Source organism: Eleutherodactylus coqui, chromosome 5, assembly GCF_035609145.1.
Source record: "Eleutherodactylus coqui strain aEleCoq1 chromosome 5, aEleCoq1.hap1, whole genome shotgun sequence".
Taxonomy (NCBI): Eukaryota; Metazoa; Chordata; class Amphibia; order Anura; family Eleutherodactylidae; genus Eleutherodactylus; species Eleutherodactylus coqui.
Genome location: NC_089841.1, coordinates 165,144,039 through 165,720,754, shown reverse-complemented (window position 1 = coordinate 165,720,754; position 576,716 = coordinate 165,144,039). Strand labels below are relative to the sequence as shown.

The window sequence follows — 576,716 nt, the reverse complement described above, 5'->3', positions numbered from 1 at the left end:
TTGCGATCGGCGCTATTCATTTTATAGCGCCGATCGCAATGCCGGGGGGGACTGCCCGCATCCTGGGATGACAGCTCCATGCTGTCGGCTACCTGCGGGCACCGACAGCATGGAGCTGTCACGTCCTCAGGTCAGTGGGCATCAATCCAAAGAGGATGCATAAAACTACGTCCTCTAGGATTTAGGCCCACTTTCTGAGGACGTAGTTTCCCGATGGGGCCGTCGTTAAGGGGTTAAGTACTCGGTGGTCACCTGATCGGCCCAGCCACTCACTGCTGTTGGTGGGCACAGGGCTGGCATGTCCCAACAGGAAGTGGTAATGCCTTCCCCGCATGTTTATTGGCTAGAAAATGGCGCTAAACATGTGGGGAAGGGAAATGCAATTGACTCGAGTACTGCGTGGTGTTCGTCTCGAATAACGAGCATCTAGAGTATCCAAATACTCGAAAGAGCATCAAGCTCGGACGAGTATGCTCGCTCATCTCTATTGCTATACACACAATGGACTGTAGGGGACCCATTGGTTTGGTATGGTAAACTGTTCTAGACATGCTCTGTGACCTGTGCAGAGGTCATTTTGTAGGAAGGGGAGTAGAAAGCCACAGCTAATACCTCTTGTGAATGGTGAATCCTACGTTATCTACATAGCGGTGTTACCTTTCAGTGTAATCCTACCTGTAATGTGAGTGAGATGACTGCTGCAAAGCTTTCTCTATCAATCAGAAAGTGACAAACTAGTATTTGGCTCTGTGGTCAGTATGAAAATGCATGGTTTTAGGATTTTATTCAAAAATACAGATTGTGACTGAAAGTTAAAAAGAAAATCACCAAAACTTCTTTAAAAAAATATATTTAACACCAAAATGGGATTTATATAACAGGTGATTTTCTGATGACACATTCCCGTAAAGAATTTTCTGCTAAGTGCCTGTTAAAACCCAATTAATCTTTACTATACCATCCATCCTTAGTTGTAAGCATTCAGTTTGATTAGACTAATATCATTTTCAGTATACATTGAAACTAGCAAAATGTTTACAAGATCCTCTAAATTCATCACCCAAGTAACAAATCGAAATCCTTTATGATATTATAGATACATTGTTGATTGGGTCTTCTTAGTTCCTCCTTATTTCTTTTTATAATACAGATTTAAGTGAGAAAACTTGGTTCACCCTTCTTGCTAAATAAAAAAAAAATCTTGCTATTTGTATAGCGCCAACTTATTCCGCAGCGCTTTCAAGTAATTTATTTATTACCCCCCACCAAGCTGGTTAATCATTTTACCGACCTTGGAAGGATGGTAGACTGAGTCGACCTTGAGCCGGCTACCTAAACCAGCGGGGATTGAACTCGCAACCTTCAGGTCATGAGCGAGAGCTTAGCACTCTGCATCACATGAGGCTCTACTTTCTGACTTTCTACAACTACAATATTTAAGGTGTTACTACAAACTACATAAAGTTACATAAAATATGATATATATAATGCATCATCTAACTACTTTGAGCATTAGAAGTAACCTCTTTATAATTATAGCATTAAATCATTCCAACCAATTTCTCTATTGTGACTACCCCGTAGAAGCATGTTAGCAAAACATATGTTCGTGTCCAGGTCCCGGCAGCCTAGAGAGAAAGAAAGATTAAGAGACTCTGTAGTATGTATTTAAACCCTTGTATTACACTGGTCAATTTTTATGTCATATCCATCTTATTTTAAGAACAAATATTCTTTAGCAGGCATAGGGAAAGGGTAATTTAGAGACATCCCATACACACATACCTTGACTTTTCTAGTTCATAATACTGCTCACTCTTGTGGACATTAGTAGCTTGCCTGTGTCTATGGATCTCTGCAAGGGGTTAACTCCTTGTTTTGAGCATACACTAAACTCAAGTGACAAAATATAAAATTCTTTAACTTTCCAGCACAAGTCATGCAACTCATTGTGCGAATTTTACGGAATATTTCCATGATTCATCATACATTTTCCTACAGTTTGTTCCTCAGTGGCATTAGTCATGGTAAAACACTATTTTTATGTTGTTTCCTTATGTCTGTTGCTACTAACAGAAAACAAGCATCGTCACCACTGGGCTTCAGAACAAAGATTAAAACACAGAAATTAAAAGTATAAATAAAAAAACTCTCGTCTTGTTCTTTTGTGGCGGTCTTCTTTCTTTTTAGACCCAAATATGCAATATCCAAATACGCATACGCTCATGTGAATCCGGCCTTAAGGTCAAAGTGAAGTAAGTTACACAATAACTAGCCTAGTATCCAATAGTATTTGACTTGTTACATAGCAAAGCGCAATTGGAATATCTGACAAGGCATTAAAGGAGAGGGCAGGAGCTGGAGAATGAGGTGTATTGTAGTTGATTACCTTAAGAATTAGGTCAAATGTAGCAACCCAAAAATCATATATCAGAGAACAAGACCAGTAGGCATGTAAGTAATTTTCAGGTGAGCAACAGGCTCTCCAACATAATCTACAATCTGGGAGGGCATCTTAAACCCCCACAGTAAAGTCTTTTGCACAATTTCCCAATGGCTCGCACCCTTGGAGATTTTGTTAACACACTGTATCAGTCCTCTAATGGAATAACTTGGTTGAGATCAGATTCCTATTTAAGGAGATAACTAGGTTTAACCTGGGATTGTGAGTATATGATACTAAAATAAAAAAAGAATATCCCATTATTTTTATTGTTGTTGTTTCTGAAAAAATAGGGAAGAACAAGAAGGAAATACAGCAGAGTCTTGGTTCGGAGAGGAGTTTTGATGTATGACATTCCCTCACTCACCTGAAGGTTGCTGTGCATGACCCTGCTGGACATTGGTATACTGCAGAAAGTCTTAGCCAGATGAGATCCACCCCTGGACAACAGAAAGGTGAACAGCAAGGATTTTATGACATGGCAGACGTGTGGTTACAGTCTTGTGATAGGATAGTAGAAGACTCACATCTGGTGACAGCTCTCTGGTTGGCTTGAAACACTTTTGGGTTCTTCCGGCTATGTTGGACAGATGCAGTTTATTGACAGATGCAGCCTGCAATTAGGGAAATAAACTTGAAAAGTTTCAAATATTCTGGCAGAATAGCTCAGCCCACAATCAACTTAGTCCAGAATAGTTCATCGAAGAATAAGACAGTCCAGAATAAAGAATAGCTCAGTTCATGGCAGTGTAAAATAATGCAGTTCTAGCAGTAAGCTGTGTGAGGTAAATTTTACAACTTCTCCATTTAAGATTTACTATTCACCCCTGATTCATGAAATATATAGAAGTGACAAATTTCACACTTTAATAGTGAAGTTTTGGGACCATGGCTGATGGCTCTCCTCACATCAGGAGTCTAAAAGTCAAAGCTCCCATTCCCCACCTGCATAGTCTGCCTCTTAACCCTTTGCAATCCAATTTTGAATTTAGGGTTTCCTAGGGGCTTTCTCTTTCTGCCATTATACAATGGCGCCATCTGTTGGCTAGAGCCAGTACTACGGTATGTGACATGCTGGAGAGGCCCCCGACAACAGAGCAGCCAGTAATCTACAGTAAGAATACCCCGCCGGACGTCTTCCGACATCAGAGCTGTACAGCCTTCAATCAGAATGTCTTTAGACGGCAGACAGTGGATTGGAAAGGGTTAAAAGACCAGCACTAGTACCCAGCTTTCCAGCCTCAGGCAATCCAATTAGGTCTAGCTTTATTTAGGGCCTCTGCTCCCACCTAAGGTGGCCTGAACAATTTTTTTTTTTGAGTGCAAAGGTATTGTTCTGTTTTTTTCTGATTTCCTGCTTTTGACCCATGCTTTCTCAATCTGTTATCTACTGATTCTAGCTTTGTTATTGGACTACACCTATTAGTTTACAGCCTGCCCTGAAACTTGGCCTTATGCATTGTTGTGCAAGAATTCCATCTGTCCTGGCTTCTGCTCTGTTTATCAACTATGTCTCTGTCTACAACATGCAGTAATGTGTTACAGAAATCCTTGTGGAAGATGTCAGGCAGATGGATGTGGCTGCACCATGCCACATACTGATTTGACTTATGGCTTTCTAAGGACACAACACCACAGTTTTCACCCTTGACCCCTCCAAACATGATTTGGTCTTCACTGCTCGGTCCCCAAGTCCTTATTCACAGAGATAGTTCTGCATAGGGCTGAAGTGTGGTACTTAATGGTATGAACAAGTCGGTATCTAGAGAACAGGGCTGCAGGCACAGGTGCAATAACAATATCCAAGCAGAAGATCAGAGCAGGCAGCAGGCAATAATGAAGTCCAGAATACAGGGCTGAGGTCAAAGAGAACAGAAATCAGAATCATGAGCAAAACGGACAAAGATCAAAACCGAAATGCACAAACCTACTGGGTGCTTTCCCTAAGGAGAAATCATACTGTTCCTGACCAATACTTTTCTCAGTAATGGACTATTTCCCATTTATGGAGATAGAGTCTCAGTAAGCATATCAAAGAGCCTCGGAAAGCCGTGATTCTGTTTCCAGTTGTCCTTCCTTGCATCCACTCCATCACCAGAAGATTATGTTTATACAGTGGGCTTTCAATATGAATTTTTGAAAACAGGACTACAGATAGTCCCCGACATACGAATATTCAAGTTATGAATTTCGGTACATACGAACAAGGTCGTCCTAAGGCTAATTCGCATGGCGGCAGAGTGGTGGCAGCAGCGAGCAGGAGCCGCGCCTACCGCAAACAGTAGATCTCTCTAACTGTACTCATGTTGTTTCAGTACAACGAGTGTTGTGAACTCCAAACATGTCGGGTGCCAAGCGCAAAGGAAGTGGTGATGCTGGAATTTCTAAAAAAAAACGCCAGGCCATCACGATGCAAACAAAGGCTGATATCATAAAAAAGTGGAGCGCGGTGAGAAGATGTCTGATGTTGCTCGCTCATACCAGATGAATCGTTCTACCATCGGTACCATTCTGAAGAGCAAGGATAGCATCATGGAACATGTGAGAAGTTCAGTGCCTATGCACTCTACTATTATTAGTAAGAAACGTGGAAAAGTGATAGAAGAACTTGAAAATCTTCTGAGCATTTGGATGGAGGATTGTCATCAGAAAAGAAAGCCACTAAGCTTAATGCTGATTCAAGAGAAGGCTTTAAGTCTTTTTGAAGATGTAAAGACAAAATATGGGGAAGGAGCAGCAGATGTGACCTTTACTGCAAGTCATGGATGGTTTAACAGCTTCAAGGCACGTAATAACCCCCATAACATAAAAGTGACATTAGAGGCGGCAAGTGCAGATACAGTAGCAGCCCAGGAGTTCCCCGCTACACTTAAGGAAATTATCAAAGAAGGTGCGTTTTCACCTCAGCAAATATTTAATGTTGACGAAACAGGCCTTTATTGGAAAAAGATGCCAGACAGAACCTACATCAGTAAGGAAGAGAAGTCTATGCCTGGCTTCAAACCCGCAAAGGACAGACTGATGCTACTGCTTGGCGGAAATACCGCAGGAGATATGAAGATCAAGCCATTGTTAGTGTATCATGCTGAAAACCCAAGAGCCCTGAAAAATATAGCTAAGGCCTCACTTCCTGTTGTGTGGAAGAGTAACCGAAAAGCCTGGGTCACTCTTGCTATGTTTCAAGACTGGTTTTATCACCATTTCATCCCCGAGGTGGAACGGTACTGCCGGGATAAGAACATTCCCTTCAATATTCTTCTCCTTTTAGATAATGCACCGGGCCACCCTCCTTTCCTAGATGACTTTCATACAAATGTGAAGGTAGTTTTCCTGCCACCCAACACTACCTCCCTACTCCAGCCAATGGACCAGGGGGCCATTGCAACCTTCAAGAAATACTATCTCCGTCACATGTTTCGTCAGGCACTGAAAGCAACTTAGGGTGAGTCTGGGATGACATTGCGTGAATTTTGGAAGAACTTCACTATCTATAATGCCATAAAGAACATTGATGCTTCATGGCGTGAAATTACCACGGCCACCATGAATGGGGTTTGGAAGAAACTGTGCCCCATGTTTGTCCACGATTCCCCTAGTTTAGCAAAGCTACAGGCAGAGGAACAAAATGTAGTCAACAACTTAGTGAGCATCAGCAAGAAGCTTGACCTTCATGTTGAGGAACAGGACTTCCATGAATATTTTGCTGTGCACAACCAGGAGCTGACAAATGAAGATCTCATGGAACTGGAAAATCAAAGGAAGGAGGAAGAAAAAGAGGACGAACTGGAAGTGGAACCAGCACCGAAGCATTTCCAAACCAAGATGATGGCAAAGGCATTTCAAATGATTGAAGACTTTCTGGCACTCTTTGAATCACAGGACCCAAATGTGGAACGGTACACCAAGGTTGCAGCATCTGTCCACGATGCACTTCATTGCTACCGGGCCATATACGATGAGAAAAAGGCAGCTACCACCCAGGCATCCTTAGACCGGTTCTTTAGGAGGATGGAAAGATGCGATGAGTCTCATCATGACACTGAACCAGTGCCATCGACGTCAGGTGTTACAGCATCCACGCCAACATCTTCTCACCCTCCCTCTAATGTTGATGTCCCATTACCACTGAGTGCTGATGACTCATCCTCTCCAATTCTTCATGCATCATTGTCTCCCATTTCTGCTGCTCCACCATCGCCCAACGTCTCCTCCACTTCCAGTCAGTAATTTCCCACAGAAAGCCAGTCCACATACTCCAGCTGTGTCACCTTATCAAGGTAAGATCCTATTTTTGTTACTATTTTTACACCCAACGATTCTATTACTTGAATGTGCATTCAAGTAATAGAATCCGACATACGAACAAAATGGACTTGCGAACAGGCTCCCGGAACGGAACCTGTTCGTAAGTCGGGGACTACCTGTATTCTCTTAGAGTATGATTTTCTTTGGTCTTTCATCATGGAACTTACTGTTAAGGCCCATTAGGCACAATGATTACCGCTCAAAATTCGCTCAAAAGCCATCTTTTGAGCAATAATCGTTGTGTCTAAATGCGCTGCCATCGTGCACCACTCATGCACTACTCTCGTCCAGTCGTTCAGTTTCTGCATGCATTTACACGGGACGACTGTCATTCAAAACACCATGGGTGCGCGGGGTTTTAAAGAACTGCAACGATAATCGTCCCAAGTAAAAGGGCCTTAAGCCCCTCTTTTCTCTTCTGTAATGAGGTAGAAATTCTATGCATGGAGGTCCTGTGGGATGCATCCTGCGAATATAGGATCTTTTATATAGGTGTTAGGTGGTGCTCTTGGGATCAAAGTTCTGTGGGTTTCCAGGAGCACACTGCCACAGGTGTGAGATGTTTGAGCTGGCTGCTAGTGTGGAGTCTCCAGTCAGCTAATCACCACCAGTCTCCAGCACATTAATGCCAGCCCCTCTGGCTTGAGGGTGCTGCTTTTCTCAGTTCACTAGTTGACTTTCTTTTGGTGTTTAGCGTGTGTGCAGTTGCATGAGTATCTCAGGATAAAGGATGCGCCGCGTCCTGCTTGTGACATGACATATTAAACAGCCTTACCTTTTGCACCAGACCTCTGTGTGTTATATAACTGTGTTTTATTCTCTCTCCTGCTTTTTTTGAAACGTATGTGTCTGAACTAGGCCCGTATGTATTAGTCCTGTGCGACATTGTGTCACTAGGGGACGTTGCCATCTTTATTCCCCTCTGGATTTGTGCACTTTCTTTTGCAGACTACTGTGACTTAGGCTATTTGTGTAAGGTGCAGTGGTTCTGTTTAGAGGTGCCCGATAGGTTACTCCCTCCTGTTTATGATGTTTATGTATTAGTGTCAAGCCTATAGGATAAGTCCTGTTTGACATGTGTCTGTTGGAGGCGTTGTTATTTTTTTAATGCCATAAGGGTTCAGGGGCCCCTTTTTAAAGTGGATGAACTGTTAGGTTGTGCTCCTGGGACCGGCAGTTCTATGGGTTTCCATGAGCACACTGCCACAGGTGTGGGATGTTTGAGCTGGCTGGGTGTGAAGTTCACCAGCCAGCCAATCACCCACTATTTTTTTAAGGGAACAACCTCATTGCTAGAGTGTTTTGTTCCATAGGTTGGTGATGTGAGAGAAGCCATATTATTATTTTACTCCATCTTGTGCTATTCTGTGTCTAGATATCACAATGTTAGGAATGGGAGATCTCCTACCAGGCCCCACCAGATGACAATTAAGAAACAATTTTACTTTACCCTTTACTTCTCTGCATGTGTGTAATATATATATATATATATATACACAGCCCATAGATGAATATTATTGTGTGTGTATATACATATATCTATCTATATATCTATCTATCTATCTATATATATATATATATATATATATAGCATATATGAATTCATAACCTTCGCGTAAGCTTTAATTGATTGCCAAACACTGCCACTTGCAAATAATCATAAATGTTAATCGAGGGTTTTAGAGATAGTTACCATGATGAGAGAAAAAGCTTACTTAAACCAAGTAATGGATAGTGGGCAGCCAGGATGTGACCTGGGAGGAAGGAATTCCTACCTAAAAAACTGACGTTACTACTACTGCTAAGGTTTAATGACAAATACTAATAATAGGATTGTAAGAAGCTATGTATATTTATGAATTAGGTGTCAGCTAAGTTTATTCTTTGTTTGAAAACTATAAATACTTATGTCTGTTAGAGGAATAAAGGAATTCAGTGGATTACACAAATACTGTGTGACCTGTAAATCTTCGAGCAGCTCGAACCCTTAAATTTAATTCAGATATCAAGAGCATACATATAGCGCTCCATTTCACTAACATTGAACAGCAATGAAAACTGGAGCAAAAACCTTTTACCATGGATTTGAAAAATCCCATTGTTAACATTGTTCTTGGGTATTTTATAGATGGCTTCAGATATTGTTTGAAGCAGGACATGACTTACAATGCTGACCAAGGTAGCTTGCCTACAGAACCACTCCCTTCCTCTACATTCGCACAGAAGGTGTAGCTGAAGGCACTTGTTGGGGCTTGTGGGCAAGCCAAGGGTAAGGTGGCTAATTTGTTTACTGATTGCAAGTATTATGGACCGGTTTGGAGGAGCAGAACTTTCTGGGTCCTCAGACAAGCCTGTCATGTTGTGTGAAAAAGCTGCTTGAGTCCCCTGACACTCTCTAAGAACAGGTAGGTATCATAAAAGCACAGGTTCACACTAAAACACTACAACTGGAGCAGAAGGAGACACATTAGTAGTTGAAACAGCCAAGACTGGCTGTTGCCCTTCTACCCTTGAAAATGTTGAGGAGGTGCAAGCGGTTACTTTAGATCCAGGTCCTACAGGCCTACTTAGGCAGTTCCTAGTTCAATAACCTAGATCCAAGAAGAAGAATCGTAAGGAGGATGCTGTATAAGAGGAGAATGGTAACTGTAGAAAGGTATCCTTGAGCCTTGAAACCAATAATAGCCTAATTGAGAAGTGGGCTTACACAAGTGTTGCTGTGTCTGCATGATGGCTTGGTCCAGGATTCAGCAACAATGCCACCTGACCTGTCTAAGGTAGTATTATTTGGGCTTGCTATGATTAAAGTAAGATTGCATGAATTGTAAAGAAGCTTTTTTTCAAGGCCAATTTAGACATACCAATTATCATTGAAAAATCATTATAATGACCAAAAGTGCGTGATGACCGTTACGTTTAAATGCAAGCCATCATGCACTTTTCATTCACTTTTTGTTTATTGTTTAGCTTCAGCCAGCATAAGTGAACAATTGCAAACAAGTTAGCAGTGACGTCACTCGCTTGTGCGCTCATTCAAACAAGAATCAGCTTGTGTTAAAGGGGCATTAGTTGCATTCCAAATGCTGCCTACCCACTCCAGCGAGTTGAGTTGAATAAAGTTTCCAGTGGTTGGCAAATATGAACATGTCTTGTCTTTATACATGAACGCAAATTATAATAAATAAACGATAGTGGTGTTTTTTGTGGGGGTTTCACATTTTACATAATTATGAGTATCTGCTTGCCTCATGGGGTACGTTAGTGCAATGTAACATCATTATAAACAAGTCTATGATTCCATTCCAGGTCCAGTCTCTAATGAGGGAGATCATTCTCTAAGGCCAGGAGACTGAGTGTGTGTGTGAAAGGACATCCAAGTAGAGTGTTATTCCATACCGGATGCTGCTAAAATCATCAATTTCTGTCAAGCTACATGCCAGTCACTGCAGGAGGATGTTGGATCTGGAAATCGTATGATGTCGGCTTTGATGATCCGCCTGATATTTATGTATTCAACTGTTCCAGAGACTATTGATGCTGAATATTCCAACAAACTGCTGGGGCGTTCAGAAAATACATTTTTGGAAATGCATGCATTTATCGCATCAAATACGGGACTAAGTGAGTGTCGTTATGTAAACATGCCCCTGTGTCTTCTGGTGCTATGCCCTATACTGCTACACCACTCACACCTGATGCAATTACACAAATAGATCTTGAAGATGAAAATGAAAAACGCAGGCAAACCTGGATAATAAAAACTTCATGCAGATTGTTGCCCTAGTTTGGATTCGAACCTAGTGCTAGCCATTGAGCCACCGTTGATAACACTGCATAGTTTATAAGAAAGGAACTACATATGTCTTAAATACAAGTTTATATACTTTTTTCCTTTTTCAATCATGGATTAAGCTTTGTACCTGAGTTTATCTGGTCCTTATTCTTCACTTAGTATCTAGTAAATAAAAAAATCATAAAATGACTGTATTCCTGACTCATACAGTTATAATAACAAATTGCTAATGAATACATCAGCCTTGTAACCAAGAAATGTAACACAATTTATAATAAGTCAGGAACAAATTGTAATTATTCTTTAGTATTCCATAAATGCACATGATAGAAGATAATATTTTGAAGTTTACTTGGCATATATTACATTTCAAGTGGTATTTTCTTGAAATTTCATGTCCATATGGTTTGGCAGATTGCATATGTGGGAGTATTTTTTCAGTTTTTCTATCTTTTCAATAACAGTTATTTTTCTATCTTTGTATCTTTCCACAACAATCATATGCGTGTATGGGTGATGAGCTTGTATTGAGATGTTTATTCCCAATTAAATTAAACCCATTTTTATTCAGGTCTTCATCAGTATAACACTAAGGGCCTATTCACACGAGCAAAGGCGTATTTATGTTCACACGTTTTCCGGTGATCATGGCCTGAGCTAGTTAGCGTATTCTCGCCTGTTCATACTTTTAGAGCTATTTTTTTTGGCCAATGAATATGCGTCGGCGCGTATATCGGTCGCGTATATTCTATTTTCGTGGGTCGACGTTTTTACGTGCCGTATAAGTGCCTGTGTGAACAAATACATTGGAAACAAATGCCTCAGATGGTCGCGTATATATGGTCGGGCGTAAAAACGCCCTGATAATAATAAGCCTTAAGACTCTATGCACTGTTATCCATCCAATGTAAACCTAGGGTGTGTTCTGCACCATATACAGTATCTTCAGTGGAAGCCTCCTAATTAGAGATGAGCGAACGTACTCGGTTCGGGTGTTTTTGGAGTCGAGCACCACTTTTTCCGAGTAACTGACTACTCGGACGAAAAGATTCGGGGGGCGCCGGCGGTGCACGGGGGGTTGCAGAGGGGAGTGGGGGGGAGAGAGAGAGCTCCCCCTGTTCCCCACTGTTACCCCCCGCTCCACCACGCCGCCCCCCCGAATCTTTTCGTCTGAGTAGTCAGTTACTCGGAAAAAGCGGTGCTCGGGTCTAAAAACACCTGAACTGAGTACGTTCGCTCATCTCTACTCCTGATATGTCACTATATAAATTTAAAAAAATAAATTAATGTTTGGGGGAAAGATTTAAACTTTTTCTGTAATAGTTAGACAGGTAGTCTAAAAATGTGCCAAATTTATCACTGTGGCTTCTACTGAATATTACATTTCGTACATCTTTAGACACTTTGTCAATCTTTATATCGCATATTGGTTAGCTTTATTTGTGCCAAATATCTCAAGTGGGGTACCACAGGGCGCTGTCCTGGACTCATTTATAAATGATCTAGATGGGGGAATTGATTGGAAACTAATCAAATTTGCCAATGACACTAAACAAGGAGAGATAGCTAACACTAAAGAAGAGAGAATGAGGCTTCAAAAAGATCTGGACAAGCTTGAACAGTGGGTGGCAACTAATAAAATGGTTTTTAACAAGGAGAAATGCAATGTCCTGCATCTGGGCAAGAAAATAAAAAAAACACATACAGAATGGGAGAAATTGGGCTAAGCAGTAAATGTGAAAAAGACTTTGATATACTAATAGATAACAGACTAAGGGCTCTTTCCCATGGGCGCATATCGGATGGCCGTTTTCACAGCAGGCCGATACGCACAGAGATCTGATGCATTGGATTCCAATTAGAGATGAGCGAACGTACTCGTCCGAGCTTGATACTCGTTCGAGTATTAGCGTGTTCGAGATGCTCGTTACTCGAGACGAGTACCACGTGATGTTCGAGTTACTTTCACTTTCATCTCTGAGACGTTAGCGTGCTTTTCTGGCCAATAGAAAGACAGGGAAGGCATTACAACTTCCCCCTGCGACGTTCAAGCCCTATACCACCCCCCTGGAGTGAGTGGCTGGCGAGATCAGGTGTCACCCGAGTATATAAATCGGCCCCTCCCGCGGCTCGCCACAGATGCATTCTGACAGAGATCAGGGACAGTGCTGCTGGTGCTGGAGCTGCTATAGGGAGAGCGTTAGGAGTTATTTTAGGCTTCAAGAACCCCAACGGTCCTTCTTAGGGCCACATCTAACCGCGTGCAGTAGTGTGGAGGCTGCTTTTTGCAGTGTTGCAGTTTTTTTTTTTTTGTATATCGGCCGTGCAGAGCATTGCGTCCTGCAGTAATTTTACATTGTCCAGGGCCAGTAGTGGTGAGGCAGGGACAGAAGACATATTTAGTGTATATGGGCAGTGGGCCTTTCCAAAAACATTTGTGGGAAAAAAAATCTATTTGGGCTGCCTGTGACCGTCCTCAGTGTACTGGGTCTCTGCTGGGGGTAGTTGTCCTAATTCATACGCAGCCAGCTAAGTGTTACAGCAGGCTTGTGCAAAATTCTTTTCTGCCTCTGTGTTGCCTCTTACATCACCGCTGTATTCCCGTCCACAAGTGTACTGGGTCTCTGCTGGGGGTAGTTGTCCTAATTCATACGCAGCCAGGAAAGTGTTACAGCAGGCTTGCGCAAAATTCTTTTCTGCCTCTGTGTTGCCTCTTACATCACCGCTGTATTCCTGTCCACAAGTGTACTGGGTCTCTGCTGGGGGTAGTTGTCCTAATTCATATGCAGCCAGCTAAGTGTTACAGCAGGCTTGCACAAAATTCTTTTCTGCCTCTGTGTTGCCTCTTACATCACCGCTGTATTCCTGTCCACAAGTGTACTGGGTCTCTGCTGGGGGTAGTTGTCCTAATTCATACGCAGCCAGCTAAGTGTTACAGCAGGCTTGCGCAAAATTCTTTCCTACCTCTGCTGTGCGTTCCGTAAGCGAAGTCAGCCTCCAACCAAAGGCCAATAAGCGGCACATTTAATTACAGCGTTCTGTTTCTGCACTACTGGTAATACAGCATGCTGAGGGGTAGGGGTAGGCCTAGAGGACGTGGACGCGGGCGAGGACGCGGAGGCCCAAGTCAGGGTGTGGGCACAGGCCGAGCAAGTGCGGTGGCCAGGGGTAGAGGCAGGGCCAGACCGAATAGTCCACCAACTGTTTCCCAAAGCGCCCCCTCGCGCCATGCCACCCTGCAGAGGCCAAGGTGCTCTAAGGTGTGGCAGTTTTTCACAGAGACGCCTGACGACCGACGAACAGTGGTGTGCAACCTTTGTCGCCCAGATCAGCTGGGGAGCCACCACCACCAGCATACGCAGGCATATGATGGCCAAGCACCCCACAAGGTGGGACGAAGGCCGTTCACCGCCTCCGGTTTGCACCACTGCCTCTCCCCCTGTGCCCCAACCTGCCACTGAGATCCAACCCTCCTCTGAGGACACAGGCACGAGTGCCTAACGGCCTGCACCCACACCCTCACCTCCGCTGTCCTCGGCCCCATCCAGCAATGTCTCTCAGCGCAGCGTCCAGACGTCGCTAGCGCAAGTGTTTGAGCGCAAGCGCAAGTACGCCGCCACGCACCCGCACGCTCAAGCGTTAAACGTGCACATAGCCAAATTGATCAGCCTGGAGATGCTGCCGTATAGGCTTGTGGAAACGGAGGCTTTCAAAAGCATGATGGCGGCGGCGGCCCCGCGCTACTCGGTTCCCAGTTGCCACTACTTTTCCCGATGTTTCGTACCAGCCCTGCACGACCACGTCTCCCGCAACATTGTACGCGCCCTCACCAACGCGGTTACTGCCAAGGTCCACTTAACAACGGACACGTGGACAAGCACAGGCGGACAGGGCCACTATATCTCCCTGACGGCACATTGGGTGAATTTAGTGGAGGCTGGGACAGAGTCAGAGCCTGGGACCGCTCACGTCCTACCCACCCCCAGAATTGCGGGCCCCAGCTCGGTGCTGGTATCTGCGGCAGTGTATGCTTCCTCCACTAAACCACCCTCCTCCTCCTCCTCCAACGCAACCTCTGTCTCGCAATCAAGATGTGTCAGCAGCAGCAGCACGTCGCCAGCAGTCGGTGTCGCGCGGCGTGGCAGCACAGCGGTGGGCAAGCGTCAGCAGGCCGTGCTGAAACTACTCAGCTTAGGAGAGAAGAGGCACATGGCCCACGAACTGCTGCAGGGTCTGACAGAGCAGACCGACCGCTGGCTTTCGCCGCTGAGCCTCCAACCGGGCATGGTCGTGTGTGACAACGGCCGTAACCTGGTGGCGGCTCTGCAGCTCGGCAGCCTCACGCACGTGCCATGCCTGGCCCATGTCTTTAATTTGGTGGTTCAGCGCTTTCTGAAAAGCTACCCACACTTGTCATACCTGCTCGGAAAGGTGCGCTGGTCAGCGCACATTTCCGCAAGTCCAAGACGGACGCTGCCATCCTGCGGACCCTGCAACATCGGTTTAATCTGCCAGTGCACCGACTGCTGTGCGACGTGCCCACACGGTGGAACTCTACGCTCCACATGTTGGCCAGACTCTATGAGCAGCGTAGAGCTATAGTGGAATACCAACTCCAACATGGGCAGCGTAGTGGGAGTCAGCCTCCTCAATTCTTTACAGAAGAGTGGGCCTGGTTGGCAGCCATCTGCCAGGTCCTTGGAACTTTGAGGAGTCTACCCAGATGGTGAGCAGGGATGCTGCAATCATTAGCGTCACCATTCCTCTGCTATGCCTCTTGAGAAGTTCCCTGCAAAGCATAAAGGTAGACGCTTTGCGCTTGGAAACGGGGGAAGACAGTATGTCGCTGGATAGTCAGAGCACCCTCATGTCTATATCTCAGCGCGTTGAGGAGGAGGGGAGGAGCATGAGGAGGAGGGGGGAAGAGACAGCTTGGCCCACTGCTGAGGGTACCCATGCTGCTTGCCTGTCATCCTTTCAGCGTGTATGGCCGGAGGAGGAGGAGGATCCTGAAAGTGATCTTCCTAGTGAGGACAGCCATGTGTTGCGTACAGATACTCTGGCACACATGGCTGACTTCATGTTAGGATGCCTTCTCAAGACCCTCGCGTTACACACATTCTGGCCACTACGGATTACTGGGTGTACACACTGCTCGACCCACAGTATAAGGAGAACCTTTCCACTCTCATACCCGAAGAGGAAAGGGGTTCGAGAGTGATGCTATACCACAGGACCCTGGCGGACAAACTGATGGTAAAATTCCCATCCGACAGCGCTAGTGGCAGAAGGTGCAGTTCCGAGGGCTAAGTAGCAGGGGAGGCAGCATGTACAGCGCAGGCAGGGGAACATTCTCCAAGGCCTTTGCCAGCTTTATGGCTCCCCAGCAAGACTGTGTCACCGCTCCCCAGTCAAGGCTGAATTGGCGGGAGCACTGTAAACTGGATGGTGTGGGGGTACGTAGCCGATCGCACGACCGTCCTCGGTGACGCCTCTGCCCCCTACAACTACTGGGTGTCGAAGCTGGACACGTGGCCTGAACTCGCGCTGTATGGCCTGGAGGTGCTTGCTTGTCCTGCAGCTAGCGTCTTGTCAGAGAGGGTGTTTAGTGCGGCTGGGGGAATCATCACGGATAAGCGTACCCGCCTGTCAACCGACAGTGCCGACAGGCTTACGCTCATCAAGATGAACAAAGCCTGGATTTTCCCAGACTTCTCTTCTCCACCAACGGACAGCAGCGATACCTAAGCAATACGTAGGCTGCACCTGCGGATGGAAGCATCGTTCTCTATCACCATCAAAAACGGGGACCTTTTTGCTTCATCAATCTGTGTATTCTATTCATCCTCCTCCTCCTGCTCCTCCTCCTGAAACCTGACGTAATCACGCCGAACGGGCAATTTTTCTTAGGCCCACAAGGCTCAGTCATATAATTTTTGTAAACAATTTTTATACGTTTCAATGCTCATTAAAGCGTTGAAACTTGCACCTGAACCAATTTTTATTTTAACTGGGCTGCCTCCAGGCCTAGTTACCAATTAAGCCACATTAACCAAAGCGATTAATGGGTTTCACCTGCCCTCTTGGTTGGGCATGGGCAATTTTTCTGAGGTACATTAGTACTGTTGGTACACCAATTTTTTGGGGCCCTCGCCTACAGTGTAATCCAATTAATTTTTTGCCCACCTGCATTAAAGCTGACGTTACATCAGCTGTGATGGGCAATGCAATGGGATATATTTATGTACCGCCGGTGGCTTCCTGGCACCCACCCATGCTGTCGGTCCACACGGAGATGTAACTGCATGTGTCCACTTCTAAAGAACCCCAGTCTGACTGGGGCATGCAGTGTGGGCCGAAACCCACCTGCATTTAATCGGACGTTACCTCAGCTGTGATGGGCACTGCAATGGGATACATTTATGTACAGCCGGTGGGTTCCAGGGAGCCACCCATGCTATGGGTGCACACGGAATTCCCATTGCGGAGTTGTACCTGCCTGTGACTATTTATAAAAAAACGCGGTCTGACTGGGGCATGCAGACACCTTGACAGAATGAATAGTGTGTGGCACATAGGTGCCCCATTGCTATGCCCACGTGTGCAGCTCCTGATGGCGGTGGCACAGGATTATATTTCTCATTGCTTCTGTACAGCATTGTGGGCTATCACCCCGCCCCTTTTAAAGAGGGTCGCTGCCTAGCCATGCCAACCCTCTGCAGTGTGTTCCTGCGGTTCCTCTGGCAGACGCACTTATAAATAGACATGAGGGTGGTGTGGCATGAGTGCAGCTGAAGGCTGCGCAGGGACACTTTGGTGTGCGCTGTGGACGCTGCGTCGTGCGGGGGGGTTGGGCAGCATGTAACCCAGGAGAAGTGGCAGTGGAGTATCATGCAGGCAGTGATTGTGCTTTGTTGGAGGTAGTGTGGTGCTTAGCTAAGGTATGCATTGCTAATGAGGGCTTTTCAGAAGTAAAAGTTGTTGGGGGGGGGGCCCACTCTTGCCGCTATTGTGGCTTAATAGTGGGACCTGGGAACTGGAGATGCAGCCCAACATGTAGCCCCTCGCCTGCCCTATCCGTTGCTGTGTCATTCCCATCACTTTCTTGAATTGCTCCGATTTTCACAAATGGAAACCTTAGCGAGCATCGGCGATATACAAAAATGCTCGAGTCGCCCATTGACTTCAATGGGGTTCGTTACTCGAAACGAACCCTCGAGCATCGCGAAAATTTCGTCCCGAGTAACGAGCACCCGAGCATTTTGGTGCTCGCTCATCTCTAATTCCAATGCATCAGATCACATGGACGTATTTACGAGACATAAAAACGCCCAGCCAGCCCAATATAGCGGCAAACGTTTTTACGTCGGGCCCAAAACCTAGTCCTGGAACTATGTTTTGAGCCAAAATACATCAGCCGCTGCATTGGCTCCTATGGGAGCCAATGGCAGCGGCTGTAGGTGGGAGGGGGTTTAGCAGCATGGCTGCTAAACTCCCTCCCACTATTTTCCTTCCCCCTATTCAGGCTCACCTCTGTTCCTCCCCACTCTTTCTATGCAATGGGAGGCAGAGGAGGTGGAGTTAAGTGCCCACCCTCTCTCCACCCCTTGTCCATAGCCATCAATGGGAGAAGGCAGGACGGACCGGCGCTTAGCTCTGCCCATCCCACCCCCTCCCATTGCACAGAACGAGCGGGGAGGAACAGAGGTGAGCCTGAGATGGTGAGGGAGGGGAAATGGGCGACAGCCTGGTGAGCTCGGCGCATTTGCTTTGGGCTCACCAGGCCATCTGAACGGGTGCACAAACGTTTGATTTGTGCGCCCGGTTACCAGAGAAGAAACTCAATAGCTGTCTACAAATATCTGAAAGGCTGTCACAGTGTAGAGGGATCAGCCCTATTCTCATTTGCATAAAAGATTAGCAATGGGATGAAACTGAAAGGCAGGTGACACAGATTAGATATTAGAAAACACTTTATGACAGTGAGGGTGATCAATGAGTGAAGCAGGTTTGCACAGGCAGTGGTGAGTTCTATTTCAATGGAAGTCTTTAAATATAGGCTGGACTGGCATCTGTCTGGGATAATTTAATGGTCCCTTCCAATTCTACCATTCTCTGATTCTATATGTAAGCCACTTTTTTTTCAAGCAAGACACAAAAAATCTTTAAAATACATACCCTCTTTGTAAAAAAAAATGAAGCACCTAGAAAGAGATGTGGTTTTGCTTAATGGCGCATTGATGGATGGTATTATAGATATCAATTTACATAGGTATCTAGATATACCCCATCCTGTGATACCTGCGCTATACACACTCCCAAAAATCCACAAAAGTCTCGAGCGGCCCCCTGGTAGACCGATTGTGGCAGGGTGTGACTCCTTATTTTCCAAGAGTGCATGCTTTCTTGACCGCATTCTTCGGGTATTTGCAGAAGAATCTAAATCCTATATTAGAGACACTAGTGACTTCTTAAGGAAGCTTAATGACTGTACATTTTCGGAATCTACACATCTAGTCACCTTCGATGTCGTCAGTTTGTATACATCTATCACCCATGAGCGTGGTTTATCAGCAGTGACAAGATGCCTTGAAAAATCTGAGTGGTCAGTAGGTTGCCAGCGGGTTGCCCTCTCGCTGCTGGAGTACATCCTTGTAAACAACTATTTTGTGTTTGTGGGGGTGTACTACCGGCAGCGACAGAGTACCGCTATGGGTTCAAACGTGGCACCCACCTACGCAAATATTTATATGCGTATGTGTGAGGAGGACCACATCTATACATCAGTTTTCTGGCAATATGTGTCCTGTTGGTATCGTTATATCGACGATGTGTTCGTTCTGTGGACAGGCTTGGAGGTTGAACTACTGAATTTTCACAGATTCCTTAATGACATTTATCCTGAACTCAAGTTCAGTATGACGTCATCCAAAGAGACAATTAACTTTCTGGACGTTAAGGCAATCCTTAGAGATTCTACTATCTCTATGGATTTATTTGTTAAGGAAACTGATAAAAAAAATTTTCTTCTGCACTTCAATAGCAGTCATCCTCGGAGAATGATGGAGTCACTCCCTTGGTCACAAATGCTTAGGGTTAGACGGGTCACCAATGATACATCAATTGATATACACCTGGAGGAGATGAGTCAGAAATTCCTCCAGAGAGGTTACCCTACCAATCTGTTACAAGAAGCCAGTGCTAAGGCTAGACAACTCACTAAAGAGGACACATTGACGGTCAAGGTACGAACTCCAAAGGTCAACAGGATACCATTTGTCTCAGTATTTGGGCCCATGAGTGGTAAGATTAAAAACATTATCTATAAATATTGGCCATTGATTGGCAAATGTTGTGTAAATATTCCAGAATTTTCCGAGCCTCCACTCGTAGCTTATAAAAGAGGCCGTAACATTCGAGACAAATTGGTACGTCCCTTGGTGTCATCAAATAGTGAACCGATGCAACAGGTATTTAGATCTAGTAAAAAAGGAAATTTTCCCTGCTTATCGTGCTCATCTTGCAACAATATGTTAAAAGGAGACCACTTCAGGCACCCTTTGACGGGTAAGAAGTATTATTTGAGGGATAGATTCACCTGTATGACCTCTTTTGCCATCTATTTGATCACCTGCCCGTGCGGATTGGGCTATGTAGGGGAAACCAGTATGGAGGTACGTACCTGTATGACAAACCATAAGAGCACAATCCGCACGGGCAAGGTAGATTTACTGATCCCGAAACACTTCAAGGAATACAGACATTCCATCAGCCAGTTTAAATTTCGTGTTATAGACTGGGTACCCCCATTATCGAGGGGGGTTGATCGCCCGGCTATATTAAAGCGCATAGCGCTCAAGTGGATACATGAGTTGGATACACTTGCGCCACTTGGTCTGAAACTTGATTATCCTTTTATGCCGCATCTGTAAACCTTCTGGTATTTGTGTTTGTATTTTTTTTAAATGATCTGTTTTCTGACCCTGATTTTAATTGCACCTTGTTTTTTGTTTTCTAGGCCATTTGGGTTACCTGTACGTGTCCTCTTCTCACTATGACTGCATTTAAGAATGTCTAAAAAATATATATATATACCTATATTATATGGTTGTTAATAAAATTCCTTTTTTTGGCACTTTGTGTTAAAAGAATTTATTTCTGGAAGAAGTGCGGTACTCTATGATGTTCAAAGGGCTTATTGCCCTTGATTAGTGATAACGAGAGTGAGAATGTAGGTTTTTATACTACCATGTATTTTAGCTGCTTACTGGTGTGTGCGGGTGTACACACTATTTTTCGTTTGTTTTACTCTCTTTGACTATTGAGTGAAGCTAACAGTCCCATGGTGTGTGCGAATATTTGCGCATGTGCGTTATACACAGCGATACTGATAGTGCTGCTTTCCTTGGTCGCCGCGATAGTCCCACGATATGTGCAAATTTTCGCGCATGCGCGCTGTGCGCAGCAATGTTGCACTTTCTTTTCTTAATTACCGCGATGGTTCTCGCTATGCTTGCGAATTTTCGCACATGCGCGATTGGGTGAATAACGTCGGCGGCTTTGTTGCCGCGTCATCTAAATCTCGCGATTCATTAGAGTATTTGCACATGTGCACTACACCCTGGAGACGCTGCAAGACATCATGGAGAGTGAGGACACGTTAGGGTTACACCAATGGTATGTTTGTAGGTTTGTAAGCACACACCTGTTGATTGTTTTATATTTTATCCTGCTGCTATATATGGAGGGTGTAATGTTGGTCTCATTATGCTTGACAAAGATCTCCTGCAGAGATCGAAACGTTGCAGCTTTTACTCTGGAGGTAAAATAAAGTTTTGATTTTTATTGCATCACTTTATGCTGCCACAAACTACTTTTTCCTGTGTCTGGCTGGGATCCTTGGATCCGGATTCCTCTTAGTGGCGTGCATTTTTCCAGTCCTGCTTCACTGTGAGACTATATAAGAGTGCTGCTCGTGCTTATTATTTGCATCTCTTTGCAGATGATTAGAGTTGTGGTGTGATTATATGAACGGTCTTGCGGCCCTAAAAGTGTTTCCACCCTTGGTCTATATAAAGGCTCTCAGAGGATACTTATATGTTGTGAACTTTTTTTTTGCTTGTGTAGAGCTTCTTCACAGGAATGCCTCCATAGCATTGCTACACGTCTATGGCCTGCCCGGTTGCCAGATTTATTGCCAATAGAACATGCATGAAACCATCTGGGATGCCAACTTCAACAGCCTATGAGTTTGCACAGTCTAGAGACTCAGTTACAGCAAATGTGGACCGATATGCCGCAAAATAATTTACAGAACCCGTATCCCTCTTGCATCCAAGCTAGAGGCGGCCCAACAAGGTACTAGAGCCTCTCTGCAAGTGTTCAGTTTTCCACAATAAATTATCCTTTTGCTCGTATATTGTAAATCACAAACTTATATCAATGTTAGGGCTCCCACCCACTGGCGATATTTTCTCCACTGCGATGCGATTCTAAAGATAAAGTCTCGCATCGCAGTGCGAGAAAAAAATCGGCATGACGCCGGGATATCGGGATCACGCCGACATATCACCAGTCTTTTCAATGGGGCCAGCGGCAGCAGCGCTAGCCCCATTGAAAAGAGATGGAGAATGCCGGGGACTTCTGCCACAGCTGTAACAGCTGTGACAGCTGAGGCAGGAGCTTCCTTCATCCCCTCCAGCTGTGGCAGAAGTCCCCGGCATTCTATTCCATTGCTTTGGCAAGCCCCGTGGAATGATTATTGAGGAAGGGCTTGAAATATAAGCCCTTCCCCAATAATCATCAATAAGTGTGTAAAAAAATTTTAAAAAATCATACTCACCTCTCCTGCGCTCAGCCGTGTCCTGCTGGCTCTCCGGCACTGCTATGAAGCTCTTCCAGCAGTCGGGGGATTTAAAAATCCCCGCCTCCTGAAAGGGCTGTGCAGATTGGCTGAGGGCTCATGAATGAATAGCTAAGAGCTATGTGTGATTGGCTGAGCGCTCAGCCAATAGCTAAGCAGTAGCTGCTATTGGCTAAGCCCTCAGCCAATCTGCACAGCCCTTTCAGGAGGCGGGGATTTTTAAATTCCCGACTGCTGAAAGAGCTTCATAGCAGTGCCGGGGAGCCAGAAGGAGGACGCGGCTGAGTGCAGGAGAGGTATGATTTTTTTTATTTTTTTTACACACTTATTGATGATTATCGGGGAAGGGCTTATATTTCAAGCCCTTCCCTGATAATCATTCTGTGGGGCTTGGCTGAAACCATTGCTTTCAAAGGGATCAGTAGCAGTGCCGATCCCATTGAAAGCAATAGAATAGAATGCCGCTGACTTCTGCCACAGCTGTGACAGCTGTGACAGCTGAGGCAGAGGATTCCTTCATCCCTGCGGTCCCCACGGGGATGAAGGAAACTCCTGTCACAGCTGTGGCAGAAGTCCACGGCATTCTCCCTATGCTTTCAATGGGGCTAGCGCTGCTGTCACTAGCCCCATTGAAACCACTTGCGATATGCCGGTTCTATACCGGCCTCTTTCTTGCGCTGCGATGCGAGATTTTTCTTGTGCTCTCGCAGCGCAAGAAAGAAAATATCGCCAGTGGGTGGGAGCCCTTACAATCACACCTATAAAGTTTCATTTGATTCTGACATTGATTTTTTTTTTTTACAATGAGTGAATGTGCTACAAAGAATGTATGCCAGATTTGTGAAGCAAATTGCTCCAAAATCCTGGTGTATATACTATATGCAACCAAAAAAAATACCCATAAAGCAATAACAGACTCCCAAATAGGAAAGTACAAAAGCTTTATTACAAAATGCACAAAATATAAGAAAAAAGGACCAACATAGTTAAAAATATTTTAAAAAGAAAGAAACAAGTAATCAGTCACTAGAAATTCAGATGCTGATACACTCATAAATTTGCCCTTATAAGGGCTCCTACCCACTTGCGTTTTTTTTCACGCTGCGTTAACGCTGCATTTTTAAAAAATCGCAAATGTCAATGGGACTTTCTAATGTTAAAAACGCATCGCAAGTTTGTTGTTTGTGATTTTTGTGTATTGAGTTTTTAACATTAGAAAGTCCCATTAAAATTCACGTTTAAAAAACGCAGTGTTAACGCAGCATTAAAATAACACCAGTGTGTGGCGGCCCTTAGGTCTTCCGCACTAGAGTTCTTTTAACACTGCGTTAATGCTGCTTTTATTAACGCAATTGTCAATGGGATTTTCTAATGTTAAAAACGCATTGCAAATTTGTGCTTTGCGATTTTTGTGCGATGCGTTTTTAACATTAGAAAGTCCCATTGACAATCGCATTAAAAAAACACAGTGTTAAAAAACGCAAGTGTGTAGAAGACCTTAGAGTGCTTTCACATGGGGTAGAATTATTCTGCATTCCGCATCCAAATCTGCAGCTTATTCCACAACTGCAAATTCTACCTCAAAACCTTGAGAAGTCTCATTGTGGATTTTGATGTGGATTTGCAGGCTGATTTAAGCCATTTGAACTTCATACCACCTTTCAGGCACTGTCAGCTTCTCATGCATCTCCCCTGAAGCTATCCAGCACTTGCTTGAAGTTCTCCGGCAGAGCTTCCTGGTCAGGACTTTGTACCAAGCCTGACCACTGCAGTGTGAATGGAGCTGTCTGTTTCCTGCAGTAATTTACTTAGTTCACGATCACAAAGACCCGGTGAACAGCTGATCAGCAAGGCTCTCAGGTAGTGGACCACCACTATTGATAACCTATCCTGAGCATAAGTCATATATAGTTCAGTCCTCTTTAAGCAACTCTTTTTCAAGCAAGGCAGAAAAAAATCCCTAAAATACATATGCATCACAGGTACATAGCAGATTTTACCCTTTCACAATTTAAGGGGTGAAGGGTGCTGTGTATCGACATCAAAATCTGCATCAATGGTGCAGATTTGAGTGCGAAATTCGATGCAGATTTTGTTGCAGATTCTCCATTGCAGAAAATCCGCACCAAGTCCAGCATCTGTGAACACACCCTTAAGCCCTGCTACTGGCAGTGTTTAAAAGGCTTCAATACATGACAAAACTGGAGGCCTACACTAAATCCCCAGGTTGTCATGGCAAGCCATGGCCACCCTACGATCTGACTTCCTAAGCCCACGTCAGTCAAGAAAAAATTCCAGCTGTCAAATGAATGTGATACTTGCATAAGTTAAGTTAACCAGTATGGCCTTCCTCTCTGGCTACTACATAATAGAGATGAGCGAACCTACTCGTTTCGAGTAATTACTCGATCGAGCACCGCGATTTTCGAGTACTTCCGTACTCGGGTGAAAAGATACGGGGGGCGCCGGGGGCGGGGGGAGGCGTGGCGGAGCAGGGGGTAGCAGCGGGGAACAGGGGGGAGCCCTCTCTCTCTTCCTCTCCCCCCCCCTCCCCGCTGCAACCCCCCACTCACCCACGGCGCCCCCCAAATCTTTTCGCCCGAGTACGGAAGTGCTCTAAAATCGCGGTGCTCGGGCAAAAAAGGGGCGTGGCTGAGTAGGTTCGCTCATCTCTACTACAGAAGTATTTCAGAGAGGCACATTAGAGCATATAGATAAGGAATGTCTTGCTACAATCAATTCTTTAAAATTATTACATGTCATGTAAACATTATGAAAGGAATTTATCATCATGGATTATATGATGTCAGTTTATCTGGCAGTTATTTTCTCTTCTCCAGTTAAAAGATGCAACAGATGTATCAAATATTGCATGATATTGATACATTTGATGCATATTTAAATGTGTCTAGATATGTAAAGTCACTTTGTATGCCTCCCAGCTACTGCAGGGAGATTGTCACAAATTTAGCAACTTTTTAAAAAGACACATCATAAATATCTTTAAAACCTCCTCTCCACCCAAAGCTAGCCCCAATTTCTAGACACTTTTGAAAAACAGACCGAGTGGCTTTTTTGGTGCAAATCCATAGTAAGGCCTATTTCAGACAGGTGTATATCGGCCGGGTTTTCACGCTCCGCAGATATACGCTGTCCCTCTCTGCAAGGGGAGAAGGCGGGCCTGGCCGGGAGCAGTGCACTGAGCTCCCGCCCCATCTCCTCCCTCTTCCTGCCCCCCACCAATGCTTGCAATGGGAGGGGTGTGAAAGAGGCAGAGCTAAGTTGCTGCAGATATTATTACAACTATTCTATACATCTGAGTGTGGTTTGTTACAATCCATACAGATGTTGCATAAGCAACTCCATTTACATTTACAGGATAGATCTCTAGTTCTAGAAATTTCTACAATAAATGAAGCTACTATACTCCTGTAGTGACAGAGCTGTACCTTGCAGATGTGCTCTATAAGGATCCTTAACTACTAAACTCCTGTTGTCTCTCCAACACTGGCCCAGTAGATCTGGTGTTTCCTATATTAATATTGTAGAAGTCTAAATATTCTTTAGTATATAAACATAAAATGAAGTTATTGATAAAAACACAGTGTTATACAGGTTAAAACATTTTATGCTGCTTTGTTTCATAATAAACATATTACAAAATATTTTTTAAAATGTAAATGGTTTCACAAGATAACAATTCATCATCAGAACTGCTCAATTTTTGTGAATATGCAAATGAAATCTAATTATTTCAAAATTATGTGAGCAATTAACATCTAATTAGATTTTTGCAACGAATTAACATATCATTTGATGCTTAAACATTTAATTGGAACTCAAGGGGATAGAGAACTGGTTATAATAGATACCAGTACCAATGCATGCAGTATTCTACGACTACTTAATAAAGAAGTTACAAAATGGATTTCTTTAATATAATATGTGTCAGAAAGATTTTACTGAGGTTTTCTAACTGTGCTACCATTTGAATGAACATGTTTGTATAATTTTCTGCCTGTTTACAAGTGTTTTATCTATCTCTCTATCTATCTATCTATCTATCTATCTATCTATCTATCTATCTATCTATATATATCTACATCTATGTATCTAGAGTTCTATAGGTCTGAGAACAAATGTCTGCCTTGCCCTGCCTTAGACCATATCCACACAACTTATGCTTCTCTTGTCCTCTCACTTACTGCTTCAAAAAGGTCTCGAGTAGAGATGAGCGAACGTACTCATCCGAGCTTGATACTCGTTCGAGTATTAGAGTGTTCGAGATGCTCGTTACTCGAGGTGAGCACCACGCGATGTTCGAGTTATTTTCACTTTCATCTCTGAGACGTTAGCGCGCTTTTCTGGCCAATAGAAAGACAGGGAAGGCATTACAACTTCCCCCTGCGACGTTCAAGCCCTATACCACCCCCCTGCAGTGAGTGGCTGGCGAGATCAGGTGTCACCCGAGTATATAAAACGGCCCCTCCCGCGGCTCGCCACAGATGCATTCTGACATAGCTCAGGGAAAGTACTGCTGATGCTGGAGCTGCTATAGGGAGAGTGTTAGGAGTGATTTTAGGCTTCAAGAACTCCAACGGTCCTTCTTGGCACCACATCTGACCGTGTGTAGTACTGTTGAGGCTGCTTTTTGCAGTGTTGCACTTTTTTTTTTGTATATCGGCCGTGCAGAGCATTGTGTCCTCAGTCTGCAGTAATTTTACATAGTATAGGGCCAGTAGTGCTGAGGCAGGGACAGTGAAAAACATGAAAGACATATACTGTCTATATAGGCAGTGGGCTTTTCCCAAAAAATTTGGGACAAAAAAATCTATTTGGGCTGCCTGTGACCGTCCTCAGTGTACTGCGTCTCTGCTGGGGGTAGTAGTCCTAATTAATACGCAGCCAGCTAAGTGTTACAGCGGGCTTGCGCAAAATTCTTTCCTGGCTCTGCTGTGCGTTCTGTAAGCGAAGTCAGCCTCCAACCACAGGCCAATAAGCGGCACATTTAATTACAGCGTTCTGTTTCTGCACTACTGGTAATACACCATGCTGAGGGGTAGGGGTAGGCCTAGAGGACGTGGACGCGGGCGAGGATGCAGAGGCCCAAGTCAGGGTGTGCGCACAGGCCGAGCTCCTGATCCAGGTGTATCGCAGCCGACTGCTGCGGGATTAGGAGAAAGGCACGTTTCTGGCGTCCAAACATTCATCTCACAATTAATGGGTCCACGCGGTAGACCTTTATTAGAAAATGAGCAGCGTGAGCAGGTCCTGTCGTGGATGGCAGAAAGTGCATCCAGCAATCTATCGACCACCCAGAGTTCTGCGCCGTCCACTGCAACTCTGAATCCTCTGGCTGCTGCTCCTCCTTCCTCCGAGCCTCCTCACTCCATTACAATGACACATTCTGAGGAGCAGGCAGACTCCCAGGAACTGTTCTCGGGCCCCTGCCCAGAATGGGCAGCAATGGTTCCTCTCCCACCGGAGGAGTTTGTCGTGACCGATGCCCAAGCTTTGGGGACTTCCGGCAAATGTCACAAGAGCTTTCAGTGGGTGAGGAGGACAATGACGATGAGACACAGTTGTCTATCACTCAGGTAGTAGTAATTGGAGTAAGTCCGAGGGAGGAGCGCACAGAGGATTCGGAGGAAGAGCAGCAGGACGATGAGGTGACTGACCCCACCTGGTTTGCTAAGCCTACTGAGGACAGGTCTTCAGAGGGGAGGCAAGTGCAGCAGCAGGGCAGGTTGGAAGAGCCAGTGCGGTGGCCAGGGGTAGAGGCAGGGCCAGACCGAATAATCCACCAACTGTTTCCCAAAGCGCCCCCTCGCAGCATGCCACCCTGCAGAGGCCGAGGTGCTCAAATGTCTGGCAGTTTTTCACTGAGAGTGCAGACGACCGACGAACAGTGGTGTGCTACCTTTTTCGCGCCAAAATCAGCCGGGAAGCCACCACCACCAGCCTCACCACCACCAGCATGCGCAGACATATGATGGCCAAGCACCCCACAAGGTGGGATGAAGGCCGTTCAGCGCCTCCGGTTTGCACCACTGCCTCTCCCCTGTGCCCCAACCTGCCACTGAGATCCAACCCCCCTCTCAGAACACAGGCACTACCGTCTCCTGGCCTGCACCCACACCCTCACCTCCGCTGTCCTCGGCCCCATCCACCAATGTCTCTCAGCGCACTGTCCAGCCGTCGCTAGCGCAAGTGTTTAAGCGCAAGCGCAAGTACGCCGCCACGCACCAGCACACTCAAGCGTTAAACGTGCACATAGCCAAATTGATCAGCCTGGAGATGCTGCCGTATAGGCTTGTGGAAACTGAGGCTTTCAAAAGCATGATGGCGGCGGCGGCCCCACGCTACTCGGTTCCCAGTCGCCACTACTTTTCCCGATGTGCCGTCCCAGCCCTGCACGACCACGTCTCCCGCAACATTGTACGCGCCCTCACCAACGTGGTTGCTGCCAAGGTCCACTTAACAACGGACACGTGGACAAGCACAGGCGGGCAGGGCCACTATATCTCCCTGACGGCACATTGGGTGAATTTAGTGGAGGCTGGGACAGAGTCAGAGCCTGGGACTGCTCACGTCCTACCCACCCCCAGAATTGTGGGACCCAGCTCGGTGGTGGTATCTGCGGCGGTATATGCTTCCTCCACTAAAGCACCCTCCTCCTACTACGCAACCTCTGTCTCGCAATCAAGATGTGTCAGCAGCAGCACGTCGCCAGCAGTCGGTGTCGCGCGGCGTGGCAGCACAGCGGTGGGCAAGCGTCAGCTGGCCGTGCTGAAACTACTCAGCTTAGGAGAGAAGAGGCACACGGCCCACGAACTGCTGCAGGGTCTGACAGAGCAGACCGACCACTGGCTTGCGCCGCTGAGCCTCCAACCGGGCATGGTCGTGTGTGACAACGGCCGTAACCTGGTGGCGGCTCTGCAGCTCGGCAGCCTCACGCACGTGCCATGCCTGGCCCACGTCTTTAATTTGGTGGTTCAGTGCTTTCTGAAAAGCTACCCACGCTTGTCAGAGCTGCTCGGAAAGGTGCGCCGGCTCAGCGCACATTTCCGCAAGTCCCACACGGACGCTGCCACCCTGCGCACCCTGCAACATCGGTTTCATCTGCCAGTGCACCGACTGCTGTGCGACGTGCCCACACGGTGGAACTCTACGCTCCACATGTTGGAAACGGAGGCGGGGGAAGAAAGTATGTCGCTGGATAGTCAGAGCACCCTCATGTCTATATCTCAGCGCGTTGAGGAGGAGGGCGAGGAGTATGAGGAGGAGGGGGAAGAGACAGCTTGGCCCACTGCTGAGGGTACCCATGCTGCTTGCCTGTCATCCTTTCAGCGTGTATGGCCTGAGAAGGAGGAGGAGGAGGAGGATCCTGAAAGTGATCTTCCTAGTGAGGACAGCCATGTGTTGCGTACAGGTACCCTGGCACACATGGCTGACTTCATGTTAGGATGCCTTTCTCATGACCCTCGCGTTACACGCATTCTGGCCACTACGGATTACTGGATGTACACACTGCTCGACCCACGGTATAAGGAAAACCTTTCCACTCTCATACCCGAAGAGGAAAGGGGTTCAAGAGTGTTGCTATACCACAGGACCCTGGCGGACAAGCTGATGGTAAAATTCCCATCCGACAGCGCTAGTGGCAGAAGGCGCAGTTCCGAGGGCCAGGTAGCAGGGGAGGCGCGGAGATCAGGCAGCATGTACAGCACAGGCAGGGGAACACTCTCTAAGGCCTTTGACAGCTTTATGGCTCCCCAGCAGGACTGTGTCACCGCTCCCCAGTCAAGGCTGAGTCGGCGGGAGCACTGTAAAAGGATGGTGACGGAGTACGTAGCCGATCGCACGACCGTCCTCGGTGACGCCTCTGCCCCCTACAACTACTGGGTGTCGAAGCTGGACACGTGGCCTGAACTCGCGCTGTATGCCCTGGAGGTGCTTGCTTGTCCTGCGGCTAGCGTCTTGTCAGAGAGGGTGTTTCGTGCGGCTGGGGGAATCATCATGGATAAGCGTACCCGCCTGTCAACCGACAGTGCCGACAGGCTTACACTCATAAAGATGAACAAAGCCTGGATTTCCCCAGACTTTTCTTCTCCACCAGCGGACAGCAGCGATACCTAAACAATACGTAGGCTGCACCCGCGGATGGAAGCATCGTTGTCTATCACCATCAAAAACGGGGACCTTTTAGCTTCATCAATCTGTGTATTATATTCATCCTCCTCCTCCTGCTCCTCATCCTGAAACCTCACGTAATCACGCCGAACGGGCAATTTTTCTTAGGCCCACAAGGCTCAGTCATATAATTTTTGTAAACAATTTTTATACGTTTCAATGCTCATTAAAGCGTTGAAACTTGCACCTGAACCAATTTTTATTTTAACTGGGCTGCCTCCAGGCCTAGTTACAAATTAAGCCACATTAACCAAAGCGATTAAAGGGGTTGTCTCGCGAAATCAAGTGGGGTTATACACTTCTGTATGGCCATATTAATGCACTTTGTAATATACATCGTGCATTAAATATGAGCCATACAGAAGTTATTCACTTACCTGCTCCATTGCTAGCGTCCCCGTCGCCATGGTTCCGTCTAAGTTCGGTGTCTTCTTGCTTCTTTAGACGCGCTTGCGCTGTGCGGTCTTCTCCCTTCGGCTCCGCTCGGCAGCATCGGCGTTTTGGCTCCGCCCCCTTGCACGCGTCATCGCGTAGCTCCGCCCCCGTCACGTGCCGATTCCAGCCAATCAGGAGGCTGGAACCGGCACACGTCATGGGGCGGAGCTACGCGATGACGCGTACTAGGGGGCGGAGCCAAAACGCCGATGCTGCCGAGCGGAGCCGAAGGGAGAAGACCGCACAGCGCAAGCGCGTCTAAAGAAGCAAGAAGACACCGAACTTAGACGGAACCATGGCGACGGGGACGCTAGCAACGGAGCAGGTAAGTGAATAACTTCTGTATGGCTCATATTTAATGCACGATGTATATTACAAAGTGCATTAATATGGCCATACAGAAGTGTATAACCCCACTTGATTTCGCGAGACAACCCCTTTAATGGGTTTCACCTGCCCTCTTGGTTGGGCATGGGCAATTTTTCTGAGGTACATTAGTACTGTTGGTACACCAATTTTTTGGGGCCCTTGCCTACAGTGTAATCCAATTAATTTTTTGCCCACCTGCATTTAAGCTGACGTTACATCAGCTGTGCTGGGCACTGCAATGGGATATATTTATGTACCGCTGGTGGGTTCCAGCGAGCCACCCATGCTGTGGGTCCACAGGGAGTTGTAACTGCATGTGTCTACTTCTAAAGAACCCCAGTCTGACTGGGGCATGCAGTGTGGGCCGAAGCCCACCTGCATTTAACATGACATTACCTCAGCTGTGATGGGCAATGCAATGGGATATATTTATGTACCGCCGGTGGCTTCCTGGCACGCACCCATGCTGTCGGTCCACACGGAGTTGTAACTGCATGTGTCCACTTCTAAAGAACCCCAGTCTGACTGGGCCATGCAGTGTGGGCCGAAGCCCACCTGCATTTAACATGATATTACATCAGCTGTGCTGGGCACTGCAATGGGATATATTTATGTACCGCCGGTGGGTTCCAGGGAGCCACCCATGCTGTGGGTCCACAGGGAGTTGTAACTGCATGTGTCTACTTCTAAAGAACCCCAGTCTGACTGGGGCATGCAGTGTGGGCCAAAGCCCACCTGCATTTAACATGACATTACCTCAGCTGTGATGGGCAATGCAATGGGATATATTTATGTAACGCCGGTGGGTTCCAGGGAGCCACCCATGCTGTGGGTGCACACGGAATTCCCATTGCGGAGTTGTACCTGCCTGTGACTATTTATAAAAAACAGCGGTCTGACTGGGGCATGCAGACATCTTGACAGAATGAATAGTGTGTGGCACATAGGTTCCCCATTGCTATGCCCACGTGTGCAGCTCCAGATGGAGGTGGCACAGGATTGGATTTCTCATTGCTTCTGTACAGCATTGTGGGCTATCGCCCCGCCCCTTTTAAAGAGGATCGCTGCCTAGCCGTGCCAACCCTCTGCAGTGTGTGCCTGCGGTTCCTCCTCATGGCAGACGCACTTATAAATAGACATGAGGGTGGTGTGGCATGAGGGGAGCTGAAGGCTGCGCAGGGACAATTTGGTGTGCGCTGTGGACACTGGGTCCTGCAAGGGGGGGTTGGGCAGCATGTAACCCAGGAGAAGTGGCAGCGGAGTGTCATGCAGGCAGTGATTGTGCTTTGTTGGAGGTAGTGTGGTGCTTAGCTAAGGTATGCATTGCTAATGAGGGCTTTTCAGAAGTAAAAATTGTTGGGAGGGGGGGCTCACTCTTGCCGCTATTGTGGCTTAATATTGGTACCTGGGAACTTGAGATGCAGCCCAACATGTAGCCCCTCGCCTGTCCTATCTGTTGCTGTGTCGTTCCCATCACTTTCTTGAATTGCCCAGATTTTCACAAATGGAAACCTTAGCGAGCATCGGCGATATACAAAAATGTTTGAGTCACCTATTGACTTCAATGGGGTTCGTTATTCGAAACGAACCCTCGAGCATCGCGAAAATTTCGTCCCGAGTAACGAGCACCAGAGCATTTTGGTGCTCGCTCATCTCTAGTCTCGAGTAAATGTTGTTAAAAGTGACAGCTACTTTAATGATCACGTTGTCAACCATTTTCAAAGCTGCATAAACAATGAAGATCACATGAAAAGAAGAACCAGGAATTGCATAGCAGACAAAAACACGCAATAAAAGAGTGAGAAATATCACATGAAAAAAAGCAAAAAATTGCACTGGAAAAGTCAGTTTTTCACTGATCAAAATCGTTCTCACCCATGTAAATACAGCCTAAGGCCTCGTTCACTCGAGCACTGCTTTAGCGCAGTATAGCTATTTTAATTAGCCCGTTCACACAATCGGGATCTGTGTGGTGCGTGTTTTCCAGTTCCCATAGGAGTCTATGGAAAGCACGCTCCAAAGATAGGTCTAGTTCTATCTTTTCACACAACACGGACCTTAGATGCAAGTTTGCAGTCCATGTCCTATCTTTCTAGGTGCAAGCTTTTTGCGCGTCTAAAATTCCTTCATGTGAACACTTCTTTAAGAAACCATTGATTCCATTAGAAGCAATCTTTTCACGTGCCTATAATGCGCAAAAACCATACTTGTGTGAACGAGGCCTATAGTTTTAAGGTGGATTCACCACAGCAATTCTGCAACAAAAATGCAAGTGAAAATACTGTTATGGGGGGGGGGCGTGGCCTGGACCATGAGAAGCTAAGTCGCAGGTAGCAGGAGCTCCGTCCTCCCCACGCCATAAAAACAACTAAAAAGGCATCCAGACCCCCCAAAAGTCAGCCCAAAAGCAGGAATGGGCAGGAAGAAGAGAGGGGAAAGTGCAGCAAAAGGCAAAGAAGAAGACACGGGACCGCTGGATCGCTTCATGACGGCCGCCGGTGAGCGCTGCAAGCAGCAGGAGGGTAGAGGCGGGAAGCGACCCCCGGGGGAACAGACGGAAGAGAGAAGGGGGAGAGGACGCCGGCCAGCAGACCAAGAAGACTCCGGTCGGTGCGACAATTCCCCGATCCAGACGCCAAGGGGAACACCGCAAGCAAGCCCGCCATCACCCACAGCCCAGCCGACCGGAATGGCGCCGGAAGAAAGCGGACACCCCGAACTGCCGGAGAACACCAGCGGCGAGCTGCCAGAAAGCCCCAGCTGCCCCCCGACACCAGACAGAGGGCACTCACCACCTCCGGCGGCTGCAGGACGACCAAGACCGGAGCTACATCACGGAGAGGCCCTACCGGAAGTGCGTGCCCGGCCGCCATCTTCCCCAACCCTGAGACCGGAAGTGGAGAGAGACGGGGACGCGGCCGCAGAAACACCAGCGGGGAGAAGTGCAGACACCCGGGGGACGGCAGGAGACCGCTCAGGTACAGGGGGGGAGAGCCATATTAGCCCCCTAACCCCCAGGGAGAAAGAACTGGCATGCTCAGGGGGCTGGGACGCCGCGGGACATAAGGGGTATGCAGAGGCCCTAAAAAGGACACACCAGCCCCTGGAACTCCCCCATGACAGTGAGGAGGAGTGGGCAGGCCCCCCAGGACCACCACCAAGACCCCAAGGAAACAAGGGGAAGGAACCCCCCAGAGACCCCGAATGGTGGGCCCCCCCACTGAAAGATCATGTAGGGGGAGCACACATGAGACAAGGGGCAAGGAAAAAAGAGCTGCTACACACACCTACGCCCCAGATGAGTGGCAATAACAAGTACACCGAACGACATACCCCCGCAATTGCAATCCCAGCCCAGCGAGACACGCCGAGGTCAGAAGAACGCAGCATGGGCACAAAATCGCACCAACCCCAGGGGGACGCCAACAGCCAGATACGCTCGTCCGAATCAGACTCGGACGATTGGAATTGGAAGGAACATCTCCGATCCATCCCCACCAAGAGGGACTTAGACAACCTCTGTGCTCAGTTTGCCTCATCCCAAAAATCCGCGCTACAGTCCCTACAAAAAGAAATCCACCAGATGGGACAACGATTAATGGAAACAGAAGAGACACAGGAACAAGTGTTCCACCGAATAGACGAGCATCATGACATCTTATGTGAACACGCGAGCCAAATCGCTGAGTTAGCAACCCATTTAGACGACATAGAAAATCGCCACAGGCGAAACAACTTGAGAATACGGGGACTAAGTGAGGAAGTCGAGAACAAACATCTAGAGGCCTGGGCGCAGAAATGCTTCGGCGATCTCCTGAACAGAACCCCGAACAACCCAATCGAAATAGACAGGATCCACAGGGCGTTGGGCCCCAGATCAACAGATCCTGAAAGACCGAGAGACGTGGTGTGTAGGATCCACTTCTACAAAGAAAAAGAGGAGATCCTACGTCTGATCAGATCCAAAGGCCCGATAAAATTCCGCGACAGGAATCTACTTATACTACCAGACCTATCCAAAAGAACGCTCCAGCAACGGCGAGCATTGAGACCCCTATTGACAATCCTCAAAGAAAAAGAAATTCCATACAGACGGGGATACCCATTCCAGCTGATAGCAGGTGCCGGAAAAGAGACAGTTATATTTAGATAACTAGGAGACTTACCTAAGTTCCTCACAACACTGAAACTTCCGATGATCAGAATGGCAGAGAACAAGCGCCCCGACTCCTCAACCCCCCCGGGACCAGTGGCAAGTAGCTATCTCCAGACGCAAACAGCCACAAAAGGACGATAGGGGCCGTCCACCAAGAGAACGCCCTAAATGAGTCTGGCCTAGTTTCGCATCTGCACGAGGCCCCACCGAATCTTGAACGATACCACCGGAAGAGAGGACCTGACGAACCCAACGCACGCAAGCATCGCCCTTAATGACAAGTCCAAAAAACAAAGCATAAGCCGCGGCCTAAAATACAAGGACCACGGAAAGAACTATCAAACTTACCATATAGAGACCGACTAGTCGCATCTCTGGAAAGGACATAATATCACATCGGACCTCCAATCAAGAACGCAGACATCCAACTGCTTTTCACACGCTGAACTTTTCCGCTATAATCTGTCTGCTCTTCTCTCATTTCAACAATGCGCCCCTCTTAGGCGCAACGGAAAAGGGGACCTCCCTGTTCTTTCCCAAATAACAACAAACTCCTCTCATCTGCTCTAGCACTAACACATGTATTCAACCATCTCTCCCTACTTACTATACCTATCTGTCCCTCACACTCTTATCTCGTAAAAGGTCTGGATGCCCACCATAATGTTTCACAACAGACGTGGGGTGGGGAGGCGCGGCTCGTGGACTTGACTCACCCAGCCTCCCTCCCACTAGGGACCGCAGCATCACGTTGCTGCATGAACGTCAGTCGTCTATTAGTTCTAGAAGGTTCACCACATTGGACAATAATAGTAATAATTGTTTTTTGTTTTTTTTTATCAATGTCCACATGTGGCTTTAAGTTTCCCTTCCTCCCCGCCTCGATCCACCCTTATGTTCGGCCCCCACCCCCCTCCAGCTCCAGGCGACACCCTTGGGTAAGACAAAGGGCCAAGATGCCCAAACATTATGGCCAACCCACAACATATCCCAATGACTGACCTAACAACATGCTCCTTCAACGCAAAGGGCCTTAATTGTCCCAACAAGCGCAACCAGGTGCTGTACAGGCTCCACAGGAAAAGGGTGATGATAGTAATGCTCCAAGAAACACATTTCCCCGCGAACCGGTACACCGGACTGCAATAGAAACAAATATTATAACAAATGGTTTCACTCCACTCACCCGGAAAACAAAACCTGTGGGGTCTCTATAGCCCTGCACAAGTCATTGGCCCCAGAGGTGCTGGCACAGAAGTCAGATGAAGAAGGACGGTACATATTTATAAAGATACTTATTGCTAACAAAATTCTCACAATTGCCAATGTGTATTTTCCCAACCAACGACAGGTGGGGTTCGCTTCCAGGGCTCTCCGGGGACTCTCAGACTTCGCAGAGGGGATTCCGATCGTGTTAGGAGGCGACTTCAACATGTGTATGGAGCCCCGGCTAGATTCCTCCACGGGACGCTCAGCACTAGCCAAGGCAGCCATCCGCAAAGTACAAAAGATACTCGCGAGTATGGATCTGATCGAGCTATGGCGCATCCTCCACCCGGGTAAGCGAGATTACAGCTTTCACTCCACAGCGCACAACTCATATAGTAGAATTGACTATATATTCATTTCACATGGTTTGCTCGATGGGGCTCCTAAGTGCTCTATGGACATATTCCTATGGTCCGACCACTCCCCGATATACGCATTCTTGGGCTCGGGGGACACCATGGGGGGGACACATACATGGCGTCTCAATGAAAACTTACTTAAAGACACCGCATGCTTGCACGACATCAAGACCATAGAAAACTTCAAAAAAGATCACAAGTCAGACCCCACGAGCGCCCCAATAAAATGGGAAACCCTTAAGTGTGTGTTGAGAGGGGTTTTCATCTCACATAGTGCAAGGATCAAAAGGGACCACACCGCGCGCCTCACCCAATTAATACAAGAACTTAATTCAAAAGAAACCTCCAACAAAGCAGCCTCCTCCACTATCCTCCAAGCGGAGATATCAGAACTCCGGCATAAAATACTAGATATCCTGGATCAAAAAGCTCTCTGCAGAAGAGACAAACTGAAAGCCGGCTACTACGAGTATGGCGATAAGAGTGGCAGATGGCTCGCCAGAGCGTTACACCCAAGGGCAGCCCACCCGCACATACACTCCATCAATTCCTCAGGGGGCGGGCGGGTTCACTCCCCACAGGAAATATTAGAGGAATTTAGATTATTTTACTCCAAATTATACAACATACGCGAGATTGGGACCGAGACAGAAACCCAACACGCACAAAAAATATCGGAATATCTGGACCTCTGCGCCCCCGGGTCCCTCCCACCGGAGGAATCCGAGGGACTAGAAAGAGATTTCGAACCAGAGGAATTCAGACAGGTACTCTCAGAAATTAAAGTAGGGAAGAGCCCGGGCCCGGACGGGTTCTCCCCGAGATTTTATAAAATATGCGGAGACCTGATTATAGACATGATGCTCCAAGCATTCAATGAGGTCTCCGGAGGCTGCCCCTTCCCACCCCAGGCCCTTCAGGCACATATAGTTCTGATACCCAAACCAGGAAAAGACCCCCTGTCGTGTGGCAGTTACCGACCAATCTCACTCATCAACTGTGATCTCAAAATTTTCTCCAAAATGATAGCGAATAGATTGAATCCCGCAGTCCCCCGGATCATTCACGGAGACCAGGTGGGCTTCGTCTTGGGGAGAGAAGCAAGAGATAACTCCATAAAGACCCTGGTCCTGATCGATCGGGCTAGAAAGGAAGGGACTCCACTATGTCTGTTATCTGTCGACGCCGAAAAAGCGTTCGACAGAGTCAGCTGGAAATTCTTAGAAGCAACCCTCCGGAAGGTGGGAATGGGCCCCAGAGCAATAGCATGGATACAGGCCCTTTACCATCGCCCCTCGGCACAGGTCAGGGTCAATGGCAAGCTGTCGGCCCCATTTGAGGTGAGGAATGGCACACGACAGGGGTGTCCCCTATCCCCCACGGTATATATCCTGGTTATGGAGGCACTCGCAAACGCCATCAGGAATAATCCATCAATACGCGGAATACGGAGCGGAAAAGAGGAACATAAACTATCACTTTATGCAGACGACCTCCTGCTATATGTCACCGAACCCCGCATAGGCTTCCCCAACATCATGCAAGAGTTTGCAACCTTTGGTAAGCTTAGCAACTATAGAGTAAATGTCCAAAAGTCAGTAGTGCTGAATATTACGATCCCACAACAAGAAGCTAGGAACATAGCCACAGCCCTCCCATTCCAATGGGGAAGCGACTCAATTAAATACTTAGGGATCCAGATCCCACCCGACCCAACCCAACTATATGAATTAAACTATAAACCCCTGTTGTCAACTTTGAAAAAAGATCTGGAGGGATGGGCGGGAGGGTCACTATCATGGTTCGGTAGAATGAATGCAGTCAAAATGGATGTCCTTCCACGGCTCCTATATATCTTTCAAACCGCACCATGCAATCCCCCGAAAATCTTTTTTGACAGATTGAGAAGTCACATACTCCGCTTCATATGGAGGGGAGGAGCTAAAAGGCTTAGTTACAAAAGCCTAACCAAACCAAAATCCAAAGGGGGGGTAGGCCTCCCCGACATATATCTTTACCATAAAGCCACAATCGGAACCCTGATATTAGATCTATACCACCACAGGTCAGATAAATTATGGGTGCAAATAGAAGAAGAGAGCAACACCTTCTCACCAAAAGGGGCATTCTGGATCCCGAAGGGGGTTAAAGGGGAGAAGGTGGAGATCTCGGCCCTGATGGTCACGCTCCTGGGGGCATGGAAGGGGGGATGCCGGACATCCATCCCGGGTCCCCTCACCCCATTAACAGGAAACCCACAGATCCCGGCAACGCTGGACACTCGTAGCCTGGGATTTCTGCCCTCTGGGACTGAAGCAAGGGTGGGGGAGGTGCTGGACGCGCAGGGCATCCGTGATATGGCGAGTTTACAGGGGAATGGGGGGATTCCCCCGGGCTCATGGATGCAATATCTGCAGGTTCGCAGCTACCTGGGAAAGATAAGACCCGAACGAGGGTGGAACCTAACTCTCACACCATTCGAGAAACTATGTGACATGGAAGAGGCACCTAGACATACTGTGTCATTATTATATGGTCAACTACTAGAAGAGCGATTAGGGGACCACACCCCCAGGTGGATTACCGCGTGGGAGGAGGCGCTGGGTCGACCCATCCCCGGAGAGCTCTGGAACAAGGCATTCCAACACACCCACAAGATGTCGGTGTCCAGTAGGTTACAAGAACTGAATTTTAAAATCTTGTCAAGGTGGTACATGACACCGGAAAGACTCCATTCTCTCTTTCCAGCGACGCCAGACACCTGCTGGTGGTGCCATGGGGAAGTGGGCTCGATGCTACACATATGGTGGGAGTGTCCCATGATTACACCCATATGGAAAGACACAGAGAAGCTATACGAGAAGGTGAGCGGGCAACCGCTATCTCTGACACCTGAGGTGGCACTCTTGTCTATCCCTCCACCCGGCACCCACTCATTTAAGAAAGGCCTACTGAAATTTTTCATTATGGCCACAAGACAAGTAATTCCCAGATTCTGGAAGCAGGACACTGAAATTTCCAGAGGTGCGTGGGTAGGGGCGATGGACGAGATTGAACGACTAGAGAAACTAAGGACACAGGACGATACAACCAGACACGAGAGCTTTTACCACACCTGGGCGGTCTGGATAGACGCACGCAACTCACACTCATTCACTAGGTGGCTGCAGAATGGCAACTATGACTGACCTAACGACGCCACAAGTGGTAAAACTAGACAAGGGGTCCAACCTGGAGCACCCCCCCCCCCGACACCCCCCCTCCCCTCCATCCCAACCTCTACTTTTCACCCTCCCCTTTGCGTCAAGTAATTGAATGTAACAATTATATCTTGTTGGTTTTCATAAGTTCTCTTTTAATGGTTGCAATGAGACGATGGAGAAACGAAATCACGACTCTATCGCTTTTGACATGATAAAGTTATATATATATATTGTAAAATCAATAAAATATATTGAACGAAAATACTGTTATGGATTTTGTGGCATATTTACTAAGTAATTGTATTGCTGCTTTTAGTAGGGGATGTCACTTAGCATTGAAGACTATAGTAAAATACCCCATCCAAAATCCTCAACATATGTACAAAACATTGACAAAAGTATTTCAGCAGCAGAAAAAAACACTGTCCAAATAATTTCCATGTATGTGGTGTAAATTTCGAAAGATTTTTCCACTGCAGAAATTTATGCCACATGTGAATCCATTCTAATAGTTTATCATTGATATTTAGCTTTTCACGCTGGCCAATTATTGTTGCAACCACTGAGAAGCAAGCAAATTGTAACAATAATGGATCAGTGTAATGACTTGTTAACATCTTATTTCTTTCTTTGTAATTTTCTCTGGCATAAATACCGGAAGCGAATTTAACCAGGGCTGGGATGAGGGACAGCAAGCATAGCAATGGCTCAGGTTACCACCTTGCCACAGGTGTGGAGCCGTGTGAATTAATTGGTAACAAAATTCTACAGGTATTGTTTAACTTTCTAAATAATGAGCACTTTAATCAGTGAAGGAGTTGCTTATTGTTATAAGAGGTCCAGGGAGTGGTGGGCATAGTTTACATCATAGGGACTTATTCACACGACTGTATATACTCAGTTATTTAGCTGCGTCCAAAAATCGGGCAAAAATCGTGACCATCTGAAGCATTGGATTCCAATGTTTTCATTCAGATGGGCGATTTTTAGCTTCGTAAAAAAATTGCTTCGAGAAGTATAGCACATCGGCGACCGTAAACATAAACTATTTTGTACGCTTGCGTCCAAAGATAGATCTGGTCACAGACTCTTATGGGCGCTGAAAAAAAAAGGGAAGGGGAGGGAGTTTAGCTATGTACAACACTGGGAAAAGAAGACAGTTGTCTCTATTTAAGCATTAGTAGTCATTCCAGGGATTTCTGCCGATCAAGGGATTTCTGCCCTGCAGCGTATTGTTTTGCTAATATACTTCAGCCGCCCCTGTGAACAGCAGAAAATACGCGAAAATTGGCAGATTCACTGGGACAATCATCAGGAAGACATGGGTGGTAGGGTAGCTCTTTATCCTGGTAAATCTTAATGTTGCCGGCGTGGTAGGTGCTGCTCAGTATCTTATCAGTCTTATTGTTTTACTGGTCCCTTGGTCAAGGATTCCACAACTAACTAGCATCCAATCCAGCATTGTTCCATCTTCGAACCCATGCGACGAATATGAAGGTGATTCTTAATATAAACGATAGAGCCAGCAGTGATATCTTTGTTGGTGTTATGTCAATGATCTAAGGCATGCTTCTGGTGTTCCTAGGTAGAGTGAATGTCGGTACTGCTGGTTAAGCGGAGCTTTTTATAAATGGTTGTCAGTGTATCCAGCACATCAGGGCTGGCATCATCTGAAAGGGGTATGGAGTCCACAGTGTTGTCTTCTGAGGATTTGAGGTCTATAGGAAGCTTAGTCTTCCATCCATACATGAGCTCAAATGGAGTGCACTTGGTTGAGTTATGTACAGATATGTGATAGGCAAGCAGAACACCAGGCATGAACTGGTACAAGTTTTTCTTTGATCATTGACAAGCTTATTAAGAGATTCTTTTTTGACAGGCTTTAACATTGTTAGGACTGGCAGGGGCAGATGGACATGAGATCCCTACGCCAGCCCTCTCCCGTGTCCCTACCTACTTGCCCCACTGGGCTAGGCCCCAGGGTGACAACTAGGCGATGGTCCCTGTGCTGTACTAGTGACAGGGACCCCAAAGAAGGAGGGACAAGGAGACCGGCAGGTGAGTACCTCGTGGCTGACTGGAGGCAAACAACTGAGCAGACCAGAGAGAAGACGTGAAACAAGCAGGGTCAAACCGAAAGACACGTGTCGAGTACAGGAGGGCAAAACAGAGGCAGAGTTAAATGAAAGGCCGAAGTCGAACACACAGAAGTCAGGTCAATAATGCGGGTGTAGGCAGACAAGTCAAAACCAAACACTGGCAAGCAGAGTCTGGGCCAGCAAGGTATATATGCAGAATTCCCTGCCCTGAGGGGCAGGGCGAAGTCACATGACGACCGGAGGGAATCATAAAGCTGCCTCCCCCTGGCGACGCGCACTGTTTGAGCGCCGTGTGGCTGACCAGCGGACAGGCGTGCCATCGCATGACACTGGGCGCGCCGCTGGCCACCGTAACCAACCACCAGAGTGGGGGAACCCCCGAACAGAGCCGCCAGCCCGGGTCCAGCACCAGGATGAGCATCCCGCATGAACCGGACCCTGGCGCCCCCACTGGAGGGACGTACCTCTTAAGGAGCAACTTGTGGAAAACTCTATGGATTCTCCATGTGTCCGGCAGTGCCAGCTCGTATGTCATAGGATTAATCACTCTGGTGACTGGAAAAGGGCCCACAAATCGGGGAGCCAGCTTCAAAGAAGGCACCTTCAACTTCAGATTCTTGGAAGACAATTATACCAACTGGCACACAGAAAAAAGTTCAGAGATAGTAGGGGTACCTCTACCCCTACTTAGCACTGCATCCCTGGACTGCTCCAAGTTGCCACGCACCTTCTCCCACACCTCCCGTGGGTCCTGAATTCGAGTGTCTGCAGAAGGATTGTTAAAGGAAGAGAGGAAAGACACCACGAAACTGGGATTAAAACCAAAATTACAGAAGAAGGGAGACACGCCAGACGCTGAATGTGTATGGTTATTGATAGCAAACTCAGGCATCTCCCACCCCTCTCCATTCACTTAACACAGCAGTTAAGTACTGAACAGTTGCTATTTAAGCTGAACAAACATCATTCAGGATTTTATGCAGCTTAAAATTCTGAATGATGATCGCTCAGTGTAAACAGCAGCCGTACAGTACTGTACGGCCATTGTTAAAGTGAATGGAGAGGGGTGGGGGAGAGCAAGGAGCGAAATCTCCAGCCGCCCCACTGCGAGCCAACGATACTCGCTCTTGTGCAGCAGCACGGAGTGAGTACATGCAGTAACCAGTGTCAGCATTGTTTGCCTGACAGTCGTCTCGTGTAAATGGAGCTAAGTCTTCCATGGCTGTAAAAATTGGAAAACTGCTGTGTGAGTATGTTAAGATAGGAAGATAAAAAGATAAGACACACTATATTAATATATTTTGGCACTGGGCCAATATCCTTGGTTTGTGACCATTTTAGCAAAAAATATTTGTCATGTCTTCATAACAAATTTACTGTTGAAATTAAATCATAGTTCACGACTCTGCTGATACACATTAATTAACAAGAGTTCATTAGAGATTGACTACCACGTTAGATGGGTATATTTAAATCGCCGGATATAGTTTGGCCTAGGATAGTTTTTTCCCTGGGGTATACTCTGGCCTGGTCCAAACTATACCCGGGTTTAATTTGGGTTGCGGTTAATTTGGCCTGTTATACTACCTACAATACTTTTGATCCTGTCATTCGTACCATCCTAGAGAAACACTGGCCCATTCTGCTCAAGAACACCTTTTTCAGCAACAACATCCCATCCAAACATGCAATACATCTACAAGGTTAAAGAGCTTGAAAAGTATCCTGGTTCAAGCAACCTCAAAAGAAATAGGGTTTCAAGAAAAATTAATCATCCACTGTTTCCAAGAATCATTGGCTGCTTTCGTTGTATAAAACGAGAATACATATATTGCGACAACATTCAGAATAAATGCACCACCTTCAGGAGCCATGTCACAAGGCAATTTTTCCAAATAAAAACCTTTCTGAATTGCTCTTCAAATTTCGTCATTTACCTATTACAGTGTCCCTGATACAATATATTGGTCACACCACCCAACCTCTGAGATATCGTATTAACAAACACTAGTCACAGTTTTCCAAAGCACAGCATCAACCATCCATAATAGCAACTTCAGTGCCTTCAAGATTACTATAAGAAAACAAATAACAGACACAGAAATGAATAGATTTGAACATTTTTTAAAATGGGCAGGAATGAAACTGTTGAAAACATCTACAAAGATTACAATTGATACACCCAGACCACTAGCCCTTCATCCCCTTTTTCTTGTCTATTTTCTTGTTTTTTTTCTCCCTGTCCTCTCCTTTTTTCTTGACCCTGATCCTCCAGCCATGGGTTTGCCACCTAAAACCTCGACACTGGGCCAGCGACCGACATGATAAGTCGCAAGTGAGAAGAGCTCCCCAGGGGGGATCCAGAATCCGTATAAAATCCTGGCTTTAACAAAACCTGAAGACTTCAAACTACACCAACGGGTTCCCAATCCCTAACGGACAAGCTGAACCTCGGCTGAGGACGATTGCAGTCTCCTTGCACCTATAACAGAGCCGGGAACTGGACCGGGAGAAGGACAGCGCCAACGCCCTGCCATTTTCCCACGCTTCACAGGCCGCCCGCTCTGCTACTTCACCCAGCTGGCCGGCTGCACCGGGACCCCTGCGAGCTGTCTCCCCCTATCTACCATCTGGCGGGAGACCCCTTGAGAGCCCGGGACCGGCTGCGAGTCCCCATTCACATCGGGGCCCTCCCCGCGCTGCCTCCGAGTTGCGGGGACCCACGCCTGGTCGGGACTCGGGTGGAGCCGACCCTCTACCGGAGCCCCCAACGCTACCCCTGAAAGGAGAAACACCCCGCTTCCCCCGCTCCGGGGACTGGACCGCGGGGAGCCGCGATACGTCTGCCGGCGCCGACTGCCCCGCCGCCACTTACCTGTGGCCTCCGAGGCCCGTGCCGGTCCGGACCTGGTCTCACCGGCCGGGAGTTGCTACCACTCTCCGGGGGTGCCCGCTCCCAGTTGAACCCGCGGCGGGTCCGAGCGCTCCCTCCAGCTCGCCTGAAACCGCTGTCGAGCGCCTGTCTCCCCGGGAGGGGGACACGGCCATCTCCGTGCCGACGCCGCTGCAGCGGCGATCTTCCATCCCCGCCATCCCGCGGCCCCTGCCACCGCTTGGCTCCGGCGCCGAACATCTCACAGCGCACCGGCTTGACCGGCTGCGCTGACAACTATCAGAAACACCCCGCTTCTCCCGCTCGGGGGACTGGACTGCGGGGGACTCCGGCGGGGCCGCGACACATCTGCCGGCGCCGACTGCCCTGCCACCGTTTACCTGCGGCCCCCTGAGGCCTGTGCCGGTCCGGATCTGGTTGCTGCTGCCTTCCGGGGGCGCCCGCTTCCAGTTAGACCCACGGTGGGTCTGAGCGCTCTCTCTGACTCGTCCTGAGGCGGACCATCACCGAGACGGCGCCGCTGCTGAGCGCTTGAGACACGGACCTTATTCGTGCCGACGCCGCGGGACCCGACGGGAGTCGCGATCTTCCGTCCCCGCTATTTCACGGCCCCTGCCGCCGCTTAGCTTCGGCGCCCAACACTTCACGGCGCACCGGCTGTGCGCTGATCTGACAACGGCCCTGCGGGCTGAAGACTCCCTCTCCTCACCTCCAGATCATCCTGCCACGACTGCACCGCGGCACCTGATACCCCCCGAGACTCTGCACCAGAAGGGGTCCCCCTTTCGAATCCGGCCCTGCGGAGCCGGCAACTAACCGTAAGTGATCCATCAGGGATTGGGGGAAAATATCCTGGACTGACCTCACAAACCCCCCACAGTCATTAACTCTGGTCAGGTGGCCGATGATAAAACCACCTTACCCCCTGTGACTACCGAGGGGCTTATCACCCCAACATACCTCTGCGGACAGACCGGGCAAAAACTGGGCCAACAAATTAGGAACCCTGGTGGGCACTGACTTACCCCCGACCTTAAATTATACCTACGGCCAGAGGACTGCCGCGTTTGGCTGGTGCGGGCCCTCGCCCTCTCTGCCGCGGTCGGACCAGAACCAAAGACAACCAGGCGCTACCACAGCCCGGACTGCCGAGCAATCGTTTCTCAAGAGCCCATAGCGACACAAACATACCGACTTCTGATCCTTACAAATACTGGCACGGTCTATATCACGTCAACAACTTTCATAACCCGCTACGTCAACCTTACGAATTCTATCATGAGTACACGCGCTAAAAGCGGCTCCGCTGCCGAGAAGCTAAAAGAATTCTCCCGTATTGAAACCTCTGATCACACCCCGCGCGCGCCGCGACCTGTTCAGGCGCGGGAGACTGGGGAAGAAACGGGGCAAACTCTAGAACCCACTATGCGTCAAATCCTAGATGCAATCAATACTTGTAAATCCTCTCTCACCAACAAAATAGAGGAGATAAAATCTGACGTCTCCTTGTTAAGACAAGACTTACACAACATGCGTGACAGAATGCGGGAAATGGAAGACCGCGTTTCTAACGCAGAAGATTCCCTATGCCCACTTACCACGGCGGTTAAAAAAGCAACAAGGGCAATAAACCTATGCCAGTCCAAAGCAGACGATTTGGAAAACCGCTCTCGCCGTAATAACCTACGCATAGTGGGCTTACCCGAAAAATCAGAGGGCCCCCACCCCGAAATATTCGCAGAGACCTGGCTGAAATCGCTACTAGGAGACGACACCTTCTCTACTCACTTTGCAGTAGAAAGAGCCCATCGAGTCCCTGCAAAACCACCACAACCGGGAGCCCCCCCACGCCCATTCCTAGTAAGGATCCTAAATTGCAGAGACCGAGACACTGCACTACGTCAAGCCAGACTAAAAGGCCCATTAAAGCACAACAACACAACGATCTCTATATTTCCCGATTTCTCTGCCGAACTCCAAAAACAAAGAGCCACTTATACAGAAGTGAAACGAAAATTTAAAGAAAGACAGATCCCCTACTCAATGGCATACCCAGCCCGCTTACGCATAGTGGCCCAAGGAAAAGTAGTCTTCCTCCAGTCTCCCACGGAAGCCCTGGAGTGGCTGGACATGCATCCCGAAGCGCCAAAAGGGTGACTGACTTCACCAGATTTGCAGCGGAACTTTAATCGTGGTTATGACTTAAGCTTCTAACACCCCCTTGATCCATAGATGATGTGAGGTAGGGCCGAGCCACCCTCAAGTCATTACCGGGACCCGGAGGTCTACCTTCAACCGCTAAAAGCCACCAAGAAACTCCCCCCAACAACGCAACATCTGCTACTTCTAGCTTGATTGTAGCTAAATTGTTCTTGTTTTTTCTTCCTTTTTCCTTTCCCTTTTTCTCTGTCTCTTTTCTCTTGTTCCAACTTTTTCTATTTTGCTGCTCTTTGGCACCGCGCCACCATTTAGGCGAGATGTCAGAGACTAACAGTTCAAATTGTTATACTCTGTTCTCCATCAATATTTTTTGCAAGTATGCGCTGACACAATTTCTTCCCTTACACCCGCCGATGCCCTCCCCTTTCCCCCACCCCGTGGATACGGACTTAACAGCTAAACCCCATACCCACATAGGTAACAATGTCTCTGCAGTGTCTTAGCTGGAATGTTCGGGGACTCGGCACAGCTCTTAAACGAAAGACAGTATTCACATACATTAAGCAAATAAACCCACACATTATTAGTTTGCAAGAGACCCACCTTATCAAGGACAAGGCAGACGCCCTTTTAAAACCATGGGTCCAATGGACTGCTCACTCCTTTCACACCTCCTTCTCCAGGGGCGTCTCCGTGCTTATCCACAAATCGCTGCGATGGAACCCCATCAACACCCGTAGAGACCCCGAAGGAAGATTCGTATTCGTATATGGAGAAATAGACTCCAAACCCTATGTTATCCTCTCCATCTATAACCCACCCCATAGCAATCTTCATCTTCTACAGACTGCCATAGCGTTTGCGCACCAATACCCACTAGCAGGAGTAATCTGCCTAGGCGACTTCAATATGGTAATGGACCCCTCTAAAGACAAATTCCGCGTACCCCCTAACACCACCCCCACCTTAAACTCCCCTTTGAGACAGCTGATCGAAAGCGTGGGATGGGTCGACCTTTGGCGACTCCGTCACCCCGAAACGCGGGAATACACATGCCACTCACCAGGTTATAATGCACTGACAAGAATCGACTACGTATTTAGTTCCATAGAACTGGCAGTGTATCTCTCGGACATAATACACTGCCCGAGAGGCATATCTGACCACAACCCCATACTACTAACCCTAAAATTTCCTCAACATAATATAAGACCCACTTGGAAACTACACCCATTCTGGCTCAAGCTCATGGGATCAGATGACCAGACGCCCTTCCACATTTCCCTATTCTTAGATGCCCACAATGACAACACCCATCCCGCCTTGAAGTGGGACACTCTTAAGGCCTATATCAGAGGGTTCCTCAAATCTGCCATTTCACACATTAAAAAATCGTCATCCCAGGCCGATAAAGAAATAGAGAACCAGACCCTAGAAGCTGAGAAACAATACATATCGGCCCCCACAGATTCCAACAAAAAAGCTTGGCTCAGTCTATCTCGTCTTTATAGACACCAAATACATGCTAAAGCCAAACGCAAACTATTCTTTGCCAAACAACACTATTTTGAGTTGGGAAACCAGTCTAGCCACTTACTCGCCAACCTCATTAAACGTGAAAACCAAACTAATACGATCCTGAAGATTAAGAATCAATGGGGAATAGAGTTCACCGATGCCCCGTCCATCACAAACTGCTTTAAAGAATTCTATGCCAACTTATATAGTTCTTCCTCGCAAAACACGGTGGCGGACATTCTAGACTACCTAAGAGATTTAAATTTCCCAACCCTCTCTGAAGAGCAGATTAATCTCCTAGAGGGTCCCATCACTCTGGAAGAGATCCAACTAGTAATCCAGGATATGGCTCTTAACAAAGCACCAGGTCCCGACGGTCTCCCAATCGAGACATACCGTAAATATTATGAACAACTAGGCCCACAACTCCTCGAGGCACTAAGCCAAGCCCAAATAGACAAAAAACTTCCACCCTCATTCTATAAAGCCTCCATAGTAGTGATTTTGAAACCTGGGAAGGACCCCACGGATTGCGGCTCTTATCGGCCTATATCACTGGTAAACACAGATTACAAGATCTTAACCAAAATCCTGGCCACTAGGCTAAATCAGGTGATCCTTTCTATTATACATCCCGACCAGACGGGCTTCATGCCGGGGAAGTCCACGACCATAAATATCCGTAGAGTCCAGACAGCTATCCAGCTAGGTAAACAGTACAACATGCCCTGGGCTCTGGTTTCACTTGACATGGCAAAAGCCTTTGACTCCCTGGAGTGGACTTTTTTGGAGGCCTGTCTGATCCGCTTCGGATTTGGACCTAATTTTCTACAGTGGGTTAAAACGATCTACAAATCCCCGAGTGCAAACGTAATCGTAAACGGCATCCCATCAGCGGAATTTCAACTGGCAAGGGGCACCCGACAGGGTTGCCCTCTATCGCCGGCCTTATTTGCCATAGCCATCGAGGCACTGGCGATTCGGCTGAGAAGCGCCCCCAACGTAACCGGTATTAAATGGGCAGACCTTGAAAGTAAATTAGGACTATATGCAGATGATACAATCCTATTCTTATCAAACCCATCAAACTCCTTTGCCCAAGCCATGACACACATAGATAGATTCTCTAACTTTTCCGGTCTACACGTTAACTGGTCCAAATCAACAATCCTTTACACAGAAAACAACCCCCAAAACGATCCATGCGTAACAAGATATGGACTAAAACCAGTTACAACATTTAAGTACCTAGGGATGTACATGACATATGACCACAATAATACTATAGCAGATAACATAAACCCACTACTAGAGAACGTAAAACATAAACTGAAGCGATGGGCCAAGCTGCCGCTTTCTGTGGCTGGACGTATAAACCTCATCAAAATGGTCATTCAACCCAAATGCTTGTATATATTGCAACATATGCCAGTGGGTGTCCCCAGGCATTTCTTTAAATCCTTAAATTCACTAATCATAACATTTGTTTGGAGCTCATCCCGTTCCAAATTGAGCTTATCAACCCTACAAAGACCCAAGAAACAAGCCGGAATGGCCCTCCCAGACCTCCGGCTCTATTACCTAGCGGGACAGCTGAGAAATATCAGAGCCTGGGTCTTAGATAAAGAACTCCCTATAGCAGATAAACAACTTGCAAAACAAGTGGCGGGGAATAACCTTTTAAGCTTTTTAGAATTCCCGGAATGTACCAGATCGACCGAACTAGTCCCGCTTCACAGATTGGCTCTTGGCGTTTGGAGGGAAGTAAAGACACTGCAGAAATACAAGGATGTGGTGCCCGAACTCCCCCTTTGGAACAACCCTGGTCTTACTGCACTACAGACAGTTCCAGATCCACAGTACTGGATTGCTAAAGGAATACACACATTAAAAGATTTATACATAGATGAAACACTTCCTACATTTACAGAACTGCGTGACAAGCTGCAGGCCCCGCACCTTCAACTATTTAGATTTTTCCAACTGCGACACGCACTAAATTCACAATTCCCACCTTCTTCGTCCCGTATATCCAAGTTTCCTACAATTGGCATTCTCAAATCCCAAGGGCCCAAAGGCCTGATATCGGCCCTGTACACACATCTCCTTTCAGCTAAAATAGACCTCCATCCCCTCCCAACATACGACAAATGGAAACTTGCCATCCCATCTCTTACACCTGAGGAGTGGCAGGACATCTCCGAATCCCACTTGGCAGTGTCACCGGCCGTAAATAACAAATTAATTCAACTATACATTATATATCAAGCCTATCTCACTCCTAACCGGTTACATAAAATGCGTAGTACCACCTCAGACTCCTGCCAGAGATGTCGCCAATCGAAGGCAGACTTCTGGCATTTAATTTGGGAATGCCCTTTTGTTAATGAGTTTTGGTCAAAAGTGACGGACCTCATAAACTCACTTCTATGTCCCCCACTACTCATCGACTTGGATCCTAAAGTGGCGCTGTTTGGTCTACTAGAAGAGGAGGTGTGGCCATACTACACTCGCGTCTTTCTTGAAAGAACGCTGTTTCTAGCCCGCAAAGAGATAGCCATGAAATGGATGGCGACAGAACCCCCTTCAATCCCGCACTGGATCCAATCGGTAAACACCACAGCCTCATATGAAAATATCATATTTCAAAATAGAGGCTGCCCGACCAAATTCCAAAAAGTGTGGGGAACTTGGATGGATTCCCACTCTACTCTGCCTACCGTCTAAACCCTAGGCCTTATCTACATCAACCCCCCTTTCCCCCTCTCCCTCCTCACCCCCTCGCGCTCCCCTCCCTCTCCTACTGACACGCGCATGAAAACTTGCAACTTTCTTTCATCAGGAATTAGAATAAAGAAGAACAGTATTCGATTGTTTTTGTTTTGTTAAAAAAGTCTAAAAGTTTATTGTTATCAATGTATAACCAAATAGTTCAAGAAATACAGCAATAACCCTTGTGTTAATCTGCTATAATTTGATCAATATCACTATGTAATGAACAATTCATCTAATCTGTATTTCACAAATTATCTACCAATAAATAAAACGAATTTAAAAAAAAAACCTCGACACTGTTTGAACCCAAATCATCCAGTTCCCCACCCAGTCTACATACTACTATCTGAGTGCCAGCATCAAACATTTACCATTTCCGGCTACCATCCATTAATATAATTTTAATTCATTCACCTTGCACATCACCCTTTCTAAATATTTTCCCCATTGGCCCATCCCCTGCAGCTACATATAGTCCATCAGTGTCCCTGACCCTCCTCCTGTCCTGTCCATTTTCCTCCTTTTCTGTCCATATTCCCCTTTACAATTCCTTCTCCAGCACCCCTGTCTATTTAGTCCTATGGCATATAATTTACCTGTCATTTTCCCAACAACCAGCCCCCCACTGTTCCCAGCTCCACTCTTATTCCTCCCCTTTTAGCCCCAGATACTGGGCATCCGCTTCCCTGCCTCTTCTTCTTATCAGACACATACCTTTCAACTCTGTAACCCATGTGCCCTGATTATATCCATGGCATTCCATCCATTTAATTCATCTCCCTTTACAAACAGCTGTCATACATATACTGTACATTCTCTTCCCCTTTCAATAAGTAGTAACACAATAGATATACTATTCATTAATACCTTATACATTGGATCCAGTGCACCCATGCAATGCCCCAAACTGTTCAATCCAGGTGCAGACCAATACCCACAGACTGGGCTTTTTTGCGCATCTGCCAGCGTCCTACACCAAGCTCCCTCCCACCAACCCCAGCATCCTTAACTACAAGCGATACACTCACCAGTATATCCTTTTCATGCTTTAAATCCAGCTCTCACTTAGCAGAGAAGCTTCTGTTTCCCAGCATCGTTGCTCCCCCATTGGCAGTAAGTTGACATAGAAGATTGTAGTCCACCTGCCATTTACTTTTATGCTTCACTACACTAGAATTCCCTCCTTTGGTAACAACAGTTAACTTTTCCTCCCTCACATTTATCTGCATTGAGCCCATATCCCAAGTTTGTCAGCCTTGCCTTTTGGTGTTCATTTTACACACGTGCTTTTTCCAATAGTATTACCTGCCTTAATATACATCCCATAAATGTGTGTGTATATTTTTTGGACCCTTTGTTATTGCTTTTTAGGTGTTCCACCATGTTGGCATATAGGCACAACTAAGAATCTATTCAGTATGATTGTTGGTGAGTCAATTTGTCTTTTACAGCGCACTCCTGGAGTCCATATACCCACCATGCATTATACTCAGATTTTGAATTAGGTTACGAGCATACCACTCCGTTATTTTAATTAAACAAGTACGCAGTGCCATTTTTGAAAGCTTTTAGACATGAGTTTTTAGTAGTATTGTTTATGTACCAATTTGTATCAACTTGGTTGATCACTATTTTAACTGATTTTTATGGACTATATTCTTTCTGTTTATTGAATGTATACATATTTTTTAGCATTGTTATTTATTTTATGGTTATTTGATTTTCATGAATTTTTTACATACTTATATACATCCGATTTCCATGTGATTACCTATGCATTGTTCTACAGCTCTTTTCTTACCATTATATATGTTTTTCGTCTCAATTACTGATACTATTAGGTTTTATCGTTTTTGGATTACCAGTAAAAATTTTATATGCATTATCAATTTCATCTGGATTATCTATTTATATCTATTACTTTGGAATACTAAATTAGCATATTTTATGTTCTGACTCCATACGTATATTATCCCTGTTGTTCATCTTCAACTCTCTCATATTTTATGTTTATAATATATGAATTTTGACTCTTAGTTTCCATTTGATTTGTTTCCCTATTTTTTGCTTTCTTTTCAACTCTTGTTCTGTTGCCCACTATATTTTCGATGTATTGTTTACCACAGTGTTCTATTCCAGCTAGACTAAAGAAGAGGCTGTGGCCTTAAAATGCTTTCTTTGCCTGTCCTAAGCATTTATCCAATGACAAGATACTATTTGCTTTGTAATTGTTACTTCATTTTTTGAGAGTTGCACCTTGTACTAGTGTTTTAACCACTTCTAATACTTCAAGTAACAAGCACCATCGAGTATGCTAATACTCGAAAGAGCATGTTTGCCTAACTCTAATTTTAGCGTATGTTTGAGAAGCCACATTGAAATCAATGGTGTTTGACAGCATTTAGTGCTGCGCTGAAAACACAACGTTAAACTTAAAAAAACACATTGGTGTGAAAGTGGCCTTATACATCCATTCTACTCCAACTACTAGAATCAGTGTATCATTAGCTGCCGTCAACTTGATTAAGACACTGGTACTGAGGCATATGAGTCCCCCAAATTGCTTCTTGAAATAACTCTGAGGCATAGTGATAATTTCAGATACACTATCAATGAAACATAGGACTTTGCTGTTTTCAAATTGGGCATTCAATGACTTAGTCTTCTGTGTGTTGACCTTCACTCTGACTGCATGGTGGCCCCCAGTACCATGGGAGGCTCTAGTTTAACTGTTCTTTTCTTGACTTTTTTTTCCCAGACTGACACCACTGTGCTGTATGTTTTAGTTCTCTACATCCCCAACACTGAAGTCTGCCACACTCAGCTTTGCTGCCAGTATCCTTGCAAGGGTTTCATGCATAACTTGTCAGTAGTCTTGTATAAAAGGGCGCTGGTCCTTCTTCCACTGGAGACCACAACCATGCCTTAACATGGTTCGAATATTCTTTCACAACCAGGAGGGACTCCTGTAGATCATTAACTGTTTTCTCACATACTTCTTCTTTTCTTGGCCATTTTTCTACTTCTGCAGTCTGTGAATGAGTAGGATAGGCAACAAAGTTTTCTACCTTACTGCAAACCACAGTTTGGCCTGTATTTTGTGAAATTCAAGAGATGAGTCAACTAGATGATCTTGCAAGACTTTATTCAGAGACAAATTTCTTAACCCGATCACAAACTGGTCTTGGAGGATCCAATCCATTTTCCTGAGCACTCCTATACTGGTGAAATATTTATTTTGTATATATATATATATATACACACAGATTCTCTTGGTTGTTTACATATTGTGGTATGTCTTTGCCTTCATGTTGGAATCTGGTAAAGCAATGAGTGTGTAGATTACTGGCATTTGATGTGTCTCTGTATACACTTTCTAGTATTTTAACAATAGCTATTAAAGTCTTGCGCTACGGTTCAAGGCTCAACAGCACAGTCATTCAGGCATCTCCTTCAAGCTCTACTCATATTTCAGTATTTACAATATACAGTCTCACAGTCCTTTCAGTTAGCTAGTCAAACAACATCATATTGTGTTCATCAAATTGGAGAAGATGACTTAGAATAGAAACCACTGTTAGGACCATCATAGGAGTTCACCACTAGTGGTACCAGTGATACAGCAATTGCACCATTATTATCCATCTCAGACATCATATCCTGCTGGCTATGCTAATGTATGTAAGTAGTGCTGAATATAAAACTGATAATGGAGAGACAACACACAAATAAGTGAACAGGTATAGCATTTACTCAACCATATAATAAACAAATATTTCTAATAATAGACATTAGTGCTGCCTCTTTAAATGTAGAGGGTTGTCCTTTATAAAGCACTTCAACTTTGCTTATGGAAGCTCGTACGATGATCTGCCTTGGCCAGGGGTTTGGTAATAGAAGAATGATCGCTGGACTCTCCTACACCTTCTTATTAGCTATTTTATGACTACAGCAAAGTTTATTTTTGTTATGGTCATAAATTAGCTGATAAAGATGTCCAGAAGAGAAAAGGGCGGAAAACCAAGCTGTCAGCCCAACCTTCTATTGAAGCTTAAACTGAAGAGTATATATATATATATATATATATATATATATATATATATATATATATATATATATATATATATATATATATACTGGAGAAAGCAAATGCTAGCAAATTGAAGCCTATTGCAAAAGATATTGTCAGCCCAAAATATATGCATAGAATTTGAAAAACAAGTTTGCTGCAAAAGTGTTGAAAGTCTTTAAGAAGCTGCATTAGTATAAAATCTGTAAAATTTAGATTTAGTCATGACATATTTGGTTATTATTGCCTAAGGTTTTTTTTCCACCACTTTTGATCATGCTTAAAAATATATAGTATAATAGAATTATTTCTTCAATGAATAGATATGTAAAGAACTTCGGTGTACCAGATTTGAGGTATAAAGTGCTGTTAGATTTAAGGCCTTTACCAAAGAATACAACATGTAACATCTGTTCTTTCTATGGCTCACAGAGAGAATAATTTCCTCATTCTTTTTCTTCCTGTAAGCTCTCCGTTATAAGATTCTTACAGGCATCACATTAAGCATCTTTCATCTTCATCATGTTAAGCATCTTTCAACTGCTCAGATAAGCAGTTTAAACAGTAATGCTTTTAATGCTTAGACTGTCTGTAATTCAGAGAAAGCAGTTGAAATGAAAGTTATGTTAGCAAAAGCAGATGGTTTTCAAACTATAGAAAGTAGAGGTCTGCTTATAATGCACAGATCTTGTGAAGCCAAATGAGAAATAAGGGATGAAACATCATTATTGTAACTTCTAAAAGTATTGTTGCATCATAACATTACAAAAATGATACTGTGTATTGTAAAACACAATGGCTTCCGTTATGCAGGGATTTGCTTTATACGAACATCTACTTTGCAGAATCATATACTTCATAATTACTAGCTAGTGATAGGCTCATTAACATTTCATAAACAGTGTTACATTACATGAAATTTTTTCCCACCTAGTTAATTGAGGAAAAAATGTTAAGAAAAATTTGGATATAAACATAGTTGCCCTTTTTTTTATAAACAAATGTTTTGGAGCAAGAACGGATTGTTACATTGCTACAATTTTAAATAATTATACAAAGTCTCATCAAAAGATAATTGCAACTAATAAACAATTTTACATATAAAAGATTCAATTTTATTTCATAATAAGAATCCTAGAGAGCTTCCAAAATTTCAGCAATCAAAGCCTTTGCTGCTACTAGTACATGGAAGACTATGGTCTTATCACAAGGGGTATACTTGCAACATCTATGTACAGCAGTGCTAAGGAGCAGCTCCATATTATTGGAATACTTCAAAGTATTTTTAAGTAAGAATTTAATTTGGTTCCAAAAACTTAAATACTTGGGCAATCCCAAAAAATGTTTTAAGGTTTCTTTGCACTAGAACATCTCCAGCATTTATCTGAACTCATAGGATAAATAGCAGCAAGTCGTATAGCATCGTATGAGATACCAACAATAGAGAAGCTTCCTTATCAACTTTAAATAAGATGTACATTTTGAAAGCAAGCTTACTAATATAAGCGTTTTATTCCAGTTTTCTATGCCTATAGAGATACCTAGATCTCTTTCCAATTGAAGTAAGCAAGGGGGCCTCTCCCCCAGAGATCTATCCTAAATAACCGTATAAAGTCTTGAGATGCCTTTGGCAAATTTATGTAAATTAGCAAACGCTAATTCAAATGTAGTTTTGGGAAGAGAACACAAATTAGGAGTCTGAGTAATAAAATGGCGTATTTTGAGGAACTTATAAAAATCTTTGTTAAGAATATGAAATTTAGGAAAAGTGATTTACCTTCTCATATATCTGAGATTGAAATTATCCCTGCAGTGTTCCAGTTACTAATTGAGATATCAAGGATAATAAAAAGTATCACCTGTAAAAGTACTTCAGGCAGTCTCAAGGATTAATAGATTTGCAAATTATTATACACTGCCATGCTGTGATCCCAACTTCAATAGTCATATGTGGAGATTTTGGATACAGAAACTCTCAGATTTATTAGCCATAATAAAACATCAGCAGGTATAGTGTTTGGGAACAATTTTTACATGTTCACCCAATGCTTTGTGATGGTATTGGCTTTCAAATGTCTGGCTCGATCAATTATAGTTGCATAGTAGTAATAGGAAACTTGTGGTGAGCCCAATCCGCCTCTATGGATGTGAAGATATAAAGTCTGAGCTACCACATGGGGTCGTTGCCCTTTCCAAACATGTTTATTAAGAATTTTTTGCAGTTTATGGTGGTAAAACACTAGAACATGGATAGGGAGATTCCTAAGTATAAATAGAATTTTCTAATTTATTAACATCTTGATGGTTGCTATTCTGCTGACCCATGATGCTTCATATTTAAGAAAATTAGTTAAATCATACTCAATATCTTGGAGGAATGGAATATAATTATTCACAAACACTGTTTGCGATGGAAAGGATAACTTAATCTCTAAATAGGCAGGTCTGTCGATTACCCAGGGAAATGAGAATTTACTTTTTAAACAGGAAATAACAGAGTCAGATATATACATACCTTATATTTGAGATTTGGTGACATTTAGCTTGTACCAAGAGATGCTACAAAATTTATTTAGTATTCCTAACACTGCAGGTAATGAAGATTCTGAGTTGGTAAGGCTATAATTATGTCATCTGCAAACAAATAAATTTTGTGTTTTCTTCTCCCTATAAAAATTCCAGGAACAGATTTTGTGCTCCTTATCCATTTCAAGGGTTCCATGACCAGAATAGATATTAAAGGTGGTAATAGACATCCTTGCCAAGTGTCATCTGATACTTCAGATATCCCAAATTTGAGTAATATTTCAATTATCGCCACTGGACTTGGTCAAACACCTTCTCTGAATCGATACAAGATGAAGCAGAGAAGGATTTTTTCGGATAAGGTTAATAATTAGAGATGAGCGAACACCAAAATGTTCGGGTGTTCGTTATTCGGAACGAACTTCCCGTGATGCTCGAGGGTTCGTTTCGAACAACGAACCCCATTGAAGTCAATGGGCGACCAGAACATTTTTGTATTTCGCCGATGCTCGCTAAGGTTTTCATGTGTGAAAATCTGGGCAATTCAGGAAAGTGATGGGAATGACACAGTGACGGATAGGGCAGGCGAGGGGCTACATGGTGGGCTGCATCTCAAGTTCACAGGTCCCACTATTAAGCCACAATAGCGGCAAGAGTGCCCCCCCCCCCACTGTCAGCATAAAGATCGTTCTCCTCTGCCACAGCTGTAACAGCTGTAGCAGAGAAGAACGATGTTTGCCCATTGAATTCAATGGAGCCAGCAAAACAACAGGTTCCACTGAATGCAATGGGCTGCCCGCGATCGCAGGATGAATGGTCGGAAAGGGGTTAAATATATAACCCCTTTCCTGCAATTCATCCAGAAATGTGTTACACTAAAAATATATACCGGCGTATAAGGCGACCGGGCGTATAAGACGCCCCCCCAACTGTCACCTTATACGCCAGTAATACAGTGGAGCAAAGAATAAAAAGCATTACTCACTTTTTCAGATGATCTGCGGCGCTCCTGCAGGCTGTCGCTCCCTCCTAATCCACGGCAGAGTATTCCTTTCTGCACGAAAGGCTTGAAATCCCCGCCTCCAGAAACACAGCCAATCACAGCCAATGATAATGATGTCATTGAATGGCTGTGATTGGCTTGAAATCCCCGCCTCCAGAAACACAGCCAATCACAGCCATTCAATGACATCATTGTCATTGGCTGTGATTGGCTGAAGGCACATGTGTTTCTGGAGGCAGGGATTTAAAGCCTTTCGTGGAGAAAGGAATAGTCTGCCGGGAACCAGGAAGGAGCGACAGCCTGCAGGAGCGCCGCAGATCATCTGAAAAAGTGAGTAATGATTTTTATTCTTTGCTCCACTGTATTACCGGCGTATAAGGTGACAGTTGGGGGGTCGTCTTATACGCCCGGTCGCCTTATACGCCGGTATATATTTTTAGTGTAACACATTTCTGGATGAATTGCAGGAAAGGGGTTATATATTTAACCCCTTTCCGACCATTCATCCTGCGATCGCCGGCAGCCCATTGCATTCAGTGGAACATGCTGTATTGCTGGCTCCATTGAATTCAATGGGCAAACATCGTTCTTCTCTGCTACAGCTGTTACAGCTGTGCCAGAGAAGAAGGATTTCTCTTCTATATGTTCTCAATGGGGTCAGCGCTGCTGCCGCCGGCCCCATTGAGCGCATATAGAGAAGATTTATGGCCCTAAGAAGGACCGTTGGGGTTCTTGACACCTAAAATACTCCTAACACTCTCCCTATAGCAGCTCCAACACGATAGCGCTTTCCCTAAACTCATGTCAGAATGCATCCATAGCGAGCCGCGGGAGGGGCAGATTTCAATACTCGGGTGACACCTTATCTCCCCAGCCACTCACAGCAGGGGGGTGGTATAGGGCTTAAACGTTGCAGGGGGAAGTTGTAATGCCTTCCCTGTCTTTATATTGGCCAAAAAAAAGCGCTAACGTCTCAGGGAAGAAAGTTAAATTAACCAGAACACCGCATGGTGTTCGTTACGAATAACGAACATCCCGAACACCCTAATATTCGCACGAATATCAAGCTCGGACGAACGCGTTCGCTCATCTCTATTAATAATGTTTACAAATCTACATGTACCATAAACAGAGTACCTGCCCTTAACAAATCCTACCTGATCTTGATAAACCAGAATAGGTAAAATATCCCCCAACTTAGTGGCTTTGAATATATTCTAAAGTCCATGTTAAGTGATGATATAGGGTGGAAATTTCCAGGTCTATCTGGGATTTTCCCTGGTTTAGGAGTAATAATTGTGGTATCTAATATCTCTTTGGATATTCTACCCATTGTTTGTATATTGTTAAAAAAAAGAATATGAGGGATTAAGGCAGACTGAGCCACTTTATAGTGATTGTTTGTTAAACTATCAAGGTAAGGAGTTTTATGTGGTTTAAGTGACTCGATAGCATCATTAATTTTTCCTACAGAAATAGGGGCAGATAATGTTTCCAACTTTTGTGCTGACATGTTAGTGAGTGAAAATGAATTTAAAAAGTTATATATCTCCACAGTAGTGGGTTCGGAAGTTGATGAGTCATTTTGAAGATTATAAACTTGAGCATATTAAATCAGCTATAGTATATGCTATAGTTTGAGGGTTGAATATTTTTTTTTTTTGTGTGTTAAAAATATAAGATATTTTAGAGTTAGTAGCTCTAGATTTGAGACACGATGCTAATAATGCACTAGCTTTAATATTTTGTCTATAATACCTGGATTTCATTTTCTACAGTGCTTGTTCATATTTACATAAATCTAGTTGATGTACCTGAACTTGCAGGTTACATATCATGTCTGATCTAACTGGGTATTATTTTGCTTTGTTTAATTAAGTGAAGTGAATAATATTATTTGAGAGATGTAATCTTAACTCATTATTCACTCTTATCTGCAGCTGCTAAGCTTATAAAGTGTCCCCTAATATAAGCTTTATGAGCACACTATATTGTGAATGGCTGTATTTCAGGCATGCAGTTGTTATGAAAAAAATTAAGGAGCAATGAGGGCATTTTAGTCTAGTATTTAGAGGAATGTAAAAAGTAATTGTTCAGTTTCCAAAGGAATTGTAGGGGAGTCAATATAGGTTTCAGAAAAAAATTAGAGAGATTGGCATATGATTGCATCAAATAATTATACCAATTTTAGAAGATACTACATATTGAAACAATAGATAAGAAAGTACATATCCATGCAAGTGTAGGTCTTGTGAGTGCGTGAAAAAGCTGTAACATTTTTCAGTAAGGTGTTGCAACCACCAAACATCAAGAAAATTTTCTTTTAGTGTCAATTGATATAAACAGTGAGTTTATCTGTCAAACTAGAAGCAGATGAGTCTAGAGATGTCCACATTACTGTTTATATCTCTTGCAATGAGAACAGACTCATTCTTATAATAGTTGATCATTTTAAAAAAAGCACGATAATATTTAGTTTGTTTTTTTGTTTGGGTTATAAATGATTCCTATAATATTATTTATTGTACAAACCAAGATTCTATATGTTCCTATTGAGTGGATAAAGATCTGAATTGGAGAAAGAGCTAAGGCATTTTTTACCACAATGACTATTCATTTTTTGTTAACTGCTGGAGCACGAAAATATGGGAAATGTTTGTGTCTTTACTGAAAAATGTCCACCTAATTAAGGTACGATTCTTGTATGCACTAGACCTTTTAAAAAGACTGTTAATTTCTACATTGAGCTAGATTATGTGGAAGACCATTGCTGGAGTTTATATAAATGCAGTGAAACACCTTGTAAACAGCTAACAATATGTGGGTGTAGAATCTTCTCTAGAAGCCTAGTAAATTGTGAACACAATTCGAAAACTGATAGTAAATTAACATCAAAAGACAAAACATATGTAAATATATGCAAAGACTCTTTAGAAAGTATGCAAAGAGGAGTTTAGAAGTTAAGAAAATCTAACAAAAATGTGCGTATATGCCACTGCTGGGCTACATACCAATGCACGTAGTATATAAAACATCCTAGTAAAAATGCTCAAAAGAAACATCAAAAATAGGTGAACAAGGAGGGCATGGCTTGGAGTGACACCAAGATGGCAGCAGCAGTGTAAGCTCTGCTCAGCACAGGCACTCTGATAGCTACTCACAGCGATCTAAGCGCTGCGGAATAAGTTGGCGCTATACAAATAAAGATTATTATTATATTATTATTATCTGCAGGTGACAGTGATGGCTCACAGGCTCCAGCAAGCATCCGGGATATCGGGAATGACAAAAAGAAGGACCTGCAAAGCTAATCCAAGAAGGTTGAAGGCATTCTTTGCAGCAAGCGGGTCCCCTCCAGTAATGGCCAGACAAGCCCACTTCTGGCTCCTTGATGGAGAAGCATCATGGAGGCACAGAAACAATGCCTAAAGCAGGGAGAGGGAAAAGAGATCCTGGCAATACTGAAAAAGCAACTAACAACGCTTGGCCAGCTACTGCAGCAGCAGTAGGAGAGTTAAGAGAAGTGGAGGAGGTTGCCTCAGCAAGGTATGAGACTTCCAAAATGGCGCTGGCCATGCTGCCCCAAGATAGCAGCTCCCCCACTAACAGCCCAGAGAAGCAGAGGCCAAGGCTTGCAAGTGTAAACAATGCACAAGACACTGTTATATTTGTGAGAGAGGGGAAAGGGCTGCATAGATAACGTCTCCTCATCAGAGAAGCCAGCATCTGAGTCTTTCATCAAAGAGGCTATTATGGCTCTCAGGCCTTAGTCACACGGGCATTTTTTGCCGTGATTTGTGGATTGCATGACGGATGTGCATCCGCAAATCGCGTGATCGGGGCCGAAAAATCGCCCGAAAAAACTGCTCCTAGCTGCGTTTCAATAGAAACGGGCTGGAGCTGTCCAGCGCATTGAATTCAATGGAGCCGGCAATACAGCCGGCTCCATTGAAAGCAATGGGCTGCTGGCGATCGCGGGATGAATTGTCGGGAAGGGCTTAAATATATAAGCCCTTCCCTGCAATTCATCCAGAAATGTGTAAAAATAAAAAAAATATATATACTCACCTTGTCCCGGCAGACGGAGTTCAGCGCGGCCAGCCTGCAGTGGGTGTGAGTGGGTGTGAGTGAGAGCTGCCCCTGATTGGCTCAGCGCTGAGCCAATCAGAGGCAGCTCTCACACCCATTCATGAATTCAAGGGCAACTTTATCTTTGAGGAAAGCAGTTATCCAGTACAGATGGGAGTTCCCCACAAAAATAATAGCAACTAAGGACAGCACAAATCCCCTTTTTTAACAAGCCAGAGGAAGCTAAGGAAGCACTGAAATTATGGGACATGCGTGTCCAAGGAACAACCCCGCACCAAACAAGCACCAAATCACGAGACCCATAGAATAAACTTTGTGGAGTAAGATGAAGATCATCAAGTCACTTATAGGACACTATAGAATACATAAAAGGAGTCTCCATATAGTCCAGTTGAACGTTTTACCCCCCACGAGATATGCAAGCGAAATAAGCTTGTCATGCTTTTCTTCTATTGTTATTTGCTGACTTTTTCTTCCATGAGTTGGCTCCTGTGTTCAATAATCTACATTATCAGCACTCATTGTTGGAGAAAGACTTTATTTGTGTTTATAATTGTTTTGATTTTACAGGCATCGTTGTACCCCTTCACCATTCCTGTCTCTTGATTTGTTCAGTGTCAAAATGGAAATGGCTTTGAAAATCCTATCATTGAACGCTATTGGGTTGAACTCTCCTTATAAAAGGCCCTCAGTCTGTAAAGAAGCTACCACATGTGGCGCCAACATCATATGTATCCAGGAAACACATTTAGTAGAGCGCGATTGTTTTAGAATGTCGCACAAATGTTACCCGCAGGTGACAACCGCTTTTGCATCTAAGAAACATGCAGGAGTATTGGTGGCATTTAGAGATAGTGCAACCTTTTCCATAGACACACAAATTTTTGACCCTAAAGGCTACTTTACAATCTTAGTGGGCTCCCTAAAAAATACACAAGTTACATTAGTTAATGTTATGTCCCTATTTTCAGACAATTAACCTTCCATAATAGAGCTATGAGTTAAAGTCAGACGTATAGCAAAGGGTTCAATGCTAATGTGTGGGAATTTTAATCTAATCCCAGACCATTCCATAGGCACTACAAGCCAAAAATTGAGAAGTGGGGCTACCTTGGGTGATTGGCTGCTCAAGGTAACATTGTGTGATTCATTTCGGTGCCTTAATACATCTGCAAGAGAATATTCTTACTATTCCCACGTCATAGGTTGTTCTCTTGAATCGACTTGTGTCTTGTGGACAAGGTGCTCCTTGCCTCAGTGATAATATCGCAAATAGGAACTGCTACATGGTCGGATCATGACCCTACAATGACAACCTTGTCCTTTGGGAGCATCAGACACATAAATAGAATATGGAGAAATAACACATATCTGATGTGAATACCGAAATATAAAGAAGTACTGCACTCTGCTTTGGAAAAATACTTCAAAATAAATGACACGTCAGAAATAGACTCATTTACCCTATGGAATGCACATAAGGCATATGCAAGGGGAGGACTAATAAACCTGGAAGCTAAATATAAAAAAGAAAAAATTCAAAAAACAGAGGAACTTTTGGCCCAAATCCAGTCCCTAGAGAAAACAATGCAACAGTCCCTCTCTATATCCATGACAACCTTTTTAAAAAGAGAAAGGAATTGCGTAAGGGTTTGAAGGGAGACTTCTGCCGATCCCATTGAAATCAATGCTTTCTGCCAAGCCCAGCAGAATGATTATCGGGGAAGGGCTTGAAATATAAGCCCTTCCCCGATAATCATCAATAAGGCCTTAGTCAGACGGGCGTTTTTAGCCGCGATTTGCGCATGCGCATGGCGATTTTATAAAACCATTGCTTTGCAATGGTATCGGACACATGAGCGCTTTTTATGCGCTCGTCCGATAAATTATAGAACAAAAAATCGCAGATCGCACCTATCTGCGATCTGCGATTCCTGTTCTCTTCTCTATATGCGCTCAATGGGGCCGGCGGCAGCAGCGCCGACCCCATTGAGAACATATAGAAGACAAATCATTCTTCTCTGCCACAGCTGTAACAGCTGTGGCAGAGAAGAACGATGTTTGCCCATTGAATTCAATGGCGCGGCAATACAGCCGCTCCATTGAAAGCAATGGACTGCCGGCGTGCGTGGGGTGAATTGTCGGGAAGGGGTTAAATATATAAGCCCTTCCCTGCAATTCATCCTAAAATGTGTTAAAATAAAAAAAAATTGTATACTCACCTTTCCGCTGCAGCCGGAGTCCAGCCGCGGCCGCTGTCAGTTCTCCTGAACTGCTTCTCGGCACTATTCAGCCGGCGGGGCTTTAAAATCCCCGCCTGCTGAATGATCTGCCCCTGATTGGTCACAGCCCTGACCAATCAGAGGCCGGTTTCACTCACACACCCATTCATGAATTCATGAATGGGTGAGTGACTGCTGCCTCTCAGCGCTGAGCCAATCAGGGGCAGGTCTGACTCACATCCATTCATGAATTCATGAATGGGTGTGAGTGAGGCATGCCTCTGATTGGCTCAGCGCTGAGCCAATCAGGGGGCAGGTCTGACTCACACCCCCTTCACACCCACTGCAGGACGGCCGCACGGAGCTCCGGCTGCCGGGAGAAGGTGAGTATACAATTTTTTTTTATTTTAACACATTTTAGGATGAATTGCAGGGAAGGGCTTATATATTTAAGCCCTTACCGACAATTCATCCCAGGCTTGCCAGCAGCGCATTGCTTTAAATGGAGGCGGCTCTATTGCCGTCTCCATTGAATGCAATGCGCTGGACAGCTCCGGCCCGTTTCTAATGAAACGCGGCTAGTAGCAGATTTTCGGGCGATTTGCGGGCGACTTGCGCGCACCGGTCACGCGATTTGCGGATGCGCATCCGTCATACGATTCACAAATCACGCGAAAAAACGCCCGTCTGACTAAGGCCTCAGTGTGTAAAAAAATAAAAAAATTTATTACTCACCTCTCCTACGCTCAGCCGCGTCCTTCTGCTGGCTCCCCGGCACTGCTATGAAGCTCTTTCAGCAGTCGGGTATGAATGAATGAATGAATAGCTAAGGGCTATGTGTGATTGACTGAGCCCTCAGCCAATAGCTAAGCAGTAGCTGCTATTGGCTGAGCCCTCAGCCAATCTGCACAGCCCTTTCAGGAGACGGGGATTTTTAAATCCCCGACTGCTGAAAGAGCTTCATAGCAGTGCCGGGGAGCCAGCAGGAGGACGCGGCTGAGCGCAGGAGAGGTGAGTAATACATTTTTTTATTTTTTTTTCACACTTTTGGCAGATTATCGGGGAAGGGCTTATATTTCAAGCCCTTCCCTGATAATCATTCCGCAGGGTTTGGCAGACAGCAGTGCTTTCAATGGGATAGGCAGCCGTGCCGATCCCATTGAAAGCAATGGAATAGAATGCCGGGGACTTCTGCCACAGCTGTGACAGCTGTGGCAGGAGTTTCCTTCTCTATCTGCACCGGGCTGCAGGGTGTCATAGGTGCTGTATGGAAAAACTGTTTTTAGCGTATATTTGCTTGACTGGAAAAAAATGTAAAGAGAAAAATCTATAAAACCATATAAATAACATGCTCAATGTTATCACATTTTAAACGCACCTTTGGGGCGGGGTGATGGATCAGGATGTGGCAGTGTCTAAAACGATAGTGGGATCTACAAAGCATTAGAGGAGTAGTGCATGTGGCTGCAGGATGTCCTGAACATATCGCAGAGCTGTCTTTGTCCTTTATATCTCTACTAGGAGTGAACAACTGTGATATGTGATGGCCCTCCAACCCCTACCGCCGACCATCACTGTAGTAGTGGGAGCAGTGTGCCGCTACACAGTTAACTATTAGCAAGAAAAAACTTTTCTGCGCTCAATGAATTGCTCGTTCTCACAAATAGTGATTGTCAAGAATACATAGGAGTTACACTTACTCGGGAGGAGGGGGGTATGGTGACCATAAGCCCCCTCCTTGAAGTGATGTCTCCTTTTTATATGTATTTTATATGTGAATATTTATATGTATTTTTATATATATACTAAGATTTGTAGATGCATAAATCATGTGACTGTTAAATTAGGTTATTAATTTTATCTTATAAAATCATGTTATTTACTATAGATTAATAGGAGAACAGTAGGAAAATAAGTAATGCCCCATCAATATTATAAAACATACATGTGATGTATAGGGAGAATGAAACTACACTCAGAGTGCTGCCCCTAACATTTCATATACAAGAACGTCACACGTCAATCACATGACGGACGTGATGACGCTGCATCTATAGACATGGCGTAGCCCGTAGCACACAGACTAAGGGCACATCACGTGTCAGTCACATGACGACAGTGATGACGGTGGTAACATTTGACACGCCTCTAATAACATCTCCTATGTACTATATCATAGGAGTACCATACGCTGATCACGTGACGGCCGTGATGACGTCTGATACGTCAGACACGCCTCTAGTGATACCCTCTATACAGTTTTAGCGTGGGGACGCCAAACACTGATCACGTGATGACCGTGATGACGTTTACAAACTCGAACACGCCCCCAATATCGCCGCTACCACCGTGAGACACCATAACTCTAAATGTAAGTGACCTTGTAATACTATATATGTATGACTTTTGTACTACTTAAACATGGCTTGAGAAAGGTGCCTGTGAGCACAGAAACGCGTTGCCTGCTTTTATCGTAGATTGGAATAAAAAGTGTTATTATTCTGCTTTAACACTTGGAACGTGACGTTCATTTGGAGAAAAAGGAAACATCACTTCAAGGAGGGGGCTTATGGTCATCATACCCCCCTCCTCCCGAGTAAGTGTAACTCCTATGTATTCTTGACAATCACTATTTGTGAGAACGAGCAATTCATTGAGCGCAGAAAAGTTTTTTCTTGCTAATAGCTACCTTCTATTGTATCTCTTTGGGATCACTCTCGTACGAGAGACCCCAACTATTTCCGCAGCTCTCCCCCTCCTGGAGGATCAGAATTGCTTCGTTCTGCACAGCTGAATGACGATACTGAGGCGCTATCTGGGTATACTGTTTTTGTGAGCTACACAGTTAAGGCAGGATTGAGGTGCTCATCCCTCGGTCCCTAGACATGAATAATTATAATTTTAGGAAGCACTATGTATCTACTCAAGAGACATAATGTAGTTACCTAGGTCCTTTTATGGACAGGGGGAGTTGGTTCCACTGCCAGGTATATTTCTGCAGCCAGGTTCTCCTATTTGTGGTCCTTGGCAAAGTGGTCCTTATAATTTTGGTCATTGATTTCCCATATAATTGGTTTTCCCTCCATGAAGGCAATGAATTTGCACATATCCACTAGACACATCTTTCTTTGTCAGCACAAAACTGTGTGAGAAGGAACTGCTGACAACTTCCTCTTTTTTCCCCTCCACTTGGTGGCATAGCATTCTGGGAGGGACTTACTGGACATATCAAGGACGAATTGGCAGGGCGTGAAGTCCCCGCCTCACTGGATCGTCTGATTACATTAGCTACTAGGATAGACTTGCAGTTTCAGGAGAGGTTCAGAGAGATATTACAGGAGAGAGGGCACTTCCGGGCAAATCTTGGGACTTGGAGACCGCTACCCCTATATACAAGTCAGCCCAGCGATCCTGAACCCATGCAGGTGGACCGGCTTGTCCTCTCCCGGAGACAGCAGGAGTGTAGATGAAGCAAAGGATTGTACCTTTATTGTCCTGTGCCTGGTCATCTGGCAAGTGAGTGTAACCACAGACCAGGGAAACTCCACCACCTAGTACCTGTCAGAGAGGTGGTCCTGGGTGAGGACGTTTTCTTTCCCCGCTTGAATCTGTCGGTAAACTTGATTCTGTCTGGTGTCCAAGTTGCCCTTCTTGACTCCAGTACCACCAGGAACTTTCTGCAGCAGAGCTTTGTGGACCAACATTGGATTCCCATTCGGCATCTCAAGGAGCCTCTGGTGGTCACTACGGTGGATGGTAGCTGTCTGTCTGAAGCCATCCAGTGGACCACAGAACCCTTAGAATTAAGAGTTGGCGCCTTTCATTCTGAGATTCTGGGGCTACCAGTCCCCTATTTCTGGAGTTATCCTGGCTCTGGGATCATAATTCTTCCCTGAATTAGAGAACAGATTATGATCACAACAGTACACCAAGCCATGGACCCTGCATACTCCCACTACGGAGGGTTGCCAGAGTTGTTTCAGGAGCTTACAGTACAGCAACAAAGACAAGAACAGATTCTGGCTTTTCTTCAAATCATTAGCGATCAGCTCTATAGTGTCTCGGCTGCCATGGAGGCATCACAGCCCTCTGCCACTGTGGCTGCTGCTACGCCGGTTTCATTTGCGGTTACCGCTTCAGGTCTGGGACTGCGGTTGGCGGCTCCACCTCACTACAAGAGAGACCCCGGACTCTGTCGAGGTTTATTCAACCAGTGCACTTTACATTTTGAACTCCTGCCACATCTCTTCATGTCTGACCGTGCCAAAATCACGTTCATAATGTCATATCTTTCAGGTCAGGCACTGGCCTGGATCAACCCCCTTTGGGAGCGGAATGACCAATTAGTTGACAATCTTGGTTTGTTCATTGAGACTTTTCGCCAAGTCTTTGATGAGCTTGGTTGTTCAGCCTCTGTGCTACTATGACTCCGTCAAAATGATCTTATGGTCGGCCAGTACGCTATGCAGTTTCACACCCTGGCCTCAGAGGGTTAAATTCTTCAAGATGATTCATGGGTGACTGGTAAGTATAAGACAAGTATGAGACATCACAGCACAGATAACACTGCTGACCTAATGATCTCTTAACACTAATTCAGGGACCATAAAACCTTCACATCTATGTTTGTATTTCTGTTGTAGTATTCTTTTAAGTGCAAATTAATCACATCCATGTCTGTGCCTTGTCATAAGCATGTGCGTATAAATATGCATGCCTCTTCAAATCCATTTCATTATGCCTTGATAAAGGACCCTACGTAGGTCCGAAAGCTTGCATTAACATCATATATTTTTGTTAGCCATTAAAAGGTATCATATCTACAAGATTACTTGGTTTCTCTTGCTGAGAACAATGACATTTTGCTCTACTGGTTAATACGGTACTAAACTTTTTTCATTATACCAACTGTTATCCACACTGTCCTTCTCCTCTGAGGTCATTTGGGGGGGTGACTGATTACAAGGGTGCTTGTCTGAGACAGACTTATAACCACAGACTGAAGAGCACAAACTAAAGACTGTAGTCTAGAAAGGTCACCATTAGAGATGAGCGAGCACCAAAATGCTCGGGTGCTCGTTACTCGAGACGAACTTTTCGCGATGCTCGAGGGTTCGTTTCGAATAACGAACCCCATTGAAGTCAATGGGCGACCCCAGCATTTTTGTATATCGCCGATGCTCGCTAAGGTTTTCATTTGTGAAAATCGGGGCAATTCAAGAAAGTGATGGGAACGACACAGCAACGGATAGGGCAGGCGAGGGGCTACATGTTGGGCTGCATCTCAAGTTCACAGGTCCCACCATTAAGCCACAATAGCGGCAAGAGTGGGCCCCCCCCCCTCCCAACAACTTTTACTTCTGAAAAGCCCTCATTAGCAATGCATACCTTAGCTAAGCACCACACTACCTCCAACAAAGCACAATCACTGCCTGCATGACACTCCGCTGCCACTTCTCCTGGGTTACATGCTGCCCAACCCCCCCTGCACGACGCAGTGTCCACAGCGCACACCAAACTGTCCCTGCGCAGCCTTCAGCTGCCCTCATGCCACGCCACACTCATGTCTATTTATAAGTGCGTCTGCCAGAGGAAGCGCAAGCACACACTGCAGAGGGTTGGCACGGCAAGGCAGCGACCCTCTTTAAAAGGGGCGGGCCGGTAGTCCACAATGCTGTACAGAAGAAATGAGAAATCCAATCCTGTGCCACCTCCATCTGGAGCTGCACACGTGGGCATAGCAATGGGGAACCTATGTGCCACACACTATTCATTCTGTCAAGGTGTCTGCATGCCCCAGTCAGACCGCGGTTTTTTATAAATAGTCACAGGCATGTACAACTCCGCAATGGGAATTCCGTGTGCACCCACAGCATGGGTGGCTCCCTGGAACCCACCCGCTGTACATAAATGTATCCCATTGCAGTGCCCTGGACAGCAGAGCTAACGTCAGATGAAATGCAGGTGGGCTTCGGCCCACACTGCATGCCCCAGTCAGACTGGGGTTCTTTAGAAGTGGACACATGTAGTTACAACTCCCTGTGGACCCACAGCATGGGTGGGTTCCAGGAAGCCACCGGCGGTACATAAATATATCCCATTGCATTGCCCATCACAGCTGAGGTAATAATGTCATGTTTAATGCAGGTGGGCTTCGGCCCACACTGCATGCCCCAGTCAGACTGGGGTTCTTTAGAAGTGGACACATGTAGTTACAACTCCCTGTGGACCCACAGCATGGGTGGCTCCCTGGAACCCACCGGCGGTACATAAAAATATCCCATTGCATTGCCCAACACAGCGGATGTAACGTCAGCTGTAATGCAGGTGGGCTAAAAATTAATTTGATTACACTGTAGGCGAGGGCCCACAAAAATTGCTGTATCAACAAAGTACTAATGTACATCAGAAAAATTGGCCATGGCCAACCAAGAGGGCAGGTGAAACCCATTAATCGCTTTGGTTAATGTGGCTTAATTGGTAACTAGGCCAGGAGGCAGCCCAGTTAAAATAAAAATTGGTGGAGGTGAAAGTTTCAACGCTTTAATGAGCATTGAAACGTATAAAAATTGTTTAGAAAATTTATATGACTGAGCCTTGTGGGCCTAAGAAAAATTGCCCGTTCGGCGTGATTATGTGAGGTTTCAGGAGGAGGAGGAGGAATATTATACACAGATTGATGAAGCGAAAAGGTCCCCGTTTTTGATGGGGATACAGAACGATGCTTCCATCCGCGGGTGCAGCCTACGTATTGCTTACATATCGCTGCTGTCCGCTGGTGGAGAAGAGAAGTCTGGGGAAATCCAGGCTTTGTTCATCTTGATGAGTGTTAGCCTGTCGGCACTGTCGGTTGACAGGCGGGTACGCTTATCTGTGATGATTCCCCCAGCCGCACTAAACACCCTCTCTGACAAGACGCTAGCCGCAGGACAAGCAAGCACCTCCAGGGCATACAGCGCGAGTTCAGGCCACGTGTCCAGCTTCGACACCCAGTAGTTGTAGGTGGCAGAGGCGTCACGGAGGACGGTCGTGCGATCGGCTACGTACTCCCTCACCATCCTTTTACAGTGCTCCCGCCGATTCAGCCGTGACTGGGGAGCGGTGACACAGTCTTGCTGGGGAGCCATAAAGCTGTCAAGGGCCTTAAAGAGTGTTGGCCTGCCTGTGCTGTACATGCTGCCTGATCTCCGCGCCTCCCCTGCTACCTGGCCCTCGGAACTGCGCCTTCGGCCACTAGCGCTGTCGTATGGGAATTTTACCATCAGTTTGTCCGCCAGGGTCCTGTGGTATAGCAACACTCTCGAACCCCTTTCCTCTTCGGGTATGAGAGTGGAAAGGTTCTCCTTATACCGTGGGTCGAGCAGTGTGTACACCCAGTAATCCGTAGTGGCCAGAATGCGTGTAACGCGAGGGTCACGAGAAAGGCATCCTAACATGAAGTCATCCATGTGTGCCAGGGTACCTGTACGCAACACATGGCTGTCCTCACTAGGAAGATCACTTTCAGGATCCTCCTCCTCCTCCTCCTCCTCCTCAGGCCATACACGCTGAAAGGATGACAGGCCAGCAGCATGTGTACCCTCACCAGTGGGCCAAGCTGTGTCTTCCCCCTCCTCCTCATCTTCCTCCTCCTCCTCCTCCTCCTCACCACGCTGAGATATAGACAGGCTCTGTTTCCGAGTGCAAAGCGTCTGCCTTTATGCTTTGCAGGGAATTTCTCAAGAGGCATAGCAGAGGAATGGTGACACTAATGATTGCAGCATCGCCGCTCACCACCTGGGTAGACTCCTCAAAGTTTCGAAGGACCTGGCAGATGTCTGCCAACCAGGCCCACTCTTCTGAAAATAATTGAGAAGGCTGACTCCCACTGCGCCACCCATGTTGGAGTTGGTATTCCACTATAGCTCTACGCTGCTCATAGAGCCTGGCCAACATGTGGAGCGTAGAGTTCCACCGTGTGGGCACGTCGCACAGCAGTCGGTGCACTGGCAGATTAAACCGATGTTGCAGGGTGCGCAGGGTGGCAGCGTCCGTGTGGGACTTGCAGAAATGTGTGCAGAGCCGGTGCACCTTTCCGAGCAGGTCTGACAAGCGAGGGTAGCTTTTCAGAAAGCGCTGAACCACCAAATTAAAGACGTGGGCCAGGCATGGCACGTGCGTGAGGCTGCCGAGCTGCAGAGCCGCCACCAGGTTACGGCCGTTGTCACACACGACCATGCCCGGTTGGAGGCTCAGCGGCGCAAGCCAGCGGTCGGTCTGCTCTGTCAGACCCTGCAGCAGTTCGTGGGCCGTGTGCCTCTTATCTCCTAAGCTGAGTAGTTTCAGCACGGCCTGCTGATGCTTGCCCACCGCTGTGCTGCCACGACGCGCGACACCGACTGCTGGCGACGTGCTGCTGCTGCTGACACATCTTGATTGCGAGACAGAGGTTGCGTTGGAGGAGGAGGAGGGTGGTTTAGTGGAGGAAGCATACACCGCCACAGATACCACCACCGAGCTGTGGCCCGCAATTCTGGGGGTGGGTAGGACGTGAGCGGTCCCAGGCTCTGACTCTGTCCCAGCCTCCACTAAATTCACCCAATGTGCCGTCAGGGAGATATAGTGGCCCTGCCCGCCTGTGCTTGTCCACGTGTCCGTTGTTAAGTGGACCTTGGCAGTAACCGCGTTGGTGAGGGCGCGTACAATGTTGCGGGAGACGTGGTCGTGCAGGGCTGGGACGGCACATCGGGAAAAGTAGTGGCGACTGGGAACTGAGTAGCGCGGGGCCGCCGCCGCCATCATACTTTTGAAGGACTCCGTTTCCACAACCCTATATGGCAGCATCTCCAGGCTGATAAATTTGGCTACGTGCACGTTTAACGCTTGAGCGTGCGGGTGCGTGGCGGCGTACTTGCGCTTGCGCTCCAACACTTGCGCTAGCGACGGCTGGACGCTGCGCTGACAGACATTGCTGGATGGGGCCAAGGACAGCGGAGGTGAGGGTGTGGGTGCAGGCCAGGAGACGGTAGTGCCTGTGTCCTCAGAGCGGGGTTGGATCTCAGTGGCAGGTTGGGGCACAGGGGGAGAGGCAGCGGTGCAAACCGGAGGCGGTGAACGGCCTTCGTCCCACCTTGTGGGGTGCTTGGCCATCATATGTCTGCGCATGCTGGTGGTGGTGAGGCTGGTGGTGGTGGCTCCCCGGCTGATCTTGGCGCGACAAAGGTTGCACACCACTGTTCGTCGGTCGTCTGCACTCTCAGTGAAAAACTGCCAGACCTTTGAGCACCCCGGCCTCTGCAGGGTGGCATGGCGCGAGGGGGCGCTTTGGGAAACAGTTGGTGGATTATTCGGTCTGGCCCTGCCTCTACCCCTGGCCACCGCACTGCCCCTTGCAACCTGCCCTGCTGCTGCCCTTGCCTGAGACCTGTCCTCAGTAGGCGTAGCAAACCAGGTGGGGTCAGTCACCTCATTGTCCTGCTGCTCTTCCTCAGAATCCTCGGTGCGCTCCTCCCTCGGACTTAATGCCCTTACTACTACCTCACTGATAGACAACTGTGTCTCATCATCATCGGCCTCCTCACCCACTGAAAGGTCTTGAGACAGTTGCCGGAAGTCCCCAGCCTCATCCCCCGGACCCCGGGAACTTTGCAATGGTTGGGCATCAGTCATGATAAACTCCTCTGGTGGGAGAGGAACCACTGCTGCCCAATCTGAGCAGGGGCCCGAGAACAGTTCCTGGGAGTCTGCCCGCTCCTCAGAATGTCTCATTTTCATGGAGTGAGGAGGCTGGGAGGAAGGAGGAGCAGCAGCCAGAGGATTCTGAGTTGCAGCAGTGGACGGCGCAGAACTCTGGGTGGACGATAGGTTGCTGGAAGCACTTTCTGCCATCCACGACAGGACCTGCTCACACTGCTCATTTTCTAATAAAGGTCTACCGCGTGGACCCATTAAATGTGCTATGAATGTGGGGACGCCAGAAACGTGCCTCTCTCCTAATCCCGCAGCAGTCGGCTGCAATACACCTGGATCAGGAGCTCGGCCTGTGCCCACACCCGGACTAGGGCCTCCGCGTCCTCGGCCGCGCCCACGTCCTCTAGGCCTACCCCTACCCCTCAGCATGCTGTATTACCAGGAATGCAGAAACACAACACTGTAATTAAATGTGCCGCTTATTGGCGTGTGGTTGGAGGCTGAGTTCGCTTACGGAACGCCAGGAAATAATTTGCCGCAAGCCTGCTGTAACACTTAGCTGGCTGCGTATTTATTTGGAGAACTACTACCCCCAGCAGACACGGACCCAGAACACTGAGCAGAGTGACAGGCAGGCCAAATAGATTTTTTTTCAAATATTTTTTTCAAAAGGACCACTGCGTATATTCAATCTATAATATGTCTTCTGGCCCTGCCTACACAATTCTGTCCCTGATGTGTGTGTCACGGAACTGCAGTGTTGCACTGTTATTAACTGCAACAGACCGGTGATTTCAGAGCCAGGAAATAATTTGGCGCAAGGCTGCTGTAACACTTAGCTGGCTGCGTATTTATTTGGAGAACTACTACCCCCAGCAGACACGGACCCAGAACACTGAGCAGAGTGACAGGCAGGCCAAATAGATTTTTTTTCAAGATTTTTTTCAAAAGGACCACTGCATATATTCAATCTATAATATATGTCTTCTGGCCCTGCCTACACAATTCTGTCCCTGATGTGTGTGTCACGGAACTGCAGTGTTGCACTGTTATTAACTGCAACAGACCGGTGATTTCAGAGCCAGGAAATAATTTGGCGCAAGGCTGCTGTAACACTTAGCTGGCTGCGTATTTATTTGGAGAAATACTACCCCCAGCAGACACGGACCCAGAACACTGAGCAGAGTGACAGGCAGGCCAAATAGATTTTTTTCAAATATTTTTTTCAAAAGGACCACTGCGTATATTCAATCTATAATATGTCTTCTGGCCCTGCCTACACAATTCTGTCCCTGATGTGTGTGTCACAGAACTGCAGTGTTGCACTGTTATTAACTGCAACAGACCGGTGATTTCAGAGCCAGGAAATAATTTGGCACAAGCCTGCTGTAACACTTAGCTGGCTGCGTATTTATTTGGAGAAATACTACCCCCAGCAGACACGGACCCAGAACACTGAGCAGAGTGACAGGCAGGCCAAATAAATTTTTTTCAAATATTTTTTTCAAAAGGACCACTGCGTATATTCAATCTATAATATATGTCTTCTGGCCCTGCCTACACAATTCTCTCCCTGGAGTATTACTGCAGGGCGCAATGCTCTGCACGGCCGATATACCAAAAAAAAAAAATGTGCAACACTGCTAAAAGCAGCCTCCACAGTACTGCACACGGTTAGATGTGGCCCTAAGAAGGACCGTTGGGGTTCTTGAAGCCTACACTAACTCCTAACACTCTCCCTACAGCAGCTCCAACACGATACCACTGTCCCTCAGCTATCTCACAACGCATCTGAGGCGAGCCGCGGGAGGGGCCGATTTATATACTCGGGTGACACCTGATCTCGCCAGCCACTCACTGCAGGGGGGTGGTATAGGGCTTGAACGTCGCAGAGGGAAGTTGTAATGCCTTCCCTGTCTTTCAATTGGCCAGAAAAGCGCGCTAACGTCTCAGAGAGGAAAGTGAAAGTAACCCGAACATCGCGTGGTACTCATTACGAGTAACGAGCATCTCGAACACGCTAATACTCGAACGAGTATCAAGCTCGGACGAGTACGTTCGCTCATCTCTAGTCACCATATAAACCAGGCAACCACATACATATTGGACAGCGTCCCAAATTGAAAACAGCACTATGGAAGACAGCAGATGAACAAGTATTGCACTGCACCAATTCAGACATCTTTATCATTAAAAATAAGTACATTATTCATCAAAGCAAACTATTGCAGTTATTAAACTACGCACTTCTGTCTAGCTGCCATAACTTTATTTTTTGTTCACATAATAGTAATAGAGCTAGTTTGTTATGAACTGTTATTTTTATTGCTACCATTTTGGGACACAAATATGATATAACTTTTAAGAATTTGTTTGTGGCGACAGGTTGAAAAAATACATAAATTCTGTCATTGTTTTTTGTGGGGGTTTTTGGGATGGTCACAGAGTGGTATAATGACATCACAACTTTTTTCTGCAGGTCAATACAATTATAACAATACCAAACATATACATACCAGATGTTTTAGTTTTCTTTAAACTTTTGCATAATAAAAACAATTTTTTTGGAAAACTTGTTTTTGGCATCGCTGAATTTAAAGACCGATCCCTTTTTTTATTTTTCCATCAACAGATTTATTTTATCACTTTTAGGGCTCATTTACATGAGCGTATATCGGTCGGGTTTTCATGGCGGCCGATATATGCTCCTATCTAAGCAGTTCCCCCCTTCCCTCCACTCACCAGCTCTCTGCCTCTCTCCTCCAGTCCGGCGTTTGCAATAAGAGGGGGCAGGGCTCTGCTTTGCCCTGCCCACTCCCATTGCTGGCTATGGACAAGGGGTGGGATTTTAGCTCCGCCCCTGTCCCACCCACTCCCATTGCAAACGGCTTGGAGGGGAGGAGAAAAGCAGAGAGCTAGGGAGTGGGAGGGAAGCGTATATCGGCCGGCCGTGAAAACGCCGGCCGATATAGGCTTGTGGAAATAAGACCTTATTGCATTCTTTTTTAGTAGGTGAAATGAATGAAGGAAGCATTTTGGCGTTTGCCTGCAGGATAAAAAGTGTGTTCAATTTATTGTACGGGTTGTTACAGATGCGGCAATAGCAAATGTATTTTTTTCTATTTTTTGGCAAAAGAAAGGAAAAGTGTATGAAAAGAAAATGTTTCCATTTTTTTTTACTTAGATTTTTTTTTTTACTAATTTTTCTTTTTTTACCTGTTTTATGACCCTATAGGTAACTTGAACCTGCAATCCTGTGATATCTCAGATATTATACTGTTGTACTTCTGTAGTACAGTATATTTTCTTCTATCTTTGCTGTTACAAGCCATGGCAGACCCAGAAGATAGCTGAGGGCCTTATGGCCTCATAAAGGAAGCTGTCTCCCTCTGCAAACCACTTGCGTCTTGTGACAAACATTGCTTTACAATCTTTTTAAAGCTTTTCTCCCTTTGCCAGCAGGTCCCATAGAAGCCTATGAAAGCTGCCAACTGATCGTGGCCAAAAGACAGACTTATCTTTTCCGGCCGCAGATGTCCTGTCTTCACCGGCCGGACATTTTTACGCGGCTAGTAATTGCTCATGTGAATCAATGCATTAGAATCCAATGCTTCACATGGTCACAATTTTTTATCGTGGCTAAATTAGCCACGTAAAAACACTCGTGTGGATAAGGCCTTATAAATCTATATTATAATTCATTTGGGCAGCAATATGGCTCAGTGATTAATTTTATTGCCTTGCAGTCCTTGAGTTCTGGGTTTAAAACAAAAGGCCACATCTGCATGTAGTTCATATGTTCTCCCTGCGTTTGGGTTTCCTCCAGCACTTAAAAAACATACTGATAGGCTAATTTCAATTGTGAGCTCCAATGGAAACAGGGACCAATGTGAGTCATGTACAGTGCTATAGAAGATGTATGCAGCATGTAAATGAGAAAAGTAAATAAAATAATTTATGGAAAGATCTTCGGGTCTAGCTATAGCAGCAACACAAATTGCACATTGTGGACATATAAATATTAGACCAAAATACAGTGACAAGTAAAAGTAAGCAAACCCTTTGAAATTCACCTGGACTTCTGCATTGATCGCTAATAAAATGTGGTATGATTGCTATATACTGTAAATCACAATTATAGGCAAACACAAATATAACTAGACTAATAACTCCCAAACAGTTGTACTATTCATATTTTTTAACTGATCACATTGAGTAAACATCCACAATGATGGGAAAAAATGTCTAGTGAATGTTTGAATTTAATAACCTGTAGATTCTCCTTTAGTAGCAATCACCTCCACCAAAACTTTCTTGTGGCTGCAAATAAGATTTGCACAACATAAATGATGACATTCAGACCTTTCCTTTCTGCAAATATGCTTCTGTTTATCAACATTTCTGGGATGCCTTGTGTGCACAGCCCTCCACAGTGTCTAGATATGTTTAAGGTCAGGACTCTGATTTCTCCAATCCAAAACACATCTTCCTTTTCAACCATTCTTTTGTTGATTTACTTACAGTTTCAATCAAAATTATTCAATCCCTATTGCAAATTAGGTTTATTTGACAAATTTACAAACTTTCAGATGTTCGCAAAAAAACAAAAAAAAAACAAACAAACAACAGCAGCTTAACACAACTAATATAACAAGTGGTTTCTTGCAATTCAACACAAAATACCACTTTAATGACTACCGCAGTCTCAGAATTATTCAACCCCTTGAACAGAATCTCTCATAAGAGCACACATTTGCAAAGCAGGTGTTATATTAAACCCTCCTGATGCAACTAATCAAGGGCTTCATTAGTTGCATTAGGTTTGCTTGAAATAAAACACATCAAAGACCTGGACTGTGATGCTTCATTACATGTTAGAAATATAGCTAACTCAAAAGATTAAAAAGTTAAGTTAAAAGATCATTGCCTTGCACAAACAAGAAAAAGAATCCAACAAGAGATATAGCTGGAAGCATAGTTTAGAAGTTCAAAGTTAAAGGAACACTGGTCACACTACCTAGATCAGCAGAAAGAAGCAGCTATCACCCTCTGTCACCAGATTTCTGAGGAGGCAGGTCGCCTAAAACCCTTGAGTGATTGCAAGCACTGAGATTTCAATTTGTACAGTAAGGCACATACTAAGTGTTGAAGATGTTCATGCTTGAACTCCAAGACGTACACCTCTACCAACCCCAAATCACAAGAAAAGTCAGTTCCAATAAGCTCAAAACCATATAAATAAGACACAGAAGTTCTAGGATTTTGTTCTGTGGAGCAATGAAACAAAACAAAACTGGTACTGGTACTGGTGTTGTTACCATGCAGGGCGGCGCTGGGTCCCGCGGCCGGCGCGCGCCGCCTCGAGCTCGGCTTCGGCGTCCCGGAGCTGTGCTGTCAGGGATCTCCCGGCGGCGGGGAGCAGCCAGCGCGCAGCAGCGTGGAGCAGCCAGCGTGCTGCGGCGTGGGCGTGTCCGCCCGTAGGGTGCCGCCCGCTCTCATCCACCTCCCTTATGCAACAGTGTGAGAGTCGGCTCCTCCCACTCTCCGCCCCGGGGCGGAGGCTTTTAGTTAAAAGACTGGCAGTGACCTGAACTCACTGCCAGTTATTGGTTCTGCTAGCCTCTAGTCAGGTCTATTCTAGTCTGTCCTAGTTGCTTGTGAGTATCCTTCGTTTGCCTGTGAGCTTCACCTCCAGCCTTGATTCACCTAGTAGTTTTGTTGGTCTGTTACACCTGCCTCTTCTGTCGGCACTCTGTCCCCTGTTAGTAGTTCCATCCAGGTAGTCGCAGGTCCCTAGCCAGCGCAGGGACTGCCGCCCAGTTGTCCGCCTGGGGTTAGCCAGGGCCGAGGCAAGTAGGCAGGGACAGTGGGGTGCAGGAGATCAGGGCACCCCAACTGGCGCTCGGGGGGCAGAGTGCCGTAACATAATAACTGGCCTTTTAAAACCGTTTTTGTCATGGAGGCGATCAGTTCCCTCGCGAACCAGCTGCAGGCCCTGGTGCCTGTTATCCAGGATTTATCCGCCCGCATGGTGGCCCAGGAGCAGCGGGGGGTGTCGCAGGGGTCGGACGCCTCAACCAGCCCCGAACCCAAGTGCCCTCTTCCCGAGGTGTTTGCTGGGGAGAGGAACAAGTTTTTTGTTTTCCGACAGGCGTGTCGCCTGTTTTTTCGCATGCGTCCCCGTTCTTCCGGGTCGGAGGCTCAGAGGGTCGGGCTGATAATGTCCCTGCTGCGGGGCTCGGCACAGACATGGGCTTTCTCCATCCCCGAGGGTTCCTCCTGCCTGCAGTCCGTGGACTCCTTTTTTCAGGAACTCGGGAGTATCTTCGACGAACCGGACCGAGCGGGGTTGGCGGTTTCGCGGTTGTTGGCGCTGCGGCAGGGGTTGTCGTGTGTGGAGGATTATTGCTCCAACTTCAGACGCTATGCGGGGGATACGACATGGAACGATAGCGCGCTGAAGGACGTTTTTCTGCAGAGCCTCTCGGACGCAGTTAAAGACCTGTTAATTTCCCATCCCGTTCCCGGGTCCTTAAGGGAGGCTATGGAGCTAGCGGTGAGAGCAGATAGGAGGCTCAGGTCTAGGAAGCAGGACAGGCAGACCCGTAGAGTCAGGGAGGTCAGTGGCCCTGGTCCCTCCTCCTCCTTACCAGTCTCTGCGCCCGAGCCGATGGAGGTGGACCCGCTGGACCCCAAAGAGCGACGCCGGATCCGTTTGTTGCATCGTCTCTGCCTCTACTGCGGGAAAGCTGGACATCGGGTGATAACCTGCCCACTGAGGTCTCAACGCCCGCAGCCGGAACCGGCGGAAAACTCCGAGTCCTAGGCGATTGCAGGGAGGATCGCCTAGGACTTCAGGTACTTCCTAAACTTTTGGTACCGTGTCATGTTAGATTCGGGGATTTTTCCCGATCAGGGCGGGCGTTTATTGATTCCGGAGCAGCCGCTAACTTGATAAGTCTGGGTTTTGTCCGTTCTCTGAGGGCGGAATTTGTGGCGTTGAAGACGCCAATTCATTTTACCAGCATTGATGCCACCCCTCTCTCTACAGGCTTGGTACGATGGAGGACCCCAAGATTACAGTTCACGGTGGGGGTCCTCCACTCGGAAGAACTGTCTTTCTTGGTGATGGAAAAAATGTCGGTTGATGTGGTGCTGGGTATGCCCTGGTTGGCACTGCACAACCCCCAATTTGATTGGTCCACCCGGGAATTGACTCATTGGGGGTCATCGTGTCACACTCACCTGTCTACCATAGCTGTGTGCTCCGCAGATACGGTGCTCATTCCGGAGTATTTGTCAGACTTTCAGGATGTGTTCTCCAAACGACTGTCTAAGGCTCTGCCCCCTCATAGGGAGTGGGACTGTGGTATCGACCTGATTCCCGACGGTCCCATCCCTAAGGGAGCCATTTTCAATCTGTCCGGTCGTGAGCACGAAGCCCTCAAGTCCTATGTCTCGGAAGCTCTGGCCAACCGACATATCCGGCCGTCCAGGTCCCCTGCCGGGGCAGGTCTCTTCTTTGTAGAGAAGAAGGACGGGACACTAAGGCCTTGTGTGGATTATCGGGCCTTGAATAAAATCACTGTGAAGAACCAGTGCTCCTTGCCCCTAATTCCTGACTTGTTGAATCAGGTGGTAGGGGCCCACTGGTTCTCCAAGCTGGACTTAAGGGGGGCTTACAATTTAATTCGCATCAGAGAGGGAGATGAATGGAAGACAGCGTTCAACACCCCGTTAGGACATTTTGAATGTCTGGTCATGCCTTTTGGACTCTGTAATGCCCCCGCTGTGTTTCAGGGTTTTATGAACGCAGTCTTCCACGACTTCCTGGGGGTATTTCTGGTCATTTATCTGGACGACATCCTGGTGTACTCACCTGACTGGGATTCACATGTGCGGCACCTGAGGTTAGTCCTGACCCGTTTGCGCGAGTATCAACTTTTTGTCAAATTAGAGAAATGTACATTTGGCTCTAAACAAGTATCCTTCCTGGGTTATGTAATTTCCCCCACAGAGATTCAGATGGAATCTGATAAAGTAGCAGCAATCTCCCATTGGGTCAGACCCGACAACCTCAAGGCTCTCCAGCGGTTCTTAGGTTTTGCAAATTTCTACCGCAAATTCATTAGAAATTACTCAGTTATTGCTCAACCTCTGACCGACTTGACTAAGAAGGGGGCTGACTTGGGTAAGTGGTCGCCTGCAGCCCTTGAGGCCTTTAGCCGGCTAAAAAAGGCATTCACGACTGCCCCGGTGCTAATACAGCCGGACGCACTACTACCCTTTTTTATTGAGGTAGACGCGTCGGAAGTGGGGACAGGAGCAGTATTGTCGCAGGAAGTCAGTGGGAGGTCTGGCTATAGCCCATGTGCGTTCTTTTCGCGAAAGTTCAATTCAGCAGAGCGCAACTACGACGTGGGTAACCGTGAATTGTTGGCTATCAAATGGGCTCTGGAAGAGTGGCGACACCATCTTGAGGGTGCTAGACACCCAATTACCGTATATACTGATCACAAGAATCTGGTATATCTCGCCAATGCGAAAAGACTCACTGCTCGTCAAGCCAGGTGGGCGTTGTTCTTCGCCAGGTTTAACTTCGTCGTGACATATATCCCCGGAGAGAAGAACGTGAAGGCGGACGCCCTGTCACGGAGTTTCGGGGTACCAGACAGTGGGACCATGACTCCCGAGAATATCTTAGCCCCCGGCGTGGTGGTGGCAGTGTTAGAGTCTAACTTCGTCCCGCAACTACAGGATGCTCAGCAGGACGCTCCGTCAGGGGTGCCGGAGGGCAGATGGTTTGTGCCAGAGACCCTACGTCCTAGAGTCATGGATGAGTCCCACTCGTCGGCTCTCGCCGGGCATCCAGGGTTCCAGGGGACCCTGGAGCTTTGCTCCCGATACTTCTGGTGGCCGGGCATGTCTCAGGAGATCCGCAACTTTGTGAGGGGTTGCTCGGTCTGTGCTCGCAATAAGAGTCGGCGGCGTCCTCCGGAGGGTCCCCTGAGACCACTACCGGTTCCCTCCAGTCCCTGGTCTCACCTATCAGTAGATTTCATCACTGACCTACCAGAATCCCAGAAGTGCACCACTATCTTAGTGGTGGTCGACCGGTTCTCAAAGATGGCACATTTTGTGGCGTTAAAAAAGCTACCCTCGGCAAAAGAATTTGCCACGATTTTTGTAAAGGAAATAATTCGCCTACATGGGGTTCCCCAAAATATTGTATCTGATCGCGGGGTTCAGTTTGTGTCGCAGTTTTGGCGTGCCTTCTGCAGAAACCTGGGAACGTCGCTGTCCTTCTCGTCAGCGTTCCACCCCCAGACTAATGGTCAGACTGAGCGGAAGAACCAAGACTTAGTGCAATATTTACGGTTGTTTGCCAGCGAAAAGGCTTACCAGTGGGCAGAGTTCCTGCCGTTGGCAGAGTTTGCACTAAACAACCGCCTTTGTTCTTCTACTGGGGTGTCTCCATTTTTTAGTGTATACGGTCAGCATCCTCGCTTCCTTACAGCAATCCCTACTCCGTCGCCCTGTCCGGCAGCGGATGACGCCACAGATACGCTTCGGGGAGTATGGAAAGAGGTGCAGAGAAACTTGGAGGCAGCGGGGGCCCGTATGCAGTTGCGCAGTGGGAAGAGTCTGTCTGTGTCTGAACCTTACAGGGTGGGACAGAAGGTATACCTGTCTTCTAAAAATCTCAAATTGCGGGTCCCGTCCTTGAAGCTGGCGCCACGTTACGTGGGGCCGTTTGCCATCACACGTGTGGTGAACCCACTCGCCTACGAGCTGGGGTTGCCAGCCACATGGAGGGTTCACAGGGTATTCCATAAGTCGCTGCTGAAACCTTTTGTCCCTTCGGTGATACCCACCTCCGGTCCCCCTCCGCCCACCCTGGTCCGGGATGAAGTCGAATACGAGGTCCAGGAGATACTGGACTCTCGTCGGTGTCGAGGAATCCTACAATACTTGGTGGCCTGGAAGGGTTTTCCACCAGAAGATCATTCCTGGGTGGCCGCATGTGATGTTCATGCTCCCGTGTTGGTACGGCGGTTCCACCGTCGTTTTCCAGATAAGCCTGGTCGAGTTTCCGGGGGCCCGGAGGTCCCCCGTCAGAGGGGGGGTAATGTTACCATGCAGGGCGGCGCTGGGTCCCGCGGCCGGCGCGCGCCGCCTCGAGCTCGGCTTCGGCGTCCCGGAGCTGTGCTGTCAGGGATCTCCCGGCGGCGGGGAGCAGCCAGCGCGCAGCAGCGTGGAGCAGCCAGCGTGCTGCGGCGTGGGCGTGTCCGCCCGTAGGGTGCCGCCCGCTCTCATCCACCTCCCTTATGCAACAGTGTGAGAGTCGGCTCCTCCCACTCTCCGCCCCGGGGCGGAGGCTTTTAGTTAAAAGACTGGCAGTGACCTGAACTCACTGCCAGTTATTGGTTCTGCTAGCCTCTAGTCAGGTCTATTCTAGTCTGTCCTAGTTGCTTGTGAGTATCCTTCGTTTGCCTGTGAGCTTCACCTCCAGCCTTGATTCACCTAGTAGTTTTGTTGGTCTGTTACACCTGCCTCTTCTGTCGGCACTCTGTCCCCTGTTAGTAGTTCCATCCAGGTAGTCGCAGGTCCCTAGCCAGCGCAGGGACTGCCGCCCAGTTGTCCGCCTGGGGTTAGCCAGGGCCGAGGCAAGTAGGCAGGGACAGTGGGGTGCAGGAGATCAGGGCACCCCAACTGGCGCTCGGGGGGCAGAGTGCCGTAACAGGTGTCTCTTGATGCCACCGGAAGTTAGGGTTTTGACAGGGCTCTGATGGAGGAACTCCCCTGTCACCTCCCTAGCTCCCGATAGGCGCACTTTATTAAGTCCTAGCAGTACAGAGTGTAGAGATTTTTGCCAGCTCTGGAGGGTTACGGTTAAGGAATCAAAATTTTTTTTTTGCTATAGCTATACATTGTACCGTTCAATAACTGCGGTAATATTTTTTTTCCCTTTCAAATACATATTTATGTTATATATGTACATTTATGCACATATTATATTATATTTATAGATAATTAATCTTATTTATATAATATGCAGTAACATAATGATAAATGATTCATAGCATTATTTTTTTTTGCTATATACTGTATCGTCTAATAACTGTGGTAATATTTTTATCCTTTCAAACACATATTTATACCTTATATGCATGTATATGGACATATTATATTGTATTTATAGATAAATCGATACATTTTATTTATGTAATATGTAGTAACATAATGACGAATGATCTAAGATTAATATCATTTGATTCTTATATGTTTGTATAACTTTCCAATGTATCCTAACCATTTTGTATTATAGAGATATCTATAAGAGTTCAGTCCATGAAGAGTTAAGTTTTAGCTGAAGTGTGTGATTCTGATTTCACTTCCTATTTAAGGAGGATATGGATGCATTTCATTTAGGTGACCAAGGCTTGGTGCTACGAGCTGAAACGCGTCCTCCAGATTTTTTTTATGTGGGATATGTAATGGCAGAGTTTATTTAATAAAGAGAAGCATATCCTTTTTAGAGATTTTCTGGCTCCATTTTCCTTTTGGAGATACTTTATGCTGCTACATGTGAACATAGCCTAAAACACAAAAATATTAAATCATAAAAAAAAAAACATGGATCAACATGCAAAAGGGGGTCTACATCACTGTAGAAGGATTATCATCTTGAAAACACTTCCACATTTTCTATTTTAATGTATTGTAAAAAAAATTTAAAATGATAATCAACATTTTTCGAGTTCTGGTGTATTTTTTTGAATAACTTTATTAAGAGTTCAATGTCAGCAACTCTGATAAGTCAATCACTTTAAGTCTCATACATACTACAAGATCTTTGTTATACAAATTCATAATTTGGTGCCTCTAGCCTTCTTTAGACCAACACTGTAGTTCTTTCACATTATGGCACGTTCCATTGCATAACTATTACAGATCTATTTTCCCTTAGAAGTATTAACTCACTGTGTCAACATGCAGAGTTTGTTAGCATGAGCATATCTTGTACAAAGATCTAATTAAATCATGAACCCACTGAGAGATCCACACAGATGTACTGTACATTCTGTGTACAACATTACATAATATGCTAGTGCTATATAAATATACTAAAATTAACTATTAAATATATGCTCAATGTTCTTTCTTGCTGAGACATTTATCATATAAAAACGTCATTGTAAAATGTTATGCGTTTGTTCTTCTCATTTCATTGGGTGGTTGTAGATCTTTAAGCACATAGAGACTCCATAATTCCAATAGCATTATCTGTATAGAACCAAAGGCCTCTTCTCTCCATAACTATACAAGTTAGGCCGCCTGCACACGAGCGTTCCGGATTCCGCTAGCGGATTTTCACGCGCGTATGGTACCTAAATGTGCTTGCGGATAGGTGCGGATGCGTGAAAAATCACGCGCGGATATACGCGGATGTGTTGCGGAAAAAAACGCGCCGAAAAACCAGCAGACACCCCTTATCGTAAACCCAACCCCTAGATAACTGCCCATTCCTTGGAAAACAGCTTTAAAACCAACACCTAGACTCCGTTTTGTCCCTCTTGCTTGTGCGAGCACCGTTAAATTATTCTGGCAACATGCTTTCACCTGGTGAGCAGATGTCTTTGTGGGCATGGTTGATCCATGTAACTTTTTTCGGGCGCTTCTCCAGCGTGACTTTATTTCAGTCACTGCAAAAAAATTCACAAGAGGAATTCATTACTACAGATTTTGCATTCTTACATCCTGCATTGGCAAGAAATACTACCTATCTCCCTCTACAAATTTGCCTGTGAAGCTCTGTGCTGTGTGTTGGGACGCCTCCTACCATGCCTACTTCCTGTAGTCATAGCAACCAGTGACTCCATCTGCAGCTGCACTGCGGATGTACTGCGTGAAAAAACGCACCCATTCACTTGTATTGGAGGCTTCACGCGCAGAATCCGACCCAAATTAGAACAGGTCGCAGATTTTTTCACGCGCGTGAAAAAACGCGATACAAATCCGTCCGTCTGGGGACAACTGCGGATCCTCATAGGAGTATATTGGCTGCGGTCTGGGGCAGATAATGTGCCTAAAATAACGCGCTGGAAATTCCGTTCGTGTGCAGGCACCCTTACTCTCAGGATTTCTGACTTGTCACACTGAACAGAATGTTTGAAACAATGCACAAACTGCACCTCATCATTTTAGGCTTTGGCTACATTCTAAATTGGCAACTTACAGCTTGCTATAAACTAATTCATCCTGAGACTATGGGGAATTGTGTTTTAGGAAATAGCACAAGGTGACATCCAGTGATAATCTCGTACTAAATGAACTTTTTGAGCCTGTTTTGAAATATACAAGATAGAAAAACAATTTAAACGCATAAATAACACTGAAATAAAGCAGATTTGGCTGCAATACATAGGTTCACACTATTGGCTGTTAAAGAGGTTGTCTAACAATTTTTTATTGTAAAAATAGGTTCTTTATGCTGGAAAATAACAAACGAGTCAATACTCACCTCTCCTGGTTCCCCGCATGTTCCTGCTGACAGCTCTGGGTCTCTGCTGTGATGCATTGTTTACAGGCTGGATTACAGCATATGGATCGGAAGCAGATAGCTCTGACACCTGTGTAGTGGCCAGCGGTGGTAATTGCAGGTGCAGCTCTCAGTAGGTTATGCCTTCAGAATAGGTAAAGGTCGAATTTACGGAAGCGATTTGCAAGTGAGTGCGATATTGCATTTACAAAGCCGCGATTTGTATGTGAGTGTGAAGCTGACACATGGCTGACCCCACACCATCTGAAGCCAAGCAAGGCTGCCTGTGACAATGAAGCCAACCTGCTGGCAGTACTTCTTCTCGACAATCTCACATATATACCTTGCCTGGCTCATGTGATGAACCTGGTAGTGCAGGCCTAGCTAAACAATTACCCTGGTTTACTCCCACTGCTAGAAAAGGCCAGGAAACTGTGCTCACACTTTCAGCATTTACACCCAGATGTCTCTTGTCTGGCGGAGGTGCAGAAACAGTTTGGGCTACCACCCAACCATCTCATCTCTGGCATGCCTAGACAGTGGAATTCCATGTTGCATATATTGCAGAGGTTAAACCAGCAGCAGAGAGCAATCACAGAGTACCAAATTATGTATGCCATAAGCAGACACTGCATAGAGGTCAGTTACTTGTCGTCTCTGAAGTGGCTGCAGATCAAAGATGCGCGTGCCGTTTTAACCTACTTTGAGGAAGTGACCAAAAAGGGTCACTTTTGTTGACGTACTGATAATAATGACTATCCCTGTTGTCTGTCTACTGAAACAGATGCTACAGGGTCTCAGGTACAATCATTTGCTGTTGTCACAGGAGGAGAAGGAAGGAGTACCAATCTCCCAACTGTCTGGCCAGTCTGCCATTTCTCAACACCACAGCGGGAAGGGTGGCTTTAGGCAAGAAAGATGGGCATCTTCTTCAACACATTTCTCCACCCATGGCAGATGTATGGAACAGGAAGAAGAGGAGGAGGAAGAGGAGGGGGATAATATCGGTCCAGAGGCATGGATGGTATAACTGGCCGAAGGATACTCTTAGGCCTTACCCAGTGGAATGTGGTCCTTCACCCTTAGGCACTTTGAGGCATACGAGTGATTTCATGCTGCAGTGGTTGCAGAAGGACCATCTCATAGCCCACATCAAAACATCAGATCATTTCTGGGTGGCCACCCTCCTTGATGCCCGCTACAAGTACAACATGACAAGTCTCATTCCAGCAGTGGAAAGGGAATGCAAAATGTGGCACCATCAGGACAGACTGTTAAGCATCTTGAGCAGAGCATTTCCTCATGTCCGCAGGAATGGTGAATGAGCAGGAAGCTACTACAGCAACACCACTATTGGTGGCAGGGAAAGTCTAATAGAGGTGTGGCATAGTTTTTTTCAGCCCGTCTCTGCCTGCAGCAAAAGAACAGGTTTAGACTAACACTCACAGTCACAGGCAAGCTTGGTGAGTTGCCAGAGCTTGCACAACATGCTTTAGAGGTACCCCGCTACCAGTGTGCTATTACAAATAGTATTCAGCACAGCTGGGAATGTGATAACTGATAAATACAGCGACCTGTCTACAGACAATATGGTTGCCTGACATTTATAAAAATGAACTAGGCAGGGATTTCACTTGACTTCTGCAGCCCCATGACAGATTCCACTGATTAGTTAGCGTGCTGGCAATTTTTACTCACTTATGACCGAGCATACATTAATATCAAAGCCCACACTGTGCTCATGTTTCTATGAGGGTCATGCTCTGTCCTCAAGGAGCTGTTGCTGCTGGTGGTAGTCATGAAACTGCTGCTGCTCTTTTTCTCCTGATTCCATCATGTTTCCTTCTCTTCTCCCAAAACAAAAATTTTCCAAGGGCTCCTGCACACTTGTGTTTTTCTTGCGCGTTTTTTTCATGTGATATCGCTTTGTTTTTTTCACGTGATTGTCAATGGGACTTTCTAATGTTAAAAACACATCACAAGTTGGTGCTTTGCAATTTTTGTGTGATCCGTTTTTAACATTAGAAAGTCCCATTGACAACCGCGTGAAAAAAACGCAGCAATATCGCGTGAAAAAAACACGCAAGAAAAACGGAAGTGTACAGGAGCCCTAAAGCACAAGAAACAACTGTAGCTTTACAGCTTTTCATTGGAGAAGGTTGGCACTTGGCTGTTTTGTTCACCTGATTGAATTTGTCCTTTGTAAACTTTATGACATTGCTTTTAAAACAAGCACCACACCTGCTGTCTGAAGTAGAGAAATTTTTGGTAGAGCTACTGCTTTTCCTTGGGGAAGGAGAAGGAATAAGAGGCCTGTGCTTTAGAGTTGTGTTCTTCTTGATCTAGACTCCTAATACATCCCAGTATTTTTGCCTTTTTGCTGCTGCATCACACTGTTGATTTATGTTCAGTCTGTGATCTATTAGTATACACAAGTCTTTTTCCCATGTGCTACTGCTTAGCCCAAGTCCTCCCATTCTGTATGTGCTTTTTTCATTTTTCTTGTCAAAATAGGAAACAAGATGGCTTCTAAAAGAGGTAATAGTAGCCATTTTGCTTAAAGAAAGTTCAGTGGAAAACTGCAGCCTCCAGTGGTAAGGAGTAAAAGTGTAGCACAATACTTAAAGGGGTTCTGACACTAAAAAATAAAAAAATTTTACTCACCTTGCCTGGCCAGGACCGATCGCCAGGCATGTCCCTTCCAGCCGGCATCTTCTTCTGTGGCTTGTAGAAGCAGAGCAGGAGCGGTCAAAATGACCGCTTCCTGCTCTGCTCCGTCCGTCAGCCACTTCCGAGGTGAATGCCCACGTCACAAGCAGTGCTTGCTGTGGGCGGCCCGTCCATCCTGGCTGAGCTCCGAGATTCTGCGCGTGCACAGTGGAGACGCGTCCCATCCTGACTCCTGTCAGAGGGCACCTCTCCACTGCACATACGTGCGATCCTGGAGCGGCGCGGCTCGTGGAGGAAGAAGCAGAAGAACAGCGCCTGCCAGGAGATGACACCCCCCCCCCCCCCCCCCCCGATGTCAACAACAACAGGAGACCAGATAAGTATCATGTTTTTATGCTTTAACAGCCATTAAATCGTGGGTTCCCTGTGTCCATTAGGCAGATCAGGGAACAATGGCTGGTAAAGCATAAAAACATTATTCATGTCAGAACCCCTTTAAACATGAAAAATGGCGGAGAAGGTTGACATGATCTTCAATTTAAAAGAACTATCTTGCTGGCATAGAAACTCTCATGATAAATTCCTTAAGATTTGGTTCCCCTGGTGGGACTTGAGACTCCTGGACATTTTCTCTCACTGATTTGAATGCTCTCCCCCACCCCTCCCGACCCCTGCCCCTCTCCTCTTGTATCTCCCTCCCCTGCCATCCCCTACCCCTCCCCTTTCCTATGTCACTACATTTTCTTTGCATTGTCTTTTATAATTCAAAGGGTATTATATGTTTGTGCTCTCTTCTGTCTCTCTACACGTCATGACAGTTGTATAAGCAACCACCTGAAAAGCGATATGTACCATGATCTTAAGACATGATTCCATTTATGTACAACCGTAGTTGCTTCCTTGACGCCTGTACCATGTATTGAGATGACAGAAGTCGCCTATACCTTGTAACACTGAAAATCTCTAATAAAAATTTGATTTGAAAAAAAAATGAAAAATGGCAGCCAACAGACAACAGAACCCTGACAGTTCCCTTCATTTTGCATGTACATATTTACAGAGAACGTTTCATCTCATTGTTGTCTGTTTTTTTTAATTAATATCCCTACATTCATTACATTTCTCTAAACTATTTCAACAGCAGTGAGTGATGCCTAATTTACAGTTATTCCATTCTAAAAACAGAATGGCAAAGGAAAGAAATGTGGGAGAATTTATTAAGACTGGAACATGCCTCTTAATAAATTTGGTTCATCTTTTGCCTGTTGGTGTGTCAAAAAAGCAAATCCACGCCATCTATAAACTGGTGGAGATTTGCAGTATAACCTATTCAAGTTTTTGGCATAAAGTATAGTAAATTTGTCGAGCCGCAGAGACCCTTCTCCTCCAGCTAAGCCATATTCATTTTTTTAAATATCTACCCCCTCCTCCAATATGTATATAGATTCATGCATATGACTATATTGCAAGCCTGATCCTGTTCTGACTAGTACAGAGTTATAACACAGTAGTTACATTAACCTATTTTGTATTTGTACGAGGTTGTGTTTGTATATACTTTGTCTTCTGCTGTATGGAAAAAAGTGTCATGCTCCATCGGAAAGCATGTGGATTCTTATTTTCACGTATAGAAGTCATCTGAAGTTGCTGAATCACAAGTAAAAGCTTCCGTTCGGTTCCATACATACTGTACCCGCACTGAACATTACATTGGTACAAAAGTACAGGTCATTGTACCAATATAAAACAACCAATGAAGCACTACACATCTGACAGAATGTCTTTTTTCCTTAACAGTGGGAATGGTTCCAAGTACAAGGAGGGACATATCCCCCAACATTTTATGGAACATTTCCATTCTTTTTTGTATTTCGATCTGTTCCTACTTTTTATATAGAAAGATGTAGATTTCCCAAGCATAGTTTAGGCAGTCTAATAAATGAAGGTTAAATGAGCCAATTTTTGAGTCATGAATACTTAGTTTGTAATCCTTGTAATCCTCGGATAACTATGTGTTAAATGGATGCTGTAATTTATCAAGGATTTTGTAGAAAAAGGAAAGAAATAAATGTTCGATAATTCTTTTATGCAAATTTCAGTTAAGAGGTCACGGAGTCAGCTAAGCCATATTCAGGAACATTTCAATTTAGATTTTTATTTTATGGCTGTCTCACAATGCTGCTGTTTATTCAGTTGAAGCCACTAATTAATGTAAACCTATCCTTGAACCATGGAATTCATTGTATGCCTGATGTTCTTGAAATTATCAAAGATCTTCTACTCATTCTCATTATGACAATAATCAGTTATGCGTAAAGGTTTAGTTACAAAATGGAAATTCATAAGACTGACTTTTTTCCATGTATTTTAATCTTTTTCTTGAGGGATTTCTGCCACCATTTAATCTAATTCCTTTTGACACTTCATCCATTTGAACACTGAGCAGTTTGAGAACAAAGAGAGGAAGCTGCCGGAATCTTTGAAAGCTGAGAACAAATTGCAATACGTATTCAAACAGCTTTCTGGGGGTGAGTCAAATATATATTATCTACTGAAAGCACAAAGAATGTCTTAAGCATAATTAGAAATAAAGTGTCTAGAGAAACCTTACAGAAGGATTGTTAAGATTGGTTCTTGTCTCTTTGCAGACACATTTTCCTTTATATAGCTTTATGTTTGACAGAGTAATTTAGAAGTATATATTTTACTAATCTTGCTTTAAGAAATGAAAGTTAAGCTCTGATAACATTTTGAAAATAAGAAAGGACTGTGTGTATTAAAAAAATGAAAATGCAAACATGTTCACACACATTATAAAAATACTTCAGTGGCATTCACAAGTGGATTCATTCCATCAGTTTCCCTCAAAGTCAGTCTCTAGGAGGTAGCACTAGAGAAACAGTTTTCTTCTTTCTGAAGTATTTCCCATCCTCAAAGTCAGTGAGATCATGGGCATAGCTATAGCTGTAACAGCCAGATTAGCTACTGAAGTAGCCAGTCGTAACCAGAAGTTTATGATGCTGCCCATGGAAAGTTGCCAAAGAGCAACTGAGTTAAATAATAAACTTATTTTTGAATTACATCTGCCACTAGGGAAGAGCTCATTGCACATGGATTTATAGTAATAATAATATAGGTATACTTTGTTCACACTGGCATCTTGTGATCTATTTCTACAGAAGCAATAATGAATCAAAACAGATGCAATTGAATTATGATTGGTTTTTCAAGTTTCTGTTTTTATTTACAGGGCAGAATAGTGCAGTAGACTCTGCTGATTTGTCCAACAGGAGTTGATATAGTGACAGTGTCCCCCTCACTATACCTATACCTTTAAATAACAGTAACATCCAGTTTATTCATCAAAGGTGACAACCCCAATAATTGGGGTTGTCCATTTTTCTTCTCTATCCGGGGCCAGACTGCAATAAAGACTTCTTCCAGTTACAACATATTTCTGCACACTCTCCCCATTCTGATGCTACTACCAATTAACCTCTCAATAATACCCCCATAATGCTAGTGCCCCCTTTGTGGCTTCACAAAATAGTAATGTTCCCTCTATTGCCCCACCTACTAATAGTACACCCTCGTTGCTCCACCTAGTTATAATGCATCTTCTGTAGCCCCACTTAATTATAGTGCACCCCAACTTAGTTATAGTGCCTCTTCTATAACCCGACTTAGTTATGTTGTGTGGAGGCAGAAAAAGAGCAGTATTTCTTTGTGGGGAGCACGAGGGGGCACTATTTCTTCATGTGGGTACTAAAAAGTCACTATTACTTTGAGAGAGATACAAATACATCACCTGGGCCCTATTACTTTCTGGGGGCACAAAACAGACACTATTATTTTGTAGGCACCATAACTGAAGGGCAATTAAGCGCTATTACTACTATGTGGGCGCATAACAGAGGCTGATTACTGCACAGGGAAAGAAGATAGGCACTATAAATGTGGGGCACTAAGAGGGCAGTATTATTATTTTGCAGTGGGCAAAGTAGAAAGATTATTACTATTTGGGGGCACTTTTATCTTTTGAGGCGCAAAAGAGGGTACCATTACTGTGTAGAGGGTACTGAGAAAGGCAGAGTTAGAAGCAGGATAACAAGTGGGTGTGCAGAGATGAGTTGTGACTGGAAGAAATCTACATGGTGGTCTCGGCTCGGAGAGAAGAAAAACAAAAGCGGATATCATAGGTCGAAGAAGACATCATCTGTGATCCCTAGAGGTAATTGCAATATAATCTCTATCACTGCATAGAGGTGGTATCTGGCTATCATACAGTGACTGCATTATGTAGAGGATATAGACTAGAGTTGAACTGCTGTATCTAAGCCCACTGTGTAAAGGCCCATTTACACGACCAGATAATCGCTCAAAGATCACTCAAACGACAGTTTGAGCAACAGCTTTGAGCGATTATATTGCATAAAAAATAATTGGTATTTAAAGGGGTTGTCCCGCGCCGAAACGTTTTTTTTTTTTTCAACCCCCCCCCCCCCGTTCGGCGCGAGACAACCCCGATGCAGGGGTTAAAAAAGCACACCGCACAGCGCTTACCTGAATCCCCGCGCTCCGGTGACATCTTACTTACCTGCTGAAGATGGCCGCCGGGATCTTCTCCCTCGGTGGACCGCAGGGCTTCTGTGCGGTCCATTGCCGATTCCAGCCTCCTGATTGGCTGGAATCGGCACGTGACGGGGCGGAGCTACACGGAGCCGGCATCCTGCACGAGCGGCCCCATTGAGAAAAGAAGAAGACCCGGACTGCGCAAGCGCATCTAATTTGGCCATTAGACGCCGAAAATTAGGCGGGCTCCATGGAAACGAGGACGCTAGCAACGGAGCAGGTAAGTGAAAAACTTCTTATAACTTCTGTATGGCTCATAATTAATGCACAATGTACATTACAAAGTGCATTAATATGGCCATACAGAAGTGTATAGACCCACTTGCTGCCGCGGGACAACCCCTTTAAGTAGCTACTCAAATACCAATTATGTATGCAAATGAAGCCTTCACTGAATGCAGCTAATAGCCCTAGGCTATCATCTGCGCTCAGATCCTTTGTTCTCCAGGGGGAAACAATGCCATCAGCACTCCCCCGTGGAGAACTACTGATAAAAGTGAGTGATGATTTTTAGGTGAGCCTGATTTTAATGATCAGCTAAAAGTGCCTGAAAAGCGGGTGCCCCACACCCATTTACACGAACCGAGTATAGCTAAACGATCGCCGATTAGCGAATTTTTAGCAATAATTGTCAAGTGTAAATTGGCCTTTATACAGCTGTCTTATGCTGTTTCTGTTGTATATTAACAGGCAAAGTGTAGAATACTGGTAGGATATAAAGATTGTATACATTAAAATCATTGTTTTAAATACTACTATTCTGTTTTAAATACTATTACTGTATTCTAAATAGCATTACTCCTGCTGTAGGTTTGCCACACCATTTGAAAGGCCATTCACATTTTTTCCATGACTTGCTACACAAGTATCACCCTTTGAAGGGTTCTTCTAGGTTAACATTTCTGTTTATTCTGGTGTCATAGTGTACATAGTTACCTGTCTTCTGTAAATTATACCTGTACTATGGTTGTATGGCATGCATTAACCATGAATTGTTACATCATTGTATAATTTCTGTTGCAATGTCATTTAATAGATTATTGCTTTAAACTGACACTGTAAGGCATGGAAAGTATCTCATTTAGAAATATAGCAATAGGGATACCAAATAGCTGCTGCTGATGATTATCTGTTCAGTCGCATCCGACCTTCGGTCACTCTATAGATTAATGTTCTCCATGCATTTCTGTCCTTCACGGCTTCTTTCATTTCTACGACTGACATGTTTGTGGTGGCCTTGATTGTATCTAGCCATCTTGTTTTTTTGGCATCCTAATCCTCTCTTTCCACTGACTTTGCCAAGCATCAATGCTGTTTCCAGTGTGTTAGCGCACATCACTCATCACACTGTTTGATGAGTTTGGCCTCTAGTAATATTTTTGGTTTGACGAAATCTAACACTATCTTGTTCATTGTCATGGCAGTCCAAGGTATCCATAGCATTCTCCTTCAGAACCAGAGTTCAAATGCATCAATTTTCCTTCTTTCCTTTTTCCTGACCGTCCAACTTTTGCAGCCATACGTAATTATGGGAAAGAAGATTGCACTGACCAGTCTGTTTTTTGTTGCAATACTAATGTCCTTGCTTTTCCAGATCTTTTCCATTCCTTGCATTGCAATCCTACCAAGTGTAATCCATCTCTTGATCTCGGGTCCAGATTGCCCGTTGCAATCGATTTTGGATCCAAGGAAGATGAAATCTTGGACCATCTCGACTTCTACGTTGTTAATTTTTAAGTTCCCTGTACCATGGTTTACCATGATCATGATAGCTGATACCTGTCCACAATGATCATGATTGTAGCTAGCTTAGAATGCAGGCGTTTAACTAATCAGTTTCAGTGGTCAATATGGTTTCTAAGCCATTAGCGAGGGGAAAGCCCCCAGGTTGCCCCATCGCCTCCCCTAATGTCATCACACACTGCGGATTGCCAGGGCAGCCTGGGCCAAATGAAGACTCCTAGTCCTGTCATGGACTGTAGCCTATTAGGCACTGCCTGTAGATAATATTAATAGGCTAACATTAATGTATAATTTACTGCAATATATTGTACAATTAATTAAGCAATCACAATTCTAGTCCCCTATAGGGACTAAAAATGGTAAAAGTAAATTAAACAAACCATTTTAAAATAAAGAAAATAAAGTTTAACCCCCATTTTCCAATTGTTGCACAAAAATCAAAAGAATAACAAAATAAATGTAATTGGTATTGCGCTGACTGCAAAAGTCCAAACTATTAAAATATTGCATTATTTATTCTAAACTGTGGATGCTGCTAGAAAAAAATGTTGCAAGTCCTCTAGGGTTGAGTTAGAAACCTCACAAGCCTAGGTGAGGCACTATGTTTGATGTCATGGCATTAACAGAGGCACTCTGGTTGGTCCTCTGCTCCCATATTCCATGGAAGATAAAAAGCACTGCAGTGTCCTACTGTATGTGTTTGGGGCCTCCTGCATTGAATGTGGATGTGAATTCTTCCAGAGTCGCTTGTCTGCTCGCATGTGCAACTGTAGCCGGACACTGCTGGTCATGATCATTAAGCACCTGTGGGCAGCCTCTGTACTGTCCATTGTGGATGGTAATGCCTTCTATAATGTATTCCCGATACTCATGTGACACTCTTGATCAAGGAATGTTACATGCCCCCACAGATTTGGAAATGGAATGTCCCACCTAAAAGCTGAAATGTTACTATTTTTGTATGTGATGGGACCACAATAAATCTGGAAAGAAAATTTTCCAACATTATTTCTTGTAATTGTTTGGACTTAACAGCTGAAGTAGACCGCTCTAGCTAGATACTCCATTGCATTTCTCAGATCCTTGCATATTTTTGCTCATCTGGGACCAAACTGGAGCTGTTCTCATCTCTCTACATATGCAGAAAGGAACACTCATCCAATCCTGCTCTCATTCCCTCCACTAGCCCAGGCTCTGCCACCATCCATAAGTATGGGCAGGCAGGCTACAGAGTGTGTCAACAATTGAGGAGTGTAGAAGAAAGCCCATCTGTTTTGCCAACTTGAAAACAACACATTCGGATATGGCTTTAAAGAAGGACAAGTGGGTTGATACAACACAATTTATTAATACAAGTGAATAAATGATAAAAATAAAACAAACTTACATAAAAATAGGTGATATTACATATACATTTTGTAAACAATTCTTAAACAATGGTTACATTAATATTCACATCACCAAGAGCCTTAGGTATACTTCATCTGCTTTGTGCATCAACAGTGAAAAAAACAGAGAACAGGGGGCCTCTTGGGAACCATGCTGTAAGAGGGCATTCCCCATGATAGGTCCAAAATGCTTCTAACTCCCCAAAACCCTCTCCTGTCTTTTATACTTAGTATGATTTACTGCTTAGATATTTGTATTGCAAATATCAATGCATAGAGTTGTGTGTTTAAAGTGACCATTCCTCAAATAGAACCAAATCATGCAAACAAAACTGATTCTTAAAACAATGACAGCACTAAGATTCAAATATACGTAAGGCCATAGTTCAGTCTTAAGACAATGATGATAGATTTGCATGATTAATTAGACAGTAAAATCACAAGACTCTATAGACAATGGGGGTAGAATTACAAGAGTTGGCAGTTGTTCTACAGAAGTCTGAGGATCACTCCAGTGAAAGTTTAGCAGTCGGGCACACTTTTCAGTTCTTCAGGCTCAGTTGAAAAGTCACAGCATGTGGACAGATGCAGCATGCACTTGGAGAAGATGAAATTTAAAATCAGACTTGACAAGCACCAATGTCCTGGCAGAAATAACTCAGTTCATGAATTTACTTAGTCTCAAATAAACTTGATCCAGAAAAATTCAGTCTATAACAGTTCAAACAAAACAAAAAAAAATTGCAGTCCTGGGCCTTGTGGGGCATTTTTACCCCTCCATGAAAATAGATGAATCAAGGTTCTGTATGTCAATTTCATTAAACAACAATCTCTGCCCATAGTGACATGATAATTTTCCTACAGCGAATGTTCATAAGAAAGACAATGTCTGTTTTTTTCAACACATGAGTTCTTCTGAACTTCATATGAACTGTAGCTCCAAAAAAAATGAAAATTCAAAAAACCTTGTCTAAATTTAGGTTGTTTTTACAACATTCAAGGCAAAAGCAAAGCTAACACTATTGAATGGTGATAACATATGTCAATGAATGACCATGGTTCTACTCTTGTATTCCTGCAAACAAACAAACATTATTAGCATCCCATCCCCCAAACAAACAGTCTTAAGGTCTGCTCAGTAAAATAAAATATATCATTAGAAAAGGTATTTCAGTATTTTTCAAAATCAACTATCTCAACCATCACATCATCATCATCCTAGTATTCCTTGCCGGATAATTTCTTCTGTCTTCTTAAAAGGGAAAAAAGGAAAAACCAAAACATAGTGAGACAAATAGCACATTATACAAGAGATTATAGCAATCATTATAATCTTTCCACATTGGAGGATTTAAAGTTCTATCCAGTACTTTTTCCCCTGATTCTCTCCCAGGGTCATCTAAGCCCCTTCTATTATACATTCTCCACATCTCATCTGTACTGATCCCATCTATTTTCTCCTGTGGGACCCCATCTTTCAATAAAACTAGAAACACATCTTTCCTCCTTACTCTATCTTGATTCACCTGAGTTCTTCTATTAGGATTGGGATTTTGATCTTGTTGTGACTCCTCCTTTTTCTGTTTTAATGCTTTCACCAATGATCTTACCTCTGAATAAAAATCCTCAAGCCCCCTGTACAGGGGGTTGTTTCGGCGACATAGAAAGAGGGACGTCTCTCTTGCCACCTGATTCACTAAACCCAGCTGTATAATTTCTGAATCTTTAATGGTTACCTTTTTATTTTGGGATCTTTGTTTCTTATTAAGCCCTTTTTCTGGTACATCCGCCACATATCTCCTGTGCTTATACCATCTACTGTGCCTCTCATTGCCCCATCTTTCAATAATGCAAGAAACATTTCTTTTCTAGAAACCCAATTCTTAACATTAATATTATGTTCCCCATCTCCTCTTTCCCTGTTAGAAAATTGCTGGGGACCCCATTCTCCCAAATCTCCTAATTGTCTAACAGCCTCCAAGACTGTTCCTGTTTCCTGTTTAGTCTGATTCACGAATAAAGCCATAATAACAGACTTGTATGCTGGAGGGGCACAAAAATAGCTGTTGCCATTATCTCTTCTTTAATACACCGAATACAATCTCTTAACATAAACCCCTGTATATCATTAGAAGGCCAATCAGCTTCACTGGGATATTTTGCATTACAAACCCTGGCTGCTACAGCTAACACATTTGTTAACCCTCCTTGATCAGGGTTAGTATAGTCACAGATTACTGTTTGGACATTTGGTTCTTGACTAAGGGTAATAAACTTTTTTACATTCTGTGCATCCAAATGAACCTCAGACGCTCCCTGATCATATAGGCATACCATCCAAGCTATTAAACTTTCTCCTGACTTCTGCTGAAATCTACTAATAAAATCAGTTATTTCTTGGTGAGAAAAATCTTCTACTATATCCCTATTTACCTGTCCTTGTGGAGTACTCACGGTTTTGCTCCTCATGGCCAGATTTGCTTTTACAGCAGGCAGACCAATTTCTCTATGCTCATTAAACTGTCTATCTTCCTCAGCGGGGTCTGAGAAATGATCAGATTCATCTGAGGAAGAATCCCAAATATCTCCATCCCACTTATCTGAATCCCAATTAACTCCCACTTTGGCCACTAAAGTAAGAACCTTTTTCTTATTTACTCTCCCTCTGTGTCTACGGTATTTATATTGTGCAACCCTAACAACTGCTTTTTGTGCAATTGTACTGTATTGATCTGCTTTTTATATAATCAACCTGTTTTACATAGTAACATAGTAACAAAGTATGTAAGGCCGAATGAAGACAATGTCCATCTAGTTCAGCCTGTTTATCCTCCTATGTTGTTGATCCAGAGGAAAGCAAAAAACCCCAAGAGGCAGGAGCCAATTAGCCCATTTGATGGCAATCAGACTAATCCCTGGATCAACCCCTAATAGTTTCTACCTGCGTGTATACCTGGATTAACAATTAACCTAAGAATTATATCCTGTAATATCCTTCTGCTCTAGAAAGACATCAAGTCCCCTCTTAAACTCCTCTATGGATTTTGCCATCACCACATCCTCAGGCAGAGAGTTCCACAGTCTCACTGCTCTTACAGTAAAGAGCTCTTTTCTGTGTTGGCGATGAAACCTGCTTTCTTCTAGACGTAGCAGATGCCCTGTTGTTACAGTCGTAGTCCTGGGTATAAACAGATCATGGAAGAGATCCTTGTATTGTCCCCTCATGTATTTATACATAGTTATTTGGTCGCCTCTTAGCCGTCTTTTTTCCAGGGTAAATAATCCCAATTTTAATAGCCTCTCTGGGTATTCCACTCCCTTCATTCCATGTATTAGTTTAGTTGCCCTTCTTTAAACCCCCTCAAGCATTGTAACATCTTTCCTGAGCACCAGTTACCAGAACTGTACACAGTATTCCATGTGGGGCCTGACAAGTGCCTTATATAGCGGTAGAATAATGTTCTCGTCCTTTGCCCCTATACCTCTTTTAATGCACACCAAGAATTTATTAGCTTTTGCAGCAGCTGACTGCCATTGGTTACTCCAGTTTAATCTACAATCCACTAGTACCCCCAGGTCTTTTTCCATATCACTTTTCCCTAGCAGTACTCCATTTAGTGTATATTGGTGACATCCGTTTCTCCTGCCCATGTGCATAACGTTACATTTATCAACATTGAACTTCATTTGCCATTTTTCTGCCTAAGCCCCCAGCTTATCTAGGTCTGTTTGTAGCCGTACGTTGTCCTCCTTTGCATTGATTATCTTGTATAATTTTGTGTCATCTGCAAATATTGATATTTTACTGTGCAGCCCCTCTATCAGGTCATTGATAAATCTATTGAACAGAATGGGGCCCAATGCTGAACCCTGTGCACCCCGTTAGCGATGGTGGCCCAATCAGAGTATGAACTGTTTATTACCACCCTCTGCTTTCTATCTCTGAGCCAATTCTTTACCCAGAAACACACGTTGTCACCCAATCCGAGCTGTCTCATTTTATATATCAGCCTATTATGTGGCATGGTGTCAAATGCTTTAGAGAAGTCCAGATATACAAGATCAATAGACTCTCCCAGGTCCAGCCTAGAGGTTACTTTATCGTAGAAGCTGATCAGATTGGTCTGACATGATCGACCCTCCATGAATCGATGCTCGTAAGGAGTTATTCCGTTGCTCTCCTTGAGGTACTCTTCGATGGCGTCTCTCAGAAACCCCTCAAATATTTCCCCAGTTACTGAAGAGAGACTTACCGGCCTGTAGTTACCAGGCTCACTTTTGGACTCCTTTTTGTAAATTGGAACCACGTTGGCAATGCGCCAATCCAGTGGTACAACCCCGGTCTTGATAGTATCCATAAATATTAGATATAGAGGCCTAGCTATCACATCACTGAGTTCCCTTAGTACCCCTTGGTGTATTCCATCTGGGCCTGGCGATTTATCGATTTTAATCTTCTTTAACCGGTTCCGCACTTCCTCCTGCGTTAGGTATGAGGTATTTTGTGAGGGTTTCATTTTGTTTCCCTGCATTTCATGTGGCATTTCCTTTTCGTTCGTGAATACGCTTGAAAATAAACTATTTAATAGGTTTGCCTTCCCTCCATCATCTTCAATGATTTCTCCTGCATTTTTCTTAAAGTGCCAGTGCTCTCGGTACAAATCCTTTTGCTGTTAATATAGTTATAGGTTTCATTTTCCCATGTTATATCTGGATAATTAAAGTCTCCCATGATAATAACTTCGTTGCGGATCGACACCTCTTCTATCTGCCTTAAAGGGGTTCTGACATGAAAAAAAAAAATTTGTACTCACCTTGCCTGGCCTGGCCCGATCGCCAGGCATGTCCCCTCCAGCCGGCATCTTCTTCTGTGCCTTTAAAGCAGAGCAGGAGCGGTCAAAAAGACCGCTTCCTGCTCTGGTCCGTCCGTCAGGCACTTCCGAGGTCAACGGACGGACCGCCACAGCAAGCACGTCACAAGCAGTGCTTGCTGTGGGCGGCCCGTCCGTCCTGGCTGAACTCCGGAGTGCTGAGCATGCGCTGTGGAGACGCAGCCCGTCCTGACTCCTGTCAGAGGGCACCTCTCCACTGCGCATGCGCGCGATCCCGGAGCGGCGCGGCTGCTGGAGGAAGAAGACTGCCTGCCGAGAGGCATACTAGCACTTTCTGCTTAGGTTAAGCAGCGCTGCTGATTAGAGCCACCTGATTGGCTCTTCGGCACCACGTGACTGCACAGCGTGCACCAATCAGGTGGCTCTAGTCAGGCTGCTTAACCTAAGCAGAAAGTGCTAATATGCTGCCGGGAGATGACCCCCCGATGTCAACAACAACAGGAGAACAGGTAAGTATAAGATTTTTATGCTTTAGCAGCCATTAACCCATGGGTTCCCTGGGTCCATTAGGCAGACCAGGGAACAATGGCTGCTAAAGCATAAAAAAATTATTTGTGTCAGAACCCCTTTAATAGTAAGGTTTCAGTTTCTTCTGTATCTTTTGGTGGTCTATAGAAAACCCCTATCAGGATTTATTATTTTTTTCTCCCTGTATTTCTACCCACAGAGATTCCACTTGTTCATCTCCTGCACCTATATCTTCCCATAGCCTCGGCATTAAGTACCATTTAACGTACAGACATACCCCTCCCCTTTTCTGGTTTCCACAGTCTCTTTTGAAGATGTTGTAACCCTGTAAATTCACCGCCCAATTGCACTTATCATCAAGCCATGTTTCCGTTATTCTGACTATATCTTAGTTTTCATCAGTCATTCTTGCTTCAAGCTCACCCACTTTACGATCAGACTTCTTGCATTCGTGGTCATACAATTTATACAGTTTTTTTTGTTCTTTAAATAATTCATTTTGTTACTAATGGTACTATTGGCTGATCTGACAGTTCTAACTGTACTAACCCCTCCTCCTGCTCAATCCCCATTCCCATCGCTTGGACCCAGGTCGCTAGCTATAGTGACTACCCCCTTATTTCTTTTTTTGCCCTCCACCAGTCCCTGGTTTAAACACTAGAGATGAGCGAGCACCAAAATGCTCGGGTGCTCGTTACTCGGGACGAACTTTTCGCGATGCTCGAGGGTTCGTTTCAAGTAACGAACCCCATTGAAGTCAATGGGCGACCCGAGCATTTTTGTATTTCGCCGATGCTCGCTAAGGTTTTCATGTGTGAAAATCTGGGCAATTCAAGAAAGTGATGGGAACGACACAGCAACGGATAGGGCAGGCGAGGGGCTACATGTTGGGCTGCATCTCAAGTTCACAGGTCCCACTATTAAGCCACAATAGCGGCAAGAGTGGGTGCCCCCCCCCCCTCCAAACAACTTTTACTTCTGAAAAGCCCTCATTAGCATGGCATACCTTAGCTAAGCACCACACTACCTCCAACAAAGCACAATCACTGCCTGCATGACACTCCGCTGCCACTTCTCCTGGGTTACATGCTGCCAAATCCCGCCCCCCCCCCACGACCCAGTGTCCACAGCGCACACCAAACTGTCCCTGCCCAGGCTTCAGCTGCCCTCATGCCACGCCACCCTCATGTCTATTTATAAGTGTGTCTGCCACAGGAAAAGCAGGCACACACTGCAGAGGGTTGGCATGGCTAGGCAGCGACCCCCCCATAAATGGGGCGGGCCGATAGTCCACAATGCTGTACAGAAGCAATGAGAAATCCAATCCTGTGCCACCTCCATCTGGAGCTGCACACGTGGGCATAGCAATGGGGAACCTATGTGCCACACACTATTCATTCTGTCAAGGTGTCTGCACGCCCCAGTCAGACCGCGGTTTTTTATAAATAGTCACAGGCAGGTACAACTCCGCAATGGGAATTCCGTGTACACCCACAGCATGGGTGGCTCCCTGGAACCCACCCGCTGTACATAAATGTATCCCATTGCATTGCCCATCACAGCTGAGGTAATGTCGTGGTTAATGCAGGTGGGCTTTGGCCCACACTGCATGCCCCAGTCTGACTGGGGTTCTTTAGAAGTGGACACATGCAGTTACAACTCTCTGTGGACCCACAGCATGGGTGGGTGCCAGGAAGCCACCGGCGGTACATAAATATATCCCATTGCAGTGCCCATCACAGCTGAGATAATGTCGTGGTTAATGCAGGTGGGCTTCGGCCCACACTGCATGCCCCAGTCTGACTGGGGTTCTTTAGAAGTGGACAGATGTAGGTTAAACTCCGTGTGCACCTACAGCATGGGTGGCTCCCTGGAACCCACCGGTGGTACATAAATATATCCCATTGCAGTGCCCTACTCAGCAGAGCTAACGTCAGATACAATACAGGTGGGCTTCGGCCCACACTGCATGCCCCAGTCAGACTGGGGTTCTTTACAAGTGGACAGATGTAGGTTAAACTCCGTGTGCACCTACAGCATGGGTGGGTGCCAGGAAGCCACCGGCGGTACATAAATATATCCCATTGCAGTGCCCATCACAGCTGAGGTAATGTCGTGGTTAATGCAGGTGGGCTTCGGCCCACACTGCATGCCCCAGTCTGACTGGGGTTCTATAGAAGTGGACACATGTAGGTTAAACTCCGTGTGCACCTACAGCATGGGTGGCTCCCTGGAACCCACCGGTGGTACATAAATATATCCCATTGCAGTGCCCTACTCAGCAGAGCTAACGTCAGATACAATACAGGTGGGCTTCGGCCCACACTGCATGCCCCAGACAGACTGGGGTTCTTTAGAAGTGGACAGGTGTAGGTTAAACTCCGTGTATACCTACAGCATGGGTGGGTGCCAGGAAGCCACCGGCGGTACATAAATATATCCCATTGCATTGCCCAACACAGCTGAGGTAATGTCGTGCTTAATGCAGGTGGGCTTCGGCCCACACTGCATGCCCCAGTCAGACTGGGGTTCTTTGCAAGTGGACAGATGTAGGTTAAACTCCGTGTGCACCTACAGCATGGGTGGCTCCCTGGAACCCACCGGTGGTACATAAATATATCCCATTGCAGTGCCCTACTCAGCAGAGCTAACGTCAGATACAATACAGGTGGGCTTCGGCCCACACTGCATGCCCCAGTCAGACTGGGGTTCTTTACAAGTGGACAGATGTAGGTTAAACTCCGTGTGCACCTACAGCATGGGTGGCTCCCTGGAACCCACCGGTGGTACATAAATATATCCCATTGCAGTGCCCTACTCAGCAGAGCTAACGTCAGATACAATACAGGTGGGCTTTGGCCCACACTGCATGCCCCAGTCAGACTGGTAATATGTACCTTAACAGTAACCTCGTTGGTGGTAATGTGGTGGTGACTGCGGACCTAGTAGCGCGGTTTTATGTAGTTGGTTTTCAGAATGTGGCCATGATTAAGTGGGCCGTGGCGGGGGGATGGTGGTGGTGCTCTCTTGTAGTGTCGTTAAAGGTGAAATTCTTGGACTGCCACCAGACGGACCAATGCAAAGGTATTTGCCAAGAATGTTTTCATTGTTGGAGGAGGAGGGGGATGTTTTGGATGCACTATGTGTCCTCTCCACGTGTCCGTGGTTATATGCACATTAACAGTAACAGCGTTGGTGGGAAATGGCCTCGCCGCCATCATGTCTTTGTGAAGCCTCTGTTTCTACACCCCAGTGACATACCATTAGCTGCGGTATAGGCAGAGCCCCGAATTATTAACATTTCAGCGGTAGTATTAGGGACAGGCCCCACTAACATATCACTAGCAGCAGTATAGGGGGAGCGCAGTCTTAGTTCCATTTCAGTAATAGTAGCACTCAATACAGGCCCCAGTAACAATTCCGAAGCAGCAGTATAGGAGGAGCGCAGTCTTAGTTCCATTTCAGTAATAGTAGCACTCAAGACAAGCCTCAGTAACAATTCCGAAGCAGCAGTATAGGAGGAGCGCAGTCTTAGTTCCATTTCAGTAATAGTAGCACTCAAGACAAGCCCCAGTAACAATTCCCATTGCAGCAGTTTAGGGAGATAACAGTCTCTTTCACATTTCAGTAGCTGCAGTATAGACAAGGCCCCAGTTACATTTATGTAGCAAAAGTGTAGGCCAATCCCACACACCTTTCTGTACCATGAGTGCAGGCGAAGAACATAGAAATTAGAATGATTACACTGTAGGTGAGGGCCCAAAAAAATTGGTGTAGCAACAGTACTAATGTACCTCAGAAAAAATTGGCGATGCCCAACCAAGATGGCAGGTGAAACCCATTAATCGCTTTGGTTAATGTGGCTTAAGTGGTAACTAGGCTTGGAGGCAGCCCAGTTTAACGAAAAATTTGTTCAAGTGAAAGTTTCATCGCTTGTAAGAGCATTGAAACGTATAAAAATTGTTTGGAAAAATTATATGAGTGAGCCTTGTGGCCCAAAGAAAAATTGCCCGTTCGGCGTGATTACGTGAGGTTTCAGGAGGAGGAGCAGGAGGAGGAGGAAGAATATTATACACAGATTGATGAAGCAGAAATGTCCCCGTTTTGGATGGTGATACAGAACGATACTTCCATCCGCGGGTGCAGCCTACGTATTGCTTAGGTATCGCTGCTGTCCGCTGGTGGAGAAGAGAAGTCTGGGGAAATCCAGGCTTTGTTCATCTTGATGAGTGTAAGCCTGTCGGCACTGTCGGTTGACAGGCGTGTACGCTTATCTGTGATGATTCCCCCCAGCCGCACTAAACACCCTCTCTGACAAGACGCTAGCCGCAGCACAAGCAAGCACCTCCAGGGCATACAGCGCGAGTTCAGGCCACGTGTCCAGCTTCGACACACAGTAGTTGTAGGGGGCAGAGGCGTCACGGAGGACGGTCGTGCGATCGGCTACGTACTCCCTCACCATCCTTTTACAGTGCTCCCGCCGACTCAGCCTTGACTGGGGAGCGGTGACACAGTCTTGGTGGGGAGCCATAAAGCTGTCCAGGGCCTTAAAGATTGTTGCACTGCCTGTGCTGAACATGCTGTTCGATCTCCGCACCTCCCCTGCTACCTGGCCCTCGGAACTGCGCCTTCTGCCACTAGTGCTGTCGGAGGGGAATTTTACCATCAGCTTGTCCACCAGGGTCCTGTGGTATAGCAACACTCTCGAACCCCTTTCCTCTTCGGGAATGAGAGTGGAAAGGTTCTCCTTATAGCGTGGGTTGAGCAGTGTGTACACCCAGTAATCCGTAGTGGCCAGAATGCGTGCAACACGAGGGTCACGAGAAAGGCATCCTAACATGAAGTCAGCCATGTGTGCCAGGGTACCTGTACGCAACACATGGCTGTCTTCCCTAGGAAGATCACTTTCAGGATCCTCCTCCTCCTCCTCCGCCTCCTCCTCCTCAGGCCATACACGCTGAATGGATGACAGGCAAGCAGCATGGGTACCATCAGCAGTGGGCCAAGCTGTCTCTTCCCCCTCCTCCTCATCCTCCTCATGCTCCTCCTCCTCAACGCGCTGAGATATAGACAGGAGGGTGCTCTGACTATCCAGCGACATACTGTCTTCCCCCGCCTCCGTTTCCGAGCGCAAAGCATCTGCCTTTATGCTTTGCAGGGAACTTCTCAAGAGGCATAGCAGAGGAATGGTGACGCTAATGATTGCAGCATCGCCGCTCACCACCTGGGTAGACTCCTCAAACTTTCCAAGGACCTGGCAGATGTCTGCCAACCAGGCCCACTCTTCTGAAAATAATTGAGGAGGCTGACTCCCACTGCGCCGCCCATGTTGGAGTTGGTATTCCACTATAGCTCTATGCTGCTCATAGAGCCTGGCCAACATGTGGAGCGTAGAGTTCCACCGTGTGGGCACGTCGCACAGCAGTCGGTGCACTGGCAGATTAAACCGATGTTGCAGTGTCCGCAGGGTGGCAGCGTCCGTGTGGGACTTGCGGAAATGTGCGTAGAGCCGGCGCACCTTTCCGAGCAGGTCTGACAAGCGTGGGTAGCTTTTCAGAAAGCGCTGAACCACCAAATTAAAGACGTGGGCCAGGCATGGCACGTGCGTGAGGCTGCCGAGCTGCAGAGCCGCCACCAGGTTACGGCCGTTGTCACACACGACCATGCCCGGTTGGAGGCTCAGCGGCGCAAGCCAACGGTCGGTCTGCTCTGTTAGACCCTGCAGCAGTTCGTGGGCCGTGTGCCTCTTCTCTCCTAAGCTGAGTAGTTTCAGCACGGCCTGCTGACGCTTGCCCACCGCTGTGCTACCACGCCGCGCGACACCGACTGCTGGCGACGTCCTGCTGCTGCTGACACATCTAGATTGCGAGACAGAGGTTGAGGAGGAGGAGGGTGCTTTAGTGGAGGAAGCATACACCGCCGAACATACCACCACCGAGCTGGGGCCCGCAATTCTGGGGGTGGGTAGGACGTGAGCGGTCCCAGGCTCTGACTCTGTCCCAGCCTCCACTAAATTCACCCAATGTGCCATTAGGGAGATATAGTGGCCCTGCCCGCCTGTGCTTGTCCATGTGTCCGTTGTTAAGTGGACCTTGCCACTAACCGCATTGATGAGGGCGCGTACAATGTTGCGGGAGACGTGGTCGTGCAGGGCTGGGATGGCACATCGGGAAAAGTAGTGGCGACTGGGAACTGAGTAGCGTGGGGCCGCCGCCGCCATCATACTTTTGAAGGACTCCGTTTCAACAACCCTATACGGCAGCATCTCAAGGCAGATAAATTTGGCTATGTGGACGGTTAACGCTTAAGCGTGCGGGTGCGTGGCGCCCTACTTGCGCTTGCGCTCAAACACTTGCGCTAGCGACGGCTGGACGGTGCGAGACATTGGTGGATGGGGCCGAGGACAGCGGAGGTGAGGGTGTGGGTGCAGGCCAGGAGACGGTAGTGCCAGTGTCCTGAGAGGGGGGTTGGATCTCAGTGGCAGGTTGGGGCACAGGGGGAGAGGCAGCGGTGCAAACCGGAGGCGGTGAACGGCCTTCGTCCCACCTTGTGGGGTGCTTGGCCATCATATGTCTGCGCATGCTGGTGGTGGTGAGGCTGTTGGTGGTGGCTCCCCGGCTGATCTTGGCGCGACAAAGGTTGCACACCACTGTTCGTCGGTCGTCAGGCGTCTCTGTGAAAAACTGCCAGACCTTAGAGCACCTCGGCCTCTGCAGGGTGGCATGGCGCGAGGGTGCGCTTTGGGAAACAGTTGGTGGATTATTCGGTCTGGCCCTGCCGCTACCCCTGGACACCGCACTGCCTCTTGCAACCTGCCCTGCTGCTGCCCTTGCCTCCCCCTCTGAAGACCTGTCCTGAGTACGCGTTGGACACCAGGTGGGGTCAGTCACCTCATCGTCCTGCTGCTCTTCCTCCGAATCCTCTGTGCGCTCCTCCCTCGGACTTACTGCCCTTACTACTACCTCACTGCAAGACAACTGTGTCTCATCGTCATCGTCCTCCTCACCCACTGAAAGGTCTTGAGACAGTTGCCGGAAGTCCCCAGCCTCATCCCCCGGACCCCGGGAACTTTCCAATGGTTGGGCATCAGTGACAATAAACTCCTCTGGTGGGAGAGGAACCACTGCTGCCCAATCTGAGCAGGGGCCCGAGAACAGTTCCTGGGAGTCTTCCCGCTCCTGAGCATGTGTCATTGTAGTGGAGTGAGGAGGCTGGGAGGAAGGAGGAGCAGCAGCCAGAGGATTCGGATTTGCAGCACTGGACGGCGCAGAACTGTGAGTGGATGATAGCTTGCTCAAAGCACTTTCTGCAATCCACGACAGGACCTGCTCACACTGCTCATTTTCTAATAAAGGTCTCCCGCGTGGACCCATTAATTGGGCGATGAATGTGGGGACGCCAGAAACGTGCCTCTCTCCTAATCGCGCAGCAGTCGGCTGCGATACACCTGGATCAGGAGCTCGGCCTGTGCCCACACCCTCACTTGGGCCTACGCGTCCTCAGCCGCGTCCACGTCCTCTAGGCCTACCCCTACCCCTCTGCATGCTGTATTACCAGTGATTTCCCAGCCAGGAAATAAATTGGCGCAAGCCTGCAGGCCAAATAGAATTTTTCCCTTTTTTTTTAAAAGGAAAGCCCCACTGACTATATTCAATCAATAACAAATGTGTTCTGTGGCCCTGCTGTGTGTCACAGAACTGCAGTGTTATATGAACTGCAGCAGAGCGGTGATTTCCCAGCCAGGAAATAAATTGGCGCAAGCCTGCTGTTAAACGTAGCTGGCTGCGTATGATTTCTTTACGTTCTCCACCCACCACACACGTACCCAGAACGCTGAGGACTGTCAAAGGCAGGCCAAATAGAATTTTTCCCTTTTTTTTTTTTAAAGGGAAGGCCCACTGACTATATTCAATCAGATAAGAAATGTGTTCCACAGAACTGCAGTGTTATATGAAGTGCAGCAGAGCGGTGATTTTTCCCAGCCAGGAAATAAATTGGCGCAAGCCTGCTGTTAAACGTAGCTGGCTGCGTATGATTTCTTTACGTTCTCCACCCACCACACACGTACCCAGAACGCTGAGGACTGTCAGAGGCAGGCCAAATAGAATTTTTCCCTTTTTTTTTTAAAGGGAAGGCCCACTGACTATATTCAATCAGATAAGAACTGTGTTCCACAGAACTGCAGTGTTATATGAAGTGCAGCAGAGCGGTGATTTTTCCCAGCCAGGAAATAAATTGGCGCAAGCCTGCTGTTAAACGTAGCTGGCTGCGTATGATTTCTTTACGTTCTCCACCCACCACACACGTACCCAGAATGCTGAGGACTGTCAGAGGCAGGCCAAATAGAATTTTTCCCTTTTTTTTTTAAACGGAAGGCCCACTGACTATATTCAATCAGATAAGAAATGTGTTCCACAGAACTGCAGTGTTATATGAAGTGCAGCAGAGCGGTGATTTTTCCCAGCCAGGAAATAAATTGGCGCAAGCCTGCTGTTAAACGTAGCTGGCTGCGTATGATTTCTTTACGTTCTCCACCCACCACACACGTACCCAGAACGCTGAGGACTGTCAAAGGCAGGCCAAATAGAATTTTTCCCTTTTTTTTTTTAAAGGGAAGGCCCACTGACTATATTCAATCAGATAAGAAATGTGTTCCACAGAACTGCAGTGTTATATGAAGTGCAGCAGAGCGGTGATTTTTCCCAGCCAGGAAATAAATTGGCGCAAGCCTGCTGTTAAACGTAGCTGGCTGCGTATGATTTATTTACGTTCTCCACCCACCACACACGTACCCAGAACGCTGAGGACTGTCAGAGGCAGGCCAAATAGAATTTTTCCCTTTTTTTTTTTAAAGGGAAGGCCCACTGACTATATTCAATCAGATAAGAAATGTGTTCCACAGAACTGCAGTGTTATATGAAGTGCAGCAGAGCGGTGATTTTTCCCAGCCAGGAAATAAATTGGCGCAAGCCTGCTGTTAAACGTAGCTGGCTGCATATGATTTTGTTTACGTTCTCCACCCACCACACACGTACCCAGAACGCTGAGGACTGTCAGAGGCAGGCCAAATAGAATTTTTCCCTTTTTTTTTAAAGAAAAGGCCCACTGACTATATTCAATCAATAATATATGTCTTCTGGCCCTGCCTACACAATTCTGTCCCTGTAGTATTACTGCAGGGCGCAATGCTCTGCACAGCCGATTTTGAAAAAAAAAATATGCAACACTGCTAACAGCAGCCTGCACAGTACTGCACACGGTTAAATGTGGCCCTAAGAAGGACCGTTGGGGTTCTTGAAGCCTACACTCACTCCTAATACTCTCCCTGCCTAACCACCACTTCTGTCCCTGTAGTATTACTGCAGGGCGCAATGCTCTGCACAGCCGATTTTGAAAAAAAAAAAATTGTGCAACACTGCTAACAGCAGCCTCCACAGTACTGCACATGGATAGATGTGGCCCTAAGAAGGACTATTGGGGTTCTTGAAGCCTACACTCACTCCTAACACTCTCCCTACAACAGCTCCAACACAACAGCACTTTCCCTCAGCTAACTCACAACGCATCTGAGGCGAGCCGCGGGAGGGGCCGATTTTTATACTCGGGTGACATCTGATCTCGCCAGCCACTCACAGCAGGGGGGTGGTATAGGGCTTGAACGTCACAGGGGGAAGTTGTAATGCCTTCCCTGTCTTTCAATTGGCCAGAAAAGCGCGCTAACGTCTCAGAGATGAAAGTGAAAGTAACCCAAACACCACGTGGTGCTCGTTAAGAGTAACGAGCATCCCGAACACCCTAATATTCGCCCGAGCATCAAGCTCGGACGAGTACGTTCGCTCATCTCTATTAAACACTCCTCCAGCCTTCTAGCCATCTTCTCACCCAGCACAGCTGCACCCTCCCCATTAAGATGCAGCCCATCCCTATGGTAGAGCCTGTAGCCGACAGCAAAGTCAGCCCAGTTCTCCAGGACCCTAAATCCCTCCTTCTTACACCAACTCCAGAGCCACTTGTTTACATCCTTAAGATCCTGCTGCCTTTCTAGTGTGACTTTAGGTGCAAGTAGTATTTCCGAGATAACTACCCTGGAGGTCCTCACCCTAAGCTTCGATCCTAAGTCCCTGAAATCATTTTTGAGGGCCCTCCATTGACCCCTAATTTGTTCATTGGTGTCAACATGCACCATGACCGCTTGATCCTCACCAGCCCCTCCCAGTAATCTGTTAATCCAATCCGCGATGTGTTGAACTCGAGCGCCAGGAAGACAACACACAGTTCAATGATCCCGGTCTTTATGGCAGATTGGCCTATCTGTCCACCTTATAATTGAGACCCCCACCACTAGGAGCTGTCTAGCCTGCCCTGCGCTCCCCGTCCCCATCTCACTGGAGCAGTCATCTCCCTGGCGTTCAGTGGGCATGTTGTGCCTCAGCGGTGCTAGCTCTGTAATGGCATTCCCCTCATCTGCCAACTTTGCAAACTTGTTGGGTTGTTCCAGTTCAGGACTAGCCTCCCTGGTTCTCTTCCCTGTACCCCTCCCTCTATCTGTCACCCAGCTTACTGCCTGCTTCCCCTGCTCTTCTGTACTACCATCCGCCCCTACCTCTACCCCAGCGACTGTCTGCTCAATGAGCACCAAACTCCTTTCCATGATGCCAATGGCTCTCAGTGTTGCCAGTTGCCCATTTTGCTAAATATCAACCACTGAACCTTCTGCGTATCCTGTTCAGTTTGGATACAGTTTTAAAGAAGGGCAAGTGGGTTGATAAAACACAATATATTAATACAAATGAATAAATTATAACAATAAAAGAAAGTTACATAAAAATAGGTGATATTGCATATACGTTTTGTAAACAATTCTTAAACAATGGTTACATTAGTACTCACATCACCAAGAGCCTTAGGCATACTTCATTTGCTTTGTGCGTCAACCAGTGAAAAGTCAGAGAACAGGGGGCCTCTTGGGAACCCCACTGTGAGAGGGCATTCCCCATCACAGGTCCAAATGCTTATAAGTCTCCAAAACCATCCCCTGTCTTTTATACTTAGTATGATTTATTGCTTGGATATTTGTATTGCAAATAAATGCATATAGTTGTGTGTTTGAAGTGACCATTCCTCAAATAGAACCACATCAGACAAACAAAACTGATTCTTAAAACAATGAAAGCACTAAGATTCAAACATACACAAGGCCCCAGTTCAGTTTTAAAGGGGTGGTCTCGCGAAACAAAGTGGGGTTATACACTTCCGTATGGCCATATTAATGCACTTTGTAATATACATCGTGCATTAAATATGAGCCATACAGAAGTTATTCCACTTACCTGCTCCGTTGCTGGCGTCCTCGTCTCCATGGTTCCGTCTAAATTCGCCGGCAGCTTGCTTTTTTAGACGCGCTTGCGCAGTCCGGTCTTCTCCATTCAGCACGAGCCGCTTCAGTGTGCTCCCCGCTACAGCTCTTCTGTGCATGTGCAGACGAGCTGTCACTGCTCGGGAGCGCGCTGGAGCGGCCATTGTGTACCTTCCTCTGTTAGAGGAAGGTGCAGAGCTGCCGAGCTGTCCGGAGAAGCCGCCCAGCTGTCCCGCCGTCCAGCTGTCCTGGTAAGTGATGGGCCGGGGGGGCTGCAGCTGCGCCGGGCTGCTGCTGCGATGGGGGGGGCTGTCGCTGCGATGGGGGGGGCTGTCGCTGCGTCGGGGGAAGTAGCGCTGGGCCGGGGGGGGGGGCTGTCGCTGCGCCAGGGGAACTAGCGCTGGGCCGGGGGGGGGCTGTCGCTGGGCCGGGGGGGGCTGTCGCTGCGATGGGGGGGGGCTGTCGCTGCGCCGGGGGAAGTAGCGCTGGGCCGGGGGGGGGGGGGCTGTCGCTGCGCCAGGGGAACTAGCGCTGGGCCGGGGGGGGCTGTCGCTGGGCCGGGGGGGCTGTCGCTGGGCCGGGGGGGCTGTCGCTGCGATGGGTGGGGGCTGTCGCTGCGCCGGGGGAAGTAGCGCTGGGCCGGGGGGGGGCTGTCGCTGCGCCGGGGGAACTAGCGCTGGGCCGGGGGGGGCTGTCGCTAGGCCGGGGGAACTAGCGCTGGGCCGGGGGGGGCTGTCGCTGCGCCGGGGGGGCTGCCGCTGTGATGGGGGGGGGGCTGCGCCGGTTACCTGCTGCCTGGCGGTGGGTGACTGGTCGGTGGCTGCGGTGGGTCCGGTCGGCGGCTGCGGGGCGTCTGGTTGCCATGGAGACACAGCTGGCAGCGTCTCGGGAGCGCGCACGTCGGGCTGCAGCGAGCGACGGGAAAAGAGCCGGCGGCCATCTTGGGGAAACTTTTATAAGTTGCTGAAACGCTGGAACGGTAAGTACGAACCAGCTAGGAATGTCATTTACAGGGGGGCTTAGTAATGTGTACTTAATGGGGGGGACTGGGCAAAAAAAAAAATTCACTGCTTCCTCGAGACATCTCCTTTAAGACAATGATGATAGATTTGCATGAATAATTAGATAGTAGAATCACAAGACTCTATAGACAATGGGGGTAGAATTACAAGATAGTGGTGATACTATGTGCAGATATTAATATGGTTCCAGCAAGTCTCCCTTGTTGAGCTTGGGTCAAAAGTTTCTAAAACTCATAAAAAAATTTAGTATAAGGCATATAAGCCACCGATTTGGCACAAACTGAACCAGAAATCTAGAGCATTTGGCAAAGTAAACTTACGCTAATGGGTCCTGATCTGTGTCAGGCTTTGAACCTGCATCGTCCTGTACTCCAGTTGGCAGATCTCTCCATAAGGCCACCCAGGACTTCAACAGCTCCTCTGCTGAAAACTAACCATGTTTCATTGTTTTGGCTCCACCCTGTTCTTGATTAAGCCTCCTATATAAACCTGGCCCTGTTCCCTCCTCCCTTGCATGATTATGGTGCCTCACTAGCCATTAATCAAGCTCCACTTCCACTTGCTCCTTTTCTATTCCACTGAGACCTACTGATACCAACCCCTGGCTTCTCTCCTGACAAAGCTACCTGCCTCCTCCATTTGTACCGCGACACTAGGACCTTTTGATACTGACTTCTGGCTTCTCTCCTTACAATGTGACCTGTGTCCTACATTTGTACTGTAAACAAGACCTCCCATTGCTGACTTCTGGTTTGTGCCTGACTACTCTCTCCAGACATGTGGCTACTACACTTGAGGCCCTAACCCAGTGCCTGAAACCGCTACAAAATAATTACGTTCAAACATGGCCAGTAGTGGCTATTCTGAGAAAACAGATTGTGGAGCTCCAGGAATTTTGTTCCTCCTACCAGGAAAAGGTTGCTAGCATGCAGCGAGAGATCAAGGGGTTATAGAGACAAGTCTTGGAGATGCGCAATTCAGTGCCAGACCTCTACATGTTACTGCCCCTGAAATTTGCAGGAGATTGTCGCCTATACTGAGGTTTCCTAAATCAATGCCAGATTTATTTTCAGATGCAGCCCATCTTGTTTACTAGTGACCAGAAAAAAGTATCCTTTATTATTAACCTCCTCCCTGAGGAGGCACTTTGACTGGGCCTTGGCATACATAGGGACCAATGGTAATCTTCTTGATAGCCTCGATGCCTTTATGACTGCTATGGGTCAAATCTCGGATGATTTGAAGCATTGCGCCATGGCAAAAGTGAGGTTACCTAACCTATGACATTCCGTTGCAGAGTATACAGCGGAATTGCGTTGCTGGGCAAATTATACCACATGGAACCTAACAGCACAACAGAGCCAATTCTGTTGGGGATTATCTGAGTAGGTAAAGGATGAACTTGCTAAAGTGGAGACCCCTGATAACCTAGAAGATTCCATGTAGCTGCGCATCCGAATTGACCAGAGACTTTTTGAGCAGCAAAAAGAGAGTTTGCGGGGTTTAGGCACCAGCACCCCTTACTCCTTCAGTTAATCCATGCTGAGTCCCCAGCTGAGGACTGAAGCCACCCCAGAACCAATGCAGGTTGATGTATTCTGCAAACCCCTCTCAACCACTGAAAAAGAAAGGTGCCATGCTGAAAATCTGTGCCTTTACCGTGGAAGCTCAGAACATTATGCCTTAAACTGTCCAAATAAGTTACAAAAACTCTTGCCCTAGCCAACGTTAGGACCACGACCAATCCAGTCACTACGAAACAAGGGAATGCCATTAAACACACATTTGCACTATTGGTTTAAGACAGTGGGAAAACCCTTCCTCCATTCCACCATTTTGTCCTTCCAATAGAGATCTTAACCGGAAATCAGAGGAGGCAGTGCTCGGCAATGTTAGATTTAGGAGCAGGTGAAAACTTCATGGACTTAAGATTCGCTTTTAACAAAAACATTGCAACTACACCAAAGCCCATACCTATATATAGAAACTGTGGATAGGTCACCCTTGTCCTTGGTACCAGTTGCACAGGAGACTGGAGACTGGAGCTTCTCATGAAAACTGAACACCAAGAAACAATCAGCTTCCAGCTCATCTCTTCCCATAAATTTCCAGTGATTCTCGGGATCCCCTGGTTTTCAACCCATAATGCCTCTATCAACTGGGAATCGAGGACCATTGCCTTCCCTTCTGAGTATTGTAAAGAGAACTGCAAGAGGGCAGCATCCGCCCCCAAACCATTTCAAGACTCTGAAGAGGGTCAACAGGACTTGGAGAAGCTCTTGGTTCAGGGATGTCTGCAGCAAGAAAAAAGATGACCAGCTGGAATCCCATCGGCCCTATAATTGCCAAGTGGAGTTGCTTCCTGGTGCTTCTATTTCGATCAAACGGATCTACAATCTTTCAGAACTGGAGTTGAAGGTACTCTGAGATTACCTGGATGAAAATTAGAAAAAGGTGTTCATTCTACTTTCTACTTTCCTAGGGAAGCCACCCATATTTTTTGTGGAAAAGAGTGACTCAACCCTGCAACCAAGCATCAAGTTGTTGTTGTTGTTAGCCATTTAGTTGTTCACGACCGAATACAGGGAGTTAAATAAGATTACGGTCACGAATTGCTACCCCTTTCCTGTGATTCCAAAATTAATAGAGAGATTCCACTCTGCCAAGAACGTCACTAAACTTGATCTAAGAGAGGCCTATAAGCTTAAATTGGTTCGCCCAGGGGATGAATGAAAGACTGCTTGTAGGACAAGATACAGTCATTTTTAATAACTAGTGATGCTGTTTGGCCTTTGCAATGCTCCCATCACCTTCCAGCACTTTATCAATGACTTATTACGAGACCTGTTGGACTAATTCGTAGTGGCATATCTCAATGACTTTCTGATCTTCTTTGATAACTTGGAGGAACATCACAGGCATGTTCTGGTGGTCTTGGAACAACTCCAAAAGAATAATCTCTACATCAAACTAAGAAGTGCGAGTTTGAACAGACCCCAATGCAATTCCTGGGGTACATTATCTCCCCAGACGGTCTAATTATGGACCCCAGAAAGAGTAAAGCCATCCTGGATTGCCTCATTCCAAAACATTTGAAGGTAGTACAGTGCCTGATCGGTTTTGTGAACTTCTGCAGAAGATTTATTAAGGACTTCTCAAAAGTCATCTCTCCCATCATTTCCTTCAGAAAGAAAGAGCGCACATTTTCCTGGTCCACGGAGGCACAAACTGCTTTTGAGAAACTAAAGACTCTCTTTACTTCAGCATCAGTACTTATCCACCCAAGACCAGAATTGCCTTTTGTTGTTGAGGAGGACGCCTCTGACTTCACAGTGGGAGGTATCCTGTCACAATGAGTCAGAGATAAGATGCAACTACATCCATGTGCATTTCTGTTCTACTTATCACCCTTATTATACAGAAAAACTATGACGCTAGGAACAAGGAGCTTCTGGCCAACAAGATGGCTTTCACCAAATGGAGGCACCTGTTGGAAGGAGCCTACTATCCAGTAACAGCTCTTACTGACCATAAGAATTTAGAATTTCTCTGTACTGCCAAGAGGTTATCTGCAAGACAAGCACAATGTGTCACTTTTTCTCCGAGTTCTATATTATCATGTCCTACTATACTGGTTCCAGGAAATAATAAGGCGGATACTTTGTCCTGTATATCTTCAGAGCCCGAAGAGGGGTCAAACACAGACTACACAATCTTGTCCCCAAATAATTTTTTGGGTATCCTGCACACTAAAAACCTTCTAACAAAGGTTAAGGGAGGACATGAAAATTACACTTTTCTAAGCCATCCTTCTAAGGATGTGAAGCTTTCTTTCAAAAATGGACTTTGTAAGCGAGAATACCAACTGTATGTTCCCCAGGCTGTCGACTCAAAGTCCTTAAACTAGTCCATGATTCCAAGATTGCCATCACCTGGCCAGGTCATTGTACCTATGGGCCTTTCACCATCCTGATCTTTGGGAGTATTTAACTCCTGGTGGGAGTATAGTGTTAGGTGTAACAATCATTCTCTATTGTTATTGGCGCACCAATCCTATACTTCCATCTACTATACAGCGTGGTTTATGCTATATGGGTCTATGATACCCTGTAGTCCTGACCCCTATAGAGTAGCATCTAGGACGGTGATACATAATAAACACACCGACATTTCACCGCGCATTTACCGCTAATGACTATAATGCTTGGTGGTCAATTATATCAAGCATTACATTCTTGATTCATTATCCTTTTCACATCCAACATATTATGTTCCTGATGAGTCGCTTGCGCGACGGAAATGCGTCGAACGCATTATAACAATCATATTCTCATCTTTTCTCATTTGAATCGAGTTTGTGCCTGGAATTTATCTTATTCCGTAGTACGCATTACAACAAACATATTCTTATCTTTTCTCATTGGAATCAAGTTTGCGCCCGGAATTTATTCTATTCCATACTTTACATCTTGGATGACTACCAAGAATCCATCCTATTGTGAATACGGTTGCTGCTATGGTCATGCAACATGTTTTATAGTATATATTTTTTCACTAATGCTCCACGTTAAACATGAACACGATATCATGGTGTCCACTCTGAGGCGATTATTCGCATCCTATTTATATTGAATTTTGTGGTATCACCATTCAGGGATCGTTACGTGTAGGTTTACACGAACAATCAACTTTATTTTCCTAAGGCAGCCATTTGTTTGACTGTTTTGGGTTTGTTGAAATACCCATACTGGGAGCCAACCTTGTGGATACATACTTTAGGTGCTTGATCATTCAGATTTCGCTAGGGCCCACTTTGTGCATTTGCATTTATCACCACCTAGTAATCTAACTGGACCCCAGGATTCAGTGGAGCTATATCATAAGTGATTGATTTCGTTTTCTGTGTTATGTGTGTTTTTTTGTTAGGGTAGCTTGGCACGTTTTTAATAAATATTTAATAAAAGTTATATTTTAAGGGGATCTTTTCAGTGATTACTACTTATGGTATCTCATGAAGTGGCAGAGGAGACCTCCTGGGAGCCAGAGAAAAATGTACATGCTCTGAGGCTCACAAAGGAGTTTCACAGGAGATACTCAGGGAAACTGGCACCCAGGATTTCTAGAGACTATCCTCTAGGAGGGGAACTACTGTCAGGGCTTGAACCAGTTGGCAACTCTCTCCATTAGGCTATCTAGGACTTGTTCAGCTCCTCTACTGAAAACTAGCCATACTTCTCTGTTTTCATGTCTTGGTTCCACCCCGTTCTTGATTAAGCCTTCTATATAAACTTGGCCCTGTTCACTCCTCCCTTGCATGATTATTGTGCTCCACTAGCTATTGATCAAGCTCCACTTCCACCTGCTCCTATGCTATTCGACTGAGACCTTCTAATACAGACCCCTGGCTTCCCTTTTGACATGGCGACCTGACTCCTTCATTTGTATTGTAAACAATGCCTCCTGTTGCGGACTCCTGGTTCATCCCTGACTACTCCCTCCACACCTGCAGCTACTACACCTAAGACTACAACCCAGTGCCTGAAACTGCTGCAATCTGTCTTGCTGTGATCTATAATCTGGCGATAATATGACTTCTACTCAGATCTATATTATGGACATAAAAAACCTTAATAATCTTTATTATCCAGACATGTACCTATAGAAGATGAAGAGCTAGCAGGTGCACCTGAGCCTGGTACCAAAGGTTGCCAACCATCCCTAAAGACAGAGGTCTGAATTTATTTGTGGATATTCAGGATACGCAAGACAGCAATCCCAGACCATTTTTTTTACTAAGCTGAGGGATTTCTTCTCGGGGTTACATTACAGTTGCCAAAAAAAACATTGTGATGGAACTCTTGAAAGGAATCATTCACTGTCATTAGGGAAATAGACACGCATTTGACAGGGTGTCCATTCATTTCTGTTATATTTGGAGTATAGAATAGTGTAATTAATTCTGGTATTCATAATGAAAACAAAGGTTGGTACCGTGTTAGCTAGTAGAGCAAAATGTGATTGTTCTCAGCAAGAGAAACGACATAATCTTGTAGATATGATACCTTTTAATGGCTAACAGAAGTACATGACGTAATAGCGAGCTTCCGAACGTTCGGAAGCTCGCTATTACATCATGTATTTTTGTTAGCCATTAAAAGGTATCATATCTACAAAATTACGTGGTTTCTCTTGCTGGGAACAATCACATTTTCCGTTATTCTATACTCCAATTATAAAATAAATAAATAGCATCCTTGTTCAGTGGTTGCATCACATTGAAATTTTCTGCACCTTAAGGAGCCCTCAGACAGAAACCCACAACATAGTGGAAAACTCTGTGGGAATGTTTCCTAACATGTGAGAACTGTACCTTTTAACATGCTTAAGATGAGCAGCCACCCAAACAACAATTATACAGTATAAAATGCAAATGCTCATAATTCATATACAAAATATAATTCCACCAACCATAATATGGTACCCAAATAGATAGCCATAATTAGTGTGGAGCAAACCAAACCAGTAGAACCCTGTTTAGATCAGACCTTACTAAAAGTTCTAGTCTGCACTAACCCAAACCCAGCTTTTAGCAAAAGTTCTACCCGAAACAGGATTCTACTGGTTCCGTTTGTTCAACATTTATGTTATACGGGGCTTTTATAGCTCTTAGACAGTGTTATATGCCAGTTTTAGGAGTCTGAACTAATTTGGACTAAACCAATTTTTTTGCAAAACGTTTGGTGAACCAATCGAGCCAAATGTGTCAAAAGTTTGCTCATTACTAATAATAATATTAAAGTGCCTGTGCTGAAGTGCAAAGAAAAAAGTATACAGCTACGGAAACAAATTATAGAACCAATTCATAAACAGCAAAGTGTATGTAAATGTAGGCAAGGCAAAGGAGGCTGTCACACACAAAACCCAACGTGCGTTGACCCCAGATGACGCATTTACAAAATGCACAGCAGGTTATTTATTTGTGTGCCATATCTATATTTGATGGGATTATATGTAATATATGAATTATATGACAACTCTGAGCACTTTATACTGTATAATTGGCGATTGGGTGGTTGCTGCACATCTTATTGTGTCTGTATATGATAACCATTGCTTTTATATGTATTTTTATTTATTGATTAATAAAGCTATGCATATTTTATTCTTTATACATATGCTGTCAAATATAGCTTGATCTGGTAGGTGTCCCTAAAGTGTGTACTATCGGACTTGGTAGTATTTGGAGAAGTCTCTTTTGGTGTGAGAGGATACAATTTTTCAACAGAACAGAGATAATAAAAAAAACTTATTAGTGGAAGATCTTGCTATGTAAGAACATTAAAAGCTGTCTAGCTGTGTAATAAGGTAGATTCTAGTGTACAGAAGGTAAAAAATTAAATAACAGCCAAAAATTTTACATATCAATAAAAAGTGTACCATGAGCAGATTGTAAAGGGCACATGAGTCATGACACATATTGCCAGGGGCTCAGATCAATCTCATTCTGCCCCTGAGAGGGACTGTCACAATGCCTTTTAGCACAATGTGACATCCACTATGTTAAATCCATTCAGAGAATACAGACTGCCTTAAATGCCATCCTCATTCTGCCTATGGCAACATGACGACAGCTGCTATGAATTTTAATTCTCTGTAGCTTCCCTCCTCTACTACCTGAATCATTCTTGCTTTTAAAAACTGTGTCTGATATCAAACCTTCATTAAGGAGAAAAAAAGTAGCTAAACATACTAATAGTAAATGGTAGAAATTAGGGCAGATTCACTGTATAACATTCTCCAGTTTCAGGTGCAAACTGCTTTGTAGCACATTTATCATGTGTTTTAGACACTTTTGGGCACTTTTTTCACCATATCTAACCAAGGGGAGTGGCTTTGTGGAAAAGGGATGTGACCTACATTTTGTACTATGCACCAAAAGTTTGGTGCAAAATTTGGCATCAACTAAGTCAACTAATAAGTGGTAAGTAAGACTAGACAGTGTAAGGGCTCTTTCACACGAGCCTATGCGTTTTTACATTCTCTCGTCAGCACCGTAAATTCACATGAATAGACGATTTTCAGCGATCATGGCCAGAGATAATTTGCATTTTCTTATCCATTCATATGACCGTGAACGACGTTTTTAATAAAAAAATACATCACACCCCAGAAAACCCTTGCTTGGCATGAATCCTCAGGATGCCTTCATATGCTTAAATAGAGGCACCTGTAAGCTTTTTGCAATGTTAGACTCTGATAAAATGCCTCCCCCTCTCTTTTTTTTTCCCAGCTACCATAGGAGTCTATGCCGCCGCCATATATCGGTCAAAAGATAAAACCAGAACTATATTTTTAGCCACCGAATAAGCGTATTTTGGTCACGTATGTTCCATTTCTTACAGTGCGATGTTTTCACATGCCAAATATTCACCCGTGTGAATGAATGCATTGGAAACCAATGCCTCATATGGTCGCGTATAACGGTTGGGTGTATAAAGCAGTAAAAAGCTGGTGTACATATGCTCCTGTGAAGAAAGCCTAAAGATGTGTCAGATTTAACATCCAGGATGATGCAATGTGATAGAATTAGCACGTTTAATTGTCTGTCTAGTTTGCACTTCTAATTATTAGACCATATTAGTAAATCTGCTCTATTGTGTTAAGTCTTCAAAGCGGAGTAAATATTGAAAACATGAATACATTTTTTTTCAGTTTCTGAATTAAGCAATAATTTTGTAATGGCAAACCATTATCTATCTATCTATCTATCTCCTATCTATCTATCTATCTCCTATCTATCTATCTATCTATCTATCTATCTATCTATCTATCTATCTATCTATCTATCTATCTATCTATCTATCTATCTATCTATCCTACGTTATTATACTGCTATCCTGACAGTGAAATAATGCACATACACGTTTTGCTGGAATACTTTAGTATTGTAGGATTAATATACTGTAGAGCTCCTTCTGGTGGTAAATAACTGCATACAGTAAAATAAAGAAGCCTGTATTAGGCATTGATAAAAATGTGAAAAGACAATTAATTTGCAGCAATAATTACAAACAATTTTTGGAAACCGATTAAAATGATGTTGGAGAAAATTTTGTGTTAATATCCCTGTCAATATCCTGAATATTGTAATATTAGACAGACATATTAAAGTTCTTTTTAATATGTTTGCTTGTAAAGCCCCTGAGCTAAAGTTTATTTTATTGTTGATCTTTTATGTCATTGTAGCATTTGTTTAAGCTTGGCCATTCTTTCAAATCTGTCATCAGAAAGGCAGCCAAGAAAAGTCTCAATTATATCTAGCTAAAAAGTGTTACAAACCTACTAAGTATCAAGAGAAAAATAAAATCCAAACTATTTTTCAAATAATTTTACCAAATGCAAATACATAAAGTTGCTAGTACTGTTATAGGGCAGAATTAGGTATATAACGGCCTAGCTTAGTACTTAAGGACATAATAATTGTTGAGATTTTCATCTTCACTTTCAAAAGCTATAACTTTTTTATTCTTCTGTCGACATAGCCGTATGACGACTTGTTCATTGTAAGGCGAACTGTACTTTTTATTGCTACCATTTTGGTGTACCATATAATGTATTATATCATTTTTATTAATTTTTTTGGGGGGGCAGTGTGAAAGAGCATATTAATTTTGAATTTTTTTTCTTTCTTTTTTTTATGGTGATCACCATGCAGTGCAAATGACTTGATAACTTTTTTATGCAGGTTATTAAAATTCTGATGACTTACACAGAATTAATAGCCAGCATAGAAGTGTTTTTCAGTCTTGGCTGCTGCAGCGGGACCTCAGCTGATATTCACAGCTCCAGAGCCAGACCTAGCTTTATGCCATATATGTGTGTCATTTCATGAGAACTGCTTCCCTCCTATGACGCACATATATGACATGAGGCTTGAAGGTGTTAACTAAGGAAAGCCCTTGGGAAATGCAATGAAAGGAGAGAAGGAAAGTTTGAATGCTCCTAATATGGATGGATTTATATTATGGCCACATACACCTGGCACGACAAGGTTCTACTGAACCAAATGTACAACAGATAACCAGAAAGTGATATGTTTGACTCAGCAGAACCACAGGAGTCTATAAAGTCAATTTAAGGAATAAATAAGGTACTGTGCATATGTTTTAGGCAAGTATGGAAAGAATGCTGCAAAGTAAATGCTTTCAAAAATAGAAGCACTAAAACCTTAACAAATGCCCATACACCTTTCTATGGTGGCCGTTAAGGGTCAATGTTCTGATGCATATGCCTGTTAATAGCGCTGCATCAGAATACCAGCACAGTTTACTTTTGCTAGTAAAAACAATGGCCGGCTATCTGATGACAGCCTAACACATGTTCTAGCAGTGGGGATTGTAGAAACAGCAGTTCCTTGCTGTTAACCCTTTACAGGCAGTGGTCAATGTGACCGTGGCAAGTAACAGTCTGACAAAGGGAGAGGATTCCCTCTGTCATCCATTGGACTCCTACCATGTGATCACAGGGTTCTGATGGGTTACTATGACACCTAGAGACTTCAAGACAGCTTTTGGGACTGCCATGTATGCCTTTGTGTTAGAATAGCAGATCCCAGCAGCACAATCGAGAGTTTCCAAGAGCACACCTTCACAGGTGTGGAATAATTGTGCTGGCTGGTGTGGATTTCTCCAGCCAGCCAATTTCCACTGGTTTGCTGTATATGTATACCAGTCCCTCTGCAAGAGGAAGCTGGTATCTCTTCACTCTAGGGTTTGGGGTTTCTTGCGTGCCTGTTGTGTGTTGTGTGTATAGGTGTGAACAGTGTCGTGTTCAGTGTTTGTGCTGGTGGCCGGACATCAGTTGTGAACAGGCATGTTCAGTGTATATGTGTGTGTGAACAGTGGTGTGTTCTGTAGGACTGTGCAGGTGGTCGGACATTAGGTATGAACAGTCCTGTTCGGTGTTGCATGCTATTCCTGGTGTGTTGGTGTGAACTGCGTTCTGTCCTGTTTTAGTTGTTTTCCACCCTGGGCAGTTAGGTCCACAGGTTCCAGTGTGGGGTTGTCCTTATCGGGACGATCGCCCTGCTTGCAGGCAGGTTCCTTCTGGATGTTGTTTCATTAGGGTAGGGACCCACAAGACAACGAGGACCTGTGACATGGGCACGCAGGCTTAAGTGTTTTGGCAAAAAAATAAATTAATACCTCGCATATTCTATGGTTATTTCATCTAGCTATGCATGCAGGTATGCTAGGTTTGTGTTTTGAGCATTTGTCAATCATGTTTTATGTCTGTCCGTGAGTCCCATTTGGAGTTCAGCAGTTCATGTAAAGAAGGAGATGTGACACTATGAGGTTCAGCCTCTGGCTGAGAGTTATAGACAATATAGTATACTACAGCACTGAAAGTAGCATTATGTATTATACAAATGATCAAATGTGATGAATTCAAGTACCCTAGTGGAACAAAAATAAAACTTTATTAAACTTTTTTTTTAAAGTGTAAAAAAATTGTAAAAGATGCAAAAAACTAAAAATGTGAAGTCAAAACTCTCACCTATCCCCCTAAGGTCTCATTCACAAAGGTGCACACAGAACACGCTTCCTATAGAAGTGTTCACATGGATGATTGTTAGACATGCGGAATCCGCGCATCTAACAAAGATAGGACATGCAAGTGCAAACTCGCTATTCAGCTCCCAAGTCAGCACAATGATAGGACCTGTCCTATCTATGTTGCGTGCTTTCTATACACTCCTATGGGAGCTGGAAAGCATGCTTGATGCACCTCGGATCGTGTAAATGGGCTATTTCAAAGTAGTTAGATCTTTAGAGCAGTATAGCAGCGAGCTGTGCATGTAGCTACACTGCGGTCAGACAGCGTTCGTGTGAAAGAGCTCTTAGGGTGCCTACCCACTGGCGTTTGCGATTTTCGCGCGTGAAAAACGCAGCGTTTTTTGCGGCTTTTTCGCGCCTTTTCCGTTAATTTCCATTGACATTCATGGGTGCATTAGGAGAAAAATAAGGACACATATGCAACTGACAGTTCCTATGTTAAAAATTGCAACGGACCGATAAAAAAAACGCAAGTGGACAAGAACAGATTCTATCCTAATTAGAGATGAGCGAACGTACTCGTCCGAGCTTGATGCTCGGGCGAATATTAGGGTGTTCGGGATGCTCGTTACTCTTAACGAGCACCACGCGGTGTTCGGGTTACTTTCACTTTCCTCTCTGAGACGTTAGCGCGCTTTTCTGGCCAATTGAAAGACAGGGAAGGCATTACAACTTCCCCCTGTGACGTTCAAGCCCTATACCACCCCCCTGCTGTGAGTGGCTGGGGAGATCAGATGTCACCCGAGTATAAAAGTCGGCCCCTCCCGCGGCTCGCCTCAGATGCCTTGTGAGTTAGCTGAGGGAAAGTGCTGTTGTGTTGGAGCTGCTGTAGGGAGAGTGTTAGGAGTGAGTGTAGGCTTCAAGAACCCCAACGGTCCTTCTTAGGGCCACATCTATCCGTGTGCAGTACTGTGGAGGCTGCTGTTAGCAGTGTTGCACAATTTTTTTTTTTTCAAAATCGGCTGTGCAGAGCATTGCGCCCTGCAGTAATACTACAGGGACAGAAGTGGTGGTTAGGCAGGGAGAGTGTTAGGAGTGAGTGTAGGCTTCAAGAACCCCAACGGTCCTTCCTAGGGCCACATTTAACCGTGTGCAGTACTGTGCAGGCTGCTGTTAGCAGTGTTGCTTTTTTTTTTTTTTTAAATCGGCTGTGCAGAGCATTGCGCCCTGCAGTAATACTACAGGGACAGAATTGTGTAGGCAGGGCCAGAAGGCATATATTATTGATTGAATATAGTCAGTGGGCCTTTTCTTTAAAAAAAAAAAAGGGAAACATTCTATTTGGCCTGCCTCTGACAGTCCTCAGCGTTCTGGGTACGTGTGTGGTGGGTGGAGAACGTAAAGAAATCATACGCAGCCAGCTACGTTTAACAGCAGGCTTGCGGCAATTTATTTCCTGCCTGGGAAAAATCACCGCTCTGCTGCACTTCATATAACACTGCAGTTCTGTGGAACACATCTAATCTTATCTGATTGAATATAGTCAGTGGGCCTTCCCTTTAAAAAAAAAAGGGAAACATTCTATTTGGCCTGCCTCTGACAGTCCTCAGCGTTCTGGGTACGTGTGTGGTGGGTGGAGAACGTAAAGAAATCATACGCAGCCAGCTACGTTTAACAGCAGGCTTGCGCCAATTTATTTCCTGCCTGGGAAAAATCACCGCTCTGCTGCACTTCATATAACACTGCAGTTCTGTGGAACACAGTTCTTATCTGATTGAATATAGTCAGTGGGCCTTCCCTTTAAAAAAAAAGGGAAACATTCTATTTGGCCTGCCTCTGACAGTCCTCAGCGTTCTGGGTACGTGTGTGGTGGGTGGAGAACGTAAAGAAATCATACGCAGCGAGCTACGTTTAACAGCAGGCTTGCGCCAATTTATTTCCTGCCTGGGAAAAATCACTGCTCTGCTGCACTTCATATAACACTGCAGTTCTGTGGAACACATCTAATCTTATCTGATTGAATATAGTCAGTGGGCCTTCCCTTTAAAAAAAAAAGGGAACATTCTATTTGGCCTGCCTCTGACAGTCCTCAGCGTTCTGGGTACGTGTGTGGTGGGTGGAGAACGTAAAGAAATCATACGCAGCCAGCTACGTTTAACAGCAGGCTTGCGCCAATTTATTTCCTGCCTGGGAAAAATCACCGCTCTGCTGCACTTCATATAACACTGCAGTTCTGTGGAACACATCTAATCTTATCTGATTGAATATAGTCAGTGGGCCTTCCCTTTAAAAAAAAAAGGGAAACATTCTATTTGGCCTGCAGGCTTGCGCCAATTTATTTCCTGCCTGGGAAAAATCACCGCTCTGCTGCACTTCATATAACACTGCAGTTCTGTGGAACACAGTTCTTATCTGATTGAATATAGTCAGTGGGCCTTCCCTTTAAAAAAAAAAGGGACATATTCTATTTGGCCTGCAGGCTTGCGCCAATATATTTCCTGCCTGGGAAAAATCACCGCTCTGCTGCACTTCATATAACACTGCAGTTCTGTGGAACACATCTAATCTTATCTGATTGAATATAGTCAGTGGGCCTTCCCTTTAAAAAAAAAAAGGGAAACATTCTATTTGGCCTGCCTCTGACAGTCCTCAGCGTTCTGGGTACGTGTGTGGTGGGTGGAGAACGTAAAGAAATCATACGCAGCCAGCTACGTTTAACAGCAGGCTTGCGCCAATTTATTTCCTGCCTGGGAAAAATCACCGCTCTGCTGCACTTCATATAACACTGCAGTTCTGTGGAACACAGTTCTTATCTGATTGAATATAGTCAGTGGGCCTTCCCTTTAAAAAAAAAACGGAAACATTCTATTTGGCCTGCCTCTGACAGTCCTCAGCGTTCTGGGTACGTGTGTGGTGGGTGGAGAACGTAAAGAAATCATACGCAGCCAGCTACGTTTAACAGCAGGCTTGCGCCAATTTATTTCCTGCCTGGGAAAAATCACCGCTCTGCTGCACTTCATATAACACTGCAGTTCTGTGGAACACAGTTCTTATGTGATTGAATATAGTCAGTGGGCCTTCCCTTTTAAAAAAAAAAGGGAAACATTTTATTTGGCCTGCAGGCTTGCGCCAATATATTTCCTGCCTGGGAAAAATCACCGCTTTGCTGCACTTCATATAACACTGCAGTTCTGTGGAACACATCTAATCTTATCTGATTGAATATAGTCAGTGGGCCTTCCCTTTAAAAAAAAGAGGGAAACATTCTATTTGGCCTGCAGGCTTGCGCCAATTTATTTCCTGCCTGGGAAAAATCACCGCTCTGCTGCACTTCATATAACACTGCAGTTCTGTGGAACACAGTTCTTATCTGATTGAATATAGTCAGTGGGCCTTCCCTTTAAAAAAAAAAAAGGGAAACATTCTATTTGGCCTGCAGGCTTGCGCCAATATATTTCCTGCCTGGGAAAAATCACCGCTCTGCTGCACTTCATATAACACTGCAGTTCTGTGGAACACATCTAATCTTATCTGATTGAATATAGTCAGTGGGCCTTCCCTTTAAAAAAAAAAAAGAGAAACATTCTATTTGGCCTGCCTCTGACAGTCCTCAGCGTTCTGGGTACGTGTGTGGTGGGTGGAGAACGTAAAGAAATCATACGCAGCCAGCTACGTTTAACAGCAGGCTTGCGCCAATTTATTTCCTGCCTGGGAAAAATCACCGCTCTGCTGCACTTCATATAACACTGCAGTTCTGTGGAACACAGTTCTTATCTGATTGAATATAGTCAGTGGGCCTTCCCTTTAAAAAAAAAAGGGAAACATTTTATTTGGCCTGCCTCTGACAGTCCTCAGCGTTCTGGGTACGTGTGTGGTGGGTGGAGAACGTAAAGAAATCATATGCAGCCAGCTACGTTTAACAGCAGGCTTGCGCCAATTTATTTCCTGCCTGGGAAAAATCATCGCTCTGCTGCACTTCATATAACACTGCAGTTCTGTGGAACACATCTAATCTTATCTGATTGAATATAGTCAGTGGGCCTTCCCTTTAAAAAAAAAAGGGAAACATTCTATTTGGCCTGCCTCTTACAGTCCTCAGCGTTCTGGGTACGTGTGTGGTGGGTGGAGAACGTAAAGAAATCATACGCAGCGAGCTACGTTTAACAGCAGGCTTGCGCCAATTTATTTCCTGCCTGGGAAAAATCACTGCTCTGCTGCACTTCATATAACACTGCAGTTCTGTGGAACACAGTTCTTATCTGATTGAATATAGTCAGTGGGCCTTCCCTTTAAAAAAAAGGGAAACATTCTATTTGGCCTGCAGGCTTGCGCCAATTTATTTCCTGCCTGGGAAAAATCACCGCTCTGCTGCACTTCATATAACACTGCAGTTCTGTGGAACACAGTTCTTATCTGATTGAATATAGTCAGTGGGCCTTCCCTTTAAAAAAAAAAGGGAAACATTCTATTTGGCCTGCAGGCTTGCGCCAATTTATTTCCTGCCTGGGAAAAATCACTGCTCTGCTGCACTTCATATAACACTGCAGTTCTGTGGAACACAGTTCTTATCTGATTGAATATAGTCAGTGGGCCTTCCCTTTAAAAAAAAAAGGGAAACATTCTATTTGGCCTGCAGGCTTGCGCCAATTTATTTCCTGCCTGGGAAAAATCACTGCTCTGCTGCACTTCATATAACACTGCAGTTCTGTGGAACACAGTTCTTATCTGATTGAATATAGTCAGTGGGCCTTTCCTTTTCTTTTTAAAAAAAAAAGGGAAACATTCTATTTGGCCTGCAGGCTTGCGCCAATTTATTTCCTGACTGGGAAATCACTGGTAATACAGCATGCTGAGGGGTAGGGGTAGGCCTAGAGGACGTGGACGTGGCCGAGCACGCGTAGGCCCAAGTGAGGGTGTGGGCACAGGCCGAGCTCCTGATCAAGGTGTATCGCAGCCGACTGCTGCGCGATTAGGAGAGAGGCACGTTTCTGGCGTCCCCACATTCATCGCCCAATTAATGGGTCCACGCGGGAGACCTTTATTAGAAAATGAGCAGTGTGAGCAGGTCCTGTCGTGGATGGCAGAAAGTGCTTCGAGCAAGCTATCATCCACCCACAGTTCTGCGCCGTCCAGTGCTGCAAATCCGAATCCTCTGGCTGCTGCTCCTCCTTCCTCCCAGCCTCCTCACTCCACTACAATGGCACATGCTCAGGAGCGGGAAGACTCCCAGGAACTGTTCTCGGGCCCCTGCTCAGATTGGGCAGCAGTGGTTCCTCTCCCACCAGAGGAGTTTATCGTCACTGATGCCCAACCATTGGAAAGTTCCCGGGGTCCGGGGGATGAGGCTGGGGACTTCCGGCAACTGTCTCAAGACCTTTCAGTGGGTGAGGAGGACGATGATGATGAGACACAGTTGTCTTGCAGTGAGGTAGTAGTAAGGGCAGTAAGTGCGAGGGAGGAGCGCACAGAGGATTCGGAGGAAGAGCAGCAGGACGATGAGGTGACTGACCCCACCTGGTGTGCAACGCCTACTCAGGACAGGTCTTCAGAGGGGGAGGCAAGGGCAGCAGCAGGGCAGGTTGCAAGAGGCAGTGCGGTGTCCAGGGGTAGAGGCAGGGCCAGACCGAATAATCCACCAACTGTTTCCCAAAGCGCACCCTCGCGCCATGCCACCCTGCAGAGGCCGAGGTGCTCTAAGGTCTGGCAGTTTTTCACAGAGACGCCTAACGACCAACGAACAGTGGTGTGCAACCTTTGTCGCGCCAAGATCAGCTGAGGAGCCACCACCAACAGCCTCACCACCACCAGCATGCGCAGACATATGATGGCCAAGCACCCCACAAGGTGGGACGAAGGCCGTTCACCGCCTCCGGTTTGCACCGCTGCCTCTCCCCCTGTGCCCCAACCTGCCACTGAGATCCAACCCCCCTCTGAGGACACAGGCACTACCGTCTCCTGGCCTGCACCCACACCCTCACCTCCGGTGTCCTCGGCCCCATCCAGCAATGTCTCGCACCGCACCGTCCAGCCGTCGCTAGCGCAAGTCTTTGAGCGGAAGCGCAAGTACGCCGCCACGCACCTGCACGCTCAAGCGTTAACCGTCCACATAGCGAAATTTATCAGCCTTGAGATGCTGCCGTATAGGGTTGTGGAAACGGAGTCCTTCAAAAGTATGATGGCGGCGGCGGCCCCACGCTACTCAGTTCCCAGTCGCCACTACTTTTCCCGATGTGCAATCCCAGCCCTGCACGACCACGTCTACCGCAACATTGTACGCGCCCTCACCAATGCGGTTAGTGGCAAGGTCCACTTAACAACGGGCACGTGGACAAGCACAGGCGGGCAGGGCCACTACATCTCCCTGACGGCACATTGGGTGAATTTAGTGGAGGCTGGGACAGAGTCAGAGCCTGGGACCGCTCACGTCCTACCCACCCCCAGAATTGCGGGCCCCAGCTCGGTGGTGGTATGTTCGGCGGTGTATGCTTCCTCCACTAAAGCACCCTCCTCCTCCTCCTCCTCCTCAACCTCTGTCTCGCAATCTAGATGTGTCAGCAGCAGCAGGACGTCACCAGCAGTCGGTGTCGCGCGGCGTGGCAGCACAGCGGTGGGCAAGCGTCAGCAGGCCGTGCTGAAACTACTCAGCTTAGGAGAGAAGAGGCACACGGCCCACGAACTGCTGCGGGGTCTAACAGAGCAGACCGACCGTTGGCTTGCGCCGCTGAGCCTCCAACCGGGCATGGTCGTGTGTGACAACGGGCGTAACCTGGTGGCGGCTCTGCAGCTCGGCAGCCTCACGCACGTGCCATGCCTGGCCCACGTCTTTAATTTGGTGGTTCAGCGCTTTCTGAAAAGCTACCCACGCTTCTCAGACCTGCTCAGAAAGGTGCGCCGGCTCTGCGCACATTTCCGCAAGTCCCACACGGACGCTGCCACCCTGCGGACACTGCAACATCGGTTTAATCTGCCAGTGCACCGACTGCTGTGCGACGTGCCCACACGGTGGAACTCTACGCTCCACATGTTGGCCAGGCTCTATGAGCAGCGTAGAGCTATAGTGGAATACCAACTCCAACATGGGCGGCGCAGTGGGAGTCAGCCTCCTCAATTATTTTCAGAAGAGTGGGCCTGGTTGGCAGACATCTGCCAGGTCCTTGGAAAGTTTGAGGAGTCTACCCAGGTGGTGAGCGGCGATGCTGCAATCATTAGCGTCACCATTCCTCTGCTATGCCTCTTGAGAAATTCCCTGCAAAGCATAAAGGCAAATGCTTTGCGCTCGGAAACGGAGGCGGGGGAAGACAGTATGTCGCTGGATAGTCAGAGCACCCTCCTGTCTATATCTCAGCGCGTTGAGGAGGAGGAGGAGCATGAGGAGGATGAGGAGGAGGGGGAAGAGACAGCTTGGCCCACTGCTGACGGTACCCATGCTGCTTGCCTGTCATCCTTTCAGCGTGTATGGCCTGAGGAGGAGGAGGCGGAGGAGGAGGAGGAGGAGGAGGAGAATCCTGAAAGTGATCTTCCTAGTGAAGACAGCCATGTGTTGCGTACAGGTACCCTGGCACACATGGCTGACTTCATGTTAGGATGCCTTTCTCGTGACCCTCGTGTTGCACGCATTCTGGCCACTACGGATTACTGGGTGTACACACTGCTCGACCCACGGTATAAGGAGAACCTTTCCACTCTCATTCCCGAAGAGGAAAGGGGTTCGAGAGTGTTGCTATACGACAGGACCCTGGCGGACAAGCTGATGGTAAAATTCCCTTCCGACAGCGCTAGTGGCAGAAGGCGCAGTTCCGAGGGCCAGGTAGCAGGGGAGGTGCAGAGATCGAGCAGCATGTTCAGCACAGACAGTGCAACACTCTTTAAGGCCCTGGACAGCTTTATGGCTCCCCACCAAGACTGTGTCACCGCTCCCCAGTCAAGGCTGAGTCGGCGGGAGCACTGTAAAAGGATGGTGAGGGAGTACATAGCCGATCGCACGACCGTCCTCCGTGACGCCTCTGCCCCCTACAACTACTGGGTGTCGAAGCTGGACACGTGGCCTGAACTCGCGCTGTATGCCCTGGAGGTGCTTGCTTGTCCTGCGGCTAGCGTCTTGTCAGAGAGGGTGTTTAGTGCGGCTGGGGGAATCATCACAGATAAGCGTACACGCCTGTCAACCGACAGTGCCGACAGGCTTACACTCATCAAGATGAACAAAGCCTGGATTTCCCCAGACTTCTCTTCTCTACCAGCGGACAGCAGCGATACCTAAGCAATACGTAGGCTGCATCCGCGGATGGAAGCATCGTTCTGTATCACCATCCAAAACGGTGACATTTCTGCTTCATCAATCTGTGTATAATATTCCTCCTCCTCCTCCTGCTCCTCCTCCTGAAACCTCACGTAATCACGCCGAACGGGCAATTTTTCTTAGGGCCACAAGGCTCACTCATATAATTTTTCCAAACAATTTTTATACGTTTCAATGCTCTTACAAGCGATGAAACTTTAACTTGAACCAATTTTTCGTTAAACTGGGCTGCCTCCAGGCCTAGTTACCACTTAAGCCACATTAACCAAAGCGATTAATGGGTTTCACCTGCCATCTTGGTTGGGCATGGCCAATTTTTTCTGAGGTACATTAGTACTGTTGTTACACCAATTTTTTTGGGCCCTCACCTATAGTGTAATCATTGTAATTTCTATGTTCTTCGCCTGCACTCATGGTACAGAAAGGTGTGTGGGGTTGGCCTACACTTTTGCTACATAAATGTAACTTGGGCCTTGTCTATACTGCAGCTACTGAAATGTGAAAGAGACTGTTATCTCCCTAAACTGCTGCAATGGGAATTGTTACTGGGGCTTGTCTTGAGTGCTACTATTACTGAAATGGAACTAAGACTGCGCTCCTCCTATACTGCTGCTTCGGAATTGTTACTGGGGCTTGTCTTGAGTGCTACTATTACTGAAATGGAACTAAGACTGCGCTCCTCCTATACTGCTGCAATGGGAATTGTTACTGGGGCTTGTCTTGAGTACTACTATTACTGAAATGGAACTAAGACTGCGCTCCTCCTATACTGCTGCTTCGGAATTGTTACTGGGGCCTGTCTTGAGTGCTACTATTACTGAAATGGAACTAAGACTGCGCTCCCCCTATACTGCTGCTAGTGATATGTTAGTGGGGCCTGTCCCTAATACTACCGCTGCAAAGGTTAATAATTCTGGGCTCTGCCTATACCGCAGCTAATGGTATGTCACTGGTATGTCACTGGGGTGTGGAAACAGAGGCTTCACAAAGACATGATGGCGGCGAGGCCATTTCCCACCAACGCTGTTACTGTTAAGGTGCATATAACCACGGACACGTGGAGAGGACACATAGTGCCTCCAAAACATCCCCCTCCTCCTCCAACAATGAAAACATTCTTGGCAAATACCTTTGCATTGGTCCGTCTGGTGGCAGTCCAAGAATTTCACCTCTAACGACACTACAAGAGAGCACCACCACCATCCCCCCGCCACGGCCCACTTAATCATGGCCACATTCCGAAAACCAACTACATAAAACCGCGCTACTAGGTCCGCAGTCACCACCACATTACCACCAACGAGGTTACTGTTAAGGTACATATTACCAGTCTGACTGGGGCATGCAGTGTGGGCCAAAGCCCACCTGTATTGTATCTGACGTTAGCTCTGCTGAGTAGGGCACTGCAATGGGATATATTTATGTACCGCCGGTGGCTTCCTGGCACCCACCCATGCTGTAGGTGCACACGGAGTTTAACGTACATCTGTCCACTTGTAAAGAACCCCAGTCTGACTGGGGCATGCAGTGTGGGCCGAAGCCCACCTGCATTAACCACGACATTACTACCTCAGCTGTGTTGGGCAATGCAATTGGATATATTTATGTACTGCCGGTGGCTTCCTGGCACCCACCCATGCTGTGGGTCCACAGGGAGTTGTAAATGCATCTGTGTCCACTTCTAAAGAACCCCAGTGTGACTGGGGCATGCAGTGTGGGCCGAAGCCCACCTGCATTAAGCACGACATTACTGCCTCAGCTGTGTTGGGCAATGCAATGGGATATTTTTATGTACCGCCGGTGGGTTCCAGGGAGCCACCCATGCTGTGGGTGCACACGGAATTCCCATTGCGGAGTTGTACCTGCCTGTGACTATTTATAAAAAACCGCGGTCTGACTGGGGCGTGCAGACACCTTGACAGAATGAATAGTGTGTGGCACATAGGTTCCCCATTGCTATGCCCACGTGTGCAGCTCCAGATAGAGGTGGCACAGGATTGGATTTCTCATTGCTTCTGTACAGCATTGTGGACTATCGGCCCGCCCCTTTTATGGGGAAGTCGCTGCCTAGCCATGCCAACCCTCTGCAGTGTGTGCCTGCTTTTCCTGTGGCAGACGCACTTATAAATAGACATGAGGGTGGCGTGGCATGAGGGCAGCTGAAGGCTGGGCAGGGACAGTTTGGTGTGCGCTGAGGACACTGCGTCGTGGGGGGGGGGGAATTGGCAGCATGTAACCCAGGAGAAGTGGCAGCGGAGTGTCATGCAGGCAGTGATTGTGCTTTGTTGGAGGTAGTGTGGTGCTTAGCTAAGGTATGCATTGCTAATGAGGGCTTTTCAGAAGTAAAAGTTGTTGGGAGGGGGGGGCACCCACTCTTGCCGCTATTGTGGCTTAATAGTGGGACCTGTGAACTTGAGATGCAGCCCAACATGTAGCCCCTCGCCTGCCCTATCCGTTGCTGTGTCGTTCCCATCACTTTCTTGAATTGCCCAGATTTTCACACATGAAAACCTTAGCGAGCATCGGCGAAATACAAAAATGCTCGGGTCGCCCATTGACTTCAATGGGGTTCGTTATTCGAAACGAACCCTTGAGCATCGCGAAAAGTTCGTCTCGAGTAACGAGCACCCGAGCATTTTGGTGCTCGCTCATCTCTAATCCTAATTGCTCTTCCGAAAAAACGCAAAACGCAAAGGAAAAAAAATCGCAAGTGGGTAGGCGCCCTTAGGATTTAAAAAAAATAAAAAATTCACCACAAATTTAGTTTTGCTGTGTTCTTAATGACTCGCGTACAAAATATAGTACATTACTTATCCCACATGCCTTGAAAAATAAATAACACATGGCGAAAATAGCTAATTTTGTGTTTCTTGCCTCACAAAAAAAATGGAATAGAAAGGGATCAAACAGTCATACAAATCATCAAATGGTACCATCAGAAAGTACTTTTTGAAAAAAGGGTCAAAAACTTGTAAAATAAAACTATATAAATTTGGTATCAACTAGAGATGAGCGAACGTACTCGTCCGAGCTTGATACTCGTTCGAGTATTGGCGTGTTCGAGATGCTCGTTATTCGAAACGAGCACCACGCGATGTTCGAGTTACTTTCACTTTCATCTCTGAGACGTTAGCGCGCTTTTCTGGCCAATAGAAAGACAGGGAAGGCATTACAACTTCCCCCTGCGACGTTCAAGCCCTATACCACCCCCTGCAGTGAGTGGCTGGCGAGATCAGGTGTCACCTGAGTATATAAATCGGCCCCTCCCGCGGCTCGCCACAGATGCGTTCTGACAGAGATCAGGGAAAGTGCTGTCTTGCTGGAGTTGCTATAGGGAGAGTGTTAGGAGTATTTTAGGCTTCAAGAACCCCAACGGTCCTTCTTAGAGCCACATCTAACCGTGTGCAGTAGTGTGGAGGCTGCTTTTTGCAGTGTTGCACTTTTTTTTTTTTTTGTATATCGGCCGTGCAGAGCATTGCGCCCAGCAGTAATTATATATGGTCAAGGGCCAGTAGTAGTGGTGAGGCAGGGACAGAAGACATATTTATTGAATATAGGCAGTGGGCCTTTCCAAAAACATTTGGGAAAAAAAATCTATTTGGGCTGCCTGTGACCGTCCTCAGTGTACTGGGTCTGTGCTGGGGGTAGTTGTCCTAATTCATACGCAGCCAGCTAAGTGTTACAGCAGGCTTGCGCAAAATTATTTCCTGGCTCTGTGTTGGCTGTTACATCACCGCTGTATTCCAGTCCACAGTGCAACAGTTTGCAGTTATTTTACATAGTCCAGGGCCAGTAGTGGTGACGCAGAGAGAGAAGACATATACAGTGTATATAGGCAGTGGGCCTTTCCAAAAACATTTGGGAAAAAAAATCTATTTGGGCTGCCTGTGACCGTCCTCAGTGTACTGGGTCTGTGCTGGGGGTAGTTGTCCTAATTCATACACAGCCAGCTAAGTGTTACAGCAGGCTTGCGCAAAATTATTTCCTGGCTCTGTGTTGGCTGTTACATTACCGCTGTATTCCAGTCCACAGTGCAACAGTTTGCAGTTATTTTACATACTCCAGGGCCAGTAGTGGTGACGCAGAGAGAGAATACATATACAGTGTATATAGGCAGTGGGCCTTTCCAAAAACATTTGGGAAAAAAAATCTATTTGGGCTGCCTGTGACCGTTCTCAGTGTACTGGGTCTGTGCTGGGGGTAGTTGTCCTAATTCATACGCAGCCAGCTAAGTGTTACAGCAGGCTTGCGCAAAATTATTTCCTGGCTCTGTGTTGGCTGTTACATCACCGCTGTATTCCAGTCCACAGTGCAACAGTTTGCAGTTATTTTACATACTCCAGGGCCAGTAGTGGTGACGCAGAGAGAGAAGACATGTACAGTGTATATAGGCAGTGGGCCTTTCTAAAAACATTTGGGAAAAAAAATCTATTTGGGCTGCCTGTGACCGTCCTCAGTGTACTGGGTCTGTGCTGGGGGTAGTTGTCCTAATTCATACGCAGCCAGCTAAGTGTTACAGCAGGCTTGTGCAAAATTATTTCCTGGCTCTGCTGTGCGTTCCGTAAGCGAAGTCAGCCTCCAACCACAGGCCAATAAGTGGCACATTTAATTACAGCGTTCTGTTTCTGCACTACTGGTAATACAGCATGCTGAGGGGTAGGGGTAGGCCTAGAGGACGTGGACGTGGGCGAGGACGCGGAGGCCCAAGTCAGGGTTTGGGCACAGGCCGAGCCAGTGCGGTGGCCAGGGGTAGAGGCAGGGCCAGACCGAATAATCCGCCAACTGTTTCCCAAAGCGCCCCCTCGCGCCATGCCACCCTGCAGAGGTCAAGGTGCTCTACGGTGTGGCAGTTTTTCACAGAGACGCCTGACGACCGACGAACAGTGGTGTGCAACCTTTGTCGCGCCAAGATCATCTGGGGAGCCACCACCACCAGCATGCGCAGGCATATGATGGCCAAGCACCCCACAAGGTGGGACGAAGGCCGTTCACCGCCTCCGGTTTGCACCACTGCCTCTCCCCCTGTGCCCCAACCTGCCACTGAGATCCAACCCCCCTCTGAGGACACAGGCACTACCGTCTCCTGGCCTGCACCCACACCCTCAACTCCGCTGTCCTCAGCCCCATCCAGCAATGTCTCTCGGCGCAGCGTCCAGACGTCGCTAGCACCACTGTTTGAGCGCAAGCGCAAGTATGCCGCCACGCACCCGCACGATCAAGCGTTAAATGTGCACATTGCCAAATTGATCAGCCTGAAGATGCTGCTGTATAGGCTTGTGGAAACGGAGGCTTTCAAAAGCATGATGGCGGCGGCGGCCCCGTGCTACTCGGTTCCCCGTTGCCACTACTTTTCCCGATGTGCCGTCCCAGCCCTGCACGACCACGTCTCCCGCAACATTGTACGCGCCCTCACCAACGCGGTTACTGCCAAGGTCCACTTAACAATGGACACGTGGACAAGCACAGGCGGGCAGGGCCACTATATCTCCCTGACGGCACATTGGGTGAATTTAGTGGAGGCTGGGACAGAGTCAGAGCCTGGGACCGCTCACGTCCTACCCACCCCCAGAATTGCGGGCCCCAGCTCGGTGCTGGTATCTGCGGTGGTGTATGCTTCCTCCACTAAACCACCCTCCTTCTCCTCCTCCAACGCAACCTCTGTCTCGCAATCAAGATGTATCAGCAGCAGCACGTCGCCAGCAGTCGGTGTCGCGCGGCGTGGCAGCACAGCGGTGGGCAAGCGTCAGCAGGCCGTGCTGAAACTACTCAGCTTAGGAGAGAAGAGGCACACGGCCCACGAACTGCTGCAGGGTCTGACAGAGCAGACCGACCGCTGGCTTTCGCCGCTGAGCCTCCAACCGGGCATGGTCGTGTGTGACAACGGCCGTAACCTGGTGGCGGCTCTGCAGCTCGGCAGCTTCACGCACGTGCCATGCCTGGCCCATGTCTTTAATTTGGTGGTTCAGCGCTTTCTGAAAAGCTACCCACACTTGTCATACCTGCTCGGAAAGGTGCGCCGGGTCAGCACACATTTCCGCAAGTCCAAGACGGACGCTGCCACCCTGCGGACCCTGCAACATCGGTTTAATCTGCCAGTGCACCGACTGCTGTGCGACGTGCCCACATGGTGGAACTCTACGCTCCACATGTTGGCCAGGCTCTATGAGCAGCGTAGAGCTATAGTGGAATACCAACTCCAACATGGGCGGCGTAGTGGGAGTCAGCCTCCTCAATACTTTACAGAAGAGTGGGCCTGGTTGGCAGACATCTGCCAGGTCCTTGGAAACTTTGAGGAGTCTACCCTGATGGTGAGCGGGGATGCTGCAATCATTAGCATCACCATTCCTCTGCTATGCCTCTTGAGAAGTTCCCTGCAAAGCATAAAGGCAGACGCTTTGCACTAAGAAATGGAGGCGGGGGAAGACAGTATGTCGCTGGATAGTCAGAGCACCCTCATGTCTATATCTCAGCGCGTTGAGGAGGAGGAGGAGGTGGAGGAGCATGAGGAGGAGGGGGAAGAGACAGCTTGGCCCACTGCTGAGGGTACCCATGCTGCTTGCCTGTCATCCTTTCAGCGTGTATGGCCGGAGGAAGAGGAGGAGGATCCTGAAAGTGATCTTCCTAGTGAGGACAGCCATGTGTTGCGTACAGGTACCCTGGCACACATGGCTGACTTCATGTTAGGATGCCTTTCTCGTGACCCTCGCGTTACACGCATTCTGGCCACTACGGATTACTGGGTGTACACACTGCTCGACCCACGGTATAAGGAGAACCTTTCCACTCTCATTCCCGAAGAGGAAAGGGGTTCGAGAATGATGCTATACCACAGGGCCCTGGTGGACAAACTGATGGTAAACTTCCCATCCGACAGTGCTAGTGGCAGAAGGCGCAGTTCAGAGGGCCAGGTAGCAGGGGAGGCGCAGAGATCAGGCAGCATGTACAGCGCAGGCAGGGGAACATTCTCCAAGGCCTTTGCCAGCTTTCTGGCTCCCCAGCAAGACTGTGTCACCGCTCCCCAGTCAAGGCTGAGTTGGCGGGAGCACTGTAAAAGGATGGTGAGGGAGTACGTAGCCGATCGCACGACCGTCCTCGGTGACGCCTCTGCCCCCTACAACTATTGGGTGTCGAAGCTGGACACGTGGCCTGAACTCGCGCTGTATGCCCTGGAGGTGCTTGCTTGTCCTGCGGCTAGCGTCTTGTCAGAGAGGGTGTTTAGTGCGGCTGGGGGAATCATCACGGATAAGCGTACCCGCCTGTCAACCGACAGTGCCGACAGGCTTACACTCATCAAGATGAACAAAGCCTGGATTTCCCCAGACTTCTCTTCTTCACCAGCGGACAGCAGCGATACCTAAGCAATACGTAGGCTGCACCCGCGGATGGAAGCATCGTTCTCTATCGCCATCAAAAACGGTGACATGTTTGCTTCATCAATCTGTGTATAATATTCCTCCCCCTCCTCCTGCTCCTCCTCCTGAAACCTCACGTAATCATGCCGAACGGGCAATTTTTCTTAGGCCCACAAGGCTCAGTCATATAATTTTTCTAAACAATTTTTATACGTTTCAATGCTCATTAAAGCATTGAAGCTTGCACCTGAACCAATTTTTATTTTAACTGGGCTGCCTCCAGGCCTAGTTAGTTACCAATTAAGCCACATTAACCAAAGCGATTAATGGGTTTCACCTGCCCTCTTGGTTGGGCATGGGCAATTTTTCTGAGGTACATTAGTACTGTTGGTACACCAATTTTTTGGGGCCCTCGCCTACAGTGTAATCCAATTAATTTTTAGCGCACCTGCATTACAGCTGACGTTACATCAGCTGTGCTGGGCACTGCAATGGGATATATTTATGTACCGCCGGTGAGTTCCAGGGAGCCACCCATGCTGTGGGTGCACACGGAATTCCCATTGCGGAGTTGGGGATTCCCAGTTGTACCTGCCTGTGACTATTTATAAAAAAACGTGGTCTGACTGGGGCATGCAGACACCTTGACAGAATGAATAGTGTGTGGCACATAGGTTCCCCATTGCTATGCCCACGTGTGCAGCTCCTGATGGCAGTGGCACAGGATTATATTTCTCATTGCTTCTGTACAGCATTGTGGGACATCGCCCCGCCCCTTTTAAAGAGGGTCGCTGCCTAGCCGTGCCAACCCTCTGCAGTGTGTGCCTGCTTTTCCTGTGGCAGACGCACTTATAAATAGACATGAGGGTGGCGTGGCATGAGGGCAGCTGAAGGCTGGGCAGGGACAGTTTGGTGTGCGCTGAGGACACTGCGTCGTGGGGGGGGGGGGAATTGGCAGCATGTAACCCAGGAGAAGTGGCAGCGGAGTGTCATGCAGGCAGTGATTGTGCTTTGTTGGAGGTAGTGTGGTGCTTAGCTAAGGTATGCATTGCTAATGAGGGCTTTTCAGAAGTAAAAATTGTTGGGAGGGGGGGGGGCCCACTCTTGCCGCTATTGTGGCTTAATAGTGGGACCTGGGAACTTGAGATGCAGCCCAACATGTAGCCCCTCGCCTGCCCTATCCGTTGCTGTGTCGTTCCCATCACTTTCTTGAAATGCCCAGATTTTCACAAATGAAAACCTTAGCGAGCATCGGCGATATACGAAAATGCTCGGGTCGCCCATTGACTTCAATGGGGTTCGTTACTCGAAACGAACCCTCGAGCATCACGATAATTTCGTCCCGAGTAACGAGCACCCGAGCATTTTGGTGCTCGCTCATCTCTAGTATCAACGTAATCGGAATGACCCGAAGAATTAATTGAACATATTATTTATACCTAGTTTAAAAAAGACGCAGGACATCATAAATCATATATCAGGGGTAGATAAAATCTATCACATATAACCCATACGTATAACAAAAAGCATCAGCTAGGGCTAAGAAAGTCAGTGACAGCACAACAGACATTCTTTCAGTTGATGTTAATGTAAAAATTATAGCAAGAGGAAGATCAATCAAACACTTTATATATATATTTTATTAATTTTTTTTTTCTTCTCCTGATCAGAGTGTTTATATACAAGTGCCAGTGTCAACAGTTGCACCAACTCTGGTCCACTATTGCAGAAACCCTTTTCTCATATTTGTGCTTGTTTTCTCAGTACAGTTGAGCTGCCTGGCTGTTTGACAGACTGCTTGGATTGGGTTCATCCAGCAGTGACTGTATTGAGGTTAAAATTGAAGATGCAACATATGTTGGACTCCAACGATTTTGAAGAATGTCCAGACATATGCTGCCATCAGCATATACATTTGGATAAAACATTTTTGATACAAATCAAACTGTAGGTGGTTTATTTGGATATTCTTCTGTGAATTCTATTGTGAGGTTAAATGTTCCATCTTCAAATGGCATTCCTTCTGGTCAGAATATTGCAGCATTCCACACCATGATGTTGTTCTCCAGGGGGGCGACACTCACTCCTGTGGGGAAGTCCTCCTGAAGCCTTTTAAAGTTTCCCATGAGGCACTGTCTCGCTGTAGTTGACATTTGTCTAAGCTTCTGGAAATAAACAAAACAACTTTCGGAAAATACCGGGAAGGGGAAGTAACCGGACGTCTCCGCCGGACAGTGGAACACCTACTCCTGAAATACCGCGTCCACCAACACCAAGAGACACAAAGAAAGCACAGCAGAGCCGGCAGCAGGAGCCTAACCTCTGAAAAAGGCTGGTCGGAAACGCGCATCAGGGGTCTATTCCCTACACCATGATGGAACTCTGAGGGGCTTTATACTCTTTATAGGTATTTAAAAATCTTTGCATTATTTGTGACATGCACTTTGCTTTTTCCTCTTGGGTAGGGTTATACTAGAACTACATTGATGGCTATTGCCCTAGATACATCCAATGATATACATTTATCCTACAAAAAAACAAGACCGTTTAGAGATCTGTTGATGGAAAAATAAAAATGGTATGGCTCTTGGAATGTAGCAACACAAAAACACATTTTTTTAAGTGTTTTTAGTGTACAAAAATAAAAAAAACGTTAAGAAAACTGTATAAACTTGGCATAGACAAAATTGTGCTCAACCAGAGAAAAGGGTTATCATATTATCTATTCTGCATGTCGTAAAAATAAAATCCAAAGAAACAAAGGTGGAATTTCTTTTTTTTAATATTGATCCCCATAAAAAAATGTATAAAAAAGTTATGCAATATATTATTTGTAACTCAAAATAATACCATTAAATATACAACTTTTTCGCTTGATAAGACGCACCTAGAAAATAGTACATAGATAAGACGTTCATAGAAAAAAATATTTTGAACTCCCCCAGACAGGCAGGGAGGTATTACAGGAAGAATAAAGAGCAGTAGTACTGCCTCAGAATGAAGTATATATCACTTGTCAACATGCAATTCAGGATCCAGGAGCCCTCTATGTGGCATACATGCTTGCATAACTCTGAAGTTGATGATTCCATTAGTTGTCACCAGGAGCCCTGCATGACACATCGCATTATGGTTATGCATGGTGTATACACCTGTGCATAACTATGTAGAAATCTATACTCTGCACAGGTGGCTCTTTTGCCGCCTCCTCCTGCTATGTAGCTGGCAGATGTGAGAGCCATCTATATACCTACAGGGGCAGAGGGGTGGAGCATTGGTTTCCTCTCACTAATCAGCTGTTTTACGAGTGCTGGGCGCTGCTATGAAGCAGAGCTGCTATCTTTAACACACTGTAGGCACCATAGCAGGAGCCGCCCATACAACAGCTCACTGCTGCTCCCCCACCTCCTGCAATCTGCTGTTTTATGGCAGCTCTGCTCTCCTGCTGTGTATGCGAATGGCCAGCAGCTCTGTGAGAAGGATTTTCAATCCTTTTCAGCTGCTGGTCAGGTCCAATTTCAAACTGACATTTTCCCCCCACTTTGTAGTGAAAAAAAGTGCATCTTATAGAGTGAAAATACAGTAGTTATACTGCTCCAGCAAGGACTCTCACAGGCAAACATTTCTAAACAGATGTGCTATTCAAGCTTTTTTAAGAGCAAATAAAAATGGGGAACATTGAGGACCGTAGATGAAGTGGTTGGCCAAGGAAACAGTGTAGCAAATGAAAGAAACATTGGAACATGTCCAATAGTCCCCAGAACAAGTGGGACCCAAGTATACCCCTATACTGTTCGGAGAAGTCTGGCCAAAAGTGTTATTCATGGAAAACTTGGAGCAAGTACCTTTGATGTACAAATAAGACCAAGCAATGCAACTATGCACAGAAACATAGGAATTGGGGTGCAGCAAAATGATAGCAGGTGCTCTAGACTGAGTCAAAATTTGACTCATGAAGGGATTGAGAGCAGTACAATAATGGGTGTTTGCAGATAACAGTAAAGCAACAGCAGTTCTGAGCACCCCGATTAAACCCCTTAAGAACGCGGCCCTCTTTTTTTCCCATTTTCGTTTTTTCCTCCCCCTTTTAAAATATCCTAATTCCTTTATGTATCCAGGGACGTAGCTGTCTGAGGGCTTGTTTTTTGTGCAACAAGTTGTACTTTTCAATGGTACTATTTAATGTACCATATAATGTACTGAAAAACTTAAAAAAAAATTCTAAGTGGAGTAGAATGAAAAAAAAAAAGACATTCCGCCATCTTTCATTGTATCCTGTTTCTACAGCGCACAAACTGCAACAAAAATGACATGATAACCTTATTCTATGGGTCAGTATGATTACTACAATACCAAACTTGTATATTTTTTTTTTTGCTGTACTACTTTTTATTTTTTTTCAAAGACATTTATTTTTTTTTTATTATTTTCTGCCGCCATCTTCTGTGGGCAATAAATCTGTAGATGTAGTTGTGCAGGCGCTAATTTTTTGCAAGACATTCTATAGGTTACGTTGGTACTATTTTGGAATACATACAACTTTTTGATCGCTTTGTATTGTTTTTTCTGGGAGACAACGTGACCAAAAAAAGTGCATTTCTGACGTTCTTTTTTTTTTCCGGGCAACGTTCACCGTGCGAGGTAAATAATGTACTACTTTGATAGATCGGAATAGCAAAAGGAGGGTGATTTAAACTTTTATTACATTTTTTTTTTTTACAAATAGTAAAACTTTATTGATCTTATTTTTACTTTTTTTTAACCCCCTAAGGGACCACAACTAGCGATGCTTTGATCGCTCCTGCAGTGTGACGTAATACTGCGATAGGGCAGGCAGTCTATGAAGCCATCCCATAGGGACGGCTTGATAGGCTGTTTGCTAAGGCAGCTCTGGAGCCTTTCAGAAGGCCCCTGGCTGCCATGACACCCGCACAGCTTCCTGCAATCTCATCTATCTCATAAAGAAGTACAAATAGTAGGTGTTTTGCTATCTTACGGCTACTGAAATCCCATCTACATTGCTCTGAACTTCTTGATAATGTCTTCCATGCCACTGCTTGAAATGGTGGGGTAGAATGTCCTGTAGTTTTTGTGTGCAGTTTATGGGAGACATCATAGCAGCCAATCTCCATGCACTAGCTCAGGGAAATCTGAAATTTGGAGATTAATATAGAAAAGGGAAAACTGGTGAAAATGAAAGATACAAGTCATATAAAAGTCAGAAATGGTGCTACTCCTCATATACACACGGCAAATTATTCTGAAAAATCATCTGAAAGTGTAGGTGTGATTTAAGCCCTTTCTTTCTCTCTGATTTAATTCATATAAATTGGTAGGTAGCATGAAGTCCTCACTTCTAGTTCTGCCACAGCATCCCTGCAAAGGTTAAGCAATGAGTTAAAAAAAACTACGGTTTTGCATTCCTCAGTCTTTTTTACACATATACCTTCCCTACCATGTTCAATTTATAATACTGGGGTTTTCTTATGTGGCAGAAGAACAGTTAAGTCACATAACTGGCCTAAATATGTATGAGTGTCAGGTTTATTTGTGACCTTTGACCCTGCCATGCTACCCTACTCGAAGATAACACAGTAACAGAGATGGGTACGGTTCGATGGAACAGAATTTCCCTTTTGGCTGGGGCACAATGCATAATTAGAAAGTTAGAAATACTGGCACATAGCTGGGGGGGGGTTACAGTTTCCGTTGTGCACTCAACTTGGTGGTCATAGCTTCAATTAGGCACACAGCTTGGCATTTAAAGTCTCAATTGGAAACAAAACTTGATCTTTACAGTCTGTATTCAGAATGTAATTAAAGGGGTTGTCTCGCGCCGAAACGGGTTTTTTTTTTTTCAATAGGCCCCCGTTCGGCGCGAGACAAACCCAAGGGATGGGTTAAAAAAAAATATATATATATATTACTTACCCGAATCCCCGCTCTGCGACGACTTCTTTCTTCCTTCTCCAAGATGGCGGCCGGGATCTTCACCCACGATGCACCGCGGGTCTTCTCCCATGGTGCACCGTGGGCTCTGTGTGGTCCATTGCCGATTCCAGCCTCCTGATTGGCTGGAATCGGCACACGTGACGGGGCGGAGCTACGATGACGACGCGGGACCAGCTCTCCGGCACGAGTGGCCCCATTCACCAAGCAGAAGACCGGACTGCGCAAGCGCGTCTAAAAACGCCAGAAGACAGCGAATTTAGATGGATCCATGGCGACGGGGACGCTAGCAACGGAGCAGGTAAGTGAATAACTTCTGCATGGCTCATATTTAATGCACGATGTACATTACATTGCCGCGAGATAACCCCTTTAAGCCTAAAGAAAAAGGGGGTTTGGTACCGTGTTAGCCAGTAGCGCAAAATGTGATTGTTCTCAATAAGAGAAATCAAGTAATCTTGTAGATATATCTCTTAATGGCTAACAAAGTAGAACAAAATGTGATTGTTCTCAGTAAGAGAAAGTAGAGCAAAATGCGATTGTTCTCAGTAAGAGAAAGTTGTTAGCCATTAAAAGGTATCATATCTACAGGATTACTTGGTTTCTCTTACTGAGAACAATCACATTTCAGTTTGTATTCAGAACACAGCTTAATGGTTACAGCCTCGAATGGGCACATAGCTTTAATTCTCTTTACATTCTCAGTTAAATAAACTAGTAATCTATGGGGTCTGTTTTATGGCACGAACATCTTCCTGAGCCTGATGCAGAAACATTGCATGCCATATTTCTCTGTTAGACTATGACTATCCGGCGAACTATTTGGAAATGTATGATAAATATCTTAAATATTATTGTGATACAAGTACATACAAGTGACTGTTGAACCCAGTGGACGTTTTAATATGTTTTACATTAATCCAGCAGAATATTTATAACTGGACGATCATTTAGTTTATAGAGAGAACTGTAGCAACATATTATGTTCTATTTATATTAAAAGTTACATTTAGTGATTATTGTGTATTCAAACAATGACTAGCTGCCGGGGGTTGTTGTATACTACGAGGGCCACGTGGTTGACACAAAACTGAAAATAACATTTATTTTTATACTTTTTATGCTTTTTATTGTTTCTGGTGGAAAATAATATATTTTGTATTACTAATATACTAAGCTGTGTTTTGGGATTGCCTCGATAGCAGTCATTGTTGCTATTAATTTAATTGTATGTGAGAATAGCACATTAAGGGTGCGGGCAGACGAGCGTAGGCGTATTTACGTTCGCACGAGCGCAACGTATAATCGCCCGAGAGAACGTTTTTCGCCGATCACGACCAGAGCTAGAAAGCGTATTTTCGTTTGTTCCTACTTTGCAAACTATCTTTTCGGCCATCGAATATGCGTTGGCGCGTATTTCGGTCGCTTATGTTCCGTTTTTTTTTCGGGTTGCCGTTTTTACGCGCCATAAAATCGCCCATGTGAACGAATACATTCGAAACCATTGCCTCAGATGGTCACGTATATACATTTGGTTGCAAAAACGCGCCGTTTATGCGCTCGTGTGAACGCACCCTAACTTGCACTCAGCAAATCCGAATAATTGGAGGTGAGCTACTCCTATTTTTTGTCCAGGGTGCAAATGTTGCAATGTCAGCTATGTCAAGTGCAGGTAAAAAAACAACTGTCTGGACAAAACTAATATGTATATATATATATATATATATATATATATATATATATATATATATATATATATATATATATCATAGAATGAGTTGTCCTTTTGCTGTGAAATGCCATATTCAGATACATCTCAGGCAGATATCTAAGTAAGGGTCTAAAAGCGGTTTCACCTTTGGCTTATAAAAAGTCTCTCAAAGGCTACTTGTGTGTAGTGACCCCTTTTTCTGCTTGTTTAGTACTTGTTGACCACTAGACTCCTCTACAATGAGAACGAAGAGATTTTGCCCAGTTATGAGTTTGAGAGTGGCACATTATTGGAATGCAATAAGCTGGATAATCGTATCTACAAATTACCACCTCCTGGGCCATTCAGACTGTTAGGAAGTGTTGGGACCAGTGGATGTGTGATAGTACACCAGGCATCTGAGCTCAGGATGCTCTTGACAGACCATCAGTACAGCGGATCGTCTGACAAGCATGAGCAGTTCCAACTATTTTGTTGTCTGCTATCCAGAGACAGGTAGCTCCATCATTGCAGGCCCCTATGTCTGTTGGAACCATTTTGAGGTGTGTAGCTGAAGGACATTTGGTCTCACAGTGTCCATTATGAGTACTGCCTTTAGCACCCACCCACTATCGCCCCTGTTTGCAGTGGTGTCGTGAACGATGAAACTGGACTGCTCTGCTATGGAGTGGAACTTGGCTGTCCTCAGCAACTAATCCAGATTTAGTTTTGGCACTGACGAAGATGGGATTTGCATCTGTAGACTTAGGCCTCATTTTCGCGGGCAGATCGAATTCCGCAGACGGGAGCCCACAGCGGAATCCCACCCTGCCCACAGCAAGAAGACATTACTTACCCGTCCAGGATCCTCTGCATGGCTGTGCGAGTCTTCCATCTTCTCCACTGCGGATGTGGGCGGGTGCGTCGCCTGCTTTCCCACGGGATCGGATGGCTTTCATTGACTTCAATGGAAGCTGTCCATGTGAGACCCGCAACAAAATAGAGCATGCTGTAATTTGTTTTCCAGACCAAAAGACACGTGAATCAAATCGGCATGCTTAAATTTAGCTGCGAGCGCCCATGATTGTTTATAGGCAGCTTGAACTGCAGATTGTCCGCACAGGTGCCTCGTGTGGATTCCGCAATTCAATTCTGCCTGTGGACATGGAGCCTTAGGGGTGAGAGCCTCAATCCTGCCTTTGCTGTGGAGCCACACACTGCCCACCACTGCCAATGTGATGGGCTTGGAGAACATCACATATGACAGTCATTCACTCCTTGTAGTGGTACGAAGGACAATGACAGCTCAGCACACAATGACATCAAGGGTGTAACAGGAACGCCTCCACAACATTGCTACTTTTCCATGGTCTGCCTGGTCCCTAGATTTATCGCCAATAGACCATTTATGAGACCATCTTGGAATCCAAGTTTAACAGCCTACAAGTTTGGACAATCTATAGGCTCAGTTAGAGCAAATGTGGACCAATATGCATCTTGTATCCAAGCTAGGGGCAGCCCAAAAGGGTACTAGAGCCTCCTTTCATGTGTTCAGTTTTCCACAATAAATTATCCTTTTGCTCTAATATTGTAATCACTTACTTATATCAGCGTCACAATCACAAATAGAAAGTTTCATTCCATAACGACAACTCCATCTAGCTGCTTTTTTTTTACAAGTTTATATAGATACAGTACTGTGCAAAAACTTTAGGCAGGCGTGGAAAAAATGCTGCAAAGTCAGACTGCTTTCAAAAATAGAAGTGTTAATAGTTTATTTTTATCAATTAACAAAAGGCTAAGTGAATGAACAAAAAAGAGAAATGAATTAAATCAATATTTGACCACTCTTTGCTCTCAAAACCGCAAACAGTTTTTGAAGGAACTTGACAGGGTGTTTTTTTTTTCAGACATCCTAGAGAACTAACTACAGATCTTCTGTGGATGCAGTCTTGCTCAAATCCTTCTATGTCTTCATGTAATCCCAGACAGACTCAATGATGTTGAGATCATAGTCCAGTGGGGGCCATATTATATCTTCCGAGACTCCTTGTTCTTTTGTACAATGTAGATAATTCTTAGTGACATATGCTTTATGTTTGGGCTAGTCCTGCTGCAAGCATTAGTCAGATGCCTTTTACGTTTGAAAAAAATTCTTACTTTGCAGCATTTCTTCTTCACCTGCCTAAAACTTTTGCACAGTACTATATATTTAATATTATTATAGACTGCAAATGAATGTTTAAAGTTCTTGATCATTAATTGTATCATATACACATATATCATGGAAATGTTACAAAGTCCTTAATGACAGGCATACAAATCAAGTGTTGGTATACCCATTGCAACCATAAGATACTGGGATATTAATAAATCTCCCCAATTGAGTTTGAAGTGTATTTCTTAAGTAAGAAAATATATATATACATCATTTGCCTTCATAGCTGTTATAAGGTTTAGCAATAACTTCATAGTATTGCTCACAATTGCATTGGATATTACATTAGAGCTAGAATCCCTCGTTATTCATGGAGATACAATGATCACACAGAAAATGAAAAGTCTGTAATTTCATTTAGAGAAAAGGTTAAAATCGATCACTAACAACTTGATAAAGTACTGAGAACTGAACACCACCACCACTCCCTGTGCCCTGAAGACATTTTTTCTAACCTAACCTTTCTTATACATGTTCTTTAAATTAACAGTGAAGCGGAGTTCTCACTCTTTATTTGATAGTTCCGACTTGAACTTTTTCTATAAAATGGGTTGTGCACATTTGTATGGTTTTTTGCTCCTCTGGTAAAGAAAATCATTTTACCGTCTTGTTTACTTCTAGTATCCTACACTATGATCATTTTCTTCCAAAAAAAAGTTGCAAGAAACATAAGGGTACCTACACATGTGAAGCTCGTCCCGATATCACGATCGTAAATGTGCGAGGTACCCACGGTTGAGTGGCATTTTTTTGTCAAAAACGCCTCCCATCATTTCTGAGGAGCTGGCATCCTCCAGCGTGGTTTTCAGTCACAGGAGATGATCAGCAAGTATTTCCCATTATTTTCAATGAGAAACCTCGCATCGCATGCCGTACTACATGTTTTACAGTCCCATTGAAAAGAATAGGCAAGGCGTTTTGGAGGAATGCGAAAAGTTAAAACATTCCATGTTTTTTTCCCACACTACTACGTGATGCAGGAAAAAAAATCGTTCCAGCATATAATTCAGAAGAATGGGGTTCATATTCTTGTGAGATTTGTGCACATAACTGCGCAATTTCGTGGTCTTAATTGCTAACACTGAGGACTAAATGGGCTGCTGAGCCAATTCAAAACCGTTGACGTGAATGGGCCTGGCAGTGCACAAATGTACAGTGCAATGCACAGGCATGCGTGAAAGCACACGATCAACTCTCCATTCAGAGCACAATCATTTCATCCTCTCGTGAGCTTATGCACATATGCTTGTGCGCAGAAGCCCTGCATATTCCATAGGAGAGCATATTTTGCAATGCTATTGCAGAATATTCCGTTTTGTGTGAAAGGTCTCTAGGAATACCATCTCTCAGGGCTTATTCACACAAGCGTATATTGACCGCCGTTTTCACGGTTGGCCGATATACGCTACCATCTGATGCATTGAATTCTAATGCATCACATCACACAAATTACACAGGCGTATTCCTTGGGCGTAAAAGCATCTGGCTGGCCAATATTGTGCCGGGCGCTTTTACGCTGGGCAGCAAAGATAGTCCCGGAGCTATCTTTGTGCCCGGAATACATCGGCCGCTGCATAGACTCCTATGGGAGCCAATGACAATGGCCGGAGAAGGGAGATGGTAGAGAGTTTTGCAGCGTGACTGCTAAACTCCCTCCCCTTTATCGCCTCCTCTTTCCTCCCATTGCTGGCTGCGGATAAGGGGTGGGGAAGTGGCAGGAGCTTAGCTCCGCCCCGTCCGGCCCCCTCCCATTGCAAACAACTTGAGAAGAGGAGAGAGGAGGTGATCCGGTGAGGGGGATGGAAGGGGGAGACAGCTTAGCAGAGCTAAGCCTTGGCAATTGCGGCCTTGGTGTATATGCACCGGGCCTGAGACGTCTGAACAGGCACACAAATGTTAGATTTGTGCGCCCGTTCATACGTTTTATGGCACTGGTGGGCACACATAAAAACACCTACAGCCGTGTGAAAGAGCCCTTAGGGTGTAATCGCTGTGGACATTCTGCCATGTTTTTAATTGTGGCACAGCGGCAGAATGTAATCCTTAGGGCTTCTGCACATGAGGTTCTGCGTAAATACGCTCATGAAAGTATGACGTGATTGCGCTGTGAATGGAATGCTATCACGTGTTATCGCTGCTTACTGCACTTTTTCACATCCCGCACCATTATTGAACCGGCTTTGCAGCCTAATTAGTCCTTGATGTTATCAATTAGCGAAGTGAAATTATGTGCAGACCGGGAACGCATTTGTGCAGCTCCATAGTCTTCTACAGTCCCTTGAGTACAGAAATACGCACAAAAATAAAGCATGTTGCGTATTTTTTTCCCCGATGGAAATGCACACTCAGGGTGAAGTCACACGAACGTATATCGGCTCGGTTTTTACGCCGAGCCGATATACGTTGTCCTCGTGCGCAGGGGGGGAGGATGGAAACTGAGCTCCCGGCCCCCTCTCCGCCTCCTCTCCGCCCCTCTGCACTATTTGTAATAGGAAGAGGCGGGGCGGGGGCGGGGCTAAGTTCCGAGAATTAGCCCCGGCCCCATCCCACCTTTCCCCATTGCAAATAGGGCAGAGGGGCGGAGAGGAGGCAGAGAGAGGGGTGGGAGCTCAGTTCCTGCACTTGGCTCTTCCATCCTCCCCCCCCCCCCTGCACACGAGGACAACGTATATCGGCTCGGCGTGAAAACCAAGCCGATATACGTTCGTGTGACTTCACCCTTAATGTGAGAGAACCCAGTGAAATTAATGGGTTCTCTTCTCAGTGGTTTGCATCAGGAATTTTGCATGCGCAAAAACGCGTGCAAAATCGGCCATGTGCAGTAGTCCTCAGGGCTTCTACAGACAGGTGATTTTTTTCTTTTGTGAGCGCAAAATCGCATGCGAGAACCGCAGAGAATAGAACCCATTGATATCAATAGGTTCCTTCACATTCTGTGTATTTGCGTCTAATTTGTGCGAAAATATATGCTACGTGCTCAATTTTTGTGCGCATTTGCACACCCAAAACACCATGGGAGTCTATGGGGTTGACAGTGAACTGCACGATTTTTCAGTGTTAATTGATAAGATTGGGGACAAATTAAGCTTCCCAACTGGTTCAAACATGGCACGGGATACACCCATGCCAATGTGAATGGGCCCGGAAATGTAAAAAAGTATAGTAAAATGCCCAGATTCGTGCGTGATAGCCCACAATAGTGCTCCCTTCACAGCGCTATGACGTCACATTATCGTGAGTGTTTCCAAGCATACACCCGTCTGCAAGAGCCCTTATGTTTCAAGGGTTGAATTACATAGCATTATTCCGCAGCAAAATTAGACATACAGTGGATATCCCGCAGCGTTTACTGCCTAAGTGAAGGTAGCCTTAGGGTATGTGAAAACTCTGCAGCAAAATCTTCAGCATTTCCACAAAAGAAACGGCATCTGTGTTGATTTTGACTCAAAATCAGCCTTGCATCAGTAGTTGATTTCAGCAGCCTAGCGCTCCCCCTCCACTGTGCAATTCTTCCCGCTGTCAGTGCACCTTCACCCAACACCCAGCAGCCTCAAGTGAGTGTATAGTGGCCTAAAGTTAGGGCCCCCATAGAACCTGTTTGGATACCTCACGTGGATCGTCTCTGTGTGTCTATGTGTGTACGTTCCTGTGATTGATTGTGATGGAGTTATGTGTATTGGCCTACCCAGGTGCCAAAAGGTCATGGTGTCAGTGTCAACAAACATGTATGTGTCTGTAACCCCTGTCACTAGGATTGGTTAAAGGGTGGAGTTAGATTAAGCGGAGGAAAACAAGAATTTAGTAGGAGAGAAAGGATGCAGGAGGGGAGTTTAGGCTCAGACCAACCAGTGTGAGCCAAGAGCAAGTCAAGGTCAGGCCTAGGCATCGGGTGTGGATATTACCCCAGCTAGGTAGTGAAGGGTAATCATTCTTTTACAGTCCAGTCTTTCAAAGCCCATTCTGAAGGTGGTGACTCATAGTGGCTATTGCCTTTCTATCTGCTCCCATACTGTTTCACTTGGTTTCTCACCAGGGCCCCAGAATAGTTTCAGCCAGCAGTAAGCCTCTTTGATCCTTCAATCCTCCTATCCAGGATTCTATCCCCACTAAACTAAATTCTATTGCAGTGGCCAATGAAGATTTTTTTTTTGAAAACTCAGGCATGCTATAAGGTTTTGAAACTTCACGTTTCCAAACTTGAATGTTGTATAAAAAAAATTTGGAGTTTTCGATTTTTGCCAAAGATTGTGTCATTGAGCATTAGATAGAACTTTATGTATTTTATGTATTTTTTTTGTTTGGTGAAACATTCAGTGAATAAGTAAATGTGATGAATTACAGCTTCCCAGTGCTCCTGAGTCATCATGTGTAGTAACTGGATGAAGTCCTTCTGTTCAAAGCTTTTATGAAAGGTCCATTATGGCTGTTCATGAGGCTTTACCAATTATCGAATTTGGAGAAAGGGTTCATTTGAAGATCATTATGTAGCTTGAACTTGACAGCTTCACTCGAATGAAACATAGGTCTGATGCAGAACTTTTAGCAAACAAACACAACATATATAGTAGCATATATACTCATATCTATATCAGGTAATCAATTTACAAATCTGGTCTATAAATTCAATGACACACCTTAATACTGGGCACAAACTATTTAATGATATTCTAGCTATTGGCAATGAGAAACCAATCAAAAAATGTATCAGCATGATTCCCTTAATAACACATAAAACAAGATCGCTGCTCCATTTGAGGAGACCGTTAATGAATATTCATTCTCAGAAACTGCTCCTGAGAGGACCTCTGTTGTGATAATTTCCTAAGATCTTGAAGACCTGCTTCAGACCTGATATATTATTAACTCCAAAATGTGTTTCAACATTTTCATGACATCAATAAATTCTCCATCATCTTCCATAGAACAAAATAAATCAAAGTTTATTATTTTGCAATTAATTTACACCAGCTATGTATTTTGCTATTTTCTGTAACATTGAAGATTATTTACAAGCATCCTAAGACTCATTGGAATTTCAACAAGACAACTTTTCTAATGAGATATGTTTTCTTTTGTATTATTTGTACTCTAACACTTAATGTACACATTAATATTCCTGCAGTAAACATGTTTATTTAGTTAAACAATTTAATTTGCAAAGATAAAATCAAAGAAAGTAATGTCTAATTTGCATTGTCCATATTTATCAATCTATTCACCATATTTCTCACTCTATAAGATGCACCTTTTTCCCCCCAAAGTGTGCATGCGTGTTTGTGTGTGTGGGGGGGGGGGGGGGGTCAGTGCATCTTATAAAGTGAACGTGCCTAAATTCGAGATAGTCAGCACGTTCACGCGTTCGCACGTCCAGTCGGATACACTGCATAGCAGGGGAGGAGAGCAGTTGTCTTTCTCCTCTGCACTGACACCTTTATGTACCACTGATTGGTGGTGAGCATCGGGGGGGGGGGGGGGGGAAACTGCTACTTCTGCTCCCTCCACCTCCACCAATCAACTTACTCCCTTCCTCCTGCCGTACTATAAGTACCGCTGTTACAGAACGCGCCGCTGTTACAGAGCTCCATTGCTCCTGCTTTGGAAGTAAAAGAAAAGTCCCTGAGCGAGTTCAAAATATGTTTTTCCAATTTTTCTTCTCTAAAACTCTGATGCGTGTTATAAAGCGAAAATACAGTATACATTACATTTTTAAAAAACTCACAGGATTGGTTTGGCAGTTAAGTTATTTAAAGAGGTATACCTATCTTTTCCAATCATGGCCTATTACGCTTCTGTATGGAAACAATGCCATATTGTTTCCATATTGCCAATTCACTTTTACAAGAGTTAAAAAAACAGTATAGAGTAGCCCGCTTGGCTATTTCTGTACTTCTGGCAACTGCGTACAGTTTGATGAGAGTCGGAAGAGCTCAGTTCTTGACGTAGGTATGGGTACCAGATGAGAGACCTTCATCTATCAGCATTTGGGCTCTTTCACACTGCCATTGGCGCTATTACGTTCGCTTATTGGCGCCGTAAAAACGCGTGAATGGGCGCACAAATCTAACGTTGGTGCGTCTATTCAGACAGCCCTGTCCTGGCGCATATACACCAAGCCCACAATGCCATTGGGCGAGGGGGGGGGGGGGAACTCTGATGCGTGTTATAAAGCGAAAAATACAGTATACATTACATTTTAAAAACTCACAGGATTGGTTATTATGTTTGCTCACTGGCGCCGTAAAAACACATGAATGGGCGCACAAATCTAATGTTTGTGCGTCCCTTCAGACATCCCTGACCCGGCACATATACGCCAAGCCCACAATGCCATTGGGCGAGGCGGGGAAACAGTTTCGCCCATCCAACCCCTTCCCATTGCAAACAGCCGGCAAGGAGCCGGAGAGGAATAGAGAAGGGGGAGGGAGTTTAGCAGTCACGCTAGTAAACTTCCTCCCACCTCTCCTCTCCGGCAGCTGTCATTGGCTCCCATAGGAGTCTATGGCAGCGGCCGTATTCCGGACGGGCAAGATAGTTCCAAGACGGTGCAGAAATATGGCTGTGTGATCTGATGCATTGGAATTCAATGCATCAGATGGTAGCGTATATCTGCCGGACGTGAAAATGCCTTTTATGGCATAACCTGTTGAAGCTGTGCCCCTGGAACTTGATGCTGCACACGTACAGTATGAGCCTGTAAACCTGAGGGAATAGATTGAAATACAGGTATATCGCACTTTAAGGTCGACTGCACATGACCAGGTTGGTTTCCAGATGTGGGATCCCACAGTGGAATCGGACCATGTGCCCAACAGTGGAATCTGACCCTGTACTGCGGATAGTCCAGCCAGCGAGCCATCAGACATGTGCGTACAAATTTCTCCACGCCAACGCTAGGTGAGGACATGGAATCCACGACCTGTCCACAATGTTAATTGCCGATGAGCAGTGGGTCAGACGGTTTTCATTGAAAGCCGTCTCTGCGGAAACAGCACTAAAATATTGCATGCTGCAATTTCCTGTTCTTGTGCAGGTAAAAGCGTTTTTCTATAGCATGCTATGGGCGTTATTTGCTGCAGAATCTGGGGGCGGACACCCGCTCCAGATTCGGCAATGCAAATATGCCCGTGTGCAGCTGACCTAAGTCACTGACAGAAAGAATGCTGCAGACACTGAGTATCTTGTTGCAAAGGAAACTTAATAGAGATGAGCGAGCCTACTCGGCCACGCCCCTTTTTCGCCCGAGTACCGCGATTTTCGAGTACTTCCGTACTCGGGCGAAAAGATTCGGGGGGCGCCGTGGGTGAGTGGGGGGTTGCAGCGGGAAGTGGGGGGGGGAGAGAGAGAGGGCTCCCCCCTGTTCCCCGCTGCTACCCTCAGCACCGCCACGCCTCCCCCCGCCCCCCGGCGCCCCCCGAATCTTTTCACCCGAGTACTGAAGTACTCGAAAATCGCGGTGCTCGATCGAGTAATTACTCGAAACGAGTAGGTTCGCTCATCTCTAAAACTTAACTTACAATTGAAACACATGGATCCGCAGAGGATATTCCACAGCAAAATCCACCCAATTTGCTACAGACCTTGATATGGAATTTGGTGTGGAATGCGCCCGTGTTCCATGGCCGGTCATGTGTTCTTTCTTCCAGCGGTGTGGAGAGTGTGCTTCATCATGCAGTTACACGGGCGCATCGGTGCCCGGATGCGCCTGTGTGACTGAGTCCGGAAAGAGACACTGAAAGGAATTTTATTTTCCCATAGATTCTGGCAATTTCTTTTTTGGTCTATTCAGTACTAATACTAAAAGTATGTAATACTTTATTTATTACTTATTTTGCTTGTCAGCTGGCAATGATGATTTTATAAAGGTTTCCTTTCAGATATTTATAGGACAATTACACTAAACATTTTTTTTTCAGTAAAACATTCTTCTGTTCCAATGATCATTCACCCAAAATAATGGTTGGATGACATAATTTCAAAGTCGGTAAGTTAAACCTATAGTTATTTACTTTCCACTTTTAGAAATCTATGGCACTGCATTGCCCTTTCCTATTGTTCATTGTTCTCAAACATTACATGCTTCAAAGAACACAGCTGTAGAAAACACAGTACAAGAGAGTCTGTTAAATAGCTGTGGGTGAATTGATCCTGTGGGATGCAGGGGGCTTATACAGGAATAAAAGGTCAAGTAAATAAGGTAATGCTTTCATGTACGATAGAACTACAGCTGTATTACCTGGCACTGGGCCTGGTTCCCAGCTTCTGTGCTTTCCCAGAGTCCAGATGGCCAAACACCTGCACCTTCGAAATATCTTCTCCCAGATGTTGAAACATTGTGACGCGTGGCAATAGACTTCTCTTCCTGTATAGCTTGAAAAAAGCAACACTTCTTACAGTTTGGTAGCAAGTTGCAAACAATTACAAATAAAATGCTATATAACCTGATTACTGAGACTATTAAATTTCTAAAGAGATGTGACCAAGGGGCATAACTATAGAGGATGCAAGGGATGCAGTTGCACCCGGGCCCAGGAGCCTTAGCGGGCCCATAAGGCCTCTCTTCTCCATATAGGGAGCCCAGTACTATGAATAAAGCATTATTGTTGGGGGCCCTGTAATAAATTTTGCATCGGGGCCCAGAAGCTTCAAGTTACGCCTCTGAATGTAACCATCACCACCAAAGAGTGCCCACTAAATCATTTGTATACTGGGGCAATCATCTAATAATTTAAAGCTTACAGTGTGTCTAATTATGGCTCAAACTTTGTAAAGACTAAATATATAGTGGACTCTAGACATTTTAAATGCCGGTCTTAATAGAATCTCCCCTGCCGCAGAATGCACCTAATAAATGAAGAGATGCACACCTCTTCATATATTAGGCACATTTCAGTGTACATTTCTGGTGTAATTTATGCAAGTTTCATAAATGTGTCGGTCCTGACAAGCTTCACCCACTGTTTATAAAAGAGACAAAGGTAGCGTGAAAATTCACACATTTTTGCACAAATCTCCACTTGCACAAAAACGTACAACTTTTTTTAGGCCAGAAGTTGGCGTAAAAGCTTTAGTAACTATATTGTTATTTAAGAATTTCTTCTGTTGCTACAGGTCTTAGCTGTTTTCTGTCTGAATGCTCCTTCAAGTAAAATGAATAGAAACCAAGAGATGAGAAAAAAATTTGCCTTCCTAGCTCCCTACGTATTCTTGAAAGTTGTCATACCTTTACACATTTGTTCCTATTCTTGTAGACCCAGAGGCACAGGAGTGTGAATATAGGGTGAGGGTAACAGACTAACAAAGGTGAAGGATTAGTGGCCCAAGACACCACATTGGTGGGAAATCTAAACGTGGGTGATGCAGACCATCTTAGAGCACAAGAGTGTGAAAAAGAAAGAAAGAATGAAAGAAAAAAAGAAGGTTAGCAAAAGACTATGCCAGTGTCACAGCCTGAGGGTTCTTCCACACAAGAGTAGCGATTTTCATCCTGCTATGTCACAGCCACAGTGCAGCCAAAAATCACGTGAACGGGCGTTAAGGCCCAGGTCCAGCAAGTATATGCCAAGCCCAGGAGACCATCAGGTGAGTGGAGACAGTTTAGCTCTTCTAAACTGCCTCCTCTTGTCTGCACTCTCAGTGGCTCTTGGCAAGGGGAGAGGGCAAGAGAGGGCAGGAGCTAGTGTTATATGCTCCTGTTCCCTCTCCGTTCCTTTATGGCTGGCAGCAATGGGAGGGGGTGGGAGCTTACAGCCGGCAAGTGGTGGAGAGAGGAGGGAAGGGGATGGGAATTTAGCAGACATGCTGATAAACTCCCTCCCACCTCCCTTCTCCAGCAGCTGTCATAGGTTCCCATAGGAGTCTATGGCAGTGGCCGTATTCCTGCTGGAAAAGATAGTTCCAGAGCTATCTTTTCTGGCCGACGTAAAAGTGCCCGAACGGAATGCCCACCATATGCACTATCATGGCGGGCTCTGCGCTGTTACATAGTGTAAAAACACTCATCTGAACTGAGGCTTTGGAAACTGATGCCTCAGACGGGTGGCGTATATCGTCCAGCCATGAAAATGGGGCTGATATACACCTGTTGAAAGAGCTCTGATACTGAAGAGGAAGAGAGACCGTGACTTGTGATATTTGTGCGTTGCGAGACAAATCACGCATGAACATGAACCCCATTCTTTTGAATGGGGTCATACACATAAACGATGTTTTCCAGCATTGCGATGTGATGCAGGAAACAAATTGTGGCACGTCCTATCTTGGAGCATGCTCTCAAATCGCATCTCCCATTGATTTCAATGGTGCCAGCGGCAGCAGCGTACCATGTGATGGTTGCACATGGTGCAGTGCGAGAAACTGTGATCCTCTGCAATCCACGACAGCGGAAGATCCCTGTTTCCCCAAAGTGATGCAAGGTGGTTTTGTTACAAAAACGCCTTACATTCACGGCAAAATCACATGTTGGCGAGCCTGATATCGGACTGTGATTCACAGCCCAATACTGTGCTTACCCATGTGAAGTTAGCCTTAAAAAGTCTGCAGTCAGCAAATAAAAACAGATTAGAAAATGGAAAATGTTTCTCTATCTGGGTTTAATTAATAGAAAGATGATATAATTCCTTTAAATCAGTTAAATAACATAAGAATCCATGAAGTTTCTAGACACAGTTGTATTTCCCATAGGGCACAGTAATTTGTTGCCTATGGGTTGCTCAGCTGGAAAGGGACCAGTAGAGGTCATTATAAACTGTTTCTACCAAGCAAAGAGAACCCAGAACAGCTGTCACTGATATTCAGTGGTGCTCCACCTGCACTGATTTCTTTTCTCTGAGAACATTACAGCTGAAAGTAGAACTATCCGGGAATAGATTGGTCATATGACAGATCTTGCTAGCACAGGGTCAATGTCAGGTGTGTGTGGAGATGAGTATATACGAGAGTGGCATACAGAGTGGAGTAAATCCTGCTGCACATGGGAAAGCCTAGTAGTTTTGAAGAGGAAATTTTAAATTATAGCTGCCTGTATACCATTTCTTACATTTTCAGATTTACACATTTCAAGGGTGGGAGGTGCTATTCACTCACATGAGGGGACATAAATTAATCTTAACAGGACAAAGAAACCCTGTTAAAGACATAGAGAATGGTATTAGTTAATGCTATAGTGAACATAGCTATAGGCACTGGCATCACTATAGGGGATGCGGTTGCACCTGGGCCCAGGAGCCTTAGGGGGGCCATAAGGCCTCTCTTCTCCATATAGGAAGCCCAGTACTATGAATAAAGCATTAGAGTTGTGGGCCCCATTACAGATTTTACATTGGGGCCCAGAAGCTTCAAATTACGCCTCTGGCTATAGAGGGTATATATAGCTGTGCAATCATGAATCTGTTCAATGGGATAAATCTAATAATGTTAAATATCCAGTCCGGATGAGGATTTGATGAACAATGAAGTAACAGAAACACATGCCTCAGCAGTCTTACATATTTAATATCTGAATAAAACTTAATAACTGTTTTCATACTAACCGCATAAAAATGGAAAGTTCTAAGCACACGTCTTGATTAAAAAAAAATGGGGGCCCAACCCATCAATCTTTTTTTTAATGAACAGTGAAGACTGTATACGTATAAAAGCAGAGAGAGCTGCACTTTCTGCAAACATTCTCTTGAAGCGTACTGAAAGTGTTAATGCTCCCGACCAGTCAAGAATAAAAGTTCAATCTTCCTAAAGCCTTACTGTAGTTTGTAAGCGGTATTCCATGACAGTTTCAGTAGAGGGGTAAGGGTATTTGCAGGTTTGCAGTATAAAACTTTAAGACTGTTCAAATGTGGCAACAAAGTGGAACCCTTCCAGTCGGACGACAATTAAATTAGTTAAAATCATAAGGGTGCAATGGAACATTGGAACATATATAGCTTTAAGCTCAATATATTGAATAGCAAAAAATATTAGCAAAACTTCCCATACATGCATAATGATATCAAACTTTTTTGACAAGTATAGAGGAGATTTAAACAATTCTAATACCATGGATTTACGCTATAAAAAAAGAACATTAGGTTACATTTTACTTTACATGAATTTGTCCTCATACAGAACCTTTTTGTGGAGATGATACTGCACACATCTGATTAAAAATACACCTAAAGGTCAAGTGTTGAGGATAAAAAGAATTTCAAGCGGAGAAGAAGATAATAACAGGAATATGTAAGACTTAGAACTTTATTTGAAGATACGTAAATAGACAAAAATAAGACTTTGTAAAGTGACATAACAACTGTTCTACAGAGATTTCTATATTGAGTTCAGATGACTCCACTACTAGCGAAATCCAGAAATTCTTTGCCAACTTGAGCTAGATGAAAGTTGAGTAGTAGCTATTAAAGAAACCTTTAATGCAATTTAATTTGATAAACTATTTTTTTTTTATTTTTGAGTCGATGTTCTTTATTATAAGAAATTAATTGCTTTTTAAATTATGTAAATTACTATGACTTGAAGACTGGATAGGTTATGTCGCTTCTACATATATTAATCAATTTGGGTGGGAATGAGTAGTGCAAAATAAACATAGCTGTGGGAATGCACCATGAGTCTAGTAATTATTTGCATATTTTTTCTACAGGTGAAAGAAAAAGAAAGTGAACCCTTTACAATTACCTGGATTTCTGCATTGATTTCTAAGGCAATATAGTCCAATTGTTCATAAGTCACAAGTATAAGCAAACATAGTTTAACTAAACTAATACAAAGAAATACGTCTCAGAGAGGAAAGCACATGAGGTATAGGGAAAAATCTCCGTGCTCCATATTTTCATAATTTTTTTTTTTCTACGCGTTTCGGCGCTGGCAAGTGCCTTTTTCAAGCATGGAATACAAAAAAGGTTTTCCGAGCATATATAAATACTTATACACTTACAGACACCGGGATAGTTGCAGTGACGTCATCCAGATGGAACACAGCATGGACCACAAACCTGTTTGTGCCTTAATGACTAAGCCAAATTTTGGAAATCTGATATGTGTCCCTTTAACATAGAATAACTCTGTAAAGGTTTTGCATATGCAAGTAATTCTGAGGCCTCGGTCAGATGAGCGATTTTTTAGCGCATGAATAGGCGCACCCAAAAAGTATAAGCAAACATAGTCTAACTAAACTAATAACACACACACAGTTACACCATTTAAAGGGGTTCTGACATGAATAATGTTTTTATGCTTTAGCAGCCATTGTTCCCTGGTCTGCCTAATGGACCCAGGGAACCCATGGTTTAATGGCTGCTAAAGCATAAAAAGATAATACTTACCTTGTCTTCTGTTGTTGTTGACATCGTGGGGTCATCTCCCAGCAGGCGCTGCTCCTCCTCTTCTGTCTGCACGAGCCGCGCCGCTCCGGGATCGCGCGCATGCGCAGTGGAGAGGTGCCCTCTGACAGGAGTCAGGACGGGCTGCGTCTCCACTGCGCATGCGCAGCACTCCGGAGTTCAACTGAACGGACGGGCCGCCCACAGCAAGCACTGCTTGTGACGTACTTGCTGTGGCGGTCCGTCCGTTGACCTCGGAAGTGCCTGACAGACGGACCAGAGCAGGAAGCGGTCTTTTTGACCTCTCCTTCTCTGCTTTAAAGGCACAGAAAAAGATGCCGGCTGGAGGGGACATGCCTGGCGATCGGGCCAGGCCAGGCAAGATGAGTACAATTTTTTTTTTTTTATGTCAGAACCCCTTTAAGTCTTCTGTTGAGCACAATAGTAAACATCCCTGATGCAGGGAGAGCAAGAAAATGAGCCCTTGAATTTACCCCCATGTGACTAGCGTATGTTGCACCCTACTGACCAGGCAATTTTTTTGCCTCTACATTGTTGCATTCCAAGAGTCATAACATTTTTATTTTTCCACTGACATAGCCATTTGAGGCTTTCTTTTTGAAGGACAAGCTGTATCTCTTAGGGCTCAGTCAAATGAGCTTTATTTTTTTTTCACACACGAATAGGTGCGTGAAAAAAATGCAGAACCCATGTATAAAAAATGCATGACCGAAGCTTCCGATGTGTTTTTAATTCGTACTTGTTGTGCAGTCACACGATTCGCACACAAATAGCGTCGGCCCCATTGAAAGCAATGAAGAAGATCGCGCTCCTCTGCCACTGCTGTGACAGCTGTAGCAGGGGATTCCTTCATCCCCATGGGATTCATTGATGAGGGGACTCCCTACAGGGAGGAAGGAAGCGCAGAGGAGCGCGATGCTATCCCATTGCTTTCAACGGGGACGGCGCTGCTGCCACCCTATTGAAAGCAATGAGATAAAGGCAACCCCCATGTGAAAAAAATGCTCATCTGACTGAGCCCTTAATGATACCACATGTATTATTTAACTTTTATTATTTTTTCTGGGGGTGGATGGAAAAAAACCTGAAATTCTGCAATTGTTTTTTTAGTTTTTCTTTTACAAGGTTCACACTGCAGTATAAATGAAATGTTACCTTTATTCTATGAGTCAATATACTTTTTTTATGTGTTACTATTTTTCTACAATGAAAAAAATTGTATTTGCATGGTCGTATTCCAAGATCCATAACTTTATTTTTCTGCCAATGGAGTTATGTAGGAAATTCACTTTGTACTTCAGTTGATACAATTTTGAGGTAAATGCAACTTTTTGATTGGTTTTAATTGCCTTTTCCGCGAGACAGATAACAGAAAACAGCAATTTTGTCTTTTTTTCAATGGCACTTACTGTGCAGTACAAGTAATATGCTAACTAGAACTTTTATCTGCTATTACTTTGGCACCATAAAAACCCCTTTTATAAAAAATAAAATTGCATCTGCATTGCCACTTTGCAGGACCCATGACATTTGTATTTTTTCATCAAATGATCTGTTGAAGACCTCGTTTTATGCGAGACAAGCAGTAGTTAACATTTATACCATTTTAGGATGCATGAGACTTTTTGATCATCTTTTATTGTGCTTTTTGGAAGGCAGATGAATGAAAAATAGCAATTTTAACATTGTTTTTGTCATTTCATTTTATGGCATTCACTGTGTGGGAGAACAGATATAATTTGATATGTGATTTTTCTTTCACATGATATGTAATATTTTTTTCATAATAAAGTGGGTTTGTAGGGAATTTTTTTCTCTTTTTTAAAAAATAAACTTTATTTACATTTTTTAAGTACATATTTTTGTTCTTCAAAGCTTAGCTCTGCCACCGCCCCTCCCCCTCCCATTGCAAACAGCCAGCAAGGGGTGCAGAGGAGCAGGGAAGGGGTTGGCAGTATAGCAGCCTTCTCCGGCAGCTGTCACAGGCTCCCAAAGGAGTCTATGCAGCCACCGCCGGCATAAAAGCGCCCGGCCGAAATGCCCTATCTTGGCGGCTGGGCACTTTTATGCCACGGAAGTACGCTCATGTGCACTGATGCATTGTAAACCAATGCATCAGAGGGGCAGCTTATATCGACCAGGCATGAAAACCTGGCCAATATACGTCCATTTGAATCCAGCCTTACTTATCCACGTTGGGTCTTCTTGCTTCACCCAACTTTTCATCAGCTTGAGGTGATAGACTTCTGCACTTCTGCTTTAAGTCATAGACTCCTACGTTAAAAAGTGTTTTAGTATACCTTAGAATTCATTGACCCCTCAAAGTTTGCAAGGCATCCAAGCCATAAGTCAGTAAAGCAGCTACAAACCCTGATGCTCCCTCAACCAAGCTTCAAAGGTGGGATGATTTTTTTTAGTGTTGGTGTATAGTGTTATTTTTCCTCTAAGCATACTGTTGTAGATTTGTTCTATAAAGTTCCACTTTTATCTCATCTTTCAATATAACATTCTTCCATTGTGGAATATCCAGGTGGTCTCAGGCAAACTTGAGAGATGCCACAATATTTCTTCTTTTTTTTCATGTCCTTCCATGAACATATCCTGGTGACGTCATGGCCGCAATTCTCAAGCACAGAGGAATAGATATAAACATCCTCATGATATGCAGGTGCATGGAGCATAACCTGGTTAGCATTGCTACAGTGGATTTAAAAAATCTAAACACCCCTGTTAAAGTGACATGTTTTTGTCATGTTAAAAAATCTGACAAAGATTTCATATTTCTTTTCACCTTCAGTTGAAAAACAAACTAAAATCATTTAGTATGTATGGAAAAATAAAAAAAACAACAGAACTGGTTGCATAAGGGCTCATGCCCACAAGCGATGCGGGATACACCCAAGGTTTTGTGCCTCAGGAGTACCGCGATTAAAAGCAAAAAAGTGTCCTACATTCTGATTGAAGCTTGTACAGCTCCAATGTCAGAAGACGTCCGACAGGGTATTCTTACCATCTATTGCCAGCCACTCTGCTGTCGGAGCCTCTCTGGCGAACACACACTAGCTTTAGCCAGTAGATGTCACCGTTGTATAACAGCAAAAAGAGAAAGCCTTTTAGGAAACCCTGAATTCAAAATTGGATTGGAAAGGTTTAATGTTATATTAATGGAGACCCCCAGCAGCGTAAATCCACGGAAAATAGAACATGCAGCGATTTTTTTCTTGCTGCGGAAATCCGCGGTAGAATTCCGCATGTTAGCATTGGCAGGCAGAAAGCTATTAGGTTCTATTCATACTCATTTTTCCACAGTGGGAAATGCGTAGCGATGCCGTCTGTGGTCATTCACCCTTAGGCCTTAGTCACACAGGCGTTTTTTCACGCGATTTGCGGATCGCATGACGGATGCGCATCCGCAAATCGCGTGACCGGTGCGCGCAAGTCGCCCGCAAATCGCCCGAAAATCTGCTCCTAGCCGCGTTTCATTAGAAACGGTCCAGAGCTGTCCAGCGCATTGCATTCAATGGAGACGGCAATAGAGCCGGCTCCATTTAAAGCAATGCGCTGCGGGCGAGCCCGGGATGAATTGTCGGGAAGGGCTTAAATATATAAGCCCTTCCCTGCAATTCATCCTAAAATGTGTAAAAATAAAAAATATATATATACTTACCTTCTCCCGGCAGCCGGAGCTCCGCGCGGCTGTCCTGCAGTGGGTGTGAAGGGGGTGTGAGTCAGACCTGCCCCCTGATTGGCTCAGCGCTGAGCCAATCAGAGGCATGTCTCACTCACACCCATTCATGAATTCATGAATGGATGTGAGTCAGACCTGCCCCTGATTGGCTCAACGCTGAGAGGCAGCAGTCACTCACCCATTCATGAATTCATGAATGGGTGTGTGAGTGAAACCTGCCTCTGATTGGTCAGGGCTGTGACCAATCAGAGGCAGATCATTCAGCAGGCGGGGATTTTAAAGCCCCGCCGGCTGAATAGTGCCGAGAAGCAGTTCAGGAGAACTGACAGCGGCCGCGGCTGGACTCCGGCTGCAGCGGAAAGGTGAGTATACAATTTTTTTTTATTTTAACACATTTTAGGATGAATTGCAGGGAAGGGCTAATATATTTAAGCCCTTCCCGACAATTCACCCCGCGCACGCCGGCAGCCCATTGCTTTCAATGGAGCGGCTGTATTGCCGGCTCCATTGAATTCAATGGGCAAACATCGTTCTTCTCTGTCACAGCTGTTACAGCTGTGGCAGAGAAGAATGATTTGTCTTCTATATGTTCTCAATGGGGTCGGCGCTGCTGCCGCCGGCCCCATTGAGCGCATATAGAGAAGAGAACAGGAATCGCAGATCGCACATAGGTGCGATCTGCGATTTCTGTTCTATAATTTATCGGACGAGCGCATAAAAAGCGCTCATGTGTCCGATACCATTGCAAAGCAATGGTTTTATAAAATCGCCGGACACATGCGCATGCGCAAATCGCGGCTAAAAACGCCCATCTGACTAAGGCCTTAGTGTGAACACCCTCTTATATTTTGGAGATGTGGCTGTGTTGAGAATTAGCCAATAAGACTCATGCTAAATAGTAGCCAGCACTCCGCTGACAGTATTTACAGCGATTCTGATTTCCCCCATATAAAGTTCAGCTCTTCTAGTAGGATTTTCCTGACATTTTCTTAGTTGCATTTTTCAGCAGTAGCCATAAAGAGCTTACAGCACATAAAAGGGATCCGATTGTTGGAAAGTATCAGTCAAAAGAAGTGTACCAAAAAGTTTCCAAGGATCATGTATACCATGAAACACAACATCAGGTAAACATATGAACAGCACCTTGTGAAAAAGATGATGATTGTATTATAGTATAGTGCAGGTATTACAGCATGGTGGAAAAAACCTGTGCAGGGTGAAACCCACCAGCACCTTGTGTCCCCGGATGTTCGTCACAACGATCCTCGTCCAGAATCCAGGGCCACTGGAAATACGTCTCAGAGAGAAAAGCACACGAGGTATAGGGAAAAATCTCTGTGCTCCAAGGACCAGGTTGATAGTGGAAAATATCCCAATAATCAAATGGTTATGTAAAGCATATTTTATTCATTATTTGTTTTTTTCTACGCGTTTTGGCGCTGGCAAGTGCCTTTTTCAAGCATGGAATACAAAAAAGGTTTTCCGAGCATATATAAATACTTATACGCTTACTTCAATTAGTCTGCATCAGACGCCGGGATAGTTTCCGTGACGTCATCCAGATGGAACACAGCATGGAGCACAAGCCTGTTTGCGCCTTAATGATCAAGCCAAATTTTTGAAATCTGACATGTGTCCCTTTAACATAGAATAACTCCGTAAAGGTTTTGCATATGCAAGTAATTCTGACGCCTCGGTCAGAGAGGAATTTTTTAGCGTATGAATAGACGCACCAAAAAAAAAATTGCTGGTCGCATGTGTAACAATCGCATGAACGAAGCTAAAGATGCGATCTCCATTCGCACGTAAGTAGTGCATTCAGGTGATAGAATTATGCGCACATCATAGAATAGCAGCACATAAAGCCATGAACGGCCAGATCTTCATCCTGGAACACAGAATCCTTGTCCAGTTCACTGCAAGGTGTTATAAAATGGGGTAATTATGGCTGCGCTTCATTCTGCTTCTGGTTCTACCTGAATTTGCAAGACAGTTACTGGACTTGAAGACATGTCGTCGCCAGATAATATTCTTTTTGGCTGGTTGCTATTGAGCGCATTTAGGGAGTTGACAGAGACCCCAGAAGATGTGCCTAGTGACCTTATAGTGCTGGGGCGGCCAGAAGAAGGAGGTGGACTAGGAGATTCTGGGTGCATCTGATGGTGTTGCAGCATTAACGTATTGGGCAGTTTTACTACTCCCTTTACATGGACTTAAGGCGCTACCCGGAAAAGCTCATTGCTTTCTGTCATTTCTCAGTCATTATGTTCAATGAGCTTCTGGAGGAGGTGCATTTCAGGATTACTCACAAAGATACCACCATGCGTGAGTGTGCCTGTGCTGAGCAAAGACTCCTGGTCACTCTGCGGTAAGTTCAGATGTGCCTCTATATTTAAACATGTTTTTTTATTATTTTTGTCCTTCCCTCTGTAGGATTTGGATCTTTTACTAGCCAAGTCTTTTTAGGCTGCGGCTTTAAGCGCTCCATGCACATTGGCCAATTTGTGACATATACATGTACACAGCATATGTTTTGCCATTAAATCCCCACCTAAAAGGTCTTTCCAAAAAATAATGTGTGCTTTGGTGCCATTTATTGCTTGCATTAATAGCCAAAAACCACACTGTGCAGCAAATGTCCTTTTTGGGCCCTTTTCTATTGCCCACAAACTGAGCCTGTGTGAATGGAGGCTAAAGGTTGAGTTCACATGTGTGGTTTGTTTTGCACTTCAAGCCGCACCCAAAGCAGCATTGTTGATATCTTGTGGCTTAAAGCTCATTTGCATGCCACAGTTTGCACTCAAAATTTGCTCCAAAGCCATCGTTTATTCGATAATCGTTGTGTGTAAATGCTCCCATATTTCACTCTTCAGCTGAACAATGATTTTTAGGGGAGCATAAAATCCATCATTGGGACAGAGAGTAGATAACGCAGACAGCATGCTGTGCATGCATGGCTGCTAAACTCCCTCCCTCTGCTCTCCTCCCCCCATGCAGGCTCACCTGTCCTCTCCTCCCTGCTGGCTCTTTGCAATGAGAGGGGGGGATGGTGGCGAAGCTAAGCGCCGGCCTTTCCAGCCTCCTCCTATTGCAGAGAACAAGCAGGCAGGAGAGGACAGGTGAGCCTGCAATGGGGAGGGAGAGAAAAGGGGCAACGTCATGGTAGTCTCGGCATATATGTGCCAGGACCCATGCCGTCTGAATGGGCACACAAATGCTTGATTTGTGCGCCCGTTCACGAGTTTTAGCTCTCCCAACGTAGCGTATATCGGCCGACTGTGAAACTGGTGGCCGATATACGCTCATGGGAAAGAAGCCTTAAGCTGCAATGGTTTGAAGTTCTTTGTAAGATCTCTGCTCTCTTCTTCCCCCAGGTTTCTGGCCACTGCGAATTCCTTTGCTTCACTGCATTTGAATTTCTGGATTGGCTGCTCTACCGTCTGTAGAATTATCAGGGAGACCTGTTATATCATTTGACAGAATCTGGTACCTTTGGTGATGCCCCTGCCCTCTCGTAAAGATTGATTGGATGTCGGTGGGGGATTTCTGGATGCTGCACAGTTTCCAAACTGCATCGGGGAGCTGGACGGGAAGCATATTTGTATAAGAAAGCCACCTAACTCAGAGTCTCGGTATTTTAACTATAGGCAGCTCTGTTTGGTGGTTCTCTTGTCAGTAGCTGATAGTAACTATTGTTTCCTGCTAGTTGATATTTAGGCCTTTGTGAGCGCTGCCTTTTCAGGTCTTCCAGAATGGGTAGGCTGCTGATGCCCGAGCACCTCTCTATGCCTGCGCCCCAGAACCTTCATGGCTTGTCAGGTCCAGATCTCCCATTTGTCTTTGTGGCAGATGAGGGATTTAGCCTAGCGACTCATGTTATGCATCCCTTTGCTTACAGGAACATAGACACCAGGAGACAGGTGTTTAATTACCACCTCACACGTACCCAGCATTATGTGAAGTGAGCGTTTGGGATTCTCACCATCAGATGGAGAGTTTTCCGAAGTGCCATTCAGCTGTCTCTGGACAACATGTGCGCGGTAATTCATGCCTGTGTGGTTCTCAATAATTTTTGCCGGCAGAATAATACAATTTTGAATGCAGTGAAAGCTCTGCAAACTGCTTTTGGACAGGAAGTTGTATAGTAGATTGTACAGTATGGTAGGCTAGCAGAAGATGCTCTCCAAGTCAGGGACATCTTCGCAAACTACTTCCTGTTCCCTCAGGTAGCAGTTCTGTGGCAATTGGACCGTGTGCGAGGAGGCAGATGAACTGGTCTCTCCAGATAGTATGTTTTTTTTAAGCTGGCTGTGTCCTTTTTTTCTTAGCTAGCTACTTATTGGCACCTTGTTCTAGTTAGGGATTCACTAAAACAACGAGGACCCTTGACGTGGATTGCGAGCTTGTACTAAATTGGTCACCTCCCACTCGATTAAATAAGTGTGTGACCCCTTTTTAACTATGTAAACCTTTTCCCAAAGGAGCAGAAGGTGGCCAATGTAGTAAACCAATACCTGATTATTTGCCCCTCCCAGGGCCCATGTCTAAAATGAGAGGAGTAATGTCAAGTGTCTAGCTATATTCTTCTCATTCAAGTGGCCCCCTGGGTGCATTTTTGCTTTGTTTTTGCTGCCTATGTTCTCCTGCCCCAAATTCCCACCATTGGTGTAGGTTCTGCTTTTTAAGCCTGTGAAAATACACTTCTTAACCCCAAACCTTCTTTTGGTGTCTATATATTTGTGGCTTTTTAGCCCATCCCACGACACCTATTAAAAATAAGTCTACCCTGTGATAAAATGTTTTTGAGTTGTTATTGCTGCATGGATGACAGTTACAAAGAAATGTATGGTGTCTCTATAGGTCTTCTCCCTGGAGCAGGGCCATTCTGGAAACGCACAAATTGTGGGGTTCAGCTTAAATGCCCAACTACAAATGCATAACTGGTTTGTCTAGCCAGTTTGGATCTTGGAGTGTGAAACCGCTGGGTGGCCCCACTTCCATGTAGACTTGCCAACAATCTGCATGATTCTCCGGATTCCTCTTCCAAATCTCTGATAAAGGTAATTTAAGTGGCCAACAGACAGGAAATGGATGCCGTTATGTGTTTGCTATAGCTTTCCTTACTAAATGTTGGTTATGTTTGTTTCACAGGTCTTGCCTACCTTCCTCATTCAGCAGTGTTCCCCATGCAAGGCTAAATCAGCTTGTTCTAAGAGCGTCACAATGGTCACCCACACCACCCATATTTTGGAGACACAAGGCTTCGAGGCGGCACAACAGATGAGAGCATGCATACCACCTCTTTTCACTAGCCTACATGCTGCCAGCTTCTTGAAGTGACTGAGCTCGGGCTCACCCAATCTATGTGTGTGGTTTGCCCCTATTTCCAGGTAATTATTTGTGTGCATTGTTGTCATTTGGAAAAAAAAGAAGTGCAGCTCTATTCTTGCACCCACCATAAGCCTGCCTTAGATGAGATATGGGCGTAGCCAAAATTCCAAGTGGTCAAACAATGTAGACAAGTTGTTACAAGGAAATAAAGGCAAAATGTTATGTTGATGAATGCCTGAGCTGCAGTAGCTAATATTCCAGACCCAATCAGCTCTTCTCTAGCAGACTTTCAACTCAGTCCACGTCAGCCAGGCCACAGATTTAGCAAGGCCATATATGTGTGAAGCGACTGATTGTGTGGTGACCGAGCTATCCTTTTTCTCAATGTAGTAATACACCCGTCAAAGGCAATTGCCCAACAAGCTAGTGGCGCAAAGCTGTTTGCTGTTGGAATAGTTGTTAGCTTGTGACAATATTCTTCCCTCCAACAGGGTGACTACACCCTGTGTGTATTGTACAAATCAGTTGCCTGTCAAATCTAACAGCCTTCCCTTGTTAAAATGTATTGTGTTGTGGCTAATGTTCAACAAATAAAACAATTTGATGCAACTTAGGATGGATGGATAGATAGATAGATAAAATTAACTTTTGTAATAACATTTTATGAAACTGACCAAAAAGGCACATGTGGAATAAATAATGTTTGAACCTCTGGGATGACTGTGTGGAGGTGGGGGCTGGGTGGAGCGACCTCTCTTCTGTCCTCGGGAGGTTATGCACTCCCCACTGATGGAGGTTGGCTAGGTGCTCCTGGAGTCCATCAAGGCCACTCAGCAGGGCAGAGAGATGCAGATGGCAATGACGGATCTCCTGGAAGTACCCGACCACCCTCTCCTCAGGGTGAACGTCTCGCAACGCTGTTGGGGGAAAAGAGCTTTTAATATCAATTGGTCTTTTCACCAATAAAAGACACACATGTCAAAATCTTTTTGAGTTAAAAATGGCCCTCTATTTGTCCATTAACTAAAGCTCACCCAGCTTGGTGCAGTAAGGACACAGAATAACCCTAGGCTTGGCCACACACCTATGATAAGAAATCCTTTGGCAAAGTTGAGTGCACTTTTGGGGCAAAATTGACTGGTAATGTAAAGCTTCCATGTTGCGTTAGTTTGAGGTTCAAAAGAGGGTTAGTTTTAATTAAGGACAGTTCCCCATACAATGATGTTACATACAGCAAACTATTGGTGTGCTGGTGGGGCTGCTTGGGGATACAAATAGCTTCTGGCCATACTTACAACCTCCTAATAGGTTGTACATTTGGCCATTGCTGACCCATTGCGAGTTGCTAGACAATTCCTTCTACAAATATCTGCTGGATTAGAACTATTCTCTCAGACACTCGTCAGATGTCAAGGGGCACACAAACTGCAAATTAGCTGGGGTCTATGTCATCTGTTCTTCCTCAGTTGGACAGACTAGAATAGTGTTGGTAGCTTCGCCTACTTTTTCTACATGGACAGTTTGGCCAGCCCTAGTGTCTCACATCTGCTTGTCAATTACCTGTCGCAGGGCAGGACAGGTCAAATAGGGGTGTTTCCGCCACCCCCATAGGAGAACCCTCCAGCTCTGATGAAAATTGGGGCGGGGCTCTTCTACTGCCAAGGAGAAGCCACCAGTGTTTAAAAAAACAAGCCAAACCAAGCATTAAGCAAGACCAGAATAAATTTTTTTGGAACTCTCAATCTTACTGGGAGGCTCCTCCATATCGCCTTGTGGTGGAGGTGTGGCATGGCAGGCCAGCAGCGTTGTTGAGGGGCCGGCCTGCCGTGGTTCCGCCCTGTGACAGCAAAACTCTTTTGTTGAGAGATTAAATATCAAAAGGAAATTGACAAAATTCACCAAAGAGCTTGATGCTTGTAATAACAGGTCAAGGGCACGGTTAAATACTAGCCACATCTAGAGACACACAGTACTAGACAGCCATCATTTTTTGGCCTGTCCCACATTCCCAAAGTGTGTTCCCAAAAACATTTACTTATCAGGCATTGTTAAAAATATAGACCATTCTAATATTTTAATACTGTGGTTTCCCCCAAGGACAGGGGCACGCTACATCACTAATGGGGGTGATCTGCACAGTGACCATGGTGGCATACATGTGACACGCATCAGACATACACCTATGATATTTCGTCAATACACACTCCATGTGTAGTGAGACTTAACACTCCCTGGGCCTGATAACATCACCAAGTCTGAGAGCGATTATGCTCCTGGAGCAAAGAGAGCATTTCGTATCATTACACTCGCTGTAACGCATAATTCACAGACTAAATATTCGCATTATCAGATGACCAAAATGGCCACCGATTGCCCCGCCCAACATCCACATGTGCGAATACTTTGCACTTCAACAGAAAAATCCAATCATGTTACCTCTTTCCCGACGACAAATCTCCCGCCAGATCTTTCCTATGTGCCTGGGGTCGTTTTATTTGGGGTCGCTCCACCTCTTTTGCAGTTGCTCCCCCCTCCACACAATTTAGTACTTGTGTGCCATCACCCGCATGATCGTTCTTAAGATCGCTTTCTTGTGGCTGTTGGGATGCAGGTATGGCCTGTGCTTGCCATCATAGTCAAGCCAGTAAATCATCTGGACCAGCAGCCGTGTTTCTTGCCATCTTAGAGGTGATGTTCGGCCAGACATTCTGATTTGTGATCTGGTTTTAATCCAAAACGGGGATTTAGTTTCACTTTTCAGTGCAACCTGCACACAGGGGATGCACATTAGTGCAAGGGGAACTAAAAGGGGCCGTACCAATAGAGCGCTTGACCCTGTTAAGATTGGAGATGGTGGAAGAGCATACAGCCAAATGGCTCAAATATACATGTAGAGCATTTTGCAAAGGGAAAAGAAGACTGCCACAAAAGTAACAACATTTGCCAGAGGCAAGTTGTAAGGGCAACAATAGGGCGTTATGGTGGCAAGTATAGTCAGGGGCTGCACACACTGGCGGCACAATTTTGTCTGGCCAAAAGGGGTTACAAATCAATGTGAGGTGTTTAAACTATAGACTACCTATTTCAAGGCTGGAGTGGATAAAAACACTGCTAGTGCCTGCACGATACATACTAGATAGCTTTACAACTAGTGTGTGCTAAATAGCCTATTTCCAGACCACCACCAACACTTTCCCCCAAATGTGCAATTCTTCAATGTACTTACAAGGGTAAGCTCCAATATGGGCTCCAGAAAAGAAAGCAGGTACGTAAGTTTGTACGCATGCCTGCCTGAAGTGCCCGGCTGGCTTTGTCTGATCAGCTCTCCTGTAGTTGTCTTGAATGGAACGTCAGGGTGTCCTGACCTTTTTGACTACGACGGGGAAAAAAAAGAGACACAAAAAAAACAATCACTCAATGCTATTAAGACAAGTAAAGCTACATACAAGAGTGTGTACAAATATCAGGACCCATATAAGAAAATCCTACAAAGGGGGGCAATGTATAATCAAATGGCATGCAGGTCTTTCAGGCCAGTAGGGCAAAAAAATAAAGTGTACAGGAAATAGAGCTACATACAGGACCACCTGAGTGCACGTACAAAGGGTGCAAAATACAGCCACAGAAAATATATTGAAAAGCCATTTGGGTGCAACAGAAGTGATTTGTAGATATAATGATTTCGCAACAGCGCAAACATAGTGTGAACAGGGCAAAACACCTTTTCCCAAAAATACTCACTATTTGTACTCTAAAAGCCCAAATAGAAATTACGGGGAAAAGCACTCAGAAATAGCAGTCACCCTTCTAGCGAAGAAAACTGCCGCTCAAATGCACACGACTATGAGCTTTCGGCATGAGTAGCGCTTGGAATACATTGCTCAATTATGGCTCCATTCACACGGCCCCTTTGGCCACAATTACACCAGCCACAAAAAGGACATCAGAAACACCTAGTGTGTATTTGCAAGAGCTCCAGTAAAATAGTGCATTAAACACATGCATTTCAACCAAAATATCTTTGTCTAGCGGATTAATTACAACCATCACGGGCCGACAGAATGGCGGCTATAAAGTGAACAAAAAGGTTTTCTGAGCATGTTTGCCTGCTGATCTCACTCCCCACTCCCATTTAAACTTGAGACCACATTGGGAGTCTATGCGCTCCTCAACACGTTCAGAGTTGTGTGCCGCGTGTTCTAACTCCACCTCCTAATGGCAGTCAATGGGAAATCCAGCACTTTGGAGAGAAAAAAAAACATAGTTCAGGTCCAATCTTCAATAAAACCATGGACTTAGAGTCACGCTTTTTTAAACGCTGCCTGTTCTTTTGCAGGTGCGATTATTTAGCGCCTCTAAAAAATGTACACGTGCATGCTTTCATTTGAAAGCATTGATTCTAATAGAGACGTTTTTTAAGCGCGCCTAATCATGCACTAAAAGAAAAAAATTACTCGTCTGACTGAGGCCTGACATTGTTTTTTCACCATTGTGTACTTCATTTAGGTGGTAAAAATAGACCGATAGAATTTGTGTAAATTTATTAAAAACCCCAAATGATGGAAAATTTTGAAAAAATTGTTATTTCACCTGCAATATCTCAAATATGTGCAAACATACTGTGCACATTTTTAATAAGATATATATTTCCATCTGTTTACTTTATTCTGGATGCACATTTGAATATCATAGGCAGTGCTCAGCCATTCATTGAATTCAATGAATGGCAGCACTCAGCCATTCATTGAATGACAGCTGAGCGCTGGCTGTGATTGGTCATAGCGCTCAACCAATCAGACTCAGCGCTGTCAGGAGGTGGAGATTTTTAATTCCCTGGCCAGGAGAAAATGCTTCAGAAGAGTGCCGGGGAGCCAGGGAGAAGATGAGCCGGAGTTGGACAGCGCCGGAGAGGTGATATATATATTTTTTTTTCAAGACGCTAGGGCTTATTTTCAGGGAAGGGCTTATATTTCAAGCCCTTCGCCTGAAGATCCATGCGGGGTTGCCTTCTTCCCATTGCTTTCAATGAGGTGGCAGCAGCGCCAGCCCCATTGAAAGCAATGGGATAGCATCGCGGTCATCTGCCACTGCACGGAGCTTTGGTCATGCGCATTTGACAGATCTGGGAGCACATTTTTTTTGCGCACATAGGCGCACAAAAAAAAAAACGCTCTTCTGACCGAGCCCTTAGAGTGTGCATATTTATGCAACTACATTATTTTAGATTTGTTCTAAATCATTATTAAATTTTCTATCCTGAAAGGTTTCAGTTTGTTTTTCAATGGAATTGTACAGATAATTGGTCTCATAAAAGGTGGAAACAAATCTGCAATGATTCATCTTTGTCATATATTTTTTTAAACATGACAAAAACGTCATTTTAACAGGGATATGAAGAATTTTTAAATCCACTGTATATGTTGGAGATAGGAAATGACAGATAGAAAAGAACACAGAACAGGGAGGAGGAGGCAGAGGAGGCAGTATATGGTGAATTCCACACATAGTGGAAGGATTCCTGCTGCAGTAGGAAGAGATAGAAGCTTTATCATTGATGGCTTTGTGTCACACAGATCCATTCTCAGTGGGGCCTCCTGTTTGGTCAAAGACCTGCAATATCTGGTTAGATCATGCTGGGTATATATGTATATCTTACAAATGGGATTCTGTATTGTTCAAAGCTCAGTAAAGAGTGCTGCTCTTCAATACAAGCCACTGTTTTGTTGGCTGTTCCTGAACTTTATTACATATATACAGTAGACAGAGAATATTACCCTCCTAATTAGTTAGCAATTTATAAAGACCCTCACCTTATTGAAGTGTAAAAGTGCAATTCTACTCAAAATATTCAATCTGCCAATTACTTTGTAAAGGTTTTCCATGTGCATTTTTGCAGTGATGAGACATTCATTCATCACATTTATTATGTTCACAGCAGATCACACTTTACTTTCCATGAAAATCAATAAAGATTATCACAGCCTGACCTCTATTTCGAGCCTTGCTGAAACAAATTAGTGAAATAGTCCACAAGTACTTCTTGATTTATCTTTGTCAAGCTACTAAATACTATGTATTTAACTGTTTAAATGCTGCAGTTTATCTGATTCTAGACAGATTAGTTTGCAAATTATATGGACACAATTGCAACTCTACTACAGTATACTACATCATGCTATACAGTAGCAAGGGCTGCTTGGACTGCTCTGCTGCTGCCAGCAATGAGTGGAGATTGTGTCCTCATCTTGCCCCCACAAACTCCCTATTAGTGTACAGTAAGTCCCCACCTTGTCCCTATAGCGTGCGCACTGTACACCCTGAGTTCTTAACTGAGTCACCTACACTGCTAGTGACTCATTAGGAAGTGTGGGTATACAGTATGCAGTCTGTAAGGACAAAGTGTGAACTTGCTGTACACTACCAGGGACATTATGGGGGCACTAGCTCTACTCATGAGTAGCTACAACAGAGCAGTGCAAGCAACCCCCCTACTGCATATACTGTAATACAAAGAGAAAAATAGTGCAACTGGTACAGTATCCCAGGGAGAGGTCTCTCAAGTACTGCTGGAACCAGAGGAATAGCAGTGAGGAGGGAAAAAGCTGATGACGGTGGCAGAGATGGATTCCCAGGAGCCGGTTACAGGGTGGCACTGGTAATCCCGCAGTGGTCCTCCTCCATTGCCACAGCCCAGTCTGCCATAGGGCACCTTGGTCACCAGAAATTGTCTGTTTCTCTGAGTGACAGAGGTGGACTCTGTCCGGTCAGGAGCGGCAATGGGGAAGCAAGAGCTGTTCCAGTCACCTGAGTGACGGATGTCAGGATCGATGTAGTAAAATAATTCCTGTGCTTTCGCATTACACCAGTCATGGTGCAGGGCCATAGGGCTGGGAATAGTATGGAAAGCCTGGTGAATTTAAAAACAGCGCCAACCAATCACAAAGCAGCAACCATATTTTTCATTGTGACCAGTATAGAAGCCAGGGATTGACAGTTAGTGCAGCTTGTGTGCCCCTCAGTGTGTCCCCACCTTGTCCCCACAATATAGAGTGCTGTGCTGTACACACTGACTACCCAGCTGAGTCTCACTAAAGTCCCTCCGCTAATGGCTTAGTAGGACTCAGTTAGGAAATGAGTGTAAACAGCATATTGTGGGGACACAAGCACTGCTCACTGGTGGCGGTAGCAGAGTCTTCAAATTACAGTAGCCTGTACAGTATACAGTAAGAGGGGGAGAGCATGGCTGCAGGAGCCCGTGTTGCTAATGGTGGTGGGGTTGTCTCTCAGTAGTGCCCCGCCATTGAGCCTTGCTTGTCACACTGTGCCTCCCTCTATATGTACAGTACACTACATGCACCATCTGCTGTTAAAAGTGGGAAATTATAGCTTACAAAGTGCTTTTCTCTATTGAGGAAAGCCTATAACGCATTGTGATTTCCCTCTTTAGCAGGCTCTACTGCAAAACCCTGTCGGGTTAATGTGTTATGCCACACAAGTTAACGCAAGTCCCATCTGTAGGGGGACTTTCACAATGATAGGAAACCCAGAGGGATCTCAGACTGATGACACCGAAAAGATCTTCTGCAGTGAAAGGTAAGAGGCAAACAGCGTCACTCAAAGCTGCGGCCACGTGGACCAGGCTGATATAAATACACCACCCCAGTTCTACTACCTGTTGCAGACAGCCAATGTGATAACTAGCAAGAGTGCTAATAGCTTTTGGTGTGCTATCTCCATAAACACAAGTTGCTTGAAAAGACAGTGACCATTTCAGTTTATCCTTTTTTATAGGAAATGAGTGATAATTGATAAAAATGGTCAGGAAATTCTAATTTCTTAGAATGCTCCAATGTTTGGTAATGATTTTTTGACAGCTGCATTGTCCATTGTATATGTGGTGAACATCAAAAAAGGGCCCCTGGGATGATGTTGGGGCTCTCACTAGGGGCAGGCAACAGGGGCTTTATCCATGTATTTTATCTGTTATTACTTGGTTAATTCTTGTAATGTGTTTCTAATAGAGATGAGCGAGCGTACTCACTATGGGCAAATACTCGAGCGAGTATTGCCTTTTGCGAGTACCTGCCCGCTCGTCTCAAAAGATTCGGGTGCCGGCTGGGGGCGGGGAGCGTCGGGGGAGAGCGGGGAGGAACGGGGGGGGGGGAAGATATCTCTCTCTCTCCCCACTGCTCCCACCTGCTTACTCCCGCAACTCACCCCCGCCGGCACCAAAATCTTTTGAGACGAGTGGGCAGGTACTCGCAAAAGGCAATACTCGCTCGAGTATTTGTCCTTAGCGAGTACGCTCGCTCATCTCTAGTTTCTAAGTATCATACTTACATTTTTCATAGCTATTTATGATTCATTTTGGGAAGAACCTCCTCAATAATTTTTGTTTGTCTTTCTTCACTTTTTCAGCATCCATTACTATTCTCCTGATTTGCATTCGCTATGAAAGGAGTATAACATTGATTAGTGAAGGAGGGAGGGGTGTTACTACTTTATCTAAATTAGCTATTTCTGTTCATGGGTTTGCTGCAAATAGCTCAATATATGGAGGAATCAAATACCTAAACCAGTAACTAGCGGAATAGGTTCTTTACTGTGTTCCAATGCTTTAGAGATAGAGAAAGACATCCATTCAAGTATTAGTGAAACTAAGGAAGAGGTTGTACCAAACACTGCCATGCACAAAAATGATCATCTTTAAAGTGAGCCATAGTTTAACAAGGGATGTATACATCTATTAGATCCGTGCAGCACACTAAAGCAACGCACCTCAGCACATACGCAAGATGGTGTCCTAGTAAAACTGCAAACTCTGCAAACTCACATAGTATTTGCAAGGACAAATTACACTTCTCCAGACAAAAACAGAAGAAAATCTGTACCTTACTAATCAGGGAAAGTGGGGCACCCCTGCCTAAAAGCGGGGTAGGTGCTCTAAAAAGGATGACCCCCACCGTCTTCATCTCGGACCTGACTATCCCTGATTATCTGGACAGATGCACCAAACAGCATACACATAACTGTTCACACCTATACACAGAACAGGACAGTTCAAACACCACACGTCTGGCCACCTGCACAGACCCAATGCACACATCGCTGTTCACACCAACTCACCAGGTAATGCATACCACACAGAACAGTAAACCCAGTCAGAACTCACATGCATACAGCTAGTAAACAATAACTAGTCTAACTGTCCTCACACCTAAGGGAAAGAGAATCAGCTACTGTGCTGACATTCAGGGAACCATGTCAGGAATCACCCAACTGACCATACATGACATCAGACGTCTGGAGGCAGCACCTGCAAAAGGGAAAGAGAGAGGGGATCCGCATTAGATGCAGATGGCGACAACAGGTGTCCAGACTGTCCTCAGGGAAGGAGAGAGACACACTTCAGACTAACATGCATAACACCAGCTCTGAGTGGAAATAACACAAAATTAGTAAAATGACCAGCATCCTCTAATGGTATTAATGTGCAGCAGACCAGTGGGGATTGGCTGGCTAGAGAAACTCCACACCCAGCCAGCTCAATTATCCCACATCTGTGAAGGTATAGAAAATATAGTTTAAAATGCGCCTCTCATGCAATGAAAAAAATGCTTTTTAGCGTAATAGAAAGTGGACTTACCTGGTGCTCGAAGGGTTAATCCGGTGAATAAGGAGTTAACCCCTCTGCACCTGTTGTCCACGATTGCCTTCAAGCAGTTTCTTGCTTCACCATGTCTCCTTCGTTTTGGAGCGGCGTCCGGGGACTTCTTGGGACCGTGCTTGCAGGCACGGTCAGATTGAGTAATATACGGGTAGAAATAAAAACTATCCTGCGCCGTAGAAGAAATTAATCTTTTTTTATTTGATAAAACAACGCGTTTCGACGCTTATTGTGTCTTTATCAAGTTTATAAACTTTTTTCAGCAGCTCATTACAAGAGCGATGGCACCATTTTCAGGTACAAATAATGTATTGCATAACCTTCTTACTTGGGTTTATAGGGGGATTATTTTTGTTAAACCATTTACTATATGTGTTAGAAATGACTCCTTAACTTTATTTGACTAGTAGGGCTATAGGAAATATATACAGTTTTTTTATGTTTTACTTCTCTGGTGCAGTTAAAATGTTTTTTATTGAAAATAATATGCTTTTTATTGCTCCACATTCCAAGAGCCTAAAAATTTTAAGCTTTCCACCCATGTAGTTTTAGATTTCTGTGAAACGAGTTGGAAAGATAAGGCTCACAGTATTCATGTGTATAAGGGTGCAACAAGAAAAAACAATTCTTTCATAGCTTTTAGTTTTGTTTTTTCAACATAGTTAACTATGTGACTTAGATATCATGTTAAATCTTTACATTTAAAAACACTTTTAGGTCAAAAGTGTTACTTGTCTTATTTTTTTACCTTTGGACAATTTGGCTTTTTTATATTTAACTATTCTGTTAATTCCAAAGAACAATATATTTTTTATCACTAAAATAAGAGCTCCTTCACACGGGTGCATGCGCAAATACGCTCTTCGCAACGACACGTATTTGAGCATGAACCATTGAAAAGTCTTTTTTTTTTAACTCTTCAAACTCTGTCCTATTTCGTACAAGAAAAAAAAGCCAAAAGACAGGACAGTACCTATCTTTTCTCAAACGTATAAAACCTAGAAATATCACGCAAGAATCACGTCTGTGAGAACAAAACCATTGAAATCTTTGCTTTGTCACTTTTTGCAGCCGTGATTTTTAAAAGCTCTGCAAACATGGTCGTGTGTTTAAGCCCATTACATTTCAATACTCCTGTCAGTGAAGCACTGCTAGAGAGCACTACAAGACAGCAAATTAGCAGATGCTTAAGCATTACACTGCAGGCTAATTGGCCTGCTTTACTTTAGCATAATGTGCTGGTTGACAGTTCACGGTCCAATCAGAGGAAAAGTTATCAGTGAAATGCATTTGTTGACTTGTGTGGCTCTTCCAACTAACAAGATACATAGTATGAATCATTTAAGAGTGTGTTGTTGTTTTTTTTTTGTTTTCTTTTCTTTTAAACCTCAGATTATATTGTACTCTTAAATTTGGAGTTGTGCATTAAATACAGTACTTTACTGTTTAGTGTCAGATGAACTGTTCTAGAAACATGATTTAGATAAGTATACCTATAAACCCTACATCATTTTAGATCATTCAATAATGCCTAGCATACACAAAGACAGCATGTCACAGTAAAACATCATACCGTGTAATATGATGGCATGGGAATCTTTGCATGCTATAAGATGATTACTTAATATATATTAAGAAATGTCTATAGACATAAAGAGTCTACTCACTGAGTTTTCGGGATAGTTATTGCCTAATGAGCTGCAAAAATAAGTACAAAATAAAAAGTTTGGACATGTTTTCTCCGAAAATAAGACCTACCCCAAAATAAGCCCTAGCTCGAATTTTAAATAGTGTCCAGGCAGTTATACATGTAAAAAAAATATTTTGGAGCAAAAATTAATATAAGACCCTGTCTTATTTTCAGGGAAACACGGTATGTTGTTTATTTTATGTACCCATTAGTGTGCATCATACCATACCTGCCACTTGTGGACCATTTCATTAGTTCACATATGGGAAGATTTACTGAGACGTGCATACCTTGCTGCACTCTAATTTATATAATTGAACCAATACAATGTATGTAACTTGTTGTTCTAAAAACTTTTAATGTTTGATCAAACATTTAACTACAATTGTTCAAAGGAATGGAAAAAATGCTTTTGGTTGGTAAAAGTGCTACAAAACAATTATGCTGGTTTCCAGAAGCAAGCATGTGAAAAGTATTTAGTGGGCCTGATTAGAAATAAAAATGGCTTTTTGAAGATGTTCCCAAAATAAATTTCACAGTCGGGTTTCATGCCAAAACAGAAAATTAAAACAGTATTTCCAAATGTAGATAGACTGCAACAATAGCTGTAGTCTATTTAGCTGGGTTTTAATTTAGTTTATTAGCATAATTGTTTTCTGAACCATTTTAACTGCACCTCTTGTTTTGTTTAATGAGGGGAGAAGCATTCTGAGTGTTGTAGAAAATTAAGCCATTCCTAACTGTTCTATTAAAAAGGATAAAACAGACCCAGTACTTCATCAGAGCCAGAAGGAAACCTTCACTGTCAACTAATTTTAGAATGGTAACAAAGAGTGGTTTGGAGTATTGGTTATTAGGCCATTGGTATAATGTAGTTTTTATATTATATCTGCAACCAGTAAGCCATAACAAAAGCAATTGCCGTTTTGGATACTATAATATATGGCATCTGTTGCATATATTAAAAGTGTGGAACATACCAGTTGGAATGTGTCGCTGGATGAGTTTGATCATTTTGAATACATTTAAAATAAATCATGTTAAAGGGCTTTTACTTTAAAGGAACAATAACTATTTCCCACTTTCCAAATAATATGAATACTTTTCTACTAGAGATGAGCGAGCATACTCGTCCGAGCTTGATGCTCGTTCGAGTATTAGGGTGCTCGAGATGCTTGTTACTCGAGACGAGCACCACGCAGTACTCGTCTCGATTAAATGAGCACTGACCATTGAATTCAATGGAGCCGGCAATACAGTTGGCTCCATTGAAAGCAATGGGCTGCTGGCGATCGCGGGATGAATTTTCGGGAAGGGCTGAAAAATATAAGCCCTTCCCTGAAATTCATCCAGAAATGTGTAAAAAGTAAAAAAAAATATATACTTACCTTGTCCCGGCAGACGGAGTTCAGCCACGGCCGGCCGGCTGTTCTCCTGAACTGCTGTGAGTAGTATTCAGCAGCCGGGGATTTAAAATCCCCGCCTGCTGAATGAACTGCCTCTGATTGGTCACAGCCTCACCAATCAGAGGCAGCTCTCAGTCACCCATTCATGAATTCATGAAACCGCAGGGACCAATCAGGGAAGAAATTCCACCAATTTCCTATGCAAAACTCCCTTTTCATGTATATTGTATTTAATGTTTATAAGTAGTTCATTGAGCCAGCTTTTGAAAAGTTCAGCTGGTTCAATGAACTTTTGCAAGAAGTTTGGTTTGCTCCGAATTAGTCCAAACTGAACCGGATGTTCATCTAAACCTCTAAAACTGATGTACAACACTGTCTAAGGGCTACTTCACACAAGCATATGCGTTTTAACGTTTGCACGACCGCGGCATAAATTCACATGAATGGACGATTTTCCTAGATCTAGTCCCAAGCTTAATTAACATTTTCTCATCCATTGACAGGTTGTGATGTTCCATCCCGGAAAACACTCACTCAGCATAAATCCTCGGAATGACTTCAAATGCCTAAATAGAGGCACTTGTAAGCTTTTCGCAGCATTGGATGCTGCTAAAATGCCTCCTCCTCCCTTTTTGCTTCCAGCTCCCATAGGAGTGTATGAGAGCCGCCAGCGTACATCGGTCATGTATGTTCTATTTCTTACAGTGCAACATTTTTACATGCTGTAAATTTGCCCATGTGAATAAATGCATTGGAAACCAATGCCTCGTATGATTACGTATATCGGCTAGGCGTGAAAATGTGGATACATAGTCGCAGATACATGGCCGCAAATATATGCTTGTGTGAATGAAAGCCATGTATAACACTCAAACAGTGTTGGACAGGGCTATTATGGCTCTTAGACAATATCATACACCCATGTTTAGGGCTAGTATTGAGTGAACCAAACCAGTAGAATCCTGTCTAAGGTAGAACTGTGTTAAAAGCTTAGTTCAGGTTTTTACAGAACCAAATATTTAGCTAAGTTCTCCCCAAAACAGGGTTCTACTGGTTTGGTTTGCTTAACACTATTCATAAGGTTTAATGCTAAGTGTTCTCTAAACAAGTTCACAATTTAAAACAACTTTGTTTTATTAAAGGTACTTTTTATCTTTTCATCTTGGAAAAAGCAATGTTATTTTCGCTATGTATAGCTCTTTGTTTAAAACACATCAAACAGTTGTTTTGATACACAGTCTGTGTCCTAGAGACAAGCAAAGACTAGGATCTGAAAGAATTCAGGCACTGTGTATAATTACTTACAGAATCATCTAGTTTTTATTGTTTAGAGGTTCCAGAGTTTCTGTTTGTTTGATTTCTAAAGACCATGTCCTGGGAAACCCCATTTAAGATGACCATTGGAAAATCATTTCAAACTCTTAAAGGACCCACCCAAAGAACTAAGCTTTTTTTTGCTTTTATATCACCACATTTCTTATCTTTTTTTATTTTTCACTCAATATAGCTGTATGACAAGTTGCTTACAGGACAAGATGTATTTTTTAATGACACCATTTTAAAATATCTATAAATTATGGATTAACCTTTATAGCAATTTTGGCTTTTTTGTTTTAAGCTGTTTATTGTGCAATAAGGTTAACAAGGTTACTTTATTCTACAGGATATGGCTATGACCAGCGAGTGTGGACCCACTGTGCCAACTAACCAGTTTGGCGTTGGGCTAACTCTAATAGCACTATCCTGATGGTTCCCCAGTGTTCACCGTTTAACCCCTGTACAGGGATCTGCCCTTCACTGCATTAAATCGAACAGGCTGCTACCTCCTGGGATAGTCCCGATGTAGTTGGCGGCTGACCCACAGTGGGCGGTGACACTGGTGCACTGCATTACAAGACAGGTCAAAGTACAGAGTCTGGTTACAGACCTTATGTCAGAGCAAGCAGTATATAAACAAAATCTGGATCACAAGTCCGAGGGTCGAATCAGGCAGAGTTCAGGCAAGTCAAGTAAACAGGTCCAAGGGTCGGTACACGGTAGATGAAGATCAGAATAGCTAGCTGGGAACAGGAAAAAACAACACCAAAGCTCAGGCAAGGAGGAGTGTCTCTGGCCCAGTTAAAAAAAAGGTTAACGACTCATTAGTTTGTAGATGGGCTGGAGATACAGGAAAGGATTAACTCTCACAGTGCTGAATTAACCCCCATAGTGCTGGAGGAAAAAAACCACATTATACAGGGAGATGCTTAACATAATATATAATTAGACTATATATTTCAATGAGGTATGGGGTAATTATTCATATATCTATTTTTTGACTATGCCTCTGTAATAGTATAGAAAGTAAATGCTCATCACAGACCTGAGGGCCCAGCTGTCATGATAACCTATTAGTGCCTCTGATCACTTTTCGGAGTGCTGATGGACTGACAGGAGGAGCCCCTCTCCCTCTTCCAAAAATCTTTAATGCCTAGGTTGCTATTAACCATAGCATCTAAGATCATACTGCTGATCCAGAAAGTTGTAGTAGGAGCATTTTTGTTTCTTACATGCTGCACAACTGCCCGCTGTGTGCCTGCCATACAGTGGCAGTACCCACAATATCATTGTGATCTGTATACTCCTCACGGGACCATGTATCCCTTTATTTTTGCAATTTCAGATTACACATTTCCTTATTTGTGATGACCTGGAGACCTGATCTCTAATAAAACATGCTTCTATTCATCTTCCCTTTGAGAACAATTCACTGCTATGGATCTGAAAGCAAATGTCACAAAATCATTACCAAAAAAAAGGAAAATAAAAGAATAGAAAACTTACATTAGAACATCCAAACTGGACAAATGACATGTGGAGTAAGGTTTCCTTGAACTGATTTATTTAATTATGTGATTTTTAGAAGCAACAGAAATCAATATGTATCCTCAAAGCAAGGAAAGACCAACTACAACCTACAGTATGTCCACAACTATCAGCTAAGCATTGTAGCGGTGCTGCGTAAGTTTGGATTGTATATCTACATCAAAAATAATAAAAATAATAGTATTGGTGATCTTTTATTTAAGTGTATAAGTACAGCTGCTAAGTAAGACAAATTTAAGATCATGAAATACTGTCTGGAAAGTGTTTGATTGGGAAAACAATCCCAAGCATGTCTTTAAAATAAATATGTTCAGTTCTTTAAGAACAAGAAGCTTTTGGTGTTCTGACATTAATGGACCACCAACCCAGATTTGAGAATGAGTTTAAGATTCTTTGGATCATGCACCCAAATTGTAAGACCGAACTTTTAAAGGGCTTTATAAGAAACGTTGCAAAGTATAGCAGCTAATTTCTTTGAAAAAGCTAAGCTAAATCTTCAAAATTACATGATAGCTTACATAAATATTCAGATGAGTTTGACGAATAAGCCATCATGTGTGTACATGAAAAGTAGCATATTTCTGGCCATTATATGACAATAGCTCATATACCGGCAATGCCTGGGTATAAGTGAAAGATTAACATCTCCACTCCTACAGCACATCCTCAGACGCTCCCTTTGAAATTTCTTTGTGTGACAGCAGCGACATATTTGGTCTATTTGTCCAATAATAACATTAACATGTTCATCGTAGACCTTGTAAGGATCATAATGAAAACCTTCAACAAACAAATTGGAATGGCTTGCTGCACTGGCACTGTTTTTCTCTTTTTTAATTCAGGCCTGATGCTGTTCTGGGTCTCTGCAGCCCTTGATGTCCTCGCTCTTTACCTCTCACTTTCAACACTATTCCAGGGTCTCTGCAGCCCTTGATGTCATGGCTATTTACCATTAATTCTTAAGTTGTTGGTCACATTGTTTGCATATTTACTTGCTAGTTTTACTTTCCTTGCTTTTGGCTGGATTTGTTTGATGGGTTTCTGTTTTTTTGTAGGCATTCCAGATCCAACACACATCTATGTTTTCACCACACTGAATCACACAGCATCTTATTTTACCAGAGATTAATAAATAGACTTTATTTATTGAAAATGTGTAAAAAAAACTGTTTGTTGAATATAGCAACCAATCATCCTATAGCTGCTCTCATACAATGAAAGCTGTGCTGCGATTGGTTGCTATGAGCCCTCTAGTATTTTAAGTTGAATCATGAAGAGTATGAAGTTTGGTTGAGATCTATCAATGTATGTAAGAAACTGATGAAGAGTAAAGAAGCAAATATACAAACAAATGATGTATATATTTCAGTCATTATTTCTACTATACAGTGAAGCAGCATCATGGAAGACATTATAGAGAACTACTGAGCAGTGTACATGTCATAGTAAAACACTTACTATTAGCTGCAGCAGAATAACTATGTATCTTTCTGCTTCTCCATCATTTATCTCCTTCTCCCCCCTCACTTCTCCATAAATGTCTATGGGCAACATGTAATTTGACCTGCCAGTCAATTATTAGCTCATCTTGTCTACCAATATTAGCAGTTTTTCAAAGTGATTGAAGAGTTTAGGAAGAAGGCGAAGGAGGAAGAGAGACTGATAAATATCAAAAGAGGCATTTTCTCTCATGTAATATACAGTATTACAAAGTTTCTTATATTCACCTTAACTACTGACTTATGCATAGTTTGTTGAAAGTACAATGCTTATTTAAAAGCAAACATTGACAACACAAAATATCTCTTCTCACAATAAGGGCTCATGTCCACAGGCGGGTTTGAATTCCGGGATCCACATGGAACACCTGCGCGGAGAATCTGGAGTTCAAGCCTCCCATAGACAATCATGGGCATCTGCAGCTTAATTAAAGCATGTGGGTTTGTTTTGCCGTGGATCCCGCAGGGACGGCTTCCATTGAAATCAATGGAAGCCATCTGATCTGCGGCACACCCGGAACTGTCACTCCCGGTGTGCTGCGGGTCCTGCGGGAAAGCAGGAGATTTTCTTTAAAAAAAAATCTCCACTGCGCATGTGCAGGGGGCAGGCACACCCACCCACATGCATAGAGAAAACGACGGATGCCCCGCATGCATCTGGACTGGTAAGTAATGTCCTCAAGCCGTGGGCAGGATGGGATCCCACGGAACCTGACCCGCCTGTGGACATGAGGCCTAAATGTATCCTCTGTCCTGTGGATTGGGGATAACTTTAGATCCTGGTATAACCCCTTCAAATAGCAGAGCATGTGTGAATGTTGCTAGTCAATTAAAAATGGAATAAGGAATAACATATATACCAATACCTTAGTTTCTTTATGATTTTACAGAAGCACTAGATAATAAAATACATTTATTTCAGAATAATTCCAGTGAAAATGCTTCAGTACTGGTAGTTGAAATATAAATGATGTATGCTCATGCAAACTGTGTGCCATTTAAACCAACCCAAATTATAAAATCTAATGAAACCACTATAAACTATGTTAAGTCTAATGTGAAAACAGTGAAGGCCTTTCCATGCTAATTGCAAGTCAGTACCATGCATATTTATTAATGGATAGCCTTTCATTATCACTTAACTCGCAATTTCCAGTGTCTATGCATAGAATTATTGAGTGTATTTATCATAAAAGCACAGTTTGTAGAGTAATAATGCTTATTAGCATTTTACTGCTGGACATGCCCCCACAAGTCAGATAATGTACAGTGCTTTGCCAGAAACATAAGACTTCGGTTTATTATAAAAGCTCTCTGTTTGTGTTTCAGATTTCCTCAGGTTTCTTTTCTATAATACCTAGTGTGAATATATTTTATATATATATCCTCTCATGCGCCATATATGATATGTATAGTATTTGATTCAGCAAACGCAATCACATATATTTTGTTACAATCACCCTTATTGACTATAACTAAAGATGAGCGAACACCAAAATGCTCGGGTGTTCGTTATTCGAAACGAACTTCCCGCGATGTTCGAGGGTTCGTTTCGAATAACGAACCCCATTGAAGTCAATGGGCGACCGGAGCATTTTTGTACTTCGCCGATGCTCGCTAAGGTTTTCATGTGTGAAAATCTGGGCAATTCAAGAAAGTGATGGGAACGACACAGCAACGGATAGGGCAGGCGAGGGGCTACATGTTGGGCTGCATCTCAAGTTCACAGGTCCCACTATTAAGCCACAAAACCGGCAAGAGTGGGCCCCTCCCAACAACTTTTACTTCTGAAAAGCCCTCATTAGCAATGCATACCTTAGCTAAGCACCACACTACCTCCAACAAAGCACAATCACTGCCTGCATGACACTCCACTGCCACTTCTCCTGCTGACCAACCCCCCCCCCCCGCACGACCCAGTGTCCACAGCGCACACCAAGTTGTCCCTGCGCAGCCTTCAGCTGCCCTCATGCCACGCCACACTCATGTCTATTTATAAGTGCGTCTGCCATGAGGAGGAACCGCAGGCACACACTGCAGAGGGTTGGCACGGCTAGGCAGCGACCCTCTTTAAAAGGGGCGGGGCGATAGCCCACAATGCTGTACAGAAGCAATGAGAAATATAATCCTGTGCCACCGCCATCAGGAGCTGCACACGTGGGCATAGCAATGGGGAACCTATGTGCCACACACTATTCATTCTGTCAAGGTGTCTGCATGCCCCAGTCAGACCGGGCTTTTTAATTCATAGACACAGGCAGGTACAACCCCCTATTGTGAAGTCCCTGTGGACCGACAGCATGGGTGGCTCCCTGGAACCCACCGGCGGTACATAAAAATATCCCATTGCATTGCCCAACACAGCTGAGGTAGTAATGTCGTGCTTAATGCAGGTGGGCTTCGGCCCACACTGCATGCCCCAGTCAGACTGGGGTTCTTTACAAGTGGACACATGTAGGTTACACTCCGTGTGCACCTACAGCATGGGTGGCTCCCTGGAACCCACCGGCGGTACATAAAAATATCCCATTGCATTGCCCAACACAGCTGAGGTAACGTCAGCTGTAATGCAGGTGGGCTAAAAATTAATTTGATTACACTGTAGGCGAGGGCCCACAAAAATTGCTGTATCAACAGTACTAATGTACATCCAAAAAATTGGCCATGGCCAGCCAAGAGGGCAGGTGAAAACCATTAATCGCTTTGGTTAATGTGGCTTAAGTGGTAACTAGGCCTGGAGGCAGCCCAGTTTAACGAAAAATTGGTTCAAGTTAAAGTTCCAACGCTTTTAAGCGCATTGAAACTTTTAAAAATTGTTCAGAAAAATTATTTGAGTGAGCCTTGTGGCCCTAAGAAAAATTGCCCGTTCAGCGTGATTACGTGAGGTTTCAGGAGGAGGAGCAGGAGGAGGAGGAGGAATATTAGACACAGATTGATGAAGCAGAAATGTCCCCGTTTTGGATGGTGAGAGAGAACGTAGCTTCCATCCGCGGGTGCAGCCTACGTATTGCTTACGTATCGCTGCTGTCCGCTGGTGGAGAAGAGAAGTCTGGGGAAATCCAGCCTTTGTTCATCTTGATGAGTGTTAGCCTGTCGGCACTGTCGGTTGACAAGCGGCTACGCTTATCTGTGATGATTCCCCCAGCCGCACTAAACACCCTCTCCGACAAGACGCTAGCCGCAGGACAAGCAAGCACCTCCAGGGCATACAGCGCTAGTTCAGGCCACGTGTCCAGCTTCGACACCCAGTAGTTGTAGGGGGCAGAGGCGTCACCAAGGATGGTCGTGCGATCCGCTACGTACTCCCTCACCATCCTTTTACAGTGCTCCCGCCGACTCAGCCTTGACTGGGGAGCCATAAAGCTGTCCAGGCCCTTAAAGACTGTTGCACTGCCTGGGATGTACATGCTGCTCGATCTCCGCACCTCCCCTGCTACCTTGCCCTCGGTACTGCGCCTTCTGCCACTAGCGCTGTCGGCTGGGAATTTTACCATCAGCTTGTCCGCAAGGGTCCTGTGGTATAGCAACACTCTCGAACCCCTTTCCTCTTCGGGAATGAGAGTGGGCAGGTTCTCCTTATAGCGTGGGTCGAGCAGTGTGTACACCCAGTAATCCGTTGTGGCCAGAATGCGTGCAACGCGAGGGTCACGAGAAAGGCATCCTAACATGAAGTCAGCCATGTGTGCCAGGGTACCTGTACGCAACACATGGCTGTCTTCACTAGGAAGATCACTTGCAGGATCCTCCTCCTCCTCCTCAGGCCATACACGCTGAAAGGATGACAGGCAATCAGCCGGTGTACCGTCAGCAGCGGGCCAAGCTGTCTCTTCCCCCTCCTCCTCATCCTCCTCATGCTCCTCCTCCTCCTCCTGTACGCGCTGAGAAATAGACAGGAGGGTGCCCTGACTATCCAGCGGCATACTGTCTTCCCCCACCCCCGTTTCCGAGCGCAAAGCAGCTGCCTTTATGCTGTGCAGGGAATTTCTCAAGATGCATAGCAGAGGAATGGTGACGCTAATGATTGCAGCATCGCCGCTCACCACCTGGGTAGACTCCTCAAAATTACCAAGGACATGGCAGATGTCTGCCAACCAGGCCCACTCTTCTGAAAAGAATTGAGGAGGCTGACTCCCACTGCGCCGCCCATGTTGGAGTTGGTATTCGACTATAGCTCTACGCTGTTCATAGAGCCTGGCCAACATGTGGAGCGTAGAGTTCCACCGTGTGGGCACGTCGCACAGCAGTCGGTGCACTGGCAGCTTAAAGCGATGTTGCAGGGTGCGCAGGGTGGCAGCGTCCGTGTGGGACTTGCGGAAATGTGCGCAGAGTCGGCGCGCCTTTACGAGCAGGTCTGACAAGCGTGGGTAGCTTTTCAGAAAGCGCTGAACCACCAAATTAAAGACGTGGGCCAGGCATGGCACGTGCGTGAGGCTGCCGAGCTGCAGAGCCGCCACCAGGTTACGGCCGTTGTCACACACGACCATGCCCGGTTGGAGGCTCAGCGGCGCAAGCCAGCGGTCGGTCTGCTGTGTCAGACCCTGCAGCAGTTCGTGGGCCGTGTGCCTCTTATCTCCTAAGCTGAGTAGTTTCAGCACGGCCTGCTGACGCTTGCCCACCGCTGTGCTGCCACACCGCGCGACACCGACTGTTGGCGACATGCTGCTGCTAACACATCTTGATTGCGAGACAGAGGTTGCGGAGGAGGAGGAGGAGGAGGGTGCTTTAGTGGAGGAAGCATACACCTCCGCAGATACCACCACCGAGCTGTGGCCCGCAATTCTGGGGGTGGGTAGGACGTGAGCGGTCCCAGGCTCTGACTCTGTCCCAGCCTCCACTAAATTCACCCAATGTGCCGTCAGGGAGATGTAGTGGCCCTGCCCGCCTGTGCTTGTCCACGTGTCCGTAGTTAAGTGGACCTTGCCACTAACCGCATTGGTGAGGGCACGTACAATGTTGCGGGAGACGTGGTCGTGCAGGGCTGGGACGGCACATCGGGAAAAGTAGTGGCGACTGGGAACTGAGTAGCGCGGGGCCGCCGCCTCCATGATACTTTTGAAGGACTCCGTTTCCACAACCCTATACGGCAGCATCTCAAGGCTGATGAATTTTGCTATGCGGACGGTTAACGTTTGAGCGTGCGGGTGCGTGGCGGCGTACTTGCGCTTGCGCTCCAACAGTTGCGCAAGCGACGGCTGGACGGTGCGCTGAACTACACTGGTGGATGGGGCCGAGGACAGCGGAGGTGAGGGTGTGGGTGCAGGCCATGAGGCGGTAGTGCCCGTGTCCTGAGAGGGGGGTTGGATCTCAGTGGCAGGTTGGGGCACAGGGGGAGAGGCAGGGGTGCAAACCGGAGGCGGTGAACGGCCTTCATCCCACCTTGTGGGGTGCTTGGCCATCATATGTCTGCGCATGCTGGTGGTGGTGAGGCTGTTGGTGTTGGCTCCCCGGCTGAGCTTTGCGCGACAAAGGTTGCACACCACTGTTCGTCGGTCGTCAGGCGTCTCTGTGAAAAACTGCCAGACCTTAGAGCACCTCGGCCTCTGCAGGGTGGCATGGCGCGAGGGGGCGCTTTGGGAAACAGTTGGTGGATTATTCGGTCTGGCCCTGCCTCTACCCCTGGCCACCGCACTGCCTCTTGCAACCTGCCCTGCTGCTGCCCGTGCCTCCCCCTCTGAAGACCTGTCCTGTGTAGGCGTTGCACACCAGGTGGGGTCAGTCACCTCATCGTCCTGCTGCTCTTCCTCCGAATCCTCTGTGCGCTGCTCCCTCGGACTTACTGCCCTTACTACTACCTCACTGCAAGACAACTGTGTCTCATTGTCATCGTCCTCCTCACCCACAGAAAGTTGTTGAGACAGTTGGCGGAAGTCCCCAGCCTCTTCCCTCGGACCCCGGGAACTTTCGAATGGTTGGGCATCAGTGACGATAAACTCCTCTGGTGGGAGAGGAACAACTGCTGCCCAATCTGAGCAGGGGCCTGAGAACAGTTCCTGGGAGTGTTCCCGCTCCTGAGCATGTGTCATTGTAGTGGAGTGAGGAGGCTGGGAGGAAGGAGGAGCAGCAGACAGAGGATTCGGATTTGCAGCAGTGGACGGCGCAGAACTGTGGCTGGACGATAGGTTGCTCGAAGCACTTTCTGCCATCCACGACAGGACCTGCTCACACTGTTCATTTTCTAATAACCGTCTCCCGCGTGGACTCATGAATTGTGCGATGACTGTCGGGACGCCAGAAACGTGCCTGTCTACTAATCGCGCAGCAGACGGCTGCGATACACCTAGAACAGGAGTTCGGCCTGTGCCTACACCCTGACTTGGCCCTCCGCGTCCTCGGCCGCGTCCACGTCCTCTAGGCCTACCCCTAACCCTCAGCATGCTGTATTACCAGTGATTTGATTTCACAGGCAGGAAATAAATTGGCGCAAGACTGCAGGTCAAATATAATTTTTTCCCTTTTTTGAAAACGAAACGCTCCACTGCCTCTAGTGAATGAATAATCTAAGTTTAATAACTGTGCTGTGGCCCTGCTAATGTGTCACAGAACTTGAGGGTAGCAGAGTTATTAACTGGTAGAGCAGGTATTTTTTTCCCAATTAAGGAAAGCAAATGGCGAAGCCAGCAGTAAACCGTAGCTGGGTGCGTCTGATTTTTTAACGTTGTACAAGCAGCTCACACGTGTCCACAGCCCTTAGGACGGACAGAGGCAGGACAAATCGATTTCTTTTCCCTTTTTTTACACCAAAAGGACCCACTGCGTATATTCAATGAATAATAACTGTGTTGTGGCCCTGCCTACACAATTCTTTCCCTGTAGTATCAATGGAGGGTGCAATGCTCTGCAGAGGCGATTTTGAGAAGAAAAAAAATATGCAGCACTGCTAACAGCAGCCAGCACAGTACTGCATACGGTTAAATATGGCCCTAGAAAGGACCGTTGAGGTTCTTGAAGGCTACACTCACTCCTAACACTCTCCCTGCCTATCCAACACTTCTGTCCCTAATGCTGGGTGCAACGCTCTGCAGAGGCGATTTTGAGAGAAGAAAAAAAAAGTCACTGCTAACAGCAGCCAACACACAGGTATCAGTGGCCCTAATAAGGACCTTTGGGGTTCTTGAAGCCTACACTAACTGCTATTTCTCTCCCTACAGCAGCTCCGGTACCAGCAGCACTGTCCCTCATCTAACTCACAAGGCATCTGAGGCGAGCCGCGGGAGGGGCCGACTTTTATATTCGGGTGACATCTGATCTTCCCAGCCACTCACAGCAGGGGGGTGGTATAGGGCTTGAACGTCACAGGGGGAAGTTGTAATGCCTTCCCTGTCTTTCAATTGGCCAGAAAAGCGCACTAACGTCTCAGGGAAGGAAGTGAAAGTAACCCGAATACCGCATGGTGTTCGTTACGAATAACGAACATCCTGAACACCCTAATATTCGCACGAATATCAAGCTCGGATGAATACGTTCGCTCATCTCTAACTATAATCTCATGACGTCTACCTGCTATAAATGTACAAAGGGTGGTCACGGGTGGTATATGGACTGGGCTTGGGAGCCAAGCCTACTGTGTCCCCGGGGGTGCCAGCTGTTTCTGATAGCTAATAAATGCTTGTAATGGCAGTAGTTGGAGCTAGCTCAGATCACTGCCATTAACTGTTTAGATGCAGTTGTCAAAGTTAAAAGCACATCTAAGCAGTCAGCCGAGGTGGTGGCTCTCTGGCTCCCCACTGGTCCTCCCACAATATAACTATGGGGTGCCAATGGATTCACGTGGCAGCTAGATCCTAGTAAAGGTTCATAGGGCTGCCATGTATTGCAGTCTATTAAGTTATGCCTGTGTCAGGGCTTAATAAACTATTGTTAAAAATACAATACAATACACTGCTATGCCATGCAACCCCTGTGTAGTGGCCAGAGCTTGTAATTGCAGGCGAAGCTCTCATTAAAATTAATGACAGCTGAGCCTGCAAATACTAGTGCCGGCCACTACACCGGTGTTAGGGCTCTGGGTGTGGATCCACTGTCCTAACCAACCAAACCTGGCTTTTACATCAGACCTGGTATGGTTGGCAGCTGACCTCAGTGGTACCAAAGTAGGGAAATCTCAGATGGGTAACTTGCCCTTAGCTAAACCGTTAGAGGGGAAGAGCCTTGCCTATAAGCAGGGTAGGTGTTCTGATAAGAACGGTCCTGCGCTGGAACCTTGGGGCTGACTACCCCTGACAGGAAACATGAACAGTGTACACAAAGCACAGGACTGACTACCACAGAAACAGAAATGATGCACAGATGGAAAGAAATGGACAAACATACACAGGCTAAAACATAAGGCAAAGAATATACAAAATAAACAGATACCGTCTCAAAAGACCAAACATTCTTAAAAGAGGCGACCTAGATGGGGTGGGTGTCTGAACCAAATACAAGTCAATTCTGAGATAAAGAAGGATGGTCCCCACCTCACTTATATAGGAGTATAATTGCTATTTAAGCTGCAGCTGGGCTGTGAGCACTAAGAGGGGTTAACTCCCTCATTGCTGGTAGAAAATAGAGCATATAGATTCAAACAGAACAATCAGAGCGATGCCTGCGTCTGCCCGTTATAGCAAGAGGGCGGCAGACACAGGTAGCAGACCTAACAACAGGGGTCGGAGCAGCATTTTCCACTCCATATGTCTGAGTGTTGTGGCGCTGACAGCAAGTGCCCAATCAGTTGATCGGCCGGGGTCCTGAGGTTAGGTCATTAATAGTATTTCCTTAGAAAAACCCTTTAAGTGAAGCAAAAGAAATTAGAGGATGATGTGAGGTGCAATGAGGAAGGGATAATGCATGTGCTACCATAAGAGGAAGGAGGGTTTATGTGCTGATAAAAGTGGATGGGAGATGGAGTCCTGCCTGAGACAAGGAAACTGAATAAATTTGCTTCCAGGGAGCAGAAAGCAAAAGTTGGAAGGCTGCACTGCAAGAGGAGGAAAGCACAGGGTTGGCATGCTACCAAAAATGCTTGGGATGTCTTGCAGCAGGGAGAAGATGACCACTTTAATACATACATAGTGAACCAACTCTTTAATATGCTTTTATAAATGACAGGTTAATATAGATATATTAAGCATTATCATGATTTCTGGCGCACAAGGATACAGTTTTTATCACACCACTGAAACTTTTGAATCTCATAACACGATAAATTAAAGTAACAGTATCTGCAATTTCTGATTTGTCCAGCAGATGGCTGTCTTAGTATAGAAAGCTGTATCTTCTTATTGTTGAGTGTCAGGAAATGTGCAGGACATGGCTGCCAATAGTGGGGTGCATGGACAATACATAGAGGCAGGCAGCTGACAAGAAACTAACTAAAAGCAGCGGGGTAGCCCCATTTATCTCAGACATATAGCCATTAGAGTTTGAGGGCTGTGGGGCTCTGTGGCTGAGAGTGGAGTGAATGGAAGATACATGAAGGGAGGCAATAGAAAGTGTAGAGTTGGAAAGCAGAGGTATTGGGGGTGCTGGAAATAGTGGAGAAGCTCAGGGCTATAGAGCTCTGCTTCTGACATGGAGGGGCAAAGGGGTTGCAAGCTCCTGAAGTAGTGTGAGTCGATTCCTGGAGGAACTAATGTTTAGCCTCTGGCAGCTGTCAGACCTTTCTATTGATTACTGTGGTTATTTTGGTTCATTGGTTACTTTGTAAAACAGCTTCATTTGCCATCTGGTGGTTAAAGTGGGATATTACACCTCCTAAACTCTTTAAAGCCCATAACATGTTGGGATATCTTTTTCAGTGTGCCATCCTGTTGGGTTAATGCATTAGGCCAAGCATGTTAATGCTTGGCCCATCTGTACCCCATAACCTTCTAAACAAAGTTCTTCTATTATATTAATTGACAATATAACTGTTAACTCCCATATTCTTGCAATTGATAACCTCGCCATAAAAATATCATATATATATATATATATATATATATATATATATATATATATATATATATATATAGTAACAACAGTCCTTCAGGGGGTGGGGCAGCACAGACATTCTGGACTCAGAAGTGCGTAAAACTTACAGCAGTCTTTATTTCAGTCAGCAAAACAGCAACACAAAAGTCCATGTGGTATAACAAAATGAAATGCTGCACCATGCAGGGTGCTCAGAGGCTTCCTCCACAGCCTGTCTGGCTGCAAGATATTGCTCTCTCCTCAGACACTGACCCCATGGACTTGCAGCCTTTTATGCCCCAGTAACGGGGTCAGTGCCTACAGCTGAGTCGAGAGCCAGGGTGAAGATATGGACTGGATCTCCACCCTGTCCAGACTAAGAGCCTGGGAGGGAGATATATTCCATCCACAACCTCACCCTTTGCCTGCCTACATACCCCATACCCCCCCCCCCCCCCCCTCTCCAGACCGAAGGGCTGGGCCTTTTTGGTGCCCAGACAATACACCCTAGACAAGGCATCAGCATTACCTTGTGACTTGCCTGGTCTATACTCGAGGGTGAACTTGAAGTTCTGAAGCGAAAGAAACCACTTCGTCACCCTCACATTCTTTTCCTTATTTTGCTTCATTCAGGCCAAGGGGGCATGGTCTGACACCAATTTGAACTCTCTCCCCAAGAGATACCTTAATGTTTCCAGTGTCCATTTTACTGCTAAATACTCATGTTCAACAGTAGCATAATACTTCTCCGCAGGGGATAGTTTCTGGCTTAAAGGGGTTGTCTCGTGGCAGCAAGTGGGGTTATACACTTCTGTATGGCCATATTAATGCACTTTGTAATATACATCGTGCATTAAATATGAGCCATACAGAAGTTATTCACTTACCTGCTCCGTTGCTGGCGTCCCCGTCGCCATGGATCCGTCTAATTCTGATGTCTTCTGGCATTTTTAGACGCGCTTGTGCAGTCCGTGCTTCTGGCTGGTGAATGGGGCCGCTCGTGCCGGAGAGCTGGTCACCGCGTCGTCATCGTAGCTCCGCCCCATCACGTGTGCCGATTCCAGCCAATCAGGAGGTTGGAATCGGCAATGGAACGCACAGAGCCCATGGTGCACCATGGGAGAAAACCGCAGTGCATCCCTGGGAAAGGACCGGTGGCCATCTTAGGGAGGAGATTTTTATAACTCCATATTTCGTCGGATCGGTGAGTAGCAAGCGGTTTAAAAACCGCTTTAAATTGCTATTTTATGCCAGGGGGTGACAGGGGGAATGGGGTAATGTAAAATTTTGATGTGTGCCGCAAGACAACCCCTTTAAATGCAGTAATGAATGTTCTTCCCCGTTCATGGACTGGGACAACACTGCACCCAACCCTACATTAGAAGCATCCGTCTGCACAGTAAACTCTTTTGCAAAAGTCGGCCGTTCTTAATACTGGCTGTTGGCAAAGGGCAGACTTTAAATTTTGAAAGGCCTGCTCGGCCTCGGCTGTCCATGCCACCATTACCGACTTGCCCCCTTTCGTCAAGTCTGTAAGTTGTGCTGCAATGGAGGCGAAATTAGGCACAAACCTCCAGTAGTACCCGGTCATTCCTAAAAAAGCTCTGACCTTTTTTTTTTTAAAGGTCTAGGCCATGCCTGTATGGCCTCTACCTTGTTGACCTGGGGTTTAATAACGCCATGGCCAATAACATAGCCAAGGTACTTGGCTTCCTCCAGGGCTAGTGCACATTTTCCGGGGTTTAAGGTTAAACCTGCCCCTTTTATGGCATCCATGACCGCCTGTATCTTCCCAAGGTGACTCTCCCAATTGGTACTATAGACTACGACATTGTCTAGGTACGCGGCAGAATAGTTACAGTGAGACCTCAAAATCCAATCAATCAACCTTTGAAAGGTAGCAGGCGCGCCATGTAAACCAAACGGCATGTCTTTATACTGAAACAGGCCCTCTGGGGTTGAGAGCCAGTATCTCTGCTTTTAATCTGGCGTAGTCGTTTACCTCGTGAGCACTGAGGTCATAGTACGCCTTCTGTGGTTCCTCCGTGAGGAACGGTGCTAGAACTTTGACCCACTCAGCCTTGTGGAGTTTCTCTTGTTCGGCAGTTCTCTCAAACATGGACAGATAGGCCTCAATGTCATCATTCGGAGTCATCTTTTGTAGAAACTTCTGCACAGTCTCTCTGGGCCTGGCTGTAGTCGGAGCTCCGTTCTTCCTCAATGCGGGATGTTTGAGAAGGACATCCATCAGCTGGTCCATCTGCGCCAACAGCCCCTCCATAGCTGGGGTGGGCGCTTGCATCGTGGTCGCAGGCTTTATTCAGGACATCCACCAAGTGCTGTGCTGTTGCCCTTTGGAATTTAGGATTGCTGCCCGTATACGAGCACCATATGTAACAACAGTCCTTCAGAGGGTGGGGGCGGCACAGACACTCTGGACTCATGGACTGGATCTCCGCCCTGTCCAGACTAAGAGCCTGGGAGGGAGATATATTCCATCCACAACCTCACTCTTTACCTGCCTACAATATATATATCCCCAGCAGCATCTAAACAAAAATGATCCATTTTTGAATGATCATTATCTGAACCCTGCACTCCATGTTCCCTGAACACTATTTTATTTCTACTCTGCACACGTACCCACTGATGGAAATTGGAAGTGTTGCACCCAAACAGAGTTGCAGAAAATTTATGAAACTTGGATCAAAGTCTCTCCACCAGAAGGGTATTAAATAATTAAATATTGGATTAGTATGCAAATTATGGTTCCCTTTGTTATGCCAAATGCTACACTGTTTTAGCTTATAAATCATAAAGTATGTTAAGTAAGAAGGTCCTTTTTCGTCTACAGATTGTTGGTGCCCAGGTACAGTATGCCACATCATAGAGTTTGAACTCTGTACATCCAAATGTCCAACTCCGGTTCAAAATGGGGATATCAGATTGTCAAATCTCCCCAAGGGCTGGCTGTAGCGCAATGTCAGTGCAGAGTGGTTACCCAGTGGACACAGGAAAGCTCCAGTACTCACAGACCTGGCACAAGTCCACGCAGAAGAACAATATCATGTGAAGACTGCCAAATTTAACAGATGGCAGTTGCTGATAGACAGGCGACTGCAGCACAGATCCGAGCAGTGATTGGAGTCAGAGTCATCCAATGAACAATTCTAAATCAATTTCTTGAAGCTGAGTTACATTCTCGGACCCGCATGCAATGTGTTCCAATAACCTGATTTCACTGCCAGCAACAATTACCCTGGTGTACTGCTAGACACAACTGCACATGTGAATGGTTGTGTTTACTGACGAGTCCCGATTCTGTCTGGGGCAAAATGATAATTGCCAATGCATCCATCAGCGTTTTGGAGAAAGGGCCCACACTGCTGTGATTTAAGAGCATCACACGGTAATACAGTGAAAATGTATACAGTATGCATTAAAAAAAATGCATTATTCACATATCTGTAATATAAAGTACCTATGTGTCATTTTGAACCCAGTGGTAGTATCAAGAAACTGTTGTATTCTGTACAATAGCTCTTTTCCTTCTGAGCTGTGTGTTTCCTGGTTCTTCCTACCTGTCAATCATATTCTGCCAGCTCACCAATAATTGTGTTTGGCACGGTTTTTGAATCTGCTCAGCTCTTTCAAACCTGGCAGTAATTGTGGATTCATTGTACTGTGATTTTTTGCTGCTTGAGTATTATAGATTTGGTATGGCTGCTTAACTTACTTGTCTTTATCTTGTTCTGCTGTACCCTGTTTTATTCCATTTTATGTATATACAGTCATATGATTACTGTGGCCTAGATCTGCCATGTTCTTGCCCCTTCTGCCAGCTTGTCCAGGCTTTTCAGTGATAGATTATACTCATGCTGAGTTTTAAGTATCCTAAAAAGTTTTGTGTCATCAGCAAAACCTGACACTTTACTTTTAATCCTATCCATAAGGTCAATAATAAAGAGATTTAAAAGAAGTAGGCTGGTCTAACACAGATTCCGGTGCCACCCCACGAATAACGTTAGCCCATTTTAAGTTTGCACCATTTTTAACAACTTTTTGTTTTCTATTCCTCAACCAATTCTTTTACGATGTGCGCATATTCATGTCCCCTATTTCCTGCATCTGTAGTTCCAGTGTACAGGCGGCTTGAGAGGAGCATAAGCTCTAAAACGCTCGTTCCTGCGCAACATATTTGCGCTGTACAGGAGCATTTTTTGCAAGTATACCTGTGCAAATACTGTGCAAATTTGCTTAGGCAACACTTGTTGACATGGGTGGGGGAATCACCTCGACCCTGATTTAAATGGCTATTAAGCCAAATTGGTTGCTGGTGTTTGCGAGTATGAGCAGTGTGTCTGCATTTACACACTCCCATAGACTCCCGTAGGAACCTTTGGTGTGCAAATGTGCAGAAAAATAGAGCATGTCACATCTTCTTTTGTGCAAGCGAAATGCGCGCACAAAAAAAATTGTGAGAATAAACCCAATAAGTTCTATTCTCTGCGCAATGCATGCACATGCACGCCCGTCTGAAGCCACCCTAAGGTTTTTGTATGCTGTACTATGCCACGACAGCAGGTTTTAGCGTACCCTATCATTGTGATGGGTGATGAGGTGCACTAAACACAGAAAAATAGGGCAGACAGCGCTAGAAAACGCCGCGTTCGAGCACATGTCTAGATAATTTGAACCAGCTAATAGACAATTTGAACCAAGGAGTGAGGGTGAAACAAGAGGTACAAGTGCATGTTCTGTGATATGCAGTAGTTTGAATAAAAAGGGGCCACTCCCCCCACCCCCCTCTGTACCAACTCAGAAGAGTAGTGGAGGGGGTCATAGTAAATTAGCAAAATACAGAAGCAGTTTGGGAGCACAGGAGAGCAGATGGGGGAGGGGGATATAGGAGACTCTTGTAGTTTCTTCCTGTATTGCTCCGGTGTACTTTTGAAATTGTTCCTATGTGGCTCTTCAGAACCTCACCCTCTTCTGTTACCATAGTCTGACCATATAGCAGTCTCTATATAATGTTACAATAGCCAGAAGGCAGGGCTGTTACAACAGTGCAGGCAAGGGAAATAAGATAAGGGAATCCTGCTAGTGCTGCAGCACACCTGTGATAGGGTCCTGGCTGTATTCAAAAGCAGCCAACTGACACTGCACAAAGTGTGTGCTGGAGGGAAGGGTTTGCTCTTCCGAGACTCTAGAGTTGGAAGAGAATGCAGAGGAGATAGGCCATCTGTAAGTCCCCCAGTCACCAATGAGCCAGTTCAACGCTCAACCTCAGCTTTTATTGTATTGACTCTTAAATTGGCATATATTCCCAAGAACAGCACATGAGAATTTATCTTAAGGATGCCTGTCCACGGGCGTGATTTCGCCCGCGGTAAACCGCCGGTGAATCACACCAGCCAACGCTTTCCATAGCATTGCTATGGAAAGCGTCGACACCTGTCCACGAGCGGAGAATCATTGCAATTCTCCACTCGTCGCGGGCAATTCTCAGCATGCTATGAATTGCCCCGATTCTCCGCGGCCAGCCTATCTATCAGATAGGGCTGACCGGCGGAGAATCGGCGACAGCTCCTGCTCCCGGGCAGAGGCTCCCGCGGCGGAGATCTGCCGCTGGACTTCGCATCGCCCATGGACAGGGGGCCTTAATCTGAGCTGTGAAAATTATTTCAGTAATATTGAATAATACACAATAATATTATTATTTTTTAAAAATACTGCAATTCCACCAAATGTGCTCTAAATAGTGTTAGCGCAAATTCGCTATTATAGATATACCATGTGTTCCAAATTAAATAATGTGTGTACAGGCCTGGAGAGCCTTCAAAGACCACATGGACTACATCATGTGTTCCCCAAAGAGTCTGTCTTTATTCTGCGCGCGTTGAAACTTAAATCATTACCAACACAGGAAGTCAGGCAATTTAGCAGTTACAGTGAGCTGATAGGCTACTTCTCAGAGGGAGGTATTTGTGAGGTAGCTTGTGATCTCATCCATCTGGGAGGAACTTCAGTGAGCACGCTCAGTTCATTCTTGAATTTAGCTTCATGAGAGAAACATCCTGTGTTTCTCCTCTCTGTTGTCCAAGACAAAGCATTCCTAGATAGCTTTCTGCCAGTTAGAACCGGTTTTTCCAGTTCTTGAGCACACGGCACTAGCTGTGGAGGTGGAGGGGCGATGTTCCTTCTCCCAGAGGTTTAAAACATTATAGAAAATACATTATATTCACAGTTGATAACAGAATATATATACAAAATGGTGAACATATAGGATATCTCCCACAATTCCCTCCTTTGTTGTGCGTATTTTCATTCTCCTGGATGGTTTTTCCTTCCTATTTGTGTTCTCGAGCCTTTCCCTACCACCTACAGGGGACCCTAGCTGTCACCTCTGCCATGTGGCTACCTCCTGCCTTATCCCTTCCTGCTGCTGGGTGATATCCAGGATATGGAAAATACCACACAACACGTTACAGTTTCCCAACGGTATTTTAGGTAGATGGCTCCTGAAAGATTGATCTTTATTTCACGTTTTCTGCATAAGCCACCTTGTTCATAGTTTAGATGATACAACATGTTGAATGTGACTGGCTTTCCAAGGTGTGATCTCAGGTTATATTGTTTGTTACATGTTAACATTGGTAAACATTGGTACACTTACTGCTACCTTATTGTATCTGTTGACATTTTTGTCCTATTTTATACACTAAAACTTGCTTAGTCGTACCCAAGCTTTGTAAACCAAGATGTTATCAGTCTGAGACCCCCCACCATCTGAAGGAGCCAGTTTCATTGATCAAAGGTTCAGAATCAACAACTCAATTCCCTAGACAATGCTGATGGTATCACAGGATTAACAAGACAACAGATTCCTGGCCATACAATGTATATGGACAGAGCTCAAACAAACCTATACAAATGGAATTGTAGTAAAAGCAGGTAGCATTGTTCTGTCACATTTCAGTTACATCAAAGCTTCCTACACCAAACAGGTTTGAAGGCCACATGAATGTTCATAGCTATTCGTATGTAAGATACAAAATGGAGAATAAAAGAAAATACAAAATGGAGGATGAAGAACAAAATGGAGGGCTACAAATAGCCAATTATTTTTGCACCACAATGCAATATTCCTAGATTTGTCATAATCCTCTTCATCAGTACTTATGTATTTACCACATCCCTTATGAGGAAGAAGAGAAATGACAGCCCAATGACCGCAGGGGTCCTACATATAACAAAGGATTATGGGCCACATTTGTCTCCTTCCTTGATTATCTTTATTCAATGTCTGACATGAACCCAAATGAGCTTTTCTTGAAGTTTCACTGAGACCGTAGTGGTTAACAGCACTTGAAAGGATTCTTTGCATTTTGATCTGGAAACACGGAGAATACACATTTATGAGTGACAGATGATATAACTCCTGATGTTAGGCACTCGCATGGGAGGTAAGGCCCTCCTTTTTGGCCTGGAATAAGCGTAGGCCTATTACAGCAGCATTACCAAACAAAACCTTCATAGGGCCTCAACTTAGTCTTATATTTAGGCGTGGTTCTAACCAAGTAGATGACTAATAAAATGTTTACCTTTATTATTTATTATGACTTCTGGTGTACCTAAATATTCAAAATTACTTTCATAAAACATATTCTTAGGTCATATTTTTGGCGTGTTAAAAATTATTATTTTTTTCTTTTATTTCTCAAGCCACGCCTCCAAATAACATGAAAAGAGGTCTATGCAAACCAACAACTCCAAACACCTACCTGTGATAGCTGTATGCTATCATCCTGCAGTCACTGATACAGATAGTCTGGCTCGCATCGAGAAGGTACCTTGACCAATTGGCCTGGATTGTAATGGGCGCATATCATGCACCCCTGTACAAACCCTATTGCAGCAGTGTTGAACCCTGGGGTAAGCCAAGCAGAAGACACCATATCACACATTACCTCCTTGGATGAATGGGTTAGCTCAGGGATCAGGTGTGACATCATGGAGTACAGCGTGCAGGGGAGGCACAGGCATTTACCTTTCTGCCAGACCCCAGTAGCATTCCGCTCGCTTTTCCACTCCTCCTTTTTCTTCTTTTGAGGCCTGTTCCTGTAATTCAAGCAACAGAGAAATATCTACACCTGTTTCAGGTGCAAGCAGGTTACCAGCCGTTACCTCATTCAAGGGAAGTCAGGCTGCTGCGGTGCCTGCTCTCTGGTTCCTTCCAGCCTCAGTGGTTGTCTCTGTGGCATAAGCCTGGACTCTGATGATAAGTCACCTGTGCGGAAAGAGCTAAAACCTTGTAGAACAAAGACACTGCTTCTGCGTTCTGGATTGGCTTACTCAAGGACCCCATGAAACTTCCACTGTGCCCCATAAGATGTGAAATCGTGTACGATTCCCAATGTGTACCTTAAGTCGGTGCAGACACAAACAGTCTTATCTGCAGCCAGCTTACATATTTCAGTGAGCGCCATCACCTCTATTTCCTGAGTAACTGAGTCTCTCAGAAGGGAAAGAGTGGTTTTTGTACAATTACCTCTTTCTGTCGTTTACCATTGCATAGCCTGTTTTACTTGTCCATTTCGTCGATATTTGGAACCATCTATGGGTAAAACTCAAGATTTACATTAATCATGGCAGTTACAACATTATTGTTAGGACCCCTAGTATCTCTTTTCATTTGTGTTTCTACAATCATACAACCATGTGCTTGCTATTTAATGTCATGGTCTGCACCTGCTGCCCCTCCTCTCAACCTTCTAAATTCAGTAAAAGACATGAAACGACATTTGGAACTATACCCCTCTTGATTGCGATATGTGAGGGTGCTAGCAGGGCAGTCTCATACATAGCTAGTCTGGAAGCTGAAAGATGTTTAGTTTGCACTCTGTGCAGTATTTTATGACCCCTTGAGGGAGCATGACGTTACGGGGCCCCACACCATCTCCGGTACCTGCACTAAAACATACTGCAAACAGGAGAGGAAAAAATTGTTATTACAATCTGCAACCATAACAACTGCACAAATGATGGTAAACTACTGGTTTACTAAGGGACTGGTATCCCTGATACCCTTTGGGATAAACTCAATTACTGGCATCAAAAATGTACTTATTTTTCAAATGTAACTATTTTCATGTAAAATACTGTTGTTAATTGAAAATGAGATACATTATAAAATAGAACTTTTGTTATTAATTTGACTAAAGTACTTATCAGGTGTCTCAAGTACACAATTATCTCATTTTAGTATCTTAATTCAATGATATTCAAAATAAATACAACTCAATATTTTTAAATTCTCCACATACTCAAAGAACCTATATATATATATATATACTGTGGCAATCCTGGACTATTATCTCACACAACTACCCTCAGAAATAAATTAGATGCCCCTCCTTTGGCCACCTACATTTGTTCAAGTGAGAGACTTAACATGGAGTCTAAGAGTGACCTTCCCTCTATACATTACCACAATATACATATCTATACCAACATCCACTTAAAATGGAGACACTCTTCTCTCCTAGGCTGGTCTGTGTGGAGGGTGGAGCAGGACCTCTTCCTATTGTTCTTCCCTCCCATCTCCTTACATCACCTAGCTCCACCCCCTGTGGCCTGGCTCAGCGTTTGGTCTTTCTTGCCTCATTTCATTCCTGGTTACGGACAGTACACACCATATAACACAATCTAACTCTCATACGGGCCCTTCATTTATACACACAAATTCACACTCACTGGGGTTTTAATTCACTCATATATACAGACTGCTAAGTATCTCATGTGAAGTAGAAACTGGGATTGTATTTACTGTTCATAGGACTTTCCATATTGAACAAAGTATATATATATATAAGAAACTCTTATGTACCGCGGTTTTTACATATTTTGTTCAGAATAGGCTATCCAATGACAAACACAATACAACTTATGCCCATTTCCACCCACATGCTTATATTCACCACTCCAGATAGCAGCCATTTTCACCGTTCATTGTTAAACCTTCTACCTTTCCTTAACTCATTGACTTGCTTTTTCCTTTCCCATTTTTGTGTGTCCAGTTATGTTTACAAACATCATCTCACTGAATTTGCTTGCGAGTATTTTTTTTTCCCACAACTCACGACACAGGTCTGGCTTACCACTAATAAGCACTTACAATTTCACCCCTGCCCATCTTGTCGTAATTGGAAAAATAATTAATTGAGATTCTCTACTCCTGCACCTCATGGCACAGATCTGCACTTTTGGCACCACATTGTGGAACCTCAACAGCCCGTTTGGCCTGCCATAATCGGAGCAGAATCTCTGGCTAGCCCACATCTTTACTCCAAGCCCAAATTCCCTTGAGTTGAGGTATGCAGACATGGCAGATGCAAGCACTCCATGTGCACCCCTCCCCCCACATAACAAAGGGAGACCTCTTCAGCCACATGTTGAACAATGGAAACTGTCCACCGCATGGACACTCTCAGCAACTTTACTCACTACTCACTACTATAACCTTCAGCTAAAATTGCTTATATCAACTTTCCTTTTTGCTTTCTTTTAACAAGTTATACTACACATTCTTTGTTCCTTATTAACCTGCACAGTCTGCTCACACCATTCACTTCTACAGAGAATATATAAACCCCCATAGCTCACACCTTCTTTCACTCAGTACATTTTCTTCACAGACAACATAAAAACAACACAGTATATCTATTTCATAGTTCTTTTGATACAGACTTATCATATTTCAACTCACCCGGCCTGGGGCGGATCATAGCAGAGAGGGAGAGATGGGACAGGTACAAGAATAGCTTATTACCTTGTTTGAGCTCATTATCTGTCCGTCTCTGCTTCGAAGTCCCCTTGTGTCCGGATAACGATGAAATATCTTCATATCTCTGTATCTTCATTATCCCAGCGGTGCCTCCAAATTTGTTAGCGCAAATTCGCTATTATAGATATACCATGTGTTCCAAATTAAATAATGTGTGTACAGGCCTGGAGAGCCTTCAAAGACCACACGGACTACATCATGTGTTCCCCAAAGAGTCTGTCTTTATTCTGCGCGCGTTGAAACTTAAATCATTACCAACACAGGAAGTCAGGCAATTTAGCAGTTACAGTGAGCTGATAGGCTACTTCTCAGAGGGAGGTATTTGTGAGGTAGCTTGTGATCTCATCCATCTGGGAGGAACTTCAGTGAGCACGCTCAGTTCATTCTTGAATTTAGCTTCATGAGAGAAACATCCTGTGTTTCTCCTCTCTGTTGTCCAAGACAAAGCATTCCTAGATAGCTTTCTGCCAGTTAGAACCGGTTTTTCCAGTTCTTGAGCACACGGCACTAGCTGTGGAGGTGGAGGGGCGATGTTCCTTCTCCCAGAGGTTTAAAACATTATAGAAAATACATTATATTCACAGTTGATAACAGAATATATATACAAAATGGTGAACATATAGGATATCTCCCACAATAGCATTGCTTTTAGGCTGTATAGAACATAGATAAGTCACTGAACTCATAGATAAATTATTGAACATTACACTTAATCCCTGACTAGTCAAATGGATTCATAGTTTGTTAAAGATATCAGAGTGTTGTGCATGTTGTGGATTCGGAACAGAGACTGGTGACAAGCGGTGGCCACAAGGGTGTCATTCTTTTCAATATGCTTGTATGTGACATAGGAAGTGATTTGACAGGTAAGTTTACCTCTTTGCTGATGACATAAATGTGTGTAATAGGGATGACACTCCTAGTGTTACATGTAGCCTGGAAAATAACTTATCTTACTGGATAAATGATTAAAACAATGGAAACTGTAGTACCATGTTTTAGGCCGAAGTCAGACGAGTGCTTTCAGCACTGTCTTAGTGTTCAGTGATGAGGGGACTTCCCGCAGGGACGAAAAATCAGCTTTGGCAGAAGAAAATCACTGCGGGGGTTGCCTGTATCCCATTAATTTCAATGGGGTGGCAGCAGCGCTGGCCCCATTGAGAGCAATGGAAGAACATCATGATCCTCTGCCACAGCTGTGGCAGAGGATTTCTTCATCCCCGCGGTCCCCTGCCATAGCTGTCACAGCTGTGGCAGAGGATTGCAATCTTCTCTGCATGTTTTCAATGGTGCCGGTACCAGCAATGGGCATGGAGCTTTGGACAGGTGCATTTTGCACATCTGTGCAGCACGTTTGACTGAGCCCGTAAAATGTAAAAAAAAAAGAGAGAAGGAATTCTTAGTCTGAGTATTGTATTTGCAGTATGGTGTCAGCTAGGACTTCAGAAAACTTGAGGTTCTGCTTTCTCACAGCTTCAGGGAAAGCAAGTAGGATACTTGTCTACATAGCTAGAAGTCCAACTAGTAGAATGAGGGAGATTGTGACCCCATTGTATTCCATATGTAATGTGGTAAGACCATATCTGGAATACTTTTCCCAGTTCTGGAAGCCTCCCGATCAAACAACAATGGCTGGCACTTCAAGCACTAGGGTTAGAGCCTCTGACAACCTGAGTTCCCATTGCCAACCAGTACCTCACAGTGCACGCATGAAGGAAAGAGCTAAAGCCCAATTTGGGACAGCCCTTTGTGGATGAAGGTTGATCACCAGGTCCCGAGAACTGACTTGCGTTCAGTCACCCGTTTCACCACATGGAATGTCCTTACCCTGAACGGTGTGGCAATGATTCTTCGCCCTCCCATAAATCAGTCCATGGTAATGTTGCATCCAATCTTTCTGTGTCTGCTGTACACCAGGCTCGTTCATCGTCATGGTCACATGTCCATCATTTTATGGCATATGCACCAACTGAAGAACACACATTTGCAGACAAAGATGCCTTTTCTGACCAGCTAGCTGCCACCATGCAATCTGTCCCTCCTCATGATGTACTCATAGTGCTCGGAGACCTGAACACAAACCCAGGTCCCTGGACGACTCCTGGCTACGAAGACATCATTGGACCCTTTGGCGAAGGCCCAACCAGCAACAATTCACATCAGATGCTGTCATTCTGTGCCTCAACGGGCCTCGCAGTTGCAGGGTCCTGGTTCCAGAGACACAGCAACCATAGGTTTACCTGTATATCAAACGATGGATGTACAAAAAAGGAACTGGACCACATACTCATTCGTCATCACATTTCTGTCAAATTGTGTTAAGTCTACCATGGGGTAGAAGCTCCAGCAAACACAGACCACCATTTGCTTGTTGCCAAAATAGCAGTTCCACTCCGTTCACCCCATAAGACCAGTTCACAACCTTCACTGAAAGTTGATGCCCTGAAGGAAGATCCAGCACTCAAACATCAGCATAACATCGCAATTGAAAACTGGTTTCATGTTCTGGGCAATCTCCCAGATGAACTAGAGGTAGTTTGGAATGTCACAAGAGACACTATTCGTGAAGCTGCAAAGACCGTTCCCAGATACCTTGCATGGCATCGGCATCCCCACATCCCTTCTGAACCTACTAAAAGACATGCATCAGGGCACATCCACCAAAGTCCATATCAACGGTTCAACCTCTGCTAGTTTTGAGAACTTGTCTTGTGTTCGACAGGGTTGCGTCTTGGCTCCTGCACTCTTCTGCAGGGCCATGGACTGGATCCTTCAGCATATTGCCCAATGTAATGGGGTCACTCTTCCAGGGTACCACTTCACTGACCTGGAATTCGCCAACAATGTTGCACTTCTGGACGTCGCATCTAATAACCTGAGTTTGATTCTGATGCATTCTGTCTTGGGCTCCAAATCTCCTGGCAAAAAAATAAACTGCAGAATTTAGGAGTTGGCGCAATCCCTGCAGACCTAGACGTAAACAGCCAGAGAGTCGACACTGTCAGTGAGTTTGTGTACCTCGGAAATGTGCAGAACACAAATGGGAGGATGCTTCCAGACATCATGTGGAGAATAGCACTGGCAGCCTTGGCGATGAGGTCCCTGAATAAACTCTGGCGGAGGCAGAACATAACACTTAGGACCAAGATTCGATTCTACCAGACCTGGGTAATGCCGAAATTATTGTACGGCTTGGAGACTTGGACCTTGCTGTTGCAAACCACTGAGCATCTGAAGTACTTTCACATGCGATGCCAATGTCAGATTATCCATGTCCGTTGGTTCGACTTCATCAGAAACAGTGAGATACAGGCTTGCATGGGGCTTGAGTCAATCACAGAAACAATAACGAGACAACTCCCACTTTTTGGTCATGTTGCACGCTTGTCAGAAGCTGTCCTGGCCCATGGTGCTCCAACCGCAGTAATTGCCAGTAAAATCAAGAGACGACCTCCTGCCGGATAGTCAGAGGCCTCTTGGTCGCCTGCGGTAAGATGGAAAGCCAGGCCAGAGTCCAAACCAGACAGATTCCACGTGATAATCCAATAAAAGATTAGCCGGCAGCATGCATGGATGTGAATAGCACAAAGACTTTTATTGCCCCAGCAGCGTTTCGGCCGTAGTGGCCTTCCTCAAACTTCCACCATGTGTGGTTAGAAAATGCACAGAAAGTGAATGCAAGCCTGCCTAGGATAAGTATTGATATTTTCTAAGGCCACCTGCACACAGCAGAGCCGAAATGAGCATGCGGGTTCCCGCGGCAGATTCTAGCTCTGACCGTGGCCTGTGTACCTATATGTTCTCTTCTTTTTCTGGACTGCAGATGATCATGGCAAACCGCCATCAGACATGCACAGTACAAATTTGTTTTCCAAATGTTTATTTTTCCCATGCCGTCACTAGGCGATGATGCCGAATCCGCGACCTGTCCGCAATGTTAATTACGGCTGGGCCACGGGTTGGAAGGCTTTTATTGACTTCAATGACAGCCGTCCACCTGGAAACCATGCAAAAATGATGCATGCTGCGATTGTTCCTCCGCGAGCAAAAATCGCAATTGATTTCTGCTTGTCTGCTGGAAGAATCTATTTCCCATAGCTTGCTATGGACGGTATTTACTGTGGATCTGCAGTTTCTAAGAGATTTTTAAAAAAGGAAATAATATAAGTGCAGACAAGATGGACCATGTGTTATTTTCTGCCATTAATCTTCTCTTTTTTTATCATTATTTGGGCACCATGTGCAAGTATTGCATGGGCAGTTTAGTTTTACTTAAAAACTGTTCATTGATATTATTTGAGATCTATACATTGTATATTTATATAATGTCTCCATTATTAATTAAGCTAAGGGTTCATATGGTGTTAGTTTTTGTGTAAGTAATATAGAAATATATGGACGTACGGCAAATTTGGAAGTGGGGTTACACTGAGGATTCCATCTAAACCATTGAGCCTTAGTTTCAAGACAAAATAACTTTGGCTCAAAATGGACCACAAAAGGACACAGAAGTATTGCTTGCAGGCTTTGTGAATACTGTACAAGATTACATAAAACTCTGATGGCACCAAGTTATATCTGACTTATTTTTAAAAAGTATTAAGGAATACCAGTATCTTAATGTCCAAAACTTTCTGCTGCAAAGTAAAGCCTGCATTCTGAATAGTTTGTTTTTTTATCCCAATGAAATCAAAGGGGTTAAATATTCCATTCAAGTTTGAAGATGTTGAGACAGCTGTGATTTGTACATGAGCTTTCAAATTATAAATTTCCTTCCATTTCTCAGAAATGTAATCTGATTTGTATTTCCCATTTCAGCCTCACTGCAAGATCCTAATCCCTCCTCTGCCAGAGGGGACCAGTAATGCTATGTAAACTTAAGCACTGAAGGCTCCTGCAACAGCAAATGGATTAAAACATACCTGCCAAATAAACTATGATAATGATCTTGACTTTGTATTGTAGTGTCTTTGTATAGGGGAGGGGGGAGCAAGTGGTGCTGAATTTGTAATTGATAAACTATATACCATAGAAATAAGAGTTCCGACTTTAGGTCTTAAAAGGATAGTAGCTCTACCTGTAAAATACAGATCAACACAATACTATTACAGCTGAGAAACTCTAATCTGCACGTATGTTATGTTTATGGCTTTAGCTGCAAAGCACACTGCAGCTGCTCTACCTGACTGCATCTCCTTCCAGGTAATATCTCACTTTCCACTTGCCGGTAATAAAGTGCTGTATGCATCAAATTGGTTGCACTGAATCCTGCTCCAACGGTACACTCATCACTTCGTAGAACAGCCTGCTAGGAGCCTCTGACAGCGGACTTGCCCTGACTGCAGAGCGCTGGTGCTGAACGGACAGCTCCCTCCACCAAGTCGGATTTGCACTGTTTCATTATCCCAGTTTGTTTGCTGTTTTCTGTGTTGGTTCCCTCCCATCTGCTCTGTGTGTCTCTTGTAAATCGGATCAAGCCTGATTCCTCGCACGTCAAACCACATGATCCCATAAAACATTCATCACCTTTCAATCCCTGATCCAGCTCCATAAAGCATTCATCGTTGCTTTTCCTCTCACTGCTTCTCTATAGAGTAACCAGGGAAAGGGAAAAGAACAGTGATTTCACCACAACGCCTGGTAGCTAGAGGAAGCACATCACACATTGATGGGGGAAGACAGGGAGATCTCATTACCAGCTGTGTTCATGCTGGAGGAGGCTCACAAGTCCCACATACACAAGTAGTTACGATTTGGGAACATGAAGATCAAGCAATGGATACTCTGAACCCATGCTGAATTCTAATAGGATTCTTTCTGATTCTTGTACCCTTAAGACTGAAGAGGGCTGCTGGATGGGGAATATTTCTGGCTGCATTGTGGAGTGTAATTAATTGTAGCGAAGTTTCAATTTCCTAAGGATTTCAGGAATATAAGAAAGCTCAGAATGACAGCATTGTTTATTGAAGGTAAGCTGATAAGCAAGCTTTTCTTCCTGTACCTTTGCTAATTCCTGCTGCTATTTTCACAGGACTCCAAGATTCATTTCCATAATGTATTAATGTATCCCTCTCCTTCTACTTAGATATACTCTCTATATATATTTATATGTGTGTGGGTGTGTGGGTGTATTTTTGCATTTCTATAATAAACATCATTTTTTTTTGTTCCTATTATTTTCTATTTAATGAAGTTTTTGCACCACAGATGTGATGATATAAAAGAAGTGTAATGGATATTATGCATTTCTAATGTAAAGTCAAAGACATTATTTCCATAAAGCATATTGATGAGAGGGTTTATAGGATGATTAAAGGACGAGAGATGAGGAATAACAATTATATGCTCTATCCTCCCAACTACAGTGCACAAAGTAGGTCAGGAATCCAGAAGGACACTTGGGAGACAGCTACCGGATCTTGCGGTGAATCAGTCCCATGGGTGCCTTCAGCTCTTTGCTCCATGTAGCATGATAAAGTCGTTTTTGTGTGTGATATAACAGCAGAATGTACTCTTCATATGATGGGTTTAGATATTTCCTTCTGAGAGAAGTTCCCTAGTGGAGTGCTGCATTTTAGGATACTTAGTGAAGCTATGGATAGGATAGTACATCTACAGAAGACGTGCTGCTGTATTAATGATCCCTTACTTTAATACAATATAGGGAGGGAAACATGAACATGAAGCTGCTGGTGTGATATAAAGCCAGTTAATAGGGGCTTCCAACTTAAGAGTCAGCTTTTTAGTAGTAGTTTTAAGAAGTGGACTTATTCTCACCTTAGCCTCTAAAAATGTGCGGTTGAGCACTGCCTGTTATGCAATATTTCGCAGTCAGGATACTGTGGGTCAGCATACTCCACACCATTACAACAGGCAAGATATGGAAATGCAAACAGACACCCACCACAGCTACAAGATTGTGGGTGTTATGGCTGGAAGAGAAGGCAATCCCTGACAAAGAGCTAAAAGTTAAAGTAAATTGTACTCATTACAATCAATTAGAACTCATTGCATTGTTCTACACAAAAGATAATAAATAAATATTGATCACAAATATACTAAATATTGATACAGAAGTGATGTGTATGTATATATATTACATTATTCCAACCCTTGGTATTATTTGTAAATATATCTATGCAAATCCATCGATCCACTCCATATTATACAAAGGAATAGTATTAAAAACGTTTGCTTTTTAAATAGGTTTTGCATTGTGCACAGTTCAGATCATGCCAGATATAGATAGATAGATAGATACACATATTGTGATTCTCCAATTTTGTTTGTACTAGAGGCAATGCAATCTACTACTTCTGAAACATGATTTACTGGTAATATCTTCAAAGATGTTAGAGTTACAGTCTCATATATATGTTTTATAGCATACTGTATGTGGTACAGAATATGTTGTTTATTATACCCTTCAGCAATGTAATTTATACACTCATAAGACCCTATAAGAATAATCCTTGCATTTAGACACCATCCCCAGGTATTAACTTTGCACATTTGAGTTATTTTCAGTAGAAGATTTGCTAATCTTGTGGAATTACTGATTTACTGCAGCCTTATTAAATCATGTGAAACTCTTTTCAGGCCTACTGAACATGATTTCTGTTCTATCAATCACTGTTCAGGATGAAGAGAACATAGCTATATTTTTACTTGCATTGAGGTTAATGTAATTCATAGTACCTATAGTGCAATTGGAGCTCTGTTATCCTGTCAGAGCTCTTTCAGTGAACAAAATCCAGGCAAGTACGTTATTCTATACCAATATAACATTATGAATTTCACTTTTCTGGGACATTTTAGTCTTCTGACTGAAGTAATGTGGTTTATTGAACTTTCATTATCCAAGATTCAGCATTATTGATTTAGATTTTCTCTGTATGGGAAGGGAAAGGGATTAATGTCAACACTGTTGGATTTGGATTTTGAGCTTTGATGTTCATTTATTAGGCCTGTGCTATATTAAAAACATGTTATGCAGCATCTCTTTAATTGTAGTTTAGTTAGCATTTTATGAGCAATATACAAAGGGAATGGAATCTAATAATAGTGTTAAAAAGTCTGCACTTTTTTTGCCCTTGCAACATATTTTCAGATGTGGCCTAGTTCCCAGAAGGCATAATTTATCTTCAATAGCAAAAGCAACACACAAAAAATACAGACCACCTAGTAAGTGTGAGACGGAAAGATCAGGATTTTATCTGGTTTATGATTTTTTTATGTACGTGGATGCATTATCCTATTAAATGCAAATATGCTATCTTTTATGCAATTCATTCTAATTAGGAAAAACTCCAGCATAAGAACACAAAGTCCTTGTAGCCTCTCCCTCACATCTACCCTCCCCCAGTCTGCTCAGATATTGTACCAGTAAAGGAATACATAAATAAACAGGTAATCTAGGATCCAGGGCTACTGTAGGTCCGAGCCATTATCTTCTACTCTGCAGCAGGATTCAGAATGTCTAATAGCTCTGAACAACACATAACACCAGCCTTCCCACCTAAAGTGAGTGATTACCCCAAATCTACACGAGAGCATGGAAATCCAGGCTTGCTACCCTTCAGCAATACTTAATCATCTCCTGAACATATTGGCCTGCAGCTTAGCCAAAAGCACAGCTAAAAAATATTTATTATGGACTCTCCATTTTTTACTGGATATTTCCTTTTAAAAATAAACAATCGTATATCTTTTTTTACAATGTTGAAGTTAAGTGCTATAGAGATTGACTGCTTTGGACAGGGTTGCCCATTATTAGGACCATTAGTGATCAGCTGTTACTTGCAGGAAAACCTGACAGCAACTGTTTAAATCCCCTGCAGCACCACTTCATAGGAGAAAGCATTACATTGTAGCACCTGTGGAAATCAGTGGGTTCTCCAGAAACAGTTGCCCTCCACACCAGCTAATTGATAAAGTTTCTAAATGGGGGACCCCCCTCTGTTAACTCAAATTTCCCTAATAATTATTTGAAATTATCTAAATTTCATAAAAAAAAGGAATTGCACGTCTTATTACTACAAAAACGTTTGTTGCTGAGCTAAATTTTAAAAGAATGAACATGAGGTTCTTAGTATACATTTTGATCAAACTGAATGTCAGCAAGCAACTTCATGGTGTCCTCTTTTAAGTTGGTCTCTACTGTATTAGATGCAGCACCACATAACAACAGCAGATGGAGAGGCCCAACCCCCAAGAGGATCCCTACTTCCATGTTAATCCCCCTTGCCCTTGGGCCACATCACCCCACAGATACAGCACTACAGCAACAGAGGCCACCACAAAGCTTCAATATCAAGTGAATAGAACAATAAAGATTACCTTTCCATGGGGCTTCCATCAACTGACTAATACCAAATAGGTAGATTTCCTTATACCATCTTTGAGATTGGAGATTTGGAGTTTATCTTCTGAAGTGGCTTTGCAGACCCTGCCTCCCCTTTATAGGGTCACATTCTGTTTGTGCTGCTGGTACAACTGTTTGACAGTTTTAAAGGGGTTTTCTGATATTTTAAAGAAAGCACCATAGGTATAAAATAAGAAAATAACCAATACTCACCCTTTGATCATGCCTCTGCTTCAGTGCCACCAACCATGTTCCTTGTGTTGCAGTCCCTGGTGAAACAGGAAGTGATGATGTCACATTCTTTGCTCACATGATTGCTGAAGTCAATCGTTGGCTTTAGCAGTCATGTACTGTTCATGCACACATGACCATTAAGGCCAGCAATTGGCTACAGTGGTCATGTGAGCAAAGAACGTGATATCCACATTAACCACATCCACTTTAAGCTGGGGAGTGGAGCATTATCCTGTTTAAGTGGGGAGTGGAAAAGGCTGTTTAAGTAATGCTGGGCCTGATATAATTTGAGAGGGTGAGTGGTGATTATTTTATGCCCTTTATACCATTACTTACCATGATGGTACAACCACTGAATGTACCCAAAGATAAATAGTTTTACAGCAGGTCAACAAACTTGCTTTTCCATAGCTATAAATCTTGAACATGATATATGTATGTTTATGTCAAATAGGGAATTATATTTTTCTGTACTATAGTCCTGAAAGACAGTCTCCACTTGAGCTAATAAACAGTGTACTCATAGTTAACAAGCTTGATTAATTCACTATGATTTCCTATGGATATACTCATATTCTTTGTTGCCCTTCAGGGGCACTGCAGGAAAAACAAATGTAAGCAGTACAGCACAGCAAAATAATGCATCCTCACAATTAGCTTATGTCATGCAATTGTTAGAAATGAATACAAACACAAGACACAGGCACACAGATGCATCATTTTCCCAAAGAAAAGTCTCAAAATATACAGGTTTTTTTTTTTACATACAAACTGATCTCAGAAAAAGGGTTATTGTAATCCATGGCAGACAGTCTGATTCCAGCTTACATCTGGTAAATACACCCCCATTATAGCGCCACAGTTCCAGTCCTCCCCATTGAACTTTGTTTACCTGGTTGTAGTGATAGCTTACATCTGTAACATGTGACTGCTGCAGCCTGTCACTGGCCTGATCATGGCAACCAGGTAAATAATGTTTGGAGAGGGAACCGGAGCAATTGTGCGGAAATGGCAGCGCATTTGCTGGGCTGAGTTAATAGTGTATATTTTTATTTCACGGCAGATCTCCCGCCTGCTGGATAGATTTTGTCCAATATTGGCAAACCTCTTTAAATAGGAATGCAGCCCTACAAATATTTTGTTTGTGTGCAGTATAGACTCCAATACATAAGTCTTTCAGTATATTTGCTACCACAGTATTTTATTTGAAAATAAAGACTGATTGGGTCTAGATTTTCAACTGCTTCTTCAAGTCTGTTGAGGCTTACGGCAGTTTGCCCTATCAAATGTATGGGAATTACCTAAAAATCTGGTGGATTACGATTCTCATTCATCGTCTGGTCATTGGCTACATTTAAAGTGATCGATTATAGTTCAGTTTAGCTCATTTGAATGATTTCTGAATGTGGTTTCTAAACATTTTTGCTGTAATAAACAATAGCGTAACCATTTCCTTCACTGAATGAGTTTATTGTTGGCATTGGCTTATACACAGCAGCCAATGTCAATAGTAAGTTTTGTTGTACAAAATCTAATGCCTTTTTTACATGGGCCGAGAATCTCACGATTCTTGGTCGCCCAAGTGAATGAGCTGGTGACATAATCATCCGCCCGTCTGCGCTCAGGTGGAATGTTTAGACTGCATGATTGTCATTGAGAATCGTGTAGTTCTCATGCACCAATAGTTTAGTGTTTCACACCCTGAGTAGGTTTGAAAGCTCACTATAACATCATGTATTTTTGTTAGCCAGTAAAAGGTATCATATCTACAACATTACTTGGTTTCTTTTGCTGGGAACAATCACACATTCCTATGTGAAACACGGGAAGATCAGTGTTTAAACGGCACGAAAAGTGCACAAGCCAATGCTGTTTTTTATGCCGAATGAAACTGAATGACAAACAAGAAGCACGCGATTCTCATTCATCGTCTAGTCATTGGCTACATTTAAACTGATCGGTTAGTATCGCTTATTTGAATGATTTTCTGAATGATAATAATTCTGTCTAAATGAGAATTTCAGGCTGACTTGGACTTCTATTAGACTATACCGTGAAAATAGAGTAAAAAAAAAAGTAGCTGACACTGAAGAAAAGCATTAGAGTAGGATACCTTGGATTCTGAGAGTCCACCTTCCATCTCTACAGAAGATGTCAAGATCCACCTTTAATTACATTGAACATTTTTTTATCACTTTACATGCTAGACATATCAACAATGTTTGACAGACTATATGATGTAACCATTAGGAAGAAAGCTAGAGATGAGCGAGCATACTCGGAAAGGCACTACTCGCTCGAGTAATTTGCTTTATCCGAGTATCGCTGTGCTTGGGTCTGAAGATTCGGGTGCCGACACGGAGCGGGGAGCTGCAGGGGAGAGCGGGGAGGAACGGAGGGGAGATCTTTCTCTCCCTCTCTCCCGCCCGCTCTCCCCTGCTCCCCGCTGTGACTCACCTGTCAGCCGCAGCGGCACCCGAATCTTCAGACCCGAGCACAGCGATACTCGGATAAAGCAAATTACTCGAGCGAGTAGTGCTTTTCCGAGTACGCTCGCTCATCTCTAAAGAAAACATAGTAGCAAGTGGTTGGTTCCAAAGTCATCTATAATTAGGACTGTATTTTAGTGGAACTTTGAATCATATTATGCTGTCAGTGCCTGGGCCCACTGGAAGATCAAATGGCACTTTGGTGGGCCACTTCAAGCTTAGGCAAAAAACATATAGATGGTAAGCATTAACTCAAAAAAGTTCAATGTTTGCTGAGTAAAGTTATAGATGATCTCTATAGGTGATGTAAGAGCGAGGATTGCCCATAAATAATATTCTAGATTTGGTCTTCTCCCCAGAATAAAAAAAAGAGGAAACATTGTATATAATATATTAATATAATGGCATTTGAGAATCCTGCGTTTTAGCTTCTTTAAGAAAAAAAGAAATATTGGGTCATTTTTAATTGCAAATTTATGTCTTTTCATGGTTTAGAAATGCTACATTTTCATTTTTCATATTTTAATGGACTCATTTAAATTGTGTATGGATTTGCGTATGAATGTACTGTATTTTGTTTAAATCCCAGTGGCTTTTACTAGAGATCTATACAACTATTGAAGCCACCTAGTGTTCTCTCTGCTGTATAAGCAGTTTGCATTTTTTTTTATCATGGATTGTATAAACTATAAAACGTTTGTCTTTGAAATGGATATAAATCTTCCAATCTACTGCAAATATTGCATACATTTGAATTTAAACAGGTAAAATGAATGACATTGAATACTTAAACATGAATACGTAAAATGTTATTATCCTGCAATATATACAAAGTAATGTATAGACAGATAAAATGTAGCATGAAATGTCTGAGAATGCTATATACAGTTTCAGAATATAACTATTTGAGGAAAGATTTAATTTAATGGTTACAAAATCTAAATATTGTACAAGCTATAAAAACTATAGGGGAGATTTATGAAAATCTGTCTTTGCCTCACATAGCAACCAATCACAGCACAACTTTCATTTCTCAAAGTGCTCTTACAAAATGAAAGCTGTCCTGTTATTGATTACTATGGGAAACAAGGACAGCTTTTCTTCTAAATAGTTTTCCTTATTTTGTTCCTGTTTTTTTCCTCACATCATGTCTTTATACTAGCACAGGGGGTGGAGAAAATATGGAAAGACCATTGGAAATGCATGGGATTTTAATTATTAGCACTAAGCTGCCCTTTTGACCCATGCTTAACTGAGAGCTTTTTCAGCCAAATTTGTGTTTACTTCACCTCTTGCCCTGCTCTGGGTGGTATTGGGAGCCAGCTGGTAACAGCAACTGAGTGGCTCAAACCCCAGGCCAATGGAACCTTGTTGATCGGGCAGATGTTCACATCTGCCCAGCAGCATCTGTTTCATATTACCCCTACTTCAATCAGTCTCTACATGTCTTATTGAAATATTATTTAGAATCCCATGCAACTTAAGACATGCATTTCGTATGGTGTTTCCATATTTTTGTCCACCCCTGTATTTTAAAGTCTGTCTATAATTTTGCAAAAAATACATTCTCTATCTAACTCCTAGCACTTAAAACAGAGTCTAGTCTAACCAAATGACAGTATAGCACTAGGTTATACTATCAATTATTGATTCAATAACAGGGACCATCACCAATCATGAAAATGCAGGGGCACAGGTCTCTTTGGCATTTTCTTTCTGCAGCACATCTCTTATCCAAGTGTTGTGCAGAAAACTGAGACTCAGCTCCATTCATGTGAAGATATAATGAAGGTGTAAGATTCATCCTTCATACTGTATATGATGGTAATGACCATATATATAACACTATTTTCACAATTAACAGGATCTAATTCATCAAAACTGTCTAACAGAAAAACTGACCTTGTAGCCCAAGAAGCCAATCACAATGTAGTTTTCATCTATTCAAGGTAGTGTAAGAAATAAAAACTAAGCCCTGCTTCATTTCAATGGAAAATACTGCCAGTGTATCTATTTGATAAATGAAGCCAATGCTTAAAGGGTACCTATCATCAACTATAAGTGTCATAAATTAAGCTATGGAGCTTATAGTTTAGGTGCAATAAAGTCTTGGGAGCCTCTTTTCATACTCACCCAATCTGCCACTGCTGTGGTTTCTCTCGGCAAAGTCAGCATATGCACGCCAACTTAATTCTTTTCAGAAGGCTGTGCACATGAATTCCCATAGAGATTAATGGAAGTGCATGCACACAGCCTACTGAAAAGAGTCAAATAGGAACACCATAGCAAAAGTGGACCAGGTGAGTATGAAAAGAAGTTCCCCATACTCCACTTCACGTAAACTTTAAGCACCATAATTTAGTTTATGGTGCTTATAGTTGATGACAGGCTCCCTTTAAGAATATCAAATATAAGTCACTCTATTTCTTCTTAGGTGAGAGCCTTTGAAGATTTATAAAAAGCCTTACCTGTTTCCTCTGGAACAAACCAACCTCTCATAAGGGGCTATGTTATAACATTATTGATAAAGGTTGTCCATCTGAGAAGCTCTCATCCTGGGAACTTCATACCTAATGCCCTTTCACTGAAATCTAAAATTGCTGAGTCTATTTTTTAGAAGTTTCTAGTGTATACTATTGCTTTCAAGACCACCTTAGTAAAGCATTTGACAAAGTATCTCATACTATACTTATTGAAAAAATGACCAAACATCGGATTTACAAGGCAACTGTTAGGTGGATTCCCAACTGGCTGAGTGATCGTACTCAAAGAGTGGTCATAAATGGCTGCACACCCAAGTGGAAGAATGTATCAAGTGGGGTACCACAAGGCTCTGTCCTAGGCCCAGTGTTGCTCAACATTTTTATAAATGATTTGGAGAAGGTAATTTATGGGAAACTGATCAAATTTGCTAGGAGGGATAGCTAACACTTGGGAAGAGAGAGAGAGAGAGAGAGAGAGAGAATGGTATTTAACAAGGAGAAATGCGAAGTCCTACATCTGGGCAAGAAAAAGAAGAAAGCATATACAGAATGGGAGGAATTGAGCTAAGCAGCACACGTGAAAAAGACTTGGGTAAACTAATAGATCACAGACTGAACATGAGTCAACAATGTGATGCAGCAGCCAAAAAGGCAAACACAATTCTGGGATGTATTAAGAGAAGCAGAGAGTCTGAAGCACGTGAGGTCATTATCCCCCTCTACTCTTCCTTAGTCAGACCTCATGTGCAATACTGTGTCCAGTTTTGGGCACCCCACTTTAAAAAAGACATAGACAAACTGGAGCAAGTTCAGAGAAGAGTTACCAAGATGGTAAGCGGTCTACAAATCATGTCCTATGAGGAACAGTTAAAGGATCTGTGAATGTTTAGCTTTCAAAAAAGAAGGCTGAGATGAGACTTAATAGCGGTCTACAAATATCTGAAGGGTTGTCACACTGCAGAGGGATCAGTTCTCATCCCTATTCTCATTTGCACAAGGAAAGACTAGAAGCAATGGGATAAAACTGAACGGTAGGAGACACAAATTAGATATTAGAAAAAACTTTCTGACAGTGAGGGTGATCAATGAGTGGAACAGGTTGCCATGGGAGGGGTGAGTTCGTCTTCAATGGAAGTGTTCAAACCAAGGCTGGACAAATATCTGTCTGGGATGATTTAGTGAATCCTGCACTGAGCAGGGGGATGGACCCAATGACCCTGGAGGTCCCTTCCAACTCTCCCATTCTATGATTCTATGACATGTAACCTCCAATTAAGAAATAATATTTCTGGACTTTTAAACAACTACAGGCCATTTATTCCGCTATTCACAATATAAATGCCTTTCTTTGTTATCTTGTTTACATTTAATTTCATCTTATTAATGTTATTTACCAGTTAGCTGTATTTAAATTCTTAGTTTCTGGCTAAATGTTTATGTAAAATGTTTCTATTTATTTCTACATGCTCTGCTGGTCCAAACACTTTCGAATACTCAGCTTAGAATAGTTTTGTTAGGTAATAATGGATTTTAAACAAAATTTCTCAGTTTGTGCTCTCATTCTGGCTGATTGATACTTCAGGTCCAGGAACAAGAGTGCTCTAAAATTTGGACATTTTATTAAGAAATGATGGCGTACTAATTTCTTAGAGTATTCTTTTTCATTGAAAATCAGCTTAAAATGTGCATTTTTAATGCTGACATTAGAACCTTCAGTTAAATACTGCCAACTATATTGAAAAATGGAAGGTAAAGACTGAATCTTACCTCTCTCCTATCATATTGCTTCCTAGAGAAATAAGCCAGATGACACAAATGTGCATGTTTTGGTGGAAACTCAATAGCTATTCAATGGCTATCTAATGTCTTAAGCCCCATTTACACTGAAAGATGATCCCTCGACAGTTTGAGTGACAGTTTTGAGTGACCATCTTGGCATAAACTCTTAAGTATCTAATTAGCTACTTGAGAGTTAAATGAAGGCAGAGCGGGACACCACTGACAGTTCTTAGAACAGCAGCTGCTTTGTTTATGCAAACAGCTGCTTTGTTCTTGGAGCCTTTAACTGGTATCCCACTGAGAAGTCCCAGCGGGATACCAGCTGAAAGAATGCTGTCAGTGGTATCCCGCGGAGAACTCGGGATGCAGCGCTGATAAGAGTCATCACCGACTTTTAGCTTGCTAGAAATCAGTGATGAATGAATAGTGCACAAAAAGTACATAATGTCAGCATGTTTAGATGCAATGGTTATCGTTGTGTCTAAATGGGCCTTTACATTGCATCCCCAATGGTAATTTTTTGGCTTTCCAAAATATTACTTTTGTTTGTCAGCATAAACAGAGTCGAATGATCTTGTCTGTAGATCCTTTTGACCAGACAGGAGCCATTTTTGATCAATTTTGTAAAGTTCTGTCACAGAACAGCTATTATATTTAACACAATTGACTTTATGGTTTCAAGCTACATGGCTATTTAAATGAAGTCAGCTTTCCACTTGACCATAGATCTAAATTAGTGAGCTATAAGAATTAGATACAATAGTAAATATAAAAGGATAGAAAACAAACCACAGAATTTAAAAAGTCCATCATAATGAATAATACTACATTTATTTTGCAAAATTAATCTTAAATCTTATATATAACACATTTATGTAGTATGAGAGGTCAACTCGTGAGTACCACAGAGAGACATAGAGAATTTGACAGCAGAAATAACTGTAGTTCCAATGTATTTTCAATTATGTATGCTTAAATGCTGTTTGGATTATACTATACAAGCTTATCCATCGCACGTTGCTGCGAAGAAAGACAGACAGACGTACATTCGTATATATATATATATATATATATATATATAACAACCAATCACAGCACTGCTTTCATGTTACCTCAGCAATATAATATATAACAACCTATCACAGCGCAGCTTTCATGTTACCTCAGCAGTATAAGAAATAGCAACCAATCACAGAGCAGCTTTTATGTTCCCTCAGCGGTATAAGAAATAGCAACCATTCACAGCGCAGCTTTTATGTTACCTCTGCAGTATAAGAAATAGCAACCAATCACAGTGCAGCTTTAATTTTGCCTCAGCAGTATAATACTGTATATAACAACCAATCACAGCGCAGCTTTCATGTTACCTCAGCAGTATAATATATAACAACCAATCACAGCGCACCTTTCTTGTTACCTCAGCAGTATAAGAAGTAGCAACCAATCACAGCACATCTTTCATGTTACCTCAGCAGTATAATATATAACAACCAATCACAGCGCAGCTTTCTTGTTACCTCAGCAGTATAAGAAGTAGCAACCAATCACAGCACATCTTTCATGTTACCTCAGCAGTATAATATATAACAACCAATCACAGCGCAGCTTTCATGTTACCTCAGCAGTATAATATATAACAAGTTGTTATATAACAACCAATCACAGCACAGCTTTCACTTACCTCAGCAGTGTAAGAAATAGCAACCAATCACAGCGCAGCTTTTATTCTGCCTCAGCAATATAAGAAATAGCAACCAATCACATCGCAGCAATATAAGAAATAGCAACCAATCACAGCGCAGCATTCATTTTACCTCAGCGGTATAATATATAGCAACCAATCACAGTGTAGCTTTCATGTTACCTCGGCAGTATAAAAAATAGCAAAAAATCACGGCGCAGCATTCATGTTACCTCAGCAGTATAAGAAATAGCAGCCAATCACAGTGCAGCTTTCATGTTACCTCAGCAGTATAAGAAAGAGCAACCAATCACAGCAAAGCTTTTATGTTCCCTCAGCAGTATAATATATAACAACCAATCACAGCGCAGCTTTCATGTTACCTCAGCAGGATAAGAAATAACAACCAGTCACATCGCAGCTTTTCATGTCACCTCAGCAGTATAAGGAATAGCAACCATTCACAGCATAGCTTTCATTTTACCTCAGCAGTATAAGAAATAGCAACCAATCACAGCGCAGCTTTCATCTTAGCTCAGTAGTATAAGAAATAGCAACCAATCACACCGTAGCTTTCATTTTACCTCAGCGGTATATGAAATAGCAACCAATCACAGCGCAGCTTTCATGTGACCAGAGCAGTATAAGAAATAACAACCAATCACAGCGCAGTTTTCATGTTACCTTAGCAGTATAAAAGAATAGCAAAAAATCATGGCGCAGCATTCATGTTACCTCAGCAATATAAGAAAGAGCAACCAATCACAGCACAGCTTTTATGTTCCCCCAGCATTATAATATATTACAGCCAATCACAGCGCAGCTTTCATGTAACCTCAGTAGTATAAGATATAACAACAAATCACAGCGCAGCTTTCATGCTACCTCAGCAGTTTAGAAAGTAATAACCAATCACAGCGCAGCTTTTATGTGACCTGAGCAGTATAAGAAATAACAACCAATCACAGCACAGCTTTCATGTTGCCTCAGCAGTATAATATATAGCAACCAATCACAGCGCAGCATTCATGTTACCTCAGCAGTATATGAAATAGCAACCAATCAAAGCATAGCCTTCATGTAACCTCATTAGTATAAGAAGTAGCAACCAATCACAGCACAGTTTTCATGTTACCCCAGCAGTATAAAAAAATAGCAACCAATCATAGCTCAGCTTTAATTATACCTCATCTGTATAAAAAATAACAACCAATCACAGTACAGCTTTCATTATACCTCAGCAGTATAAGAAATAGCAACCAATCACAGCGCAGCTTCAATGTTACCTCAGCAGTATAAGGAATAGCAACCAATCACAGCGCAGCTTTCATGTTACTCCAGCAGTATAATAATATAACAACCAATCACAGCGCAGCTTTCATGTTACCTCAGCAGTATAATATATAACAACCTATCGCAGCGCAGCTTACATGTTACCTCAGCTTTATAATATATAGTTTACCTGTCGCACGATGCTGCGATATCTGAAGAAAGGAAATTCAAGGAAACTCGTTATGATAACATTGAATTTACATTGTGTCATTTTTATTGAAACTTATTCATTTTCATATGGAAAACATTTCAAAGTGTCGTTTTAATTCTATTTATTTATTGGAGTTCTTGTGGATTCACGATATTTGTTGTTTCTCCGTCTGGTGCGTACGCGAATAAATCAGAAGCTTTTCCGAGGCGTGAGCTGGCCACATACAGTTGTCCATGTGAGAGCCATTGTGCATTCGTCCCATATGATAAGTTCACATGTTTGGAGAACTTTGCCTATTCCGGAATTTTTGGTGCGACGCGCGCCACCTATCGTAGGAGAGATGTACTATGCCAGAAACCTTCGCGGGAGTGTACTCAACAACTTCCCAAAGTTTCATGGGGATCGGATGAATGGTGTAGTAATGCATAAAGGACAGACAGACTAACATACATTCATTTTTATATAAATAGATTTGGGGGTTTCCTTGTTTCACAAAGGCATTCTTTGTTTTATTTTTGTAGTTTTTATGTTTTACTCTTTGTTTAGGAGAATTGAATAGGATGGTTAGATATTCCAGTTTTGTATCAAAATAGATTTGAAGGATAGATAGATAGATGATAGATAGATAGATAGATAGATAGATAGATAGATAGATAGATAGATAGATAGATAGATAGATAGATAGATAGATAGATAGATAGATAGATAGATAGATGATAGATAGATAGATGATGGATAGATAGATAGATAGATAGATAGATAGATAGATAGATAGATAGATAGATAGATAGATAGATAGATAGATAGATAGATGATAGATAGATGATAGATAGATGATAGATAGATAGATAGATAGATAGATAGATAGATAGATAGATAGATAGATTCCCTAGGGTAAAAACACTTAATCCATGCTATACTAATGATGTTCCTTAGAACTGCTGAGAACTAAAAATAAACCTGTAATATTTATTTGCTTACTGGTTAGACATGAAGGACTTAGTCTAACAAGCTCATTATTATGCTGAAAGGACTTCCAACTGTTATTTGTTTGTATATCACAGCGTTAAGTAATTCTGCTATAAACTATATCTTTAAATATTTGAAATATAACTAATTTTCCTCAAAATCCTAAACTATACCCTGTATGTGTATGACAGATGTATAAGTGTCTGATACGTGTAAAGGTATGCTGAAAATACTTTTATCAATCAGTGTATATAGCAGTGATTCAAAAACATACGAAAGCCATTTTTCATAGAAGAGATGATGAGTTTTATATTAAATTGCCAATTTTGCCAACATTTGGAAATAATTACAGTCAAATTATGATATTCCTCAAATTAATAAAAACATATGACTTCATTTTCAAAACTGACCAAAAAGCTTTGTTTGATGAGTCAAGACTAATAAATCTTAGCCCCTACACGTTCACCATATTATTATAGGAATAAATCATATTCCAGAGAATTTCACTGGTTTGCTCCAAATTGGTTAAAATGAGAAGCTTCATGGATAAATATATGTATTTGGACTCAGGGGTATTCCCCTTTAGCCCCCATACCCTTCTGGTTTATTGTAAGGAAGTACAATACAGTTATACTGAATATGACTCACCAATTACATGCATACCCCTCCCAACATCATAACAACTCATGATTGGCCTAGTATGTAACGACGCTGCTGATTAACATATGTTTATGCCCCAGGTGTATGTTGCTATGTGAACATGTAATTTCTAGGAAACGCAACTAGAATAGACTATCAATATCTCTGCCTGGACTTAGGAACCCAAGACATAGATAAGAAGTAGCCCCCTTTTTATGAGCGGAGGGCATCACATATGTGTTTCTCATGAGAAACGCATCTCAGGACCTTGCAGAACTTGAGAACTTCTGTAGGAGTGTATTTCAGGATACCAGCATAAGAATGAACCAGTTAACCATTTCACTGCTAGCTATTTTCTATGAAGGTGGATATATGAATATATACATACATATATTTGCATAGGCTGCTTTAAGAAACACATTTATATTATTATTACTACAACAATATGTATATGTAAATCCTAATTGTTGATGCACCGTGCAGCTAGGGCACATATATATATATAATGGCCCTTTTACATCAAATGAGAACCTCACGGTTCTCATTTGCCCGAGTGAATGAGCTGGTGACATCATCACCAGCTGATTCGCACTCATGCAGCCTGTTTAGTGGCAAATCATCGTTGGGAATCGTGAACTTCTCATTCAGTGTTTCGCAATCCTATGTGAAACACTGAATGATCAGTGTTAAAATGTAACGAGAAACCAATGAGCCAATGATGATTTTTATGCTGGCTGAAACTGAACGACGAATGAGAAGTGCACGATTTTTGTTCAGTCGTTGGCTTGTGTTTAAACTGAACGATTATCGTTTTAAATATTAGAACTGATAAAACAATATGGAGAGCATTCAACAAGATTAAATACAGAACATGGTGGGAATACAATTTTGATATAATGACAAAAATGGGCTGGTAAATTATCTGTTACTACTTAGTGACAAAACCTTTCCCATTCTAAGAGCAGACTATGTATTGAGGGGATGTGGTTAGTACTGTATGAAATCAGTATTGGTCAGGATGGAGCAAAGTATAGCATGTAAAAAGTACAAATTATATAATTAAAAAACAGACTTTTATGCCAAGGTCCTATGATTTCAAGGTTATCTAGTTTCAATGAATTAAAGGTGTTTTCCGGGACTCCAATATTAATGCCCTATACTTAAGATAGGTCAGCAATATCTAATCAGTGGGGGTCCACTGTGCATGATCTTGAGCAGTCAGCTTCTTGAAGAGACCACAGCACCCATCCTTTTCTCTGGCCACATAACTTATTCGTTATGTGGCCTCATTCCCATTCAAGTGACTGGCTTTGAACTGCTACACCAGACAGCATTGCTAAGAAATGTACTGCCCTATGCATGATATGTTGTAGAATGAGCCCATGAGACTCACCCAAGTGCCACAGCCTCTTCATACAGCGGATTGACAGCAGACCCCCACTGTTCAGATATTGATGACCCATCCTACGATTAGGTCATCAAAATTAGAATCCTAGAAATCCCCTTTAAGGAGAACAATTTTTCTCATCATATACAGACCTGCTGTGTACACTATTCCGGGCAGTGATGCTATTGTGTATCCTTGCAGAGTACATTCCTAATGCAAAAATAAAACACCATTTCTCAATGTGTTACTCTATTACATAGCTCAGCTATGAGCAAAAATATAGGTGCATTATGTAAATAATCATATTAATAACATACATCAGCCATACATTCACACGAGTCAATAATGGATAAAAATACACAATATCAACTTATAGCAAACAAGCAGGGCTATTAACTGGAGAGGAAAGAATTAAGAAATCCATATCTACATGTTGAGACACATGATAAGGAAACATCACTGCAGGGGCGTAACTATAGAGGGTGCAGGCGATGCGGTTGCACCCGGGCCCAGGAGCCTTAGTGGGCCTATAAGGCCTCTCTTCTCCATATAGAGAGCCCAGTACTATGAGTAAAGCATTATAGTTGGGGGCCCTGTTACAGGTTTTGCATTGGGGCCCAGAAGCTTCAAGTTATGTCTCTGTGCAGCATGGTTTAGGTATGGGTACGGGTACAGATACAGATAGAGGGGGGGCCCAGCTCATGTTTTGCATCAGGGCCCCTGAGCCTTTAGTTATGCCCCTGCATCATTGTATACATTCAAGTACATTTTATCCTGTTTAATCCTTGCTAATGTAAAACAAACATTGTAGTGGCTTATAAATATATATAATAGTATACAAAAGCTGAATGCAAGATCACAATTTGGCACAATTTTAGCATCAGAGTCATACGTTTAATTAAAATGAAGTTCAATTTTTATAACATGCATTACAAATTCTCAAAGAACTTATCTCCTTGTCAGTGTAGTATTATTTCAAGATGGTAACAGGTAAACCCTAATAGACAAGCAACTGATGTCTTATGATTAACTTTCAAAGTGTTCTTTGAAGAAACATACAACTGACAGTGAAGATAATGTTCAGTTTAGAAAAGACACAGAAGCGACTTAATTAACTTGTATAAATACATCCAAGGTTAAAACAAAGGTCATTCGAATCATTTCTTTAACTGATATTGCAATGACAACTAGGGATATTATATGTGTGCATAAAATAAAGCATTGCCGAAAGCATAGAGACATTTATCCGGGTAAATAAAAGTCTATGAAATTTTCTATTGGAACTATGAAACTTGAAAGAAATGCTATCTCTACTATAAATATTAGATGGTACATAACAGGATATAACCCGATTGGCTCTTATAGTCAAGAGGGTAAATAGGGATCTTTCTTTTTGCTTCCTTTGGTTCAATTAAAAGATGTAGCATAATCTACTTTTTCATACCAGAGACATAGCTAAACACTCACAGGCCCTGTAAGTAAGTTATATAATGATGATACTACAACTAAAGGTCATTTAATGGGCCGATGAGTGGACACAAGAATTCGACCAAGCAATCAGCCAATAAATGCGCAAAGGCCTGTCTTTTCCATGGACATAAAAATGAAGACTTATCAACGGAACATTTCGTCATGTAAATGGGGAGATGTGCTACAGACCAATGCAGTTTGTATGGGGAACATGAATAAATCTATTGATTACTTGTCCCCATACCAGCTATCCTCTGCCATGTGTGAACGGAAGGCACAAGTGCCAATCAACATTCTTTGCTGAACGGTGCTTGTTTACGCAAAAAACAGAATTGTGTAGTGTAAAAGGGCCTTAAGTCACTGGTAATAATCATGCTTATTAACTACAGCCAACGCTCTCAGTAACCCCCTCCCTTAACATCTGTTGCCCTCCTGTGTGGTCCTATATTTCTGGCCTCACAGGAGGAGCTGTAACTAGTGCATTCAATGCATTATCCTACAGTGTCTTGTCTGTCTCTTGTAAGCAGACAGGTTGAGGCAGCAATTATGCACATTATATCAGATGTGTTTGCTATGACTGGGAAAGACACATGCTGTCAAGGGAATGGTAATCATGTAGATTGTTTTTCTGTTTAAAGGGGCAGTTTATATGAAAAATATAGCTATTTTCCTCATGGATGGAGACTTTTGAGTCAGCCCATATTTTAATTTCTGTATAAAATAACATAACAAGAAACTGATTCTTTTTTTAAGACTCGCATATATTTATTGTAATGCAGAACAAGTAATATGTTCCTTAGTGGAAACTATTAAAAGCAGGTTCATTTCTGTTTACTGATCGTATTGTTTTTTGCTCTATTTTCAGTCTACTATTCAGCATGGGTTGTCACTGTGACTGACTCATTAACACCTTAATGCCTCTCACCAATGAAAGCTAAATAAGAATTATCTTTATTTATATAGCGCCAACTTCTTCTGCAGCACTTTCAAATAATTACTAACACAATGGCAGGTTAAAATCCCAGTACTCAGCAGGAAGCAGTTAAGCCTTTTCATTGTTTTTAATGTCTTTTAGATGGGACAACTGTAGCCCAACAAACATCACAAGGACTTTTCAAAAATGAAGGACTGCCCGTTTATACTGAGCAACAGGTCATTCGCTAGTCACCATGTTTCAGGGAGCTAAAACAAAGGAACTAGTGGCTAATTAGCTTTTTTTTCTCAATCCCCTGCCGGGTAAACATGGGACAACCATATTCCAAAATTGCTTGCCTGGGCAAAAAATTAGCCAATAGTTGGCCTGAGTAAAAGCAATCTTAGACATGAACACCCAGAGTAGCTAGACGTATTATTCCATGTATATTAAAGTAGCCAGAACAGTATAGAAATACATATCAGAGGCACCAAGGGTTCATATGGTAATATAACAAAGAGCAAGATCTATAAAAAGCAGATAGTCTTTCTGATAACAGCTTCCAGATAGCAGCAAAAGGGGTTTAAACTCCTTTTTCTTAATTAACAGAATTCATCATTTTGATATGTTTTATAGATTCCAAATTCTACATAAGCTGACTATACTGTGAAAATGAGGCTTCCTTTACAGAAATTGCAGAAAAAGTAATATAGAATAATATATGCATCCTTTATATTTCCCCTGCATGTAACTTAATCTATAGTTAGTATTGTCTACAAGCCTTGAGAATCTCAGTTGTTAAACGTTTCCCTGTTTCGCCTCACAATAAATGTGAACCATTCTTGTCAGTTCCAATTATTTTTAATTATCTTGTCCATTTACTGTTGCATTTCCTTACTAATAGCTCACTGTGTTCTTTGATTATTACAGTCAAGTCAAGGAAATAGTGTTATCCTTGTAGTCTTACACTAGATGGCTGTCTTGTCTTTTTTTTTGCTGCTATGGTATTTTCCAATGTAATGTCCCATGTTTTATTTTCTGTATAATCACCTAGTTTAATTTACATCTTGCTGTTATTTATTCCTAGTATAATATAGAAAATCTCTTTATTTTACTTAGTAAATTATATGTTTATGAAAAGCGATGTAAGAGTAATAAACCTGTTGCCCAAATAAAAGTATGTAGCTTTTCCATCTTTATTCAAAGTGGAACCATTCAAATACATCCTAGCTGCCAATGAGCTTCTGACCTTCTGTTTTAAGGTTCAATTAAAATTGATTCAGTATTTTACAAAATATTAAAATTCTAGACAGCTATTTCTTGTCTATCTATACTTATTGCACATTTGGGAACAATAGTACAATATTACTGAACAGCTCATGCAGGATCAACCACTTCCACGTTCTACTTTTCCAAGTACATTATTTCACCACCAGATAAAAACAGCATTTCATATATTTATACTGAAATAAATTTAGCTAAAGGCTTTCATTATTGTAATCGGTTATCTATGATACGGAATAAGTATATATTTGCAGACTGCATTTATTCCATTAACTTTTGACACCTAAATTCACCATAGCAATCAGAGCAAGAGGAGTCCAGAGTACAGTAAAGTAATCATTTGGAATAATGGATAATAAAATATGTTTGGCAAAAAAGAGGCATATCATAAAAAATATATAGCTATAGATAAGTAAAATGCATCAACATAGTTGTTAGATATTGTATAGAAAGGGAACTATGTACATACCAAATGCCTAGTATACCCTTATAGACTAATGGTTCTACCTGCTCTACTAAAAGTTTTGTGCATTTGCGCTATTCATCACCAGCCAATTTTCTGTATGGCTTCTTCCATTGCACAGTGGAAGAAAATTACCATTTACACTAGGAATTATAATTATGAAGTTTTGGCTATCAAGTATTCAGCTTTCATTTAATTTCGGAAAAAATAAAAAATTGGATGGGCAAGTATATAGACCAAAAGTAGCCAAATGTTTTTAGTTTAAGATCTACTTTTTGTGCAGCCTCAATTTGGTGATCTACCAAGGATAGCCATGTGTGCTGTATGGAGGATGCTGCTGCAGAATTTTTGCATACTCGTTTTCAGATGCCCCAGTGCCCCCAAAACTATATTAGCAGACAGAGTTGCTTAATGCAACTGTATCCAGGTTCTCTCCTCTATCTGGGTCTATTCTAGAGTATATAGGGATTTGTCAATGAGCATTTCCCTGCAAAAGGAAGGTGTCAGATTTGAAAAGAAACAAAAAAACAAGGAGTCAATTTCCAACTTCAATGTAGAATTCCAAAGGAGAACAATATGGTAGTCCACTATCTTCTGGTACGATTCAATCTATTATTTGACTGCCATGGACGTAGACTGATGCTGCTTTTACACTGAATGATTCTGAATTAGATCATTTGCATGAGTGAACAAGCTGGTAATGCCATCACCAGCTCATTCGTGCTCATGCAGCCTTTTTAGACAGGCAGATTCATCGTTGAGAATCATTCACTTCTCACTCAGTGTGTCACATGCCTATATTCCTTAGGCCTCAGTCAGACGGGCGTTTTTTCGCGCGATTTGCGAATCGCATGACGGATGCGCATGCGCAAATCGCGTGAACGGGGGCGAAAAATCGCCCGAAAATCTGCTCCTAGCCGCGTTTCATTAGAAACGGGCCGGAGCTGTCCAGCGCATTGAATTCAATGGAGCCGGCAATACAGCCGGCTCCATTGAAAGCTATGCGCTGCGGGCGAGCGCGGGATGAATTGTCAGGAAGGGCTTAAATATATAAGATCTTCCCTGCAATTCATCCAGAAATGTGTTAAAATAAAAAAAATATATATACTCACCTTGTCCCGGCAGCCGGAGTTCAGCGCGGCCGGCCTGCAGTGGGTGTGAAGGGGGTGTGACTCAGACCTGCCCCATATTGGCTCAGCCTGAGCCAATCAGAGGCAGGTCTCACTCACACCCATTCATGAATTCATGAATGGGTGTGAGTGAGACCTGCCTCTGATTGGCTCAGCGCTGAGCCAATCAGGGGCAGGTCTGACTCACACCCCCTTCACACCCACTGCAGGCCGGCCGCGCTGAACTCCGTCTGCCGGGACAAGGTGAGTATATATATATATTTTTTTTTTACACATTTCTGGATGAATTGCAGGGAAGGGCTTATATATTTAAGCCCTTCTCGACAATTCATCCCGCGCACGCCGGCAGCCCATTGCTTTCAATGGAGCCGGCTGTATTGCAGGCTCCATTGAATTCAATGGGCAAACATCGTTCTTCTCTGCCACAGCTGTTACAGCTGTGGCAGAGAAGAATGATTTGTCTTCTATATGTTCTCAATGGGGTCGGCGCTGCTGCCGCCGTCCCCATTGAGCGCATATGGAGAAGAGAACAGGAATCGCAGATCGCAGATAGGTGCGATCTGCGATTTCTGTTCTATAATTTATCGGACGAGCGCATAAAAAGGGCTCATGTGTCCGATACCATTGCAAAGCAATGGTTTTTAAAAATCGCCGGACGCATGCGCATGCGCAAATCGCGCGAAAAAACGCCCGTCTGACTGAGGCCTTACTCAGAACAGAAACAAAGTGCTGAAAGGACAAGCCATCACCATCCCATAGAATAAACACTTTGTCTATGTAAGTCTGTGCTGTGCGATGTTCTGCAGAGCATCACAACTGAGCGGGCGCTGACATCGGTGAAAGATCAGTCTATTACTGACATAGATAGGCAGCTGATTGCACCTTCTACATGTTAATTTAACATCTCCTCCAATGAGATTTAGACTTGGAATAGGCAGTTTGGAATGTTTGGTTACTCCCATTTGACATAAAATGATTATCCATTCATGGGTTCATTGCTTATAGCCCCAGAATGTTTCCCCTGAGGTTGCTGCATTAAGTAGCAAAATATGTTGGGGCAGCTTTTTGTTTTTTAATCATATTTTCCATGTGCTTTGCCTTTATATTTACTTGCTTGGTCCCCAGCTGCAGTGGTGACTTAGTATGGCATTATAGAAGAGCCTATATAGACTCTAGCTACTTAGATAGTAAATACACGTATATATCAAGACAGTATGACACAGTTTATGTCCTTTCCTCTAGTCTTTTCATGTGGGCCCTCATTTTAATTCAGATTTTTCTTTTTTTCTGTGGTTTTATTTAAACATAATAAAGGTGATATTTTATGGATTAGAATCTAATAGTGCTAAAACCAAAGGGTATTTGCATTTTGCATATGCTCAAGACTGTTGTCCTCTGGGTCACACTCATTTTGTTGCTCTGTATATGCGGTGTTGGAGCCAAGCCCCTTTTACTTCAATTGGGCTGCAGCAGATTATGAGTAACAGTGGTAATTCAAACAATCCTAACTGGAAGGCTGATTATTAAAATGATGCAATTAAGAAAAAATGTTAAGATAAAATAGTAATAATAAAATTTACCTCTGTAGATGATAAATTACAGATAAGTTTAGGCAAAATTAATAATGCATGGCAACACTTCAGCGATGCATATTAGCAGGTATTGAAAAGTGTTGCAGTGTTGTATATATTCCCATAGACATTAACATAGTAGAAAGAAAACATGTACACACATTCATATATTATACATTGAGCTAGTGCTTCTCTGCAATATTTATAAACATGAGGCTCTTTGTTACATTTTGATCCAATTGTATATGCCTACTAGCGAATTCATAGAGACCTCTTTTTAGTGGGTTCCAACACTACAGAGTAGAGCACCAGATAGAGATGACCCGCTGCCACAATAGCTATGTTGATGTTCTCATAGACATAGTCAGTAGAGATGAGCGAGCATACTCGCTAAGGGCAATTGCTTGATCGAGCATTGCCCTTAGCGAGTAGCTCCCCGCTCAGGGGCAAAGATTCGGCTGCCGACGGCGGGCGGGGAGCAGCGGGGGAGAGCGGGGAGGAACGGAGGGGAGATCTCTCTCTCCCTCTCTCCCCCCCGCTCCCACCTGCTAATAGCCGCAACTCACCTGTCACCCGCGCCGGCAGCCGAACCTTCTCTGCCGAGCGGGGAGATACTCGCTAAGGACAATGCTCGATCGAGCAATTGTCCTTAGCGAGTATGCTCGCTCATCTCTAATAGTCAGCCTTCACAGCAATGGTTGCGCATGGTCTTGCAAGCAAAATTTAAGAACACTTTTAGTGTAACATAATAGTATTCCAAAATGTTGTAAGTCAGCTTCACAAGGGGCATAGCACACTTGTATTACCTTGAAAAATAAATTATATCAGCAGGGACAGGATTGCCTCCAGCAACAGTGCAGCCTTAACGATAGGCGCAAATGTTTGAGGGGATGCCTCGTCTTGCTCTGCACTTTCCCTGTCTTTCATATAACCTGCCAAGACGACATCTAACACTGATGCCCTTTACAAATAACAGAGCATGGAGTCGTTGTCATTTGACAGCTGCTCAATTCTCTCTGTCCTACATTGCTGTCTGCCAGCACAGATTGGCGCACATACAGGTTTAGATGCAGCAAAACTGAAAATAACATTTCATTATTTCAGACTATATTGTTTCTGCAGGTTCACAACTCATTGACATGAGTATTTCTCACATGCAGTCCTATGTAAAACTCTAGATTGAACTTTAACAGAACAGCAGTTCTGTGGTAGTCTATAAAGATATAGATACAAATAGGTCATCAATCTTTTGACAGAGATACCACATGATCATGGAGGAGTGAACATAGATTCTACTAAAATAAATTGCCATGATGGATAGGCAGGATTGGCAGCTGTCATCTGATTTTGTGCAATGCTTCCACCTAATGTATCCAACATGAATGCTCAAACAGTTCTTCTACAGATTACACAGAAGAAAGAGGTTGTGAAGAAAGAAAAACTCTTTCTGGGTACAAGTAGGGGGAAATGGTTTTGCAAATAAAAAGAGCAACTTTCAGATGACAGACATACTACCCTGTTCACTTCTTCGTCAATCAGTTTCTGAACAGAAAGAGCATTACTTCACAAGGCCCCTTTATATGGCAAGATAGTTTGGAACAAGAATACAACTAGCGGTGACGTAGTAAACGTATATTGTTCGCTTAGTATGCATTTACCCTGATTGGGTAGTTTTGATCGCTCATTAGATTAAAAACACACCTCTAGTCAACTCTTCTGCCACTTCTTTCTATTTTGCAAATCGTATAACGCATTTTTATAGCAAGCAATGCAGCTGCAGAAGAGCAATGATTTTTAGGTTTGCATGAAAGTTTTGATCAGTGATAATATAACAATTTATCTCTAATTACTCACTTACTTCATGTATTTTTACCTAACAATTATCCTGCAACCCACTTGATCCAGGAATTTCTTTCACGATAATTGCTACGTGAACAAGGGCCTTAATAGTTGTAATACCTGGTTACTATGGATCACTTATTTGTATCACTAGGTCATGAAAAGCTGACCACAATCCCATCGAGGATAACCATGAACACCCCCAGGACAACAAGGCCTCCGAACAATAAATACTTCTTATGAAATATAAATTGTACACAAAATATATATTTTTGATTTACCAGCGTCTGCTCATTGTAAAAGTGACTAAGCAGTCTGGAAATGGAAAAATAGTATAACGATACAGTATCCACTGAATTGACTATTGGAATATAGATATACATTAGATAGTGTATGTACCATTGTACTATGAAATCATCAAGGATTAGGTAAAGTATACACAGCCAAGTAAATACTGTGAGTCTCGTCCTGTGTACTATATATATATATTAAAATCAATAAAATATAAAGGTGGATAGATAGATAGATAGATAGATAGATAGATAGATAGATAGATAGATAGATAGATAGATAGATAGATAGATAGATGGATGAAGTTTTAAACCTGTGAAACTCTGAAACTCAATATTGAGGGAGAGTATCAGTACCGGATACTCTGTACAAAAAGCTTATCTGATGCATCATTGTGACCTGGATTACTATGGCTATGAGATAGAAGTGAGCAAATTCTCAGTGGAATTAATGTGCTACACAAATTAATGGAAATGGTTTATGCTGCAATAACATGAATATAATGCTACCAATTACTAGTATCACATTAAAATATTAAGTTACAATAGCTAAGCAGTCAGGCATAGCAATGAATGGGGCAACAGCAAAGCAATCTGCAGCCGCATTCAATGTCATAAAACATTTTTAAACCTGCTTTAATAAATGGAAATGGCTAAGACTTTATGTGTGGAATTGATGAGCAGTGTCAGTCTGAATTATTCTGTTCAAGCACAGCTGGTTCTGTAGTTCTGTACTGAAGATCATCACTCATCATACTGTTTAGTACAGAAATGTAAAGCGAGAGCCATCATTGTGCTTTGGCAGTTTTGAGTCATTTACTCTCATTGAATCTTTGACTGAATGCTGGATGACCTAAAGTTCTAGCACACATATTGTTACAGATTTCTTAGACAAGGTAATTAATTATTACCAACCTCACATTAATCACCTTATAACTAATAATTGTTGTTTCTCGTGAAAAATAAGTAAAAAAAATGAATGATGTTATGTGCTGAATTATTGAGCCCTCAGATAGCGTAACACTGATTACCATTGATTACATGGTGCTTACGCAGTAGACACTTTCTTTACTCCGACAAGACAATTGTCGATGTTATCATTCTATAGCTCCAGTTTGGCATACAGTATCACGGAGAAGGTTGACAGATTACTGGGAAATGCTGCTGTAAATCCATTGGTCATGATTAGAGATAAGGGGAGGGTCCTTAGAAGTTATTTCAGTGATTTAAGTTTATGATTAGGACCTTTATATACAGTATTTTTTAATATGCTACCTGTACATCGTACTCTTAGCAGAAAGGCTATTTATTGGATGCCAAGGGCTCTACCATAAATTTAATAGGCTGATCCAGTTAAAGTTATTTTAAAGTGTGATTACATTCTGAGGTATAGAACAGTCATTGAATTAAACTATTTTAAAGGGGTTGTTCAGTTACAATTTCACATTTTAAAATTAGGTCCAAATGAGTTAAAATAATAAAGCAACGCTGCAGCCCCACAATTCGCCAGGTCTGTGTTGTGAGCAGAAGTCAAGTGACTGCTGCCTGCCAATCAGAAGCTGCTGTGTCACCCTTTCAAATTCCTGGTAATATGGTGCCAAGAATGTGAGCGCTGATGCCTGGAGAATGGGCGGTGATGCTGCGGCCTCTGATTGGCAGGCGGTGGTCACCTGACTTTAACAATGACTGGGAACATTCCAGGGCTGCAGCGCTGGATCACCAGGCTGAGAACTGGTAAGTATCAATTGTTTTATTGTTTTAACTCATTTGTACCTAATTTTACAATGACAATTTATTACCAGACACACCCTTTAATTAGTCTAAATTGTATTACTAATAACCTAATTCACTACTATTAATCTGCCAGTATTAGTAGAATTTATTCCACAAATCAATAGCTGTTCCGTGATTGCATATTCTAAAAGTACAACATTTACCTATAAAAGCTGCAGGCAAGATTTCAGTTGGAATCCTTCAGTTTATACTGATATTTATTTGTGTCATATCTTATAAATATTACATCTACATAAAACTGGCCTTTACAGCAAGACTTAAACCCCATTGGGACGGCAATCATACTTCTAAAACATAAAATATTTAAAAAATGGTTTATAAATATGACTTCTGAAATTGTCTGCTTTCCAATCCAGTATTGAGTATCAATAACCACAGAAAAGTGTTTTAATGTCCTCGCCTTCATTACAACAGAAGGATTTACAAGAATAATGGAGATGCAATTTAAAATAAAACAAGCCTGTTAAATCTTGTAAGGGCAGAGAATATTTTAACCTTAGAAAAGAAATACAATACTGTCAGTTCTTTCAGCCAGACAGCAATAACCACTGAATATAACACAATAAACCACATTAAAACAAAGTAATGACTGAGCACATTTACTGAGTTTACTGCCATTATACAGAGAAGAAAAATAAATAAATAACTAAGACAAGCAGTCATAAAACAGAACCATTGACTATCCTCAATGATTTTTCTCTAATTGAATATTTCCACCAAATAAATGGCAACTAAAGAGTTTACAAATATCTGCAGACACATTTCTTGCGAGATAAGTTTAAGGCATTTTTCAAGATCTCATGGTTGAAACAAATTCGAAATCTTTAAAATATTCATTCCCATTCAGGGAACAATTATAGAAAGAGTGAAACAAAACTTTCCTCCGCTTCTTAGTGCCAGAACAGGTATTGTGCTTCCATTTGTGTTTTTAATATATACTTTTAAATTACCAGTTACGTCTAGTTAAGAGAATCATAGAGTCTAAAGAAGACTTAATAGCTGTCTACAAATATCTGAAGGGCTGTCAAGCTACAGAGGGATCAGCCCTATTCTCATTTGAACAAGGAATGAGTAGAAGTAATAGAATGAAACTGAAAGGGAGGAGACACAAATTACAAATTAGAAAAAATGCTTTGACAATGAGGGTGATCAATGAGTGGAACAGGTTGCCACAGGAAGTGGCAAGTTTTTCTTCAATGGAAGTCTTTAAACAGAGGCTGGACAGGCTTCTGTCTGGGATTATTTAGTGAATCCTGCACTGAGCAGGGGGTTGTATCCGATGACCCTGGAGGTTCCTCCCAATTCTATGATTCTATGCTAGTTCTTTTTAATCCTCATCTTTATTTTGGACATTCACTTTCTGTTGTAATTGTCCTTACACTGGTATTCCACCATTCCATTAGTTTTGGTTCTGATTTGATTCTTTAGTTTGCATGTTTTTATTTCTATTTTTGCATTTCCAAGTTTTGGTAAACTTCCTCTGTCTTTTTTTCCACTCCCATTAACATGCTCAATGCTGAAAGTCCCAGGCCATGTTTTTGGACTTAGCTTTTGCTATCCAAAGGCAAAAAGGCGACTAAGTATCAAATGAGTAACAATAAGCAATGCTGACTTAATTTAAATATCACTACTAAATGAAGATATTCATACTCAGATCAGAAGTACTGTTTTGAGTTTGAAAGTGGGATACAGGTCCAGCTTATGGTGTGGCAAAAAGGGGCAATTTCTCCATGAAGGAGCCTCTGCCACTGCTGCTTCCCAGACATCACTAGCTGCAAGATATAGAAGTTAGAAAAAAATTAAAGTTTAACATTTTAACATATGGCAAAATAGATGACCATCCAGCTTTTGTTACTAAGGGTAAAAATTCCAGTCTTCTGTTTGGAGTCTTGATACATCATTAGTCTACTTTGAAAAAGAGAATAAATCTGATAGTTGGGCATACATTTTTAATGTCATAAGCAGAGGGAAATAAGAAGGTGCCAGATACCACCGGCATCATTTATTTCCTGTATGAACAAAGGATCCAACAGGTTAAAATTCAATATGTAGAACCTTGATTTCCTGACTGTGGAGCTGCCCTCATTCACATTAGTTTATAAACTGACGCTGTTGATATCAGTGGGATCTGATGACAATGTTTATGTCCAGCATATGATGGCTATAGATTATATCATGTTATATCATGTTGCTTCTATTAGGGAGGGGAACATATGGAATTTTTTTCAAGGGGCATCCACCAAAATTAATCCAGCCCTAGTTGGAATCTGTTGTTTCACTGTTTCTATATCTATGCTATGCCATCTGTGTTATCTCCTAAAATATTACTCTAGTTTGAAAGAAATCAAGTTGATTTTTAGTGGTTTGCATTACAGGCTCCACTGTTCAATTCTCTATTCTTTTAGTTTCCTATGGAGAAAGTTGACAAACTATAGAATATCGTTTTTGCTGTAAAACAGTCTGTAGCCAGTTAAAAGACTGCAAGGAAGCTTCATGCATTTTGTTGTCCTTGTGCCTTTCCTGCTATAGCTAAAGCTTGTTCCCGGGGGCATACTGAGTTATATTGCATAATTCTCTATTAAGATAAAGCACACACTTAAAAAAGTGATTAATTACAGTGCTGGTTCCTTATGTGGACTAATTCCAGCAATATAACTTGTCAATTTGTACCAGCTTGTAGTTACATAGTTAGTCTGGTTAAAAGACTCAAGCTCAACCTATATTGGACCTGGCTATCAGATACACAGAGAGCCCAAACAAAATCCCCAAGACACTCATAGCCAATTACAATATACCCCGTGAAGGAAAGGTTTGGTGACTGGGGGATTTCTTATTAATAACCATTTTATAGTGTGAGGCTCCAAACTTAATCCCTTATATAAGATGAAGCATCACAAAGAATTTCTAAAATCAAAAAATTTATACTTATTAGAGATGAGCGAGTACTAGAGATGAGCAAGCACCCAAATGCTCGAGTCTGCGTTATTCGAGTCGAGCTTTTCGTAAAATTCGAGAGCTCTACTCGAGTAACGAACCCCATTGACTACAATGGGAGACTCGAGCATTTTTGGATGTGGGACGCCGGGTGCCAAGCTTTTTTTTTTCCACTAGGTCTCTCTCCCGTGCCTGCCAGACAAAAAATTTGCCAATGACATGTGCTGCGTGGCAGCAGGGAGGGGCCAAAACAGGCATGTCACAGCAGGAACGAGCCAAAAACTGGAGCGGGGTCGAACACGGCTTGATGTTCATTCGAGTAACGAGCACCATCGAGTACGCTAATGCTAGAAAGAGCATCAAGCTCGGCAGAGTATGTTCGCTCAACTCTAGCGAGTACCAAAATGCTCGGGTGCTCGTTATTCGAGTCGAGCTTTTAGTAATATTCGAGAGCTCTATCCAAGTAACGAACCCCATTGACGTCAATGGGAGACCCAAGCATTTTTGTATTTGACCCCCCGGGTGCCAAGTTATTGTTTTTCTCTCTCTCTCTTCCCAGCAAGCCACATACTTCTGTGGAAATGCAGACACTGGCACGTCACAGCAGGAAGTGTTAACGCAGTGAGGGGTCAAAACGGGGAGGGATCGAACTCAGCGTGGTACTCGTTCAAGTAACGAGCACCATCGAGTATGCTAATACTCGAACGAGCATCAAGCTCGGATGAGCATGTTCGCTCAACTCTAATACTTATACTTTTCTATCGCAGTTTTTTATCTCTCATTTTGTAGACACTAAAACCATTATTGCTTTTGCATCTGCTGTATTATTAAATGCTATTTTTGTATCTCATTGCATAGGTTTTTTTTGTACATGACTTCAGACTTACAAGTGCAATAATAGATTAGTAATTATATTTACATACATATCTGTATTAATGTCAGTATTTTGAAGCATATCAATTTCTTTTGCCTATCTTGATTTTGAGTTGCATTTGCTCTCATGTGATATATTATCAGGCTTCCGGACAGCATGTTTTAATTACTTGTATTCTGTAATCAGTTTCTCATGCTATTTAAATCATGCTTGTCTGATTGACTTTATGCCGTGTTGAAGAGCATTACACATGCCTGAAATATGTAGTTGTCTAGCTCACACTTGGGAGTTTAAGGAAGCCTAATAAAGTTTTATTTTATGCCATGGATGCTGGACTTTTCTCTGTTTGCTTAAAAAAACCCAGAATGGCTTAAAGTTGTTTGTCTTAATTACAGCGCCACTCTATGCTTACATAACAGCATTAACCAGTGTTCAAGGCAAATACTATTGAAGTGTAGATAATGCATGTTATAAATATGGGGATAAATACATTTTAAGTCTTTATTTTTAAACTCAGTAAGACTTTATCTTAATTGGCATGCCCATATTTTCACATGTTAGAATCATAGTGCTATCATCCAGAACATCTAAACTGTGCATCAGCATAACAGAGATAAAACCAGTTGTCATATTTGGCACAGAGATATGGATGCTGGTTAAATAAGAAGATACTTTTCTTGATCGATGGCTCTGTAAAACAACGTGACATGTGACATATCAGAACCATCAAATAATTAGAAGACCTCTCCTGTCAGCCAGACTTAGTGATAGATTTCAAAATTAGGACACTTAGATGGCCTATTTATGTGGAGCTGTGGAAGTAAGAAGATGTATGATGAATACTAGACTAAATCTTGGTCATGTGACGGCTGAATAAGTTGAGAACAACCTCACAAAGCTTAATATTAGGTTTGAAGGAAGAAAAGGAGAAATAAAAGAATGGTAGAAGCCAGGACATACATTGGCTGCAGCATGTATAGGTAAGTACTGTACTATTCATGCAGTTAATCTGTATTATCTACAATAATAAACAATATAGAGAATTAAAAGCAATTTTAGTGGTAAAAGCTACAATTTGAATATAATTAATACTTCTCTGACATTGTGGTACTGCATATGCCAACCTAACAAGACAATGCCACAAATTATAAGAGTTGTAGGAGTTGCACTAGCAATAGGACACTTTTGCCAAAAGACTCAACAAATAATACCTCAGTGCTGAAAGCAGCCTGACGCACTAAGAAATGAGTCAGCATGGCCATGATCAGTCTACAGTGAAGTTAAGCAATAGATGTGCAAAGCATTTGGAAAGTCTTCAGACTCTCTCACATTTTTACATTTTGTTATGTTGTGGCCTTGTGCAAATTTTAAAAAAAAATCATGTTTTCCCCCATTATTCTGCACTCAATATCCCATAATGATAAAGTGAAAACAGAATGCTAGAAATCTTTGTAATTCTTTTTTTAAATAAAAAAAAAACTAACATTTTGCTTTGACATAAGTACTCAAACACTTGAAATTTAGCTCTAGGGAGTCTCTCATTTCTCTTGATTATCTTTGAGATGTTTCTTCACCTTGATGAAAGTCCATCTGTGGTAAATTCAGTTGATTGGACGTAATTATAAAAGACCCACCCCTGTCTATATAAGGTCTCACAGCTCACAATGCATATCAGAGTCAAAAGAAAGCCATGACAAGGAAATAATTGCCTATAGAGGTTGCAGACAGGGTTGTGTGGAGCCACAGACCTGGAAGAGGCTGCAAAAAACATTGTGACCTCCACAATTCTTAAATGGAAAATGTTTTCAACAGCCTGGACTTTTCCTGGCCAACCCATCAAATTGAGCAATTGGGGGAGAAGTGCCTTGGTAAGAGTTTACCAAGAACCTAATGGTCACTCTGGCTGAACTCCAATGGTCATGTTTGCAAATGGGATTTACTACAGCACGTTAGTAATCTGGGCTTTATGGCAGAGTGGCAAAAAAGAAGCCTCTCCTTATTAAAAGACACATGAAAGACTGGCTGAAGTGTGCCAAAAAGCACCTAAAGAACTCTCAGACTGTGAGACACAAGATTATATGATCTCATAAGCAATTTACACAAAAACTGTGCTGTGTGAACTTGGCCTATAAAAGTTTAAAGGGAGTCTCATCCAGGCCTATCATGCTAGAAATGGAAATAGCCATGAAAATGCAATGCCCACTGATGCGCAGGATAACAGAAACAGCCATGTTGGTTGTTCTATATTATTTACACAACTTCTATTCAATTTTATGAGAGTTACAGAAAATGCATAGTAAAATGAGTTCAGCTGCTTTTGTAATCACATTCTAAATCCTATACTGGAAAAAATCTTTAAACAAATTATTAAACAGCAAATATGCAAGTATTTGGAGGGGAATTAAGAAATTAAGCAGAGCTAGCATGGGTGTGTAACAAACAAGTCATGTCAGACTAATCGAATTTCCTTCTATGACAGAACTACTGACTGGGTTGATCAGGAAAATGCAGTAGATATAGTATATATTGACTTTAGTAAATCATTTGATAAAGTATTTCATATCATACTTATTGAAAAAATGACTAAATATGGGATTGACAAGAAAACTGTTAGGTGGATTCACAACTGGCTGAGGGATCGTACTCAAAGAGTGGCCATGAATGGCTGCACATCCAGTTAGTAGATTGTCTCATGTGGGGTACAACAAGGCTCTGTCCTGGACTCAGTGTTGTTAAAACATTTTTTATAATGATCTGTAGGAGGGAATTGAGGGGAAACTGATCAAATTTGCCAATGACACAAAGCTAAGAGGGATAGCTAACACTAGAGAAGAGAGAAAATTCAAAAAGATCTAGACAAACTTGAAAGTGGGCGCCGACTAACAGAATGGTATTTAATAAAGAGAAATACAAAGCCCAAATCTGAGCAAGAAAAATGAAAAAAGCACATACAGAATGGTAGGAATTGAGCTAAGCAGCAGCACATGTGAAAATAACTTGGGTGTATTAATAGATCACAGATTGAACATGAGTCAACAGCGTGATGCATCAGCAAAAAAGGCAAACACAATTCTAGGATATATTAAGAGAAGCATAGAGTGTAGATCACATGAGGTAATTATCCCCCACTACTCTTCCTTAGTCAGACCTCATGTGCAATACTGTGTCCTGTTCTTGGCATCACAATTAAAAAAGACATAGACAAACTAGGGAAAGTTCAGAGAAGAGTTACCAAGATGGTAAGCGGTCTGCAAACAATGTCATATGAGGAAAGGTTAAAGGATCTGGGAATGTTTAGCTTGCAAAAAAAGAAGGCAAAGAGGAGACATAATAGTTGTCTACAAATATTTGAAGGGCTGTCACAGTGCAGAGGGATCAGCCCTATTCTCATTTGCACAAGGAAAGACTAGAAGCAATGGAATTAAACTGAATGGAGGGAGACATAGGTTAGATATTAGGAAAAACTTTCTGACATTGAGGGTGATCAATGAGTGGAACAGGTTACCACAGGAGGCGGTGAGTTCTCCTTCAAGGGAAGTGTTCAAACAGAGGCTGGACAAATATCTGTCTGGGATGATTTAGCGAATCCTGCATTAAACAGGGGGTTGGACCCGATAACCCTGGAGCTCTTTTTAATCCACATCTTCATGTTGGATGTTCATTTTCTGTTGTAGTTGTCCTTCCACCGGTATTCCATAATTCCATTATATGATTTTATAAGACGTAGTTGAGCCAGGAGGGTGTTTGTTTGGGTGTCAATTTTTGAGGTAGGTGCAGGTCCCAGAGATAGGTCTTGCATCTATGTGTTAAATAGCATGTGTGAGATTTAAATAATGTACCTCTTTAATAAACCTATTCTACTAGGTGAATTTCACAAAAAATTATTTTCTACCTTTTTTCTTGATCAGGTATATCAGTTAAATTACTAGCTGGTCCTTCTTTAATATATGCAATCTGAAGATTCTGCTTTGCTTCAAAGCTATAGCAAAAGGTCTCCAGTAGCTCATGTTGTACTGTACAAACGCCAAAAACCTAGCAAATCTTTATAGAGCGGTATGCTCTGCCTACAGTGTTCCTGTAGCCCTTCTGTAATTTTGTGATTCAGTTCAAGGTTGTGGTAAGGCTACATTACTGAAACTTGGAGAGAAAATGCACACAGCTCTGTGAAGATTTGTGCAATTTATAAAGAGTGTGCATCCTTGAGGTGCAGGGTTTTGATTTTCTCCATTTTTCACTGTGTTCGGGGAGCCATCAATTTTCTATATTTTTTTCATTGATGCAGCTGTACGAGAGTGTGTTCTGTGCGGGCAAATTGTACGTTTTAGTGGATTTTTATGTTTTTTGGTAACATAATCTATTAAAAAATATTATTCATTTTTTTGCAGGGAAGTAATTTAAAGAAAAGACAGTTCCATTATATTTTTCAGGAGGGGGGGGGGAGGGTTGGTTATGGCATTTACTATGTTCTGCAAATTACATATTATCTTTATTCTGTGAGTGTATAATACCAAATTTATAACTTCCTATTATGGTTTGCTACTTTTACACATAAACGTTTTTAAATATTCATTTGTTTTTCTGTTGTCATAAATTTTTTATTTTTCCTTTGGAGCTGTATGAGGGTTTGTTTTCGCAGGATAATCTGTAGTCTTTATATGTATAATTTTGGAGCGCACATGACTTTTTGATCACTTTTTATTCCATTTTTTGGGATGCAAGTTGAACAGAAAACTGTAATCCTGCCATTGCATTTTAGTTTTTATGATTGTGCAGAGCAAATAATGCATTTGTTTTATAGTATGGGTTTTATGGTTGCAGCAATACCAATTATGCCTACTTTATAAAATTGCTTTTTGGAATAATAAAGTAGAAAACAATGTTTTAAAATGTTTTTAAAATATTTTATTTAACTGTTTTACATTGTTTTGGGTCCTTTAGTGGACCTGAGCACATGATCTCTCGATCACTTAGGGCTCCTTCCCACAGACGGATTTCCGCTGCGTAATACGCGGCGAAAATCCGCCGCGTTGCCCGCAGCTATTAGGTTCTATTGAACCTAATAGCTCAATGCTCACGGTGCGGAATTCCATCGCGGAATTCCGCACCGTGAAATCTCCCGTCCTCACCCGCGGCATGCTCTATTTCCCGCGGGTGTATGCGCGGACGGCTTCCATTGCAGTCAATTGTAGCACACAGCGAAAGATAGCGTGAAACCGCTTCCCCGCGCACCGCCAGCCACGACATATGACGCGGCCGGCGCGTCATGTGACACACTGTGGGCGTGTCATATGACGCGGCCATGAGCGCCGAAGCATCATGTGGGACGGAAGACTCCGCATCCGGAGGTAAGTATTGGGGTCTCTGGGGGGCACCGTGACAGCCTCCACCGCAGTCGGCCTAATCCAATGCACTACTGTATTGCAATGTATTACGTTTTTCAGCACAAAGCTGAAAGGTATCCTCTTGAGGGCTCAGGCGCATCGGCGCCCGTGTGACTGCAGGAGGCAGATGGCCGTACCTCAAGACAGACATCTCTCTGCAGCGCCGGGAGAAAGAACATGTGACCATGTTCTTTGAAAATCATTGTTTTCATATTCTGCTTTTTTACTATCGTATCCGGCGAAAATCGCGCAATTTTCTTGCCCATGTGAAACCACCTTAAGCCCTGACTCTTGTGCTCACAGTATACCTAAGCTTTATATCACACTGTTAATCTACATTTAATGGTACTGGAGGTTAAAACTAATTAGAGTCATTGTATACTTTATGTCCTGACAGTCATCCCACCCCACCACTCTTTCTTCTCAGCTGTCCACCTGTTTGCCTCATCTCTTGAGTTTAACCCTCATCCTCTCCTAAGAATTTCCTTGAATATTCCATTTATGTCCCCTATCTACTCCACTTGTGTTATGTGCATGATGTGCTTTTAAAGAAAATCTACTCACAGCCCTTTCTAGAAGTGAGATATTGAAGAGTCACTCTATACAATCTGGTAGTAGCAGTCTGCTGTGCCGACTCAAACCAAACATTTATTGCTGAGCAGAGATCTCTGCTAACTCAAGCAGCATTCTGACAGCTGGGAGACACAGGTCCTGACATGGGAGTTCTAAACTATATGTGCTGCGCGAAGCCTGGGAAGACTTTTCTTAAGATACTGCTAGGCAACTCACTAAACTAGATGCATCAAGGGAGATGCTTCTCCTTCCTTAAGTGTGTGCGCTCTGTTCTTTGGGGGAAAAAAAATCCCGGACACATTGTGCTTATGCTAGATACAATGGACAGTGGTCTACTATATTCACAAATTCTCAGTGAATCAATGGATAGTTGACAACCATGTTGTATAATGATGTAATTGCTAATACTGTATGGTGGTTTTTATTTAGTAACAGTATGGTAATATTATTAAAGGGGTTGTCTCGCGGCAGCAAGTGGGGTTATACACTTCTGTATGGCCATATTAATGCACTTTGTAATGTACATCGTGCATTAAATATGAGCCATACAGAAGTTATTCACTTACCTGCTCCGTTGCTGGCGTCCACGTCGCCATGGCTCCGTCTAATTTCGCTGGCTTCTTGCTTTTTTAGACGCGCTTGCGCTGTGCGGTCTTCTGCCTGGTGAATGGGGCCGCTCGTGCCGGAGAGCTGGTCACCGCGTCGTCATCGTAGCTCCACCTCCGTCACATGGTGCCGATCAGCCAATGAGGTGGCTGTATCGGCAGTGGAACGCAGAAGACAGAAGAAGAAACTCCACGGTGCACCATGGGAAGACCCGCGGTGCACCGTGGGAGAAGACCAGCGGCGCCATCTTTAAAAGAAGAAATGAAGAAGCTGCAGAACGCTGATGCAGGTAAGTGCAATGTGCTTGTTAAAAACTAACACATGCTTTCTTTTTCACAGGGCATAATGCAGGGGTCGATTTAAAAAAAACAAAACGCTTTCGCCGCGAGACAACCCCTTTAAGTAACTACTTAGTAGTAACAGTAGTGATCATGGGGTGGCAATATTAAAAAACAAACCTCTTCAGGGAGGTATACTATATTTCCTAAACCATTCCCCCTCTTTACTCCGCCTGATAACATACTCCCTGTCCTACCATTTACAATCCCTGCTAGCCGCCATCAATCGCCCCCTGCAGTCATACTGATTCAGCCACTATATACGGCCCAATTTGACCATTGTCTATGTGTATAGCATCCCTCACTCTCCACCTCGCCATACCTTGCACAGCTCAGTAAGGGTGGCTACCAACTAGTGCTATTTTTTCCTGCGATGCCAGAGCGAATGAAAACACATGATTAGGAAACCAATGATTTTCAAAGGTTCCATACTCATTTGTGATTTTGACTTCTAAGTCTTGCAGCGCAGAGAAAAAATCAGCGATATTGCTCAGTGTTTTCAATGGGGCCGCGCACAGCAGTGCCAGCTCCTTTGAAAATATAGAGAATACATTGCGGACTTCTGCCACAGCTGTGACTGCTATGGCACAGGATTCCTTCATCCCCGCAAGGACCGTGGGGGTGAAGGAATCCTCTACCACAGCTGTCACAGCTGTGGCAGAAGTCTGTGATGCTATCCCATTGCTTTCATTGGGGTCGGCACTGCTGCAGCTCTATGGAAAACAGTGGGTTGCAGGCAACCCCCGCAGCGATGATTATTGTGGAAGGGCTGGAAATATAAGCCCTTCCATGAAAATCAGCCCTAGCTATGAAAAAAACTAAGAAAAAAAATTATACTTACCTAGAAGAGTCGCCTGGCTCTTCTCTCTGACACAGCAGTCTACTTCTGCGTTCTAGAGGCTGCGGATTAAAAAATTCCAACCCCCATAAAGTGCTAGTCTTATTGGCTGAGCACTCAGCCAATCACAAGTAGTGCTCAGCCATTTAATGACAGCTGAACGCTGCCTGTGATTGGTCACAGCACTCAGCCAATCACACGCAGCACTCAGCCATTCATTGAATTCAAGTAATTAATTTTCAGGGAAGGGCTCATATTTCAAGCCCTTCCTCGCGGGGATGAAGGAATCCTCTGCCATAGCTGTCACAGCTGTGGCAGAAGTCCGCAATGTATTCCCTATGTTTTCAATGGAGCCAGCGCTGCTGTCGCCAGCCCCACTGAAGACAGTGTGTGAGATCACAGAGCTTTCTCTGAGCTGCGATGCAATCACTCTAGCAGCGCAAGAAAAAATATTGCTAGTGGATAGCCACCCTAACAGTACCATATTTTTCTGACACTAAGATGCACTTTTTAGCAAGAAAAAAATCTTGCTAAAGAGTGTTGGCATCTTACAGTCCGAAATCAGGGGTCTCTGGCAGTGCAAGACCCCATGACCACTTCCTTAATGATATGGGAGAGTGCTTATAAAGCACTTCACTCGGTCTTTGAGAGAACCGTGCAGTGATACACATCACGGCTGCTCAGTTCTCTCTTGCTCCCCACACAGATCTGTCAGATCACTACAAGGCAAGACAACGGCTGAACACCATCATGTTCAGCAGATATTCTTAGTAGAAATGTAGAGCTGAGACTGCAGGAAGTTACACAAACCTCTGGAGTTGAAGCTCCTAACTTGACTGCACAGTGCTGACAGGACAGTAGATGAAGCAGAAGGTTTAAGGCAGACACAAAAACTAAGATAGGCTCAGACTCCAATCCAGCCCTATTATATTCAAAATCAAAAACACTCTTGCCATAAGCAATAGCTATGAATTGGAGCCCTTTAAAATATAACTTTTATTGAATTACACAAAGATTGCAGATAGAAATTAAAATATTTAAAAGCCCAGTATATGCTGCAGTCATATATACATATATATATATATATATATATATATATATATATATACATATACATATATATATATATATTTTATATTGTTGTATATTGCCATCCACATTATCAATGGTAGCCCATATTCAGATAGCTGTCAGTCTATGGTTATAGTTATATTTGCATTTATTATTCAGCAGGTCAGTACTGGAGAGGATGATAAAATGGTCAAAAAATAAACGTGGTGCGCATTCCCCATGGAGATGGATAGCACCAAATAAATTCTCCTAGCCGGAGGAAGGAATTTACAAGGAAGCCTCCAGAGCATTGCCTATAGCATCTGACTAAATGATCAGATCATCAGAACGTGCCACACCATCCTCCAGCAATTAATATGAAGGGAAACTGCATGACTGTCTAGCTAGATTCTGAGTAATAGCAATGACCCAAAGGGTGAGTAACAAAATATTCCTGATATTAATAGATAGAACAGAGCTCCCCCAGCATGTTTCACCACCTAAGTGCCATCTTCAGGGAAATATAGGAGCTATATGTTTTAGCTCCTATATTCCTCTGAAGAGACATATGTTATAGCTCCCACTTCCAAGGAGGGGACATATAACAGTAGTTCACTGCCCTGCACTTCCTTGCCCTCCCCTAATTGCCCTTACTTCCCATTCTGCATTACACTGTTGATAGTTCAATCAACAGTGAAGTAGTATCTGAGTGCCCAGCCTTCTGCCTTTCCAGGATGATTCAGACAGGCATTCAGAGACATTCTGACCAAATAGTTAGCAAACCCACTATAATCTGTGAACAAACACAGTAACACAGTAACAACAAGAGATGCAGAGATTGTGGAGATCATTATCAAAGTGTCTACAGATCTGTCAGCTTGTAGCCTCTGAGTGCACACAAGCTGACTGTGAAGATAGCTCTTCCCCTGTTGCTGAGTAAACGTCCCGGTGTCCTTGTTACTATAGAAGCTAGAGAGTGAAATGTGATGTAACTGGAAGAGAGACCCCTAGTGGTAGCCGCTTCAATTATGATTTACGGTAGTAAAACAACACAATTTTGAATACTAGGACATTACAGAAATTATGAGACTAACACAAACTAAAAATTAGCATACATTTTCTGAAAAGTTAGTGCTCCTTTAAGATCTTTCTTTCCAATTTTTTTTGATAGTTTCAGTAACATAGCATACAAGTGTATTTATGGTTGCAGACATCATTATTAATTATGAAGGACAGACTATACATTCTTACACAGGATATGGTTTGTGTATACAGATTTGTTGCATACAGTTTATCTATACCTGTAAGGTTTGGATTGTTTTATTAGTAACATCGTTAACATTTGAAACAAGGAATAACACTTAACCAGTGTGTACCATATTGATAATTGTTGAGCCTTGGGGGTTTGACGGATGGGGGATTATGGAATGAGGTCAGCTTAGAGTGCGTGCAAGTCCAAAATCTGACATTTGGGTGCTGCACTTATGTACAGGGATTTATTGTGATTAATAAAATCAGCGTTTAAGACGCCAGCAACAAAGTTGTGTGTATATACTGCCCATTCAGCCATCCTGTGTGTGTTTGTATAGTGTATGTTCTGCAGAGTTATATGTGTGTGTGAAACATGTGCAAGCTGAAAAGTTGTCTGTGTGCATGTATGTGTATACAGTGATTGTGTGTGTGTATGCAATGTGGTTGGCCAAGTGTAATAAGGGAATTACCATTCATGTGCCATTGTTTCAATGGCCACATTAAGTTTAACAGGTGCATCCAGTTAGTTAGTTAGTTAGTTAGTTAGACCAAGCCACAAGTCATGTCCACTGTTCTAGACACTTTTTAAAAGTGATGTTAAAGGCATAGCATCTGTTCTTTTTTGTGCAAATCAATAGTAAATCTGTCTTAATCGATTTGTGCCAAAACAGCGTAACCAACGCTTGTTGGAACACTAGTAAGAAATGCGCCCTATTGTGTTTTTCCTTGTTTCCATATGTCTGCTGTTCTGAGTTGTGCATGCGTGAGATGTCTAAATTATCTGGACGAGAAAACATAGTGGAGCACATTTACTACTGAGAATTCATCAGTTATCTGGTGCAAATTGGGCTAGAAAACTGTCTTATGTGCTTCGCTCCATATTTATGGGTTTTAGGGCATATTCAGATGCGCGTGGGCACAACTACACTCGGCAGCATGGAGCGTAGTTGTGCCTGAATGAGGGAAAGTTCTGCCAGAGTGCAGGAATATAAAAAAAGACGTGGCAAGATAGGTGCCCCCCAATCTTCACTGCACGTAGTATTCACTATGTGTGGGAAAGATAGGGCAGGTCCTATCTTTTCTCGGTCATACAATTAATGGCCAAGAAAAGAGCCAATGAAATCCAAACCACTGAAAACCTACTGAAATCTGTGGTTTCGTCTTGTCCCTTTATGTGGCCATGATTATCACAGCCGCATAACATGACAAAATCACGCTAGTCTAAACCCACCATTAGACACTTTCTGACAACACAAGGGATATGATAAGACATGATAAGATGGTGTGACCTAAATGTGACGTACGCTAAATTCACGCCAAACTTTTGACACAAAATTTGTTGGATATTAAGCCAACTAATAGCTGGTATAAAGTTAGAATAGACAGTCTAAAGAGGTACCAGATGTGTCATCCATCATAAATCACTGTCTGGGCTAGTCTAATAATGCTTTTACACGGGACGACAGTCGGCTAAACGACTGCATGAGTGCTGACAAACGTGCAGAGCGTTTACACAGGCAGAGTTCGTCACTGGTTCGCTGTCTTCTCGCTCAGCGTGTCATCTTCTGGGTGACGCGTTGAGCTGGGGACATTTACACGGAACGAGAAGCCGTTAATTCAGCAGTTTTTATGCTAACTGAAAGTCAGCGAACGAATAATGAGCGATATTTTGCATTTACACTGCTCAATTATTGCTCAAATTCGCTTGTTTGAATGAATTTTGTGCGATAATCTTGCAGTGTAAATGGTTCACAGGTTTGCGCTGTCTAATTATTAGACAGTGTTCTTGTGTTCTGTTGCAGTAGAGCACACTGCAAAGCAAACTGTACATTATTGCTGCTAATGTTAACCTGCTGAGTGCTAAGACTTCTATATGTAAATTCACAATAAAGCTCTGGCTTTGGACATGGAATAGCTAACAACAGAGGATAGTAGATAGGTACAAACATATGCAAATTTGTGCATTTCAATGTGAAAAATGGAATGGTTAGCAATGTATTGTAGTGGCTGATTTACATTGTGCTGCATTACCCATTAAATCACTCAAACAATGCTTCCAAGGTAGAATCCCATCTAATGGAAAAATCCTATATCTGTGCCATTGCATTGCATTGTATTGTCATGGATTTTAAGTGCTTCACTTGCAAATGTGACATGTGAATGTAGCCTTACAGAATTGCTGCTTTTGGATATTTTAATAATTTTTTCAGAAAGGGGGCGGGAGCATTTTTTCATCTCAGGTAGCCAAAAGGCTAAATGTACACTTGTATGTACACTGTACAGGTATATTTTCTCTTTTGTCAAAAAAGCGTGCCAGGTGATGTCATATATCAGACCAAGTTTTCTCTAAGAAGAACTGGCGGATAGCTATTTCTTTTGCGCTAGATTTCTGGCAGTACAAGTTGCAGTTTTGACGCTAGTGAAAACACTGCAACTTTTCTGACATGTATGACACACACATCACTTTTTTAAAAAGTGGGCAGGGCGTGGCTTTAGGAGCATGGCCAATTAATTTTCTATTATATTTGCCAAAACTTGCATAGATTATACCACAAACCCACTCTAGCTCCCGGCTGGCATAGGTTCTTCATCTGGAGTACAGAACTGCTGACAGATTAAGCAAATGTATCAAGAGGATAACAAGAGGGCATCCTCTACGTCTAGAAGGAAGCAGGTTTCATCACCAACACAGAAGGGGGTTCTTTACTGTAAGAGCAGTGAGACTGTGGAACTCTCTGCCTTGGAGCTTCTACCCACTGGTGTTTTTTAATGCTGTGTTAACGCTGTTTTTTAATGCAAATGTCAATGGGACTTTCTAATGTAAAAAACGGATCGCAAGTTTGTGCTTTTACAATTTTTGTGCTATGTGTTTTTAACATTAGAAAGTCCCATTGACATTTGCGTTAAAAAAACGCAAGTGGGTAGGAGAATGGGGTGATGGCAAAATCGATAGAGGAGTTTAAGAGGGGACTAGATGCCTTTCTAGAGCACTATGATATTACAGGATATAGACATTAAATATCCAGAAGGGTTATTGATCCGGGTCTTGGAGTTAGGTAGAAACTTTCGAAACGTTGATTCAGGGATTATTCTGTCTGCCATTATGGAGCTGGGAAGGATTTTTCCCCCACACGGGCTAAATTGACTTCTGCCTCATTGGATTTTTTTTCCTTCCTCTGGATCAACAACGGGGTGGTTACTATGATAAGATGCTTGTGCCTCTTAATACATTTGTCGCTGATAGTTTACTTAGACTGACATCTAAGTAGATGCCACATTGTGTTTAGTACTTCTAGGGTAATATGTGGCATCCCTAGTACAGTAGGAAATGCACACTGTTTTGAGCTCTATATTGCAGACTGACAAAAGGCCTAAAACAGACGCTTTTGCTGGTCACTGCCTATAAACTACAGCTCATTCATTTCAATACACCATCCAGTTCATCAGTTTTTCAAAGATGAACAAAATGAGATGGCTTGCAATGAATATGGATTTATTTTGGAAATACATACCGTGTTCACTGCTAAGGATAGATATTTTAAAGGGGTTGTCCCGAGGCAGCAAGTGGGTCTATACACTTCTGCATGGCCATAATAATGCACTTTGTAATGTACATTGTGCATTAATTATGAGCCATACAGAAGTTATAAAAAGTTTTATACTTACCTGCTCCGTTGCTGGCGTCCTCGTCTCCATGGTGCCGACTAATTTTCGCCCTCCGATAGCCAAATTAGCCGCGCTTGCGCAGTCCCGGTCTTCTTCTTTTCTGAATGGGGCTCCGTGTAGCTCCGTGTAGCTCCGCCCCGTCACGTGCCGATTCCAGCCAATCAGGAGGCTGGAATCGGCAATGGACCGCACAGAAGCCCTGCGGTCCATGAAGACAGAGGATCCCGGCGGCCATCTTCAGCAGGTGAGTATGAAGACGCCGGACCGCCGGGATTCAGGTAAGCGCTGTGCGGGTGGTTTTTTTAACCCCTGCATCGGGGTTGTCTCGCGCCGAACGGGGGGGGGGGTTTAAAAAAAAAAAAAACCCGTTTCGGCGCGGGACATCTCCTTTAATGAAAGAAAATCTTAGGAAAATCGAGGCTTCATTTATTGTTTACCTTATTTGTGGTGTATTGAGATTAAAGCAGTTTACCAGGACTTTAAAGAATGCTCTAGGCTTCAAGTTGTGTAAAAGAAAGAAAATTTGCATAGTCAAGTACTTCAGTGGCTGCCTGTCCAGCACTAGAGCCTTGGTGTCTGCTGCTCAGAACATAGAAGAAGCCAGCTGGCAGTCACATATCATTCGTACTGCTTGTAACTGCTCAGCCAATCAAAGGCTTCAGTGGTGATGTTTCAATGGCTGCTGAAGTCTTTGATTGGCTGAGTAGTCACATGTGTTAATGTATTCTGATTTCTAAGTAATGGCCACCTGGACACCAGCGCTGGGCTGGGATCCATTGGAGTAAGCGAGTATGTGTTTTTTCTTCCTTTTACAAAATTTTAAGATTAGGGAAAGTTTTTTTAAAGTCCTGAAAGACCAATGTAATGAGAAAAAGTGCAAATCACTTTATTTACCTAAAATGACAATTTTGTGCTGAAAAATCCGTCTAAAGTGCTGGCCATAAGAGGTCTCCCTCCCTTCTAATTTGCTGTCCACTGCCTATTGTCTAGTAAAGTCCATTTCTAGTACCAGAGATAGAAAGACCGAACACAGAACTTGGAATAAGGAGATGACTCATGCTACCCATAGAATACTATGGAGTGTAGAGGGAAGGGTGAAGGAGGTGGGAGAGCGACTCACCCAGACATGGCTGCAGCAGCTAACTTGTAAGTGATTTACGGAATCTATCAGCTACTAAAAATGACATCTACACTGCTCAGTAATGCTGTATAGTGTCCTGCATTATACTTTTTATTATGCTCTTCTATGTGCACAGTGTACATAAGACATCATGGCAGAAATCTCCTCCCATAAACTTAGGGACAGCTAAAAATTAGAGATACTGCTAGCAGAAAGGAAAAACTAGTGAAAAATGCAGGATACAATCAATGTACTCTCTAAGCTGAATGGTTGAGTGACATGCAGTTTCTAATCTCACTCCACTCTGTAGTTTTGAGAGCCCATGTGTTTAGACAACAGGAGGGCGGCCAGGGATGGATTGTCAACCTCAAAGTGGCCTCATGTTGTAGGTGGGTACAAATCAGTAGCAGGTGGGGTTACAATAAGCAGGCATATTGGGAGTAGAAGAGGTGAAACCTATGCGGTGTACATATTTCGCTTTTGGAAATTCTCTACAAAACATGTTGGAGTTGAAGGTTTAGATTAAGGTGCCATCTATTTTTACCCCCTTAAGCCTCCATGATGCTAATGAACATCATAGACTGGCTTATGATGGACATTCATGTCATAGGTCCTGCGCTCACATGATCACCACAAGAGCTCCGTGTTGACTGTAATAACTCTGATCCCTGTTATTTAATTTCCTATATGCTGCAGTCAATAACAACCATGGGACGTAGGTGATTAGACAGAGAGAAGGCTCCCTCTGTCCCCTTCAGTACCCTGCTAATACAACCACAGGATGTCTATGGGTAACCATGGCAGTCTGAGGGCTAGGAAATGCCTGCAAGCATGCCACAGCTATATACCTATTAAGCGGTGCCTTCAGCACCGCTTAATAGATTGATTTGCAGTTTTAGACTCACAGGTGATAATTCTTTGCTATGCTGACTATACCAAAGCATTATAAAAGTGAGCAAACAATCTCATTGTGACATCCCTAGTGAGAGTACATGCATAACAGAAGAAATGTTGATAAAGTCTATTAAAATGTAGACATAGTATACACACTATGATTTTTCATGTGTTTTAATTAATTCCAACCTGATCTAGCATTAATGATGATGTGTAAATGACCTGAATCAGTTATTGACATTGAAGAGAATTGCTTCCATTGTAATTAAAATTAATCCGGTATGCTAAAACCTCATATCATTATTACAGTGATCACCGCTTATAAGCAGGAGCCTTTTTTAGTTATCATTATAGGAATGGCTTGCTTCCCAATGTGAATCTCTAATCAATGTTATAAAGGGATTGTTTGCATCACATCAAAATTTGTTCCACATAAATACATCTTGCCCTCAATCATAATAATCAGTTCAATGTTACAGTAGGTCAGATATTTGCAAAATCCTAGTATGTGAACCAAATCTAAATGTTATTGTGTGGACCTAGACTAAAGGGGTTTCCTGGAACGTAACTTAAACCTTACAAAATCCTCCTTCTTGACTTTAAAGTATGACTTAAACATATGAACCTTACTAGATTGGTGGAGAATGAGTGCTTGTTCATCAGTATTTTGCACTTGTGTTACCTCCCCCACCTGTATGTTGCTGGGAATTGGTGTTTGTATCTGCCTGTCTACCTTGTGGCAATAAGTATGGCATTTTTCAGTTATTTTTGAATGGATTTGATCCCTATTTCAGTGATCTCTTTGTGCTAGTAAATGATTGGGCCTCAGTGATTGGTCTCCTACCAAATAGATATTGATAGAATATCCTGCTGAAATGTATATGTAGTTGCTGCTTGTATAATGGTTAGAACAGCTGATGGTGATGATTATCCATTCAGTCGCATCCGACCATTGGTCACTCCATGTATCAATGTTCTCCACGCACTTTTGTCTTTCACGGCTTCTTTCAACTCCGCGATTGACACTTTCATGGTGGCCTTGATTGTATCCAGCCATCTTGTTCTTTGTCGTCCTGATCTTCTCTTTCCCCTGATCTTGCCAAGCATCAGTACTGTTTCAGCACCATACCAGCACCATAGTTCAAACGCATAAATTTTCCTTCTGTCTGTTTTCCTGAGCGTCCAACTTTCGCAACCATACGTCATTATGGGAAAGATGATTGCATTGACCAGTCTGCTTCTTGTTGCAATGCTAATATCCTTGCTTTTCCAGATCTTTTCCATTCCTTACATTGCAATCCTACCAAGTGTAATCAGTCTCTTGATCTCAGGTCCAGATTGCTCTTTGCAATCGATTTTGGATCCAATGAAGATGAAATCTTGGACCGGATTAATTTTTTCGTCGTTAATTTTTATGTTCACTCTACTGTTGCCTACTGTGGTCATGACTTTCGTTTTCTTGCTATTGAGGTACAGTCCCATGCGTTTGCTTTCCTTTTGCACTCATTGGATACGGTATTTCAGGTCCCTTTCCGCAAGCAGGGTGGTGTCATCTGCATATCGGAGGCTGTTGACATTTCTGCCACCAATTTTGACTCTGATTTTTAATTTGTCCAAGTTGCATGGCCTCATGATCGTTTCTGCATGCGGATTGAAAGGACTGGTGATAGAATGCAGCCTTGCCATTCGCCTTACTTGATTCTGAACCCATCCGTGTTTCCATAAGCTGTTCTAACTGTTGCTTCTTGGTTGTTGTAAAGTGACCTTATAAGCTGTTCAGTATGCTCAGGGACGCCCATTTGCTTCAGTCACTTCCGAAGCTTGTTATGTTCGACACAATCTAATGCTCTGCTGTAGTTGATGAAACACATGTACACGTCCTTTTGATACTCCCGGGTCTTCTCCATGATCCAGCGCAGGTTCGCGATTTGGTCTCTGGTGCCACGTCCTTTGCAGAAGCTAGCTTGAACATCCATCAGTTCCTGTTCAACAATTGTTGCAATACATTTTTGTATAATCTTTAAAATAATTTCGCTTGCGTGAGGTATGAGGGCGATGGTGCGGTAATTGGAAGATTCTTGACCATTACCTTTTTTTGGAAGTGTGACAAAGACAGATCTTGTCTAGTCTTTGGGCCATGATTTGGAGCTCCAGATCTTTTGACTCGGTGGGTTAGGATCTTGACTGACACTGGTTTGAGCAGTTCGGCTGGTATGTGATCAATGCCTGGAGCTTTCCTGTTTGGTAGTTGTTTTCAGGGTCCATGTGACTTCTTCCTCCAGACTGCCCGGTACTTGTTCTATTTGATATACGTGATCCAATCGGTTGTCTGTTTGTTCGCCTGCATACAGCTCTGCTGTATATTCTCACCACCTACGATTGATTTGATTTTCTTCTTGTAATAATTTGTCATCCTGGTCTTTGATGGTTGCTGCCTTGCATGGTGCGAACTGTGCCTGGGTCTGCTTCGCCTGGGCGAAGAGAGCTTGAGTGTGGCCTTGCTGGTTTACTTCTTCCAGTTTCATGCATTGGTCGTTCCAGTAGCGCTCCTTGTCTTGTCTGTAGAGCTGCATAATAGAAGGAAAAAGTGGGGGAACAGAGTCTGAGAGAAAATCTAGTGTTTAGAAAGCCATGCTAATGATATAGGAAGGTTTTCAGCTGTTTATAAGAAAGAGGGACCATTGTTTGACCACTTTAACGGATTGCAGAAAGGCCATAAAGCTGTCTTTCATCTATTTATTTGATCTTTATTGTCCAAATCTGAGACTGTAAGGCCTCATGTCCTCTAGGAAATTCGAACCCGTGCGGATTCTCCATGCAGAATCCCGCAGCGGGTCCCTCCTTTCCCGCGGACATAAGGCCAATAAATTCGATTATACGTGCCTGTCCGGACGCTGCGGGTCTCCCGCCTGTCACGGCGAGATCTTCTTTCTTCGGCCTGGCAGATATGCTCGGCACGCCAGCAGAGCGCCGTGCACATGCGCCGCGCACATGCGCCGTGCACTCTTTTTTCTTTTGAACTCCTACTCTCCCGCGCTCCCACGACAGAGAGCAGAAATTCAGCTGCAGGTGTGCCGTGGGTACGGATGGCTTCCATAGGCTTCTATGGAAGCCTGTGGGAGACCCGCAGAAAATGGAGTATGCTGCGGGTGATTTCAAGAACATGCGATCTGCGGCAGGGAAAAAGGACATCCGCAGGTATTTTCTTACCTGCAGGTGTCCAATGCATCCCTATGGGCATGAATCATGCGTGCGGGACACCCGCACGGATTTCTTAAATCGATTTACCCAGTGGACATGAGGCCTTAGTGTATGATTAACCATTACAATTAAACCAGGCAGACTATAAGTGGTCTGAGCTCTTGGTCAATAAGGATCATAGCTCACTAAGCCATTATCCTGATACAATTTTATTAGCCTGACTTCATTTAATTACTTTGTTTCCATACTTAGTTTTTGTCATGACATCTGTTGCTTTCTAGAGGTACACAGACTTTTCCTCAATTGGTGAAGGACAGAGAGATTAAGGGCTAATGCCCACGGACAGATTTATTCAGCCATTAGGTTCTATTGAACCTAATAGCTCAGTTCTCACATGCGGGATTCTGCCGTGGATTTACGCCACAGGAAAAAAAATTGCGGCATGTTCTATTTTACCGTGTTTTACCGTGGCAGGAGGTCTTGTAGAGAAACGTAGAGATTGTAGAGAAATGCAGTAAAAAGCGTCACCAGCATGGACTTTTTTGTTTTTTGTAAAACCATGGGCGTATCCCGCTCCATCTGTGGGCATGAGCCCTAAGGCCTTTGGACAATTGCAGTCATGTGCCCATTGCACTACTCATCAGTCAAAATAACAAGAGAACAAATATTTTAGTATGTAGATATCATATATATAGTATTCTGTGCCCTTTCTAAGAATCAGCAACTCCCCAAAAGGGGTGAATACATTTAGAAGGTAAAAAGAGTTATATTTGGGGTAATAGAAAGGTATTATTGTTCATAGTTAGAGATGAGCGAACGTACTCGTCCGAGCTTGATACTCGTTCGAGTATTAGCGTGTTCGAGATGCTCGTTACTCGTGACGAGTACCACGCGATGTTCGAGTTACTTTCACTTTCATCTCTGAGACGTTAGCGCGCTTTTCTGGCCAATAGAAAGACAGGGAAGGCATTACAACTTCCCCCTGCGACGTTCAAGCCCTATACCACCCCCCTGCAGTGAGTGGCTGGCGAGATCAGGTGTCACCCGAGTATATAAATCGGCCCCTCCCGCGGCTCGCCACAGATGCATTCTGACATAGTTCAGGAAAGTGCTGTCTTGCTGGAGTTGCTATAGGGGGAGTGTTAGGAGTTAATTTAGGCTTCAAGAACCCCAACAGTCCTTCTTAGGGCCACATCTAACTGTGTGCAGTAGTGTGGAGGCTGCTTTTTGCAGTGTTGCACATTTTTTTTTTTTGTATATCGGCCGTGCAGAGCATTGCGTCCTGCAGTAATTTTACATTGTCCAGGGCCAGTAGTGGTGAGGCAGGGACAGAAGACATATTTAGTGTATATAGGCAGTGGGCCTTTCCAAAAATATTTGGAAAAAAAATCTATTTGGGCTGCCTGTGACCGTCCTCAGTGTACTAGGTCTCTGCTGGGGGTAGTTGTCCTAATTCATACGCAGCCAGCTAAGTGTTACAGCAGGCTTGCGCAAAATTCTTTCCTGGCTCTGCTGTGCGTTCCGTAAGCGAAGTCAGCCTCCAACCACAGGCCAATAAGCGGCACATTTAATTACAGCATTCTGTTTCTGCACTACTGGTAATACACCATGCTGAGGGGTAGGGGTAGGCCTAGAGGACATGGACGCGGCCGAGGACGTGGAGGCCCAAGTCAGGGTGTGGGCACAGGCCGAGCTCCTGATCCAGGTGTATCGCAGCCGACTGCTGCGGGATTAGGAGAGAGGCACGTTTCTGGCGTCCCCACATTCATCTCACAACTAATGGGTCCACGAAGTAGACCTTTATTAGAAAATGAGCAGTGTGAGCAGGTCCTGTCGTGGATGGCAGAAAGTGCATCCAGCAATCTATCGACCACCCAGACTTCTGCGCCGTCCACTGCTGCAACTCTGAATCCTGTCCCAGGCTCTGACTCTGTCCCAGCCTCCACTAAATTCACCCAATGTGCCGTCAGGGAGATATAGTGGCCCTGCCCGCCTGTGCTTGTCCACGTGTCCGTTGTTAAGTGGACCTTGGCAGTAACACTTAGCTGGCTGCGTATGAATTAGGACAACTACCCCCAGCAGAGGCCTAGTACACTGAGGACGGTCACAGGCAGCCCAAATAGATTTTTTTTCCAAATATTTTTGGAAAGGCCCACTGCCTATATACACTAAATATGTCTTCTGTCCCTGCCTCACCACTACTGGCCCTGGACAATGTAAAATTACTGCAGGACGCAATGCTCTGCACGGCCGATATACAAAAAAAAAAAATGTGCAACACTGCAAAAAGCAGCCTCCACACTACTGCTGTCGGTCCACACGGAGTTGTAACTGCATGTGTCCACTTCTAAAAAAACCCCTGTCTGACTGGGGCATGCAGTGTGGGCCGAAGCCCACCTGCATTAAACATGACATTACCTCAGCTGTGATGGGCAATGCAATGGGATATATTTATGTGCTGCCGGTGGCTTCCTGGCACCCACCCATGCTGTCGGTCCACAGGGACTTCACAATAGGGAGTTGTACCTGCCTGTGTCTATGAATTAAAAACCCCGGTCAGGTTAGGGCATGCAGTGTGAGCCGAAGCCCACCTGCATTTAATCTGACGTTAGCTCTGCTGTCCAGGGCACTGCAATGGGATGCATTTATGTACAGCTGGTGGGTTCCAGGGAGCCACCCATGCTGTGGGTGCACACGGAATTCCCATTGCGGAGTTGTACCTGCCTGTGACTATTTATGAAAAACCGCGGTCTGACTGGGGCATGCAGACACCTTGACAGAATGAATAGTGTGTGGCACATAGGTTCCCCATTGCTATGCCCACGTGTACAGCTCCTGATGGCGGTGGCACAGGATTATATTTCTCACTGCTTCTGTACAGCATTGTGGGCTCTCGTCCTGCCCCTTTTAAAGAGGGTCGCTGCCTAGCCATGCCAACCCTCTGCAGTGTGTGCCTGCGGTTCCTCCTCATGGCAGACGCACTTATAAATAGACATGAGGGTGGCGTGGCATGAGGGCAGCTGAAGGCTGCGCAGGGACACTTTGGTGTGTGCTGTGGAAACTGGGTCGTGCGGGGGGGGGGGGGGTTGGGCAGCATGTAACCCAGGAGAAGTGGCAGCGGAGTATCATGCAGGCAGTGATTGTGCTTTGTTGGAGGTAGTGTGGTGCTTAGCTAAGGTATGCATTGCTAATGAGGGCTTTTCAGAAGTAAAAATTGTTGGGAGGGGGGAGGGCCCACTCTTGCCGCTATTGTGGCTTAATAGTGGGACCTGGGAACTTGAGATGCAGCCCAACATGTAGCCCCTCGCCTGCCCTATCCATTGCTGTGTCGTTCCCATCACTTTCTTGAATTGCCCAGATTTTCACAAATGGAAACCTTAGCGAGCATCGGCGATATACAAAAATGCTCGGGTCGCTCATTGACTTCAATGGGGTTCGTTACTCGAAACGAACCCTCGAGCATCGTGAAATTTTCGTCCCGAGTAACGAGCACCCGAGCATTTTGGTGCTCGCTCATCTCTATTCATAGTGCAAACCTTCTCAAGAACCTTTACAGTAAAACAGGCAGTTTCACTATTAGTCTTCCTTGTCCACTCATCTAACTAGCCATTCCTAAAGCTTTAGATTTCAGTCATGTCTTAATAGAACATAGCACAGTATAGCCCCTAACATATTTCTCACATATGTAAAAGGTCTTCAATTTTATTTATCAATAAGCAAGGAAATAGTGACCGCAAAAGTCAATGAATGTAGCAAAACAGACCAAAACAGTAAAACTCGCACCCCTCCTATGTCTTCTGTTCTTGCAGAACTCCTTCACATTTCTCTACAGACACGCCACTGTGGCTACAACCTCCCACCCAATTGCAATCAGTAGATATATAGGTAACAGCCCACCCTTCTACCAGTTAATGCCTGCACAGAGGCATCAATTCACTCCATTATCCTTATGTAGAGCTGTACATTAACATGCTTCCAACCAGACATGCTTAAAAGGAAGTGAAAAAATGCATTTTTGATTGAGGTAAAATAATAAAGAACACAATTAGCTGTAACTCAAACTTCCCAAATTAAAACAAGTATTTAAGTAGAGTTTTATCATTCTCGAGTACCAAAAAGTATTAACAATCAAAAAGCTGCTTAAAACTAACACAATGACACTTTAAAGACTAAATTTGTATTTGAAAAGAAATATGGTTTTGCAAGAAATTGTTCCAGAGGTAGATGCCACATATTTACATAATAAAATATCTCCAATTGTAATGTAGAAACTCACTCCAACAGTTCAGTTTTGTTGAGATTTTATGTTAATAGTATTCATGTAAATAAAGAAAAATGAAAATAGCACAAAGTTGTTTTTGTTTCCAAGATATTATTCTTTCTTGTGAAGTCCATTTAAGAAGTAGATTATTGGAGTAAACATGACAATAGTTGCCCCAAGTCACAGTAATATAGTATCCAGAGACCTTTTTATATTTTGTGGTAACTTTTTCTAAAAGAGAAATTTAAAACATTTATTCCTCCTGTAATTGTACAATATACATAGTATGTTAGGCTGAGTGAAGACAATGTCCATCTAGTTCAGCCTGTTTCAACCCCTAGTTGATCCAGAGGAAGGTAAAAGCCCTTAAGAGGCAGAAGCCAATTAGCCCATTTGGGGGAAATTTCCTTCCCAACTCTGTAATGGCAATCAGAATAATCCCTGGATCAACCTTTGATAGTTCCTACCTGTCTGTAGGACCTGGATCAACAACCCGCTGGTCACCTAATGTCTATATCCTGTAATATCCTTCCGCTCGAGAAATGCATCTAGTCCCTTCTTAAACTCCTCAATGGATTTTGCCATCACCACTTCCTCAGGCAGAGAGTTCCAAAGTCTCACTGCTCTTACAGTAAAGAACCCCCTTCTATGTTGGTGATGAAACCTGCTTTCTTCTAGATGTAGTGGATGCCCTCTTGTTACTGACGCAGTCCTGGGTATAAACAGATCACAGGAGAGATCTTTGTATTGTCCCCGCATGTATTTATACATAGTTGTTTGATCGACCCTTAGTCGTTTTGTTTCCAGGGTGAAAACTCCTAATTTTGATAGCCAGATAAGCTGGATACGTTTTGTTAAAAGGGTTGTAAACTACTGATGGTCTATCTGAGGATAGGCTATCAATAGTGGATCAGTGGGGTAGTGCTGCTCAGGAATGCCACCAATCAGCTGTTTGCTGGGCCAGTGTGCTTGGGCATGCAGCTGCAGGAAGCAGACAGCTCTGTTCTTACTGCAGTGGCCAGGCTTGGTATTATAAGCCATTAACTTCAATGGCAACTTGGCCTGCAATACCGAGCTTGGCCACTGCAGTGGGAACAAAGCTGTCTACTTCCTGTAGAAATCAGCTCAGGGCACAAGCACACCAACCTGGCAAAAATTTGATTAGTGGGAGTCCTAGGCAGCAGACCTCTGTTAATCTACTATTGATAGCCTGTTCCATGGATTTAAAACGTATGCAACTTTACTGTTCTCTTTACATGCACATGGATTTTCTTCTTTTATACTGTAGGATTATTGTCAACTTAATATATATACTTTTGGTTGATGTTTATGACAGATATGAACTAAGTCAAGGAGTAAAAAAACTACCCTGTAAAGTTTTGTATTATGTACTGTAGATGATAACAACAATATTGCATTATCTATGGTCTACTCACTAAGTAAGCAACAAATGCACTAGTGAGAAATGTAAGCACATCTCACACCTATACCACATTAATACTATATTGCAGTCACATATATGCCCTGCATTATTATCATGTTTCATTTTCATTACTATTATACTAATAATTAATAGAAAACTCAATCCATTTTGAGGACAACAACAGAGACACAATTGAAGATAGATAGATAGATAGATAGATAGATAGATAGATAGATAGATAGATAGATAGATAGATAGATAGATATTGTATATACTCGAGTATAAGTCGAGTTTTTCAGCACAGTCAGGGAAGGGTTAAAAAAAACACTCCATACTCACTGCTTAGCTGGCGTCTGTGTCCCCGGCGGTGGTCAAGCAAGCTGCTTGAGTTCTCACCGCTGTCATCCCCCACCGTCCTCTCTGCTTGGCTCTGTCATTCCCCACCATCAGGCTGTGATTGGCTGTCGCTCGATCTAATCACAGCGCTTACTTACACAGCGCTGATGGGGGGAATTTGAAAGCCGAGCAGGGAAATGACAGCATGAAGAATTCTAAAGCAGCGTGTGTGCGGCAAGCTGCTTTAGAATTCTCCCTGCTGTCATCTTCCTGCTCAGCTTTCAAATCCCCCGCCATCAGCGCTATGTAAGTATGTGCTGTGATTGGATCGAGCGCCAGCTGTGATTGGCTGGTGCCCGATCCAATCACAGTGCTTACTTACACCGTGCTGATAAAGATGACAGAGCCGAGCAGAGAGGACGGCAGGGAGATGACAGCAGGGAGAATTCAAGCAGCTTGTCGTACCACTGCCGGGAACACAGGAATTCAAGCAGCTTGCCGCACAGACGCAGACTCTGGCTGGGAGGTGAGTATGTTTTTTTTTTTACCCAGGATATACTCAAGTATAGCTCAGCTTATACTCGAGTCAATAAGTTTTCCCAGTTTTTTGTGGCAAAACTTATTGACTCTGCTTATACTTGGGTCGGCTAATACTCGAGTATACACGGTAGATAGATAGATAGATAGAGTGAGTTGCTGATTAGCTCTTAAAATTAATGGTGTCCAATAACAGAATATTTCAATATCTTAAATAACACTTTTGACTTTAGGCTTTCAACTGATCTATATATATAAAGGTGAAATCACTGACTGACTGACTACTTATTCTCTAACTTCCTGGTGTCGTACAAATGTGAAATATGGCACGAGCATTCTTTAGGTCCTAAATAGGAAAAGTAAAGGGCTCACAACTTAACTATTTAATGCTAAGTGCAAAAGTAATGCATCTAATCTAATTCTCTAACTTCCCGATGTCGTACAAACGTGAAATATGGCACAAGCATTGTTTAGATCCTAAATAGGAAAAGTAAGGGGGTCACAACCTAATTTTTTATTGCTAAGTGGAAAAGTATTGGCACCCCTGTGTAATGCATCTAATCTAATTCTCTAACTTTCCGATGTCGTACAAACATGAAATTTGGCACGACCATTCCTTAGGTACTAAAAAGGAAAAGTAAAGGGGCCACAACTCAATTATTCAATTCTAAGTGCAAAAGTAAGTGCACCCCTACGTACCTAATCTAATTCATTAACTTTCCGGTGTCGTACAACTGAGGAGAATCTAATGCTCCTCTATCTGTATATACTGAGGAGAATCTAAATGACCTCTGTATGCATATACTGAGGAGAATCTACCTCACATCTATGTGTATGTCCTGAGGAGAATATAATGAAAGGCTGTAAAGTACATAAGGAAGCGGCCATGGACAGCAGGGATGGAGCATGCCTTCAAAGCCTCATGTCCACAGGCCCACACAGTTTCCTCGTGCAGAATCCTGCAGCGGATTCCATCTGGCCCGCAGACATGAGGCCAGAAAATACATTATACTCACCTGTCGGTACGCTGCGGGGCTCTCCTCCATGCAGGCCGGATCTTCTTTCTTCTGCACAGCGGATGCGCTTCTGCTTTCCCGCAGTCCACTGCACGGAAACAGTGACAGCTGCATCTCTGCGGCAGATCTGGACAGCTTCTATTGGCTTCAATGGAAGCCACGGGAGCCATCCGTAAGGGAAAACCACACAAAAATGGAGCATGCTGTGCTTGTTTTCCTGGCATGTGATCCATATGCGGGGTGAAAATGACATCCGCTGGTATTTAATCACCTGTGGGTGCCCAATGATTATTAAATCCCGCATGGATTTAATAAATTGCTTTTCCCAGTGGACATTGGGCCTTGGCTAAGAAGGGGCTGCAACCTCCAGTCGGGGTTAAACTTGACTAAAAAGGAGTGTTACCTTTAAAGGTAAAAAGTGAGGAGAATGAGAGGGGTGGCACATTCTACAGAGGGGCATTGGTACATATAGTCTGAGAAGAATCTAGCGCTCTATATATATACATATTTTATTCCTCGGTTCCTCTGAAGTAACTACAACTCAATAAAATTTTCTGTGCGAACAACAAGTAAACACCTGCACCAAATTAACTTGGGCAAAGCTGGGTATATTAGCTAGTGTCTAATAAACTTTAATTGGTATTTCCCTCCATGCTTACTGCAAATGTCTGGCGAATTCTCACAAAGAAAATGGATGCTGTTCATATTTTATGACCTGACATTCTAGTTCATTCCTATGATGTTCAGTAAGGTTCACGTTGGGACTTTGTATATGGAACATTCATATCTTCAAATCAATGTAAAACAGCGTTGAATTTGTGACTAGGCGCCTTGTCAAATCCATCCTGAATGCGGCAGCCAGGCTCATTTTCCTGTCCATCCGCTTCTGCTTTGTGCCAGTCAAAGCTCTCTATAACACCGCACTGCCCTACATTGCCTCCTTCATCTCAATCCACCACCCAGCTCACGCCCTCTGCTCCTGTTGCGTCCTCTAGACGTGCAACCTCAATAACATAAATCAAAGGCACAACTGTGCAAAATGAAACAAACACTAAAGGGGAATGCTCTCCCTATCGTCCCCTAACCCGGGAGGGGGCCCTGCCTACTCGGCAGACCGACTGCGCTGATAAGTGCGAGCCTGCACTCGAACCTGGGCCACTGACCAGTCCCTCACTGGGGGCCCTAGCACAAAACAAAAGGAGAAACAAAACAAAACCAAACAGTAAAGAACTTAGCTTCAAATGAAGAGCTTCCACCACTCTGTGTTGCTCCGACGCTGTCCAACATAGGACTGAAGTGAATTGACCAGCACAGGAGTAACAGTTAGCACTGCTTAAATAGGAGCAGAGCTACTTAGCACCAGGTGCTGACTGACATTAATCTTGCAACCACCACACCTCTCAGCTCCAGGAGAGGTAGGAATGCTGCTAAACCCTGGTCTAGCCTGAAAGCAAGGTGGAAACCTCAGAATGGCTGCAACAGTACCTCCCCTTCTAGGAGGTGCCCCAGGACCCTTAAGATCAGGATGACCAGGGTTTGATCTGTGAAATTTTTTGACTCGACGGGAGTCCCAAATGTGACTTATTACCAACTGCTCCTCCCCATCCGCTAGCACAGGAGCCGGGGGTGGAGGGTCATTCCCAAGATCGATGAATCTTTTGAGCAGAGATTTGTGGAAAACATTGTTAATTTTCATCGCCCTGGAAATTTCTAACCGGAAGGCCACCGCATTAATCTTCTCAATTATTTTAAACGGACCGATAAATCGCAGGCCCAGTTTAGTGGATGGTTGTTTGAGTTTTATATTTCTGGTAGACAACCAAACCAAGTCTCCAACACGGAATTCCGCCCCCTTTGGGCGGTGACTGTTAGCAACTCGCTTTCTCCGCTGAACTGCTCGCCGTAACTCTCTCTGGACCTCGGCCATAATAGGCCCAGAAGAATCCGGCTGCCCCAGTGCCGGAGCCGTAGCAACACACTTCTTCAATTTCTGAACCCTCTCAGGATCCATTTTAAAACCCTCTTGGGTATAAGCTTTGAGAGTCAGTCTCTCAGGAGGGGGTATGCAGCTCCTGGGGAACTCGTAGTCAGGGAGAAGTTTAACAGCACAATCTCCCTGTCTGTGTGGTAGTAATTTGTCTGCCCCCACTGGGGGAAGCCCCTCAGAGAGGTCGGCGATGACTTCCGGCAGCTCTTCTGTCTGAGTAGCAGCTATATCAACAGAAACGCAACCGGATAGACAACCAGGGCTCCATTCAACAATGTCCCCTTTCTCCCAGTCTACTACCGGGTTGTGTAGACGTAGCCAAGGCAGCCCCAAGACGACTTGCGAAGGGAGGGATTCTATGACGTATAATGTTATAATCTCCCTGTGGAACAGCCCAATTTTTAAACGGACGTTAGGCACACAAAACCTCAGACTTCTCTGCGATAGTAGAGCAGCATCAATGGCGGATACTGGGATGGGAAACTCCAGAGCCTTCATCTCCAAGCCTAAACGTCTGACCGTCTCCCGATGTATTAAATTAATACTAGCTCCACAATCCAGAAGGACTCTTATGGGGCTGCCCACACTATCAGACAGGATCTCAGCAGGAAGCACCAGTCTGGAGGGTGATATCCAGGCAATTTGATGGCCTAGAGGGGCCCCCTCAGTAATCTCCCGCTCATCAAGTCCTGGCTGGCAACTATGATGGGGACAACACTGAGCCATGCGACCAATGCGGTTACAGGAAAAGCATCGACCTTTACACTGTACCTTGTTCCCATTCCTAGTCCTGGCAGCCAGAAACCCCAACTGCATGGGCTCCTCCACATCCGCTGATAAGAAGCCAGAATCTATGGAGAGTTCCTGATGTCTCTCCCTGATCCGTCTCCCAGCTTTGATAGCCAGAGACATGGCCTCATCAAGACTGCGGGGTACTGGATAACCTACCAGTACATTCTTGATTTTATTGGATAGACCCCAATGGAACTGGCTCTTTAAAGCAGGGTCATTCCACTGGGTTTCTACTGCCCAACGTCGAAACCCAGCACAATAATCTTCAACAGAGGAGTCTCCCTGTCGTAAACGTCTGATATTCCCTTCAGCCACTGATATCTTATCTGGGTCATCATAGATTAGACCCAATGCAGCAAAAAAGTCATCCACCGAGTCCAAGGCCTCAGACGTTGGGGGTAATGAAAAAGCCCATGCCTGTGGTGCCCCTGCTGTCTGGACATGACAATGCCCACCTTCTGCGCGTCGTCCCCTGAAGACAATGGACGCAGTCTAAAGTAGAGCTTACAGGCATCCCGAAAGGATCCGAATTTCTGCCTATCACTAGAAAAACGGTCGGGTAGCTCAATTTCTGGTTCCTTGCTGGGAACCTGCAGCGCAGTTTGTCGCTGTTTTATCTCAGCGAGCTCAGCAGCCAGCGTGCCAAGCTGGTGCGACAAAGCCTCAAGGGGATTCATAGTAACAGCACAGAATCTCCCTGAGTAGGTAAGGGCTGGTCAATCTGTTGCATCCTCTGGACGTGCAACCTCAATAACATGAATCAAAGGCACAACTGTGCAAAAGGAAACAAAAACTAAAGGGGAATGCTCACCCTATCGTCCCCTAACCTGATAAGTGCGAGCCTGCACTCGAACCTGGGCCACTGACCAGTCCCTCACTGGGGGCCCTAGCACAAAACAAAAGGAGAAACAAAACAAAACCAAACAGTAAAGAACTTAGCTTCAAATGAAGAGCTTCCACCACTCTGTGTTGCTCCGACGCTGTCCAATATAGGACTGAAGTGAATTGACCAGCACAGGAGTAACAGTTAGCACTGCTTAAATAGGAGCAGAGATACTTAGTACCAGGTGCTGACTGACATTAATCTTGCAACCACCACACCTCTCAGCTCCAGGAGAGGTAGGAATGCTGCTAAACCCTGGTCTGGCCTGAAAGCAAGGTGGAAACCTCAGAACGGCTGCAACAGCTCCACTAACGAAATCAGATTAAGTGCCTCTTTAATTTGAAGCTCTCATTCCCACCTCCAAGACTTCTCCAGAGTAGCACCAGTCCTCTGGAATGCATTACCTCAAACTATCCGGGCAATCCCTGACTCATACAACTTCAGGAGTGCTCTAAAAACACACCTCTGCAGGGAGGCATACCATATCTCCTAAACCAAACCCCTCTATAGTCCGCCTAATAACATGCTCCCTGTCCTACCGACTGCAATCCCTGCTAGCTGCAATCAATCATCCCCTGCAGTCATACTGATTCAGCCACTGCACGGCTTATGTCTGACCATTGTCTATGTGTATAGCATCCCTCACTCTCCACCTTGCCATACTGTGCACATCTCCAGCCCCTTTACCTTCTGTATAACCCCACGTTTTGTAGTATGTAAACTCTTTGGAGCAGGACCCTCAGCCCTACTGTTTCCATCAGTTGATTACTACATGTAACCGTGGCTTTTGTTTTCTGTATCTGTTTTCCCCTGTTTTGTAAGCCTTGCGGAATATGTTGGCACTATATAAATAAAGATTATTATTGTTAATATTGCTTTCTATTCTCTGAGTATTGTCACATTGTCAGTAGCACATTATTGTCTAGAATGTCAAGGTATACCTCTGTGTTCATGGTTCTTGTCACTATAACCATCAAAGAGAGGCCATTCAAGAAAAAACATCGTCAGAACATAATAGAACCTCTACCGTACTTAACGTTTGGCACAACACACTCTGTAAGAAGGTGTTCCCCAGGCATCCTCCATACCGAGAAGTTGCAAGATTTGTCACTCCATAGAACATTATTTCATTGCTTACCTGTTCAACAACTGAGCTTCTTGCACTACTGTAGATGGGCTGATGCCTTTTTTTTTTTAGAGAACTCACCAGACATTTACAGGATGAATGGAAGGAAATGTCAGCTGAAGCGTATCAGACTTCAGTAGATAGATAGATAGATAGATATTTGACCCCTTGTTCTTCTTAACGCTGAAGACAGTTCTTAATGATGTTGACTGTATGTTTGGGGTCTTTGTCCAGCTGCAGAATTTATTTAGAGTCAATCAGACACCTGCCAAAAACCTTTGCACAGTAATGTTTATTAATGTTATTACAGGCTGCAAATAAATGATTAAAATTCTTGATTATTAATTCTATCATATACACATATATCATAGAAACATTACTGCAGTTCTTAAAAGTACACATACAGATCAGGTGTTGGTTCAACTATTGCAACCATAAGATAAGGGGATATTAATAAACACTGGCGTATGTGCATTGCGGAATCCGGAGCGGGCTTCCACCTCCGGGTTCCGCAGCAAATACCACCCATAGACATGCTATAGAAAATCTCTTTTCCATGTCCACAACTTGCGATTTTCCGTTTGCGGAGGGAAAATCTCAGCATGTTCTATTTCGGCATGGATTCTGCATGGATGGCTTCCATTAAAGTCAATGGAAGCAGTCCTGTCTGCAGTGTTCTTTATCTGTAATGCGGATGTGCCAGCCAGCACACCGATGAACCTGTGCAGTACAGATAACACCACGTCGTCGCTACGCCATGACGCGGATTTCTCGACCTGTCCACAATGACAGCTGCGGACAGGCTGCAGAATCTGCATCATTGCCTAGCAATGGGTGGTGTTATCTGTACTGCGCAAGTGCACTGGCCGGCACATCTGCATTACAGATAAAGAATACTGCGGGTAGGTACACAGGGGTCACCAGCCAGGCACTGGGTTGGATTCCACTGCGGGATCCCGCTGTGTGCATTTAGCCTAAATCTTTCCAACTGAGTTTGAAACATTTGTCTTAAGTAAGAATAGCTACATTAAAATAAGTATGGCATATAACCTAGGCTGTAGATAAATAAGATTTTGATAGCTATGATCTGCTTTCACTTAATCTTTAAACAACTTAACAAGAAGATATTGGATTGTCACTTTAAGGGTCATTGCTGGAAGCAAGGAGTTGTCCAGTTGCCCTGCTGTTCTAGTCTGTAGGAAAGATACCAATTATATTGAGTAACATGTTAACATTACTGTTTGATCTATGGAAAAATGTCTGTTTGGAGAATCTATGTGACTCAGAAATGACTCACAGCCTTATTGAAATGGTTTCATACAGTATTCCTTTATGTGATGCTTTGTGTGAGACATCATGAGGCGCAGAGAGATAGGCTTGGAAAAATCTGCTCAGTCCTTTTAATTTAGGTGTATTATCAGAAAAGACATTTAAACTTTTTCACAAACCTGAAGATGTTTTGTTAAACATCCATTCTTACTTTTCCTTGGCTGAGTAATGATAATGTGTAAATTAACTTTGAAATTACACAAAATAACTTTCACAACAAGGGCAATATCACAATCTAAGGATGTGCAGTTATTATGGGTAATCTCTAAATGTTGTAATAAATTCAGTAAGGTTGGGAAGAAACTATTGACCATTGTTCTTTTCTAATTAAATTCATTGATGGTTTAGATAAAGAAATAGAAGTTTAGATGAAGCCCTCCCAACATTTCAGTGCAGTCATATAGTAGCTGCCTTTTCAGCACGTGAATAATGCCCCTTTTTATTTTATCAGATGAATGGAATGTTTTTAGAGGCAATGGACAAAATGGAATATGCTGCAATCTGTGCCTAATACTATTCACAAGATGCAATATACGATAATAACTTTCTTCTGGTCTAAGCCACCTAGAATAACAATTGTGGAAGAAAGAGCCCAACATTAAAATCTTTTTTTTTCATTCCATGGAATCCTGTTCTGTTCTGAGGTCAAATCCTGCAAGCTCAGTTCAAAACAAAATTCCACTTAAAGGGATTTACTACAATTGCAAGTCATTCCCTATTCCCTATGCCCTGGATAGGGCATAACTTCCTGATCAGCAGGGGTCTTACCATTGAGAACTCTGCTGACCTGGAGAACGGAGTCCCATATCCCCCGCCCTCTTCACTACGGGTTTATTATACTTGCTATAGTGAGAAGGAAACTGAATAGAGCACTAGTGCAATCACACTAGTACATATTCGCTTTCAATGGGACTGCTGAAAGCCTATTTTTGTCAGCCTCAATGAAGTGAATGGAGTGACGACCATGCATGCTCGGCCAGCTCCATTCGCAGTGTCTTCCCTGTAGATTAGAGGTGACCCTTGCAGTGACAGTCATGACAGGGCACGAGTCCCGTTCTTGAGATTGGAAGGGATCTTGACCCCCACCGATCAGCAAATTATCCCCTATCCTGTAAATAGGGAATAACTGATAATTGTGATACAACCCCTCTACAAATATATATTTAAGCCCCTATTCTGTGGGTGTTTGCCTACCTGTTATGTACATTCTTCAGTTATGGATGCTTGGCTGCTTTTAGCTTTTTCATTAGGGCTTTGACCAATGACTTCGGCTTATCTGCATAATAGTTTGAGCTGTAAAGTAATAGCAATGTGAAACATACCTCTTGACTCTTCAATGATACAGGCTATTACTTTGCTTATCCATCATGCTTTTACTCTGCACTATGCATGTCCAGATTGGCTGCTATGACTAAGCATAAGCCAAATGTAAGAGCACCAAGAAGGCATTGCATATGGAAATTATTTCCTTCCACAAGAAAACAATGATTACCACCTACAAACAAATAAATCCCATGCTTAAAAAACATTATTACCACATTTTAAATATACTTAGGCGAATGAACCTCAGTAAGTGGGGTACACTGGAGTTACACTTTAGGGACTGAAACAAGACTAGTTGAAAAGAAATTATGTCAAATTTCCCAAATGTAGAATCTAGAGCATTATTGTCTATATTGATTGGTAGTGTGTGTGCACTTTTATTAGTATTGTATTAATACTGTAGCACTGCAGCTACTTAAAGCAGGTTTTGGTTTTAAAAAAGTGGGAGAATCAAGATGTATTTTGGTGGAGAGTATTCTTTTTCTTCTTGTAGTGCTTGAAAAACCTGGAGAAAGGTCCAGGTTACTGTACAGAAAAGAGAAGGTCTCACTCCTAAAGAAAGATGTGAGTTACTCTTGCAGGGTTCCCAGCCTGGGGAAGAGCAGATGATGGCAGCCTGTAGGAGTCATGATGCTAGTAGAGACAAATGTCTTTGCTTTGAGGTGCTAGGCAATAGGCCTTTTACCCTGATATCTAGGGAATCTGTGATGTATAGTTAATAGTCAGATGTTCTAGGACTTTTTGCTGTACTGTTGATGTTATAGGTTCAAGAAGTAAATAATGCTTATTGAGGCCAGATTGAATAACAAACCTCTCCATTGGACTGAACTTCTTGGTGCTATAAGCACCAACTCAGAAAATGGTGATCCAGTGAACAAATCCCTATAAAACATTTACAATACATATAAAATAGTTCACTTGGGCACTAGCATTTGGCATTTTAGCACATGTAGAACAGAGGATGTTGGAGCAGGTAGTCCCAAATCATATCACTGCATTGTGGCCAGAACCAATAGCTATAGATCACTGACTATAGTAAACTGCTGTTATTCCAAAGCTGTCCAGCAGTGGTTGTTGTCCTTGGATCAGTTCTCTAGATTTCAGAAGTGCTATGTTGGCAGGGTGATGGCGCAGAACGTTGATTGTCTGCCAGGGTATGGCAAGGTGTTCTAAAAAGTGGCTCCATGTGCCCTGAATCTGTTTTTATTAAAAACCACAGTACTTTCAGCGCCCAACAAGAATGTTTGAGGGAGATTATGGAGGAAGAGAAACAAAATTGGAGAAACTGGAGAAAAGGAAACATAAAATGTGTCCTCCGTTATAATTTGAACAACTTACAATTTCTATTAATCATGTAGCAATTATTTTGTCTGTTAATTGTAGCAATTTGTGCACATTTATAACTAGAAGCCACCAATCAGTTTGATAATAATAACTGAATTCATAATAAAAAGATGCAGTACTAGTAATCAGGAAAAAAATTACCACATTGGGGCAGATTTACTATTGAAAATATGGCAGTTAAAAAAGCACTCTTGGTTTTTGTTATTTTTGAGAAATCTATCACAGTATCAGTGAGTTCTGCTAAGAAGAATCCAGTTCTGTAGTTTGTCTCCTCAAGGGTGTGACTTAAATGCAACATTATGCACCAATATTTTGGTGCAAAAACTGGTATAAACTAAGCCAAATAATAGGTAGCATAAAGTTAGACAAAAGTGTCCGCCAGATCCATCATCCAGCATTGGCCGCTGTAATAAATCTGCTGCATCTTAATACTATCTAGTCTAAGTTTGAATAAAAGTACAAAAGATGTTAGCAGTGGCAAATGTCTAAATTTTTATAGTTTGTGAAAGGAATAGTAAAAATAACCTCTGTTGGTTTTCCATCTGATGCAGCCAGTGTCATCCTTGAGAGTTGCCAAAATACTATTATCATGATCTGGCATTGTTTGACCCCTCCCAACCGCCATACAGCTATATACGTCCTAACAGCCAATGCCCCATGTAGTTAGGACAGATATATGTAGATGTTAATGGTATATACTGCCTATGGAATAGGCTTAGAGTGTGATCTTGCTCTACACAAAGCAATTGTTGGCTGTCTTTGACAGCTTACACCTGCCTGCAACACCCCACAAACTAAAGATAAGGTGTCATTTTTGCTACAGCATGAGAACCGTAAAAACAACCCCCTCCCACCCAGAAATTGATGCAATTATATCATTATTTATAGCAGTGTATACTAGAACTGCAAAATGTGAGGTAGGCACAGGAGTATTACTGAGTCCTGGTCATGAAAGGGTTAAATCACATATTAAAACTGTCAGTTCATACCACTAGTGTAGAAATGTATGCAATTAACCATTCTATGGCTTTTCTGGCAAGCATAATAGGTTGTATGCAATCTCCCAAAAACACAAACAAGTTAAAATTAGTTGCTGCTTCCTTAATTGTTCAGTTGACAAAAGTTAGTGATATTTTAGGCATCCAATGAGTATTGAGCAGCTTTAGGCTACTAAGATATGTATGGAACAGTTACCAAAATATTATATACCTTGGTTACCCAAGGTATAAGACCCATGGAAGTGAGAGACCAAATTACAGACACCTTAATGAATGCCTTGAGTTAATTTAATTTGTATAAGGTTTTGTTTTAATATATGATGCTCCTGCTCATCCTGTCTTTACACTTACAAGACAGACCTTGTTCAGTTACTCAAGTAGACAAATTAATTAGATGACCTGTCCACATAGCACTCACGATGAAAGAGAAACCTGGTGAAAAGGAATGTGAAATTATCGATGTTCAGTCAAAGATGGAGTTTAAAAGTCACACTTTTTAATAACTTGAAAATGGAAAAAAATAAACAGGTTACAGTTCCTGTCTTGCCAATAATTTAGAACTTATGCGTTTACATGGATATATTGAAACATTTCAGCGTCTCATGACAATACTGAGATGAGAAAATACAAATAGTTTCTCGGGGATTGTGAAATTCTTAATCCAGATACGTGGCGTGAAGATGCGGAAAATGTAACATTAGAGCATTGTTTTGGGAAGACAGCATAAAAACTTGTGTTCTTTGTTTAGATTAGATATTACGCGATGTCTAATAGTGACATCACTATATACCAGATTGCATCCTGAGCATGTCACTTCTTTGATGTTCATAAATCTAAATGACTGCCCCTATCTTCATATTATGCAGAGGACACAAGGGCAAGACATATACAGTAGATCATAAAACAGCTTTGAGATAAAAAAAAAAACAGTATTGTCTCTATTTTAGGTTTATTAATGAATGCCTTCAACTTGGAATTTCTATCTAATATTCAAATGAAAGCTTATTTGAAGCATGCATTTAAGACTGGCCTTAGCTATATAGGTCCCTTTGATAATGAACAAGATTGCCCTTAAGTGTATGTCGCTTTAATAACAAGCAAGATTGGTCTTAAATATATGCCCCTTTGATGATCAGTGGATTAACTGCAAAGTGAATTTTAATGACATAGAGAAGACCCAACGACTAAAATCTTTATGAACCACCTTTTTGTCATCATCTGCACATCTGATAGCTTGTAAAAACCTAAAAGAGGTGCAGAAGAAAACATTTCAAAACATTACATATCTGGACAAAAATAATTCTCTTTTCTTGGATTTTAAAGATTTTATTCAACTACAAATTATAAATAGTGGTGAAATGGGTGTTACCCTTCACTCATGTAGCATCAGTTTTAAAGGGTTTTTGTCATAAAAAAAAATTTTATACTCACCTATTCTTTCTTCTCAGTATCCTTACCAGATTTTCTCCTGGCTGAGCTTCTGCAGTGCCCCCGATTGACATCACTGCAGGCTGGCTGGCTTGTTATGAAGGCTGCATTACTCACATTCTTCTTCCAGGCTGGTCAGTGAAGGTCACATTGTTCACTACCTGGGAAGGAATGCTATTCTATTTCAGAGACAGCTCGCATGAGCAGTCTCTGAAGTAGATCAGCACTCCCCCTGCTGCTGGCTTGTGAACTGTGATGTAACGTACATTGGCTGGTAAGAAGGAGGCTGCCAGTGAATGTATGTAACCTCACAGGAAGCAGAAGAATCAGCCAACTGGAGGTGAGGTAACCCCCTGGACTGCAGAGGCAGAAGAAGATAGGTAAGGTGAAAATTTGGTAAGTAGACTAACAGGGGAGGAATGGGTAAGTATAGAATTTTTTTTTTTTTACTGACAGAAACCCTTTAAGGAAATAATACAACATATTTTCAGTGTGTTTAAAAAGACAGTTTCTCAAACATTATTTAATAAGGAAAAAAACTATTTTAATTTTGATAACCGAGTCTACAACACTTTGAAGAATGTTCATTTTGTTTATGTATATTAAATGCCACATTGGAGGCAGCCAGTTAATGCTTTGGTTTTGTTTGCTTTTTTGCATTACAAAGTATAACTAATTCAAATATTGGTAAAATGCCATCAGTCAAGTGGCTTAATGGCTTTGGAAATACAAAGGGCAGAAGCAATTACTGATGCGCTTCTAAACTGTTTAAATTCCTAAAGCCTATGAAAGAAATATTTGAAAAAAAAGTTATGAGTTTTGCATCAGATGAAGTCACTGTCATGTTTGGAAAAATGGTCTACAGTTGCCAAATTATAAAAGAAAAGCTGGATCAGAATCATATCCTATTCTGACATTTTTTAAAATCACAGATTAGTACTGGCAGTTCATAACACTATAGCAGAAATGGACTCAATAAAATATTTTAAGGTTTTTATGGCAAGATACACTGTTTACAATCACTCTTGTTATGATTTACGGCTACAACCACCAACTTACCATACCTGGCCGTGCTCTGGCTTCTACTCAATCCCTCACTGTTGCCCAAAGGGCTCGCCTGCGGACATGCTCACTGTCTTAAAGAGCCAGCACACAACTTATAAATCTATCCCCTCAAATCCCTGTCCACCTTTGCCTATATATAGCACTTTCCTCTCTAAGGAAGTTGCCTAAGCGTTAGGTCTTCCAGTTCCTGTTGCAAGTGTTTGCCATTTGCTTTCCTGTTCCTAGTTTTGACTGTGGTTATCCCTGACCACTGGCCTGTTTTTCTATACTGAACCTGTTTAGCCTGACCTGCCCTCTGGCTTGTTTCTCAAACTGAAGTTTATGCTGCCTGCCCTGACATTGACTAAGTCTCCTGGATAAGTTTCTATTTGCATGGTCAGTTACTGCCTAGTCTCTGTTCACATGGACAGTTACTCCATCCTAGTCTATTTACAGCATTAGCTACAACTAGAAATGAGCGAGCACCAAAATGCTCGGGTGCTCGTTACTCGAGTCGAACTTTCAGTGATGCTCGAGAGTTCGTTTCGAGTAACAAACCCCATTGAAGTCAATGGGCGACTCAAGTATTTTTGTATATCGCCGATGCTCGCTAAGGTTTTCATTTGTGAAAACCTGGGAAATTCAAGAAAGTGATGGGAACAACACAGAAACGGATAGGGCAGGTGAGGGGCTACATGTTGGGCTGCATCTCAAGTTCCCAGGTCCGACTATTAAGCCACAATAGTGGCAAGAGTGAGACCCCCCCCCCCCACTGTCAGCATAAAGATCATTCTTCTCTGCCACAGCTGTAACAGCTGTGGCAGAGAAGAACGATGTTAGCCCATTGAATTCAATGGAGCCGGCAATAGAGCTGGCTCCATTGAAAGCAATGGGCTGCCGGCGATCGCGGGATGAATTGTCGGGAAGGGCTTAAATATATAAGCCCTTCCCTGCAATTCATCCAGAAATGTGTAAAAATTAAAAAAAAATATACTCACCTTGTCCCGGCAGAATGATGTTAGCCCATTGAATTCAATGGAGCTGGCAATACAGCTGGCTCCATTGAAAGCAATGGGCTGCCAGCGATCGCGGGATGAATTGTCGGGAAGGGGTTAAATATATAAGCCCTTCCTTGCAATTCATCCAGAAATGTGTAAAAATAAAAAATATATATATACTCACCTGCGGGGACCAGGTGAGTATATATATATTTTATTTTTTTTTTACACATTTCTGGATGAATTGCAGGGAAGGGCTTATATATTTAACCCCTTCCCGACAATTCATCCCGCGATCGCCGGCAGCCCATTGCTTTTAATGGAGCCGGCTGTATTGCCGGCTCCATTGAATTCAATGGGCTAACATCGTTCTGCGGGGACCAGGTGAGTATATATATATATTTTTTTTTTACACATTTCTGGATGAATTGCAGGGAAGGGCTTATATATTTAAGCCCTTCCCGACAATTCATCCCGCGCTCACCGGCAGGCCATTGCTTTCAATGGAGCCGGCTGTATTGCCGGCTCCATTGAATTCAATGGTCAGTGCTCGTTTAATCGAGACGAGTACCGCGTGGTGCTCGTCTCGAGTAACGAGCATCTCGAGCACCCTAATACTCGAACGAGCATCAAGCTCGGACGAGTATGCTCGCTCATCTCTAGCTACAACATAGCCAAACTATGGTGAGGCACAGAGAATCCTCATCCATTAACTGACAAATCTCCCCAAAAAACAGATTAAATGAAGCGTAACTGCTGCTTCTTTGAGTGTTCAGTTAACTGGCAGGACTAGCCTCAAGTATATGTCCAGTTGAGAACAAGCAGGACTGGCCTCAAGTATAGGCTCCATGAAAGACTGACCTGAACACACAACATAGAATTCAAGCAATAACTTACTGTATTCCCTATTTTCATATCTACACCCTATATTTTGATGACTACACCTACAGATATGTAAGATATGCCTACACTGATAGCTCTTCTTCTACTGCTAGCTCTGATTCAGTCCAAGCATCTTTTTGCGTTTAGAGCCTTGATAGACTGGTATATGGCTCTGCAGCACACCATTCTTCATAAATGTGCCTTGAAGTGCTCTATGAATAGTCCATTCCAACTTTCCCTATTCTTTTATTAAATATTTTTTTCTTTTTCAAACAAGATAGATTCTCCAATTTCTAGACACTGAAAAAAACATTAGGTCTATCGAAAGTATAACTAATACAAATATTGGTAAAATGCCATCGGAATACTAAAGCTAAAAACAAAAATCAAGAAAAATCTTTCAGTGTTTAAAACATAAATATTAAATGACAAAAGTAAAGCTAGAGGAATTTCAAGGTGAAATGTTCAATTACCTGTTTTGCATTAGAGAAGAAAAGCAAAGCAATTTAACAAGTCATTTTCTTCAGGATACAGCAGCACTTGCAAATCCTAGAAGACGGATTTAATTTCTATATTCTTAGTAAAGTCATTACACAGAAATGAGTCGTATTGCTTCAGCAAGAAAAATCATCAACCGATGGACAGCTAAGTATCACAGGCATTTCACTCCCCGACTAGAAGAAACGATACATGAAGAAATGAACATGTGGATTCTTCCTCTAATATCATATGCTAATATAAAATAAGTTTGTAGGCTTTACATGTCCGCTTCATATCATGCAAATCAATGTTCATTAGAGGTCCTTCTATCAGTGGCCTAGACCCTCAGCTTCTCTGTAAATCATTTCAGTCAAGTGGCTTAATGGCAAGAAAATGAAGTGTGTGCAAGAATATTAGGTTGAAACAAGTGTAGGAAGCTAGTATGCTGTTGGAAAAGAAAAATAGCACTTGCTTGAAACTTGCAATATGTGGCACACAACTCCTTGATCGTACTGGTGCGCTACTGCCATAATGTAGTGCGCTGGCAATTCACAGTGAATGGCAATGGCTACAATAGGCAAATAGCACAGAGACTGCAATTTGGCTACACTATCAAACTATTGTGCCAGCGATCATGGCATTGCTACATCTATGTACTGCATATATATGATCACTAACCTAATACATGCAAATGATCATCAACTGTATGCACAAATATACATATTGCATACAGATACTTACTGCATTTATACATGCGTGCATTAGTGCAGATAGATAGATAGTTAAAGATATAGAAAAAATGAACACCAATAGCTGTGCAAGACCTGGTAGATGACCAAAACTGACATAATCAAATACACAATATTAATTGATAAGCTTTCATCTTCAGAGTAAAGAAGAAAACCGCACACTACTGTTGTTTCAGATTTGAACTAATCCATGGATGTTTCTGTCCATCCTCCCCTGTGTTAGAGGATAATGCAATGACAAGGTGCTGAAAGGCATGTGTAGTTTCCAAGACAACATTACCGAGGAAATAAAACATAAAAAAAAATAAAACAAATTTTCATTAGAACAGCAAAACTGGATTTGTGAGATGTGGAGTATGATTTATGGTTTAAGGAGTTTAAATCAGAAACTGTACTCTTATGTTTTCCTTCCATTGGTGAATTTTGAGCTTTACATCCGTGCCACTTTTAAAGGGATTGTCAGCCTTTTTTAACATTTAAATTAGCACTTCTAAGCCCGCCAGCCACAGTTTCATATATACTTAGTGTATCCCTCAGTCAATGATCCTCTTCTTTGCTCCAGCCGTGCGTCACATAATCTATGAAGTTACCATTGGCTCCTGGTCTAGTGTCGTCCCGTATATAGTAATATAGCCTACAATTACAATATGGACTTGCTATTACAAAAAAAAATCCATCCCTGGTTTAGAGTTGAGTATAATTACTGTTCAATATCTTTAACCACTTAAGGTCCAAGCGTGGTAAATATACGGCGCTTGGTCCTGTGCTTTAATCCCTTCTGATAGCAAATGTATGGTGCGTGATTAAAGCCGCTGCTGCTACAATCAAGCAGGAGCAGGTCAGGTTGTCAGCTGTTAGTCACAGCTGAGGATCCAGAGGAGAAGGAAGAAGCATTCTTAACCACTTCAGCCTTCTCCTTTTCATGCTACACAGTGCTCAATGAGCACTATGTAGTAAGAAGTGAAAGTAGAAGTATTATTTCCACTATGCGACTCAGCAATCATGGGACTGCTGGGTGGGTGCCCCTTATTAAAGCAGAGCTGCAGGGTCCTATAGACCCTGATCAGCTCTGCCACTGACTATTGTCACTACAGGGGAATGCTTTACCCTTGTTACTGGGGCTCCTATGGATGCTTGAGCTACATTAGAAGTGTGAAATAAAAAAAAAAACATGTGTATGTCCCCCAGAGGTATTATGTGACATCATGGGGGTCATAAATGGTAAAACATACTTACAAAAATAGGTAGAAAATATTACAGGATAAAATAAAAATATGTACATAAAAAAGAAAATTACCCAAAGCTGATGCTAACCAAAATCATCACCATATTCACCCTGTAATCTAAAACTATACATATTATAACTCTAAATGTTCAAAACAAGATGAGGAACCCATTCCCATGCTTTACTTTAAAGTAAATATACTAATTTAAAAAATACAACTATAAATTTAAAAAAATATATATTTTTATTAGCGTTTTACCCCAAATAAATTTTTTAAAAAACGGAAAAGAAAGTCAGCGAAAAAAACATCTAAAAAAAATATCCCAATGTGTCATGGAAAAAAAATGCAAGAAAAATAATTTTGTCAGCTGAAGGAAAAGAAATAGGGCACTAAAACCGCCATGTGTGGGTAAAATCCTTAAAAAGTGTCTGGTCCTTAAGAGGTTAAATGTGGAGCTTTTTTGACGTTCATTTATAACCTTTTTGCCCCAAAAACTTGTGATAGTATGTTCTTAGTTAATAGAGGGATTTTTAGTAAAAGTTTTGATTATACCAAAACCTTACCTATGTTAGTAGTGAAATGAAATATTTCACACATTTTTAATTAATATAAGCATGTTTTTATTTTTAAAGTAACGAAAGCCTTAAATAGTTATTTCTCCCCAGGGCTCCGCTCCACCTGTAAAATTGTATCACACCATATGTCAATTTATAGCAGCAATATAGACTAAACTCACAGATAATGTGAAGAATTCACCTCTGCATCTCCAGGTTTTACTTACATAACATCTGCGACAAGCCGCAGGGACTCATCAGTTCTCTCCCAAGCTTACATCTTCTTCATTCTAAACATTAGGTGTTATATCTTATCATTATGTATAGAGAAAATGTGTTCAGGTGTAGGAGACCTCGTGCCCGAAAACTATGAAAACAGCATGAAAAATGCAATAGACAAAATATTGTTCAATAAATGTCTCATGACCAGCTTTGTGCATCTGGCACTCTATAAATATGCTGGAAGAAGATTAGGCATGAGACTAAATATAGGCTCAAAGCTGTAATTTTACAGGTTTTGTGATGAGACACAGCTCATGTTTGATCAAAATTTAGGTGACAAGACTTTACGCAGGGGTGAGAATGAATATGCGGAAAGCAACACTTTGTTTCCAGCTGAACCTTACACCTTTCAATGTGTGAACATGGAGAAAGCACCAGGGATTCCTTCTAAGACTGAACAAAGGGAAAGTTCAGTCACTGTGTTAAAATGCATAACAATATGTACTGTAGCTTTCATTACTGTAACATTAGTCATGGCAAGGAAGCAAACATTTGCATTCCTAACCAATAAAGGAAATGGTTGCGAAAGAGAATACAACTGTAACCTTCACTTCATAGTATGAAAAACATACAATTGTATTACAGCATCGCATTCCTACCCTTTAAACTAAATAGTACAAAAATATTGAATTAAGAAACTGTTCAAAGTAATATCTGCAAAATAAAATATGTATTAGAAACACAACTATTATTCAATACAATGCAGCACATTCTATTGTGTGTGAATTGGATCTTGTCCATATTCTATTCGAGAGGGTGCTGATAAGTATTGAGCCTTACCCAGAAAAAATTGAGCTAGGAAGCTGAAATTGCCACACTATTCTACTTATTCCCCCAGGATGGCAATACACTTGTAACATCTCTCCTGCAGCTTTTTAAGTCCCTACTAATAGAATTCTTCCGACTGCAGGTCAAACCACTCATTTGCAGCATTAGTTGCCTCCAAAACACTCCCAAACTGTTGTTCCTTTAGGTATTTTTTAAGGTTGGGGAATAGATGGTAGTCAGACGGAGCCAGGTTGGGTGAATAGGGTGGATGAGGCATCAGTTGAAAGCCTAAGGAGGTCAGTTTTGCAATACTGGCACCTACAGTGTGTGATGGGGCATTGTCATGCAACAGAATGACACATTTAGAGAGCTTTCCTCTATGTTTTCCTTTATATTTTGCCTTAGCTTTGTCAATAACGAACAATAAAATGTTGCATTGATGGTTGAACCCTTTAGAATCAACCATCACAAATATGTCATGAAGTCCTTTTTACATTGCACACAGTGTATCTACTGTTGGTAAATCAGAATAAACTGGAAGTCTTGCAAACATTTTAAGAGCATCCTGGTGACTTCCTACATTTTATGAGCCATATTGCAGTATGCCAACAAAAGAACCCCACGTGATTCTCCAGAACTGAATTTAGAGCACCTTAGAACCATGTAGTTATCTAAGTATACTTCAGTAGAACCATGTGGAGTCTTGGTGTTGTAGCTTTAATCCTGACTTTAAAATTCAGTTATTTTACAACCATCTCAAACCAATGTTGCTGAGTGGCAGGATATCTTCTCAAACATGTATACCCTTGTTAGTAGGAAAAATGTTCCTACCTTTCAGTTGGACTGAGAAGTAACCTAGATGTGCAGTGAAAGTTTTTTTCTAATTTCAGTTGATTATGACTAACCACAAGTAGACACATGTAAGGTGGTGACCTAACAAACTGACTAGAGCATTGACTAGCATCATTTATACAATAGTGCACTTGGACTGATCCCTTATTACTGTGCACTTTAGCAGTTTATTGCGCCAGTAAAGCTAACTGGACATACATGATGAGGGGTTCGGTCATGTGTGCAGAAACGTAGTATAAACTCCATGAACTTATAATGAGGCATTGGGGAGTGAGTATTGTGTGTGAATTGAAAGTGAGCAGAGAGCCTGATTGGTGCAAAACAAGTAGCGCACAGGACCAACACTGCAGCAGAGACGTGAAGGAGGTCTGTGTTCATCGCTGAAAGGACAGTGACTCTGTAAATATTGCTGAGTGGTTGCAGACCGCATCCAGTACTTTGACCTTGCCCCAGACTGCTGTATTACTTGGACCTGCCAAGGAAGTGCTTCATGACTAATGAAAGCCCTGTGTGTCTTGCAAATAGTTTTGGGCCACTTCCAGAGTGTTCCTGTATTAGGAATAGGAGAAAGCCTCTAAATGTGACCAAAGATGAGAGACTGCGCCGATGTCAAGACTACACTAGCTCTAGATTCACTAAGTGCTGCAAGTGGTCCTGTAAGCTTAATAGAGACTGTAACTACCCAGCTCTGTGCCTATGAGATACTGTAATGCCAATCTGTATGCCCATTAAAGGCTGTAGCCACCAAGCTCTGAATTAGAACTGTAAACACCAAGGTGCATAGACATTAGAGACTGCAACCTTGTAGCTGTGTGTCACTGTTTGCAACCATTATGCTCTGTGCCCCACAAGAGCAAAGTTCTGTTCCATTGAACTGCCTTGTGTTCCCCTCCATTACTGCACCATGGGGGTGCCATATAAGGATTATGGGCCACATACTAAAAATGACCCTCTTACACACATAATCACCAAGACGATTAAAGTCTTCCAGGAAGATTTTTTTCTAGTGCATTGTGTTACTGTAGCTTTAATAGTGCCATTACTTTCCCAATTGACTGTTAGAACTGAACAACAAATAGTTTATAGAAGTCATCAAGATACAGAGGTTGGAGTCATTGTAAAGTACCCGGTGGTGACAAACAGTTATCAGTGGAAGCATGAAGTAGTAGATAAAATGACACAGCACTGTCCCAAGTGTGTCACAGAATTTCAGCTTCCCAAGACATGACAATATAAAATAATATTTGAAGGAACAACAGATAAGCAAGCATAGGCCATCAGATATCACACACCGGGCAGTCTAGTACATTAGAAAATGACTGCAACTCTTCTCAAATCAGAATCATTTTCCTCCTCCAGTGCACAGGTCTGCATTAATATTATTAGCCTTCTGCTTTGGGATTCAGTGTCTCCCATAACACTTCCATTGCTGTAAGCTGTATCACAGCTCAGATATCTTTCCAGCCAATCATATTCTCCCCGCTCCTTCCTACCAGATCTTGTGAGCTGTTCAGTATTAACAAAGAATAATTTTCTTGGCTCTGCTCTCACAGTTTACTTACAGTTCAATCACGGAAGAATACCTTGGAGCTACTTGTATATAAATATGCTGGATGGTGCAGAGCAGAACTAAGCACTTTTCTTTGATATGTTTTTGCAGATTGGAGTTTGTCATTGAAGTTAAATATGGATGTTCTGTGAGCAACACCAAGTATAAAAAGTGTTCCTCAAAAGGTTTATATAGTGTTTTACTCATCCTGACAATTGATATAATCATAATCTCCTAAGTAGAATTGCTAGAAAAAAACAGAATTAATACAGCCACCACTGGGGAGAGCATGGGAGCATGACATATGCATTTATCATTGTGCTTTATAAGAGCTGTATGCAGTAAACTCCTAAAATCTCCATAGTGGTGGCTGCAGGCATGGGCATAACTATAGAGGATGCAGCGGATGCAGTTGCACCGGGGGCCCATAAGGTCTCTCTTCTCCATATAGGGAGCCCAGTACTATGAATAAAGCATTATAGTTGAGGGCCCTGTTATAAATTTTGTATTGAGGCCCAGAAGTTTCAAGTTACGCCGGTGGCTGCAGGTAACTACAATATTAGCAATTTACTGTATGTCTGAATAAACAAAATTAGGTATTAGAAAACACTGAGCTCCTACATCCATAAAGATATACCGTTAAACTAATCAATTAATACTTTACAGCACACAACTTCTGTTCATATGCCCTATCCAGGCATATAAACATTCTAGAGAGGGGTCCCCTGTTCAGGAACCCCATCCATGACCCATTCTGATGGACCATGAGCACTGTGTGTATCACAGAATAGCCATCATGTATTACTACATAAACCCAGTAGCACCTACTGTAGAGGAAATGTCTGGCTGACCATGGCTTCTCCTGACAAAATTAGCTGTTGTCCCCAACAAGACAACCCTTTATAGTGGGCCTAGGGGGTGATCACATTTACTTTTCTATTTTGTTTATGAAATGATCTAAACTGGCAAAAAATGTACATTGTCATTGGTTTTCCCCACTGACATTCATTCTATGATCACTTCAAAGTACATTGAAGTCCATGGGATACATTGCTGTTTGTGCACAGAAAAAACATTAAATGTAATATTCTGTATGTTGCAAACGATACCCATTGTCAAGAGTATGTATGTCACATTTTAGGACAATTTTTTGCTAAATGAAATTCAACTGAAATCTATGTGAGCTCTCTTGAGACATCTGTTTGCAAATCTTGTAATCTAATATACCAGCAAATTATAATATATTAGACACATAACATATTAGTCCACATGTATGAAAACCAGTAAAAAACAGAATTGGATATACTTCCAAAGCAACCAATCTTATTTCAACTTTTATTTTTTTAAGGCATGTCTGAGGGTGAAAGCAATAATAAAATTGGTTGTTTGGGCAAGACCTTTAGTTCTTGTCTGCACTGGTTTTCATAGATAAAGATACTGAAGACAGGGAAGTAGCTATGAGGGTGTAGAGGTATCCCAGAGACATCTCTGCCATTTGAAAACACCTTAGTATTATAAATGGCACATATCAGTTGAAGGGCCCTGTTACTGATTTTGCCTTGGGGCCCAGGAGCTTCCAAATCGTATCTGTGCATTGGTCCAGTATTTGTAAGGAATTGTATTTTGTAATATTAATGAGAATAAAAACTCACAGTTTGAATATTAACCCTCTCCAATCCACTGTCTGACGTCTAAAGACATTATGATTTAGGGCTGTACAGCTCCGATGTTGGAAGACATCCGTCGGGGTTCTCTTACTGTATACTGCCAGCCTCTCTGCTGTCGGAGCCTATCCAACATGTCACCTCATGCAGTACTGGCTTTAGCCAGCATATACCGCTGTTGTATAACAGCAGAAAAAAAGTAAGCCCCCTAGAAAAAACAGAATACAAATTGGATTGGAAAGGGTTAAAGCATTCATGTCAGTTGTTTCATGCTTCACTATTCATAGACAGCAAGTTAGAGGTCAGGGGCAAAAAGTTATTTTATTTTTTTATTTTGAATAGATGCAGGGAACTCATTATAAACTATATGTAATAATGGCTCACACACTATGTCAGTGAATGTGTAGTGCATCCAAGAATCTGGCTTATTCTTGAGATGGGAGTTTCCCCCATTCACAATCGCCTTGTTGACAGTTTCTCTAATTCCAGGCTAAAGATCTTCTTACATGAGAGGAGTGTCGAATACTTAATAATTCAACAGTCGTACCAAAGATTATAATTATCGTTCCTGGGCTTTCACACAGGAACAATAATTGCTCACTGAATGGAGGTGGAGTGTGCCGAAGATCTCTTCCAGCCACCTGCTTCCATTCAGGACATAGAAGAACAACTGCCAGTTTATATGGGCCAATTATCGTCAGGTTTTTATGCCTGTTTAAAATGAACGATAAGTGAAGAAATTTTTGTTAGTCGTTCAGTCACTGGCCATGTTTACACTGAACAATTATCGTTCCATTTCACATAATCCAATAATTACCTGAACAAATGCAAAAGGGTCCCGAGGCGGCATTCACACATGCAGTTCTGGGTGTAGTTTAGGGGCCCAACATTAGAGTGGACGCAAAAGAGAAAAGTATCAGTCTTTACTTTTATATTCAAGCATTAAACTGTTTTCTTCATCTTCTATTACTAAGAAAACCTATATTCCTGTTCAGCATCTCTTGGCTGCACGTAAATGAGGGGGGGCTGACAAGTTCTCTTTAAATTATTTCTCATTAAAGTGGACAGATGTAGCAGGCTGAGACTTTAGAAAAAGATGTTCTCAAACATATGCATGGTTAATTCAATTGCCATGTGTTAGGTGATCTATTCCCATTCATTTAAAGATGTAAAAAGCACTAAAAGAAAACTGCATCCACATTCCCATTTTACTGAAATAGAAGAATGATTAGAAGAGTATCATTAAAAAGCAAGAGATAAGAAACAGGGGATAACACAATACAATAAATTCAGAAGACTCACAAAGAAGAAGTCGTAAACATTTCACATTCCAAAACAATTGAAACTTGTGTAGATGAACTTGTATCGACAAATGTTCCAAGCACATAAAAAGTAATCTATAAAAATGTGGTAACGAATGTTCTAATATAAAAGGAGCATAATAACCTAGACAAAATAATCAGATATGCTTTATTAAGTTCCATAGCTGATTCACATAAAAGCAGGATTAACAATGTTATTCTGATGGGGACAATCAAGTTACCTAATGCAAATTAAACTTAGAGGCAGTATATAGTATATACGTAAAAGCTCACATATAGAGATTGAAAGTCACTTCCAATTTGAAAGTTTCCGACCCCTCCTAATTGTAATCCATCTCTGGAATTCTACCTGAGGCTGGCGGAGTTTATTCTCTCGTTATACTCTTTTGGTGCATATTTCTTGATACAAAAAGAGACAACTCCAAAACTTGCAACAAATGCAGCAGTCCCTTAGTAATTTAGGAGGCTCAGGAGCTGGACTATTAAGGCAAAAGTATAGCTAGAGGAAGTGGTGACAAAAAGAAGGAACCTCATTGATCGTAAAGGTTGGGTGCCAGGTGAGACACAATTAGAGGAAATATACTCTCACAGATTACTTTAATTGGAAATGATTGGTGTTAATAGTGCAGAATTGTTCATCTTTTTGCAGTGCTAAGGGTGCGTTCACACGAGTGTGTTTTTGTGCGTACTTAGGTGCGTACATACGTCAATCACAGGCAGCTCTCGCCTGTCATTCATTCGGGGAGAGCTGCCTGTGATTGGCTGAGCGCCTCAGCCAATCACATTCAGCTCCTTCAGCAGGCGGGGATTTTAAATCCCTGCCTGCTGATAGATCAGCACCACAGTGCAGAGGACAGCAGGAGAAGACCCTGCTAAGCCCAGCAGCTGAAGCAAGGTGAGTATCTTTTTTTTTTGTTTTTTTAACCACTTCTACTTGATTTTCAGGAAAGGGCTTATTTTAAAAGCCCTTCCCTGTAATCAATTGCTGGCAGCAGAATCCTCTACCGCAGCTGACATGTGTGACAGCTGCGGTAGAGAATTAAAGAATTCCTCTGCTGTGGCAGATGTAGCAGCAGGGAATTCTTTTTACTAGTGGGCATGAGGCAGATGTGTTTCTCATCCCCGTGGGGGACACAGCAGCAGGGGACAGGTAAGTAATTTTTTTTTTTACACTAAAATTGTTCCTTTTCAGGGAAGAGCCTATATGTAAAGTTCTTCCCTGAAAAACAATTCAGGTTTGCCAGCAGACCATTGCCTTCAATGGAGCTGCCGGCAGCAGCAGCGGCTCCATTGAAGAGAATGCCTGCATTTTTTTTTTTTTACACTAAAATCTTTCTTTTTCAGGGAAGAGCTTATATGTAAAGCCCTTTCCTGAAAAAGAATGCAGGGAGCCGGCAGACTATTGTTTTCAATGAAGCCGCCGGCAGCAGCTGCGGCTCCGTTGAAAACAATGCGTGCATTCCCTATGGTGCACGCATGTCCTATCTTTGCAGGCACGCACCTGCAAAGTACCGACATTTGCACACACCATAGGGAATGCATTGCTGTAAATACAAGCATGTTTTTGTGTGTGCGTATGCACGCACAAAAACACGCTCATGTGAACCCACCCTAAGGCTGTGTACACATCATGTCTCTGATCTCCAATTGGAGTGCTCGGCGGGAAAGCTCCATTGGCTAAAAGTAGTACCTTACTGTACCCTGGTCTATGTTTTATTGGAGGATAGAATAACAAAGTCTTCTACACTATTCTAACTTCCAAATAAAATATTTTTTTGTACATTATAGTCAATGGGTGATGTATGTTTAACTTATACATTTTTACCTTTTTTAAGAAGTAAAAAAAAAATAATGTGTACATTAATGGAAGCTTCAAAATGCAATAATATGTTTGTAACGTATGCATTTAAACATATACGCTAAGCCTAGACTGAAAGCATCATATAAACATAGCCCTATTCATAAAAATAAATAAGAACTTTGTATTACTGTCAAAGACAGAAGACAAAAGGCTGTCATTAAAGGAACATATTCATTTTGGAACATAGTGACTAGTGAGGTATTGGTATGTATAAGTTTCAAATGACCTTGTAGATAGCTGACAGGATAAAATTGACAGATGATACTGGGCTCTGTAAGGTTAACAAACCCATAAAATGGAAACCTTTGTACATGGAAGATCAATACACACATATCTTATCAAGTCCCTGCAGAAAAAAATGATGCACTTTTGTTTGTATTATGTTTTCCTTCTCATGCATTTAGAAAACCTCATGCTTGGTTTCCAGGCTCTCCTACATTGCAGTTTCTTGTTGGGGGGCATTCTTAGCACTGATCGGCTAATCTCTTTCTTGAATGCACACAAGCTCAGCTCCCCCTCCCCTTTCCACTTTCAGAGGCGGCGTAGCACAATCACGTCCATGTAATACTACACAATACCTCTCAGTCTATTTTATCCTTTCTCTGAGTAGCTGCTGGTCCCATTCCCTCTCACTGCTGATAAGAGCAGACAATTGACCTAGAGTAAATTACAGCCCTTTGTAATTGTAGCTTTCCCTGCTCTGCTCTCTGTCATTCTGATCTCCTCCACCATGCGCTAGCATTGTTATACAGCCTTCTGTAATAGGTCAGTGGAAAGGCATTGAATTCATATTTACAACAGGGGAGCAGGCTATGGCAGGAGCCAGTCAATTTACTCTGACTGACAGAACTTGTTAAGATTTCAGTCTTTCAGTCTGCAGAGCCTTTGAAAACAATACAAGTATAGAAACCAAACTATCAAAAGTTTTTAAGGAAAACTAATTGCAAAAAGTCTAAACTTCCAAAAACATGTTGATTGTTCATAGGCTTTAATGTACATTATTATAAATGTAAAACTATACATTTAGGATAAGGAAGCATATTTCACCACTGCACAGAAAATGGGAAAAACAGGTCAAACAGTCATGGAGTATTAGTGGATGGCATAGCACTTTTTACAATCAGTACCAGTCAGCTGCTACAAAGGCAAATCAAATCCTGAGATGTATTAAAAGGAGCCTGAATGCACATGATGAAAACATAGTTTTGTCCCAGACAAACTGGACACAGCATACTGTGTACCCCTGCTTTACTGGTAAGGAGCATTGTCATTAGTAGCACAGTTTTAAGCTATCTTAGAAGGCACTCACTAACATTCTTATTATGTAGCTGTCATACAGCACTAAAAGTGATTAGTAGTGTTCTGTCACTTTAGCTCTTGAAAGTATGAAACTCACAAGAGTTGGAGTTAAACTTTAATGAAGATATATTGCTAGTCAGACAACACTATTCATGAACAGAAGTAGCAGTTGTACTGTAGTATAGTGTAATGTGTGTGTGTGTGTCTGTGTGTGTGAGTACGTGTGTGTCTGTATGTGTGTGTGTGTGAGTGTGTGTGTGTGCAGTCTCAAGTGAAAATATGCTCATCAGTAAGCTACGGATGAAATAATGGTGTACAAGATCGGCTATATAACAGCTTCAGTTTTTAATTAGCAGACCTTGTGTTTTACTTAGATGAAGCCTTCTAATAATTACTGATAACTGATCTATGACAACTGCAGCGCTAAGTAATTATCTCTGGACTTGTGTTGAAGCGCTCCAAAGATTTTATCAATTGGCACAGAGCATTGTGTACATCTGTATCAAGGTAACTTTTCTGTCTGACGGAACGTCTATTAATTTAACCTATTATTTTCCTTCGGATTGATCAAGAGGAAGGTAAAGGCAAAATTCTCATGACGAAGATGACAACTTGTCATAATTTAATCTGTAAGAGTATTGTCAAAGAATGTGAAACTCAAAAATTTTGGATAGAGGACCCAAAAATGCATTTTCTATGCCTCTGTAAGCCCTTGGATACAAAATGGTGTAGTTTTATACCATGGTATAAGGAATGAAGAGAGGTCACATATCAAGACCCAAATACAGCCCCTTCTGTAGTAGACCTTTAGATATCCCAAGCAATCAACTGTCTCTAGACTGACTGTACAAGTTTTCAAACTACCCCTTTATTCCCTATGGATTGTTACGATTGGCTATGGAGTGTCCCAATGCCTGCAGTGTAGATTTTGATTTAAGCCCTTCAGTCACAATCAGCACCTCCCCCACCCCCAACCATCAGGGCACCATAGTTATGGCTTCTCTACTTCTATGGAATTAATTATTCAGCTGCTGTTATTTTTACATGAAATCTATGGGTATTGCATATAATCCAGTCAATATAAAGAGACATGTGAAAAAATGCTGTTCCATAAATGGAGATAGTACATGAATGACCAATATACTGGTAATTATACAAATGCGCTCTGCAGGAGCACAAGTAGTGAAAAAAAATTTAAAGCGCAGGTCAATTATACGTCATGATATTTGTCAAATATTGATGAAAAACCTTAATTTTAATGCTAGCATTTGTATTGCATTACGGCTGTAATGTGCAGCATAATTACATTTCAGTTTTGTCACTGGTACAAAATTTCCGCATGCAACAACTTTAATGGAAATCACTTTCTTGTGTATTGTTTTAATATGCTCCAGTACAATTTTTCAAGGCCAATTTTACATTAAGCTGGGTATTATTATGCAATTTGCATAAACTGATGATCTACACAAATTGAAATAAAACAGATTACTACATTAGCTGCTGTGCAGTGTCTGCAATGGTGTTATTGTTGTTGTTATTTTGAATCTTATTAATAACCAATAAGGCAGTGGCGCCTCTGGGAAATAGGATGCACAGAATATCAGATTTGTGCTGAGAAATCAAATATTAATAAATATTCTCAAATTCTCCTCTGCAAGTTTCCTGGCAAAGCGCTGTACATACAAATCCAGTTGCTCACAGGACAGAGTTTTTTATAGCATGAAAATTATAATCTAATTTACTTGATTACTAGTTAATTGAATAATTTACACTAAGCTGTCCAATGTGGTCATCCATACTGTAACATTTTCACTCGGATATATTTTAAACATTAATTAATGGATACTGATTATGCTTTCCATTACATATTCAGGCAAAGTTACAAATAAAGCATGAAATCATACAGGCTGTATTCACAGACAGTGCTTCCCCAGACACTGTGTTTGAATTGGGGCGGACATCCAGCAAGTGCTGCCAGTTCAGCTGCTTCAAACCTCTGGTCACATGATGTGTGATCTGGCTGCTGGTGCTCAATTTGTTTATCAATGCATCTGCTAAAGCATGAGCACTTTGCACTCCAGCAGGTCACATGATTCACCCTATGATGTCATGGATTACTCTGGGAGTAGTTCTAGATTGTAATGATGGATATACCTTACAGAATGTGTATCATGTGTCTAATATGTGCCGTGTGCAGTATGCAGCTGATGTGTAAATGATGTAAAGTATGTCATATGAATTGTGTAATGGTGATTTCATATCCCCGTTGGAGCCTCCGGTCAGAGGTTCCATTGCAGACTTGGCTCAGAATACCAGAAGCTGAGCAGAAATCGAACGGACCCCATTACAGTCAATGGGGTCCGTTCAATGCTGTTTGGTTCCGTCTTGAGAAATTGCCATTTGGCCATGGGGATTCCCCTTTCCTACTCTATGAAAGGAGCAGAAAAGCGGAATAATGGTCACAAAAGTGAAACCACCCTAATCTTTGTTGCCATTGAAGGGAGGTGGTCTACACACACTTTGTATACCAGAACCGTTTCCTGTCAGTGTGCAGCTTTTTTTTTAACTGATCAAATCAGCTCAGATTACATGTACCCCAAATTAGCTGAAAAATAAATGAAGTAAATCTCCCAGAGACCTCCCTCTGTTAGCTGGAGCAAAGAGCTGTTAACAAAGAACAGTACTTCGTCTGGTAGATCTGGCCTATCTATGTATTACATTGTGAGCCATACATTTGAAACACCTAGGGGTAATACTACATTTTCCCAACAAACATTTTGACAATGATGTGGTTGATATTACTATCGTAACTTCTGCAAATGTCTAGAAAGGAAATAGCAAAAGCATACTTTGATAAGTGTTACCAGATATAGCAATCTATATCCAGGATGACCTTCTAGTTAGAATGATTTTATTCCCAAAACTTCTAGTTAGGATGATTTTATTCCCAAAACTTTTATTGACAGTACAATTATTAGAAGTACATGCTGTCTACACTAATTATATAGTTGAAGATTTTTAAATTTCCCATTATTTAAACCTAAGCTGCAACATTTTGGTACAACCAAGGCAGTACTGCCCACTGAATTTATAGGTCCTCTGATATGACCATAGTTTGCACCCCACCTTCTTCCCCTGCAGTTATAGGAAAACCCAGGAATCCTGTACATCTTCCCCAGTGCTTATCCTTCCAGGTTCCTGTATAGTGCTGCTGCAAAATCAAAGCCTCTCCTTCCTGACGCTCATAGGAATCACTGGAGGAAAGTAGGGCCAGTCTTAGGAATATGTGGCTTGTGGGGTCATAGAGGGTACCTCATCTATCAGTACTGAAGAGGTGGCACTGCCCTGATGGTCTGGGCACCTGGTGTGTTATTCAAGTAAATGTGTAATTTTATTTGGGATTTTACAGCATGGGTCTTTGGACACTGTAATGTAAAATTTACATAGAGGGTCATCAAAACAGAGTAATGCAAAAGGCAGCAACAAACCTAAGTCTGACCCTGCAGGTAGGAACTAGAAAGCACCATGAAGCTTTCTTTACTGCGCTGCTTCCATGATCATACAGGATGCTTCATTGGTACTCTGACTACTTATGAAGTAGTCTGTTGATCGTGTCCTCTAAAAGTGTGAATCAGGGCTTCTTTTGGATAGATTGTGCCTTCAATTCTATTTCATAAGAAATCCGACAAAAATGTAGACTTATAAATTGTGTTGTTTTTTACTGCAATAATTTGGGAACGTAGCGTACTTAAAGTGGGTTGTACCAGAATAGCAAGTTATCCCCTATCCACGGGAGAGGGGCTAACTTGTTGATCAGTGGGGGTTCTCACAGCTGAGACCCCCACTGATCTGGAGAATGGGACCCCCTTGTCCCACTCTTCTGTCACTGCAGGTTGTCACTCCATCTGCAGTGAAGTCACCAAACGAATCACTTTTTGAGCATTTATTTCAACAAGAGTGATGAAAATAACCGAGCCAGCGCCACTCAGATATTTCGACAGTCTTATTGAAGGTGAATGGAGCGCAGGTGTGCTTGCGCGACCAGCGCCTCAATCAGTTTCCCTCTCACAGAGGGGAGTGCAGTAAGCAGAATGGGGGACATAGGACCCCCATTCTCAAGTTCATCGGTGGTCTCAGCGTTGAGACCCCACCGATCAGCAAGTTATCTACTTGAAATTCTGGTACAACTCCTTTAATATAAATATACGATGCAAACCATTAAATTAGTAATATGTGTTTCCTGTTTGTTTTGGGATCATTTATAACAGCTACGTAAGTGTCACAATGTTTAAGTAGCTGTGTCTATTTTAAAATGTCTTACATAAACAGGTTTAGAGCCTTGAAAGCCTTCTGCAGAGGTGTTGTGTGTCATTAAAGTTCTTTAACAAGGCTCATATCTGCATGCTTTGTGCACATAAATAGTCACCTTATATGGCAATCATCATTTTTCACAGGTCAATAAAGGACATTCATTCATGTGTTAAAACGAAAGATATTTTCAACAAATTTAGCCCCTAAGGAGTGATGGATGCTCAGTGCACCTGGATGCTTTACCAAACTGAATGATTCTCTTCTGCGCTGTCATCTGCTTCTATAAAGAGCCTATGAGCACTGACCCTATTCTTTCCAGATGGATCACCAATTTTTGTGTCAGTGTCCATCTCTTCTTATTTGATCTGTCAAAAAACAAATGAAAGGGAAGACCTGCATCCCTATGAGCCTATAACAGAAAAAGAAACGGTAGTTTTAAATATTCTGAAACTGTATGATTGTCAATAAAGGGTTAATTGCAGAGATAAGACTTCAGTTTTGTAGTCACTCAGAAAATTACAGTTAATGTTTATCGTATCATAAATTTGGCATATATATGTAGAGGAATTCAAAATGATGACTGTGGTGAAATGGTACTGGTAAATGGTCAGACATCTTTCCATGTCAATCTACCACCTTTCCTGCCAAGCAGAGCTCATGGAAATGTATTCCACTGCTTTTCACACCTATACTAGAGGGGTCTTTAATGTCCATTTCTCCTTTTGGGACCAGCAAGGAAACTCTTTGTTGTGGTAGTAATGAAGTTACCAAGTTACAAGGGTATGACAGTTGTTTAGAGCCCTCTACCATTGTCTCCCACCCTGTGTCCAATATACAAACCCTGACCTTGTGATATGGAGGTTGATACTGTTAATAATCAAATGAGACATTGGTGATTTTGGGCCATCCACAAGTGTACCACAGACGCAATGTATTCATTCCCACTGCTGTGTAACTCCCAGAATCCAGAGAATCGCAGAGAACCCCATAGATGAGAAGCTAATTATCTGTCACAAATCATATTTGGTATCCTCATGTAGATAATTTCATTATATAAAACATGGAAGTTCTAACTTCCCTCTTTGAGGGCCTACTATGGAAATATGACCAAAAGGTTAAATTGGGTTTCCATCCAGAAGATCTGCACATATATTCAGCCAGACCGGGGCCACTGTTGGGAACACTACTACTACTGTTGCCACTATGGGGGACACTATTACTACCAGGGCCACTATAGAGGCACTGTTATTACTGGGACCACTATGCGGGTCACTTTTATTACTGGGGCTACTATTGGGGTTACTATCTCCTCTGGGGCCACTATTACTACTGTGGGCACTATGAGGTTCACTATTACTACTGAGGCTATTATGGGAGTCACTATTAATACTGGGGCCTGTGTAATAGTCACTACTGGAGCCACTGTAGTGGTCACTGTTAATACTGGGGCCACTAATGAGTGCTGTTACTACTAGAGCCACTATGGGTGTCACTATTTCAACTGGGGCGATTAACACAATTCAGTATAGCTACTGGTGGTTAGTATTACTACAGGACCACTAACAGGGTCACTATTACTACTGGGACCACTAACAGGGTCATTATTACTACAGAGGCCACTGATGGTGTCAGTATCATTCCTCGGTCCATTAAGGAGGCCACAATTACTATTAGAGCCACTGTCCCTAAGGGGGATACTTACTATTGGGGGCACTATTACTCTGTCATTTCACACCAGTCTCAATGGTTCAAATATGTGTTTAGTGTTGTGTGTACTGGCACTTTCAATGCCTGTAAAATGAGTGGGTTTTTTTGTATGTTGGGGGTGCCATCTCACATATTGCCTCTGGCAGTATAAAGGTTTGCGGCACTCCTGCATACAGTGAAGTAATTTTTCAACCCTTATAGCAGTTAGGCTTTTTTCAAGCTCCACAAAGAAGAGACTAAAAAAGACTCAATTACTATAAGGGTCGAAGCATTGCTTCACTGTGTCTTAGCAGGGAAGATTAGAAGGTTTTTTTTTAAAGAGGATGCTGTCATCTCTAATCTGTTTTTGAAGACTGCCACTATCAGAGGTAAAACTCCCTGGCCAGAATGTAAAACATAAGGTATGGCCTCCCACCTACGATGTGCTATTTATAATGGATGTGCCTTTTTATGAGACAGACAAGGCTTTGGATCACCTCAGGTACCAAGACTTTAGGGCAACTGTTGCCTCTAAACCCCCTACAGTTATTCTCTTGGCAGCATTGTCCAGGTAAGAATATCATGGTTCTTCCTAATGCAATATGGCTATACAGCTCATGACCAAATCTGAAACATATTTCACCATAAGGCTAAAGTTGTTGTCTCATCAAGACAGCCACTATCCATATGCCCAACTAGAGTATATAGGATGATATTATAGAGGTAAGTTCCTTCATTAAGAATGGATGGTGGCTCTTGCAGAGAGGTTCTTGTCCCAGCATACTTGATCTGCGTGGTCATCCTGTCACAATACAGCTCCTCTGTAGCAGAAACAGCCGGACAAATGTTTCACTAGCTGTTGCTTACCCTGGTAAACGCAGTTGTTTATTGGGGATTTGTGGAACTGAAACCACAATCATCAGCTGATCACTGTAGTGACTCTAATATGAAAAGTGTTATCTATCGTAAGACACCCCTTTTTATATAGCAAAATGAAGGCAATAACAGAAAATAAGAATGTTAATATTAGAAGTAGGACAAAACTTTAACTCCTTAACAACCGCCCATATGCTTTCTGAAGGTGGCTGTCAAAGGTGCTTTATTCTGATGCAATCACCATTTAATGGTGCTAGATCAGAAGCCCACCATGAGTCTCCTATGTCATAGAGAGTGGGCGCTGTTGCTAGCACTTGCTCAAACACTGGGAACTGGAGATACTGCTGTTTAACCCTTTACATGCAGCAGGGAATGCAACCCTGGCATATAAAGAGCTGATAGAGGGAGGGGGCTCCCTCTGTCACCCATCTGCCCCCTGCAATGTGATGAGTTGCACCTTAAGGCTTAAATATGGGCTCTAGGTCTCACAGATCCGGGGGACTATAAGGCCGAAACTTGAGCTGAGCTTTATAGGCTTTATAGCTCCCTGCTACACTGAAGTATAACAATGTATTATAAGAATTATAAAATATGGTTTTATCCATGTCACCTAGTGGGACAAAAATAAAAAGTTTAAAAAGTTAAAAAATAAATAAGAAAAACAAAACCCTTTCTCCTCTATACTATGGAAAAAAGAAAAAAAAACACAAAACTGGCCTGCAGAATTAATTTAACATAATTTATACTGTGCAGTGAACGGCGTTAAAAATAAACAAACATGCCAGAATTGCAGATTTTGTTAATCTTGCCTCTAGAAAGAATGTAATAAAAAGCAATCAAAATGTTATATGTTCCCAAAAATTGGATAAATGAAGACATCCCACAAAAAACAAGCCCTCATAGAGCTCCATCGATGAAAAAATAAAAATGCTATGGCTTTTGGAATGCAGCAGCATAAAAGCAAATATTTTTTTTGTACAAAAATAGCAAAAAAATTGTATAAACTTGGTATTGCCAGAATTGTGCTGAGTCTGACCTAGAGAATAATGTTATCACAAAAAGTTACGGTTCTAGGAATGCGATGATGAAAAAAGTGAAAAATTTGTTGGTCATTGAGGCGCAAACAGGCTTCATTATTAAGGGGTTAATAGGTAGCCACAGTAGATTTACTGTATAAACAACCACACCGATTAAAATGTAATGAATTCGGTCTTTCCTGTAAATAGGGGTTTGGACGGACACAGTCAGGGCGTATCCTAAAGGGAACATGTCCTTTCAAATCTATTAAATAATTTACTACAACTTCATATTTGTGATTCCAATAAATATATGGCAGACTATTTGGACAAGCAATGACTAATGTAAAATAAGAAGAAAATGTAAAAATAGGAGCACTAAAACATGTAAATAAAATGGATCTAAAACTGTTTTACTTCAGTGAGCAGATGAAGCTCCTGTCAACATTTGTTTCTCGTCTCTGAGGCTCTTTCAAAAGAAAATGATTTGCAGGAGATTTATTTGACCACTCTTGGAATGCCATTTAAGCTTTGCCTGAACTTCACTAACTTAAATTTGGTTTTTTTTCCTGCATGATACCCTAGCATTAAGAAACAAGGGTAATATTGAAATTGTTCAAAAAGGAGTTATTGTGATTTTTTTTCTTACTTGCTAATAAGTCGTATAAAATATTTTACTCGAGTACTAGTACATTTTGCATTCTTAGGGCTTAGTCAGACGGGCGTTTTTTGCCGCGATTTGCGGATCGCATGACGGATGCGAATCCGCAAATCGCGTGACCGGTGCGCGCAAGTCGCCCGCAAATCGCCCGAAAATCTGCTCCTAGCCGCGTTTCATTAGAAACGGGCCGGAGCTGTCCAGCGCATTGCATTCAATGGAGACGGCAATACAGCCGTCTCCATTGAAAGCAATGCGCTGCGGGCGAGCCCGGGATGAATTGTCGGTAAGGGCTTAAATATATAAGCCCTTACCTGCAATCCATCCTAAAATGTGTTAAAATAAAAAAAAATTGCATTCTCACCTTCTGCCTGCAGCTCCGGGCAGCCGTCCTGCAGTGGGTGTGAAGGGGGTGTGAGTCAGACCTGCCCCCTGATTGGCTCAGCGCTGAGCCAATCAGAGGCATGCCTCACTCACACCCATTCATGAATTCATGAATGGATGTGAGTCAGACCTGCCCCTGATTGGCTCGGCGCTGAGAGGCAGCAGTCACTCACCCATTCATGAATTCATGAATGGGTGTGTGAGTGAAACCGGCCTCTGATTGGTCAGGCTGTGACCAATCAGAGCAGATCATTCAGCAGGCGGGGATTTTAAAGCCCCGCCGGCTGAATAGTGCCGAGAAGCAGTTCAGGAGAACTGACAGCGGCCGCGGCTGGACTCCGGCTGCAGCGGAAAGGTGAGTATACAATTTTTTTTTATTTTAACACATTTTAGCATGAATTGCAGGGAAGGGTTTATATATTTAACCCCTTCCCGACAATTAACCCCGCGCACGCCGGCAGCCCATTGCTTTCAATGGAGCGGCTGTATTGCCGCTCCATTGAATTCAATGGGCAAACATCGTTCTTCTCTGCCACAGCTGTTACAGCTGTGGCAGAGAAGAATGATTTGTCTTCTATATGTTCTCAATGGGGTCGGCGCTGCTGCCGCCGGCCCCATTGAGCGCATATACAGAAGCGAACAGGAATCGCAGATCGCAGATAGGTGCGATCTGCGATTTTTTGTTCTATAATTTTTCGGACGAGCGCATAAAAAGCGCTCATGTGTCCGATACCATTGCGAAGCAATGGTTTTAAAAAATCGCCGGACGCATGCGCATGCGCAAATCGCGGCAAAAAACGCCCGTCTGACTAAGCCCTTAGGGCTCAGTCACACGGGCGTTTTTTTGCCCGATTTGCAGATGCGCTTGCGATCCGCATCTATATATACCCAATGCTTTGCAATGGGAGCAGTCACATGTCTGTTTTTTATGCGGATGTGCCAAAAATTATATGACACAACGATTCGCAAAATGCATGTAAGTGCGTTCTGTGCAAATTGGTGTTCTTGTATGTGCGCTCAATGGGGCCGGCGGCAGCAGCGCCGACCCCATTGAGAACATATACTAAAGATTGTTCTCCTCTGCAACAGAGGAGAATGGGTGAGTGAGTGCTGCCTCTGATTGGCTGAGGGCTGGGACCAATCAGAGGCAGCCCATTCACCAGGCGGGGATTTTAAATCCCCACCTGAATACTACAGAAAGCAGTTCAGGAGAAGAGCCGGGTGGACGTGGCTGATCCCTGACAGCTGAAAAAAGGTGAGTATATATATTTTTTTACACGTTTTTGGATGGTTTTCAGGTAAGGGCATATATTTGAAGCCCTTCCCGAAAATTACTACAGCGCTTGCGGGCAGCCCATTGCTTTCAATGGAGCCGGCTGTATTGCCGGCTCCATTGTATTTAATGGGAGAACATCGTTCTGCTCTGCCACAGCTGTTACAGCTGTGGCAGGGGATATCAGGCAGCGCTCTTTTTGAGCGTAAAATGCCCGTGTGACCAAGCCTTGTGGGCTGATAAACGCTGCTAGCAGCGTTTTTTTCAGCCATGACGCTGGCTTCGGTCATGCGATTTTTTTGTGCACATCAGTTTTGCGCACAAAAAATCGTGCGAAAAAATGCCCGTGTGACTAAGCCCTTACTGCAGGAAGAAGACGTCCGTACTTCAGGATGGACGACTCCCCACAGTGCTGAAGAAAGAACACATGTAATAATAATAATAATAAACTTTATTTGTATAGTGCCAACATATTCCGCAGCGCTTACATAGACAGGGGGAATACAGAAAGACAAAAAATACAAACATTACAGAACCACGGTTACAATCGTAATCAGTTGATGGAAACAATAGGGGTGCGGGTCCTGCTCCAACGAGCTTACATACTACAAGTAATGGGGTGATACAGAAGGTAAAATGGCTGGAGGTGTGCACAGTATCGCGTGATGGAGAGTGAGGGATGCTATATACAGACAACAGTCAGACATTTAGCTATGCGATGTTCTTTCTTCCGGCGCTGCAGAGAGACATCCGTCCTGAAGTGCGTCCGTCTTCTACCTGCAGTATCGGCGCCCATGTGACTAAGCCCTTAATATGTTCATTTCTCCAAAACGCTGAATTGGAACTTCCCTAGTAGCAATAGACAATGTTGACTGCACATAACTTAGTTGTCATGATTGAAATACAAAAATGTTCTCTTGCTAGAAAGAAACAAGTAGAAAAGTTTACTAAATACAAATTAACACATATAAAGCAACTACATTCAAAAGAATATTTCTAGGCTTATAGACATTGGATTCTTGGTTTGACCACAGCAACATTATTTTCCACATGATGAAATTCCACAAATAACGAGATAGATGAACTATTATTCTTGACAAAGCATGCGAAAACCAATTCATTGTAAATTCTTTGTGTCCAACAAATTATTTGGAGGGTCCATGCTACAGCTTTACAGAACGTATGCATATCCATTTTTGGTTGCTTTTTAATAATTTCCGCATTAAAATTAGAAAATTCCTGCCAAAAATGTCAAGTAATTGGTGGCAAGTCAGCTTGAAGTGGAGTTGTCTTCAGCTGGAATTCTGAGGCCTATTATTGTATCAAAGCTTAAGCCCATTGGAGTATCCTCTAATATTCTGGTGGGCCAGTGCTGAAAGTGAAAAAGGTGAAAATAATTTTTCTCCTTTCATCCACCCAACTCAACACTGATTTAATTTAATAGATAAATGTCTTTTTTTTTCAAGCATACTGACTACAGCATGTTACTACATTACTGAGATGGATATAGTCACATAAATCATCAGCATATGGTTAAGAAGCACAAAGACTAACTGTAAATGGTACATTCTAAACATTATTAATATGATCATCAGGGATCAAAACAGTTTGATAATAAATAATAACTGCAAGATGAATATATAAAACACATCCAAAATGTTAAATATTCATGTCTTAATATATAACATGTCAAAAACCACCATTATGAATATTGCAGATAGCTGTTTGCTTGATAAATTAATTAGCATGTTTACATTTATGTTTTCTAAAATAGCTGCCAAACCTAGAGATGGAACATGACCATTTACAGTACATGATACCACACTGTTACAGCCTACTAGTTGCCACAAACAAAGTAGGCCTATTTAAAGTAAGTGAGCCATGTCAAGAAAATTGCTTATTTTTCCATGCAAAATTTTAATTTCACATGCCTTTAAATATGCTTTTATAGGTTAGTGTTACAGAATGCGTACAAATCAAAAACCAGCACAGCTCACTACTCTTAGTATGCTGTCTAGTAGACATAAGATTGTGGCGGTGCATTGACTGCCCGTGGACCTCCAAGCTTGTTGCGTCCTGGCAAAAAACTCTCTAGAAATCCGCAGATAAAGAGAAAGCATATTTTTTTTAATCCTTGTAACCCTTTCGTGACCAGCATTTTTTTTTTTACTTCCAGATTATCACATTCTAAAAATGATAACGTAATATTTTTTTCATCAACAGTCATATGAGCTCTTATTTTTTGTGGGACAAGTTGTATTTTTTAATGATACCACTTTAAAGTACACATGATGTATTGTTTAACTTATAGAAATTATTTTTGGGGGGATGCAAAAAAACTGAAACTGGGTTCACATACAGTATAAATGAAATGTTACCTTTCTTCTGCAGGTCAATACAATTATGTTGATACTAAAGTTATACAGTTTTTTATGCGTTAGTAGTTTTTCATAATAAAAACAGTTAAATAGTTGCATTTGCAATGCTGCATTCCAATACATATTTTTATTTTAAACAGTTTTAACTAGTGTTACAGAATATACAAAATACATAAGGATTAGAGATGAGCGAACACGTTCGGCTCCGCCCCTTTTTCGCCCGAACACCGAACTTTGCGAACACTTCAGTGTTCGGGCGAAAAAGTTCGGGGGCCGCCGTGGCAGCGCGGGGGGGTGCGGCGGGGAGTGGGGGGGAGAGGGAGAGAGAGAGGGCTCCCCCCTGTTCCCCGCTACTGCCGCCCGCGCCGCCGCGCATCTCCCCGCCCCCCGGCGGCACCCGGACACTTACGCGCGAACACTGCAGTGTTCGGCAAAGCCGGTGTCCGGGTGCGGATGTGTCCGTAACGGACACGTTCGCTCATCCCTAATAAGGATGCTTTCCAGTGTTACATAAAAGTGAATACAAACACTGATATGAACATGATGGACGAGACAGCCAAGTCAGCACCAGGAATTAGCTGGATTTAAAGGTTCTTTGCCCATTAAATAAAGGCACACCAAGCCTGGTTACTGACAGATTGGTAAGTGTGATCCATGACTTGATAAAAACAACTTTCAGAAGATTTGTTATAGATACACATTAAGCTGTAAAAAAGCTATCAAAGGACTGCTAAAGAGTTGAGTACATATAAATCCAGAGATGGACAAATAATCTGTAAATGGAGAAAATTCAGGACCTCTGGTATGAGTGGACATCCTTTAAGGAGCACTCCAAGAGCACAACAGGCAATCTTGAAAGAGGTGAAAAATAATCAAAGGATAAAAGAAAAGACCTACGGAAACTTTTACAGACTGCAAAAAACTCTGTTTCGTGTACACTATTAGAAAACCATTTAACAAGAATGGTATTCATGAAAAGACACCACAAAGGAAGTCATTGATATAAAAAAAACATTGCGGTCTGCCTGAGGTTTGCTCAAGACCACCTAAATGTTCCACAATGCTTCTGGGAAAATGTTCCATAGCAGATGAGAAAAAAAAGTGAAGCTTTTTAGCACAACTGTACAATGCAATACTTGAAGGAATAATTATGCTGCATTAAACCACCAACACTTTATCTCAACTGTGAAGCATAATGGAGGGAGAATCATGATTTGAAGCTGTTTTGCTGCCTCAGGGCCTAGACACCTTGTAATCATTGAGGAAGCAATGAATTATAAGATATATAAAAACAATTTACTGGAGGCCCTTGGCCATTGAACCCCATTGGTCAGGAACTCCAACTTCCTTGCGGGGGAAGCAGTATTACCTTTGCTGGGTAGGCTAAGGTCGTATCCACGTAGGATCAAAGATATTATCCGGGAAGACGGAATTAAAACCCTATTTGAGCTCCTGGGAGACAAGGGTCCCATGACAGGTGCATGGTTTCAATATTTACAGTTCCGTCACTTTAAACAAAGCCTAGGTCTACCCATGACTCTGACTGTTCAGTCTACGCCTTTTGAGAAACTATGTGCCTCCCCTCAGGCCTCGAGGGTAGAGATTTCTGTAATTTATGGTCTCTTGGCAGCCAGAGAGTTACTGGACCAGGAGGTATGGTTTAGGAGACAATGGGGGAGTGAATTGGGTTACCCCCTATCTGACGGGGATTCGTCCAGGTCTCTAATTATGACCATAAAAGTTCAGTGTCGGGCAGACACCAAGAGTTGAATTATAAGCTTCTGGCTAGGTGGTACTATACTTCTGCCCGCCTTGCCAGGATACACCATGGGTCGTCTGATAGGTGCTGGAGATGTCGTGAGGAGACGGGCACATTTGTGCACATCTGGTGGTCTTGCCTGGCGATAATGGGTATATGGAGGGAGATCAGGACACTGTATAACACGCTGAGGGTGAGAATAGTGGTATTAACCCCAGAGATTGTTCTTCTTTCAGTTCTACCAGGCTCTTATGCAGATAACAAAAGGGATATCCTATGTTTTTTCATCCTGGCTATGAGAGTTTTGATTCCTCGATCCTGGAAACCTCAGGTCCCACCCACGCATATTATCTGGATGTTAATCATGGACAAGATCAATCATATGGAGGAACTCGGAGCGAAGGATGATATCAACTGGGTGGTCTATAATATGACATGCGAGGTCTGGAAAGGATTCCGGGGGTCCCCCAGGTGTGCGGGTGGGTTGCAGATGGGACAGCCCCAACATAGAAGAAGTTAGCAGGGACAGAACCCTGGAGAGGCCTAAATGGCAAGAGGTATCAGAATTAGATTATATATTAGACCTAAATCAATGGAGCCTGGGGTGAGAAGCAAGGTTGGAGACTCTCTTTCTTTTCTTTTTTTTCTTTTCTCCTTTTTTTTCACTTCTTGTGCACGAAGAAATAATACTGGCTGATTAAAAAATCTTATATAGGGTTTTTTGGTGTTCAGTAGGGCCCCAGTGGGCACCACTCCAGTCCTTTCATGAGGCCGGGGTGATGGCTGGTCGGGGCAAAACGGAACACCAAAAGATTTTGACTATGGATTGATTTACATACCTGGTTAGAATTAATATTTACCATGAAGGATTTAACCTAAAAGGGGAAACAATTGTTATGCGGTTACTTCTGGTTACAGCTGTCAGTATTTATTTATTATGTATTACTATGTAAGCTTGTTTAGTCCTACTTATTATCATGTAAGCTTGTTTAATGTTGTTTGTAAAAATCTATTAAAGTAGTTATATTCTCTAAAACTATTTACTGGAGAACGTAAAGTCAGAAGTCCATGGCCTTAAGAGACAATGGGTGACACAATGACTCAAAGCAAAGAAGTAAATCCACTAAAGAATGGCTGAAAAAAGATTTGTGTTTTGCAATCGCCAAATTAGAGATCCGACCTGAATCCTATAAAGGGCTGTATATGAAAGGCATCCCAGAAATATTGATGAGCTGAAGCGATTTGCAAGGAAGAATGGTACAAAATTCCCCCTCAATGTTACCTTATGGGCAAATCTTATTTACAGCTACAGGAAATGTTTAGTAGAGGAAATTGTTGCTAAAAGGTGATCTAAAGGTTATTTAATGGAAGGGTTTTACTACTTTGTTTCCTTGTACAGTCAATGTTTATTCGATGTGGTCAATAAAAGAGATGAACAGTGCAACTGTTTGCATGTTAGTTTCTTAGTTCAGTTGTTTGTCTGCAATTAGAGCTCAAATAACAATCAGACCACACTTTTTTTGAGTAATCAATGCAGAAATCCAGGTAATTCCAAAGGGTTCACTAACTTTTTCTTGCAATTGTAAAAAAAAAAAGAGTGACATTCTGTATTTAGCAAAAGTAAGGAAGTGGAGTTTCATCTATTCTCAGCATACTAATCTATTTTAGCTGTATAATAAGCTTGAGAGTAGGTAATACCCTCTTCATGTCTTCATAGGTGCCCCCTTGACAACAGAAAATTGCAGAGTATTGGGCAAATAGATCTCTCTTATCTTATCCCTCTGGTAAGCCTTGGCTATGAAATGACTATGTATAAATTAAAGTCCAGGAAGTAAATTAAGAATAGTCATTGATGTCTTCTTTTTACAAATATGCCAAAAACCAGTTTCAAAGAACATGAATGGCAAACCCTTCTGTTTAAAATATAATTTAAATATTTCTGGGAAAAGACTAATTGGGCCTTATAATTGGAATATCTAAATTAATATAGATAAAAATGTACAATTACCCTCACTACAGAGCAAGCAGCGAGCAGTCTCTAAAGAAAAAAAAACAATAAGCATTTTATGAACAATAATTAAATTTTAATGTTCCACATTGTTATATAAATTTTATCATTTTTTAGTGAACTACACTATTACAGGTATCTATGAATAATTAAACCACCCCTGTATTCATAATCTATAATGAATAGCCTTATCCTCTTCTTAGCGGATCTTAATAAATATTACATTATCATTATTAGCTGAGATGAATCATCTAGAAATAATTAAACAGTTACACCATTGATTAAGTAACTAGCATTGCATCGCATATAAATTATATCATCCAGCCATTTCTGTCGCCTTTGGGAGGCAAATGCATACTGCATAATGTCTGTTCTGTAGAATTAAAAATCCGGCTATCCATGAAAATAAATCTTTTTGTTAAAAGGAAGTCAGTTGTACAAATTGTCTAATGTATCTATTGCTTTGCTTAGTGATTAAAAGGGGTCTCTGGTCTTAAAACCTTTTTATTCAAATCTAGAGATGAGCGATCACCAAAATGCTCGGGTGCTCGTTACTCGAGATGAAATTTTCGCGATGCTCGAGGGTTCGTTTCGAGTAACGAACCCCATTGAAGTCAATGGGCGACTTGAGCATTTTTGTATATCGCCGATGCTCGCTAAGGTTTCCATTTGTGAAAATCTGGGCAATTCAAGAAAGTGATGGGAATGACACAGCAACGGATAGGGCAGGAGAGGGGCTACATGTTGGGCTGCATCTCAAGTTCCCAGGTCCCACTATTAAGCCACAATAGCGGCGAGATTGGCCCCCCCCCTCCCAACAATTTTTACTTCTGAAAAACCCTCATTAGTAATGCATACCTTAGCTAAGCACCACACTACCTCCAACAAAGCACAATCACTGCCTGCATGACACTCCGCTGCCATTTCTCCTGGGTTACATGCTGACCAACCCCCCCCCCCCCCCCCCGCACGACCCAGTGTCCACAGCACACACCAAAGTGTCCCTGCGCAGCCTTCAGCTGCCCACATGCCACGCCACACTCATGTCTATTTATAAGTGCTTCTGCCATGAGGAGGAACCGCAGGCACACACTGCAGAGGGTTGGCACGGCTAGGCAGCGACCCTCTTTAAAAGGGGCAGGACGATAGCCCACAATGCTGTACAGAAACAATGAGAAATATAATCCTGTGCCACCGCCATCAGGAGCTGCACACGTGGGCATAGCAATGGGGAACCTATGTGCCACACACTATTCATTCTGTCAAGGTGTCTGCATGCCCCAGTCAGACTGTGGTTTTTTATAAATAGTCACAGGCAGGTACAACTCCGCAATGGGAATTCCGTGTGCACCCACAGCATGGGTGGCTCCCTGGAACCCACCCGCTGTACATAAATGTATCCCATTGCAGTGCCCTGGACAGCAGAGCTAACGTCAGATTAAAGGCAGGTGGGCTTCGGCCCAAACTGCATGCCTCAGTCAGGCTCGAGTTTTTTATAAGTATACACAGGCACGTACATCTCCCTAATGGGAAGTCCATGTGGACCGACAGCATGGGTGGGTCCCAGGAAGCCACTGGCGGTACATAAATATATCCCATTGCAGTGCCCAGCACAGCTGATGTAACGTCAGCTTTAATGCAGGTGGGCTAAAAATTTATTGGATTACACTGTAGGCGAGCGCCCCAAAAAATTGGTGTACCAACAGTACTAATGTACCTCAGAAAAATTGCCCATGCCCAACCAAGAGGGCAGGTGAAACCCATTAATCACTTTAGTTAATGTGGCTTAATTGGTAACTAGGCCTGGAGGCAGCCCAGTTAAAATAAAAATTGGTTCAGGTGCAAGTTTCAACGCTTTAATGAGCATTGAAACGTATAAAAATTGTTTACAAAATTATATGACTGAGCCTTGTGGGCCTAAGAAAAATTGCCCGTTCGGCGTGATTACGTCAGGTTTCAGGAGGAGGAGCAGGAGGAGCAGGAGGAGCAGGAGGAGGAGGATTAATAGAAGACACAGATTGATGAAGCAAAAAGGTCCCCGTTTTTGATGGTGATAGAGAACGATGCTTCCATCCGCGGGTGCAGCCTACGTATTGCTTAGGTATCGCTGCTGTCCGCTGGTGGAGAAGAGAAGTCTGGGGAAATCCAGGCTTTGTTCATCTTGATGAGTGTAAGCCTGTCGGCACTGTCGGTTGACAGGCGGGTACGCTTATCCGTGATGATTCCCCCAGCCGCACTAAACACCCTCTCTGACAAGACGCTAGCCGCAGGACAAGCAAGCACCTCCAGGGCATACAGCGCGAGTTCAGGCCACGTGTCCAGCTTCGACACCCAGTAGTTGTAGGGGGCAGAGGCGTCACCGAGGACGGTCGTGAGATCGGCTATGCACTCCCTCACCATCCTTTTACAGTGCTCCCGCCAACTCAGCCTTGACTGGGGAGCAGTGACACAGTCTTGCTGGGGAGCCATAAAGCTGACAAAGGCCTTGGAGAATGTTCCCCTGCCTGCGCTGTACATGCTGCCTGATCTCTGCGCCTCCCCTGCTACCTGGCCCTCGGAACTGCACCTTCTGCCACTAGCGCTGTCGGATGGGAATGTTACCATCAGTTTGTCCGCCAGGGTCCTGTGGTATAGCATCACTCTCGAACCCCTTTCCTCTTCGGGTATGAGAGTGGAAAGGTTCTCCTTATACCGTGGGTCGAGCAGTGTGTACACCCAGTAATCCGTAGTGGCCAGAATGCATGTAACGCGAGGGTCTTGAGAAAGGCATCCTAACATGAAGTCAGCCATGTGTGCCAGGGAACCTGTACGCAACACATGGCTGTCCTCACTAGGAAGATCACTTTCAGGATCCTCCTCCTCCTCCTCCTCCTCAGGCCATACACACTGAAAGGATGACAGACAAGCAGCATGGGTACCCTCAGCAGTGGGCCAAGCTGTCTCTTCCCCCTCCTCCTCATGCTCCTCCCCCTCCTCCTCAACGTGCTGAGATATAGACAGGAGGGTGCTCTGACTATCCAGCGACATACTGTCTTCCCTCGCCTCCGTTTCCGAGTGCAAAGCGTCTGCCTTTATGCTTTGCAGGGAACTTCTCAAGAGGCATAGCAGAGGAATGGTGACGCTAATGATTGCAGCATCCCCGCTCACCATCTGGGTAGACTCCTCAAAGTTTCCAAGGACCTGGCAGATGTCTGCCAACCAGGCCCACTCTTCTGTAAAGAATTGAGGAGGCTGACTCCCACTACGCCGCCCATGTTGGAGTTGGTATTCCACTATAGCTCTACGCTGCTCATAGAGTCTGGCAAACATGTGGAGCGTAGAGTTCCACCGTGTGGGCACGTTGCACAGCAGTCGGGGCACTGGCCGATTAAACCGATGTTGCAGGGTCCGCAGGGTGGCAGCGTTCATCTTGGACTTGCGGAAATGTGCGCTGACCCGGCGCACCTTTCCGAGCAGGTATGACAAGTGTGGGTAGCTTTTCAGAAAGTGCTGAACCACTAAATTAAAGACATGGGCCAGGCATGGCATGTGCGTGAGGCTGCCGAGCTGCAGAGCCGCCACCAGGTTACGGCCGTTGTCACACACGACCATGCCCGGTTGGAGGCTCAGCGACGAAAGCCAGCGGTCGGTCTGCTCTGTCAGACCCTGCAGCAGTTCGTGGGCCGTGGGCCTCTTCTCTCCTAAGCTGAGTAGTTTCAGCACGGCCTGCTGACGCTTGCCCACCGCTGTGCTGCCACGCCGCGCGACACCGACTGCTGGCGACGTGCTGCTGCTGACACATCTTCATTGCGAGACAGAGGTTGCGTTGGAGGAGGAGGAGGGTGGTTTAGTGGAGGAAGCATACACCGCCGCAGATACCAGCACCGAGCTGGGGCCTACAATTCTGGGGGTGGGTAGGACGTGAGCGGTCCCAGGCTCTGACTCTGTCCCAGCCTCCACTAAATTCACCCAATGTGCCGTCAGGGAGATATAGTGGCCCTGCCCGCCTGTGCTTGTCCACGTGTCCGTTGTTAAGTGGACCTTGGCAGTAACCGCGTTGGTGAGGGCGCGTACAATGTTGCGGGAGACATGGTCGTGCAGGGCTGGGACGGCACATCAGGAAAAGCAGTGGCGACTGGGAACCGAGTAGCGCGGGGCCGCCGCTGCCATCATGCTTTTGAAAGCCTCCGTTTCCACAAGCCTATACGGCAGCATCTCCAGGCTTATCAATTTGGCTATGTGCACGTTTAACGCTTGAGCGTGCGGGTGCGTGGCGGCGTACTTGCGCTTGCGCTCAAACAGTTGCGCTAGCGACGTCTAGACGCTGCGCTGAGAGACATTGCTGGATGGGGCCAAGGACAGCGGAGGTGAGAGTGTGGGTGCAGGCCGGTAGGCACTCGTGCCTGTGTCCTGAGAGGGGGGTTGGATCTCAGTGGCAGGTTGGGGCACAGGGGGAGATGCAGTGGTGCAAACCGGAGGCGGTGAATGGCCTTCGCCCCACCTTGTGGGGTGCTTGGCCATCATATGCCTGCGCATGCTGGTGGTGGTGGCTCCCCAGCTGATCTTGGCGCGACAAAGGTTGCACACCACTGTTCGTCGGTCGTCAGGCGTCTCTGTGAAAAACTGCCACACCTTAGAGCACCTTGGCCTCTGCAGGGTGGCATGGCGCGAGGGGGCGCTTTGGGAAACAGTTGGTGGATTATTCGGTCTGGCCCTGCCTCTACCCCTGGCCACCGCACTGGCTCGGCCTGTGCCCACACCCTGACTTGGGCCTCCGCGTCCTCACCCGCGTCCACGTCCTCTAGGCCTACCCCTACCCCTCAGCATGCTGTATTACCAGTAGTGCAGAAGCAGAACGCTGTAATTAAATGTGCCGCTTATTGGCCTGTGGTTGGAGGCTGTCTTCGCTTACGGAACGCACAGCAGAGCCAGGAAAGAATTTTGCGCAAGCCTGCTGTAACACTTAGCTGGCTGCGTATGAATTAGGACAACTACCCCCAGCAGAGACCCAGTACACTGAGGACGGTCACAGGCAGCCCAAATAGATTTTTTTTCCCAAATGTTTTTGGAAAGGCCCACTGCCTATATACACTAAATATGTCTTCTGTCCCTGCCTCACCACTACTGGCCCTGGACAATGTAAAATTACTGCAGGACGCAATGCTCTGCACGGCCGCTATACAAAAAAAAAAAAAAAAAAGTGCAACACTGCAAAAAGCAGCCTCCACACTACTGCACACAGTTAGATGTGGCCCTAAGAAGGACCGTTGGAGTTCTTGAAGCCTAAAGTAACTCCTAACACTCTCCCTATAGCAACTCCAGCAAGACAGCACTTTCCTGAACTATGTCAGAATGCATCTGTGGCGAGCCGCGGGAGGGGCCGATTTATATACTCGGGTGACACCTGATCTCGCCAGCCACTCACTGCAGGGGGGTGGTATAGGGCTTGAACGTCGCAGGGGGAAGTTGTAATGCCTTCCCTGTCTTTCTATTGGCCAGAAAAGCACGCTAACGTCTCAGAGATGAAAGTGAAAGTAACTCGAACATCGTGTGGTACTCGTCTCAAGTAACGAGCATCTCGAACACGCTAATACTCGAATGAGTATCAAGCTCGGACGAGTACGTTCGCGCATCTCTATTGAAATCCTATTAGGGAATTTTGAGTTAACGGGGGATCCCTGTTCAGGACAATTATCCTTCTAGCTAGAGAGGAGAGCAGCTACAAGGACCTATACTCTCTGGAGAAGCTGTCATATAATTGTTTTCAATTAGCACTTTGTAAGGGTGCATTCACACAAGCATGTGCGTGTGCCATACATAGGAGTACACAAAACAGCGCACCCACGTATGTGCACAAACACACGTGAATGCAGGTCCGTGCAGCAGTGCTTTCAATGGGGCCGCGGATACTGCCAGCAGCCCCATTGAACGTGATAGGATGCCGGCAACCCCTGCAGGGATTTTTAGGGAAGGGCTGAAATATAAGCTCTTCCCTGAAAATCATCCCTGTTTGTGAAAAAAAAAATTTTATATATATATATATATATATATATACTCACCTCTCCACTGCTACTGTGTAAATATTCCCCACGGAGACTCCCCTTGTAACTGAACACTGTGACAGCACTGTCACAGTATTCAGTAACAAGGGGCTCACCGCGGAGAGTAAAGAATCCGCTGCCACAGCTGTGGCAGAGGATCCCTATGTTCTCCCATTGCTTTCAATGGGACCGGCACTTCTGCAGTCCCATTGAAAGCAATGGGCTGCTGGCAAGCCCTGCGGGGATTTTTGGGGAAGGGCTTTAAATATAATGCTTTCCCTGAAAATCATATTTTCTAAGAATTTCAACCTCTGCAATGCAAATTTTTCATAGTGAATCCACAGCAAGTGAACATACCCATAATATTTTGTTTGCTACTATATACAGATGTGTATTTTCTTTAACTTGGCTCTTAAGTTGACATTACAAAATGTGTGGTAGGAGATTAAAATATCCATATATGATTGATGAATGCATCCAATAGATACTGTCTGCCATCCTCCCCTATATGCTCCCATGTTAAAAAAAACATATTTGTCTCTGACAGAATTCATTCACTAACTATAGGCTCTATGTCTAAAACACTTAATAGGGCTGCTGTGGTGATTTTTTTCATTCATGATGTAGCTATCCCCCCAGTATATATTTAAGTGAGCTAGCATTACTTTAAATTTTTGGCCTAGTTTTCAGATGGTGATGTGATCTTAATTCTGACCAGCTCAGATTTACTTGGGGTTATATAATCGATTACTAGTCAGTTTCTCAGTCTGTGCTATGCTGTTACATGAACGACCTAGAGGGGGACACAGACATTCCTGTCACAGTTACTGATAATGATCATGCAGCTCATGTCTCACAGCTATAATAGAGGAGATCACATGGGAACCCCCTGACTGGTGTATACTTATGATCTGTAGCTTATTTAGGTGAATATAGATGGCAGTGATATTAAACTGTCCCCACAGCAGGCTGAAATAGTATAGCCTCTAACTAATTCTGTGCTGATGCATCATGAAATTGATTTGCAACTAGAAGTAAAATCTCACCATCAAGATGGTGCCTGCTAAGCATCAGACAGGAGGCTGCACTGCATGGAAGTGGCTGCAATACACAGAGGATACCTCCAGAGTGTGACAAGCAATCAGATGAGGTGACAGGGATGGAAAAATGTGCTTTTGTCAGAGCCTTTTAAACACTTAAGGTAGAAATTCTCTACTGGATAGCATGAGAATGTATCATGTTTGCTTTATTAGAAATTGGAGCATTTAACGAAGTTCAAGCCAAGGTAAGGGTGAACACATTAGTATTAAGCCAGTGTACTTAGAATATTATATATGCTTTGTAGCTGCACTTTTTCTAATTCTTTATGATATGATATTCTTTTAAAAAACGGGAATAATATGTGCAATGCTCGTCAAGTTCAAAAATTATTTACCGTTTATTCTTACATCTAGATTTTTAAATAGATATTTTTATCATACTGTATTTTTATAACACATATAATATTCATTTATGGTTAAGAATATTTTAATATACAATATAGCATTTATCTCATATCAGGTGTTATTGTGCAGTTTGTTTCACTTAGTAAACATTACAGCCGTGTTTAGGCCCTGCCTGGCTGTATAGCGGGGGCCATGGTATGTATTTCCAATTAGGCGGCTGGCGTGCAAGGAGCTTGTAGCAGGGGCATCAATGCTTTCTTAGTGGCCTGCCAGGGCCTGGAACCCATCCCACTCTGCAATCAATCAGGTACAGGGGGCATCACCCCCCTGATAATCTTGACTCCACCAGTACTTCCTGGTGGTGTCAAGATACACCAGTACCAGTAGATCCAACTACTGTATCCCAGTAATATCTTCATTTGCCCTCTCAGTGCCTTGCAACATTCCTTTCAATGTGTTTATACACAGACTGTATTCTTGTGTCGTGTTTAGTATTCTTGCAGTGTTTGTAATACCATTATTTCTAATACCATCCTGTAGTTATAAGATATGATATTATCAGAATTAACATCTGATCTTTGAGGTCTTTAAAGTTCATTTCTATCATGAAATTAAATAAAAGTAAGTTATTTTTCATGCACCTGCTAGAAAGGTCAGCATCTAAAGCCACTAATTATTGTTTGTAATTTTTAAAGGTGCTATCACCTTTTAGTACTATTTTATAGTTCATATATAGGTATAATAAGTATAGAAAAAGTAGACCTACATATACCTGTGAGTCGCATGCTTAATGGACACTCTTTTGCCGTCTATCAGATCTATAGTACATACGTTTATATGTGGAGGGCATGTGTCAGGAGCTTCCCTAGCACATATGAAAAATGTAGGGGAAATGTGCTATGTGAACATAGATCAATCAACATTAAATCATTACTTAACAAGTAAAGCAATGCCTGTAGAGTTACTCAACTTTTTATGTAAATCATTGTATTTCTTAGTGATGCCTGATAGTGGACATACACTTTAAGAGCCTTATATAACTGAGAAAATTGTTCCCAAATACTCTAATAGTAGTAGTCTATGTACAAATGGAAGATAATTGAATCACCGTGCTTAGTATCTATGTCCCCCATATCTTGTATGTGACTCTTGACCATCTCTAAAAGTTTGCTCACAAAATACAGAAGATTGGGAATCTCTACTCTAAGGGCCCTTTTATACAGTGACCTTACCATTCGAATAATCGTTAGATCGAGTGGTTTGCACAATAATTGTTAGGTGTGAATGCATGCGGCAAGCAACAGTTGGCAGTAAATGATTAGGTTAGCGCTGATTGGATTCTACAAGCTGACATAAAGATCATCATTCATTTACTGCAAATCCCTTCATAGAAACAAGTGTTATAACGATTTGCTGAAGAGAAAGCAGTGACAGAAAGGTTGACTAGAGGCATGGTTATGTTTGAATGAATGATCAAAACTACCCAATTATTGGTCAGTGTAAATGTATGCCAAGCAAACAATGTACCATCACTTTATTACTGCTGGTTGCTTGCTTGCTCTAATTTATCTTGTTGTGCAAAAGAGCCTTAAAACAAGGATGTTAAGCAACTCAGTTCATCCAGATATTTGCCACTGTCAGATAGATGAAAGTAGAGATTCTGGGAGGAAGTCATAAGTCTCTTAGTTTCTATATTGCTTATTAATGGAGCATGGGATACTAGACATCAATGCAAGTTATATTTCTGCAATTACATAATAATAAAAAAAAGTGAAAAAAAAGTGTAGCACCTAAATAATAGAAACTGTAATAAGAGAAAACCCACATTAGTTATAACACTGTATAGTCCATTACAACGCATGTACAAGATGAGGTAATGCGCAGAAAGGCTTTGGGGTGCTGAATTGTTCAGGCTGATATTAGTATTACTACACCCAAGTGCACCACTGGGAAGTTTTCCAACATTTGCAAACGACTATGATGATACAGGCAAAAAAAAGTTGTGTTCAGCCCAACTTAATGTGGCTTGGGTCACTTATGTACTCTGTAGATATCAGTGGTCAGAGTTAAGATGCTTAATGGAAACGTCTCTAGTTCTGATAGCCTTGGTATTATACTGTATAGATTATTTTCAGAAGCGTTTTGCAGGTAAAATTTGTTAGTGCGGGCAGAGGATTGCCATTAGCTTGTGAAAGCCTGCTGAATCAATATTACATATACAATGCATATTTAATGCTAATAACAGTCAAAGCTTTTGTTATATTCTGTGCCACGGGGTGTCTGTGATCATAATTAGTTTACATTTGAAAGATCTTCTTGACAGTTAACTGTTTGAGGGTCTTATCTTATTTCTTACACATAAAGTATGTACATTAGCAAAATGTGAAGACAGAACTAGAGGTATAGTGAGTTGCTTTCCTACAATGTCAGTATCAATTAACTATGTACTTACTTCTAATATTTGTATCCATATTTGAAAAAATGGAAATGCCCTCTTCTTATCAAATACAGAAGAAATAAAGTTAACATCACGGCAGACTAAATTGTTCGACTACTTTGTTATTAATTTTAGCTGCAGTTTATTATTGTCTTTTTTTAATCAGTACATTTTTATTGCAAGTTAAATACAAAAGAATTAAGGACTTTCTTCCTGCATTTCCTATCTCACTTATCAGTAAGAGTATTTCCATATGAGGGAGATCTGCTGTGGATTTTCCATGTGGACTAACCACAGCATTTACAGCAGTGGTGGATGAGATTTGAACATTCATTCACACATTGCAGGGAAAATTCTGCACGGAATCAACATGCGGTGTAGATTTTAAATTCACAGCATGTCAATTTATCCTGCAAGTGTCTCCTTTTGCAATGCACAGAGTTGAAATCTACTGCACACCCACAACAAATACACTTTGGTTTTTGCAACAAAAACTGCAGCATTAGATCTTGAGGATTCCTAGCAGATTTTCAGAGGAATTGTTAATATCCAAATCCTTGGTAGTCTAAGGAAGGGTAATCTTTCATACAAGAGTTCTAATGGATCACTCACCTATCTGGGCTCCAGCATTGTCCAGGCTCTATTCTGTTCCTGCTCTTTTGGTGCAGTGATTATAAAGACTATGCAGTACTTTCTAAGGGTGGCTTCGCACAAAAACACGCTTCTATTTGCAACATTGCAATCCCTATGGTGTGTGCACATGTCTGTGCTTTACAGGCGTGTGCCGGCAAAGATAGGATATGCGTGCACCATTGGGAAAACACGCATTGTTTTCAATGGAGCAGCGGCTGCTGCCAGCGGCTCCATTGAAAACAATGGTCTGCTGGCAGCCTTGCATTCTTTTTCAGGGAAGGGCTTTACATATAAGCCCTTACCTGAAAAAGAAAGATTTTAGTGTAAAAAAAAAAAAAAAAAATATATATATATATATATATATATATATATATATATATATATATATATATATATATATATATATATATATATATATATATATATATATATATATATATATATATATACTTACCTCTCCGCTGCTGCCGTCACCCCCGCCATTATGAAGAACACATCTTCCTCATGCGACAGATGTTTTCTTAAACCCCGCTAGTTAAATGAATTACCTGCTGCTACATCTGCTACATCTGTGACAGATGCAGCAGAGAAATTCTTCAATTCTCTACCGCAGCTGTCACACATGTCAGCTGTGGTAGAGGATTCTGCTGGCACCCTGTCAATTGATTTCAGGGAAGTGCTTTAAATATAACCCCTTCCCTGAAAATCCAGTAAAAGTGCTTTACAAAAGCAAAAAAAATAGATACTCACCTTGCTTCAGCTGCCAGGGCACAGCCGCATCTTCTCCAGCTGTCCCCTGCACTGTGGTGCTGATCTATCAGCAGGCAGGGATTTAAATCACAGCCTGCTGAAAGAGCTGAATGTGATTGACTGAGGTGCTCAGCCAATCACAGGCAGCTCTTGCCCGTCATTCATTCAGGGGCAGCTGCCTGTGATTGGCTGAGCACCTCAGCTAATCACATTCAGCTCTTTCAGCAGGCGGGGATTCTGCGGGGACAGCAGAAGAAGACACGGCTGAGGCCCAGCAGCTGAAGAGAGGTGAGTATCTATTTTTTTTTGTTATTTAAAGCCCTTTTACTGGATTTTCAGGGAAAGGCTTATATTTAAAGCCCTTCCCTGAAATCAATTGAAGGGGTTGCCGGCAGCAGAATCCTCTACCGCAGCTGACATGTGTGACAGCTGCGGTAGAGAATTGAAGAATTCCTCTGCTGCATCTGTCACAGATGTGGCAGATGTAGCAGCAGGGAATTCTTTTAACTAGCGGGGATGAAGGAAACATCTGCTGCATGCAGCAGACGTGCTCTTCCTCCCGGCGGAGAGGTAAGTATATTTTTTATTTTTATTTTTTTTACACTAAAATCTTTCTTTTTCAGGGAAAGGGTAATATGTAAAGCCCTTCCCTGAAAAAGAATGCAGGGTTGCCGGCAGACCATTGTTTTCACTGGAGCCGTCGGCAGCAGCCACGGCTCCATTGAAGACAATGCGTGCATTGTTTTTTTTTACACTAAAATTCTGTTTTTTCAGGGAAGAGCTTATATGTAAAGCCCTTCCCTGAAAAGCAACTTAGGGTTGCCGGCAGGTTATTGCCTTCAATGTAGCCACTGGCAGCAGTCGCAGCTCCATTGCAGACAATGCACGGACCTGCATTCACAAAGAGTCTGTGCACAGGAGCAGTCTTTGCTTAAGGGGGAAGTCTTGAAGCTATGTGACCATACAGCTCAAAGGAGGAGGTAGAAGATTAAATGATGGGCACTTTGGTCAGCCATGGGCCAACCAGGAGCTTTGGGCAGACACCAAAAATACATTATAATTTGCCACTTGGTTTTGCTTGCACAAATGGAATGTATCTACAGAATTTGTATGTTGGTGCACAAATCAGCTGTACAGAATAATTTGAAACCTAACATTTTTAAAACATTTGTTGAAGTCATGTAGTTATTTATTCTTCATTATTTTCTTTTCTGTAGTCTTTTCTATTTAATTTAGTTCTTTGTCAAATACTTTATAACTTCTATATTTAAGATTTTTACCAGATATCATTAGTTATTAGGCAGGTGCAATGTTTCACATTTAATTATTTTCTTGTGCTGTCATTTCAGATGATGTATGTGTGTTCTTAATTACTTTGGTATGCTTGTTTTGTTTTTTTTCCCCCCTGGTAGATAGATTTTTAATATTGTCTAATCTGTAACTGTGCATGTATAATTCAAGTGAGAAATAAATGTGATTGTTTTCAGTAGGAGAAAGAAAATAAAACTGGAGATATATCTTTTCATGGCAAACAAAAAGAATATATTTTACAACAAGCTTTTGAAACTACTTAGGTTTCTTCATCAGGTTGATATAACACATATATACACAACAGAGCAGAGACAGGCGGTGATTAAATTGAGTTTAAAAAATAAATAATTAAGTAAGATACTGAAAGCAATAACATTTTGTTCTACAGCCTAACGTGGTACCAAACTTTTTTCTCTATTTGAAGCAAGGAGATAATCATTTCTTTGAAATGCTGAGCACAATGTTTAGTTTTTATACACATCATCAAGGATACAGTAATTTTACAGTAATAGGATCATGAAATTCCAGGTAAATAGGAAGGAGAGACTAGTAGAGATGAGCGAGCACCCAAATGCTCAAGTCCGCATTATTCGAGTCGAGCTTTTCGTTACATTCGAGAGCTCTACTCGAGTAACGAACCCCATTGACTGCAATGGGAGACTCAAGCATTTTTGTATGTGGGATGCCGGGTGCCGAGCTTATTTTTTTCCCCCTAGGTTCGTCTCTCTCTCTCTCACTCCCCCTCTCTCTCCCCTGCCTACCAGACAAAAAATTTGCCAATGACGCGTGCTGCGTCGCGGTGGGGAGGGGCCAAGCAGGCACGTTACCGCAGGGAGGAGCCAAAAACTGGGGCGGGGTCGAACACGGCTTGATGCTCGTTCGAGTAACGAGCACCATCGAGTACCCTAATACTCGAACGAGTATCAAGCTCGGCAGAGTATGTTCGCTCAACTCTAGAGACTAGCCACTAACAATGAGTAGTTCTTAAAAATCAACATGTTATGGAGTAAGTTCTCTCTATCATGGTCTGCAGGTAGTAAATTGAAGTTGGACTTTTGGATAAGAGTATTGCCAGATACTGTAGCTCTAGATTAAAAAAAAAATATCCTACACGATAATGTTATTTCTAATGCATATGTATAATTTAATAGATTTGTGCTGATATCTCAAGTATCCCTGTTTGTTCAGTATTCATACAGAGTCTGCACTTGAATGTATAGTCTTCAAAGCAGTCACTGTACAATAATCTGAGGTAGGATATAGTGCAGCAGGAAGTATTACATTACAGCATAGTTATGCTGGAAGGTATGAGTCTCTCTACAAACTGCTTGCTACTACCAGAATTGTGAGCACAGCCCTGGACTATACTGAATAATCAGTTAAAAAACGTAGTGTTGTTGTTAAACTTTTCATGCCAATCATATTTCTGTACAATGTTAGGGCTACACGGCAACTTTGGCCAATTTCACAGTGTTGCACTGCTGCATCGCAAGCAATGAAAATTAATGTGGTCGCATTGTGACTGACAGAATTTCAAAGCTGCTGGATTCCTGAGTGACTGCATTCATTTTCATCAGTTCCAATATAGCCAATGTAACACTTTGATCGCATCTCCATGTAGACCAAGCCTATTCTATAGGTTGGTCTACACTTCTGTCAGTGTATTATGTTGCTCAAAGCTAATACATTATGAAATGGTTAAACATAAGGAAAAAGTAATCAACTTATTTTAGAAACATGAACCTAGCACAATCAGAAACATTGTTTCTACAGAACAATCTTTGTGCAGTTTTTTCAGGCATTTCCTTTGGACAAAACTAGGGTTGGATCCTAGAGAGAGAAGTATAAAGGATTCTTCTACAATTTTCTTTTAATTCGGTCACAATTTTGATTAAAAGATATAGATTCAAAAACTGCAATGTAAATTTAGATATCAAAGCATCTGTCTCATTCCCTTTTTTAGTTGAAACCAGCCTGCTAAATCCTATGAGTTCACCATCTGAAACCCCAGAGATTAGCCATTATTGATGGGAGAAGATGCTGTTGGCCATAGATATCTCTTGACATGGCCATCACAAAGAAAATTAATTATAAAGTGGCCATTCAAATGAATGGCTGACTATGTAATACATGGACAGGACAGGTATGCCAAATCTAGAATCACTATGTTAATAATTTGGTCTGGCTCATAGAGTAAGATCGTGGGTAGGGACACTCACTTTCACTTCTATATGCCCTAATAGGTCACCCTTATTTGTTTTGGGATATTACAGTCATAAAACAAAAGTCCCTTAGAACAAAGTTCTTCTTTAGCAAACTGAAAACTTCAACCAACCGCACTTAAATAAACCTGGACTACTTAGTAAATTAAATTAAAGGGGTTGTCTCATGAAAAATATCATGTATAGTTAAACAAACATTTTTTGTACTTAAACTTATTTTTTAAAAATTCTGTCGCCAAGACTAATGTCAGACTAGTGCCACCTGCTGATGTTTCTATTGAAGAACATTGTTCTGTCCACTCCACCTCAGTAAATGTTCCAAGGTGGTCATATCTACCCAGGTTTCTCTGCAGTAATGCTGTCTCCTCTTTTATCACTTACTCAGCATCTGTTCTGACATCAGAGAAGACACAACAACTTCAGAAGGAGTCACTCACCTCACCATGGATCCCTCCACATACCAAGTGGAATAAAGAGAAAAACAATGAGCATGTGTGGCTACCTTGGAGCAATTACTGAGGTGGATACAGAACATAAGTAGCTGGTGGCGCTATTCTAATATTAGTCCTTGAAATATCTGGTGGATATAAACTTTTTTTTAATGAGTGTAACTACAAAGAATGTCAATAATTATGGTGTGAATTTATCTATAAACAATATTTTTCATAGGACAACCCCTTTAGCTGCAATTCCAGGAGCCAAGTTACAGTTAAAATTGTCAATAAATCAATAAATGTTTGATACAGTATGATCTCATGAAGGACCATATTGCAGACAAGAGATTAGTTGAAACGTCAACTACTGATTATAGTAACATAGTATGTAAGGCCAAAAAAAACACATATATCCATCCACTTAAGCCTATAACTCCCCCCCCCCCTTCCCTGAAATGTTAATCAATAGGAAGGCAAAAAATAGACTGAGTAGATTTTTAATATATTTAGACTATTAGGGATATATGCCATTGTAGTGACCTGAAGTGTAACACTACAGTATAAAAGTACTTGACTGCAAGTCAAGAGCAACTGTCCTAGCTACAGCTCATTTAGCAGAGGGTAGTGATGCTGGATTTTGTTTAATAAGAAGATGGAGTCAGGATAGGGAACTAAATAGGTAATTTAATTTAGTAATTTCATTGCAATACGATCATGGTAGGACCTGGGGAAAATTTTCTGTATGTAGCAGAGAGGACCTGCGAATCACATGACTCAGCAGGAGGAAGAAGTTCCCTGAGAGGAGGAGGCTGAGCAGGTTTCCTAGGGGGCAGGTTTCCTAGGTGGAGAGGGCTGGTAAATTTCTGGTGCTCTTGATCTGTGGCATGGCAGAAAAATATAAAAGAGTTGAGAGGAGAGAGTGAGACAGTCAGTAGAGTGCAGGAGTCTGTAGAGCGAGACCGAGCCAGAGAGGTAGAAGAAGGGGGAGGATGTTTGTTGCCAGGAGAAGCCGTGTGGCTGGCTTCCCTCCCCTAGAGATGGAGAAGCTTCCTTCCAACTTCCAGAGACTCCGTGGGCCACTAATTAAGCACCCACTATGCTGAAAGAAGCCTGCAATTGTTTGAAAGACCTGAAATTCTTCCATCCATGCTTCCACTGAACAGCCAACACAGTCCCAGGCTGCAGAGACCCTGAGTGAGTACTGGAGATTCTTAGCTCATGTTTCAGGGTGGCAAAAATTGTTAGTTGGATATAGTTTTTTTCTCCATCCTAGTCATCAGTCTCTCTATAGCTTTCTGTTATCTCAATTGATGCCTCCCAGGGGCTTGTTTATCCATATATCAAGACTCAAATTGTGTATATGCAAGTTCTACTGTGTAATATTCTTGAAGACAGCAACGTTCAATAGTAAATGGTGTGCCTGCAGTTTACTCAAATACGTCCGTTAGTTTATTTATCTACTATGCTGTTTTAGGTCATGCACTAGCATCACATTCACCTAATTTCATTAGTCATTCATATCCTGTTTACCTTCATCTGTGCTCAAGATTACATAGAGCACATTGCACTCATCGCCACCATGACACAGCTCCTCAGCCACCCTTTTAGAAATCGCTCAGAGAGTGTAGGCCGCTTCCCACTTGTTGCACATTGCACCATCTATGAGTCTTACTGCTCTTAGTGGCCTTTACAATGGTTTTACTTCTCTTCCCAAGGTTTTATACATCTTGATCATCTTAAATCTTAGCTGTACTTCCTCCTGATTTAGACATTTATGTGTGTTTTGGTCTATGGCAATAAAACACAGTAAAGTTGCTGTATATGATTCACTGAGATCAAATGCTTACGGCAACAGCATATATATCTGGTTTTGACAAATCTGAATGTAACATTTATTAGACATTAAATATTTTTTGTGAGTATTAAAACGGATTTATGTAATTGTCTGTGTACCTGTGTACGGTGTTACCAGTATATCTCTATTATTCAGTTTTCAATTGCCATACACAATAAAGACAGATATACTATATGATATGTGATCCATATTAAATAGCCACATTCACTAATAATTACATTGGATTTTAACATGAAAATTGAATACAGTGTTTCAGTATTCTCTGCAGTAACCAGTTTATGTATGGGGAAAATGCTTTGCTTTGCTAAATATTTTATTACTGCAATATAACTGGAGCGGATGTTTATTTGAGGATGATTGGTGAAGTTGTTCAACTGATCATGTTGTTTTATGGGACATTCACAGATAGAAATTCAGTTTACTATAGGAGAACTTTGTTCAAGTAGAAGCACTATCTTCTGTTAGTGTATTATCACTGGGGAGAGTCAATAGAGATGGCTTAGCTGTACTAGAGAGTGAAGGAAAATCAACCAACGAGTGCTCAGTATTTATGGGAACCTGGTGAAAAGTCCCAGGTGGCTACCTCATGAGGTTGAATGAGAAAATGGCAAGAGTGTGCAAAGCTGTTATCAAGGCAAAGAATGAAGCACCTAAAATAGAGACTGTTTTGATTTTAGGCACTTTTTACTTCCTAGCTCCATTTATATTACTGCATAGTTATTCTAATTTTACTGTTATAATAAAATAGGTAAAAGAGTAAAAACAAAGGAAAATAGGAGTTGATGTGTCCAAACATTTAAATGGTTGTATATTAATAATGTCAGCAGATATCTTGATTCTAAATTCATGCTAATTACTAATAGCTGTTCTTAACATCACATTTGGAAAATTACTCAATTTAATAGAAGAATTAATTGTTAAAAAGATGCATTTACAAAATTTGGCAACATTTGCATTCTCAGCTGAATGCTTAGCACAAGATGTAGCACCCCACTACAACCCAAAGTCAGGTTGCAGAGTTATTTAATCCATTCACCTACTATTATATATTGCACTGGTTGCACTCACCCTTAGTGTACTGAGTAGTTGGCTGGGTGCATGTTCTGATACCTAATGTCCAAGGATCCCATTCAAATTCAATAAAGCCAAAGATGAACGATACTTCCAATTTGGGTAGCAATTTAATGGAATCTGTCACCTATTTTTGGCCCTAAAAGCTATGATTATGAGCTGAAAGTAGGTGACTTGTGGAGTCCAGGGATGTAACTGTGATACTTACCTTCCCCGGCGTTCCCCCAGTGTGAGCACCGAGAGACACAATGGGGAAGGAAGGTATAACACTTATATCCCCGGGCTCCATAGGTCACCTACTTTCAGACCATATGCTTGGCTTACAGGGCCATAAATAGGTGACAGATTCCTTCTAAAGGTAATACATCACCTACATTATTTTACCAATTAAAACTAGATAATAATACACATTATATTTCTTAATGTTTTTATTTTCTAATCTTAGATTTCTTTTATATCCCCATCTGTGCATGAATCCGGGGGCTGCCATCTTGCCCGAGATGCTTTTATCAGCATTTAGAGCTTCTAGAGAGCTGCTTTACAGTAAAACACATTACCCATTGACATAATGAACAGGAGCTGACCTATTGACTTCTATGGGATACTGTTCTAGGCATGCTCTGTGACCTGTGCAGAGGTCATTGTGCAGGGAGTGGGAGTAGATGTGCTGTGACCATTGTTTATTAGGAATCATGGATCCTGTGTTATCCACATATAGGTGTTATCTCTTATTGTAATCCTGCCTGTGATGAACGGGAAGTATCAGCCTATTATTAGGCTAAGAGGTCAGTGTAAAAAATGCAGGATATTAGATTTTTTTAAAATATAGATTGTAAGATAAAAAATTAAAAAAAAACATCAAAAATTCTTAAACAATGTTTAATATAAAAAGGGATTTATACAATAGGTCATTACTGATGACACGTTCCCTTTAAAACATTGCATCTTTCTTAATAGTGACTAATATGTGGTTCCAGAAAAGTAGTCTTGGCTAAATTTTCTCTTTCTTGTGATATATCTTCACATCAGGTACTAAGTAAGCAGTTAGCACAGACAAGATTTATAGCAGCATGATAGCCAAGTATATAGATTACTGACCCTTGGAAGGTATACAATACATTTTTCCTATACAGCATTTAAAGCGACACTCTAGTTTCCCATTTACTCAGGTTAATTTCCCTTAGTATATGTGTTGCCGTTACCTTATATTCTTTTTCTCACTGATCATTTAGTAATCTGCATCTTATGATCAATCTGCCCTTGCTATAACAGAAATCAACTGTCAATGCACTTCCTGGTGAGCCTGTGATAGACTACATACATACCCAACAGCAAATTAGAGGAGGCAGGGCTGTAAAAGGAGGGAGAGAGTAGCAGCCTCATCCAATGATGACACAGAGGATGTGTCTCCCTGTACCAATGATGAGACAGAAGGTGTATTTCAGACTTCCTCAGACTCACTGTAGACAATGTAGATAAAGTGTAGTCACAGATCACAATCCAATCCACAAGACCTGAGGATAATAAATAGCAGGGAATTCTTCCCTTTTAAGGTACTAACTTACATATCATTTTTGAGGTCATGTTTAGACAGTTGCTTTAATTTCCATATAATGAAATGATGCTCTTTTAGATAATGGGGTATAACGGGATGACTGTTGGTTTCTTCAGCGCGCAACAGATATCCCAGCAATAATTACTCCTGCGCTTTTATGCAGTAGCGAGGAATGCTCATTGATTGCTCAGAGTGGACCTGAAGATCGTTCCAGACCCTTACCTCCATTAGCAATAAACAGGCAGTCGTTCATAGATGTTTAAATAGGCTGATCGTTTTTTTGATTTTTATGCCTGCAGAAACTGATCGATGAATGATTATTATTCGTCGTTCAGTCTCTACCGGCATTTACTCTAAATGATTAGCATTCAGATTCCTGCAATCCAGCGAGATTCTAAATAATTATCATTCAGCTTAAAAGCACCCTAATGCCCTATTTACATGGGGCAACTTTCATGTAAATGACTGCATGAGCGGGTGATGTCACTGCTGGTTGTTAGCGCTCATGTAGAGCGTTTAGACAGGCAGATCTTCATTAGGATATGCTCACTTGTCGCTAACTCCTCACTCAGGGCTTCACATTGTATTTGAATCACTGTGCGGAGAGCATTTAAACGCAGTGATAATAAGCGAACCAGCGATGATTCTTATGCTGGTTAAAGGAAACAATGGCTTTGAATTTAGGAGGAGGCAGGACGGGAGCAGTGCACTGAGCTCCCACCCCCTCTCCGCCCCGTCTTCACCCCTTGCCACTATTTGCAATTGGAGGGACGGGATGGGGCGGGACTGAGCTGCACCCCCGCCGTGCCCCTCCCATTGCAAACAGTGGCGAGGTATGGAGAGGGGGGCAGGAGCTCAGTGCACTGCAGAGAGGGACAGTGTATATCGGCCGTGTTTTTCCGCCCGGCTGATATGCACATCTAAATAAAGCCTAAAGGAAATGTAAACTTAGTAACTGTTAGTTTCATTGACCGCATGGATGAAAAGCTTTGTTTGTATTTTAAGAAAAATTTAATTTCAACTCTATTTCATCTCTATTTGCTGTGAGGTTTACAACAATCTATTGTGCCCAGAAATTACCAATCTGAGCCATAGAAATGATGGCTTTAGTGTTTTTATGAATGAGATTATTGACCTTCAGAAAACTACAGCTTGAGGGTGCGTTCACACGTGCGTGTTTTTTGTGTGTACTTCCGTACATACGTCTGCACCTAGGTAAAAAACAGTAGCGAACACAGCTGCATGCTTGTTGTCAATGGAGCCGCGGCTGCTGCTGCTGGCAGCTCCATTGCAAACAATGCTCTGCCAGCCCCCTGCATTCCTTTTCAGGGAACGGCTTTACATATAAGCCCTTCCCTGAAAAAGAAACATTTTAGTACAAAAAAAACCCCAAAAAACATACCTCTCCGCCGCTGCAGTAACCCCCGCGGGGATGAAGAACACATCTGCCGCATGTGGCAGATGTTTCCTTCACCCCCGCTAGTTAAAAGAATTCCCTGCTCCTGCATCTGCCACATTTCTGGCAGATGCAGCAGAGGAATTCTTTAATTCTCAACCGCAGCTGTCACACATAACAGCTGCAGTAGAGACTCTTGCTGCCAGCATCCCCGTCAATGGCTTTTTAGGGAAGGGCTCCATAAGCCCTTCCCTGAAAAGCCATTTAAAATAGTGTAAAAAACAAAAAAAATCAATACTCACCTCCCTTCAGCTGCCGGGGCTCAGCCACAACTTCTGGCGCTGCTCCCGGCTCTGTAGTTCTGAGCTATCAGCAGTTGGGGATTTAAAATCCCCACCTGCTGGTAACTCTGATTGTGATTGGCTGATTTTAAATCCCCTGCTGCTGATAGCTCAGCAGCGCTACAGAGACGGGGACAGCGGCAGAAGTCACAGTTGAGCCCCGGCAGCTGTGAATGACTTTTCAGGGAAGGGCTTCATAAACCCTTCCCTGAAAAGCCTTTTAAAATAGTGTACAAAAAAATAAATAATACTCACCTGCCGGGGTACAGCCGTGGCTTCTGCAGCTGTCCCCGACTCTGTAGCTCTCAGCTATCAGAAGCCGCGGATTTAAAATCCCCGCCTGCTGGTAGCTCTGATTGTGATTGGCTGAAGCACTTCAGCCAATCACAATCAGAGCTACCAGCAGGCTGGGATGTAAAATCCCCGGCTGCTGATAGCTCAAAACAGCAGTGCAGAGCCGGGGACAGCGGCAGAAGAAGCCGCCGCTAAGCCCCAGCAGCGGTACACGGCTTTGCAGGGAAAGGCTTCATAAGCCCCTCCCTGAAAAGCCAATTAAAAGTAGTGTAAAAAAAAAATAACTTGCCTGTCAGCCGCTGCTGTGTCCCCCGTGGGGATAAAGAACACATCTGCATGCGGCAGATGTTTCCTTCATCCCCGCTAGTTAAAAGAATTCCCTGCTGCTACATCTGCCACATCTGTGGCAGATGCAGCAGAGGACTTTTTCAATTCTCTAACACAGCTGTCACACATGTCAGCTGCGGTAGAGGATTCTGCTGCCGGCAATTGATTTCAGTGAAGGACTTTGAATATAAGCCCATCCCTGAAAATCAAGTAATCAAGTGGTTTAAAAAACAAAAAAAATAGATACTCACCTCTCTTCAGCTGCTTTCCCCTGCACTGTGGTGCTGATCTATCAGCAGCTGGGGATTTAAAATCCTCGCCTGCTGAAAGAGCTGAATGTGATTGGCTGAGGTGCTCAGCCAATCACAGGCAGCTCTCCCTGAATGAATGACGGGCGAGAGCTGTCTGTGACTAGCTGAGCACCTCAGCCAATCAGATTCAGCTATTTCAGCAGGCGGGGATTTTAAATCTGCGGCTGCTGATAGTTCAGCACCAAAGTGCAGGGAACAGCAGGAGAAGACATGGCTGAGCCCCAGCAGATGAAGGGAGGTGAGTACCTATTTTTTTGTTTTTTAAACCACTTTTACTTGATTTTTAGAGAAGGGCTTATATTTAAAGCACTTCCCTGAAATCAATTGCCGGCAGCAGAATCCTCTACCACAGCTGACATGTGTGACAACTGCGGTAGAGAATTGAAGAATTCCTCTGTTGCATCTGCCACAGATGTGGCAGCAGGGAATTCTTTTAACTAGTGGGTATGAAGGAAACATCTGCCGCATATGTGTTCTTCACCCCCGCGGGGAACACAGCAGAAAGTAATTTTTTTTTTTTTACACTAAAATTTTTCTTTATATGTAAAGCTCTTCCCTGAAAAACAATTCAGGTGTTCCAGCAGACTGTTGTTTTCAATGGAGCTGCCTGCAGCAGCAGCGGCTCCATTGAAGAGAATGCCTGCATTTTTTTTTTTTTTACACGGCAGATGTGTTCTTCATCCCCGCGGGGGTTACTGCAGCGGCGGAGAGGTAAGTTTTTGGGGGGTTTTTTGCACTAAAATGTTTCTTTTTCAGGGAAGAGCTTATATGTAAAGCATATCCCTGAAAAAACAATTCAGGTGTGCCAGCAGACCATTGTTTTCAATGGAGCCGCCAGCAGCAGCCGCGGCTCCATTGAAAACAATGCATGCATTTCCTGTGGTGCACGCATGTCCTATCTTTGCAGGCACGTACCTGCAAAGTACGGACATGTACACACACCATAGGGAATGCAATGTTGCAAATTCAAGCATGTTTTTGTGTGTGCGTATGTATGCACAAAAACACATTTGTGTGAATGCACCCTGAATGTTTAAGGCCCTTCTACACGGAATGATTTGTTTAAAAAAATTCTTCAAACGAGCAAAAATGAAAGATAGTTGTTGAGTGTAAAAGCATAAAACAACAAATGATAAATCCTTAGCTTTTCATTCATCGTTCATTTTATGCTGGCATAAAAATCATCATTGGCACTTTCACCAATCATTCAGTTTAAATACCGATCATTTATTCATTCTCATTCACCGGTACACTTAATGGGAATGACTGAACAATTTCTTGTTTGAAGGAGATAACAATGTATCAGCTTGTATAAACAGGCAGCCTGAGCGAACTCTGACATTATTTGCTCATTCAAACCATATCTCGCTTGGTATAAGCGAACCCTTCATTTTGAGACAATTCATAAACATCTAACTTTAAACTCTTAAATTGTATGTCCAGCTCTTGTCTTTTAAATGCAACAGACTCCAGTTTACATGGTCCTTTAACAATATCATGCAGTGCAAAGCCTACAGTGCATAACTTGCAAGGTGCAATTTCCTGTGTTGCGGTTGTATTGGCAACATTATAACACACCCTAGTGCTGGTCCTCTTAGGCTGGGTTCACATCTGCGCTGTGGCGTCCGTTTATAACAAAAGCCAAAGAGCTACACCAAATACATTGCACAGCAAACACCAGTGGTGCAAGTGGCCCTCATTGACTTATATGATAGTTATTCAGGTTCCATCATGGTGTCCGTCATTTTGATAGAATCTGAAATGGAGACAGTGATGCAGATGTTAACAGAGCCTTAGATTGGCTACACATAAGTGCATGCGTATTTGCGTGCTCATCAATATATATTTTGCTAGATTTTGCCTCCCATTTGTGCCTGCAAAAAAAAAGCACCGATGCTCCCAGCCATTAAAATGGCTGATTAGCATAATGAGTTTAAGATGCGTTCTTTTCCTGTGTATCACGCATCTCCTAGCATATTTTGCATGCATTTATGCATCCCCATGGACTTCTATGGGGACATCTGGTGCGCAAATGCACAGGAAAATGAAGCATGCTGAATTTTTTTTTGCATGACCCCATGCCTGACTAGCAAAGCAGCGGAGCATACAGATCGTAACCATTGGATACCAATGGAGAACTAAGCAGCGGGGTCCACCAATAAAGCAATATCTCTGCTGCTTTGTTAAACAGCTTATAACATTATATTCCAAATTTACATGTTATCACCTTATGTAATATATAACTTGCGCTTTGAATCGCGAGAATACGTGGCAGATATATCCATAGATGCCTGTGGGTGTTATATAACAGTCAGAATAAGTTGTATCTCTTCTATCAGATGAAGCTAAAGTATTTCGTTAATACACAAGAAAAATATAGCCAGAAACTTTGTTTGTTACTGAGCAATTAATCACTTCCTGACCAGAACCAGGCATGAGTCTCCAGGACCTTTATAGTCTATGGGCAGTCAGGAAGGAACCTTTGTCCACCCTTATTCATAAATATTTAATTTTAACTAGGAGCCAGTCTTCCTGGAGACTTTTTGTTTTCAATAATCAGTATTTATGGCAGTGGGCAGGTCTATCATACCCCAATAGCGCTGAGCCTAGCAATTCTCTGTGCCCACTACTGACGAGACTGTAGACATCCTAGGGAGCTTGCTGTGGTCTGTTGGAGACCACAAAAAATTATGAAGCATATCAGCTGCAGAAGATTTTCTTCTCAGGATAGGTAGAGTACGTACATGTATATATCAAAATTAATTTAAGTTCGTAATAAGCATATATTCACACTGCATGTTGTGCAGTGTACATGCATGGTATTTGGAGCATTTTTCAACTTATACCTTTGACTGCTGTCCACACTGTATGCCAACTCTATTGGTATTTAGTGGTATATGTCATCCATTGTCATTGTAAAAATATATTACAGTATATTATGGGATTTTTTTGCTGAATGCCTCAGGATAGAACAGTGTCATCAGCTATATTATCCTATCCAGCAAAAAAAAAAAAAATGAAAACCTAACCCACATGTACTGGAACAAAACAGCAAAGGAGGAAAGTTAGGGCCTATGCATTTATTTAACATATGTGCTGTGGACTTTTCTGGCATATACTCGTACTTTTTGTTAAGTGGTCACCGCACTTCAAGACAACGTTTTGTTAATATAATAACCAGTGTGAAAATTAGCAAAAGTGCAAGTCACATTATCAACTTAAAATGATGTTTTTGAGCTGAAAAATTCCTCTAAAGTGCTGGCTACGAGGAGTCTCCCTTCCTTGTAATTTGCTGAAACACCAATAGTAATAGAGAGTGAAGATGGGTGTTGTCTAATGCAGCAGCAGCAGGGATTTGCTGCAGCAGGAGACAGAAGCAGAGAGGCTCACTCAGACATGCTGATGCTGCTAATAGCAAGTGATTTTTTGTCCCACAGCTACATGGCTCACTACTGCTGTATAATGTTTTCTATGATGCTGTTATTCCTCTATATGTGCTAGATTTAGGGAGCAGAATCTACTGTTTTCTTCATGCGCAGTGTGCACAGTAGAAGACAGGGCAGCAGTTTCCGCTCACCAATTTAGGCCAAGCTCACACAATCAGATTCAAATTGCAGATTCCACAATCACCGTATGTGTGGACGATCAGCAGTAATACTCGGGCATTGAAAGTCATGTATTTTTGAATTTTCCTTCACACTCGCGGGTACAAATTGCATACTCCATGAGCGTTAAAAAAAATAGCAGCATGCTGTATTTTAGCGTGGATTATGCGAGAACGGCCTCCATTGAAGTCAATGGATGTGTGTGTTCCATCGCTCAAATGCAATTAATATTGCATATGAGCGGCGGAATCACTCTGAGCTAGCAAGCAAAATATATAGAAAAGCTGGAGAGGGGAGAGAGAAAGGGGGAGAGAGATAGAATGAAAGAATCTCATCTTCTATCTATTTTCCCCGCAGAAAATACGCTGTGCAAAAACACTTGCAGTCATGATATTCCGCGACCATTCGCAATTACTTTCCATGATGTATCACAGTTCTTCCGCTACGGAAATTCACATGCAGAATCAGATTTGTTCATGTAAGCTCAGCCTTAGAGAAAACTGAAAATCAGAAATGGAGTCTGCAGAGGGGAAAACTGATGAAATATGCCACATATAAATTATATAATGGCAAGAAATAGCATTCCTCGCATTATTCCTTACGTGCACACATGGCAGTTTATTCTGAAAAGTCCTCTGAATGTGCAGGTATGTTTTAACATACACTACAAATGCAGTGAGGTTTCATTGTCACTAATGCACTAAGGCTTTAGAGCAACTGTTGTATGTCACAGTGTTCTGAGCCAGTATTATCTGCCACTACATTCACGGCATCCACAGCATTTTGAAATGGATATACAATAAGCATTTTCATCTTTTGCAGGTCAGTTTATTGCTAACACTTGAATGAAATTTTTGGATAGTGTGAAAATGATGTGTCATTTCAATTCTAGTCATTGGCATAATGCAATGCAAGTGGCTATGAAGCTTCTTCTGAATGATATGATGCTGAGAATGAAGATAAGTTCTAAAAAAAATGCCTGTATGTGAGAAATTCTGCAGACTATCATTTGTATCTTCAGAGTTTTTGTTTTTTAGTTTTGTGTAAATAAAGCTTAAATAATAATAATTTAGTTTAATTAGTTGGTTTCCCTTGTTCACAATTTCCAAGATCTGTTTGTAGTCAGCAGATGGGAACATTTTCGCTTACATCCAGAGACTTAAAACCTGTATAGATCTAATAAATCTCTCTGTATGCTGTCTTGGCAATCCTCTGTGAGCTTAAAGAGGTATCTTCATCTTAGATTTTATAGCAAATCCACAGGATAAGCCAAAAATGACTAATAGGTGTGGATCCCATCTCTTATACCTACACCTATGTTGATATTATGGGTCTTCCAACCATTGCCCTGTCTGCGGCATCCAAGTGCATGAAGAATGAACCGCAGGCTGTGAATGTATACAGCTATCTTCATTCACTTGTGGGAGTCATGGAAAAAAACAAGCAAATGAGTCCTTTATTACAGTTCAGAATTTTTTTAAATCATTTTAGAATGTAGTACTATATATATATATATATATATATATATATATATATATATATATATATATATTATACTATGTAATGCATATTATACTGTCTTTCACAAATTCTCCCTAACATGTTAAGCAACCAGGGTTGAATGTAAAAAATTATATTCTGCAGAGCATTTCACATATTTTTAACATTAAAAAGTTAGAATTTCTATAATGGACTGAATAAATTCTATGCACATAACAATATGAAACATTTTACAATTGATCAATAAACTTTACAGTGTTTTATGATCAGTGAAAATAGTTAACCCTTTGCAATCCAATTTTGGATTCAGGGTTTACTAGGGGGCTCTCTCTTTCTACAATTTTACAATGGCGTCATCTGCTGGCTGGAGCCAGTACTGTGGTATGGGACATGCTGGAGAGGCCCCCGACAACAGAGCGGCCAGTAATATACAGTAAGAATACCCTGCCAGACGTCTTCTGACATCGGAGCTGTACAGCCTTCAATCAGAATGTCTTTAGTCGTCAGACAGTGGATTGGAAAGGGTTAATATACATCTTAGACCTCCAGCACACTAGCGTATTTGGGTCCATGAGTTGTCCGGGTTAACTCATGGACTGCACACAGACCCATTATGGCCTATAATGCCATGCACATCTCATGGATGAGACTAGGACATGCAAATACATCTCAATGTGCGGGCCATATGTATATCCGACAGCACATGGACACAGGTGTCCAAGTGGTGTCGATGCAAGTTGTGCCCAAGCCTCTCGGGCGCAACTCGTACACACGGCAAGTGTCTGCCCAACCTTATACATATTTTTTTTCTATGTTTGTACCTATTTAGAAGCATATGTCTTGTATTGACTGATATATGTTTTAGGGATGATCTGTATACGAACGTCCGAGTTTAAAAAAGGAAAAGCAATGTGAATATTTGCATTATCTACTAGATATTAGATCTACTAGACATTTAGGATTACAGTTAGCTTTAAACCTGGACATCCATTGCTACAGAATGTCTTAGTGAACTAGCATTATACCCTTGATGTGCAAAGAAAAAGAGTAAATCTCTGTGTAAGCCAGCTGCTAAGCCACTGGAAAGTGTGCATACAAATCCTTATGAATTTATAATATACAGTAGGTAGTAGCAAAAATTGAATTACTGTCTTGTAAAATGAATTTATAGGTTGAGATGTCTAGCTGAAGTGTATGTTTTCCATGAAATTTATGACTCAATAAGCAAAGGTATAGTTGGGGTACAACATCATCTATAAAAAATGTTATTAGATTGTGCATACTGCAAACAGACACTAACCATTACTATGTGTGTATCCGGTTCCATTTTTTAATGGGTGACATTAATAGGAAGACGTTTCCGAGCTTTTTGTGTTATTGATCCATTCAAATTTTCCTGATCCTTAGAAGTATGCTAAAAGCAGGCAATAAAGCATCAATATACAGGGAATAACTTTCTAGTAAAACATCATAGCCTAAAATATGGCTTCTCAACCTTATTCTACTGGGGGTGTCACCTGCAGGGGCATGGTGAAGCCTGAGCCTCACCATGGATTGTAGTCCATGTCTAAATTGAAATGCAAGTCAATTTTATCTTCCAGTTGTCTCCTAAATGCTGTATAACATTAAAATTAGGTCAACATGGGGTAGTTCCGCTACTGACCCAGAGATTGCTGTGGCCAAGAAAAGGCCAGGACAACCCATGATCACTTTTGTCACACTTGACAGCTGCGCCTCACATACAACTAAATTAAAAAGAATGAATCTTGTTATTCGTATAGCGCCAACTTATTCCACAGCGCTTTCAAGTAATTTATTTATTACCCCCCACCAATCTGGGTACCCATTTTACCTACCTTGGAGGGATGCAAGGCTAAGTTGACCTTGAGCCTGCTACCTGAAAAATGCCGGGCAACCTTTAGGTCATGAGCGAGAGTTTAGGACTGCATTTCTGCTGCCTTAGCACTCTGCACCACACGAGGCCCACCAGTGAGGCTTGCCTCATAGTTTAAGAGGTACTGGCTTAAAATGTTTTGTACATAACTATGTGATAAATATATATAGCTGGGTTGCCAGAAGGGATGTGCAACCAGTGTCATCGCATAGGGTGCATCACTTGTCACTACTGAAGGGAGAAGACATTGGCCCTGATGGATAGAGTACCTGAACCCCTTTTCCTACACTTTACCTAAACCTATGGAAAGTGAACTACACGGATCATAACTACATTCTGTACCTTATTGATTGGACACTGTTAGTTAGTCAACTATCTTCAGAAATATTGGAGCACTTTAAGGCAATCGTAATTAGGCAATGTGTCGAACTGATTCAGATGGAGATCCCATGAATGTAACAGCATGCCATACTGCAGGGATTGGTACAGTATGTAACCATACCTCAGAGATAAGGATGATGCTCGAACGTAACTTTTTTGCAAAACATGGCACACAGGTTGAGGCTTTCGATTCTGGCAGCGGAGGACAAGACTCATACACCAGCAGCACACGCCTTTCCAGCAGGCACAGTTAGATTTTATAGCTCACCCTCTCAGCAGACAGGGGACTGACAATGAGCACTTCTTTCTTCAGCTCCTCACATTTTGCAACTCTTAGAGCCTTCCTGGAGTACTTTCCCAAATAGCAATCATAAGGCACATCTGGTTTCCTTCACTTGTGGAACTGCACTATACTTCATAGGCCATGCTGCTATCACATGACTCCATCCCACCAATGAGCCTGCACTACACTTAAACAATAATTAAACAACTTAAACATGTTAAAATTTGTGCAGCCACATCATTAACTCCTCTTAGTGAGCAACAAAACCAGTAGGCAACATATCATAGCGGGGATACACCTCTACATCTGTATAATAGCATTATTTTGGCCATATATGGTCAATACAATGTCCCACAGAGGACATTTTTCAACTTAAGGCCAGCTGTGTTTATTTTATTAGGATTTGTTGATGTTTTTTAACAGATTTTATCTCCGTCTTTCCAAACTGTTCTGATAAAATGGTGCTATATGAAAATCTTTCATATGACAGATATACCATACTAGCTGATATGCCCGGCTTCGCCCGAGTTAATTTCGTACTGGTGTTTATCTGGTGTTCACACGGAAAATCTTATGAAGTCGTGGTTACTTTAGAGATACCGGAAAAACATATGTTCACCATTTTGCATAGTTCTCTGCGTTACCCAGGAAACATCACGGGGAGGTAACCATGCGACGTTTCCTTCATATAAAATGACATCAGGAAGTGAGAGAATTAGATTACGTACATAAAATTTGGACACTAATTCTTCTGCACTTAGAATTGAATAATCGAGTTGGGACCCATTATCTTTTCCTACTTATGACATAATCAATGCCCGTTCCAAATTTCACATATCTATGACACCGTTAAGTGAGAAAATTACATTCCGTATGTAAAATTTGGATGCTAATTATTTTGCGCTTAGAATTGAACAATCGAGGTGGGACCCATTAACTTTTCCTATTTATGACATAATCAATGCCCGTGCCAAATTTCATGTTTCTATGACACCAAGAAGTGAGAGAATTAGATTCCGTACGTAAAATTTGGACGTTAGTTCTTTTGCGCTAGAATTGAATAATCGAGTTGGGACCCATTAGCTTTTCCAATTTATGACATAGTCAATGCTCGTGCCACATTTCACGTTTCTATGACACCGGAAAGTGAGGAAAATTACATTCCGTACGTAAAATTTGGATGCTAATTCTTTTGCACATACAATTGAATAATCGAGTTGGGACCCATTAGCTTTTCCTATGTATGACATAATCAATGCTCCTGCCAAATTTCACGTTTCTATGACACCGGAAAATGATTAAAATACATTCCGTACGTAAAATTTGGACGCTAATTATTTTGCGCATAGAATTGAATAATCGAGTTGGGACCCATTAGCTTTTCCTATTTATGACATATTCAATGCCCGTGCCAAATTTTAAGTTTCTATGTGAGAAAATTACATTCCGTACGTAAAATTTGGACGCTAATTTTTTTGCGCATAGAATTGAATAATGGAGTTGAGACCCATTAGCTTTTCCTATTTATGACATAATCAATGCTCCTGCCAAATTTCGAGTTTCTATGACACCGGGAAGTAAGAGAATTAGATTCCATACGTAAAATTTGGACGCTAATTCTTTTGCGCATAGAATTCAATAATCGAGTTGGGACCCAATTACTTTTCCTATTTTGGAGATAATCTATGCTTGTGCCAAAATTCATGTTTCTACGACATCGGGAAGTTGGAGAACTTTTGGCGAGTCAGTCAGTCACTGAGTGAGTGAGTGAGTGAGTCAGTCAGTGAGGGCTTTCAGCTTTATATATATAGATATCTATAGGATACCCCTTTTAAAAGCAATAAACGGAGTTTGCAAACTACCATGATATTTCTAAACAAGATTTTATATATTTATGTATTACAGTATTCTTGGAACGTAATTGATGCTCTCCAGTTTTTCCCATTGCTTTTGTTTTCTAAAAAGTGGGTGAAAAAGTCAAGTGTTTTGCAATCCTGTTCCTTGTGAAAATGATCCACTGGGATAACTTCAGCCCTTCAGTTATTAAGAGGAACAATGAATATTTGACTGTTTATGAATTCATATAAAGTCTTTCATTACCATAGATGTCAATTTCTTCAGTATCAAGATTAACTTTCTTTGCAGAGTGATAGAATGCATAGTAAAGCTGCTGTATACCATCTATTTAAAATAACTGTTTATGGTAATATCAAGTATTATCTGGCTTTGGCAAATAAAGGTATTACATAGAATACAAATTAGAGGTTATTTCTAGGAGTATTAAAACTCGAATTTCATTGAATCTAATGCTTTTATGAGTATTTGTGCTGGCCGGGTATTTACATCTCTCGATATTAGAGCTTTCAATAGATATGATGTATATCAGTCAATGACAACCAGGTTAGCAGTAGTGTTATCTCACAATGGCATTGTATTTTCAATGACATGGGAATAACATCGTATGTACAAGTGTAGTAATATCTGAGCATATGAACACTGGAAAAATGAGTAAATAATATAGAAGAGTACTTGCAGTATGCAGAAACACAAGTTCATATACTAGAGAGTTACATTATCTACCATTTCCTAACATACACTCATTAAATGAATCATTCTTTTAAGCAGAAGCCAATTGTATCAATGATAGGGCAGTTTTTTTTCAGGATGTTTTGTCAACATAACAATAAAAGGCAATAGACCTTAAAATTAACCATTTTCCAGATGTCATTTTTCCTATTTCAGGTTAGAAAATGGAAAGGTGATCTGATTGGTTCCTTTGGGCAATAATGGCATGTTTATATATACATGTGGCAGTAAGGGCACGGTTAAGTGCAGAAGGATGTACAATAGCACGTGGTGTGCCCTGTGGCTTTGTACTATGAAGCTGCTATGCAAAGCTGTATGATGCTCTGCCAACTACCATCTATCAAGGATAGTTTCTGTTAGGGGAAACATTTACGTAATAGAGCATTTAATGGTGCACGGCACAATTTTATTTTTTAAATTAAATTGTTGGCATATGGAAGTACAGTAAGGCTCCATGAGGCTCTACAGCAACCTATTATTACATGTTATAGTCAGTAAGATTACTGAAGAAGGGTTATTGATCCAGGGATTTATTTTGATAGCCTGATTTTGATTCTGGAAGGAATTGTTTCAGTAACATGGGAAATCATGGTGTTTCTGCACTCCTCTGGATAAACATTGCAGAATAATAGACAGAACTGGATGAACATATGTCTTTTAACCCCTTAGTAATAGCCAATATGCCTTTTTACAGCAGTCATTATTGGACGTTAAACCTGCACATACAGCTATTCAAGGCAATTGCTGGGCTGACTACTGACCACCAGGCTCCTGCTGTAACTTCCAGGAATGGAGATACCTTAGATCCTGGAAGTTCAACACCTAACATGCCGCAATCAATAGTAATTGCAGCATCTAGGCAGAAGGTACTCCTCCTGTCACTCATCGGCAAATTGCAATGCGATCGCAAGGTACCAATGGTTTCTCATGGCAGCTGGAGACCGGACAAAGGTCTCTGTTTCTGCCATGTAACTTAGCTTTTTAGACCCCGCCATGATGTCATAGGCATTGTAGAATGCACTACACAAGTAATGCAATGTACTATTCTAATGATCAATCAATCACATCTTCAAGTCCTGTTCAGGCTCTGAAAAATGATATAAAAAAACTATTCAAAACATTTTAAAACATAATAGGTATTACCTCATTCATAAAGTCCCAATAGAAATATTTTAATGATCTCGTTTTGTGTACACAGTAAAAATAATCTAAAAAGTAATGCCAGCATCGCTATTTTTCTTTTGCTCACCTCCCAAAAAATGCAGTAAAAAGCAATTCAAAAGTCACATGTATCCCAAACTGGTACCAATATAAACTACAACTCTTCCTGCAAAAAAAAAGCCTCACAGAGATCCGTTGCGAGGAAAATAAACATGTTATGTATCTTCTTCGCATACAGCAATAGATTTTTTGTGCAAAAGCAATTAGAGATAAACTTGGTATCGCAGTAATCCTGCTGATCGAGATAAGAAAGTTATCATGTTATTTTTACCAAAAGGTGAACACTGGGAAATCAAAACCTAAAAAACAATGGTGGAATTTCGGGGGAAGAGGGGGTTCCCCACAAAAACATTGAATAAAAGTTATACAATATATTATATGTACCCCAGAGTGGTGCCATTAAAAACTACAAGTCATTCTACAAAAGACAAGCCCTCATACAGCTATGTCAATGAGTTATGGCTCTTGCAATACGACTATTAAAATTGCTTAGTCCTTAAGGCACAAAATAGGCTGTTCATTAAGTGGTTAAACCAAACTATTTTACTATGTTAGTGTGTATTAGAGCTACATAAAATATGAAGTCATCCTACAGACATGTGCTTATGACAGATAAAACCGCATGCCAGATCCCAACTATTTACACCTAAGGAAGAAGCAGCCCTTCCAGGACAGAGAAGACAGCTGGTTTGTAAGAGGAGTGAGACAGGCTATCTATGTCAATCTAGAAAATGTATTGATTCATGGGAAGGGCTTTAACACTGTTATAACAGCTTTACCCTGGTGGTTTAACACCAAACCATAAAACTACCACCTGGGAGACTGTAGTATGGTGTTTTCAGATGTCGACACACTGTTCACACCTCCAAATGATCACTTGCATACTACCAACATAGATATAAATACTGGAGAAACTTTTTTATTACTTAGCTACACTGTGGAATCCAAATGGATTAGTGCAAAAATGTCATCCTTACCAGCTACTTCTTTCTTGCTACTTGACTACTTCTTTAGCTCTTTTTTATCAGGTCTGAGCTTCTGTCACTAATTCCATCTAAGGTATGGTGCCTACATAGAGTTTGAGAATTATGCTCCCGCCTCCTCTTTCTTTTCCTATTGCAGCTCTACCTAACAATGGTTAAGAACAAATCCAACAATGAGTAAGTGAATAGATAGCTTTCTACTACAGGAAGAACAGTTTGACTATGAATTACATGCAATTATTCCACAAGCAAAAAAGAAGACTATTGGGCAATTACTGAAGATATTTAAGAAATGAGATTTGTTAAAGGGAACTTGTCCCATTGAACATGATGTTCTGAGGATAACATGTTGTAGTGCAGGAGGAGATGAGCAGATTGATATAAACCCATCACTCTCATCCATAAAGCTCTCCACGGTGCTGCATCATCCTGTATCCCCTCCCTCAGCTCTGCCTTCCATCCTTCAGCCGCCTTCACGTGGGCCAGAAATGCTGTGGAATTTTCGGTTCTGATTTTGCTGTGTAAATTCCACACCATTTACAGTACAAGCCATGTACATAGTGCAAAATATTTCTGCGATGAATCTGCAGTATTTTTGAAACATTTTAAATCCACAATATGTCTCTTTATGCAACGAATTTATGCTTCAGATTTCAACCCTTGAAATGCAAAGATTAAAATCTGCAGCAAATGTGCTAAAAAAAAAAAGCTGCCAAACGCACAGATGCAGATTTTCCTGCATATCTGGTGCGGGTTTTCCGCTGTAGAAAAACCTACAGCAGATAGACCAGAAGGCAGCCTTCTAGTTATCTTTAATGATCTCAGCCTAAAATTCTTCATAATTCAACACAAGAAATGAGCGAATATACTCGTTTCGAGTAATTACTCGATCGAGCGCCGCGATTTTCGAGTACTTCCGTACTCGGGTGAAAAGATTCGGGGGGCGTGGCGGAGCGGGGGGTAGCAGCGGGGAACAGGGGGGAGCCCTTTCTCTCTCCCTCTCCCCCCCACTCCCCGCTGCAACCCCTTGCTTACCCACGGCGCCTTCCGAATCTTTTCACCCGAGTACGGAAGTACTCGAAAATCGCGGCGCTCGGGTGAAAAAGGGGCGTGGCCGAGTAGGTTCGCTCATCTCTATTCAACACATATCTTTAAGCAGACCAATCGCATTCCCTAATCTAACTCTTCCCAGTTTACCCTTCTTCCACATTCTTCCATAGAACCTGAGACCTTCATCCAACTGTGACCCACACACTTCATGCACTGAAAGGCACTTCATATACATAGACACCAGCTACTAACCAGCTGTTGTAGCGTTAGGTATGCTACACTATTTAAAAAAGTTCATTGGACCATTGTAGAGAACAAGCACTTTTTCCTCTATAGATTGTAAACTCTTGCGAGCAGAGCCCATGCTCCTATTGTTCAGATTATTAGTTCAGTAGTGTAGGGTATGTACGATTCTGTCCATGTACCCTCTTATTTCCAAAGTGCTGGGGAATATGTTGGTGCTATAGAAATAAAGATGACGGTGAGGATTAGTGCAAGAGCAGTGAGATTATGGTACTCTGCCACAAAAAGTTAGGACGGTTAATAATTCAATGGGTTTGAAAGGAGTTTTTCTTTAACCTCATAGACGTTGTTTTTGCCTTTCTCTGAATTGCTGCTATTGGTCTTAAAATGCAGTAAATTCAGCTAGAGGAACTTTCTTCAATCTCACTGACTATAAAACTACAGAGCTATGACACTATATAAGTGCACGTGATAACATTTTTCATCGTCTGTCCTTAACAGTGACAAGTCTTTTTTAAAGGTCCATATTGATCATTAAATTCTAAGCTGTTACCTACCTGGATGAACGAGGATGAGAATCGCTGTCCTAAATAGTACAATTCCATTCTATTTACATTTTCTACACACTCGCCTTCAATCATACTCCTTTATATTATTCTTGCTCTTTGGCAGAAATCCATATACTTTTCAAATCACTTCTCTTCCATCTGGCTTCCATGGTAACCTCCATGCTGCAGCCACCTCTGAGGATGCAACAATAATACATCATCCGAGCTGTCAGATCTATTTTCTCACCATTTCTCTACCAATCTCATAACCTTCTCACACAAAAAATCCTCTATTATGTTTTTTTTTTATACAAATGACCTCAATTAAAAACACAGTGCATAGAGCACACATGGGGTGATGTATGTAATATAAGCTTTCTAGCCTATTTCCGGACCCATTTAAAAATGATTCTATAGGTGCATGGGGAGACCAGCTATTTAACCCCTTGGTGACCACCCATACGTGTTTTTGAATCCTCGGTGTCTGGGTTTTATTCTACAGGACTTTAAAAACATGTCTGCACTGTTGAATAAAGATGCGGGATTGGGGAGTGTGACAGCTCCCTGCTATCGGCTACCTGAGGTAGCCGAGAGTCTGGAGCTGCCACCGGGGGGCCACGATCCCCAGTCACGCGATAGCCGTTATTTAACAGATAACAGGGATCACGTGAAAGTGTGTTAGGAACTTTAAAAAGGTAAAGTTTCATCTTTGCTTACTGATTATTTAAGAGGAGATGGAACTTCTTATCGGAGGCCCCCGACGTTGTCCCCAGACTCAATCTTCCTCTAGGGACCTTCTGCGGCTTCTGCACATGCACCCACCAGCAAAATGGTGGACACATGTGATGAAGCCAGGGAGAGCGTCGGAAATTTAAAATCTCCTTGTTCTTGGCTACTAAAGGTAGCCAACAGTCTGGAGCAGCAACTGAAGGCTCCGATGAGCAGTCCCTGGTCATGTGATCATCGTTATCCAATGGATAACGGCGATCATGTAAAAGTTTTAATAAAAGTTTAAAAAGTTAAAGTTTCATCTCTCCTTGCCTTTCCTAACATGCAGAACGATAAGGCAAGTCATATCCTTTCTCACGTACATGAATTGCGCATGAGAAGCACACTCATGAGAATGAACAAATTGAAATCAATGGGTTTCTTTTGTCATATTTTGCGGGCATGAGTTTCACGTGCGCAAAAAAAGTCATCTGTTTAAACCCTAAGTTCAGCATGTTTTAGGAGTGTGGGAGAAAGCCCATGCAAATGCAGGGAGAACACTGGGAACATTTTGTTAGGATTTGAACCCAGAACCCAGCACCGCATGACACCGGTGTTAACCACTGAGCCATCCTACTGACCATAGGTGAAATTTAATGTTAATGCTGCAAAGAAAATTTTACAAAAAAAGAGCAATTTTCACCAAACATGTCAAGATTGTATATACCATATTCAGTTAATTATATTTGCATCCATTTTGGCTGTATACTTTCTTTGGTTTACCATTAGAGTTGAGCGAGTACACTCGCTGAGGCACATTACTCGAGCGAGTAGTGCCTTAGCCGAGTATCTCCCTGCTCGTCTCTAAAGATTCGGGTGCCGGCGGGGGGTGGGGAGCTGCGGGGGAAAGCGGGGAGGAACGGAGGGGAGATCTCTCTCTCCCTCCCTCCTGCTCCCCGCCGCAACTCACCTGTCACCCGCGCCGGCCCCCGAATCTTTAGAGACGAGCCGGGAGATACTCGGTTAAGGCACTACTCGCTCGAGTAATGTGCCTTAGCGAGTATACTTGCTCATCTCTATTTATCATCTTTCTGTGTCGCACAATGAGGAAATCTCCAGATTTTTTTCTAAATTGCTACCCACCACACAAAAATATCAAGATATTACAATCCATCAGATCACTTATATGGGAAAAAAATCTCTCTGCTAGGTTATGCAATAGTAGAAGCCTTTACAAATTATTAAAATATAGTACTAATCACTTTATCTTCTAAAATCTACAGTATAAGTATAGTTCTATACACAACATTCAATTCATCCACCGTCTACCCTTGGGATTCAGACATAATTCAAATGAATGGTATTATCAATCAATTATAAACTATTATGGCTGTTCTAAATCAGATCATGAATATATCAGATAAGTATGCGTTCACGTCAGTAACATATCCACCAGGCATTCATCTTGCCTTATAATAAAAACAAGTTAATTGATTTTCCAGTATATTAAAGTAAAACCAATACCAGAGCTAGAATAGTGCACTTTCAGTTTTCCCACACTGCTTTTTTATGAAAGTTGATAAAAGCATACTAGTTTGAATATTTACTGCGCCGTATGTAAATGAAGGAGAGCGATCTGGTGGGCGGACCGGACCGCCTCCAGTCGCAGCTTTTCTTCACTACGGTCTACCTCCAGAGCATCCTGTAAAGTGGATGAAGTAGTAGGCGTCATCCATGAGAGTTCTGAAGTCTCGCTGCAGCGCTGTGCAGTTGGTTCCCTGTGCATGCACAGGTAAGCTAGAATCAAGAAGCTTATCTGCGCATGCGCTGGGGGCAGTTTGCTCTGAAGGTGGACTGTGATGAAAAAAATGCTCTACGCGGGGACAGTCCAGATAGATATGGCTGGGGAAATATTCAAACCTCTGTAATACAGCTATACTTTTAGAAAACTTCAGAAAAAAAGCAGTGTGGGAAGGACTAAAACTAAACTATTCTAGTGTTGGTATTGGTATACTAGACTAAAAACTCGACATCAGGTCCCTTTAAGGAATATATAAGGCCAGACATACTAAACAAATCCACATAGATATGTTGGGGGGAAATTATCATTAGTAGATGCAGCCTTTTTTTTAAATTTTGGTTTATCCTTACAACTTTCAAAAAATCCTAACGCTTTTATTTTTCCATCAACATAGCGGTCTGAGGGCTTATTTTCTGCATGACGAGTTGTATTTTTCAATGGCACTATTTAGTATACCATATAGTGCACCGAAAAGCTTTTAATTACTTCTAAGTGGAGTAAGATGGAAAAAACTGCAATTTGGCCATCTTCTGGGGCATACTGATTTTTACGGCGTACATACTGTGACAAAAATGACATGATAACTTTATTCACTTTATTCTGTGGGTCAGTACAATTTTTACAGTGCCATATTTGTTTAGGTTTTCTTTGCTGCAGTATTTTTTAAAAAAAATTGATATCTTAAAAAAAAAAAAAAAATATATATATATATATATATGCTTCTGTCACCATCTCCTGATTGCCATAACTTTTTTATTTTGCTTACTGCTGGCTGACCTGTAGTTTCTATTGCGTTTCCTGTTCGGGACACCTAATGCATTATTTTGATAAAATAATAATAATCGCAAAAATCTTTATTTGTATAGCGCCAACATATTCTGCAGCACTTACAAAGATAGGGGGAATACAGAAAGACAAAAGTACAAACATTACAGAACCACGGTTACATAGTTATCAGTTGATGGAAACAATAGGAGAACATACACATAGATTAAACATTTATGGACGCAGCGATATCAAATGTTTGTGTTTTTTTGTTTTGATATTTTTATTTTAAATATGGAAAATAGATCTTTCTTTAAAAAAAACTTTTAATATTCTTGATTTATTACAATAATTCAACAGTAGTGACCACCACAAGAAATAGTGCATGCTTTGTGCTCCCACACAATAAGTCCCCCCCCCCACACACACACACACACACACACACAAAGTAATAATGCCCACTTTGTGCCCTAGAAAAGTAATAATAGTAAATGTTCACAAAGTAATAGTTACCCTTTATGCTCTTTAAGAAGTCAAGGTAATTTTTTTTGAATTCCTGCTCCTCATGAATAAAAATAGTAATTGTATATGCACTTTCCCACTCAGCTCTGGTGCCATAGCTACATTCTCTGCACCGGGTCTCTGTTGACAGCCTGCAGTCAGCCTCTTTATGGAACATCACAGGCTGCTGCAGTCAATCACAAATCCCAGGGTTCAAGTGTTGACATCTGTAGACTTGCTGCTGCAGGCTATCAATACAGAATCATAGCAGAATTCGAAGGGTGCGGTGCTGGAGCTGCAGTGGAGCCGGGAGAGGTGGGTATACAGTTATAGTTTTCATACATAGGGAGAAGGATTTTTTTTTAAATTTAACTTGGTTAACCTTTTTATAAATGCATAGGGGGCTTTATTAGTTTAAAGTAATAAAGCCCTGTGTACCCATTTAAGAGCCCTTCTGTGCTTCTGTATAGTAAGAGGCCCCTGTGACTCTTTAAAGTAATACAGTTCCCCCATTGCCCATGTAAGAGCCTTCCTGTGCTCCTATATAGTAAGAGCTCCCATGTCCCTATATATAGTGTCCTCCTGTGCTCCTATATTGTTATAGTGCCTACCTGTGTCCCTATATAGTATTAGAGCCATCCCTCCCTAAACCCCTTCCCCAACTCCTCCCATCCAGTCCTTCTGTGAAGCCCAGCACTATGAACAGTGATATTATTCTTCCTATTTCCTCACACAGCAGCGTTGCGACCCTAGAGTGTAGAATGGCTCTTCTCCTCCTCCTGTTCACTAGGTGCTTCTAACTACTGGACCCAACAGAGGGACCAGACTGGGACTGGGGGGGGGGGCAGACAAGCCCTGCAATGTGAATGGCAAGAGGGGCCTTTGGGTTTCCCCTAGTTAAGGAGCTGAGTCGCAACTGTGAGCCTGGCAACCCCTATTGCTACACCACTGAGAATAACTAATGAGATGTTTACTTTTATCATCTAGCCTGCACTCGACAGATGTACAGTAATAGGAAATGTAATCGCTTCTTATGGTTTTTATGCATGTGAATACAATTGAACAAGTTGCTAGAAAACAATATAAAGCATTTTATCTAAAGTACCTCCCAAAACATTAAAAGATGTGAATGTGATAACCAAACATTATAGCTACAACCCAAAAATGGTAGGGGCTATCAAATGTGGAGAATGGCTCTGTAAATATGATTCAAGAATGGTTAAAGGGGTTGTCCCGCGCCGAAACAGGTTTTTTTTTATTCAATAGGCCCCCCGTTCGGCGCGAGACAAACCCAATGCATGGGTTAAAAAAAAAACGGTTTAGTACTTACCCGAATCCCCGCTCTGCGGCGACTTCTTACTTACCTTACCAAGATGGCCGCCGGGATCTTCACCCACAATGCACCGCGGGTCTTCTCCCATGGTGCACCGTGGGCTCTGTGCGGTCCATTGCCAATTCCAGCCTCCTGATTGGCTGGAATCGGCACACGTGACGGGGCGGAGCTACGAGGACCAGCTCTCCGGCACGAGCGGCCCCATTCACCAGGGAGAAGACCGGACTGCGCAAGCGTGTCTAATCGGGCGATTAGACGCTGAAATTAGACGGCACCATGGAGACGAGGACGCTAGCAACGGAACAGGTAAGTGAATAACTTCTGTATGGCTCATAATTAATGCACGATGTACATTACAAAGTGCATTAATATGGCCATACAGAAGTGTATACCCCCACTTGCTTTCGCGGGACAACCCCTTTAATATCTGGAGATGAATGTGAAAACGAGATGTTGACGGTGGCATAATTATAGATATGAATATAGATCTGAATAGGTGAATTAACCAAGTGAGGCCTCAATATGATCGTAGAAAGAGATTTAAGGCTCAGACATGAGGATTTGAGGAAGCCCAAATTAGTGAATGAGCAACACCTGCATTTGAAGTGAATCTTTCTGCCAAAAACCCCAGGAGGTCTGGTACGGAAACGCTACCTCAGGGGTCTTTCATACGGGCGTTGTTTTTGTGCAGAATAGGTGCATCAAAAAAATCACGGCTAACTACATGAAAGATAGCGTGAACGGGTGATTTCTAGCTATCAAGTCTCGAGCCTAATTAGCAGTGAAATTGTCCATTCACACAATCAGGAGCTGTGTGTTGTCCAGCTCCCATAGAAGTCTATGGAAATTCCTACGCATCTCGCACCAAAGATAGATCACTCCCTATCTTTTCACGCAGCATGGACCTTAGATGCGAGCATTGCATTCATGCATGTCCTATCTTTGTAAAGTACAAGTTATTGGCGCATGTAAAATTCCTTTATCTGAAAGTTTCTATAGGAAACCATTGGTTCTATTAGACACAATTTTTTGACGCGCCTATTCTGCGTGAAAGTGACGCCTGTGTGAAAGAGCCCTTAACCATAGTAATATAGTCAACAGTGGAACACAGTGGTTCTAAAAGCAATTATTCCATTGCCCTGTATATTTCTATGCATCACATTGCTGGGCAGAAGTAGCAGTCCGGTTGTAGATAGATGCCAGTGATGAACTGAGTTTCCTATGACAACACCTATTTTTCACAGTTGGGCAGATACTGTAGGTAGATGTCCTGCAGATAAAGGGACATCTACAGTTGTTAGACATATTCTGGTTCACATAAATCAGATCTACACCGTTGCTAAGTGAACCACTCGCTATCTGCTTCAGTACCCCTTCATTGCTCACTGAAGCAAATAATGACTACCTGCAGTGCCGCACTTTTGTGCTGTTTACAAAAAATAACTCTGCAATTAAAAATTAGTTGAACAATAATAAACTCACATGCAAATGCTTCAGAAATTACAAGGTAATTAACAGAAAGCTTTAACGCCATTTTGAGCTAATCCACTTTTCACAATTAGTAAAGTGCCATGTTTACACTGCTTATCATTTAATGAAAGTGGCAGCACAACATCCCAACACTACATCCCCACCATGTTTACTGAACGTATTCAATCATTCCTGCATAATCGCCAATGGTTCTCTCTGAAATTTCTAAAATATTATAAAAAATGTATAATAATTAGGACACAGAAGTAGTGGAACATTGGTGCAGTAGACCTGTAACGGGGGATCTCAGGTCTTTACATTTACATATCAGGAGATAAGGATGATTTCTGCTATCATTGGTGGAACTCAATGGCTTATTTACTAATGCTGTCTAAAAGTTAGACAGTGCAAACTTATGCCCCTTATACATGGGATGATTCTCGTTTGAACGAGTGCACGAGCGAATGATGTCACCGCTAGTTATTCACGCTCATGCAGAATGTTTAGAATGGTTACACAATGAACGGAGAGTGTTTGGTGTTTTTAGTGTTCATGCCGGCTGAAACTGAGCGACAAACGAAAAGCGAACAAAAAATGAACAATGGCTCACATTCAGACGTAACGATTATCGCACACTTTTATTCGTTTAAGCAAATTTTTTGAAGCAATTGTTGCATGTAAATGGGCCGTTAGACTAGACAGTTTTAATATGTGCCAGATTTATTACTGAATGATACATTTTGAGACTGTCTAGTCTAAGCTTAGACCACCTATTAAGTTGCTTAGTTTATGCCAAAAATTGTACCAAAATTTTGGTGCATTTCACAGCAAATTGGAGCAAATTTTGGTGCAATTTAGGCCATGCCTCCTTTTTCAGGCAAGACAGAAAAAAACTGTTTAAAAGTGTCTAAAAACGCATGACAAATGTGGCACAAGCATGTAACCAGTTATTGCACCAGAAAACGGTCTTGAATAGTTTGAATAGTAAACAAGCGCAGTAGTAGATAATTTTTAAGAATCAAAAAGTGGTCACTAGAGATGAGTGAGCACCCAAATGCTCAGGTTCGCGTTATTCGAGTCAAGCTTTTCGTAAAATTCGAGAGCTCTACTGGAGTAACGAACCCCATTGGTTACAATGGGAGACTCGAGCATTTTTGTATGTGGGACGCTGGATCCCAAGTTTTTTTTTCCTCTCTCTAGTGGCCACCCAGAGCTGAAAGCCATGTTTGTAATGGCTGTTGGAAATTTCTAATGAAGGATGCAGTTCTCCAAGATGCCCTAAAAGAAAAAGAGGAGTTGTAGACCAGACAATTGCTTCAAAAGGTTGCTTTATACGCAACACTCTAGTTGTGACACCAGTCATGGCCAATGGATAAGAATATTGGGAATATTCATTGACATCAGAGGCGTAACTTGAAGCTCCTGGGCCCCAATGCAAAACCTGTAACAGGGCCCCCAACTATAATGCTTTATTCATAGTACTGGGTTCCTTATATGGAGAAGAGGGGCCTTATGGACCCCCTAAGGCTCCTGGGCCCGGGTGCAACTGCATCCCCTGCATCCTCTATAGTTACGCCCCTGATTGACATGGAGGACGCTGTGACACTGGGGCTAATTATATAGCATTTAGATATACTTTTTTAAGCTATGCTCAGAAATGTACATGGTGTTATTACATGTTATGACACTGCATTGCGTATATGCTGCTATGGAAGTTGTGTAGTGTTCTGTATATTAACTACATAATGTGCAGATTAAGACTTAAATTTGTGTTATTATAGAAAAAGTGTAAACAGAAACTATTGTAACTTGTTTGGAGGCGTAATCCTTTCTTTGGCACCATATTGTTAGTCTGTTTAGACAAATCAGGATTGTAACCTCCTTAAATTAATCCTGTAATCAACCTAAAAATCTCTGTTACTGTCTGTTAAGTGTCAAAATAATTAAAAATAAAAAAGCAATTTCCCTCTGCAATAATTGTACCTATTAAGTATTCAGGATGCCACACTTACATTCAGTATAAATGAATATGCGCCAACCCCAAACTGGGCTAAAAACGTGGATGCTCAAAAATATGTAGCTATTTGATGAAAATGCTGTTTATCACGCATGCCGCTTTGTCGCTGTACTGTATACTGATACCCTGATTATTTTAAATGAAAATTGATGTCTACAAGAGCTGTCAGGTAAATCGATGTTATTACAAGACCTGTTCAATTTGCATAATATGTATTATACTTGCAAAGTTATTCACTGCAATATAGGTACAAGGTACTGATACAAGACGTATTCCAACTCTTTGTAGAATTGCATGTATGTGAATCATTTTAGGCTTGCATACAACAGTACATGAGAGCACTCAATATGAATGCAATGTATATCAGCGTATTATTTTTTTAATACCAAACATTATACAAAATGTATATCAATATACTGAAAATGTATTGAAAAAAATCCCAAACCTTATAATGTCCCAATATAGATGGATACACTAATTTCTAACTTACAAGTATAGCTATTGAAGAGGGCATCATCATTTATTCACAAGTTCCAATTTTGGCAAAAGATGCTGCTTTCTTTTTGCCTGACCCTCCTTGTCTATGCAATACACATTGGCTTTCTATATAACCTCCCAAATATCATGAATCATAGAAGATTTACAGGTTGTTAAAGCGACCCTCCAGTTTCAGGACAAAATTCTATCCCTAGACCAAAGAGGGCATGTGGTATATTTCCTATAGTTGATCTTCTTTGCTTCCTTCCGATCTGCCAGTTCCAGATGCCATATGCAGCTGTCCAAAATGGCCAACACAGTCTTCAGACTACCTAAACCCCATTGATAGTGTTAGACTACTAATGCAATGTACACACTTTCTGATTGGCCAGAACTGCTCACATGAACAGCACTGGCCAATCAGAGAGAAACATGCAATGTGCATTAGGTGGTTAGAAAAATTCTGCAGCCATTGTAGACAGTCAAAAAACAGGGCTTGGAACTGGCAGACTGGAAAGGCAGTAGAGAAGAACAACTGTAGACAATATACCCTCTTGTCCCTCTTCTCCCGGTATAGAATTTTGTACCGAAACTGCATGGTCGCTTTAATACCCAGCTAAATCCAGCATCTAAAACACAACATGTCACCAGTCTTGCTTACAATCATATTAGTTCCATCTTCCTATTTAAAACAGTTATCTCAGGAGTTGGTGGTATGTAGAGTTGAGCGAACGTACTCTGCGAGCTTGATGCTTGTTCAAGTATTAGCGTACTCGATGATGCTCATTACTCGAATGAGCATCACGACGTGCTTGACCCCTCCCCAGTTTTTGGCTCCGCCCCGCTGTGACGTGCCTGTTTTGGCCCCTCCCCGCCGCGACGCAGCATGCACATCAATGGCAAATTTTTTGGCTGGCAGGCAGACAGGGGGAGAGAGAGAGAGAGAGAGAGAGAGAGAAAGTGAGAGAGAGAATGAGAACACACGAACCAAGAAAGAAAATAATAAAGCTCGGGACCCGGCGTCACACATACAAAAATGCTCGAGTCTCCCATTGTAGTCAATGGGGTTCGTTACTCAAGTAGAGCTCTCGAATTTTACGAAAAGCTCAACTTGAATAATGCGGACCCGAGCACTTGGGTGCTCGCTCATCTCTAGTGGTATGTTATAACCTACAATTTATTTTCTACCAAAATGGATTGTTTTTTTCACACTTCCACAAGAAATGCACCAGATCTACTACACCACAAAAGCCCCAGTATAAATTAGTGCCCTTTGAGCAACATTTCAGACTTAGAGGACGGTAGCGTGTATACATTTGAATCTTTTTACTTATTTCAATATGACTGATACAGGAAAGTTTGGGAATGTATTAGTAAAGGATTAAGATTCAATGGTGATTAATACTTCTTTAATACAGTAAGAAAAACAAAATAATAAACCAACCAGCTGATAGATATGAATTGTTATTATGACCATGTAGCAGAACCTGAGCTCTGATCCCCATGGGTTTTAATTACAGCGCTTCATCCACTTACATGAACTATACTGTCTGTTAAATCTCTATCATTCCAAATCTCCCAACTAACTCCAACAGATTGAGTTCATAGTACTACTACTTAAGTTTACTATTTGTTTAGAGAAAAGTAAGAATCAATATCTTGATATATTCTTCTGTCATTTTATAGATAGATCCAGTCTGGAGCGGAACAAAGTATTATGGTGTATTAGGTAGATAAGGCAAATTCCACCTTCTTCCCCAGTGTGTGCACACATAAAATCAATGAACTGCTTTCAAATTGTATTTTGCATTGAACCCTTGCTGTATGTGCTGGGAAAGTGAGACATATATATGTAAGACATATCATAGGTTCCGGCGAAGGCCAAATGACTGTCCTCTGGTAGCATATCTATAAGACAACTTTCTTAACATGGCAGATTACATACAACAACTCCAGTCTATGTCACCACATAAGGCCTCGTTCACGCAGGCGACAAAGTCGCGTGATTTTGTAGCGTTGCTACAATGCTACAGATCGCATCTATGAGAAGCCAATGCTTTCCTATGGGTTACTTCACACATGCAATATTTCGTAGCATGCGACAACCCGACACAAAGGTAGCCATATAAGCAGACGCCTCACCTACCCCTCATTCCAACCCTGGCACCAGTTCATATCTCAATTGTCAGCAGGGAGAGAAGCAAGATTGCTTTTTGGATGTTAGAAATAAATGACTCTTTTATTGGATTGTATGAAATAACAAATCTTTTAGGTCCAAAAAAGTAGACTGAAACAAATATAAAATATAGAATTACATATTTCCAAACTATTCTTTCCACCAACTCTTGTAGTAGATAAGTGTAACATTTACTGGAACTCTTGTTTCATGGCATAACAGTGCTGGTGATGATCTTGCAATGTTGGCTCCAGCCCACATGATCCTCATGTTGGCGCATTAGCTGCTATTCTGGTGCTGGATGCTAACAAGTGTATATCTCTGTCAGTGTATGTGGATTGGTTGGCTTGGAGGTGTTTCAAGACAGTCAGACAATCAGCATTAGTCTCTGCACATTTTGTAAGGTTTTTCCTCTTGGAGGGCAACTATTATACTTTTGGTCAAGTCTGTGTAAATGGACGTCTGAAGGTATTCCTGGTATGATCTGTGGCCTTCTCTCTGAAGACTACAGTTTAAAGGTATTCTGTTCTTTGTGGTTCCATCTGATCTGAGATTCCAGTCAAGCTAAGTTTCACTTAGACACTTTTGAAGCTGTTTAACACTTTGGTGGCCTAAGTATTCGGTCATTCATATATTATAGTGATATCTATCATTTGCCTCAACTCCCTGCCGTCTTAGGGAAAGTTATGGTCACCCCAGGTTCCAAACATTGGGTTGCTCTCATAAGAGTGAGCACTCAGTTATTAGACATGGATCCCCATGTCTATAGTTTAATATTAGTTTCCCTTTCTCCCCACTTTTTAGTTTTCTGATTGATATACAAACCCCAGTATAAGGGCTTCTTCAGATGGCCATGATTTTGTCCTGTTTTGCGTCCGTTTAGAGTTTTGTGTGCATAATCATGGATATTACTGCTAACATTATAATATATGTGAAGAGAAGTAGCCCTGCACAAAATTCCTCCATACAATAGATGCTGCCAGTGTGAACTGACTTGTAAGACGTTCTGCTTTAATGTCTGGCCCTTGACTTTAACACGGTCCTGGCTCAAAGATGGTGCACAAATGGAGGCAAATAGAGAATAGTTCAATGTAATAGAAATGTACTCCAGTTGGGATACAAAGACTAATGGTTACAAACAGTGGCACATAGCTTGGCCATTACAGTCTAGCAGGCACACAGCTTGGTCATTACAGTTTCAAATAGACACAGCTTGGTGGTTACAGTCTCTGTTAGGTTTACAGGGCAAGAAAGAAAAGATCCAGCTCACGACTCAGCAACCTTCACATCTTGTAGTGCAGTGATCCCACTCCAACTGCATGTCTTCAACAATAAACCACGACATATGATCCTGCACCCAAAGATGTAGTCAGATGCAATCCAGGCTCTATCTAATCATAGTCACAGGGCACATGAAGAATAAAAAACAGCTTACACATTTCAGATGCTTTTTACATCTTTAGTTATAGGCTATGACTAAAGATATGAGAAACATCTGTAATGTGTAAGCCTAGGGCCACGTTTATGAATCCAGTAACCAGGAAGTGTTCTTCTGTGGGCATTTGAGAACTGCAGCAGGCATGCTGGAGCTCTGAAGAGCAGTGGGGGGGGGGAGAGGAGGCAGACTGAGCGTGGTAGGTTAGTATAATAAGACATCCCCCAAAAATAAGGCCCAGTGCCTCTTTGGGGGCAAAAATTAATATAAGACAGGGTCCTGTTTTGGGGGAAACATGGTAGCAATACTTTGGCATAATGCATAAACAAAACATGTATGTCCAGATAGCTTCACTGGTGCATTAAACAGATCAAGCGAACAGCAACAAGGGATGAGTCCGAGTGCACCACTGCGTAAGGGGTGTTAGTCAATGCTCTAGTCAGTTTATTCTGTAGCAATACCTCACAGGCTTCTCTATTTATGCTGTAGCAATCCCTTACAGGATTTTCTATGGACATATTAAGTGAGCAACCATTATAGACAATTAGGGGTTCATATATATTTATCTGTATAAGGGCTCCTACCCACTTGCGTTTTTTTAACGTAATTGTCAATGGGGCTTTCTAATGTTAAAAACACATTGCTAGTTTGTGCTTTGCGATTTTTGTGCGATGCGTTTTCAACATTAGAAAGTCCCATTGACATTCACGTTAAAAAAACGAAAGTGTGTGGGAGCCCTAAGTGTTATAAATTGTTGTTGAGATGTACTTTCTTGTATATTGCCGAAATATAAGACTGAGTTATAACCATTATATTGTTTCACAAGGCTTCCTGGAACTACAAAGTTTACATCCAGATTTATCAAGTGGCTTAATGCATGCCATCATATACAAGAAGGTAATGCTGTTTCATAGTTTATGAGTTAGTAATAATATTTTCTCCTTTGTAGGCACATCCATTGATTGATGCTCCGGTTCCTTTTCATTGTTTGGACTTGTGGGAATGAAGAACAGCTCTTCTATGGTTCAAGAAAGAATTTAAAGAAAATGAAAGATTTTACGTTATAAACATGCAAGGTAGTATATCCAAATTTAATAAGTGAAAAGGATGATCAAAAGACATAAATATTATAAATTGTGAAGTAACCAATTATAGTATGATTGTTAAATTATTAAATTTAGTAAATCAGAATTATGTACTGTGGCCGTGCAGATGTTGGAGCTGCTTATTTGTGCTACTAAAGTGCCATAATTCAGGCAACGAGAGTCTATGCAGCAGAGAAAGAGGCATTTCTTTGGAATTCAGGTTGAGTTTAAAACCTGGAATAGGACCTGATTGTTGGAGTTGAGGGAGAGAAAGGTGGGCTCCCACTCCACCCATTCCTGTCTTGAGCTGGCCAATTCTAGTCATTAGAAGCCAGCTGAGGAACCTTTCTCACCAGTGATACCAGTCTGGGGAAGGATGGGTATTGCCAAGCTTGGGGGACCCCACCATGATGATAGTATAATAACTGTGTTGTTTAAGGTGTTGGATAGTAGGCCCAGAGCCTAATAGTGAGGAACACTTTATGTTCAATAAGAGGCTGAACAGCTTAGGGTTTATTTTTGCACTGTGTTGTAATACTTTGTCATGTATGAAGAAATAAAGCTAGTTCTGGACAATTTTGAATTAAATCCACTTTGTTGGATTTTTTATGCACTAGCCATCTAACCCAGAACATGGCGATCCCGTGAGCCCATATGTCTCAGAGGGAATTGGAGGGCAAAGGGTCTGATAGGATCAATTTTGAATATTTTGTAGCTTCCAAACATTAAATAAATGTTAACAGTTCATCTCTATACAGTAAATGATTACATAATCTTCTGCAGAGTAGATATTGCTGATGCCCTGAAGTTGATATGCCAAAGTATGATTTCATAAGCACGTCTTAGAGTCCAAGCCTGTAGAAGCTCAGTAAATCCAAATCTGTATTCAGGATACAGATAGAAACATAGGTGCAATGAGTTTTGGAGGGGGGCTTCCTTTAACAAGCACATACAGAAATGATAATAAAAAAGCACAGAGAATATATACATATAATAATGGGTTACCTTAATTTACCTAAAACTGCATTGGTGTCAAAGGGGTAGGAGTGGCCTGATGTTCCCACCTTTGCCAAAACGGGCAGGCACTGCCATGGAACCAGAAGTTAACAGCCACTGGAAGTGATTATTTAAGTTGCGCCAGAAGTACACAGAACTGTGTTCCAAATACCAGAACCAGTAGGGCGCTTCCTGAATAAATTAGATTTTCTGAAATTCTGCAGGCTTGGACTCTAAGAAACAGTTACAAGATCATGCTTTGGCATATCTGGAATTAGGATGGTTCTGTCATTGGGAGCCCTCCTACTAAGTAAGCCACTTTTATACACATGGATTGTAAAACTGACCCCAACTCTGACCTTGTTGTTTGACCCCTGGAGTGCTGGGATTTATTTTATTTGTGGTTTTGCCAAGCTAAAGGGACACTGTCATCATTTTTGATCCTCATAAAAATTAAAATAAGTAATGAAGCTCAAAGGTTAGGGAACAAGGAGTCTGGGGAGGCATCTTTCATATTCACTGGGTGGTCGTTCCAGTGTTTGATTCCTTCTAAGCGCGCATCTCTCATTCATCTCTATGGGAGATGCGCATTGCAGAAAGATTCAAGTTGCTGCCATGCGCAAGCTTCATGGGGCCACAGCGCTAAACGGGGTGCCTGGTGAGTATGAAAGATACTTCCTAAGACTCTCCGTTCTCTCATCTTTGAGCTTAGTTTATGGGACTCAAAGGTGATGACTGTATTCTTTTAAAGAGTAAAGCATTCACTCTTTAAAGTTTTGTAGGGTCTCTGCTCTCTCATTTCATAACTGGTAAGCAGACAGAGCTAGTCTATTATTGCCCAGGTTTTTTTTACTACCTCACCCCCTAAGCTCTCTGCTATATGAGCTCTGAACTGAAGACCTGTGTTAACTAAGTCTGGTTTAAGGGCTTATATCATAACTCATTTTCATTAAATAAAATCCTGGAAGGCTGTTGATAACTGTTTAAAAGTAATTAGCAGTGTTTCCAGATTTTAAAAAAAATCCTTTTTTCATCATTTTTTGCTTTCATGTATCCCCTTGGTGCTGCTGCTCATCTGCGCTGCTGGGGCAGACTGTGAGCAAAACTAGCCTCTTTTCCCCTTTGGCAGCTGATAATATAGCCCCTTCTTATCTTTCCTGTGGATGGGAAGAAAGCTATTTCTCGATGCAGAGCAGAAAGCTTTGTCTATTGGCTGCAGGCATGAACAGATGAGCTGCGGGGAGAGTGACTGAGCATACGTGTTCACCAATAGTCAACTCAGTAGGTGGGTGTACATATTACTATACATTGAATACCAAATGGTGCCAAACTATGTGATTAAGTGCTATAACTCTTAACTGGATCATTTTTTTCACAGCGTGTAAATCGCAAATATTTTTAGGATTTATACAATAAAAATGGTATTTCAAGGTTGGGGGCAATCCCTTTAATAGAAATGTGCTGCAAGTCAAATTCATTTAAAAGTGCAGTTCTATTAGATGGTTTGTCTCAAATGACTCAGCTGTACAACCCAAAAGTGGTTGACATTGGGCTGGCACCAGTAAAAACATTACCTATGTAAGACTGCATTATTAAAGAGTTTTTTACCTTCTTGAAAGAAGATTCCCTTAACAATCAACTGATCACAAGGTCTTCTGCTGCTAGGAGCCCCTGCGATAGGAGTATCCAGTGTTACGTTCGTGTGGGCAACTAAGCACCGGTCCCACACGAACTTAACCCGAGGACACAGGTTAGGGAATCCTTGATAGGGAAACTGACCCTGTGCTAAAGGGCAGATGACTAGGCCCTACCTGCAAGCAGAGCGATCGCCTCGATAAAGGCGGCCCCACGCTGGAACGTTGGCCCTGGCTCTCCCAGAACAGGCGGTACACGGAATCAGGACAAGTACAGACAAACCCCATGTACAAACTGGTAACTGACAAATGACAAACACACTTACCATTCAACCTCACCCACTAAAGCAGATGTTAAAGCTAAATATAAAAATGAGAGATTAGTTCATATATTGGCCAATGAACTTAAGCTACAAGGCCGCGATCAAGGCTCCTTGTGTCTTGCGGTCCCTACTCTAGCAAGACACAAAACATCCAGCAAGATGCAAGGTGAACAGACCCTGCATGCACCAAGCTGCAAGCTGACATGACACAAACACAAGCAAGACTGAGGAAATACAGCTTCCTCTTGCAGAGGGGTTGGGGTATATATCTACCCCCAAACCCAGGGGATTGGCTGACCAGAACAACCACACCCAGCCAGCTCAAATAACCCCTACCCATGAAGGAGTACTCCTGGAATCTTGTACAACAACAGGTCCCAAATGTACAACCTGACATCCAGCAGCAAGTGTTTAATCCCTTCAGCGCCATCACAGGTTAAATGAAGCATTATATAGTGTCTACTGAAATCAGTGGGATGTCCATGTAATGCAGGTCCTCCAGAGTGTGAGTCATTCTTTGTACTTTCCATTCCGGCCAATTAAGAGGATCCTGAATAGTGGGATCTCCCTCTATTACCTCAGAATTTGCTAATACTGCATATTTTCTTAACCACTAAGCACTAGTTATTGGAAGACATTACTTTTAGTCTATACACCAGGATATAAAACTTCAGCCAAGTGCTAGCCAAGAACGTTTGGAACAAGGATGAGTTGGCTCTATGCACATATATTTCTAAACCACTCTCTAGTTATATATGTGATTTTGCAGTTCTTTTGTCAAGACACAGAAATCAGTTTTAAACCAAGAGAAGTCTGTCAGACATTTTTGTGCCAATAACACATACTTCTAGAGTCATTAAAAGACTAGATGTAGCATGATCATTTTATATGCTGCCATCAACGACTGCGCTTTCAATGCCCATCTGTGCAGCAGTCATCGCAAGATATATTGTACTTGCAATAAATGATTCTGAAGTCAAAGGCTGATGATGCCAAAGATTCCAAAGGACCAATTATACCACAAAGGGTCACTAGTATTTCATTTTAATGAGATATCTGACTTAATTATATCGAATGCAACTGAAAAAAACGTAAATCTCTCTTTCTTAAAAAAATAATTACAAATTATATTTATTGATTCATTAGAAGCTCTTACAAGGTACAGTATTTAAAGGCATTCTTTACTATATTAATTGGATCTAAATCATCTCTCGGTCTTTTAGGAAAATGCATCACTGTTCATGCACAAGTAGCAGAATTAAACAATAAAGGTGCAGCTCTTGGGAAGCATAGATTTATTGAGGTATCACCCACTTGGTGTAGCTTCCACAAAAGAGTCTATAAGCACCGATTGTCCAGCTATCTTTTACTTCACACTTCCATAAATCACAGCCCCAAGTTTAAAACAGCCGAGGTGAACACAGGAAAGAGGACCTAGTGACTAGAAGGCCCAGGAGTCCCTGGATAGGGAGATTACACATGAGAGATTATTACATGGACTCTACCCCACAAGCTTTTCATGGAGGACAGAAAGCACTATCACAGTTACTGCTGATGATTAGAGGTTCCTACCACACAGTTATAATAAAGGAAATCACAGCTCATCCTCCTGACTGTATAATAATGTAGATGAATATAAAACACAGAATGTAATTACAGTGTTTTCCCAGCAGGCAGAGATGGTACTGGCTCTAGCTGGTCATGTGAGTCTGTGCTGATGCATCATTAGAGTGTAAGCAGAGAAAATGAGCAGGGAGAAATCTCAGTGTCAAGATAGTGGCTGATAAGTATCAGGATGGAGACTGCACTGCATGGAAGTAACTGCAATATATGTAGCAGACACCCAGAGTGTGAAATGCAAATGTATAAGGGGGTATGGATGAAAAATGTGTTCGTGCCGAAATGGCTCTTTTGGTGGAGGAGATTGCAGTAGGAAATATTTGAGTTGAAGGTCCAAAGGACTTTTTTGCTAAAAAAAATCATGTTCCATTTGGTCTTTTTAGTAAATATCCATCTACACTCCTCAACTTTTAAACTGTAACACTAAGAAGGAAAACTCATAAGGTTGTGCCAGTTGATGAAGAAGAAAGACCTAGCTCCAATCAGTGACATGTGGGAGGGGCTTCAATGGTATAAAGACCAATGTGAAAGCCAAGTTTTTTCAGCCACATAAAACCTTGTCAGATTTGAACCCAAGACCCCATTGCTGCAAGACAAGAGTTTAACTCTTTCTGATCTGTAATAGAATTTGGAAAATGCACTCTGATTGTCTGCTGTAATTGGCAAAAAGTTTATTCCTCTGACACTGAAGAGATCTGCAACTCAGAAAAGTCACACAGGCTTAATAAATGTGGCTACAGGCTTAGGTCAGACGGAAAGGATTGCCCATCAGAGTTATGCTTCCCTTACCAAACCCTGACATATGGCCCTTGTTCTCATAGTTACATTTTTTCAATCTCACATTAATTTTTATAAACAAATTCTACAGAAATGAACTGATGATTTCCTTTTACCAGAAGCCTGTAGGATACAAAACTATAGCCATTTCTGACCTCACACTTGAGGATACTAATCATCTTGTATCCACAGGCATTAGAGTCCCCAGGATACATAAATGGATATCAAGTTAGAAAACATCTGCAAGAATCATGCTTTAAAAAAGAAAAAAGGGTTGTTGCCAATGGCATCTAAATTCCAAGTACTTTCTGAAAATGAGAACAAGTTTCTCAATGCTTGTCATGGGCAACATTTGTGTATTTTTTCTCTCTACCATTAAGGCTACATGCACATGAACACAAATCTTGCACAAGTTTTGTGAGTTGCAAGACTCACAAAATTTGTGCAAACATGAACTCCAATTTTTTTAATTTGACTTATTCACATGAATTTTTTTTTTCCCCTCACAGCGATGCTGTGAATGCGCACGGGCGGATTTGAATTGCGGAATCTGGAGCAGGCATCTTTCTCCGGATTCTGCATCAAATATTATGCTATGCAAAAGTTGTGTTGTGTTTCCGCTAACGGATGAAAAATCGCCGCATGCTCCATTTTTGAGCAGATTCCATGCAGACGACTTCTATTGAAGCCAATAGAAGTCGTCCAATCCGCGGCCCTTCCGCAATTGACATTGCAGAAGGTCGGGGATTCCACGTTATCACTAGGTGATGATGCAGGAAAAGCAGGGGTTAAAAAAAAATCTGTACTGCGCATGTCTGACAGTGAGCCGTGTGGACCATCCACACTACAAATGACGATTCAAGAAAGCAGGTACACATGGACGACGCTGCTGCCAGAGCCGAATTCTGCTGCGGGATTCCAGCTCTGCCATGTGCATGCGGCCTTAGGTACATTTAACATTTACTGGACAAACACCAAAGATAGATTAAACAAAACCATTTCTTGATTTATTTGGATTTGGGTTTATTTACAGTCATTTTAGAATTAGCATTGTATTCCTTTCACTCTGTTAAAGAAGAACTCAAAATTTGTTCTAATGGTTATTGCTTTCCGCTGTCCAGCCTAGTCCACACATAGCTGGGCCAGCTGCCGTTCAAGGTAGGACAGCAAAAGGGTAAGGTTGACTTATTGATGTGATCATAGCAATTGTTATTCAACCCTACAATCACAATTGTTATTTTGGGCTTTAGTGACCAGAAAATAACTTTTTCATTTTCCTAAAAGGGTTTTCCAAGCATAAATCCTATTGATGACCTATCCACAGAATAGGTCAGCAATAGTTGATCACCCAGGGTCCACCGCTGGGGAACCCGGACAATCAGCTGAACGGGCACATGCTGTCAGCATCATTACACACAGGGGTTGGAGTAGAAGCAACTGCTCTGACTGCAGTGTAATGGCCGGTGCTTGAATTTGCAGTTGTAGCTCTCATTGAAATTAATGGGTGCTGCACCTGCAATTACGGGCTCCGGCCACTACACAGTTGTTGGAGCAGCTGCTTCTGCTCTGACCCCTGTGTATAGCAACGCTGATAGCATGTGCCCGATCAGCTGATCATCCGGGTTCCCCAGTGGCGGATCTTTGGTGATCAACTATGACTTATTCTGTGGATAGGTCATTAGTTGTATTTGTGCCCAGAAAATCCCTTTCAGCTATTAAAAATCTAGCATTTTTGTTTCTATGACAAATAGGACACATTTTTTTCTACAATAATTTACACATGTAGTAACTGCTATAAAAAAGCTAAACATTGGGCTTTAATGCATGAAAAATAATAGTTTATAAATGATGTAAAGAAACCCTAAATTAGAATGTATATTTTTGTCCACCACTGTCCACTGTATATTTAGATATATATCATGCCCTACATAGGAGAATTGTATAGCATATAGCACTTTAGATAGAGTTGGCTGGGAATTATTTTGTATATTATTTATATTGATTTCTTTTTTTTTTCAGCATCCTTTTTTTCTTTTTCTCAAAAGATGTCAGAGTTTAATTGATTTTCTTTTCACTCTGTTTTTTTTTCCTGTAACTGGAGCTGTCCAAGATGTCACAATTAAGCCTATGCTAAATCTAGTTAAATCTGAGTCTGTATTTGCAGATTTAGCAGAATTCAGGAGGCGGCACTATAATCATTGAATTTTTGTTTTATTAATGGTTTATTTTTATACAAATGTCATGGGCAGGGAAACCGCTGCAGGGGATCTTATTAGTCTATTCAGAGTCTGCTTGTATGCAGAGTTCTTCTTGTTGCTTACACCATGACAAAAGGCAGGATTGGCAGACGGAAGTGAAGAAGGTGGGTGGTGTTACATGGTGGAGCAGTGACAGATGGAGGCAAATTCAGCACACATGTTTCTAAACAAACTTTAAAGGGGTTGTCTCGCGGCAGCAAGTGGGGTTATACACTTCTGTATGGCCATATTAATGCACTTTGTAATGTACATCGTGCATTAAATATGAGCCATACAGAAGTTATTCACTTACCTGCTGCGTGGCTAGCGTCCCCGTCGCCATGGCTCCGTCTAATTCTGATGTCTTCTTGCTTTTTTAGACGCGCTTGCGCTGTGCGGTCTTCTTCCTGGTGAATGGGGCCGCTCGTGCCGGAGAGCTGGTCCTCGTAGCTCCGCCCCGTCACGTGTGCCGATTCCAGCCAATCAGGAGGCTGGAATTGGCAATGGACCGCACAGAGCCCACGGTGCACCATGGGAGAAGACCCGCAGTGCATCGTGGGTGAAGATCCCGGCGGCCATCTTGGTGAAGGAAGAAGAAGGAAGACGTCGCGGAGCGGGGATTCGGGTAAGTAATACATTTTTTTTTTTTTTTAACACATCCTTTGGGGTTGTCCTGCGCTGAACGGGGGGCCTATGGAGAAAAAAAAACCTGTTTCGGCGCGAGACAACCCCTTTAACTTGAAACTTGGCTTTATATAACTCCATAGGAGAGTATTTTGTGCTTGAACGTTATCTAATTTCACACTTCTAACATACGTATCACATATTCATGTCAGGGATTCACCTCAGCAAGACAAGGCACTTCAAACTTTGTCATGACTAATCACTGTCCTCGGAGTACTCCATTCTCATTGTTGTACTCCATACTACATTCTCGAAGGTCTGCGGTACAACAACATTGCAGTCTCATACACTGTACAAGGTGCCTTGTCCCTATCATATACTCATACCAACATATACCAAATATAAGTGTTAAACTGCTTTGCCACAATTCTCGCATTAGATGATATCCCTGTATCACAGTCTATTTTGGAGAGATATTCCTCCAGTCCGTGCTCGTCCATCACAGTCCCTACAGTGAAATGTGATTGTTCTAAGAGAAACCAAGTAATCTTGTAGATATGATACCTAAGACTCCTTTAGACATGTGGTGCAATCTACAATACTGGACAAGAAGAAAAAGGAAGCATTTTATATCAATATGCAGGAAAGAAGGGCCATCTATGCACTCAAAAACAACAAGGAGATTACCATTAAGCCTGCAAATAAGGGTGGTGCTATAGTCCTCATGAACACATCAAACTACACGAAAGAAGCAGACAGACAGCTGACAGACACCAGATACTACACCAAACTGGATCAAGACAGACTCAAAAATATGTGAGGAAATTGAGAAGGGTCATCATTGTGGGCTCCACAAAACTTTTGGACTTGATACTGGAGAACCCCAGTGTTCGAGTATTGTATATGCTTCCCAAACTACACAAAGCTGGCAACCCAGGGAGGCCAATTATCTTAGGTGTGGAAACCCTCAAATCTCAGGATGGGTAGAAGGTGTCCTCGAACCACTAGTGAGGAATACAACCAGCTACTTGCAGGACACCACGGACCTACTGAACAAACTGTCAACCATAGGTCCCATCCCTGATGGCGCCATCCTGGCCACCATGGATATGGAATCCTTAGGCCGCCTGCACACGATTTCCGCCGCTGAAAGTTTGCATAGGAGTGCATTAAAATACGCACTCCTATGCAGAGGGCCGCGGTTTGGCCGCGCGAAATCTCGCGCGGCAAACAAACCGCGGCATGTCCTAATTTTCTGCGGGGCACGCACTCACCCGGCCACCGGCTCCGGTCTGCGCATACACATGAAAGAGCCGGGGCCGCCAGGCGCGGGTGAGAACGCGCTCGTCCCTGCAGGCGCTCGGGTCGGATCGCGCGGCGAGAATTCTCGCTGCCGGATCCGACCCGCTTGTCTGCAGGCGGCCATATACTCTAACATCCCACACAAATATGGACTGACCGCCTGCCAAGCACACCTTGAGGAAAATGGGGTTGCCTCTGAATCGGTGTTACAACTCACAAAATTCATCCTCACACACAATTATTTCTCCTTTGGCGAAGAGGTAATCCTGCAACTCACTGGAACAGCCATGGGCAATAAAGTGGCACCGCAATATGCCAACATCTTCATGGTAAAACTGGAGAGTGACTTTCTGGCCTCCTGCCCCAGCACACCACTGGCCTACTTTCGCTACATTAATGACATCATAATTAGAGATGAGCGAACGTACTCGTAACGAGTACTTACGCACCCGAGTACCGCCATTTTCGAGTACTTCAGTACTCGGGCGTAAAGATTCGGGGGGCGCCAGGGGGCGGGGAGAGGCGCGGCGGTGCGGGGGGGAGCAGTTGGGAACAGGGGGGAGCCCTCTCTCCCTCTCCCCCCCACTCCCCACTGCTACCCCCCGTGCCGCCACGGCGCCCCCCCGAATTTTTTCGCCCGAGTACGGAAGTACTCGGAAATCGCGGTATTCGGGCGAAAAAGGGGCGTGGCCGAGCACGTTCGCTCATCTCTAATCATAATCATGTGGACCAACACTGAATAAGAACTAATAAAATTCCATGGGAGATTCGGTGCATTTCAACCCACCATAAACCTGACATTAAGCTACTCGTATACAGAAATCGACTTTTTCGACATTACCATAACAATTTCAAACAACTCAATACAGACATTCCTATACTGAAAACCAGTTGATCGACCCACATACCTCAGATGGGGCATCTCCCATCCTAAGCACATCAAAAAGTCCATCATCTACAGCCAGGCCATCAGATATAACCAGATCTGCTCCAACCAAACAGACAGAGAGGAACATTTACACAATCTCAAAAAGACAATTTACACAATCTCAAATTTTTAAATCAGAGCTGCTATTCCACCTCAATTAATGACCAAATCACCAGTGGTACCAGAATACCCAGGAATCATCTACTCCAATACATGGAGAAACAAAAAAAACGACGTGTGCCTCTAGTAGTAACCTACAATTCACAGCTAGAGGTACTAAGGAAGACTGCAAAGAAACTCCATCATACCCTATACAAGGATGACTGTCTGAAAACCATATTCCGGGCCCTCCACTACTATGTTACAGGCAACCTCCAAATTTGAGGAACTTTATAATCAGGAGTGCTTTGCCCTCTGACATAAAAAAAGGAACTTATCCCTGCAATGTAAGGAATTGCAAGACCTGCTCACATGTACTGACCGCGGACAGGATACAAATCCCCAACAAGCAGCAGGATAATAAGATCCCTGGGAAATTTCACGTCCAATGTTGTGTACCTGACACTGCAGTAAATGTCCTGTTGGGGGGCTTTATATCAGGGAAACAGGAGAAAAACTGAGAGCCAGGATGAGATCTCATCGCCACACAATTAGAGAGGGAAAGACTGAATTACCGGTGGCAAAACATTTTTATGGTCACTAACACATCATAGAGCAAATGAGAGTTATTATACTGAAGGGCAACTTCAAGTCACAGTGCCACAGAAGAATTTAGGAGTATAAATTTATGACCATTTTTGATACCCTTAAGAATGTAATGAACTTCGGAGCGGGATTCTTGCATCAGTGGAGAATATGAGATGTCTGTAGGAGGTCGGGAGGGGTGTCCTTGGGAAGGGCGCTTCGGGAGTGTGTGGAGACACCTGAGGGGGTGAGTGGGTCAGGGGATATGGCATCATCTCTCTTCCCAGGGAAGAAAGGCACCTAGAAGGGGTGCCTTTCCCAATCATTGCTTTAAAGACTTGGTAAAATTCATACATTGATTTGAAGGAATGCTGCCATCCAGTGGGTGGCACTGCAGAGATATTGTTTCATGTACCTTATCTGTAGGTCTGAAGAAGAGATGACACACGGGCCTGTGAACTCCTACCACCAGTGTAGAGATCATAAAACTGTCACATTCCTTGCCAATGGACTGATTACGTATTTACTTCTCTGCTCATCTTGTCTGGTACAAATTAGTCTCAGAATTCTGTGCCTTTTCATGTGTGTACATTTGTATTTATATATACCCCATCCAAATCTGATTTATTTATTTTTTCTTTATTTTTGTTTTGCCTTTAAGAAAAACTGGGATTAGGATTTAATCTGATTTATTATGCCTGAGAAGGGATTCTGAGTGGATCCGAAAGCTTGCAATAAGATCGTGTATTTTTGTTAGCCATTAAAAGCTATCATATCTACAAGATTACTTGATTTGTCTTACTGATAACAATCATATTTTGCTCTACTGGCTAAGGGTGGCTTCACACGAGCGTGTTTTTGTGCATGCATACGCACGCACAAGAACACGCTTGTATTTGCAACATTGCATTACCTATGGTGTGTGCACATGTCCGTACTTTGCAGGTGCATGCCTGCAAAGATAGGACATGCGTGCACCATTGAGAATGCACGCATTGTTTTCAATGGAGCCGCGGCTGCTGCCGGCGGCTCCATTGGGAACAATGCTCTGCCAGCACCCATGCATTCTTTTTCAGGGAAGGGCTTTACATATAAGCCCTTCCCTGAAAAAGAAACATTTTAGTGTAAAAAAAAATAAAAAAAATAAAAATACTTAAATCTCTCCCGCAGATGTTTTCTTCACCCACGCTAGTTAAAAGAATTCCCTGCTACTACATCTGCCACATCTGTGGCAGATGCGGCAGAGGAATTCTTCAGCCAATCACAATCAGAGCTACCAGCAGGCAGGGATTTTAAATCTACGGCTGCTGATAGCTCAGAACTACAGAGCCGGGGACAGCGGCAGAAGTCACAGCTGAGCCCCGCAGCTAAAGGCAGGTGAGTGCGCTTTTTTTTTTTTTACACTATTTTAAATGGATTTTCAGGGAAGGGCTTATAAGGCCCTCCCCTGAAATCCATTGACGGCTGCCGGGGCTCAGCGGCGACTTCTCACGCTCTCCCTAGCTCTGTAGCGCTGCTGAGCTATCAGCAGCTGGGGATTTTAAATCCCCGCCTGCTGGTAGCTCTGATTGTGATTGGCTGAAGCGCTCAGCCAATCACAATCAGAGCTACCAACAGGCGCAGATTTAAAATCCCCGGCTGCTGATAGCTGAGAACTACAGAGGCGGGGACACTGCCAGAAGTTGCAGCTGAGCCCCGGCAGCTGAAGGAAGGTGAGTATGCTTTTTTTTTACACTACTTTTATTGGATTTTCAGGGAAGAGCTTATGTTTGATGGGGCTTATGGGGATGCCGGCAGCAGGATTCTCTACCGCAGCTGTCATGTGTGACAGCTGCGATAGAGAATTGAGGAATTCCTCTGCTGCATCAGATGTGGCAGATGTAGCAGCAGGGAATTCTTTTAACTAGCGGGGGTGAAGGAAACATCTGCCGCATGCTGCAGATATTTTCTTCATCCCCGCGGGGGACATAGCAGCGGCGGAGGGTAGGTTGTTTTGTTTTTTTTACACTAAAATGATTGTTTTTCAGGGAAGGGCTTATATGTAAAGCCCTTCCCTGAAAAACAATTCAGGGGTGCCTGCAGAGCATTGTTTTCAATGGAGCCGCTGGCAGCAGCCACGGCTCCATTGAAAACAATGCACGCAGCTGCATACACGCGTGTTTTTGCTCGTACGTAGGTGCGCACCTATGTATGCACCTATGAATGCGCAAAAACACACTCATGTGCAGCCACCCTAACACACTACAAAAACTTTTTTTGTTTTAGTCCCTACAGTGTGCACACTATCATGTCAGACCGGTCTCACATCTCCTCATGCACCAAAATTGCAACCTTTTGGGCATTTATGCCAGGTCCACAATCTTCAAAAATTTAAGGGCAGAGCTGCTTGTTCTCCATCACATTTAGTATAATGTACACCAGAAACTAACATACATTATGGTAGAAACCTAATCTAGCTCATATCTAGTGTGGGTATCAGTCTGGTGCACGGAGGTGCTGCCAGATCAGACGTGTGTCTCTTAATATATTTGTCACTTGTCACAGTTACTTGGACCAAATTAGGAAATACCAGTCTAAGTTACTATTCCAAACTGTCTAATATTAGACAGTGCAAATTGAGACTAGGCAGTCTTAAAAGATGCCAGTTTATCACAGTGCCTCTGTAGGAGGATACATCTGATGTCATAGAATCATAGAATGGTAGAGTTGGAAGTGACCTCCAGGGTCATTGAGGCCAATCCTCTGCTCAATGCAGGATTTACTAAATCATCCCAGACAGATATTTGGCCAGCCTTCGTTTGAACACTTCCATTGAAGGAGAACTCACCACCTCCCAAGGTAACCTGTTCCACTCATTGATCACCCTCACTGTCAAAAAGTTTTTTTCTAATATCTAATTTGTGTCTCCTCCCTTTCAGTTTCATTCCATTGCTTCTAGTCTTTCCTTGTACAAATGAGAATAGGGCTGATCCCTCTACACTGTGACAACCCTTCAGATATTTGTAGACTGCAATTAAGTCTACTCTCCGCCTCCTTTTTTGCAAGCTAAACATTCCCAGATCCTTTAACCATTCTTCATAGGACATGATTTGCAGACCGTTCACTATCTTGGTAACTGTTCTCTGAACTTGCTCCAGTTTGTCTATGTCTTTTTTAAAGTGCGGTGCCCAGAACTGGACACAGTATTCCAGATGAGGTTTGATTAAGGAAGAGTAGAGGGGGATTATGACCTCACGTGCTCTAGACTCTATGCTTCTCTTAATACATCCCAGAATTGTGTTTGCCTCATTGGCTGCTGCATCACATTGTTGACTCATGCTCAGTCTATGATCTATTAGTATACCCAAGTCTTTTTCACGTGTGCTGCTGCTTAGCTCAATTCCTCCCATTCTGTATGTGCTTTTTTCAGTTTTCTTGCCCAGATGTAGGACTTTGCATTTCTTCTTGTTAAATACCATTCTGTTAGTCGCTGCCCACTGTGCAAGCTTTTCTAGATCTTTTTGAATACTCTCTCTCTTCCCTAGTGTTAGCTATCCCTCCTAGCTTTGTGTCATCAGCAAATTTGATCGGTTTATCATCAATTCCCTCCTCCAGATCATTTATAAAAATGTTGTGTATTTTTTTTAGACTGTCTTGTCTAACTTTATACCACCAAAAGAGGTGAGTATAGTTCATTTTTTTACTTTAGTGATTTGCTTATTCAAGTTCCGCATCACAGACGACTGAGGGAGGGGATTTGGTAATCAGGAGAGGGGACATGCAAACTGAGTGTCACTCAGGAAATACAGATGCCTTATAGCCCTTTTACACACAACGAATATCGCTCAAAATTCAGTCAAAATCCATCTTTTGAGCGATAATCGTGTGTAAATGTGTGTCCTCTGGGCACTTACCGTGCACTTTTCATCCATCGCTGAGTTCACCTCAGCTTAAAATCCATTGTCCCTGATAAGACGGACCGCAGTCTGAGATCTCCACAGGCAGCGCTGATAACATTCTTTCACCTGCTGTCCCGCTGGAGAACGATAAGCGATGTATTTAGAGAACAGACCACCCGCTATTCTCTAAATACATGCAAATGAAGCTAGTTAGCTACTAATCAGCTGATTAGCCCGTTAGTAGCTAATGCAGAATGATCACTCAAAACTGTCAGTTTCTGACGAATTTTGAGCGATCATCTGTGTGTAAATGGACCTTTACTATGCCTGAATTTATATAGTGAGTATGTCATTGATTATGCAGTAATGTGGGTGTTTCTATGTAGCAAATCTGCTTATGTATGTGTGTGCATGCCTGAATGTAGTAAGTGTGTATGTAACAAGTGTGCATATGAGTGTGCCTGTAAGCTGTGAATGTTCTTATGTTTGTGTGAGAATGTGTCCATGCTGGAATGTACAGTATATACTCGACTATAAGCTGAGTTTCTCAGCACAAAAATATGTGCTGAAAAAGCCCCCTCGGCTTATACTCGAGTGAGGTAAAAAAAAAAAAAACTGCAATACTCACCTCCCAGCCGTCGCCTGTGTCCCCGGCGCGATGCTCTCCCGGCGGTGCAGCAAGCTGCTTAAGACTTTTTCCCACATTCATCTCCCTGGTTCGGTTTTGAATTCCCCCACCATCAGCGCTGTGTAACTAAGTGCTGTGATTGGATTGAGCCAATGCTAGCCAATCACAGACAGCGCTTGATCATTTACAGCCATTCAGTGAATGACATCACTGAATGGCTATGATTGATTTATCGAGCATCCCGCCCCCGGTCCTGCCCCCTCCCATTGCAAACGTCGGAATGGAGGAGAGAAGCCGGTGCGGAGGAGAGAAAGGGGAACTGCTCAGATGGAAGCGTATATCGTCCGGCCGCGAAAATGCCGGCCGATATACGCTTGTGTAAATAAGCCCTAATGCTGTGTAGTAAACATAAAAAAGGCTAAATGCATTGCCAGAATTGCAGATTTTTGTCAATCTTGCATCTAAGAAAATGGAATAAGTGATAAACGGTATCAATGAAAACTATAGCTTATCCCACAAAAAGAAACCTCTGTAAATGCAAAAATAAAAATATATGGCTTTTGGAATGCAATGTAGCAAAAGCCATTGCTTTTCTAACTCAAGTGTTTTTAATGTGCAAAAGTATTAAAGTGCAAAAAAAACTATATATATTTTTTTGTATCGCTGCAATAATGCTAATTCAACTAATCGTGCTATAGAATGCTGTAAAAACAAACCCCAAAGAACAACTATAAAATTCAAGTCTGTCCCCCCAAAATAAAAACAGCACATTTTATGTGCCCCAAAATAATATTTAAAAATATAACTTGTCCTGCAAAAGAAACAATTCCTCACATGACCATTTTTCTGGAAAAATAAAACAGTTATGGCTCGTAGAATGCAAAGATGAAAAAAACGGAGAAACTAGTTGGTCATTAAAGCCTAAACTAGGCCAGTCATTAAGGGGTAAATCAAAACCTGATGCCTCAAGTAATTATGGGATTATGGGATTAAAGAAGAGTTAAATGTACTAAACATGCTTTATACATAATGTATTTCTAATCTTCAGACTGGCTCAAAATACTGTACAGATTTTTGGATAAACCTGCAGACTGCGCGTATGAAACAATCTGGCAATAATCAATCATTGCTCGGGTCCAGGAACAACAAGAGATTCCATAACAATCTGCTCTTGTTCTATGTGGATGCAAGATCTCCCGTAATTCTCAAGACTATGAAACTCATATTTAAATTTAAAATTTAATTCAAACTGATTTTCCAACCATGTGCTTACATAGGAAAGCAACTGTCATTGCTTTTACCCATCTTCCTCATAAAGGCTTGGCCGCAGAGGGCAAATGTGATATCTGAGAAACTCGGACCGATATTGTACTTGCAAACCTGCAATTTTGCCTGTAATGGCAATCTGTTTTGCAAGAAAAACCTGCGGTTTTTCACACGTGTGAAAATCGCAGGTTGTTTCAATAGAAAAAATAAAAATTGCATCACACTTGCATGAAAATCGCATGTACATGAGAGTGTGAAGCAATTTTTTTTGCACCCATAGAAAATAATCAGCAATATCGCCCAAGAACAGAACATGCTGTGATTTTTCAGTCTCTCGGTGTGAGCCAAAAAAAAAATCACTAATGTAAATTAACCCAGTAACCCGTAGAAAATAATGGACTATTGTTCCTTGCAAATTCTGTCCATACCGCAATTGGACAGAACTTCCATGGGAAAATCGGTCAAGTAAATATGGCCTTAACAATGTGAATTCGTGTTGATCAATTTTCACAGGTTTCCATATGGCAGAATTTACCAGAAAAATAAAAATGCATTTCTCTTTTCATAGGATGTATAGTAAAAACAGTGATTTGCAGCATCCACTTGATGACCCAGCTGTAAATGCATCTGAGCAGTTTGTCTATTTTATTTTTGTTCAGCATTAAAAATGAAGCACATTTTCCAAATTGATTCCATAGCAAAATCGGTGAGAAATCCACTGAAAAACCTTCATGTGGATTTGCAGTGAATTTTGTTGTTGATTCGCCACAGATTTACCTCACTCATTGAAAGGGATGACATTAGAGATGAGTGAGCGTACTCATTAAGGCAAAATACTCAAGCGAGTATTGCCATTTTCGAGTACATGCCCGCTCGTGACAAAAGATTCCGGGGGCGGCGGGGGAGAGCGGGGAGGAACGGGGGGAGATCTCTCTCCCCCAAGTCCCCCATGCTCACTCCCGCAACTCACCGCTCACCCCCGCCGGTCCCCGAATCTTTTCTCACGAGCGGGCATGTACTCGAAAATGGCAATACTCGCTCTAGTATTTTGCCTTAACGAGTACGCTCGCTTATCTCTAGATGACATCCACTGTGAAAATCTGCAGCATAAATTGATATGCTGTGAACTGTAAATCCACATCATAGGTTAAAAACAATTCACAGCATAGGTATGAGATTTGCTAAAGTCTCATCCACTTTGCTGTTACTGTAATAGGCTGCAAATGTTCCACATCTAATTTCGTAGCAGAAAATCTGCAGCATATGTGCCCCCTTTAGCTGTACCCTTAGGGCTAAAACAGACTGACACATGTGCAAATACCCTCACCACTATGAAGCCTATTAGCGCATGAACCAGTGACTATTCAAACTCCACACTATTGTGCCCGAGTTTGAAAAAAAAACGGGAAGATATGTCCTACCCTATCTTTCTTGCATGTAGGGAAACGATGTGTGAGAAGGATAGGGTAGGTCCCATTTTTACTAGGCGTAGAATTAACTTGCGGGAATCTAGCATTGGCTTTGTGTTGCAGCCATTCTGAGGTTCCCACCTTGCCTACAGGCCAGACCAGGGTTTAGCAGCATTCCTACCTCTCCTGGAACTGAGAGGTGTGGAGGTTGCAAGATTAATGTCAGTCAGCACCTGGTGCTAAGTAGCTCTGCTCCTATTTAAGCAGTGCTAACTGTTACTCCAGTGCTGGTCAATGATTCACTGCAGTTCTATGTTGGACAGCGACGGAGCAACACAGTGTGGTGGAAGCTCTGCTGGATAAGCTAAGTTCTTTGCTGTTTGGTTTGGTTTTGTTCTCCTTTTGTTTTGCGATAGGGCTCCCAGTGAGGGACTGGTTAGTGGCCCAGGTTCGAGTGCAGGCTCGCACTTATCAGCGCGGTTGGTCTGCCGAGTAGGCAGGCTCCCCTCCCGGGTTAGGGGACGATAGGGAGAGCATTCCCCTTTAGTTTTTGTTTCCTTTTGCACAGTTGTGCCTTTGATTTATGTTATTGAGGTTGCACGTTCTAAGGCCGCAACAGATTGACCAGCCCTTACCTACTCAGGGAGATTCTGTGCTGTTACTATGAATCCCCTTGAGGTTTTGTCGCACCAGCTTGGCACACTGGCTGCTGAGCTCGCTGAGATAAAACAGCGACAAACTGCGCTGCAGGTTCCCAGCAAGGAACCAAAAATTGAGCTACCCGGCCGTTTTTCTGGTGATAGGCAGAAATTCGGATCCTTTCGGGATGCCTGTAAGCTCTACTTTAGACTGCGTCCAGTGTCTTCAGGGGACGACACCCAGAAGGTGGGCATTGTCATGTCCAGACTGCAGGGGGCGCGGCAGGCATGGGCCTTTTCATTACCCCCAACGTCTGAGGCCTTGGACTCGGTGGATGACTTTTTTGCTGCATTGGGTCTAATCTATGACGACCCAGACAAGATATCGGTGGCTGAAGGGAATATCAGACGTTTACGACAGGGAGACTCCTCTGTCGAAGATTATTGTGCTGGGTTTCGACGTTGGGCAGCAGAAACCCAGTGGAATGACCCTGCTTTAAAGAGCCAGTTCCATTGGGGTCTATCCAATAAGATCAAGAATGTACTGGTAGGTTATCCAGTACCCCGCAGTCTCGATGAGGCCATGTCTCTGGCTATCAAAGCTGGGAGACGGATCAGGGAGAGACATCAGGAACTCTCCATAGATTCTGGCTTCTTATCAGCAGATGTGGAAGAGCCCATGCAGTTGGGGTCTCTGGCTGCCAGGGCTAGGAATGGGAACAAAGTACAGTGTAAAGGTTATTGCTTTTCCTGTAACCGCATTGGTCGCATGGCTCAGTGTTGTCCCCGTCATAATTGCCAGCCAGGACTTGATGACCGGGAGATTACTGAGGGAGCCCCTCTAGGCCATCAAATTGCCTGGATATCACCCTCCAGACTGGTGCTTCCTGCTGAGATCCTGTCTGATAGTGTGGGCAACCCCATAAGAGTCCTTCTGGATTTTGGAGCTAGTATTAATTTAATACATCGGGAGACGGTCAGACATTTAGGCTTAGAGATGAAGGCTCTGGGTCTCCCATCCCAGTATCTGCCATTGATGCTGCTCCAGTATCGCAGAGAAGTCTGAGGTTTTGTGTGCCTAATGTCCGTTTAAAAATTGGGCTGTTCCACATGGAGATTATAACATTATATGTCATAGAATCCCTCCCTTCGCAAGTCGTCTTGGGGCTGCCTTGGCTACATCTACACAACCCGGTAGTAGACTGGGAGAAGGGGGACATTGTTAAATGGAGCCCTAGGTGTTTGTCTGGTTGCATTTCTGTCAATCTAGCTTCTATTCAGGCAGAAGAGCTGCCGGAAGTCATCGCTGACTTCTCTGATATGTATTCCCCAGAGGGGGCAGACAGATTGCCACCGCTCCGACAGGGGGATTGTGCAATTAAACTCCTCCCTGACTACGAGCCGCATATCCCCTCCTGAGAGACTGACGCTCAAAGATTATACCCAACAGGGTTTTAAGATGGATCCTGAGAGGGTTCAGAAATTGAAGAAGTGCGTTGCTACAGCTCCGACACTGGGGCAGCCAGATTCTTCTGGGCCTATTATTGCCGAGGTCCAGAAAGAGTTACGGTGAGCAGTTCGGCGGAGAAAGCGAGTTGCTAACAGTCACCGCTCAGAGGGGGCGGAATTCCATGTTGGAGACTTGGTTTGGTTGTCTACCAGAGTTATAAAACCCAAACAACCGTCCACTAAACTTGGCTCGCGATTTATAGGTCCATTTAAAATAACTGAGAAGAGTAATGCGGTTGCTTTTCGGTTAGAAATTCCCAGTGCGATGAAAATTAAGAATGTTTTCCACAAATCTCTGCTCAAAAGATTCATCGATTCTGGGAATGACCCTCCACCCCCGGCTCCTGTGCTAGTGGATGGGGAGGAGCAGCTGGTAATAAGTCACATTTTGGACTCCCGTCGAGTCAAAAAAATTCACAGATCAAACCCTGGTCGTCCTGATCTTAAGGGTCCTGGGGCCCCTCCTAGAAGGGGAGGTACTGTTGCAGCCATTCTGAGGTTTCCACCTTGCTTTCAGGCCAGACCAGGGTTTAGCAGCATTCCTACCTCTCCTGGAGCTGAGAGGTGTGGAGGTTGCAAGATTAATGTCAGTCAGCACCTGGTTCTAAGTAGCTCTGCTCCTATTTAAGCAGTGCTAACTGTTACTCCAGTGCTGGTCAATGATTCACTGCAGTTCTATGTTGGACAGCGACGGAGCAACACAGTGTGGTGGAAGCTCTGCTGGATAAGCTAAGTTCTTTGCTGTTTGGTTTGGTTTTGTTCTCCTTTTGTTTTGCGATAGGGCTCCCAGTTAGGGACTGGTTAGTCGCCCAGGTTCGAGTGCAGGCTCGCACTTATCAGCGCGGTTGGTCTGCCGAGTAGACAGGGTCCCCTCCTGGGTTAGGGGATGATAGGGAGAGCATTCCCCTTTAGTTTTTGTTTCCTTTTGCACAGTTGTGCCTTTGATTTATGTTATTGAGGTTGCACGTTCTAAGGAAGCAACACTTTGTTTCATTCCATTTTGCGGCCGTGGTTTTCACAAATTGGGACAAAATCACAGTCGTCTGAAGAAGCTTTCAATGTGTTGTGCCAATAAGTAAACCTCTTTTCATATACCTAGTGGGGCATATGGACAGTTAGGGTTCCCTTGTATTAGTACATGGACAGCCATTTATTTGAATGGCTGGCATATAAAACTATATTTCACATGTAGTCTTTTGTGAAGGCATCTCAAAGGGGTTTTCCCACTGAAGTTGTTTCTGGCATAGTGAATGGATATAGAGTTCCAATTGCCGAGTGTTAGTGAAATAAGGAAAATGAGAGATCTCTGTGCTTGTAAGGGTTCTATTGTTACTATGAATGGAGCACAACAATCCGGCAAAAAATGTTCCAAAAAGATATATTTTTATAATTCCAACTAAAGAAAAGACATGCTTTAACGCGTTTCGGGGCTAGCAATACTCCTTTATCAAGCACAAATCTTCAAGTGTCTTTCACTGGATGATCCAGAACGATCCTCTATCCCCAGCAGAAGGTGGCCACAGATGCATTATCAATCTCCATTAGGCCAGTTTCACAAAAAAATATTATCGATGGATCATAGTGTATCGGAGAAAAGACACCCGTGTGGGTTAGTTAAGGTCGGAGGCATAAAATGAAGCTTCTGAGCTCCATAACAAACTCTATAACAGGGCTTCCTACCTACGATGTACCATTTATAATACTGATGTCTTATGTGGCAGAGGAGCCGTTGAGTTGGGGTGCTAATGGTTTGATCCCCACCAAACGCACATTTATACAATGTACTAAAAGTGGTGTAAAGCTGTTTGAACACCCTCAACAAGAGTGTTTATATGAACTGAGAAGCAAGACTTTGAGTAGTGCAGAACAGTCTGGAAAAACAGAAAAGGTCCCAGGAAGCCGAAATAAACATAATGAAGCTTAGTCATAATATAGTATATTGTTAGGAAACATGATATATTCTGAGTTTCAGCAAAAGATCAATGTTTATTACATTTAATAACTATTGTGCTGAGGGAAATAATAAAGATATGATACAATTAACTGAATAAAGGGTTTTAGGTGTTAGGGACTTCTCATACAGGATGCAATTACGCGGCAGGACGCATCCAAATCAGTGGAATTCCACACCAAATCTAATTGTGGATTTTGATGCAGGTTTTAAGACATTTTCAATTCTGCAAGTAGCTTGTGGATTTTTGTGCGAAATTTACCGCGGCTTGCTGTGCGTTGTGCCGCGTATTCCATTCCGTGTGAAAGGTCCCTTCAAGAGACAGAAATCCTAATATATTTGTTTTCAATAATATATAAAGTCAAATATGTAGATCTGCAGCACAGTTGAATACAACGGATTATTTCTTGCAAACATCCATCATCTACTACTGTCTGAGGCAGAGCTCTTCACTGGGATTACTGATAAAGTCTAGAAACAGAACGTAGTAATCATGCTGGCAATGCTGTAGTTTAAGAGAAGTTGGGAGTCCCCAAGATAAACTTTTGTACCCGGGCTGTATCTTTAGCTATGCCCCTGGCTATATCTTAAATATCTTGAATACCTAGAGCCCCCAATATATACAGTATATTCACTAGAAATGAACATTTACTGCGTTTGCTAAGCAATTTTTACATTCGTGCTGAAATGCATTGCTACATTATTTTCTTTTTCACAGGGGTCTAACATGTCAATTTAAGCAAATAATGGCATTGCAAATATCAAAGGTGTCTTTCATATTGATGTACACGCTGTATAATGAAAGATTATGCAACTGTCTAATATGGTGAGTCTCAATCTCAAATCATGACCATTTTCTAAAAACTCTGCTTACTGTAAGTGAATTGTTTATATCTAAAGTTTGAAATCCAGTCCTGTTCATATCCAGCTGACACAGGTGCACAACTCATTATGTGACTGTGTCGGATGGAAATGATCAGACAGGTTTTCAGCCTCTCGTAGACAATTCGCTGACAGCAAGCAAAGGATAAATTTATGAACTCAGCAGCATCCTTGTTTATGCAGCAGTAGGATCAGTGGAAAAAATGCACCTTAACCCTTTGCAATCCAATTTTGTATTCAGGGTTTCCTAGGGGGCTTTCTCTTTCTACCATTATACAATGGTGCCATCTGCTGGCTAGAGCCAGTAATGCAGTATGTGACATGCTGGAGAGGCCCCCCGACAACAGAGCAGCCAGTAATCTACAGTAAGAATACCCTGCCGGGCATCTTCCGACATCGGAGCTGTACAGCCATTAATCAGAATGTCTTTAGACGTCAGACAGTGGATTGGAAAGGGTTAATGTCTTATAAATGGTTCTCTATTAAGTAGCCTATTAAATGTAACCATCACATGGTGGAAAGAGAGACCCCGTTGTCATTTACCTCTGTATGTAGCAACTGACAACCTCAATTTTGTGGTGCCTTACAGGGGTTTAACGGACAAATACTATTGCTGACCTATCCTCAGGATAAGATATCAATAGTTGATCACCAGGGATCCGCCTCTTGGGATCCCCAGCACTCAGCTGATCGCCCAACCTGCTGTCAGTGCAGTGGGGCTGGACGTCATCATCAGGCTTGGAACCTAATTGGCAGGAACTCTAATAGGCAGCTTTGCTCCCATTGAAATCAATGGAAGTGAAGCCGACTCTGACTATTGTATGGCTATTGCTTTTGGCTGCTGTGGCTGATGCTCATTGGATGGCGCTGTGGTTGGTACTCATTGAGTGGCACCCTGACTAGTACTCATAGAAGACACAGTGGCAAATACTGTCAGAATTATGGGTGGCACTCATTGGGTACTGAGACTGGTATTCATGGGGAATACTATGACTGGAGGATCCACGTGCAAACAACTCTGGTAGCTACCCTATATAGGGATACTGTAACTGGTATTCATTGGGGGCATTATAATTAGCACTCTTGGGGTCACTGTTACGAGAGCTCTGTGGCTGATACTGTTACAGCATCTAAGTGGCTGTCACTGTTGTGCCATAACTATGGCTAACAATGTGGGGGCAATGTGGGGAATACATTTTGTCAGGCTTGTTTTCAGCACCAAATGAACTTTTCCAGCTTTAGGTAGAGATATGCTTGTTTAGTAATGAAGTACATATGGATATGTCTGATGAATTTTACTTTATTTTCTTTGGTATCTGGAATTGAAGAATACAAAGAATGACAATAGTCTTTGTGAATCTTATAATGTTTTTCCAGCCATCTACTTGGTTTTCTGGGCACATTTTTAACCATTAATTTAATTATTTAAACAGCCCAAATCAGCCAATATTTGGTCATTTCTTCTACATCTCCATAACCTTTCCAGCTGGAAACAGTGCTAAATCTGCTGCTTCCCTTCCCGATGCCATTAGCCACGAAGAGCAGAACAAAGCAGAATTGTTATACAGTATGTGCCAAATTAAGCAGCACTTCCAATGTACTTATCATGAATGCTCAGTAAGTGGCATCTGATATCAGTTCAAGATTTTTTGACTCGCTTGTAAAGATAAAAAAAAATCAGGAATAAGGAAAAATTAAAGGAATGAATTTATAGAGGTCACTTCAAATTTATATAAGGAGATTCAAGAATAATATGGTACTATAGTAATGCATTATGCTGTATCCTGACCATTAATCTTTCAATATGTGCCACAGACATGTCTTGATAGGCAATCATTAATTTTCGCCCTGGGGTCTTCAGAAGGCTTTAACACCCAGACGTCTCACCACGATCTCATTGTGGGGGGGCATGCAGGAACACAGAACACCAATTGGAGCATTCAAATGCCGCAACCAGAATTGACAGCAGCATTAAAAGGTTCAGTCACAATCGGTGTTATCTCTAATCATGGCTGTTGCGGGAGGGTGTCAACTGTCAGAGATGGCCAACACCTACCATGTAAGTAGTGGGCTCAGCTCCCAAACCTGCTCCATACACAGATACCCAACGTGCATTGTACATGTACAATGCATGTCAACAAGGGTCATTTTCGAAGGAAAGGCTTGAGAACATTTCTCTTTCTGTCTGGTAAATAATGATGGATGGAAGAACTTATCTTTTAAACATCACTCTTAAATAGAGATGAGCGAGCATACTCGCTAAGGGCAATTACTCGATCGAGCATTGCCCTTAGCGAGTACCTGCCCGCTCGGAAGAAAAGATTCGGCTGCCGGCGGTGGGCGGGGAGTGGCTGGGGAGAGCGGGGAGGGTCGGAGGGGAGATCTCTCTCTCCCTCTCTCCCCCTTGCTCCCCCCTGCTCACTGCCGCAACTCACCTCTCACCCGGCAGCCGAACCTTTTCTTCCGAGCGGGGAGATACTCACTAAGGACAATGCTCGATCGAGTAATTGTCCTTAGCGAGTATGCTTGCTCATCTCTACTCTTAAATGGTTTATTTCTAGAATAAAATATATTTTAAAAAGCTGTTCAGTATACTGTACAAACATAACAGCACATAGTTACCTCCCTTGCTTGCTGCAGCTCCTGGACCTCCAACTTCAGATCCACATTCATCTTTATTTGTAGATGCAGGGTACAGCAATATCATCGGCACCAAGGCAATATGACTGCTGTAGCCAATCGTGGATCACTTCAGCCTATGAATAGGTGCAGCAATGGCATGGCCTGGTGACGGGATGTCTTCACTCTGCACCCAGAAATAAAAAAGAGTGGAAATTGGGAGCCAGCAGACCAGAAGCAGGAGAGCAGGGGAGAGGAGTATGGTTTTGTTATGTTTGTACAGTATATTGGACAGCTTTAAAAAAAAATGCATTGTCTATGGTAAAGTGGAATTCCGGTGATAATAAATTATCACCTATGCACAGGATAGGGAATAACTGGCTGATTGGAATCCAACCACTGGGACCACTACCAATCACTGGAACGGGGGTCCCAAATTTCCCTAAGAGGCTGGTAATCTTCGTTGCTCTCACTGAAATGATTGGAATCCTAGAGATATCCAAGCACTTGAATTCGGCTATTTTAACCATTCCCATTGAAATAAATGGAGCAGTTGACAAGCATGCACACTGCTACTTTATTCATTTGCCAGTCTCTTATGGTAATACAGGACTCCCATTGTGGATCCTAGTGGTCAAACCCCCACCGACCAGCTAGTTATACCCTATCCTGTGGATAGGGGACCTATTAATATCACTGGAATACCATTTTATCTTTGGACAATGTATTGTATGAATCTGTGAATAGGGGATAACAATATCACCAGCCTACCCCTTTAAATCAGCCTTGGTGTTTTGTCAATCTATGGTAGAAGATCTCACTTGTTTTCCTGGACCTCACTAGAGAGTTATATATACTCTTTGTCAAAAACATCAAGCACCTAGAAGGAGTTGTGGTTTTGCTGCAAAACATGGCATGTGGTTACATCTAAGCCAGATATGCAAATGCTTACAGTTGTGGCTTGACTAGCTGAATGGTCTTGACACCTGTAGTTCCACCCTTGGCCTACAAAAAGGCTCTCAGGCTACTTGTGTGTAGTGGACCTCTTTTTCCACTTGTGTAGAGCTTGTTGACCACTACGTAGACTCCTCTATGATGCATTTGAAGAGATTTTGTCCAGTTAACAGAGTTTGAGAGGAATGCAAGAAGCTATATTTCACAGAGTAGGCAGAGCAAAAAGTCTCCAAATTTAACTTGAGTAGCCCTTTCACAGTGGTGACTTGAATTAAAAAATATAATTTTTATTTTGAACTTTTTAAAAATGCACATATAGGGGCACAACACATAAAACAACAAAAACAAAAAAAGTAAGTAAGGGGCGTGGTAAATACCATCCAACCACACCGTCACTAAAGATGGGCATCCAATTGTGCTGTGTGTGTGGGTGTTTGTGTGATCTGGTCACCGGCGACCACGAAGTTTTTTTGTCCTGCTTAAAGCCGGTAATGTATGAGGCAGGGGTATATTGGTACTTGGGGTTTGTAAGATTATCCCCAGTTGTTTTGGTCTTTTTTATTTATAAAGCCCACACACCGTAGATGGATGCAATTTTTAGTGATTTGAACGTTCGTTTCTTCACAATTCTTTTTTGCCCCCCCCCCCCCCTTTTTTTCAAAGGAGGGTAGAGGTACCTGACCAATTCCTAAATGGATAGTCGGAATTGGCCTTGGCCGTAGGGATCATCTCCCGAGGTTGCTAGATATGTATGATGCCAACCTCCAGAGAGAGTCTCCCGGTTAGTATAGGACGGCCTCGCCTCTATAGATAAGGGTCGTAGTGTAAATACTTGACCCAAGCGTATTCGAATTTCCCTTTTTAGTATGCTGATTCTCGTATTTAATTGCTCTACGCGTTTCACCACTTCAATTCTCGTGGATCATCAGGAGCATTATAAATCGGGATTGAGTAGAGACAGTATAGATGATATCATGAGGTCACCAATAGACCAATTGATAAAGAAACGAATATCTTAATTTTTGGAGGGCCTGTTCATGCAGCAGGTTTCTCAAAGGATCGGGTCTAGCCTGGGTAGAAAGTTCGATACTCAAATTTCTCTTATTGACAAAAGCAATAATTTGAGATTTGCCAGAGATAGCGTATCCTAATGACCCAAATCAGCCTTGAATGCGAATGTCTGGCGTGGGGTGTTCAGGACTGATACGGGAATGTTCAAGCTGCTACTACTCACAGAAACATACCATAGGGATGCAGTATTATGCTGTGAGTAAAGTAGTATTGGAGCAATCCGTCTCTGTCCAGAGATTGGATAGCCGGTTCGTCCTATGCAATATGCATACTGGGACGCTAAGCCGGTATCGCAAGGGTTTTTGTGCCTGTGCTTATTCAGGACACATATCCCCAGGTGAGGAAAAGGAGAGAAGCACTAGCCCCCTGCTTCTCTATAGAGAACACCCCGTTCACCAATCTGCTGCTTCTTTAGCTATCACATAAACAGACTAGTGGTTTACTCGCCTGTTACGTGTAGGAGCTTATCTAACAGAACCCGCCCGAGTTTCTTTTCCCAGAGTGTCAGAATTGACAGAAGAAAAGGATGGATACAAGATGAAAATAACAAAAGTTGGTGTCCATAGCCCAGATGGTAGGCTAGGGAATGAGCTCTGGATGCAAGGTGCTTGCCTTATATAGTGCAGTGCCCTCCTTCAAGAGGGTGTGATCAATTTGTCCACCTATCAAGATAGACTACGCCCCCTTGTGTACACATCATGTGGATGGGAAGGGCTCATTTGTTATTATTAGACTCCATGTAAACCCAGCACTGGATCGGGAGTCCTCAATGGTTACTGGAGTGTGGGTCCTCTGATGTTGTGGAAACGATCGTCCCTCAGGGCTCCTCTCCACTGGCGACGGCGATAATCGCTGCGAGAAAATCGCAATGCCAAGATCGCATCGCCGCAAAACCGCAAGTTTGCGATTGCGCTGCGATGCGCCGCGATATCCGCCCTGCCATTACGCTGTGTGTGCTGGGTTTACATGGAGTCTAATAATAACAAATGAGCCCTTCCCATCCACATGATGTGTACACAAGGGGGCGTAGTCTATCTTGATAGGTGGACAAATTGATCACACCCTCTTGAAGGAGGGCACTGCACTATATAAGGCAAGCACCTTGCATCCAGAGCTCATTCCCTAGCCTACCATCTGGGCTATGGACACCAACTTTTGTTATTTTCATCTTGTATCCATCCTTTTCTTCTGTCAATTCTGACACTCTGGGAAAAGAAACTCGGGCGGGTTCTGTTAGATAAGCTCCTACACGTAACAGGCGAGTAAACCACTAGTCTGTTTATGTGATAGCTAAAGAAGCAGCAGATTGGTGAACGGGGTGTTCTCTATAGAGAAGCAGGGGGCTAGTGCTTCTCTCCTTTTCCTCACCTGGGGATATGTGTCCTGAATAAGCACAGGCACAAAAACCCTTGCGATACCGGCTTAGCGTCCCAGTATGCATATTGCATAGGACGAACCGGCTATCCAATCTCTGGACAGAGACGGATTGCTCCAATACTACTTTACTCACAGCATAATACTGCATCCCTATGGTATGTTTCTGTGAGTAGTAGCAGCTTGAACATTCCCGTATCAGTCCTGAACACCCCACGCCAGACATTCGCATTCAAGGCTGATTTGGGTCATTAGGATACGCTATCTCTGGCAAATCTCAAATTATTGCTTTTGTCAATAAGAGAAATTTGAGTATCGAACTTTCTACCCAGGCTAGACCCGATCCTTTGAGAAACCTGCTGCATGAACAGGCCCTCCAAAAATTAAGATATTCGTTTCTTTATCAATTGGTCTATTGGTGACCTCATGATATCATCTATACTGTCTCTACTCAATCCCGATTTATAATGCTCCTGATGATCCACGAGAATTGAAGTGGTGAAACGCGTAGAGCAATTAAATACGAGAATCAGCATACTAAAAAGGGAAATTCGAATACGCTTGGGTCAAGTATTTACACTACGACCCTTATCTATAGAGGCGAGGCCGTCCTATACTAACCGGGAGACTCTCTCTGGAGGTTGGCATCATACATATCTAGCAACCTCGGGAGATGATCCCTACGGCCAAGGCCAATTCCGACTATCCATTTAGGAATTGGTCAGGTACCTCTACCCTCCTTTGAAAAAAAGGGGGGGGGGCAAAAAAGAATTGTGAAGAAACGAACGTTCAAATCACTAAAAAGTGCATCCATCTACGGTGTGTGGGCTTTATAAATAAAAAAGACCAAAACAACTGGGGATAATCTTACAAACCCCAAGTACCAATATACCCCTGCCTCATACATTACCGGCTTTAAGCAGGACAAAAAAACTTCGTGGTCGCCGGTGACCAGATCACACAAACACCCACACACACAGCACAATTGGATGCCCATCTTTAGTGACGGTGTGGTTGGATGGTATTTACCACGCCCCTTACTTACTTTTTTTGTTTCTGTTGTTTTATGTGTTGTGCCCCTATATGTGCATTTTTAAAAAGTTCAAAATAAAAATTATATTTTTTAATTCAAGTCACCACTGTGAAAGGAATGCAAGAAGCTGGATAGTTCTGTCAACGAATTGTCCGCCATCTGCACCATTCTGACCACATTGTTAGGAGGTGTTGGGACCCGTGAATGCCTGAGGGCACTCACACAAGGTGACTGGGCTCAGGACGCCCTCAGCAGACCACCAGTAGAGAGGATCAACAGATTGTGCAACAAGCACAACCAGCTCAAACTGTTTTGTTGTCTGCCATCCAGATACAGGTGGCACCATCGTTACAGGCCCCTGTGTTTGTCGGAACAATTTCTAGATGCTTGGCTGAAGGGTGTCACAGGAATAACTCCATAACATTGCCACACTTTTGTGACTTGCTCAGTTGCCAGATTTATCACCAATAGAACATGTCTGGGACCATCTTGGATGCCAACTTCAACAGCATATGAGTTTGTACAATCTAGAAGCTCAGTTAAAGCAAATGTGGACTAATATGCCACAGAACACCATACAGAACTTGTATGCCTCCATGCCCACCCATATCACATCTTGCATTAAAGCTACGAACAGCTCGAGAGGGTACTAGAGCCTCCATGCCCACCCGTATAACATCTTGCATCCAAGCTACAAACGACTCAAGTGGGTACTAGAGCCTCCCTTCAAGTGTTCCATTCTCCATAATAAATTATCCTTTTGCTTTAACATTTTAATCACTACCTTATATTAACATTACACCAACACATATTAGGTTTCATTGGATCCTGACAACTCCTTCTAGGTGCTTTTATTTATTTTTTTGACAATGAGTGCATTTTAGTTGCTTATTATGGAATAAAAAAGGAGAAAAAAAACATTCAATGTGTTTCTTTTACTATGAAGCTATGAGTTAGTCTACTTAATATTTACGCTTATTTTGTCAAATGAAAAAACTTTATACTACCTCATTAGACAAAGACACTACCTGAAAGTGTTTAAGAATTGATGAATAAGCTTTGTGTGCAAGAACAAATATGCTGTCTTCAGTCAGTATGATATTGCATTATAAATTAGAGAAGCTTCTTAGCCTCATTTGTGATGATTCCTTATTTGACATCAATGCTGTTCTAAGTCTCTGCAGAGGGATAGAGTAAAGCACTAGTTATCCACAAGAACCATGAGTAAAATGGTGAAGAACTAGGTGCAAATTGATATAGAGTTTTACATAGTTTGACAGGAATTAAGGAATTTCATGAATATGATTATGTAAGTGTTTTGCTTATATAATTGATTGAAGCCACTGCTAAGACAAGTTACAAAAATTTGCAAGTCTTACCACGCATACTTTGCTGGTAATTCATATTAATTGCCTATGTATTTGACTTTCAATATCAGTATCAGACTTTATTGGCTCTTTTCCATTTTTCAAATGATCAAAATTAATTCTGCAAAAGAGTTGGAAGTAGTACATGATAGAAACTACAAATGATAATAAGATACATATATTGCATTAGTCAAATGAGGGCTAGGGAGTTGTTTGGTATCCACTCTTACAAACATAATTACTGTATGTTTGATAATAGTACACATTTTACACCTGCAAAATAGAAGGCATTTTAGGCTAAGTTAACATTAGCATTAATGCTTTCCGTTGTTTGGCTCCATCCTTGAAGCCGAACAACAGGGAAAACAGAAGTGCTGGTTCCGGTATATGCCAGACCTGAACAGAGTCGCAAAGACGTCATTGACTAAAATTGGGTTCATTTGGCTTCCAGCATTCTCCTGTCACATATCTTACAGCAGGTGGTGTTATGCCTATAATACACAGAGTGATAATGGCTGCTATCAGACAAATTATTGTCATCTACTTCTATACATTACAATAGTGAGACTTGCTTGGGCAGCATTTAACCTATGATTAAAATTTGTCAGGAAAGCTACTAGTGGAAGATATAAATCCAGCAAGGAGAACAAGGTCAATCTTAATCATTAGCTGAAGAATGTGCATCCCCATTCTTTCAATTGATTCTTTTACCCTACTAGTTTATGTTCCTATAATTCAATATAGATTTTTCAACAGAGATATGATTACCAAGTTTTACATAATTTTCAGACGCTAAAGATGAAAATGGCATTGAAAATGCAAGATTGGTTCTTGTTTGGAAGTCCCATTCCCAGAGATAGCAACAGAATTTTGAGTAGTTCTGCAATAGTCCCACTAAAATAGTGCTGAATTTAAAGTTCAACACACGTGCTACTCATGATTCTTGTACTTGTATAAGTCCAAAGCCGCCTGCACACAGCAGAGCTGGATTCTGCATGCGGGAGCCTGCAGCGGAATCCAACCTTGACGGCAGCAGTGTCTGCGTATACCTGTGTTCTCGCTTCTTCATCTGTACTGTGGATGGACCCAGCGTCTCGCCGTCGAAGATGCGCGGTATAGATTTCTCTCTTGAAATTTATTTCCAGCATCGTTGCTAGGCGATGACGCGGAATCCATGATCTGTCTGTAATGTTAAATGCGGACCAGCTGCTTGTCGGACGGCTTCCATTGACTTCAATGGAAGCCGTCCGCGTGGAAGCGACGGAAAAATAGAGCATGTTGCAATTTTTCCTCTGCTTGCGGTAACGGCAGTTGGTTTTCGCAAGTGTGCACGAAAAAGCATTTCTCCATAGCATACTATGGACAGTATTTTCTGCGGATCCATGGTGCGGATGGATGCCTGCCACTGATTCCACAGTAAAAATCCACGCGTGTGTAGACGGCCTTAGAACTGTGTAGGTTTCTTTAGTTTGGGTTGCATATGCCAGTGGAATTGAAAGCAGCATGTTGCTGTTGTGCAAAAGCACTGCCTTCAAATTTAGCTTTGAAAAATCTAAAAACAAATGCCATTCTTTATGATTGTATGCGATTCACACACTTGCCATAGCGCCATTGACAGATCACCTTCTTCAGCATAGAACTGCACAAAGTATTGTTGCTGATAGCAAGTAAGTACCTTTCACATTTCCTGGGAGGTAATTGCATTATTTCAAACCTGGAGGACTATAGTTCTACTTTATTCTTGGCCAATTCCAGATTCCTGAAAAGATCACTTAGTTCTTCCTGTGTTATCTTGTGCTGCTCCTCAGAAACATTCGACACAAATTCATGATCAATTGATGATGGCTCTATCAATTCATTCATGTCTAGTTCATCCACATCACTCTCCATTGTGTATTTGGGGAGTTCCGGGATGGGGATGGGCACTTCCTCGCAATGTAGTTGAGGCCACTTTGCAGAAGGCATAGTAGGTAGAGATGAGCGAACGTACTCGGTAAAGCACTACTCGTCCGAGTAATGTGCTTTATCCGAGTATCTCCCCGCTCGTCCTGAAAGATTCGGGGAGCGCCGCTGCTGACAGGTGAGTTGCGGCGGGGAGCAGGGGAGAGCGGGCGGGAGAGAAGGAGAGAGAGATCTCCCCTCCGTTCCTCCCCGCTCTCCCCTGCAGCTCCCCGCTCCGCGGCGCTCCCCGAATCTTTCAGGACGAGCAGAGAGGTACTCGGATAAAGCACATTACTCGGACGAGTAGTGCTTTACCGAGTACGTTCGCTCATCTCTAATAGTAGGCTAGTTAACCGTTGTCTTCTTCTTAGTTATTCCTTAACCCCCTTCATGACGCGGCCTTTTTTTTTTCCATTTTCGTTTTTTCCTCCCTCCTTTAAAAAAAATAATAACTCCTTTATTTATCCATCAACGTAGCTGTATGAGGGCTTGTTTTTTGCGGGACGAGTTGTATTTTTAATTGGTGCTATTTAATGTACCATATAATGTACTGAAAAACTTTTAAAAAATACTAAGTGGAGTAAAATGGAAAAAAACGACATTCTGCCATCTTTCAGTGCGTCTTGCCTCTACGGCGCACAAAGCGCAACAAAAACGACATGATAACTTTATTGTATGGGTCGGTACGATTACTACGATACCAAACTTATATAGGTTTTTTTTTACTGTACTACTCTTTTTTTTTTTCAAAGACATTTAACTTTTTTCAATTATTTTTTACGGTCATCTTGTGCGCGCAATAGCTTTTTTATTTTTTCGTTGATGTCGGCATTTAAAGGGTTAAATTTGTAATGTTTTTAAAGGGTTAATAGCCGCGATCGGCCGTTGCCCGCGGGTGTCAGCTGTAGTAAACACGACCTTTCTGCATACATACCCCGCCGCTCCAGGACGTAATTGTACATCCTGGAGCGGGAAGGGGTTAAAGACAGGTATCCATGCAGAAGTAGCAATCTGTAATGTGATTCCTTGGTTCCCTTTATACCATTGGAACTGCAAATGGCATGGCACGTCTCTTCCCATGCGGCCATGACCAGAGATTTGTTAAACAGGTATTGCAACAAAAATGGGGAGCGCATGGTTTGTCCTGATCTCCTACTTTACAGCCAAAGTATAAGAAGTAGACTTTTTGCATGACTGCTGTAATAATATATTTGTATATGTATACAGTATAATGTAAATATCTAATAGCATATGCCGATGTGAAATACAAGATATAAAATTGCAACAAATATGTGTCAATATGTACTTTAATTCCCAAACATACCGCTGTTGAAAAATTGTAACAAATGCGGAGAGGTCATTTAAATCCCGAAAACACCACAATTTTCCATTTTTTTGCTCTTTGCCTCTGTAACTTCCAAACAAGAACCTATCTTGCATTTTCAATGTCATTTTCGTCTACAGCAACACAAAATTATGTAAAATTAAATAAACATGTCTCCGTTCCGAACAGCTTCCTGATTTTTATAGAACAGTGATTAATTGTTGAGAGAACATGATAGGATAACCAAGCCCTACAGAAAAGTACAGAGTCTGTGAAAATCAACAGGAGACTCACAAACAATATGCCACAAAATCTGAAAACTTTATTAGCATAACAGGAACTACAAGCACAAAAAAAGATGTTAAAATATTTAAAATTACCCAGATGGTAGATAAAAAGAGAAGTAAGGGGTTCAGACATGAAAAAGCAGCAGGAACCTAATACAACCAGCCCCATACATTAAATAATGAACATTCACTGCAGAATTCAAGAATGTTTGCAATACGGCATTGCCAAATCAGTACATAACACCAAAACTACAATAAAGCATAAAACAACCCAAAGAAAATACAAGTTCTAATGAATAGAAATGATTTTACAAATTCAATAAATAATCAAAATAATAATATTACACTCATAATACTTCATAGGAAATAAAAAAGAAAAAGGTGAGCCTTGCTCCTTATATCAAGACGTATAAAACATATTACAGTAAGAACTTATCATGTGTAACAATAAAGTACATATATGACGGGAGAGTGCTGAGACCCATCAAGTATTTCATTGACTTTGGGATGATGTGAGCTCTACTTATATTAAGGAGCTCCAGGTAGAGGAGTTGTGCCAAGTTAGAATGTTATCTTCTATCCATAGGATAGGGGATAGCTTCATGATTGGTCATGGTCCCCCACCAATCTTGAGAACAGGGTTCCCAAAGGTCCCTGACTAGATGAAAAGTGGAACAGCTGTCTTCAGGAACCAGTCAAATTACAGCTCTCATTTTTCAAAAGCCTATTTGTAAATCAGAGTGGATGGAAAGCTGTTCCACTTTACCTTTGCAGCAGTTTTGGTAAATCTCCTCCAGATTTTTCAGTGTCACTCATAGATGGAGTTACAGGATCTCCACTAGGAGAATCAGAACCCTAGAGAGGCTAAGAGGCCTTTGAACTCACTGGATACAAATGGCTCAGAAGTTGATACCTAGTCTTTTCCAAGTTCCTAGTGATACATTCTGGTACACCAAAGTGAAAATAAAATTACAGCTAGAAACATCAAAAGCTAATTATAATTCTGTATTCAAGAGTCTGCCTCTTTCAGTATTAATCTAAGAATAATGAAAACATAATTTCAAAATTACAGCTTTATGGCAAATTTGATTCACAGATACACAATGTTTGCATGCAAAGTTTTCAAAAGCCTGAGGATTAAAATAATTAAGTACTCTTCGTTTTTGTCATCACACTGACAAATAATAATTGCTCATTTATAATTATAGTTTTATGAATCTGACAGAAATAAAATCAAGCTGTTCTGACACAGTTTCCTACCCTAGTCATCTGCTATATCTTTCTCTCAACGGTATAACTTTCCTACATAATCTTTACTGACTTCATGTAACAGTATCAGATCATCTGGTACTGAGTGGGTGAATGGAAAGCTGAAATGGGTGGCCACATCTTTCTAAAAATACATTACAGATCTGGTCACGACTCACAATATACTCACTCAAAATAGCAATTGCTGCACTGGCAGAAAAGAAAGAGATAAAGAATAATAAGGTAAAACTATCTGTAAAATTCAGTGCTAAATGTTAAAGGTATTCAAAAATGCATAGAGATAGATAGATAGATAGATAGATAGATAGATAGATAGATAGATAGATAGATAGATATGAGATAGATAGATAGATAGATAGATAGATAGATAGATAGATATGAGATAGATAGATAGATAGATAGATAGATAGATAGATAGAGAGATAGATATGAGATAGATAGATAGATAGAGAGATATGAGATAGATAAATAGATAGATATGAGATGGATAGATAGGAGATAAATAGACAGATAGATATGAGATTGATAGACAGATATGAGATAAATAGATAGATAGGTATTAGATAGATAGATAGATAGATAGATAGATAGATAGATATGGGATAGACATATAGATAGATAGATAGATAGATATGAGATAAATAGATAGATAGATAATAAATATATAGATAGATATGAGATAGATAGATATGAGATAAATAGATAGATAGGTATGAGATAGATAGATATGAGATAAATAGATAGATAGGTATGAGATAGATAAATAGATAGATATGAGATAAATAGATAGATAGATAGATAGATAGATATGAGATAAATAGATAGATAGATAGATATGGGATAGATAGATAGATAGATAGATAGATATGAGATAAATAAATAAATAGATAGATATGGGATAGATAGATAGATATGAGATAAATAGATAGATAGATAATAAATATATAGATAGATATTAGATAGATAGATATGAGATAGATAGATATGAGATAAATAGATAGATAGACAGATAGATAGATATGGGATAGATAGATAGATAGATAGATAGATAGATAGATAGATAGATAGATAGATAGATATGAGATAAATAGATAGATAATAAATATATAGATAGATATGAGATAGATAGATAGATAGATATGAGATAGATAGATATGAGATAGATAGATAGATATGAGATAGATAGATCGTTATGAGATAGATAGATATATAGACAGTCATGAGATAGATAGATATGAGATAGATAGATAGAAATTAGATAGCTAGATAGACATGAGATAGATAGATAAATATGAGATAGATAGATAGTTATGAGATAGATAGATAGATAGATAGATAGATAGATAGACAGTCATGAGATAGATAGACAGATAGATAGATAGAACCAGTGAAAGGTTAGGACAAAAGCTTTTTAAGAATCAGTAGTTTCCCTGCTTTAGGATAGTATTTTGCAATCATGATCTTACATCAAGTTGTCAACTCTTCGAGATCTTCAGTATATATTAAGGAGGGTAGGCAGGATCAGTTTTGTGTCACCAAATCAAGACATTTCGAAAAAGTCGTAGGACAATACATATATGTCAGAAAAGTCACAGTTGCGGCCCTAACACCAAAATTGCAACTTTTTGCTGCCAGAAGTCTGGCACAATTGAAATGATAAATATGCTCTAATATTTAGCCTAAGAACAGTTCACATTTTAAGCAAACTGCTATTTTATTTATCTTTTATACTTTATCATCTGTCTGTTCTCAGGGTGGCAGCACCACTCTAAAATGGTTAGTATTGTACTAAAATAGTGCTGTATATAAAAGGAGTTTTCCCACAACTTAAAATTGCTTCACAACCACCCTGTCCTTCCTTGTTGCTGCTGATCAGGACATGTGACTGCTGCAGCCAATCACAGGCTATGGAAGGTTACTACTGTGGCTAGTGATTGGCTGCAATAGTCACATGTCCTGGACAGCAGCAACCAGGAAGGACAAAGTGGTTGTGAAGCAATTTTTTAAGTCATTGAAAAAAACCTTAACAAGAAGAAGTGTACTTAATTTGATGTATTTCAAAGCTATTCAAAGGGGATATATAATACTACTATTAATTATATTATTCAGATACCGGCATTGATTGTGTAAATCCTAAGTAGCATTTCTGAGAAGTAGGAATAGAGTTAGAAAGTTGCCAGACTGAATGATTCAGATGAAGATAAGGCGTGTTTTCATTTTTATTTTATTTTTGCCCATCGTTTGACATCTGTAGTCAATGTAATCAGTAGTTTGGCTAAGTTTATGAAGCCATTACACATATTGACTTCAAACAGTCTGGCATTGAGGTTTGCATCTGCCACTTTGATCCAATTGCTGCCTTTTCGCATCCATTTATGTTTTTCCCTTAAGATAATTTGGATGAGAGCTGCATATGCATGCCAACTTTTGTACATTAGGAGCTTTTAGAGAGAAGAGTAAATGATAACAAACACATTGGGGGTGGGTATCCATCAAATGGTGTCCTATGTTTTAAATAAAACATCAAACTGTGCTCAAGAAAATTGAGCATTTTTTTATTTCTGCATAAAACGACAGAGTGAATCCTCCTGTGGAGCATGAACCATGGACAGTATGCAGCTTTCATTCTGGATAAAACCTAAAATTAAATGTAAATATAGTCATACATATTCCTCTCTAACATGATCAGATGCCAGCCTACCCTCATTAATACAAAAGTTCTGTGTTATGACTGAATTAGTCATTCTTCACGATACCATCACAGTTGGTAACACTCGGCTCAGAAATGTAAAAAATCTATCCACTCTCCATATTTAGGAAAGCAGATTTATTATTAATCCTAATGTACCTTTACATAAGATGACTGTCAGGCACACATGCAGCTGACAGACCTCCCACCGACTATCAGTCCTGTGCTTTCATATAGGAGCAATAGTCGTTAGGAGAATGGAGGAGGAGAGGCCAGAGATTTCTCCCTCCATTCACTGCTAACAGGCAGTTGTTCATAAATGAAAGCCTGCCTGTTTACACAGGCCGACAGTCACTTGGTTTTTAGGTAAGCTAAAAACCAAGCATGGGAAGCCCATTGGGGGAACTTTCACACAGGATGACGAGCCAGTGATCCAGCGAGTGCTAACGAGGTTGTTTCAGCTGACAGAAAGGTCAGCCTAAACAACCGCTAACGACAAGTGAGCAATAGTTTCTCTTTCACATGTAACAATTATCACTCACTTTCACTCGTTTGAACGAATTTTGAGCGATAATTGTTGAGTGTAAAAGGGCCTTAAGCTTTGTTTATCTTGCCAGCTATTAGAACAGATAGCACTATATTTTCTACCTAGTTTTAGACTCCTGATGAAAGATTATTTATCCACATCTCAGAAACGCGTTGAGACTTATTTAATGCACTGGAATCTATTTGTGGGTGTTGCGCTCAGTCAGCATCTATTTTGGCTGGCATTCACTTTGGTTTTCCACTGGGGATTTAGATCAAATTCGTGGATACATGGTGATGTCAGAGCAAATCCATAGACACAAGCTATTCTGTAGGTGGGTTATGCTAAGTCAGCACTAAGTCTGGCTAGTTATTAGATCACCAACCATAGGTAGAGTCTTTGTCATAATATTCTTCTACCTTTTCACCTTAATTGATTTTCGCTTGGGATGGTACCCCTGAGGTGACACCATTTCTGGTGACTGCCTTTCGCTGAAGGGGCCTCTCCTAAGTGTAGCATCAATTTTGGTGTTAAGAATTTGTGTTATAAGGAGATTTCCGAGGGACAAGTCCCTACCTGGGTTCCTCTCTTGTCAATTTTGTATCTGTACCTGGCACTAATTGCCAAATTGCTCTGGTTTAAATCTAAGTCAATAAAGGTTATTTTTTTAATCCTATTCTGTGAAGAAATTTTGGAGGATATTAGGATTTTTTCTGCCTTCTGTGACCCATGTCACTTTTTTAATTGCAGATTTTGAATTTATAGCTAATGTAAAAATATTTGACATAGAACTCATTCGCTTTAAATCCATTTTATTATCATAAGTAAACTGAGATTAGAGGTAGATAAAATCAAAACTTAATTAAAACTGTTAAAAGCTCAGTGTATATGTGTGTATATATTTTTTGGACATTCAACCATGAAAAAACAAAACACACAAAGACTTTCCATCTTTATTGCCCCAGTTGAAACTGGGGGGAGAAAAATACTGATCAGTGTGTATAAGACCTTCACCACCCACAAGATGGACCAGTGGTGGGTGTAAATACAAAAATAATAAAGACTCTTATGGATAAAGCCAACATGTTTCTACCCTATTAGGTTTCATCAGGGGTGTCATATAAAGAGTTTCAAAAAGTGGTAATGACCTACACCAGCAGTAGAAAATGAATAATGCCCAGAAAACTAATAATGACATGCACCAGCAGCAGACAGTGAATAATAATAACAGAGCAGTGTGGAACAGAGTAAATAGAGATATCCGTAACCTGCCTTCATAGGACATAAACCCTCCCAAACATATCTGCATATAGTGAAATACATTCCTAAATTTCCCCATACTGTAATCCAACTATATCAGGTGATTGCCTTATCAAACCTGCCAAGATTTTAACATCAGTAGTCAACAGAGATATCGGATGATAGGAGTCAAAAAGAGACAAATCCTTTCCCAGTTTAGGAATTAAAACAATCAGAGCATCTCTCATTGGTAATGGAATATGCCTTCATGCAATGATTCATTAAACACCATCAATAAATGTGGCAGAAACATATCCTGGTAAAGCTTAAAAAATTAATTTGGAAGACCATCCAACCCAGGCGACTTTTCATTAGGATGTACTGCTTCCCTTAACTGATCATCAGATAAAGTTGGCAATTGCACCCAAGCTAAATATTCATAAAGATCTTCACAATCCATATTTAACTTAGAAGTATACAAACTTTTAAAATAGAAATAAAATGTCTCCAAAATTTAATCCTCCTTTATAACCAAAGAATGATCAGGCCTTTTCAATTCAGAAGCCAAAAAATGACCCCCTGCTTCCCCTTTCTCAAAGATCTTCTGCTTCATAAAAAGAGGCTTCTTTTTTTTGCAACAACTCTCATATGATCCGCAAGTTGAGACTGTGCCTCTTTCATTTAATTTCCACCTGATTAGTGGGAGTATATATACACTTGCTCTGCATCTAAAACTTGTCACTGAAAGGGCCCTACTGACATCCCGATATTTAGACTTATGAAGGCTAAATTTCTGTATATAATGACCACATATAAATGTCTTCATAGCATTCCACACTACAGATACTAGGGAAGAGCCAATATCAATCTGAAAAAAATTCCAATAGAGTCTACTCTATTCTAGCATTACCATCATGCAGGTTCAACCAAAAGGTATTTAACTTGCAAAGTCTATCCAAACCAAGTCCCCCAAAATTCATAATCAACGACAAATAGTGTGTAGAGTGATTTGACATAGTTTGTGGTAGATATTCCACTTTACAAACATAAGGAAGCAAAGATGGAGTACCTATCGGCAGATCCATTCTAGAAAGTGTATTATGTGAATTGGAACAACAAGAGTGTTGATGAACATGTGGATTTCTCAATCTTCACTAGAGATGAGCGAGCACCAAAATGCTCGGGTGCTCGTTACTCGGGATGAAATTATCGCGATGGTCGAGGGTTCAATTCGAGTAACGAACCCCATTGAAGTCAATGGGCGACCCGAGCATTTTTGTATATCGCCGATGCTCGCTAAGGTTTTCATTTGTGAAAATCTGGGCAATTCAAGAAAGTGATGGGAACGACACAGCAACGGATAGGGCAGGTGAGGGGCTACATGTTGGGCTGCATCTCAAGTTCCCAGGTCCCACTATTAAGCCACAATACCAGCAAGAGTGGGCCCCCCCCAACAACTTTTACTTCTGAAAAGCCCTCATTAGCAATGCATACCTTAGCTAAGCACCACACTACCTCCAACAAAGCACAATCACTGCCTGCATGACACTCCGCTGCCACTTCTCCTGGGTTACATACTGCCCAACCCCCCCGCACGACCCAGTGTCCACAGTGCACACCAAAGTGTCCCTGCACAGCCTTCAGCTGCACTCATGCCACACCACCCTCATGATGTAACGTCAGCTGTAATGCAGGTGGGCTAAAAATTAATTGCATTACACTGTAGGCGAGGGCCCCAAAAAATTGGTGTACCAACAGTACTAATGTACCTCAGAAAAATTGCCCATGCCCAACCAAGAGGGCAGGTGAAACCCATTAATCGCTTTGGTTAATGTGGCTTAATTGGTAACTAGGCCTGGAGGCAGCCCAGTTAAAATAAAAATTGGTTCAGGTGAAAGTTTCAACGCTTTAATGAGCATTGAAACGTATAAAAATTGTTTACAAAAATTATATGACTGAGCCTTGTGGACCTAAGAAAAATTGTCCGTTTGGCGTGATTACGTCAGGTTTCAGGAGGAGGAGGAGGAGGAGGATGAATAGAATACACAGATTGATGAAGCAAAAAGGTCCCCGTTTTTGATGGTGATAGAGAACGATGCTTCCATCCGCGGGTGCAGCCTACGTATTGCTTAGCTATCGCTGCTGTCCGCTGGTGGAGAAGAGAAGTCTGGGGAATTCCAGGCTTTGTTCATCTTGATGAGTGTAAGCCTGTCGGCACTGTCGGTTGACAGGCGGGTACGCTTATCCGTGATGATTCCCCCAGCCGCACTAAACACCCTCTCTGACAAGACGCTAGCCGCAGGACAAGCAAGCACCTCCAGGGCATACAGCGTGAGTTCAGGCCGCGTGTCCAGCTTCGACACCCAGTAGTTGTAGGGGGCAGAGGCGTCAACGAGGACGGTCGTGCGATCGGCTACGTACTCCCTCACCATCCTTTTACACTGCTCCCGCCAACTCAGCCTTGACTGGGGACCGGTGACACAGTCTTGCTGGGGAGCCATAAAGCTGGCAAAGGCCTTGGAGAATGTTCCCCTGCCTGCGCTGTACATGCTGCCTGATCTCTGCGCCTCCCCTGCTACCTGGCCTTCGGAACTGCACCTTCTGCCACTAGCGCTGTTGGATGGGAATGTTACCATCAGTTTGTCCGCCAGGGTCCTGTGGTATAGCATCACTCTCGAACCCCTTTCCTCTTTGGGTATGAGAGTGGAAAGGTTCTCCTTATACCGTGGGTCGAGCAGTGTGTACACCCAGTAATCCGTAGTGGCCAGAATGCGTGTAACGCGAGGGTCTCGAGAAAGGCATCCTAACATGAAGTCAGCCATGTGTGCCAGGGTACCTGTACGCAACACATGGCTGTCCTCACTAGGAAGATCACTTTCAGGATCCTCCTCCTCCTCCTCCGGCCATACACGCTGAAAGGATGACAGGCAAGCAGCATGGGTACCCTCAGCAGTGGGCCAAGCTGTCTCCTCCCCCTCCTCCTCATGCTCCTCCTCCTCCTCCTCAACGCGCTGAGATATAGACATGAGGGTGCTCTGACTATCCAGCGACATACTGTCTTCCCCCGCCTCCGTTTCCAAGCGCAAAGCGTCTGCCTTTATGCTTTGCAGGGAACTTCTCAAGAGGCATAGCAGAGGAATGGTGACGCTAATGATTGCAGCATCCCCGCTCACCATCTGGGTAGACTCCTCAAAGTTTCCAAGGACCTGGCAGATGGCTGCCAACCAGGCCCACTCTTCTGAAAAGAATTGAGGAGGCTGACTCCCACTGCGCCGCCCATGTTGGAGTTGGTATTCCACTATAGCTCTACGCTGCTCATAGAGCCTAGCCAACATGTGGAGCGTAGAGTTCCACCGTGTGGGCACGTCGCACAGCGGTCGGTGCACTGGCAGATTAAAGCGATGTTGCAGGGTGCGCAGGGTGGCAGCGTCCGTGTGGGACTTGCGGAAATGTGCACCTTTCCGAGCAGGTATGACAAGTGTGGGTAGCTTTTCAGAAAGCTCTGAACCACCAAATTAAAGACATGGGCCAGGCATGGCACGTGCGTGAGGCTGCCGAGCTGCAGAGCCGCCACCAGGTTACGGCCGTTGTCACACACGACCATGCCCGGTTGGAGGCTCAGCGGCGAAAGTCAGCGGTCGGTCTGCTCTGTCAGACCCTGCAGCAGTTCGTGGGCCGTGTGCCTCTTCTCTCCTAAGCTGAGTAGTTTCAGCACGGCCTGCTGATGCTTGCCCACCGCTGTGCTGCCACGCCGCGCGACACCGACTGCTGGCGACGTGCTGCTGCTGACACATCTTGATTGCGAGACAGAGGTTGCGTTGGAGGAGGAGGAGGAGGGTGGTTTAGTGGAGGAAGCATACACCGCCGCAGATACCACCACCGAGCTGGGGCCCACAATTCTGGGGGTGGGTAGGACGTGAGTGGTCCCAGGCTCTGACTCTGTCCCAGCCTCCACTAAATTCACCCAATGTGCCGTCAGGGAGATATAGTGGCCCTGCCCGCCTGTGCTTGTCCACGTGTCCGTTGTTAAGTGGACCTTGGCAGTAACCGCGTTGGTGAGGGCGCGTACAATGTTGCGGGAGACGTGGTCGTGCAGGGTTGGGACGGCACATCGGGAAAAGTAGTGGCGACTGGGAACCGAGTAGCGCGGGGCCGCCGCCGCCATCATGCTTTTGAAAGCCTCCGTTTCCACAAGCCTATACGGCAGCATCTCCAGGCTGATCAATTTGGCTATGTGCACGTTTAACGCTTGAGCGTGCGGGTGCGTGGCGGCGTACTTGCGCTTGCGCTCAAACAGTTGCGCTAGCGACGTCTGGATGCTGCGCTGAGAGACATTGCTGGATGGGGCCGAGGACAGCGGAGGTGAGGGTGTGGGTGCAGGCCGGTCGGCACTCGTGCCTGTGTCCTCAGAGGCGGGTTGGATGTCAGTGGCAGGTTGGGGCACAGGGGGAGAGGCAGTGGTGCAAACCGGACGCGGTAACCGGCCTTCGTCCCACCTTGTGGGGTGCTTGGCTATCATATGCCTGCGCATGCTGGTGGTGGTGGCTTCCCAGCTGATCTTGGCGCGACAAAGGTTGCACACCACTGTTCGTCGGTCATCAGGCGTCTGTGAAAAACTGCCACACCTTAGAGCACCTTGGCCTCTGCAGAGTGGCATGGCGCGAGGGGGCGCTTTGGGAAACAGTTGGTGGATTATTCGGTCTGGCCCGGCCTCTACCCCTGGCCACCGCACTGGCTCGGCCTGTGCCCACACCCTGACTTGGGCCTCCACGTCCTCGCCCGCGTCCACATCCTCTAGGCCTACCCCTACCCCTCAGCATGCTGTATTACCAGTAGTGCAGAAACAGAACGCTGTAATTAAATGTGCCACTTATTGGCCTGTGGTTGGAGGCTGACTTCGCTTACGGAACGCACAGCAGAGGCAGGAAAGAATTTTTCGCAAGCCTGCTGTAACACTTAGCTGGCTGCGTATGAATTAGGACAACTACCCCCAGCAGAGACCCAGTACACTTGTGGACAGGAATACAGCGGTGATGTAAGAGGCAACACAGAGGCAGGAAAGAATTTTGCGCAAGCCTGCTGTAACACTTAGCTGGCTGCGTATGAATTAGGACAACTACCCCCAGCAGAGACCCAGTACACTTGTGGACAGGAATACAGCGGTGATGTAAGAGGCAACACAGAGGCAGGAAAGAATTTTGCGCAAGCCTGCTGTAACACTTAGCTGGCTGCGTATGAATTAGGACAACTACCCCCAGCAGAGACCCAGTACACTGAGGACGGTCACAGGCAGCCCAAATAGATTTTTTTTCCCAAATGTTTTTGGAAAGGCCCACTGCCTATATACACTAAATATGTCTTCTGTCCCTGCCTCACCACTACTGGCCCTGGACAATGTAAAATTACTGCAGGATGCAATGCTCTGCACGGCCGATATACAAAAAAAAAAAAATGTGCAACACTGCAAAAAGCAGCCTCCACACTACTGCACACGGTTAGATGTGGCCCTAAGAAGGACCATTGGGGTTCTTGAAGCCTAAAATAACTCCTAACGCTCTCCCTATAGCAGCTCCGGCACCAGCACCACTGTCCCTGAACTATGCCAGAATGCATCTGTGGCGAGCTGCGGGAGGGGCCGATTTATATACTCGGGTGACACCTGATCTCGCCAGCCACTCACTGCAGGGGGGTGGTATAGGGCTTGAACGTCGCAGGGGGAAGTTGTAATGCCTTCCCTGTCTTTCTATTGGCAAGAAAAGCGCGCTAACGTCTCAGAGATGAAAGTGAAAGTAACTCGAACATCGCGTGGTACTCGCCTCTAGTAACGAGCATCTCGAACACGCTAATACTCGAACGAGTATCAAGCTCGGACGAGTACGTTCGCTCATCTCTAATCTTCACAGATCACATAAACCTAATTTTGGAGGAGAAAAAGACACTATAGGACCTTTATTAAATCTATCCATACAGAGGTCCTGACAATTATTAAAATCACCCAAAATTAATGTAGGAACAGCAGGGGATATAGCCACAAATTCCATCATCTTCTTAATACATTCACGGAGGAGGAATATATATTGTCACCAAAAAACATTTTATTTTGTGCAATAATACATTTAAGACAAACAAATCTCCCACATAGTCTGTAAAAATATCTTCAAAGAGATATTTTTATGAATCAGTACACTTACGCTATGTGAATAGCTCGAGTACACAGAATGAAAAGAATTTGCCCATACAGAATGGTGAATCAAGTGTATAGTATCTTTTTGTTACATGTGTTTCTAATAGACAAACAATAGCTGGTTGCAAATGTTGAATAGGTGAAAAAATAGCATATTTTTTAGTTTTGTTCCCCACACCTCGCACATTACATGAAAATTATAATATATTAATCTCTTGAACCATGAGAAATGATACTCATTTTTTATGTTCTTCACATATAATTTCATGTTTAACAATCTAAGAGGCAGCATCTCTAGAAGTATCAAAGAAAAAAGTCTCTCCTTGCATCACAACTCTTAGTCGTTCTGGATATAAAATAGCATAAGGCATCTATAAACCTTTAACCTTCTCTTAACATCATGAAACTACATCTGTTTTTATTTTTATATCCACTAAGTCATTTGGAAAGATAGTGTTAGGGATATTCCAGGGACCCCAAATGATATGTTGCTGAGTTCCAAATTAGAAGTTATTTCAGGCCTGGATAAAAACAGTGACACACAGACAGGTTACTGTGTCTCAAACAATTCTACAAACATAGACCTTTATGGAGAAAGAGAGGGAGTGGCTTTATGCCAAAGCTGTATACAACTTGTTTTGAGAACTAGCAAGGTAAAAAATGATAACAGGCATCGCTGCAGTTTCACGTACATAGTCTCAACATATGGCAAGGATAGTATGTGAAACGACTACGACTCAACAGGCATTTAATGAGAACCTGATAAACAGTAAATTTCCACACCAACTCAAGACATAACAACTAAGATATGCTTTATGAGAATCGCTGTGCTGGCGATGCTAGTTGCAAGCCAAGAAAATCCAGATCTCGGCTTGCAAGAAGAATTAGGTTAAAGTTCATGAGTTTTCTTACAGGATATGAAAAAGTTAATGTTCATAAAATGGCTGAGAGGAGACATGAATGAAGGTCAGAACCTGGATCTTAACAATAGCTATAAGATGACTGCCCATAGAGCAGGAACTCTGTGAGCCCTTTCCACAGCAAACAAAAAAAAATATCTTCCCCAATTACTGATTTCAGCCATCTCTAAAAAATTCTCTAGAAATAGTAGGAAAGTCCCGCAGCACACCTAACACATGCACTTAAGTGCAGAGGTTCCAATCTGTGTATGCCAAGCATACAAGCATAAAAAATTCTCTTGGATGCAATCCTTCCATCCTTTCTGGAAACTCCAACATTCGCAAATTATTTCTCATTAGGCCGAATTCACATTAATGTATTTGTGCATGCAATAAGCAATGAATAGAACCCATTGATTTCAATGTATTTGTTCACATGCATGTATTTTCCTGTACATTTCAGTCGCACAAAAATGCAGCATGCTTTATTTCCCTGCTAATTTGCACAGCAAAAATGCCCAGAGAAGTCAATGGGGATGCGGAAATGCGTGTTCAATATGCTAGGAGATCTGTGAAACTCTGCGTAATTGTGCAGGAAGAAGAACACATCTTTAACTCATTAGACTAACTATGGCTGGGTGCATCGGTGCATATTTTTTAACTCGTGTAATTGTACACAACTTGCGCACTTAAAGGTACAGTAAAATACACCAATAAATGTGCAAAAAAGTAACATTGATTCCACAAGCGCAAAGCATATACTCTCATGTGAGTCCGGCCTCAGTCTATTTTCCAGATCAAAGTTGCAAAGTATTCACAGTAACGTTCATAGATGCCTGGGCCTGAGAACCATCATGGAGCGCACGTGCACCGCTGGCTTCTTCCCGCCTTTTCATCGCAACTCGTCTAAATTACAGACAGGCCTCACAATAGCCTCTGCTATCACTGCTACTCCGTTCCTCTGCTTCTGCACAACAGGAACTGTGGTGCAGCACAACCAAAGGCCCATGTACCAGCAAGGCAGCCAAGATAGAAGAGTTACAAATAACACCTCAGGGAATAAAAACAAGCTAGCATAACAGGTAGGAGCTCTCCTGGTGTGCCTCTACGTCTCATATCATGCTCCAGGCCACATCCAGCCTGACCTGTTGACCACCTTAACTCCACTTTAACCCCTTAAATGGCATAACTAATTTTAGTCTAAAGAACCAGTAAATTGTTCCCCTATTTGTGTTCCAGGTGTACTAACTTTTAAAGTTTTTCAGCAATGCAGCTGTATGAGATCTTGTATTTTTCAGCAGGAGTTCTAGTTTATACAGGAAACAATTTCTGGTACTTATAATATACTGAATAGCTTTTATTCATTTTTTGCAGGGGACAATAGAAAAAAAGCAATTTTATCATTGTTTTCCTGAAATTACTTTCATGTTAACTTTGTTCTGAGTCATTAAGATTACAACAAAACCAAATTTATATAGGTTTTATTATGTTTTACTACTTTTGAATAAAATTAACATTTTTTTTACAAAAGAGTGTGCCACCAAATTCCAAGACCAGTGCATTTTTACTTTTTTGTCATCGGAGCTATATGACGACTTGTTTTTTGTGGGACAACTTTTAGTTTTTTTTAGTAACATTTTGAGTTACATATGACTTTTTGAGTACTTCTTATTGCTCTTTTGGGGAAGTGAGATGAACATAAAAAGTAACTATTTTGGCATTGTTGTTTTATTTAAGAATTTACTCTACTGGGTATATAGTGTAGTGTTTTATAGTAGGAGCTGTTATAGATTTGGCAAAGCCAATTATGGCCGCCTGCAGACGAGCGGGTCGGATCCGGCGGCGAGAATTCTCGCAGCGGGACCCGACCCGAGAGCCTGCAGTGACAAGCGCGTACTCACCCATGCCTGGTGGCCCCGGCTCTTTCATGTGCCGGCTGCCGCGCAGCCCAGAGCCGGCGGCCGGGTGAGTGCGAGCCCCGCACAAAAATAGGACATGCCGCGGTTTGTTTGCCGCGCGAGATTTCGCGCGGCCATCTGCATAGGAGTGCGTATTGTAATGCACTCCTATGGAAACTTTCAGTGGCGGAAATCCCGCGGGAAATACCGCCTCGGGATTTCCGCCCGTGTGCAGGCGGCCTATGTGTAGTATTTTTTCAATATTAAAAGAATTGTGCAAGAGGAAATTTTTTCTTCTTCTGTACTTAGATGCTGTGGTCAGCAATGGCAGTGGCATCTGCAATGTTGAAACAGCATAGAGAAGTGATTAAGATGAGTGGGAAAAATAGTACCATATTTGACGATCAGAGTAAATACAGTATGTTCTGTAATTGATAAGAGGGTCATAACATGAAAAAGTCCATGTTACCCTCCTGTGAAACAGGAGGATAGACAGGGCAATCACAGACTCTTCTCTGCTGCCTCACTCTGCACATAGACTGAAGGAACAGCTGTAAATTCACTTTTTCTTCTCTCACTTGTAACAGCAGTAACTCTGGGTGTATCAAGGCTACAGAGAATGATGTTTTTAAAATGAGACCAAAAGCATGTCCAGCTATGATAGAACCAGAGATAGAGTCATTTGAAGTGGAACAAGCTCTATTCATCCCAAACTGTATCAGCCTTTTCTGTTGAAGGAACAGAGCTCAAAGTAATCAGTAGTAGGGTTAAACAATGTATTAGGTCATAGATGAGGCTATTTTTTCCCTTATACAAACAGATGATAACTATCATTAGCATTAATTGCCAATTACATAAGACTACCAGCATCATAAGCCGGTTTGACTTTTTAGGGTACTTTTATTTACTTATTTTTCAGAATAGTTATCCTCTAGTATCTCTGTAGTCCCACCTAGCCTTGAAACATAACCAATTTTATCAGCCAAATCAGTGATACCCATCTGCATGTAGGAGGACTAAGATGCCCTAGTGCAAATATTTTCACAAGAACAATAGATTTCCATGGTACCTGAAATTTTTCTGCAAGGTTCAGAGGAGAATTGACAGGGACCATTAAGGCTGGTTTAGACGCAACGATAATCACTCAAAAGATGTTGCTCAAGCGACTTTTGGGTGATCATCGTTGTGTCATTTGCAGCGCAAGATGATCGCTCAAGATGAGTGATCACCTTGCACTGTCAGCGGAAGATGCAGAAGAAACGTGTGGTGTCCCCACTTGTCTTCTGCTTCCAGCTGTTCCCTGCTCCGAGCGCCCAGCTGTTATACAGCCTGGCGCTCGGAGCGGAGGATACAGAGTGTCCCCGTTCGTCTTCTGCATACAGCTGTTCTCTGCTCCGAGCGCCTGGTTGTTAAATAGCCGAGCGCTCGGAGCGGAGGATGCAGAAGACAAGCAGGGTGTCCCCACTTGTCTTTTTCATCTAGATGTTTTCTGCACAGAGTGCCTGGCTGTTATACAGCCGAGCGCTCCGTGCCAGGTATGAAGAACAGAGCTGGACCTCTCTGTTCTTCATACTTAACCCGTTATCAGGGAGCGGGATACAGCTGAAACAATAGTATCAGCTATATCCCGCTGTGAATCCCTGATAAGACTCATCGTTGTCTTTCAGCACGCTGAAAGACAATGATGAGCAGCGGAATAACGAAAACTGCACGATGTGTGTGCAGTTACACGCAACGATTATCACTCAAAAGACGGCTTTTGAGTGAATTTTGAGCAATAATCGTTGTGTCTAAATGGGCCTTTAATCAGGACTCACTTGGCCGGTGGCTCAGCAGTGGCTCCTTGGGACTCTGGGTACTGCGTGGGTCAACTGAAAGTTACCATGAACAGCAGTGAGATAGACAGCAGACATAGGGAAAGGCTGTTTTGCAGCATAGCTGGCATTGTGTGGAGACGCTACAATGTACCAGTGGGTATATAGTGCCATAACAGCATTTACAAGAACTGTATATCACTATAGCAGACTGATCCTGGGAAGGGAAATTGACCAGACTATATAAAACTGTAGGCCACTAGGTGTTGTGTTTGTAAAGGAAAGGTAGTGACTAGCCACTGTGAGAACTTACCATGCATGCTTGCCATCAGGCAAACTCTGAGCAGCTGGTGAAGCTTTAGCCTGCAGCTGTGGTATTCCACAAGGCAAAGAAGGACCTCTTTGGTTTGGTTTTGAGGTTCTTTCAATATACGGGCATTAACTTACAGGATATTCATTTACTAGCGGCACTAAACAGATGGATTTCTTTCTGGAGGACTATTTTGAATAGCTCCACTAGCTGAATCTGCACAAGGGGAATGAATACCTTAAGATAGGTTAGAAATGTTTTAAAAGTATTTTCCGTGACAAGTCATTAAGGCTACTTTTACTACATTTATGCCACACATGTGGTCATGCATGTGAATTCGGGAGCACAATTCTCAGGATTGCTGAATGCTGTGGATTCGATTTCAGCATTTGGACCTTTTGCAATATATTTTTTGTAGTAAAACCACTTTTGGTTATTTAAACCAGTGTTTCTCAACTCCAGTCCTTAGGGACCCCCAACAGGTCATGTTTTCAGAATTTCCTCAGTATTGCACAGGTGATGTAATTATGGTCAGAGCATCAGACATTGCCACCAGTATTCTTACCATAGGATATCCTGAAAACAGGACCTGTTGGGGGTCCCTGAAGACTGGAGTTGAGAAACACTGATTTAAACTATGTGAACTGCTCCATCTTTGTACATTTAACTAAAGAAAATTAGTTCTTTCAGACAACTACTTTGAATACTTTATTAATAAGGGCTAGTTTGCATAAATGTGTTGGTCCAGGGTGACCACGCTCCCCCATGATAAGCTACCCCTCATTTTTGGCAAAGTGGCACAGAGTGCCGAACCTCTCAAACAGTTGCAAAATTTTTGCACAAGCTGTTTGTGACTTTTTTATTACAAAAATAATGATAAATCTCCTCTAATGTGTCTGAATGTGTCTTTTGTGGATCTGAAGATATTTTTAGAAAGGTTTTAATAACCAAGCGAGGGTCATGAGGATACTTCAGAGACGGAAACTTTCTATCCCAAAATACTTCTTAGGACTTATCAATTTATGCAAATCTGAATTAATGTACAAGTAAATCATTTCTCTCTATCGCGATTCAATTAGCAGATTTCATTTTACATTTAAAGTAATGTATATAGTATCCTACCCAGTATTGATGATATATTTGATGGCATGCACACAACCGAAATCAACAGTCTATGTCAGTGGTTTGCAATCTGTGTGCGATGCCATTATGTGTAGCTCAGGCTATGGGGGGGCACTGTGTGACTGGGTTCTGTTTTAAACATCTAAAAGGAGTAGCCCAGGCAAGTCTGTTACTTCACTATTTTTAATGCAGACCACGACTGGTATTCTCACTTTGGTACCCTTTAAATCCTTATGTTACGTACTTCCCTCTCAGTCCCTGCACCAGTCAAATCATAATGCATCAGGTTTACCATTATTGCTCCTTTAAATTCCAATCTCATACCTTTATGGCATATGGATAGGGTATACAATAAATGTCTAATAGGTTGGGCACTCCAGAGACTACAAGACAAGGTGAGGTGGTGGCAATTAGAAATGAGCGAGCCTACTTGGTAAGGCAGTTACTCGAGCGGGCATCGCTCTTCTCGAGTAACTGCTTAGTGATTCGAGCAGGCTCGGGTGGGCTGCGGTGGGTAGTGGGGGGGAGCGGAGTGGAGCGGAAGAAGAGAGAGAGAGATCGCTCATCTCTAGTGGAAATGCCTGCATGTGGCTTTTATCATAAACTAAAATAGAAATAGCATTGTGGCTGTGTGACTTCTCCGTAGTGCCAAATAGGGAAGTAGGGGACCAGAACTGGTATGCTATAAATGTCTCAGATGGTAATACCTCTTTAAGCTTTACTGTGGCCTTTGTAAGTGGTGCAAGCCTTTCTGTCTTTCAGACCACAAAAGGTTGTTCAACCCCATGTATATGTTTAGCAGTAAAAGGTTGGGAAACACTTTCTATAGCACAATGTGATCTATCAATACTTTGAACACTATTGGACAATTCTAACCTGCAAATATAAAGGACTTGTTAATGGGCAAGATACTCCATTTGAACCAACATGTTCTGCAATATACACAATATCAAAAATACATTCTACAGACTGTATGGATAAAAAAGTGTCTATTTTTGAATAAAGAATGACAATGTAACGGTCACAAACGCAACTAAAGTAAACAAAGGATACCACTATTATGCTCATCCTTTCCATAATCATATACCTATTGTTTTTGCATTGACCCTTTGTGCATGTACGGTAAGTATTGTTTGTCTTCCAGTCAAACTGTCCCAACGCTCTCCATGACCATGATATAATTCATGCACTTTTGGACTTCTGAGATTAGAGAGGAAATGCTACTGGCAGGCATTCACTGATAGCACTCTGGTTGCTCAGGGAGGTGTCCCAAATGATTATGTAATAGATAACTGGAATTATCATAGAATTAGCTTTGTATATCCCAAAACTATTCTACTTAAAGTATTTTGTATAAAAGAATGAAATGCCTCATTTGTGAACCAATGTCAGCTTAAATGAAGTCTGCCTATTGTGCTATGACTATTGAGTTTCTACATGTCTACAGTGAGTCAGAACATCAGGAAGAAAAATGTTTTTTGTCATAAATAACAAAGCACTTGACTGAGAGGCTTCTGTCTACCTTTCTAAAGACAGTGATTTCCTATACAGCAAGCTGCTTTGTTTTAATTGCTTATTAAAGGCTATGCTTCAGAGAACATTTTTTGTTATGCCCTGGCTCTACTTTTCTCTTCTTTAAAGGGCATGTTTCCATTTCCTCAGAGCTCAAATGGCAAGCTAATAGAATGCTGTATTTTTTCAGCATATAAAGTAACTACCATGTTGTGCTCATTCTATTGAAAAATTCTATTGATCTGCTATGTGAACTCTAAAGAACTTGAAACATACAGTTCAGATGTAGCCAGTATCATTGTGATAGCTTATCCTGTCTGAGTTTAAAATAAAAATGTAACACAATCTCCAAAGAATTGCATGGCAGGGATGGTGCAGAATTTTAGAGAACAAACCAACTTACCTTTAAGCATAAGAATCTATCTATTTCTCTCTTCACTGTGGTGGTTGGGACTTTTTTTTATTGTGGTTTCAGCTGTGTGTTTGGAGAGGTTTTATAATGACCATTTATACGGCAGTTTCAAAATCACAGCAATGTTCTAAAGCCTGAAATTGCTCCTTTCATTTGAAAGGCGAAGGCATAAGTCACGTGTAAGGCAGGTTACAGGGGCTCATAGTTTGACGTCAATACTTATTCGTTAACATATGAAGAGAAGCTGATCTCTATAGATCTTCATCAATAGGGGTTACTTTTGCTCATTCCTACAAAGTACACCTCTTCATAAAGAGCATGTATGCATAATGTATGACTAGTTCGTTGAAAGCTCTTGAAATTTTGCTCTCCTACATAAAAGAAAGGAGATCATATTGCCATCCATTAGAGGAGAGAGGGAAAGCATGACACTTGGTTCCTACCTTCATTGGTGGCTGTGGTTGTGGCTAAAGGAAGCCTAATACATGTTCACACTACTCTTGGAGGAGCCAATATGAACTAGGGCCCCAATTTCCCCATTTGACCCATTGATGCTAAATGGCCCTTATTGCCTTTTATGATTTTTTTTTTTACAGAAAACAATTCAACTTGGATTAATACATACTTATCAATAATGGAAATCTGTGTTGATTCAAGTCAGCTAATACACCGAGATTCATATGTATTCACACATATTTATTATTATTGAAGCCAGTTATGGTTACATAAATAGATATTGATAGTTTGGTGACTTGAGTCTATCCTAGCAAATCCTTTCTTTTTAAACCGGTTTTGGAAATATAGAAAGCCATCACCTGCTTGTTTGCTATGGGCAACAATAGCTCCATTTCTTAAAGGCATTGTCCCATGTTGTTTATAGTTAAACCAGGCCCATTATTAGCCCTTCACAAAATCGACTTATATTAAAATGTTATATTTATTGTAAGTTATTACGTTAAAAACATATACACTCTAGGGCACAATAGTCCCAAAGGGAGAGGAACAAGGTTGCTACTCTCACAGTTGGACAGACAAGAACATACAAAATACACACAAGGGACCTATAGTGTGCTCTAAGACACTAAAGTCACATCGGTTGTGTTCCCAACAGCAAAAGAGGTAAGTAGGTCACCAATTATATTTGACGCCACAATAATAGTTTTTGTCTAGCCTATGCAGAATTGTATGTGGTACATACACAGATGTGGTATAATGGTATAATTAGCAATTCACTAATATTTAAATAGTTTGGGTATTTGGTATCCCAAAACTCCAACCAAGATAGAGACAGAACTATGAAACTGTCTAACGTAAACTTTCATTTTATTAGGGTAGAGCACTGTAAGAATGCTTCAATCTCTTGGTGTTTTAGCTTAGATGGTAAAATAGTTTATATTGAAGCTCTGATGTTGCTACTTAAAGCTTTTAGATGTTTAATTAATTCTTCAACGCGTTTCACTGCCCAATATTTGCGGATCATCAGGAACAGGAAGAGCTACACAGTGAAACATCTACATAGGAAAGGTCTCCCTATGAACGTTTGAACATCACCCAGATCTCTCAGCCTAAAATGTCTGAAATTCAAGGAAGCACTGTATAATGAAGTGCGATGTCTAGTTTGTTTTAGACTGATAACAGTGTATATTTCTAAGTGGGACGCAAGCTATCTGATCTATTGACTGATCATCTCCAACCTATGGGTGTCGGTCAATTCATTATACTGGAGATAACTAGTCCTAATCCTTCAAAATTGGGTCACTATGCCCCTAGCTGTGCATAATAGAAACCAACGATCTGGTTGCATAAAGATAGTACGCTGTTTTGCATTAAAATAGTATGGTCATTGAGTGTAGCTGCTAGTCCTCATGCACACAAAGAAAAAAGCAATAGATAGAGACAGAGCCTCTAGCCTTGATGGTAGGTCAGGGCCCATTATTATATATTTTTTTAATTTACACTATTAAAAACATTTTTATTCTCAGATATTCCAGGACTCATCTTAGGGTAACACCACTTATTGTTTCTATTGAAGAACTATCCAATCCACTTCAGTCAATTTTCTAATGTGATCACAATTACTCTGGCTGCTAATATGTAGTGGAGCAGGAAGAATAGTAAGACTAAGAAGGGGGAACAATTACTGAGGTGGGCACACAATAGAAACCGCAAACAATACTATTCTAACATTAGTCCTCGAATATCTAGGAATAGAAACTTTTCTTTTTTGATAAATGTAACTACTACAAAAAATATATATAATTATGGGATAGATGTAACTATAAACAATACTTTTCATGGGACAACTCATTTAAATCAGTATTTATGAATAAGTCCCATTGTTACTTGTAACTGTATCTCAACTTAGAACCTGTTTTCACATTTGTATATATATATATATATATATATATATATATATGTATATATATATATATATATATATATATATGTGTGTGTATATATATATATATATATATATATACATATATATATATATATATATATATATATATATATACCTTTTATATTCTATATCTCTGCTCTGTCTTCCTCAATTTATTTTAATAGTAATAAAGTGCTGTAGAGTTATGGAGAGATATAAGTAGAACGTAGAATGATCAGATACTAAAACTGGGGATATAAGGTCAGTAAGAGCTTTCTTTATGTTTATTTAGTCAAATGAGAGGTGTGAATAATCAATCATGGAGTCATCTATCATGTTACAATCCAATAGTGTGGCATTAAAGGTATGCAACAGCTTGCAGATTCTAAATATTCTAGTCTATATTTTGCATGCAAAGTTAGAAAGCCTCAAGAAATCAATGCTCCAAGAAAATGAGTGTGCACCCAAAGTAAAGTTATAACATAGCGTACAACCACTACTGTTCCTTTTTTTAATCAGTGGATTCTTTGAAATAGAAATTTCTTGTAAATCCCAGATTAAAATTCAGTTCTGCTAGAAATGATAGTAGATATCAAGATAAATCAATTTTGCTTTATTTGGGAAATTTGATGAATATCCCTGAAGAAATGTGAGAAATGTAAATGGATGAAATATATGTATGCTTGAGCCATTCCAAGTAGGGGGTTTGTGAGTCGTCTGATGGAAATTATGATAATGTAGGATTATATCAATACAATATATAGCATTAGCACAACAGGGAGATTTTAAATTGGAAACCTATAAGAGAAGTAGTCAGAGAAAAAAATGTAGGGAGATCTTTGCAAATGAGATTCTAAAACATTGAGCTTCTAACATAAATGACGGAATTGGACACCTTTGTGCACATATTCATATTTCCTGACATTAGAGATATATCAGAAGATAGTATTTTAGAAGGTCCAGGCAGTAAGAACATTACTGATCAGTAAAAAAAAAAAGAAGTCCCATTGGTTTTCCTTGAAACAACAGCAGAGTTGCTGCTGTGTCATTACATTTGATTTGGAGGTATGCAGGTCATAAATTGGGAATTAATATTTTTAAAATATACTTTCTCCACCAGCTAGACTGTAGTTTTTGTCCACAGCCAAATTAAGTACTACCACAAAGGTGGCATAGAGTTACTGTAAGAACAGCAGCAGGGAATTTAGAGGTTTTTTTATGGGATTGGAAAAACATGGCTGCTGGTATATAGTGTGCACCTCACCGCAATACACTTCAATGGAGCTGAGCTACAATTACCAAACATATCCCATAGACATGTGTGGTGCTGTTTCTAGAAGAAAGCAGCTGTTTAACTTTTACACTGCTGTCCTATTGTAGGGCAAGAACAGTTCTGCTCCCAAGTGTTTGTTAGGCACTTGCAATCCATTCCTTACAATCCTTTTATTTCTGAGCCTAGGTACTTAAAGGGTGCATTCAGACATAGCAAAAATTGTTGCAGATTTTTCTGCATCAAAATCCACTTCAAATTCTGCATCAAAATTGGTGCACCTTGAAACAGCAGCAACATTCAACCATTCAATTGAAAAGGTCAAATCTGCTACCAATATGTGGCAAAAACCATGTCAAAATCCGCACCAAATGGTGTAAATTTTGACGTGGTTTTTGGCACACATCTGCAAAAAATTCACAGATCAGATTAGGCCTCAGTTACACGGGCGCATCGGCGCCCGTGTTAATGCACGAAGGAGACGGACGTACCTGAAGACGGCTGTCTCTCTGCAGCGCCGGGAGGAAGAACATGTGACCTGCTTCATTGCCGATCATGTGTTCTTTCATCAGCGCTGGAGAGAGACGGCCGTCTTCAGGTATGGCCGTCTTCTAACAGTCAATCACACGGGCGCATCGGCCGCACCAAAATACTGCAGATTTTGGTGCGGATTCACATCAAAATCCACAACATGTAATTATACCCTCATACAGAAACTACTAAAAAGGAATCAATGTCTTTAGAAGTAGAAGACAAACTAAATGAGTGAAATCATTTATAATGCGTTAAAAATGTTTATTTAAATGGGATCTTATATCTTTCTGGTTGGAGGTCTACTGTAATCTGGATTTATGGTGCAGAACATATTCCTGCTAAAACAAAAAAATTAAACAGCATCACATATATCTCCCTGCCCAGTCTATTCATTAGATTTTGCCTATTGATTGGCACTCAAAAAACTATTTAAAGTCACTGGTATGGTTACTATGAAAAATGTAAGTGTTGAATTCAAAGGGGTTTTTCAAGGAAATACTATTGATGACCTATCCTAATGGAACAGTCCGGCCATTCTGTTCCCTATGGGTTGCGGCGCTGACAGCGGGTGCCCGATAAATTGGGTTCCAAGCGGTGGACCCCAGCTGATCGACTATTGATGACTTAACCTTTAAGAAAACCCCTTTAACTTAATGAAGTCTGAATTAATTTCTTAATCTGTCCTTTGATGTTTTTCATATTTTTTGCTAGTCCTCAATTACATTATTTATGTAATTGTGCAATTGAAATTCACAAACTTTACATATCTATATCAAAATACTCTCTCCATATACATATACTAGCTGATATACCGGGCTGTGCCCAAGTTAATTTGGTACAGGTGTTTACCTGTTCTTCACATAGAAAATTTTATGAAGTTGTGGTTACTTCAGAGGAACTGAGGAATAAAATACGTATACACATAGAGGAGCATTAGATAATCCTCAGACTGCATGCACCGATGTCCCTCTGCAGAATGTGCCACCCCTCCCAAACTCCTCAGTTTTTACCCTTAAAGGTAAAGCTTATTTTTATTCAAGCTTAACCCCAGACAGGAGGTTGCAGTCGCTTCCTAGCCTTAAAGGCATGCTCCATCCCATTTCATGTTTGTGCAGTACAGATGCATGTTATTATTTACATTATGTAGAGGGTCACTTGCTTTTGCACTTAGAATTGAATAATCAAGTTGCGATCCCTCTACTTTTCCTATTTAGAACCTAAACAATGGTTGTGCCAAATTTCAAGTTTTAAGACTCCAGGAAGTTAGATAATTAGATTAGGTACATTACATAGGGGGGGGGGGGTAACTTACTTTTTCACTTAGCATTGAATAATCAAGTTGTGACCCCTCTACGCTTCCTATGTAGGACCTATTGAATGGTCGTGCCAAATTTCAAGTTTGTACAACAACGGGAAGTTAGAAAATTAGATTAGGTACATTACATAGGAGGGGGTCACTTACTTTTTCACTTAGCATTGAATAATCAAGTTGTGACCCCTATACATTTCCTATGTAGGACCTAAAGAATGCTCGTGTCAAATTTCACGCTTGTAAGACACCATGAAATTACTTTACATTGGGGTGTACTTACTTTTTCACTTAGCATTGAATAATCAAGTTGTGACCCCTTTTACTTTTCCTATGAAGGACCAAAAGAATGATCATGTAAAATTTCACGCTTGTACGACACCAGGAAGTTACATTACATAAGGGTGCATTTACTTTTCACTTAGCATTGAATAATTGAGTTGTAACCCCTTTACTTTTCCTATTTAGCACCTACAAAAGGGTCATGCCAAATTTCACATTTGTATGACCCTGGGAAGTTACAAAATTAGATTTGGTACATTACATAGGTGTGCGCTTACTTTTGCACTTAGAATTGAATAATCAAGTTGTGACCCCTTTACTTTTCCTGTTTAGGACTTATAGAATGGTTGTGCCAAATTTCATGTTTGTACGACACCGGGAAGTTAGAGAATTAGTGGCGAGTCAGTCAGTCACTAACTTTTGTTAGTAAGTAAGTCAGTCATTGAGGGCTTTCCCCTTTATATATATAGATATCTCATCATATGCACTCTTTGGCAAAAAAAAATCAAGCTCCCTGAAGAAGTTGTTTTGCTGCAAAACCCAACAATCAATTATATCTCAGCTAGATATGCGAATAATTAGAGTTCTGGCATGATTAGATAAAGGGTGTTGCAATCTGAGGCCACTTTTGGCCTATAAGAAGGCTCTCAGAGGCTACTTGTGTGTAGTGGAGCTCTTTTTCACATGTGTAGAGCTTGTTGACCATTAGACGCCTCTACAATGCAATCAAAGCGATTCCACCCTGTTAATATAGTTTGATATTTGCACATTATTGGAAAGCGAGAAGCTGGATGGTCGCATCACCATCCAACGATGTACTCCCTCTCAAACTCCATTAACTGGGCAAAATGTTTTGATTTTGTTGTAGAGGCATGTAGAGACAAGCTTTACACAAGGGGAAAAAGAGATCCAATAAACACAAGTAGCCTTTGAGAGCCTTTTTATAGTCCAAGGATAGAAGTACTCGGTTCTATAGTACCTTGTTGACAAGGGTAAGGCTGTTTGACAGCCAGGTGATGCCCCCAGTCCGTGATTGGCTGCACGGCTTGCCCCCCCTCAGGTCCGGTGACTCACCACTCCACTAGAAGTTTGCCAGCCTAGGATGAGTGACAGCAGCCTGTAGCGGTTAACAGCACAGGGGCAGTGACAGGAGTTGGCAGGGGGTCAGTGAGAGGAGCTGGCAGCATTGCCAGCAGGGCCACAGACTGCAGGCGGTAGGGGGTGAGCGATAGGAGCTGCAGCGGTTAACCGGTAAAGCGCTGGCAGGGTCAGTAACAGGAGCCAGCAGGGGGTGAATAAGAGGAGCCGGCAGCATTGATGGCAGGGCCCATCGACAGGGCCAATGACAGGAGGGGTGAGGGGGTGAGTGAGAGGATGCTAGCAATGTGGAGATATAGTTATGCTTGGGATGAAGGGTTAGGGTTAGTTTCAGTGTTAGGATTACATTATTAGCTGTCACATGGAAGCATTACAGAATTTACGGCTAGGCACTGCCTCTGATTGCCCACAGTGGTCAGCCAATCGGATGCAGCGCTTTCTGGAGGCAGAGATTTTTCAATCCCAGCCTCCAGAACAGAGAAGAAGACTACCGGGGCCGAAGAGAAGAGCCAGACGGCTCTTCTAGGTGAGTTAATCTTTTTTTTTTCACTTTTTTTTACAGCTTACTATGAATTTCAGGGAATGGCTTATATTTCAAGCCCTTCCCTGAAAATCATCGCTGTAAACCCACTGCTTTCAGTGCCAGCCCTATTGAAAGAAATGGGAAAGCATCACGGACCTCTGCCACAGCTGTGTCAGGGGAGCGCAATGCTCTCCCTATTGTTTTCAAAGTGGCTAGCGCTGCTGCCGCTGGCCACATTGAAAACAATGGGCGATATCGCCCATTCTCTTTTGCGATGCGAGATTACAGGGAAAACATCGTAAATGAGAATAAAACCATTGAAAATCATTGGTTTCATTATCATGCTTTTTTCACTCACTCTCGCATTGCAAAGCTATCGCATAGCAAGTGGGTGTCCATCCTTACACTGAAACTAACCCTTACCCTCCATCCCAGCCATAACTACATCCCCACGCTGCTAGGACCTTCATGCAGGCAGCCAATCACCATTTTTTGGGCGTACACTCGGTGGATACAGCCTTCACTAGGTCACCACCCATACTTGTGGTGGAGACATAATACACCAGTACCAAACTACCCTTAGGGTTTCAGGTGGCAAGACCATTCATCTAATGACACCACAACTCTAATCATTTGCACATCTGTCTGAGATGTAACTGTATGCCGAGTTTTGCAGCAAGACAACAACTCCTAGGTGCTTGTGTTTTTTTGGACAATGAATATATATATATATATATATATATATATATATATATATATATATATACACTTTGTCAAAAAGGACCAAGCACCTAGAGGAAGTTATTGTTTTCCTGCAAATATACATACATATTGTCTGTATATAGGTACAATATAAAATCATTTTTGCAGGGCATTATTCTGTGTCTTGTACAGTATATTCTATATTACCTTATTAGTTCTGCGGATATGACTGCTACAGTATGAACAGAAAGAAAAATAAGGTTATCTTTTCTGTTTCCTACATACTTCAATGGGTGCTGCTTCCATTGTAAGAACAGGATGGCAGCAGAGCTAAGGCCATGCATTGTTCTATTATGGACACAGCAAGGAATCTGCTGTCACTTCCAAAGGACTTTTCCAGGATGTGATCTCTCAGCATGGAACAATTATTGCTCAGTCACCCTTAGAGTTCTGCCTGTGCTAGAAAATAAGAAGATTCTAAGCAAGTAAATAAACGGTGAAAATCCTACATTACTTCACATGCTCGGCAGTATCAGTAGATGCTTGTAAACACAACCCCAATCATCCTATTAGCAGGAAAGTTCAGGTCCCGCACTCTCATCAATTACACTTCTACTACAGGTCTCGGGGATGTAATTTGGGAGATATACCCTGCTTTGGTAACATCTCTATTATAGCTTTATTTCCAAGGAATAACAACTATATCTTTTAAAGTCTGTGAGGCCTTTATTCGAAGGTATCCAACATAAAGTATCAGTAGCAATGTCAGTTCCAAATCTAATTGTCTCAGCTTCTTATATGCAAGCTAATATTTGCTTAGGATTTAATAAAATGAAGGTCTCATTTGCCTACAAATCATACATTAAGTCAAATACTAAATTAATAAATCCAGTATAATTGATGCGTATCTTTAAACACCTGGCTTATCATGTATACCCCATATGTACTCCTTAAAGGGGTTGGACAGTTAGAAAATACCTTTTAAAATTTAAAGCTATAACACTCAAAACAAACAATAACAAAATGTACTTATCCATCCTTAGCCCGATCATTCAGCGCTGAAGCCCCTACTATTCATGTAGTCTTTGCTGATAGTGGAAGTCAAGTAACCGGTCCCTGACCATAAGAGGCCGCAGTGTCGCTGTTCTGAACTCCTGGCATCATGTCACACAGGATGTGAACGCTAATGCCAGGAGAACAAGCAGTGACTCTGTGGCCTTTGATTGGCAGGAGGTGGTCACCTGACTTCTACTATCCTCAAAGACCAGGTGAATCGCGGGGCTTCGGGGCTGGATAGCCAGGCTGAAGATGGGTAAGTAGCTTTTTATTGTTTGTTTTAAGTGATGATGTGGTTCTAAACTTTAAAAGTTATTCTGTTCAGACAACCCCTTTAAGCCTAGAGGCATTTTTATTCTTCTATTTTTCTTTTTATACTGTGGTTTCCCGGTGTTTTGTGGTATTTATCCTACATTAAAATGAAAAGAAAATAAATTAAAAGGATATTCCATATGTCTGCATCTGTCTCTATATTCCTAAATAATCTCTATTTGATCTCTGTTTGATTCCCAAAACTTTTGTTTCATTATTCAGCAAATGAAGATCAATGTGGTGATACAATCCTGCACAAATTACCTTAGAAATGTTATTTGTTTTTGACAGCATGTGCCTCATCACGTAGTCATCAACTCCTCCACCTGTATCCTCTGGTAAATCACAAAGGCGAATGTACCGTAGATGTCATATTCCAAATGTGTATGTGGAGCATTCAAAAAAAAAAAAAAAAAAAAAAAAATATATATATATATATATATATATATATATATATATATATATATACACATACGTACACACATTGTCAATACAAAATAAAGCACCTGGACGAAGCTGCTGGAATCACATTAAACTTTATATATCTGATTGTGACATAGATATAAGTAAGGGATTACGATATCAGAGGAAAAGGATATTTTATTGCGGAAGGCTGAACACTTTAGGAGAAGCTCTAGTACCCTGTTAGGCTGCCTCTAGCTTGGATATAAGATGTGATACAGGCGAGCATGGAGACATACAGGTTTCGCATAGTACCCTGCAGCAAATCAGTCCACATTTGCTGTAACCAAGCCTCTAGATTGTGCAAACTTGTAGACTGTCAAAGTTGATGTCCTAGATGGTCTCATATATGTTCTATTGGTGATAAATCTGGCGACCGGCAGCCACAGAAGTGTAAAAATGTTGTGGAGGCTCCTGTGACCCCCTTGTGTGTGCAGCCAAGCATTATCCTGCTGGGAAATGCCTTCTAATAGTGAGTTCAGATAGGCCCAGGTGGTCAACAATTTATCAATATCACCATGCAGCTTCTCGCATTCCAATAATGTGCCCTCTCACAGACTCTGTTAAATGGGCAAAATCTTTTCGACTGCGTCATAGAGGCGTCTAGTGGTCAAAAGCTCCACAGAAATGGAAAGAGTGGTCACTACACACAAGTAGCCTCTGGAAGCCTTTCAACAATAAGATCCCTTGGATGTATTGTAAGCTCTCTACGGAAAATGGCTTTTGCTGAAAAATATCAGGAAAATCCTACTAGAATAGCTTATATGGAGTAAATCAGAATCAGTTTAAATAATGCCAGCTGTGTACTGAATACTATTTAACACAAGTTTAAATGTGATTGGCAAATTCCGAACACAACCAATGCACAAATATAAGCGGGGGTTCACACTTATGCAACCACATTATTTTAGTTTGGTTATTTTTATTTTTCCACCCTGAAAGATTTCAGTTTGTTTCTCAATGGAATTGTTCCGATAACGGGTCACATTGAAGGTGGGAAGAAATCTGAAATCATTCATCTTTGTTGGATTTTTTAACGTGTCAAAAACATAACAGCATTTTAACAGGGTGTGTAGAATTTTATATCCACTGTATATATACTGTATATTTATTGACCAAGAATATCAGTTATGTTACTTTCTACCAATGTTGCCATGGGATCAAAACCAAGACATCTTTCACATTTTTATCAATGTAATTAAGCAGGCATTCTATAGGATTTTTTGAGATAACCGGATAAATACCATCAGCTATCTCCGGCAGTTTCACTGAAATTAATGGAGTGATAGTTTGCACGTGTGACCACCACTCCATTCATTCTGGAATACGTGAACCCTGTTCTCATGATCGGTGGGGTACTCAGCAATTGCACCCCCAAGATCAGATATTATAGCCTATCCTGCGGATAAGGGATGCGTTAATTACGTGGTACAACCCCTTTTAGTCATATATGTTTCTTCAGTCCTGAATAATGCTGTTCACTGCCTATTATCATGTGAATGTCGTCTCTAGCAGCAGAGATGCCAGTAATGCTTCCACGAAGTGGGGCAGGGTCTTTGCTTGCTACTGTCTCATACAGCCCATAGACGTTTATGGGGGATGAAGAAGGAAGCTGCTGTAGGGAAAGAGAGGCAAAGACACCCAGACAGGTTTGGCTACAGCTTCTAGTAAGTGTTTTATGTCAGCAGGGTGCTTGATTCACAACTACCCTGCTTAGTACTGCTGTATAATCTTCTCCATGCGGATGCTGCTTCTGTGTATATGAGAGATAGAGATAATGGAGCAGAATCTCATTACTAACCTATCACAAACGTTTCTCCCTCTCCCAAATATCTATGAAAACATTTATAATTTTATCAATTAATTTACCACTAATGCATCACTAATTTGTTTTTAATTTTCAAGATATTTGTAAATCTCTGTTGCATATTTTTTACCAATATGTAAAATTTAGAAACAGATGAACAACTTTATCTTAGTTTTGCAAATTGACCTTTAGGGAACATTAGGACACCATAAGATATATGATACACATTGCCTGTGGTAACTTTAGAGAATGAAGAGGTAGCAGTTATAACCAGACCCTGGTGCCTGAGGGGGCTCAGAAACCTCTCTCCAATATAGGAGACACCAGTATTAAATTACACATGATAAGTGGGGTCCCTGTTCTAGGTTATGAATTGAGACCCAAAAGTTCTGCCTCTAAGTGTATAATTTATGGCATGTTTAAAAATTGCTGTCCATAGATGTTTTGGGTATTTTTTTTAATCCTTTCCTAATCTAATATTAATAACAGTGTAATATGGCTAAGCAGGACCACTCTTTGCCTTTGGGATTTTTACAAATAATCATTGTGTATGCATTTTTATAATTTTTGGTTTCAAAAAGTAGAGGGCATAGGAAGTGAGGAATTCTTTTTATATATATTGGAGCAATCAAAAAACCTTGGTTACTAAAAGTATACATATCCTTTAATAACAACTCTGTGTATACATTACAGTCATAGCTGATCCATGAAATGCATTTGCTTTTTTCGTACCACAATATTATTTCTTCATTAAAACAGCTATAGAATGCATTGCTATAAATGGAGGGTGAGAATATTTAACTCCCATGTATAAAATGTAGATATCATAGATATTTTAATTGTGTTAAAAAAGATACAGTCACAGAATTACTAATAAAGCAATGCAGTTAGACAGCGGGGTCACTTTAATGATTCTAAAAGTACAAAGACTCGACTCTGGAGATGTGGTGTATTTTAGCACTTACATAACAATGGAGAAAAAACATCTTATTTCAAATTTCTTACAGCTAGTATAGGGAAAAATAGCTTCAGGCTTTGGAAATACCCCTGCAAGCTTCATCCACTATCAGGCTTGTCCACAGATACCGACTCTGTTCTTTCTTTTCTCTCTGCTTTATCTTTTGTAATAGTCTTTGAAGACTTCTGTGATCTTCTTCATGAGTTTTGTAGTACATCTAATACCTAAAAGTTCCAGTCTCCAGTGTGCTGATATAATAGTATTATGGCTTAAGGAGCGTGTCATACAAACACATAACAGAAGATAAAGTCAGAGCTTTCAACAGTTTGCTGTAAGAAATGGATTTAATATAGGGGAAACACATAAATACAGAGGAAAGACAAATGTAACATTCAGTATAGATAAAAATAATAAATAGAAATGATGGTTCCTGACAAACAATGTTGTCAAAACTTTAAACACCTTTGCAATTTTACAGTAGCAACATAGTGAATGTGATTTTACTAAATTCATCTATGCGCTGCAAAAGAAAAAAAAGCAGCTTAAATCGAGCTGCAATGCAAACTTCAAATCCACAGCATATTGATTTATTCTAGGGATTTTCAGAATATTGATTTATACTGGGGATTTTCAACGCAGATTTCATTTTTTGCAATGCGCAAAATAAATTCCAGAGCAAATCCACAGCAAATCCACACGTAACACATGGATTTTCTGCTGCAGAAAATGTAGTCCCATGTAGACATATTCTGATAGCAATTTCCCAATATTGGAATGGCTTGCTGTATGAATCAGAGCAATATAATAATAAAATAGGCGAAAAGCATATTTTCTCCATTTTCCTCCAACAGAGGTCACAGAATATGGCAGCCTGTATTTTAGAAACATAGAAAACTAATGGCAGAAAAAGACCACATGGCCCATCCAGTCTGCCCTTGTATTATTTCCTTTTTATCTCTCTCTAAGGTAAATCTATACATATCCCAGGAATGTTTGATGTTGCTTCTGATCCCCCCCCCCCCCCCAACTAATCTCAGATTGTGGCCCTTTGATCTAGTGTTAAGCTTCCTAATAAAACACTTACTTCCTAGGCATTATTTATACTTTTTTAGCATGTCCACCCTTTGCTTCTCTCTTTCAGGCTATATAAATTAAGTTATTTTTCTCTTTTCTGTAGCCCATCTTTGGACTTGTTCTATTTCAATGTCAATTTTCAATATCTTTTGGTAGATGAGGTTTCTAGAACTGAACCCAGTATTTCAGCTGTTGTCTTACCATAGTGCTATACAGTGGGATCACAATCTCCCTCTTTCTACTGGTAACACCTCTAGCTATGCAGCTGAGCATCCTCTTTGCTTTCTTTGCTGTTTGACTGCACTGTGGACTCATTTTGAGGCTGTTGGAAATCAGAGCCCCTAAAAACTTCTCTTCTGAAGTTCTGGATAACACAGAACAGCTAATACTCATTTTGCCTATTGTTCAGCATATACAGACAGCCATAAAGCAGCAGGCTGCCGGGAAGTTTATTTACTAATGTACTATTTACTTTTCCTTATGAGAGATCGCTAACGTTGTTATGTTTACTTAGCCCATTCTTTTCAGGTTTTATAACAAAATAAAAATAAAGCATTATAAATAACATTTAGGGCTCAGGCCCACGAATGTTGCGGGATACGCCCATGGATTTATGCCGTGGGAGTACTGCGATATTAAACAAAGAAGTGTTGGCAAGTGATTGCGGAATTTAGCAGTCTCCATTAATGCTATATTATATTATTATTTCCCACTGCGGAAATCCATGGTAGAATTCTGCATGTGAGCATTGGCAGGCAGAAAGCTAGTAGGTTCAATAGAACGTAATAGCCGCGGAATTCACATGCAGATTTCCACCGAGGAGAAACGCGGTGGAAATCCGTTTGTCGGCATTCACCCTTATAGAGTTGGGTACAGTATATGCTAATTCTTGAAAGAGTTATATCAAATGGTTAATTAATAGAGATGAGCGAACGTACTCATTACGAGTACTTACGCACCCGAGTACCGCCATTTTCGAGTACTGCAGTACTCGGGCGTAAAGATTCGGGGGGCGCCGTGGCGGCACGGGGGGTAGCAGTGGGGAGTGGGGGAGAGAGGGAGAGAGAGAGGGCTCCCCCCTGTTCCCCGCTGCTCCCCCCCGCACCGCCGCGCCTCTCCCCGCCCCCCGGCGCCCCCCGAATCTTTACGCCCGAGTACTGAAGTACTCGAAAATGGCGGTACTCGGGTGCGTAAGTACTCGTTACGAGTACATTCGCTCATCTCTATTAATTAACGATTTCCAGATTGTTTAAATCTATAACTAGATAGCTAGTCGCCTCTCACTTGGCATGATTCTATTTGTCGAGATGGCAGTTGATGGCCATCTGTGTATTCAGGTTGCATTTTACAGAAGGTCATCACCAGAACTATGTGATATTTAACCTCAATACAAAACTGGTGAAAAATTTCTTATGCAAGTCATATAATGGCAAGAAATACTGCTAATCCTCATGCACAGATGTCAGCTAATTATGAAAAATGTAGGTATGCTTTATCTTTTAAAGGGAATGTCTGCAATTTTGTATTTGTTTTAGCTGAATATAACCAAGATTTTGTAATAAGTCATTTCTTATCTTTATAGTGGCTGGACTAATGTTTTTTTATGATACTGAGTTCAACTATCCTTCATAGATATAAAGTTTAACTAGAAATGCAGGATACCAGTAACTAACAGTATGGGAAGCTTTGAAACTAAAAGCATGCAATTATAACCTAAGGTCCCTTTAGTGTTTGCTCTCTATAGGAGAAATGGATGTTTATATCAGCAGGTATCAGATCTGCATAGGCAACCATATAATACAAGAAGCCATCAGAGAAACTTTGCAGGTTAAGCTTCCAGCATTACATGGTTACATAGATAACCAGACTGCTGGTTCTTTCTGCTGCATCTCCTGCCATTACTATCAAACTTCTGCTGGGAGATGTCTCCTATCTCATAATTGGTGCTATACTTTAAAAAGCCAATCCAATGATTTTTTCATAAAGTATGTAACTAGCTCAACAGAATGTAAAGCCAGCTATTATTACCTTATATAGGTATTCCTTTCCGACCTCCTTCTCATTCTGACTACCTGAGATTTACTTGGCTTTATATACCTCTCAAAAAGTCAGTTTTTTGGAGGCAGCATAATTTCCATGTGATGTACCCTACCACACAAGCTATTTAGAAGGGGACACAAACTCTTATCACAGTTACTGCTGATTATTACAGGCTCCTGTCACATAGTTCTAATAAAGGAGATCACAGCTCACCCCCCTGACTGTATACTCCTGGTCTATAGCTCATAGATGAATATAGAAGTTAATGGTAATTACAGTGTCCTCCCAGCAAGCAGAGATGGTACTAGCTCTAGCCAGTTATGTGATGCTTCGCTGATACATCATGGGATTGATAGGACAGAACAGTGAAAGGGAAAGCAGGGAGAAATCTCAGCATCAAGATGATGTCTGATAAACATCAGACAGGAGTCTGCACTGCATGTAAGTGATTGCAATATACATAGTGTATATCGAAAGTGTGACAGACAATCAGTTGTGGTGGCAGGGATGCAAAAATGTGTCTTTGCTAGAGTGGTCCTTCAAGTCCAAAGAACTAGTTAACATACATCATTTCTTGTAACACATTCTATTGTTGCATCTCACTTTTATTGCCTCTTAATTAAAATCTTGCTATGCTTCAAATCCCAGTAATAGTTCGGTGTAGTGTAGCCCAAACTGCTGGGTGGTTCTACTAATTCCCATGAGCAGTGTTACTCATGTACAGTATTTTTAACCTAATCTTCATATCTTTATGCATTTAATTTCTCAAAAATACATGACAGGTAAATGTATAATGAAAAGGAAAAGTAACAATTTACAACTCTTGCTCCTTTCACACATTTCAAGCAGTCTTTTGTCCAGGCCTACACCATAATAAAAATCAGTTAGGTTATTCATCACATTTTTTTGATTTGTACCTTAGAGAGATGAGTGGAAAATAAACATGTTCTAAGAAAAAAAGATGTATTATTTCTGCTGCAGTGATCGATTGCCTCCTAATGTGGAGAGACCCTGCTGAACCTGCAAAGATAATTTCTTGTTAGTTTCAGAAGGTTTAGACCTGCAGGAGGAAGAAAAGGAACCCAATGAAAATGTAGGTCAGTACAAAGATTGTAACACAGGATGTGAGCTGATACTCTCGGGACGGTAAAGATATAATTGGGAAAATAAAGTTGCGGCAGATTTCACTTTTACTCAGAATAACATATACTAGGATATTCCTGAACGATGTTACCATTGCATACAGAAACACTGAAGCCGCAGTCTGCTGCAGTATTTACTGACACTTGATCATGAACATACCATATTCCATAGCAAGTGCACATTATAAATCACAATGCATTGTGATCTGCTGTACATAATAGGATTGTTTTTGGTGAACTGTTTTGTCATCACTAACCAAGATATATAGTAGAGTTTCAATTGAGCAACTTTAAATTGCATTTTTCAGTGTACCGTATATTTCATGCCAATGCTGTTTGCTGTTTTTTGTCCTATTTCTCCTCTTTTATTTTTCTTTTCACACAGAGCTTATTATACTGTATAGTTGATAAAGAATGAGCTGTTTAATATTCTGGTTACTTTAGCATGTAAAAAGCTGTTTTGGCACCAGATATGTACATTAGCGTCCATTAAAAATGTATCTCCACGTGGCTTCTGAAATGGTTATGTGAACTAGATTTGGCTGCTCATAAGGTTCTTTATATCAGACGGGGAAACATTAAAGACTTCCTTCTGACACCACAAGGGCAGTCTGACAATTTATTTTAAAAGTTAATTCCATAAAATGTATCAATAATAACTCTCAATACTGCTAGATGTATGTCTAATTGCTTTCTAAATGCTTGTATTAGATCTGCTATTACTGAATGCAATGGTAAGCTATTATGTTTTACTACTTAAGGCCGGCTGCACACGGGCATATTTGCATTGCGGAATCAGGAGCTGGCGTCCGCCTCCAGATTCCGCAGCAAATGCCGCCCATAATATGCTATTGAAAAGCGCTTTTCTCTGCACATGAGTGGAAATCAATTGCAATTTTCTGCTCACAGAGGAAAAACCGTAGCATGTTCTATTTTTTCACAGATTCCACGTGGACGACTTCCATTGAAGTCAGTGGAAGCTGTCTGACCAACGGCCCTTCCGCAATGTCACGGATTCCGTGTCATTGCTAGGAGATGATGCGGGAAAAGCAGGGGTTTAAAAACAAAATCTGTACTGCGCATGTCTGATGGCTCACCGTGCAGACCATCCGCAGTAGAGAAAAGAAGAATAAAAGACAGGTACATAGGGATGCCGGCTGAGCGCAGGGTCGGATTCCACTGCGGGCTCCCACATGCGGAATCCGACCCGGTCGCGTGCAGCCGGCCTACCAGTGATGCTTCTGTAAACTACAGGGAGTCTATATGTCAGACTTCTGCACCACATATGGTTTTTCTTGGAGAAGATTTGTCTCAATTTTACATACTCCAAAAGGAGTAGCTTAAAGGGTTATTCCCAAGATTATTTTTTATCACCCACCCAATACTGAGACTCCCATCAATCCTGAGAATGGGGGTCGCACGTCTTTCACAATATGGGATCACTGTTCCCCCCACAGTGACGTGGAGCTTGAATGGAGCTACAGTTGAGCATCCATACAGCCACTCCATTCATTTCACTGGGACTAAAGGGAATAGCCAAGTATACATACTCCAATTGAAGATGAACGGAATGGCAATGTGTAAGTTCAACTGCCACGCCATTCAATGTCCTCCTCACTGCAGGGATGCAGTGATCCTGCACTGAGGTAGACAGGGGGACTCACCACCCCCGTTCTCAGGATTGTGGGGGTCTCAGCAGTGAGACTCCCACAATTAGACTTTTATCATTTATCCTATAAATAGGTTGCAAAAGTCAGTTTTAAGAATAACCCTTTAAAACCCCTGAGTCCAGAGCAAGATCTATACCTGGGGGCACAAGAACCACCATCACCTCCACATGTCATAATTTAAATTCAGTTCACACTCTGTAACATCTAATATGGTATACTGTTGCAGGTACTACAATGTAGAGTTGTGATATAAATGCTCTTGTCTATCTGTAATGTCTTTTAAAGCACTGCTGTTCTTTTATATGGAAGTGGAAATGGGCAATTTCTGCACTCCATTCAGCTATGGCACTACATACATATAACTCTTGCCTGTATACTACTTGCCAGGCAAGCTGAGGATACTATACTTGCCAATAAATATGGATCCTCCTGTATTGGAGCTAACCTATTTATTTTGTTTGCCATTTATGTAATTATAACTTAAAAGGGTTTTCACATTAAAGACATTTATCTCCTATCCATAGTATAGGGAATAAATGTATGATCGCCGGGAATACAACTGCTGAGACTCCCCATGACCAACACACCTGAATGCCCAAAGTGAATGGAGCTAAGGAATGCATGCTCAACCACCACTCCATTCATTTCTATGGGCTTCATGAAGATCGATGCACTCATCAATCTCCTTTCATCGCATAGAAGTAAATAGAGCAGTGCTGATGCACACACAGCACCAGTCCATTCTCTTTGGGAATTTGGATGGACCTCTATCAGGATTTCGGGGAGTGCTAGCAGTCAGGACTTCAGCAATTGTAAATTTATGCCCTATCCTTCTTTTCCTGCATTTTGCACAGTGTCACACCCTTCCCCTTGTGTAATTTCACACCTGCCATAGACTTCTCTGGCAGTTTTGCTGTGCAGAATGCAGGAAAACAGAGCAGGAACTATTTTTTTACGCACGCATGAAATGCACTCATCAAGACGAACCTATCGAAATCAATGGGTTCTATAGCATGCGCAAAAACGTGTACAAACGTGACGCCGCCGTAAGTGGTAAAATACCCTTGCTCACCGTATAAGGCCGCCTGCACACAGGTGGATTTGCATTGCAAAATCCGAAGTGGGCGTCCGCCTCTGGATTCCACAAATCCAGCCCATAGCGTGCTATGGCAGTACGCGATTTAATGTCCATGACCGGAAATCGATTGCAATTTCCCGCTCGCAGAGAAGAAATCGCAGCATGCTGCAATTTTGGGCAAGCTCCAAATGGACAGCTTCCATTGAAGTCAATGGAAGCGGTTCATCCTGCAGCCATTCTGCAATCATCATTACAGAATGGTGGCAGGATCTGCGTCACTGCCTAGCGATGGTGCGGTGTCAACTGTGCTGCGCATGTGCGTCGGCGTGCCGGCCGGCACATCCACAGCACAAGAAAGAAGACGCCGGACAAGTACGCAAGGATCACCAGCCAGGCACCAGGTCGAACTCTGTTGCGGGATCCCGCATGCGTGTTCTGATCCGGCCATATGCAGGCAGCCTAAATTAAAAAAAAGTTCTACAACTTTCTTATATATTTTGTGTTTCAATTGACCATTTTCAAGATATTCATTTGCTGTTAGTCTTGTTTACACTTGCAGGCTGCAAACTGTATATAGCTAGTCCTGTTCTCAGCTGAGAAGTGGATAAGACTATGTAGAAAACACTCTGCGAGCCCAGCAACCTGAACTCCAGATAATGATTCTTGCTTTTCTTTTTTCTGCAGGTGCTAAGCTGCTGTTACTCGTTACCTGCTGCATCATCTACAAATTGAAAGTGCAGTGCTGTCCAGAAGTCTGTCTATGCTATAATGAACCGAAAATCACATTCAGCTGTCAGCAGCAAAGACTGACTGTAGTCCCACCCTACATTCCCATACAGACTCAGCGCATTTTTCTGCATAATAACAAAATAACTTTAGTAAAGGCCACTAGCTTCACCTCCTGCCAGAACCTCACTATCCTATGGATCCATTCAAACAACATAAGTCATATTGAGTCTGGAGCCTTCTATGGATTAACAAAATTGGAAGAACTAGACATGAGTGACAATTACAATCTCAAAACAATTACAGCACCCACATTTCGTGGTCTTGTCCATCTACATACTTTACATCTTAATCGCTGTGGCCTGCAAGATTTGCCCCCTGGGATCTTCCAAGGCCTATACTCATTGCAGTACCTTTACCTTCATGACAACAACCTACATTTCTTGCATGATGATACCTTTGTAGACCTGGGGAACCTCACCTACTTGTTTCTTCATGGCAACAAATTGAATAGCTTATCTGAAAATGTATTTAGTGGCCTCATTAACTTAGATAGACTACTGGTGCATCAAAACAGGTTGGATATGATTCATCACAGAACTTTCCATGATCTAAAGAAAGTGACAACCCTGTATTTGTTTAGCAACTTCTTGGCCGTGCTCAAAGGAGAAGTATTATCACCTCTTGTATCTCTGCAGTACCTACGCTTAAATGCAAACCAGTGGATTTGTGATTGCAGGGCCAAGTCCCTCTGGAGCTGGTTGAAATCCTTTAAAGGCTCATCATCAGAGTTAGAATGCTACCTTCCAACAAACTTAGCCGGGAAAGACCTGAAAAAACTTGGAATCAATGATCTTGATGGATGTGCCAATATTTCTTTCCATTCAATCAAAACAAGTCCATTCAGTGCCAAGACATCTCTGAGTATTGAAGAGTTTTCAGATAGTTGTTGCCAGCCAGCCATTGATAAATCACTAGTACCTGGCACAAACACTAAATCTGGCCCATCTTCTCATACCAGTAGAATCTTGCCAAATATCCCAATCAAGGATAAAGAAAATATCTCAAAAACTAAAATTATTGGTAATGTTGACCACAGAAAAAACAGAACATATAAGCCAATCAATTACACCCCCTTTGCCACTTTCTCGAGCAAATTAGATAATTCCTTAACTAAGCTGAATCAAAACAATGATTTTGATTCTGTTGAACCTTCCACCGTCCCAAATAAAAAGAGGCTTCCCTGCTTGAAAAAGGTGAAGTCAAAATCTCAGTGTCGAATGTATCAACCAGGAACTAACTCTGGGCTTCTGAATTTTATCACCACAAATCTCCTCTATATGACTCAGTTCTTCATGCTACAGATGCACTTTTAAAGGCTAAATATATTTTGTTTTAAGATAGATTTAACGAGAGACCGTGAATGAGCTTAAAAAATTGTTGCAACTATATGGGAAAAAAAATTGTTCAAAAGCAGGTTCACTAAACGTGACTGGATATTTTTTTATGGCTGTGAATTTCTGAGTTCAGAGCGCAACAATTTTATTTTCTTCCTCATAGAATTAAGGGAAGGTTCCTTTAAAGGTTGAGACTTTGCTAAACACGAAGGTTTAGCCTTTCTTTGTAAATTAAAGTTGTACTTAATAACGATTCAAAATGTACACTGTAAAATGCTGTTTGTCTGCTCTGTTTATGACTATTCTAGTTCTTTGTAATGATTTCTGTCATTATATGTTTCTGGGTAGTATTTGTTGAAGAATACTATCAATTTACTTAAACATTATTCATGTATACACATATAGATATGCATTTTATTTTAACTGTGCTGAAATTAAGTAAAATAAACATGTTCTTTTTTGGTTTCCTAAACTTTATTTAAAATGTAACAAACATACATTTGCTAAATTGGTTCACTTTATCATGGTTTGATGTCAAACACCTTACTGTATTTAAAGCTTCATTGAAGGCCTTGATCTATTGGCAAATCAGATCTTTTATTTTTTACTTTAACATTTTTGTCTCGATGAGTAGCAGTGGTCTTCCATACTACAGAACAGCGTTTCCCAAATTCCAGTCCTCACAACCCCCAACGGGTCAGGTTTTCAAGATTTCCTTAGTATTGTACTGGTGACGTAATTATTGTCAGTAACTCAGACATTGTCACAGGTGTTGTCTCAATAGGGTATGCTCCAATTATGACCTGTTGGGGGCCATGAGGACTGGAGGTTGGGAAACACTGCTAGGGATAGAAGTATTGCTTTCGAAGGGCTCAGTCAGACAAGAGAATTTTAAACACATGTAGAGTTGCATCTGTTAGAACCAATGCTTTCCAATGAAAGCGGTTACATGTCCATTTTTTACAAGCAAATAAAATTTGCACCTGTAAAAAATAGGACAGCTGTGGCAGGGGATTCCTTCATCCCTGCAGGGAGTCCCCTCATCACTGAACACTGTGAAAGCACAGTGTTCATTGATGAGGGAAGAGGAGCACGATGCTATCCTATTGCTTTTAAGGGGGCAGCGTTACTGTTGCCCCATTGAAAGCAATGGGAGTAGATCGCTATCCCCTGCTGTGGCTGTGACAGCTGCAACAGGGGATTCCTTGGATGTGAAACCCCTGGATGCTGTCACATTCAGGAGTTTCACCTGGATGTCAATGGGGCTGTTGACAGCAGTGCCGGCCCCATTGAAAACATAGGGAATACATCTCGCTCCACTGCCGCAGCTGTCGAATTTATGTGCGAATTTAAAAACATGTCTGCCACTTCGGTCACACACTTTTTATACATGCGCTTTGCCAATTTGTTTCCCGTGCTTAAAAGCATGAAAAAAAGTGCTTGTCTGACTGAGCCCCAAGGCAGTTGAAGGACTCATGTACATTGCAGAGCCAGAGCTGTATATGAGAAACTGCAGGGGTTATTTTACGGCATACATTTATCTGGTTAAGCTAGTCATTTTTTTTTATAACTCTTTTTATTAGGTTTTTTAAATAGTACAAAGTACAAATTACAATAACCAAAAGCCAAAAAACATTTCACAGCATATTAAAGAAAGGCATGTGACAATCAGTGTCATTTCTCTTGTATAGTCAGGCAATTCTCCATCATTGTGTTAAGCCAACTAGGACTAGTACAAGCAAACATTAAAAAGAAGAAACTATTTTTCCCATTTTCCATCACATAAAGCTTATGAAAATAGAGAAAATATATTTCTCCAAAGTATACCATAATAATTTTTTTTCTTTTAATTTAACATTGGAATGTGGGCTTCCGAAAGCTGATACTTTGCTGTGGACACTCAGGCATCCAAAGGTCTTGGTCTTAATGTCTCCATTAGCAATAGGGCCCCTTATGTACTTACAGTATGTTCCAAAACCCAGGATAACTTTCAGCACTCATATAGGATATACTAAAATCTTGACCTTTATTGTATATTCCTTAGGGCTCAGTCACACAGGTGCCAATCTGCCCATGTTTCTAGACTATAAAGACACGCGCACCGCGTGCAGACGAATCTCCGCATGACCGGCTCCATTGCCAGCCATATGTTCTTTTTTCTGGCTGGTGCGGAGAGTCGTCCGCACCTGCAGTGCGGCCGTCTTATTATCCAAGAACACAGGCTGATCAGCGCCCGTGTGACTGAGCCCTCAGAAGCACCTTTACAGGAGCTGAAGGATAAAAAAAGGAATTCTATTTAAGTGTTTCAAGCCTCATTCTCTGGGCTCTATATACACTTATAGTATATAGTAGTTCTGATCATGGATTCACGCCTCCAGGATTCTGACAGTCCAACATCATATTCCAAAAAGCCTCTCTATGTCTCAATGTTGCCTGCCAATCACCACCTCTATGAGGTCTAACAACCCTCTCATGGCCCACAACTTGAAAGGATGCAAGGGCACCTGAGGGCACAGTCACACGGGCGCATCCGGGCGCCAATGCGCCCGTCTTCCTGCACGAAGAAGACAGCCACACTGCAGGTACAGACGACTCTCCGCAGCGCCGGCAGAAAGAACACATGACAGGCAATGGAGCCGGTCATGTGTTCTTTCTGCCGACGGTGCTGAGAGTCATCCGTACCTGCAGAGCGGCCGTCTTACCCAGCAGGAAGACGGGCGCATCGGCGCCCGGATGCGCCCATGTGACTGAGCCCTGAATGTACAGACAAAAAATGCTGCGATACCACAGAAATCCTGCGGTTATTGGAGTTAAGAGAATCGTGAACTTGTTCCGCAATAAGTTTTGTCAATGGTCCTATAGTAGACCTGACATAATACTTGCAACGTATGGAGCAACAGATAACATATACTACTTGTGTGGTGGAACAATTTAGAAAAGGTGGAATTTTAAAATATTGTGTGTAAAGGTATTGTGTTGCAACCCCCCCCCCCCCTCTTCCCCTTCCCAAATAAATAGGAAATCTACGTGAACAGCATCATCAGAATACATGAAAAGTTCCTCCAGCACCACTACATACAAATTAGCTAAAGATGGCGAAAAGGAGGAATGCATAGGACAATCGCACACCTGGAGATACAATTCAGCATTAGGCCTCTTCCACACAGGGATAGCGATTTGGATACGAGAAAATCGCATCACTGTCACTGCTATGCGATTGCGATTTTTTTGCGTCAGAGATGCGATTTTTCTTGCAAAAATTCTAACATCGCATCGCATGTGGTGCCAATTGTCTTGTGCGATTTTATAGCACGAGATAATTAATTATCAGGCAGGTGTGAAGTGAACTGTGTCTGATCCGGCCCACTTGCACTTCTCATTTAAGTCACACACTTGTGTAACTTTTACCTTTGGGTGAGTCAGTGTGGAATCTTTCCCAGTGCGAGGGCATCTTTTAGCATGGCACATTGACTCGTGTGGGAAATGTTGGCGAATTGGCTACTTGACATTTCCTCCAGATGGCTGCTGTAACTCCTCACAGTTCTTGCTTTGCTTATCAGAACCTTCCCCCAGGCTGCTAGGAAATAACCCTTCCCTTCTGAGAGGCTCCCCGCCCTGTTCTCCATAGCAGGCGGAGTTTTCTAGCATAGTATTGCATGCGTGTCACTAGTGGCTGCTATGCAATGCTAGAAAATCACAGACTCCATAGGGCAATATGGGCTACAAAAAAATCGCAAATTGCGGCAGTATAGAGCATGATGCGATTTTGTAATCTTGCTGTCTCGCACACTACAAAACATTGCATGTGTGGAAGAACCCATAGGAAAGCCTGGGCTCTACAAACATGCGATTTCTCTGAAATACCTGAAATCCATTGATGGGGTGCCGGCAGCAGAATCCTCTACCACAGCTGTCATGTGTGACAGCTGCGGTAGGGAATTGAAGAATTCCTCTGCTGCATCTGTCACAGATGTGGCAGATGTACCAGCAAGGAATTCTAACTACTAGCGGGGATAAAGGAAACATCTGCCGCATGTGGCAGATGTGAATGCAGGGGTGCCGGCAAACCACTGCAGGGCATCGGGTACCTTGAAAAATGCTTGAGTCCCCCATTGACTTCAATGGGGTTCGTTACTCGAGCCGAGCTCTCGAGCATTACAAAAAGCTTGGCTCGAGTAACGAGGACCCGAGCATTTAGGTGCTCGCTCATCTCTAGTCCCGATCTAAAATCGCAATAGATCCCCCTTATCAGCAGTACAAATTATTACATATTGCCTTTAACTCCTGCATAGCTATCGCCTCTTTTGTAGACAAATTATGCTTATTCTTATGTCTTGCATTATACGAATCTCGCAATTCACATTCAACATTATGTTGGAAATCATCCATAATTGCCACTCCTGACAAGATAGCATAAAAAACTACTGTTTGTCGCTGAAATATCCGGTATGTCATGAAATCCAATTAACCCTTGGGAATCCTGTTCATTTTGTAAAGATATTAAATCTCTCAATGTTCTTAGTTCACAAATTGTCAAAAATAAAATAATATTAATCCCTGGTAGCTTGTGGTTTTCATGTTAGGTAACCAAGCCTTTGGTATCATTGTCCAAAAAGTGTCATTTAGGGCTTATTCACACAAACGCATTTGCACTGCATACTACACATGCAATATACAGTAAATAGAACCCATTGATTTCAATAGGTTTGGTAACATGTACCATCTTTTGTATGCGGTATCTGCGGTGTTGCAACATTTTTCATCTGTACATTCAGGTTACCTTACGTCCTTTCAAGTTGTGGGTCTTGAGAGGATTGTTAAACTTCATAGGTGATGATTAGAAGGCCAAATTGAGAAATAGAGAGGCCTTTTTTATGCTGGTGGATAGTCACCGTCCTATGCTTCAATGTAATTTAACTTTAGAATGATGTCCATTGAATCTACTATGCATGATTAATTGATTATTCACCATATACGTAGTATACATATGTTTCACCATATACGTACGTATGTTTTTAATTCAGAGCAAGAGGTTGAGAGCACCATTATAAGGAAGAGCCCAGAGTATGAGGCTTGAAATGCATTAATGGCATTCCTTGTTTTACGTTTCTGCTACTGTAAAGGTACTTTTAAGGAATACATAATAAGGTCTCTTCAACATGGGTGACAACGATTTTCGAGCGATATATCTGTGTTTTCTCGCAAAAACATTGTGGCCACCCGCGATTTTCTAGAGTGATTTTGCCGCGATGTGTTTACAAGAAAGAGAAGAGAACTTTTTAATGTTAAAGTTGCATCGCATGAAAACCACGATTTGTGCGATGCAATACAACAAAAACTAAGGATCCACAGGGAAACATGGGCTAAAAAACATCGTAATTAGCGGCAATATAGAGCATCCCGCGATTTTTTTTTGTCACAAGATAGCAGCAAAGAAAACATTGCTAACATGAAGGTACTCATTGGAAAGCATGGGCTTCACATACATGCATTTTCTCGCGCTATCGCATCCTGGCAAAATTGCACAATTTAGTCGCCCGTGTGAAAGTGGCCTTAAAGGGGTTTTGTCATTTAAGAATAGAAATCTTCTTACCTATTCTTTTCCTGTCAGTTTCCTAAGCACATCTTCTCCTGGATGAGCTTCGGCAGTGTCCTGGGTCACCTCACCGCACGCTGGGCCCAGCTTGTTATGAAGGCTGCATTCCTCAAATTCCTTCCGGCCGGGTCAGTGAAGGTCACATCCCTGTGCTGTAGCTTCACTGCCTAGGAAGGAATTGTAATCTATTTCAGAGCCAGCTCGTATGAGCAATCTCTGAAGAAGATAGGCACTCCTCCTGCTGGTCTGTGAGCTGTGACGTAATGTACATTGGTTGGCAGGCAGAAGACTGCCAACCAAATGTACATAACCTCACAGGAAGGAGAAGAATCAGGCAGCTGAAGGTGAAGTGACCCCCCAGACTGCAGGAGACAGAAGAAGATGGGGGAGGTGAAGATCTGGTAAGTAGACTGATGGGGGAGGAATAGATAAGTATAGATTTTTTCTTTTTTAGTGACAAAACCCCTTTAAGGTCAAGTTTTTCTTATATCCCATATATGTGCTGGTGCTAATCTTATGTTTTGCATCTGAAAGTGGATCCACTCGTAGCTGAAGTGATTTCTCCTCCTCTGCACCATGCTATACACTTCCTAAGATTGAGTCCGGTATGATTGAGCTAGCTCTACATGCTTTTTTTGGAACTCACAGTATATACAAGGTTTTGGCAAAGGCTCTGAAAATAGTCATTGTGTTATGCGGAATAATTCTTTTTCTGGTCTGGAATGTTGTAACTTACCCATTAAATGTACTTAAATCACTCTACTTTTTCCCCAGGAATTTACAAAGCAGGCAGACCTGCTCTTCTTTCAAATGAAATATGTGACAGTTCAGTATGGTGAAGCTATAGAAAATTGTTTTCTGTAGAAATATTTCTGCCATACGCAAATTTATTCAAGGCCAAAGCTGCTAAACTTTCAAAGAAACTTTCCAGCCCTGAAATATAAAAAGCAGGAAATAAAAAGGTTTTATAGTAAAAGTACTGTCAAAACAGTGCAGATATTCCAGAGATACAAAAGCTGTAAACACATTTTTTATTATGATTAGTCATTTATAATGTTGCACATTTTACAATAGGAATAGATGTAGAATCTGATTTTCAACCTAGGACTCTCAAAAATATATAGCAATACAGTTTTATTACCATTTTCATGGCATCCTAAAATTTACCTACCGGTATTCTCTTATCAGCCACTGGGCCCTGCAGTTTATTCCATAAATGCTTTAACAGATCCTCATTTTGTACCCACAGTTAATAATACTAATGTATACATTTATAGCTTATTTACACAATTTGTTTTGTTTTATGGTTATAACGTAAAGTCTACATCTACCTTCCTAATTAATGTTTTCTTTGTTGCAGTACATCTAAAATTACAAATTAAGAAACTTTCCAAATGGTGCTAGTTAAATATTTATCATTTCTTGCCTAGAGTTCCTAGGGAGACTTACACATCATCACAGTAATATGTTACAGCAATCTCCAAGTCGCTTGATCCTAATTGTAGCCATAGCCATACCCCTAAACATGAACGTAATTATAGGGATGCAGAGGATGTAGTTGCACCCGGCCCAGGAACCTTCAGGGTCCCATAAGGCCTCTCTTCTCCATATAGGGAGCCCAGTGCTATGAAAAACCATTATAGTTGGAGGCCCTGTTACAGTTTTTGCATTGGGGCTCAGAAGCTGCAAGTTACCGCTCTGTCCCTAATTCTTAACCATTCAGCAAGGAGCAGGTTCATCGCCGGTCTCTGTACTTTTTGATCCCTCTGAACACGAACATGTGATGCTGCAGACAATCGCTAGCTGCAGTTATAACCCACTACAGCCAATGATTGACTACAGTGGTCACTTGGTCATGTCAAGACAGACTAGGATCTACACAGATTTTTGGAGGACTTAAGAAGCATCGGAATGGGATCATCGAAGGTTCGGTAACATATCAAAGTGGACAGGCAGCAACTTTAAAGATGGCCTGCCTAAATTAGTAAATAATTGTATTCACCATTAAATTATCAAAGAATCTTGTCTTAGAAATCTGCATGTTGCTGTCCCTGTTCGGGACACGGTTTGTTTGTTTTTGTTAAGAAAACCTAATTTTGGGGGATTTTCACAGTGTATTTTTCAACATTTTTTGCTGACAAAACATCTGGTCCAGATGTCAGCTGCAAGTCAATAGAAGGATTTTTTAAAAGCGCAATAACCATTGAAGGTTTTTGGTGTTTTTCTCAAGTCTGAATGAAGCCCTAGAAGAAACTAATATTGTGGGAAATTTACTAAGACCAACGTTTTCAATGCTGGTCTTAGTATAATTTCCCCGGCGCACGATGCACCTAATACATGAAGAGGTTCACACCAGGTTCGAGCTCGCATACATTTCCAGCACAGCTTAGATCAGTTTCTGGCACAAATTATATATAGATCTGTTGGTCCGGTCTGGCCATGCCCCTTCCAACAAGCAATACCCCTTTTTGAGAATGTGGCAAGGCCAGCGCAAAAACAAGAGAATGCAGAAATTTTGTCACAAGTGGGCCTTGCAACAAAATTTGTGACTTTTTAAGTGCCAGAATTTTTTAGTTGTTTTTAAAGTACAATCCAGGAAAAGCATAGCCCTGAAATACAATAGGAGTCAGATAACAAATCTTGTGAAATATACGAAATATTATGGAAAAAACATGAACAATAATTCCTGAGTACATTGACAACTGGCTGTTAATAGTTGGGTGCTGACTGTCAGACTATGCAGGGACATACATAGAGTAATGATAATGCCCAGTTTTACATCTGTTTACAAATGTCTAAGAGGATTTGCTGAGGAATAACACAATACAAAGTTTAGAGAAAATGGTCTCCAGAATTGTTATTAAACGGGGAAGCATTTACCAAAATGGACAAGTCATTAATGGTGACAGATCTTCTTTAAAAGCATTATATTTGTGATTCTTTCTAGTGCGAATTCTAAAACTAAAATGTCTGAAATGTTGTTCATAACTACTAGGCTCAAGAAATAAAAGATAGATCTTATTTCATGGAAATTAGATCAATACCAAACATGAGTCATTGTTTATACTTTTTAGTTTCTTTTCTTAGCAAAATGACATGTTTCACATACCGTGTTTCCCCGAAAATAAGACAGTGTCTTATTAATTTTTGTTCAAAGGTTTAACTTTTTTACATGTATAGCTGCCTAGACACTATTTAAATTGACTTTTTAAATTAACGGTTAGCAGGGCTTAATTTTGGAGTAGGGCTTATATTTCAAGCATCCTCAAAAAGCCTGAAAAATCATTTTGCATCCTCAAAAATTCTGGAAAATCATGCTATGTCTTATTTTCAGGGAAACAGGGTAATACAGACCAAAATAGTCCCCTACACACCCCCACCTATCCTACCATCCACATCCTGAGTAGCAAGAGGAAAACAACAAAAAGAATAAAGCTGATTATACACAACAATCATTAGTTTTCTTATACACAAATCCCAAGTCTAATTAGCAATTCAAGACATATTTCATAGTGATCCAAAGATGTTAGATCTCCTTATGAGCAACATATAAAGAAAGATCTCAGAATACCAATAGTAGTTGTGTCCAGGGGATCAACTCCCCACAAGGCACATGCCACCAGGACAAAAGCAAGATCACACAAATAAATCATTACTCTTATCAATCACTCCCATGTAAGTAAATTCTCAGGGAAATTCCACAACTTATGAATCAAAGAACTTGTATTAGAAAGGTATTTTGAAGATTTTGAAGAATCTCTATCCCTAAATCTATACAACAGAACCGGAGTATAAAAGACTCTGTGTATAAAAAAAGTATTGAGAAATTCTATATGAAATAGATGGAGACAATAGCAGCACCAATTTAAGAATCTTTAGGCAACCAGCATCTGAGATAGGACCACAGTATTGTTGCCATTTCTCAAATAAGGCCTCCTGCACACGGCAGGTTAGACCCCGCATGCGGGATTCCCACAGCGGAGTTCACCCAATCCCCGGCCGATGACCTCTGCGTACCTGTCTCGCATTTTCTGCAAGCGCTGCGGATGTGCCCACCAGCATTCCATCATGCATGCGCAGTAGCCGCCGGCGCTGGGGGGTGACGCGTATCCAGCGATACTTCTACAATGCTACACTGCAGAAGTGCCACAGGACAGACGGCTTCCATTGAGTTCAATGAAAGCTGGCTGTGTGTAACCCGCACAAAATTGCAGTACGCTGCGATTTCTTCTCTGCGAGCGTAAAATCGCAATCAATTTCTGCTTGTGGAGATGAAATGGCGTTTTGCCATTGAATGCTATGGACTGTATTTTATGCGGAGTCCGGAGGTGGACGCCTGCCGCGGACTCCACAATGCAAATACACTCGTGTGCAGGAGGCCTAATTCTTATGATCATTCATGTATGCCACAGAAACTACCTTATAAATTTTTAAAATTCTATGTTTTACCTCTGTGTTCTGAAATTACAATTTTAAATTCCCCAAGTTAATAAATTGTGGTTTTAGTTTTATTCCCTGTTTATAAATAGATGATCTTCGTTGCAAGTATTACATAAAACTGGAACCAAGAATCTTGAAATGACTAAACATTTGTTCAAAAGACTTACAATAATTACCTTCTAACATTTTTAGGCTGGTGATTTAAGCTGCTTTATCTCAGCTTAAAGACCCTTATGTCTATAACAGTGTTGAAGCTGAGGGTTCCTCCAGGTAGGAGAAAATGTACTACAGGTTATGAACTTCTAAAAACTCAACAAACCTTATGACTCATCTGCAATGTTGGAAATTAACTTGTCTCAATAGTCTTCAACGAATGCAGAACATGTTTATCACCACTTGACCCTTTGCAATCCAATTTTGGATTCAGGGTTTCCTAGGGTGCTTTCTCTTTCTGCCATTATACAATGGTGCCATCTGCTGGCTAGAGCCAGTACTGCGGTATGTGACATGCTGGAGAGGCCCCCAACAACAGAGCGGCCAGTAATCTACAGTAAGGATACCCTGTCGGACGTCTTATGATATCGGAAGCTGTACAGCCTTCAATCAGAATGTCTTTAGATGTCAGACAGTGGATGGGAAAGGGTTAATATTTCGGAGAGTAAATAAGATACTATAGCCGTCAGATAATATCAAAGGGAGGGTGGAACTGCCCAACCACTTATATGTTTTCTATTCTGTAAATTTTTCATAGTAATTCTGGCCGTTTTATTTCCCCAAATTAGCTTCTCTTATCAATCCTTCAAAAGACTTAAATGTTGCCCAGTTGATCGTAACTGTAAAACTTATTAAAACATGCAACATCTCTGGATCATACTCAGTAATGCTAAACTCAGACTTAATGCTCACTACAGACATGATGATGCTTACTCCTATGTAGTAGTAGATGGAATAAGAAAGTGTTTTGTCCTATCAGTCTAATAAGATACATTTTTATTACCCATGTTCATACTTACCAAATTCCACTATGAATACTTTTGTTCTATGTTCAAAGTGTATTTAAGCACTAGTCCACTGCAATATAAATTATATAGATATATGCTGTATAGGATACTAAAGGGAGCTTTGAAAAGAAAACATATTTCCTTTTTTTTGCAACCTATCCCCTCCTGAATGCATGATATGTTGAAATTATGGAGTCAAAAAGAAGGAATATTGCTGGATGAGAGTTCAACATCTTCCAAAAGTAATAGTAACCATGAACTATTAAGAGTATCCAATATTCCATGGGACATATGGGTTGTTATGAAGTTGAGGAACTTTTGCCAGCACTAAGTTTTATCTCTACTTTAGTTTTTACATTATATGCTTAGAAACAGACCAGGACTCCATGTCATGGCTGACTGAATCTGACAAAATGTCTTGTATCAGCATGAAATACATAGCTTGTGTACTTTAGCCATTTGTCCAATAAAGGATAGTGTTAGACCCCATTTACACTAACAGATCATTGCTCAAAAGTCCCTCAAACGACAGTTTGAGTGACAGTTTTGAGCAACCATCTTTGTATAGTCTATACTAGCTAAGTAGCCACTTAAGAGCTATGCAGGTGGAGCGGGACACGGCCTCCATCGCTCGACGAACAATACAGCTGTTCTGCATAAGCTGTATTGTTCTACCTGATTATAGCTCGTGTCCTGCTGTGAACTACCAGTGGCACACAGGCTGTAAGAATCTTATCAGCACTGCTGACTGTGATAACAGCCTGCACCACTGATAACAGTTCATAGCTCAATTAAAAAAAACTAGAATTGAGCAAGGAATAACTCGTGCATGAAAACTGCACGATGTCTGTGCATTTAGACCCAACAATTCTTGCTCAAAAGCCGGCTTTGAGCGAATTTTGAGCGAGAATCATTGTGTCTAAATGGGCCTTTAGTTTTGTATAAACTACTATCCTGTCTATCCTTCCTTTGAAATAGTTGTTAGGTGCACTGTTCAGACACAATCCTCTGCTTCTATGTCTGGCAGGCGAGGGCGTTGTCCTGCCCTCCCTGTTCACTGAACTTACATTTATTCTCTTCCAGCACTCCTAGGGTTAATTGCTTCTGGGCCTTCTGCTCAGCTGATGCACCTTTTCTAATCATCTCCCTGTATAGCTGCCCTGGGACTTTCAGTCACTGCTGGACTGCATCATCATCTACCCGATAGGTTGACACAGTGGTTCCATGTCCACAGTCGTTACAATAGTGCCACAGAATCCTTGTCTATTTGGGAGCATATATTATACGCAGCTACCAGTCCCTTTTGGGATGATTGGCTTCCAACCGGGATGTCTGAAATATTCAACTTTATTGACAGATATGCCCTTCCAAGTGTTGCACCTCAATCTGCACAACTGAAAGATGATAGCATATTACAGCGATCACTGTATTACTTACCAAGAAATGTTGCCCTTTTTTCCTAGATGACATTGAGTCTTTAATCATGATAATTATAATCACCTTTATTTACATAGCACCTATTACACAGCATTTTACATAACTTGATATTGGGTTATATCCCCAATCTATATTTACAGGGAGAATATAATAACTCCTTGCAGACGTTGTCTTTGGGCATATTTGAACCTAGGATCCCCAGAGCTACAAGAGAAGAGTGTTGATCACTGATCCACCATGTTGCCCCACTTTTATATTGGAATTCCTTCACACAGCTCCACACACACAGCAAAGTAGACGCAAATGCTGATACAAAAATGGGACAGTGCACACTTTAGAATAATTGGCAGTTGGCAGAGCAATCGCGGAGGTAGACCTTTTTAGGCTTTATTGACCAGAAAGCAGGCTGTTCTACCTGTAACTGAAATTGATCTCATCACCTTTGGTTTGTGTGTTAACCCCTTAACGACCGCCCCATCGGGAAACTACGTCCTCAGAAAGTGGGCCTTAATCCTAGAGGACGTAGTTTTATGCATCCTCTTTGGATCGATGCCCACTGGCCTGAGGACATGACAGCTCCATGCTGTCAGTGCCCGCAGGTAGCTGACAGCATGGAGCTGTCATCCCAGGATGCGGGCAGTCCCCCCCGGCATTGCGATCGGCGCTATAAAATGAATAGCGCCGATCGCAAAAAAGTAAATAAAACAGTGTAAAAAAGTAGTAATTCAGCTGCTATGATGGATCGGATCCATCACGGCAGCTGAAAATACTCACACGGCTTGTCGGCGGTGTCCCCCGGAGATCTGGTCCTCCCGGACCCGCCGGCGGCCTTCTGCGCATGCGCGCCTGACGATGACGTCACGCGCACGCGCAGAAGCCCGGGTGTCCCCGGCAAATTTAAAATCTCCTGGCTCCCGGCTCCTGAAGGTAGCCGGGAACCAGGAGGTGTTACCGGGGACCACTGTGAGCAGTCCCCGGGCCCGCGATCACCGCTATCCATTGCGACAGCGGTGATCGCGAAAAAGTTGAAAAAGTAAAACAAAAGTAAAGTTTCACCTCCCCTCATGGATCGGATCCATGAGGGGAGGTGAAGATACTCACCCCCGGTCCTCTGCGATGTCCCGATGTCCCGGGACCCGAAATCCCCATCTGCGCATGCGCGCCCGATGATTGACATCGGGCGCGTGCACAGAGGGGCTCGAGCCCCGGGAAATTCAAAATTGCTCTGCTCCTGGCTGCCATGTGTAGCCAAGAGCAGAGGGATGTCACCAGGGACATGATCACTGTCATCCAATGGATGACAGTGATCATGTAAAGTAAAAAAAAAAGTGCAAAAAGTAAAAAAAAATAAATAAAAAAAGGGGTAAAAGGTAAAAAAAAAAAAGTGCAAAAAGTAAAAAAAAAGTTTTAAAAAGTTACAAAAAGCTTGCGTTTCATCTCCCCCCACGGATCATATCCGTGAGGGAGGATGAAATGACGTACCTAAGGCCTGCGGATTTATCCGCGGACCTCAACCCAGCTTCTGCGCACGCGCCCGTCGCCAATGTGGCAGGCGCATGCGCAAAAGCCGTGGTTTTTTAAAATCTCCCTGCTCCTGGCTACAAAACTTAGCCGAGAGCCTGGAGATTTCACGGAGGGCCGCGGTGAGCGGTTCCTGATCACGTGTTCGCCGTTATCCAAAGAATAATGGCGATCACGTAAAAGTTAAAAAAAGGGGAAGGTTCATCTCCCCTCACTGATGCGATCGGTGAGAGGAGATAAAATTTTTTACCGGTGGCCTCCATATTTGCACCCCGACGCAATCTTCTTCCGTGAACTTTCCCGTATTCTGCGCATGCGACCGCTGGCAAAACACCGCACACATTCGCAGGAGTCGGGGAGCCCAGGAAACTTAATATCTCCTTGCTCTCGGCGACCAACGTTCACCGAGAGCCTGGAGCAGTGACGGGTGGCCGTGTTGAGCGGTCCCCGGTCACGTGAAAAAATGGTAGCGATCTACCTTTGGCCGGTCTCACATGACCGGATAGGAATTACGTATTCCGCATGCGTTTGATTAGCGGTAATACGCAGATCAATCACATTGGATTACACAATTCCGCTCACATTAGTGGGTTGGAATTGCATAATCCACTCGCAGAAAAGAGAACGCAGCAGGTTCTATTTTACCGCGGATATCCGCAACATAGAGCCCATTGTGCTCCATGGTCATGGATATACCCGCAGCCCATACGCAACTACGTTGTATACGGGCTGCGGGTACCCGCGTCATCGCTAAGCGACGGTGCGGGAAATACAAACAACAAAAAAAAAGTGTACTGCGCATGACCGCCCGTGTAAGTACGCAGTTATGCGCAGTACATTACGCGGCCGTACGCAGGGTCACAGCCGGGCTCACAGCCGGGATCCACCTACGGCTGCGTAAGCCCGGCGTTATTCAGACCGCTACCTGTAATACGCAATTTACAAGAAGCCCCGGGAACGCTCGCCTTCCTGCAGTTCCAGGAGCAGCTTGTTGAGCGCCTTCTGTGTGAGACCGCCGCACCTCATCAAGCTTACGGAGACTCACAGAGCGCCACTTTTTACATCCCATCCCCGCCACTGAGGTCAAAAAATGACTCCCAAAAAGCATGAGAGGAGGGGGGATACCCGGTTTTATTGCCCCATGTGCCCATCCCAACCAGCCTCCATAATTACCCATCTTTGGAAATACTACACAGTTCACATTATTACTTTTATCTAAGATTTGGGGAACGCCGAAAAGGGCGTGGAGGGGGGGGGATTTTAGGGAGTCAATTTTTATTCCGTACAAATGAGCAATGGGGCCTGGAATTTATTCAGTTATGCCCTGCAATCCAACTGGTGTTCCCTCCATTACAGGCCTTGCCATGTTTCCTGTAAGTAGATTAGGGCCACAATGGGTATGTTTTTGAACACGGGACAAACGGGGGTATCCATTTGGGGGTGAACGTCTTCATTCCTATGTAAACTGTACAAAAAAAAAAGTTTTTCAATTGACAAAATTGCCAAAAAAATGAAAATTGTAATTTTTTTCTTCTGCTTTGCTGAAATTTATTCAAATACTGTGTGGTCAAAATACGCAGTACACCCCTAGATGAATTCGTTTAGGAGTCTAGTTTTTAAAATGGGGATATTTGTGGGGGTCTTTATAGTTTTGGACGCTCAATTACTCTATAAGTGGGCAATGGGGCCTGGAATTTATTCCGTTGTACCCTAAAATCCAACGGGTGCTCCTTCCATTATAGGCCTAGCCATGCGTCCTTTAAGTAGATTAGGGCCACAAGGGGTATGGTTCTGAACACATGACAAACAGGGGTATCCATTTTGGGGTGAAAGTCTTCATCCCTATGTGTGCTGTACAAAAAAAACAGTTTTTAAATTGATACAACTGCCAAAAAAATGAAAATTGTAATTTTTTTCCTACTGCTTTGCTTAGATTTATTCAAAAATTGTAGGGTAAAAATACACAGTACACCCCTAGATAAATTCGTTAGGGGGTCTAGTTTTCAAAATGGGATCATTTGTGGGGGTTCTCTGTCGTTTTGGCCGCTCAAGGGCTCTACAAGTGTGCAATGGGGTCTAAATCACCTTCATGCTAAATTTCTGTTCTGAAAGCCACCGACTACTCCTTTCATTTTGGGCCCCGTTGTGCATCCAGACAAAAGATTAGGGCCACAATGGGTATGTCTCTGAACACGGGACAAACAGGGGTATCCACTTTGGGGTGCAAGTCTTCATTCATGTGTGTGCTGTACCAAAAAAGCAGTTTTTAAAACGACAGAATTGCCAAAAAAACGAAAATCACAATTTTTTCCTTTTGTTTTGCTTCAATTCATTCAAAAACTGTGGGCTCATAATGGGCAGTACACCCCTAGATAAATTCATTAAGGGGTCTAGTTTTCAAAATGGGGTCACTTGTGGGGGTTCTCTTTGATTTTGGCCGCTCAAGAGCTCTACAAAAGTGCTATGGGCCTAAAACTCCTTCAAGGAAAATCTATGTTCTTAAAGCCACCGACTACTCCTTTCGTTTTGGGCCCCATTGTGCATCCAGACATAAGATTAGGGCCACAATGGGTATGTCTCTAAACACGGGAGAAACAGGGGTATCCATTTTGGGATGAAAGGCTTCATTCATGCGTGTGCTGTACAAAAAAAGCTGTTTTTAAAATGACAGAATTGACAAAAAAATGAAAATCACAATTTTTTTCCTTTTGCTTGGCTTGAATTCATTCAAAAACTGTGGGGTCAAAATGGTCAGTACACCCCTAGATAAATTCGTAAAGGGGTCTAGTTTTCAAAATGGGGTCACTTGTGGGGGTTCTCTTTGGTTTTGGCCACTCAAGAGCTCTACAAAAGTGCTATGGGGCCTAAAACGCCTTCAAGCAAAATTTATGTTCTGAAAGACACTGACTACTCCTTTCATTTTGGCTCCCGTTATGCATCCAGACATAAGATTAGGGCCACAATGGGTATGTTTCTGAACACGGGAGAAACGGGGGTATCCATTTTGGTGCGTAAATCCTCATTTTCATGGGCTCTATAGGAAAAAAATATGTCTTTAAAATGACATATTTGCAAAAATATGAAATTTTATTTTTTGTCCCCTAAATTGAACTAATTCCTGAAAAGAACTGGTGGAGTCAAAATACTCATGACACCCCTCAGTGAATACACTAAGGGGTGTAGTTTTTAAAATGGGGTCATTTGTGGGTGTATCTATTATTCTGACACTTATGAGCCTCTGCAAACTTGGCTTGGTGCAGGAAAACAAAGTGCTCCTCAAAATGCTGAAAAGTAATGTTAAATTTGTACGTCCTCTAAATGGTTAAAAAAAACACAAAAGTTTTTCAAGTGTGCATTCAGAATAAAGTAAACAGATGGAAATACATATCTTATCAAAAATTTGTACAGTATGTTTGGACATATTTGAGATATTACGGTTGAAAATGTGAAAAAATGACAATTTTTTCAAAATTTTTCCAATATTGGTACTTTTAATAAATATACACAAATTATATCGGTCTCTTTTTACAATCTAAATGAAGTACAACATGTGGCGAAAAAACAATGTCAGAATCACTGGGATATGTAAAGCCTTTACGGAGTTATGCCACGTTGAACGACGCATGTCAGATTTCCAAAATTTGGCTCCGTCACTAAGGCGCAAACAGGCTTCGTCACTAAGGGGTTAATGTGCAAGAAAACAAGAGGTCAGTAAAGTAGCCTGAAACCATACTGTTATGAAAAGTTGTCTTAAAGGAAATCTGTCTTTGCTACACATACCAACCAATCACAGAGCAGCTTTAATTTTATCTTGGCAGTATAAGAAATGAAAGCTGCATTGTGATTGGTTTACGGTGGGCAACAAAGACATATTTACTTTTTGACAGCTTTCATAAATAAGAGGGTGGTGCTGGGCTACTTTTCCATTGCCCACCCTGAACAGATTACATACACAGATTACATACACAGTTTACATACACAGTTTCCCAGAAAGATGCCCCTGACTAATCATTATTGGGGAACTATAATGGATGTTTACCTTTCTAAATATACTGCATTACCTATTTTGCACTAATTATGAGTTATTGTATATATTTTAGCAGCAATTCTGATGGCTGTCATTGGAAACAATCATCAAGCACATCATTAGGCTCCTATAATGTGCTAATTTTCTTCACAAGTGAATACAATTTTTTTTTACTTCAAAAAACAGTGTTGCATCAACAAAAAAAGCTATCAACATTGAATTATAGAGTTTTATGTGGTGCAAAGTGCTAAGGCAGAAATGCAGTACTCAACTCGCTCATGACCTGAAGGTTGTGAATCCAATTCCTGCATGGTTCAGGTAGACGGCTCAAGGTTGACTCATCTTTCCATCCTTTAGAGGTCAGTAAAATGAGTACCCAGCTTGGTGGGGGGTAATAAATAAGAATTACTTGAAAGCGTTGCGAAATAACTTGGCGCTATACAAATACAAGGTTTATTTTGATTATATATTTATGCACTTTTTCACAGAATAATGAGTGTAAAGTTGCTGGATCATAGTAAATAAGGAAATAAAGAATAAAAAGAAAAATAGTGGGATAGAAAACCAACAAAAAGATATAGAAATGTTGTCATCCGTTACTGACTCAACATGTATACAACAAAAAGGAAATTGCAAAACACCATAAGGGCTCAGTCACACGGGCGCATCGGCGCCGGTGTTACTGCAGCCAGCAGACGGCCGTACCTGAAGACGGACGTCTCTCTGCAGCGCCGGGAGGAAGAACATGTGACCGGCTCCATTGCCGGTCATGTGTTCTTTCATCAGCGCTGGAGAGAGATGGCCGTCTTCAGGTATGGCCGTCTTCTGTCAGTCACACGGGTGCATCGGCTGAGTGACTGAGCCCTCAAATGTAGTTTTCCCGCAATACAACATACTTTTAGCAGAGGTACCTTGATCCTGGCTGTACCCTACCAAGAAATATTCAAATGAAGACCAAAGTATGACTACATAGACCTAGTTTTCATATGGTCACTTGTTTCTATAGAAAAGTATCCCCAGCACTAGCACATATATATGACTCTGAATATGTGCAAGATCAGCTCATCACCTAATAGCAAGCCTATAAAGTGACCTACAGATCCTGACGTGCCCTACGTCTTATAGTCTCCAAGACTGTTTGCACTGCTGCTGGGTTTGGCTCTCAAGTTATTATTGCCCCTGATGGGCAGAACAGCATAATCAGCAGAGTGGTTCTTCCAGGTAAAAAAACAGACAGCCAACAGATAAATTACATGTCAACAGAATCTCATAAAAACAGAAACTATGATGCCAGCCTCATTTGTCAGCTTATTTATTTAATGAGTATGCCGGAGAGCTGCAGGACAGAACCAACTAATAATAGCAACACCCAATAAGTAAAATGTTTCAAAAATACTTGCTTATACAAGTTAGTAAAAATGAGAGATATTATATTATATATAACATAGATATTATATATTTGCAATATTGTCTGAAATAAAACTTCCATCCTTAAAGGCTTATTCCCATCTCAGAAAGTGAAGGCATATTGCAAGGATACGCCATCATTTTGTGATCTATAGAGGTCCGACTTCTAGGACCCTCAGCGGTCCTACATGAATGTAGTGATGCTACAGCTCCTTGCACAGCCACTGGTCGGGGCATTGAAGTGTAGGGAAAACTTTGAAAGGGATGCAAACCATTCATTTTCAGAGTCAGTGGTGATCCCAGAGGTGTAACCTACACTTCTTGCAAAGTAATGGCATATCCCAGCAATATGCCATCACTTTATGAGATGGAAATAACCATTTAAAGAAGTTGTTTCATCACAGACATTGGTGGCATTTCACTAGGATATGCCATTAATGCCTGATCAGTGGGAATCCATATGCTGTGATCCACACTGATTCTGAGCTCTGATGTCACTTAATCCTTAGCAATGAGCAGGAATCCCATTTGTTGGTCACAATCAGACTTTGCTGGCATATGCTAGATAGCTGCTTTAACTTTAGAGTTAACTACTCAGCTTGAATACATTATCACAGTTGTATGTGCCAATCATTAAACTGTTCATTTAGATTTGTGGTTATAGCTTTCTATGTTAATATCGGAAATAGAAATTCAGTACTATACTATGGAAGCATTGATAGCGTATATCCGGACTAGCATAAAAAAGCACTTTAACACTGCTTGCTATGTGCAAATAGAGCATGTAAATGTGTGGGCTAAAATATGCAAGAACACCAGGCTAAGATTGCAGAGCAAGCACCTTTTTGGCATATAGTCAAATGAGTTCACGAGTACGTATTTCACTGTACAATAGATTAATAGGATGTCTTCACTGCCATGATTTTGCATTTAGCATGGCCATTTTCTTAGTTGCTAAGGTTTACTGATACATATTTAATTGACTTAAGGAAAATGTCTCCCTTAAAAGCAGCCTCAGCTATTCATGAGTTTGCTGTATTCATTCCCAAACTCAACATAGTCTAGGTGATTAACAATGCCAAGCAATTGTGTTATTAAAGTAACTCCAAAAACGGAGACTTCTCAATAAATGTGTGATCATAGATCTTTATGAGATCTATTAGAAAATTACTGTACTATGGGCAGATAATCTAAGTGGACAGTGTAATTGAGTTTTGACCAAAAATGTCTTATATTAAAGTTGCCTGCTCTTGAATAAGAGTGGTTTTACATACTAATTTGCAAATAGGATTATCACCTATAAAACCCGTATACAGCTCTCATAAAAGTTGATTTAAATGGATTATATAACTAGTGGAATGTAAACAACACATAACGTAAAGGGGTTGTCTGGGACTTCAGAGAATTTTTGTATTGATGACCTATCCTCAGGATGGGTCATCAATAGATGATTGGCAGCAGTCTGATGCTTGGGATCCCTGCCAATCAGCTGATTCCTGGCACTGCTGTCAGTATGGACAGCGCAGGAAGCAGATTGCAACATCTCTTTTGCAGCAGCCTAGTTTAGTAGTACAAAGACGGCTCCTACTAAATTCAATAGATGCTGTGCCTGCACTACTACACTTGGCCACTGCAATACAGATGGCACAATCTCAATAGACAAAATCCAAGGGCATGTGATTGTAAAGGACCCACACTTTGCTAAGAAGTCCTAAGCACGAAGTATATACAGTCCAATAAACTCAATACATGGTAAAAAATTGGGATAATTAATATTACACACAATTATGTAACATTTTTTACAACTGCATATATATAAATATATTGTATTGTACTGCTTGCATAGTAGTCCCCATGCCGTTAAATATAATTGTATTTACATATTCATATATAAATGTATATAATCCACAACTATATATGGTTATTGAATTTCTGTCAAGATGTTCAATGTCTTAAACTAATCTACTTTTACTCTTGTTGCATGTATTCGTATACATGTACACATAGACTGGGAGTTCTTCAGATGTTAGGTATATTCTGTACAGAGCATGGAAAACAAAATATACTGCATATATCATCCCAATTATTCTGAGCCTGAAATTCATGAGCCCTTTTATTTGTGACATGACTACCAAGTCTCCCACATATCAAACTACTAACGACCACTTGTCTGTTTGTATGTATGTAAGTATGTGTGTGAGTAAGTCTCATAGCTCGGCTCCCTGGCGACGTCATTGCCTCGCCCCTTGGCAACATCATAGCCCCACCTCTGGCACTGTTATGGCAAGTCCTAACAGACTGAGAATACAACTAAGCCACTATTATGTCAGACACAACTCAGCAGTCCTGACAGGAGACATTGACCTACCATCACCACAGAGATCCGATGGGCTGAAGGAGTTTGGTAGCACTGCTGGAGTCTGGTAGTACTGTATACTGGAAAAGCCAACAGAAAGTACCAGGACCTGTGATGATATCACCGTCATGTGATCCCCTGTGTGGGTGGAGTCAGGGATCACATGACCAGGGGCTCATCACTGTTTCCCAGGAGTTGTGTGTGTCATGTGTGCAGTCAACAAAAATGTAGTAGAGCTGCGAGTTGCTGTTTGTCTGATGTACACTGCGTCTAATGTGTATAGTCAGGATGGATGGATGTCATGTAGCACAGCTGTGTTTGTGACGTGCATGTCATGTAGTAGAGCTGAGTTTGTAACATGTGCATGTACTGTGGCACAGCTGTGTCTGTCATTTGCATATAATGTAGCAGAGCTGTGTTTATACCATGCACATGTCATGTCTGTCAGACGCATGTCATGTACCAAAGCTGTGTCTGTGACGGGCATGTCATGTAGCACAGCTGTGTATCTGTCACATGGCCATGTACCACAGCTGTGTGTGTGACGTGCATGTAGCAAAGCTGTGTGGTGCATTGCACCACCAAAAACACTGGTACTATAATTTCCTAATAATTACTAGTCTATATACATATATAAAATAGGATGCATGTATGTATGTGTGCCACCATAACTCATGAACGCCTAGAGCAATTTCAACCAATCTTGGTACATATATAACTCATCCCATGGGGACAAATTTGGGGAGGATAAGATACCCCCACTACCCCTGGGGGGAGAGGAAGGGCAGAATGGCACTTGAGCAGATGGTTTTTATTTCACAGTCTTATCTAGCACAGACGACCTCCTTCTTATCATACACTAATCTATTACATAGACGACCTCCTCCTCCTCAAATAATTATATATTACACAGGCCTCCTGCTCCTCAGATAATAATATCTTACACAGACAACCTCCTCTTCTGCTCCAACTACCACACAGCTTCCCATCAGCACTGAGCCACTATGTACCACACAGAAATGAGCCCAGCACCCACTCTTATGAAAGCTGTCCAAAAGGAAATCTGTGTTGCCCATAGCAACCAATCACAGCGCAGCTTTCATTTTACCTCAGCAGTATAACAAGTGAAAGCTGAGCTGGGATTAGTTGCTATTGGCAACAAAAATTACAGGGTAAGTCAGTGAGTTTTTGATTTTTAATTACACCAGTATTACACAGACCTCCTGCTCCTCAGATAATAATATCTTACACAGACAACTTCCTCCTCCTCAAATACTAATATTACAGAGACGACCTCCTCCTCATATACCACTATGTTACACAGATGACCTCCTCATATACCACTATATTACACAGACAACCTCCTCCTCATGCAGTAAGATATTATACAGACGACCTCCTCCTCATATACTAATATATTACACAGACCTCCTGCTCCTCAGATAATATCTTACACAGACAACTTCCTCCTCCTCAAATACTAATATTACAGAGACGACCCCCTCCTCATATACCAATATATTACACAGACGACCTCCTCCTCATATACTAATATATTACACAGATGACCTATTCCTCCTCATATACTAATATATTAAATCAGTAAACACATATATATATATACACACACATATTTAAATTGTTTTCGTGTTTAAAAATAAAATACACGGCCAACGCCGAGTAATCAGCTTGTATCTTATATAGTATAGTACATACTTGGTATGATTGCAAAAAAAAAAGACATATGTCCATTAAAGGGGTTGTCCCGCGAAACAAAGTTGGGGTATACACTTCTGTATGGCCATATTAATGCACTTTGTAATGTACATTGTGCATTAATTATGAGCCATACAGAAGTTATTCACTTACCTGCTCCGTTGCTAGCGTCTCCATGGTGCCGTCTAATTTTCAGCGTCTAATCGCCCGATTAGACGCGCTTGCGCAGTCCGGTCTTCTTTCTTCTGAATGGGGCCGCTCGTGCCGGAGAGCGGCTCCTCGTATGCTCTGCCCCGTCACGTGTGCCGATTCCAGCCAATCAGGTGGCTGGAATCGGCAATGGACTGCACAGAAGACCTGCGGTCCACCGAGGGTGAAGATCCCGGCGGCCATCTTCGCAAGGTAAGTAAGAAGTCACCGGAGCGCGGGGATTCAGGTAAGCACTATCCATTTTTTTTTAAACCCCTGCATCGTATTTGTCTCGCGCCAAACGGGGGGGCTATTGGGAAAAAAAAAACCGTTTCGGCGCGGGACAACCCCTTTAAGTTTTACTAAAGGAGTGGAAAAATATCAAATTGTAAAATAATATATTGCAAGTGGTGTTAGATTTGCCTGAACGGTGTGTATTCATATACAAATGATGTAAATATATAGGTTAATCAGGTACTCCTAGTGTTGAGAAAGTGAGAGGAGGACATCCAGGGAGGAAGAAGAGGAAGGCTGCAGATGGCGATAGATGTTGTAAAGAGTGTACTGCATTGCTGAAAGCTTTGATTTATTTTATAAGAGCAGAAAAAAGTGTTGAAGCCATAAATGACTTATGCCCCTTTTAGACGAGTCGATTCTCATTTGAATGAGTGAACAAGCGAGTGACGTCACCGCTAGCTCGTTCGCATCTGTGCAGCCTATTTAGACAGACAGATCATCCTTCACTTCTCATTCAGTGTTTTACATTCTTATGTTACACGCGATGCGGGGAGCATTTAAACACAACGACAAGAACACAAGCCAATGATGATTTTTAGTCTTTCTGAAACTGAAGACAAACAACAAGTGCACGATTCTTATTCGTTGTTTGATTGTTGACTAGCGTTTAAACCGCACAATTAGGCCTCGGTCACACGACCGTTTTTTGGTCCGATCTGCAGAGGCGCTTGCGATCCGCAGATCTATAGACCAAATGCATCCCAATGGGATCGGTCACATGTCTGCTTTTTATGCAGATGTGCGATCAATTATAGGACACAACGATTCGCAGAACGCGCCTATCTGCGCTCAATGGGGCCGGCAGCAGCAGCACCGACCCCATTGAGAACATATACTAAAGATCGTTCTCCTCTGCCACAGCTGTAACAGCTGTGGCAGAGGAGAATGATGTTTGCCCATTGAATTCAATGGAGCCAGCAATACAGCCGGCTCCATTGAAAGCAGTGGGCTGCCGGCGAGCGCGGGATGAATTTTCGGGAAGGCCTTAAAAATATAAGCCCTTCCCTGAAAATCATCCTAAAATGTGTAAAAAAAAAAAAAGGATACTCACTCGCTATTGAATGACAGCTGAGAGCTGCCTCTGATTGGTGAGGGCTGTGACCGATTTTAAATCCCCGCCTGCTAAATACTACACAGAGCAGTTCAAGAGAACTGCCGGACGGATGCGGCTGAACTCCGGCTGCTGGGAAAAGGTGAGTATACATTTTTTTTTATTTTTACACATTTTATAGAAGTAACTCAATAAACAGTGTAAATCGGCTTAGACTGAAAAGAGTCCACTTTCTGTTTCAACACTCTTGTGGACAGTCTTTCAGTGCCAGTAATACTCGTTCACTTGGGAACAGTCACCTAGTGCAAACAAAGTACAATGCTATACAATATTCTTCTCCAGCCAGAGAGCATGCAACATATTACACTTGTGACTTGAGGGGCTTTCCAGGCAAATACTATTGATGACCTATCCTTGGGATAGTTGATCAGCTGGGGTTCACTGCTCAGGAGTATGGAGCAGAGACTGTTAGCGCCAACCCTATGTTGTGGGCCATGCTGGTAATTGTGAGCAGAGCGCTTATTAAAATCAATGACAGCTGCACCTGTAATTATGAGCACCCGCTACTACACAGGGGTTGGAGCTATCTGCTTCCACTCTGTATGTGTTCTGGCACTGACAGTGGGTAATCGATGGGCTGATTGACCAGTCTCCCAAGAGACGGACCCCAGCTGATCAACTATTGATGACCTATTCTGAGGATAGCTCATCAATAGTATTTGCCTGAAAAACCTGGTTGTATGGTGCAGTGGTTCTCAGGGTGACAGTACATTAATTCCCTTTCTCTTCAGCTATACCCAGTTCCTGGTGACTGTTGGTGAATTGCTTTTGTCCTCACTTTCACAGATTCAGAGCCTCAAACACATTCCAAACATTCTCCAGCCTCTGCACTGCCTCAGACTCTCTTTCTCTTGCATAAGCTGATTTGAAGGGACCGAAAGGGTTTATACCAGAGGTTCCCAAACTTTTTTGCCCCGTAGACCACTTGCCGATTTTTTTTTTTCAGTAGACCCCCTGCCTGCCTAACATTGAATTTTCCTTTATTTATCAAACTCAAATGGGTTTTCCCCAGCTGACCCTAGGGGTCCATATAGATCACTTTGGGTACCACTGGTTTATAATCATGATGGCTCTGTAAATCAGACAAACCTCCTGGGTAACTGCAGCACTTCTGTCTGGTCTTGTCAACTGTGTACTCAATTGGTGTCAGAACAACTTAACATCTTCCCGGGAAACCAAACCTCTATAGAGGCTAGGCACAAACTCACATGAGTTAGCGGTGATTACATGCCTTTGCACTCTCACATAGTCACTGCCAGCCAACGCTGAATTTTTCACCAATATGGTGTCTAGGACAATTACTTTCCAGTACTATATTGGTTAGGGTACTGACTAACCCTTTAAGAGCCGCTGCACTAAGAAATTTCAGCACAAGTCATTACCAAACAATGTGTATAATTGGAGGAATACACAGACATTTTCTTCTAATTTCACTTGTAAATAAAAGCATACACTCTGGAAAAGTACTGCTTATCATTGTTTAAACTGCCAAGTCGATGCAAGGAGATTTATAGGCCATGCAATGTTCCTCTGGGAAATAAGGTATGCAAATAGAAAGTGGAAAAATATCTTTGCAGCTTCAGCTATAACAGTACTTCCTCAGACCATGTCAAAGGCCACTCAGCCAACTGAAATCCTACTTTGCAGTGATGAGGGACAAGAATATTTAAACAGCTGTCTGTTAATGTGTATCTTTTCGTTATGGAGAAGATTCCAGTTTAGTTTATATCCTAGTCATGTTGTCTGTTAGAAGTTTTGAGAATGACTTATAAGGACGTTACCTTCAAGTAGTGATGCTACGGAGGCATTATACCATCTCATATTTGCACACTTTAAAGGGGTTGAGCCAAATTGGAAAGTCATCCCTCCTCTATAGGATAGGAAATAACTTTATAATCGGTGGGGGTCCGACCACTAGAATCTCTACTGATCCCAAGAACAGGGGTCACAATGATCCCAAACATGAATGTAGCGTCAGCTGCGCATGTACACTGCTGCTACATTCTTTTTAACATAAGTGCCAGCGATTACTGTGTTCAAGCACTAGGCAATCTCTGGCATTCCTACTGAAATGCATAGTGCGACATCGTTCATGCACAACTGCTGCTTCCATTTATGTGGGGACCTTCTGCGGTTGCACCCTTACCAATCAGAAACTTATTTCCTATCCTGTGGATAAGGACTAACTTTCTATCCCCTTTAAAAGCATACACAACAAAATGCATGAGGAAAGCATGGCAGTAAGGATGAGTGAACTTTAGAAAGGTTTGGTTGGGCCAGTTCGCCTAACTTTGGTAAAAAGTTTAGTTCGATCCGAGTTAGTTTGAACTGAATCAAAATTTCACCATTACCCCTAAAAATGGTGTATGAAACTTTCTAAGATCCATAAAAGTACTTCTTCTTCATAAATGACTGCACTATATATATATATATATATAAAGGTTATTATTATTCTGAGAAATTAACCCACACAAACACGAGAGCACATGCAGATGTTGTCTGTGGTCAGATTTAAACTTTGGATCCCAGCACTGCAAGGCAACAATGATAACCACTAAGCAACCATGCTTCTTATTCCTGAGGAGGAGGAAGAAGAAAGAGGAGGGAGAAAGAAGAAGTACGTTGGCTCAGTGTTTAGCATTGTAGCCTTGCAGTGTTGAGATCCTAGTTCAAAATTAACTAAGGGCAACACCTGCATTGAGTTTGTATGTTCTCCCTGTATTTCTGTGAATTTGTTCCTCATAATAATAAGCGCCATAATTAATATAGTGCATACATTGATGGAGAGGAATGAAAAGAAGTAATTTTTGTGGATTCAACTGAGATGAATGCCCCAAAATTCGGGTTTGCGCTAAAGCTAACATTTAGCAAAGTTTGCCCTAAACAGAGTTTGACTGTTGCAGCTCACTCAATACTACATGGAGACATAACTGAATTAACTGATGGGGGTTCCTCGTTACAAAGGAATATAAATTAATACAGAGGATTTTTTCAAAAATTGCTACTGCCTTCTCAAAATAGCACAATGTAGTATTATTACTTTGAGGGGCACAGAAAGGTACTTTGTAAGAGCAAAGTGGGGTTTAGAGTAGATAGCAGTAGGATGGAGAAAGTGAACAGAGATGAATCATGTCTGGTAGAAGTCTTCATGGTGGTCTGGGCCCAGATAGAGAGGAAAAAAGAAAGAGAACACCTCTAATTAGAGAAGATTGCGCCTGTGATCACTGAAGGTAACTGCACTGTAATAACTATCACTTTGTAGAGCAGGTATTCAACCATTATTTTATAGAACAATGTAGTATTGAATATTATCATCTTACATATTTTCTTTGCCTTGACTTTATCATGTAAGAAAACAACTGCTGCACATATAAGTAGTGATCATGTATCTGCCTGGACTACCAATTTAGAGTTAGTGCATCATCCATTTTTCATCATGGTGTTCCTCCACAGGTATAGTGGCTTCATCACTAGCATTTGCTGTATTGGAATGAGACTAGTAATTCTTAGGAAATTATAGTAACAGTGTTTCTGGTGGTGGGATGCACCACACAGCTGTGCTACATGGTACATCCATTATGATCCCCACACATTACACACACAGCTCTACTACATGCATCCTGATTCACACACACACAGCTGTGGTACATCCATGCTGATTTCCAGACATCAGCAGCTCAGCAGAGTCCTGGATACAGTGATCAGCCCCTGGTCATGTGATCCCTGACTCCACCCACATAGGTGATCACATGATGGTGACATCATCACAGGTCCTGGTGGCTGCTGTCAGCTTATCTAGTATACAGTACTTTCTACCAAACTGCACGATGTCTCTTCCCACAGCAGTGACATCACTACAGGTCCTTCAGCCCACCAGATCTCTTTTACCAAATTGCACAATGGCTCCTTCCACAGCAGTGATGTCACCGCAGGTCCTTTAGCCCACCAGATCTCTGTGGGGACTATAGGTCAGTGTCTTATGTCAGGACCACTGAGTTGTGTCTATAATAATGGCTTAGTTGTATTCTCATTTTGTTATTTTTGTCCTCATCTTCCAAGAGCCCTAACTTTGTTGTTCTTCTGTCAGTAAGGCTCTGTGTTTTATATATGTTGTAGAACCTGTGATGACATCACCAGGGGTGGAGCGATGATGTCACGAGGGGGGCGGAGCATGAGTAGCACCCACACACAAACATACATACTCACGGTCAAGTGGTCATTAGTAGTTTGATTTTCCTTATTCATGTTCCTTCTGTTTATATAATTCACTCAGCCAGATTACCTAACTGTGCTCATGGTGTGTACAATCAGAACAAAGTATGTCTTCATATTTTATCACATTTTAATTGCAGCTCAATTGCTATCGACAAAAGGGTTAAAGGGAACTGATCACCACTTTTTCCCACGCTAACCTGAGCACACCATCTAAACAAAGATGAAATAGGCATTCCTAGAGAATCTTTCTTGTCCTTCGTGCACCCGTGTTCAAAATGAACACTTTTATTGTTCCTGCATGGTACGATAACACGGATTGATTGGTCCAGTGGGCATGCTGGCCCATCGTGTAGGCCTGCGCAGACCTTCTCTGGAGCCCTGTGTAACACTGCCGCCCTCTCACCAAGTGACATGGAGATGTTCTCCACGTCATCACAGTCAAAGTCTTGTGTATATGCAATGACATCTGAGACTGGCACATGTGCAGCAGCAATGGATGAATTTTCCTACTGCGCACGCGCCAGTCTCGGATGTCACCGTGCATGTGCGAGAATTTGACTGCCGCTGTGAACATCTCCACGTCACTTGGTGAGAAAGGGGTGGTGTTGGGGTGTAACAAATGGTTCCAGAGGTAGTCTGGGCACCCCAACACGAATGGCCCGGTATGCCACTAGACCGATCGATCCACATTTGCATATGGCATAGGAGCAATTAAAGTGTTCATTTTAATGATATGCATGGCACGGAGGGCAAGAAAGATACTTTAGGAATGCACATTTCATCTTCGTTTAGAGGGCGTGTTCAGATTAGTGTGGGAAATAGTGGTGACAAGTTTCCTTTAAGAAAAACACTAAGCCATGCGGTGACAGAATGTACTTTCCTCTTCATAAATCCTTACTAACATTACACCCGATTAAATCATCAAACAACTTGATAACTGATTGTCCAAGTTACTTTTTATTTTGGAAAATGTAAGCATCTGAAAACATAAGATCCCTCTGCAGGCTATTCATTTCACCCAGCAGCACGTCACCATTGTGAATTTCCAGCTAACATCAAGCAGCATTCATTAAAGCCTTCGCTCATAAATGGGAGAGAAATGGAAGCAATTCATTTCCCCAGCCGAGCTAAAACTGTTTCACTTGTGACTTACCAGCTGGAGTAGATAGGTCCAGTATATAATCCCCATTACAATGTGCCTGGGGTTCCTCACTGTCTATGACAAATGAAGCTGTGCTGACTAGGATACGTGGGACTGCTAGAGCCATCATAAACCCAGGATCTTGGAGCATTTATTCATAGCACTAGAGAGAGCCATAGTCTTTTTATGAGTATGTAATCATGTTTATAAGAAGCACTACAAGAGCCAAAATTATATTTTGCGGCTGGATAAAGGGCTTTTTATATAGAAAGTAATTCTACTGAACTGTAATACTCCCTCACTGAACTCCACCATGATTTCCGTATGCCTTAATAGGTAATGTGGAACAAGGTCTTCTTAAAGGTGCTGTCCCAACCCCTTTGACTATGTAGCGTCCAGTGCAAATGGCTGTTTTTGTTGGGGGAAGCTGTGGCCAACCAGGCAATTGCCGAGGTTTCGATAGCTGCAGGAAAATGTAGTACTATATGATAGTCATTCAGATGATTTTCTATCTTGTAATACAAGGACGGCTCAAAGTCCGCCCAAACAAGAATTACTCATCTGGCTTATAGAGAGGTCAGAGTGGACGCCCTGCTTTATAATCTTCATATGCCCTATTATTTTGTGTATGCTTTTTGCGTTCCGTGTGAACGTCACCCTGAGTCATTTCTGGAGGACTCAGCCTGCAGTACCAACCCCGGGCCACTGTGCAATGTACGGAGCTGTCTGCTGTATGTTCTATTAGGACATATAAACAGGGTTATGTTCTTGGTACAACCTGTTTAAGATAACCCTTTTAAAGGGAACACTCTTGTGGACATATTCATGCGGGGTATTTTGATGGCAATCTGTTGCGGCTTGTTGGTCGTGACAGCATCGTGGCATGGTGGCTACGACATAGGGCCGACCTGTCACCCTCTTACTATGTGGGACAAGGATTAATGCACGTTGTGCAGAGATTGCTGGCTGCTATCTCCCAGTATACTACAAATGTGTATGCTAACTAAGTGTCATACCTTAAAGGGGTTGTCCCGCGCCGAAACAGGTTTGTTTTTTTTTCAACCCCCCCCCCCCCCCCCCCCGTTCGGCACGAGACAACCCCGATGCAGGGACTTAAAAAAAAAACCGCACAGCGCTTACCTGAATCCCCGCGCTCCGGTGACTTCTTACTTATCGGTTGAAGATGGCCGCCGGGATCTTCTCCCTCGGTGGACCGCAGGGCTTCTGTGCAGTCCATTGCCGATTCCAGCCTCCTGATTGGCTGGAATCGGCACGTGACGGGGCGGAGCTACACGGAGCCGGCATCCTGCACGAGCGGCCCCATTGAGATAAGAAGAAGACCCGGACTGCGCAAGCGCGGCTAATTTGGCCATTAGACGCTGAAAATTAGTCGGCTCCATGGAAACGAGGACGCTAGCAACGGAGCAGGTAAGTGAAAAACTTCTTATAACTTCTGTATGGGTCATAATTAATGCACAATGTACATTACAAAGTGCATTAATATGGCCATACAGAAGTGTATAGACCCACTTGCTGCCGCGGGACAACCCCTTTAAGGGAGGATTTGGGGTGTGGTTCTCTAGCTGCTCTACCTATCAGCAGGTGTGGAGAGCTTTATATTCCTACTCTTTCCTCCTTGCTGTTTATTTCAGTTCTATAGAGGAGTGGTTGGTATAGGTTGGTACCTCTATGCTGGATGGAAAGCTCCTTATTTAGATAAGTACTTGTAATCCTTTCTGTTGTTTTTGTTACCTTTATTGTTTCACTTTGCTGTGTAAGTGCACCTCTGTATGAGTTTCTGTCAGGGATAGTCAGGGCCCAGGTGAAGACAGCGGGGCTGTCCTTATCGGGACAATTACTCTGCTTTTAGGCAGGGGCTCCTCACTTCCCTGTTAGGTAAGGGACAGGTCTTTTCCATCTGATTGTGTATGGAGTGGTGTTCACTGTTCAGCATTGTTTGGTGTATGCTTTTTGCATTCCATGTGAATGTCACCCTGACTCACCTCAGTAGGGCGTTGCCTGCAGTACCAATCCCGGGCCACTGTGCAATGTACGGAGCTGTTTGCTTCCAGCAGCAAAACAGCTAGAAGTTGGACAACGTCTTTAAATTTAAGCAATATCAACTGAGGCTTCCTTTATATGAGCGCATATCGGCCGGCCGTTTTCACGGCCGTCCGATATGCGCTTTGATCTGATGCACTGGATTCCAATGCATAAGATCACATGGGCGTATTGGTGAGACGTAAAAACGCCAGGCCGCCCAATATAGCGCCAGGCGTTTTTACGTCGGACCCAAAACATAGTCCTGGAACTATGGTTTGGGCCGAAATATGTCGGCCGCTGCATGGGCTCCTATGGGAGCCCATGGCAGTGGCCGTAGGTGGGAGGGAGTTTAGCAGGGTGGCTGCTAAACCCCCTCCCTCTGTTCTCCCGTACAGGCTCACCTCTCTTCCTCCCTGCTCGTTCTGTGCAATGGAAGGGGGCGGGGCTAAGTGCTGATCCGCCCTGCCTCCTCCCATTGATGGCAATAGACAAGAGGCGGGACATCGGTGGAGCTAAGCGCCCGCCCTCTCCACGCCCCTTGTCCATAGCTATCAATGGGAGGAGGCGGGGCAGACCAGCTCTTAGCTTCGCCCCTGCCCCGCCCCTTCCATTGCACAGAACGAGCGGCGAGAAACAGAGGTGAGCCTGCACGGGGAAGGGGAGGGAAAATGGGAGATGGCCTGGTGAGGTTGGCGCATTTGCCCAGCCTCACCAGGCCATATGAAGGGGCACACAATGGTTTGATGTGTGCGACCCTTCACCAGTTTTTTCGCCCCAACGTACCGTATATCGGACAGCCGATATCCGCTCGTGTGAAAGAAGCCTGAAGCTGCTGTTCATTGCCTCAATATCTGTTTCTATGACCACACATCCCTGCCATCACTGAATGTGTAAATTACTGTGTAAATTACTACTTAGCAAAGGCTAGTAAAAAAAATAATGGTGAGTATGCCCTAATTACAGCAAGCAAAATTATTCTGAACTACAGTGAAGCAGGTTACATTTTCCGTTTACCTTGTCATATACTTAGTTTGTTTTAAAATGTTGCTCCTTGGAGGGGCTGTAGAATGAATGGGAGCAGGGGGCTGTGTCAGCAAAGGAAGGCTCATATATGTGAGAAGCTGCAAGGACCAGCCTGCTTAGATTGGGTTCGATTGAAGCTTGTCTTTTAGCCATTGGCATAAACAATACTGTTATCTGAACTACAGCCCCCTTCTCTCCATACATTCTGTAGCTGTTGCCAGTGGCAGATTTCTAATACAAGCTATATTTTATCCAAGTGAGAAATTAATGTACTTATAGGAAAAGTCCAGCTTCATCCAAAGGCCTGACAGAATTTTTAAATTCACAACTTTATTTCATGAAAATTTAAAAAAAAAAATGGTGAGCATTACTCCATATACTTCTTAATGTGTTTCTGGTTCGTATTCTCACCCTCAGTTGAGCTTTTGGGTGAAGCTTGACTTATTCTACAATTATCTTATGCCTCTGTGTTGTCCAGCATGCTCTCCCAGGAGCTTGAAGTTGACTGATCAGCTGGTTCGTCCATTTGTATATGTTTTACTGGTTTGATATGTAGGCTGGTCAGCACTTTGTAGGATGAAATAGCACTGCGAGCAGCGCTATTTTGTCTTTTTTTTAAGTAAAGATCAGCAATGGAGTTCTAACTTGGCAGAGACTAACAACGTCTTATTAGTGAGTAGGAAGAAGGAGCTTTAACCCCTTAGTGACGAAGCCTGTTTGCGCCTTAGTGACGGAGCCAAATTTTGGAAATCTGACATGCGTCGTTCAACGTGGCATAACTCCGTAAAGGCTTTACATATCCCAGTGATTCTGACATTGTTTTTTCGCCACATGTTGTACTTCATTTAGATTGTAAAAAGAGACCGATATAATTTGTGTATATTTATTAAAAGTACCAATATTGGAAAAATTTTGAAAAAATTGTCATTTTTTCACATTTTCAACCGTAATATCTCAAATATGTCCAAACATACTGTACAAATTTTTGATAGGATGTGTATTTCCATCTGTTTACTTTATTCTGAATGCACACTTGAAAAACTTTTGTGTTTTTTTTAACCATTTAGAGGACGTACAAATTTAACATTACTTTTCAGCATTTTGAGGAGCACTTTGTTTTCCTGCACCAAGCCAAGTTTGCAGAGGCTCATAAGTGCAGAATAATAGATACACCTACAAATGACCCCATTTTAAAAACTACACCCCTTAGTGTATTCACTGAGGGGTGTCATGAGTTTTTTGACCCCACCAGTTCTTTTCAGGAATTAGTTCAATTTAGGGGACAAAAAATAAAATTTCATATTTTTGCAAATATGTCATTTTAAAGACATATTTTTTTCCTATAGAGCCCATGAAAATGAGGATTTACACACCAAAATGGATACCCCCGTTTCTCCCGTGTTCAGAAACATACCCATTGTGGCCCTAATCTTATGTCTGGATGCATAACGGGAGCCAAAATGAAAGGAGTAGTCGGTGTCTTTCAGAACATAAATTTTGCTTGAAGGCGCTTTAGGCCCCATAGCACTTTTGTAGAGCTCTTGAGTGGCCAAAACCAAAGAGAACCCCCACAAGTGACCCCATTTTGAAAACTAGACCCCTTAACGAATTTATCTAGGGGTGTACTGACAATTTTGACCCCACAGTTTTTGAATGAATTCAAGCCAAGCAAAAGGAAAAAATTGTGATTTTCATTTTTTTGTCAATTCTGTCATTTTAAAAACAGCTTTTTTTGTACAGCACACGCATGAATGAAGCCTTTCATCCCAAAATGGATACCCCTGTTTCTCCCGTGTTCAGAGACATACCCATTGTGGCCCTAATCTTATGTCTGGATGCACAATGGGGCCCAAAACAAAAGGAGTAGTCGGTGGCTTTAAGAACATAGATTTTCCTTGAAGGAGTTTTAGGCCCCATAGCACATTTGTAGAGCTCTTGAGCGGCCAAAATCAAAGAGAACCCCCACAAGTGACCCAATTTTGAAAACTAGACCCCTTAATGAATTTATCTAGGGGTGTACTGCCCATTTTGAGCCCACAGTTTTTGAATGAATTGAAGCAAAGCAAAAGGAAAAAATTGTGATTTTCGTTTTTTTGGCAATTCTGTCGTTTTAAAAACTGCTTTTTTGGTACAGCACACACATGAATGAAGACTTGCACCCCAAAGTGGATACCCCTGTTTGTCCCGTGTTCAGAGACATACCCATTGTGGCCCTAATCTTTTGTCTGGATGCACAACGGGGCCCAAAATGAAAGGAGTAGTCGGTGGCTTTCAGAACAGAAATTTAGCATGAAGGTGATTTAGACCCCATTGCACACTTGTAGAGCCCTTGAGCGGCCAAAACGACAGAGAACCCCCACAAATGATCCCATTTTGAAAACTAGACCCCCTAACGAATTTATCTAGGGGTGTACTGTGTATTTTTACCCTACAATTTTTGAATAAATTTAAGCAAAGCAGTAGAAAAAAAATTACAATTTTCATTTTTTTGGAAGTTGTATCAATTTAAAAACTGTTTTTTTTTGTACAGCACACATAGGGATGAAGACTTTCACCCCAAAATGGATACCCCTGTTTGTCCCGTGTTCAGAACCATACCCCTTGTGGCCCTAATCTACTTAAAGGACGCATGGCTAGGCCTATAATGGAAGGAGCACCCGTTGGATTTTAGGGTACAACGGAATAAATTCCAGGCCCCATTGCCCACTTATAGAGCCATTGAGCGTCCAAAACTATAAAGACCCCCACCAATGACCCCATTTTAAAAACTAGACCCCTTAACGAATTCATCTAGGGGTGTACTGCGTATTTTGACCACACAGTATTTGAATAAATTTCAGCAAAGCAGAAGAAAAAAATTACAATTTTCATTTTTTTGGCAATTTTGTCAATTTAAAAACTTTTTTTTTGTACAGTTTACATAGGAATGAAGACGTTCACCCCAAACTGGATCGCCCCGTTTGTCCCGTGTTCAAAAACATACCCATTGTGGCCCTAATCTACTTACAGGAAACATGGCAAGGCCTATAATGGAGGGAACACCCGTTGGATTGCAGGGCATAACTGAATAAATCCCAGGCCCCATTGCTCATTTGTACGGAATAAAAATTGACTCCCTAAAATCCCCCCCCCCTCCTCCACGCCTTTTCAGCGTTCCCCAAATCTTAGATAAAAGTAATAATGTGAACTGTGTAGTATTTCCAAAGACGGGTAATTATGGAGGCTGGTTGGGATGGGCACATGGGGCAATAAAACCGGGTATCCCCCCTCCTCTCATGCTTTTTGGGAGTCATTTTTTGACCTCAGTAGTGGGTATGGGGTGTAAAAAGTGGCGCTCTGTGAGTCTCCGTAAGCTTGATGAGGTGCGGCGGTCTCACACAGAAGGCGCTCAACAAGCTGCTCCTGGAACTGCAGGAAGGCGAGCGTTCCAGGGGCTTCTTGTAAATTGCGTATTACAGGTAGCAGTCTGAATAACGCCGGGCTCAGGCAGCCGTAGGTGGAATCCGCTTGTGGAGGCCCGCAGCGGATCCCATCTGTGAGCTCGGCCGTGACCCTGCGTACGGCCGCGTAATGTACTGCGCATAATTGCCTACTCACACAGGCGGTCATGCGCAGTACACTTTTTTTGTTGTTGTTTGTATTTCCCGCACCGTCGCTTAGCGATGACACGGGTACCCACAGCCCGTATACAAGGTATACGGGCGTATGGGTTGCGGGTATATCCACGACCATGGAGCACAATGGGCTCTATGTTGCGGATATCCGCGGTAAAATAGAACCTGCTGCGTTCTCTTTTCTGTGAGTGGATTACGCAATTCCAACCCGCTAATGTGAGCGGAATTGTGTAATCCAATGCGCTTCATCTGCGTATTACCGTGGATCAGACGCATGCGGAATCCGTAATTCCTATCCGGTCATGTGAGACCGGCCAAAGGTAGATCGCTACCATTTTTTCACGTGACCGGGGACCGCTCAACGAGGCCACCCGTCACTGCTCCAGGCTCTCTGGGACCGTTGGTCGCTGGGAGCAAGGAGATATTACGTTTCCTGTGCTCCCCGACTCCTGCGCATGTGTCCGGTGTTTTGCCAGCGGTCGCATGCGCAGAATACGGGAAAGTTCACGGAAGAAGATTGCGTCGGGGTGCAAATATGGAGGCCTCCGGTAAAAAATTTTATCTCCTCTCACCGATCGCATCAGTGAGGGGAGATGAAGCTTCACCTTTTTTTAACTTTTACGTGATCGCCATTATTCTTTGGATAACGGCGAACACGTGATCAGGAACCGCTCACCGCGGCCCTCCGTGAAATCTCCAGGCTCTCGGCTAAGTTTTGTAGCCAGGAGCAGGGAGATTTTAAAAAACCACAGCTTTTGCGCATGCGCCTGCCACATTGGTGACGGGCGCGTGCGCAGAAGCTGGGTTGAGGTCCGCGGATAAATCCGCAGGCCTTAGGTACGTCATTTCATCCTCCCTCACGGATATGATCCGTGGGGGGAGATGAAACGCAAGCTTTTTTTTACTTTTTAAAACTTTTTTTTTTACTTTTTGCACTTTTTTTTTTTACCTTTTACCCCTTTTTTTATTATTTTTTTTTTACTTTTTGCACTTTTTTTTTTACTTTACATGATCACTGTCATCCATTGGATGACAGTGATCATGTCCCTGGTGACATCCCTCTGCTCTTGGCTACACATGGCAGCCAGGAGCAGAGCAATTTTGAATTTCCCGGGGCTCGAGCCCCTCTGTGCACGCGCCCGATGTCAATCATCGGGCGCGCATGCGCAGACGGGGATTTCGGGTCCCGGGACATCGGGACATCGCAGAGGACCGGGGGTGAGTATCTTCACCTCCCCTCATGGATCCGATCCATGAGGGGAGGTGAAACTTTACTTTTGTTTTACTTTTTAAACTTTTTCGCGATCACCGCTATCACAATGGATAGCGGTGATCGCGGGCCCGGGGACCGCTCACAGTGGTCCCCGGTAACACCTCCTGGTTCCCGGCTACCTTCAGGAGCCGGGAGCCAGGAGATTTTAAATTTGCCGGGGACACCCGGGCTTCTGCGCGTGCGCGTGACGTCATCGTCAGGCGCGCATGCGCAGAAGGCCGCCGGCGGGTCCGGGAGGACCAGATCTCCGGGGGACACCGCCGACAAGCCGTGTGAGTATTTTCAGCTGCCGTGATGGATCCGATCCATCATAGCAGCTGAATTACTACTTTTTTTCACTGTTTTATTTACTTTTTTGCGATCGGCGCTATTCATTTTATAGCGCCGATCGCAATGCCGGGGGGGACTGCCCGCATCCTGGGATGACAGCTCCATGCTGTCGGCTACCTGCGGGCACCGACAGCATGGAGCTGTCACGTCCTCAGGCCAGTGGGCATCAATCCAAAGAGGATGCATAAAACTACGTCCTCTAGGATTAAGGCCCACTTTCTGAGGACGTAGTTTCCCGATGGGGCCGTCGTTAAGGGGTTAAAGGGAAAGTATTCAGAAATGTATTGTCCATAGAGTCTCAGAGCATTGTGATGTTTATATTCTCCAATGGAAGTAGGCTTTAAATAAATCCCTTAATTTACAGTTAAACTGCATAAAAGTCCTAAAAGTAGAATAGGTGGCATCTAAAAATTAGGATGCAGAAGTCTTTTAAAGGGGGTTTTCTCATCACAAGTAGGTGGCATCAGTGAGTGCCCAACTGCCAAGAGGTAGGACCCCCACACAACCCACTAATTAGAAAGTGGCGGCATACCCTAAAAATATGCAATCACTTTCTGTGATGGGAAAACCCCTTTAAGTCATTGTTGCAAATACTTCTGATTGAAATACCCAAATTTTCTCCAACCATCTAACTACAATATTGTTTGTAAACTGAATCTACTGAGTGTTTTTCTTTTTCAAGCTGCATCAGTTAAACAATATCTGTCTTTTATATTTACCACAAGAAAAATAGATACAGTATAAAGATCATGCTATCGGCTGTCAGCTCCTACCATGATCCTGACAGTAGTCATGACTACGGGGATCTCTGTGATTTTCAGAATGCTACTTCCAGCAGTTGTCTAATAGACATCAGAAGCAAGCGGGCGTAACTTTTGACGTAAGTCACCAGAGCCTTCCCGCCCACTCAATTTTGAAACAGTGAAATGGAAGAAGAGCCTTGGAAAAATGGATGGCAGATGAGTATTTTTAAAAAATTTTAGCGCCCCAGTTGTTAACAAGGCCTATGGGGAGCATAATAATGTTGCTTTAATCTAAAATGTCTGCAGTCCCTTTATCTTGCGAATTATTTTTCCAAAAGAACATTTCTATAACCATCCATAACACATTAGCAAGCTTTATATTCAGTGTTATTCTTCTCATTTCATGAAATCTCCTAAGGCTTTTCAAAAGCTATGTTGGTTTTACATCTGTATTTTTCTATAATGCCTCTGCAGTTTGACCTGTGAAAGAGAATATATCACTGAAATATTTTAACCAAAAATTAATGGCACAGTATTTCTAATAGCTGTTATATAATCATTTTCTGGCAAGTAATTCCAAGGTAAACTCCATGTATATGGTGACACTGCCATCTACTGGCTGGACGCTATAGCACAGTATCAAACTTATTCCTGCAAGTAGGAGCTGAATATTGTTTGGTTCTTCTGACTCAGATTTTCTTTTTGCACTCAGAAGCTTTTTAAACAGATAGGAAATGTTAAAGGTGCACTGTTGTCTGGTTTAGAAGAGCCATTAGCACTTAAAGAGTAGCTGCACTTTCAGCTATCTTTTGACATGTAATAGAAAGTTTTGATCGTGGGAGTCCTGCTAATGAGATCCATGCTGATCGCTAGAATAAGGGGGCTGCAGCGCTCACCAGAGCACTGACCCCCTTGGAGTTTTTTTTTTTTAGAAATATCTGGGCTAGCCTGCTGAGCATTGTAGAAGGCAGCAGTCAGTTGACCTTCCTACCCACAGTAGCAGCCAACTAGGTATTCTGTAGCTGATCCCCCTGACCCTAAAAAGGGGAGAAAGTGAACAGAGATGAATCATGTCTGGTACAGAAGTCTTCATGGTGATCTGGGCCCAGATAGAGAGGAAAAAGAAAAAAAGAGAACACATCCAATTAGAGAAGATTGCACCTGCGATCACTGGAGATAAAGGCACTGTAATGACTATAATAACCATCACTCTGTAGAGCAGGTATCTAAAAATCATTGTGTGATTGCATTATTTAGAGGTATACTAGAGCTGAGTCACTGTATCTGAGCCTGCTGTGTTATAAAAGTTGTCTTATACTTTTGCTGCCTTTGATGGAAAACGTTTGTTTTGGAGCCTGTGCCCCTAATCTTTAAAGGGGTTGTCTCGCGCCGAAACAGTTTTTTTTTTTTTTCAATAGGCCCCCCGTTCGGCGCGAGACAAACCCAAGGGATGGGTTAAAAAATATATATATATATTACTTACCCGAATCCCCGCTCTGCGACGACTTCTTTCTTCCTTCTCCAAGATGGCCGCCGGGATCTTCACCCACGATGCACCGCGGGTCTTCTCCCATGGTGCACCGTGGGCTCTGTGCGGTCCATTGCCGATTCCAGCCTCCTGATTGGCTGGAATCGGCACACGTGACGGGGCGGAGCTACGATGACGACGCGGGACCAGCTCTCCGGCACGAGCGGCCCCATTCACCAGGCAGAAGACTGGACTGCGCAAGCGCGTCTAAAAACGCCAGAAGACAGCGAATTTAGACGGATCCATGGCGACGGGGACGCTAGCAACGGAGCAGGTAAGTGAATAACTTCTGTATGGCTCATAATTAATGCACGATGCCGCGAGACAACCCCTTTAAGGCCTCTTTCACACGAGCAACAACGATATAGCAGCTGTTTTCTGTGAGATATCTCTGCATTTCACGTGGTGATATCACAATTTTGTAGCTCTTTTGCTGGAAAATATAAGCCCTGCCCCAATAATAAGCCCTAGCTACATTAAAAAAAAAAAAAAACATTACCTAACAGGTGCGCTGTCCCCTCCGCCGCTGAGAAATGTACAACAGCGTGTCTGGGTGCTGCTAGTAGTTAAGGATGGGTTGAAATATGCCCCCACCTTAAGAAAATTCTACATATGCTCCTTAGGGCTTATTCACACAAGTGTATATCAGCCGCCGTTTTCACAACTGGCTGATATATGTTACCATCTGATTCATTAGATTCCAATGCATCAGATCACACGGGCATATTCCCGTGGCATAAACGTGCCGGGCCGGCCAATATAGTGCCAGGCGCTTCTATGCCAGACAGGAGAGATAGTCCTGGAACTATCTTTCTGGCCGGAATACGTCAGCCACTGCATAGACTCCCACCCCCTTCCCTCCTCCTCTCCTGCTAAGCTTCTGCCTCGTCCCACACCCTCCCACTACTGAAAGAAAGCAAGGGGGATGGAAGGGGGAGACAGCTTAGCTGAGCTAAACAGTCTCCCCCCGCCCAACAGCATTGCAGGCTCACCGTATATGCGCCAGGCCCGGGCCATCTGAATGGGTGCACAAACGTTAGCTTTGTGCGCCTGTTTACACGTTTTTACTGCGCCGGCGGGCGAATTTTAAAATTCTGATGCCTCATGTAAAAGAGACCTTATCCTGATAACAATTATTACAGGTTTGGGATCTTTTCCTCATTTTGGAGGGTGTGAGATGGGCTGTGTATAGTGATTACAATACTATTTGCACATTGCAGATTTGAAGAGGGTACTAATTTGAAAACTACAAGCCATAAGTACCTATAGTGAGCTATGGGCCATGTGTGTACATTACTTGTGACCGTGATATTGTTGCACAAATGACATAACTTGTGGATCACAAGTGCATATATTTTTACCCATTAGAACTGTTATGATTGTAAATAATCAGTACATTTGAGTTCTGCTTGTCGTTGTTGCAGCAGTTCTGGAATTTCTGCCTTGCTGAGAAGTCTGGTGCTGCTTTTGGAGAGGTTTCTACATCTTCTGGCTCAGTGGGTGAGGTATTAAGTGTGACGTGCTTAGTCCCATCTGTGGGTAATTACTAGGCCTATTTTACCTGAGCTGATACTGAGCTCAACTGCAGTTGATTTTCAGTCTGTCTGGTTGAGCTAGCATTCAGAGCTCTTGTCCTGGACCATTTAGGTCCTGTGCTTGTTTTCATTTCTACTATTAGGCTATGTGCAGGTGGCCTAATATAACAAGTGGTTTCTCTAAATTAAAAACAAAATCCTATTTTAATGACTCTTGCAGTGTCAGAACTATTCAGCCCCCTGAAGAGAATCCCTCATAACAGCATGTATTTGCAAATCAGGCGTTGTCTCAAGCACACCTAATGCAACTAATCAAGGGCTTTGTTATTTACATGAGATGTGCCTGAGAAAAAAAACACATCAAATACTTGGACTGGCCATGGCTTTGTTGACTGGAACATTTAATTGCATGCTAGAGATAGAGATGTAGTAGAGTGATCAGCAGCTGGTGTCTGGTTATGCATCACGTTTGCAGCAAAAGGGTGAACTGCTACATACTAAACATGATTGACATCAAGGTGTTTAATAAATCCGAGACTGCAGTAAACACTAAAACTGGCATTTTGTGTTGAATTTGGAGAAAACACTTGTTATATTAGTTGTGTTGAGCTATTTAAATTGTTCTTGTTTAATCGTTTTTTGCAAACCGCTGAAGATCTGTAAATTTGACAATTAAACCTAATTTGTAGAGATGAGCGAGCACCAAAATGCTCGAGTACTCGTTACTCGAGTCGAACTTTCAGTGATGCTCGAGAGTTTGTTTCAAGTAACGAACCCCATTGAAGTCAATGGGCGACTCGAGCATTTTTGTATATGACCGATGCTCCGCTAAGGTTTTCATTTGTGAAAATCTTAGCAAATCACCAAAGTCATGTAAAAAATACAGAAATGGATAGGGCAGGCGAGGAGCAACATGCAGGGCTGCATTTCGGGCTCCGAGGTCTCACTATTAAGCCACAATAGTGGCAAGAGTGAGACCCCCCCCCCGCACTGTCAGCATAAAGATCGTTCTCCTCTGCCACAGCTGTAACAGCTGTGGCAGAGAAGAACGATGTTAGCCCATTGAATTCAATGGAGCCGGCAATACAGCCAGCTCCATTGAAAGCAATGGGCTGCCGGCGAGCGCAGGATGAATTGTCGGGAAGGGCTTAAAAATATAAGCCCTTACCTGAAAATCATCCTAAAATGTGTAAAAAAAAAAAAATTAAATTTATACTCACCTTTCTGGCCGGCAGTTCTCCTGAACTGCTGTGAGTAGTATTCAGCAGCCGGCGATTTAAAATCCCCGCCTGCTGAATGAGCTGCCTCTGATTGGTCACAGCCTCACCAATCAGAGGCAGCTCTCACTCACCCATTCATGAATTCATGAATGGGTGAGTGAGTGCTGCCTCTGATTGGCTCAGCGCAGGGACCAATCAGGGGCAGCTCTCAGCTGTCATTCATATCACACCGATATACGGTGTCCTTGTCTGCAGGGGGAGGATGATGGAAGAGCCAGGAGCAGGAACTGAGCTCCCGCCCCCTCTCCACTATTTGCAATAGGAGGAGGCGAGACAGGGGCAGAGCTAAGTACCAGCGTTTAGCTCTGCCCCGCCCCTCCCATTACAAATAGTGGCCAGGGGCGGGAAAGGGTCGGGAGCTCAGTTCCTGCTCCTGGCTCTTCCGTCCTCCCCCCTACAGACAAGGACACCATATATCGGCTCGGCATGAAAACCCAGCCGTTATACGGTCGTCTAAATAAGCCCTTAGTTAAATATTGTTGCAAAAAAACTTTGTATGATTGTCTGTCATAAATGTGTCCTGTATATTTTGTCACTTGCAGCCATTCTGTATAGCACGGTGGACTGTGGATTACATAGACAGGAAATAGCAACACAATGCACAGTCATTGCAGAAGGTTGTAGACTGACTTTACCATTCAATATTTAAAAAAAAAATGCAAGAAGTAAAACAGTAATAGGACAAAGTAATATGAAAATATAGACAATCAAGATTGCTCTCCCTGAGAGGCAACATGAATGTAAGACTGTCTTTAGGGAAAAGAGGAAAAGTAATGAGGCTCGTGGCCTAGGGCTATTGAGTTAAACGTGCAATGTGTGAATTGGGCCTTAAGACACCTTTACACAGGGCAATTATCGACCGAATTTTCGCTGGAAACATCAAATTCAGGCGATAATAATCCTGTGAACCTGTAGCCGGTGACAGGGCACTGGGCAAGAAATTGCTCACCTTTTAAAGTTGTTTGGTTTTTAGCAGAACTAAGAACCAAACAACTGTTGGCCCATGTAAACAGGAGCCGCTCAACGTTTGAGTAATTCCCATTTACCGTGAATGGAGGAAGGTGCGCTGGAACTATCCCGACTGCTCAGCCTCAATTTACTTGAACGACTATCACTCCCCTGTAAGCACTGGAATGATAATCGTGTGCTTATGCTCCCAACAGTTGTCCCATGTAAAGTCACCTTAAGGCCTCATTCAGACGTTGTTTTAGCGCTGTTAGCTACTCACCGAACACGCTTCTAGTAGGAACCAACAGGTTCCTATAGAAGCATTCACATGAGAGAATGTTAGGTGCTTGAATCAGCGCACATAACAAAGATAGGACATGCAAATGCAAACTCACATGTCAGCTCTGAGGTGCGTGCAAAGATAGGACATGTCCTAGCTTTGCTGCATGTTTTCCATAGGCTCCTATGGGAGCCTTGAAAGCACATAGCTCGCACCGCGGATTGTGTGAATGGGCTACTTCAAGTAGCTGGAAGCAGCCTGTTCACGCGATCTTTACAGCACTATAGCCGCAATCATTTTTCGCAGCTTTAGTCCGCTAAAACTGCGCTCATCTGAATTAGGCCTAAAAGTATTAACCATTGCAGTAAAGCTAAAGCTACAAGGTGACTTTGGTCGAGAAGAGGGCTGCGTTACTAAAGATTTCTGTGTAGTTCTATGACCTCACACGGCCATTAAAGTCAATAGAGCTGCAATGTGAGTCTCAGATTGCCATGACTACAACTCACAAGTAATAAAAAGATGCATCAAAGCTAGATTTCTTGAGACCTGCAAGTCGGGTTGTGGTAACCTGTGACATGTACTGAGACTCCATTGACTTTAATGGCAGTGCGAGGTCATAGGGCAACACAGTGATCATTGGTGGCACAACCCCTGTCTTGCCCAAAGTCACCTGGTAGCCCTATCCTTATTGAAAGGTGAATATTTTAAATGTCATTCACATATTGAAAGCAAAAAATATGCAGCGTTCAGGGCTTAAAGAGGTTGTCCCGCGAAAGCAAGTGGGGTTATACACTTCTGTATGGCCATATTACTGCACTTTGTAATATACATCGTGCATTAAATATGAGCCATACAGAAGTTATTCACTTACCCACTCCGTTGCTGGCGTCCCCGTCTCCATGGCTCCGTCTAATTTCTGTGTCTTCTTGCTTCTTTAGACGTGCTTGCGCAGTCCGGTCTTCTGCTGTGTGCTCGCGCCAGAGAGCTGGTCTGCGCGTCGTCATCGTAGCTCCGCCCCGTCACGTGGTGCCAATCAGCCAATTAGGTGGCTGTAATCGGCAGTGGAACGCAAGACATCCACGGTGCACCATGGGAGAAGACCCGCGGTGCACCATGGGAGAAAACCGCGGTGCATCCCTAGGAAAGGACCGGCGGCCATCTTTAAAGAAGAACTTTTATAAGTTCATGAAACGCTGGAATGGTGAGTATAAACCATCTTTAAAAACGCTTTAAACGTGTAAATTGTAATGTTTGCTTTAGAAGGGGAACTGGGCAAAAAAAAATTTCACTTTTGCCTCGGGACAACCCCTTTAAAGCATGCTGAATTTCCAAAAACTTCAGTATCTGTTGTAGATTTGTCACGGTTTACAGAAAAATGCAATTATGTTTTTTTTACATATAGTACAAAATATTTATTTTTTCATGCAATTAGTTCTATTACTAATATCCTAGGATGGTTTCTTTAAAAAAAGATATGGTTACTACTGAAGCAATGTTTCCATTCAAAAGCAGAAAGAGACATACTATCCTCTCACCACAAGATGTCAGTGAATCCCTATCATACTTCGTCTTTTATACCCATAGATATATTGTATAGCCAGTTAATACAAGACATACAAAATGAGTCCTTAGTATGTGATACTTTTAATGGCTAATTAAAATCAAACAAAAGTTGTGATAAATAGAGAGCCTTAAAGCTGGTGTAACAAAGACTCACGTTTACACTAAACAGAGAGATGGGGCGGTATGCTTGACAAGTGTTTAGAGGTGTATGCAGGATTTTCTATGGGTGATTAAAAAAACCATTATGGATTTCTGGACTTGTGCGCACTGCTCTTCCCCCAATTCTCATCATAGTTCATGCTACAGCAGACTGAGCAGAGGATGTGGCTGCCAGTTGCTGGGAACAAAGGCTGCTAGTCTCCTCTTCTCGGAGTTTGTCTGTAATTGGGACTTAGATAACAATCAGGCTACACTTTATTAGTAATCAATGCAGAAATCAAGATAATTCTAAAGGGTTCAATGCCAGCTAGCACATTAAAATTAATGAGCACTTCATTAAATGGTTTTCCAAGTCTTGTATATTAAGGATCAGGCAGAAGCTAAGTCATTCATGTCTGGTCAGTGGGCTCCACTGCTCAGGTCCTCAGGCGATCAGCTGTTCACTAGGTCTGCTGTCACCCTATATGGAGCAGGAATCAGATAGCTTCATACATTGCGCAGTGGCACAGCATGGTATTGCAGGCATAACTCCTAATACCATCGATGAAGTAGCAATGATCTTAGTTTCTTGCCAGGCTTTTAGTCTATTCTGATGTGAGTTACTATTGCATGTTCATATTAGCTGGAATTATACTCTACAGTTGGTTAAACCCCTTTAATGGCACGCCCAGAAAATTTCCAGGGCTTGCTGCACTGACCATGCAGTTAAACCCCGGAAGATTTCCGTGGACAGCTCTAGTGCTGAAATGTGCAGAGCACTGAGCTGTCGTCTGAAATCTTCCAGGGTTTTAACCCCTTGCCTGACTCCGTCGCCAGGCATGTGTTCGAGAGAAAAAAATTAAATTTGTATCCGACGCATGCCATGCGAAGCACAAGGGCGGCTCGGGCCCCATTGAATCAATGGGCGATGATCGTTATCCGCTGTCTCTGCAGTGGCAGAGGATTTCTTCACCCCCGTGGGGAATCCCTTCATAGCTGAACACTGTGACATTGAATTCAATGAATGGACGAATGCTGCCTGTGATTGGCTGAGCGCTGTGAGCCATCACAGGCAGCGCTCAGCTGTCATTCAATGAATGGCTGAGCACTGCCTGTGATTGGCAGAGCGCTCAACCAATCAGACACAGCGCTTTCAGCAGGCAGGGGTTTTAAATCCCAGCCAGCTGAAAGATCTTCAGTACAGAGATGTACCGGACCTGGACAGTGGTGGAGAGGTGAGTATATATATTCTTTTATTTTTTACACAAGCTAGGGATGATTTTCAGGAAAGGGCTTATATTTTAAGCCCTTCCCCAAAAATCACTGCTGGGGTTGCCTGCATCCCATTGCTATCAATGGGGCCCGCAGCTGTAGCATCATATCTCCTAAAAAATACTAAATATTTTTTAAAACATTACACTCCCTAGTTCAGAAAAAATCATAGAATTTAAATTGCTAATAAAAAAGTGAAATTTTTTTAACCTGTAAATAACTAAAAAAAAATGCGTCACGTAAGTGGTTAATTGCATTGTTGACTCATTTAAAACAGGCAGCATGTTATAGAGCAGGAGGAGCTGAGCAGATTGCTATATGAGCTGAATAGTCCAATGGGCAGTCCTATCAGTGATTGACAACTATCTTTATATGAATGTACACAGAGGGGTTTCTGTCAATCACTGATAGGACCGCCCACTGGACTGTTCAGCTCAGAATGTGCAGTGGTGTACATGAATAAAATACACGTTATACTGAATCTTTCCCCATAAAACTATATATCAATCTGCTCCGCTCCTCCTGCTCTATAACATCATGCCTGCAGTTTGGACAGTATGTTTAAGCTGTCAAATTCCCTTTGAGAAGTCAATACATAGAAGAGATAGCTAGATGTATTCAGAATTAGACATTTAACACCTGTGTTAGGCCTCCTGTCCGCGGGGAAAATCAGGCCCTCCGCGGATTCTCCATGCAGAATCCTGCAGCGGGTCCCTCCTTTGCCGGGGACATGGGGCTAAAAAAAGATTAAACTTACCTGTCCAGACGCTGCAGATCTTCCCTCCGTCGCGGTTGGATCTTCTTTCTTCGGCCCGGCGATGTGCTCAGCACGCCGGCAGCATGCCGCGCTCATGCGCCGGGCACAACCGCCAGGCCGAAGAAAGAAGATGCTGCCTGTGATTGGCTGAGCGCTGTGAGCCATCACAGGCAGCGCTCAGCTGTCATTCAATGAATGGCTGAGCACTGCCTGTGATTGACAGAGCGCTCAACCAATCAGACACAGTGCTTTCAGCAGGCAGGGGTTTTAAATCCCAGCCAGCTGAAAGATCTTCAGTACAGAGATGTACCGGACCTGGACAGTGGTGGAGAGGTGAGTATATATACTTTTTTATTTTTTACACAAGCTAGGGATGATTTTCAGGAAAGGGCTTATATTTTAAGCCCTTCCCCAAAAATCACTGCTGGGGTTGCCTGCATCCCATTGCTATCAATGGGGCCTGCAGCTGTAGCATCATATCTCCTAAAAAATACTAAATATTTTTTAAAACATTACACTCCCTAGTTCAGAAAAAATCATAGAATTTAAATTGCTAATAAAAAAGTGAATTTTTTTTAACCTGTAAATAACTAAAAAAAATGCGTCACGTAACTGGTTAATTGCATTGTTGACTCATTTAAAAAACCTGCCCTGTGAGGCATGACATGGTAATAATAAACCTCCCACTGAAGAGGTTAACGGCAATCTATTAGCTGAAACATACTGTTAAAACTGCAGGCAGCATGTTATAGAGCAGGAGGAGCTGAGCAGATTGCTATATGAGCTGAATAGTCCAATGGGCAGTCCTATCAGTGATTGACAACTATCTTTATATGAATGTACATAGAGGGGTTTCTGTCAATCACTGATAGGACCGCCCACTGGACTGTTCAGCTCAGAATGTGCAGTGGTGTACATGAATAAAATACACGTTATACTGAATCTTTCCCCATAAAACTATATATCAATCTGCTCAGCTCCTCCTGCTCTATAACATCATGCCTGCAGTTTGGACAGTATGTTTAAGCTGTCAAATTCCCTTTGAGAAGTCAATACATAGAAGAGATAGCTAGATGTATTCAGAATTACCGTTTAACACCTGTGTTAGGCCTCCTGTCCGCGTGGAAAATCAGGCCCTCCACGGATTCTTCATGCAGAATCCTGCAGCGGGTCCCTCCTTTGCCGGGGACATGGGGCTAAAAAAAAGATTAAACTTACCTGTCCGGACGCTGCAGATCTTCCCTCCGTCGCGGTTGGATCTTCTTTCTTCGGCCCGTCGATGTGCTCAGCACGCCGGCAGCGTGCCGCGCGCATGCACCGGGCACAACCGCCAGGCCGAAGAAAAAAGAGATGAGCGAGCATACTCACTAAGGACAATTACTCGATCGAGAATTGCTCGGAAGAAAAGGTTCGGCTGCCGGCGGCGGGTGACAGGTGAGTTGCAGCAGTGAGCAGGGGTGAGCGGGGAGGAGAGAGGGAGAGAGAGATCTCTCCCCCGCCGCTCCCCGCCCGCTGCCGGCAGCTAAACCTTTTCTTCCGAGCGGGCAGGTGCTCGCTAAGGGCAATGCTCGATCAAGTAATTGCCCTTAGCGAGTATGCTCGCTCATCTCTAGTCCCTAATGGATGTTGCATTCTGCAGGTGTCAAGAGGCAGGTTCTAAATTTGATGTCCTTGGCAGATATGTTATCAGCTGTAATTAGTACTGGGCAAAGTGTAAGGTGGTGACAGGCCTCTCTATGGCGCTATGGCAGCAGCAAAGTGTGTATTTAGGGGTGATTTTAATGATGTAATAAAATAATATTGTATTACTCTTTCAAATATATTTTTGCTGTATGGCTGTGCCCATCATGAAGGTGCAGCTCAAGTTGAACATTGCAAAAAGTGCTAAATGGATAGTATATCTAAATGCAGACACAACACAGAAGCCCACTGCAAGTGCCAAGAAATACTGTAGATTACATTTATCAGCAAGACACTGGAAATGTATAGTCCTGAGGGGGATATAATGGTGATTAAAACACATTAGGGTATATAATATCGTCATTGTGAGTCTTGGGGGAGATTTTTTAACACTTGCACACTATACGAATTATGCGCCAATCTCTCCCCCAGTGCAGCGAGTCATAAAAAGATAACCTGATGGTGTTTTCCAACATTTTCTAAGTTGTAATCCTGTGCTTGGAACATCTCTGAAGGCATTTTCACTTTCTCCAACACATGCAGATGCGTCGAAAAAAAGCTGTACAGTGACATCAGAAACAAGGTACTTTGTGCAAATCCAGTACTCCCCATGCTTGATTAAACGTAGGTGTTTTCATCTTATTCATTTCAGTTTTAGCAGTATTATTCTTTATTGATATGAGCCCCCTCCCCAGCATCCAATAGGACTATAGAATCATGGATACAGACACAGTATAATGCGAAACGTGTGCAAAATGACACAGAATATAATCAGTTTGTAAACTTCAGCTATATTAATCTACTTGTATAAAGCATCAAACATCACCAATGACTCAAACTGCCTGGCATAATTTACACTTCTCTCACGCCTGTGTGCATGTCTCTGACTTCTTGTACTTATAGCCTTGCTGCTGCTTCTTTGCTGATCAGGCATCAGCCGAAATGAGATCAGATCACTTCTTCCTTGAACTCCTAACTTGGGTTACACAGCCGCCTGTCAGCCTCAAACTGAACAGCTGAACTTTTCTGGATAGACCAATTTCTACACACAGATTTTTCAATGTCTAAAGCTCCATGCAATCCAGAAATCAAAAGGACTTTAGAAGAAAACCCGGAAACTAACACAGAAGATGAATCCAGACATGGTCCTATGCCCAGCAATTACCTGATCCTTTCAATATTTTCCTGCTTTTGTCCAGCTTACCCAATAAACATTGTCGCATTCGTTTTTTCTATCATGGTAAGTACCAATAGTTATTTCTATCGTTGCAAAATATGTAATACTACATTATTATCATTTCACACCTTTACCCTATATACTTTAGTTTTCTGATGTATTTTATTATGTAAACAGCTTTATATTTTATTATTATTAACATTATTATTAATGGCAGGTTAAATAAAGTGATAATTCCATAGAGCATATTGCGCTCTAGTTCATCGTGGTTGACTCACTATATAAATATAGCCATACCACTGTGTGACTGTAGTGAGACCAAGATAGAAGTAGTGGAAGGGAGGAAACAAAGAGGACATAAGTTTTATGATTATTATCTTCATTTACTGGGAAATGTATCTGCTTGTTTTATATTTGGAATAAACTACTTTCTAGATGAGAATATCCTCTACGCAGTATGTGTGCAACAAAGAGAAGTGTAACAAAGCTTGGACAACGCTTATCAGTTACGAAATTGTGGATTCGATAAACTTAAATATCTGTTGCAAAAATAATCGTCTTCTCTGTTCATCTGTGAGGGGCTACATGACCATTATATAGAGTCAGGTGGGATATTTGAGGCACTGAGACAATCTAGATCCATTTCTGCTATGAAGTGGTCTATAATATATAGAGCAAATAGGACCCTTGCTGCTGTGAGCTCATGCCATTACACCACACTATCACGTAAAACCCCCCCTTCTCATCCATTTTAGAAGAGAAGATAAGCCTGACCCTTCGGTTGTTTGCCCCTTGTTTTGTATGTTGCTGTGATAATGGATGGAGGAAAATCTTTTGAAGTTCCATAGAACTCAGGACAAATAAGGTTAAGCTGGGCCCCATTCTCTTGTAGGCCTCATAGGCTTACCTCTTTGGTATGTACTGAACAAGCATTTAGGATAAAATGTATCAGATTATAGGGAGAGCACCTGGGGCATGTACCTTGGGGTTTCCACCACCGAAGGAGACTTAAGGGGCCTCCAACAGGGTAAGAATGCCTGAGTTGTATGGTTTTTACACATTGCGGTTATACCATGATTTTTGTAAAATCTCTACAAGAAAACAGCAAGTTTACGAAAATCACAGCAAAAAGGCTGCATTTTTAGCACAATTTACCAAAAATTGCAGTGAAACAGTAACTAGGAGGCTGTGGAACTTTGGATGACATCAAGGTCACATGATCAAGGTCCTGCACCCAAGCACTGTAGAGAGGCCAGGTTAGGGCTTCTTCACACGATCATGTTTTTAAATGTGTAAAATATACACATGCTAAACACAGAGAATAGAACCCATGGATTTCAATTGGTTTGTTCTCATGAGCACATTTTGCGTGTGCAGTAAAAAGTAGGACCTGTTCTATTTTCCTGCATTTTGCGAAGCAGAGGTCCCACAGAAGCCTATGGGAGGTGCACAAATATGCAAGGCGAAGGGTGAAAAACTGCAAAACTATGGGAAATAACACATGTGGACTTCATTAGGCTTTTTATTCATGTAAAGGGTGTGTCACGTGTGTACAGGCCCTGTGTGCGCAAAAAGTACAGTACTATGAACAGAAGCATGTGCAAATTGACCTCTTCAAACCTCATTCATGTGCAAATACACCGTGCTGCGGTGAGCGTTTTGGCTCCTATGAAGCTGCCCTGTGGGCAAAAACAAATAGTTAATACACTCGCGCTTCGACTATTCAAACTCTGCACTATTGCACTCGAGTTTGAAAAAACAAGTGGGAAGATGGGTCCTGCCCCCCTCTTTCTCGCACGCAGAAAAACTATTTGCGAGACAAATAGCGCAAGTCCTATCTTTTCTCGCATGTAGTGTTTATGCGCAAGAATCACGCTAGTAAAAATGAAACCATTGATTTTCGTGGCCAGAAAATGGGACGAAATCATGTCCATCAATTTAAGCCCTAAAGCAGTATATTCTGTGTGTATAGTGGAGTGTCTAAAGGCTTCTGCATATGAGCTTATGCGCAAATATGCTCACCGTAACAGAGCGTATTTGCGCATGAACAAGGTTTGGAGATGGCAATAATCAGGCTGATATGTGTAATGTCATTTTGGCACCCGCAATGGCAGTTCATACGCGCATGTGTGATACTGCCTTTCCCTGGAATAGAATGACTATTTAAAGCCAAATTAGGGCAACCTATATTCGTTTTTTGCAGGGTCACACCCTTTCCCTTGATTTTTTTTAACCTGCCATAGACGTCTATGGCAGCTTCCTGCATAAGGGTGACTAGCCACTACAGGTTTTTTTCACTGCGAAATTCGCAGCGTTTTTTTTTTTTCTGCAGGGGTCTATGGGATTTGTAATGTTAAAATCGCGATCGCGCAAAATCGTGATTTCGCAGTAAATTGCGATTTTGCGCAATCACGATTTTAACATTACAAGTCTCATAGACCCCTGCAGAAAAAAAACGCTGCAAATTTCGCAGTAAAACAAAACGGTAGTGGTTAGTCACCCTAAAACTTCATGAGAATGAACCCATTGAATTTAATGGGTTTGATTCATCACGTTTTGCGGGCGTGATTTATATGCGCACAAAAACATACACGAGAACATTCATCGGTTTAAGCCCTAAAGGCCGGATTTGCCATCCAACAGTCAGACTTGAACAAAAAGGGCTTTTTCAGAAGAACATATGCGCAATTACGCACGCTTCAGCGCAACGTGTGCTATGAACATTTTACTGTACTTTTTTGTGCTCGCAGGGCATGTTCACATGGGTACAGGACGTCCCCTGTCCTATTTTTTTGTGCGCACAAGAAATGTGCAAGCAAAAAAAGGGAATGTGAATGAACCAATGGGGTTTATCAATGCATTCTATTCTCTGCGTTTTGCGCACTCAGTTTTGCATACCAGTTTCTGACTACCTGATGCACAGTAGTCTAAGGGTGGACGCACACTTGCGATATTTTCTCTCTTGCGCTGCGAGAGCACGAGAAAACTCTCGCCTCGCAGCGCAAGAAAGAGGCCGGTATAGAACCGGCATATCGCAAGTGGTTTCAATGGGGCCAGCGACAGCAGCGCTAGCCCGATTGAAAGCATAGGGAGAATGCCGCGGACTTCTGCCAGGAGTTCCCTTCATCCCCGCGGGGACCATGGGGATGAGAGAATCCTCTGCAACATCTGCCACAGCTGTGGCAGAAGTCCGCAGCATTCTATTCCATTGCTTTCAATGGGATCGGCACTGCTGCCGATCCCATTGAAATCAATGCTTTCTGGCAACCCCCGCAGAATGATTATCGGGGAAGGGCTTGAAATATAAGGCCTTCCCCGATAATCATCAATAAGTGTGTAAAAAATTTTTAAAAATTATTACTCACCTGCGCTCAGCCGCGTCCTCCTGCTGGCTCCCCGGCACTGCTATTAAGCTCTTTCAGCAGTCGGGGATTTAAAAATCCCTGTCTCTGGAAAGGGCTGTGGAGATTGGCTGAGGGCTCAGCCAATAGCAGCTACTGCTTAGCTATTGGCTGAGCGCTTAGCCAATCACACATAGCCCTTAGCTATTCATTCATGATTATCGGGGAAGGGCTTATATTTCAAGCCCTTCCCCGATAATCATTCTGCGGGGCTTGGCTGAAACCATTGCTTTCAATGGGATTGGCAGCAGTGCCAATCGCATTGAAAGCAATGGTATAGAATGCCCGGGACTTCTGCCACAGCTGTCACAGCGGGGATGAAGGAAAATCCTGCCACAGCTGTCACAGCTGTGGCAGAAGTCCCCGGCATTCTCCATCTCTTTTCAATGGGGCTAGCGCTGCTGCCGCTGGCCCCATTGAAAAGACTGGCGATATGTCGGCGTGATGCCGATATCCCGGCGTCATGCCGATTTTTTTCTCGCACTATGATGCGAGTCTTTAACTTTAGTCTCGCATCGCTGTGAAGAAAAAATCGCCAGTGGGTGGGAGCCCTAAGGGCTTTTACCCACTAGTGTTTTTTTAACGCTGTGATATCGCTGCGTTTTTTTAATGCAAATGTCAATGGGACTTTCTAATGTTAAAATCGCATCGCACAAAAATCGCTGAGCGCAAACTTGCGATATTTGTGCGATGCGATTTTAACATTAGAAAGTCCCGCTGAAAAAATTGCAGCGATATCGCAGCTTTAAAAAAAAACGCTAGTGGGTAAAATCCCTAAGGGCCCTTTTACAAGGGATGACTGTGAGGTGCAGAAGCCCCTAACAGTTGTCCCAGCAATTATTGCTCATGTGTTCTCACACTGAAGCGATGATCGCTCAGCGAATGGATATCACTTTGGCCGCTCGCCTCCATTCACAGTAATGAGGGAGTCATTCATAGACGAACAGCTACCTGTCTACACAGGCCAATTCTTGTTTGATTTATGATGAAGCTCGGCCCGATATCGCATTCGCCCATGTGTAGGCAGCCTGAGGCCTTATTCACATGACCGTGTACACGCCGCTATTTAGTGGCGTCAAAAAATCGCCCAAAAATCGCATCCATCTGAAGCATTGGATTCAATGTATTCATTCAGATGAACAATTTTTGGGCGCGTAAGAAAATTACACTAGGAAAAATAGCTGAGATACGCAAGATCTGAGTGACTATGACAAGGGCCAAGCAGTGACGACTAGATGACTGAGTCAGGGCATCTTTAAAATACCAGGTCTTGGCAGCACAAATTCCTGAAACAGTTAAAGGGGTTGTCTGAGATATATATATATATAATTCTGTATTGATGTAATCATACTGACTCACAGAATTAAGTTCCTATATTATCTATAGCGCTCAGTGAACACTGTAAAAACAAAAGTCTTCATCTTGTCTCTACAAAAACAGATTCAAAAGTGATCAAAATATATGTTCCCAAAAATAGGATGCTGTGACTCAGTCATCTAGTCATCACTATTTGGCCCCTGTCATAGTCACGCCGATCCTTACTTTTGGCCACATTTCCCACTTCTAAGATGTCAACTTGAAGAACTGACTGTTCTCTTACTGTCTAACATATTCAACCCCATGTCGGATGCCATTATGAGATAATCAATGTTATCCTTTTTAATTGGCAGTGGTTTTTATGCTATGGCTGATCGGTGTATATTTAACCCCTTAATGACCGCCCATACGCCTTTTTACGGATGGATCACATTTAATTTTATATTATGTGAACAGCCAGGTTGTGTGCCTTGCTTACCAGCAGAGGCAGTGTGATGTTCTGAGCAATAGGGCAATATTCTAACAGGAAACCTTGGGATCTGGCATTCATGTAGATGTTACTTTAACACATACCACTTACTTAAACTTTGCTACAGACCAAGTGAGACCCTTCATAGCATTGGTACTCTTTAATGATAGTGGATAATACAGAGGATAATACAGGTTGCCACACTACAAAAAATGTTCAGGAATCATGTGAAGAACTTGGCAAAGAGTTCAAGGAGTTGACTTGGCCTTCAAATTCCCCCTCACGGCCGAAACGTTGCTGTCTCTGTGTGATGGGAGAATAAAGAGTACATTTTATATAGCACCTCTACATGCTGTCAGGATTTTCTTCTACATTATGTGGACTTCTGTGGGAGTGCGGTTTGGACTCTTATCTGGCTGTTGCATTTGGTGGCCCTACCCAGATTGGGTTTTTTGGTGCTGCTGCCAAACTTCGTTATTTTGCATTAGGTCATCAATAGTTGATCAGCTGGGGTCTGCTGCTTGGGATCCTGGCTGATCAGCTATTCAGGTACCCAGCGTCTCTGGCAAAACACATATGAAGCAGAAGCCGATAGCTCAAACCCATGTGTAATGGCCAAAGCTGGCCACTACATAGTGGTGGGAGCGCTCTGCTTCCGCTTTGTACCCTGTGTTCTGCTGGTGACAGCAGCGGCCTGAACAGCTAATCGGTTTGGGTTTCGAAAGGCAGACCCCAGCCGATCAGCTATTGATGACCAGTCCTGAGGATAAGTCATCAATTAAAATAGCCTGCAAAACACATTAAAGATAATCTCTTATCAGGGTTATGCTGCCCTATCCGAGGCCAATATGATAAAGTAGTGTGTCACTTACTGTTTTCTTGCATCTATTTACATAAAATCACACTTTATTAGGTGCAGTACAAGCTGAGCACTGGAGTCTTTGATATTGTTGGGCTACTGTCTCTCTCCCACCCACATGTGGCTGACTGACAGCATTCTCCTAATGAACAGTAATAGGGAGAAAGCTGTCAATCAATCACATGGGTGTGGGGGAGCCAACTGCTCATGAATACAGGGAATCTGTGCTTAGCTTGTGCTAGTGAAGTGTGATTTTATGGAAACTAATGCAAGAAAACCAATAAGTGATGCACTGCTAATAATCAAGGTGTTTGTCATAACTGTATGTTGTCCTCAGATTCCCTTTAAAGGATCTGCTACTAACACCTTGATGAGAGATATCACAGAAGACCTTCAAAGGTCTCATGCTGTCCATGTCACAATGAGTTAGAGCTGTTATGATGGCACAAGGGGAAACTGCAAAATATTCGGCAGGTGGCTTTATTTTCATAGCTGATTGGCATATGTATGTACATGATTTCCACTGAAGATAGGAGAAAAAAAGCCTTGCCACCATACGCCTAACTTAATGCTCCTGGACCCCATTACAAAGTATGTAGCATTGTCACCACATACCATTTATAATACTGGTGTCTTCTTATGTGGTACGATGACCTTTGGGCCCACTCGGGTATTGAGGCCCAGGGGCCTATAGCTATACTGCATGTCAGTCAAACTACAGTAACCTCATCATGTAACTGCACTGACCTGACACTAAAAATCTATCTCATCGTAAACTACAGTAAATAGACAAAAAAATCATTTTGAGTGGGCACAGGGTACAGTTAAAACTAGCAATGATCCCATCTGCACAACCCTAGAGGTAGGGAACACTTGTAGAATTGGTGCTGCAGATGGAAAATAATATGACACAATGATAAAGGATAATCTCTCCTCTTAATAACATTTACTGCTGTAGAAACCTGAGCTGAGGATGTATCATGAATCTTTCTTCAGCTGCGGATGTGACATTAATATGGATTGTTTCAGACAACCTCTTATTTGAGCTCAGTAATGATGGGCAGGTGCAACCCAGGAAAATAAAAATATATTTTTCCTATTGCAGCCGAGCTTTTGTACATGTACATTTATTTTTTAGATGGTATTGTCTGAGGTTCGGTACTACAGCCAATGCCGACAGGTAATACTACATGCCAGGGCAAAACAAATGTATATAGTAAATTAATTTTGCTGTCCAATACAGTACATTTCCTAAATTACTGAAGAATGCTTTGTTTATTTTTGACATGCACATGGTCTCAGAACTTTTTTTGTTTTCTCTATAACAACCCTAAAATTGATTTTCTGTGCAATAGCCATGCCATCCAGCCTACTCATTGCATCAGGAATACTTTACTACGCCCTACATGGTCAGGCTACAAAATAAGGTTCTATCACCCACCAATCTACCACTTTACTAATTTGTACTTTTTACTTTCGGAGTGTTCTGCGTCATCCATCAATAACAAGGTCTTTCCACTTATATAACAAGTGTTTAACAGACCTTTCTTACATAGTATTCTTTATCATTCAATATTCTCTAATATTTCTTTGCTTCCTTGAGAGTTAATATATTAGTATCCAGAATTACTTATTTCAGATTTCTTTCATCTTTCCTTCCATCTCCTCATTATTTCAAGAACTCTATTACTTTTCATCTGCATCGCATTTTACCGGAAACCCTGAACAATGTTGTAAGGCAATCAAAAGATAATCAAAGTCCATGAAATGTCCAATATAAAAGGACAAATGAAAAATAAAACATAAAAGTATACATTAAGGGATTGATCCAATTGTTGCAACTAGTTCACAGGGAATGCACATTTTTTATTCTTATTTATAGCCCTGTCCCTAGAGCATGAAACTTTGGATTAGGACACGTTACATTTACCCTGTTAACAATGAACTAGTAGGCTCATACCAAATTGTTATGATATGTTAGCCATAGACACCCTCATATGTGCTCCAACTGCAGATAACCCACATGTGCGCACCACACAACAGGTATCAGTCACAGATACTTGATAGCACCATGTATACCCAACAACATTCAAAAATGTAAAAGAGGTACAACACCCCCAGGCAGTGGCGTAGTTAAAGGCTCATGGCCCGGGTGCAAAAGTTTATCTTGGGGCCCCCAACTTCTCTTAACTTCTTAATGCAAAGGCATAACTTGAAGCTCCTGGGCCCCAATGCAAAATCTGTAACAGGGCCCCCAACTATAATGCTTTAATCATAATACTGGGCTCCCTATATGGAGAAGAGAGGCCTTGCGGGCCCCCTAAGGCTCCTGGGCCCGGGTGCAACCACATCCCCTATAGTTACACTAGTGCCCCCAGAAAGAGAACAAAGATAACAAAGTCAAAATTAACATGCTATGTAACATGTACATTTTTTTGCGTTTCCTATTTATATGCCCTAATGTTCCTTTAGAGTAAGACATTGGGGTTTCAAGTGTGACACAATCAGGTGCCACTCAGAATGCCTGGCACAGATGATACCAAAACAATATGTAAGCCCCAAATGCCCCAAGTACAGTATCTACAAGAAAAAAAACACAGTGCTTCATGGTGCATATATCACTGGTAGAGATGAGCAAACCTACTCGACCACGCCCCTTTTTCGAGTACTTCCGTACTTGGGTGAAAAGATTCGGGGGGCGCCGTGGGTGATTGGGGGTTTGCAGCGGGGAGTGGGGGGGGGGAGAGGGAGAGAGGGCTCCCCCCTGTTCCCCACTGCTACCCCCGCTCCGCCACGCCTCCCCCTGCCCCCCGAATCTTTTCACCTGAGTACGGAAGTACTCGAAAATCGCGTGCTCGATCGAGTAATTACTCGAAACGAGTATATTCGCTCATCTTGAATCACTGGGATAAAAAATATGGTAGAGACTTCAGGTGAGAATGGTCACCTTGTAGGTTGTGCTAACAGGGCACAACTCTGTAGAAGGGCGTGTAATGATGTTGTGGTCCCTTGTCGGCTGCAGCTGTCCCTGTGCCAGATGAGTGGTTACCCTTCGCAATAATCATGTATAGGTATAAGAAAAATTCAGGTATGGTAAGTGCTGTGTATGGACCTAGAGGCAGAAGTATTTTGCAATGGAAATTTTGTAATTGACTCATGGCTCTGCATTTCTGTGTCAGACGCTTTCTTTAGGCCATATCATTAAAAGTCTAGTGCAACATTTTAAGGTGGAGGGACGAAGGGCAAAGGTTATCAGTATATCAACTACAGGTTAAAGAGTAATAGTATATCATCATGTAAAACCTATGGAAACAATGTTATAAATTGATTATAAATTGATACAAATGCATGCACAGATGTAGCAAAGTTTAACTTTAAAGGGGTTGTCCCGCGGCAGCAAGTGGGTCTATACACTTCTGTATGGCCATATTAATGCACTTTGTAATGTACATTGTGCATTAATTATGAGCCATACAGAAGTTATAAAAAGTTTTTTACTTACCTGCTCCGTTGCTAGCGTCCTCGTTCCCATGGAGCCGACTAATTTTCGCCCTCCGATGGCCAAATTAGCCGCGCTTGCGCAGTCCGGGTCTTCTGCTCTCTTCAATGGAGCCGCTCGTGCAGAATGCCGGCTCCGTGTAGCTCCGCCCCGTCACATGCCGATTCCAGCCAATCAGGAGGCTGGAATCGGCAATGGACCGCACAGAAGAGCTGCGGTCCACGGAGGAAGAGGATCCCGGCGACCATCTTCACCGGTAAGTATAGAAGTCACCGGAGCGCGGGGATTCAGGTAAGCGCTCCGGTAAGCTTTCTTTAGGTCCCTGCATCGGGGTTGTCTCGCGCCGACCGGGGGGGGGGTTGAAAAAAAAAAAACCCGTTTCGGCGCGGGACAACCCCTTTAATACTTAAAGGAAACCTGTTGCTTCCCTACAGCACCATAAACTAACTTATGGTGCTATTAGGGGACGTGGCAGGGAGCTAGGCGATGTACTTTTTATGCTTACCTGCTCCCACAATCCAGTGCTGTCGCCCTCCGAAGATTGCATGGCTCTGGAAAAACCTGACTTTTCAAAGTCCCATGTGTGCACTCTCCTATACAAGTCTATGGGAAAAGAGTGCGCAAGGGACTCTGAAAAAAGTCAGATTTTCCAGCACCACAATTTGATTTTTTTTTTTTCCGTAGAGCGACCGTGCTGGATCACAGGAGCGGGTGAGTATATAAAGATACATCACCTGGCTCCCTGTCATGTCTCCTAATGGCATCATACCTTAGGTTATGGTGCTGTGTGGACATGACAGGTTCCCTTTAAAGCATTAAATAAACTGTGGCAAAGAACTTTTTCTCGCCTTTTCAATAGTTTTTCAATGACTTTTGTTGTGTTAAGATAAGACAACTGGTTGCAGGAACTTATGCGTTAAAAGAGTTTTCCGAAACATAAAAAAGTTAAGGAATTAAAATGAAATATAATTAAATCCTCAGTAGCTCCTTGTCCACCGCTGCAGCCCAAACGCCCACTGCATGGAACCCAGAAGAAGTGCCAGGTAGTCACGTGCCGTACATTGTACACATAACCACTCAGACACTCACAGGCTTCAGACGCCATGGAAGAATCACCACTAGTGAAGCCTGTGAATGGCCGAGCAGACACGTGCACAATGAACGGCACGTAACCTCTTGCTGCTTCCTCCGTGTTTCGTGCCCTGAACATTGCAGCTGCAGCGCTGGACGGTGAGCAGCCAGGAAGGGTAAGTATTCAATCTTTCTTAATTTTAAGCCTGCTTACTTTTTTTAAACTTTGCTACATCTGTACATAAAACAAATATGAACTTTTTTTAGAAATGTGTACGAATAAAAAGGTTTTAAATATATTTTGCTTGCATATTAAAATCAAAATACTAAAAAGAATATGTAAATAAAACCTAAATCAGGTAGCAAAAAACTTTTTAAATTATAATTTAGACTTATATTATGTAGCTATTGGAATATACTTGCAATTTGCAGTAGATCTATCTTAACATTTTATGCTACTGCAATCTGACCTGTTGATGATGTCATGATGATCATTGCCCCTTTTCCTTCCCATTTTTACCCACAGGTTTCTGCTGCTTTAAATGTTGTAATTGACTTATATATCAGCCTGATGAAAGCATCGGTTTCATGCAGAAACGCGTCGCCAACACTCAATAAAACATTTCTATTGCAAAATAAATCTGCATCTGTCTTCTTACAACATTGTTTACCATATCTGTATGTTTCCTGCATCAAAAACAGTATGTCAGGCATAGAGACCCCTCGGAGCGCCACACACAGATGCCACCTATAAAGCGTGCCACAGACATTGCCTATATAGTGCCTTCACACACTGTTGTTGCATACAGATAGTTGTCTTACTATTGTATTAATCAAACAACACTTTCATACAATTGTCTAAAATAATATTAAACAGTTTCAACACCAGCATAAACTGCAGAAATAGTATACTGGAAAGTCCTTAGTCACCCAAGCAAATACCACTCACTATACAGTGCCCAGATAATACCAACATACAGTAGAGTGACCAAATGACCAAGACATCCCATTTGCCAATCATATGATCTCCTGACTTGCCCCATCCCCTTAGACAAAACCTCATCAGTGACATAGCCTATGCAACACTGCACCTGAGTTGAGGAAACGAGCAGGCAGTGTGTCTACATGACTGGCATTGCATTCGTTATTTAGGTGGCTATGTCACTGATGACATCCCTTCCAAGGGGACGGTGCAAAAATCTCATGATCAGCAGACGTCTTGCCAAAACATTAAATGCTGCTCTTGTTTCTCCCTTCATGTTACGGCTGTGCACAACAGGGGTCAAGGCAAAACTGATAGGTAAGAGTTTTCTGTGATGCCAACACAATCATTCTAGTTGACCAGACAACCCATTTAAGATTTGTGGTGGTCAGAAGACTCATGTGCTAAGCCATTGTTGGTGTTCCATTCAGCAGAAATGCCTGATGTGTCCCAGTAACCGGACAGTTAGTACACCTCCAACTCCAGTCCTGATTGCTTAATGGTATCAATACTTCTGTTTGCGGTGGTCTATGAATGAGTCTAAAGGCTGTAGCTTCAGTGGGGACTAATCAGATTCACTGTTTTCCATTTCACAGGGCAATCAGCTTATCAGTATATACAGGAACCTGTTAAATTATGTATTATAAAAGGGTTGGTCAAACGTTAGAGTTCCGAATGAATATCCATAAATTACCATTATAATTAAGATGAAATTCACGATGACCACAGATACATGAAAAAAATAACCCTCCCTTAAAGCAAAATATATTTATTATATCATTCTAACATGGTTGCTTTAAACATATAGCAAGAGTGTAGCTTATAAAAAAGCTGCCAATATTTTTTAGCCTCATGTACAAATCAGCCGATGGAAACGTTCACCATTCTGGTTACTGACAGCGCCAAGATTTTCTAGAAAGAAGAACAGGTAGGAGTCCAAAAAGGGAAGTTTTAAGGGCATATTGCATCCCATAGCTTGGAATGATTTCACAAGCTCTCTCTCTATATCACAATAGTTTTCTGGTTTATGATTTCCAAGAAAAGAAACATAGACTTTTTGAAGGACAACCAGGCTGCTTTTTGCATCACTTTGGGAAATTTAGATTTCTAATGCATAAATGCTGGAGAATTTATATCAATCGCTTTTACAAATTGTTTAATCAGTCCCAGTTTTATATGCTGTGGAGGCAAAAACACTTTCAGGATTCACTAAAGGTACATTTGACACACTTTTTTTTTGGCCAGGAATGAGAGATGCACATTTAGTCCATTGTTTTTCAATATAGTGAGACTTCCTATCCCTGCTATCTCATTCATATAAGAACATTTAGGGCACTAAATATAAAGGTAATTAACCCAATGGCAAACCATAAAGAACACCTAGATTTTTTTTTTAAAATAAGCGTCATAAAAAACCCTGCCTGATGGGAAAATTCCAACATATTTGAATTCAGGAGATGAAATTCTACTAGAATCACCATTAAATATTCTAGTGAAAAAAAACCCATGTTGACCAGTGTTATCGGTCAGCATAAGAGAAACTTAAAGCTCCCCCTTAAAGTAAAACCCGGAATCTCCCATGAGCTCTGTAGTATGTATATTTTCTCATAGATACCTCTATCTTTCCACCTTCGCTTTCAGAACCCCGTTTTCCCTTTCCCCTTCTACTGTTATTTTGATATCTTTTTCTGTTCGGACTGCTCTGTTCCATCAGAGGTGATACCAATCTAATGTATCCAATATCACAACAATCTAAATGGAATGTCTCAGCATCAACTGTCCATTTTATCAGAGTCATTTCCTTTGCCTTCCGTGCTCAGATTCCACTTAACACATTTCACACACTTGTCCCCTTGATATCAGTCACTGAAATGTATTTCTACATTTTATACTTGTTTGTGGTACTTTCCTCCATCATCACTGACAGTTATATTTTTTAATTTGATTTTCTCCCTTGCTGTACCTCTTGGACTGTTAAAAGTTGTATTTCAATGTAAAATCTTTCAATAAAAAAACCATTGAAAAGAAAAGGAGAGAGACAGCTTTGGAGGCAATTGTGTCAAGTTCTCTTAGGGCATAAAACTATTCCTACTTTGGTTTTGCCCGATGACCTCTCAAATTTTCCAATGGAAAACACAAATATGTGAAATATTAAGATCTTCAATCTGGTCACTGTATGCCAGTGCAAAGTCAATGATGTAGTGAACAGACCCATCAGGTAACCAATAAATAGAAAACATTCATTTAGTTTAGATGTCTCCTTTATTTATTTACTTTGCATTATATCATTTCTAGGACTCGCTGTTCTTCTTTAGGCCTCAGTCAGACGGGCGTTTTTTTCGCCCGATTTGCGCATGCGTCCGGCGATTTTTTTAAAACCATTGCTTTGCAATGGTATTGGACACATGAGCACTTTTTATGTGCTCGTCCGATAAATTATAGAACAGAAATCACAGATCGCACCTATCTGCGATCTGCGATTCCTGTTCTCTTCTCTATATGCGCTCAATAGGGCCGGCGGCAGCAGCGCCGACCCCATTGAGAACATATAGAAGACAAATCATTCTTCTCTGCCACAGCTGTAACAGCTGTGGCAGAGAAGAACAATGTTTGCCCATTGAATTCAATGGAGCCGGCAATACAGCCGGCTCCATTGAAAGCAATGGGCTGCCGGCGTGCGCGGGATGAATTGTCGGGAAGGGCTTAAATATATAAGCCCTTCCCTGCAATTCATCCAGAAATGTGTTAAAATAAAAAATATATATATACTCACCTTGTCCCGGCAGCCGGAGTTCAGCGCGGCCAGCCTGCAGTGGGTGTGAAGGGGGTGTGAGTCAGACCTGCCCCCTGATTGGCTCAGCGCTGAGCCAATCAGAGGCAGGTCTCACTCACACCCATTCTAATGAAACGCGGCTAGGAGTAGATTTTCGGGCGATTTTCGGGCCCCGGTCACGCGATTTGCGGATGCGCATCAGTCATGCGATCCGCAAATCGCGCGAAAAAACGCCCGTCTGACTAAGGCCTTAAGCTGAAGATTGTTCTTAATGACTTTGGCTGTATATTTGGGGTTGTTGTCCTGCTGCAGAATAATTTTGAAGTCAGTCGGACACTTTCCATGTTTGAAGAAAATTCTTACTTTGCAACATTTTTTCCTCACCTGCCTGAAACTTTTACACAGCACTATATATAGGGATCCACAATTGTGAAGTTTAGCAATTTAATCACATCCTTTAGATACCTATGTGCATGTAAGGTTACTGTGTAACTGTTTTCAACATTATATACCATCTATTTACACTAAATATTTTAATAGATATACCTTATTTGTATATTTCAATATCGCAGGCATTAAACAGCTATAACGATGGTGATATCGACGGATCAAGAAGATTGGGACGTAATGCCTTATATGTTGCAATTGCGTCTATAATCATCGGTCTACTGGTTATTGCAACATATTGTTTTGTTCATTTTTCAACGGTATGTTAATATTTTTATTATATCTTTCATAGAAAAATCATGTCAAGTACTGGTTGAAATAGAAACTATTCATACACGTCATGTATATTGTTCACAGCAGAAATCCAATTCCTGCTATTTTGCTGTAAATGACAGTTTATGCCACCACACATACTCTCAGTACTAAGTTTTATTATAGTCAGCAAAAGTAAAACCTGTCATCTTATTTGCTGCTTTCACATTTTGCAGATGATTTTTACTCTATACTGTCCAGAAAGATACAACTTACAAGCTGCTGTTGATGGAACTATTATTCTTGAGTACATAATGGTGTGCTGTTCCGAGTGGGCTATGTGTAAATGGTCCGTTAGGACTTAGATAAGGGTGCTTCTATACAGGACAACTGTAAGGCACTTAAGTGCCTTAGATGAACAACTGCCTCTTTACATGGGTTGATAGTCACTTAGTTTTTAGGTGATCCAAAAACCGAGTAACTCAGAAAATTGACCAATTCTCACTCAACCACCCTGTCAGGTCATGTGTTTGCAAGGGCCATCAGTCGCCCGTAATCGCTCTTTTGAATGAGCACTCAGGCAGCTATCAGCCCGTGTAAAAGTACCCCTACTCATGCAACGTGAATGATTACCACTTGTAAGTACTACCATATTTACTTCTCAAAAGGCTGTAGGCAAAGAGTACTTGACACCATAGACTCCGCCTATCAAATAGGCACCAAAGTGAATACAGTCTGGGGAGCATGTGAAAGGCTGTCTTAGGATGGGTAGACTGAAAGAGGTAGAAGCCTAATGCTACACTGTTCTGAACAGTGTGGAGTTAGTCTCCACCCCACACCAACAGCCTCACCGTCTCCAATCTACACATGCATTCTTCCGACCTAGAATGGGTTATAACAGGTTGCATGGATACCAGACATTTCTAGGCATTCCTGTACAATCCCTTTAACATTAGTAATACCCATAGAAGCAAACGTTCATAAGGACCATTTCCTTGACGCAATACATTTTTTCTACTTTGTAAATAAACAGTGAATAAAATAAATTAAAGAACAATGTTAGGGGGGCGGAGCCTGGCCAGAGATGTAGATAGTCGCATCTCAGAGTAGCTCCTGCAAGATCCGACATTCCCATCCTGTTAACGGGACCCAGAGACGCCGAAAGGCAATCAAAAAGCAGCGGAGGCACAGTAGCAAGCTCCGGAGACAGAACAGACAGCAGCAGAGTTAATGATGCGAGGCAAGGAGCGGGGGAAGGCAGATGAAGCCGGCGGCAGGCAGAAACAACATGGCGCCGGAGGGAGGGAGCCGAGAACGCTCATACCGCGGCCCAGCACAAACAGTGCAGACACAGCACGTAAACTGGCGGGGTATGCCAGGGAGGAGGGGGGCAGAAAACAGGACTCCATAAGCCCAAAACAACAGAGGGGAGAGCGGGAGAGCCCACAGAGAAGCACTCAAACGGAGGGAGCAGGAGGGGAGGAAGAAACTGCAGACACAGTACATGCAGAAAGTGAAAGTCAAAAGGAAAGAGCAGACAAAGCAAACACAACAACGGACCCTGCTAAACACAGCAAGGACAAGGAAAAACAAAATAGTCTACATGCTGTACAAGATCATGCTGGAAATAAGCAGGAAGTCACAAGTCAGGCAGACAACCCCAACTACAAAAATAAAGGTGCAAACAGTGTCAATCCAGACGAACACTACACAGAAGACAGCATGAATAATGCAAGCAGCCCAGGCATATGCACGCACAGCGAAAATCACGCAGACACCTCAGAAAGCACTATACGAGACACCTCCCAAAGTGCAGAAGATGCCGCCAAAAAAGATCAAAGGCAGGAGGACGAAAGGTGCGCCAGGGAGCCTACGTTGAAAGAAATATTCAGCGAAATCACTAAAGGCAACGCATCACTGAACAACCTTAATATGCAGATGGGGGCGATGCAAAGTAATGTAAACCTGCTACGGCAAGATATGAGGAAAATATCAGAGCGTCTGACAGAAACTGAACAACGTATAAGCGACGTAGAAGACGCAATACAGCCGATGCAGCGAGACGTGGAAAAAAATCTGCATGACATACAATATCTACAGAACAAGGTAGACGACCTAGAAAATAGGTCAAGAAGGAACAACGTGCGGATTGTGGGCCTCCCAGAAAAGACGGAAGGAAGAAACCCTGCAGAATTTTTTGAAACATGGCTGCCCGAACTGTTCGGAAGAAACACTCTAACTGCAATGTTTGCAGTCGAAAGAGCCCACCGTGTACCGACACGACCCCTCCCCCTGGGGGCTCCAGCCAGACCGATACTCATCAAAGTACTGCATTACAGAGACCGTGATACCATACTCCAAAAGGCCCGCGAAAAGGGTGAAATCCAATATAATGGCGTGAAAGTCTCCTTCTATCCAGATTTCTCCACGGAAATACAAAAGAAGCGAGCAACATTTGTAGAAATAAAAAGACGACTGCGAAACCTACAAGTGCCCTACAGGATGCTGTACCCGGCTAAACTGAGAGTGGCGGCGCTGGGCACGACACAATTCTTTGAAAACCCAAAAGATGCAGGTGCCTGGATAGATCAAAATGAAGAACAGATTCGGAGGGGAAGATCGCCGCGCAAGACACCATGAAGAGGCTGCACCTAAAGAAACGTTCATGCAAAGGGAACCGAAAATTTCTGAAAGGAGCTCCTGGGACGACAGGATGCATCGCGTAGGAGAATGGAGGACTGGTACCCCGATCCGATGAGACAACGGATCAGTGAGTTACATGTTGGGGGTGTCTGTTGTTTGGTCTCTCTCTCGCATATTAGGGGAATATTAGATAAGATACAGTTAAAAGGGATAAGGTTAAACGATAGAAAAATGATTCAGGGTGGGATAAGGGGAAGAAATGTCAACGTAAATGTACAAATGATAAATGTGTTGCAAATAACGAAAATATGTATAGTAAATGTGGATAAATGTCTGTACTGGGGGATGTGGGGGACCAAACCAAAATGTTACTGGAGAAGCCCTATGCGGAGAACAAACAGTAATACACATACACATATACGGGGCGACACGGGCGAGACACAAATACAGAGATGGGGACCCTCCCAGTGCGTCTCACTCATAAAAACAAAAAGGGGTGGAGGCGCCCAGAAAATAATAACCCTGCGGAAAACAAAAAACAAGGAAAATGGGTAGTAGGATAAGGGTCGTATCGTGGAACGTGAGAGGTATGAGTGACCAGACAAAACGATCAGCAGTACTGCAAGTCATCAAGGAACAAGGCCCGGCTATTATATGCTTGCAGGAAACACATTTATCAAAAGAAAATACGGACACGTTCAAAATAGGGGGGATGGGTCAGAGCTTCCACTCCACACACACAAGGTACTCCAGGGGGGTCAGCATAGTGATACACAGAAATATACCGTTTAAATGTCTCTCACGAAAAATTGACCCAGAAGGCCGCTTTATATGCCTACACTGCAGAATCTACAACTACACATGCATTATAGCTTCAGTATATATCCCGCCACCATATAATAACATGATAATGAGGCAAGTTATAGGTTTCATAACAGATAAACCGGACATTCCAGTCCTTATCATAGGCGACTTTAATTCGGTCATTAACCCTGCACAGGACAGACTAAGGGCAGGAAACGCAAACGAAGAAAGGAACCTGACACCACTAGGTAAACTAATAAACGAGATATCATTGATAGACATATGGAGAACACGGCACCCCACAAACAAACAATACTCCTGCTACTCATCCACATACCAATGCTTATCTAGAATAGACCTAGCGGTAGGGAATATTCAGATATATAGAGATATAACCTCGATAGAATATCTACCAAGAGTTGTTTCTGACCACTCCATCCTACGTCTGAACATACAGCACAGTAACACTGTGAGTCATTCCCAAAAAAGATGGAATCTGAACTCGCACTGGCTAAACATATTAAACAAGGAAATAGTGAAAAAAACACTAGAGGAATACTTCATATTAAATAAGGATACCACAAGTATGACGATTTGCTGGGAGGCCATGAAGGCATATATGAGGGGGGTATACATACAGCAAATCACACAGGCAAAAAAAGGACATAGAGAAAGAGGGCAAAAAATACGAGACAAACTAAAAGAATCAGAAGAAAATTACATAAAAGAGAAAACTATAACAACACTCAACCTATGGAAACAGGCCCAAGAGGCCCTTAATAAATACGTCCTAGAAACGGCAGCCACTAAAAATGGGTTCAGGAAACAGACATATTATGAGGAGGGAGAAAAAACGGGACATATGCTGGCAGTTATAGCCCGAGCACAAACTAGCCCCACATACATCATTGAACTAAAAGACGCACAAGGCGAGATAGTCAGGGACGCAACATCCATAAGAGAGATTGCACGGGAATTTTACTCCTCTCTGTATTCCTCGAAACTGGAAAAAACGGTAGAACAAATCGAGGAATACTTGGCGGATATAAGAACACATAAATTGACGGAGGAACAGAGAGAGTTTCTAGATGCACCAATAGACTTGGAGGAGATGCAAGAGGCAGTAAAAGATATGCAAAATAACAAGGCCCCAGGGGAGGATGGTTTCCCAATAGAATTTTACAAACAACATGCAGACACTTTATTACCACAACTCCTGGAGACATGGGCGGGGGCGGAAAAGGAAGGGGAACTACCACAAACAATGCGAAAAGCAAAAATAATAATTCTGTTAAAACCAGAAAAGGACCCCCTGTTGATGGACTCGTATAGGCCGATATCGCTGTTAAACGCGGATGTCAAAATTATAGCAAAAGTTTTAGCCAAGCGGCTATCACAAGTGGCATCCACCTTGGTGCATCCTGACCAGAGTGGGTTTATACTAGCAAGATCAACGGCAACGAACATCCGTAGAGTATTTCTAAACCTACAAATACCCGTAGATAATACCGGAGACAGAATCATATGCTCACTGGACGCGGCCAAGGCGTTTGATAGCGTTGAGTGGCAATACCTGTGGAAGGTACTAGAAAAAATGGGCTGTGGCCCAATATTTGTGAGACGAGTAAAACTCCTATATGCTAGAGCGGAGGCGGATGTGTCCATCAACGGGGGGTCATCAGAAACATTCCCACTACATAGAGGGACAAGGCAGGGATGCCCACTATCGCCACTCCTGTTTGCACTTGCAATAGAGCCCCTAGCATGCAAAATTCGGTCACACCAGGAAATAGTGGGATTCATAAGAGGAAACATGGAGGAGAAAATCGCTTTGTATGCAGACGACATGTTATTATTTTTAGGGGACAGGGAAAAATCTTTAGAAACCACGATGCAAACAATAAAAGAATTTGGAGCCTTCTCAGGACTCGCTATCAATTGGACCAAATCCGAAATACTATCAATAGACACCCCAGACATGCAGGTTGCCAACAGAGAATTAACCCTGAAATGCACCCCAACAATTAAATATCTGGGAGTTAAAATTACGAAAGAGGTCAGTGAGTACGGGAAAATAAACCTGGAACCACTTATGGAAAAATGGAAACAAAAACTTCACATATGGAAAAAACTACCCATGACAATCATAGGAAGAGTGAATCTTATAAAAATGATATGGATGCCCCAATTACTGTATCTAATACACAACTCCCCACACTGGATAACACAAAAATTTTTCCACAAGGCCAAGGGACTGTTTAGAGAACTTATATGGGGAGGGAAGACACCTAGGATAAAATTAGAACTGCTATACAATTCAAAAGAAAAGGGAGGATTAGCCTTGCCCAATCCGTTCTCGTACTTCATGGCCTCCCAGCTGCAACATCTCAGGGGATGGGAGACAGAAGAAACACACGACGCTAGTTTCAGAATCCTTAAAAATCTCTTTAACGGATCACATTTGTTTGAAACCCTGGAACGTGGAGCGTTTAAAAAAAACGGTCAAAGTGCCCCCACGCTATTATTGATACATAAAATATGGTGGAAGACCAGAAACATGCTTGATATAAAAAACTGCACACAACATACCCCCATATGGAATAACCCGCACCTGCCAGAAATCAACAAGCTAAAAGGATTCCAAGGGTGGAAAGACAGGGGAGTTAGGAGAATGGACCAGATACTGGAGGGGGGGGAACTAAAAACCTTCGAGCAGTTAAGGCAAAACCACGACATCCCCAATAGTGACTTTTACAAATATCTGCAACTTAGACACGCTATACAAGCGGAAAAAAACACGGCGGAAATAACAATGGTAATAAATATAGTAGCGGACATAATAGGAAAAGCCACCACCACAGCGGGGAAAATATCTGTACTATATTCCCATATACAGGACACGGTCAATGCACACAACCCGTTATCAACAAGAGCAAAATGGGAGGCAGACATAGGGCCCATTGAGGAGTCGCACTGGGAGGAAATCCTACAAATGACACCCAAGCTATCTCTGAGCGAATCACACAGAGTCTCACAAATATTTCTAATACACAGAGTGTATCGTACTCCGGCCTTCTTACACAATATAGGAATGAGAACCTCCCCGATATGTGTAAGGTGCAAAACCCACACTGCGGACCTAATCCACATGCTATGGCGATGTCCGAAATTGCACAGATATTGGATGGGAATAAGAAATGCAATTAACGCGGCATTTGGCATACGTATGGACTTTACACCATACGTGTGCATTCTGGGATACATACAGGATCTAACATTAGATGATCATGAAAAACTAGCGGTAGCCAGACTATTGTATATAGCCAGAAAAACAATAGCCCAGCGCTGGTTGGACGAAGAACCACCCACGCTGGGAGAATTCAAAAATAAGGTCAACCAAATTTTACCGTGGGAAAGGAGTATTTACACTAAGCGTAAGACCAGTCAAAAATATCAGGACATATGGCTGAGATGGATACACGCCCAGAGCAGTAATGTTGGATCAAATACATAGGGAGTGGTGAGCCGTGTGGGGAGGCACCAGTAAACCGGGGATTTACTAAGACATAACAACGTATGTAATGGATATATATAAAGTTTATTGGGAAATGTAGAACAAATTACAGACTCGATATACAATAAAATAAAGTGGTAAGGAGTAATAGGGAAAAGTTAAGAAAGGAGGGATTGGAGAGAGAGAGACCGGGCAACGGGCAAAAGAAATATGACCCCCCCTCGAATGCAACAAAAAATCTAACCCTGAATCAATAAAAGAAAACAGCAAGAAGATAAGCAACACGAAGACCAAAGAAGAAAACAAATATACGTTACATGAACTGTTATTATTGTTTACGACACAACACTGTGTTCATTCAGAGACAGTTTACCCAAAGAACAGAACGTTGAGAGAGAGATCTTAGGGGGGATGGGGGAGGGAGGGGGGTGAGGGGAAGGGGGTGGGTGAGAGGGGGAGGGGGAGGGAGGGAGGGGAAACCAAAGATTTGTTAAAAAAAATGTTTTAAAATATGCAAAAGGTGAAAAAGTTTAATAAAAAATACTTTAATTAAAAAAAAAGAACAATGTTAGATTTTAGATGATGATATAGCCAATGTAAAATTAATGACACATAAGAACAGAGTTTTTGCAGTAGGAAACGTGTGATTGTCCAGCAATATGCTAATTTTGACCAACAGTTTACAATTCTATACTTAACTGACCAATATCCCACTGCCCCTGTCCTGACGCTTCCCTGGTCCCTCTGCTGGTCTTTGTTTGCCTAAAGGCCCTTTTACATGCAACGATTATTGCTCAACATTTGTCCAAACCGTTTAAAATGAGCGATAATCGTTACATGTAAACGCGGGCATCGTGCAGTTTTCGCTTGAACTAATAATTTTGGTTCACTTAAAATTCATCATTCAGCCTCTAAAAAACTGACAAATACATTCCATTTGAAGGCATTTTGCTCATCTTTCAATAGACTCCATGATGTTCTCCCCATGGCATGTTTACACTAGCCATGAGGAGAAACATATGCTGGGCTTTGTAAACAACTCCTGGAGGTCCTTTTACATGCAAATGAAGGTGATAAAGTGTTAATGGCCATTGACACTATGCAAATAGATTGCTAAATGTTTCAATCTCTCATCCGTTTGAAAGATTATCTTTGCGTGAAAAGGGCTTTAACTCTAGTAATGATGGATCTGCAGGACATCTGATCCCTGTAGTCCATCACTGCCTGTAGCAGAGATCTCTTCAGTGTCAACATGTTATCTGTACAACCATTGATTGGCTGCAGTGGTCACATGTCTGAACATGTCATCACTCAAGCAGGAAGAAAAGAGACCAGCGAGGGACTAGAGAAGCATTGATAGGTGATTGGCAAGATGAGTATTACTCCTTTTGTTATTTTATACCTTTGTAAGCCACTGCAAGACATGAGTAAGAGCAATCCCTTGGAATTTGGCAAATGCACTGTATTTTCTATGTCACTTAATTTTGTAAGCACTATGGCTGATGTACACAGAACATGACATCATGATGTTAATGTGTTCTGGTAAAAAAGTTATGAGTCTTAAAATAGATGTTCCCCTTCTAGATATAGGCTCATTGGATTACACTGCATGGTTAAAGAGGAACAGAACCATAAATAAGATTATATGAACCAGCAAAAGGTCAAGCTTTGAATTTTACATGTAATATAAGGCAAATAGAACAACCTAAGAACCTGCATCATAGAATTTCACTGTTGGTTTAGTACCTGCTTTTATTTTGTGAGAGGTCAATGCAAAGGTCAGCTTATCCAATGGCGAGATCAGTTACTAAGTGTCACTTTTCAATATGCGAATTAAGTTACAGTTATAGCAGACTGAAGAGGCTCGAGTACTGAAGAGGATGAGTATTACATTTCATATATATTTCAGTTTCAGTTGAGTATCAACTGGTAATATTCACTAAAGGATCAGGTTTCAACAGGGGTATAACTTATAGGGGGTGGAGAAGTAACAATCATACCTTGGGCCTTGGTGCTTAAGGGAGCCCAAAGATTCCTGCTATATAACAAAATACCAGTATTATAAATGATCCATAGTAGGTGTGGAGACCTATGAGACTCACGTTACACCTTTGGGTTTTCAAATGGAGAAAAAATAAATTGGCGTCTGCTTGATCCTGACATAATTATCATTTTATATATTATGCACACTTAGGGCTCAGTCAGACGGTCATTTTTTCGGGCGATTTTTTTGGCCCCGGTCACGCGATTTGCGGATGCGCATCCGTCATGCGATCCGCAAATCGCAGGAAAAAACGCCCGTGTGACTAAGGCCTTATAATGTGTTTTATATGAAGAATTGTGAGTGTACTTTGGCTAAATCAAACTTTTTTTAGGCAGAGCATGAAGCAACAGTATGATCAGCAAATGAGGCAAAGAAAGTAGTACAATTTACAATCAAATAATCAAATATTAATTGTACAGTTCTGTGCAAACGTTTTAAACAGGTGTGGAAAAATGCTGCAACATAAAAAGAATGCTTTCAAAAATGGAAGTGTTGATTTTTATCAGTTAACAAAATCAAGGAATAGCTTCCCCACTGCTTATAGCAGGACATTTAAAAGGTGCCTCTGGCCAGAAGCACCTTTTAAATGTCCCGCTGTTAACCCCTTAGACCTCGCGTGGATGAAGGGACTCTCCGAAGTTTCTGTTAATCCCTGTGAGGAGTCCCCTCATCACTGAACACTGTGACAGCATTCAATGAATGGCTGAACGCTGCCTCTGATTGGTCACAGTGCTCAGCCAATCAGAGCAGCATCAGTTAAAAATCCGTGGCCCGAAGAGAATTCTTTAGAACAGTGCACGGGAGCTGGGGAGAAAATGAACTGAAGCAGGACAGAGCTACTTTTTTTTTCTTCAGATAGGGTTTATTTTCAGGGAAGGGCTTATATCTCAAGTCCTTCCCCAAAAATCCCTGTGGAAGTTGTCTTCATCCCATTGCTTCCTACTAGCTCAACTGTAAGTGGAGAGTTCAGTGGGCAACCCTCTTACACATTTCTGGCCAATTAGAAAATAGGACCTTCACTGATAATAAGCCCAACCCTGACTTTCAGGGGGGGGGGCTAAAATAAAAGACTTCCCCTGAAAATAAGACATATCTACACTACACGAAGAAAAAAAAAGCAATACTCACCTAGTAGACGGCGTCCGGGTCCCTCCCGCGGAGCTCAGTTGCTGCTGCAGGCTTCTGTGTGGTCCTGAACCCCTGATAGAGCATCTCTTCTTGGTAGTGGGGCATGAATACCCCGCCTCCAGCAAGTGATTGCTGTGATTGGTTCATCGAGTGCCGTCTTTGATTGACTGAGGCGGCTCTCCTGAACCAATCAGTTCTGGTAGGTACACTTGCACAAAGTCAGGGATTTTGTAGGATAAAAGTTATGTGTATAATTAACCAATTATACCAAACAGGTAATAATCATTATTTTCATATGTAGGTTTAAACACAGTCATTAACGAAAACAAAAACAGCTGTGCAGGAGGCTTAAAACTGTGTGAAGAACAGCCAACTGTGCTAAAGAACTGAGGTTATGGAAGACAGTTTCATGTCACAGGTCATACACCATGACAAGAGCACAGCAACAAGACACAAGGCAGTTATACTGCATTAGTAAGATCTCTCCCAGGCAAAGTTTTCAAAGCAAACTGGAGTTTCAATATGTGTTTTTCAGGGTCTTTTGAAGAAACACAAAGAAATGGGCAATATTATGGAATATAGATGCAATGGTCAGATAAGGAAACTTAGTGCAGCAGATGAAAGATATATCATACTTCTCAAAACTGGAAAATGTGCAGCAGTGCATCAGCCCAAAACCAGCAGAAATCAGTAGGACCCATATACACCCATGTACTGTTTGGAGAAATCTGGCCAGAAGTGGACTTCATGGAAGAATTGTGGCCAAAAAGCTATACCTTTGATGTAGAAACAAGGCCATGTGACTGAACTATGCACTAAAACAATGGAACTGTGGTGCAGAAAAATGGCAGCAGGTGTTCTGGAGTGAGGAGCCAAAATTTTAAATATTCCACTGTAACTGAAGGCAGTTTGTTTGCTGAAAGGCTGGAGAGCAGTACAATAATGAGTGTCTGCAGGAAGCAGTGAAGCACAGTGAAGAGTGGTACAATAATGAGTGTCTGCAGGAAGCAGTGAAGCACAGTGAAGAGTGGTACAATAATGAGTGTCTGCAGGCAGCAGTGTAGCATGGTGGAGGTTCCTTGTAAGTTTGGAGCTGCATTTCAGCAAATAGAGTTTGGCATATGGTCAGGATTAATGGTGTCCTCAATGCTGAGAAATACAGGCAGATACTTATGCATCATTCAATGCCATCAAGGAGGTATCTGATTGGTTACAAAAGTATTCTGCAGCGGGACAAAAACTCCAAACATACAGCAAAAAACATTAAGAACTATCTTTAGCTAAAAAAAGGACCAGGAGTCCTGGAAGCGATGATATGGACCCCACAGAGCTCTGAACTCAAAATCATGAAGTCTGCCTGTGATAACATGAAGAGATAGAAGAATTTGAACTAGCCTACATCCTCAGAAGATCTGTGGTTAGCTCAAAAACAGTGTGCAAGTGTACCTAGAAGAATTGATGCTGTTTTGAAGGCAAAGAGTGGTCACCCTAAATATTTGTTTGGTCTAGATTTCTCTTTTGTTCATTACATTACATATGGGCAGCGATACATATGCAACCCCGCTATGAAACAGAATGGGGAATTTTAAAAAAAAGACAGAGTCACACTTGGCTACCCCAAATCACAAATCTTGTTTTTCAATCATTCATTAGTTGAGTTACTTGTGTGCTTTGGTCTTTGTCTTGCTGCATTACCCAATGACTCTTCGGCTTGAGGACAAGGACTGTTGCTCTTATATTCAGCTTTAAAATGTTTTGCTACACCTTAGAATTCATTACTCTCCCAATGATCACAGGGCAAATAGACCCTGAGGGCTCATTTAGACCAGCGTATGTTTTGCGTGCGTTTTCCCAAAATAAGACCCACCCCGAAAATAAGCCCTACCCTGATTTTCAGGGGAGCGGCCTAAAATATAAGACTTCTCTCAAAAACAAGCCCTAGCTATACTACATGAAAAAAAGCAATACTCACCTAGTAGGCGGCGTCCAGGTCCTTCACGCTGGGCTCCGTAGCTGCTGCAGGGTTCCGTGTAGTTCTGAACGCTGACAGACCATCTCTTCCTGGTAGCGGGGTTTGAATACCCCGCCTCCAGCAAACGATTGCTCTGATTGGTTCATCCAATCTTTGATTGACTGAGGCAGCTCTCCTGAACCAATCACAGCCATTCAATGATGTCATTCAATGAGGGCTGGCAAAGAACAACACCTGCAGCCAATATAACCCCTTCCCCTGAAACCCCCAAAATGGAGGGTCATTTGAAGTGTAACATAGGCTTTACTGAAACATAGGCATCATGAATTCTGCCTAATATTTGACGAAATATCAACTTTTGTGTAATGCAGTTAAAAAATTACAGTTTATTTTGTCACTCTTTCTCCTAGCATGCAATTTGAAGCCGAACAAGAGCATGGAGATCATATTTTCACTAGACATCAGTCAAGCTCTTCACAGTTGCAAAAGGGAAGAGGCACGTTTTTGCACTTAAAGGTCTTCACCAGGAAGACAACCATGCAGAATGCAAATTATCTATCAGTGTGTGTGTTTGCATATATACTGTATATGTGGTTCCAGCCACTAAAAAAACATTATTTTTACATCACCCATCTATATTATAATGTCTAACTGAAAGATTTGTCTCATTTATTGTTGAGCATTTTTGGCATATCCAATAGGACTGACAACATTCTGGCTATAAGAAAATTCTGCATTATGTTACATAAACATACCTTCCTATTTCCTTCATGGGAAATCTGACACTTACGTAGGCCCTGCCCAACAATGCTAAATGTTTCCTGGACGATAACATATTTATATGTGCTGATCTTACTAGCTTCCTCTAAAACAAAATGTCCTGTCTTCACATCCTATGATGTTTGTTGCATTTCAAAATGAAAAGTAGAAGAAAGCTTTCAAGGACAGTCAAATATCTGTCATAATACTCTTGTTTCCCTTACATGACAATACTGCAAACTGCATTCTGCACCCAAGAGACTGACTTAAGATTCCTGAAGACAGCAATAACATATTTTTTACTGTTTTGCTAAATTTTGGCAACCTATCCTCGAAACTGTAATTTCTATCATCTGAAGTCATTTTTTTCTACTGAAATATACTGTATATAATACACAGTATATCTACAAAAAGGCAATTACAAGTCTTCTTGTAAATTGGAGATGCCATATGTGCAATGTTATTTGTATCCATCTATTTATTTTGATATATTTGCTGTATTATATTGTTACTGTTGGTTTGTAGATTTTCTTAACTTTGTACTTGAGAGAATTAAATGTTTATTCTATAATTTGCCTGTGATCTGTAGAATATATTGGACCATGAAATCTCATAATATTGTTATACAAAAAATGTGTGTTTACTTTGTAACTACTTTGTGTAAAGCAAGTGAAAGTATTCGGTATCAACGATTGGCTCTACAAAATTTGACTATAGACTTGCAGCCCCTGGCACCATTACTAGGTGATGGCCATGCTGAGTTTCATATCTGTCTATGAGTTATCAGTTTTCTGGAAGCGCTAAATTGCATCCCACCCAGCAAATACTACAACTAAGCCATCTTTTCTAAGCTAATATGCTCACAAACAAGATAGTTTGGTAACTATAAAATATAAAAAAGTTCTTCTGTTTCTAAGATTGTGCAGGGTTGCCAACTATCCAGAAATTCCTCAACAGTCCGTGAACATAGGGGGCTTTTTTGCAATATCTATTAAAAATATTAGGTGCCTCCATTAATTTTTTGAGGCTGGTGGTACTTGAGGAGGTTATTATGACTGTAATTATCATTATTTTACAGCTTACAGTAAATGCTGGGACTGAGTTTCTATCAGTATCTGAGCTATAAATATGAATGACTTATACTCTTCATCATTCAGTATGGTTTTCAGATGTGTTCATAAAAAATGTTGGGAGATTGTCCAGTAAAAATGAAAAATTCAAGTTACCAACCCCAGATAGATGTATTTTCAGGTCATGTACTGTCTGTGTATTCCACAGACATGACACGGCCCCAGAATGGCTTATAAGGCCATTCCCATGGTCGACTTTTTTACACCGACCAATAGTCAGTGTGAAAAAAATTGTTGCATGTCCTATTCTCATCCATACGAAAAATGCATGCAATGTGTGGGGTCCCTGAACATTTTTTTTAAAGGCACAGACTTTAACAAATCCAAACAGAAAGCATAACTGATCCTGACTGTAATAGAGGAACACTAGGTGAGACCAGGAATATACAAGCAAAAGGCTGCAGATGAGGCATTAATTTATGACATTTAGGGCTGCCAAGAATATATTTCGAGATCTAGTACCAACATCCTAGTTATATACATGTCAATGTCAATTCAGTAAATTCTCCAAAAAATGCAATAAATTTGCCCTCATAAAAAAACTTATTGACACATGGTGACTTATGTTCCCCCACATGTTTGGGCTGTTGCAACACAGGGTAAAACCTACAGGTAACAGTGACAGATCTCGATGCTCTAATTATTTGGCACTTTTGGACCCAATTACCAGACATGGGAAGACCTAGTGTTGGATACAGATCAGGGTATTTTTTTTATCATCAGAGTCTTGTGCTAGGTGGGGCAGAGAACGGCAAGAGGACTTTTCAAGAACATGTTAGAGATTTCCCTTCGCATACTTAGATTCACCAGCATCAGAGAGGTGTGCAATGGTAATTTAGGACAGTGTTATCTAAGCTGTTTCAAGTCATGTTGTGCAGAGCTACAATGCTTTATGTTCACATCCCTTAAGGCCTCATGTCCACAGGCAAAATATGATTTTAAATCTGCAGCGGATCACCCGCATGCGGATCCGCATCCCATAGGGATGCATTGACCACCCGCGGGTAGATAAATACCCGCGGATGGTCAATAAAAGTGAATTTAAAAAAAATGGAGCATGAAAAAAAACGTGACATGCTCCATTTTCGTGCGGGTCTCCCGCGGGGACGGCTCCCTCAGGCTTCTATTGAAGCCTATGGAAGCCGTCCGGATCCACGGTAGACCTAAAATAAGAATAACTTACCCCCAGCGGACCGGGCAGGTCTTCTCTTCTTCACGGCCGGATCTTCTTTCTTCGGGCCAGCGGATGTGCCCGGCACATGCACGCGGCACGCCGCTGGCGTGCAGAGTACATCCTCTGGCCGAAGAAAGAAGATCCGGCCGTGAAGAGAAGACCTGCCGGGTCCGCTGCGGGTAAGTTTATTCTTATTTTCAGCGCTCATGTCCGCAGGGCAGGAGGGACCCGCTCCGGATTCTCCATGGAGAATCCGTAGTGGGCCTGATTTTCCCCGTGGACATGAGGCCTTAGACTCCTCCTTAGGGCTTAAAAAGACAACCGCATGCGCAAATAAGCTCGCTGCTACGGAGCGTATTTGTGCATGAACAAGTCAAAAGTCTTTGCATTTTGTTATTGTTCAAACCCAGTGCTATTGCGAGAGCAAAAAAAAGGAGAAAGATGGGGCAGGACCTATCTTTACTTGCTCGTATAAAAAGTATGTGCGAGAAAGATAGGGCAAGTTTTTATCTTCTCTCTCATGTAGATTTTGCACGCAAGACACACGCCCATGAGAACAAATCAATTGTAATCAATGGCCTCGTTTTGTAACTTTGATTTTCATGTTTTCAAAAACTTCTGCAAACACATTCCTCTGTTTAAGCCCTCATCCTATCATTAAAACAAACAGTGGATTTATTTTTGGCTACATAGAAGGGACTCTCCAGGATGGAGTTTGCAAGCAATCTCAACTAGGTCATGTAAAACTGTAAGTGCAGGTGGCAGAAGGAAACTTTCACACGTACCGGAATAATCTCCAAAACAGCCTATGAGGCTATATGGATAAACAGTTTTTCACACAGATGGTCGATGTGATAAAAAAAATTGCTGTATGTTCTATTCTTGTCCATTTTCACAGAGCAGAATAGGACATGCAATGTGCAGTGTTTGTGCAGATCGGACTGCACACGGATGGCTGTCCTTGTGCTATCCAGTGTGAGTTGCCTCCAAGTTTCTTGAGACCGATGGTTGTCATTGAAATTAATGGGTTCTATTCGCCATGTTTTGCGGGCGTGATTTTCATACACGCAAAAGTGAGCACAAACACATTCATCTGCTTAAGCCCTTAAGATACTTTCACATGTACCGGAATATTCCACAACACGCAGTGGTATATTCACTGTGATTATCCACACTAAAATCCGCATGTCTAAACTGCGAATTTTAACACGGATTTGCAGCTAAATTTAACCAATAGCAAGTCTGGGCAAAATCTGCATTTTAAATATGTGGATTTTAGTGGAGATTTTTTTAATATGTTGTAATTTTCTGCTGTGTATTGTGGAATATTCCAGTACTTGGGAAAGCACTGTTAGGGATCACTCACATTGGCATATGCATATATGTCGCTCGCATGATAAAAGTCCATTGAATTGGGCTACTTACAGCTGTGGGGTTTTTTCATGCTTTTTACATTTTGTTATATATGTATTTGCTGTGTACTGTGTATTTTACGCACAGAACATGTGCCCTTATGAGGAAGCCTTAAGTCTGCGACAGACTTTACCCTTTCAACTGTAAGGGTGAAATTGACTGCAGATCCACACAGAAATACGCACCAATGGTGAGGATTTTGATGCTGTTTTTGACACAGAGATGACGTGGATTTTGGTGTGGATTTTCAGCTGTGGAAAATGTGCACCGATTCTGCTATATGTGAACATACTCTAAGGATGGGTTCACACGGGGCATAAATCCCGCAGAAATCTCACAGAATATCCACAGCAGGACCGTAGAGATATTCCGCGAGATTTCCGCAGCGGAAAGCCAGCTTCAAATCCAGTGCGGGTTTGAAGCGGCTTGTCCGCCTGCATAACGCTGCGGGAATCTCTCCCCATAAAGAGGAGAGAGCCCGCAGCGTAAACAGCAATACAATTGACATGCTGTGGATTTGAATTCAGCGACGCATGTCAGTTTACACAGCAGCAGACTGCACGCAGCGTGTGGATGAGATTTTTGCAAATCTCATTCACTTTGCTGATTAGGCTCGGATTCAAGATTGCAGGTGGAATTTCCGTGTGGAAAGTCCGCGGCAATTCTGCTCCATGTGAACCCAGCCTTAGGAAGAATGCAGTTTCCATACAAATTATTCAGGAAGCTAATTGAAGTAAATACATACATTATTTTAGCTTCAACAAGGTTTTATTGAGAGTTTTCACAGAATTATATTGGCAAATAACATTCTGAAATCCCCACGCAGGGGGCAAATGAATGCAACATTATGTAATGCCATTTTTCAGTAACACTGTGTACTCGAATATATATGATATGGGGAGGGGGGGGGACAAAAAGAACACAAAATAAAGGGTCGTCAAGGATCCACATCACCTTCCGTACAAATTATAATAGAAAGCATGAGCCAGTTGCTGGTGGGTTGATTAGGTAGTTGGTAAATTATACTGCAATCCTGAGACATCTAGGCAATCAATCCAGGGCTGCCAAGTATTTAAAAAATTGGCCAGGGAATCCGTTCTAATTGCATGGATTCTAAATACATACATTATTTTAACCCAAGATGGATTTCTGTAAAGGCATCTGCTAAAGTATTTGGAGATTGAATTAAACTTATCCATAAGACCTGACGGATATATCTTGTCACATCACCAAGATTTCATTCGGATAATAAAAGAACCTAGTCAGGTGAGTCAAAAAGGGGTTTATATTCTCTTGTCAACTACTGAATTTAAAATGGTCAACTCCCCAGCTAGGTAATTCGGTCCCAAGTGAAAGATCCCTCAGACAAAGTAGTTTTAGGTGAATGTCTTGAGAGAGAGCAAGAAGAGTTCTTGTAACTTTTCCTACTTGTTACAAACATAGACAGATGGTCAGGTTAAAGTGCTGGCTTCAGCTCATACTTAGATTAGCACCTGCCACTTGGTTCAGGACAGCTGCATTTTGCAAGACTGCAGTGTATCTGTATTCGGATATGTAACTCTAGAAGGGGGACTTCTAAATATATGTTTTTTAATTTCACACTTTTAAAGCTGTTTTCATTTTAAAATACACAGTTAATAATGACATTTCCCCCAAAAATTATATATGGTCAAGCTGAACTGGAATAATGTAAAATTGAGATGTAGCATTTAGGGTTTATTCACATGGTTATATAGAGCCCTGTGTGGCGCAGAGTGTTAGAGCAGCAGAAATGCAATCCAAAAGCTCTCGCTCACAACCTGAAGGTTGCAGGTTTAATCCCTGACTGGTTCAGGTAGTCGGCTTAAGGTTGACTCAGTCTTCCATACTTCCAAGTACAGTGGTAAAAGATGACTGGGGGAGGTAACCACCCCGCAAAAACAGTCTGCCAAGAAAACGTCAGGATGTGACGTTAACTGAGGAGTCAGTCATGACTTTGTGCTTGCACCAGGAGACTTTACCTCACACGGGCATATTTGCGCTGCGTACTAGCGTGCACAATGAATAGAACCCATTGATCTCAATAGGTTCGTTCATAGGAGCATATTTTGCGCGCACATTTCATTCATGCAAAAATATATGTTCTATTTTTGTGCATATTGCGCACGAAAATAGCACATATTAACCTTTTCCAATCCACTGTCTGACATCTTCAGACATTCTGATTGAAAGCTGTACAGCTCAGATGTCGGAAGACATCCAGCAGGGTATTCTTACTGTATATTACTGGCCGCTCGGTTGGGTAAGAGTATAGACGAAGGCCTGAAGGCCTGAAAAATTGGTGTACCAAGAGTACAGGCGATGCCCGGAAAAATTTGTTGCCTAAGAGTGTAGGCGAGGGCCTGAAAAATTGGTGTACCAAGAGTACAAGTGTACCCTTGAAAAATTGCTTAACCCCGAGGGCAGGTAAAACCCATAAACATTTTTAAAAGATACAGCTCGTTGTTGCTTAATTTGTAACAGAGCCTGGAGGCAGCTCTCCCAAAACATTGGTTTTAACAGAGCCTTTTGGCCCGCAGAAAAATTGGCGATTCAGCGTAATGACATGCTGTTTGAAGAAAGGGAGGAGGAGAAGTAATATCCGAGAGGGATAGACCAAGCTACTTCTCCCCTTTTTCGGGGTGATAGAGGATGCATATTTCTCCTGTTGCAGCTAAAAGAGTCTTTAGGATCTGCTGCTTTCCACCAGTGGAGAAGAGAAGTCTGGGGAAATCCAGCCTTTGTTCATCTTCATGAGTGTAAGCATGTCCGTGCTGGCAGTTGACAGGTGGGTACGCTTATCCGTGATGATCCCCCCAGCTGAACTAAACACCCTCTCTGACAAGACGCTAGCGGCAGGGCAGGCCAGCACCTTCAAGGCGTACAGCGCAAGTTTATGCCATGTGTCCAGCTTTGACACCCAATAGCTGTATGGAGCAGAGACATCACGTAGGACGGGGGTACGATCGGCTATGTACTCCCTCACCATCTTTTTACAGTGCTCCCTCCGACTCAACCTAGACTGGGGAGTGGTGACAGAGTCTTGCTGGGGAGCCATAAAACTGGCAAAGGCCTTGGAGAATGTTCCCCTGCCTGCGCTGGACATGCTGCTTGATGCCCGCATCTCACCTGCTAGTTGGCCCTCTGAACTGTGTTTTCTGCTGCTAGCGCTATCAGATGGGAAATTTAGCATCACTTTTTCCACCAGGGCCCTGTGGTATTGCATCACTCTCGTACCCCTTTCCTCTTCAGGAATGAGAGTGGAAAGGTTCTCCTTATACTGTGGGTTGAGAAGGGTGTACACCCAGTAATGCGTGTTGGCCTGAATGCGTCTAACGCGAGGGTCACGGGAAAGGCAGCCTAACATGAAGTCAGCCATGTGTGCCAGGGTCCCAGTATGCAAAACATTGCTGTCCTCACTAGAATGATGACTTTCAGGATCCTCCACCTCCTCTTCTTCAGCCCATACACGCTGAACAGATGAGAGGCAAGCAGCATGCGTACCCTCTGCAGTGTGGCCAGCCGTCTCTTCCCCCTCCTCCTCCCCCTCTCCTCACCCTCCTCCTCCTCCAAAACGCGCTGAGATATAGACATGAGGGTGGTCTGGCTATCAAGCGACATACTGTCATCCCCCGTCTCCTGTTCTAACCGCAAAGCTTCGGCCTTTATGCTTAGCAGCGAACTTCTCAGCAGGCAAAGCAGAGGAGATGGCAACGCTAATGATGGCCTCATTGCCGCTCACCATTTGGGTAGACTCCTCAAAGTTTCCAAGGACCTTGCAGATGTCTGCCATCCATGCCCACTCCTCTGTAAAGAACTGCGGAGGCTGACTACCACTCCGCCGCCCATGTTGCAGCTGGTATTCCACAATTGCTCTACGCTGCTCATACAGCCTGGCCAACATGTGCAGCGTAGAATTCCAGCATGTGGGCACGTTGCACAGCAGTCGGTGCTCTGGCAGCCGAAACCCATGTCGCAGTGTCCTGAGGGTGGCAGCATCTGTGGTGGACTTGCAGAAATGTGCACAGACGCGGCACACCTTGCCAAGCAGGTCAGACAAGTGGGGGTAGTTTTTCAGAAACCGCTGAACCACCAGATTGAAGGCGTGGGCCAGGCATGGCACGTGTGTGAGGCAGCCAAGTCGCAGAGCCGCCACCAGGTTACGGTCGTTGTCACACATGACCATGCCAGGTTGGAGGCTCAGCGGTGAAAGCCAAAGGTCGGTCTGCTCTGTCAGACCCTGTAACAGCTCGGCGGCTGTGTGCCTCTTGTCACCTAAGCTGATTAGTTTCTGCTGATGCTTGCCCACCGCTGTGCTGCCGCGCCGCGAGCTACCGACTGCTGGTGACGTGCTCACACTTCTTAATTGAGAGGTGGAGGTGGCGGAGGAGGAGGGGGGGGTTGGAGGAGGTGGCATAATATGCCGCAGATACCAGCACCGAGGTAAGACCCACTATTCTCGGTGTGGGTAGCATGTGAGTGGTCCCAGGCTCAGACTCGGTCCCAGTCTCCACCAAGTTCACCCAATGTGCAGTCAGGGAGATATAGTGTCCCTGCCCGCCAGTACTTGTCCATGTGTCTGTCATTAAGTGGACCTTCCCAGTAACTGCATTGGTGAGGGCATGGTTAATGTTGCGGGAGACGTGCTGTGTAGGGCAGGGACGGCACACCGGGAAAAATAGTGACGACTGGGGACCGAGTAGAGCAGGACCGCCACCACCATCATGTTTCTGAAAGCCTCCATTTCCACAAGCCTGTATGGCAGCATCTCCAGGCTGATTAATTTGGCAATGTGCACGTTTAAAGCTTGTGCATGCGGGTGGGTGGTGGCATATTTCTGCTTTCGCTCCAACGCTTGTGTTAGCCACAGCTGAATGCTGCTCTGAGAGACATTGCTGTATGGAGTGGAAGACCGTGGAGGTGAGGGTATGGGTGCAGGCCCTGAGGTGCTAGTGCCTGCATCCTGGGAGGGGGGTTGGATCTGAGTGGTGTGGCACAGGGAAAGAGGCAGTGGTGTGACCCGGAGGCGGTGAATGGCCTTTGTCCCACCTTGTGGGGTGCTTGGCCATCATATGCCTGTGCAACCTGGTGGTGGGGAAGCTGGTAGTGGTGGCTCCCCGACTGATCTTGGTGCGGCACAGTTTGCACACCACTGTTCATCGGTTGTCCACGCTCTCACTAAAAAACATCCACACCTTTAAACACCTAGCCCTCTGCACGGAGGCTTGCCGCTAGGGGGTGCTTTGGGAAACAATTGGGGGATTCTTTGCTCTAACCCTGCCTCTTCCCCTGGCCACCCCACTGCCTCTTCCAACCTGTCCTGCTGCTGCACTTGCCTCCCCCTCTGAAGCCCTGTCTTCAGTAGGCTTAGCAAGCCAGGTGGGGTCAGTCACCTCATTGTACAGCAGCTCTTCCCCTGAATCCTCTGTTTGCTCCTCCCTCGGACTTACTGCCCTTACTAATACCTCACTGATGGACAACTGTGTCTCATCATCCTTACCAAAAAAAAGGTCTTGAGACAGTTGCTGGAAGTCCCCAGCCTCATCACCTGAACTCCAGGAACTTTCCAAATATATAGCATCAGTCACGACAAACTCCTCAGGTGAGAATGGAGCAGTTTTTTCCCACTCAGCGCAGGGACCAGAGAACAGTTCCTGGGAGTCTGTGTAGAAGACTGGGGGTTCGATACATTGCTGGATGCGTTATCTGCCATCCACGACAGGATCTGCTTGCACTGCTCTGCTTGTAATAAAGGTCTACCATGCGGACCTGCAAATTGTGATATGAAGCTGGGGAGCATAGGGACTTGGCGCTCTCCTAATCCCTCAGCAGGCGGCTGTGATTTACCCCGCCCACGTCCTCGACCTTTACCCCTACTCCTCATCATGTCGGATTAAGGATAGAGCAGGGCCCAAATAAATTACCCCACCGTATAGCGCTGAGAACTGTGGATAATTCACCGCACAGAGACTTGTAGATACCGGAGGCTCTATGCTGTGACTGGAAAAAATTTAACTGCTGTCTTGTGCTAATATCTAGGGGTCATTTACCGCTCACAGAGACCACTAGATAAGAGAGGCTGTATGGAGTGGGAGAAAACTAGAAAGCCAGTGGATAGTGCTGGTAACTGCAGCTACCTCAACCCTCCAAGGAAATGGTATTGTGAGATGCTCTGCACAGGGGCAGAAAACTCTAAAGCCAGTGGATAGTGCGAATAACTGCAGCTACTACACTGCATCCAAGGAAAGGGTATTGTGAGATGCTCTGCTCAGGGGCAAAAAATTCTAAAGCCAGTAGATAGTGCTGATAACTGCGGCTACTTCACCGCACCCAAGGAAAGGGTATTGTGAGATGCTCTGCACAGGGGCAGAAAACTCTAAAGCCAGTGGATAGTGCTGATAACTGCGGCTACTTCACCCAACACAGAGAATGGTATCTGTGAAATGCTCTGCATTGGTCCAGGAAATATTAGCGTACTATTTAGCGATGAGACCTCTGCCTAATTCACCGCACACATAGAACGGTATAGCTGAAATGGTCTGCAGTGGCCCAGGAAATATTAGCGTACTATTTAGCGATAAGAAATCTGCCTAATGCACTGCACACATGAAGGGGATAGCTGAAATGCTCTGCAGTGGCCCAGGAAATATTAGCGTACTATTTAGTGATAAGAAATCTGTCTAATGCACTGCACACATAGAAGGTATAGCCTAAATGGTCTGCAGTGGCCCAGGAAATATTAGAGCACTGTTTAGCGATGAGACCTCTGCCTAATGCACTGCACACATAGAACGTTATAGCTGAAATTGTCTGCAGTGGCCCAGGAAATATAAGAGTACTGTTTAGCGATGAGACCTCTGCCTAATGCACTGCACACATAGAATGGTATAGCTGAAATGGTCTGCAGTGGCCCAGGAAATATTAGAGTACTGTTTAGCGATGAGACCTCTGCCTAATGCACTGCACACATAGAACGGTATAGCTGAAATGGTCTGCAGTGGCCCAGGAAAAATTAGCGTACTGCTTAGTGGTGAGAACTCTGCTTAATGCACTGCACACATAGAACGGTAAAGCTGAAATGGTCTGCAGTGGCCCAGGAAGTATTAGAGTACTGTTTAGCAATGAGACCTCTGCCTAATGCACTGCACACTGAGAATGGTATAGCTGAAATGCTCTGCACAGGCCTAGATGCTTTAAAAAAAATGGTGCACTACTGCTCCCAGTCAGCCACAACAGTAATGCACACAATGAGGAGTAGCCCTAAGAAGGACCGTTAGGGTTCTTGAAGAGAGGATCCCTACTCTAACACTTTCCCTATATCAGCAGTAGCACTTTCCCTAACCTCTGCCAGCATGCGTCTGAGGCGAGCCGTGGGCAGGGCGAGTTCAAGTACTCGGCGGTCACCTGATCCCGCCAGCCACTCACTGCTGTTGGCAGGCAGAGGGCTGGCATGTCACAGCAGGAAGTGGTAATGCCTTCCCTTGTTTATTTGCTAAAAAATGGCGCTAAACATACGGGGAAGGGAAATAAAATTTTCTCGAGTACCGCATGTTGCTCGAGTACCAAGCATCTCGAGTAGCCTAATACTCGAACGAGTATCAAGCTCAGATGAGTGTGCTCGCTCATCTCTAATTATGTGTTACTTTTTTAATTCTTGAGGGTATTTTATCCATTTAAAAATGTTTTTTTGCAGGGTAAAATGTGTTTCTTTTTTTTACAGTGAATTTTTAAAATGTATGTCTATTGAACTTTTTCTTTTACACTATTTTTAGTACCTCAAGGGGACATCAAGATGCAATCATTTGATCATAAGATAGGCTAAGATAGACTAGGATACTTATTTAATGCACTCTACTAAGCCTATTAGACCTTGCCAGCGGCAGGGTCTAATAGGTTGAGTGATGTGGCAGACATTGAGGACTTTGTCAAGCCTCCAGCTACCATAAGAACTTAATTGTAATCTTGTGATCACATTGACAAGTGCCGATGGTTGCAAGGAGAAGCCCCTTCTCTCTGTCATCTACTTACATGCTGCAGTTGCTATTGATTGAAGCATGTAAGGGGTTAAACTGCCAGGATATGAGGTTTCTGCGCTCATGGCAGTTAGAGCAGCAGCCTGGCTGTCAGCAGTCAGCCATGCCCCTGTCTTAAAAAAATATATGTGCAGTTTTAAAACCCATTGGTGACATCAGTAAAAAGGCATATTGTCCGTCACCATACAAAATAATGGAGATTGCAATCCATGAAAATGTGATACAGCATGTGTGCGAACCTCTTGTATGTTTGGTAATTAAAATTTGTATAAAGTAAGCCACTTTGCAGAAAATATTAGGGAAGTGGTTACCAATTTCCTAACATACTATTATTACCAGAATCTTGCCTATCCAATCCCTGCCTATCCTATAGTTACAAAAACTAGAATATTACAATGAGATGCAGGGGCAAACAGACAAAAACCACAAATAGTTTTAAGCCATGCTGTTTATAAATCCTGGACACCAACAGACCAAATGACCCTGGTTAAACGATTGCCCGATCCCAGCACTAGCCCTATGGGATTTGCTAGACAACTGCAGACTATTTAAACAGCATACACTGCTACCATAGCTGATTGGACTTCAGTGTTTTTTGTTTACAGAGAGGATGGGTCATTGTTGTCACTAATAGAGCCGTATTCGGCTATATATGGTGTGGGGAAACCAGAGAATGAAAGAACTGAGCAGTAAGGGAAGGGTTTTGTGCAGTGTGTACAATGTTGGGCTAAGACACAGCTGGATATGAGCCCTATAACTCTTGACCATATAAAACAAAAGAAAGGAGAAACTGTGACAGACTTTTACACCAGACTACGGCTGCATTCACACAGGGCGGATTTGCCGCGGTTCTGCCGCAGCAGATCCGCCCGCGGCCGCTAATCTTGGGATTAGCCAGCCATGTGGACGAGGTTTCTCAGAAACCTCGTCCACACGGGATGGCTAATCCGCTGCGGTAAATCCGGTTGAAACCGCGGCTGCGTCGGTTTTTTGTTTATTTATGTTACGGCCGCGCTCTCCTCTATGGGAGAGCCGGCCGCAACGGAAAAGCATGCGGCCGGACCGCTTCAAAGCCGTCGCGGCGGTTCTCCCGGCAGAAATCTCGCAGTTTTTGCTGCGGCCAAACCGCGAGATTTCCGACGGGAATCCGCCGTGTGTGAACCCTGCCTTAAGATTGCATGGGCATGGGATTTAAATCGGACTCAGCAGCGGATGTGTAAGGTCACTACTCGTGTCTGCTGCCCTCATGCTGTTCCGGGCTGCCGCAAGCATCATTCTGCTATTCCTGTGCATATGGACCCTATCTGTCTGTTTTTATCCAGCACTGGCGCTATATACTGGCTAAAGCCAGTACTGCATGGGGTGACATGTTGGATAGGCTCAGACAGCAAAGAGGCTGGCAATATACAGTAAGAGAACCCCGACGGATGTTTTCCAACATCGGAACTGTACAGCCTTAAATCATAACATCTTTAGTAGAGATGAGCGAATATACTCATTTTGAGTAATTACTCGATCGAGCACCGCGATTTTCGAGTACTTCCGTACTCAGGTGAAAAGATTCGGGGGGCGCCGGGGGGAGGCGTGGCAGAGCGGGGGGTGGCAGCGGGGAACAGGGGGGAGCCCTCTCTCTCTCCCTCTCCCCCCCACTCCCCGCTGCAACCCCGCACTCACCCACGGTGCCCCCCGAATCTTTTCACCCGAGTACGGAAGTACTCGAAAATTGCGGCGCTCGGGCGAAAAAGGGGCGTGGCCGAGTAGGTTCGCTCATCTCTAGTCTTTAGACGTCAGACAGTGGATTGGAAAGGGTTAAAAACCAATCTGCATATTTTTGAAACTATATTTATATCATGTGATTTCTAAAAAAGATATTAAAATAACTAGAATCCTGCCATTGTGATTATTTACTTTCTGATTAATCTGCTGCCATACAAGACTGTATAACGACCAACAACTGTTTGGTGTAGAGTTGAAAGGATTACAGCTAAAATATGTCCAGCATCTTAAGACTGTAGTCTCAGACCTCAGAGCCAAGTATGCGCTTGAGGAATTGACATTTTGTCATCAACTGGCTATAAGAGCTAAATCCACCACTACAAGGAAACAGCACCAGCTTAATATGATACTAATCCATTCGTTTGCAAGCAATTAAATAGAGCAATTCAAAAAAACTATTAATTCAACTTGACATTATAAACAACTGCTACGCTTTTAGGAGAAGCTGAACATTTTAAGTCCAATTTTACATGGGCGATTTTTTTTTCGGCCAGCGTACCACGGTCGAAAAGTGCATTACCAAGAAAAAACCATGACCAAGTCGCGGCTAAAATTCATGTTTTCTTGTCCATTTACATGGCTGGGTGCGGCATATAGACACCGCAGCCCGGAATTCCTTTGGCCGGCATAAATGCTCAGCATGGCTTTTATTATTTAAATAGAGCCAGCTGACATGGTTAAGCAGCGCTAACCGTTGTTAGAGTCCCTACCCCTCTCTTTGCTGGCATCTCCCATAGAAGCTGATTGCGGCCGAAAGGTAGTGCAAGACCTATCTTTACCGACCATGTCAAAATATTGCCTGGCGTATTTGGTTGCCGATGTACTATCTTTGCCGGCTGGACGATTTTTTGGTAGCTAATATTCGCCCATGTGAATGAACCCATTGTAATCCAATGCTTCACACAGTTGTGATTTTCGGACGACGTTTTATCGTGACAAAATAGCCTCAATAAAACGCTGGTGTGAATAAGGCCTAAGACTGCATTCACACGAAGCAAGAACTGCTTGTGAGTGGAGTTTCCGCTGCAAGCATTTTCTGAAATATGGCTACGCAGCCTAAGCCGTGTTTCCAGTGAAACTACAGACCGGTAAGTCTCACTTCAGTAACGTGAAAAATATTTGAGGGGTTCCTGAGAGACGCCATTGAAGAGTACCTTAAGGAGAACAACGGAATAACTCCTCACCAGCATGGATTCATGAAGGGTCGCTCATGTCAGACCAATCTGATCAGCTTCTACGGTGAAGTAAGCTCTAGGCTGGACCTGGGAGAATCTATTGATCTCGTATATATGGACTTCTCTAAAGCGTTTGACACCGTGCCACATAATAGGCTAATATATAAAATGAGACAGCTGGGATTGGGTGAAAACGTGTGTATTTGGGTAAAGAACTGGCTCAATGATAGAAAGCAGAGGGTGGTAATAAATGGTTCGTACTCTGATTGGGCCACAGTCGCTAGTGGGGTGCCACAGGGTTCAGTATTAGGCCCCATTCTGTTTAATATATTTATCAACGACCTGATAGAGGGGCTGCACAGTAAAATATCAATATTTGCAGATGACACAAAATTATACAATATAATTAGGGATGAGCGAGTATACTCGGCTAAGGCACTACTCGCTCGAGTAATGTGCCTTAGCCGAGTATCTCCCTGCTCGTCCCTAAAGATTTGGGGGCTGCTGCAGCTGACAGGTGAGTTGCGGCGGGGAGCAGGGGAGAGCGGGCGGGAGAGAGAGATCTCCCCTCCGTTCCTCCCTGCTCTCCCCCGCAGCTCCCCGCCCCGCGGCGGCACCCGAATCTTTCGGGACGAGCGGGGAGATATTCGGCTAAGGCACATTACTCGAGCGAGTAGTGCTTTAGCGAGTATACTCGCTCATCCCTAAATATAATCAATGCAATGGAGGCCAGGTACGGCTATAAACAGACCTAGATAAGCTGGGGGCTTGGGCAGAAAAATGGCAAATGAAGTTCAATGTTGAAAAATGTAAGGTTATGCACATGGGTAGGAGAAATGGAGGTCACCTATATACACTAAATGGGGTACTGCTAGGGAAAAGTCATATGGAAAAAGACCTGGGGGTACTAGTGGATTGTAGACTAAACTGGAGTAACCAATGCCAGTCAGCTGCTGCAAAAGCTAATAAAGTCTTGGGGTGCATTAAAAGAGGTATAGGGACGAAGGACGAGAACATAATCCTTCCACTATATAAGGCACTTGTCAGGCCTCACACGGAATACTGCGCACAGTTCTGGTCACCAGTGCTCAGGAAAGATGTTACAGTACTGGAGGGGGTTCAAAGACGGGCAACTAAGCTAATACATGGAATGACGGGACTGGAATACCCAGAGAGGCTATCCAAATTGGGATTATTTACTCCAGAAAAAAGACGGCTAAGGGGCGACCAAATAACTATGTATAAATACATGAGGGGACAATACAAGGATCTCTCCCAGGATCTGTTTATACCCTGGACTATGACGGTAATGAGAGGGCATCCGCTACGTTTAGAGGAAAGCAGGTTTCATCACCAACACAGGAAGGGGTTCTTTACTGTAAGAGCAGTTAGACTGTGGAACTCTCTGCCTGAGGATGTGGTGATGGCAAAATCCATAGAGGAGTTTAAAGGGGGACTTGATGTCTTTCTGGAGAGGAAGGATATTTCAGGATATAAATCTTAGGTTAATTGTTAATCCGGGTATACAAGCAGGTAGGAACTATTAGGGGTTGATCCAGGGATTAGTCTGATTTCCATTAGGGAGTCGGGAAGGAATTTTTTTCCCCAAAAGGGCTAATTGGCTTCTGCTCTTGGATTTTTTTGCCTTCCCCTGGATCAACAACACAGGAGGATAAACAGGCTGGACTAGATGGACATCGTCTTCATTCGGCCTTACAAACTATGTAACTATGTTACACGGATGTATGCGCATTGCATGTGCCTGTGCAGCGTCCAAGGAGTGGGCCCACAGTCGAGGAGATAGCGGGGTAGATTGGGGCCTTGTCACAGGGCTTTATCATCTCCTCCTCTGGGGGTAGCACGGGACCCGTCCAAGTTCCTGCTGGGGGAGTTTCACAGCGATTTTGAGCATCAGCGATGCTTTTTTGAGAGAATAGTCTCGCATGGCTACTACCTGCAAAAAGATCATGTGATTTTTTATCGCAAAAGTCAATGGGACTTTCTAATGTTAAAATCACATCACAACGCGCGTTTGTTGCGTTGTGATGTGATAAAACGCAGGCTCCAAAAGGATACATGGGAGATAAATAAAAACCTTCACATCGCTGAAAGATAAAGAATGCTGCAATTTTTTTATCTCTCAACATCACATCAGTGAAAACATCGCTGATGAGAAGCAAACCATTGTAAAACATTGGTTTCCTAAATTGCTTTTTTACTAATGCATCGTGTGATTTTCTCGCCCTTGTGAAACCCCCTTTAGAGAACAATAGGGCTGCACACGAGTAATACGCGATGAAATAGAGCATGCTTTGATCTTTTTCACGTGCATATTTGCAAGCAATGTATATACACTAATGTGAATGGATCAATGAAAGGCAATGTACTTTCAATGACTCCATTCACTATGTATTACACGGCCGTGCGTCGCACGCGTAATACTCCAATGCATAACTGATAAACCCCAACGTAAGATGGGCAATCTGTAGTAAATTCCACTTTTGTGTTCAAATTCCTCACTATTTTCAATATGTCTACTTCCTACCAGAGAATGGATTGCTTAAATCCAAGGGCTGAAAAAGTGTCTTCATTATATCCAACTGATGTTGATATGTCGAATTACAAGAATGAGCTCAATTGTACAACATCAGGATAGATTTTTTGCCTTAGGCCACTTCTACGCAGCAGTATTTTGATTGGTGTTTTGCATCAGTATTTGTAGGTGAAAAGCAGTAGTGGAACCCATAGATAGAAAACATATAATAGTAAGATATGTAGCTCTTCGATGTTTTGGACCCCCTCTTGATTTTGACTTGCAAATACTGGCCAAAATACTGTTGTATAAAAGCGGCCATAATTAATCTTTTTATTTACTGACAGCAGGCATGTCTACTGCCTCAGAGAAGATGTCACACTATGAAGAAATGCTTGAGAGAAAACTCACACACACATAAAGAATTACAGTCTGAACAATCGATTTTAATTTCAAGCAATGACACTTCAGTGAAAAGTGGGGCCACCATGCTGGGCAATCTAGTGCTTCAATATTGTCCTGGAGTAATACTGACCATGTGGTATTGACCGTAGTCCACAGTTCATCATTATGAGGCTAAGGGAGGGCATTTACTCGACGTCCAACTCAATATGTCCCACAGATTCATGTCTAAAGAGAGATCTGGGATTGTGCTAGCCAAGGACCTACCTGGACACCATGCAAAGCATGCCTGCTGATGTTTACTGTGTGGAGCCATGGATTATCCTGCTGGAAAATGACAGGTAAACTCTAAAGATTTGGTAGTGCAACGGGCTGAAGCACCTATTCAACTTTATGGTGTGCATCAGTGTGGCCCTGATGCATGCTAGAGGTGAATAGCTATTGATACTATTGGCACCCCAAACCATAACTTCATGTTGACAAGTTGTGTGGTGCTCCAGAATAATGGAAGGATCAGCCCAATAGAAAATCGACTCCAACCCCCGTGCTCAGTGATCATCACTGTGGAGATTGAATTTCAATTCATTACTGAACACCACACCGTGCCACCCATCATTCTAGGTAGCTCAGAAGTGATACCACTGCAAGAGTTCACTGCAATAGTGCGATGTGAGGGACAGTCTTTGCAATACACTGCAAATCTAACTGAGCCAATCTACGCCAAATCTGTCAATAGACTTCACAGAATGTTGCCAACTGTGGATTGTGGAAATGCCACTACATGGTGCTGGATACACCAATCTGTGTGTTGTGATGTTCAATTCCAAATTTGATCCACCAATGAGGCATCACATTGGATTTCTGGTGTTACGATCGTGTGGGCAACTAAGCATAGGGCCCACACGATCGTGACCAAAAGGGATACACACAAGTTTCCAGACAACTGGCCATGGTGCCTGTGCTACAGGGAGGATGACATGGCCATACCTGAGAGAGAGCATCGCCTTGATAAAGGGCGGCCCAGCGGTCTTCGGAACTGGGCCCTAGCTGCATCTTGGAACCATGCCACAAGAACAGGACACATACACATGCCACATGACAGGGACAGAACAACAGGACACCCAGAGCCAGAAAACACAGCATACCACAGCCAAAATGCAACCACTAGTAGCAAGTGATAAGCTATATATACATACCAGGTATTAGTTGACATTTTGATCAAAATGTGGAAGCTAGCGGGCCACTTCACGGCTCCTGGCTATACCACTAGTCCCTACACTAACCAGGAATCCAGCAGCACCGGACACAGTTCACACTGCAAGCTGCAACATCACAGACAAACAGAACACAAGTCACACAGCAAGCTATGCAAGACACAACAGGATACTGGCTTTACAGGCACTGGCATACAACAGACTACAACATATAGTGCAAACCACACGGACTCCACCCAGAGCTCACATGCACACAGATGAAACTCCACAGCAAGTCTAACAGTGTCCTCATACCATGGGGATACACAGTCAGGTGCCGAGCTGACATAGGGAACTGTGTCAGGGATTCACCAACTGACACACAGAAGAGACATAAGATGTTTGGAGGCCACACCTGCCAGGGGAAGGGAGGAGAGAAGCTGCATGTGATACAGACAAGGACTACAGGTGTCCAAACCATCTTTAGGGAAGCAGAGAGACACAACAGACCTACATGCAAACACAGATCTGAGTGGGAGCAAAACAGATATATCCAAGCAGTACAAGACCAGCATCAACTACTGACAGGAGCTGGGATTATATGTGCTGCAGGCTAAAGGGGATTGGCTGCTGGAGAACACCACACCCAGCCAGCTCAATTAACCCCAACCTTTGAAGGTTTGCTGCTAGGAACCTTAGCAATACAGATCACAGCAGCACACCCTGACATCTGGCTCATTATGACACAAAGACCAAATGGCTGTACATAGCGCAATGATGACATTTTTGGTAACAAACAATGTTACTTATTTAAAGGTAGCTTCTCTGTATGGACATTTACAGTGCTTTGACATCTGGCTACAGAATAATGACATCCCGACACCAGGACATGATTGCTCCAGTCAATCACCAGCTGGTCAAGTCGGCGAGAGTCTGTGAGAGTTAGCGAATGCGAGAGACATGTAAGAGTCGGAGAAGTGGTCTGCTGTTCCTGCTAGGGCCTGACTCTGCAAAGAGACTACTTATGGCTTCCATATGTAGAGAAAGTGTAAGCCCGGACATGATGGAAATGCGTGTGTGTGCAGCACCGGTACCGCCTGCATCCAGAGGGATGGAAAACTGCTACTAAGCAAGGGGAACATGAGTGTATGACAGGAGAGAGAGAGTTTGCCAGGAGAGAAATCTCACAGATAACTTAGACTGTAGATTATACAAATGCCCCGAGAATCCTCCCTGCTGCACCACGATAATTGGTTACTGTACAAAGACTGTTCTATTCATATACGTATAAGTTCAAGCGTTGAAGTATATGAACAGAATCAACTGTTCTCCTTCAGAAAATACCCTGTGTGTGCACTACTTTATTATATCTGGGAGATCCGCCGCAGAGGGCGGAACGGTGGCATCACGAGTGACAATTGAACTACAGGTAACCACCAGTTACTATCCCTTTGATCTCCCCCAGCAGCACCTTTGTCGGGTCCCGAGCTACCCCCAGGGGAGGAGATGGTAGAGCCCCGTTACAAGGCCTTTCTCTACCCCGCGGTGGGCCCGCTCCTCGGATGCTGCACATGCTTGCAAATAGTGGATCTTTGGTAAAATTGAACCCCTAGTGCTATGCACACTGAGATGCAAGAAGGCATAGGTAGGTAGGTATCGATTTATTGGATACCAATATGCTGTGCAAGCATATTTGATAATCTGTCAGTGTAAACTGGTCTGAGAGGCTAAATCTTTACAACACGAAAAGAAGATATTGTTAAGCAGGTATAAATCCTCTTAGGTGATCAGCTCAAGCTAGAGCTTTGCTTCCAGCGTAATTCTTGTATTGATTCCAGGGTGCAGACTAATGAGATTTTAGTCCTCGCATGAATGTGTGACATTGACGTCTTACATTTTGTTTGAGATTAACACAAACTATGTGAAAAAAAATCAAATATGTGTATATAAGATGATCCAATACACAACTTTAAAAATATTTATGGGACAATAACTTTTTTATGATGTAACAGTGTTCACTGTTTGAATATCTTTTTCATTCACTATAAAAGGGGTACTTGTGGGTTATCTGTCACCACTTTTAAAATTAATTTCACAAATGTTTCACCAACACAGATGCATTAAAAGGCCGCTATTTATTTCTTAAATTTCTCTAAAACATAAATATTTATAATATTACTCAGGTTGTATAAACACGGCAATACCCTGCAAGATGGCGTTGAAAATGATATATTAAAAAAGTGGTGACAAATAACCCACAAGTCCCTATAAATGTGAGAGCCTATCTGCCCTGGCAAGGTGACCTCTTTAGATGGGACCCTACTCTAACAAGCTTACCTCTCCTGGGCCTAGACCTGCAAAATCAACTCAGAACAAGTAGGACTCAGCTTTTCTTTGCTTTAATTAAAAATGGGCCTTGGACAAATGGGAGTGTAAAAAAACAGGGGAAGGCGACTTTCACATAATGTTTTTTTTAATTCAGCACCGGTTTCATCTTAGATTTCCATCTTTTATGCCAACAATTGCATGAAGATGGATACCTGGATGGAACCATAGGGTTTAAAGTGTGGAACAGACTCCTCTTTGGTCTCAGTTTCTCAAAGTTTTTGTCCCTGTTAGTATTTTTAGCTGTATGGATAGGTGCCAAGGTCGATGCTTTTCTATCCAGCTCACAAGACTGGCAGGGATGGAAATCTTGTGAAATGGAGATCAATTAGTTCTCAGTTTCACTCGTCAAACTCTATGGTTTCGCCAAGATATCCCTCTTCATGCCATTCTCGGAATACAAGATCGAAAAATGTTAAGTGTAAGTAGTCTAAGAATAAGGACACATGCTCAAGTCATTAAGCAGTTGTGATGTGCCCACGAGCCGCAGGAGATCCATTTTTCATTGTTTTTAATGGTCATTTTGATGGAGCTTGGCAAATACATTGATTTTGGCAGCTGCAGATTAAGGCCAGCCTCACAGAGACGTAAGTGCATTTGCACTGCATATTTGGGTGATGAGGATTGTGTTTTTGCACACGCACGTCATGCAAATTTGCGTGAACAAAAAAAACCCACACTCACTCATGCTGCCATTGATTTCAATGGGCAATTAAATTAGTTTAGTATGTGCTGTGTTCATACGCAATACGCTCCAAAATAGAACACGCTGCATTTTTGCGCAAACCAAATGCGCAGGAAAAATATGCTCATGTGAATGGATCCATTGAAATCAGTGGCTTCTATTCACTGCATATAGCATGTGCAATACATTGTGAATATTCGTTAACGCAAATAAGACCATTTTCACACTACGGAGAAAATCTTGCGAGATTTGTATGTTGCGAGACACCCACATTTTGCACAAATATGAACCCCATGCTTTTGAATTGGATCATACACATGAGCGATTTTTCCCGCACAGTGCGAGAAAAAATCACGCCATGCTCTATCTTTGGGCGTGCCCTTGCATCGCCCATTGTTTTCAATGGGGGTGGCAAAGCACCGCATGGCATGTACGTTGCTCGCGAGTGCAATGCAATGTTTCCTCATTGAAAACAATGGGATACACTCCGGATCATTACTTCCCTGAAGTGATGCGAGACGTTTTTAATACAAACTTAGGCTTAGCTAGCCCCTACAAAACAAAGCAAAATAAATATATACGGGTGCACTAAAATCAGAGGTTACCTTCACACACACGGGTGAGAAACGCGGCTTGATATTGCGCTTGTGAACGTATAATTTACCTGCTGATGCGAGGCAATTTTTAGGCAAAAAAGCCTTGCACTGCACTGGTGAAATTCCGGTCCTCTGGCACAAGCTTCACACGTGATAGTGTGGTGACCAGATGACCACTCGGGACCTGAGGCCTGCACTGAGGAGTTGGGTGGGTAGAGTTGTCACTTGTCATGGTGGGTCTAACCAGATTCCTCCCCGGAGGAACGCATGCCACCTCGGCTCAAGGCCTCTTCTGGACACCCCTGGGACAGGGATGCCTATAAACGTGCGGTGGACTGTAAATATGTCACGTGTGATGCCACCGTTCCTTACTCATCGGAATGACCCTAGGCGGAGAAATAAAGGAAGTCCACACACACAATTAACTTTTAGTACCTCAGTTCCGAGGAACGGTCAAGGTCTGGCAAAACTTTACCTGCAGTTTGACAGGTTACAGCTTAATTATGCACCAGTGTAGGCAGGACAGTAAACTTGAGGTCAGGGAGGAAACTCAGGATGAGATTGGTCCTGCAGTTCAGGTTATCTGCCAGGTACCGCTCCTGGAAGGGGAAACTCTCCAGAGGAGCACGGGGTAGGATCTCTTCACAGACACTCACTTGACTCTGACTTGGGTCTCGCCACTGCTCTCTCTCTCTATCTCACAAATTGTTCCTGGAATTGTGAGAACTCAGAAAACCTCTCTTTCTCCTTCATCACTCTTCACCACATGAGGGTTGACAGTACCCCGATGTGGCCAGCACTTGACTCCACACTCAACCGTTGAAGATGATGAAAGGACAGCCCTAGACATGTCTCACTCACTCATATCTATAGTCTAACACACCACGTGACAGGACATAAATTGATACTTTTCCAGACATATCCCAGTCACATTCAAACATTAACCTCTCATATGCTGTAGCTGTGCAATACACATAACAAGAGACTAGGCAGTTTGCACAGTGCATTTACAGAAAAGACATGACATGTATGACAGTTATGGAGGGGCCAGAAATATAGACTTCGAGCCACTACAATAGAGGATTGAAAGTGTTTCCCATTGATTTCAAAGGGAAACCTCACATCGCACTCATATGCACATCGCACAACATGCGAGAGCCATGCAATGCACTAAAGGCCCCATTGAAATCAATGAGCGATGTGTTCCGAAAAATGCGAAGCGATAGGACATGCAGATTTTTTTCCACATCGCTCGTCTATATGACTCCATTCAAAAGAATGGTGTTCATATTCGCACGAGATTTGCGTGTCTCGCAACACACAAATCTTGCATGAAAGTGGCCTAACAGAACTCATTCACAGTAACTCCAATTCAACTGTAAGCAGTAACAAACCTTGGCCCCAAGTTCCAACATCAGCATAAGAATAGGTGAACTGCAGTATTCATTCTTGTAGTAGAAATATTCTTTATTCATTGAGCATTCCAATGTTCTGGTATATTTTTTATGCATAGCTCCCTTGTATAGCAAAGCATCGTTGACTATGATTTTAAATATCATACAAAAGGTATAGCTAGGCATACCACTCAAACAAATGGCAAGATGACAGAAGTTTGGCATACGTCAGATTGTTAGCAAAAATATTTGCTAATTTGTATGTTTTCAGGTATCCAAATTACAGTCTATGCTCGAGCATCAAGGAAGCTTACAAATCACACACACCATTCAATGTAATCAGAAGTCATATGATTTATTTGACAAATAGCAGAGATATTTTATACAAAGAAATTTGAAACGAGGTTAGAACCCGCCTCAACTGTAATAATTATAATTTATTATAATATTTACACTGGGAAGAGCCCACTAACTAATTTTAAACATAAAATATAACTTTTATTCACTCTGTTAAAAATTGAGCTCACTGACAAACATACACAGATATATATCAATCTAAATGATCAATTTACGATCAGTAAAGTATCAACATTGTAGTTCCAATATCAATAGATTCTGTTGGTGGACAAAAAGTATATAAATTATGCACGATCAACTTGTTTTTGTGTATCGTGCAGAAATTAATTCATTCTCCCACAGTCGACGCGTTTCTTCAGTCACCTCCAACCTGTGACTGATTCATCAGGATGGGGAGACAGTATATTACAGAAATAGGTCCACTTTGATGATGGATAGTGAGGATGTATTAATCACTTATCAAAAACTCCCTTTTTTTTCCTTTTTCCTGTGGATTTTTATATAGTACGGGAGTTTTCTTTTCCCCAAAATTTGATGATACTTGTGTTGCAAATGGTCTGAATTATGATATTAATTGGTTTCAGCTCAGTACTTGAAGTATCCAGCCCAGATTGATTTAAGTTTAATCGTGGTTAACGGATGCCACCCGAGCTAAATCTCTAACCACATTAATGATATCATTCAGGAATCATGTGGTTACGATAATACACGGACTGGTAACCAACTGATGTATGTATCTTCACTGTGACTCTGTTAGACTAATGGTCATCAGTGTGATCTTATTCCATAAATTATTCTAGTAACTTACTGGGGTACTTCTGTGTAGCTGTCCCTGATGTTTGTTTATAAACCATCAGTAAGTAGCTAACAGATGTTACACAGCTACTTGAAATGTTTTTATATAGGCGGTCATAAACACAGTTGGGCCTCAATATTATGAGCCCATTGATAAACTGTGTTATCATTAGTGTCCTTAGTGCAGCTTTAGGTTAGTCTAAGTCAAAAGAGCTAGATACTTTGGCTCAATTGCAGTGACTGAACACTAAAGCTGACTTAGTTTGCTGCCCAGATCACTAAAGACGTCTCTTTAGAGACAGGACTTCCCTCAGGCTGATTGGAACTGTTTCTCATGAGACGTCTGTAAAATGGCCTTAAAAACAGCCTTGCTTTCTTGTGATAGAAACTATAATGTGAGCTAAAGAAAGACAGTGAAAAGCTGTTAAAAGAGCAGGTTACAAAACATAGATGGAGGATAGGAACTCTTATATCTTCTCTCACAAGGTCAATAAGCTAAATATGCTAAAAAGGTGACAGAAAAAGTGTGAACATAGTCCTTTGCTCCTTTTACACTGAATGATTCTCGTTTGTGCTTGCGCAGAATGTTTAGAAAGGCAAATTCAGAATTCAGAATCGTTCACTTCTCGTTCTGAGCGGGGACTGTTTAAACACAAGTGCATGAGCCAATGATGATTTTTATGGAGGCTAAAACTGAATGACAAACAAGAAGCGAATGATTCTTGTTCATCATTCTGTCATTGGCTTGCATCCAGTCTGAACAATTGTCATTCACTTTTGCTCGTTTTAACGATTTTTTTTAACAATAATCGTACCATTTAAACACAGCATTACCTCATTATTGTGCAATTAAATACATATGCGAGTACATCTCTGCACTAACTACTACTGTCCTCTTGGGCCAATTTCACAAGAGCATGTTGTCAGACGTTTGCAAACTTGTTGGGTTGTGCCTCCCTGAATCTCTTCCCTCTACCACTCCTTCTGTCACCCAACTAGCTGCCTGATCATCCTCCAATGCTATACTACCATCCGCCCCCACATCTACCCCAGCGAATGTCTGCTCAGTGAGCAGTAAACTCCTTTCTATGTTGTCAAAGTGCAGCATCCAAGGAGCAGGCCCTCTGCCGAGGAGACCGTGGGGTAAAGAAATAACCTTGTCACTGGGCTCTACCGTCTCTTCACTACGGGTGGCTAGGAACCCAACCTCGTTACTACTGGGGAAGACCAACGTTTAGTAACCTGAGTTACCTTTTAGTCCTGTTTGTCACCATGATGCCAACGTTCCTTCTTCTGCAGCGGATCACCTGAATAGAATAAAGTAGTCCACACACAGTGGGTACTTTCTGAACAAGAACCGGGAAAATTTGGTCCTGTCCATTTATTAAACTCTCGATGAAGTAACAGCAAAACAGTTCTTGCGCAAAACAACTTGTACAGTGTTCAAGCTGTGAGGATTCCCAGGGCATTATGTATCCATAGCCCTAGTTATCTGTAGGATCTTTCTCCCAACCAAACTCTGTCTACTGCAGACACTCACTTTTCTCGCAAACTTGCAACTTCTCTGTCTCCAGTTACATGTGGTTCTTCCGCTGCACTCCCATGCATTTCCATCATGTCCGGGATTTCATATTCCCTAAGAGCAACTTCTAGAAGGAGGGTTCCTGGTATAGCTGGGCTCTGACACGAATGGCAGACCATCTCTCTGCTTCCTCCATCTCTCCACTCTCCTCTCTTAACTCCTCTCACTTCTCAACTTCAACTCACCTCTAACTAACTTTAGACTCCTCTCACTCAACTTAACACTTCAGAGGACACAGACCAATAAACAGCTAGACAGATAGATACATTTTTCATGCAATACCAGACATGACCAGACATTAAGGCCTCATGTCCACGGGGAAAATCAGGCCCACCGCGGATTCTCCATGCAGAATCCCGCAGCAGGTCCCTCCTTTCCCGCGGACATGAGGCCTAAAAAGAAGATTAACTTACCTGTCCGGACGCTGCGGATCTTCCCTCCGTCGCGGCCGGATCGTCTTTCTTCGGCGCATGCATCGGGCACTCCATTTTTTTTTTCTAGATTCCAGCCCTCCCGCGCTACCGCGCCGCAGAGCAGAAGTTCAGGTACGGGTGTGCCGCGGATCCAGGCGGCTTCCATAGGCTGCAATAGATGCCTGCGGGAGCCGTCTCCACCGGAGACCCACACTAAAAATGGAGCATGCCACGGGTGTTTTCAAGGACTATATAAATGGCATAAAAAATAGGAGATACGTAGGTTAGGGTAGTTTCACACTTCCATTTTGGGAGCTTTACTGCTCCATCTCTGGATGAAACTAACAAGCGCCGGATGGACCCCATTGACTATAATCGGGTGCGTCCACTTGCCGCCAGCTGTCCAGCTTTTGAACAGAAGAAAAAGCATTGCATGCTGGTATAACCTAGGTATCTCCTGTATATGATTGCACACTTTACATACAATTAAAAAGCGCATCAAAAAATTGCATGTATTGTTTAAAACCACACGTGGTTTTTAATAGTGCATGCAGTTTCTTAAAAACATACATGTGGTTTTTGAATACCGTATGCAGTTTTTTATATTTTTTTTAATGGTGGTTCAAAAACGCAACAAAAAACATGAACACAGTCGTAGGCCTTTTTTTGTGTGCCCACCTGTGCGGTAAAAACGCCTGAACGGCAAAGGACCCGGCGCTTATACGCGGAGGCTGCCATTCTATGGGGCCTGAAAAGGCATTCCCCCTTTTTCTCCCCCGCTCCAGCTGCCTGCAATGCTTAGCCCCACCCCCATCCCGCCCCTCCCATTGCAAATAGTGGCAAGGGGCATAGAGGAGAGTGACTGCTAAACTCCCTCCCACCTCCCTTCTCCGGCAGCTAGCATAGGCTCCAATAAGAATCGGTCAGGCGCTTTTACGCCGCGGAAATACGTCCCTGTACACTGATGCATTGTAAGCCAGGCCAATATATGTTTTCACACCCGGCCGATATACGCCCGTGTGAATAAGCCCTAAAGGTGGTTTCACACTTGTGCTGTGTATTCCGCTTTCCTGTTCCGTTTGGGGAGCAGGAAATGGGAATCCCCGCACCTGAGCAGCTGATGCGTAAGCAAAAAAGCAATATTCGTTCTGCTAATGCACAGAGCCTAACAATAGTAATGTCCCTCATGCTTCTTTTTAGCAATAGTGATTTTGCACATGGTCCCTTTGTAGCAATGTTCGTTACGTGCACATTAAAATGTGAAAAAAAACATACATATATGCACCTCTGTCTCTCCTCACACTCCGAGGCTCTGCTGTTGGCGCTGCAATGGCTCCGCACTGACTTCTGAGATGAGCAATCACCAATGCTGTATGTTTACCATGTAATCCCTCTACGTGGAAGCGATCAGAGCTGCGCAGACTACAGAGTATATGTGAGTATTTGATTTTTAATTGCACTTCCCCGCACCGCTCCCAATACTTGACAGGCTCACCGGGATTTTTCCCAGTGGGTTCAATGGTCAGTCCACACCCGGTGCTGGTAGTCACACATGCAGAGCCCTCTGTGGACAGTACTGATCTAGGATCAGGACACATTGTGAAGTCTGGGGTTCCACCAGTCAATTTTACACCAGACCATCAGGGAACATAATATTAGGTCCATAATATACCATAGACCACCAAAGTAAAGCATGTCACGTTTTTTCCCATGCTTAAAATGAACATGGCAAAAAAACACGTGTGAAGGAAGCCATTAGAAACAATGGGTTCTATTTACTGCGCATTTTGTGGCTGCAAATGCACCAGTCCTAAATCACAAGGAAAAAAAATGTATCGTGAATAAGAAACTGCTAAGTTAGAAACCAACGTCTGCATCGTTTATTTTCCCCATAAAAATTGAGCTAAAGACCCCAAATATTAATTGAAAGGAATGTAATTGGTTGCTATGGGCAACATCACTCATTTTTGTTTGCATCAGTCCATTTAAATCTGTCTCCCTGTGTGTAATCTGGCGTGCAACCAAATCATTAGACGCCATCTGGCGGTCTGGAGGTTCAACAGCCGTTACCCAGTCACACACCATATACACTGCAGGAACAGCCGGCTCGGCAGGGCAGTCAGCTGGGCATCAGTGACGTCATCGCTGAGCTATAAGCCTGCCGCGCGGCTGCTGTCACAGAGAGGCGTGGAGCGCACAGCTGCCGGCGGAAACAGGAGGCGGAAGCGGCGGCGCCGTAAACAAAGTCCTCAGTGCTTCGTAGTTTGTCCTGCAGGGAACATGGGGAACACCAGCAGCGAGCGGCCGGGACCCCTAAAGGGGCGACGAGACAGCGGCGGGAGCGCCACCAAGGGGGAGGACAGAGCCAAGATACTAATGGACAGTCCGGAGGACGCCGACATGTACCCGGCGGAGGAGAGCAAGGTGAAGGGGTGACCGCAGCGGCCTGTAGGGACAGACAACTGGTAGTAGGGACCCGGGCCGCTATCCCTGCCAGGCAGTGCAGCACGGGTAGGGGGCGCTGCAGCTGACCTCTGGGGAGCAGTGTCTTCTCACTGGTCCTCCTGGCAGCCGGCACTGAGGCTGTGGACGGAAACAGCCCTGTTATGTGCTGGAAGGGCATGTTTAGGTGCATGGGACACCCGCCTCTTGGCATTGGGCAGCTCTGGCGTAAAGGGCTTGTCCCTCCTCCAGCTGCAGACAGCTGTACACTGCCCAGTGGCCTATGTTGGTACTGCAGGCTGAGCACCTGTCACTTCAGTAGGCCTGCGGCCACTATGCATTGTACAGCATGTCTGCTTCCTGCAGCTAGAGGTGGGTGACCTCTAAAGGTCAGTTCCCTCCACCCTGGTGCTGTGACCTTTGTGCGTTGGGCTTCCAAGAACCGGACCCCCCCAGTTATGTCCTTAATGATGGGGTCTCATGGCTTGTTTATAACAAATGGTGTTGCCAGGTGGCTGTCTTATTTAGCAACCTGTAGTCAGCTGGGACTACCAGTCCCCCGTAGCTGCCGTCCCAGCCCACGCCTGCCACTACATCCCATGGGTCACCGCTGTAACTGATCTCTGGGCTCCACGTGCTGCCGGAATGGTCTGAACACCTTCATGGTGTTTCTCTTCCACTTCTTGGACGAGCGGCTTAATCGCGCTCTGAACACGGAGCGGCGTCTGCGGGCAGTGCCCTGACATCACGTGTAGAAGCTGGAGACTGCATCACAAAACCGGGGAATTGTCTGAATGCAATTAAATGCCTCTCAACCAGAGCCGGGGTGACGCCCTCGATGCCATCTTGCCTGCGGATGTGTTTACACGGTGTGGCGAAATCTGCAGCAAGTCAGCGACGTGTAAACTTAACCTTGGGGTGTTCACACGGAACCTCCGCAGCAGCAAAATCCGCAGTATTCCCACCCCGTGTGAGCCTAGTGTTGTGGGCTGTGGATGTACACGAGAAGGACTGGTTTCCACGGCCTGATACATTTGGGCTCCAGCAAGAATATAAACAATTATCGTTCAGTTTACATGGGCCCAAAAACTAAATGACACTCGGCCCATGTGACCCATCAAAGGATGACTGCCTGTTTAGGCCTTCTGCAGACCGGGTCAGATCCCGCTGTGAGAATTCTTGCAGCAGGATGCCACCCATGCCCTGGCATTCACCTGATACTCACCTGTCCGGCGTCTTCTCACTGCACTGGCCGGCGCACAGCTGGCACATGCCCAGTGCAGAGTCGGCGCCTTAGCTGTGCCGTTATGCGCAGGCCTCTGCGAGGCTCACACACAAACAGGACGTGGCACGATTTGTTTACGGCATGAGTTTTCACGCGGACAAGTCGCGTCGGTCTGCATAGGATTGCATTATCTAATGCAATCCTATGGCAGCGGGCACGGGTGGGAAATCCGTGTGCAGGAGGCCTTACTGTGGCTGAAGGTAGTCTGGAATGATCCATACACGCAGTGATGATCTTGTGTGAAGGCAGCGATCATCTCTGCATGACCTGTTGGGCATCTGTGTCTGATGGGTGCTGTGTAAGAGGACCCTTAGCTGTCCAATGTGCCTGACTGCTCTGTAGGAATAGGCTGCCCTCTGTATACTAGTGGGGTCCTTCTTCATAGACATGATTATGTATGGTTTTATTCTGGCTTACAGCGATAACCCCAATGTAATGCTCGGTGCTATATGCTGTGCAATCACTGTTGACGGGTCCCATTAAGCTATAATGGTGTCTGCCAGGTTCTGGCATGGGGTCCATTGTCTTATAATGGTGGCCTCTGGGCTCTGTTGTGGGGTCCACTGTCTTATAATGGGGGCTGCCAGGTTCTGGCGTGGGGTCCATTGTCTTGCAGTGCTATTCTTCCTGGTAAATGGCACGGTTCTTCAGAAGTAATGGAATTTGCTATGGACTTGAAACACAGATGTGAATGAGCCAAAGTCGTTAATTATCATATTGCCCTACTACCAGGCCTCCCTCACACAGGCGATTGGATAAGCACGGCGCTTACTGTGGTTCTAGCAGCGTTGACAAGTGTTTTAGCTGCATTTTCTGCCCAGCAGAGGGGGAGGGGACGGGACAGGTTGTCGCTTTTTTAGCAGCGTTGAAAATGCTGGCCATTCCGTTCAGCATTCATTCTATAAACTTAGGCTTGCAGGAATCGTACTGACTCAGAAGGTTCTGTACATGTTACAGAGCGGTGAGCGCTGTAATGGGCTTCCTCTTATCTACATTTAGCTCCTTTGTTCTCTAATGGGTAACAATGCTATCAGCACTACCTGCTGAGAACTCGGCGTAAGACCACATGACGATTTTTAGGTTGGCCTACATTTAGCGATCAGCTAGCAGTGCACGATGGCCGCACGTTCAGACGCAACGATAATCGCTTTTTAGAGGTTTCTCTATTTATTTTTTGAGCGGTCATTGTTCCATGTAAATGGGCCTTAATTTGTCCTACAATTTTTGTGTAACTTTTTTTTTTCTTCCCCTTGGCTTCAGTAAGAAATTTTTGTGCCTTAACACATCGCTGTTGGCAATCCTGTTCAGATTCTGTTGCTGAATTCCATTTAAAGGGGTTTTCCTATTAAAGTCCTGTGTCCCCAGCTGGGCCCTGGCTAAAATAACTAACAAAGAAGGGCATACTCTCCTGGGGCCCCAGGATGCAGCTGATAGCTGGTGGTGACTTCTGGGTAGATGGGTTGGGCAGAAGCATGTGACGGCTGCAGCCTATCAGTGCTCATATCCTGGCTGCCGTGATGCCAGGAGTTTGGGGACATGACACCACCGTCACATGCTTCCATACAGCCAGTCTACTGGAAGTCGCTGCAGTGTCAGTGCCGGCAATCAGCTGCAACCTGGGGCCCCAGCAGAAGTGAGTATACCCTGCTTGGGTTTTAGGCAGGGCCCAGCAGGGGGACAGGGTTTTATTTTAATGGACCCCCCCCCCCCCCTTAAAAATGACCCTCTAGTTTTGGGACAGAATTCTGTCCCGACTACAGAGACCAGGTATACTTGTAGTTCTGCTCTGCCGTCCTTCCAATCTGATGGTTCTGGGCTGTTTTTTGGCTGTTCGTCTTCAGACTGAGGCTGTCTTTACACAGGTGAGATTTGGAGGTCGCCAAACACAAACAAGAACCTCATTCTTCTGGCTGGGGTGATACACATCAGTGATATGGCACAGCGACGCAGGAAACCAAGGCTGGCATGTTCGATCTCGCATCGCAGCCCCATTGTTCTCCATGGGGCCGGCGGCAGCATTGCACCACGTGCTACGTGAACGCAATACAATGTCTCCCATTGAAATCAATTGGAGAAACTCTTTGACCCTCTGTCACGGCTATCAGAGGATTTTCTCTTTCCTTGAAGTGATGCAAAGCTCTTTCGACCTGAAAACTGCTCTGGGAATTCGCATGGTGGGGTAGATTTTGCAGTCGCCAGTGTGAAGTTAGCCTGACCCCTCAGTACATTGCTAGTGTTGGCCTAATAACGCACTATCCCTGCTCTGGCCAGAGCCGCTCTTCCAGCCTTCAGGGACTAAAGTTGGTTCCTTTCAGCCTCTGCAGCCAAACTTGCCATGTAAGTCTAGCTAAAGGTGCAGCCACCAATCTTCATATATGAAACCCTGGGATGTAACACTTAGCCCCGTTGGGAGTCCGTGTATGGAGCAGGTCCAGACGCTGAGCCCATCTGTATGTGGTGGCTGACAACCGACATTGGGTCGGAGCTAACTGTAATCTAGCGCTTTGACCAGTTGGATGCCATCAAGTGTATCTAAGTGGCCTGATGGAGGAAGGGGGTGCCATCATCTTCTGAACACCCTTCTGTGACAAGATTGTGAGGTGCTGTTCAGTTACCATGACAGCCTGGGTCTTGTGAAGGGCCCCACTCCTGCCATGGACTTCTTCCTATGACACAACTTTACGAGGAAGATCTTAAACTGCAATACTTGTATATTGTACATGTGATCAGATGAGTGCTAATTCAAGCTTCCTAGAAGGACCAACGGAGCAAAATGAAGCCTATTTATTACTAAACTTAACTTACAAATGGTAAAAGCTTAAAACCCCCTCATCCCAGTTTTCACATTAAAAAGAGCGCTGCATCCTTAACTCCAGTTCATTAAGATATTGCGTGGTATAAAGGAGAAACCACCATCAGAAAAAATGCAAAGCCAGAATAGTCTTCCTTGGTCACTGTGTCGGCAAGGGAAAAAACTGAATAAAAAGCCATATACACCCCCAAAAATGGCACCAACGGACTAGAGCTTGCCTCCACAAGTCACACTGCCCAATCAAGTTATGGGAGTTTAAAAAAGTTATATTAATTTTTGTTCAAAAAGGTTTAAGACACTGTCTTATTTTCAGGGAAACACCGTAATTAAAAGATGCCAAATAAAGAGGAGCTCTGTACAAAGCTCACGTGTGATATCGGCTGACCCCTTGTTTCTCTTGCAGGCACCACTGGAGAAAGATGAATTTCTAGCATGGCAGCATGACTTGGAAGTAAACGATAAAGCTCCAACACAGGCTCGGCCAACTGTATTTCGATGGACTGGTGGAGGGAAAGAAATCTACCTATCTGGGTCATTTAATAACTGGGGGAAGATGCCGCTTATCAGAAGGTACAGTGCACACTACCAGAAACTTATAGGAGGCTATTATTGTGTCACCACTTATGTGCAAATGTACAGCCGAAGAAAATGGAGAGTCTACATTAAGTGGGAATCGTGATGTCTGTGTGTAGAAACCCTTAAAGCAATCTGGATTTATTTCCCCCCCCCCCCCCCCTTCCTTGGAGTGTTTTATTAGCAGCTTGACTCTTCTCTGAAGGCTGTGCACTACATCCAGGAATTACACGGCTTCCCACATTACCCATCATCTAAACTATAAGCTCAAGCATTAAAACTTATTTTATGGTGCTTATGGTTGACTGATGCCCTTTAACCCTTACATAACAAGGTCATCGATGGTCCTGTATCCAGGTCATTCTTCAGTTCTGATATTCCCACCTTCAAAAGAACATTCAAGGGACACATCTACAATGAGGGGTTTTTGCTTTTTGGTCAATTTCTGTGTCCCCCCCCCCCCCCCCCACCCCCCCTCCCTTTGGATGCTGGGTGATCAAGAATGGTCAGGAAAAGAAAAATTACATGATGGCAAAATTCAACTGTTTAAGTGGGACTAATGTGATTTACTAAATTGGACCTTTACAGATGCAGCAATACCAATTTTTAATCTACTTCTTGGTGTGTTTAAATATAATACACGTTCTGTTCAGTCACTCTATGGATCAATGTTCTCCAGGCGTTTCTGTTTTTCACCGCTCAGTTCAGTGATTGACATGTTGGTGGTGGCCCTTATTGTATCCAGCCATCTTGTTTGTCTTCCTGATCTTCTCTTCCCATGGACCTTGCCAAGCATCAGTACTGTTTCCAGTGAGTAAGCGCACATCACATGGCCAAAAGGCAGTTTTGGGTTTTGCCCTCTAGTGATCCTTTGGCTTGACGTGATCTAACATTGCCTCATTTGTTATCATGGCAATCTAAAGTGTCCGAGGCATTCTCCTCCAGCACCCTAGTTCGAACTTTTGCAACCATGCATAGTTATGGGAAAGATGATTGCATTGACCAGTCTGGTTTTTGTTGCAGTGCTAATATCCTTGCTTTTCCAGATCTTTTGCATTCCTACCAAGTGTAATCAGTCTCTTGATCTCAGGTGCAGATTGCCATGTGTGTTGATTCAAGGAAGATGAAATCTAGTCCTGTTTTGACTTCTTCATATTATATTTTTGCATCTCCTCATGATCGTTTCTGCTTACAGATTGAAAGGATTAGTGATAGAATGCAGCCTTGCTGTTCGCCTTTCTCTATTCTGAACCCATCCGTGTTTCCATAAGCTGTCCTGACTGTTGCTTCTTGGTTGTTGTAAAGCGACCTTATAAGCTGTTCAGTATGTTCAGGGACGCCCATTTGCTTCAGACCCTTCCAAAGCTTGTCATGTTCGACACAATCTAATGCTCTGCTCTAGTAGACGAAACGCATGTACACGTCCTGTTGATACTACCGGGTCTACTCCATGATCCAGCGCAGGCTTGCGAATTTTGGTCTTAAATATCCGGCAGTTCCCATCCAACAATTGTTGCAATACTTTATTGTATGATCTTTAGAAGAATTTGGCTTGTGGGAGGTATGAGGGCGATGGTGCGGTTATTGGAACACTCGCTTTGTTCGTTTTTTGTTTTTTTTCCTCTCGTAAGTGTGACGAAGACAGACCTTGTGTCCAGTCTTTGGGCCACGATTTGGACCTGCAGATCTTTTGACATAGAAGCTTTAAAATAAATAAAATGGAAGCCCTAATTCTTTGTAGTAAAGTCTTATTACTTTTAGTTCCCATAGAGGACTTTAACTTGCAGTTGTTTTGAACACGTATACAGTATAATGCAATACTCAATTGCATTATTCTGCATTGACAGGCTGCCTATTAAAGAACTTCCACAGACAACTTGATTGGTAAAGAATCAGGGCTGCCCTGGGGGCATTCAGAAGGCCATAGGTTGCTGTGGCACTACCACTTATTTTGTTTGTTTTTTATTCCCCATAAACTCTAAAGCCTCTTTTCTTCATTATACTGTTCCTGTCATTCATTAGTTTCTCAATGGAATAACAATTGGGTGTTACAATTCTGATTAGATGTGTCTGCCCTAATTGGATAATGTTAGCGTATGCAGAACACACAACTAATACCCAGTTAATTTAGTCATAATTTTCTAGTAGGAATAGCAGAGCTGTGAGAATTGACAATTGTGATGAATACAAGTATTTACTAAAATGTACATCAGGAGGGCTGACGGGTTGTCTCCAACTCTTTATTTTTTTTATGGTTCAGAAGTCATTCCTGGAACAGCAGCCATAATATGATATTGCAATGTGCTAATCAGGGGTTTAGTTCTGTCTTCATCATTGTACTTTAGACTAGTTGGTATACAGATGTATTACTACCCTTAATTTGCCTTCTTTGTGTTACAGCCAAAACAACTTTGTTGCAATATTGGACCTGCCAGAAGGCGATCACCAGTACAAGTTTTTCGTTGACGGCCAGTGGACACATGACCCTGCTGAGGTAACCAAGTCCTTTCAGTTTGGAGATGAGGTGCATGCCAGCCATTTATCTAATGGGGGGAGAGATTGTAAGGTTAAATTCCATACTTCTAGATCATCAACTTGCATCTGTCAACCTGTCAGTTGAGTGGGACTGCCTACAAAGGGATAACGCTACCAAATTTTGCCTTGTTTCACATATGGAAGTGTACTGGCTTGACTATGGGCGTCTCTCCCGAACTCCAAGCTTCTGGAGACCTGCGGTCATGCCAGGATGCTCTTCCATATATAAAATGGAGGCAAAATTATGGCTTGGATGCTAACCACACTGCCAACTAAAACAAAGTGCTGTACTAGGCTAGGAGCGCCATAGACCTTGGATGACGCAGTGGTCAAGCATGTGCTCTACAGGGCCATTCAAACAGCACCTCACTGTGGACTTGTAGTAGGAGAGAATGGGGGTAATGTAGGGGATAAGGTCCCAGGCTGGGGTGCCCAGCAACTTTACATCTGTCACCTCTCGTGGTTAAACAAATGCTTATGGGAAACTGATGACTGCAGAATTGTGACCATGGCTCTGGGCTGTACTAGATTCATTCTACACAGCTCCTTAGGAAGTCTAATAAGGGACATTAAGTTTTGATAAATATGAAGCCAGTGGGCATTAATGCTCCCCAGTGAATCCCCAGTAGTGCCCTCTCAGTATTCTCACAGATGGCTTTAACTTATGAGTTCATGTCTCTTATACTGAATGCAGTAAGGGTGCTTTTGCACAAGTTAAATATTTCCACAATATGCACCTAAAGATGCAGAAAAGTCCTCCCCAAAATCTTTATGTATAAACGTGGGTTATGGAGCAGGAATTGGTGGCAGTAGAGTAAGCTGCATCTTGGAAATAGATTGCGTTATAAAATGGACTCTATTGCCAAAGAGTGGTGGACAATATGGTACCATTTACGAAGCGGTTCTTTAAAAGGTGGCGCCCACTTTGACACTCAGTCTCATTTACACAGTATGTCCAGGCAGCCCTGGCTTTCTCCACAGTGGTAGATGGTGGTGGTCAACCCATGGTGTATAGAGCCAGCTGAGAGCATCTGAAGCTTCTATATACTAATAGATTTCATGAGTCCAACTAATTGACTGTTTGCATAGAACTGGCTGTCTTACAGCTGACACCCACCTGTAACAACCAGGATCTGAGATTGCCAATTCCCATCATGTAACCCCTCAGTTGCTATGGTTAATGGCAACTATAGTATCTGAGTGGTTAGCTAGAAGGACCTGCCCAATGCAGTCATTGCAGCCAGATGCCTAGTGAGGACCTTCAGGCCCACCATCCTAATAACTTTTTACTCACTGTTGCTAAAGCCAGGCAAGCTTATAAGATTCACTGGCTTCTGTTGGACTGGTTGGGAGTATATGCATGTACTATGACCAGATAACATGCCACTGCTTGTCCTGTATACTTGTGCTTACAGGGAACCTCTGGTCCCATGAGCCACATAAACAAAGGTTATGTTCATATGACAGCCTGCGGAGTCCAGGAAAGGTGTGGGTTCCTCATTTCTTAAAACCCTCAAGGATGCGGGTGGGGAATCACACAATTCTGCTATCTTTAGGGGAGGGGTCTTTTTGTAGTATACACACAGCAACAAAACTGACAACTTTATTGTAATGACCCACTAAATAAAGATGAGACCAAATATATATATTTTTTCTGTATTCTGTTAAAGACAAATTAAAGATTTTAACTCTTTCCATCCTCAATAGTGCTGTGAGGGCTTTACTTGTAGCTTCTATTGGTGTACTAACTGAATGGTATCTCTTCTTTGTCTAGCCAGTAGTAACTAGCCAGCTCGGCACTATAAACAATGTCATTACTGTGAAGAAGACAGACTTTGAAGTATTTGATGCCTTAATGGTGGATTCTCAGAAAGGCTCTGATGTGTCAGGTAAGACTAACTGTTTATTATAACAAGTTTCACACGTCAGATATATATAAACTGGTCTTATAATTCATCATAAGTGTGTAGTACAGAGTTTGCTTCCCAGCCTTTCAATAGCATATGCTGTACTATATACCCCATTTCCCTGAAAATAAGACCTACCCTGAAAACAAGACATAGCAGGATTTTTGAGGATGCAGAATACTTTTTCAGTATTTTTGAGGATGCTTGAAGTATAAGTCCTACTTCAAAATTGAGCCCTATTTGCAGTTAATAAAAAGTAGGCAGAAAAGGGGTTGTCTACCCCATTTTCCACTAGTGCCCTATGGTCTGGATAGGTCATCGGTTGATAAATGGGTGATCTGCTGCTCAGGACCCCCATCCATTAGCTGATGGTCTGGCCCACTGTCCAGTGCAGGGCTGGCTTTGCTTCAACTGACCTAAATGGGGGAGCTGCACTGCTTGTCTACTTCCTGCTCCCCTTCTGGTCAGGGCTGAATGTGACATCCTAAGCAGGAAGTGGAGGAGCAGTGCGGCTCTCCCACTTATGTCAATGGAAGCAAAGCCATCACCTGCGCTTCTTTGCTGACCGCTGATGGCTGCATCTGGCCGACTGCACTGGACAGCAGGCTAGACAATTGACTGGCAGACCCCTGTCCATAAACTACAGACTATGACCTATCCAGAGAATAGATCACATTTAAAGGGGGCATCTGCTCCCCTCTTCCACTGATGGAGTCGCTTATGTATAGATGTTAGTGGTCCGTCTGTCAGCTTGATTCCTTGTTTTCCCTGATGTAGCCTATAGTTCCCATTATACCCATAATTCTTCTGAGATGGAGGGGTCAGTAAGTCTCATCACAAGACACTTGCACTGAGCCTTATCTAAAGGTGCCCATACACACTAAAGTTGCTGAAAATGGATGTTTTCACCCAAAATGGTTCTGTCGGATGTAACTTTAACAAACATTTGTTTCAGCCGACCAATGACAGTCATCGTCTGGAAGGAAGTTAGGAACGTGTGAAGTCTCTGTAGAATTGTTCTTCAGTCTGCTAATATAGAGCGTTCATTCAACTGTCAGTGTATAGCAAGAGTAACAGTGTTCTTCAAGCAAGAATGGGAGAAACGCACAATGTGTATATATTTTTTTTTTTATTATAAAGGGGCCAAAGGAATAAACACATCTAAAAATGTAATTTGTAAGTGTCATAAGAGAACTCCTTGGGCCAGATCGTAAAGGTGCCCAGGATATTCTGTTATTTTGGGAACTGGACGCCCAATGGGAGTCGCACAGGAACTAGAACGTTAACTTAAAAATGGGTCAAGGTAATGAAACAAAACATAGTTTGTGGTGTGTGTGGGTTTTGGTTTGTTTTTTTTTTGGGGGGGGGGGGGGGGGGTACTTTTTGTCTAGGATTTGACTCCAGTTACTTCAGCAGGACAATCTTCTTGGCACTGTCAAATTGTTTTTAAGAAATCTATCAAGACATCTTTGAGCCCTATATAGGGCACATTATCACTGTATTAACTTGTATGAACCTCTTGTAAGTCTCTTGGTGTTTTTATATAAGCTTTACTCTTATTAAAACTTCTTTGGAAAGTACTGGTAGCAACATTCCCTTTGATCTAGTATATATCCGGGACAATATTTAGAGGGGTTGTAAACTGTTGGCTTTAATGACAGCTAGACAGACCATCAGTAGATTGGGTTTCTGCCAATCAGAATACCTGCTAATCAGCAGTTTGCTGGGTCACTGTGCTAATGCAGAGCTGACTTCTGTGGGAAGCAGATAGCTCTGTACCACTGCAGTGGCCAGGTTTGGTTTTGCAGACGAACATCTGACTGGCAGGGTTTTGTTCCACCACCCACCAGGATCGCAAACAATCTACCGTTGATAGGCTCTCATTGGGCTAGGCCAATGTAGAGACACAGACCTCACTCCTACATTTACTAATACATGGGTTTTCCCAATTGGCCAGAATACCAGTGTTCCCTCAAACATGGCAAATGGCGTAGACTAGTTGGGGTAAAGTACAGGTTTTGGGGAGGATCAGCAAACCTTGATCTTAAATCCAGCTACAGCTGGGAACAGATGCACTTGCAAGGGACTCTAGTGATATAGCAAACTGCAGGACAGTCCTGCTCTGTACCGCCTACCCAGGGGAAATTAATTGGATACAAGCAACAAGGGTGGGCTGTGGGAAAATGGCTTGAGCTACGTGCTTTAGAAAGGTGTTAAAGAATATTTTGGCTTTTATGAGTAACAATCGGTGCAATTTTTCACTTAACTCAGCAGTATAAGGAATGAAAGTAGCACGGTGGATGGTTGCTATGGGCAACAGCTTTTCTTTTAGACACCTTGGTTTGTGTCCACGAGAGACTGATATAAAACCAAACTGTGACATTACTATCCAAGCTACTCCAATGAGTCTGGCCTTGCCAGGTCACCAATTACCAGAGTGCACTTCCCACAAATCTGAAGACTCACCAACCTCATAGTGCTCTACATCGATGTTGGTACTCTTACCCACTGTAAAACCAGACTGGCATAACTTCAGCAAGGACTCTTCTGCCAGGATTTTGACATTTATGAAGAATATAGTTTGTCTCTCTTCTTAGGCCACTTTCACACAGTGGAGAAAATTATGTTCAATCTGTGCATTGCGAAACAATGGGGTCAGATACATGAGTTTTTTTTTTTTTTTTTTATCCACATCAAGGTGCAAGAATAAAGGGGGAACCTGGCCTATCTTTGGGCATTCCCTCGAAACATATCTCCCATGGTTTTCAATGGGGCTGGGAAATGCTTGCTGATCCTTTATTAAAGAAATAGGAGGCAGATTTGACACACATGCCTTGCATCCACCGGTACAACACACATTCCCAAGTGACACTAGCCTTAGGCCTTAACACTTCTTGCATGGTGTTAGCCAACATGCCTACTGGCAAGATGACTGTGTAAGAAGCTTTGGGGGCTAGAAATGCTACATTCTTCTACCACACAATAGGGAACGCATCAGTACTGGGGGATTTTCTATTGGTGGCAGTGGTAGGTCCTTTCCTGTTTCCCCACCAAGGTTCAACAGCAGGTTCATAGCATAGACTTGTAACAAATACCAGCACTTCTGCATCTATTAATGTTAACAGTGCCCATAACCATGAAGAGCAATAAGTAGTGACCTGTCTGACAAGGTAAGATGGCAGGTGTCCATCTTTAGCACACTGAGCAAAGAAAATCTCTTTACACCAAGCAAAGCATCACAGAATCCAACAATTCGATGGAAGTGCATGTCCAGAGAGCCTGATGTAAACGGTAGGCACAACCAAACAAAGAAGGTGGTGGCACTTCCACAGTGAAGAGCGTTTTAGTTCACTTCAGCAGAACCAAGGGTGGAATAAAGGGCTTCTCATTGTGGAAGAACTGTCATCTCCTTTGTTTGGCTACGTAGACTGATAAAATACACTAGGGTGGCCCATTTATATGGGATGAGCTGTCAAGCAAACAATGCACAGCAGCTTGTCCCAGTGCTGCTCGCTACTGTACCTTACTCAAAATGCTGCTGGCATGAAGGTGGAATGGACCAGGGAGCCGCCTTTTCTTGTGCGTCTCCATCTGCCAGTTGGTCAGTTTTTGGCATGCGTTTACATAGGACTGTTATAGTTAGAATTCTAGTGGGAGCTTTATTCTGAAAGATGATTGCTCTGTATCAAGGGGCCATTAGTGTAGTTAACCTACCCACCCCTCCTCTGGGCCCTATGAAGGACAAGCTGGAGTAGGGAGTGATCAAGATCCTCCTAGGAAGGTATAGATAAGAGCAGCCAAGGAGCCAAAAATCAAAACTTATACAAGCATATGTGTAGTGATAGAAAATGTCAGGAATAGGCAGTATCATGCAGGTGCTTCAATCGTGGCACAATTGGGTAACTTAAATTGGGCTTTTGCACACATGTGGTCTTGCACTGAATCCATGGTCAAGCTAAAATCCCTAAATAGGACAATGGGATTGGATTCAGTGTGTCCACCTTAGGCCTCTTTCCCACGGGCTACCCAATCTCACTACAAAACGCATGTATGTGAAGCCCATGGTTTCTTTCAGCCTACAGAACATCGCTCATGTGAAAGAGGCCTTAAGAAAATGTGAGGAGCAGAAGGTTTAGGCAAATTAAATACCAGTGATCTCTTTAGGTTGGGGTTTAAGGCTAGGGCTACACAATGTGTTGTATCCAATGATTGTGTAACTGTTGTAGGGCAGCACAACCCTATAGATGAACACCAGCCAAGTCACATGCTATTTGGGGTTTAACAGAAAAGCGTAGCAGGTAGACATGGGTGCTGATATAATGGTATACAAATACAAGCGCAGGTAAAAACACTACTGCAGAATAGGCAAAATGCCATATAGAGGAGCATTACGTAGGTGTAAAATACTGATGAACAACTTCGCTAGACCATCTCTGCACGGTGATTAGCAGCTCAGGCAGGAGTGTCTACTTTTTCAAAGGCCATATTGTAAGGCACTGCAGGGAAGGTCACTTTAGTCCTGCCCAGCATCTGACAGCCTCCCCATGGATAGTAGACTAAAGTACAAGAAAGGTCCCTACATACGCATCACCTCAGGGGCCACAGAGAAGGGTCACTCTAGGATGGGACCATGGCCAGAGGGGGTATAGAGATGGGCACTCATCCTTTCACTGGGGCCAGGCCTCTGTACAGTTGGGAAAAGGCTCACCACTTCCATGTCTTAAGGCAGAGTGCCTCCTATGCTGCAGAGCAGAAGGAAAGCGGAAGTCTTCCTGCCAAAGAGAGCTTACAGTCCTGTAGGAGCCTGCCAAGCTGTCACAGGACTCGGCCATACTTGTTCTGTGGGTTTCAGGTATTCCGAGATGGAAGGAAAGGCTGCAGCTTTTGAAGGCCCGGTAGGGTGTTTGGCTGCAACATCCCTTGCCTTAATACATGGGTGAGGCGGGCCTGCTACTCTGGACTATAACCCACTTTGTGTGGGGAAGCTGTCTGAGGCTGTGAAGGGTCGGCGGACAGGAAGATCAGAGCCGGGTATTGGACGAATAGTTTGTAAAGCTTCAAGCAGTGGCCTTTGTGACTGAAGGGCTGGGGCAGGGCAGCGCCATATACCAATATCCTGGATCTATTCAATGGAAGGCTGCTGCAGTAGATGGGCCACTCAGTCAGTCCCTGGGGCCAGGTAAAATGGCAGGATATTTAGAAATACTGGCAGAGCTCAGGTTAAACCTGCCGGGCCTGCTGAGCTATCAGGCCTCATCACAAACTATCTTTGGAATTCCATCCTCAGAAAGCGCTTTCATCCTTCGCCTAGTGTCATGGAACATGTATGGCCGGCTTGAATGACTGATGGCCAATGCGGACTAAAATGTATGTCTGCGTTAGCAAAGTTATTCTTCACCAGATAATTGTTGAACAATCAGCCTACTTGTGTCTGTGTATGACTACTTAAGGGCAGCTAGTGATAGCGGCTGTCCCACTAACCTGTCCCCTAACTCTGCATGCTATGTGATGCAACTTCAGCCTGTATTTCCTGCCTTCTCTCTATCGACTCATAAAGGCAGGAGGCAGGGAAGAGCCATGTGACGCTGCATCCCATGGAATACCCTGTCTATTCTGCACACATAGCTGAGTTGGGCAGTATGTGTCTGATGGTTTACACTGACGTGCCAAAAGTTATGGAACTGGAACTAATATTGTGTAGGGCCCCAGTGAAAGTGCAGAAACTTGACGTGGCATCAATTCCACAAGTGGACAGATGTCTGAAGGGATGTTGGGCTGTGCCATTGGGATAGCCACCTAATCATTCTAAGGACTTGCCTCACTCCTCCTTTTTAATTTAGCAGTAATCTAGAGGTGGGATATACAGAGGAATGAGGTTAGTGGGGAGGAAAGGTGTCTGAGAGCCCCCAGGGGGGATTTGACAGAGAGCCAGCCACACTGGAAGATAATGACCTCCTGCACACAGGAGAACAAGCCTTGGCCTGGTAGTCAGACTGGGAGCACTTGATAAAGCTGGGCAGAAAAAAAGTTAACTCTTTCCAATCCAATTTGTATCCTGGTTTTCTTAGAGGCTTACTCCTTTTCTGCCGTTAACAACGGCGCTATCTGCTGGCTAAAGCCAGTACTGCATGAGGTGACATGTTGGATAGGCTCCGACAGCAGAGAGGCTGGCAATATACAATAAGAGAACCCTGACGGGCATCTTCCAACATCGGAGTTGTACAGCCTTAAGTCATAATGTCTTTAGACGACAGACAGTGGATTGGAAAGGGTTAATGTATGGATGACAAAAAAAAAAAATCCAGGAATTTTTTTTAAGTATATATTTTTGTTGAGTTTTTAGTCTCTATTAAAAAATTAATTGGACTAAGCGCGATTTAGAACGGTTTAGTAACCTGCTTACTGCTTTAAATATATAACATGCGCTGTCTGAGATAAGAGTCTTGACTTTTTTTTTTTTTTTTTTTTTTTCCAGTCAACCAGCTACTTAACATGACTCATTTTTCTGTTTCCGCAGAGTTGTCCAGCTCCCCGCCTGGTCCATATCTACAAGATCCATATAACTGTAAGCTAGAAGAACGTTTCAAATCTCCTCCCATCCTTCCACCTCATCTACTGCAGGTTATCCTTAACAAAGACACTGGCATTTCTGTAAGTCCTGTATATGTCCGTGTGTGCCTGTGCCTTCTGCCCATTATCTATCTTCACCTGTAGTTATTCTAGGACATAAAGTGGGATTAGCCCCGAAGCCTAAAACTCTGGGTTCCTATGCAGCATTTATACAGTAGGTCAGATGATGACAGGTCTTATCTGAGGATTGTAAGATAAGGGAAATGGGCGATCTACTGTAACAAATGCAGAAGAATTCTTTATACACTTGTCAGTTTGAGTTGAAACATGAGACCAAATGCTGTGAGAATAGTAAGGGAGGGATTGCTGGAATGTTTTTCGTCTCTTCATGTTCCTTCAAATGGAATCAGTCACCACCTTTTTGAGCCCCATAAACGGGTATGAGACACAAAGGTGAAGGAATGGGAGTCTAGTTAGCTGTGCTTCATATACACAGGGCTCCCTGTTCCAGCACTGCATCCCCATGAAGTTGTGGCGCAGCTCTCCTCATCTGAGGGGAAACACCGTGCTGGAACGAGTGCCTGTTGAGTATCAAACACAGATCTCTGGACTACCCATTCCCTCACCTTTGAGCCTCATAATGTAGTTTATGGTGCTCAAAGTTGACGACAGGTTCTCTTTAATCTCTTCTTGACCCCTCCACAGTTTATGTATGGGGGAAGTTAGAAAGAAGAGTATGGAGTGGGCTTAGGCGAGCCCATTCCATATACAGTAGGTACTTGCTGTGTTAAGAGGATTTGAAGTGTCCTGGCTGTTTAACCCCTTAAATACCATGGTTAATAGTGACCATTCTCAAAGCTATGGGGGGGAGCTCCTGCTGTGGCATGCTGCAACTGGCTGGCAACCCAGGGCCCAACAATGGCCTCCAGTTTATTAAAAACGTAAAAAAGAAAACCTATTAAACTGTTCCAGAATTTGTTTGATTACCTCTCCTGCCCCAGAATATGGAATAAAGTGTTCAAGAGTCACTCAGTGTGAGATCCTTCAGTGAAGCTGGATTGATCCCTCTGCTCTCTCCTCTCCTGATTTTTTTTTTTATCAGCTAATTTATCAACAAAACAGTCATAAACTTTGATATGATCACATATTAGTTAATAAGAAGTGCAGGAGAGGAGAAATAAGGGCTAAGCCATCAGTTCAGCCTTCCTGATAGATCACCTATTGAAGGTGCATTCACATGGGCAAGTCTTATTGTGTGAGAATAGAACATACAAATTGGCGGTCTCCTACACAGCACATGGACAGGGTTTCTGTATGCTGTTCGATGCGAGTTGTGCTCAAGAATGTTGGGCTTGACTTATTCTCGCCCATGTGAATGCACCCTGAGATCTAGACTGCAGTATCTGTAAAGTGACGTGTAAAAGCGGCAGAAGACAAAAACATGCTAAATTGTTTAACTAAACCCTATTGCAAAAATGATTGCCAGCCCAGTATACATGCCCAAGATATATGTGGAGCGATAGTGCCAGTACTGCACAGCTAAACGATGCGAGTGTGAGGTATAACACGCCTGGTGTTCCCAGTAGGGTCAGATATAGAATGCAGTAAAATGGGCCCTCTGTTGTAGTACCGACTAAACAATGCCCATAGAAACTTTGTGATGTAGAAAGGATATTTGGGTATTTTTATTTCTTAGAAGGAATATGTGTTTCAGATTGACAGTTTGTCAGAATTTGAAAAACCTAATCCTTATAAATGTTCCTCTGCATCAAGACGTTTCCTTGGGAATTGTGTGAAGCAGCACTTGCTGTTCTCTTTCCATTCAGGTGATTGGGACAGTTGCAGGAACTTCTGCAACAAATCCGCCACATATGCATTCACCCTAAACTATTCTAGATTTACACTTTTAAAGTCAGCTGGAAGTAGCCAAGCTTTTTACACAGGAAAAGCAATGCTTAACGGTGTTTTCCGGGCACAAAATGGAAATGCTGAGAATTGGAGGCACAGCTAGTAGCAGCAACTTCTCCCTGTTCTCTGCCGCTGTGGACCATCTTCTTTGTCCCGTTCAACCACCCTTTTCCCGCTGTGTTTGCATGCATTACTTCCACACTAAACACAGCAATAGTCTGTTACCTACAACTCCCAGCATGCATAGAGCTTGTTTAAAGACCAGTGCTCTAGCTTCACCCACAACTTGCAGGTCCTGCACCTTACCAGCACCAGCCTCCCTCCCTCCTACTCAGAGGGCCAGAGAAAGCTGCTGAAGCCGACAGACACAACCTTCTGGCACTCAACTGCACATGAGCCATGACATCCTGTCCGCTCCTCTCCTCCCATCATGCACTGCTTATAGGATGTTTGAGGCTATGGACAGGAGAGGAAGTAGCAAATGTAGACAAGATGTCAGGAGGAAGTGGAGATATATTTCAGGCAGAGGGTGACGTGACCTAAATAATGAAGAAAGTATCTAGACCGGGTACAGAGAGCCTATTACAAAATGACCTATTGTGATGTACATTAGACTTTAAAATATTAGTCTGTCCCCAGAATACCCCTTAAGTTTTAGAAGTTTACCGTTGTTGAATTTAACGCTGCATGTTTCTGCTGTTTTCCAGTGTGATCCAGCATTGCTCCCAGAACCAAACCATGTTATGTTAAATCACCTATATGCCCTGTCCATCAAGGTAAATACATTACCATTGGGGTGCTGAAGACGCACCTGAAAAGAATATTACATCTTTGTATTCTTCTTCTAGGATGGCGTGATGGTATTAAGTGCTACTCACCGTTACAAGAAGAAATATGTCACCACGTTGCTGTACAAGCCAATATGAGCTGCACCTATAGACTGTTCTCACCTCTATTTACGCCTTTTTTTTCAACTTTTTTTTACAAATTAAATATTTGCGAACTCAGATTTAGCTGTCAGTATTGTATCGAACATTCTAATGGTCGACAATCTAGATCTACCATTGACCATGCAGCACTTTCTGTAGTCAGTGTTTGATTGCACCTAATTTAATGTAGAATTATAAATGCTTCCTACTGCTGAGCACCTTGCCAGCCTGTGTGCCCCGTTGGGCTGTGCATGGGGCAGCCTCCTCCATATAAATATAATTTAGTAGATTGGAGATGTTTGTACAGCCAATCTAGTAGATGACCCTGCAGATCGCCTCAACCATTGGATCATTTTGGCCGAACAATAATATAAAGATCTGTCAGTGGTCCCTTATTACACATAGGATAACCCTAAAGGATGCGTCTGAAATAAGGATGAGCGAGTATACTCGCTAAGGCACTACTCGCTCGAGTAATGTGCTTTAGACGAGTATCACCCTGCTCGTCCATAAAGATTCGGGGACTGCCGCGGCTGACAGGTAAGTCGTGGTGGGGAGCAGGGGAGAGCGGGCGGGAGAGGGAGAGATCTCCCCGCTCTCCCCCGCAGCGGCACCCGAATCTTTAAGGAC

At 43.0% G+C, this 576,716-nt stretch overlaps 3 protein-coding genes and 2 pseudogenes across 3 annotated transcripts in view; 4 read left to right on the top strand and 1 right to left on the bottom strand.

Moving 5' to 3' along the window:
* The first annotated feature begins 4,900 nt into the window (after positions 1-4,900).
* On the top strand, positions 4,901-6,670 carry LOC136628828 (tigger transposable element-derived protein 1-like; annotated as a pseudogene).
* A 139,352-nt stretch (positions 6,671-146,022) lies between these two features.
* LOC136626989 (ubiquitin-conjugating enzyme E2 A-like) lies at positions 146,023-146,481 on the bottom strand (annotated as a pseudogene).
* Positions 146,482-220,004: 73,523 nt separating this feature from the next.
* Positions 220,005-448,922, top strand: RTN4R (reticulon 4 receptor). The gene is made up of 3 exons (XM_066601942.1): positions 220,005-220,404; positions 371,414-371,540; positions 447,061-448,922. The coding sequence occupies exons 2-3, from the start codon at positions 371,534-371,536 to the stop codon at positions 448,476-448,478; spliced, it is 1,425 nt and encodes a 474-aa protein (XP_066458039.1). The 5' UTR covers positions 220,005-220,404; positions 371,414-371,533; the 3' UTR covers positions 448,479-448,922.
* A 50,971-nt stretch (positions 448,923-499,893) lies between these two features.
* On the top strand, positions 499,894-528,590 carry TMEM233 (transmembrane protein 233). Its single transcript, XM_066601941.1, has 3 exons — positions 499,894-500,200; positions 515,081-515,215; positions 527,723-528,590. The coding sequence occupies exons 1-3, from the start codon at positions 500,021-500,023 to the stop codon at positions 527,732-527,734; spliced, it is 327 nt and encodes a 108-aa protein (XP_066458038.1). The 5' UTR covers positions 499,894-500,020; the 3' UTR covers positions 527,735-528,590.
* Positions 528,591-557,313: 28,723 nt separating this feature from the next.
* The window catches only part of PRKAB1 (protein kinase AMP-activated non-catalytic subunit beta 1), a 19,635-nt gene continuing 232 nt past the window's right edge, over positions 557,314-576,716 (top strand). The window contains exons 1-7 of the mRNA XM_066603668.1: positions 557,314-557,549; positions 562,068-562,234; positions 564,638-564,731; positions 566,547-566,661; positions 573,197-573,330; positions 575,865-575,933; positions 576,006-576,716. The exon at positions 576,006-576,716 is cut by the window's right edge and continues 232 nt beyond it. Of these exons, the coding sequence (XP_066459765.1) occupies positions 557,406-557,549; positions 562,068-562,234; positions 564,638-564,731; positions 566,547-566,661; positions 573,197-573,330; positions 575,865-575,933; positions 576,006-576,083 (801 nt within the window). The 5' untranslated portion in view covers positions 557,314-557,405 and the 3' untranslated portion in view covers positions 576,084-576,716. The remainder of the gene's footprint in view (positions 557,550-562,067; positions 562,235-564,637; positions 564,732-566,546; positions 566,662-573,196; positions 573,331-575,864; positions 575,934-576,005) is intronic.

Bases quoted from the DNA above. Each gene is read 5' to 3' on its own strand.
- TMEM233 (XM_066601941.1), top strand. From the start codon at position 500,021: ATGTCTAAAGCTCCATGCAATCCAGAAATCAAAAGGACTTTAGAAGAA. The intron at 500,201-515,080 runs GTAAGTACCAAT...TCAATATCGCAG, and splicing joins CATTCGTTTTTTCTATCATG to GCATTAAACAGCTATAACGA.